The 545,136-nt window shown below is 43.9% G+C and overlaps 6 protein-coding genes, 1 long non-coding RNA gene and 1 other non-coding gene across 20 annotated transcripts; 7 read left to right on the top strand and 1 right to left on the bottom strand.

Moving 5' to 3' along the window:
* Nucleotides 1–73,104: 73,104 nt before the first annotated feature.
* Nucleotides 73,105–292,922, bottom strand: LOC134505800 (uncharacterized). Its single transcript, XR_010068749.1, has 2 exons — nucleotides 292,844–292,922; nucleotides 73,105–73,171 (listed from the first exon to the last, which is right to left on the bottom strand). It is a non-coding gene; the product is annotated as an uncharacterized LOC134505800 (long non-coding RNA).
* On the top strand, nucleotides 195,357–273,380 carry SFSWAP (splicing factor SWAP). Of its 5 annotated transcripts, XM_063315781.1 has the most exons (19): nucleotides 195,361–195,775; nucleotides 199,842–200,011; nucleotides 200,600–200,734; nucleotides 204,663–204,751; nucleotides 207,220–207,445; nucleotides 208,544–208,650; nucleotides 210,174–210,306; nucleotides 221,832–222,078; nucleotides 224,213–224,344; nucleotides 224,972–225,065; nucleotides 231,215–231,386; nucleotides 235,244–235,477; nucleotides 241,092–241,282; nucleotides 254,656–254,927; nucleotides 258,849–259,004; nucleotides 260,737–260,862; nucleotides 267,683–267,850; nucleotides 270,097–270,169; nucleotides 273,054–273,380. In XM_063315781.1, the coding sequence occupies exons 1-19, from the start codon at nucleotides 195,477–195,479 to the stop codon at nucleotides 273,117–273,119; spliced, it is 3,090 nt and encodes a 1,029-aa protein (XP_063171851.1). In that variant the 5' UTR covers nucleotides 195,361–195,476; the 3' UTR covers nucleotides 273,120–273,380. The 5 variants fall into 5 exon arrangements, with proteins under 5 accessions (XP_063171849.1, XP_063171851.1, XP_063171848.1 ...); XM_063315778.1 differs by lacking the exon at nucleotides 258,849–259,004 and having other exon boundaries at nucleotides 195,363–195,775; nucleotides 231,218–231,386; XM_063315777.1 differs by lacking the exon at nucleotides 258,849–259,004 and having other exon boundaries at nucleotides 195,364–195,775.
* Nucleotides 292,923–302,978: 10,056 nt separating the features above from the next.
* MMP17 (matrix metallopeptidase 17) lies at nucleotides 302,979–368,294 on the top strand. The gene is made up of 10 exons (XM_063315897.1): nucleotides 302,979–303,129; nucleotides 350,471–350,603; nucleotides 357,953–358,079; nucleotides 361,411–361,694; nucleotides 362,265–362,441; nucleotides 363,103–363,202; nucleotides 365,164–365,246; nucleotides 365,539–365,691; nucleotides 366,893–367,150; nucleotides 367,597–368,294. The coding sequence occupies exons 1-10, from the start codon at nucleotides 302,998–303,000 to the stop codon at nucleotides 367,917–367,919; spliced, it is 1,770 nt and encodes a 589-aa protein (XP_063171967.1). The 5' UTR covers nucleotides 302,979–302,997; the 3' UTR covers nucleotides 367,920–368,294.
* A 16,436-nt stretch (nucleotides 368,295–384,730) lies between these two features.
* On the top strand, nucleotides 384,731–447,911 carry ULK1 (unc-51 like autophagy activating kinase 1). Of its 2 annotated transcripts, XM_063315895.1 has the most exons (30): nucleotides 384,731–384,861; nucleotides 385,338–385,435; nucleotides 387,029–387,121; nucleotides 387,235–387,276; nucleotides 396,555–396,587; nucleotides 397,470–397,506; nucleotides 399,683–399,856; nucleotides 400,276–400,349; nucleotides 405,102–405,203; nucleotides 412,775–412,833; nucleotides 416,026–416,108; nucleotides 416,945–416,995; nucleotides 425,586–425,674; nucleotides 426,401–426,563; nucleotides 427,586–427,646; nucleotides 428,542–428,631; nucleotides 429,474–429,602; nucleotides 431,759–431,913; nucleotides 432,599–432,682; nucleotides 433,538–433,800; nucleotides 435,654–435,838; nucleotides 436,677–436,780; nucleotides 436,934–437,077; nucleotides 438,031–438,218; nucleotides 438,682–438,860; nucleotides 439,001–439,119; nucleotides 442,321–442,478; nucleotides 442,995–443,130; nucleotides 443,894–443,978; nucleotides 444,133–447,911. In XM_063315895.1, exons 2-29 carry the CDS (start codon nucleotides 385,346–385,348, stop codon nucleotides 443,947–443,949), a joined length of 3,141 nt encoding a protein of 1,046 aa, XP_063171965.1. In that variant the 5' UTR covers nucleotides 384,731–384,861; nucleotides 385,338–385,345; the 3' UTR covers nucleotides 443,950–443,978; nucleotides 444,133–447,911. The 2 variants fall into 2 exon arrangements, with proteins under 2 accessions (XP_063171965.1, XP_063171964.1); XM_063315894.1 differs by having other exon boundaries at nucleotides 443,894–447,911.
* A 6,725-nt stretch (nucleotides 447,912–454,636) lies between these two features.
* PUS1 (pseudouridine synthase 1) lies at nucleotides 454,637–461,860 on the top strand. 2 transcript variants are annotated; one of them, XM_063315898.1, is made up of 6 exons: nucleotides 454,637–454,858; nucleotides 456,232–456,462; nucleotides 457,348–457,485; nucleotides 458,590–458,692; nucleotides 460,177–460,874; nucleotides 461,734–461,860. In XM_063315898.1, the coding sequence occupies exons 1-6, from the start codon at nucleotides 454,652–454,654 to the stop codon at nucleotides 461,776–461,778; spliced, it is 1,422 nt and encodes a 473-aa protein (XP_063171968.1). In that variant the 5' UTR covers nucleotides 454,637–454,651; the 3' UTR covers nucleotides 461,779–461,860. The 2 variants fall into 2 exon arrangements, with proteins under 2 accessions (XP_063171968.1, XP_063171969.1); XM_063315899.1 differs by lacking the exon at nucleotides 454,637–454,858 and having other exon boundaries at nucleotides 455,950–456,462.
* A 3,136-nt stretch (nucleotides 461,861–464,996) lies between these two features.
* On the top strand, nucleotides 464,997–465,136 carry LOC134505995 (small nucleolar RNA SNORA49). Its single transcript, XR_010068762.1, has one exon. It is a non-coding gene; the product is annotated as a small nucleolar RNA SNORA49 (small nucleolar RNA).
* A 3,325-nt stretch (nucleotides 465,137–468,461) lies between these two features.
* EP400 (E1A binding protein p400) lies at nucleotides 468,462–527,785 on the top strand. 7 transcript variants are annotated; one of them, XM_063315706.1, is made up of 56 exons: nucleotides 468,462–468,579; nucleotides 470,598–471,925; nucleotides 474,900–475,010; nucleotides 478,343–478,430; nucleotides 478,827–478,934; nucleotides 479,586–479,992; nucleotides 481,981–482,286; nucleotides 483,190–483,375; nucleotides 484,500–484,640; nucleotides 485,270–485,348; nucleotides 486,998–487,050; nucleotides 487,904–487,961; nucleotides 489,358–489,447; nucleotides 490,382–490,483; nucleotides 491,713–491,906; nucleotides 492,193–492,370; nucleotides 492,497–492,633; nucleotides 493,655–493,824; nucleotides 494,051–494,225; nucleotides 494,357–494,493; nucleotides 494,693–494,879; nucleotides 495,541–495,707; nucleotides 496,164–496,318; nucleotides 498,193–498,489; nucleotides 500,150–500,272; nucleotides 501,261–501,425; nucleotides 502,648–502,727; nucleotides 503,393–503,679; nucleotides 504,313–504,506; nucleotides 504,590–504,759; nucleotides 505,146–505,342; nucleotides 506,490–506,601; nucleotides 507,444–507,587; nucleotides 507,893–508,081; nucleotides 508,781–508,864; nucleotides 509,478–509,612; nucleotides 510,059–510,103; nucleotides 510,395–510,548; nucleotides 510,786–511,027; nucleotides 512,368–512,541; nucleotides 512,994–513,041; nucleotides 513,479–513,514; nucleotides 515,275–515,411; nucleotides 515,749–515,805; nucleotides 516,006–516,084; nucleotides 517,277–517,477; nucleotides 517,835–517,880; nucleotides 518,000–518,097; nucleotides 519,107–519,314; nucleotides 520,166–520,332; nucleotides 520,510–520,725; nucleotides 522,354–522,549; nucleotides 523,678–523,814; nucleotides 524,224–524,382; nucleotides 524,601–524,678; nucleotides 525,478–527,785. In XM_063315706.1, exons 2-56 carry the CDS (start codon nucleotides 470,624–470,626, stop codon nucleotides 525,745–525,747), a joined length of 9,456 nt encoding a protein of 3,151 aa, XP_063171776.1. In that variant the 5' UTR covers nucleotides 468,462–468,579; nucleotides 470,598–470,623; the 3' UTR covers nucleotides 525,748–527,785. The 7 variants fall into 7 exon arrangements, with proteins under 7 accessions (XP_063171776.1, XP_063171774.1, XP_063171778.1 ...); XM_063315704.1 differs by having other exon boundaries at nucleotides 500,108–500,272; XM_063315708.1 differs by lacking the exon at nucleotides 474,900–475,010 and having other exon boundaries at nucleotides 500,108–500,272.
* A 2,262-nt stretch (nucleotides 527,786–530,047) lies between these two features.
* NOC4L (nucleolar complex associated 4 homolog) lies at nucleotides 530,048–542,001 on the top strand. The gene is made up of 15 exons (XM_063315580.1): nucleotides 530,048–530,208; nucleotides 531,012–531,132; nucleotides 532,075–532,181; nucleotides 533,267–533,368; nucleotides 534,334–534,483; nucleotides 535,670–535,769; nucleotides 536,859–536,893; nucleotides 537,224–537,274; nucleotides 537,537–537,648; nucleotides 538,439–538,499; nucleotides 538,754–538,864; nucleotides 539,529–539,692; nucleotides 540,113–540,195; nucleotides 540,737–540,850; nucleotides 541,846–542,001. Exons 1-15 carry the CDS (start codon nucleotides 530,086–530,088, stop codon nucleotides 541,960–541,962), a joined length of 1,551 nt encoding a protein of 516 aa, XP_063171650.1. The 5' UTR covers nucleotides 530,048–530,085; the 3' UTR covers nucleotides 541,963–542,001.
* The last annotated feature ends 3,135 nt before the right edge of the window (nucleotides 542,002–545,136 follow it).

Raw genomic sequence — 545,136 nt, 5'->3', positions numbered from 1 at the left:
ATCCAGAGGACGCTTCATGGGACATGGGGAGTTAACTCTGGTTGGGTTACAACCATAGAGCCTTTGCCTTCCCATGAAAGATGCGGCATGATGCACCCCACATTGGCCATTGTAAGGATTTGCAGTGCTTGCCTGCGAAGATAGCAAATGGCAGGTTGGCGTCTGAGCCAGAAAGGAATACAGGTAGTCCTCCATTTACAACCACAGCTGGGACCGGAATTTCCATCATAAGTCATTATGGTCATAAGTCAACTCACCACGTGTGTCCTAACAGCCAGGAGCCACGCTGAGACAAGGAATAGGTCTCTAGTGTTTTATTACTGCTACATAACAGAGAATCCTAACAAACTGAAGAAGCGTGGGAAAAACCCAGACATATAAACCGCAAAGGCTAAGGTGGGCCCGATCTGTGTCTCTTTGAATGGCCACCTAATTCCTCATTACTATGCATGCGCTTTACAGCCTGGATGGGAGCCCCCTGCTCGCCATCCTCACTCATGACAACGTGACTGGATCCGATTTTACGACCATTTTTACAACAACCGTTAAGTGAATCACTGTGGTTGTTAAGCAAATCCAGCTTCCCCAATGGACATTTTTGGCCAGAAACTGGCAAAAAAGGTCACAAATCACGATCATGTGACCGCAGGATGCTGCAACCAGTCATAAATGCATGCTGGTTGTCAAGTGCCCGAATTGCAACCACGTGACCACAGGGGTGGTACAACAGTCATAAGTGTGAGTACAGAATGTAGAGCACTTTTTTCCAAGGCCTTCATAACTTTGAACCATCTTTAAGTGAATGGTCATAAGTTGAGGACTACTTGTATAAGCTTTGTCTGTCATACTTCTTTAAATGCAGACAACGGTGACTCTGGAAAAACCAACTTTCCAGGGTTCATTTTAGCTGGCACCCATTCATAGCAACATGCCAGGCTGGGAAGGGTGGCAAAGAAAAAAGAACATTAGTGGGAGGGAGAAGAAAGACAAGGAAGCCTTATTGCCTTGTGCATGATGATATGGACAGCCCAAGCAGATTGAAATTAGGCTAAGAAACGAGTCTCTGAATTAATTAAGCTATAAATTGGGTCCTGATTTAATCGAGCAATGCACCAGGCACAAAATTAAGTGAGCAACAAATGGGGTACAAAATTAACAGAGCTTTTTTTCTTTTTTGGAATGCCGGGAATTTTCTGAGTCTCAATTTCTGAGTCTGTCCAGGGTGTGTTTCCCCCCCTGGTTAGTGAGCTGACTTGGAATAAACCTTGTTCATTGATTCATATTTGAATGTACATATTTTCTGTGGTTGAAATGAACTCTGGTTGCATTTGTAGGTGGTGGAATTTCATCTTCCTTAAAACATACCCTACTCAATATTTGGGGGTCACATAGATGCCCCAAGGTACCTAGCGCCCGATGCATAATATTGAATCCTCAGGAAATCAAAGGATGTCTATATATTTGAGAACAAAGTCAGATAAGGTGGGTACAATCACAGAAAGACCTTCATGCATGGGAGAAACAGACCACTTTTTTCAAGCCAAGGACTGAGTTTGGCCTTCAAGTGATGAAGCAGAGGCTGTTCTCCCTGCAGGTCATTGCAAAGAGGTGATGAACTCAGGATTAGTTTAAATATATTTAAAATGAAATATGATGATGCCTCCATGGTTGATTGATTTTTCCTTCTATCACCTTGGACGTAATAATTGGGTGGAATTCCAGGGACGATGCCCAAGGCACTTGGGGTTCTATGTAGTCCCAAGGTCTCTGATTATACTCTTCTGATGCTTGGGTCTTCCCACCACTTGGAAAGACAGTTCTATGTAGACCTTCAATGCACAACAAATTCAAGATTGCCCTTCATCTCTTTTTACAGGTAATTCTGAGTTCATAAGGCAATTGGAATCCTTGAGGAAAATCAGGCATTCTGTTTTTAGCTCCTCACCATGAATAACAGTGTTCACCTCTCCTAATCAGAAATCCTTTCCCCCGTTGACGACAGGTTTTGCAAAAAACAGAGAGAGAGAGAGAGAGAGAGAGAGAGAGAGAGAATGTCTTTTGGTGTCTAATCAAGTTTAATTATTTAAAATAAGCTTAAACATTCATTTGCTCTGACGAGTTCAGAAAAAAATGCAGGAAACCTTGTTCCTTTGTTTAAGGTTTTTTTTTTAAGTCCTTGCACCTTGTCTGTCAGCACCAATACGGTCAACCCTAGGAAGTCAGCCCTGGATTCAAACTTCCCCCTTGGGTAGAAGTACCTGGAATTGAAACCATGCAGCAAGGAATTGAACTCTTACAGACTAAGGGACTGAAGCACCTGACATCTAGAAGTGGGCTGGACTGGTAAGGTTGCCTAATTGTCACAAGAACTCAGGGTGGTACACAGGACAAGTTAAAACCACCATGTAACAGTAAAGGTAGAAAGCAAACTATGGTCCAGGACAGTGTTTCTCAACCTTGGCAACTTCAAGCTGGCTGAGGAATTTTGGGAGTTGAAGTCCACACATCTTACAGTTGCCAAGGTTGAGGAACATTGGTCCAGGAAATACAAAAGTTCAGATCACATCTGCTATCTAATGCAGTGGTCTCCTGCTCTGTTTAACAATAGGGCCAACCTCAGTTTTGTTGAATGTTAAAGCCTTGATTGTTGCTTTGTCTAAGGAGCTCTATCCATCCCGGTGCCAGAAATTTATCTTTTGGCTCAGGGACAGCCAGTAAAATTGACATTATTTTGCCCATGAAGCAAATGCCAGAATCAGGAAGTGAGGTCACTTCCTGCCTAGAAGACTATAAAGAGGAGATGCAGGATTCAAAGAGCTGAGGGACCTTATACTTAGGCTACATCTATTCTAGTGCATGGTTTGGAACTCAAGATTTGGAGGCGGGAAATGGAGGCAATACCGAATTATCTACACTTGATCATCTTGAAATCATCTAGGTTTGGGTATATGATGACTGTGTGTAGTCAATTCCGAGGGAGGACACAGGATCCTTGCCCTCACTCTGAATCGTTAAACACTTTCTTCCTTGCTTGCACCCACTTATGGCCAAAAGCTAGATGTTTTCTCTAGGGATAAGGCAATCAGTCTTACAAGAATATGGTTCCTATCCTGGAACATGAGGCAAAAACAATATAACTGGCTTTTAGTCAGGAGAGGCAAGCTTAAGGAGAAATTTACCTCTTTTATTTCTTGCTTAGTGCTCCAGAATATCTGGCTAATCAGGATGGTTTATGCAGTTCATCCAACAAGGCAACATTCAAATTCCTTCTGGGCTTCAGCAGCTGACAACCTTCCTGGAACAAAATCTGTTTAGAGTTTAGTCTTTTCTCCCTCTGGAACTGGGGGAATGCAAAGCAGAAATGTGACCAAAAACAGACAGCTAGGTAATAGCTTCAGTGGCGCCAGCTGATAAACACAATATTTAATATTCAGAGGATATGTCAACATTACAAGCACCCAAAACATCATTGCCCCAAACCATAGAGTCAACATACTTTACTATTCTTTAAACTTCTACCTGGAAGACAATTTAATAGACCAAGCAAGTCAGAATCCAGACAACTATTGTGAAGACTTTATTAATACCTGGGGATATGGCATGGAAGCTGGTTAAAAAAAAAATGGGTGGAAATATACAGGATTTGGCAAGTGGCTTGCAAACTATTTTGCTATTCTGTGTTAATTCTGAGAGTACAGCTCTCAGCACAACCCTGCAGTGTTTCATGACTTTGGCTAACTTGGCCATGCAGAACAAAGCCCAGCTAGGAAGTCCATCTAGAAAGAAAGGGAAATATCTCAGAGAGAAAGCTGATGAGTTCTGCTCCCAAGGAGAATATGTTGTATTCATCAGATATAATGAATTCCATTACTTTCAAGCAGAGCTTAGCCCTAATATCTCAACATACTTCTTTTTAAATTATATTTCTGAGATTCTTCTTTCAGGGGGTGGGCAGTTCCCCCCTCACCTCCAAAATGGAGAATGTTTTGAATGAAAAAGTATCCCTTTTCAACTGGATGTTCTTCACTGTTGGCATCTCCCTCCCTTTCCCTTGTCCATCCAATTCTGGGGTCACGTGGAACGTCACAGAAGAAGCCAATAGTGCTGGCAGCAGAATCCAAAGAAATAAATAGAAATGTAAAACAGATCACTCAACAACGGATTCCCCCTCTTCCCCACATAATCAAGTGTCTCCTATTTCCTCCACACCCGAAAGCACTAAGATAAAGGTTTTAAATAAAGTCTCATACCAGCTGAAACTTGAGTATTGGTGACTTCATAAACATCTCTATGTTGTTTTTTGGATCTGGCCATTGCCCATCCAAGCACAAACCAGCTCTGATCTTGTTTCAGTTTTTTAAGATCAGCCAACTTTGGTTAGGAGCCAATACCTGCTATGACTTATCACAACTGATGGCAGATAGGCAGGAGCTTTACAACAATGAAAACTGTGTTGGCAGAGACCCATGGTCTTCATGTGGGTTGGTGCTCACACCTCTGCCTTGGGCAGTCTTCTTCACACATTGGCCTCTGGGTTCTGTCCTTTGGGGATTTTCCCATCATTCATTCAGGAAAATATGGGACGTGGAAATGTCTATACTGTCAGTGAGCTCCATGATCACCAGGGCCCCCTTTCCTCACTGAATCCGGCTGTTTGTCTAGACATCACTTACTTTTTTACTTTCTTATTGTATTCATCTGGATGCTGTTGACATCCAAAGCAATCGCTTCAACAGATACTTATATTTCATTTGATCTTTTTCTACGAAAAGGGGCCAATACCCTTCCATAGTCCATCTCTCCTACTTGGAGGAAGTCCTCCAATGGTGGTGGTGGTGGTCCTACAAGTGTAATTGTAGGACCACCACCATGTCACTTTCGGCGTCCACCTATTGTCAGGTAAACAATTATCCAGTGATGGCTTTGGATGGGTTTTGCTGCTGGCAGTATTGGCTGTGGTCACCAGGGGTCTCTGTGTTCCTGCCAACATAATTGGTTGCAAGTCATTTTTTCAGCATGGTCATAAGTTCAAGTCATCACTAAGCAAATGGTTGTTAAGCAAGGACTACCTGTAGTTCTACCGACTCAAATCCCCTCATAATGCCTCACTTGAAAAAAGAAGGACCCCCTTCTCAGAACGTCTTTATGGCAAAGAAGGGGCAGATAAAGTTGTGGTTCCTACAGTTGCAGAACCTTGTAAATGGGCAGTGATTGAAGGGGTCAAGCAACAAGCAATATGCAAGACACTTTCCCTGTGGATTAGCTGTCAGGGACAAGAAGCCCTAAAGAAGTATATTTTGCTGAACAGCATTTTTTAGTGAGGAAATGAAGAAACACTCCAGACAGGCATTACAAGCACTCTTTTCTTAAGCACCATTGAATGCTGAATCCTTACAGAACTTTTTTTCCAGTCTGCTGTTGCTTATTCAACTTCCAGCTCCCCTTTGCTTAGAAATTGTCACCAGGGGGGAATGGCATTGAAAGAAAAAGATGTTCCTCCACCTTCCAAAACAGGAAATCGATGATATGCATTTAGAGACTTTGGGCATCTTTAAGCAGACAGATCTGTCATCTTTCCCACCAAAGATGTTTGGAGAGCAAAACTAGAAAACATAAAGGCAAGGGCAACTATTGATCATTCAGGGCTGGTTTTGTTTTAAATTAATCACCTCCCTGGTAAATTGAGCTGGTCTGAGGCTTTGCTCTGATGTATTTTTCCATATATATTTTCACACGCATAGGCTAATGCATGGGCAAGTGGACATTTTACCAATGTTCTAGTTCGATGACTACATGGGGGGGAGAGGGAAGGGGGAAGAGATCCAAAGCATCCAAATTCCATCTTCTAAATGCCACAGTATCTCAACACAAAAGTACAGTATATGGCAGGGTTTCTCAACCAGGGCTCCATGGATCCCTAGGGTTCTCCAAGAGGTCACTAGGGGTTCCCTGGGAGATCATGATTTATTTAAAAAAAAATATTTCAAATTTGGGCAACTCCACATGAAAGAGGTAAGTTTCCTTCTTTATTTTTAGTCTAAGAACACTGTGAATGCATATACACAGGCCTATCCATGAAACGAATATAATAATTTTGCAACTTCTGGCCTATATTTGAGCCTGAATGTGCAAGGGTTCCCCCAGGCCTGAAAAATATTTGAAGGGCTCCTCTGGGGTCAGAAGGTTGAGAAAGGCTGGCATATGGTTTGCAAGAAGAACATCAAAAGTTCAATTCCCAACATCTGAAGTTTAAAGGGTAGCAGGAAGCAGAGCTGGGACAGATAACTTTGAAGAGCTGATGCCAAACAGAAAGCAAAAACCTGCAGGGTGAATTGATGGCCTGATTCAGAATAAGGCAATAGATTCAATGATTAAAGTGGCCTAATGAAAGTGATGAAAACAACTTTGTTGGTACCACGACCGAATCTGATAGTGAGTCTAACTGAAAGGAATTTCAGGAAATGCTTTGCTGCAACTCCCAAAATTCCTGCCTGACCTTGACAGTCTCCCAGTCCTAAAAGGATGATCACCATGATGGCTATTTATCAAATTATTCTATAAAGCTGAGAGAAATGAGGACAGGCCCTCAAAAATACGCAGCTGCCTTGGAAAAGATCCAGTTATTACTCTTTAGGCTAATGTTGTATCTGCTCTGGCTTATTGAGGAACTCTAAGATGTCAGACAAAGTATGTTGTCTCTCCTGGCATCTGAGCCTTTAAATAAGAAATGCCAAGGGGCGAAGTTGGCGTCATAAAAAACACATGGAAAATACATACAGACATATGACTAGGGGTGAACCACTGGGTATGGCGGCAAGAATCAAGACCACAACAGGAATTCATAGAATGGGTTTGTGTATGCTTGGAGCAAGAATTGTGTGGTCAGTGAAGTATGTGTGTGCCTTCACAACAAATACCCCATTTTTCTTAAATCACATCCATCCTGGTTTGCTTCCCACTCAGTGCTTGCTCACTTCATTCAATCCTAAAAGAACAACGTTTTTGTGACTTATGCAAGCCAAATTGGCAGCAGAGAAGAAAAGGGCTTGGGGTGAGAAAGGCAATATGGTTTTAGTTTAGACTCAAGGAGCTGGAAGTTCAGGTCCTTCCCCTTCTCCGTTCTCTTGGACTATTCCAAATCAGATGTAATAGCTTGTCTGATCGAGTTCCAAAATTTGATTTGTGAACAGCTCTTTCTTCTGCCTCAAAGACAAAAATCATTAGACCCAATTTAAGCAAGAAAGAATGAAGTCTGTAAGAGTGGTTGGGTTCAAAGGGGATAATCGCTCTACTCTGTAAAATACCTAGCTTCTTATAAGAGATTATTTGATATTTTTAAATTAAAGCCTACATATTTTTCCCTATTAAGATAACAAGGATCTACTTGTCCTTTGGAACGGAAGTTTCCCTCCCCACCAAGAGTGGATTTGGGACTTTATTAGTTGCTGGTTGCTTAAGTTCTGATTTCAGTAGCAATAAAACTCACAGATTTACATATATATCTTTCCGCATTAAAAGAAGAGGGGGGGAGAATATTAAATAGTAGAAAGCTTTATCTGAAGAAATAACCTCCTGAATCTCATCTCTCCCAGAGCAGCTATGTCCACCTGTCACATGAAGAATAATAGTCACAGGTTTTCACTTATAATCTCAGATTATAATTGTTCAACATTGGAAAACCGTAGATAATCTAACTATTGAGGTGTGAATTAACAAAGCTGCTTCAATCACCGTGCTAGAAAAGATTTCAGATAAAGTCAGAATAATGAAACATCAGAGGCAGGAACCACAATTCTACCAAGTCTGAGCAGACTTTTATGAATTCATTGTAACAGATCCACCATTGGCAATACTTGTGGTACATGGTAACTAAGAGGGCTTTTATCTGTTTCATCTTTTTAATGGATTTTTTTTCCCCCAGCGTATTAATGGATTGATGTTATTCAGTAACTTGAAAATGTCAGTTAAACACTGTTCCATAAAAATAAAGTAAGACAAAAATCAGTGAATAGTCCCAATTACAACGAAGATCATTTCTCAGCTTGTCTGAGAAGTTTCTCCCCCTTGCGTTGGGAAGGCAAGGGTCAATTAGTCATCTCTGGTAAGCACAGCATGTTCTCTACCTTACCCAGAGGTTTATGGAATTACTCTAACGAAAAGCTATTTAAATGGCAGCGTCTAATGACATGCAATGGTATTGATCTCTGAGGGCCAATCCCCCATTTGTGCTGAGCTGGTGATTGTACAATATGTGGGCTGCCTTTTTCTCCCTTCCCCCTGGAATAATGATACGATCTATACAACAGTTGAGGCCCACTTTGAACATCAGTGTTGATGGAAAGCCAAGCAGATGAAGGCAAGCTGAGCCTTTTTTTTTCCTTCAGAGATTTGTCCCAGCAAAAGCTGTGAGTGTGCCTGAACATGCACAGGTTTTCTCCAAACTATGACATTTCATTGTCATAATTATCTTGAAACAGAGCAAAGAAATAAAGATTCCTTGACCAAATGGCTTGTTGTGGAGGAGTAGGAGGAGGAAAAGAAGGAGGAGGAGGAGGAGGAGGAGGAGAAGAAGAAGATGAGGAGGAGGAGGAGGAGGAGAAGAAGATGAGGAGGAGGAGGAGGAGGAGGAGAGGAGTTGTTGTTGTTGTTGTTGTTATTGGACCTGAACATCCTAATTTTACAAAAAAACCCACCTTGCTTGGAACTGCCTCTATTCTTATTACCTTAATAATTCTTAGGTCCTTGGTCAGGATTTGAATTATTATTATTATTATTAAAAAATTATTAAGTTTTTATCAGTCTTAGACTGGGAATCTAAATGTAGATTACTCGTAATAAGAATAAGAATTCCAAGAACATTTTTCTTCTCTCGATTCCCCTGTTATCAAACCTGCCAAAACAAGGTCCCCTCTGCTTCAGTACTTGAAAGAAAACCCCTTCGTAACACCCTTCGCAGAGGAGAGAATGCTATCGAAATGACAAGGCATCCAAAGAGAAAAATGATGCATATTGAAATAGCTTTGATTTAAAAATTACCCCTTATTTCACTGCATTTTCGTCAGCGTTGTAAAATGCCTCATCTGTTCATTTCTGCTGCATTGACTCTGTGTATGCTTGTCTTCAGTGATGTCATAGCAGTATGCCCAAATCCTAAGTGGAAACCCTGATTGGCTTGGGCCAGTTCTACACAGGTAAATAAAATATTGTCTTAGCTTGGATGATTAAAAAAAAATAGCAAACGCTGGACTTTCAAGAAGGAGGATGGGAAGAGTATTGATGCTTTTGAACTTGGGTGTTGGAGAAAACTCCTGAGCCTACCATGGAAACAAAGAAAACAAACCGATGGATCATTGAACAAAGCAACCCAGAGTTCTCACTTGAGGCTGGGAAAGGTGGAAGGAAAACGAAGAAGGGGGCAACCAGCGGCAAGGTGGATGGACTCAGTTATAGTGCTGATGAGTGCACCATTGGAAGACTTGGAAGACCAGGTTAAGGATAGATCATCTTGGAGAAAATCTATCTAGGTGGTCGCTAGGAGTAGAAAACAACTTGATGGCACATAATCAATCAATCAGTTCGAATTAGGGGCTTGGCACAGAACTGGACCCAGATCTGACATCTTTGATGAAAATTGAGCTAGTATACCATGCTGAGTGCCCCTGATTGCCCTCTGTGGTGGTATAGTTTGATGTCTACCACACATTAAATCAATATATGCACCCATAGATTGATATAAATCTTTTGATAGCCTAGAGGCAGCAGTGAATTTGCATAGCCCAGGGCCTAATACTGTGTCCCTGGACCTGAGACAGTTAACATAAACCAGACAGTCATTTCTCTGGAGAAGAGGTTTGGCATGGTGCAACAGGAGATCACAACGTAAACCATGGTGTTTATGATACATGTTGATAATATCAAGAAAGGTGCTGCAAGTGCAAAATGTAGCAGAGGTCAGGTTAAAAGCTTATCAAAGCATTCCAAGGGAAGGGTTGCAATGTAATTGTGTTGGCCTTTTTACCTTTCTGTTTCCAATGTAATTGGCAAAACATGTATAACATGGGTGGTTGGTTTGCTGGGGGTCCTCTCCCATGGTCTGCTGGTGGGGAGCCCATTAATCACTGTAAGTGATCTCCCTTGCTGAAGAATTTTCTCCCAACCTTCTACGCCACCATTTTGTAATGTATGGGAAAGGATGTTTATAGGCCCCAGATGTTTCCACAGAAAACGTCACAGAGATAGTGGCTGCAAGGAGCCTGCAGAGAACTCCGCCACCTGGAGACCTTTGCTGAATTTCTCATATTGAAATTATGAAGCGTTTGGAGAGGACATTTAAACAGGGTTCTACCTAGCATTGGACCTACAGTTTGGCAGAAGGATAGCTAACACCTTTGCCACATGAGGGGAATATCAGTGCGTTCCAGCAAGGGTATCTCTGTATATTACTTCCAGGATCAGAGATGTCCCCTCCTGAGTTATTTATTGAAGATCTATCTATCTATCTATCTATCTATCTATCTATCTATCTATCTATCTATCTATCATCTATCTATCTATCTATCTATCTATCTATCATCTATCTGTCTATCCGTCTATCTATCTGTCTATCTGTCTATCTATTGCCCCCTTGACCCCTTGTCTTGTGGGTCGGTTTCCATTCCCATAGAAATGAAACGCTGCCTTAGATAGACCCTGAATCCAACTCAGCATGGTTTCTTCACCTGCTAAGGTTGTCATACTGCCCTCTTGTTCACTGGGCTGGGTTTTGTTTCTTCAAATCAAACCCCAGGGAAAATATAACTATTGCAACAGTGTGGTGTGAACAAACACTGGTTTTGTTAGGGATTTTTGTAGGAGCCCTTCCCTTCCCTTCATGGGCTAGCTGATAGATCATTTGCTTATTCAAAGACCCTTTGCTTTTTGGTATCCCCCCTCTTCCCGTTCCCCCTGGCTCATCTCAGATCACAAGCTTAGAAGCAAATAAATGGCTTCCTATAGGAGAAACGTAAGTAAGGAGACCTCTCTGTTTTGATGGTGAGATAGGACAGGCTATTACTGCAGATAGTTGTTCTCCCCTAATCAGATAATGTCGCATAGCCTTTGTCTCTTTTATACTCAGGATGGACGGAATACAATGCATGTCAGTCCCATTATCCCAGAAAAGATACATGATTTGGCTGGCTGGAACCCAGCCCAGTGAATTAAGGCAAGAAGCCAAAGCTTGTTAACTAACCCTTTGCCGAAATCTGCCCTTCAATGTCCAGAAAGTTTTCTTCCCTGCAAAAAAAAAAAAAAGCTTTGATTTGTTTTTTAAACCTGTAATGGTATGTGGGAAAGACCTTGAGACACGGGGAGAAGAGATGCTGCCTAGGGAACAGTTAGATAAGAGAGGGCAGAGCCCATGGCTGCATAATGGGTGGAGAAAGAGGATCAGAAGGAACCATCCCTAGTTTCTTGGGCTGTGAAGAAGACGGGGGGAGAATTGTACTTTCAGACTTGCAAGATTCTGTTAATGTAGCCTTACAATAAAGTAGAATTAGTTCATCTGGTCATGTTTCCTGTCTGGTCTACCTGGGAAGGCTGACAAAACCTCACCCTTAGGATTCCTTTCAATTTGGGGGGGGCACTATGGTTGGGGGGAGGACCCAACAGTGGCTGTTTTTGGAGATGTTTAGTACTCTCTGTGATTTTCCTGGTGGCTCTTTCTGGCTGTGTAATTTACCAGGAAAAACAGGAGGAATTTCCTCAAGGGGGCATTTGGGAAGGCAAGGAAGAGGAATCAAATCCTTGCAAAAATAGAAGATTGATTGATTGATTGATTGATTGATTGATTTCAATTCGTATGGCTTCCCAGCTCAACACTGTAACTCTGGGCAAAGAAAACTCTGGAAATGGACAGGCAGATTTCAGCAAAGGATTAGTTTAAAAGGTTTTTGGGACAATTCTGAGAAATTTGATGGGATGGACTTAATACAATACATGCAGAAGAGAAATTTAACACCTCCCTACTAAAAGGAATAGCAACTGAATAATTGCCAAGGAGAGCCTGTTTAAAATGGATCTCGGTGGTTGCATCTGTTGCAGCATAGGGTATTCATGAGGCACAGATTCTTAAATCTGGGATGGGTGGAAATTTTTAAATTCAGTTTTGCAGTTCCCTATTCCTGAGCAGCATCATTACAGGGAGCAATGATGACGAGGAACGTTCCTTTTGCTGGCACCTGGCATCTCTTTTATGCCCATCACCTATACAAGGAGCTGCACATCTGTGGAAGCAGCTCAAGAAAAAGGCTAAGATCAGCAACATGATAGGTACTTAGGGAATCATTTCTCACATTTATTACCTTGAGAGTTGACAGCAGTGTAGACGGGCTACCCAATCCGTCTCAGCAGATGGTGATGAAAATCTCCCGGAAAGCCAGATTTGCAATGAAATGTTGGTCCAGCAGATCATTTGCCGGTTTTCAATCACCTAGCTGGCATCAATGCTGGCTCAGAAGACCTGGGAGGCTGACCTCTGATGGAACAACCATGCTGCCCAAGCTAACAATCAAGATTTGGAACTCAAGGAGAAAAGTTCCTTTCAAATTAAGTTCTGAATTACGACTAGGGTTTATTGGCATGGATAAGATCTCTTGACATTATTTTGCTTCAGTTGGCTATTAAGTCAACTCTGCCTTGTTTGTTTTTGGGTTCTTGTTAAAACAAGTCTCTGCATTTTAAATGAAACTGTATTGCAATGAATATGAGGGTATGGGGATCTGGTGACATTGGTGCAGAGCCTAGAAAGTAGTTGTACTGTTAGGAAATGCATGGTGCTCTCCCGCAGATTATGTTTTTTAGGTTTTTAATATTTTTATTGTTTTAATGACTCTGGTTGTTATTTTGGGTGTGTGTGTGTGTGTTTTTTTTTTCAGGGTGATGACTTTGTAAGCCATCCAGAATCACAGAAGTGAGGTAGGCGGCTACATAAATTAAATAAATAAATAAGTGTGTGCATGTGTGTACACACACACACAAATACACATACAAAGGAACTGAAGGTTTACTCTTAGTTAAACTTTAAAGCTTTTTCCTTAAACCTAGATGGGTAAATAGGAAATGGTCAAGTGGCACAGAGGGGTGCTTGTGTCATAGGGATGCACATATATAAGGCTCACATCATGGTGAGTGAGATGCCAACTGCTCTGCTTCATTAGGGGGCAAAATGACACACACACACACACATGCAAAAGCGTGCAAACGAATTAGCAATTCTGAAGCTGGAAAAAGGGAAGAAGATACTTACGAAGCCTTCAGAAGAGATTTAAACCTAGGTCAGGTCAACAGCCCAACTAGTCCAGCATTTCATTTCACACAGGGGCTGACAAAGTGCATCCTGGACATAACCAAGAAGGCAAGGCCAATGCTCGTGTGGATCTTCTAAGGGGTACTTAATATTGTCAGGTTTTCAGACGAAGCCCTTCTTCTGATGTTTGGGATACTGCAACTCCTAGAATTCTTAACTAGCACGGCCGATATTCTAGATGTTGTTTTTTATGATTCCAGTATACATCCGTGCATGTACCACTAAGGGACATTTTAATTGTAATTGAGGAGGGGGGCAAAAGGTACTGGGAAATACAGTTATAGCTGCTGTAATTAAAAAGTGTGCTAGTGCAATCAAGAAACAGACCTCTAGAAAGAAAAGGAAGAAAAGGTATTTAAGAAAAGAAGACATTCAATGGATGGAGGCCATCGACTTGGGGACACTATTGTTCTGCCAATGCAAGGCTTCATGGTTGAATCAAATCATTTGTCCTCTGGGACACCTTCAAAACTGTCCAGTTCATCCTTTTTTCGCTTCACTAAAGCAGGGACTGAGACCCTAGATAGTTTGCCGTGAAGGTCCAGCAGAGCAACCAAATGTTCTTGAAACCTAAAGAAGCCATTGCAATGCAGAGGCACTCTTATCTTCTACACCCTTCCTACTTTCAATGCAGAGAACAGCACTGAGAACAAAGACAGAGAGAGACAGAAGAAGAAGGAAAAAAAAACACACACACAGGAAAAATTCTAACCTTTGTTCTCCCTAGGCCTGCGGCAAGCAGTTTGAGTGAAAACTGCACCGGTGTTCTAATTTTTCTAACCTAAAAAACCCCTCTGCTTTTGGTGTATACATTGGAAAACTGGAGACCAAGCACATTGCAGGATATCAGACTGGGGAGGAATATGGTACACGGGCTGTACAAATGTCGGGAGAGCTGTTGGCGCTGTAAGACTGCCCAGTTTTACTGTCATGCACTTTTGAGTTATCGTGGGCTTACTTCAGCAACTGCTTGGGTGTGGGTGTGCATGCAGATTAAATGGTTGACTCTAGACCAGGGTTTCTCCACCAGGGTTTTGTGGCACCCTTGAGTTCCGTGAGAGGTCCCTAGGGGTTCCCTGGGAGATCATGATTTATTTAAAGAATTATTTCAAATTCAGACAACTTCACAATAAAAAGGTAAGTTTCATTCTTTGTTTTTAGTTTAAGAACACTGTTTGTGCATCTATACAGCCCTATCCATGAAACTAATATAATAATTTTGTGACTTCTGGCCTATATTTGAGCCTGATTGGGCAGGGGTTCCCTGAGGCCTGAAAAATATTTCAAGGGTTCCTCCAGGGTCAAAAAGTTGAGAAAGGCTGCTGTAGAGCTTCCCCAAAGCAGAGACCATTGTTACAAACCACAATGATGTCAAAAGGATGATGCAAAAGGCATGATACCATGCAAGTGATGTGAAGGACATACTTGTGCTTGCATTTCATGTCAATGTTATGATGGGGACATGGTGCTTGTGTCACTTTCCCCTTTCAGAAGTTGCCTAGGCCCAAAAGATATAGACCATGGTTCCCTCTAGCTCAATATTGTCTGCCAGGGTGGGGTAGAGGCTGAAGCGTTGAACTAGGACCAGAGATATCTAGGATCAAGACCATCCTCAGATCCCAATGCAAGCCACCTTTAGTTTCTGGAGGAAAAGCGGAGTAGAAATCAAGCTAATGAAGAAAATTAATAAATACTGTGATGATAAGTGACTCTCCAACGTGGCAGGAAGGGGATGTAGGCATTTGATAGAAGCCACAAGGATGTCAAAATATTGTGAGCTTTATGAGGTCACCATGCAAATGAGGTGAATTACGTCCTTGCAATGATGAACAGTTCCACCCTCTGATTCACAGAATAGGCAGGACCTTCTGTGACTCCCAACAGAGCTATGAGCCTTAATTTTGACGAGCCATCAGGAGAAGCAATGGATCAGCAACTGCTTTAGTGCCAGTGCAATTTTTCTTTAAGGGGGATTTCCTTCCATAATTTTCCTTCTGACTTCAGAGTGTGAAGACCTTCATTTTTAGCCAAGATTCTCAGATCTTGTTTAGCTGGAGAGACTGTTTGTGTTAACATACAGATTTTCAGCTAGGCAAGGGAAAAAGTGATTTTGACAGGATTATTTTGGTGGGCTTTTTAGAGAGGGGGACAAACATTTTGTTTCAGGAATTATAAGAAAATTGGATATGGTGAAATAAAAGGCAAATACCATAGGAAATCAAATGGATTTCCTTACATATTAATTTGAGCCTCTATAGGAAATATTAATTCATAGGTGGCAGTAGAAAATCCATGGGAAACAAGGTTGTGCTTTCACAGCTGCTGAGAAGTTAAGTCTCACTGGATTCAAGGGAGAATAGGCCTTCAGTCTTAATCTTTTAATTTTTAATCCATATTGACAATCTCTTATTATATTGAAGCTGCACAAGCTCAAGTAATTGGTGAATTGTTCCTTGAGGTGGGAAGAAATTAACTTTTAGGAAAGATACTGTCCGTGGTGTATACAGTGATAATATTGCATGTGGCTTAAATGTATTAAAATGATGCTACAAGGCAGTATTAGAAAACAACTCGCCGAGAAAAGCGAAAAAAAAAAATCAATAAGGAAATAGCTGACTTTAATTCCAGGTCTTCATTCGCTTTGTAGAGCAGGGCAAAATCATCCTAGAAAATTGAGCAATGGATATGCATCTAATGTGCTACGAAAACCGTCAACTGAATTCGCTCCAGTACATCATGGCTGAATTAATTCTACAATATCAGCTATATTGGTTCTCCCAAATCAGCGAGGAAAAGAAGATTGATTGATTGATTGATTATCCCAAATCACCAAGTAAAACAGTGTTAGTGCCAAGCAAGCTCTCTTCACATAAAAATGCGTGTCAACCCAAGTCTTTCCTGTGTAGGGGTTTAATTAATATACCAGCAAACTTCCTGGCTTGCTAGGTTATAGAAACAAAATCTTCTACCCCACAACCAAAACGTTGCTCCTTCCGGTGACATTACATCATTTTTTCTCTGCCCACTAATTTTTCTCCTCTCCTGGATTTTATAGATATATCCAGCAGATCTAGACTTTTGTATCCCGAGACCTGAAATGCCACTATTTCAAAATGTGACTTTATGCAGGAGCACTTGTTCCCATCTGTTCCTTATTTCAGTTTTGAGCCCTGATTTGTCTCAAAATATCTCAAGGAAGAATGTCTCCATTTCATTATTTGGCCAACCTTATGCCTTTAAAAAAAAAAAGGCAATTAATGCCTTCTAAATGTCTTACATGTTTGCACTATTATTATTCATGGTCAGTTACAGCAATATTAAATTTTAACACCTTGCTTCTAAAACTGAGTCAAAGATAAATTAAGCTTAAAAAAAAAGGATGGGGGATGCATGGTTAACATGAAGGTATATTGTACATTTTAATTTTTTTTTTAAGCTGATAAGGTCACCATGAAATATTTACAACACCTAGAAAATGAACAGAACTTAGCAGACAAGGTTGTTATATTTTAACCTGCTTGAAAGTCTTGTGGTGGTCCCTGCAAATGTTATGATAAAAAATGGCATGAGGCTTAGCTGAGTAATGGCTTAATCTGAGAAAATTGGATGAACTTTTTTCCATTCATCTGTTGGATTGGGCTGGAGGAACCCAATGTTGACCTGTTTAACTTAAAATAGAGCACAGTTGGGTTTTGGGAAAGATGTCAAGCTCTCACCATTCTTTTAAAAGGACTTCCAGTCTCAGTTAGAATACACAATCCATAAGGACAGACACCTACCCACACACTCACACACTTACCTATGAAGCAGAAGTAAACAAGAAAGAACTCAGTGCAATGCCTTGTGTGTATGTGTATGTATATATGTGTGTGTGTGTATATAATATTCCCTTCACACCCCTGTGGCTGGTACGTGTCTTCCTCAACCTCAGGTCCTCCACCTGAGGCCTGGGAGTTTGAGGGTTCTGTGCAGGATCTTGGCTGTTCCTAGCATGGCACTCTTCTGTGTGCAGCTCTGATGTTGCTCCTGGGATCTGTTGGAGCCCCTCTCCCAGCTTGGGAGTCCCAGCCCCGCGTGCCCCTACCACCACTTTGGCCTTCCCTTTCCACATCCTCTCCAGTTCCTCCTTCAGGCCCTGGTCCTTCTCCAGCTTCTCAAACTCCTTCCTCCTGATGTTGCTGTCACTTGGCACCGCTACATCTAGTCCACCGCTGTCTTCTGGTCCTTGTCCACTACCACGATGTCTGGTTGATTGGCCAGTACCTGCCTGTCCATCTGGATCTGGAAGACCCACAGTATGAGACAAGAGATATACAGAGATGTACATGGACAAGACAAGACACACACACACAGAGGCAGATATGCACAACTGCCCTCTGTATGTAATTAAATAAGCTGCCCTCCATAAATAAATTTAAATGAATTTTATCAGGGTTGTGGGAGAAATTCATTTATTTTCCCTTTTGATGCCAATTTACTTAATTCTCACTTTCTGAATTTACCTAGATGCTGGAAATGGACAACAGTGTTAATCAACACTGTAAATGTCAGAAAATGCAGACTCCCCCAAAGTGAATCTCCGTGATTATTGGACATAATAAATATATTAGACGGATAAAAATGCATTATACGAGGGAGAATCACATTGGGAAAAATGGTCTGTCTACTAAACTCTATCTATTAAAGATCCTATGTATGCAAATACGTGGCTTGGAAATAAAGTTTGGGGAGGTTTTGATTTAGATGTAAGTTGACTTGGAAACGGGGAAGGATGGAACCCAACTTGGAAAGAGTGGGAAGGTGGGTGATGGTTGCTTGATAAAGGCCCTCATTCCCAACTGTGACATGATGGAAAAGCAGGAAAGGAAGTAAATAAAGCTATCCATGCAGAGAAAAGGCTTTTTCATCTCAGAAGAACATCAGGGGTGTGGACATCCTCATCATGTTGAGAGCAAAACCCACATAATTTGCCCAAACCATGTGGATGTAGAGCTTCTCTCTCTACATCCAAATAGTGAGAGTCTTAATATTTAATATTAACACAGCTGTGTTCTTTGCTCTACTTTATATTATACCCACGATATGAAGCCAAGGACCAATAAACTTATAATGGGCCATTAAGGGACTGCCTAAAGAACATGGCCAGCTGTTCCTTGGCTGGTCTTGCGTTAGATCCCTGCCAGTCTGTTCAATAAGCTGCAGAGAAATGCCAGATGTTTTCCCTCCTGCCCGCTGGAGTTTGACCTTCAAATTTTCCCCGGCTTTGTTCCAAAGCTCCTCTCTTCTGTCTTTTTCTCTCCTCGGAAACCAAGAACATCTTACAATTAATGGTCAAAAGGAAAGTAGAACCATTAATGACCCACAGTATATCTGTCTCTGGGGGGCATCATTTTTTTACTTTTTGTAATGTCTGTCCACAACTCCCTAAAGATATCTACACACTCTATCAGACAGCTGGGGAGGAACTGAGAGTGTATTGTACAGCTTTTGAGCAGAAGTAAGCGCTGGGCAAAAACAGCTTGCTATTTCCAATGAAGCCAGGAGATATTTCAAAGAAAAAAGAAAGAAGCTCCTGATGAAGATGTAACATGAGTGGATTTTCTTTTTTCCCAGGTCAGAAAAGCCTTCACTAAACATGCTCCTAGAATTAGGTGCGTTGTGCACACTGGAACAGGGGCTGGTAGCCCACCAGAGAAGGGCCACCAGGATGGTGAAAGAACTGGAAACCAAAGAAGGGGGAGCAGAAGGGAGGGAGGAACAGGGAGAAAGGAAGGAGGAGGAGGGAGGGAAGGGAGGAAGGGAGGAAGGGAGGAAGGAAAGGAGGGAGGGAGGGAGGGAGGGAGGGAGGAAGGAAGGAAGGAAGGAAGGAAGGAAGGAAGGAAGGAAGGAAGGAAGGAACAGGGAGGGAGGGAGGGAAGGAAGGAAGGAAGAAGAGGGAGGGAGGGGAGGGGAGGGAGGAAGAGGGAGGGAAGGAAGGAAGGAGGAAGAGGGAGGAAAAGGAGGAAAAGAGGAAGAGAGGAGGAGGAGGGAGGGAAGGAGGAGGAGGGAGGGGCAAGGAACAGGGAGGGAGGGAAGGGAAGGAAAGGAAAGAAAGAGGAGGGAGGGAGGGAGGGAGGGAGGGAGGGAGGGAGGGAGGAGGGGAAGATTTCTGATGCTTCCTGCCAGCTTCCCACAAGGAAACTCAATGGGGAAGCCAGCAGGAAGTCAGAAGTCACTCCCACTCCCACTGCTTTTTTGCCCACCCCAGTCATTCTGTTTCTTTGTTTAGGTAAGGAAATATCTCTGAACTGATGACCCAGAAGGTCATGGGTTGTCTAGTTCTTTCTCTAAAACATGGAAAAGCATTCTGAGGACATGAAGCCTCTTCTCGGACCAGCCTTTTGTTTACTGCTTCTGTTCTGTCCTTCAGCACTCACAACCCAGCCTTGTTGCATTTTTTACTTACGGCACCTACCCCTGGACAAGGTGGAAAAGCCAGACTGGTAGCAGGTGGGCAAACTTTCTCAGATTTGGTTGGGACTGGAAACAGCCAGTGCAAAGGCTATTGAACAATATTCCTCAGACCTCAATGTCCCTGCCTGGTGAGTCTGGAAATATTGTTCTATGGGGGTTGTTCTGCTTTTATTAATCATGATTAGTCCAACAGAGGTAGGAAGGAGAGAGGCCTCCCTTTATCACTCTTCCTCCTGCCTGTTTCATAGAAGGAATGTAGCATTCCCAATATTTATTTTATTTACTTACTATTCAAATTTAATTACCGCCCATCTCCCCCAAAAGAGGGACGCTGGGCGGTTTACAATAAAATCAAACTACAGCCATAAACGTTAAAATCTCATAAAAATCAAACGCATTACAATTATAAAATGTAATATCCCAAGCAGTGGGGACCCCGGGAAATATAATATTCCCAGGGCACCTAAGTTCCTACTCAGATCAGATGCTTTAGGCAGGATACAGGTTCTAGGACTTCTACAGCCTGATGTTGTCGCAGCAGTGTTTCAGGTGCAAGGAAGCCAGGAGAGTCAAAACTGAAGACCACACTTGCTCACCATGTCAAAACCTTTCAGAGAAGCAGTTGGGGGGCCAAGAAGGATCGATCTTTGGCTTAGATTAGAGGTGGGCCCAGAAAGGACCAAGTGGCCTTTCTGAATCCTGGCGTATTTCATATTGCGAGACTCCTTGCAAACTTGGATGAGGGGGCTAATGAAAAATTAGGAAAATCCCAGTTCATTAGAAATTTAAAAATGTTTCTGCATGCTCATGGGAAAGGAGAGACAGAGAGAGGTGTCACATTAAAGATATGACAGCCTGCCAAGAAGAATGCACTAAGGGGAGGGAGCGAGAAAAATGGCGATGTGTGCTACACAATTAGGAGAAGGGGAGAAGAATGGAAAGTTACTGAAATCGTCTATGTACTGCAACGAAAAGGAAGAAAATAAAACAGCAGCAGGGGTGTGTGTGTGTGTGGCTTTTGACAACCACCCCACTAAAATTACATCTGGGAACAGTTTGGTACATAGTGTGACAGGCTGGTTAAGCGTTTTGCATCCCACATACAAGTCAGCAATGCAATTTCGTTGTGTAATAACTTTTCCTCACAATTATCAGTCATCAAAGACTATAAACCAGTGTTTCTCAAGCTTGGCAACTTGAAGATGGGTGGACTTCAACTCCCAGAATTCCCCAGCCAGCATGGCTGGCTGGGGAATTCTGGGAGTTGAAGTCCACCCATCTTCAAGTTGCCAAGCTTGAGAAACCCTGCTATAGACTGTAGCAAAGTGACTACAGGTATTACCATAAAATGATACAATGGGAAGGACAACAAGAGAAAATCTGGCATGGAGGCCTTGTGTGTGTGTGTGTGAACTGTTGTAGCAGTATGCGTGACATCCATAGGAAACCTAATGTATTGCAATGACAACATTGCCTCTAACAGGCCTTTTTTTAAACAACTGGGGCAATGTTTTTGTGAGCTGGGAGCTTCCAGGTGTGTTGGAATAACCTAAAGGATTCCCAGTCAGCAAGGAATCTGGGAATTGTAGTCCCCAAACATCCACAGTTTAGATGAGGCTGAATAGGAGGGATGGGCTTTGCTCCTATAGTATGTTTAGCCCAGTCAACCACTAATCTGGTTCAATCCCTTTATTACACTTTTAACCACAGACTGGATCAAAAGCCACCATTCTGGGAATAGAATTCCCACTTTTTCCTCCAGGAAGTGCCTAAAATTCCATGAGCTGTCATGCTAAGGAGACTACTTAGTCCCCATTGACTAAGAAGGCAGTAGTAGGCATGGTTCAATCACTGTAACCATTCAGCATTTGTGAGGCACATTCTCTATTCTATCCCTTCTTGGTAGGGATTTTTTTAATGGAGAACTTCCTTTGTTCCTTTCTTTTATCATCCCTTAGCAATTGTTTAGTAGGTCTGTCTTGTATATCTTCAGGGACTTGGTTCCTGGGATGTAAATGAGGTCCACATTTCTGAGCATCCAAGCTCTTAGTCACTTCACCGGTGGGATCTATCCAATTATTATAACTACTCAAGCTGGTAATTCTAATGAATTCCATTTGGTTGGGTTTTCTAATTGCCTGGAGCTATTTGACAGCATTCTACAGATGTTCTGCGAATTACTCGGCAAAATGACTTCCTTGGATATGCCCCCTGATCAAAAGGGTAGGGTCCCTTTGATTGATCTCAGGGAAAAAGAATGTTGAAGGCCACAGATCTCTTCCTTGAAACCACACAATCTCTCTAACCAAGCTCCAAGCTCCATTCCAGATTCTATTGGGAATTCTGAGTGGATCTAGCAGAGGAGGGGGAAATGAAACCAGGGATGGAACTGAGTACAGGAATAAATACACATTTTAGTGACCTTCAGATAGTTCAATCAAAGGTGGGCACTCCATGACCTGCATTTGACGTCACTGCAACACTTCGATGCTTTTTACAAGCTTTGGAGCCTTTAAAGTGACCTTTAATGGTAAATTAAAGAAAATCCAAAATGCCCAGCTGAGGTCCAGTTCCCAGGAAGGGCGCAGAAGAAAAGGAACATGTTCAACTCCTGCTGCATTAGGAGAGATTTTATTCATAAGTACCTTAAATATTCTTGGCCACCCTTGCTTTTAAAATGCTGTCAAGGATCATTTGGCTTACAGTCCCAGTTAAAATGACAAGAAGGCATAAAATCCACCTGCCTAATATTGGAGGTTGTCACTTTTAAATGGCTTTTTATTTGTTTTATTCTACTAATTTTCTTCAAATTGTTCAACACTAGAGGAAGTAAAACCAGATCGCTCACTGGAAGGATTAAAAGGTATTTTGGACCCATCATGTGAAGAATCTTTGGAGAAAACCTTCATGCTTGGAAAAACTGAAGGCAATTGAAAAAGAGGTCAGCAGAAGATAAGATGGCTAGAAGCTATCACTGATGACACCAACAAGAGCTTACAAGAACTTGAAGAAGCAGCTGCTGATGGACAATCTTGGTAAGATGATGTCCATCAGGTCACAAAGAGCTAGAAGCAACTGAATGCCTAAATAAGATTCTCCTCCTCCTCCTCCTCCTCCTCCTCCTCCTCCTCCTCCTCCTCCTCCGACAGGAATTTTGGCTTGTTGGGGTTCAGTAGGCATATTTACACAGAGAGCACCTGGATATCTGGGAAGGAAGCCATATTTGTATTATGTGTGTTGGAGCTCCTATGGAAGCTGAACTAAATGACCTTCCAGATCCCTGTCACCTTCATCTCTCTGTGGCTGTATTGTCTGCTGATGGATTTCTGGGGTTGGCTGTTGAGGACTGATGGAATCGTAGACATTTTGAGCAAAGGGAAAGGCATATGTGGAAGACTAAATGATGATGATGATGACCATGATGATGACCATGATCTTCCTGGGAAAAGATGCAACAGCTATTCATTTCCAAGCACCTTCATTTCTCTGCAGTAATCAGAGTTCATTTTATGAAATCTTTATGAACCGCAGGAGATTTTGGCTTAAGATCCAATGCTGGGGACTCACAATTTCCTATCGCTTCTGAAAAGAACGGCTTGCTATAAATGAAATTTGGGGAGATGAAATATTGAAATGAAAAGAATGGAGGGTCATTCTTAAAGCCAGTTTATTGGCTACATCTAGCTGCAAAATAAAGTCACACGGCCAGGAAGATAGTGATAGATTTACATAAAATAACATTCTTTGTAAAAGGTGAGGATTGTACATTCTTTATGCCATGAACGGCCCCCAAAAGCTACAACCTACAGAAGGCTTATTAAAATTAAGCCAGCCACAATTTGGACAATGCCAGACCCCCATCTTTTTAGGCCAGGGGCCCAATGGGAATTCAGACAGATTGCCTTGGGTGCTCTCACAAAATGGCTGCTGTAAAGAGACTTGCCTGGTCATAAAATGACTATATTTCTGGGAGCAAAATTCTGATTTACCAGAAGGGAAATTGGTAAATCTTCTTTCTACTACCTCCTCTAATTCCCCCAAGATGCTTTTTATTAGGAATGGGCCAACTGGGTCTGATATGATTTCAATATTTTAATTTATTCGGAACTTTGAACTGATTCTATTCAAACTTTCAAATCAGTTTGGGTAATCAATCTGAATTAGTTCAGTCCAAACCTCTGAACTGGATTCAGATCAGTTCAGACTTATTCAGGCCATTAAAGCACATGGGCAGAAAGCAACTGAATTGACCCACATCCACCTGGACCTGTTTCTTCAATTCAACAGATCAAATCAACTGATTTAATCAACATGATGCTAGGAATCAAAATGGATCCAGGTGAATAGTCACAATGATTTCAGCAGCGTCAGACAATATGGGACAATATGTTTTCATAGTGGTTAACATGCATTATGACATCACTACACAAATACAAAAGGGGTGGGGTTAGCATTGTGACATCATAATGTACAGTATATTTTGTCATTTGCCATCCCTGGGGACACTTGGGATGGGATGTCAGGAGAATGTGGAGCTATCACAAAGAGGATATCTCAGTTCCTGAAAAGTAGAAATCTGAGAAAGCGTCTCAGAATTGACCCTCCCTAGTTCTCTGAAATGTAAAGGCAGGGAAGGAGGAAGTGCTTTCAGACTTGCAAGATTCTGTTCCTGTAACCTTACAATAAAAGTAGTATTAGTATTGACAATTTTGGTTTCCTGGTCTGAACTACCTCAGAGGACTGCCAAGCCCTGACTTTGGGGACAAGGAAGGAATGAGTGAGCCAAGGAGTTGCAGAAATGATTACACAGTCCAAGAAAGACAAACATGTGAGGAACAAACTCAGGTTAATTTGATTTGTTTGATTTATTTAGTATAAGAGGGGACAGAGAGAAATTTGGACAGGCTTTCAAGATTCTGTTGTTATACCCCCATACAATAAAGTAGCATTCCTGGAATCCCTATGGATGTCTGTTTCTTGACCTAGCCCATTTTCTGCAAGAGTGTCCCGTCATTATTCTTTTCTAAGAACACTCACAGGACACAGGTGAGATCTGAGCGCATTTCTTGCAAACACTGTAGCAACACAACCAGCTTGCTCTTTTAATTTATCGTTTTGAATTGTGAAAATGATCTAATGTATTTTTTAAAGATCAGGTGCACTGAGCAGCTTGGGGATGCCAGTGAATATGGCTGGAAGCACATTGATGCTAATGACCTCCATGTTTGGGAAACCGTTCCTACCTCAAAGGGAAAACCCAGTGTGTTGGGTAAGATGCCTCCGTTGGAAATCAGGAAATCGCTCAGTTTCATTTGAACAGCTAATCAACTGCAGAAAGCCGTTTATAGCTCCCACAACACATTATGTTTTAAATTGCAGTTAATTGCTAACATACAGTACAAATTAGTGACATTATAATCCCTTAAATCAACATACACACACACACATATAAAACACTTATAAAAAGCTAGTAAGATAGTAATCATTGGGTCTATAAAGTTGGTTTTTTTTTAAGAAGGTCCATCTGAATGATCTGCACATCCCTGATGGATGTGCCTCTAAGCTACAGCAGAAGCTTGGATGTAGGAGTATGGAACCTCTCTCTTGCCCTGTTATAGAAGACAAGGCATGGATTGGTATACATGAATACGGATCAACATTGGCTTATTGAATTGGCATATTCTATTACAAGAGGGGAGGAAGACAACCCATTCAGACCTTCCTAGAAATTATCCTGGAGCTCCAAGAATATGATGCATTTTGCCACCAAATGAGAAATCAGGCTGGAGAAGGAAATCAAAATACAGGAGACAGTTGCCATTCACAGCATCTGCCAATCTGTTTTCTCGTCACCGTGACAATTACTTTTCAAATTCTCAGTGACTGAAGGGTATCTCACCTCCCATTTCTCTCCCTAGACCCAGCAATCAAGGGTGAAATGAGGCAAGGCTAGTGGCCTTAAATAATCCCTATTCAGTAGACACACCCCACCTATTTAATATAAATAATAGAGCAGGTCATCTGATATCTTCATTGTGGTCTTTCCAGAACCACTTTATTTTCCAGGTGCTTTAGATCATTTGTATGTTTTCAATGGATTTGTTTACTACCTCTCCAAATATCATTGCTGGGTATTTCTAGAAGCATAATAAGCATTCATTCACAAATAAAGAGGTAAAATTGTTCCAGAAGTAAAGCATGGAGCCCTCAAGCCACACTCATCTGGGCTGGTCTTGTCTCCTTGGCCCATCTGGCAGCTGAAGTCCAGGTTTCAGTATGAGTTTCCCAACTTTCCTTGGAGATCTTTAAATCTGGGCTTGAAATCTCTGGCATTCAAGCCATGTTCTCTATCACTAAATGACTGTTCTTCCTGGAGGACACAGATCATGAGTCTTTCTTCCTGTACTGTCTGTGTCGACTGACAGTGGTTCTCCAGGCTGTTAAATAAGAATGTTTTCCACCTTTCTTGGGGATGCTGAAATCTGCACCTGGACCTTCTGCTGACAGAGCATGTGTTCTATCACTGAGCTACAGTCTCAGTGGGCTTGCTGGAATGGGAAGCAGTGATAAGGGCATGAAACAGCAGCTTCTTGGATGAATCATGCTCAAGCTGAAAGGCAGTGACTGTTCCCATTACCTTCTAGAATAGCACTCTTTCCAAAACAAAGTTAATATGTCTTGGACATCTTGTTCATTTACTCTCTGAAAAAAGTTTTATTTCTACCATGTTTTTCTTTTTCCATGTCAGAAGCACCTACCAAGGCACTTCTGTATTGAGAGGATTTGCCAGTGATGTCACTGTTGCCCGGGGGCCACCCGAGCGGGCTCCTTTCACATCCCTGTTATTTTCCCACCTAAGTGGTACCTATTTATTTACTTGCATTTGCATGCTTTCAAACTGCTAGGTTAGCAGGAGCTGGGACAAGTTGAGGGGAGCTCACTCCATCATGTGGCTCGTGCTCTTGGGTTTCGAACTGCCAAGCTGCCGACCTTTATGGTCCTCTGACTCAGAGCCTTAACCACTGAGCCACCGTGGCCCCTTCTACCATGGTCACGATTGCAAAGTGACAGCCTCCTCTGATGAACTTTCCAGCAGGGAAAACTTTGTTCCACAGCCCCAGAAGTGGCCAGCTGTTTCCTCCCCTTTGCACAAGGAAGAAATTAAACCCAAATCCAAGCTAAAACAGGAAGAGATCAGCTCTTGGTAAAATTCTGGGGAGAGTTCAACCTGAGACTTTGGAAGATGATGAAGTTGGAAGAGTGAGAAATCTTGTTTGACAAAGGGATAAATCATGCCAGGTCGCCTAAGGGGCAGGGCAATTACTTTGATTTTGGAAATTAGGAAAACAGCCACTAAAATGTGTTGTTTTCAATCCCCACTTGGCTTTGATGCTTTTGTGTTTTCCATTCACTGTCCTCCAGAGAGCAGTTGTTTCTCCTTCATTCTTTATTAGGAGGACATCCTGTTGCTGACTACATCGGGTAAAATCTGGTTATGTCCAGCCTGAACTCTTTTTGGAAAACAGAACCCATGTCATTGTGTTATGGCGCACAAAGGAGCTGAATTAAAAAGAAAGCAGCTGAGACGGCTGACAGACGGTTGATCTCCAAAAGGTGGACAAGGAATAATTATGTGGGCAGCATGAAAATCTGGAGTCAAGGCCATAATCGGGAGCTGCGGCGGAGAGCAGGATATAAAATCAAATGGAAATCATGATGGGATATGTAATGCCAATGATTTCATACCTTTTACCAGGATAGGCAAGCGTGTTCTGCCAAATTCATGTTCCTCCTTGCTTAGGCTTACTACAGTTTAGCATCACCTCCTTTTTAGCCACTGGGTTGTTTTTTTTACAGCACTGAGATTTGCTACCAAATTTGGCCGTCAACCAACCAACACTGAAATGGTTGCTTGGGTGAGGAATTGATTCAGATGCCAAAAAGGAAACAAAAAGACCGGAACACCTCCTCGCCAGCCATCAGCACCTAGATAAGCAAAGATTAACATCAGGATTAACACCAGATGAGCAATTAAGCAGCAAACAACAGCCTAATCAAGGAACTCCCAAGGAGAGAACAACACCCCCACCAACACTGGCAGGGCAAGCTACTGTGTATACAGGTTGTCCTCACTTAATGACCACAATTGGGACCAGAATTTCAGTTACTAAGCAAAGTGGTCATTAAGCAAATCCAATCCGATTTTATGACCTTTTTTGTACCAGTCATTAAGCGAATAACTGTGGGCATTAAGTGAACCATGTGGTCATTAAGCAAATAATGCGGTTCCCAATTGATTTTGCTTGCCAGAAGCCGCCCAGAGTCACTTGCTGAGATGGGCAGCTATAGAAATTGAATGAATGAATAAATAAATAAATGAAGGTTGAAAATGGCGATTAGGTGACCACGGGATGCTGCGAAGGTCATAAATGTGAACCAGTTGCCAAGTTCCCAAATCATGATCATGTGACCATGGGGATGCTGCGACGGTCGTAAGTGTGAGGACCAGTCGTAAGTTGTTTTTTTCCCCAGCACCGATGTAAGTCCAAACCATCACTAATTGAATGGTTGTTAAGTGAGGACTACCTGTAAACAGAGAGCAAACCCCACACGCTTCTAGTACTGAAGATGTTGCCTAGTTGGGCAACAAAACATCTGCAAACAACCAAGCTCAGAGAGCACCAAGGACTCCCCATGGTTCAGATGCTGCTGGAATACCAATCCCACCATCCCCTGCCATTAGACTTGCTAGCTGGGGCAGCTGGGATGGTAGCTCATCCACATCGGGCAAGGTGTAGGCTTCACACTTCTTGTTGGCTCTGAGAAAAAAAGAAGCTGCTAAATGAAACAGATTCAGAATATCATTTAAGTTTTATGAGTGCCATTGATATATAATTGATCTGTTTCTCTCTGTCTCTGTCTCTGTCCCTCTCCCTTTTTACTGCTCCTTTTCTATCTTTCCAGATGACAAAATGGGTTGTTTGTGCCATTACTGATAAGCGCTGGCTAATGTGATCAGCAGCGTAGGTGATAAAAACCTGAGTTTGTATTTTAATGAAGGCAGAGATACATCTTTGGAAGGTGACCCTTTTGGGCACATTTTCCTGTGCGCTGGACCAATTTGCAGCAGAGGCCGAAGCCTGGCTTAGCTGAGAAACAAAGGTCAACAACAGACCACGATCTGAGTTTGCCACTTGCTCCTGGGTTCCCTAGTGGGGTCAAGCTGGGAGGTGGGAGAATATGGAGATGGAGTCCCACCACAAATGGAGGTCTGATTCCTCCTGCCATGCTATTTGAACAATACTATATCAGTAATCTGCAGAGGGGAAAACAGATGGCAATCTAGCTGGATGTTTCATTGACCTATTGTTTCATCTTTCAGCCTGCCTATGTGATTACTTGATATACAGTTTTGTCCAGATTGGGGAGAGAAAGATCTTTCATCTCCAAGCTAATTAAGAGGATGTCTGGAAATAACCAGCCCAACCAGGAGTGAAGTTTCAAAGTGCTTACTCTGAATTTCAAAGAGGCTCATCATCATCATCATCATCATCATCATCATCATCATCATCATCATCATCATCATCATCATCTTTACTCAGAATAGAGAGGTGAGGGGCACCTGTTGCCAGCAAAGACCTTCTGAAAGAGAAAAAAAAAATGGATTTTGGACACCTGGCAAGCAGGTATTGAGGTGAGGAGAGAGAGAGATTAAAGATGCCCTGGATTTCTTGATCCAGCCACAACATCCAGAGACAGCCTACAGCTGGGTTAAGACTGGTTCATGCTTGTATTTTATTGTGCTGTAGGAAAAATATTTTGGGTATCAACTGATGGCTTCAACCCAAAAGCAGTGTGTATCTATCTGAAATTGAGGCTGTAGAACTCCTGTGAAAAGGCTGGGTGTCTAGAGTGTTAGCACAGAGGAGACTCCTGTTTAGAAATGCAGCCAGACCATATGACATTGGGGTCTTAAAAAAAACTCTTCTTTTTTTGTGATGGCATAAGCTTCTGTTGGCCAGAATGTACTTCGATTGGGTTCGTACGAGGCTGAATTTCACCAAGCTTTCCTGAATAACCCATTGTTTATTTTTGCTGTGGTTTGTTGAATGAGCTGTAATGGTGGGAAGGTTCATAAGTTTTGCTAAACCTTTCGTTGTGGTTTATAAGCCATAATGGCTGGATAAACACACCACCCTTGATGCAAGGACAGTAGACTTCCATCTGGGATGGCTGTCCTCTTCTATCAAGTACAAAGCTTCAGGAGGGATGAATGAGTGAGTGGCAAGAAGGAAGAGGATACCCACCTAGCTAGCCAGCTTAGCTGAATCATCCCTGATGATTAATGGGGTGGCAGATGCTGCAGCCAGGTCACCTTTACCTTCTATATATTAAACCCAAACCCATCAAATTGCATTATGGTTTACTGAAATGCCTGAGCTCCATCTTTGTCCTTGGAATCTTTTCCTGAATTGGAGGCCATAAATACCCCAAAGAACACAGAGGTTGTGTTCACACAGGTAAAGATCCAGCTGATGCATTTGCCCATCGCACTAATTAGGGCATCAGTTCTGCTGAGACACTGGTGGCTTAACAGGAGGTGCAAACCCAGCCCATTGGGTTAGTTTAGGACCTAAAATATAATCTGAACCCAGAAAGTGGCTTAACTCAATAACCAGTTTTAGAATGCAGCCATGTCAACTCAGCTCACATCTTAAAAGTCCCCTGAACATTGTGTTTCTCTATCTGATCAATATTACAAGGGGTTATATTTATTTTATTTATTTTATTTTTACCCCGACTTTATAAATAACTCAAGGCAGCGAACATACCTAATACTCCTTCCTCCTCCTATTTTCCCCACGACAACCCTGTGAGGTGAGTTGGGCTGAGAGAGAGGGACTGGCCCATGGTCACCCAGCCAGCTTTCATGCCTAAGGCAGGACTAGAACTCCCAGTCTCCTAGTTTCTAGCCTTAACCACTAGACCAAACTGGCTCTCAAGCAATGCCTTATAAGAACCCATGAAATAATCCAACAAAGACTTAACATGATCAGGGGCTATAAATGCAGGAACTTGGAAGGAGGTAGAGAAAAAAGAGATGGAAGAGTGTTCTGGAAAAGGGCACACCTGGCTGAGAGTAGATTGGAAACCTGGACAGCAGAACTCCACAATTCCCCCTTTTATTGTGGATCCCAACTGTAAATAAATCAAAACAGCACCCAAATGGGAGATAATGAAGTTTGACAGCATCTCTAATTAAAAGGACAATTTGGGATTACCATCCATCTCCGAGTAACTCTGAAAGCTAAATTGTTCTCCTCCACAGGGCCTGACACTGATTTCAGATAAATTACTTTCATACACTTTCCAAGTAATTTAAAAACAAACTGCTCAGAATAAACTCCCCCCCCCACAAATGTTTATGAATGTTTTATGATGAGATTATGGGAAAATCAATCTTTGCCAAGATGCTGGTGAAGAGGGAAACACACTTAAATGCTCCAGAATTGTAATATTGGCAAAGCTTATCCAACAAAGGTCAGGCTGTGACTGCAGTATTTTAAGCTGCATATCCAGCAACGTGTCAGGAAGATCCACTAGAAAAGGATGCTATGTGCATGCTTAGCAAGCAATTAGGATACCATATTTCCTTTATTAAATCAGTAAATTGCAATGGTCCCCGAAAGTGACAAGCTCAAAGAATTCTGAGCCCCCTTGGTATATTTTGTGCTGCTGGCTTTAATAACACGCAGCCCAAATTTATGCTTATGTTTACGTGTCTTCTTCCCTCATGCCAACTTGATGTAATTTCAAAAAGTAGTTAGGGTGGTCCATGCACAGATGTAGTGATTTATTTTTGGAGGAAGAAAGAAAAAAGAAGTTGGCAGTAATGCTTATCAGTGGTGGACCATAGTGAGCCAGGGAGCTTCTATATCTGTGGGTGGACTTGAATTTGGGTCTCTCCACTTCACTGCTACACCATATTGGCTCTTGGGTTGAGACACAGGGGCTGGCCCAAAATCACCCACAAAGCTTCTGTGGCTGAGGACAGACTAGAACCTGGGTCTCCTCAGCACCAAGCCAATGTCTTGACTCCTACGCTACATGGCTCTGTTATTGCTGTGCGCTTTTTAACTCCATTGATATACCTAGTAAAGTTGTTGTCAGCTCTTAGGGACCACAAAGATAGGTCTTCTCCAGGATGCTCTGTCCCCAACCTCAGGTTTTCCAACAATACACTCATTGACACTGTAACTGAGTCTATCTGTCTTGTTGCTAATCATCCTCTCCTTCTCTTTCCTCCCATATTTCCCAGCTTTATAGACTTCTCAAAAGAGCTTGGTTTTCGCATAATGTGTCCCGAGTATGATAATTTGAACCTGGTCACTTATGCCTCTGAATTAATTTGTTCTATGATCCATTTCTTTGTTTTCTTGACTATCCATGGTATTCTCAGAAGTCTTCTCCAACACTCAAGTTCAAAAGCATCAGTACTCATTCCATCCTGCTTCTTTAAAGTCCGGACTCCAGAAATGGAGGTGTAGGTAAAATATATTGGATAGATAGAGATAGATAGGAGAAAGGAGAGATAGGAGGGAGGAGGGAGGAGAGAGGAGAGAGAGAGACAGATCCCTTAAGGCATGTTGGGGCAATTGTAGTAATGGATTTCTGCACTGGGCAAGGGGTTGAATAGATAATCTCCACTATACTTTCCAATTCTTCCATTTCATGATTCTATAATCTTGCAATCTTTTTCACTATTCCATTTTTTAAAATCTTGTAGCCAACTTCAACTGCCTAAGAGAATTTTGGCAGTGTAGTTTTGGTCATTTCGAGGTGAAAAATATATCCAAATCTCAGAAGGAGCTTCAAAAATCTCACCAAAGGCCTGGACAAAGAGCCCGGTCTTCAAGGACATTGAAACACCAGCAGGGTGGAGACCCTCTGGATCTTGAGGGGAACCTCATTCCAGAAGGAAGGAACTGCAACAGAAAAGGCACAATTCTGGAGCGTGCCAATCTTGCCAGATCAAATCGTCCACACAGATGCTATGGGAGACAGGTGGTCCCTCAAGTAACCAGGCCCTGTGCCATAAAGGGCTTTACAGGGAACAACCAGCACCTTGAAGCACTCCTGGAAGCCACCAGAGCACAGGGGTGCAACATGGACATAGCCAGGCATACCATACTAGCAAAACCAATGCTTCTGGGAAGCTCATAAACAAAAAATGAGTGCTGTGGCTTGCTTACCTTGCCCAGCATTTGCTGTCTGCAAATCCTGAATGTAACATCTAGCTATGGTGACTCCTAGGGGTGTGCAAGTTACCTTGTTCAGATTTAACATCTAGCTATGGTGACTCCTATGGGTGTGCAAGTTACCTTGTTCAGATTTATGATTGGAGCATCCATTGGCTTTGATTCCATGATGCAATTTGGGGAATATGTTAGAAGGCCTCTGAATAGATTTGGGGGCAGCCAACTCAACTGGCCACACTGATTGGAGGAGTTGATCTGAAGATTCATTCTGAAGGGGATGTTCAATCAAATGGCCTTTGGATCAAATTTAGGAACCGAAGCTTTGCCACATCCCTCTGACCGGTAGCCCCTGCTAGCTGTGTCTGCTTCCCTTCCCTCACCTTGCTCATGCTCAACTGTTGCCAAGTGTGGCTGAATTGCAAGGAGTCTGCCATAAATACACCTGACCCCATTGTGAGATTACACACTCAATTAAACTCACATAAAGTAAGCTGTTCCGCTTAGTGTAACATATAAAGACACCAAAGGGCTTTCAGAAGTATTCAACACTCCTGTGGGCTGTGATCTTGGTGCAAAAACAATGGAGTTAGTTACAATCATCTGCAAAGAGCTCCTTTTTTCACTGATGAAGAGTCAGAGGACACGGAAAGGAAGAGGAGAGGAAAGGCAGAAGAGCCCTTTGATGTCCCGTTGGCCCCATCAAGCCAGCAGATCAAGAGTTGGGTCACATTATTCCTTGGCCCTATGAGTTTTCTTGCATCTTCTTATCCTGCCATGGTTGGGGAAGTTCTCCAAACTTTTCCATTCCAGAACCAAAAGAAGGAAAGTCATACGGGCATCCAATTCTGCCCACTAGACCATGCCAAAGGAGATGAGGTCATTCCTTTTGTGTGCGCTAATAGACCTGAAAAATAAATTGAACTTTGCAGCTAAATGATAGACTTTCTCCTCATCCAGATTTTTCACCTTGCATTTCCAAATTGCCACTGAGCTTAGAAATGATCTCCTCTTTGCATCGCCCTCTTCCTTCCCCCTCATTCTCTCTCCCTTTCTCTCTGTCTCTCTTTTTTTTCAACATTTGAAAACCATCCAAATGACCTCATTTAAAACCCTGTTATTGTTCCATCAGATAATATTGCTCACTAAGATTAAGGCTCAAGCACAGGCCATTGAGAAAGAAAATTCCCTTTTCATCAGATAAACAACGTGGTTTCAAAACACGGCTGCTGGAGACAACCAGAAGGGGAGGTGACGGGGACAGAAAGAGAGAGAGATAATAATTTGAATTCTATGCAACAGTGTGTCACTTCTGGCACTCATTTGCAATCCTGTACTCACCTGCCGGGCCACATTTCTGTAACTGAGTAATGAACAGCATTTGAATATTCAGATCTGCACATTTCTTGAAAGCTCCTGTTATCCTCAGCAAAACAGCTGGAAACCAAGGACTTGAAAAATCAGCACACGGACAGATGCTACACAGTGTCCTGAACTTGGCTTTGTAGTGTGAATCGGAGCTGGAAGAAATCCCACAAGGGTAGATGCTTGGGGGTTGCAGAATGCAGCACTGGCTCCTAAACACAGATTGGAATATATTTTATGCTGTTTTACAGCAGGCAGATCCTTCTGAGAACTGTGTTGGCTGTCAATATGTCAAAGTTCAGTGAGCTTGCCTCTATCTACAGGCCCTTGACAGCGGCCAAACTTGCCTTCTGTTGATGGTTGTCTTGCCTTGGCCATGCCAAAGGCACATGTTGAGTTGGATAAATTCCAGGGAAGCCAAACTGGAGTGTGAAGATATGAGCAGCAGCTGGCTAATATCGGAATGACAGTTGAGTGAGGTTAGTGCAAAAGCATGGCTAGTTTGAAGGGGCAACAGGTACATCTAATAAAGCCCAAACTGTCTGATAGTGAAACAGGTTGGCCTTTCCTTCTTAGGAAGATGGAGGCAAAGACTGGATGGTAAGCAGATCTGATCAGTCTGTAGATGGCATATGCTCCAGGGGATCCATCTATCCTACCTTGAAGTCTGTGATAGATCAAGATGAGATATAGTCCTGACAATCAAAAAAGAAGGAAGGTCTTGCATTATTTCTAACCCATCTAATGGGTTAGATGGCCTTAGAATTTAGACTGGAAGAAGCTCAACATTCAACTCCTGCCATTTCAGGAAATCCAACAGTCCAACATTAGTAGGAGATGGCCATCTGAGGCGTCAGACACTTTCAATGGCTGTTCTGAACAGCTTGTCTTTCTTTTGGGCACTCTGACATCTTTTTTTCCTACCTCATAACCCTGTAGTTAAGATCCTGTCCTCTGGAGCAAAAGAGCACAATATCGATCTATTCATTTTCATGACAACTCCTCAAGTATTTGGAGAGAGCAATCATGCCATCTTTTAAAACATTTGTGCAAGCTTCACCTTACTCAACTTCATCCCTGAACGTGCTGCAGATTGGCAAGAAGATAAGTACAGTTATCACAGCTTGCTCTTGAAGTCTTAGAGAGGCAACTCACGAGTCAATCTCAGTAGTCTGAATTTGATAGACCATTGTTTTATCTCAGCTGGAGTTTCTGATGTCCATTGATATCTCATTCTCATATGTTCCCAAGAGCTGTGAATGAGAACACTGTTAGTTGGCATGATGATTTTGATGGATGTTGTAAGGACCTTATTTTACTAAATTAATGGCCTCAGACATTATAAACCCACTGAGTCACCAGACCATTTACCACTCTGCAAAAAGTCCATCATTTTTAAGTGTTCAAGACTGCTGATTTTCAAAAAAAAAACATTCATTACACCAGCAAAGATCCAACTATGTGCTTGAAGTTAATATCACAGCTGGCAAACTTTGGCTTCCAAATACATCCTCTGCTTGGTACCTCCCCACAGTTTCTTAGTGATAATTCAAGTTTATAATGGGGGAATGTCTTAGGTTGTTTAGGAGTTTATATACCAATAATAACAGGATAAACCTGGCCTGGTAACTGATTGGTAGCCTGTGTAATTATTTCCATATGTTGGTCCATGGGGTTGTCCCAGATTAAGAAAATATAATGGTCTGAGTGGTCTATAACAAAACAAGCAAGAGAAAAGAGCAATTGTTACGACAAGCATTAACAACCACAGTCAATCGATTCAATCCAGTTACACAAAAACCACGTTCTCCAGATACCTAGTTAATGTCTTCTTTTTCAACAACTCCGATCCATTTTAAATCCCAAGATTTTGCTGTACGTAGAAGGCTTCACATAGGATTCTTTTGATCAAAACTCACCTTCTGACCTTGTTGAAAGTATGAAACCTTTCTAAAGAAACCTGTCTGAAATGCCATATTTACTTTCAATCATGAAATAAACTCTTCTTATAGCTCACGAAAAGATGTATCAAAACCAAGGGATTCAGCCAAATGATAGAACACAGTGAAAAGGTAAGTTGACTCTTTAGTAAGGGAGATTATAAATGACAAAACAGTACACATGATATGTCTTCTTAGCAGTGTGTCATTCTGTTCTTGGTAGCATCCTGCATCGATGGATGAGGTGAGATTAGGCATAGACACAAGCTCAAATGTGTAGTAGATTGAGCGATAAAATGGGGATCGCCTGCGTGGGCTCATGATGTCAAGGGATGGGATAAACGTTAACCTCGATCAAATGATGACTCAAACGGTGTGTTAAAATAATTCATACAACGGCCTGCGGGTACTCATAATACCATTTTGCCAAGTGGAAAAACAAATAGAAATATTTTCAATATTCTACAAGACATGGTAAAATAAACTTCCTGCTATGCTCAGAAGATCTTCCCTGCCAGAAGGAAAGAAGAATTGTGTCATGTTGATTAAATTATGTTTGTTTGTTTGTGTACCACCTTGCTAGACTCCAGCCTCATTCTACCCCTATTCTTGGGGGAAGACCCAGCTCTTTCAGGCCTTCTGGAAGACAAGAAGGGTGGGGGCCTGCTGGATCCCAAGGAAAGGGGTGTTCCATGGGGCAGGGGCAGCTATGGAGAAGGCATGGTTCTTAGGTCCCATTAGATGATAACATTTAAAGGAAGGGGCCTGGAGTGCACCCACCCTGTTGGACCTGATGGATGGGTAGATACCCTCAGGGAGAGGCAGTTCTGCAAATAACCTGGTCCTGTGCCATTCAGGGCTTTAAAGGTGATAACCAGCACCTCAAATTGCACCCAGAACAAAAATGGAAGCCAGTGCAGCTCACACAGCAGTAGTAATATGGGCAAACTGTAGGGCACCCAAAACAGCTTCTGCTGCTGCATTCTGGACCAGCTGTAATTTCCAAAGTGTTCAAGGGTAGCTCCATGTAGTGAAATGGAAGATGGGTATTTCTCTTTAGCATATGCTCCTAATGTTATCCCACCAAGTGAAAAGAAATGTTGCATCATGGTGAGTGATAGTGTGGGGTAATATCTGTGATAAAATGATTTCTGGTAACAGGTGACAACATCAATACCTCCTACCTTAAAACAGTAAAATAATAATGTGTATCAGGTTTGGTAAAAGTATGCAGAAAAAAAGACTTCCATAAAGACTTACAATAGATGCCAAGTAGAAAGAAGTGATTTATCATTGTTAGATAATGGCTTATGGCCAAATATGTGGTAAAATGATCTTCTGTATCCACCCAATATTAAACTGTGATGTTGGGTAGTACTTTGGATTCAATTCAATGGAAGAGGAACACAAACTTCAGTAGTATGCAACTCTTTAAAGCATGTCTTTGTCTGCTACTCTTTAAAGCAGCTGCATCTTTCCCCAGATTCTGCACCAATTCAGGAAGGTAACCATCCAATTCTGGGGAAAGATGCAGCTATTTTGAAGTGATGCAGATAAATGCAAAGTTCATAGCCTTGTGTGAAGCCCTTTTTTTTTTAACTAAATCCAAACCAATGTACAACTCTACTAAACCATCTACTACTAATAATGCTTTTTTAAAAATAGCCTACAGTGCTGAACAATTTCTGTAATATATATGAAATATTTCCATAAGATTTTTTTTTTCATTTAGTATAGATCTCATATATATAATTGCTTGCTGTTTTTAATATTTGCTTCCATCTGGTTTTAGAATTTTGTTCTTCCTTCTTTGCCTCCAAGAAGCCTAAAGGTGGGTTGAACGCAAGGTTAGGGACATGAAGACGAAGAAAACAAAGCAATTAAAAACCAGGCCTTGTCTCAGTGCTAAATTGGATTCTTTTCCATGTAATGAGGTGGATTGGCTCTTTTTATTCTAACTCTCTACTTGACTTTCCAATATCGAATCATCTGCGTTGGTGAATTTGAAGGCTTTTAGACTAGCAGATGGACAGCCGGCTCGCAAGGTGAAGTATTAAATTCCTTCTGGCTGCTTTGCAAAATGACTTTTGATGCCTCGGGCAAGGCCTATATTGCTAATGCAGTGTCAAATCCACTTTGGCATTCTAGCTTATATTCATTTTACAGCTCCCATCCTAGGAGAAATTTGTATCTAGTTTCTTCTAGTGCCAAACTGGAGCGCTGCATCTCTAGGCAATGTGTGAAGACCAAGCTCACCTGGATTCAGAGACATAAGAGAAGTTCTAAAGCTCCACTGAGCCAAGGGTCTGTCCAGGCCAACATATTACGTCACGTGATGTCTGGCCAAGTACAGGAACCTCAAAAACAAGGACTGAGGAGTGGCCACACTTTCTGCCCCCTTGGTGGGGATTCAGGAGGTAGAAAATAGGCAGCCATTGATAGTCTGCTCATGAATTTGTCTAGTCCCCTTTTAAACTCATCTTGATCGCTGACCACCTCCAGAACTGATGGAGGCAAGTTCTATGGTTTGACTACAATGTCTTCAGCTTCTCTGTATTTCATTTCAGTGGATGCCCTTGAGTTCTTACATTATAAAGAAATGGAGAAACACTTATCTTTATCCATATGCCCTATACCAGGGTTTCTCAACCAGGGTTCCATGGCACCCTAGGGCTCCCCGAGAGGTCACTAGGGGTGCCCTGGGAGAGTGCGATTTATTTTTTAAAGAATTCAGATTTGGGCAACTTCACATTAAAGAGGTAAGTTTTATTCTTGATTTTCAGTTTAAGAACACGGTGAATGCATATATACAGGCCTACGCCCAAAACAAATATAATATAGAGAATATAATATTCTCTTTGATTGGTATGAATATAATAATTTTGTAACTTCTGGCCTGTATTTGAGCCTGAACTGTCAGGGGTTTCCCAAGGCCTGAAAAATATATTAAGGGTTCCTCCAGGGTCAAAAGGATAAAAAAAACTGCCCTACACTGTGTGTGATTCGGTGTGATTCAGTGACATGTCCCCTTGCTTGCTCATTTCAGATCAAAAAGCTTCACTTGCTAAAGTTTGCTTTGTAGAAGAAGGGTGTGTGCTTGTGCAGAAAAAATATTCTGTCCTGACACCATGCAAGGGACACAACAGACTGCTTGAGAGCAGGCTTCTTCAGTCTGATCAATTCTGGGATGGGTTGGACTTCAACGTCCATAATCCCCAGCCAGTATAGCTATTTAATGTCACTGGATACTTATTTTTGGTCATGCCAACACTCCATATCTGAATGAAAAGAAAAAAAAAAAACCTGATTTATGCTTCAAGCAAGATAGGATTTTTCATGGCTTTCCCTCCTTCTCCCAGTCTTCAGCATCGTGATGGATGGTTTGTTTACACAAGAGGAATGGGCAACAAAGGCCTCATTGAAAGAAGACCATAAAATTGAAGGGCATCTGTCTTCAAAGCTGCATCGACCTTCATAATTAAAATAAAAAACAACACCCAAGGTGATTAGAAGTTTAATCAGTCAATTAATTCTGCATTTGGCATTAAGATGACTTTCGTCGAGCAAGGAAAGGGGTTGGCCAAGCCTGAACAGAATCCCTGCTCAGAATTTCTGAACTACAGCTCCCAGCATTCCTGATCAATAGCCATGTTGTCTGGAGTTGCTGAGAAATGTAATTCAGCAGTTGGAAGGCCATTGGTTCCCTCTCCTTACATATCTGTAGGGTTGTTTTTTTTAATCTGTCCAATTCTGTCCTATTCTCAGCAACGGCCTGGACAAGTTCCTGGAGTTTTCTTGGCAAGGTTTTTCAGAAGTGGTTTGCCCTTGCCTCCTTCCTAGGGCTGAGAGAGAGTGACTGGCCCAAGGTCACCCAGCTGGCTTTGTGCCTAAGGCAGGACTAGAACTCACAGTCTCCCGGCTTCTAGTCCAGTGCCTTTAACCACTACACCGATCTGGATCCTTGTTTTGACGCCTTCAAGTCAGTGTTGACGCCTTGTGACTACGTGGACAAGTCCACACAGTTTTCTTGGCAGCAATTTTGGAAGTGGTTGGCCATTGCCTCCTTCCTAGGGCTGAGAGAGGGCGACTGGCCCAAGGCCACCCAGCTGGCTTTGTGCCTAAGGCAGGACTAGAACTCACGGTCTCCCGGTTTCTAGCTGGTGCCTTAACCACAATACCAAACTGGCTCTCTATCTGTAGGATTACAAGCTGAAAAGGGAGCCAGAGAAACAATTAGATGGGTCATGTTGTGCTTTCAACATGATTGAATCCCGATCCAGAGCTATGGCAAAATTCAGTCTGTTGACCCACCTAATTTCTCTCTATTTCCATTGGATGAAGGATAAGAAAGTTCAGCAAAAGGTGGTCTAAATACTGAAATTTCCTATCCATCAGTATCCCTCTAAAAATAAATAGAATTACTGTTTTCTTTTTTACCTTTTACGGTTTCCCAAACATCTGTTTTTCAGAGAAAATTTAAAATAAAAGAGAGAGAGTAAAAGAAAGGTGGGGGGGGGAGGAAATGGCACCATTTAAAATATGCTGACACTCCTGGCCTTTTGGGTTACACTTGTGCGTCGTGTTCATCGTCTCTGTAAAACTGCCTACATGGACTGAATATCGATGTTGCAGAACTGGTTGTGTTTTCTGAAGAGCTTCTGAGGAACTCCAATGTGTTGGAAGTCCTGGCAAATCCAGCATGCCTCATTAGCATGTGAATTAGCATGTAAATTGAGTTGTCCCACAATGCAACTCTGAGGAAGCTGTTTGTTGCCACTCCCACTTCCTCTTCCTCTCTTGCTCCTTCTTCCACCCAGGGAGAAGCAAGCATGCTGCTCTGCTGTCCATTCATCAGGGCCATGTGCTCCGGCCTTGATGAAGGATTCTGCCCCTTTCTTCCACACAGCTCTTGGCAGCTGTAGGGCTGAGAGTTTAGGACAAACTAAGTATTTAGAAAGAAAAGAAGAACAAAGGAACTTCATCTTTTCCACCAAGATGGATGTAACAGAACAACAAAGAATAAAGTCAGTAAGATTCTTTTTACTTCTTAACCTAATATGTCCAAGCGTGTGATTCTTTATGCTTGGGAGGGCTGAGTGTGTAAGCTCAATAACCTGCGTTTCTCAGACATGCTCATTGAAGCTATCTAAGATAATTTTCTTTTTCTGTGCCAGCTTCTCAGCTGTGTTATAAGCTCTGCTCCATTTCAGTGGTTCTAGCAGGCCACTAAACTGGCTTCACAATGCATGGGGCGACCGGCCCTAAATGAAAGGTAAATGAAGTTATTGTGATTGTTTTATTGATTAGGATATGTGGAGGATTGCTAATAAAAGCTTTCAGGACTAAGTGTCTCTTTTTTCCTCATTAAAGGCAGAAGGTGACCGCAAGGGAAGTCTCTGGAGAAGACCAATTTGTAATAAATATTTGGTGAGTTTTCAGCAATACAATGGAATAACCTTTTTCTAGGAGAGATTTTTCTCTGAATGTGATTGCTAGCACAAGCTAGCATGGTCTGAAGGGAACTAAAGGTAACATGTCCAAGAACCCTGGCTGGTAATCTGTCTCAGGGTACTTCCAAGTTAAGATCCTCCTGTGATTCCCCCAAACTCCTCAAGGTTCCTCCCAAATTTCGGAGAGCGAAACTTGCTAGCTGGCAGTCAGTCCTCTGTTGAACCATGTTTCCAGATGTTGTGCCATGTTGGGATGCACAGTGCGTCACAGCTTTAAATTCTGTTATTTTTCCCCCTGTCCTTATGTGATTGATGGGTATGTGCACAATGAAGAAATGCCATTGAAGAAAAAACTATCTTGATATAATTGTAGCAGTGTTTTACTTCAAGGCTTGTAGGCAGATTGAATGCAGCGTTGTGCTGATCTGCATATTCATTGGGCTTACTTTTTAAAAAAAAAAATCACTCAGGTTCTCCCAATCTTAATGTGATCAGGCATAATTGCATCGACTTTTTTGTGTAGTGTTTTGCCAGTCAACAAAAGAGCAAGTGAGCTTTTGTAAGCACTACGCTACACACAAAGGAATCTTGATTAAAGCGTACAGACCATTGTAACATTAGTGGGCTAAGCTACCATTGTCATTGCTGGTGTCAACATCATTGTGCCAGGAAGGACAATACATCTTGACCCTGGATATTTAACCCACAATGTCCTTACAGCAGAAGCCCATAGGCCTAACCTGGCTAGGGAAGGTAGAAGCCAGGTATGTAAAGAAGATCTGCCTAGTGCAGAACAAGAAGCATTAGATGTGTTTGTCTAATGGATGGAGAGATGGATGGATGGATGGATGGATGGATGGATGGATGGAATTCAAGGTCTTTCCTTCCTGCTTTTCCAAGTCAATGGAAAATTGGCTGTTCTTATTCTGACTTTCAGATAGGATGGAATCTGCTCCATGTTTACATAATAGTTCTATCTAGCCTGAGAACCACTAGCTCCCACCTCATCAGCTTCAGCCCTTATATTTGATTGGGTAAGTGATCTATTCTGGGTCCCTTTCCACATAGGATAGCTTAACTGCAAAATCCATCCTCATCCATAGGCTGTAGTAAGGGAGGATTTTTTTTAATAATGCCAAGTGCATTCATTACTCTAAATAAAGGTTAGCTCTGTGACTGAAAGGGAAGCCAGATGGCATTTCCCAGTGAAGTTGGAGAAAATGCTGAGCCATCGCAAACCGGCTCTCCATCCATTATGGCTCGACACATTTAGCAGAGGAATGGTTATAAATAGAGCCCATTAAAAGCAATGGTGCAGGTCAACACCATCTTAACAATGCTGTTAAGAGGGGAAGAGGCAGCCCTTTGACTTAAAAATTTGGAACAGATATTCCTGTGTGGGTTTGGTGTACAAGTCCCTGGAGTTCTGGGTCATTAGTTCAGCCCAATAGCTGAATTCTAATTCTAGTCCTTTAGGTAGATTTTGAGCACAAGAACTTTGTGATTTGGTGTTCACTGGAAGACTGACCTAATACATTCTGATGCTGATGAACAGCATGTCTGTGTATACAATGCCTTGTCTCCCACTTCCTTGTCTCCCACCTCCTCTACTTCTGGTTCTTGCTGTCTTTCCGCTTCCCACTTTGAAGCAGCCCTTGGCCAGGAAAACAGTTACAAATGGTGACCCTTGAAGATTGAAGAATACTTCGTTATTGGTGGTCTGTAATGATACCCCTTCCCCACTTCTCTATGCCAAAGCCAGGCAGGCATGATGGCTGTTGCAAGTAAAGAAAAGTTCATTAAAGTATTTCATAGAGGATATGTTTCCGATCATTATAAAGCTGAAGGAAGTGGGGTCTCTATACTATAATCCATGCTTCTGTGAAGTCCTGTAATTTGCTTTAGTGTCCAGGTAACCCAGTTATTAAAACAGAGACAATTTCCAACGGATGAGTGATATTCTCCAGTTTAAGAATTCCACCTGAAGCATTTGTGGGGATGAGGTGGAATTATAGCCCAGCATTCAAGGCAGGTGGGGGCGGGAAAGTAAGGGGTTCAGACAATAAGCTCATCAGCACACAGCGGCCATCATCTTGTCAACTCAGTGGAGCACAAAGCTTTAACATGCTTAAGGCGAGCTTGTGAAAGGCTCAACGTTTTGGAAAGAGGAAGAGAAGGAGGTAGGTGTCAGAGTGGAGATTCTGTGGAGGAGACTGTGAAGAATGGATTAGACGTTTACCCAGAGTGCCGTGATGTAATTCATTCCAAAACGCTTTCACTTGTTTGCTTGCTTTATGGTGTTTATTTCAAGTATTCAAAATACAGAGGTTGTCAAATGCCACAACTGGGAAGGGAGGGCCACTGAGTCAGGAGATGAATGCCAGAGAAGACCTTGCCGAAAGAAACATCAGTATTGTGCTAGAGGTCAGCTAAGTCAACCCCACTCCTCAGAAGAAGGCAGTGACTCTTCTTATGCAGTTGAATCACAACTGTCAATATCCCTCACTGTTAGCCATGATGGCTGAGGGTGCTAGGAAATGTCATTTGATAAGGCCTGATAGACTCCATATTTCCTACTCGGCCCTGATGGACCAAACCTAGCCAGTTGATTTCTATAAATGGAGAATAAGGTGACTCCCAGAAGCCAAGAGCAAAACTTGAAATATCTTCTGGCTGTCTAATTCCTCACCATTTAGTAATTCAAAGTTATCCCATTCTTGAATAACAAAAGACGTCTACATGGCTCTTTGCTACTGATCGACGTCTTCATGCATTCATTTATCTAAGCCACCATTTTGGTAAGAACTTTAGGCCTAATGGAAACCCTTATTTTGGGGTGGAGTTGCTGCTGGAAACTACGTTTTGAGGAAAAAGACCAGGAGCCGTGAGAACGTCTTTGTTCCCTTAAAAGAAAAAGGCGATCAACATTTACGACATTTATGAATTCCTACATTAATATATGTAAAACTCTTTAATAGTTAGGTTTTAAAACTTAGGTTTTAAAAATCCAACTATAGATGGAGAAGAATGGAAATAACCGACCCATCTTCCAAATAGAGGACTCTAACTATTTAACTCCTGATATTCTGTTTATTTTACTGTAGCATTGAATTAAGATTGCCACTAGGCACTCTATTTCTCTCTTTTCTCTGCCAGATTACACATCAATAGTAGTTCCATAGCTGGCAGAAGTTGGTGAATGCAGCGGGTAAGAATTACATTCATTCCAAAGGAGGAGGAGGTGGGTCCAACATTGCAATTTCTTTACGAAAGCAATAGGCTCTTAGATTTAAAGAAGTCAAATTGCTAGAGTGGGTGAGCCCACCCAATCCATTCTCCTTGAAATGAGTGTTCATCTTAATTTTATTTTTTATTTTTCTTGGAACCATCTCAACAATTTCCCCCCTATGCTTTGATCCTGCATGTTTTCTTAGATCCATCCTCCACCCCTACCATCACACCATGCAAATTTTATCCGTGAATAAGAGCCGCTGTTGTTTTTGAAAGCCCTTGGGGAAGGTCAAACCCATGTAAGATTGAAAGTGCCATGAATACCAAATGTATTAAAATACATTAATGTCAATTTGTATTTGAGGAGCTCCGTCCTGATTCCGTTTTCCAGAAGAGTAATAGGTCAGTTGCTAAATCCATCCTTCCCGTTTTTCTACTTCCACACTATGTTTAAAACAGAACCCTCTCTTGCCCTCTCTGGAATACACTTCTTGACAGCTCCACTTTGACAAGTCTAATTAAGAGACCCAGAAGTTGAGGATGTAATCATCTATTACAGCAGATTTTATTTATCGCCTGAGGTGAACAGACCCAGAAAAAATGAATGTGGACCTGTAAGGGAGAAGGTAAGAACATACTGCCTTTCGTGACAAAACAATGGCAAAAAAATAAAATAAAAATCAGAGTGGGCGGGAAAACAATATTGTACAGCTTCCAGGAGAATTCTTGTCTCTGTATATGTCAGGCCCAGCCCAAGAATGACGAAGAATCAATCCAGCCAAACTTCAGTCCTTTATTTGCTCACACCGTATGGACAGAATCTTGCCAGACTGAAGCTGCTCTACCTAACCCAAGGGGGGATAACCTGGGGAGGCTCTAGGATGGGGCTACTCTGAACCTCTTAGTCTTCCCACATTCCATCTCTGGCCTGTGTTTTCTCTTATCTTGTTCCCCTCCTTAGAATGTGCTCCCTCCTTCCTAAGAACCAGCAGGGTTGCTGAAGTCCATCACAACTGTTGAGGTCCTTCTACACATCTCCCTTGGCCAATTAGCGTTTGACCATTGGGCCATGCTACTCTCTGGCTAGACCATGTGTTAAATAAGCACATCAAGAGCCAGCTTCTTGGAAACTTCACCAAGCAGTTGGAGGGCTCACGGTGAGTTGAAGAAAATAACTAGTTAGCTTGAAAAAAGCCAACATCAGGGATTCATTTTTTTCCTTCCTTGATCACAAGATTATGACTTACTACAAATGGGATATTCACCATCCCTTAAGTTAACTGTCAGGCCCTGGTACAGTGACACTGACGGATATTAGATTGGATTTCTAAAGGAGTATGCAAAATACAGCTTTTATATGTATAAAAGCCGGCATGCGTGTGTTTATTTATTTATTTCTCCGTCAGGCTTTGAAACTTTCCTTTCACAGTAGAGCACATCATTCTAAAGGGTACGGCCTCCCTCTGAATTTGGATGGAATCAATTTTAGAGAAAGAGTGCGATATATACTAGCTTACGCTGAATTTGTAAAGACAATCTCCTGATCTAAGATGCTCGGGAGAATTGGTGAGAGGAAGGGGGTGGATGTTGGGGTGTAGAATAACAGCCCAGCAAAGGGGACATATAAATTACTTGTTAGACAATGAATGGAATGATAGCCCACCCCCACCACACCCCATCAAACAGTGTTTGGGGAGTTCTTAATTCACAAATTTGGAACTTGTCATCTGTAACTTAGTAAAGGCAGGATCTGCAGGGTTTCACGTGGTGGGGATGTTAAAATTGTCAAAATGGCAGACAGAATGTGACAATCAAAGACTTGCTTCTTTTATATATGCATCAACAACACAAGCCCATCCCAAATGGGGTTTTAGCCTGCCATTTTGTCCTTCATCTTGCCAATTTCGACACGTGCATCCCTGAGGACAGCATAGGGCAGAGCCTTGTTTAATGCTCGCCAACCAACCCTTTCTTATCCATGTATAGTTCCTTTAGGGTAACCAATCTTGCTATTATTTTTAGAAAACAGAAATCAAAATTATTCAGAAAAGAACAGAATTAAATGTAGCAGAGACCTATGACAAGTTACGCTCTTGGGAAAGAGATATCGAATACCCAGGTGTGGAATGGGGAATATCTGTCTTGGAAATAGTAGTTGGGAAAAATAATTTTCAGATAGCAATTGATTACAGACTGAATAGGAGTCAACAATGTGGAAGAATGGAAAAAAAATAAAAAAAAGCACTGCAGGCAGCATCAATGGACATACACTTTGCAAACCAGGGTGCACTTTAATGTGCCTTGGCTAAACTACAACTTGAGAATTATTCCAGTTCTTGGCACTGTGTTTTAGATTCAGATAAAGAAGAACAGGTTCAGGAAAATGAGAATCATCAGAGGAGGTGAAACAATACGGAAGAAAGGAAGGAAGGGGAGGGGAGGGGAGGGAGGGAGAGAGGAAGAGCAGGGGGAAAAGAGGGAGGGAGGGAGGGAGGACTCAACCCCTTTGTAAAATAGTAAGCATCATTCAATCCTAATATGGGATAATTTGTCAAGCCATGCTGCAATTTATTTACCCCATCCCACCTACGTTTCTTGCTACCTAATCATACAGCTGAGAGTCCTGGAGTTTTCACCCCACCTGCCAAGATATCGTGGACTGAGCAGATTGAAGGATGCTAACTATTTCTGAGAAACCTCCAGACCGTTCCTTGCCTTTCCTTGGCTACCTCTTCCATTCCCATTCCATTGATGGCTTTAATTTGTTGCAGCAGAAAGAAAGCCTTGGTTGAGTATTGATCACCTGATCCTGCCTAAGGACAGAAGCCTTTAAGTGAATTAGACAAGTTTTCCCTTGACATTTCATTTTTCCCATCCACCCAAATGCACTTTTCATAATAGACCGAAAACTCTGCTCAATGAGAGAGCTGTTTTACCACTCTGACAACGTGAGTGCTTTTCGATTATTTTGCTATTATTTCGTTCATGCATTCCACTTCCCTTTGCTCTGAAAACCTACAACTCATCTTTTCTTTTTCCTTATAGCCTAAGGATACTCCCAAAACATTGGCTTCCCATTTCCTCCACCCCCACCTGGTTCAGAGACCCACCATAACTGAAATTCTCGTAATTGGAAGGATATTTGGGGGTAGGGGGCAGGGGGCTAAGAAATTCAGTTTTCCTCCTAGAAGCCTCTTACTTCCATTCTGCATTTTGTTCAAAAGCCTGAACAAAAATGACAGGGCCCCAAATTGTCCAGTTTGCCACCATATTTGAACTGTGCAATTTTGGAGGCTGTTGAGAGCTGCAAGTGGGGTACCCTATGTGTGGATGTGAGCATTGTACACCCCAATGTTGTGGGGATGGAAAGAGTTTTGACTGTTGCCCTGAGGCCCTGATCTAATAGGAACCAAACGTGGCTATTTTAAGAAAAGAAGAAAGGAAAAGGAAAAAAAGGAAAGAAAGCAAGGTTCTTAACTCCGTATATTTTGAAATGCTTGACTGCCTTACCACTTGAAAAATCTTCCCTGAAATGCTTTCTTCCCCCACTAACTTCCTTTTCAGCAGAGCCCAGAGAACAGATGCCCAAATGAAGTGGAGCTGAATGCCAGCTCACAGTTCCTCTTCCTGCCTCATCACTTTTATGACTTCTTGAAACCCATCCCAGTAATTTCTAAAATAAACAAAGCATAAATTAAGAAGGTATCTACCCTGAATTCAATTCTAGATAGAAGGCCGAGCCTTTATCTAGCAGCAGCGGCAGGTAAATGAGCAGAGAGAGGAAATAAGTCTTGTGAACCAGATCGATACCTTACTCAAATCTGAAAACAGTTTCCAGTCCAGGAGAAGAATCATGGCCACAAGCGAAAAAGAAACTACAAGGCTAAAATAAGTTTACAGAAAAGGTGCATATACCATGTTCTCATCCCTTTTCTTCTTGTTTGTAGGAGAAAAATCGGGGTGGGGTGGGGAGAGATCTGGGATAACCCTTGGACTGTTCTTTACATCAGAGTGGCCTTCAAATAGAGGAATGTCTGCAATGAAAATAGGCTGGCCATTCTGGGTGTATTTTAGCCTAGTGTGTTGTGCAAACCAACCTCTAAGGTTACTTCGTGATTTAGTAGGTTGTGTGAACCAGAAATCAAGGATAATGGAGTAAAGCATGGTTCAATGCACCACGGACAAGCATGTCATGCAAAGATGGCCTCCATTGCATGGAGGCCAAGCCACCAGCGCAGCACAAGTCAAGTCATGGAAGGGTTGGGATGCTGAAACATCAGCCTTAGTTCCGTCACCCTGGCAGCAAGCTAATTATTTTATCAGCGACTTCTTTTCCAAGCTGGGCTAACAAATGAAGCTTGAAAAACGTGTGCACCAGCAGAAGACCGGAAGGTTACAGTGAAAATTAAAAAAACAGGGTGGGGGTCGGGTGGTGGGCAAACAAATCCTTCATCAGACTGCAGGATAGATGTCATTCCCCGCCACAATCTGAAAAACGCTATTATCCTGGCAGTTGCTCCACTTGTCTGAAGGAGATACGAGAAAATGGTACCGTCAACGATTAGGCAAAGTTCAGCAAGTGGTGATGGATCTGTTTGCCACAACAAAAAGCTCTATTTTATTGGAGTGGGGGGTGGGGCAGGTGACGGCAGGAAGAGAAAGATGGAAAGAAATCAAATGCCTGTTCATCTCATATCAAGAATTAACTTTCTGTCCTCTGAAAAAGAGAGACATTTGTCACGTTGGGTGCACGTAAAAGAGATGCTGTCAGGCAAGAAGACGTGTGCCAGAAAGGTTAGGGAGATAAAATAGAGCTGTATGCAAGCGAATCAGGCTGATATCGTATCAAGGTGAATTGGCAGCTTCCCTTATTCTGTAGACTGGGAAACACAAATTCTCCAGGGTGTAATTCCAGGTCAAGGGTCAAGTCTATCTAGATGAAGGGATGCTTCAGCTGGCTCAGCCTTCAGAAATGGTCCCTGAAAATGCTGGAGATGCCCTCAGAGATCCTTCAGAAGTCACCCCTGGATTCTGGTTGCCAACGAAACAGAAGGAAGACATCATCAGGGGTGGGCAAATCAGCCAAGATTTGATGCAAGCTTGGGACTTGAGTAAAGTAATTGATTTAACTGGCATTTGGGAAGTCATCATGGTAGAACCCAATTGGATAAATGTGCATGTTCATATAAGCAGAAAGGCTGTCAAATTCTGGAATTATTTCAAAGACCCCTGATTTGAGCCAACTCAGCATTCCGATTCACAACGTCGATTTGCCTTCAGCTCAGAGGTTCACCCAGCAGCAGAATGTATTAGGTCCATGGGGAGAACGTATATGACCTTCTACCTAATCTAATTGTTCATAAATTAAAAATGCAAGTGTCATTCCGAACCATTTTCTTTTTTCGCCTGGACTTTTATCTATTTTTTTTTAGAATGCAACTGTAGCACATAAGCCAGAGACCAGTTCTGCTCTCAGCCCCCAGTGTTGTATGTCCATCCTGGACTCAGGTAGAAGAGAGAGAGAATTGTCCATTTGTGGTTATTTAATTAAATGTATTCGTAGTGGAAACACCCTCTAATATGCTGCTTTCTTCTATAATCTCTATATGGTTTATTTATGTACTGATAGTTATGATGTCTTTGCAGATAAGAATCTGTCTTTTTGTTATAGGAAGAGAGAAAGACACAAGGGAGGCAGGGAGGGAGGGAGGGAAGGCATTTGCAAGAAAGCCAGATATGCTTCATCAGGACCAAAAGACAAAAGGAACTGCTAAGCGTTTCAAAGGCTTGAGAAGAATTTAAATTTTGGACATGTGCATTCCAGGAGATCTATCAGTTAATTGCATTCACTTTCAGGAACACTCATTATTATGGATTGTCCCTCCCCTCTTCCTCCTTTGTCATATCTGAGGTAGACCCCTGCCTGTGAATAATAATAGAGCACCTTAATGCATTGATTCTGTTTATGATATTTTTGTGGCCTCATTTTTTGATTTTCTAGTGGAAAGAAATGAGGCAGCCAGTGCTGAATAAATTGACCGGGATATCTCATGTTCTCCTCACTGAAGCCAGGGAGAAGGCAAAACCATCCTTTCTGTTCAGGTCCAGCTAGCCAACCCCCTTTTCTTTCGCTCCCCACCCCATCATCATCCCAAATTGGCATAATTGACAAGAGTCACCGTTGTGGGTCACCACTTTTCCATGAAGAATTACACTTGTATTTTGATACTACACTTGATCTTACCAAAAGGCTGAGAAGCCTTTTATGGTGTCACATTTTATATTTTATATCTTACTGTGGCTGATGCCCAACTTCTTGATATGGTCATTTGACTAATCAATAAAGTTATTCATTCATTCATTCATTCATTCATTCATTCATTCATTCACACTTGTATTTTTGAAGATGCAGTTCTGCCTGAGATCTCCTAAGGACCCACCTTGTCTCCTTCTCATCTTCTTCCTCCTCCTCCACCTCCTCTTCCTCCTCACCCAGAGAGGGATGTTTTCCTAGAGACTGTCCATGTGTGCTTAAATGGCAATAGATGCTCTTTTCATGCTTGATCGTGTAGAGTTGGAGTAAAGTCAATGTTAGTAGCAAATTGAGGAGAGCAACCTCTTATTACCATAGCAGAAGTTGGAAAGATCTGGGAGTTTTAAACTATGACATGGATAAGTTATAAAAATGGTGGTTTAAAGGCTTGATAGAATTACCAAGGAGCTAGTCCAGCTCAGGATTTGCTTTAGGTTTCTATTTTCTTACATGCTCTGGTGTAACCCTCTGAGGTGCCTTCACAAGGTGGAGGATGGAGTAGAACCAAATCATCTTACAATTTATGATGTGGAGATAAAACAAAACCTTTGGTTTCCCATCCCCGTTGCTGAATATGTCCCATTCCCATCGCTGAATTGTTTTTAGCATATTCTGGTTCTTTTCATGGTTTTAAGAATGTGGTTTTGTCATAATTAAAGACCTATATGGCATGGCTCCAGGTTACCTGAGGGACCATATTACATCAACCCATCCCACCTGGTCAGGCAGAAAAGGCATGTTAATGGACCCCATCCATGAGAGACTGTTGATTGGCGGGGGGCAGGAGGAGGGCCTTCTCTGCCGTGGCCCCCGCCCTGTGGCACACTCTTCCCTCAGAGGTGAGGCAGGCCCCCACCCTCCCGGCCTTCCGGAAAGGGGTGAAGACCTGGCTCTGCCACCTTGCTTGAGGCGGGAGGAGGGATAATCAATCCTGGGGGTGGCTAGCACCTTGAAGATGCCCCCCGTGAATTACATGAATTTAATTAAGAACTTTTCAACACCCCCATTTTGGATTTTATATTTATATTTATATTGTTATTTAAGAATACTGTTTTTATTGCATTTTAACCTGTATTTATTTTAGTTTTATTGTAAACTGCCCAGAGCCCCTCCCTCTCTTGAGGGAGATGGGCAGTGATGAAATTTGAACTATAAATAAATAAAAATAAAAATAAAAATAGTTTATTTTATTTTATTAGCAGTGCTCTTGATGGCTTTTTAGCAGGCAGGGAAGCATTAAATTTCAAATAATAAAAAAGAACTGCCTATTTCTTTGGGGCTAAGAGCGACTTTTGATTACACTGCTGTTGAGGAAACAGGCAACATATTCAGTTCGTTCCATGTGGACAGCCTCTGAAGGGTTTTATATATAATTTTGGCTCAGTTCAATATTTTGCATCTTTCACTGCAACTGTATTCCATAGGCTTTGAAAATGAAGATGTATAATGTTTGTGGGTTTGCACGTGGGTGTCAGGCACACACACAAACACATGATACTATGGGATGTGGAATTGGAAAAGCAAAGCTAACCTTGCTAACTTTGGTCAAATAAGAGAAGAAAGCAGCTAGGAACCCATCATTTCAGTGTGTAATATGTGTAAATTCGCTCCTTTTAATGATAAATTCTGTGACAGAAATTGTCAGTATTAATAATTAGAAATATGTAATAAAGGATAACTTTTTTAAAAAAAGAAGAAAGAAAATGATGGATGTTGAGATCAGGTTCTGCATCCACTAATTTAATGAAGCTTGTATAAATGAATGGTTTTTAGTAAGGATAAATTTATAGACGAGTGAAACTGTCTGATACATCCATTTAATTTAATCTGTTAAATTGGTGAGCAGATTTTTCAGTCAGTCTCATCAAAAAAAGATCGGAGAAAGAGAGGGAGATGAGGAAGCAAAGAAATTTGGTTGGTTTTTGACACCTGAAATATGTTATATATAGTGCAAGAAAATTCAGTTGCATTCAGTTAAGATTTCTGGGTCGGGATAAACGGAATGGAGCAAAATACATGCAAGGCTGGTTAACCTGGCCCATTTATTTGGAAAGAAAAATAAAAAAGAAAGGGCCCAATGCCTTCACCTAACTGATTCATAGGATGATGTTTACACACAAAGAAAATATCTCCTGTTTGATACTATTTGCTACCAAATATATTCTGGGGAATAATCCACTTTTCAGAAGCAATATAAAAATGTGATTTTCAAGGGGAAAGTGTTGTGGAATCTGGATTGGGAACAACGGATCAAAGAGATGGTTTTCCTTTGGATCAAAACCACCCACTTAAACAAGACAGACCCATCTTGATTAACTTTAATTTTGGGTGGTTGTGGTTGTTCTTTGTGGTTTAGTGTGTTGTATAAACTCAGCAGGTGTGGTTAGTTTATGCTTCAGTACATCATGAGAATCCAGAAAATGGTCTAATTCAACTCAGGCATGGTGGGTCTGTTTGTGTAAGAAAGAGAGAGAGAGAGAGAGATGTAGAATTCGAGGTATACTGTAATCTTAATGGCTTTCACATTACAAGAAGAACGGAACATCACAATTTATTTTCCTCAAATGCCACGATGGATTGCCAAAGCTGGGCACATCTGCAGGGGATCACGGCTAATAACTCATCTAGGCCCTTTCTTTCACTCTTGGTCTCACATGGAGTGCAGTGAAAGGTCTTGGAAGGACATTCCACGTAGACAGATGTGGCCATTGCTTCAGATCACGAGCCCCTTGATGGAGCTCCCTGCTCCTCCGAGTGACTGCAACCATGAACTCTCAACATTTTGAAAGGGGAATGAAATAAATCATAGGGTCCATCCACGACAGCTGAATGCAACCTTGATATTCAGAAGTTGGATTCCACTACTTACCATGCTGAATAGCTGCTGCGGGTTTTAAAGATCTTTAATCTCAGCTCACGAGTCTCAGGAAATATCTGTCTGGCTGCCCTTGGTCATCAAATGCTCAACTAGAAGGACCTTGGTTGACTCTAGCAAAGGTAATTGTTATGGGAGCTGCATTTTTGGACCTGGAATGGACACACTAGATTAATATTTAATGCCTACTGTCTAAATACACATTCCAGATACAATGACGGCATTTGGAGCTGTCATTGTGTGCTCTGAGGGGTCAATGGATTGCCCTTGAGAAGGCAATAAAAGCTTCCACACAGGAAGCTGGGAAGGCAGGTTTAGTTTGGAAGGCGCCAAGCCAACACACACGCACACACAAACCCAACACATTAATTGATGGAACTGTGATGTCATCTAACTCTAATGAATGAGTTTTCATGTCATTCTAAAAGATCTTTCTTCATCCAGCTCTAGAAGCACGGCCTTTCCTTCCCTCCCCTTTTTGTAATACCATGTAATTTACTATTCTGTTCTGGTATGTGAGTGATTACTGTCTCCTTCTTTGAACAAAGCATTTCTCCTGCTGATCATAATGTGGCTCTGAAATCCTATTAAAATGAGAGACACAGCATAAAAATGTCAAGTTTGTAATTGATGCGTCAAATAAATGGACCCGTGGGGTTACAGGAAGGGTGAACCATTACCCAGAAGGATACCTGGAATCGGTGTTCCAAGTGTCTCTGGGTAATGGCAATGGAGAAGCACATCCAGAATCAAACTTTGCCAATAATTTCCTATTTATCAATCAGGAAGATCATTGCAAACCACACAGAATGTGGAAAGTTATGGCAATCAATCAGATTCAGTTCCTGATGAACCATCCTGTTGTCTGGATGGTGTGGATGTTTCCCCCAAATCTTTCATATACTTCATTCCCTTTTATAGACTCATATGCTCCAAACTACCCTTATCTGCCTCCTGTGAAACCATAAGCATTTTTCATCCATCTTTCAGACACGTTTTTGATCCACCTTCAGAACCTCTGACCCCAATGGATTGTGGTTCATCATAGCAATGGTTTATTTGAAAGAAGCAATGTCAAGCCATTCAGACCTAGGCACAGAAGAACCGCGCAGAGTTCCCTGATAGGAGGAGATAGGTAGGGATAAATAAAATAAAATAAATAAATACATACATACATTTGTTTTACCTAGTTGATGGCAAGCAAAACCTTCTCCTTCCTTCCTTCTTTCCTTCCTTCCTTCCTTCCTTCCATCCATCCATCCATCCATCCATCCCCACCACCTGTTGCTCATCAAAGCCTTTTTGGGCTGCCCTGAATTGCAGGACAACTCCTGATCTAGACACCAATGCAAATTCTTGCTACAGTCTTGAGGACACACTGGGTTCTTTCTTCAATATGTTCAGAAGAGGCCTTTTCAGGCAACAAAAACATTCAGAGCCAGAGGAACAAAGACCCGAAGCAATCCAGTAGTAGCAGATTTTTTTTAAAAGAAAAAAATAACTAAAAAAAATTATGATAAAACTCCCAGTGAGCGGAATGGGTAAACAGAGCAACCATTGTTTGGGCAGTTATGAAAGATAAAGGAGGGGGGCAGAAGGATGCTGAATGATCAGAGGCAGACTGTTAATCAATATTCTTTTCAACCAGTGGCAACAATTCATGGAACTGTAGTGCATTTAATTTCCATTTCCCCCTTCTCCTATAGCCTGTTGTCTAATAAAAGATCATGAATATATTCGGTTGGTAAGTGGTGAGGCGGGAAGACATGGCAGCATGGAATCACTTAGGAAGGTAATGTTTTGGGGGAAAAGGATTGCTTCATCAGATGCAGGAGAGCAATAACTATTGATTGTATCCTCATTAAATTCTTATCCATCCAATGTGCTGAAATGTGTTCTTCCCTGGCTCTTTTTATCTTATAGTAGCAGGGTTATTTTTTTTCCCCTCCCTGGACACTCAAGAAAATAAATGCTAACTTATTTTCCACAGTGAAATACTGGGAGAAAACAAGATTGGCTAGAAAAGAAAAGAAAAAAAGAAAATCTATCTAGCTCCCCCACATCCCACCTCACCCCAGGAGAAAAGAGATAACTTCCAGCGAGTTGAGCGACCAGCCCAAATTGGTCCCTGCAACTCTAGAATCGGGATTGATAAGGCTTATCAGAACCCTGGCTATGAATTCCTGGGGATGGCGAGATTAGGGAAGTTAATTGTGTTAGCCTGCTGTGCAATGGGATCTTGATGGAGGACTAACAAGATCAGTGTGTGTGTGTGTGTGTGTGTATTATACATACATATATTTTATACATACATACATACATTAAAAAAAACACCCAATCAACTTCACAGGCATGAATTCCCAAGCAGGGCTGAATATATCACTCAGTTTGATCATCCGAGAGGGCTATTTGTGCCAGTGAGGTGCAAAACGAACAGGGAATCTCAGCCTGCTTTGTTGTGAGAAAAGTGATGCAGCCTTTCCATCGGTAAGGATTTGTATACAGGTAGTCCTCACTTAATGACCACAATTGGGACCGGAATTTTGGTTGCTAAGTGAAGTGGTCATTAAGTACATCTGACCCGATTTTATGATTTTTTTGGCAGTTGTTAAGTGAATCATCGTGATCATTAAGCGAACCATGTAGTCAGTAAGCAAATCACATGGTTCCACATTGATTTTGCTTGCCAGAAGCTGGCCGGGAAGGTCAAAAATGGCAATCACGTGGCCACAGGATGCTGTGACGGTCATAAATGCAAACCAGTTGCCAAGCACCCAAATTATGATCACATGACCGTGGGGTTGTTGCAATGGTCGTAAGTGCGAGGACTGATTGCAAGTTGGGTTTTGGCACTGTCATAAGTCTGAAACATCACTAAACAAATGGTTGTTAAGTGAGGACTACCTGTATGCAAAAACCAGGATTAATGCTGTACCAAAATCTTAATTCCCTGCGAGATTTCTTCCCAGACCAGAAGGGCTTCTGTTTTTCTCTTGTTCTCCCTTGTATCTTACCTTCACAATCCTGGGCAGCAGGCTGTACCGACCATTTATCTAGGAGAAACGACCAAAAACAAAGCTCCCTTCTTAGCCTGTTGATAAGCTGCAGTGGGAAACTCTGTCAAAGGAACAAGAGCTAAGACTTTCTACTGAGAGAGGAAGCATAAATCACCTCTCCTTAAGTTTGATAGGTAGCTTAAAATAGAACGGCTAAAACAGAAGGGTTAAAAGCCCATAGTCACAGCAGAGATGGAAGGAATGAGACGTACAAGGAAATAGTGTGACATGTTGGTCTTCACCTGCTGGTACCTACCAAGACATTCCTACTGAGGGTAGCTGGACCTCTTTCTGCTGACTCCAGCTGTTGGCCATATTGGAATTGCGGACGTCTAGATTTTCTAACCGGTATGGCCCACAGCTAGGTATTCCAGAAGATACCTGGGTGGAGAACTCTGGTGTTAACGAAGGAGAAAAGTTAGACAAAGAAGCAGCCATTGCGTTGTAAATGTTCTCCAAATGGAATCTCGGCAGAGGTCATAAGCTTAATTACAGCTCTTTTTAAGAGTCCCCAAATACCCATCAACTGGATTTGATCTCCAAAAGTACCAAAACATCTCTCATATCTGATGTCAGCAACCTTGAGTGCCCAATACTACTTGGGTCACGATGCTGATCAATGCCCTTACATTTCCTGAGCTGTCAGTAGACATGTCTCCTTGTGATGAAGGATACAGTGATTAAGACTTGGGCCTTGTTTCAAGAAAAAGTTATTTAGAAAATGGAATAATTTGAGGTCTTTTCTTTTTTTAAAAAAAAAAAAGCTGCAAACCTGGCAGTTATGTCTGCATGTATCTATGACTAGCTGGCCAAGAAGTCAGTAAGTAAATACCCAAAGGTATTTACTTACCACTTACTTAGGGAAAAGATTTCTCTTGTCCCCTTCCACTCCTTCCATGATTCTTTAAATCATATTCTTCCAGACTTCAGGAGATGCTAGGAACTGAGAGGTGGGATTAGTTTATTTTACCTCCATTTGCACTTTCAAAAAAATGTATCAGTGGTGGAAGATCTCTGGTAGATTTGGTAACCCAAGCCATTCCATCAGACCAAAGAGAAATGAATGAACGTAGCAAAAGAAAATAGTTTAGATTCATTGGAGGGCCAAGCTATATCCTCCCTTACAGATTAGAGAATTCTTGTTTTTTTCATCTCTGAGGTTAAAGACAGGGCTCTGATTTACAGGGAAAGATGAGAGAGTGAAGCGTTTTGATCCTTTTCTGGTCTTCAGTGTTCTGTGAGGGATGCCCATCTGAACTCCCTTTTTAAAATTGGGGGTTGGGAATTGTGTATGGGTATGGAGGGGTGTGAATTTAGAAGGATCAGGGTTTTCTCAATCATCCATTTGGGTGGGAAGTTTGGGTCCCTAATTGGGACCTCTGGGTTTCCAGTGTGATGTTGCATGATAGCAGAATGTGACATCTTAATTGGGAGGGGAAATCTATCTTACAGTATTAGAGTTCCGTGTGCAGTCGTGATGAGCTGGAAGATTTGAATGTCAGAGTTTTCATGCCAAGGAGGAGAAAGAAGATGGTCCTAAATCAGGACTGCACATTTTCATTTTCTAAGATGGAGTCTTTGCAAGGGATGATCACAACCTTTTCTCCAAAGATCCTTTCTCAAGAAAAGAGGAGCAAGAGAAAATGTGTCGTGTTGGTAGGGGTCATTTGTGTTAAAAGCAAGCCAAGGAGATCAAAGCATTCTTTAATGTTTTGCTCTCTCAGTAAATCCAAATGAAAGTATCCCCCACCAAGCAGAATCAAAGAATTGGAAGAAGACACTTAGATGCAACAACTTTCATGTGCTACAGTCATCAACGTGGGCCCATAGTACCACGAAGGACTTTAATAGTGATATTCCAGTGCAAAATCACTAGTTCACATCAGGGTGGTAGAAAAATTCTCAGGTCTTCTGTTTTGGTCCCTGCCTATGTATATCGTAACAAAATACAGCAAGTCAGCCTCAAATGAAGGAACTATAATGGAGCAAGTTTGCCATCAACCAGAAGGGAAAACAAATGCAAAGACATTTGTCTTCATTTGTCATGATTCTGACAAAAGGATTAATTACCTTCCCACGTCATTTCATTACCAACCAATGGATTTGTACATCTGTCTGTTGGGATTTGTTGCTATCATTCTGGTTTATTAGCCAAGGCATTCCACTCATGATTGAAGCAGAAGTTTCAAAGGGAGAAAAATGGATCAATCTCACCTACATGACAGGGGGTGTAAAGCCTACTGATTGAGCAAATTAATTTGGTTCTCTGCAGAGGAAGATACCTTCCCTCTCCCCAAACAAATGATACCACAGATGCAAGAGAGGGGAACTAGGGAAATTTGTAGCACAGGGAAAATCCAAAGGCTGGAATTCAACACCATTGGGAACAAGGTGGCATCATGAAGAATGGATTTCTGGTGAAGGGAGAAGACTCATTGGCTAATGAATGACAGATTTGACAAGCTTGATGCAGCATTTGTTTGTACATTTAATGAACCTGCAGGATGAAAATGTTTTGGTACAATGCTTTGGCTTCCTTCCCTTGCTGTGCTGTAACACCTCTCTTAGTGACAGCTGAGTTACCAAATATCAGTGGTAGATGCACTCCTCATAATAACAATATCCTCAAATGAGAAATGACTTTTGGTAGCCAAAGGCCAACTCTAATATTTTTAGAGACCCAACCCTTGCAGGGCCCAATGCTGCAGAATGAGAGGCTGAGATTTTTTCCTTCCTTCCTTCCTTCCTTCCTTCCTTCCTTCCTTCCTTCCTTCCTTCCTTCCTTCCTTCCTCCCTCCCTCCCTCCCTCCCTCCCTCCCTCCCTCCCTCCCTCCCTCCCTCCCTCCCTTCCTTTTTCTCAAGCCTATTTTAGGATTTATGCTATTGCTTCATTTTTGTGTCTCTGCCTGTCCATTTTACTGTGTGGCTCTGTGTTTTCTGCCTTAAAATGATGAGAAACTGTTGATGTTCAGGAAAAATAGTTGGAGGGAGCCCCAGAGACAGCAAACAATGCAGGCTTAGGAATCACGGACACCCACTGTTGCTATATATCAGAAAGTAAACTTTAAGAATAAGACTGCAAAGATCCTCTCCCATCAACAACTATGACATCAGAATACCATGTTGTACTAAAAAGAACTGCCATAATACACACATTTTTTTCTTAGCCAAGAGGCTGAGACTGAAGAAACAAGTGGATTTGTTCCCAAAACACCACTGACCAAAACAGAATATATTTAGGAATGTTGAAGAAGTCTAAAAATGTAGGTTAACCCTAAGTTACATTTAAGCAAAGATGTAGAGGACGGGGGTTGTATTTTTTAAAAAGGGCCTATTGGAGGTAGAGAGGAGTGTGTATTAAAAATGGTGGTTCCGAAGGAAATGTGTTCAGGGTCTATTCACGTACACTGAGCACAGAAATGTCCCCAGCCTGTGTGACAATATATATCTTGATCTATGAGAATAATCTTGGGAGACAGGAGGAAAATCCGCAGTTAGGGCAATGGTCAGATAAGAGATATCTCAGCCTGGAGAAGGAATGGGGGTGTAAGAAGGATCTCAGAAGGGTCCTTCCTTAGTTGTCCACCACTTCCACATGATGCTTGCAGCGTTCGTTGCTGACCACCTGTAAGTTTTCCACAATTTCTGCATTGGGAACTTCAAGCACCTGCAGGACCTTCTTGACTATGGGCAGCTTGATCTGCTCAGTGAGGGCACTCAGGGTGGCATTCCACTCCTGCCAGAGATCAGTCTCCGCTAGTGGGCCATTTCCCTGCAGACGGGAGGAAGAAAGCAAGACCAGGTCTTCTGGACGCATCCCTGAACCTTCATCATTAGAGGAGCTGGGCTGTTCTCCTTCTGTGGACTCATGGAATGCAGTACAGCAAATTAATGGAGGGCACCTCGAGGCTGTCTCCATTTTGGTGATGTTGACTGGTGTAATGGGCTGTGAGAATCATCTCTGGAGACAGGAGGAAGAGCTGCAGCCTAGGCAACAATCTGGCAAGAGAAGCCTGAATCCAAAGCAGGAATGGGGGTGGAGAAAGCATCTCAGAGGGGACCCTCCCTAGTTCTCTGGGGAGAAGTGCTTTCAGACTTGCAAGATTCTGTTACTGTGGCCTTACAATAAAGGTAGTATTAAAACCCATGGTTTCGGTTTCCTGTCTGGACTGCCTCAAAGGGTTGTCATTGTCTCCCTTTTCTGGGAATGCACCTCCAATTCTGGGAATGGCTGTCTGTTTGTCGGTATCCAGTGGGCTACAGCAACCAACTGTCAAAATGAGATATTTCCAGAGCTACTGTACATTAGCTCAAAACTGCATAATAAGGCAAACTGTAACAGGGCGAGATGGAATAACCCTGGAACGCCCACAACATCAAATAAATCTAAATCATCTATCACTGAAAAGGAGAGTTGATACACTTTATTAATGTGAAGTCCGTTGGATTATTCCCCCCTTCCCCGGATGAGCATATTTACTTTCAAAACTCCAAAATTCATGCAGAGAACATTTGTTTTAGGGACATTTAATTATCTTTTCCTGGCATAAATAAAAATAAAATAACACCAGCATTTATTACATCTTGATCTTCAGCAGGGGCTGAGAGCTGACTCTTTTTTTTTTAATAAAAAAAAAAAGGTTAAAAACAACTGGGTTGAACTCATGAGCAATCACCAAACTATCCATTCTGGATCCCAGTGACACCCCATTCATTGCGAAGAAACTGGAGATAAGAAGATGGAAGTTCAACCACTGAAAAAGAAACCCACTTCTCCCCTGATTTTTATTAAACATTGCAAATGAATATAAACTTGGAATTATTTAAGGCATCACACACAAGTGGAATTAGCATTGACTGGCACTGAAGTACATCTTTAGTTGAAATTAGTTTTGCTTAAGGGAGATGTGGTGTCAGAGATCGCTGATACATCTGTTCAAAGGAACCTCATGAATTACTGTAGACTGGCTCTTCTCACCAAGGTAGCTCCCTGGGGTCTCCTGGGTAGGAAGAAATATGTGTATATATATTATAAAATCCTGATTAATCTGGGTTTTATTGAGTTCTATGGTGTTCTTACGTTGTCATCTTCAATTCTTTAGCCCTGACTTCCTGGCTCCCAGCTTCACTTGTGAGCAAGCAGCTCTACCTAAGCTTTGATTTGTCTCACCGATGTGTTTGGATGTGTTCTGGGTTTCTCAAATCTGGAAAAATCCTGGTCTGAAAAAGATGCTTGACCCACCAGAAGTGGCCTCCCCTCTGCACAACCTTGAGCTGTAGTTGGGGAACTCCAAAGATGTAGAATCAAATTGAGACTAGCAAGAGGCAGAAGAATTTGGAAGGAGAAGTTTATACCAAGCTCCAAAGAAATAGTGTGGGACATGCAAATGTGAGTAGATTATTAGGTACCGCTTCGACGGGCAGGTAACAGCTTTCCATTTAGTCATGCTGGCCACATGACCACAGAGGAAGTGTCTACGGACAAATGCCGGCTCTTCGGCTTTGAAATGGAGATGAGCACCGCCCCCTAGAGTCGGACACGACTGGACTTAAAGTCAAGGGAAACCTTTACCTTTACTAAAGGTTTACCCACAGTAGAGATCTACTCTGAACTTCTTCCAGATGACCTCACGAATGGCAGCTGGGCCCTTGGCAATGTTTCCAGAAGTTGTGGCTTTATAAACCCCTTGAATCATAGCAACCAGTACTGAAATACAGTTTACCTGTACACTGAAGCAGATTTTTCTTGACTCCCTGAAAGTCTCACCAGATCTTTGGGCTGATTTGGGAATCTCCCTCCAGATTTTGCATCCACCTTGTCCTTCTATTGGATTTAGACTCTGATTTCAGCTGATCACATTGTTGCCTACTGTTCATCTCCTGAACTTGCTAGGATTCCCTTCTACCTTGATGTTCTCAAGACAAGATAGCTGGGACTTGTATTTAGCTCCTTAATTCCAACTGCTCTGCGTTCTGGATTCCCACTCTGGCATTCCTTTGTGACAGGAGTGTGGCTGGTGGATATTCTTGGGAGAAGAAGTCTTGAGTTCCTATTAGATGGATTCCCATTTAAATGCTCTGATTCTATGGTTCCACTGGGGCTCACTATTCCTTCTTAGCTAAGCTGATACATGCCTGGCTTCATGCCTTTTTAATAAGCTTAATTTGAGGGCATGACGTGTCAGGACATTTGCCCTAGACAATTGGCATTGTTTGGTTACAACAACTTTGCATTCTTTTACCTGTACATGCAGTGAGATATTTATTATTTAAATACATGTCACGTAACTGGTTAGCTGTGCATAAAAATTGCTTACAAAGCCCATGTGAAAATGGACTGTTGCAATTAAAGACTCAAATCAGCCAACTGATGTGAAATAAAGCCTTGTAAAACTCACTGGATGAAATAGGTTAGAGGAGGCTTCTCTGGATTTTGATCTGAGTTTACAGGAGTAGAGAGGGCGTAATGAGATTTTGTTTTTCCCTAGCATAGAGGTCTGAATGATTGAAAATCTGGCTTAGAATTTTCATGTGCTTTGTTCAGATGTGTAAAATGACCAAACATACAATGACTTGGTTCATACATCATGCTAAACAAGGAAAATTAGTTAGGAAAATTAACTAACGTAGCTTATAAACTGTAATGCCTGGGTTCACACAACATACAAATGGAAAACCCAGACAAATGACATAATAGGTTAGTGTGACGTATAAAATTAGACAGTTTCAGCAAAGAAACATGGTTTCTCTTACAGTTCCACAAATGTATCTTGGCATCTTGAAGAGATACCATGCAAGAGAAACAAAGTGCAAAATTAAGACCAGTATCTTCATTTCAAGTTCACCTTCCATTGGACACTCGTTGACCATGAGGTGGCTTGCAGAACCAGATGAAACTTGGCACAGAAATAATATCTGGTTTCCATTACAATGGCCTGAAGTTGTGTAGTCTTAAGGAAGAAAAAGGGCGGCAGTGAAACATCACACAAAACCTGGAACCTCCAGATCCTGTTGGACTTCACCTCCCATTTTCTGGTGGCCCTGCTGGCTGAGGCTGATGAAGCCTGGCATCCAGCACCATATACAAGACCAATAATTTCCCTACCTTTGGACTGGAATGTTCTGTTGAGGAATCACTTGAAAGCCCACAGAGATGTTAAAAGCCATGAGCAAAGATTATTGAGGCAAAGTGAGTGAGCTCCATTAAGTTAATTATTTCTACTCTGTTTTTAAAAATCCAAATGAAAAAGCATGAGGCTTAATTCAGGCATGAGTGTGCCAATGTACAACTACAAGCTCTTCTGAAGGTTCAGTGCTACCAACAGCTATTTGTAATTATAGGATTTTTTTTAAAAAAGACTATTTTGGAGGATATAAATAACACCTGCATTCTGAAGCTCGCAAAGTGGAAGGATGGGGAGTAGGTTTATATCAGCAGCACTTGTGTTTTTCTATTTACACAATGCAATCTTGATTGATTTAGGTTAAGCATTGTACGGTCCATTGAAAAATAAGCTAAGCAAGTTGGCTGACTTGCTGAGCTATGCATGTGATCTAACCAGTTTGGCTCAGGTCTTCTGAATTGGTTGTTAAATTGTTAAATTTTTCCTCTTCCTTGCTCAGGTTTAGCAAAGAGCTCACAACCTCTAGTGGCTGGCCTGGGCTGCACACTTTTGCACACTTGCTCCTTGTGTTCCACTGGCTGCTTTATTATAGCTCAGGATCAAAGCTAGATTTGTTCCCTGTTAGGTAAGATCTAGGTTGAAGGTCCAGTGAGCTGGCCATTCTAGAGGAAGAGGAAGAGGAGGAGCTGGGGCAAAACTAGTTGCCACCTACCTTGGATACCACACTTGTGCTAAGCCACACAAACTGTCCTGACAAGCAGGAACCACGCCGAGATCAGGAATAAGTCTCTAGTGTTTTATTACTGCTACAGTAGACAGAAAATTCTACCAAACTGAAGAAGCATGAGAAAACCCAGAAAGATAAACCCCAGAAGTCAAGGTGGGTCTGTTCTGTGTCTCTTTGAAGGACAGCTCAAATTCTCTCTACTACGCATGCATTTTCCCCCCTGGATAGGGCCCCCCTCCTGCTCACCATCAGTGCTCATGACACAAACACAGACTTTAAACACAAACCAAGCTTGGCATGAATATAGCTCCAACAACTTGCAGTGCCCAGATTAAATGTTATGTGTCAACAAAACCAGCGAGTGTGTACCTCCATAAATTAACTCATTGTTCCAACTCCACCATTTTGAATATACGATCAAATACAACAACATGCAAGATTGATGTCAGCACTTCCAGGTAGTCCAGACAAGAAGCACCAACCATGAGTACTAACACTACCCTTTCTTGTAAGGTTAGAGTAACAGAATCTTGTAAATCTGAAAATACCCCTCCCTTCCTTTGCTTTTACTTTCCCAGCTGAGACCCTTTCCCTGTCCCTTTTCTTTCTGTGGGCTGAGATACCTTTTGCATGATGGTTATCTAGCCTGTGGCTCTTCCTCCTGTCTCCCAAGGTCATTCCCACAGACCATCACAACCTGGTGCCCTCCAACTATATTGAACTAACTCTCAAAATACGATGCAACATGAGCACGGTCCATAATGCAGCAGTAGATTGGGGAGGATTGCATCGGAACATTAGTTTGTCCCTGATTTATTATTTCAATTCTTGGAAATGTGCATTTCTTTTAAACTGGAGCAAAAGGCTATTTTGTAGTCTGTATTTCCCTATGTATCAATCTGGGCAGAGTGCAGAAGAACAATAACAGTAAACAGAACAAATGATAAAAGAAATTAAAGGCCTAAAATATGAAAAAAACTCAATCTAATGTACACCAAAACTACTTACCACTACCACTCCCTTGCTTTCCCATATCCATACACCACTTCAGATTTAGTAGGGGGTATTTGGGGGAGGGGGAGATATAAATTTGTTGTTTTTTATGAGGAACATGGATTTAGGAAATTGGATTTAGTGAATTATTTTATTTATTTATTTATTATTCACATTTCTATCACTGCCCATCTCCCCCTAAAAGGGGGAGTCTGGGCAGTTTACAATAAAATTCACCTTAAAACCTCAACATCATAAAATCCCCAAGTCAACAGCTACAATACTAAAATACTAAATAAATCTAAATATAGAATCCAAGTGGGAGATTTCCATTCCATAGGGAGAACTCTACATCACCAGCCACCCCCCGGAAGAGTTAAGTTTATCACTCATTGGACTAGATTAATGCAGATGCCTAAAATTTAATTGGAAATTGGAGGTCAGCAACTGAACAGAAGTAAGCCAGATTCACTGGCAATTAATGCATTTTATAAACAGGGCTATTATTTTTACAGTCAAAGGTGAAAAAAGGATGGAAAGTAATATACAAATCTGCATATTGCAAATGAGCTGCCAGGACATAATTTCCTCAAGGTAATTGAACCAAGATGTTAGTTTTCTGCATTTGGAATAAATGAAGATTGTTCCTGAGGTACACATGACATGAGGTGGTTGATACTGTTTGTGAATGCGTGTGGCTTAGGGGGTACTATAGTGAGAAGCATTTATAAAATGACATGTTTTGTCAAAGGCAAGAAAGGTTCTTCTTGCTACTTTCCAACAATTTGTGAGGCTGAATGAAGCACCCAACATTTCCCAGTGAACATTATTGCCTTTTCCAGTTGAATGGTATAAAAATTAAATATTTTATGTTGGCAGTATTTGCTGACTCTGAAATGAGAACCAATATTTCACATGCCCAGGAAAGCCAGCAACGTGGTTCCTTATTCATCCATGTGATTAAAAAAAACAAAACCCCCACTTTTTCATTATTTTACTCATTCCTTCAGCCCCTGCTCTACCCTGAGAATTTAGATTCTCTGTGTAATAGCTTTTCTGAATTGTGTTTTGTTCTGGTTTTTTGTTTTCATGTTGTTGTTTTAAATGTAATGGGCTTGGAGAATTTTGTTTACTCAGGAGATTATGAATATCAACATATGTATACTGAAGCATTAAATTTATAAGAAGCATGGTTTCTTATGAAATAAACTGAAGAGCAGATCAAACCGTGCTGGTGTTGCCAACCAAGGCCCTGTGTTTGCCTTTGATCACTGCTGTCCTTGTTGACTTGAACATGAAAATCATGAATTGTCCTGACAAGATACCTCTGAAATGGTATCCATTGGCATCCTCAAATGTGTGAGCCAGTTGTCCATCTTGACTTTGGAGAAGACATATTCATAAGTCTCCATGGCAGCTCAAAGGCTTAAGTTCCTTTGAATTCAGTGAATTCATTGCACTAACCAGTCACAATTGAATGAATGAATGAATGAATTCAGAGAATTCATTGCACTAACCAGTCACAATTGAATGAATGAAGGAATGAATTCAGTGAATTCATTGCACTAACCAGTCACAATTGAATGAATGAAGGAATGAATTCAGTGAATTCATTGCACTAACCAGTCACAATTGAATGAATGAATGAATGAATGAATGAATTCAGTGAATTCATTGCACTAACCAGTCATAGGATCATGTTTTAGATGGGGCAGTCATCTCTACGGTCTCTCCAGCCTAAAAGGATCTGGTCCCATTTGCCATTTGGTAGAGTGAACAATCATTTATGCTTTGCTGTCAAGAGGTGAGGAGAATTTTACTATAGCTAATGATACAACAATAGAACAAGTTGGAGAAACACACTGGATTTCATCTCAGGACAAAGAGCTGTTAAAGGAACCCACCCGAGGAGCATTTTCAGAACAAAATAGCACCATCTACCACCATGTGCACCACAGACAGGAGTAATGTGGAAGAAAAAAACACTGGTTCCCATTATTTTGGGTGCCAAATATTCAACCAGAACATAATATACAGGAATGGTTATTGATGATGGGCAGTTTAAAATGCACTAAATGTGTTGAAAAAGCCACATACAACAAAGGTGTGCATTGCAGAAACCTGTGTACCAAAAGAACAGTTCTTGGGGCAGCTACATTAAAATAATGTTGATGAGGAACATTTCCAGCAGAATGGTATATTTTACAGCAAGTGTCATCTAAGACAGCTGCAAAATACATTTTTTGGAGAAAGTTGTGTCTGAGAAAAAGCTGTCGATTTTCTTGTATTCTATATAATTTGCAGATAATGTGACGGAGCAGAAAAACAAGTGAATCCATCACACAGATACAGATGGGATTCAGATGACCTGCTCATTCCTGCAAGGCATATTTTAATATGGACACAACTGGCTCACCATTGCCAACTGTTATTAGCAACAGCTGGACAACTGGAAAAATAACCCTTCCATTGCATTGTACCATCCCTAGTTACAAAATTAATCTCTGCTAGTTCTCATTAGCTGTGTTCCTTGCTTGGGGAGAATAAAATAAATAAATCTTAGAATGCTACAGTTCTCTTCTAGTGTTCCTTAAAAATTGGCCTGAATGAGCATGAAGCAGCTGGAGGGAGGACAGAGAAGGTGCCATGCATCATTTAAAAAAAAAAAAATTACAAATCAGAAGCCATTCTAAATCATACACAGTTACAGCTTGGAAGTTATCCTTTATGAGAGATGCTAGCTCTGTGCAGCCCAAATATCTCTCTAGGAAGTTTGGGCACATGTCATAATTCCAGAAATAGCTGACATCACAAACAAGATGTTTTTTGGGCAGGGTTGAAGGGCTTACTCTTATTTTGGGGAAAGTTGTCCAGTTATTTATTAATTTGCAACTATGTAAATTATTGTCAACAGTCAAGCAGCATATTGGACAAGCCATCCTTGAGTAGCACTTGCAGGTGGCACTTAAAGATGGCTTAAGTTGATATAAGGTTGACAATAGGCCCACCTGCTTGCCTATGACATTTTTCTTGACCTGTATTACATTGGTCCAACCTCAATTCTCCAAAAGATGGCTACAGTATTTGCTTAGCATTTGAATGTTATTAGAGATGTGGCGTCTGGATGTCCCTGGACAGAGGAGGTCACAAATTCTTTTTTTTTCCACCTCTTCCTCCTCCTCCTTGAAAGGTCCAGCACAGCATTAGCTCCATGTAGTCAGGCACCCATAAAGTCACCAGGAGTCACATTTGATTTGAGCGAGATCTTATTTCTCCTTGATTTCCATATGTGTTATGCGGGCTTCAGAATGCCCTTTTCAAATACCCTTGTCCTACAATAAATTATTAGTAGTTGCAAGAATAACTCAGCAGTTGCATCAGGTGAATTAACAGGCTATATACTGCCTGGGACTTAATTTTCACATCCGCTTATTGTCTCTGGATAGCTCATTGCAATGATTGTAGTGAAGACTGGACAATGTGTGATCTAATATCAGAGCTGGGATGTAGCTACTTTACATATTTCTCAATAAATCTGACAGGTAGCTCCTTGATATTAAACAGAAGATTGGGACATTCCTTGACAGCACTCAGGGTGGGAAGTGGCAATATTTGGCAGCATTTGACAGCTCAAATGCATTCAACAGTTTAGATATATAGAATATTTCTTGTTCTGATGAAACCAACACATGGAAACAATATTGAGCACCACCAATAAAATGTTTGAAGATGATTTAGTGAAGGGAAAAAGAAATCAGAGCCCTGGGAAGGATGCGCATTAGGGGAAAAAAAATCAAATCCAGGTTGGAGAAGGAGAAAATTGCTACTGCCACTTCCTCCACTACCACCAACTGCTGGGATAGGGAGGCAACAGAAGTTTAAATAAAATTGGGCCTAAATGGCCTGTCTTGGTTCAGCAACCAGAAGTTCTCCTTGGTATTCTGAGAAGCTCTGGGGGATAAAGTGAACCAGGAGGCACCTAGCCCATCACTGGCATAAAACAAGGGACAAAATGTGACCAAGCACATGTAAGAGTCCATATCTGGGTATAGACCATGGAGATAAGATCAACAAAATGTTGATACTTTATATCTCCCCTCTTATCATGTCCACAGATTGCTCTCCAGTGGCCCTTTTCAAAGTGACCTGTACCTTATTCTCTAAGGATGGACAGGAAGAACATCTATTGGGCCATTGAGAGTAATTTTCTAGGCATCTGGAGGACACTCCAGTTTGGTTGGGGCTTCATAGCAGCTGGGCAGGTCTAAAGGAGATGGCTGAGGCCCTTTCTTGTGATGTTATCTGGGATGAGTTTGGTCCAGTGAGTTGTGTGGAAATGGGAGGAGTCCTCTGTAGTATCACCTCAACCACCTGGCATCTGGTTCCCCATACCTCCTGGCTAGTGAAGGTCTCCAGGGAAGTGATGGGGAGCATGTCTCCTTGATAGGGGGAGTGTTATCCCATTGTTTCCATGATTATTGTTAATGTTTTGATTCATAACTCCTGCTTCCATTGGGTGATTTCTAGTTCTTTTTAATTGACTGTATCATTTTAATGCCAGTTACATACTGGAGAGTTGAACATTGCTCATAGCTGGCAGAATGGAGCAGCCTCTAAGCCCTGTAATTTTCTTTTTTTTTAATCAGATCAATTGTCCTAAGTCGACCCCCACCGCAAGTATCCCTGGCCTGAAATAGGGTGAGAAAATTCAGTTTGGTTTCTGCCCAGCACCAGTTGCAGTTCCATTACAGGCCAGGAAAGATGATGAGCAAGCATTTTCTTTTCGTGCCATAAAGAGAAGATGCTCTCAAGGGTTGCAAAAGAATCTTTGCTGTAGTTTTAATTTCAATAATGAAACAAAAAAAAAGTAAGCTGCTTTCCCCCCACCTTTTCCCTCTAAATCTTTAAACGTATAAATTATAGCTCCAATCTAGCTATCTAACTTTCTCTCTCTCTTTTTAATGCTGAACGCTACAGGGCGATCTGGCTTCCATAGCTGGTGGTAAATTGTATCAGTCTTTGCATATTAATATTTGCCTTCCTGAGACAAATGGAAGAGAAATGACACTTTTTTCCTGCACAACTGGCAATTCTGAACCTATCGACTGCAAAGGATCAGGAGCACAAAAGCTGACAAGGAAAAATTCTGAAGAGGGAGGGGAGGGAGGAAGGAAGGAAGGAAGGATGCTGTGAAACCTAAGCCAACTCTATGAACTGCCTGCAAAGCTATTTTGTTCCCTTGGAGTTTTGAGGGCTGAAGTCGCAGACATCTAGAGCGTACCAAGTTGAGGAAGGTGGCTTTGCAGAGTGCAATGGATGATCCAAGTAGCAAGTCAAAGGGAAATGCCAAAAGTCCCCCTGAATCCCAAAGACCCTTTTCACATTCTTCTTCACAAAGCTTTTATAGACAATTTTTCAAAGAATACTTGTTAGTTATTCATGGTTCCCCATTCGTTTGAGAAAGAGAGAGTCAACTTCAGAGAACAAAAGTAAGCTGAAGTTGTCCTCCCTCCCTTCTTCCCTCCCTCCCTTCCATCAGCCTTCCTTCCATCTTCCTCCCTCCCTCCCTCCCTTCCTCCCATCCATCAGTGAAGAACTTTATTGGCTTAAAATGAGTCTTTTTAAGCCTGAAGACAACTTCAACCTCCCCACTTAGTGCCACTAAGTTACATCAGCAAATTATCTCTTTTTTAAAGAGAGAGAGAATTAAGCAGTAAAACTGGTGTATTAATCCTCCAGTGGGGCTAATTTCCTTTTTTATTACCCCCACCAAATAACCAGAACAAAATGAAATGAAGATCAAGTCTCCCTCAAGTCAAAATTGACTCCTGGGTGACTCTGTTCTCTTGGAATAGAGAGATGGTTTCCCACTGCCTCCGTTTGTGTGTGTGTGTGTGTGTGTGTTTTAACTTCCCAGTCTAGCTTTCTAGATCTCAGCTTGGTCTCTTCATGTCTTACCCAATTCTGTCCCTGCTTCCTTTTTAGGTAGCACCCTCTGCTGTGACTTAAACATTCTCTCAAACTGAATTTGACTGCTGGAACCTCCATAACCGTATCCACCCAACGCTTGGGGGCAATAATAGAGGACGATTTTGGACTTCTCAAACTAGGAAAACATTCAGCCTCTCCCTTGGTGGTGATCACACCCTTCCTGTAGTGTTTGCTTCTGAAAAAAGGGGGGGAAATGCTCCTTGACAACCAGCCCTAGAATAAAGGGTTGTTACTTGTGAATTTAATTTTGTTCTAAGTCTTGTAGTAGGAAGCAGTCCATTATGACCCAACCTCCATCAAGCGACTTTGGTTGTCCAAAACTTTGTCATGAAGGATGAATGGTGCACAGGGCTGCATCATCCAAGGTTGATATCTTCATCCCAGTGAATATCCAGATTGCCCATGTTTGTCATGTTTTCTTAACCCCCTGAAAACAGTTCTTTGAAAGCAAAGCCCACTTTCATCACCTTCTCCTCCTGAACCACAAATACATTTGTCAGTGTCCCCCTGGAATGGAACTGTGTAACTCCCCATTTCTAGCACCTGATCATCTGGAGCCACATATTAATTCAGGAGTTTGCCAAACCATTTCTAAATCAAGTGACTGAGTAGCTGTGTCTGTCACCAAGGAAACACAAATGACTTTGCTGGAATTTCCATTTAGATGGGTTAATGTGTTTGTTGCTAGGTAGGTAGGAAAATCATTACCTGAATAAGCTACCATTAGTGTGAATAATGGGGGCTACTGATCAGATAATTCCTGATTGGCTTTTTGCAAACTCTGCTCTAATTGGTTGGAAGGATGGAAGTCCAGACTGGTTTCAGCTGTGGGATTTCCCTTTGCTGTCTCTCTGAAGGTAAGAGTTGGCTGGTCTTGAGAGAAGCATTCCACAAAACAGTGGATTTAAGTTACTGGTTGTTTTTTTCATGGACTGTAACATCTTGTCAGCCTTCCCAGGTAGATCAGACAGGAAACACAACCAGATGAGCTAATTTTACTTTATTGTAAGGCTACCTTAACAGAATCTTGCAAGTCTGAAAGGACAATTCTCCTGCCATCTCCCTTACACCCCAAGAAACTAGGGAAGGTCCCTTCTGAGCCTCTTTCTCCATCCATTATGCAGCTGTGGGTCATGCTTCCTCTTATCTGCCCATTCCTTAGGCAGTGTTCCTTCACCCTGTTTCTCAAGGTCTTTCTTACATACCATTACACATCTTTCCTTTTTATGTTCTGTAAAAAAAGTCAATGTCTGACTTGATAGGCTTGTAAAAATTCCTACGACTCCACAAAGTAATAGCCTACTGTAAAAACTGGAAGTGTTAGCAGTGGTTTCTTTCTTTAAAAGGAAGTGCAAGAACCCCAGTAGGAGAAACATCAAAAGATCTTTTTCAAGTGCTGGACGTTTATTTCTGCTTCCATTTTAACTTTAAAATTGCAGATGTGCTTATGAATCAATGGGGGGGTGTGGTTTGTGTGAACGATCGCTCCTTTCCAGAAGCCACCAAGGTGATGAATAATTCTGGCTAATTCCACCAGCTAAAAGTATGTGGCTGGCCTCTTGCAAGAAGGCAAACAGCATGCATTTCCTCTCTGTACAAGGCTCCTTTCACAAAATACTTTGTGCAATGTATCAACTGTATAAATGCAGCCAACACGTCACCTGGCCTCTGAAGAAGGTGTTCAGACTTTCACAGATTGTTCCACAATCCCACCAGGGAAGTTTCTCATAGGGATGGACAAATCAACCAAGAACTGATTCAGATCCTACATTCCATTCAACCAGTTGAGTCAACTCAGCAGTCCGAATGATCAAATCAAGCCATACTGCTTCAAACCTTCAACCTGGCTGGAGAAGTAGGGTTAAGCAAGATATGCAACCATCCATTGAATTGCCAGATCGATCCAAAAAACCTGATTCAATATGTCAAAATGATGCAGTCCTTGCTTCAAAAATTCAGCCATTTCAAATTGTTAAGGCTTTCCACAGCTGTAGTTAATCACTATTTTTTATTTTTGATACACACACACACACACAGTGTGTGTGTGTGCTTGTGTGTGTGTGTGTGTGTGTGTGTGTGTGTGTGTGTATATATATATATAAATAAAACACCCACCCACACCCATCCATCCACTGGACAGAGTGGGCCAAGAAACTGGTTCCTTTCTTATTTTGAGCACAATCTCTTCAAACTGATGCCATCTCTGTCCCATTGTGAGCAGTAAATGCTATTTTAATAGACTTCCAATGGACTGAATTAAAATAGTCAAGGTATGGCTTAACAATGTTTACCCTTGTGAACTATGCTATCTTCACCTTTTTATTGCAATTTTAAAGGTTCTGTTGTGATCATTACTCTTCCCTCTTCCAAATTTCCCATCCGTCCAATCCTGACATCCAGAAAATAACAGATCAGGGTCGAAAAGAAGCAGGGAGGAAAGACTGTACAAGCACAATAAACAAACAAACAAACAAACAAATAAATAAATCCATCCATATTGCTCACTCTGAGGCTTCAAGAAAGCATTTAAGCCAAAGAACCAATTTATGTCTGTAGCCATATGTTCCAATTGCCGATAGATAAAGGGAGTATAAAATAAGATTTCATTTTTCCAAGGCAATAAATCTAAGAGTCTAGAAAATAGCAGCCATGACACCAATTCCTTCTTATGCTATAATATTTATTTAAAGGCTTGCTCTCTTGGATTGCCTCAGGAAACACACAGTTCATTTTTATTGGCGTGCAAAGTTTGTGCTACAATAAGAAACTAAATGGGAAAGGACCTTTTGGCTTGTATATTTTGTACCCCAAGGTTCCCACAGAGTTTATTTCTTTTAAAGAGAGACAGAGAGACCAATAGGTATGTAGACAGACTGACTTACACCTATCTCAGAATCAAGCAATTGAAAACTTGCTACAGGCTTTCCTTTCTATCTGAATATTTTTAGGCTGGCAGGGGTGAAACAGCAAATGAGGTCTGTAGTTTGCAGCCTTCAATATCCCCCCCCCCCCTAAAATTGTACTGAATCATTGGAATGCTTTATTTTCTATCAACTCATTCCACTATGCTTTTACTTGCTTATTTTTCTGTAGGACCCCAGCCATATGATCAAAAGAATTGGGATCTGATGAATGATGTGATCCTGTTCTTTGAATGAAACTAAGAAATCCTTGTGCAAGGGCAATAGCAGAAGGTGAGATGCACCTTGAAGATTTTATAGGAATGTGTTCAGCTGTCATCCCATTAACAGGCTATTGAAAAGATTGTTACAATTCACTGGTCATTTTGGATAGTCCCAGAAATGGTCACAGAGATTCACAGATGCTAATTATTCTGAGAAAATATGGAAGTTCAGCTTTTCAAACTTCAGCTGGGTTTTAACCATGTCTTACCAAATATGCCACGATACCTGATTTCATATGTTGCACTAAGCTAGAAACCATGGTTTACAAACCACAATGCCTGGGGTCCCATATCACTTACGAAGAAGCCAAGAATGAGAAGTAGGGCTAGGAAGTCAGGGTCAAGGAATCAAATCAAGATTCAAAATAGTGGAATGAACGAGAGCGCATCAGAGGCAAGAACACAACAGTTATTCTAACAGAAGTTCAGCTCTAACAAAAGATTTATTTTATTTTAATTTTAATCATTTTTATTGAAGAAATGTTTAACGAAGTAAAAACCATAAAAGGAAATAAAGATAATAAAGAAAAATAGTAAATAGTGAAAAAAGGAAAAAAGAAAAAGAAAAATGATAAAGGAGTGGCTTCCCATCTTTTGCCCCGTCTCTAAAGTTGTATCTTAATTTCCTTCTTTCCATAAGCTACCCTTTCTCATCTTCAAAACCATAAATCACAAGTTCATTCTTCTCTTTTTTCAGCAAAAATTCCATAAGGGGTTTTGGGTCACTGATAAATGTAGTTGTTGATCTTTCTCTAATCAAACAAGTTAATTTTGCCATCTCTGTTAGTTCTGTCATCTTCACCAACCATTCCTCCATTGTGGGTATTTCAGAGCCTTTCCATTTTTGCATGTATAATAGTCTCGCAGCAGTAATTGTATATAAAAATAATCTCCCATGGCTCTTTTCTAGTTGGCTGTCCACTAATCCCAGCAAGAGAAGTTCAGGGGAATGCTGATCTTTAAAATTCTTCGTATCCGTATATGTATTTGAACCCAGAAACTTCTGGCTTTTTTACAAATCCACCAGGCATGATAAAATGACTCTTTATGTTCTCCACATTTCCAATATAAATTTGAGGTATCTTTCTACATTCTAGACAATTCTTCTGGAGTCATCTACCAACAGTACCTCATTTTATAAAAATTCTCTTTTAGGTTGTGACAGAATGCAAATTTCAGCCCTTTTAATCTTTTTTTTAGACTTCTTTGCAGGGATGCAATTTTTTTCCCTACAACTTCTAATTCAAGAGAATTCAGAGGTTAAGGGGAAGAGAATTTTGGATAAAATTTCAGGGGGGAAATGCGATGCTGCTTTGTTTAGTTCCATTGTGGTGGTGAAGAAGGGTGTATGATCATCCTGTCATCCACAGTCTACCTATTCCTCAAGGGGTCTACAGATTCCCTGGCTTTCTCTCCTTGTATTTGAAGGGGGCAACTTCATAACTTTTCTCGGTATTGCTGCTAATGCTAATGCCTAGTGGGAACCCTGCCCTGGAGAAATTACGGGAGCCTTTCAAGAAAAAAATTGTTCACCTGATTTCTCTGCTGACAACATTGGTGGGGAATTTTGAAAGACTAACAGTGACCTGCTTTACAACCATATCTAGATAGGTCATATTTATGGTTTAGGAATTCTTTAGGCTGTTCCATTGGAACATTGCCTTTATGATTGCCAGGAGCTCTCCAGGGTGCTGAAGAGATCATATTCTTAATTCCTACTGCCTACTGGTTGTTAGTTGACTTACATCATTTCTGATATATCACCTTGAAAGTCTCCTTCAGTTGGAATGGGGAAGTGAAATCTAGAGGGACCTTTTTCAGTGTGCTCAGCAAGGCAAAACTGAAAAGACCAAAAAAAAAAAAAAAAGTGCAGCTACATTAAGAAAAAAGCATTATTCTTCCACTGCAACAAGAGGGAACCATTCACTGAATAGTTGAGATAAAGAAATTCTGTGAAAATATTATTAATCAAGGGATTTGGAGCAGTATCAATTCGTTTTCTGACCCAAAGCAGATCAGAGGATCAGAGCACCAGCTGCTGGTGGTGTTTTTCTTGGAAGAGCAACAGCTGTTGAAGCATTTCCTTTCAACTCATATTTCTTCACCCAGAATATTGTAATATCTTACTGGAAGTCCCAGGTATGGATTCATTCTCTATTTACATATTTTGCAAAATGTGATTACTCCTGACACCAGAACAGTAGAGCCTCTGGAAATGCCAGTGGCAATTCTATTTCTCTTGCAACTACAGAGGCAACTTAAAAGTGTTTTAAGAGCTTTGTGTATCCACTATTACCTTCTGGTGGTAGATGCTCTCTTGGAGCAAAAGCAAGCAAGCATTCTGAAGCACCATCATTTTGCCATAAGCTGCTTGTTTTTAAGAAGCCACTGGACTCTTTTTAATATATGTGAAGATTGTGAGTTGTCACCATAATGCAGAATGTACGTACTTTTTTCAAGACAAGAGAGGCATTTGGTCTTTCAATGAGCCTGCTAGGGACTGAACAACAGCAAAGGAAAGAGGACACAGACAAAAAAGATAGGTCTGGCAAAATGTTTGCCAAATTAGGTGAGGCAGACCCCCTCGCTTCCGGCCTTCCAGAAGAACTTGAACTTGAAAACCTGGTTCTGCCACCTTGCCTGGGGTGGGAGGGGCAACAGTTCTTCTTGGGGGTGGCTGGCACCATAGACCCTTCCCCAACAAATAAGATCTTCACCCCTTGGATTTTGTATCTATTTTATTCTTAATTATTGGTTTGTTTATACTATAATTTATATTTTTAGAGTTTTAATTGTTGATTTTACTGTAAACCGCCAGGAGTCCCCCTTTTGGGGGAGATGGGTGGTAATAGAAATTTGAAAAATAAATAAATCTATTGGATCAATTGGATCATCTGCACTCCCCAGTAGAATTGCTGCATCATAAGTGCAGTCCTTCCTATAGGCATGGTGGAAATAAAAGATATGGCATGGCCAGGGACTTCTAAATAGTATCTTGCTTCCTCCACCCCTCACCTCCAATGCAATATTGCTGCTGCAATGTCATAATCGCCTCCATATATCAGTATGAGTTAGACTCATCCTTCATGCAGAGTCAACTTTGAAAGGCAGTAATATCCTGTTTTGCTTAGTTTCGCTGCTACGTTCCCAAAGACCATCTAATCATGTGGTCCAAAGGCTTTCTATTTCTCAGTGGCAGGAGGACGGATATCACTAGGCAGAACCATGGAAGTTTTGTGAATAATCCAGTAAAAGCTGACAAAAGGTGTGAAGTCACAAAGAACTCAATTCTTGGCAACACATCTCTATTATCATACAACTTCATACATCATATGCAACAAAAGCTGAACAAATCAATTCCCTGGAGGTTTACCGTGCAACCTTCTATACATCTACTCAGAGGAGAAACCCCACTATGTTCAACGGTGATGTCAGGCTGGGCAGAATGATCCTAAGCTCTTGTTTGATTGCTTAAAGCCAATTAATTGGTTTAATATTGCAATCTAAGAAGCATCTTGTGGTATTGGACTAAATTATCCCCATCTCATCTAATAAACTTAGACTTGCAGTAGACAGAGTCCACAATTTGTGGAAATCTACAAACAGGGCAGGAGAATAGGCATGGGCAAAAAAGAAAAAGAAAAAAATCACATTCCTAAACTGGGAGCCTATTTCTTTATTATTTATTAAACAGATTTATAAGGCCACCCAACTCACACACAGTGACTCTGGGTGGCTTACAGAATTAAAAACCATAAAAACACAATAGACACGCCCCAGCAATTTATTTAATTTTACATTTTTCAACTAAGGAGAGTCTGTTTCTTATACTTGCCAACCTCCATTGATCCATTCTTACAGCTCTTAAAGCAAGCAACCATAATGCCAGTGGATATTTTGGGTCTTCTGATTATGGAAACCAGTTATTGGGTCAACATGTTGTTTTGGAAAGAGATTGGATGAAGCAAGGTTCTTTGGGTGCTCATGTGATATTACCCTAGGAATTAGAATTTGCAACCTCTCTATGGCTCTTGATTTCCTGATAGATAGCAAACTTCAAAATAGTCCTCCAGTCAGTTGCTGGGTTTCTTAAATCTTCTGTTGTGTGAGCAGGTTTTTTCTATTCTGGTATGAGCATCCAAGTTTCAGTTATATTTATATCATAGTATTCAACATACCTGGCAATTCAATATTAGCCAAGGCAGGTCTCCCATTTGAAGAAATGGCACCCATGAGCAATTTCACTGGAACAAATGTGTCTTCCCAGCTAATGATGCTGTGATGCTTGTATTTAGAGCGTGCTTGATGTTTTTTCCCCTCTTTTGTGAACTCTGTTGCATTGAAACGTGCTTGATCTCAATAAAGGAAGGAAGGAAATAAGAAAGAGACAGGCAAAGCTTGCTGAAAGAAAACAAGTTGGGCAAAGAGTAATGCATTGAGCTTCTATTGCATTAACACTGGAAAGGTGAAGGTCAGAAAACTGCCAGCATTTTCTGTTAAGAAGCAGCCCAGAACTTTGAGGGAACTACAACCCTTGATCAATCATGGAGAGGTGAACTACAGTAAGAGCTTTGCACTTTCAGAAAATAGAGCTGCGATTAACAAATTCCCTTTGGGGAAAAAGTCATCATAGGACACAATTCCCCTGCACCAAACCAGCCAATAAGAGTGGGGAAATTTTAGAGCCAGCTGGGAACAGAAGGCACCTGAGATGAGATTCTCAGTTCAAAATTCCAAATTTAGTTACTCCAGCTGAGAACAGGAAGGCCTTTGGAAGCAGCCAAATGTGTTTAGACTAGAAGACGGGTGGGCTAGAGCAGACATGCTGGCTGAAAGCCAGAAGGATAGAAACCCAGAGAGAGAAGATGATTATCTCCTACAAGGATGAACTGTCAGATGAATGACATCATAACAACCATTTGCTGACCCCACTTTGTGTCTGCTTTGAAAGGAAGAACTTTGAACTCAGTCTTTCCTAACTTAGTCTAGCTCCCTGTAGATCTTTTGGGATTACAGCTTTCTCAATTCCAGGCATCATGATCTTTACTAGTTACTTTTGAGTGCTGAAGATCATAAGAACTTACGCAAAATCCTGCTGAGTCCTTTTGGCCCAGTCTTATGTTGCCACAGGAGCTCTGCTAAGACCATAGAAAGGACCAAAGGCTACTCTTCTCTCTTGGGAATATTTTCCATAATTGGTATTGACAGACCTACCTCCTCCTCTTCCGAAACAGGATTCAACCCTGTCTATTGGCTGCAGAGCTGGGAAAGGCGCTCCGACTTAAAAGCCTGCAATTGTCAATGTGGATTTATCAGGAAAAGTTTGGATAGATATGGAATAGCTCCTTGGACAGGCCATCTGAGCTGGAAGGAAGCAAACATCCACTGGACTGAGCAGAGAAGCAATTGAATGTGCTGTAAAGCTGTTCCTCCATTCCTTCTTCCTGAAGTTGCTGTCACTTGGCACCACCACATCTATCACCACCGCTGTCTTCTGGTCCTTGTCCACTATCACGATGTCCGGTTGATTGGCCAGTACCTGCCAGTCTGTCTGGATCTGGAAGTCCCACAGGATCTTAGCCCTGCCATTCTCCATGACCTTCTGTGGAATGAAGTTTATTTGGTCAATGACCAGCAAAAAATTTAAAAAAATACCACACCAAAGCAAAAGCAACTAGGTGAGATAAATTACTAGCATAACAAAGATACAACAACACATTAAAGTGTGACATACACTGCTATAATGGTGCATTAATTACCTCTGGAAGTGTAAATCTAAAATATTACAGACTATGAAGCAAAATATATATCATCTAAAAACAAGGTAGCTAATATGCATTAAATCTAAAGTGATAAATAAAACAGAAGGGATTATTTCTGTAACCAGTTATGTCCTGTTTTCATTGTGGCAACACAGAATTTGGCTACTGTGCAGGTAATGAACGGTTTCAAATCTCCTAGAAGATGGTTCACATAGAAATTGTCTGGTCTTCCTGGACATTTACATATTAGGGGCAGGATACAAGCAGACCTGATATCGCTGTAGAATTGACTATGCAGTAATACGTGCAAAACGGTTTCGATCGCCTTGCCGCCACATGGACAGGTAAGCTCTGATAATGGGGTTTTGGAGTATCTGCCTTGCAGCAGTGCAGACGGTAAGACGTTACGCCTGGCTTTGAAAAATGCTATTCAGGTCCATCCAAATAAATCACCCGAGTAAAAACAGCCTCTCTTTTGCTGCATCTCCAAATTTCTATCTGCAAAAGGGAATGCACTCCTCACTGCTTAAATTAAAAACGATACAGGCATTCTCACCTGCTAGATGATGATGCCAACTGTGGAAACATGGCTCTCTGTGTGCAACCATGGGCAGGGACCGCTCTGCCTAGCATTCAGCAGTTTCCCCCTGCATTATTAATGTCAGAGTTCCAAAAAAAAAAAAAAAAAAGCTAGAGATGGGGAAGGTAGAAAATTCATGATTTTTTACTAGGCTAAATGCTGGAAAATGATTGTGTAAGACATGGGGAGGATCCGTACATATAACCTATCCCTTAACATTTCATCAGCGTTCCTTCTCTTTGACACAGCCATCTCCACCTTCGCCACCAAACTGCAGGGGAACAGTGTGGGAAGATGCAGAAAACATTTCTGGCACAGCAGAAGTAATAGCAGTGGTAGCTGTTTTTTTTCTCCTTTCTACAGATGGCCGTGCTGCTTTGCTGCATACATATCACTTGCTCCCTGAACCACACTGAGCTCATGGTGCTTGCTTGTCCGTGGAAGTGGGACATGTTTGTACAAAGCTGATGGGGGGGAGGATTTGTCTTAGCTGAAAGCTGGGTGGAGGTCTGGGTTCTCATTTCACCAAACCCAAACTGTTTTAGGGCTGTAAAGTAATCATTAAAATGTGTCCAAGATAAATTAGAGGAAGCAGAAGTGAGGCGGGAAGGTTGGGGACACACTTTGTACTACGCCATGGTCCATAAATCATCCAGTTGACAATGCCAATAGAAGGCTGAAGGCCACTTACTTGTCTCACAGGGATGCCAGATTCATTTGTCATTCCTTTGCAGAAGAGGCCAGTTCAGGATATCGGGATGGGAGGAGTTAGGTCTGTCCAGTTGCCCACAGTCGTAGCTAAGCTTTGCAGCAGAACTGGTTTTTCGCCTCTCCCTTCAGTGGTATTCAGAGTTTTGCAGTTTTTCTCTTCCTTTATGGGCTGGGTCATGGGGTGACTCCAGAGTGGGGATGATGTGCCATCCCCCCCAGAAAACAGCTTTGCAAAATTTACAGATGGAAGTGAAAAAAGTGAAGTGGAAGGTCCCCTGTGCAAGCACTGAGTCCTCTCTGACCCTCTGGGGGGACGCCGCTTTTGCCAAGTTGTCTTGGCAGACTGTAGAGCGGGGTGGTTTGCCATTGCCTTCCCCAGTCGTCACCTTCCCCAGCAAGCCGGGTGCTCATTTTACAAACCTCGGAAGGTTGAGTCAACCTGAGCCGGCTACCCAAGAATCCAGCTTCCTCTGGGATTGAACCCAGGTCATGGGGAGAGTTTTTAGTTGCAGTTCAGTTGCACTTTTATTGCAAGACATCAGCTTTCATGAGCTGCGAGTCCTTTCAGCAGATGCATGGGGTGGCTTGACTGATGCAGGGTTTGAAGGTTCATCCTCCTGGGATGAAGCAGGAGGGAAAAGGTAAGGTAGAAGGCTACTCCATGCATGCTGATGCCTCACAATAGAACTGGCTAGTCTTAAAATGTGCCACCAGATGCTTTCTGATTTGTTCTTAGGCCATTTACTTCATTTTTGCCTACTAAGCCCCCTCCCCCCCCCAAGTGGCTCACAATAAGTCAGTAGGAAACAACTCACATGCCCTTACACAGAAATAGATGATTCAAGCACAACAAAATTGTCAGGCAGAAGGAAATCCTTCCAACCCAACCAGCACCAAGGAGACCAGCAAAAAAAGCCAACCATGTTAACAGCAAGCTAGAACAAAAACATAGTTAGAACTCTCTCAGAACATTAAAAAGCAGAGGCCAACCAAGCACCTCTAAGGAAGGGATTTTCTAATTTGGGGTGCCACAATAGAAAAGATCCTTTCTCTGTCCATTGCCTAGTGTGCCTCTCAAGGTGGCAGAAAATGAATACAAACTTCTGTTGGAGAACCCAGGAATAATGAAGATCAAATAGGAGAAGTTAGTCCTTCAGTATAAATCATGATTGGGAGCAACATTCCCCTCCTGGGGGATTTATTTCACCCTGAGTGAAAGAAGAGAGCCATGACTTAAAGGTGGGACTGGGCTTCTGTCCATGCACACGCAAGACCCAAGTCTGTTTCCAGCATCTCCAAGTTGAGTTGAGGATGACTTTTGTTTGGAAATTCTGGAGAGCTACTGCTCCACAGACTGGGTTACTGTAAATGGACCATTCTGGTCTGCTCTTGAATCTCATCTGATTCAGTTGCATAGAAGTAGGGTCCCAGAAGTCCTAGCATTTCCAAGCAAAGCGTAGCAGCATGACTTTAAAACCCCTAGAGAGCTATTGTCAATCAGGGTAGACTGTTGTGAATTCAGGGGACCAAAGGTCTGGCTATATATTTTAAGGTAGCTTCCAAAGCTCAGAGTACACTTTTCAATCCATGAACATGTGGTCTCACTTGGGTCATGAAGTGCAAGAAAACAGAGGCAACAGTGGGAAGAAATGAAGAAAGGCCTGGGCAGGGTGGAAGGAGACCGTAACCTCTTCAAAGTAATTTGGTGGCACATGGAGATCAATATTTCTGCGCAGGACACAGCTGGCACTCCGAGCATTTGCTTCTGTCATAAACATCTAATCAGGAGTGGAAGGGAAGGGAAGCTACATTGAACTCACTGTGTATTGTAAATCAATGCTGAAATTATAGTTATTACTGCAGCTCATAGTGGTTCTGTGTATACCTGAAGAGTGTTGGTTCAGGCACTCCAACCTGAGGTAACTCAGTAATCAGATGTTACTTGCCAGGGGGCTGTGTGTTTCCTCCTGTGTAATATTCTCTTCTTAATGTCATACCTGTTTTTTTGCCTCGGCAATCACCATGGGAGGAGAGGAATCGGAAAGTACATTGATTCTTCAAACCCTTCTAAGTAAATATGGGGTGGAGGGGTGGGGAGAATCACCATGCTGCAGGGAAGAAGCAAGAAAATGAAGAGAGAGCATCTTCAGCAAGTTACATCTACTGCAGTGAGGGAATTTCTTGTAGATGTTTGGCAGTGCAAATGGAATTTTGGAGGATTGGGATCCAAAATATTCCGCAAAACGAGCAAGGAACAGGGTCCATTTCTCCTGCACAGAAGGATGCAGGTAACAAGTGGTTAAATAAATTGCTTCTGTTTTCCTGTAGGGCATCTTAAAATTACTACCTTTCTGGTAGGCTGTCTTAAAATTACTTCTTTTCCTGAAGAGAGCCTTAACGATACAATGGAGAGATTTATCTTGCAACCTTTGACTTTCTATCAATATAACAACACCCATTTTACAAATTCCTTGTTACCAGACATCCTTGGGCTGCTGGAATTGCCCCCTGAAAAATCAATATGGCTTTGTGAATGAGAACATCTTTATCTCTTTTCTCCCTGATTTGATATATTGGTTTGATCCATTTGTTTGAGTTGATGCAGTTTTGCCCATTGGTTTCTCCTGTGACATGGACGTGTTCTGCTGAATCACTTCTTGAGGATTCTTGTTGGGGCCCAGCATGGCAAGACAGTGGATCTGGGGCCAAAATGGGTAGCTGAGATGAAAAACTGTTGGTGGGTTTTTAAGCCAGTCGGATACATAACGTTGAATGAAGGTGGAGCTGATGTTTTCATATTTCCATAACCAGATAAAGGTTCAGATAACAAAAGATAAGATGATAGGGCTTTTAGGAATGGCTCCAGAAGGGGGCACAAGAAGTTGTAGACCCTTCCCCCCCAGCCAGCTTTTTGATGTGAAATACACCGTTATTTTTTCCCCAAGAACTGAACCTATGCTTCATAGCTCAACCACTCAGAATTCTCTCTTTGATTTTAATAATTTTGCAAACCCTTTGAAAGCTGAGTGAATGAAGGCCAAGGAGCTTTCAAGGCAACCATGACACTTTGAAAAAAGAGATGGTGCCTTAATGGCTCTGAGAGCCCTTGTTCAGTTTAAGAGTTTGGTCCTCAAGAACTTGGCTCTCATCTTTATTTGTAGCATCTGTAACATCGGTAAGGAGAACCCAAGAGAGAGAGAAGGCTTTTATTGCCAACTACCTAATCTCTTCTGCCTGAAAGGACACATGCCAAGGACATCAGGACTGAAATTATCTAAATGAAATCTGCAGCTTCCAAGGGCCACACTAGGATAAGCAGCAGGCAAGCATTATCTGCAAGGTGAACACTCAACTTTTTTATACGCTATAGCTAGATTACATGGCAATTATGTCTTCCTCAAAAACTCATTTGCAGTGAAGCTACGGAGAGCTCGCTGCCACCTTGGACTAACTGTAACCTACACACTTCTTGGTCATTATGGAGCAGAGATGACACTTTTCTCAGCCCCCAAATATAATTTCAAAACTCACATTGGAGGTTGAGGTCCTCAACAATTCAGTGATAGCAATGGTTTGTAAAATAGCTAGGAAGAAAGGTTTCTCAAGCTCTGAACAGACGGTTTTATCATTTAAGTTACAGGATTGTTTTCAAAGCCAGCTAAGTCTATTTGCCACCCCTGGGGAGGAACAACACTAAAAATTCTATACTACACAAGGCAGTTGGGCAGTAAACCAGTCCAACTTTGCTTGGCTTGAGCAGGGAAGGAGCCAGCTTCACTGTGATAAGTGGGTTCACTTTTGAGTAGGCATAGGAGGAGCATGCTAGGAACAAATGTACCATTTTGGAATTTTGGAACTTACAGAGGATATAACAGGGTGCATTTTTTAATTGCTGCATGCCCAGCCTGAGGGTACGTTTATAGTGAACCTTAGGTGAACCATTCGATTAAAAAAAAACCAATTAAAAAAGATTCATTCAAGGTGCAGTGGAAAAAGATGGAATAGATAAGGTGGCTGGAAGTTTGCTAGATTAAAACTACTTGATACAGGAAGAGTTGGATACAATTGCATAGACCATATATCTCTGGTTAAGCTATTATCATGATCCTCACCAACAAAAACAACAGCCTTTCATTTCCAAAATGAACCTGCAATCTTCTTACTGGCTATGCCAGTCCAAATCAATGCAGTTAAATTTTCTTTGGCTACCATTTAGCAATGCTATTAGCCAAGCTCTAATGCCAAGGAATAATATTGGTAGTCTCCATGGAGCTGTTTTATTGTATTTAACTACCCCTCCCTCTTGAAAAAAAAAATATTGGAAACCTGTCCTCCCAAAGGAATTTGTGGAGCCATTGGGAGAAATAAAGAATGGATAAGTTTTTCCCCCTGTTCATCTAGGGAGTGATTAAAGGCCTTGCCTGTTTTGCTTTCTTGTTCCCCTCCACATGCTCTTTTACTTCTTCTTCAAATAGGAACCATTTAAACAAAAACACTGTTACATTCCAGCCCCAATTTCATAGGGAATATGCTGACATTTGATTGTTTTAACATCCAGGACACAAGGCATGTGATCAAACAAATCGATTTACACATCTGAAATACACGTGTTCTCAAAACATCTCTGAGTTGCTGACATTGTCTCCTTAGGTTGTGTGCCTGTTTCCTTCATTTTAGGGACTGTGATAAGCAAAGGTTGAGTATTCCATATGAATATCAGAGCCCAGGGGGAACCTGATAAAACTTTGTCTCTTCCAAGACAGCCTCTTGAATTATTCTAAGCATTAAGTTGGAGAGTTCTTTTTCTCATCCATAGCAGGCTTTCTCTGAGTCTCTTTTTTGAGAATCCTCCCTGCTTCTATTCTTCTTTTTATGTATAAACCTAAAAGTGGGAGATTTCCAAATGCAAATAAACTCCCACCAACTTTTGTGGCTGGGCAGTGCCTAAATCTAAATAAACAATTAAAAGGCTATTCCCCTTAAGGAATGAGCAGAAAGCAAGTGTAATTAGTAGCTCGCCCCTCTGAAAAATCAGTATTAAAAATAGTCTCTCTTTTTCAAATAATATGAAGGTTTTTAATTGTATCTGTAGCTGGACCATTGCTTCTAAGATGTGGCAGAAGGTGGGCCTTGCGTTCGCAATCTGATGCATAATTTCTTAGAAAAAACTCAGAGTTTAGTGTCACTTTTCCCTTGGTAAATACATAGGATTATAGTTTTATAAAAATACCAGCCAGCTTAGTCATAATTCAAGCACTTGCATTTCACTTTATCACACTGCATTCTTAGGGGTTCTTAAATCCAATTACACTTATTTTTGTCTCCATGCATGCCTGGAGCCAAAGAGATTATTTGCATGAAATCTTGATTGATTGATTAACTGATTTAGCACATGTGCACCCCTCCCTTTTCAACAAAAAAGCACCTTGCCTCCATCAAATGCTGCAGCTACAAAATCCTCCATTTCAATAGCTCCTCCATTGGAGGTTCCTTTCTGAGATCTTCCCTAGGGATTTAACTGAAGCTGGGATGATTACACACCAGCAAGGAGATGGCTGCTAAGCTAGAGAATCTTGTAAACCAGGTTTCACAGAAACTGTCTACCAGATGTTTGCCCTTATGGCTGCCTTGAAGTGCTGTTTTGGCAATTACAGTCAACACCTTACTCAACATCCTACCTGAAATGCTCTGATATTTGCTCAATAGATTGTTAAGAAATTGCTAGGGAGAGTCACATCTTCAAAGCTGCCCAGTTCTGCCCAGAAGAAACAAAGCTGAAGGACCTCAGCTGTTAAGGACGTACCTTTTAAGCATCCATCATTGGCAGGATCTCTAGGTCCCTTTCAGTAATTTATGAACTCCTTGTTCCCTCTTGTAGTTCTTTAAGAGCCCAAGCCATTTGCAAGACTTGAAATATTGTTCCACAGAGACAACTTCTCATTATTTTCACAGGTCCAGACAATGGTGAAGCTGGGTACAATCCTTCAAACTGAGATTTTCAGTTTCCTGGTTTTAAAAAGAAAGAGAGGGGGATGCTATTTAGTCTTTGAAATGAAAGCAGACCTCTTAAAGGAAAAGCAGGGATCCTCCAGTAATGCGTCCATAGAAGAGGTCTGCTTCCCATGCCAACTCACTCCAGAAGAGGAGGGAAGGAAGGAAGGAATAACCCTTAAAAATTAATTTGGCTGCATGCAGACATAGCCTCCAAAAAACCTCTGGCTTTTGACAAAAAGTCCCCTGTATTTCCTGCCCCTCAGGCCTGCTGTCTTTGCCTATTTACCTCTTCTTGCTTTCCAAGCCCCCAAATCCTTGAAAGGAAGGACAAGAAATGTGCAACTCCCTTTTTTACTTCCTTGCTGTCTTCATTGCTCACTCCTGTGGGACCAGAGGACATGAATTTACAGTACAGAGGAAAAGTAGTAGAAACAAAGGTTGGTAGTATCCCCTTCAATTGGGGATGCATGGCTGGAGAAATACCCAAGGATGCCAGTCTCTGATGTTGGCCTTAAGCTCTGCAGGTGGAGAGATGGCATGTCTTCTATCTTGCTTCTATATTAGCTCTGCACCAGAAGCACAGGAAGTTGTTCCATTCACAGAGCATTGGTCCATTTGACCTAGTTTTCTTGACCCTGAATATGGAACCCTTCTAGACTTGTCTGGGGACACCTGACCTTGCCAGAGACTGAATCTTCAGCATGCAAAACAGATGTTCTGCACTTAGCAAGGTCATCCCTAATTCTAGATCTTTGGGGACTCAGCTAGAAGTCTTTCTCAGCTTTGGGACCCAGATTGTTTTCATGCTGGATTCTCCGAAGGCTGAGTTCAGGATATGAAAGCAGAGTGCGTGCCCTATTGCTGAGCCACCCTGAACTGCAACCATTCCCCTTGAAGATGGATGGAGACATCGAGGGTAAGAGGCAAGAGCAAACTTTGTAGGTCACATTGACCTATTTTCAGGGCTCATGCCATACTTAAATTATCAGCTAACCTGAACTCAGAGAACATGCTAAACCATACTTACTCAGAAAAGCCAAAGTTAACTCTAAGTTCGCTTAGCATTTGCTGTGAATACACCTGCTGGAGCTTTATTTGACCTGGTTAAATGTGTTACACAAACACACTCTTAACATAGCCCAGGGCACCATCCTTTTACTTGCAATGTGGGCAGAATCTTGACTTCTCCTTTGATGCTGTGGGTGATAAATGTCAATGTAAGGAATGGCACGAGTGAGGCAGGAGATGAAAGAGGATGCTGTGAACGTTACAGTATGCATACTGGCCAGGCATCTTGCTAGGATGAAGAACAAAGGTAGTAGGACCATGAAACATTCCAGCAATGACATCTATTGCTCAAACCAGCGTATTGATTAATCAATGGGTTCCCAACTTGTAATTAACATATCTAAGGGAGACACATGTTGAGAATCCTTACTCTCTGGACCAAATCGCCTAACAAATGCTGGGTCTCAGGATACAGCAGCCTTCCCTGAACCCCTGTAGGTATGCTGTCAAAGGATGCCTCTGCACACCTAGGTTGAAATAATATCTACAACAAGCTGGGTCAGCTTTGATATATTACCAAGAGGCTACAAAACATTTTGGTGACAACACTCTTATTTCTCTCAGGGGAAGGAGGTTCTGTTTCAAATTCTGTGCTACGATGCCTTCAGTATTTCCCATCTACCACTAGGTGTCAACAGTATGCTATCAACCTTGTATCCTGAATTATCATATTCCATTATGACAGTTTAGAGAGTGGGCCAACTTCAATCATTCTCAGTGATAAGGGAGGCTGAGCCCATCTGAGTCCATGAACCTCTGGTTTGTGGGGTAGTGGGCCAACAGTGAAGGAAAGCTGGAACTGTTAGGCCTACATCACAGCCTTCAATGAAATCCTAGTTCCAAGGAATAGTAAGTCCAGATGAACAAAGTCTGACTTAGAATGCAGAGACCAGAGGTAGAAGATACAAGAGGACCTTTGAACTCATTGAAGCCCTATTGGGATGACCTCCTTTCCATCTGAGCAGTGACTGCATGAGAATACTTCACTTTATTTATGCATTTATTTATTTACCAAACGAATATAGCTGCCCATCTCCTGAATGTGACTCTAACAGAATAGCCAAATAAACAGTTACTAAAAATGTAGGCCTCCACATTGCAGATACCCAAACCAATGACCAGATCAGTGCTAATATCTCCCAACCAGGAGCTCTGCTCCTTTTGCATGGTCATCAGTGGGGTGGACCTGAGGGTCTGCGCCCTGAGGATGCAGACGATCGGGCAAAGTGGTGTTTCAGGATCCAAAAAGCAGACCCTGCAATAACAATAACAGGAAAATGCTAGGAAGAAGAGGAGGAGGAGGAAGAAGAGGAAGAGGAAGAGGAAGATCATCATCGGGATGGACCTTATGTCACCATGATCCAACACTGCTTTCATAATTTGGCCCTTTTTGTCTTTCCCCATAGACACCTCTGAGTATGCCAGAGGCTAGGAAATGGTGCTTGAAGGGTAGATGTGGCTCATGGGCCATGGGTTTCCCACCTCTGCTATAAAGAATGATTTAAAAGTTGTAACAGTTCACACACTGGACAAAGCCTAGCCAAGCAACTTATAATAGTGCTAAAGGTCATGTGTAAATCCAGTCTCTAATGTGTTCTTTGAGAAGGTGAAAGGCAACAACTTCCATTCAGAATATTCCTTGTTCAGCTTTAACATGGTTTGTGATGATTGGATAAGTGCCCAAAGGGTGATAGATAAATGGAAGAAGTTCCCATTAATATCTCCAAGCCACTAACATTACTTTCCATCTAATAATAAGAAAAAAACCTTACACCTCCAGGCCTCAATAAATGGTATCCTTCTTCTCCCATGCTTTCATCCTTCGAAGCGAATATTTGTAGCTCAGGGTTGAACAGTGGCATCCTTGGTGCTCTCTGAGCCCTGTTGTTTTCTTGCAGATGTTTCATTGCCAGCCTAGGCAACATCTTCAGTGCGAAGAGGGAGTGGGCCTTGCTCTCAGTTTATATACTTATATACAGTATATTGTGCTGTTTGATGGTTCATCTGGTGTTATCCTAGTGTTAGTCTTTGCATATCTAGGTGTTGATATCAACACCCAGATATGCAAACAAATACCCTAATCAAGGAACTATTAACGCAGGCAATCACCCAAGCAGCAAACAACAGCCCAGTCAAGGAACTCCCAAGGAGAGCACAACACAACCAACACAAGCTGGACAAACCATGGTATATAAACTGAGAGCAAGGCCCACTCCCTCTTCGCACTGAAGATGTTGCCTAGTCTGGCAACGAAACGTCTGCAAGAAAACAACCAGGCTCAGAGAGCACCAAGGACGCCACAGCTTTCATCCCTCCATATCTCTTCCTTCCCATATCGGGGAAACAAACTGATGTTCTGAAATGGGGAACATCCAAATGAACTCAACCTTTTTGGGTTCTCGTAGGCTGAGTTCACAAGACAGTTAGAGAGCTGTCTGTTAAACCTGGCTTAACAAAACAACGGTTGGGTTCACAACGTATGCTGACCAAACAAAGAAACCCTATTCTACTTACCATGGTGGTCTGGTTCATTCAGAACAGCTCTGATCATTGTAAGGTTTGACCCACACACCAGACACAAACTGTCTAATTCCAGTTTGGCCTTGAAGAGGGAGTTGTGTAAACTGAACCATGCCATTTCCACATGCTTTAGGAGTGTGCTGCAGGAGATATAGACATCTAAATCTGTGTGTTCTGTGTTCGTGTGTGTGTGTGAATATATGTATATATAAATAGTAGGATATACAGTCAAATATTTTACATGGTGGTTTGCCCATTAGGGAGGTACAAAAGATGGGGAAGCATCTTTCATAAGAGCAGATTTTTAACAAAGGAATGTCTGGCCTGACTCACTCCATAAAACTTTTGAGTTCTAAGAGGCATATAAAATGTGTTCCTGGCTTCAGAGATGACTGGTTTTATTTTATTTTCTCTAGCAGTGGATGCCATTTATAATCCCTTTGGCTTTTATCTGTAAGTTTATATAGTCACCAATGCTAGAGCTACAGGTATGGAAACAGTGTTGCATGCCGAGAAGCCAGAGTTAAAAATCAATACATGTTCTCTTGGCATCAGTTAATATGTTTACATTAACTACATCCCTGATACAAAAGAAAAAGAATGGAAAAGTTTGTACTTCCTTCCTCAATATTCTGTAGCTGTGTTGCTTGTTGTTGAATTGCAAAAATAAATCACTAGGTGTAATGGTATGTGGGAAAGACCTTGGGAGATGGGGTAAAGAGATGCTGCCTAGGGATGGTCAGAGAAGAGGCAGCCTAGCCTGCAGCTGCATAGTGGGTGGGGCAAGAGGCTCAGAAGGGACCCTCCCTAGTTTCTCGGGCTGTAAAGGAGATGGGGGAGGATGAGTGTGAAGGGGAGGGTGATGTATGTGGGAAAGACCTTGGGAGACGGGGCGAAGAGACACTGCCTAAGGAATGGTCAGATGAGAGGGAGCATAGCCTGCAGCTGGATAGTGGGCAGGGCAAGAGGTTCAGAAGGGACCCTCCCTAGTTTCTCGGGCTGTAAAGGGGAGCGGGGAGAGGTGTCCTTTCAGACTTGCCAGATTCTGTTTCTGTAATCTTACAATAAAGATACAGTTAGTTCTCCTGGTTGTCCTCCTTGTCTGGATTACCTTGATGGGCTAACGTAGCTAAATCAAACCAGTTATGACTTTCTCAGCTGTACGGCAAGGAGAGGAGACAATTTTGTTCCTTTTTTATTTACAAGTTATAAATATCAGGTTTATGAGGGGAGTAAACTGCTGCCTGTTTGGAATTTGACCCTATAACCCCACTTGAATGGCCTCCTAGCAACATCAAGATGTTTCTCAACTTTCACCTGTTGCATTGCAGCAGCCCCCCGAAATGGGCTTCTTCTGCAGTCCAGCTATACTCTCCCAAACTCGTATGGTAAAATGGAACGTAGATTAACTTCACCTTCCTGGCTTAACCTACAAGCATTTCTCTGCTTCTATAATTCAATTTAAACTTCTATGTGGGGATTAGAAAAACCCTCGGCCCCAATTTCAGAGTGGGTGAAGAAGATTTAGTCAAGAAGCCCTCGGTTCCAGGAATATTAAAGCTTTTTCAAGTCAAAACCCCATTCTTCGTGTTGTGCTCAGCTGTTGGAGACCAGACCTTCCCCAGTGGAAAAAATGCCTTCAGCATAGTAAGTCCTGATTAATGACCTCATTCGCTGACCAGCTTCTTGGCAATGACAACACATTCATATTTTACATTCCAGAGAATATTTATGAGGCAGGCTTGGTGTGTATTTGTTTTAGTTTTGTTTTTAATTTACCTCCTGCTGTTCTTTCTCTGCTCAAAGGGAAGACAGTTACCGGCATCCAGGCAACAGTTGAAGCTTGCTAGCCTAGACCCTGATCTTGCTGGTTGTTGTTCTAAGGGCAAAATATTTGTATGGGGTTCTTAAAAGAACCCTCATTCCTTCCCAGAAGCAGTAAGTGAGAAATGCAAGAGTTTTAAATCCAAGAAAACAGAGGGATCCTTACCTACAGGGGTGAGAACATGCTGCCATTCCAGATGGTGGCCTCCAGAAGCCAGGCTGCTGGAAAGTTGATTCAGCAATGTTGGGGGGCACAAATTACCACTTCTACCCCCTTGAAACAGGAGGAAGCTTGAGACAAGTAGTTCCATCAGGTTTTCTGGATATTTTCCAGATATTGATGCTGACTGCAGTCAGGAAATCAGAAGACGCTTAATCCTTGGGAGAAGAGCAATGACAAATCTCGATCAAATAGTCAAGAGCAGAGACATCACACTGACAACAAAGGTCCGCATAGTCAAAGCAATGGTGTTCCCCGTAGTGACATATGGCTGCGAGAGCTGGACCATAAGGAAGGCTGAGCGAAGGAAGATCAATGCTTTTGAACTGTGGTGTTGGAGGAAAATGCTGAGAGTGCCTTGGACTGCAAGAAGATCCAACCAGTCCATCCTCCAGGAAATAAAGCCAGACTGCTCACTGGAGGGAATGACATTAAAGGCAAAACTGAAATACTTTGGCCACATAATGAGAAGACAGGACACCCTGGAGAAGATGCCGATGCTAGGGAGAGCGGAGGGCAAAAGGAAGAGGGGCCGACCAAGGGCAAGATGGATGGATGATATTCTAGAGGTGACGGACTCGTCCCTGGGGGAGCTGGGGGTGTTGACGACCGACAGGAAGCTCTGGCGTGGGCTGGTCCATGAAGTCATGAAGAGTCGGAAGCGACTAAACGAATAAACAACAACAAAAATCTATCTTGCCAATCGGCTACAATATTTAGTAGATGAGTTTGCACATTGCACCCAGCTATGGTGTGGTTGTAGTTTATGCCTTAGTGGGATGAGTGAACCAAAATAATTACGGTTTATTCAACATAGTACAGTAATTTAACAAATTACCACTTAGCACAGGTTATGAATCCAGCCAGTGTGTAGAAAAAGCTTTGCAAGAAAGATGCAAAGGATCTGGATTTGTTTAGCTTGGGAAAAAGATGAAGCAGCTTTCAGCAACCACCAGGTGCTGTGTCAATTTACTGGAGAATTTCAGATGCATCCATAATAAAGAAAAAGGAAAGAGAAGTGAAACCAGCTTGGCAACATCAACCCTGGGGACTTTTCTAATGCACAAAAAAATCAGAGTTTAATAGCAGAGAGATTACAGCTAATATTATTTGTGCGCGTGTGTTTAAGCAAGCATCACTTAAAACTGGTCTTTTGATCTGACCAATTTCCCCACCTCCCACCATGCCATTCATCCTCCTTCCATTCCAATCAGCACACGCAATTATCTTTAGAAATACATAATAGCATGGATTTCGTCGTTCAATAGCTGTCATACTCTGTTCCTTCCAGCCTCTAATCAAATGATGTGAGGTGCCAGGTGAATGGAAAATGTCATGAAGACACTAATTACGGAGAGAACATAGAAATTGGAGAACTGTTTCTTTGGCTTTTTTTTAATTTGCAGCAGGAGGTGAGAGATGAATAGTCTTCATCCAGTAAGGACAGTGATGAGATGGGAACTAGTAGCCTCATTGCAATTTCTGGATAGAGAATAAACCATGGGTGTAGAAGTCATTCTCCTGCCAAGATTCCTAGAAATCAGGGTTGCTACAACCATGAAAAAGTCCAAGAATACCTCGAAATCTGAATTGTATCATTCTTTCTTACTGTTGTGGCTGAACTGCAATCAGCTGGGGAAATTTTAGATCAATTAGCATAGAGGGCGTGGGACTCAATTAAATCATCCAGTCTGAACTGTATTGATTGACCTCTCATCAGATGAAGTGCAGGTGGAACAATTCTCCCAAAAGTAACAGGATGAAGATTAAGAGAATACAGATGTGCTTGGAGAAAAACCCAGGCTCATTTCCAATCGGAAGTGAGGGATCCAGTCCATCCAGTTCTTCACCTGATTTCTGCATCTCCCAGTAGAGGGGTGTGTGAATCAAATCCAGATAAATTAGAACCTTCAGCTTGATTTGGAAAATGGATATCTGAGTCAATTCAGACTTGGTCTTTAAATTGGACCTGATTCAGTTTTGTAATGGTCTGTGGGAATGACCTTGGGAGACAGGAGGGAGGTCTGCAGACTGGACAACTGGTGTGTAAAAGATGTCTCACCCCACAGAAGGAGGGAAGGTGTGGGAAGCATTTCAGAAGGGACCCTCCCTAGTTTTCTGGAGAGTAAACGGAAAGGAGGAAATACTTTCAGTCTTGCAAAATTCCGTTAATACGCTCTTACAATAAAGATAGAGCTAGTAAATTCAGACTGGTTCAGACTATTAAAATGCACATGCAGGAAAAAGTCTGAATCAGTCCAAATTCATTCAATTCACTCAATCAGTCTGACACTTGGAATCAGTCCAAATCAATTCCAAATATTGACGCAGGGCTGGATTCTATTCCTTGAGAAATTGGCATCCGTGTGTACACAACTAACTCTTGGCTGCTTGAATCCACTGGCTGCCAATGAGCTGTGCTGCTTTTAAAGCTGGACTACAAACTTTGCCGTGTGTACAATTGTGAACGATCGTGACTTCTTCAGCTGGTTATTTAAATCATGCATCTGATTATACAGGCTGATCATGGCTTCGTGATATCTAACACACTACTTTACACAAGCATTACTGTTTTCCCTTGCTGGCTCAACACCTGGTAAAGGATGTACAGATGGAAACCTTGTTCCATCTGCAGTTTGCAGAACAACGATTAAGCCATCTTGCGTGTAACATCTTATGCAATTTTTTTAGTTTCATGTGTTAGAATAAGTTAACCATGCATAACCGCATCAGTTAGGGGATATATGGTTCATTAATTAATGTGGTTATACACAATGTGGGTAAGTTTCACTTAACTTTCCCCGCACCTTGTGAAAAATAGGGTGGACTGTAAATGCTTAGGAAATTCTTCAGGGACCTAGTGGCACTAGATCAGAATAACGTAAGAATCTTATAACAACCAGGAGTATCCAGAGAGAAGTAAAGGAGGAGAAATGACATCATATATGAGAAGATGCCATCATATTGATGATGTGAATGGTGTTTCTTGTGTCATTTGCAGAGTGAACAACCACCAATTTAGTTGGTTTTAAGACAGTTAGGTAAGTTACAGTCAATGGTGGGGGTCATGTATTACCTGTCATGATGCCTGCAGTAACTAGAATCCTGCTGGATCAGGCCAAGTTTCAGTTCATCCAGATTCAAGATGCCCACAACCTGGGAAAGGCAGATAACATTCTTCCTCCAAGATTGCTCCCAAGCAGCTGGGGTTCAAGGATGTGATCAAAGAGGTAATACATGACCCCCACCATTGACTGTAACTTACCTGTCTTAAAACCAACTAAATTGGTGGTTGTTCACTCTGATGGTGTTGAATGCCACAGTTTAGCTCTGACTTATATTGTATTTGATTGGTCAACAGCCCTGAACTTCTCCACATCTTTGAGCATCTTGAATTTCACCATTGTGTGTGTGTGTGATAAAGAGAATCTCCGCACATATTCTTCACAGAATATTTCGGTTTTAACATACCTCTACCATGCCACTCCTTCCCTCCATATTAAAAAAGCTGTGAATGCAATTTCATTTTATTTTTATCTAGAGGTTACTTCCCTTCTCTAATTATTTGGGTTGGGGGGGGGTGTTCTTCCAGATGTGCCCTGTAATACCGCAATTAAAACAAGCAGGGTTTTTATTGATTCACACATCCCTAATTGGAGGCTGATAGCAAGGGAGTGAAACCAGAACTGTGATTCATCCAGAAATGCAGGGGAGCAAGTCTCCTTTTTGGATAAATCTCCCAGGCTCATCAAGATCGTCACCTTGGTTATCTCTCATCTAACAGTGCCTTAAAAATGTGCTATGAGCTCTTCTACACTTCTAAAATTGTTTCAAAGCCATATTAGCATTTATCAAAGCAGACGGTAGCTCAGTGTCTTCTGATCATAATATAGAAAGATAGGTAAACACTTTCCGCATTGATTACTTCTCTTCCACCCAACAATGTCAGGAATTTATGATCTTCATTCTGAAAGAGGTCTTGGTGATAATCCTTAAAGGCAGTGGGTGGAATGAACCCTTAAGACAAATGTTTACTTTTAAGGCTCCAGTGCTCAAATGTCTAATTTCAATATTGCCTGTGTGTGATTAAGTTATCCATAACATTTACTGGGAAATTTATTAGGGCATGGAAATGGCTGGATGTGGAATGATTGCATTGGATGATAAGCTGTTGTGGTGAAGGATAGTTTTTCTCTGAGCTTAAAAAACAAAGTCAGCAGAGGGATGGGAGAAATACTTGGGGGCAATTTGCAAGCCCATCTGTCGTGTGGGCTGAGGTCACGTGCATCCTTAGGAGCAGAGAGGGAAGGAGTTTTCAAGCGAGCACCACAGGAAACAGTGTTAACATCTTAATACTGGAAGGTTCCACATGGCTTCTCTCTCTGATAAATTCCAGTTGATGTGCTGCTTCTTTTTTTAAAAAAAAACAATTATTTTGCTTTATTGTCAGATAGTAAACTAGGTTATTCCTAAGCACAGGGTGAACCCACTGTGGGGAGGCCGGATGAGCAGTTAATGACTGTCACTGGGGGAAGGACTGGGGACTCCAGTGGGTGAGGCAAGGGTAAGAGTGGGGTGGCCACATGAGAAGTGGGTGGGGCTGTGTTTTTATGTTTCTTCCTCCACTCCCCAGTGACAGATTTTTATGAGTTGACTTGGATGGCTGAATCAAACTGCATTGATTTCCCAACTCGGCTTCAGTGTTTGAACTCAGGCCAGTTCACCCAGCACTAAAAACAGACTCCTTCCGATGAAGCATCTTACACGTTCCTTTTAGGTTGGAAGATGGTTTTCACAGAATAATCTGAACCAATCTACCTTGGTGGACCTTTCCGAGGCACTGTTCCTCCAGTTTCTGGCCTCTTTTCATGCCCTTGTGAAAAGAAGAGCGTATTTGCTTCGCAGGCTTGAGAAGGCGACATGCCCTTCTTCATATTTTCCACCACTGCACCTGTCAAATTGTACCCTGATGACACTGGAAACATCTGTTTCCTTTCCAGCAACAAAAGGTAACCCAATATAAGTTTGCTGTTGCTTCACCCCTAAGTGGAATAACAGGGCTCAATATTACTCAGGTGCTGATAGATCTAGCTTTCATTATATCACCCTGTCATGGCAGCTTATGCCTGTTTTTGATATCTTATCTAGCCACAGCTGTCCTGCTTGCCTGCTCCAGGCTGCATAAATAAAACAACCCAAAATAAGACAAAAACAGGAACTTACTTTCACCACAGAAAGCTTCTTATAGTCAGTATACACCAGTGCCTCTTGGAAGGAAGCCGATTCCGTAGAAGGAATCGTCAGACTTCTCAACTCCTTTGGCAAAGCTCTACATTTTGAGTCTGACTCTCTGCTAGACAAAATGAAGTGCCACCTCAGACAATTTAAAAGAAAATACGAAGTCAACTGATTCTCATTTTCTTTTTTTGCTTTGGTTCCAAAGCAGATGGCAGATACTACAGGCTGCGATATCAAGGCGATCAAACCTTGCTGATCAAAGGGTTGTCTTCCGTTCCAATGACTCTCTGAAAGGTACAGTAAAAGTCTTGCCTTCCAGGCACAAGATTAAAAAAAAACCCTGGAGAAAAATTGAAAAGAAAAATGAAGCAATCAGGACAGTCAAAAGAGAAAGCTAGATTGATGGAACTTCGGGCGTCTGTTAGGAGATGCTCCAAACCACCATTCCATCATTGGGATCAGATGGAGTGCCAATGGCTTTCAACAGAGGTAAGGCAAAAGCTCATAAGCACTGTTGTTTCCCCCCTCCCCTTTTCACCACCATCCCCAGAAAAATAAAGCCACTGTGTAGCATATTACCTATTTTTCACAATTACCAGTGTAATCTCCATCAAGACACCCAGCTGCGAGATCTACTTCTTTTTCATATATGGTTGGCATCTGGCTTTGTAAGGTTTCAGCCTTGGTCACACTGCAGTTTTTGATTAAATCTGTGCTTCTTGGTCTTCTGCTCTGTTTCCTTGTCAGTGCCGGGGGTCATGAAGTTTTAAGATGGTTTATAGTTGAAACATCTGGTGTTTTAGAGAGTTCTCTTTGTTTAAAACTGCAAAATGGCTCTTTAAAACTCTCAATTGCTTTGAATTGTAAATCACTTGCAATTGTTTTAATGAGTTCTTTCTCCACTTTGGGATGGTTCATCAGTGAAAAACAGCAGATTATTATTGTTACTGTTATTAGTAGCAATGTTTATCTCAAAGGCTAAGAATTGTCCAAATTCTTCTCCTTCTCCTCCTCCTCCTTCTTCAAAAAATGGTGGGATCTATGATACAGCTATCAAGCTATAAGCTATTAAGATGTAGTTCTAGGACCATAGAAATGCATGAGTCCATCCTCAAGCCATGGATGTTCATTGAAGATTCTGGACCACTAATACTCTCTCAGCTCCACCTTCCTGCCAGGGTTGTGAGGATGGGGATAAAATGAAAGGGGACCCCCAAGCATGCTGTTTTTTGCTCCTAAAGAAAAGGCAGGATGTGAATCTTACAGATTAAATCAGCCAGCCTCTGCAAAACAGTTGAAAGCTATATCCCTAATCAAGAGTCTTTCTCTAAGTTTGAAGGTAGAGGAAAGATAAGCATTTTCTCTTGCTGAGCTACTGAATCAGTTCATAGGACTGTGCTTTGTAGGTTGTCTTCTGCCTCATCTGACACTTCTGAAAACTCCTTATTGGAAAGTAACCTTCTAAATGAAGAACAGAAGAAGTAGGCTGACCATGTTTCCTTGAGACAACAACGGGACATTGGGATGGCAAAACAGGACAGAGTTAAAAATGGGACATTGGGATGGCAAAATGGGGCAGAGCTGGGCTGGATCGGCAGGCAGGAACTTATCCGGTTTTCTCAGGCTGGGAATCTTCAGATTCCTTCGTTTGCGAGAGGCAAGGCTGGGCTGGAGAGTCTAGTGAACAGTTGACACCGGCAAGCTGTTCCTCCTCTGGCCGTGCTTTATGTTCTTTTCTTCCGCCCTTTCAAGGCAGGAACCAATCGATCACCGCCTATCAGCTGATCCTGTTATTTCCTTTTTAGGTTTCCCACCAGGTTGAGCTCTGCGGCTTTTTTCCCACCATTTCTGCCAAGCTCCCCCTCCTTCCACTCAAAGTCAGACTGCCTTCTGACAGGTTGGTGGGAACTTTCAAATTTTTAAGTAAGATTTTTAAGAAAACAGGACAAAACAGACATTCATATTAAAATGACGGGACGGTCTGGAAATGTTAAAAAAAACAGGGCTGTCCCATTCAAAACGGGACATATGATCAGCCTAAGGAGAAGCCAACAGCATTCTCTAGTTCAAGGTATGCGGGAGACAAGTCTAGGCAGGAAAACAGCTGAGATTTGCATGAGATTCCACTTTTCCCAGACCAACAAATTCCAGCACATTGAAATGTACTGTACATCATCCAAAAAATGAATTGCAACCTTAACCTCATCCTAACCTTTTGGCAGGACAGTAGTTTGCCCCCACAGTCCCACAGCAAGTAGAAAAAAGGCAGCAGACATTTAATAAATAGATAATTGCATATATTTAAGCCTCAGCTTGCACCAAGTCAGCACAACCCAAGCAGCGGAGAGCGAGGCACCTGCAAGCTAGCCATTCTGCTTTGGTAGCACTGCATCTCTCCAGTTACCTGTGGCTTTCACTTCACAGGGGTGAGTGGGAAGACAGCAACCCACTCTGTCTGGCAGACCAAAAAGCAGCTTTTTGGATTGTGCCTGCCAAACGGACCAGCGGGAACTGCAGCTAGCTGAGAAAGAAAACCTGGTTCCAACTTCTCAAACCTTGCCCAGTCTATTTGAGGGATCTGAGAGGGAAGCACCCCATTGTCGCAGTGAGGTAGATTTTATTTTGAACACGGGAAGAGAAGAGAGGCTTACACTCAGTAGGGCAGCACACAGATCCCAGGGCAAAAGTCTCATCACTCAGCTGGAGGTCTAACAATGAAGGAGTTTTAAAGAGCAACATACAGGCTAGCTGTCTTATAAAGTACAGACATGCACTCCTAATTGCTCATGAAAAAGGAAGTTAGCTAAGCAGATGTCTCAGATTAAATGTCACTGAGGCTACAAGGGAAGGGATAGAGAAAAAAAAAACATGATCCCCACCAAGAGCATCAAGAAATTCCCAACCATCTTACTCAATCTTGGGAATCTGATTCCCAAGATTACCTACTAATTCTATACACTCCTTGGTATACCGAAGTCTTCAGGAAACAGTCTCCCTATGGGATCAGGCATACCTAATAGCCTTTTTGTCTTACACAAATCAAAAGCACAGTACCACCCACAGTTACATCATGGCTTGATGATGTTCTCTTGCAGATGACATGAATGATGTTCTTCATTGCCATGTCAGTTGCACGATGATGTCATGACACATATGGTATCACTTGCCCATCCCACCACCCTCCATCCCTCCCTGCCCACTGGATTGGGCATTGCCTCACCTCTTCTGCTATTCTAAAGCCAGACTGACCTTCATAGTTATCTCCTTGGGACAAAGGTTTGGGGTCACCCTTGATAGAATGAATCATGGATGGCCTTCCAAACCCAGGGGCCAACTAAAATTTGAATTAAAATAAGACCCACCCCCAGACATAAACCACTAAATGCAAAGTTTTGTGTGTACCACTAAATAAGGTCAATCAAGATTATGGATTGCCTCTTCTGGAAAGTACTTTTGCATTACAAATACTGTATAGAAACTATTTTGGCCTGATTAATTTGTACATCTAGTATACCACTGTCCATTTGATTTGCAATGGGCCTCCATGGCTTTGAGATGATGTCATTTCCATCTTGACATCCATCTCCCTCTTTAGCTGGAAATTCTGAGGGTTGAGCTATGGACTATTGAGCTATAAGCCTTTCACCATTTGTAGGTCCATCATCCTCAATTAATAAAGTTGGCCAGCCTTGCAGTGTAATAGTCTATTGTGTTGTTTTACAATACCTTGATGTTGTTTTATTTCTACAGTTAAGTGAAGAAGAAGACAGAAATGTATCCAAATTATGTGGCAAAGCACATTGTTCCAGAGAATATACGGATTCAAAATGCAAGGATGGCAAATTCTTAATGCATTAGTTTCACTTGAAAAGCAAGGCCAGCTAAACCAGAACTTTGGCATTCTAGGCAGAAATTCAAATGGGGAGAACTTGTAAATATCCCTCTTGGCATCAAGCCTGAGCACAGTTTGGAAGCCACAACTATGCATTTCCCACAGCTGTGAAAAGTCCCAGGAATCAAGCTAGAGTTTGCTTCCCATGGAGGGGAGTACACTGAAAACTTGTGGCATCTGTAACACTGATTTACAAATATGCAAACAGAACATAACAGAAGAAAATACATTCTTGGAAGCTGCCAAGATTACTCATGCATCAAATCTCTAGAAAGTAACTGTATTCCAAAGTTATTTAATCCAGCCCAACTCACAGCTTTCTCTCCCTTCCTCGTTTCTGAAGCTCCAAAATCTTTTCCTGTCCATACCTCCTTAAGAGCTCTGGTTCCCACCCACATCTGGAGAGTCTGTAATCCAACACGTCTGGAAGGTACCAGTTGGAAGAAAGCTCTCCTATGCATTAGTTTTGTCAATCATGGTTCTTCCCCAGAGAAATCTCAACTACAAGTTGGTCAAAGGGCTGTGTATGAGCTTAATGTAGATAGTTAGCAAACATCTGCAGCAGAAGGAAAATACATGCGTGTGAATGTGCAGGGATGGTTGTGAAGATGGTGTCTTCCAATGACCAAGGTTGAACTGGCATTTGGTTGAGAAGAATGGGACTTTTGAGCTGTGTGATTTCTTATGAAAAGAGACCTACCTCTTGGGATAGAAGGAACATGAAACCCCATCAAAGGATGCAAACTAAGTAGTAGCAGGGGTCATTCAACTAATTAGCATCTTGCTTGGATTGCCTAGCAACTGAAGGGAGTTCACATTGGGCTTACTCAGGGAAGAATTCCATCCGAACTCACATTCCCAAAGGACTTTTGGAACATCCCAGTCTTAATGGCTTTCCAGAAAGTTAGCAGTGTAAGGAGCCCTGCAAAGGAAGTTGGGAAAGAGGGTTCAGTTTACGTAAGAAGAGGCAATGCAGTCCAGATGTGGGAGCCATGGAAAGGAAGTGTTTCAGAGAAGCTCCACTTTAATTGGCTCACCACAGATCCACCTGGGAATTTACTCTTACAGTTTTCAAGTTTACGTTTTTACCCCAACTAGCATTAAAAATGCCTTTCTGAAATCCATGTGCTTCTTGATCTGCCAGTGGAACTTGACAAGTAGGGATGGCGTTAGCTTGATCTCTGAAGGCAAGCAGGCCCCAGGGAAGCTGGCTATATCTGAGCAGTTTGGCCCCTGAAAATGACACTCCCAAGGGATCAAAACCCACAACCAACTCTCTCTTCTTGACCTCACTGGATGGGTAGGATCCATTCAGAGGAAGATACTCAGGTCCTAAGCCATAAAGGGCTACATATACACAGTGTATGGCGTGTGTTGTTGTCAAGTCTAGAATATCTTTTTTGCTTCATGCTGGAGGACTCTCCTTTAAATCTTTTGAGCCTGAGCAAATCAAGTTTGTCCAACTTAATTCCCTAGGTTACACTAGTAATCTATGTCTTCCAGGAGCTGATAAATGGTATCTATACCTCAAAAGTCCTGAGCGTCTTCTCATTTTCAGCTGTGAAGGATTGGAGGGCCTGCATTTTTGAAATCAAGACAAAGCATGGTCAACAGGCTTGTGCAAAGAAGCTCTATTCCACTTCGACACATGGAATGGAGAGATCTAATCTGAGGAGGCACTTTGACTTAGAGAATTGAGTCACTTCACCTTGACTCCCCAAATAGAAATCTCAACGTGGGTTGACTCAGTGCAGCTGACCGCTTTGGGCAGACACAGAATCCTTTTTTAGTTGCCAGTTCAAAGCAGGAGAGCCACATCTACCCAGTGTTTTGAAGGACAGGGCCACCTTGATATGCCACTTCACTATCAGGACCTTCCATCAAAGCTTTGTTGAATTACATGCTCTTTCAAAGATACGCCCAGCATTGGTGGGTCACACATGCCTCAATTCCAGCAGAACCATATGGTTCTACCATAGTGGGAAACTCCATAAAACTTCACTTTCCACGCAGTTGCTTCCATACTTTTATTTAAAAAAAAAACAGAACTAGCAATCTTCTGACACCATTCCATAGTCGTGTTCATAATACTGTCAGACAGATGGCAGAAGACTGAGCCGTCAAAATCTCCCACAGGGCTTGACTACATCAGTAATGTTCTCTTTGTATTTGATGAGTAATTGAAAATTCAAAAGAGCTTAATATTGCAAATGGGCTGTATTCAGGAATATATATTTCTTCCTCAGGAACAGCAGCTGGTACCAGAGCAGTGATATTCAAATTTCAGTTAAATTAAATCCATTGCTGATGTGGAAGAGCATTCCACCTGAGTTTGAGGGGATTGATTCAGAGAGAGAAAATCCCAGGGCTCCGTTTAAGAAGCTGGAAGACGAGTTGCCTTCGCTGCTCATATTTCATTCTTTTACTCCAAGCGAAGGTGAAGGGTTGATATAATCAAACCCAGGATGGACAGAGTTTTCAGCACAGATTTCTCAAGAACAGCAGGCTGAGCTAGAAAGTGGATTTATGTTCTCTGTTGCACAAGAAAAAGTCTAGGAGGCTTTTCAAAGTTGGCTCGAAGGGAGAGGCATTTCACGTCCATTGCTCTTCCCTTTAGTTGAAAAGGTTCCAGAGGAGGTCTGCCTAAGCATAAATTTTGGAGGTTTTTTATAAAACCAACACCACATTTGGCTCCTTTGTAAGAACCTGGAGACCTTCCCTTGTTTGCCACTAACCCTTGACAATGTTCCTTCTGCGGGAAGAAGAGCCAGGGATGGGCTCTGCTGCCAAGAAGATGTTCTCTGTGACATTTTCCACCAGCCAAAGCTGTCTCTTTGCTCAGTTCCAAAGCATCTTCCACTTTCCATTTTGTCATGCATTATTTCTGACGGATTGATAGTACTTTTACCCTGTTCCATGACAATAGTTCTCTCAGCTGCATACAAACAAATTAAAATGTATCATTAAAATAAAACAATCTGTTCAACAACATCAACATGGAGCATAACACAGCAGCCAAAGAAAAGCAAGGAGGCGTAATAATCATGGCCAAAGATGGTGTAAAGATCACAAAAAGACCGAAAAGTGGTAATAAAACGCCACATTTTTAGAATTCCTGAAATGGCTGGAATTTCATGTTAAGGAGTCACCTGGCCTGAAAGGACCATCAGAGAGGTAGCTCTCAAGCTTCTGCAGGAGGGCATTTTACTGACAAGGTGCGGCAGCTGAAAAAAGTTGCTTTATTTTGAACCTTTCCCTCATTAGGCATCACCATAAGACCTCAGATAAAGATTGTATGTTCCCGATATGGGGCATAAGAGAGCACAGCTTTCAAGCCACCAAAAACAGGGTATCATCCCCTTTCTGATGTCTCCTTGAAATCCTTGCAAATTTCAGGACGCAGCAGCTCCACAACTAGCAAAACTGTTTTAATTATTTTGATGTATTTATATGAGTTTGTTTTTGTTGTTTTAACTTGTGAGCCTCCCAGAGCCACGTAACTGAGATGGCCAGCTATATGGAAGGAAGGAAGGAAGGAAGGAAGGAAGGAAGGAAGGAAGGAAGGAAGGAAGGAAGGAAGGAAGGAAGGAAGGAAGGAAGGAAGGAAGGGCACTTGCTAAAAAGAAGAGAACAAGGAAGGAAGGAAGGAAGGAAGGAAGGAAGGAAGGAAGGAAGGAAGGAAGGAAGGAGCACTTGCTAAAAAGAAGAGGAGAACAAGGAAGGAAGGAACGAAGGAAGGAAGGAAGGACACTTGCTAAAAAGAAGAGGAGAACAAGGAAGGAAGGAAGGGAAGGAAGGAAGGGTTGTAGATCTCCAAGCACAGTTAGAGGGAACCTGTTTTTAGCCTCCATGAGATTGGATATGTCTCAAAAGCACCCTTTCTTTCTTTGGCAGCTGAGTGATGGAGGCCCATTAGAAAGGGGGCATATCCAGATCATTGACCATGGAAGATCAAGTTGAGTGCTTTATCCACCACCGATGAAAAGCTAAGGCACAGAAGATACATGGCCAAAGAGGAACCAGTAAAACGGACAGTGGCCGAACACTGGCACTGAATTTGACTCTCCATTTGTAGCAGTGACACTAGGTGGCACTGCTTTATGAGTTTTATTTTTGGAGGGCCTTGACATTTGCAACACAAAGCATTCCCCCCCTCCCCATGGCATCACATCCATATAGAGTATTGTTCTAATCGTCGCTTGCTCAGGCATAAATAATGTCAAAATACATGCAATCTGTCGATCACCAGCCAGGTCCCCCCCCCACCCCCCGCTTCAAAAATATACCTCATTACTGAGAAAATCCGCTTTCCACTTGGTATTTGTATGCATTAAAACCAAATCCCCAGACTGCCTGAAAAATGTAGCTTTCCTGTCCTTGTCACTTGCAATGGAAAAAATTGCCAAGCACATTTCAACAAAATTTTATATATAAAGAGGTATCGTGACATTATGGAAAAACTGATGTTCTTTCGGGCTCAAGAAAGGCAGATGAGGGTTTTTATTCTCCTCCCCAAAAAAGAAGGGACTGGAGGAATGTATTGAAGATGGGCATATAATGGACAGGTATAGGAAAGTTGATCACTTGGTAATCAAGTTGAATTGTCTCCAGGTACCACCAAGTGTAGCTCTGTCCTGAAATCTTGACTTATTATGATTCAATGCACTTATTATAATTATATTATTATTATTATTATTATTATTATTATTATTATTATTATTCATTGTGCACTTATTCATCGTGACAGCTAATTAGACTGAACCCCAATATCCAGAGAGAGCATGCCCTTGAATACAAATATTGCAGCCAACAATGAGGGAGAACCGTACATTTGCACACTGTTGACAAAATGGACCAGAACCCAAATGGGATTCTAGGTTCCTCACAAACTGAGTTTATCCTTGGCTCTTTGGTGCAATTGAGCAACTTCCTGAGTAGACACTCGACTAGGTTCATCACGTTGCTGAGGAATATGTTAAAACTGTGCCACCGGAGGTGGTGTGGGCCACCAATTTAGACCATTTTGAAGAGGTTGTAGACATTCATGGAGAACGGTCATCAATGGCTACACGTCTTGATTTGGTACATCATCCTACATACCAGTCGTTAAGGAGTGGTAGAATGAAGAAGCTGTCATTCACCCAGACAGCCTTGCAAGCTTCTCAGATGCATTTGGTTGACCATTCTCTGTTACAGAATGCTTGGCTAGAGATCCTCTTGGCCTGATCAAATGTTAGGGCTGCTCTTATGTCCTGATGACAAACTGACATGCTTTCTGTAAACAGTTGGAGGACATTTCCAGCAAACACATTGCTCTAATTCCCATGAAACCATCACAACAGAGACCAGGGTAGACGAGAAGTCCAGATACCATCAACTGCTTCTTTTCCAAAGCTACAGATGGAATTCTCTCCTTCCCTGGCAGATAATTTAGCTAAAGTAGAAATAAAAACCATGGCGATCATGGATACCAACATGCCTCTGCAAGGTTCTTCTTGTGATCTTATCTTACCTTCATATGCTAGATTGACGTTTCTCTGATCTGACAGAGCTTAGATCAGCTGATGGCCCCAGTAGCATCTATGTGGATGCACTGTCCTAACAGCCAGGAACCACGCTGAGACAAGGAACAGGTCTCTAGTGTTTTATTGCTGCTACATAACAGGAAAATCCTAACAAACTGAAGAAGCGTGGGAAAACCCAGACGTATAAACCCCAAAGGTTAAGGCGGGCCCGATCTGTGTCTCTTGGAATGGCCACCTAATTCCTCAGTGCTACGCATGCGCTTTACAGCCTGGATGGGAGCCCCCTGCTGGCCATCCTCACCCATGACAACGGAAGTGTCTACAGACAAATGCCGGCTCTTCGGCTTTGAAACGGAGATAAGCACTGCCCCTGTCCTAACAGCCAGGAACCACGCTGAGACAAGGAACAGGTCTCTAGTGTTTTATTGCTGCTACATAACAGGAAAATCCTAACAAACTGAAGAAGCGTGGGAAAAACCCAGACAGATAAACCCCAAAGGTTAAGGCAGGCCCAATCTGTGTCTCTTTGAATGGCTACCTAATTCCTCAGTGCTACGCATGCGCTTAACAGTCTGGATGGGAGCCCCCTGCTGGCCATCTTCACTCATGACATGCACCTACAGATCCTTGGTCTAGCTAAAGTTGACTGCCTTCACAGATTTGAATGCTACATGGGGACTTTTGTCCTGTTTATATATAACCCCTTACAAGTATGCAGAAGGCCCCGTTTGATATAGCGGACCAGACCTGTGTAGCAGGATCACCTTGTTTGGTTAGGATGAACATGTGAAAAATCCAGCAGACAGAAGACACAGTGATGTCTGCTTGTGCTAAAAAAACAACACCATGGTCAAGAACACACCTAAAACACACTACAATCCCCCACTCCAATGAATAAAAAATAAATATACCCTTCTTTACATTGCCCTTAATGGCTTGAAAGTGGTGTGTGCTTTCTAAATGGACAAATTATTAGCTTCCTTCTCTTTTTGCTTATCGTCACTGAGTAAAATCCCAACTGTTCCTTGCTTTGCCTTGGGAGTTAGAGGCTAGCTAATATAGCAAAGTAATTTCAACTGTTCAAAAACATGATTGAAGAGAAAGACAGAATGCACGAATGATGTTGATCAGGAGGAGCGGAAATTGGCCTCGGCTTGTATTTCCTCAAGGAATATTTTGGTTGTTTTTCAAGCAAGCCTAGCTTGTACATTGTTTATTCATGGAAGCAGGGAGTGTGAAATGTTTCAACTACCCTCTTTAGAAGCCGTTCCTCTTTTTTCCAGGACACCTGGAATCTTGTCGAATTAACAACCCACCCAACTCACTTGGATTCAATCATAGTGTGAGTTTAGTAGAGTCCTCGGTGCCCCCTGAGCTTGGTGGTTTCCTTGCAGACGTTTCATTACCCCACTAGGCAACATCATCAGTCCTGGTGAGTGCGGAGTTTGCTCCCTGTTTATATATAGGCTGACCATACCTCCCGTTTTGAATGGGACAGTCCCATTCTTTAACATTTCCCAACTGTCCCATCGTTTTAATATGAATGTCAATTTTGTCCCGTTTTTTAAAAACGTTGGAGCCGTTATTGGGAAAAGCAGGAAAAATTGAAATTGAAATTGAAAAGGAGGCTGACTTGGCAGTAGTTCTCAATCCAGTGGGAAACCTGGAGTGGGAACAGCAGGAACAGCTGATTGGTGGTGAGCAAGAGGGAAAGTCACTGCCGCCAATCAGTGCAGTAGAAGACGGTCGGAAAAGCACGCCCAGCAGAAAAGAAGCCAATTGGCTCTCAGGCCAAAATGGCTGGAAGAAAATAAAATAAAAGGGCACGCCAGAGAGGAACAGGTTGTCAGGGACAACCATTCACCAGACTCCTCCGTTCCTGTCCTCCCATCCCAGCTCACTGCCGCTCTCAGCCCTCCTGCAGTTCTCTAGCCTCCTGCTGCCTCATTCCTGTCCTCCCATCCCAGCTCGCCGCTGCCCTCAGCCCTGCAACCTCTCCGCCCAAAGCCACCCCTGCACCAGCCTCTCCAGACCCAACCACTGCCATGCCTCCCCCTCCTGCACCTTCCCAGCTTACTGTCGATAACTTTTTTTTACCAACTTTTTCGTGAATATGGAATATTACATAAGTTTAACCCCATCCCATTTTGCCACTCCAATATCCCGTTTTTGTCCCAAGGAAATATGGTCAACCTATTTATATGCAGTAGCTTGCCCTGCCCATGTTAGTGGGGGCATGATTTTCTCCTTGGTAGGTCCGTGATGAGGCTTGTTTGTCGGGTGTTAATCCCTGCTTATCTGGGTGTAGGCTGCTGGAGAGGACCTGTTCTGGTCTTTTGGTTTCCTTCTGAGCTTATTTATTGTCTCTTTTGAACCGCATGTAAATGTGGCTTATCTCTCTGTGTCTATTGATGGCTGATGTGTCTGAGTGCCAGGCTTCCAGGAATTCCCTCGTATTTGTGGATTTGGCTTGGTCTAGGATGCTCACCGTTTCCCAGCTGAAAATTGAGTCTGTCCATGTGTTGTGAGATTAAGGAGTTTTCATCGTGTCTTCTGACTGCTTGTTGGTGTTCCTGGATGCGCTCTGCTAGTCTTCTGCCTGTCTGTCCTACATAGTGGGTGCTATAGTCCTTACACTGTAGGAGAAAACCACACCCCACCCACACTGGCAGGGCAAGTGACTGGATGTAAACAGGGAGCAAACCCCACCCTCCCTCACATGGCTGATGTTCCGAAGTTGGGTCATGAGACGTCTGCCAGCCAACCACCAAGCTCAGAGAGCACCAAGGACTCCACAGTTCAACCCTGAGCTACAGAGATTCTCTTCTATTGAAAATATGAATTCAATTTTATTAAATAAGTTGCTACTGTTCATCCCGTTTTTGTTTGTACCAGCAGAAGAATGAGTTTGCTTAAAGGTCAGGGAGAAAATAAAGATCACCAAAAAGAATATTAATTAAAAAGTGTTTTTTAAGGCTTAGAGAAGTTTTCTTCTGCCTTTCTGCCTTGCATTTCCAAACACACACACACACACACACGCATTGTGAGTGAAGTTATAAGCCTCCAAAAACTGAAGGAATGAAAAGCAATATTTTTAATAACAATCCTCCAATTCAATTATTATTTTATGCGTTTTTGTTGTGACAGAATTATATTTACATTATTTCAGAGATGCTAGTAAGTGGTCTAACTGCCTGATCTAATGGAGACTGCTTTGTGTTCTTTCATTATTTTGTTTTTAAAAGCTGCTCTGCATTCTGCAACAGCAATGTGAATGGCATTATGTATATTTTTTAAACTGATTTGGACAATTTTCATCCTGCTTTTAAACCAAAGATGATCAGGAGGAGGACAGGAAGAAGAAGAAGACCAAAAGCAACTTGCAAGGAATAGCTTGACAATGTCGCTGCCTTTAAGAGTGCACTCTAAGTCATGACACATGAGGAAGAAACCAAGAGGAGGGAGGAGGAAAGAAGCAGCTCTATTTCTTATTTATTTATATATATTTTTTAAAAGTCATGGTTCTTATCATAAGCAGGATGAAGATATGTGAGGGAGCCTAACTTGAAAGACCGCTGGCTGAGTACATATCAACAGTACATAGAAAAGGCTGATCTCTCAACAGCAACAGTGAAATTCTCTTCTTCTTTTTGAATAATGACTATAAGTACCAGCCCTTCTATTTGCTGCTGTTATATTCCATGTTGGCCTTTTTCAAGGCTTTGCTTTTAAGAAGCTTTAAGGAGAAAGTTTTATTCTTCTTCTTTTATTCCAAAGAACCCTCAAGGCTGCTGGATGCTTATGTACATTTGATTGATTATGTGCCATCAAGTCAGCTAATGACTACATAGATAGACCTTCATAGAAGACCTTAATGACTACATAAATAGACCCTCATAGATAGACCTTAATGACTACACAGGTAGACCTTCTCCAAGATGATCTGTCCCTCACCTGGTCCTTCAGGTCTTCCAATGGTGCCCCCATCGCCACTGTAATTGAATCCGTCCGACTTGCTGCTGGTCATCCCCTTCTCTTTCCTTCCACCTTTCCCAGCATTAGTGTGATGGTCTGTGGGATGACCTTGGGAGACAGGAGGAAGAGCCACAGACTAGACCACCATCATGCCAAAGCTATCTCAGCCCACAGAAGAAGGAGGGTGTGGGAAACATTTCAGAAGGGACCCTCCCTATTTTTCCAGAGAGTAAAAGGAAAGGAGGGGAGAAAGACTTTCAGTCTTACAAGATTCTGTTAATCTAACCTTACAATAGAGTTAGTATCTATCTAAGTTCTGGTTGTGCTTCTTGTCTGGGCTACCTCAACATCACTCTTCCTCCTGTCTCCCAAGGTCATTCCTGATGGAGTTTTTAAAGGTTAATGAAAGAACTCCAAGCCGCTAACAGCAATCTTGCAGAGTAGAAGCCTGAACCAAAAGAGAACTTGCACATTAAGCTCAATTGCATTCAGAAAATTAATTCAGTCTTCACAGAGTAGTTAGATGGAGAAAATAATAGAGGTAGCTTACTTTTATTCAGTAGATCTGGATACAGGTAGGTTCATACTAGAAAGCATTTCATCATCACTGGTTCTTGGTAGCAGAGGATGGTTCGGGGAGGGCTGCATTCCTGCAGCACCTCCTGCTTGCAGGTCTGCCCATGGGGTAATGAAGACTGTTAATCCCCAAGCCCAAGAAGAAGGAGAAAGATGAAATCAGGTGACCCACGTGACATCCCACAAGCGCAATAGAGATGCGATTTGCTAGAGTGACCCCCTTATGCATATGAGGCAATGCTGAGTTGATCCCTGATAATTCCAACAATTCCCAGATACCATTACATCTAGAGCCTTCTCCAAAGAGCTGGGTCTTCCCATAATGTGTCCAGAGAAGGATAATTTGAGCCTGGCCATTTGTGCCCTGAGTGAGAATGCACATACATACATGTGAGAATGCACATACATATCACAAAACATCCAGAGATTTAGCAATAGGACATATATTTTTTAAGAACACATATGCAGATGTCAATCTCTGTGAGTTCAAGGAAGCAGTGAAGGTGAGTCTTCAAAGTTCCATCAACTTTGCAGATAACAGAGTGCAGATTTTCAGTTCTGCCAATAGCCAAAGAACTTCCAGTTGCTTTCAAAGCTGATCTGTTGCCTTAGTCTGTGTTTCAAGTGTAGGAGGAGAGATTACACACACACACACACACACCCGACAAACCCTTTGTGATGTGCCACCTCTTACTGACAAAAGCAAACACACAGCAACATCCGTCCCCTTTGCTGCAATCTTCCTGGTCATCAATAATATTATGCGAATACCCAAACTGGCACACAAGGGCCGGAGACTTGACAAATTAAATTAGCTTCTCTTAATTTTATGATCTTCCTTTATGATAAAACACACACACACACACACACACACACACAGATACCAAGATAAACTGTGTCTCCTTAAAAGGATTTTAAAAAAAAAGATTTACCATACTCACATAGCAAGAAATTAAATTGTAAAGATTTGTGGCTTAAAAGAAAATGGCAGAAGGAATGGAAGGTGGGCAGTCTGTTTTCTCCCCTTTAATTAAGAAATGGTCTTTTATGTCTCTGAAGTACCTAAGAGATTCAGGTCACTACTGCTTCTAAAGAATATAAAACACTGAAAATTCAGTTAACACAGAGATTGTACTGAATGGAACAGCCATGGCTTTGCATCAAAGGCTGTGGAAACCAGGAAGATCTGGGTGCAAAATGCCTAGAAGGCTTCTGAAGCAGACTGGGAAAGATTGAGACTAACCCAGCTCTCAAAACTGCTGCGATGATAATAGAGAATCACAAAATGTAAGGCTTGGAAAGGGGCCTTGGAGATCATCTAGCCCAGAATTTCTCCACCAGGGTTCCGTGGCACCCTAGGGTTCCGTGAGAGGTCCCTAGGGGTTCCCTGGGAGATCATGATTTATTTAAAAAAATATTTCCAATTCAGGCAACTTCACATTCAAGAGGTAAGTTTCATTTTTTATTTTCAGTTTAAGGACGCTGTTCATGCACATGGACAGGCCTACCCATGAAACGAATGGAATAATTTTGTAACTTCTGGCCTATCTTTGAGCCTAAATGAGCAGGGGTTCCCGAGGCCTGGGAAATATTTCAAGGGCTCCTCCAGGGTCAGAAGGCTGAGAAAGGCTGATCTAGCCTAACCCTTTGCCCAGTGCAAGGAGGAGTAATCATCAGGAAGCCCCTATTATTATGCCTGCTGAAGCAGCTTGGAGGAAAGATATAAGATGCAATAAGGTACACCTTGATAGGTTCTAAATGAAAGCGTTAAGGTTTCAACAAAGAAGCGAAAATGAAGATGAAGATAGGAGGCTCTGTGCTGCCTACTCTGTTAATCACAGTATATGAGGTTGCAGATTACAAATGACAAAATGTTGTTATTAAAAGGGTAAAATAGGAAGTTGCAGAATGTTCTACTTGTGATGTTTCCCAAGAACCCAACCCTTTTCCTCCTCCAAATTAGGTCCCACTTTGTTGCAGAAACTGTAGCTTTCTCATCAGTATGTCAGGAGAAATCCATTGCTCTGTCCCCAGGTATGCGTCCCAAAAAGCAGAACGTCCGTCGTAGCCTTCCTTGGAATCTGCCATTTCAGAAAGCAGACGTAGATTTGTAAAGCTTACCATTTATTCCTCACACACAGAAACCCAGCTGTTCAGGGAAGCTGACTTCCTAGCTATCCATGGAAAGTTAAGGCTCTGCTGCAGCTTTTTCTCAGTGGTTTTATATACCTTGCTGTTCGTTTTGACAGGCTGTTGGGTTCGCTTTTAAGACCTCACTTGCTTTGGAAATGGGCTACGCAAAGGAAGAGGGCCATCAGATTGGGTGAACCCCTTGACCCGTTCCTCTTTATCACGTCCAGATGCAGGATGTGTTTTTTTCTCTTCCTCCATTCTTGCAATCAAGACTTTGCCCAGAAGCTCCAGAAATCAGCAGAGGTTAAGTAGCAGAAACCAGAAGTGGACCCTTTTCCTGCTTTTTCCTTTAATCTCTGCTGAGATTTTCAAAAATAAATCTGCAGCTAAAAGGCCTTGTTCAAGTTGGAGTGTTTTGGCTTTGTGGTGTTTAAAAAAAAAAAAAAGGATGGTGAAGGGGAAAAAATGCGAAAGCTCAATGCTGGCCTGATTAAGAGTGGGCTCTTTCCCTCTCACCCGGCACACTTTTAAAGGTGGCTCCCCCAGCTTGCTTCCATTAACTCATTCTGAGCAGAAATCAATGGGGTAACTGGAGCAGGAAGGAAGGAAGGAGAAAGAAGGGAGGGAGGGAAAGAAGATGGATGGATGGATGGATGGAAGGAAGGAAGGAAAAAGAAAGGAGGGAGGGAGGGAAGGAAGGAAGATGGAAAGAAGGAGGAGGAAGGAAGGAAGGAAGGAAGGAGAGAGAAAGAAAAAGAAAAAGAAGGGAGGGGAGGGGAGGGGAGGGGGAAGAGGAGGGGAGGGAAGGAAAAATGCTAAGTTCTTCTGGAGAGATCTTTTGTCCTATGCAGATAAAGAACTCATAGTTTCTTCAGCTCTCCCTTGAATGTACCGTCTCACACTGGAGGAGAATGGCTGGATTGCACCCCTTGCACCCCTTTCTATTCAGCTTCTTCTCCTGCCCATTTAAGCAGCCAGCCAAGGAGGAGGTGCCGCCCCCAATCTTGTAGTGAAAACTCAATCGAGTGGTTGCAAAACTGGAAAGGGGAGTGGGTGATATGCATGTCCAAGTGTGTGTGTGTGGATCACGTCCATCTTCTCCCTGGCCCCATTTGTCACCTGAGGTCTTGATGATCAGGAGGAGGAGGAAGAGGAGGAGGGTAGCTTAGCATGAACCCAGCCAGTGGCAGCTGTTCCCGAACCAAGGATTGCTCTGTCCAAGATAGGTGGCTTATGTCCTGCAGAAATCTTGCCCATTTCCTTGTGGAGGGGAGAATCTCCTTTCAGCCCCAACGTGCTAGAGAAACCCAGACCCTCTTCAGAAAGCAGGACATTCGCTTCAACTCCGCTAATCTTGTGTCTGTATTACCATCGCTAGGAAAAGAAAGTGAGTTTCAAAGGGGTCCTGAGGGAGAGAAAGACAAATTACATAGAATTATGCAGAGTTGTTATATTTCCACTTGAGGAAAGAAACAAGCAACTAGGGGAACCAAGTCAATTATTTCTTGCAAATGATGTCGAGAGGAGATTCGCCATAGTAAGGGCGGGGGCAGAGAGGAGACGATATGTAAGGATTCTCTTGGATTTTCTTCTTTTCGTCCACTTCTCATTCTGTCTGTTAACAGACAGTGGGCTTCTGAATTTCCTTTCTAAGCAGGGGAGAATGTCCGTGAACTTCTTCTGGGTGGGAGATCATGTTCTCGTACTTATTTAGTAAGGAAATGGTCAAGGAAAGAGGGCAAATGTCCTTGCTTTATACAATCATCTTTGAGGGCCAGTGTGGTGTAGCAGTGAAGGTGCTGGGCCAGGAGGGAGAAGACCCAGTTTCAAGTCCCCCTCAGCCACAGACACTCCTTGAGTGACTGAGCCAGACCCTCCCTCTCAACCCAAGAGCCAAAGTGGAGTAGTGGTGAAGCTGGTGGACTAGGAGTGGGCAAGCCCAGCTTCAAAACCACCCTAATTTCTTCAGAATTAGTTGACTGTGTCAATCAACCACTTTTTGGTGTTTCCAAAACACATTCACTCTCCCAAGTTAAGGATGACAATGGACCCGGACTATCACGTGGTAACTTCTCCAAGGAACTTTTACCATATTGAGAGGTGCGGGCCGCCAGAGAGGAGAATTGCAACAGAAACGCCTCAAATCATCAAGACAGCTCAAAAACACCAACAGAAATTTGAAAGAAATCCTCAAGAGCTCTGAGAATTAAGGTGGGACAAAACAAGCAAACAAACCACCATAAAACTTAGAACCTTTTTCTGCAGAAGATGAAAACATCTGAGAAATTGCAAGGCAAATTAGTATAATGTAATATTGTGCAAATATTATTTCCTCCATAGGCATGAGCTGGCCAATACAGTTCCTGGAGATTGTCTAGCAATGCTCTTAGTTTCCAATCTTCCTCCAAATTCCTTTGGGGAATGAACGTCTCCTAAAGAAATTCTAATTAAGAATGCTTCAGTGTGGATTCAGTGTTTCTAGATAGAGATAATTCCATACTAGAGTCTTTCTTGGAATGAAAGCAGCCCATGAGTAATTTTCATGTGGCCTTTAACCTCCTTTCAATACCTATATGCAAGACTTATCTAAGGCAGGCAGGCAGGCAGGCAAATGGTTAAATTCACCCTCTCAGGCTTGCTTTGCATGCCTGCCATGAAACTACTGCTACACGCTTCAGCCAAGGCAAGAGCAAACCCATGCCAGCTTTTGCAGCTCTGCAGGCAGAGAGGATCATCAATCACATTCCTTCACAAGCCGTTGGAGCCCAGGATGGGCTGATAAGACACCTGGACTCTAATTAAGCCTAAGCAACTAGAAAGGGGGAAATCAGGAGTGAGAATGGGCTTGTTTGTGAGACAGGGAGGAGACACTATGTCAGAGGGAATGATTTAATTTGAATGCTTTGGCTCCAAAACATTATTCAGAGCTTTGCAACTATCCTGTGTAATCAAATTTTAATAAATGAGTTCTTTAAGCTTTCTAATGGACTGTCTGGAGAATTTCTCAAGTTAAGATCCTGGTACTGGGGCTGTCACACACCCAGTGCTTGCATCATCCTCATGCCACGCAGATGCAAATGCAGACCCCTTGGAGAACTTGGTTGCCCAATGGAGAGAAAAAAGAAGTTATCCAGTCCTTTTCTAATCCAACAGAGCTCCGATTTTTTGGTCAGGAAAAAGCAGAAAATTTCTATGAAGTCTGATCTCCAGTTGCTTGGTTTCTTGGCAGCTGACTTGACTCATATACCCCTCTGGTTTGCAAAGGAATTATTTGTTCTGCTCTTCCATGATGCTGTTGTAACTGCCTAGCTTCAGATGGGAGACTGATGCATTTGGGGATATGCATAATTCTGATTTCACAACATGCACAGAGTGGATTTGTTGGCTGTCTTTACCTTTTACATGCCCGCCAAGACTAATAGTGGCAATAAATACAGCCACCTCATGTCTAAGTGGCAGATAATTATCTTTCCTGGGAATATATGCTGTCACAGTGAAAAAAAATGTTATTTTTCCATTCTTCACAAGGGACAAAAGGATAGATTTTAAAATATGAATATTTGAAACATCAGCCTGCAAACTGTAATCCCTTCTGTAATGTAATACTTCAGGCATATCCCTCCCAAATCAAAACTGGTGTTGAAAGACAGAAAAAGCAAGGGGGTGCGACTGATTTGGTCCAAGGGCCACGTATGTCTTTTGACTGGCAAATTGAGTGCTTCTTTCTCCAAACTGGAGAGGACTAAGAAGAAATAAATATGACTTCATTGTAATGCAATAAAAAGGACACGGCGTATGCTTCATATGATTACCCACTGGGTATGTACTGATTTTCCTACTTTGTCACATTAAAAATAATAATTCAGGTCAATTGGTAGAAGTAATGTAAGGACCACACCTCCTGGACTTTGATGGGCCCCACATAGAACTGCAGAGACAATCTGTGCAAATTTAAATAGGACTTCATTGATTGAATACAGTCAACACTCTTGAGGTAACTATGGTGGAAGATCAACCTACCATCTGCAATGCAATTAAACTACATGACAATTCAGGGAATTGCTTTGGGCCTTGGAAAGAGGTGACCTTGGGATCACTCCTGTTCAGAGCATACTTCTCCAAGAGAGGGTGAGAAGATGTTCAACAACACCTTCCAACAGAAGAATCAGGTTCCACCACAAGAACTAAACATTCAGGAGGGTGAACTCAGATGCAGAGATCTGATTCAAAGCCTATCTGACTGAATCTCCAGTCTGAATTGATTGACTGAATTGGAAAGTCTAATCAAATCATCAGATCAAAGTGGATGCCTCTAAATTAATTCAGAAAGGTATTTGTTCCACTGCAAAAGCTCTTATTTCCTTAAATCCATTAAGGAAACAGAGACAATTCCATCTGTTTTGATCCTATTTTTGATTCCTGCTAATTACTTCAATTAGATTAGAGATGCCTCCAGACCCTGTCATCTGTATCATACACCTAGAACCTGCAATTAGCTTACCAACATTGGACACCATCATGGCTTAGGCTGATGTATGAATTTAACTTTTGTTTTCAGTCACAGCTCACTAGCTTTTCCCAAAAGTCTCTCTCTCTTTCTTTTCCATATTTATTTTCAAAAGAGATTCATCCTTGGCCAAACTAAATTACATTTACAAGTCATGCTGTAGTCAGTCAGGATCCAATCTATATCCTATGTATTTGGTTATCATATTAATGCACAATCAGTGGTGCTGCTTATTAGTGTTTCTTGTATATGGATAATTTATACATAGGTTCCCAATGTGCACATCAAGGTTCATATGGTCTGTTTTCACAGCGTAAGAGATACAGTCAAAGCCCACCAGAAAATGAAGCCGGGGAAAATAAAAACAGTATCTGCAGAAAAGAAGAAGTTGCCATTTTTAATTTGAGAGTAAAGATTATTCTCCCAAACATACACACAGAGGTAGCAATCACCACCATGTGTTGGCTTCCCAAGAGAGGGGAACTCTGTCTGGCATCAGTCAAAACACTGAGAAGCTTTTTCCAAAGAATCGTTGAAATCTGCGTTTATTTATTTTTTCCTCTGTTAAACGATGCATGAAGGGAATACAGCATGAAAAGACTTTTATCTGGCAAGCAAATTCCTTGCAAGAAAGAACTGAAACAGGGCAGGATGCATTTTACCCCCAGTGTTTTTATCCCATGAAAGGAGACAAATTGTCTTCTGTCCTCAACTCTGAGTCCTTTTTTGGGGGTTGACAGTCAGGTACACGGATTTATTCAATTCATTTAGTTTATTGTATCCATTCATCTCTTTCTTTAGCCTGGTAGAACAGCAACTACCAGGGTCTTTGGGCATTTTGCTGGGTCAAAAGTGGCTTTAAATTTCACAGATTGTTTTTTCTCCCTTGTAAAGGTCTCCTGTCTTCACCCCCTTCTTCTCAAGGAGCTTGAGAAGGTCTTTCAAACTCCTTAAAGCGTGGTGCTGAAACCACAAGTTTCTGAGAAGAAGGTATCCGTCCATTTATCCATTTATTTGATTTACAGTCAAAACAAAAAGGGAAAACAATAAACTGTAATTACACTTAACGACAGGGCAACTACATTATTAAACATCAAACAGCAATAACAGTTGAGCAGAATTTGGTGAGTCTTCTTGAGACCATGGTTGACTTGTTGGTCTAGGGGTGGAGAGCATATCTTCATCTGATCTACCAGGGCTCTTAATTGAGAAAAGTGGTATTAGGGTCACTCACCAAGCAGGTAAAAAGAACAGCACAGATATACCTGCAAGACCAACTCCGTAGCCCATCGTTGCACAGGAATATTGTTACACCTTCATTTTAGCAACAAAGATGGCCAAAACATTGAATCTAGTGAGTGTGAGGACTCTGTTACGAGTTGGATTTAAACTATTGCACAGATAGTTGGACCAGGATTAGAGTTTTCAAGGGAAAGGGTACATGTTTGTGTACGTGGACTGAATTTTTTTCAGAAATGAAAATAATACGAAGCCAATTGGAGTGAACCTAGTCCAGAAATCCCACCCTGAGCCCAAGTAGCCCATTTTTGTCATCATGCCTGGTAAGAAGTTCATCCTTCCAACAGTTCGGCTGGTTTTCATGAAGAGGGACTCCTTCTAAATCCATCTGCTGCCGTTTATCTCCTTTGTGGATTATGGACTGCCTATAAGAGGTTGGATTTTTCATTTGATCCCATGCGCAAGATGCTTCCCCTCTTTTTTCTTCTTCTTTCTAGATGGAATTCAAGGAAACATTGCCAAAGAAGATTTATTGCCTGAAATAATCTTCTTCTCTTATTTTTTAGGAAAAAAAGAAAAAAAAGGTCACCCGACCGAGTTTCTTCTGCCATGGTACAACTGTGCCTGTATTATTAAAGCAGCAGAATATTCTAAAAATGATGAGGCATGGAGATTTGCTCAAGACCACCCCTTTTGTGGCATAGAGGTAAGATTTGGCAAGTCGTAAAATAGTCACCAATGGTACCTTATGAGCTATATTTATCTAAAAGGAACATGAGTTCCCTTTTCAATAATTAGCCATTTATCTCCAAAGGGGGTGTTAGACTTCTTCGATTTCCTGACAATACAGTAATCTGTGATGGATAAGAATTCATCTAATTATTTGGTGGGGGTGGATGGCTGAAATCCAGCGTGAGTCTCCTGTTAATTATGGCAGTGCACCGTTATAAAAACTGTATTTTTACTGGCAAACCAAGATATATTTGCTGTATAAATGGTACGTCCATGTTTTATGATGCAGCATGGGCATGGTGGAGGTCTTTGCTAGCTTGTAGAGAGGATGAGGTGCAGGATGCTTGCAGAAGGAAAGTCTTGAGTAAAGACTGAAAATCAAGACAGATGCTGTGTAATAATACTCAGAACTGAAGCACTTCCATTGCCTCAAGGTTGCCAGAAATTTGAGACTACAAATATCAGTGCAGAAAGAATTGGGGACACCCGCACAAGAGATGGTAGTTATCTCTGTATTTCATTTGGCTTTGAATTTTTTCTGAGACAATGTTCTCAGGTTCTGCCACCTCGCTTGGGGTGGGAGGGGCACCCCAGTTCATCTTGGGAGTGGCTAGTGTCATAGATCCCTCCCCAACAAATAAGATCTTCACTACTTGGATTTTATATCTATTTTACCTTTATTTATTGGTCTATTTAGGGACACGGTGGCACTGCGGGTTAAACCGCTGAGCTGATGAGCTTGCCGATCGGAAGGTTGGCGGTTCAAATCCACGTGATGGGGTGAGCTCCCATTGCTGGTCCCAGCTCCTGCCAACCTAGCAGTTCGAAAACATGCAAATGTGAGTAGATTAATAGGTACCGCTTCGGCGGGCAGGTAACAGCGTTCCGTGTAGTCATGCCAGCCACATGACCATGGAGGAAGTGTCTTTGGACAAACGCTGGCTCTTCGGTTTTGAAACGGAGATGAGCACTGCCCCCTAGAGTCGGACATGACTGGACTTAATGTCAAGGGAAACCTTTACCTTTACCTATTGGTCTATTTATATTGTAATTTATATGCTTTTAATTCTGAAGTTATTGTAAACCGCCCATAGTCCCCTTTTTGGGAGAGATGGGCAGTGATTGAAATTTGAAGAATGAATAAATGAATAAATGTTATTCCATTGTCCTAAGAAAGGACAGCCTTGGCTAAGATCTCCAAAGACCTGCTTGCTCTTGCTTTTACCATTAGAGTCTCTGTCCTGATTTTGCTGGACTGATTTCCTTTGAGTGGACTTCCTCTGACTTCTCTAGAAGTTCTCAAGCAGCCCCAGAATGCTTGAGAACTTCTAGAGCACATTTAGATAGCACATTTGCAGTCACGGAAGAAAATGGATGCTGCTGGACTTTAAAAAGCGCCAAGGAAATCTCTATGCTCTATGCTCCTTAATGAAAGGCCAACTATGAAATATCAAAGCACTGTCGTTAATAATTTCTAGACGCAAACTGCTGGATAGCAATGAGGTCAAGATAAATTTGGGGCTAGGTGTATTGGTTGTTAATTAGATGCAGCTCAGGCAAATTTGACTGAGTCAGAGTTCGTGGCATTGGCCATGGTCTGAAGGCTATGCTTTGGAGAAAACTCCACAGATCTTCCTCCACTAATTGGGGTATATTTCACCTGTGTCTGTTTTCAGAAAGACAGGAGAGTTAACAGAACAGCATTCCCCCACAGGAAGGCTTCTATCTGAAATGTGATGTTAGATTAGATCCAACTGCCCCAAAATGGAGTCCTCTGGGCAATACTCAACCTTGACTGGGATGCTGAGAACATCCCAGCACATCTGGAGAGCATCACTTGGATTCCATGAAGCATTTGTCTCCATCCAGTAGGATTCTTACAACCTCAGAGTTTTCATTGCTGTAGGTCTTTTATTGAGCATGGATATCTATTTCCAGTAAAAACACCGGAAATTTGTTTCCTGATAGAACATGTAGTTATTACCTGCATCTCTAGTTGGCTTAAGTTACAATAAGAAATGCCAGAAGCCAAGCTCAGAATGGATCTGGTCCATGGTTCTCTTTTGGATCACCTCCTCGTTTACTGATCCATTGTCTGCTTTTCATTTCTGTGACAACCTGACCAAGGACAGGGGAATTTTCCAAAAACACAAAAGATGGCTTCAAACCACCGCTTATTCTATTTGTCTAATAACCGATGTCACCCTTGAGCATCTCCAGTGACAATTTTATAAATTAGGAAGGTCCTGATGTAATCAAGACTTTGATCCAATTTACAGGGCCATATGGCCATGTCTGTAGTGCCTTTGTGATATCTGTGTTATATATTCATGAAGATGGATAGCTCAGTTGAAGGAGAGTTGTGGGGTGCAGTTTAGTGGAGCACCAAAGTCAGCTTTTGCTCATTTTTATTTTATGAACAGAGAAATTCTGTGAAATGAGAATGGAGGGAAGAAAATAAGCAATCCCTCTGAAACAAGGTATGAGCTGGATACCCATAGATTAGCATGATTAGAAGTTCAATAAATAGAACTCGGAAAACCCATCTGATCATGTGTGTGTGTGTGTGTGTGTGTGTAGATGAACATAATCAATCTGACTTGATTACATTTTTATCCTTTTATGTGAAGAACAGAATAGTTGCCTTTTTTTGTTAGCGCTGGATGGATGTCATTAATAATTAGACAGCTGTTGGCAACTAGATGACCTTCAGATATGATGAGCTTCAATTCCCATATTCATTTGTTATTGGCCACACTTGTTAGAACTGATGGGAGTTGACTCTCAAAACATCTGGAGGATCAAGTGTCCTATTCCTTAGTTTCCCAATGTTGAGGTATTTGTTTCAATAGGACTACCTCTCATTATATCTGTGGGTGGGGTGAAAGGAGGAGATTGAGATTGTAACTTCATTTGGGTCTCTCTGGCTCCAATACAATCCCTGTTTTTGTATAAACAGAGAGAATGAACAAGAATGTTCCTTTAGAAGTGGCAGACAGAGTCATGTTCCTTAATCTGTAGAAGACAATTGGCTTTGATAGCATTTGATCACCTTGATTGCAGTCTGCCAGGAATCTGTTTTGTTTCATCCTATTGAGCAATTAATTTTTAAAAAATCCAATCCATATGAGTGGAGCCCTTCTGATCAGTTTTTAGAATGAAAAGAAATCTAATTTTCTGCTCAGATGCCTCAGAATTACTATTGTTCAACACAAGTGAGCTAAGAAAAGTTTGGGCAGATATTTATGCCAGCAACAAACGTATCTAGTGTGAACATTTTTAATGTGTCAGTCTTAGTCATCTCAGGGGATACTCAGAGGCTAAATATTCTCAAGAGATTTTGGCCACAGGCAAAGGTGGTTATACAATCTGCATTGTCTATGTCTGTTCTTCTTAGAGTTAAAAGCAGACATTTCCTAATTCCCCAGAGGACTTCAAAAGATCTCACCTTGTCCCTTGACAAAACTGGAACCAAGTGAAGTTCAAAGAGCTCAAACAGTATGTGGGCATGAGTGTGTAAATATATGGAATCAAAATGCTTACGTATTCATTGGTAAGAAGGGAAGTTTACTCTAAGCAGAATAAAAAGTTAAGTACAAACAGAGCAACTTTGGGATTCTGAGAAGTCAAATCTTCTGTTGTAGGACAATGCTGAATTGGTCAAACTAGCTTGATATTTTCCATATCTTAAAAAAGGACAACCTGGTTTTCTCCAGATGGTTGGATACATATCATCAGCAATTCTTAGCTGATGTGGCCAATGCTCAACAGTTCTGCATCACACTACTTTTCTTCAGCTGAGCTATTCATCTTCATGAATTACAACACAGATATCACAAAGGTACTACAAACATCAACATCAAACAGAATCAAGCAAGCAAGTGGTATCCTCACTCTGATTTCACTTCCTGGTACAACACATAGCACAATAGATCCAGGCCATTCAGAGGGAGGGCTCCCTCCATCATGTACAATACCACACTTCTTCCTAGGATCACACATGAGCAGTGACAGAGAGAACATAAAAGGTATATAAAGAGATTCCATTGCTCCACCTTTCCCCACACCCACTTTGTTGTTGACTTATTGGAGCAAATTTACAGCAGAACTGGGAAACATTTGTTTCTGCTCTAGTTTTTTTTTTTTTTTAATTTTCATTTGTCGCATCAACATACGACGTTTTTAGGGATGCCTGTTTAAGGAAACCCCCTAAGGTATCTATCTTTAAAAACATGTAAAGAGAGGACAACGCTCTCTCTCTTCTTCAGTATTCAGGTAATCTAGGGAGACTTGCTTAGTCAGTCAGTGACAATTCTCATATATTTGGCATTTAAGTTGCTGCTTTGTAGTCCAGAGATCTTCCATTCTTCACAGTAGACATGAAGCAAATTGCCTGTCTTTCAGGATTCTTCTCTGCTTCTTAATCTGATCTTGTTTCTTTCATTTGGAAACAACTAAATTCAGATCTCCTAGGTTCTGATGCCTTTCCTTTTTGCTAATGAGGTCTCAGACCTACAAGGTAAACTAGACCAAGAAACCAGTGTCATATAGGTAAGGACTACTTGTTCTGTAGAAGTTAAAGCAACCAAATCTTCCAAGTCTGAATGTCTTTCCCCCTCCCTCCCTTTCTCTTCAGGCGAACTAGGGAGGGGCTTGTCTGAGACGTTTTCTCAAGTTACTTCCTTGGCCTGGGCTCAAGCCCCATTTTTCTGACCGTTGACTTGATGGCAGCTCTCCCTTCTCTCCTTCAAGGCTGTTCCCTGTGTCCTTTACATCAGGCAATTCAGTAAAGGGATTTAACAGCAATAACAAAAGCCTCTGCTCCCCTTCCTATCCTTAGAAAAATCATCTTCAAGTTTAATTTCTACAGCAGAAGCGGGGGGAAAGATGGTCTTATTTGCACCAGTTTTTTGGTAGCTGTAGAAGTACCCTGCTTTTTTAAAAAAAAAAACCTTTAGAGGGAGAAGAGAAAGGCAGCAGGATCTTAAGTAGGTAACAACTGTTTCTATGGATGGCAATTGCTGAGTTACAGTGTGGAAGCCAAAATCACTTCTACAGAAGAAAATAAAACTGTGCCCTGTTAAAATTATGAAATGGAAGTCAGCTGCTACCAACATGGACACTAAATTCTCCAGGATTTCTTTTTCTATCTTATGCTACCAGCTGTTCCTTACTGGAGATACCAGGTTCAGATTAGAAATTTCTGCTTCCCAAGTGTCTTAGCAACGTAACTAAATCTTATTTTTAGAATCCTTCTGCTGACACCAGCAATGGAAACCATTTCTGGCTCTCGGTCAATAAAGTTGGTAGGCAATTAATATCCTCATGTCAAAGAAGCAGCAGCTAATTCATTTAAATCTGGGAATGGTGGTATGGATGAATTGTCCCCTTAAGGTTTGCTTTTTCTTTTCCCTTTTGGCTTGAGAGAAAGAACAAGGAACACTTGATCCTTGTGATCAGCCTTAGCTTTGGAGCCAATATGGGAATGAATGAGAGTAGAACTCAGCCTTATCAGCATCTCACCGACGGTCAGTTCCCAAAAGGAGACTGCCAGGCACCCCTTTGATAAATTTAAGATCTCCTTGTTTGAATTCCAGCTGCTGGTTTTGAAGGTATGAAGAAGGAAGCAAAGCGGTCCATGTTGTGAAATCGTTTGGGTTGGGTTTAAAAGAGATCTGCTCTGCGCACCCCTCCCTGCAGACACAGGGGAGGTGAGACACTCTTCCAAAGAACACATGGGGGAAATCAAATCTCAGAACTGGGGATCTGCTAGGAATCTTATGAGATAAAACTCGTAGCTGAGTTACATTGCATGGAGGAGAAAGGAACACTTCCGTTCAGCACCAAGGACAGCAGAGTTTCCAACCAGGAAACGCAGAAGAGGCTCTAGGGCAGTGTTACTCAACCTTAGCAACTTTATGATGTGTGGACTTCAACTCCCAGAATTCCCCAGCCAGCAAGGCTGGCTGAGGAATTCTGGGAGTTGAAGCCCACACATCTTAAAGTTGCTAAGGCTGAAAAACACTGCCCTAGGGCCAAAGATGCAAAACCCATTTCATTAATATTATTCTAAATTATACAAAGGACAGGAAGTTTCCCTGGCGAAGGCTGATGAATAATTTACTGAAGATCACAGAAAAACAGAAACAATTAATGAATGGGCCCATAACAATAAGGGACGTTTGTGAAGCCATAAAAAAGTAAAAAGCTCTGAAAAAACTTGTTTAATAAAAATTGTAGAAGAAGGGTCAAGAGTCAAGACTTGGTTAACCCTAGCTGAATCAACTGTTCACATTCTCAGATACTTGTTGCCTTTAACTGGTTCTATTCCAACCTCACAAATGGCACATCAGGCATTTTCTCGGCCTCCAAATCAACCGAAAAGATACTTCAGAACAAAATTAGATTGGCAGGATTTCCCAAACCATATTTCTCCTTGCTTTGCAGAGGAATCAGACAAATAAAGTAATTCATCAAAAGTACACTGACCACATGGCCTGGATTTTTCCTCCTCTCTACAGGCAAGCATAGCTCCAGGCCTTTCCTGTGGCAAATGAAAGATAAGAGTGATTCATCTTTCAAGTGTCTAGCTGGGTTTCATCCCCTCTCTATCTCCCCAGGAGAAAAGGCAAGGGGGGGGGGTTATACTTCTTGCCCAGAGAAAATAAATCAAGATAACTTTTTCCTCCTCTTCTTGAGACTTTAGAACAGAGCTATGCAAAGAAACCAATTGGCAGTCCATTTCACTAAGGCAGAAGAATCCCTTACAAGTATTCTTTGTGCAAGAGATAATTATGCTGTACAACTCATTGCTGTAAGAAGCACTGGAGGTGTCCAACTTCAGTGACTTCAGAACAACTGGCTGTACTGTCAGCCTCATAGAAACATTACTTTAAAAGCTGCTTCTGAAAACTATATGGAAATGGCGTTCCTGGAACAGAAATCTTGATTCCAGAAAACTGCCTGTAAGATGGATAAAAAATGAATGGCAAACCTCCATCCCCTTTCTCAACCTTGAAGCCATCTCCTGCCATGGTCTCTAAAAGACAGCATGGCTTCTTGATGCTTCTAAGTGAAAAACATTAGGGAATTAGAGCGTAGGCCCTATAATGGACATAAAAGATTTCAGAAACAAAAATGAGGAATCCAGGAATCCATCAAATTCTATCTGCTCTGGCTTGGTGGGATGCCTCAGACTCTTAAAAGCTAAACACTCCCTGCTGCCTTAATCCATTTCAAAGAGCAAAGCTGAGCTGAATGACTTATTGTCTTGTCTGAAGCCATCATGGCTTATCTAAGAAGCTATGGCTGAGATAAACCATAACTGAGTGTGACACGGGAACCCAGCCACATCTAACATCATCCCCATGGAACTCAACCAGGGCTCAAGTCTTCTGTCAGGATTTTGATCTGGTGACTTTCAGGCTGGAGATATTGACCGACAGGCTTCCTCAATAATTGATTTCTCTCATTGCAGCATGACTGACAAATGGGAGAGGCAGAATTTGGCCATGCTGATTGCTCAGTAATTGCCATTCATTTAACATTGCATGTTGGATTTCAAAGAGAGCTATTTGATGTGCTTTGATTGCAGGGTGGGATGTTTTGATGACATTGTCAGGGAGGTAGAGCACAATCAGACTTGCAAGCTTCTGTAATTATAACCAATCTCCATCAAAGTAGTTTTAGCCACAGGAAGATGTCTTGGTCTGGTCTACGTTGTGGGGCTGTCAAGCAGATGTCTTTTCACATCCTAACTATTAAAAATGTGACCTAAAGGAAGATCTCAAAGCTGATCTACTTCCCAGGTCAACCAGCCATCCTCACCCTGTAAAATATCCCCCTAGGCTTGAACACTTTCTCCAACACTGTTGCATACAGAGATTTGTTTTCATTTTTGTTTCTGAAGGCAACAATTTTCCATCGCATGATCCTTCTTTCCCACCACCAAAGTGATTGTTAGGTAAAGGTAAAGGTTTCCCTTGACGTAAAGTCCAGTCGTGTCCGACTCTAGGGGGCGGTGCTCATCTCCGTTTCTAAGCCATGGAGCCGGCGTTGTCATAGACACTTCCGGGTCATGTGGCCAGCATGACGACTCGGAACGCCGTTACCTTCCCGCCGAAGCGGTACCTATTGATCTACTCACATTTGCATGTTTTCGAACGGCTAGGTTGGCAGGAGCTGGGACTAGCAACGGGAGCTCACCCCGTCATGCGGATTCGAACCGCCAACCTTCCGATTGGCAGCTCAGCGGTTTAACCCGCAGCGCCACCGCGTCCCAAAGTGATTGTTAGACAGGGGGAAAAATGGTACCCAATTCTTTTGCCATTTGTATAGGCTTGCTTTCAGAAATAAATGGATGCCTTTCTTCCTCTCATCAAGGAAAAAGCGTCCTTAATGAACTGTCATTCTAAAAGAAAATCATGATAAATAAAAGTAAGCAACAGCAAACTTTTGTTGCTTGTGTGTTTGCTGAACAGCCATAGACCAACAGGATACAAAAATCAGTCTAAATAATACAATTGTTGGGGCAAAGAAATGCAGGCGAACAGCTAACTGGGCTGGCACAGTGGCAGTACCACTAGAGTGAGCCATAAAGCCAATATCACCCTCTGGGGTGACTTTGTGTGATACATTATGTTGGCACTGAGATTTTTATAAGGGCCTCACCTCCATTTTTTTCTTTTAATTGATTTGGATCATTGTATTAAGCTTTCTTTTTTCCTTACCACCTAGAGTCCCATTGGTTAGATGGGCAGCTGTATAAATTTGTCAAGTAAGTAAGTAAGTAAGTAAGTAAGTAAGTAAGTCCCATAGATGACATACACAATCTGGCATGGGTCAAGGCGAGCAGAGACCAGTAGAGGTCTTCATGGCTGGCAAACTCCTATGCAGAGATGAAATCAGCCGCTCTTTGAGTGAGATGGGCGGTGACAAAATTTGAAATACAAACACATAAAAATAAATAATAAAAGAAACCAGGATAAAGCAGTCAAGGAATACAACAGTTAACCAGAAAACTGGAGTCCTAGAATGAGCTATTTACAGCAGACCCTCTGGCTTCTGATACCCACTGATGCAGCCTTTGGACTGAGATCAAAAGTAGCATCTGTTCTTATCAGTCTAAAATGCTGCTACAAAAACATATGTCCTCTGAAGGACATAGGATGCAACTTCATTAACACTTTAAGTACCTGGGCCCTCTTTTCAAACTCCATTAAGTCTCTAATGAAAGGCATCTGTGTTTGGCCTGGAAGACAGTGCTAATGAACCAACTCCCATCTTGTCCCATTTAATAGCTGAATATTAATTTTAATGTGCTGTGTTATCAATATAGTTAAGAGCAGAGACATCACACTGACAACAAAGGTCCACATAGTTAAAGCAATGGTGTTCCCCATAGTAACATATGGCTGTGAGAGCTGGACCATAAGGAAGGCTGAGCGAAGGAAGATCAATGCTTTTGAACTGTGGTGTTGGAGGAAAATTCTGAGAGTGCCTTGGACTGCAAGAAGGTCAAACCAGTCCATCCTCCAGGAAATAAAGCCAGACTGCTCACTTGAGGGAATGATGTTAAAGGCAAAACTGAAATACTTTGGCCACATAATGAGAAGACAGCACACCCTGGAGAAGATGCTGATGCTGGGGAGAGTGGAGGGCAAAAGGAAGAGGGGCCGACCAAGGGCAAGGTGGATGGATGATATTCTAGAGGTGACGGACTCGACCTTGGGGGAGCTGGGATGGCGACGACCGACAGGAAGCTCTGGCGTGGGCTGGTCCATGAAGTCACGAAGAGTCAGAAGTGACTAAACGAATAAACAACAACATGTTATCAACACAGCTTTTAACCAGTTCAGTGGCAAACATGCACAAATGGGGGGGGGGGAGAGTTGGAAGCATTTTAAAATTATTTTTCTGCCTACCTCACTGAGGTTTCTTTCTTGTAGCAAATAATATGATGCAAATATTTATCCCAAAGCTCCTTCTGTTGCTTGTGGTTTGCCCTCTGAATGATATTGCCATTATGCCCAGTCCAGTTAGTGAGTTGTTATGTAGAAGATGGGGCAGGTGGGTTCAGATTTGTTCCAGAAGACCGGGCATGGAACAACAAACATAAATAACAAGGAAGTTGATTTTGGTAGGACGTTACGAACAAAATCCTTAGAGTAAGAGCTGTTCTGCAATGGAACAGGTGGTCTTGGAAGGTGGTGGACTCACCTTCCCTGGAAGTCTTTAAACCAGCCTTTCTCAACTTTTTGACCCTGGAGGAACCCTTGAAATATTTTCCAGGCCTCGGGGAACCCCTGTCCATTCAGGCGCAAAGATAGGCCAGAAGTTACAAAATTATTGTATTCATTCCCTGGGCAGGCTTGTCTAAATGCATTCACAGTGTTCTTAAACTGAAGATTAAGAATGAAACTTACCTCTTTAATGTGAAGTTGCCCAAATCTGAAGTGATTTTTTAAATAAACCATGATCTCCCAGGGAACCCCTTGCGACACCTCACAGAACCCTAGGGTGCCATAGAACCCTGGTTGAGAAACCCTGCTTTAAACAGGGGAGAGATGGCCATATTTCAGAGATGCTGCCCTGGTGGACTCCTGTGGGTTGAACTAGGTGGTTCTAAGACTAGACTTCTGAGCCTTAGAATCTATGATTCTAAGGTTGAAGAAGACTGTAAGGCCCTCAAAAATCACCTTGGAAATAAACTTACCTTTTCTGCAACTTGGCAGAAGCAGCTGGACTTCCTTGTCCCTGAATCCACCAGAGGTGGGGGCAGGTCAGCATACTTCCATGCAAATGAAGACCCACCTGGTTGCATGGCAAGCCAAGAGAAAGTAGGTCAGTGTGATTCCAAGCCAATCCACCATAAGGAAGGGTAGCCCAGCTAAATTCTGAGCTGATCTCATCACCATCTGGTCCACCATGAGACGAGGAGAGCTCAGCTAATGTCCAACCAACTCAACCCATCATAAGCAAGGAGAAGCTTAGTTTATTGTCAGTCCAACCCACCATGAGCCAGAAGGCGCATGTCCATCAAGGCTAACTCATGTGATTAGAACATGGTGAGTTAAATGGCCTCTTGTTGTGATACAATAGAAAGCAGTTTGTTCTCTCCGCTGCAAAATGATCATATAAACCTCAGTCTAATTACCGTACAAATGTTCTGAGAAGCCATTCAAATGGTCTCTCCCAAAATTATATGTTTATTGTGATGGCATTAATTTCAGTGCACAGAGACAAAAGGCACCAACTGACATTGTTTGGAGACTCGGCTTCTCGGCTCTTTAGATCAAACAGGCCACGTGTGCCTGCTCTGATGATTTTTTTCTGTGCCGTTTCAGATGCAAGCTGAGAAGGAAAGAGGAGTGGCACCATCCGTGGCCATCTCTTGCTGGGATGCTTGCCACCAAAGCAAGAGGTGATTGGTAGAAGAACCAAAGTGGCTCAGAGAAGCCAGGATGTAATAAGATCACTGAGATGGAGAATGTGGAGGAAAAGAACAGGAGATGCATTTGTTTCGCAGGTAAGATTGATCTGACATAGTGTTCTGCTCATCAAAACTTTGTGGGTCACAGAGTCGGAAGGAATTATCCCCAACATGGATATTACTGGCATTGTCTAAATCTTGGATAGGGAGATTCTCCCTTTTCTTTAACTGACTTTAGGGACTGCAGTACGGTTTTTAGATGTGACCTGAGTCACAATGCTGGGAAACCACATCTCTATTTTTGGAAATCATGGCATCAAAGTGCAGTATGCAACTGGAGGCCCTCTAGAAGCTGCAGAAGTGGCTCCTGAGAGTCAGAGAAGACCTTAAGGTGGAAAGTCCCTGACCTTATGGCTGGAGTGTCTCTTTATTATGTGCATGTTAAGTCTGTATTCTTTCATCTGTGTCTTCATTTAGTTGGCTTAATGAGGCTACTGGTCCTTTAGTTTTTGATTATGGTGGTGCTTTTGTGGACTTCTGGATCTGTTATCAGATGCTGAGATAGAGAGAGAGAGAGATAAGAGAGAGAGAGATGATAGAGATGATGGATGGATGGATGGATGGATGGATGGATGGATGGATAAATAAAAGAGATGGATAGATAGATGATAGAGATGGATGGATGGATGGATAAATGAAAGAGATAGATGGATAGAGAGATGAGAGAGAGAGAGAGATGATAGATGACAGAGATGATAGATGGATGGATGATAGATAGAGATTATTTTATTTTAAAAATGCATGCATGAAGAAATCAATACATGAAAATATTTTTACGGGGTTGTGCAAGGCTCCTGAAGGTTCATCGCTTCAAAGAAGGTTTATACAAAAGAGTTCTTTGGAACCATATTTCAAGGAAAAGTTCCCTGAAAGATGCTCCTAAGGTACGAGTATGGTGTAACAGGGCCAACCTTTTGATACCCAGGGGACTGCAAAGAACAGGTTTGGAAGGGGTAGGAGCAGTAATGGGCATGGTGGTAGTCCATGTCTATGTCCATGTCACAGGACCAGGATGTTCAATTCTTCTTTCCCTTGGTTTGGGATTTTAGACCATCATACTTAAAATAGTAGGGAAACTGCCCTTGATGTCAAGCAACTGGGGTTGAAGTGGGGTCTGGGATGAAGCAGCATGAACACCTAGGCACTCTCAGAATCCACATGTGCAGGCAAGATGCAAGAGCCGCTTCCCACATAGGCAAAATTCTAGTAGCTGTCTCTGAAACGATCAAGAACTGTAGTCTCTCCCATCTTCCCCAAAGAGATAAGCCTCCTCCCCTTTTCACTTAAAAAGCAAAAGGAAATGAACCAGAATCTTGCCATCTTCAATCATCTATATATATTGTACCTCTCATTTGAATATAGAGTACTTGTTGGCATCCTTGTGTTGTAGCCTTAGCCTCTTTCCTCATCAATCTTGCAGGTCAAAGGTCCAGGAGACTTGTTTGGTGGACCAACAGCTTCCAGTCCAACTTGCTACAACACATTTGACAACAAGTATGCCCCTTCTTCAGATCTTCCTATCTGCCTGAAGATGTGGAGATAGGTGGGTGTTGAGATGAAGCTTGTTAGGCCCTTCTTCTTTCCCTACACCCAGTTGCTCAGAAGAATATTCACCACGAAGTGTAAGGAAAGTTCTTAGCATCATGTGGTCTCGCTTCTCCTTTGCTCACAGCCTCTTGGGAAAGAGCTACTACGCCGTGGCTGCACGTTGCTAAGTCTTACGGGTAATAAATGGGCATGAAACCAGTCTAATGGGAAACAACATTATCAGTGAAGGAAGCAGGGCCCCTTTTGAAACACATGGGTCAGTGGAGAGATTTATGGGCCTCTTGCCCTCATCTGCTGAGCAGCTGGCTGCTGCAAACCGAATCTATCACAGGGGAAGAGGCATATAAATCAGGCTAAGAGAGAGAAGAGCCTCTATTAAGGACCATGTAGAATGGCTGTCTCTCATCCAGAACAGAGCATCCAGACTGCGTTACGTTTGGGATAAAGAACGGTCTCCTTGTGCAAGGTCGTAGGGAACTAATTCTCAAGGGGGAAGCCATGCAAAAGATGCTACAGCAAGAACAGCGGCATTGGATGTTTTTACCCCCATGCAGGATCAATTCATTGATTCTATCTGCAGGAGCTTCTCCATATCAGTCTTCAGCTTTCCTTGGGGTTCAACACCAGCTGGGTCACTCAACGTTTCCATTTTGCAGCCAACAACTACCAGCTTCAGTGCTTTGCCTCTTCGCTCCCTTAGCAATATTTTATTTTGGCATCTACATCTTGGGATCTCCATCTGGGATGCCGTTCCTCGGCTACTCACTGAACGTCCCTTGGTAGATGTTATACAGGGGATGGTGGTTTGGAATCTGAGTTTACTTCTTCAGCGCAAAACCTTGTCCCTTTACTTAGTGGGGGGAGATTCTTCTTCATCTTCTGAGGAGGTCAAGGCAGAGTTGTAATGGGCAGAAGAAATGACCTTGAGGAAGAGGAGGAGCCACCTCCAAGACAATGGTCAGGTAAAAGAAAACTGAGTCCAGGGCAGAGCTGTAATCCAAGTAAATCCCAGACAGGACCCTCCCATGAAGGTAAAGAGAGGGAGGAGGAAGCATATTCAGACTTGCAAGATTCTGTTACTGTAATTTTATAATAAAAATAGTATTGGCATTCATGACTTTGGTTTCCTAGTCTGGTCTACCTTGAAGGGCTTACAAGCCTCCTTCTGACCCTTTGCAAGGAAGCATGGATCAGCTCCAAGACATGCAAGAAAATGCTGAGAGGTGGGTCACTCCTTTGCACTGGTCTGAAAAACTCCAAACCATTCCTGGTTTTCTTTTCCTGATGGGAAACTTATTCCCCTGTTCTTCCTTCCCATATTAGCTCCTCCTCTGACACACTGATTAAAATCCAATTTCGCTACGATGATGGCTTAGCCAAGAGGCACACATCCTGGCAGGAGAGAGGGAATGGGAAAAAAAGAGAGAACGATCTTTAATTGTTGCCCCCTAGGGAATAAGCATTATCTGTTCTCTGGCCTGAAGCCATGTGTTCCTTACAATCCATCTCAATGAAAAGATTGTTAGGTATAATCTAAACAGCTTCCCATCTTATGACTGGAATGACCCTGAATGACTCCAACAGATTTAAAATAATGGGAGCTACTGGAGAAGAAAAGAAGTCATCAATAGCCCTTGCGCCTTGTTTTTTAAACTACGTATCATTCATTATCCCATTTTGCAGGCCAGAAAAGAAAAAAAGAGAACGGAAAAAAGGGGTGCTCCCCCTACCTCATCATTAAGAGTTACCATTGATGGAGTTTTTAAATGTTGATAAAAGAACTCCAAGAAGCTAACAGCAATCTTGCAGAGTAGGAGCATGAACCAAAAGAGAACTTGCACATTAAGCTTAATTACGTTCAGAAAATAAATTCAGTCTTCACACTGTAGTTAGATGAAGAAAAATAGAGATAGCTTACTTTTATTCAGTAGATCTGGACACAGGTAGGTTCACAGCAGAAAGCACTTAATCATCACTGGTTCTTTGTAGCAGAGGATGGTTGGGGGAGGGCTGCATTCCTGCAGCACCTCCTGCTTGCAGGTCTGCCCACGAGGTAATGAAGGCTGTTAATCCCCAAGCCCAAGAAGAAGGAGAAAGAGGAAATCGGGTGACCCTTGTGACATCCCACAAGCACAATAGAGACAAGTCTACCAGGGAAGCCCCCTTACTATGCTTGTGAGACAATGCTGAGTCCATCCTCCAGGAAATAAAGCCAGACTGCTCACTTGAGGGAATGATATTAAAGGCAAAACTGAAATACTCTGGCCACATAATGAGAAGACAGGACACCCTGGAGAAGATGCTGATGCTGGGGAGAGTGGAGGGCAAAAGGAAGAGGGGCCGACCAAGGGCAAGATGGATGGATGATATTCTAGAGGTGATGGACTCGTCCCTGGGGGAGCTGGGGGTGTTGACAACCAACAGGAAGCTCTGGCGTGGGCTGGTCCATGAAGTCACGAGGAGTCGGAAACAACGGAATGAATAGACAACAACAGACCTTATAATAGAGTCTGTTTGGTTAAGGCTAGAAACTGGGAGGCTGTGAGTTCTAATCCTGCCTTAGGCACAAAGCCATCTGGGAGACCTTGGGCCAGTCACTTTCTCTCAGCCCTAGGATGGAGGCAATGGCAAACCACTTCTGAAAAACCTGCCAGGAAAACTGCAGGGACTTGTCCAGGCAGTCTCCGAGAATCAGACACGATTGAATGGATTAAAACAAAACCCTTATAATAAATTATAATTAGCTCATCTGGGCATGCTTCCTGTCTGGACTACCTCACAAGGCTGATATGTGCATTGAAAAAGTCTGAAAAAATGAAGAAAGGGTTAAAGAGGAAGGGGAAAAAATAAGATGGCAATTACTAGATGGAAAGAAGGGTGGAAGTCATAATTCTATGGGGTTTTTTCTCCTTTTTTCTATCTTCTTTCCTTTTTCTCTTTTTTAGGCTTTTATTGCATTGAAAGATTCTAATAAAAATATTATTATTATTTACGAATGTATGCATTTGAATTATGAATTTATTACGAATGCTGTTGCAGCTTCACTTTCTGATTGTAAAAGAAACTTCAGCACATTTAAAGATACCAGCCACCCAACTGAGGCTGAAATGGGTCCGCAGCTGGGGACGTGAAAAATGGAGCAGATCTAAAACTGATAGGCACAAGAGATGATTTACAACGGCTCTCCTCAATAAACACTGCAGAAAGACAGATCCGCCGTCTGCACTTACTGTCTCCAATTAAATAACTAGTAAACATTTAATGGTGCAAGTCCAAAAATAATTAAGAACCAGGAAAAAAAAATGAAGGAATGGAATAAAATTATCTGTGATTAAATCTTACCTGCTATTTCACTAGATGTCCAATCCATAATTAATCATGGCTTAAAGGGATGGATGTTAATTAACTCCCCCTGTGTTTTATTTGCTGTTCCCAGATTATCCCACCTAGACCTGTTTTCCTGGGGCAAAGTCCTTGTTAAAGGCAATAAGAATATTCCCCCTGAGGAAGGTAATAAAGGAGTGAGACCCTCAATGTGCAGTAGATTAGTTACTCAGACACATTAATATTAATTAGTGCCTCTTACACAGTTATGGATAGTGGGTTAGACATAGTTGAAGAGTTTCTGGGGAAAAAAAAAGCCACACTTTGCAGAGGGGAAAATCCAACCATTTGGGGGCAAGGAAGCCCTTTTTTTCAATACATTCAGGGCCAACAATCAAACAAGCGTTTTACTTCTAACGCGTCCCCTACCAGGGTGTGATCCAACCAGAATAAAAAACTAACAAGAACTAACAGTGGTTACATAAAAGGAATATAGGCCATAATGGATTTAAGAGCACAATGAAGATTGATTGATTGATTGATTATGTGCCATCAAGTTGTTTTCGACTCCTAGCAGCCAGATAGATAGATACTGTCTATGGCAATCTATCCCTAACCTGTTCTTTCTAGTGTCCCAACAGCGTACCCATCACCGCTGTAACTGAGCCCATCCACCTTACTGCTGGTCACTGTCTTCTTCTCATTCCTTCTACCTCTTCCAGCATTAGAGACTTCTCCAGAAAGCTGGGTCTTTGCATTGACTGATTATGTGCCGTCAGATCAGTGTTGACTCCTAGCAACCACTTAGGTAGATTTTCTCCAGGAGGACTTGTTCCCAGCCTGGCCCTTCAGGTCTCCCAATGATCTCCCCATTGCCACCATAACTGAGTCCCACCACCTTGCTGCTGGTCATCCACTTCTTCTCTTTCCTTCCACCTTTCCCAGCACCAGAGCCTTCTCCAGAGAGCTGGGTCTTGGCATCATGTGTTCAAAGTAGGGTAATTTGAGCCTGGTCATTTGTGCCTCAAGTGAGACCTCTGGATTGATTTGTTCAATGATCCATTGGTTTGTTTTCTTGGCTGCCCACCATATTCTCAGGAGTCTTCTCCAGCACCAAAGTTCAAAGGTATCAATACTCTTCCTATCTTGCTTCTTGAAAGTCCAACTTTCACTTCCATAGAACATCACAGGGAATACCATGGTTTTCACAATTCTGATCTTGGTAGGTATAGACACATCAAGCCATTTGAATATCTTTTCCAAGGCCTTCATGACTATGAAACTAAGACTACCTTCCATCTAATTTCATTAACAAAGTTTACAGTAAAATAGCTCTACTGTCAGTCCCGGCACCTGTTCCCAACCACTTCCACCAATTGCTCTGCTTTGTTGAATAAACAGTGTAAGATAGAAAAACTCACTAGCAGACACCTTGCAGCTGAAACTGACCTGAATCAAGTTCACAAGTGAACTGCAGCATTTTCTGGAGTCCAACACTGCCTTTCGGACAAGTGAGCACCTTATGTTCCAAGATTAATGGGAAAAAATCAGTTGCCTTGTCTGTAAGTTGGGGGAGACTATTTTTCCCTTGCAAATTCACTGCAGATTGATTTTATGTTTTGTTTTATTTTATTACTTCAGCAGAGCTCCCTGGATACTGAAGCTCTGAATGAGGCCAAATAGGGACAACTGCTCATGCCTGAAAATGTAAGATCCCTACTGGATTAGGCCAAGAGCCCAACTAGGCCTGCATTATGACCCAACATACACTTCTCCACCATGACCTGTTGGGTAACCAAAATGACATTTGGTAGTTTTAAGTTTGGATAAGATGGGAAAGAGTGGCTGAGGAATTGGGAAATCAACCTGTGGACAGTTAAAAGGATGCAGTTTACTGGAGGCTGTACTAAGTATGCCACCACACTGCAAGCACATGCATGTTTGCTGAAAGTTGACAAGTTCCTAGGAAACCATTGACTGGCAGATCCAGCTGGGCTCCTTTTAATGTAAAAAATGTGGATTTTCTTCTGGGTTCACCCACTTTTACTTTGACCACCCACATTTCCTTTTTTGTCCCACCTCTTCTAGAGATTCATATTGTAATAACCAAACCAGATGTCATCTGCAACAGGGATCCTTCCTGGTGACTTCAACCCCCACTTTCCTCTAGAGCAAAACCTCCTTGTGCATTTTGCTTATCTTGCAAAGAGAGAGAGAGACAGAGAGAAAGCAATAAAGATCTCATCAAATTACTCTGAATGACTCAGTCATGAAACAGTTTATGGCCCATAACAAAACAATGGGCCCACTGTTCTGCATTGGCTCCACTGTCAATTAAGCACTCCAATGAGGAATAATAGCTGGTGGTTCTTCTCCTAGCCCAAACACACTTTCCCCCAGAAGGCTTTGCTTCTGTGGACACCATGATGGATGGCTGTCTTCCCTAATGACAGAAGAAAGGGAAGTGGTTGAGTTGGCGATGCTCAGGGAGAGGATCCATCAAGGGATGGACAATTCTTCTGAAAAGGCAATCTTGGACTGCAGCCTTAGAGCAGGGTATGGACTACGCATGGCCAAATTTCTGAGTTTCATTCATCATAGTTTCTTGAAAAAGCTCCAGCAGCTTTCAGGAACTGTCATTTTTGTGTTTATCTAAAGGGCTAAGCAGGTTTGAGGGGACCAGACAACAGTGGCAGGATGGATCCAAGATACAGAAGTAGGCAAAAGCAGGACTATGACAAAATGTGATTGGATTTTATACAAGTCTGAATTTAGGTTAAATTAAACGGAGCTAACCAGATTGTCCATGGGCATCAACTAATATTTCCTCTCCCACGCCACATCAAAAATTAGAATTGGCTAATCAGTTTCAGGAAGGCTCATGGGAGACCCCTCCAAAGCTTTCAAGGGACAGGTGTCATCCCAGACTTCAGATTTTTCATCCTTTGTACATGGCTTCAAACGAACTCTGCGGTGTTGAGTCAGCTCAGCTATAAAGATTTGGGGGTAATTTTGTGTGGTGAACAGATAAGGTATAATATAAAGATATGAGCAAATCTGGCCCCACAGCTTGGCCAAATGAGGGTACCATCTCAGATGTCATACCCTGGAACGTTCTCCCTCTTGGGTCCCCTAAGTCTTCTTGCAATCAGAAGACATAACTCTGAGCATCCGTTATGTTTTCTGGTTATCTAAGATAGGAGGCCGATAACTTGTTTTGCCCATCCCCTTAGCAGCTTGGTAGCAACTTTCTTGCAGGGCTCTGAGAGCTGAACACAAGTCCTTGAAGGCCCCCTGCACAGTGGTGTCCCTCAACACCTTCTGAGTCTAGGAAGGGGTTTACTGACCCTGAACTCAACAGTGCTCATTGACAAAAGTCTGTTGTTGGTGACTCCCAGCTTTCTTCATGTAATTGTCTACTTTAGATGCAGAAAAGGTTATTTTGCCAAAGCTGCCTTAAACTGTTGAGATCTTCTGCCCGTTATTCCAAGATCATGGACTTCCTTGTGCCCCTACAGAACAAATGAAATAGCTTTCCTTGGGAAAAGAGAAAAGAAAAGTGTCTTAACTTTTTGGGGTGTTGGTAGCTCTTCCCATCGAATCATCCGGGAAAAGAGGGGGGGGGAGCTTCAGCCACATTTCTCATCATTTTCTAAGCAGTTGGACTTTCAGACCATGTATGTTCTCCAGGCAACCCTGGGAACATTTCTTTTAATGTCTGTTGTTACAACTCGATCTTGTCTGCAGCAAAGTACTTTGAGTTTACCAAATGCTCCTGAATAACAGATCAGCTCCAAATTCTTGGGGGAGGGGGAGAAGAGAGAGAAATGGAAGCCATGCAATGTTTTTTAATTGTCTGTGATTATTTTACTTCTCAGTAGATTTCAATTAATTAAGCCCCCTGGAAAGTCGCCCTTGTGTGCTTTAATTAGACTTAAGTGTTGCAAAAACAAGCAAGGAAAAAAAGTTCATTAAGGAAAAAACATATTGGTCGCTGCTTCGTTATTCACCGATGCTTGGTCCTGAAATGGAGGACACGCGGTTGTGATTTTAGCTTACCATCTTCAGCATGCCAAGATGTTTATGCGGTATTCACTATTGCTCTGTAAAAGAGGAAAGAAACTGGCTCTGCAGGAAAGTGGGACCACAAGGACAAAGAATAATTCTACTTGTCTTGAAAAAGGGGAGTACAACCCTACCGAGCTTGCGTTCTTGTACTACTGTGGCAGAAGCTAGGACAACAGATTCCAACACTTGGAGAAGTGTGGCATTTGCCCATTGTATTGTCCATGTGCATGCATGCGCTGATCAAGCAATGCCAGAACATGTCCTTGCATCACACTTTCATTTTGCTGTGTCTTCTTCCAACGCATATATACACATCAGTAAAACTTTGCCCGAGAATCCCAGTGCAGTTGTGTTTACGACCAGGGGCTGTTTCACTTAGCAGCTGAAATTCCAGTTGAAATTGTGGTCATTAAGCGAGGACTACCTGTAAGTTGCTCTATTAGCCCACCTGGATGCTTACAGAACGTTACAGACATTCGTTCATATATCACTGCAACCATGCTAGTATTTTTAGCTGGGAAAATGGGAAGTAAGTAACCACAAAAGCTGACTTTTTGCAGATATTTGCTTTGCTAACTGTATATTTTACACTGTAAGCATGAGTCCGATCCTTGCTGTCCAAATAGTACAATGATTGGCATATCAACATCACTAATAATCAGCATGTATTGTACAACTAGGGACGCGGTGGCGCTGCGGGTTAAACCGCTGAGCTGCCGATCGGAAGGTCGGCGGTTCGAAACCGCGCGGCGGGGTGAGCTCCCGTTGCTCGTCCCAGCTCCTGCTCACCTAGCAGTTCGAAAACATGCAAATGTGAGTAGATCAATAGGTACCGCTTCGGCGGGCAGGTAACGGCATTCCGTGTCGTCATGCTGGCCACATGACCCGGAAGTGTCTATGACAACGCCGGCTCCAAGGCTTAGAAACGGAGATGAGCACCGCCCCCTAGAGTCGGATTCGACTGGACTTTACGTCAAGGGAAACCTTTACCTTTTACTATTGTACAACTAAATAAAGTTTGTTTATACCCTTCTTCGGTAGGTAATACCTTGTGGTCTGTCCCCTGTGCAATTCAATAAATCTGGCTCAAGCAGATTGTGTGCTCTCCACTCATCAATTAGGTCTTGGGGAATTTTCCCTTCCAACCAATGCCCCCAGTTGCTCCTGTACGGGAGTTCAGCCCTGCACAAAAAATCATCCTGCTGTAAACATTAAAAATAATCTTGTAAGAAGATACAAATCCATATTGATTGCTGTTCAATTAACTGCAATAGCCGATGCTGCTGCTCCTGGAATGCAAATGCTGTGCACCCTCTAAAAAGTGGTGAGAGAGAATAAAATGCAAGATAACGAATATTTAAAACAGCATTGTACATATGCACCATTACTGAGTAAAGCATGGCACAGAAAGGATTTTGATATAACCTTAAATCACATGAAGATTTCGGGGGTGAATTAATCCTACAGAGAAAAGGTAAAACACCAGAACTTACATACAAATGGTTTTCTATTTTTCACTATTGCATTTTCTTTGCCATTGCTAAACTAAAGGAATAAGAAACAGCTAGTGTTGTGTCACCAAACTTGTAATCTTCTTGGCCTGGGGATGGCCCCAGGAATGGTTTGTTCTTAATTGCAAAATCTCTGTGTAAAGACATCATCTAGGTCTAAGCATTTCATTCAAGAAAGAGAGCAAAAGTTACCCTACGATTGCTTAAAAAGAGGCCAAATTAAATATATTTGGGGGGAAAACATTGTAATCTATTTCAATTAACACCGCCTTATCCCACTTGCACTTTGAATTGAATAAAAATGACTATAAAATCCATAGCTATTTAGGCAGGAGTTCAACACATCTCTAGCTAATAGTAAAATGCACATTTCAGTCCTTGTATTATATCCAAGAAATTGATTTTTCCCTCTCAGCATGCATTTTTTTATATAATGAAGAATAGATCTTTTCACATTCACACATCTGTTTAACGATGATTGCTTTACAGGAGTCTTCTACCATGGCAAAATTTGCTAATTTGTCAAGGGCTGCCTCTAGAGCCAGACTGGCAAAGTGGGAAGAAGACAGAAAGTGCCAGGTTCAAATCTCAGCATTGCATTGTTATCTCCTGGATTGAGATGGGTGGCCCACCTTTCTGTCAGTCTCATGCTTCTGACTGCAATATCCACCATATCCACCACTCCATATGAATGGATCCCTATCAGCCACATTTTGATTTTGTGCCCTGTGGGAATCCAATCACACACCAGGTTTCCTGCTAAGCCATGGATTGCTTTGACCACGATTCATTAAGCAGGACACAAGACCTGGGTTCATACATCATGCTAAGGTATAAAGAAGTTTTGCAGACCACAATGATTGGGTTCATATGTTGCACTTACCATATTATGGCTTAGCCTGGAATGTGCATCCAGCCAATAGATGAGGGTGTTTTCAACGTTCATGGGTAATGGTTGGGTCGGCACAGTCATTTTAAGCGAAACAAACCACATGATGGTTTATTATGGTGTTCTAAATCCCCGCTAATCCTAATGCCCCAATTCTATCACTGCTCCACATCAGTGGTCAGGTTATCAAGTGAAAATTAAATATTTGCTTAAATATGGACTAGCATGTTGGGTTAGATGATCACCAGTTCCCTTGCAAGCCTTATAGCCTATGATTTTCCAAGGAAGCGGCCCTGATGTCTACATTTTACTGATATTAATGCAGTTACTACAATTTCCCTATTTATTTATTCAATTTATACACCACCCATCTCACTGTAGAAGTGGCTCTGGGCAGCTCTATTGTGATCAATCCATTGCAACCAACGAAACAACAGAAATACTGATCTAGTATGTCTCAAGAATATTGCCTATCCCAATCTGGTCATGAAAGGTCCCCACACTTGTAATCCAGATGACCACCAGAGGGCCACAGACAGAAAATTCTAACCCTTGGCTGCCATCTAGTGATCACTCAGATTCTTGCAGACCAGAAATGGTTTGTTAGTCTGATTGCATTCAATTTATTTATCAAATTTATATGGCCGCCCATCTCATAAAAAGGGACTCTGGGTGGCGTACAGCAATTTAGTAAAACAATAAACATAAAACAATGATTATTAAAAATATAATAATCTCCCTTTGGGGGGAGATGGGCAGTGGAGATGGGTGGTGGCTAAATTTAAAAAATAAATAAAAATATTTATTTATTTATCAATTGCCTTTCCCGACTCGGAAACAAAACAAAACAAAATGAAAACTGAAGATACGGTTAGCCTCCAAAACTCTTTGTACCTCGTGTTAATATCACCATGGCATCCATCAGTGATTAAAACCTGCTGTACCAAGGAGTTAGGTGAGTGGGTGGGAGCAAACTTATTCACAGTTGAATGAGGGCAGCAAATGAATGGTATAACATCAGAGCAGTTACTTATCCTATGTGAGACCAGTAGGAAATTATTAGCTAGCAGTATTCAAAACAGAATTGTCCCTTTTGGCTATCCAACTTCAGATTTTATAGCTTGTGCATGAAAAATATCTCCAGAAGTCACAATATGAAAAAATATGAAATACCCCAAAGGTAAAGAGTATCACTCTCAAGCAAATTTACTTATGGTAAATTTTGCAACAGCTCACTGCCTGGGTACACTGGGGAACCTTAATTAAGAACAAGAATGAGGCTACTTAAGAACCAACATCAAAATGTATCACCCAACTTGTCCCCAAAGCTTTTAGAATAACTCAAGCTGATGAATTGCTGTACTGCTTCTTAAGGAAATATATTCCACTTAAGAAAATATACACCAGCTGAGGAAGGGCTAATAATATGGAGTGCAAAATTCTAAACCACCACCAGATATCAGCAAAGAGATTAAAATAAAAAGCCCTCTCCTGCCCTCTCGTGGTCATGTGTATTGTTGCAGTGCAAATAATTTGACCCTGGTTGAGGAAAGGCTTTACAGCTCATATGAAGTGTGGGTGCTTTGCATTAAAAATATTCTGGCTTCACTTTTTGGCAACTGCAGAGAGACAAGAGAAAGATTTAGTATTCTCCTGGTCTAAGATTGTAGGGAACACCATGTATTTTCAGGAGAAAGTGGGTGGGAATTCAGTATTCCCCAAATGGCAACTTTTAACCCAATGTGTGTGATTGTTTGCTGTCCCAACTCCAGGTCAGAAGAGTTGATCAGATTAGTGGCTGACTGGTTTAAGCATGCACCTGGCTATTGGGAATCCTTGGCTTGAGTTTGGAAAGAAGCCCAATGAAGCTGAGTGAGGTTTTATTCCCCAAATTTCCCAAAGTTAAAAAAAAATTCCTGGGATGATTCAAGACTTCTGTGGTGGAGGCAGTCCACCAGATTACTTTATGCTGTCACTCTCTCAAAGGAAGTATGTCTTTAAACAGAAGTTCACAGCAGAAAAATGCCCCAAGAGGCTTTGGGAGGCTTCTCAAAAGCATTGATTGATTGATTGATTGATTGATTGATTGATTGATTGATTCTTTCATTCATTCATTCAATCAATCAATCAATCTGTAGACCATCAATCTCAAATACATGACTAACGATGATTAAAAACAGAATAGAAACATTATAACAAGTCAATAAATAACAAATAAAAATGCTGGCTGAGGTAGGCAGAGATTCATGAGGAGGGGGGGCCATGTCAAAAGCAGAATCATGATGCAAACAGTTTTCTGCCATCACATGGGCACATAAAAGGGTGAGCTGGTATTCCTCCAATGCAATGTGGTTTTTGTCATTTTGACAGTCAATCAAGCGGATCCCTCTAATTGTAGACCTTGGTCTGATAAGGGAGGATCCTTTGTAGGATGGGATACAGAAAATTGGAATAGGTGGGGAAAAGTACAACTTTTTGCACAGTTTCTTTCTTACACTTTTAAAATATTGTGCAACAAATGGCTCCATGTTCCAGCTGGGGGGAAAAAAAGGAAGAAAGATATATGAAATATTAGCAGGCAGTGCATGAATGTTCATTTCAACTTACTTTAATTAAAAAGGCACACCATACATATTCTGGAACTGCAAGATTTGCAGTTGGCTGAACTTTTTAAGGAAAGGGGGGGGGCGTAATCTTTATTTACCTTCTGGAGACACTTCTGATATGGATTGTTCCTATCATTGGTTTGTATGCCCTTTAAAGATATTGCTGGTGATTGATGACCAATGTGAGCAGATAAATTCATCAACTAGCAAAAGAAAAAGTCAAGTTAACTTATTGGTCCAAGCTAGGGTTACACATGAAAATGCCACTAGACAAGCAATGTTTTATTTCCAACCGCTCTGTTTTTCTTACTGTGAAATAAGTTATTATTACGGTAACTGTAGTTACATAATAATGCTAGTTCTAATCCTCCAACCCTTGCATTTTCTCACTAGGGAAGTTCATGAGATGCCAAATCTGCATAAGCTTCAGGAAGAAAGAAAAATATTTTTAACAGTCGCCCAGTTTTTCTTCTTGATTTTATTATTTTTATTATGATTTTTTTCCCTACCTCATCTTTCCTCATTTAGGGTTTAAATGCTTGTTCATTTCCTTTCTTTAAAAATAAATGTTTAATTGATTATATTTGGGCAACAATATCCTCTAGAATTCCACTTTGCAATTCAGTGCAGAATGATAAATGCTCTATTTGTGGCAGAAAATACAGGATTAAAAAAGAAAAAAACAGACACCTTAGGGAACAGGCCGTAATATATGAATACTGTCCAAAAATTTGTACTTCGGTAGCTTCTCTACCGTGAAGGTCTACATATTAAAACAAGCATTTTACAGAAAACATCTTAATTCTCTCCCACCCTGTAGGGCAGAAAAGTTACATCAAATTCATGGTCATGCACCTGCTTTGCATACAGAAGGTGAAGAAGCTCAGAAAGAAATGGAAGTTACTCTAGACCAGGGTTTCTCAACCAGGGTTCCGTGGCACCCCAGGGTTCCACAAGAGGTCCCTAGGGGTTCCCTGGGAGATCACAATTTATTTAAAGAATTATTTCCAATTCAGGCAACTCCACATTAAAGAGGTAAGTTTCATTCTTTACTTTTAGTTTAAGAACATTGTGAATGCATATAGACAGGCCTACCCATAAAATGAATAGAATAATATTGTAACTTCCGGCCTGTATGTGAGCCTGAATGTGCATGGGTTCCCAGAGGCTGGAAAAATATTTCAAGAGTTCCTCCTGGATCAAAAAGTTGAGGAAGGCTGATCCAGACATAAAGAGTAAACAGACGGTAAGAAGAGTTTGGTCATAGTTTACCTCATAAATGGCACCTCAGTCCAGAGTACAAAAAGTCTCCCAAGAAGAGATCCCAAATGTTGAAAGAGACTCCACCTTAATGAATTCACTAATAACAGTGGGCTGGCACGCTCTCCACAATTTTGTGCCTTCCAAGTTTCTTATCGAAGTCTGTGATTTTTGCTTCCTTGACTGTACTCTGCAACATGGAGGTTGACACAGAAGATCTCAGATGCCAAAGAGACAGTCATACGGGAGAAGCTAGGATATTCCTAGATACACCTGGTCAACTTGATGCCGTGACAAGGCCCAACATAATGTACTGGTTAATGTCTTGGTGTGGGATCCAGTTTCAGATCTGTTCAGTGGATGATTCTGGGTCAATTGTTTTCTCCCAGCACAATATTTCACAGAAGTCTTCTTAGGCTAAAATTCCTATTTTAGGGATAATTCCGCCCCCCACCCACACCAAAAAAGTAAAAAGACACATAAATATTTATGGAATTATTCATGGAATAAATCATTTTTGCAACCAATAGATAATCCAATCCAATCAAAACCTTTATTCTGGCCGTTGGGCCAGGGAACCCTACAATAAAAATAGATTGTATTGCATAAATGTGTATATCAAAATAAATATGAATTTGGGGGAGAATGCAAAAATAGGAGGAAGTCTGCTACGTCATTGCTCTGTTTAGCTGTTTGCTTTGCTGCCTGATATACTTCAAGGGCTTATCAAGTACTATTTTTAAATCCCCCTAAGTTCCAAAGTGATGCTCTGGCATGCACCTAAGTTGCTGTGGGGAATACTTAGGGAAAGTTTATAGCCAATACTGCCACCAAGCCATAGCTGGAAGTGGGGTGCTGGGAATTTGGGAAGCGTCACTGTAACCCGGCTTGGGAAGGACAATCAATCCTGACTGGAATGTAACAGACTCTGAAGAGAGGTTGGGGAGCCCATGAGCGGAAGCCTTTCCCGAACCCTGAGGAATATCTGATACACACAGAACAGTGTTAGCAGCTTTCCAAAACATCTGTTTTCCACTCCCTGATGGCTGAGAGCTTTTGCAAACATTGATTTGAAGTGACACGTGGATTCAGAGTCCCTATTTAATTTACACTAAGAAGATTCACAAGCTGATGAACAGGCAGATAAAATGGGATGGAGAGAGGGATGGATGGATGGATGGATGGATGGATGGATGGATGGAAGGAAGTCCCTAAAAAGAGGAGGAGGAGGAGGAGAGGGAGGGAAGGGAAGGGAAGGGAAGGGAAGGGAAGGGGAGTCCCTAAAAAGAGGAGGAGGAGAAGGAGGAGAGGGAGGGAAGGAAGGAGGGGAGGGGAGGGGAAAGAGAGAGAGAAAAAGGGAGGGAGGGAAAATATCAGATGTAGTAGTTCTGCTTTTTTTTTTTTTTGCAAACAGCCGTCTTTCCCTCTTCTCTCCTTCTTCTCTCCTTCCGCCCCCCATCCCAACCTGGTGAAACATAATTAACAGCTTAATTAAGTTGAGGGAGCCTGGTGTATTAGGCATACAATACAAGGCATCGTGTCAGAAAGCGAAGTAATCAGGTGATGGCTTTAAACAGACCGACATCTCGCCAAGGAGAAATTGCATCCCCAAGGAAAGGGCTCCGATAAGAATGCCAAGTGCAGACGCGTTGGCTGACTGATACCATCTTTATTTTCCGAGTTGAAATGATTGAGGGCTGCTTGGCATTTCCACATTCAAACGTGGCGTCCACGTGATCCCACTATAGAGGTATTTCAAAGGCATAGCAACACTGAATATGGCCAATAGCAGAATGATACCAAACATTTGTTCCCTGCCCAGAGTGGAAAAGATAAGAAAGAATGGATGAGAGAACATAAAAAAGGAGTTCAGCTTACAATTCCTTGGAATTCTTCAATTACTATTCACAGGTGAGACAAACATTTAGGAGCGACGATTGTTGATGGGAAAGATAATTGAGGGAGCTGAAATATTCTCCCCATTATCTTTCTCACTGCTTAGGTTATTCAGTTATTCATTTATTTCTGCAATTCCAAAAAGGCTCCTGTCCTTTTGCATCTATTTCCAGTATTGTGTGTGTGTGTTTCCTGGAAACAATAGATGCCGTTACACATGCAATGGGATTTGGCTATGTGATGACATCACTGACTATAAATAAAGCTCATTCAGAGGGAGGGCAATGCATCTCAGCATTGACACAGTTTACCCTCAACAACATCATATGCTCAAGACTCCCTGGTTATGCTGTTGAGGGCAAATGAAGATAAGAGAGAGGAAAGGAATTACCGTCGCTCTGAACTTGCTTGATTATCTCCACTGTTATCACTGTTGGCTATGGGAACAGTTTACTATTCCCAGGAAGAAAGGGTGTCTTCGAATTTTGTATTGAGGATTTGAAACGATCTGATTTTTAATCTCCCATTGATCTCAGTTTTGTGCCGCACACAGAGCCCACTTGGATCAGAGAGGGCTATAAATATTGCAAAATCAATCGATCAATTCCTCAAAGGAAGAAAAAAAAAATAGAATCCATATAGTATCTGTCACGAGTACTGATAGTGAGCAGGAGGGGGCCCCTATCCAGGGGGGAAAACGCATGCATAGTACTGAGGAGTTGAGCAGTCATTCAAAGAGACACAGAACAGGCCCGCCTTAACCTTTGGGGTTTATCTGTCTGGGTTTTTCCCACGCTTCTTCAGTTTGTTAGGATTGATGTCCTAACAGCCAGGAACCACACTGAGACAAGGAATAGGTCTCTAGCAACCCACTCCACTGTCACTGTGGTATGGGAACTGTGTGTTCCGTTTGTTATTGGGCTTTGCACCATGCAAGGCACTCTTTTTGGGATTCCTCTGAGCTGGAACTTCCTCCAGAGAAGAGAAGCAGGCTAGCCTCTCCACTGTTCAGAAGCAGGGAGCCATGTCACAAGGGAAGCCACCTCATCATCAGATCAAAACATCCCTTCCAAGATCTACCCAGCCTTAATAATTGTACTGTGTTTAGTACAAAAGTGCAAACCCACCATCCTGGGCCCAACATTTGGGAAGCCAGGCTCTGCCTGTCACAAGCCAGGACAAAGGGTGAGTGATGGGGGAGTAACACCTCCTTAAAAAACCTTGGTCCAGCTGGCCCGGCTGGTAGCACCTTGTAAGGGCCCCTTTCCAGGGTTACAGGAGAAGATGGCCAATGGCTCTGAAGGTGGAAGAGGACCCTACGTCCCAAAAGCAAGTAAAGCAGAAGACCTATCTTCACACAGCAGCATCTGTACTTCAGTGAAGCTGCTGCAAAAGGTGTCTGTTCTCCAGAGGAGCAGCCTCTTATTAACACCTGGCAGTCGGTACAAAATGCCTCCAACGACAGATGGAGCGATGCATCGGCTGAAGTGTACCTCACTCGTATCAATGGTTATGTCTTGTCATTGGTATGACAGTGGTAGACCCAAGAAACGGTGGATGGACCACATTAAGGAGGACATAGAATACAGGAATGTCAGCCCTGAAGATGCCTGGATCAAGTCAAATGGAGACGGATATGCCAACAAGCGGACCCTGCCATAGCGCGGGAATAACGCTAGGAAGAAGAAGGAGTTTAGTGCAAGCATGCAAAGTATATTACATTCATTTCCCCCCCTTACGTTGCAAGAAAATGGACTTTTTCCCTCCAGCCTGTCAATTACATGGAAGTGGTTGTAAATCCTGAAATGGAGACCCTGTAAATTGGTGGACCGAAATGTGACTTAGGCACTTCCCAAATTGAGCAAGACTACTGGACCATCATAAAGGGAGAACTCATAAGAGCGAGCTTGAAATGTAGGTATACCTCAAATGATCCAGCTGTTCCCCCAGTCCCAGTTAGAGTGATGGATGCGTCTTGCTATGTCATGACTGCAAACAATGATAAGTTTATGATGCAGCCGCTTTTAAAACCCACCTGAATGGCCATTTCCATGAGTTTTCTACAGCTTTTTAAACAATACCGTAAGCCATATCAATTTAGGCAGACATAACACCGTTTTGTGAGAGCCCACTAAAATCAAGGATCCTTTAAAAAGTTAGATTTGCACTCTAGGGTTTACCTTCTCCTCAACAGGAAAGCAGCAGGTCTCATAAAGAAAAGTATAAAAGCATATTCTTTCCCACCATGAGATGGTTTTCCAGTCTTCACATATGTATTCCAGGGGGATCCTATCAGGAAATAAAAAAGGTATGTCAGCAAGGTAAGGGCAGAGAGATATTATCGTCCAATGTCTCCATTAGAATGGTTATAGACCTCAGCAGGTTGTTCCAGCAAAAAAGGTGGATGGATACTAGACATGTCTCCCGTTCTCCAGGGGGTTGACAATTATTTTAAGACATCTTGACAATATATGCAGGTAGGCCACTGCACCTTCAACTATAACATATAGTTTGACATTAAAAATCTGAGAGCTACAAGCTCTCAAAAAAATGCCACCATTAGAATATTTCTGAATATTCCTTTGACCGGGCATCATTTCCATTCCAGCCCATTTCTACAATGATTCAGAAAACGATGATTGCAGAAACATGCACATTTTAATGGACCATTTCGGGTACCTTGTCTCACCAGATAGGCATCCCTCAAGCCTGATCCATTTCTTTTAGATTTATGAACACTTCCTTGTAAAATCTTCCGGAAAGTCTCACTTGCTGAAAGCAGCGAAGGATGGCTCCATGCCTCCTTTCAACCCCATCAGGCCTTCTGTTCCCCTTGATCTTTAAAATACTAAACATGGGCAGGGTGTCTGCAGCCAATCCAAATGATAGGCTCTAATCCTAATTTTATTTACAAAAAATAAAATAAGGCTCCACTTTGGCCTCCACTTGTAACATTCTTAGGAAGAAAAATAATAGCTGTATATAGCGTAGCCCTTTGTTTGGAAATATGTCCACCTGTCCAGAAAAAGGAGAAAGGTAAACTGAGGTGGTAGGGAACATCCTGGGTATGCATTGCCATCAATTTACCTTCTGATAATTGTGACTGAGCACGTTCCCTCATACCAGCACCCGCACCACAACCTGAAAATCCCAATGACAAAATCTTAGCTTTTGAAGAAGAAGCCAAGGAATCCAGCTCCTTGTGTAGCACCCCAACAGATGGCTGTCTAGTCTATACTTCAGAGATTTGGAAAAGGAAACCCGCCCTTCTCTAGACAATTGGTCCCACGTTCAAGCTGTTTCTGCTCTTACAAAGTTCTTCTGGACCTTACCTTGTGGTAAACTCAATCCATCCTTCCCCGCCCTGCTACCTGGGGTGATGATCACAAACAACCTGTGTGACATCCTTTCAGGTATTTGAGAAATGCTATCAAACCCACTTCAGTCATCCTTCTTTAAAATTAAACCCACCCAGTTCTTCTTATTTCTTTTAATAGGACTGCATTCCTAGCCCCCTCATCCTTCTTGTTAATTGGAATCCTTTTTGAAGCGTGGCACCAGAATGGGAGGTGGGATCTAACCGAAGCAGAATAAGGCTGAACTTTTAATTCTCCTCAATATTTTTATAGATATGGCCTAAGGTATATTTTTGGCATCCACACCACATGGCTATGATCCCGCTGATAATCGACTATTACTCTGATATTTTCTTCCTGAGTACAATTGCCAGACATGTCCTTGAACCTCAAAAACCTACCTACTCCTCAGTTAGTTAAGCTGAGATTTACAAGATAATAACAGAGCCAGAGGAAAATGGAGCTGAGGACTGAGCCGTTACTTTCAGTGACAGGTATAAAGGTCCCTGTCCCATCTTTTTTCCACAACAGCCATTTCTTTCAAAGCCCAAACGCTAGTTTTAAAAAGAAGCAATCAACAGTTTAATTAACTTTTCATAAACCATTTTCTTCTAAAAACTTATGCCTCGGGGTCTGACAAGATACAGATTAAAGTACTGTTGCTTCTCTAATTAAAACCAATGCAAGGGAAGATTGGGCTCCGTCATCTAAACACGCCCCACCTTCAAAGGATTAGCAGTGTTCCTTTAGCTTAGCACCAAGGAGTAATCAATAAAGACAGCTCAGATACAGATCTTTCCAGTAGAAATTAATCCAGCCAAAGGGCTTCCTAGGAGGAGAAGCTATAGAAGTTGTTTGGGACCGGTTGTGCCTTGGAAATTTGGATGAAATCTTCCTTCAGTTTTAAAGAGGAAAAATGATAAGGATTGAAGTATAGATATGCAAAGCATTCAGTAGGGTTCCTCTTGTTTGTTCCTCCTTCTGGTTCTCCCTCGTTGGCTCCCTTGTCCCATTCTCCATCTCCTTCTTTTTCTTTCCATTCAGATTTTCCTGACTTTCTCAATCTCCTTTGAGGAATTTTTAGCATTAGATCCCCTGTTTCTTTTTGAAAGGCAATCAAGTAATTCTTGTCACTTTTGCTTTGGTCTCAAAATATGTGTGGCCACTTTGCAGGGAAGGGAAGGGAAGGGGAAGGGGGAAGGGGAAGGGAGAGGGAAGGAAGAAAGAGAGAGAGAGAGAGAGAGAAAGAAGAGAGGGAGGGAGAGAGGGAGGGAGGGGAGAAGAGGGAATAAGGGGAGGGGAGGGAAAGAGTGGTGGAAAGATGGAAAGAAAGGTAGCCAGTTATAAAATGCAATACTCAATACAATCAGGAAACTTCTTCATAAAACCTCACAAATGAGAGAAAGTTACTTACAAAACTCAAAACTTCCTTCTTCTATTACATCTCCTTGACAAATATGCTGTAGAATACTGCATTACAATTCATGACAGTAACACGTATCAAACCTGGTCCCATCCCTTTCTCTCTTTCAATGCTGCCTTTCCCCATTTCTCCTTGAGGGTTCCGAGGGGTTGATCCAAGGTGTGAAAGCGATGTCATTTATTTTTCAACATTAAATTTCGTGTTGAACCCAGCCGGGTTGATAAACCAAAAAGCACAGCAACAACCTCCTTTTGCCTCCACTAATACCACTTTTTTTTCCCTTCGAATATCCTTTTTTTTCACTTTACATTATCAGTCCTATTCAGCAACAGCAGCAAATAAATATCTATCTCTGCAAGATTACCAAACACACTGCAAATAAGAAGCAACGATGGTTGCAGGAGGGAGTCAGGCAGTTTATCAGAATGCCTAGTTTTTTGAATAGCTGAAGAATCTCTGTTTTATTTTATTTTCCCTTGCTGCTCCTAAAACAGCTCTGACATTCACATATCAGTCACTCTATAAATACAGTTTATCAATGAAATTGCAGTCAGGAAAATATATTTCTTTCTCTACTTCCTTGTGAATGTTAAAATACAGGCAAACGCATGCTGGAAAAAAGGAACAATAGATGGATGCTAGAAACATACCAAATTCAGTAGAAACACCCAAGCTGTGCTGATCTTTGAAGGATCATTCTGCTCCATCTGCTGAGCTCAATGGGAGCACCTATCTAGCCTTGAATGATCTCCAGAAGTTAAGAAGCTTTAGCACTAGTTTTGGATGGAGTTGGAAATCTATTACAGAAGTTCCGTGTTCTTTCAAGAAAACAACATGGATGTGTCCGAAAAGTCCTCCGGAGGTCCTTAAAGATTTTGACTGGTTATGTGCCATCAAGTCGTTGTTGACTTTTAGCCCTTTGAAAGTCCTTCAGGTCTTTCAATGATGCAGCCATTGCCACTGCAATCACCTTGTGGCTGGTTGACCTCTTTGTCTTTTCTTTTCTTCCACCTTTCCCAACCTTAGAACTTCCTCCAGAGATCAAAGAATTTTCTTTTACTTTTTTTAAATTCCTTGAAAGTTCAGGTGAAGTGTCCCTTCAAAGAAAAATGATGAAAGGATGTCCCTTTTCTAAACAGCACAATGGTTGTGTGGCTTCAGTTGGAAACAGTGCCTTGTACACACGCAGAGCCCTTCAGAAGCTTTGACACCAGCACCCCTGATATCCAACATCCAACTCATTACCACTGTGAGAGTACAGTTCCTCTACTAAAAAGTCTTCCCACCTTTTGTTTAGATGCTAACCAGCTCCTGTGGGATGGGCCAATATTGGACAACCTCTGGGAAGAAGCCCAGCAGCAGGGCATCAGCTCTACATACAGATGTCCCTGTGTTCAATTAGCTACATCTCCTGGGGTCTGTCATCTCACTTAGATGGATCAAAGATGTGACTCAGCATAAGCAATTCCTGATGGCTTCTCTTGTTCCCTTCCTGCTGGACGGCTCCACAGTGAATAGTACAATTACCCTGTTTCAAAAAAGGCAATAAAAGCCATTTCAGCTGAAGAAGCAAGAGGAGGACTAGGTGGCTGGGCATGAAAACAGGTTCAGCCTGGAAACGGAGAGGTTAAGCATTCATTTAATCCCTCTATTGTGTGGTTTTGCACTCCGCATTGGCATTGTTTCTTACACAGTAGGTAATTCAGCTCTGTGTGTGTGTGTGTGTGTGCGTGCGCGTGCGAGTCCACGTGTGTGTGGTAGAATGTGAGGGCGACCTTGGGGAACAGAGGGAAGAGATGCTGCCTAGGGAATGACCAGATAAAAGGAAAGGGTGATGATCTAAAGAAGATACTTAGGAAAGAGAACAGTCAGATAAGAGAGAGCACAGCCTGCAGCTGGATAGTGAGCGGAGCAAAGGGCTCAGAAGGGACCCTCCCTAGCTTCTTGGGCTGTAAAGGAGAAGGGGGGATGAGTCTGAAGGGGAGGGTGATTTAATGGTATGTGGGAAAGACCTGAGGAGATGGGGTGAAGAAATGCTGCCTAGGGATTGGTCAGATAAGAGAGGGCAGAACCCATGGCTGCATAATGGGTGGAGAAAGAGGATCAGAAGGGACCCTCCCTAGCTTCTTGGGCTGTAAAAGAGATGGGGGGGGGGATTTGTACTTTCAGACTTGCAAGATTCGGTTAACATAGCCTTACAATAAAGTAAAGGATAGGTCCTGCTTTGCTACAAGAGCCTAATGGTTATCGAGGTCCATTAGAAAGGGGGGGATCAGAGAAGAAGAAACAAAATGAGACCTTGGTGTAGAGTAAATAGAGGCTCTATAAATTCTTGATGGGAACATGGGTTTTGACTCTCAAGGACTTTCAAGATCTCTAGACAAGATATCTCAACTATCACATGGATCACTCACTCACATGGAACTACAGCGAGTCCCCATTTAGCAACCACAATTGGGACCAGCAACCCGGTCATTAAGTGAAGCAGCTGCTAAGTGAAACCGCAGCCGTGCTTACAGTCTTATTTCAGCCTTCCTTTGCTGTACAGACCTGCGAAGGTCATAAACACGAGGATTGGTCACAAAGTTACTTTTTCATCACCGTTGTAACTGCAGATGGTCACTTAGCAAAGTAGCCACTAAATGAGGACTACCTGAATACCAGATCTAGCTCTTGGTCAGAAGGCGAAGTATGTCTAAATGCAGAAGCCCAACCTGTATGTGAAGCTGATTGTTTCATCACAATTCAGATTTGCCTCTCTTCCTTCTTTGAAGACTCAGACGGCATCCAAATTTAGCAAGGGAGTGAACAAAAGCCCCCTTAATTGCATTAGGAGAGCATCGTGTTCTGCTAGGACCCTGAACTTTATGTTTTTCAGAAAGCATTAATGGCTCTAATAGAGAAATAGATTGCCCCTGGATTGTCCTTTGTTCTCTCGCTAGGGAATGTCCTGGGCAAAATTGCAGAAGCTAATTGCAACCTTTTGTAAGAGGAAAATATATGGTCAAGCTGGGTAGGGAAAAAGCCATTTGGTTTACTTGATATTTTAAAGACAGGGAAATTTACCTTGATAATTTGGTGGAGTTTCTAATAAAACTTAACCTGTTACTTCTTCACAAGTTAATTTGGTCAACAGTGGTGGTGGTGGTGGTGGTAGTGATTGCAATTGTTTTGCCAAAAAAATTGATGAAAGGGTGAGATGTTTATTGGAAATATAATAAACATCTCACCCTTTCATCAATTTTTTGGGCCAAAACAATTTCCCATGAAAAATATAGTTCCATTTCCCAATGCTTTGTAATGAACCAACAATTATTTTGTTGTTGCTGTTATTACATTCTTGTATTTATTTTTCACCTGTGGTCTAAGGAACTCAGGGCACCAGACATGACATGACTCCTCTTTTTTATTCCAACAATAACCTATCAGGGTTGGGCCAAGAGACAAGGACCAACCCAAAGCTTGCAAGTGAGTTCTGGGGCTGAGTGGGGACTTGAATTTAGGACTCTACTCTAACACCCTAATCCAGGACTAACAAACCTAGGCAACTTCCAGAGGCATGGATGAACTCCTAGGATTCCTAGCAATTTATTTCATTTATTTAATGGATCGATAGAGCCACCCGACTCAGTGTGATTCTGGGCAGCATAAAATAGAAAAACAAACAATAAACCAGAAGATCCACAGAACATTAAACATAGACAAAATATATAAAATACAGAATATAAAATGGCAACCAAACACAATAAAAACATCCAGAAGTTAATTCTGCTCAACAGGACCCAAATGCTTGGGGAAAAGCCAAGTCTTAACAGCTTTCCTAAAAGTGAGCAGAGTTGGGGCCTGTTGTATATCGGAGGGAAGATCTTTCCAGAGTAAAGGGGCAGCTACCTGGTCCCTGGTGGCACCTGGCATACACCCCCACCTAGGCAGGCTTCCTAGGTCCCATAAGGTGGCAAATTCCAGAGGGAATCTAGAGCATGCCCTCCCTGTGGGACCATGTGAGGTGGGCAGATGTTCTTGGGAAAAGGCAATGGCTGGAGAATTCTGGGAACTGAAGTCCAGACATGTGAAAGCCTCACTAATTGCCTTAGTGAGGCTTGGCAATTCTGTTCTAATTGCTATATTGTACTGATCTTTGATGGATGGGAAACAAGGGATACCTCCTGTTGCGGATGGACTATGACTAGTTTGCAGAAAACCTAACATGGAAATTGACTTCACTAGGTCCTTCGGTCCTGCTACTTAGTTAAGGATCAGTTGGTGGGAAACATTTCCAAATGGATGGTGAGTCTCCCTCAGGAATCATTCAGTGGGAGATACCAGCCTTATAGACCTTTTCTTCCATTTTGTGACTGTTTTCCCTGGACAATGAGGAGGGCTACACTGAAGAAATGAAGAAATGTGGGACAGTGAAAGAAAGGGGCAGTGAATTGGACTTAAAAAGACTAAGTAGGGATGGCTGTGGGGCATTTCTAGCCAATGGGGCAGAAGAGAAGTTTCTCGGACTTCCTGGGCATTGAACTAGGAGTTGGTATCTGACACCACCTGGAAATGCAGTGATTGCTCCTGGGATTTCTGCATTTGATGCAGCTGTTCTTCTGCTGAACTATAGCCGTTCCATCCTGGAAGAAAAGCAGATAACAAAGAGTTACATTAACAACCATTTGCTTCTTCCAGGAAAACGGCAATGAAATCCTCTCGGATTGCACTATACTGGAGATTTAAAGCTGAATGAACACACCCAAGATTGATTTTAATTTGCATTTTAAATAAAGCCACCCTCCTCTTGAAAGATGGTGGAGGACTAAGAGAGAAAGAGAAAGAGGGAAGACTTTTAAGCATATTTTTTATTAAAAACCATGAATGCACTGCTAAATAATTCTACATAGATAATAAATAACCTTGACCAGTGGGCTTAACAGCATTTTCTGCCTGGCCAAGTCACAAAATGAAGACATTTTAGTTGCTCTATACATTTCTCATTGAAAAGGTGAAAGAATATCTCCCTTTCACTACTTGCAAACGGGACTGAATGCACTTGTTGAAGTCTGCCAGAGTTGGCAGCCATAGAAGGATGTGAATCACAATTAACAAACTTTACATCCTCAGAGAAAAGACAATAAATCACAGTTTGGGTTTATCTAAATCTTTGACTGGTGAGCCTCTCTTCAACCCATAAATCATGTCTTCTAAACCATCCCGAGCCACTGAGCATTCATTTTTCTTCTCTTCTAAATCAATGTCTTGCCCTTATGATAGGAGAGAAATGTTGAAGGAGATGAAAGGGTGGGATATGAATGGTTATAACCTGAGATGGAATTGACATCAAGTGGCAACAGCATTAATAAAGGAGAACTGGGAAAGAACAATGTCCTTACCTCATTAGGCATTACAGTATAAGCAATTAGAAGAATAGTAAGGAGAGAAAAGCTTTAATCTACTCTCTAGCCACCCAAAGGGTGGGATAAGATGTTAGAATGGATTCTACCACGTCTTAGGTCACTCCTCTGGACTAAAAATAAATAAGTAAATATTCCCCACAACTAGATATTTATATACAATCATAGACCAAACTACTATATAAACATTAAACAATGTCAGCCCTACAAGCTGGACCTGACTAAGAAACCATGTAGATCAGGACTACCCTTATTGCAACAGCTGTAGTAACAGGATCTTCCAAGTCTGAATGTGCTCCTTCTTCCCTCCCTCTATCTTCATGTGAATGTGGGAGCGGCTTGTTTGAGATGTTTTCCCACAGTATTTTCTTGGCCCAGACTCAGTCCCCTCTTATCTGACCATTGCCTTCATAGCAGCATTTCCTCCTGTCCTTCAAGGCCAACCCCTCTTCCCTTTCAACTAAATTGTTAGAAAAAGCATGGTTAGCTACATTCTGACATCGGACGGTATAACAGAGCTAGATTATACTCAACATTTCCTTACCAGGATTGTAATTAAGCAATATTCTGCCACTTTTCTTCTGATTTCTGAGGCTTTCTCAGCAAATAAAAACATGAATTCTCTTCCATGGAACAGCTGGAGAGATTTAAAGGGGGGGGGGCAAGTCTTAGTTCAGAGTGCCACATATGGCAGCTCAGCAGAACATGAGATACTGATTAAACAGCATCCTCAGGACAAGGACTGCTGTATCTCCCTTCTAGTACCCTTGAAGGCAAGTGTTAGCCCTTCAAAGTAGTCCAGACAGGAAGCACAGCAATGAACACTAGCTCTATCTTTTTTGTAAGGTTACATTAATGGAATTTTGCAAGTCTGAAAGTACCCCGGCCCCCCCGGCCCTTACTTTTCTCTCCTGAAACCTAGGGAGGGTCCCTTCTGAGACGCTTTCTCCACCCCTCCTCTTTCGCACTCAAATTTCATTTATTAGACTGTTGCCTGGGCTGAAGCTCTTCCTCCTGTCTCCCAAGGTCATTCCCACATACATTGCACACCTCGTCACCAGCCCAATGTTATTGAATCCAGAACACTTATTCTCCCCGTACCAAAAAATCATCAAAGCTTATGCATGATCCATTTGAAGGGATGCATTTTTTTTTTCAGCAACAAAATTCAATTCCCCTAACCCAGCTCTATGATGCAAGGGATGGCTTTTATTTATACTGTGAGAGATGTAGAAAAGGGGGGTGGGGGGAGAGAGAGAGAGAAAGAGAGATGTGCATCAGCTCCAGAACAAACCCACATGTTTGGCAGGATCTTGCAGCCGAATAGTGCAAGAGGACTTCATAAAATGCTGTTTGGCTTCCAACACTGGGCACAAAATGTCTTGGCTCAGCTAAGTAAGCCCATTCCTAAGAAACCAAGTCATCATTATCGTCATCATCAATAATGACAAACAGCAAAACAACAGCGCAGAGCAGGGACACCTGCACCTGCCTTTAATCACCGTATATTTCTTATTTGCTATTGGTAATCATTTTATCCAGCTAGTTTGTAGTTGCATCAAAGCACTAAATTACAAATGTAATGACTTTTTCATTGATTTTCAAGGGCAATTTCCCCCTCCCCCTTGGGAGAAAGATGTCCCACTTTCAATAACTGGTGATAAATTACACAGAGTCGTAGTGTATCTATATAAGCCCATCTTGCTGTTGCTTGACTGCATTTGGGGGGTGGGGGTGAGAGGAGGGGATGAAATGATATTAATTATTTGACTGTGAGGCTGAATGAAGCAACAGGGATGGAAAATGCTTGATGCAAAAAGCAAATTGGCCCATTCTTGTATATTCATCTCAGAAGAGGATGGGTATAATTTGCAACAAACTCACTTTTCAGAATGTCACAATGTTCTTTTCCAAAAAAACTGGTTGAAAAAGTCAGTCAGTGCCATCCACATTGGCCAGGTATGTCTGACATGTAAGTTCTTCCAGTATGATAGAAGGGTGGGTTCACAAAGCATAGAGTCGACATTCACAAGATCTTAAGTCTGATCCCTGGTATCCTTCAGGAGAAAAGAAGGTCAGGTAACAGGGAAACAAGGTCTCTTCTCTGCCTGCAGATCCTCTGCTGCACTTAAAGTAGGAATTATTAAGATACGTGGATAAAAATCTGAGCTTCTTATGGTGCATGTATGGGCTGTTGACACAAGAAGCTTTGGGATCCTAACTTTGGGACCCTAACGAATCAGCTCACATGAAGATGCTGGTAACTTTGATCTTTGCGTTTAGTTGTTTGTGTGTGCAGAGTAAAGGAATCAGCATTCTCTGTGGTGTCTGAGTTCCCATTCAAAAGTCATTCCCATTTGTAATTAAATCATTAAATTGCTTTGTGCAGATCAGGCAACCAGATAGTTTTCTGACCATGATAAGACATTCTTTGTGGTGAAACCTTGTTTTCTTTTGTTTTTGAGGGCTTTCATTCCTTGCCAGGTAATGCATTGGCCTTAACAATCTTTTTTCTACCACAGAACAAAGATTGTTTTCATTCCTAATGCAGAGTAAAACGTTGCCTTTATCAAGTCTCTTCTTTAATCACAACTTCTTCAGTCTTCTTTTCTTCTCCCAGAAGCCTCTAGGGGTTCTCAGCCAGCCTCCACAGTACTGGCTCAGGATTATGGGGCAGAGTCTAGAATACCCAGAGAGAGGATCAGTTTGAGGAAGTGTTCTAAACAGTTCCCTATCCAGACAGAAGAGTTGTTGAAAGACCAATCTTTTCAATAAGATCTGAATCCTGAAGCTGATGGGATTTTCCTGAGAGGCAGACACCACAAGGATTTCATTTTTTCTGTTTTTGCTCCCTGCACTCAGGACTAAAAATGCCTTGTCAGCAGATATTTTTCCATAATGTTAATTAAGAAACTAAAGGATGAGAGGAGGAGGAGGAGGAGGAGGAGGAGGGGAAGAGGAGGAGGAGGAGGAGGAGGAATGTAATGGTATGGGAATGACCTTGGGAGACGGGGCAAAGAGACACAGCCAAGGGAAAGGTCAGATAAAAGGCAACTTAGCCCACAGCTGGAAAATGGGTGGGGAAAGAGGCTCAGAAGGGACCATCCCTAGTTTCTCGGGCTGTAAAGGAGATGGCAGGAGAATTATACTTTCAGACTTGCAAGATTATGTTAATATAATCTTACAATAAAGTAGAATTAGCTCATCTGGCTGTGTTTCCTGTCTGGTCTACCTTGCAAGGCTGACAAGGAGAAGGGGAAGGGGAAGGGGAAGGAGAAAGAGTGAATTAAGTTGTGATCCGCTGAATTCCAGAAAAGCTGAGTCACAGCCATACTGAAAAAAATACCAGAGTTCTTCTCTTGGCAAGGAACATTGCAATCAGAGCTCACAGAGGGAGAGAAAATCATTATTAATGGAATGTAGAAGCCACCATCATACAAAGCTAAAAGTTAATCTCTCAGCCAAATTGCAAAACTTTTATCCAATTAATTATGGAGCCAAAATATGAAATCCAGAGGGGAGGAGAACCACTAGCACTGTGCATTCTTTTTATGTAAGCATAAAACCCATTCCTCCCCTCCAGACCCCAAGGAAAAATTCCATTAACATCCTTATTAGCTCTATTTTACATAGCTAATTACATCCGACTCTAGACTGAACATTTAATCACTTGGTTTATTCACTCTGAGTAGCTCATCACGAAGACGAAGAAATATTTCCAAAGAAAAGAGATTAAGGGTTCATAGAGATTTCTTGTGGCATTTACGAAGTGGAGAGATCTGCATTTGGGACCATCATGCCTGATGAAAAAGCTGGCTCAAGTAGACCAAAAGATCTCTGAGGAGACCATCACTTTTTCATCATAACCTTCGTCTATCTCCTTGAGCTGTTCCATGACAGTCTCAAAAGCTGGATGCACGTGAGCGACCTTGTTTGAACTTGGAGGAAGTCCTGGCAAATCCAGCATGCCTCATTAGCATGTGAATTAGCATGTAAAATGAGTTGTCCCACAATGCAACTCTGAGGAAGCTGTTTGTTGGCACTCCCACATCCTCTCTCTCCCTTGTCTCCATCTTCCACCCAGGGAGAAACAAGCATGCTGCTCTGCTCTCCATTCATCAGGGCCATGTGCTCGGGCCTTAATGAAGGATTTGCCCCTTTCTTTCACACAGCCCTTGGCAGCTGTAGGGCTGAGGGTTTAGGGCAAACTAAGTATTTAGAAAGTAAAGAAGAACAAAGGAACTTCATCTTTTCTGTTACATCCAAGATGGATGTAACAGAAGCAACAATAAAGTCAGTGAAACTCTTTTTTTACTTATCTTAACCTAATCTGTCTAAGCGTGTGATTCTTTATGCTTGGGAGGGCTGAGTGTGTAAGCTCAATAACCTGCGTTTCTCTGACATGCTCATTGAAGCTATCTAAGATAATATTCTTTTTCTGTGCCAGCTTCTCAGCTGTGTTATAATCTGTGCTCCATTTCAGTGGTTCTAGCAGGCCACTAAATTGGCTTCAGAACTTGGGAGCTAAATTGGATTGGGACTGATTAGTATTTGGATGGGAGACTTACAGAACGTTCTAGGACTGTAGGCTAGACTGAAAAAAAAACACTGCAGAAGATAACAATAGCAAACCATTTCAACATTGTTTTTGAGAAGACTATGAATCTGTCTATGAAACCAGCAGAAGTTGGTTTGTTTCCATTGTACAAAGTCAGGGCACTTGAACAGACTTAGGGAGCTTGATGGGTTATCCAGATGAAGCCGGCAATGATTCCATTCACTCTTTCTTGCCTTGGAAATGTAATGTTAAACCAAGGAGCTGCCTAAGATTGCCCATCATAGATTTTCAGCCTCGTAAACCAAGATGGTATCAAGTAATTTAGAGATGACCTTGGGGAAGGAAGGAATGAGCTGTGAGGGGGGGACTTGGAGAAGAGATTACACAGGCCAGGGTTAGAAAGAAATGTGAGAAAGAAACTCAACGTAACGCCACCTTGATTTTAGTACAAGAAGGGGCTGAGGAAAACTTGGACAGGCTTTCAAGATTCTGTTATTTCAAAGACCATTCATGGAATCTCCTCTGTGCCTGTTTCTTGACCTGGCCTATCTTGATGGGCTGACAGGTAGTGATTATGGATTTCTGCAGGAGGTTGGGAAATATTTAGAAGCTTCCTAAAGATGGTTACAGCAGGCAAAGTCCTTCCTTCCTTCCTTCCTTCCTTCCTTCCTTCCTTCCTTCCTTCCTTCCCTCTTTGCCTTCCTCCATTGCCTTCCTCCTTCCCCTTCCCACGATTTCCTTCCTTCCTTCCTTCCTTCCTTCCTTCCTTCCTTCCTTCCTTCCTTCCTTCCTTCCTTCCTTCCTTCCCTCTTTGCCTTCCTCCATTCCCTTCCTCTTTCCCCTTCCCACCATTTCTCTCTCCTTCCTTCCTTCCTTCCTTCCTTCCTTCCTTCCTTCCTTCCTTCCTTCCTTCCTTCCTTCCTTCCCTCTTTGCCTTCCTCCATTCCCTTCCTCCTTCCCCTTCCCACCATTTCTCTCTCCTTCCTTCCTTCCTTCCTTCCTTCCTTCCTTCCCTCTTTGCCTTCCTCCATTCCCTTCCTCCTTCCCCTTCCCACCATTTCTCTCTCCTTCCTTCCTTCCTTCCTTCCTTCCTTCCTTCCTTCCTTCCTTCCTTCCTTCCTTCCCTCTTTGCCTTCCTCCATTCCCTTCCTCCTTCCCCTTCCCACCATTTCTCTCTCCTTCCTTCCTTCCTTCCTTCCTTCCTTCCTTCCTTCCATTTCCTGGCATGTCTGCCAAAGTATCCCATGCTGTTTTGACACCCCTGCTTGGTTGGCCACCAGAATATAATTTCTAGGTCATTGTTGTAGGCCTACCCACCTGCCTTTGGAGATCGCAAGGATATCTAAGCTGCAATCTAACTAATGTCCACTTGGGATTTCTTGCTTCCTTCTAAAAGATTGCATCAGGATGGATTGCATAAGTTTGCAGCAAACTATGCAGCTATGATTGCCAGGGAAAGGATGTTAAACTAAGTGGGGGAATTTTCCTGCGCCCACAAACTGCAAAAGTCATGTCGGAGCGGAGAAAGAGAGAAAAAGGAAACATGATTAATTCCAGTTTCAAGTCTTCCCAGAAATAAACACATTGGAATGGAGGAGCTTGCATTTAATTCCCTTTCACATCCTCCCTCCTGTTTGTTTATCATTCATATTAGAAACGTGTGCTTTAGGAAGCTGAAGCATTTAATTAAATTAATTTACTGAATCACTAATGGATAGTGGTGATAACACCGGAACGTCAACATCATCTGAAAACATCTCCGTCAGAAAGTGCAACAGTTCAAAACAAACAAATTACTTCTAAAAACTAATGTCTTAAAAATCTCAGAATTAAATGTACAGGGCATGACTGTCATCTCTGGTATGAGTTACTACTGAACTCAATACCATGTATTTCTAACTCCATAGACGCAGCCTGGAGTGGACTTGTAATTAACTAAGGCGACCAAGTCTGGACAGTAAAGTTCCAGATGGGGCACCAGCTGGCAGCCAAGAGTTATCTTCATCTCTATCCGATGGTCAGCTGAATTGCTGGAAGCCAAATCTGGTGGTCCTAAATTAACTTCAAGGGAAGATCTTCTGCCAGTTGACGCGTAACTTCTTCTTTTCAGTGAGAAAGAGAAGCTGATCGTAAACAAGACTGTGGGATGAAATCCCCAGGATTCATGCTCAGATCAAAGCAGTTTTTATTTTGGACTGTTCCTAATCATGAAAAGCATGACGTGGTATCATAATGTAATATGGAAGCTCTCAGTGAGGAATTCAGCTATCAATCTGGATCCATCGCTAAGAGTGAAAGCCTGAAACCAACCAAAGCAAAGCTCATGCCCAAACAGGAGATCTTTGTAGCCCTTCCAGTGAGAAACAACAGTTGCCAATCTGTGTGAGCTGAACCATTTCAGCTCCTGGGAATGCTTGGGAATCCCATGGCCTTCTACAGATTGCTGAGTTATATCTCCCTGCATCCATTACTCTTGGCCAAGCTGGACTGTTGGGAGCTGCACAGCAACATCTGGAAAACAAGGTTCTTCATTCTTCTAGTGACACAAAGTTGGCTCACTAGGCAAGTCTGGACTCTTGCCTTCTTCATCGTTGGCTTTGGGGTAGATGGAACTTAAGAGTTCAACCATTTGTGGAGTATTATCAAATGTTGCTTATCCATGGCCTAGGCAAATACACCAAGTTTTTCCCTGGTTGTTCTTGACCTTTTCCAGCCCAAAATCTAGTGAAAGCATCAGGAATATTCCGAGCAGCTTTCAGTTCAGTTCAGTTTATACAGTGATTGTCTTTGATGACTTCCAGTCTCCGCCAGGTTGAATTGCACTGAGGTAAACATTGTGTTTAGCAGCAAACAGAAGGGAAGTTGAACTTCATGCATCATCACATCAAATTAACTGGAAGCAAGCCATGAATTACGCAGTTAGTTTGTAATTCATTTTCTTCACATTGTAAAGCTAATTAAGGACTATATTTTCTGGTGAACTCCATAATTACTCTAGCTTATGCTAACCAAGCATTTCATTCCTGGCCAATCACTAGCACTCGATCAGAGTTAAAAGTTAATGGAGCTCCATGGGTTCTGACAACAGCTTGAACTATAAAATTAATGGCTGAGGCCACCAGGTTATTGGTGAGCCAAAGGCTCACAATTTTCTTCTTGGAAGGAAATGAGCTTCCCTGGAAAGTAAGAAGTTCATGGAAAGCTGAAGACAGGAAGACCCCTAAATTACTTACCTCTTTAATTCATCCATTGGAACAAATGGAGAATATTTACATTTTTAGGCGTTCTAAAAGTAATAAAAGGTTGTCCACCTGGGTACCATATAAATAATTACACAGCATTTCTCCATAGACCAAGTATTTTCTTGTTGCTCTAGTATTTTTGTGAGGTGCCATCTTTGAGACACCATGTCATCTTGGTCTCCTGTCTTCTCCAGAATGCATTCCTTTGTGTCTCCTTCTAAAAATGGATGGAATCATACCATTCTTCTTGAGAAGCTCAGAATGACTCAGTGCCATTCTCAAATGTGGAACCTATCTGTGGATTATAGATGGCCTAATGTGGTTGGATTTCTTTGTATATGTGCCTTCATTTCCATCACAAAGAAGGGCATTGCCTGGCGCTTCTTTCACTCATGTTATTTAGCAAAGATCAATGTCCTTTCTGGATAAGTGTTTGCAAGGAGAATACATTGGTCCTATTAGTCACGAAGACTAGAAGGAGACAATAGGTTTCCTTTGAGAGTCCCTATATTAAGAACGTCATGGCAGCACATGACTCACCAACCCACCTCCCCTGCCTATGGGCACAGTTGCTCAATGAATATGTTTCACCTGAATGTGCCTTCCAACAAGACTGATGGAAGGGTCTTCAAAAGGAGCAATATTGAAGTCTTCCTCTATTTAGGGACAGGAAAGATGATCTGCTGTAACCTGCCTTTTCACAGTGCCTGCAAAGGTAGAGTGGCTGAACATCTGGTTCGGATCTTTCTGGAACTCAGTACACCCATTTCCCAGTTAATATTTTAGATTCATGGAACTCGATGGTAACCACAGATGGTGCCCTAAGCTACAGCTTACTCTTGAGAGCCTTTTTCCAAGATGTTGAAAAAAACACTGGAGTGAAACAGTCTGAAGCACAAGCTTTGTCATGCTGTCATGGAACCCTGAAGGGCACTGAGCAGGGATTTACTCATTCATGAATGGTGGTTCTTTGGAGTGATATCTACTTTCCTACAGAAGCCAATTAGATGCCCTCTAGGATGACCACAAGTCAAGCATGAAAGTAGCCCTGCTATGTCCTGTTGCTCCCCCTACCTAGTATCCATGGGTTGTGTCTGTCCAGCTTAACCGATTTTCTCAGTCTGCATCACACTTTGAATTCTAAACTAATCAAATGAGCTGTGTTCTCATAACATGTTGACACATGCATGTCTATAGAGAGTTGTTCCTTACTGCCCTATGGAGTGGGGGGACCAACTGAGACCTTTCCTTGGGATTTTAGTGATGTGAGGATCACCAAGGAGGGTCTTAGATAGAGGACTGCAAGACCAACCACAGGAAATACCAATGAGCTTCTTGTGACTTCTCAAACTTCTCTTAAAAGCAAGTGTCAGGAGCTTGCACCCAACCTGACATTCTGTTATCCTTTGAAAATGATAACATTTCACAGGAAATGATTAGAAAAAAAATAGCAACATTCTGGATCAACATTAATAAGCAGCAGCAGTCAAGATGGGGGCTCAGAGGCTGGATTTATTGAACAAGCTAAACTCTACAGTTGGCTTAAGAAAGAAGAACGCTGTGTTCAAATCATCTAGCATGCTGTGCCTGGACAACAAAACCATATTAGGTGTTTAGCACAATGCTTAACACCACATGCTTAATCAATGGCTGAGTTCCCACAATAAAATGCCCCACTCCATTTCAGTTTAGACTAGCACATTGTGCAAATTCATCTGCAGAACTGTGTTGTGGAGTGGGGGAGAGGAGAAGTGAGTAAGACCTTGCCTTTTTCAAGCTGGCCCTTATTCCAGGTGAAATCTAATTCATAATGCTCTGAGGGACATGGCAGCTTGTGTCTGTGATCTTGTCATCAGTATTATGGATGCACGTTATCAGTTAGCAGAGAAGAAACCCATCCTTCTTTTGATTCCAATCTTTGCCACTGCTCTTTCAGGAGACTGATAATAGTAGAATCATCCCCCACTACTTTAATGAACTTCTTATTGTTATTCAGATTGCTCTTCAGTGTAAACACTGGAGAGAAAGTCCTTGAATAGCAGAAAAACAGTCAGGCATTTTGAAAGGTCCTTTTTCAAGGACATCTATCCTTTCTTTCTTCCAATTGACCTGTTCTCTGTATCCACCATGGGCATTTTTTTTAATACTTGATATCCAGCATACAGCCTTGGAATCTCCTAAAGGTCTCCCATTCAAATACTAACCAGGTGGAGAGCCAGTTTGGTCTAGTGGTTAAGGCAACGGGCTAGAAACCAGGAGTCTGTGAGCTCTAGTCCCGCCTCAGGCATGAAAGCCGGCTGGGTGACCTTGGGCCAGTCCCTCTCTCTCAGCCCAAGAGCCAAGCAGGCGTGGAATGAGAGTTCTAGTCCCGCCTCAGGCATGAAAGCCGGCTGGGCGACCTTGGGCCAGTTCCTCTCTCTCAGCCTAAGAGCCAATCAGGCGTGGAATGAGAGTTCTAGTCCCGCCTTAGGCACAAAAGCCAGCTGGGTGACCTTGGGCCAGTTCCTCTCTCTCAGCCCAAGAGCCAATCAGGTGTGGTAGGAGAGTTCTAGTCCCGCCTTAGGCATGAAAGACGGCTGGGCGACCTTGGGCCAGTCCCTCTCTCTCAGCCCAACTCGGTCCAATGTGGACTAGCCTCCTTGTGGTGCACCCGGGCAACGGGACTTGTCACTGCTAAATAGTCTACGCATCTGGCTGCTGGACCTCACAAGGATTTCCCAGCAAGGAAAAGCAGCATGAACACCCAACTGCTATGCCATACGATTAAAAAAAAAAACTAACCAGGTCTTAGCATTTTTTTTGAAATCAGCCAAGGTCACGCTTGAATAATTATTGCCTCCTCTTCCTCCTCATTTCTCCAACATTCCATTAGAACCCCCTTTTCTGTATTTTGAGTTTTAACTGTCGAACACTGTAATGGTAGAGAAGAGCTGTAACCTCCTCCTATGTGCCAACCCTTCAGATGCATAAGAGTCCAACTGTATCTCTACTTCACCTTCACCTTCCCTCCCAAACACTAAACCTATTCAACTCCCTGAGTCTCTAAGAATTCTACAGGAGGAGGAGGAGGAGGAGGAGGAGGAGGAGGAGGAGGAGGAGGAGGAGGAGGAGGAGGAGGAGGAGGAGGAAGGAGATATCTAATAATGTTTTATAAAACTTTTCTCTTGGAAAAAAAAATAATTCAGCTTGGCTGTATCTAGAATGGGCTATTCCATCTAACAAATCCTGTATTTTAAGCACATCTGCCATGTGGCTCAACAAATGTAGAGACAATGGTCCAGATGTTGCTTGTAATATGAACTCCCATCTGGAGCTCATTCTTCTTCTTTTAGCCAAGATTTCAGGTGGATCGGAAGAACTTTATCTGCAAGTTTTTTCACCCAAACAGGACAGAGACAGTGGTGAAGTTTTCAGATAGGATTTGCCAAAATTAGTACAAACTAGCTTGATTGTTTTAGTTAGCTAACTAATGTAAAGTTTTATGTGGCTGCACTTGGTCGGCCTCAACTGGGCTCAGAAAAGTCAAGCCTGATGGTCAGTTTAGGACCTGGGATCAAGTCAAGTTAGGACTTGCATGAAATACCACCAGGGCTGTAAACTAGGCTGAGAAGTAAAAATAAAACTACCCCAGAAGAAGAAATAGAAAACTATGGTATATTGTCAGGGCCAGCCCAAGAACAATTTTGAATCAGTGTGTTCCAAGTTCCAGTTCTTTACTGCTTTCACCATACAGACAGAAACTTGCCAGACTAAACTTACTCTAACTGACCTAAGAGTAAACAACCTGGGAGACTCTAGGGCGGAGCTACCTTGAACCTCTTAAATTTCCCAGCAACAGTCTCCAGACTGTGAATCCTCTTATCTGCCTGGAATGTGCTCCCTCCTTCCTGGGAATCAGCACAGCACTGAAATCCACCACATCACCCCCTCCTTCAGGAACACATTCCATCACATCTATCCATAAAGTCACCAGGAGTCAACTCAACTCAGGACGACCTGAATTTCCAGCATCCTTTTAATCATATCTCTGATTAATTAATCACCATATTAAACATGGCTTATAGTCCAAACCCTAAAGCCTGCAGAAGCTGGTGGGAAACATCACTGTTAAAAAGATGACCCAATTCACCAGGTTCTTGTGAACAGGAAACAGAAGAAGTTGAGTTCAAATGTTTTCTTCACTCTGCTATTTTTATATTTGAAAGGATTGGTTGAGAAAAATATGGGGAAGCATGAATATGCTTTTATTTCTATATTAAGCAATGGTTTTGAAATTGGGGAGTTGTAAGGCACTGTAGAGAATAAAGACCGTGATCTTGATGGAGAGAAGAGAGATCTGTTACCAAAGCAACGAGGAACAAAACATGGCTTGAATCCAAAACAAGAAGGGAAGCATAAACATGTCAGAGAGATACCCCCACCACCCACCAATTCACATGACTACCAGAAACAGAGGAGGTAAAGCGTCAGCAGACCTGCACAATTCTGTTGCGGTAGTCCATCTTAATAAAAGTAGTTTTAGACTTCCGTGGCATTGTTTCTTGGTCTGGTTTACATCACGGGGCTAACATGTACAGTACTTTGATTAGATTTTTCATGGCAATGGCAAGATAATAATAGGGGCACGGCATCAATAGTAGAATCAAATGCTGTATCACTTGCAACTCCCTAAAACAGCCATCTTTGTAAGGTTGTTCTCAATAAGGGAGAGGAGAAGAACCACTTCTTCTCACCACATCCGTGACACGGAGAAGCTAACTGAACAATGGGTTTCACTGGGTCTCTTTTTCCTGGAAGTACCAGATGTCAAATGCTTGTGCAGTTTCCAGAACAAGTCTCCAACATTCATTTTGTTGGTACTAGGTGGTTGCTCGTATGGTGCTCCCCATAGTAGCATATGGCTGCGAGAGCTGGACCATAAGGAAGGCTGAGCGAAGGAAGATAGATGCTTTTGAACTGTGGTGTTGGAGGAAAATTCTGCGAGTGCCTTGAACTGCAAGAAGATCAAACCAGTCCATCCTCCAGGAAATAAAGCCAGACTGCTCACTTGAGGGAATGATATTAAAGGCAAAACTGAAGTACTTTGGCCACATAATGAGAAGACAGGACACCCTGGAGAAGATGCTGGTGCTAGGGAGAGTGGAGGGCAAAAGGAAGAGGGGCCGACCAAGGGCAAGATGGATGGATGATATTCTAGAGGTGATGGACTCGTCCTGGGGGAGCTGGGGGTGTTGACGACCGACAGGAAGCTCTGGTGTGGGCTGGTCCATGAAGTCACGAGGATTCAGAAGCGACTGAATGAATAAACAACAAAAGGTGGTTTCTTATGGACATGGCCTTCCAAGCCATGATCTGACAGATGTTTGCTTTCCAATGGAGATAAACCTTTGGAGCAGTGGCACAGCTGGTGCATCTTTAACTAGTTTCTGCTGAGGGTTATCAGGTAGCAGCACCTTTTGCTCAGTCTAATAGCCCGAAAAAGAAAGAAGTAACTCACATGGGGAGATGAAGAGAAGAGAGAAGCTCCTGGAATGCCATGAACTCATGAGTGGGTTGTCCAAAAGAATTGACCTGTCCAGCTTTCACGGGCAGAAGGGAAGAGACAACAATAGAGATTGAATGGAAAGAAAATGTCTGGGGTTCCGCAGGGCTTGATAAGGATTGTACAAGGGAGGGCAGGTCTGTTCCCATTTCCTGCTGGAAATAAGTCAGGAGAATGGGATTTTTTGCTGATCTACCTCCAGGTGTTGGAAGAATAATCCAAAATTCACCCCCAAGTGGAATTTTGGTGGCCCTGGAGTTCCAAGCTAGTTGTCTCTTGCCAGATCTTTAGAATCTTGAATTCACCTCCCAGCAGTTCTGGGTAGATTGCCCTGATCTCAATAAAATGGATAAAGATAGGAGAGGACCAGAAAACCATCCTGGGCTGAGATGGGTTCATTGGCACCAAATTCAAGCTTCCCAGAGGGTACCCAGAAAAAGCCAGCTGTGAAGGCCAGAGGACAGCAGAAGAGAAGAAAACTTGGAGGAAATCACAGGATGGGTTTTGACACCGTATTATGCATCCCCAGAAATGCAGGCACTCGCCCATGTACACACACGTGCAGTTAGAGAGAGACCAACCTCCCAGAGAAGCTTTATATGCTTTTTCTACACACACCCTACCATCATGACAATAGCCACCTCTCGCATAGAAAACCACAACCGATTTGTCCGTCTATTCCGGGGGAGATGAGTCGTCATCTTGGCCTATTTCAAACATGGAAGCAGTTATATAAATGCTGCCAAGGATTCTCCCTCCCCCGCCCCAAGCCCACCAAACACACACGCACTCCCTCTGATCTGTGTAGGGAGATACAAGATGTTCTCGGCGCAGGCAGGCGGCTTTCATGGCAGCATTAGAACGGGGGTGGATGTGATGGCACAGTGGGAGCCACCAATCTCTGATTAATCAAGCTGATGCGGTTTCTGCAGTCCCCAACCCCCACCCCCCACCCCCAGGGAGATCAGAGCTGTCATGGAACAGCAAGCCTGCTCAAACCACTCCAGAGGAACCAACTGTAACACTGCACTCCAGCTAACATCCCATTTGTCAAAGTCATTTTAAGAATGTGCCCACTAGGAAGCCCCTCTTGAGCTGGGCAGCCTCTTCAGCAAAGCTGGCCCCATGTGCTGTGGCAGGTAAATGAGGCCATCTTCCATCCCTACCACAAATGTGGCTGGGAAGAGGGAGAGAGATCCCAGCTCTAAGTCAGGAAACCCACAAGAATGCAGAAGTGGCACAAGATGTGGGATTTTCTTTCCCAAGAAAGCAAGTGGGACTTGCAGCTGAAGGCTGTCATGGAGCCTAAACCTGGTTTCAGTTTCTTCCAGGGAGAGATTCCATACAGCAGGGGTCAAGGACCTTTCTACCCAAGATCTCATGCAACATTTTGGCATGATCTCCTGTGAGATTTTGGCTCACTGGGCAAGACTGCTGGGATCTTGAAAGGGACAGGTGATTCATGAGTCCCAGTAATTCCCTAGGAGCTGGGAGGTTTTATACTGACAGTCACTAACATGGTGGCCCTTTGAAGCTAAGGTAGAAGACCCTCCCACCTCTTCCTCCATCTATCGCCTTCCTCTTCTTTTACTTCCTCAACCTTGCCAAGGATAAAGGTAAAGGTAAAGGTTTCCCTTGACGTAAAGTCCAGTCGAGTCCGACTCTAGGGGGCGGTGCTCATCTCCGTTTCTAAGCCTTGGAGCCGGCGTTGTCCATAGGACACTTCCGGGTCATGTGGCCAGCATGACTCACGGAACGCCGTTACCTTCCCGCCGAAGCGGTACCAATTAATCTACTCACACTTGCATGTTTTCGAACTGCTTGGTGTGCAGGAGCTGGGATTAACAACGGGAGCTCACCCCGCCGCGCGGTTTCGAACCGCCGACCTTCCGATCGACAGCTCAGCGGTTTAACCCGCAGCGCCACCGCGTCCCTGCCAAGGATAGTCCTGTCCAAAATGTTAAGTCAATGACTGGAGCTTCCATCAGCCAACTTGCTCCTTATCTCAGGTGAAGGAATACGCAGGACAAAAAAGCAAAATAAATTTAAGATACCAAAGAACCCCAAAGGCCATGATAGATATGGGATGATCTAGCTAGTTACTATATTTTTTAACCTGACCTATAAGCTTCCTATAGGTATAGAGGCAATAGCCTCTGAGATTTTGCTACTATAACCAGGATGTTATAGACCATGGACATTTGTGGTTCCTTACTGCCATGTCCACCCTTGGTCTGAGAGACAAAAAAAGTGCATTAGAGGGGTGTTGGCTGGCAGGATAATAAATTCCACTGCTATCCAATGATTTAAGCCAAACTGCTATCATCTTTCAGCAACCTGCCTTGGTGATGAAGTATCCCTATCAGACCAAGAGAGAAGGGGGAAAAATCATCCTTATGGAAGATGACACAAAATAAAGCCTTTTTAATCCCTTGTCTCACTGAATGTCTGGAATTCATTTTAACTGACAATGTTTCCAACCAATGTGATCTTTGCAACCATCAGTGACCTGGTGACCTGATCTGGAATGGATCTGATTAAATCAACAAAACATCTGCTAAGCTGGAAGAGGGAAGTCAATATTTGGAAATGCCAGCTACGCTATTTACGAAGCATAAGCTCAACTCCTGGAACAGGAGTTCAAGGGCTTGGTTCCATGTTTCTGAAGGCAGATCAGAGGTCTTGTTTCTATAGCAACCAGAAGCTCAGAATGGAGCTGATGAAGAAGGTAACAGGAAGGCAAAAATGGGCAGCAGAAAACTGACTGATGCTGTTACCACGGCTGGCAATGAAACGTCTGCAGGAAAACAACCAAGCTTAGAAAATCCCAAGAACCTAACAGTTCAACCCTGAGCTCCATTTATTCCTTTTGCTATTGGTTCCTGGTGTGTGGACTTCAACTCCCAGAATCCTGAGCCATGCATCCCAGAATTGCCTAGGCTGGGAAACCCTGCTCTAGATGTTTCCCAGAGGACACTGTCTAGATTGAGTGTTCTCAATCTCAGCAACTTTAAGATGTGTGGACTTCGGCCCCCAGAATTCCCCAGCCAGCATGGGAATCGAAGTCCACACAACTTAAAGTTGCTGAGATTGAGAAACACTGACCAGTTCACCTAATTAAACAGCCCTCCACTGATATTCAAGTCTGATTTCTACAGGGTTGGGCTGAAAGTAAATCCCAGGTTTACCTCCCTAATATGTCTTAGCTAGAGGTCCTACTTTCAGTTTGGAAACACGTTCATCAACTCAGCTAGTAAATTAAAAAAAAAAAGAGTTGGGTTTTTGTATACCTAATTTGTATTTCCACCTCTTTGCATAGGTCTTTCTTTATATGCCATGTAACTGAGCGAAAAGCCACAATATAAGTCAGGGGGAGCTTTACTCCCATAGTTAATACCAACAGCCTCTGATATTGATTTATAACATTGGTAATATGTGTGTGGAATTGCACATTGTACTTATTATGCTGCAGAGTCAATGCGCTTGCAATCCACCAGGGAGGAGAGGGGGAGAGAATTTTTTCAACAACAAAGGGAGATGCATTAGCAACATTCACGGCTGAAAAGGTGGCAAGAGCAAGTGACAAAACAAGTAACACACAATAAGTAAATGGGGCATTTAAAAATGAATGAGATAAACCACGGGAGAAGCACTTAAGAATGGAGCAGAATTCTTCATGGCGGAATCCAGCATTTTAATATATTGCCTAGCCGACGAGAGCTGATCTTTTCCATCCAGCTTGCATTTAAATCTAGAGAAAAAGAGATTTGAAAATATCTCCGCACCACACTTCAGTGGAATTGTTCGCTCGTACAAGAGACGCCTGTTTGGACCAGATAAAAAAAACCAAACTCTACATATCTATCACCAAGAATGCTGACGTGGAGTCATTACTTACACAGCCTGCTGTTAAATCAGCCCGAGCAGGTTCCAACCATATTAAAACCGCTTTTCTAGGTTTTGATGCTGTCTTGGATATGAGAGAGATGAGAAAAAATTGCAAGGCCCTCTTCCAGGGTAGCATCAGTGTTTTCTAGTTGCCTGGAGCTTCCCTGATGACCACACATTAATATTTTATTTTATTTTATTTTATTTTATTTTATTTTATTTTATTATTTTTAAAAACCCTATGAATGATTTATTTATTTTTTAAAATTTATATCATCGCCCATCTCCCCCAACAGGGGACTCTGCGCAGTTTACAATAAAATAATGATAAAAACGTATCAACCTGAGTTACAGTCTGAAAAATAATTATAAATAATATGTTGAAATTCAGCACTGACAATTAACAGATTAGAATAAAAATACTCAGGGACTCCAGGTGATTAAAAACAAACAAACCCCATCATCAAAATGTTTGGCTGATTCATGTCACCTCCTTAAATGTCGCCCTTTGAAATGATAACTTCACCACACAGAATCCATGTCAGGCATGAGAACAAAATTTCCCTTAAGTGATCACAAATTTTTAGCCAAATCAATAATATTTTCTCAAGTCTGTTTAAGAGAGTTACTATGCCTAACACCCTGCATTTTATGTCTTGTATTCATGGATTTTTGACATTGGGGCTATTTCTAATTATCTGGAGGACCCAAAAATGTAAAGCTGGAATCTTAGTTTCCTTCTATTTTGGGGTTCTGGACATTCTTGGACCACCAGCATGAATTTATTTTTACGTCTTCATTTTCTCCATCAAAGAAAGGTATGGTTCCTTCTTCTCCAAAGTATAGCTACCAGGTATAATTGTTTAGTTTCCTTCTATTTGGGGGTTCTGGACATTCTTGGACCTCCAGCATGAATTTATTTTTACGTCTTCATTTTCTCCATCAAAGAAAGGTATGGTTCCTTCTTCTCCAAAGCATAGCTGCCAAGTATAATTGTTTAGTTTCCTTCTATTTGGGGGTTCTGGACATTCTTGGACCTCCAGCATGAATTTATTTTTACGTCTTCATTTTCTCCATCAAAGAAAGGTATGGTTCCTTCTTCTCCAAAGTATAGCTACCAGGTATAATTGTTTAGTTTCCTTCTATTTTGGGGTTCTGGACATTCTTGGACCACCAGCATGAATTTATTTTTAATGCCTTCATTTTCTCCATCAAAGAAAGATATGGTTCCTTCTTCTCCAAAGCATGGCTGCCAAGTGTAATTGTTCAGTTTCCTTCTATTTTGGGGTTCTGGACATTCTTGGACCACCAGCATGAGTGTCAGTATTGGCTCTCTTATCAAATACATCTCAAATGCACCTGGTTAGAGAAGGACACTTCCCCAGCCAGGCTCAGTTTGATGATCATGGTAAAGAGAAATATTTTTTATCAGAGAAGCTTTTAAGAAAATGACGCATCCCTTCAGCTACAAGGAAGAATGAGTAGTAGTTCCAATACAAGCAGATGTCATATATCTTTCATCTTCCCAATCAGTCTTAGAGAGGTTTTCAGATGCTTCCGATTTAAGAGATTTAGAATCCATGCCGAAGGAGCTAATGTATGCACAATTCACTCTGAGGACAGTTAATTTATTTGTAGCTGTCATCAGCCTTAATAAAAATAGACTATCTGGGCTTGGATGAGCTTTTATGGTTTGGAGGGGAGGGGGAGAAAATGTTGTGTGCCACAGGTGATATCAAGCAAATTGGCAAGAGTTCAGCAGAATTTCTTAGCTACTCAACCCAACCCAGCTTGACCAGACTGTAGGCTCATACTGGAGTTAAGCCATTCAGACAACTTAGCTAGGGAAGAATCTATATTGCACACTAAAAGGAAGTTGCTCAATATAAATTGCCCTCTGCCAGGATGAAGGTGCAGTTTCTTTCCTGTACTCAGTGTAGTATAATTCAAGAACTCCTTTCTCCCATCTCTTCCCCTGTTTAATGGTCTTTCTGCCTTGTGCTTCTCAACCTAGAAGCTGGGTGACAGTCATTGACATAATTGACATCTCTTCCTTGAGCAATGCAGGCTGTCAACTGAACTCCCAGAGGTGGCCTTTAAATCTGATTTCCATTTACATTACACAAGCATTAGAACTTGATGTAGAACTCATGCATATTCATGATGTAGAACTCACTCATAATCATATTTGGACTGGAGCCAAGAGCTCACATTCCTGTTTTTCCGTCAGCTTACTACCTCTGACAGGGTTTACGTTTTTCCCACTTGATAGTAGCCTTCCAACAGCTACATCAGCTGAGAAACAATGGGAGCTGAAACCCAACACATCTCAAGAACAACAGGTTGTGAAAAACAGTGTTAGACGGAAAACAAATTCTGTGGTCACTGAAGGGATTCCTGCGTATTGAAGCCTACACATCTGGATGGTTCCAGGCTGAGAAAGTTTAGTATAAATGCACTCTAGATACTCTGAGGGCCATCAAGATTCTTCTTTGCTCTTCAGATTACCTGGTTTATTTGGGCTGATGAACTGCAGTTTTCCTCTGAGGGCTTTAACTGTGTGGCATTGTAGCACAAGTGAGGATTGAACAAGAATTGCTTAGATGATGTGGCGAAGAAAAAGGGTAAGGCTTAAACAATATATTACCTGGTATGTCTTGCACATGTGCTCCATTGGGCTTCCTTAATCCAAATCCACAAAAGCTCGGAGGACAGGCAAAAATAAGTCAACGTAGAGAAGCATGCCTGGATAAAGTTTCAGGACCTTGGACAGCATCTATAGAAGGACCAAGGAGAAGAGAAAGCTTCTGATGGGTGACCAGAGCATTGATCTGAAGAAATTGGCAATGCCTGGGTTTCCACATTCCTACTAAGCGGTGCTTGGTTTAACCACGGTATATTGACTAAACCACAATTAGCTAGAGTTTGCACCAAACAAAACTGCAGTGGCTAGGTTTACACATCAGGATGAACTAACCCCCCCCCCAAATCACATGATGGCATTGCACAATATATGAACCCAGTAGGAGTATTAGAGTTGACCAGGGGCACCAATGCTCCTTCTTGTCAAGTGAGTGGTGGGGATTTTGAAAGGGACGACCTTCCAGGTCTTTTCAGTCACCGGATCCGTCTGAAGGCTACTGTCACAATAAGCAATGGAAGGCCCCCACAGTGCTACATTATTCTTTTTTTTTATCCAGGGACTCAGTCACATATTTCTGAACTAAAAGCTCCATTCGTATACACATTCCTACCTACCTCCATACCTACCAAACTCGGAGGTTATTTTTTAAAAATTCCCAAAAATCACTCCACCCATCACTGGCAGCCACAGAGTAGCTTCCTGAAGCCACCTGTATGTGACTCTCTGTGGTCCTCCTTTGCTGTAGAACCCTTCTATCCAAATGAACAAAGTAACGAAGGTCCATACGTACCCCAAAGAACTGAGATATATAATGTGTGAGGAACAAGCAAAAAATACCTGCAAGTTGCATACCAGAAACCCTGCCATTTGCTATTCATGCTTAGTAAGAATCATCATTTTTAAAAGTCTCTCATAATTAATTAGTGTTTGGGACAGGCGTTTTTTGCATCTGCATGGCAAATGAGCTGTAACAACTAAAATATTTGTAACTGTAATTGAGGCTTATCCTCATGGCTCCGTGTGGCATCTCCAATTTATCAGTTCGTATTTTTGCTCCTGTCAGATTGAATTTGGATGTGATTCATCACCTCTGCCTTTGGAGGTAGAACAAATTTGTCAATGAGCTCCCTCCATTTAGAGCTTGGTCTCCAAGGCAAAGGGCAAATGATTGCAAGTCAATGCATGCCCTTCCTGAAACTATAGATAGAACATGGATGTGTTTAGCCTAGTATTGATAGTTCTCACTGGCAGGAGTGAGAGCCAGTTTGGTCTAGTGGCTAAGGTGCTGGGCTAGAAACCAGGAGTCTGTGAGTTCTAGTCCTGCCTTAGGCACAAAAGCCAGCTGGGTGGCCTTGGGCCAGTCCCTCTCTCTCAGCCCAAGAGCCAATCAGGTGTGGTAGGAGAGTTCTAGTCCCGCCTTAGGCAGGAAAGCTGGCTGGGTGGCCTTGGGCCAGTCCCTCTCTCTCAGCCCAAGAGCCAATCAGGCGTGGAATGAGAGTTCTAGTCCCGCCTTAGGCATGAAAGCTGGCTGGGTGCCCTTGGGCCAATCCCTCCCTCTCAGCCCAACTCAGTCCAATGTGGACTAGCCTCCTTGTGGTGCACCCGGGCAACGTGACTTGTCACGGCTAAATAGTCCACACATCTGGCTGCTGGACCTCACAAGGATTTCCCAGCAAGGAAAAAAAACAGCATGAACACTGAATTGCTATGCCATACGATTAAAAAAAAAAAAAAAACTGGCAGGAGAAATCCAGAGTTTCAAATGGGGTTTTCCCAACTCTCCCTGGAGAATTAAATATGCAGGTCCTCTGCAATGGAGATCTGAGCCCTCCACTCTCCAAGATCTGGAGAGTGGGCCCATGTCACCTAGTACCGCTGGCATCACCTCTCCATTGTTTCAGACAGGAGTCCTTTCAGCTCTACCTGATCCTTGGATCTTCTGCGTTCCACAATAGATAGACATCATTTTGTTTCTTTCAACCTTTCATACCTTGGAAGAAAGTTATTCTATAAAAGGAAGACCAAAAAGTAATCTAGTTATCACTCTGTTTCTGGATATGTGTGAATGCTTGTTTATGTTTTAAAGAAAAAGATTCAAGGAAACCCAAAGGTGCTTGGACACCCCTTATGGACTTTTTGCATAAAAAAGGGGAAAAAAAGAACTTGTGATTTATGGTTCTGATGATCAGACAGGATAGATTATAGGAAGAAGAAAGTCGTGATATAACTTTAGAGAAAGAGGTTAAAATACAACGGTACTTATAACGCTGTGAAGAATATTGGAAGCTGCTTCTTTAGATCTTTATATTTTTTTCTTTATATCTATTTCTTTTTGTATGTTCTTCTAATATTTTTACTGCACTTTTAGCTTTTTCTGTTCTTTCCTTCTTTTTCATTTTCTCTGTTCTAATTTAGTTTGTATTAGTTCTTACTGTAGCTTTTAAAACTTTTAATAATATATATACACCCACACCCCATCCAAAGGGCTCTTTTGATTTCCTTCAAGAAAAACACATCATAAAAAATTAAACTGAGCTTAACTGTGGAGAGGCGAAAAGCCAGAGGGAGTTCCAAGCAATCACAGAAGACAGGAGGGGAACAGTAGGGCAGTAAGCCTACTAGGCAAGTTCTAGGTCTTGGACTGAGCAGGAGATGGATGGAGCCCATGGATGGAGTTGGCCCAATAAGGTCAATTATAATAAGAGGCACTCACCCTAGTTCAGGTTTATCACCTGAAGCAGGCGTTTGCCCTCCAAGATGGGAGAAAGCAAACCAGCTTCACTGGAGTCATTGCTGATCCCTGCAGGAATGTTCTATGGTGAATCCTTGGAATGGCAAATCGTCAAGATTGTGGAGAAGCTGGGAAAGGAATGGAGAAGTGAGTTCACACAAACGATCAAGGGACAGAAGATGAGTCCAGTGATAGCTTATCTCATAAAAGGCAATTCAGTCCCGTTGGCCAAAACACAGGAAGGAGTCTTTCAAATCATCCAGAGAGACTCTACCTGAATGAACACACTATCAACAAGGGTTGGAAATTCCGCTTGCCACTTCCAGCATTCTGTGTTTACCCCAAGTTGCATGAAAGATCCTTTGTGGATGTTTCTTGCTTTCTTGCTCTTGCCCAGCTGGGTGGGGCTTGACAGCAAGGGAGCAAACATGGAAGTCCATCTTCATGTCTTCTCCCCATTCCTCTAAAAGGCTCCTTTTGAAATGCTTGGCCCAGGAGGTGGGTAGAGACATTCATTGGGCTTTTCCTCTGATTTTCCAACCATTTCTAGAGGGCAGAATTCCCTGAATGACAGGAGTTCCACTAATGCATGAGCTTGGGAGAAGTTCATTCATGGAGGGGAATGGTGACGAGGATGCCTCTAGAAGTCAAGAGCCAAAATATTAGGCTGGGTTTTTTAGTTGGGAGGAGCTTAGAAAGCCTATTTCTATCAACCTTCAGATTTTGCATGTCTCATGATGCCTCCCGTTAGGAGTGAGTGGCATATTCTTGACTCTATAAAACATACCTACTGCAGCACTCACTACCCAGACATCACAGTGGGAAGAACCATTTTCCTTCATTTTCTCTTGGCATGGAAAGTGAACCCAGAAAATATAAAATATCCATTGAGAGAGACAGAGAAATTGCTAGACGACATGGCTTAGTATTAACCCTAACCCTTCTTCCAAAAAGTTCGTAATTGTTAGCTGACTCAATAGTGATGATTTTCCAGCTGTTTTGTATTTGAGAACCATTTCATAACAACCCGTTTTTCAGATTCCAGACTCATTCCTGCTATAGACACAGAGTTTTGCCCCTCTTGAATTGAGCGGATACTTCAATAAGAAAGAGATGGTTTCCAAATCTTTAATATCTGAAGAGGTACTTCAGATTCACTCTGCAGTCATGAATGGGCCCTTGAAACCTCTATTTTAGGAGGTTGCACCAAGCTTCAATAGATACTACATCCAGTACAATGCACAGTCCAAGCCTATAAAATTAGGAAGGTTTTACTTCAAATTCCTGCTTTGGCTCAGGCAGTTGATTGGTAAGCTTGGCAGGGGGAAGGGGGTAGGAAAAGGAATAAATGAATAAAATACAAACGTCTCACCCCTGAAAAATACCCTACAAAAATCTATTTCCTCTTGAAGTTAGCAAGCATCCTTTCGTGTTGTCACAGAACAATTTCTGAGTCAGAGAGAGTGCTGCTGTTTTCTTCCTAATTACATGGCATGGCAGATTATCGTTAGAACAATGAGGATTTTTTTTCCAGTGTGAATTCCAGGCCTGCAGAATATTAAGTTTTGCCTAATGAGAGTTTTGAGTTAAAAAGAAAATAAAAACCAAATCATGTTTAATGATGATGGATGAGACATAGCAGGAAATAGCACTCTCTTTTTTGATGCATAATTCCCAGGTAATTGGGCATGCAAATAAAATATACAGCTTTTTCTCTGGATATAGATCGCAGAAACAAAACCAAAAGTCCCCATTTCTATTTTTCTGATGCTACCAAACCATGTAGACAATGAAATACCTCTGAAAACACACTACTTGTTAGCCCTTTGAAGTAGTCCAGACAAGAAGCACATCACTGAACATTAGTTCTATCTTTATTGTTTGGTTACATTAATAGAATCTTGCAAGAATGAAAGTATTTCTCCCCTCCTTTTCTTTTACTCTCTGGAAAACTCTGAAATGTTTCCCTCCTTCTGTGGGCTGAGATTTCTTTTACCCACTGGCTGTTCTGTCTGTGGCTCTCCCTCCTGTCTCCCAGGGTCATTCCCACATACCATTACACTACATGATATGAGTTTTTTCAAAAAGGACAACAGACAGAACCTTAATAGAAACAATTACTGGCTGGCTGGAAACAACTGAAAAAAATTGACCGCTTTTTGGCACATCCAATAACAAATTGGAAGCCAGTCTGGGCTCAATATGACCCCGCAGTGTTTTCAAAAGAAGGTTGATGGAGCAATTTTGCTACTGCTTTAAAGAGAGCGACAGGAAAAATATGGTCATCCCGTTTTCTAAGAACATTTAGGAAAACTGCTTTCTTAGCAAATTCCTACCTGGGTGACAGCTTTCTGCTTTAGATAATATTTTCTTTTCTTTTGCTCCAAGGTCTCCTCAAAGGGAGAAACAGTGAGTTGAAGCCTGATCACATAGTCATATATCTGAGCAAAAGCCTTCAAGAAAACCAAAGGAGACAATTAGAACCTGATCCAATTCTGCAGCTCCGTATTCCAGGTAACCATCCAAAAGTCCATTGGATGATTGTCAGTCTAAGCACAATTTTAACAATCCCCAGTTTCCCAAAGAGGCTACTTCTTAACAGATGAAGTTTCATTCTTGGTCAAGCCTGGTTCACATTGGTCTGTTATTAGCTTTAAAGACCTGTGAAATGTGTTGAACAAGATCCTGGAAGAGACAGGCTGTACAGGACTCTAAATATCCCAAGAGTATAATCTGAATTGGGACACGGTGGTGCTGCGGGTTAAACCGCTGAGCTGCTGAGCTTGCTGATCGGAAGGTCAGCAGTTCAAATCCGCATGACGGGGTGAGCTCCCGTTGCTGGTCCCAGCTCCTGCCAACCTAGCCATTCGAAAACATGCAAATGTGAGTAGATTAATAGGTACCGCTTCAGCGGGCAGGTAACGGCGTTCCATGTAGTCATGCTGGCCACATGACCACGGAAGTGTCTACGGACAAACGCCGGCTCTTCAGCTTGAAACGGAGATGAGCACCGCCCCCTAGAGTCAGACACGACTGGACTTAATGTCAAGGGAAACCTTTACCTTTACCTAAAATCTGAATTAAGAATAACAAAGTATTGGGAAAGCTGTCTTCTCTCATTAAGGACCGCCTGGCACATATTACATGAGATGCTACACTATTGCTGAAACGCAAATTTCTGAAGAACACCATGGTCTTGTTCTTGTTATTTCTTGATGAAGAAAAACAAATGATAGATTTGTTCTGTACTGGTATGGAAAAACATACCTCTGAAAGTCAAAGTTCATTTCAAAGTGCACAATCCCCTGTGCATTTAGAAAGGTGATTAAAAAATGGGGAATTCTCCCATTCCTAGCTTCACGCAAGAAACCCAAAGCTTGTCCACATCAGAGTAAGCCCCTGTGCCTTAAGAAGCATTTTTCATTCAGTGCAAAAGATAACCCTCCTGTAAAATGGATGAGTGTTGGGCAGTGCTCTCAAAATGATGGATGATCACTGGTTGCTGTGTGATTAAGGCCTGCTGATAGATACAGTGGGATCAGCTACCATGAAGCATGTTGGGAATTGTACTCTAACATATCTTGCAGACTTGGAGACTTTCACCATCTTTTTTGCAGCTTTCAGGACTTCAGCACCGACCCCAATTTCTTGATCTCAGTTCACCTTGACCTATTTTTCTCTCTCTTGATGCTTTGGGAAGCACTCAGTGGCTGGACTTAGATGCCATTCTGATTCCCCACAATGCCCTGGAGTAATGCTATACTGGCAGTTAATAAAGATGGTAGCTAGTTCCAGCTGCTGAGGCTGCCCAGAGATAAAAGAAACCTACCCCTGTTGAAGATGGTTTACCCAAAGATCATTCAGACTGGAATTAGCTATATTCTCAAGGAAGCCTATTGGGGAACATTAGACAACTCAAGACATTGAGCTGCAGAGAAAGATATATCTGAGGATGCTGAAAAATCATATTGAGCTATTCAACGGAACGGCACTTTGCTGTTTCACATTGGCTGAAAGATGAGCCTAGGAGATTGCAATATGCAGCCTTTGAAATCAGAGATGAGAAAATGCCAATGAGAGGGTGCTGAGTGGGTCAAATGATATTAAAGGACAGGACATCAATCAAAGATCAGGGTGAGAGGAAAGGAAAGGAAAGGAAAGGAAAGGAAAGGAAAGGAAAGGAAAGGAAGCAACATCAGCGAAATTAGGTTTTTTTACCCACCCCCTCCAACGGATGATGAAATTTCCAGTGGATGAATGAGATCTAATATCTCTGTTTGGGCTCAAAAAGACAATCTCTTCTTTCTTGCAGGTTGATCCACAAGCCAATGCAACTGAGGTGCAGGCTGATGTCTTGATTTAACGCCTCTCAGATACTCTAAACTAAAATGCATAACCAAGTAAGTTTCAGACATAAAGTTGGATGAACAAGTGCAAAAGAGCCATGGAAACTCACTTGAACACCCAGGGGGAATTAGGACCCATTTTGAGTTCAAGCAGAAGCACCAGGGGTCTGGATTTTGAAAAGAGCCAAAGTATTAGATTTACAACAAATGAATGGGAAGGTCTTCCCTGCCAGTGCCCATCATAAAATTCTGAATTTATTTTTTTTTGGGGGGGGGGGGCAGAGACACAGATCAATCAATGTCATATCTTTATTGCTTTTCTATAGAGAAGGGGAAGGACCCTTAGGTAACATGCTGGACTATACAGTTAGCACATTTAATTTTAATAACGCTAAAATAAGATTTTCATTTCCCTTAGATATGTCCCCTCCTCTGCCAGGAGAAACTTATTAAAACTTAATGTGGCAGCATTGCCCACAATTCTTGCATGCCAGGTTTTTGTGTACCCCTGCAGAAGAAGAGATCACACCAGACATAGCCAGATGCACCCATTCCCTAGTAACAAGGAATTGGACACAAATTCTTTTGTTACAGTTGTTCAGTAGATGAAAGCTTTTATGGAAGCCACCCGCCCACCCACTGCTCATCTCCCCTCCCTCTTAAGCCAAAGGGAAAAAAGTCTAATTGTAGATGCACAGAAGCTGGGTGGCTGGCAGTAGCTCACCCATGTTCCTTTGCTGTTTTGAGAAATGTGTGCAGACTCATCAATGTTTAATTAAATGGTTCCCTAGAGCAGTGTTAAGTGAAACATTTTCTTTTTTGCTTTGCAGTGTAAGAAGTCAAGGCCTGGACAGTTTGTGGGAACTCCAGTTTCATGGCGAGCTTTCTTCACTCCTCTTCGACCTTCTTGGCTGCTTCTCTGGAAAAGCACCCCAGTGTCTTCCCGTTGGAACCGAACTCAAAGGCCAGGGAGGCTACATCTTGTCAGAAACATTACAGTGCACTGAAAGGGAGGTGCCTTCACCCCCTGGAATCAGACATAATTTTGGCTGCTTTGGAAATGCAAGAAGCCAGCACGAGATGTATGAGAAATGCCCCCTTTTTAAAAAAAGCAATCGGTTTTCTGTCCAACCTCGTGGGTTAGCGCTTCCTTCGCCTTCATTTACTTATTTATGTATTTATTTATTTTTATCAAATTTATACAGCCACCCGTCTCACAAGAAATGACTCTGGGCAGCGTACAGCAAAAAATATAAAACAATGAGCATGGTCGTGCCACCTTGCTTGGGGTGGGAGGGGGGATAGCCGTTCATGGAGGTGGTTGGCTCCGAGAAGAACTTTACCTGCCATCTTGGATTTTAAATTTTATATTTCTGTATTGTTCTATTTATACTTATATTCATATTCATATTCATATAGAGTTATACTCATATAGATTCTGCATTAGTTTAGTGATGCTGTTTTACGGTCTGTAAACCGCCCAGAGTCCTACATGAGACGGGCGGTAAAAAAATACGACAAATAAATAAATAAATAAATAAATAAATAGATGTCAAACAGGGTCATATTAAAAGGCTTTAAAAAAACACCAGAAGAGATTAGATCAGCAAGGGAGCCATCTCAAGATCTCGCCGATGCCTTGAGAACCCCGGGCCTGATGACATAGCCAGGTCTTGAGGGAATCCTGGAAAATAAGGAGGGATGGAGCTGACCTCAGTTTGGAGGGGGGCGGGAATGTTCCATACGATGGGCGCTACAGCAGAGAAGGCCCACCTCCTCAGGCCTGCCAAGCGTAGTTCCCTGACAGGCAGGACCCACACCATGCCTTTCTTGCCAGATCTGATGGGACGAGCAGATGTAATCGAGGAGAGGTGGTCCCTCAGATAACCCGGTCCCATGCCATCAAGGGCTTTAAAAGTAAAAACCAGCACCCTGAATTGGACCCAGAAGCAGACTGGCAGCCAATGCAGCCTGCAGAGCAGAGGCGTAACATGTGCTGTTCTAGAAGGACACATAACTGCCCGTGCCACTGCAGTCCACACCAGCTGAAGCTTCCAGATACTCTCCAAGGGCAGCCCCACATAGAGCGCATTACAGTAATCCAACCGGGAGGTGAGCAGGGCATGAGTGACTGTGAGCAGAGCCTGGTGCACAACACAAAGCTGTGCAAAGGCCCTGGAAGCACCCTTCTTTCCTTTTCCCACCACGTCCTAAAAGAGAGGAGACATTTGACCCTTACGGTTTTTCCTCTCTGATGGCCCTGGTGAATTGGAGGATTTGGAGAGCGATGCTTGTTAGCCACTCTGAACAATTAACCTGATGAAAATACATTTGAAGATGCCTTTTCTCCATTTGCCTCATAATGATTTCTGGCCATGGACCCTGCAGACTTTGGGGGCAGGGGAAGCGCAGTAGCCATTAGTCACTTGTCAAAAACCTTGCCAAGCAAATATAGCACAACGGAGAAAATATATCTCCTGCTTTGACTTCAGCGTTCATTTCCATCACCCTCTCTCCTCTGCCACATGGAAGATCTCTCTTATTATTCTGTCCTCCCCCCAAACAAATAAAAATGGAGAAGATCAACAGCTGGCATGCCACCAAAACACAGCCCAGCTACCCGTTCTCCTAAATACTCATTTCCCATTGTCATTTTTCCAACATGATAATGAGACATTCAATGGAATTTGTTTGGTCTGACTGTTGCAAAGCTCTTGAAAATCTACCAGCGGGGAAGGATGGTGACAGTAAAAATACAGAAATAAAAGCAGAGAATGAAGGGGAAATGTTAGTTTCCAATTATTTTTTTTTAAAAGGGAAAACAAATCTCAGCAGAATGCAGCATCCAGGCTGTATCTGGAACTCTTCTCTAAGCTGCCATTGAGCAACTGATTCATCTATACCAGTGTTTCTCAACCTTGGGAACTTTTAAGATGTGTGGACTTCAACTCCCAGAATTCTCCAGACAGCCATGTTGTTTGCCTGTTGATGGCTGACTTGACTGAGTGCCAAGCTTCCAGGAATTCCCTAGCATTTTTTGAATTATTATTATTATTATTATTATTATTATTATTATTATTATTATTATTATTATTATTATTATTATTATTCCCTTCCTACTAGGTCAGCACACTAGCCATACTATCTTTGAGATATGGTCAGTGAATAGAAACAGTTTGGTTTACTGTACCACAGGGTCCTGACTGAGTCTTCTCCCTGTCACCACTCAGGGTCAATTCAGCTTGCTGCGAATGTTTTCTTACAAGGGCCCTTTCAGCAATTCATATGTAAGGTGTGTGTGTGGGGGGGGAATCTCATAGGTTTGATAGTGAATGTAGTTTATATGTATATGGTGGGGGGTACCTTTTACCATCACAGAAGCATCAGAAATGGCAACACACTGTTAAAGGAGCGGGCATCTAGTGGGGGGATTATGTGTTCCCCACAACTTGAGACTAGAGGTGGACCCATCTAGATTGCAGCCTGCTCTCCAAGGTCCTGAAGGCAATTTAAGACTCAATTCTTGTTCACTGTTCCAGCAGAAAACGAGTTCAATCTTAAACTGGTATTTTGGGACACTCATAGTAGTAAGAGATGTCCAGCCTGGCTTCTATACATCTCAAAAGACCCGGGGACATTTTGGAGATGAAGATGTCACCAATGGGTTTTGCCCGAAAGAAAGCTCTGCCAGCCAGCTCACACCCTATGGAAGCTGCAGATTGTTTTTCTTTGTGCAGGCTACTTCAAGTTTTCTGCTTGTGTTACTAGAACATTGGTGGCTCAGCTGAAGGAACACCCATCTGAGTCGATGGTGCAGACCGCAGAGCCTTAAATCTGAAAACCAGATTTACTCATTAGATCAGCAGCTGACATTCTTATTTTGTTTACACTACTTCTTTGAAATTTAATTCTTGAATGGCCTCATGCTCTGTTAGACGGGATGGTCTCCACTTGAAAATATCACCTCCCCAATGCAAGCTGGGATTAAAGGAAAGCAGGAGAGATGGGATGCTATCCATCAGGAGTTAGCACTATTAGGCCTACAGATGAACAGGAACATAATACATCGTTTTTCCATGTGGAAAAATGTTGTATCTTGAATTAATTCCACTACTTTTCCCTTGAAAGTTACATCAACATGTATGAACCAGCAATTTATACATTTCTTCAATTATTTTCTCTCCTTCCTTCCTTCCTTTTCTTTTTCTTTCTCTCCATCTCCCACCCTTCTTTCCTTCTATTTCTCCCTCCTTCCCCTCCGTCCCTCCCTCCTCCCTTCTTTCTTCTCCTTTTTTTTAGGGAGTGCCTTCCTTCCTTCCTCCTTCCCTCCCTCTTCCCAGAAAAGAAAGAACCACCATCGTTAACCTGGTAAAATTCTAACCTGGTTACCTGCACAGGTGATCTATGATCTATGAAATAATAATGGAAACAGGACAACTCTGCTCTTTTATGGTCTGGCCAAATGACATTTACAAAACAGACAAGAATTATATTATTTGGTCAGTTAATTAGTTAGTTGAGTAACTGCTTGGAGCTGAAGTCTCTGGAGAGATATATTGGGCCCCGTAGCGTATGCCATGGACTCACTTTCCTTAATGAATGGAAGGAAAATTGTTTTATTGTTCAGGAGCTGTTATTCTTAATGGATATGAGAGACAGGCTAGAAATGCACTACTCCCAAGGTAGGATTGATTCTTAACAGCTGGCAATGCCAAGCATCTGGGAGAAGATTTAATTTGGAACCACGTTAGGAGTGCACCCTTGTGCTTTCCCCCATATTAGTGAATGGATGGCTTACATTTTGATGAGGGGCACGCAGATCTATGAATGTACGCAATCAGGCCAATAGCAGAGGACAGCAAACTCAAACATATTAGAGTAGTGAATTCATTAGGAAACCAGTGGTTATTGATAAATATATGTACTGGTCTAAGACTGCAATAAACTATTGATAGATTGATAAGTATAAAATATAAGGTAGATTTTTTTTCTCTGTTTTCCTTCTTAGTTGGTATTCATTCATTCATTCATTCATTCATTCATTCATTCATTCATTCATTCATTCTTAGTTTGTGGTTTGAGTTTCCTTCGGGTTGTCTCTCCTTTTTCTTAAGATTAAGGATTGTTTTGTCAATTGCCATTCATGAAAGGTGGACAACACTCACGACAAAATATTACTTTGTGGGTATACGTGCGCATACCAACGCACAGGGAGAGAGTTTATGTCTCAGCTCAACAGAGTTCAAAACAATGCTCCTTTGCTTGATTTCTGAAAACCAAAATACTCAGTATAAAATGGGGGGGGGGGCTGGCATGAAGTTCAAACGTTTCCATAGCAACTGCAATCATAAGAGCTAAAAGACAAAACTCAAACTCAAACTGGGAGGGCAGGGGGCGGTATAATTATGAAACAAATGTTTTCTGCTTTTATTTATACAGAAACAATGTCTCTGGCGCTCAATTCATTTCCCAGAAAGGAACCCTGAAGAAAAGATTGCCAGTAAATTCAGCAGAAACACTCAATAGCATATTTTTGCATTTTTCTTTTTTCTAGAAAGTTCGTACATTTTCATTTGCAAGCCCTTACAAACACAAGGGTTTTCACAAGGGTTTATCAGTTTTAGAAGAAATACAACCAGAATGTTCCCTAGAGACGAAGATGACTAGGCTTAGACTGTCATACTTTGGGCACATCATCAGGAAAGACCAATCACTTGAAAAGGACATCATGTTTGGTTAAGTCGAGGGCCAGTGGAAAAGAGGAAGGCCTTCAAGGCGATGGATTGATACAATTACTGCAACAATGGATGCAAACATTGGAACAGTCAGGCACATGGTGCAAGGCCGAACAGCATTTCGTTCTGTCATACATAGGGTCACCATGAGTCATAAATGACTCAACAGCAACTAACAACAACAACAACAACAACAACAACACAAACACAAGGAGGATTGTCATTAGCCGGTGTCTTTTATCGTTCTTTTTATATGCATGCTTCAGGCATTAGGCCTTGTTAAGCACCTGGAGTTATTTGATTGAGATGGGCAGCCATCTAGATTTGCAGAATGAATGAATGAGCAGCAGCACATTAGGTCAGACAGTGGGTAACTTCTAAACTCCTAAAAAACACTTCTGAATGTTTCAAAAATTGTTTTATGGTTGTTTTGTATGCCGCCCAGAGTCACACTGCGTGAGATGGGCAGCCATATAAATATGACTATTTATTTATTAGGAACTGAAGAGCTTCATGTTTCTTCTTAACAGATTTAGCTGACCCCACCTTATCGTAATGATTTTTGGGGGAGGGGAGAACTAAAACTGGGAGCAACAAAGGCATAGGTGTAGGCTTTCACAGCTGGTATTTCTTGGACAGTGTTGAGCTTCAGGGCTGGATGACCATGGCCTAGACAGCAGATTTCCTAACCTTTCGCCGGGAACTATGGCTGGCATCGTGCTACCTTGCCTCTGAAGATGCCAGCCACAGTTTTTTTGTTTGTTTATTTATTAATCAAATTTATCACCACCCATCTCCCCCCGAGGAGGGACTCTGGGCGGTTTACAATAAAACATAATTAAAAATGCCATATAAAACTATAAATATAATACATAATAAAATATAAATCTGGTGGGAACCTGATGGCTAAAAGTTCTCTATAAACCTGCAGTAAAACAGGGCCACTCTAGGGAGCTAGCCATCCCCAGAAGTGACTATTCTCCCTCTTGCTCCAGGCTTGGTGACAAAACCAGGTCTTTAATTGTTTTCTGAAGTCCAGAAGGGAGAGGGGCAACCTCACTTCCGGGGGAAGGATGTTCCAGCTGCCGGCGAAGCATCAGGAAATCTGCTGTCTAGACCATGGCCACCCAACCCTGAAGCTCAAGACTGTCCAATGATACGGAGAGCATTGGATTGATCGTTGCAAAGCCCTAATTAGTTGGCTCCCCACAGATCTGGTGAAACAGAATTTCTACGCTGAGTAATTCTCTTTCAGGAGAGGCAAATTTCGCTCTATCCACTTACCTAGGTTTTTTGGGGAGGCGTTTTTGGGGGTTGTGTTTTTATTCCAGACTAAGCAGCTGCACCCAAATTTAACCTTTCCTTAAAGAAATGGGCTAATGAGGCCAGAACAGTCTCTCTCTCTGTACAGGGAAGTTCAAGAGCCAGACCAAGAAAAATAAATAATAAAACCATTTAAAATAATTAAGTTAAGTAAGTCTAAAGGACAGCTTTCTGAAATAAAGAACTGCCCTTGGTAATAAAGGATGTGTGGTCACTGTAGGTATTTCTCCCCCCACCCTTTTCTAAACAGGCTTCACCGGTTGGATTTCTGCCTGAAATGCAAAATTTAATGGCAGAGGGGCCTCAGTTAGGAACTCATGCAGCAGTACCGCTGCCTCTCACTCATAAAGCCCATAGAACCATTTAATCACTGCTGCCATAAATATCATAATACACACAATCTACAACTCTAAAACAGGTTGCAAGATCTTTGCTGCTGTTGCTCCTCCCCCTCCCATCCCTGAAGCCCCGCCCCTTTCGTTCCCTCGGCCCTCTCCGGTCTTCCCATTCGGGGTGAGACTTTCGCCCGCCGCGTACTTTTTAAACCCTAATTTACATTTCCATCTTCGGCTTAAAAATAAAGAAGGAAATAACCCGTTCGCCTCGCCCTTCGGCAAAGAGCCGAAACGCGCTTTCCTGTCTTTTTTGAAAAAGAACTCAGCTCGTGACGAATCGGCCGAGCTGCCTTTCGGCGGCCGCGGGCCGCGAAGAACTTCCGGGCGTTCCCCTCCTGGGCCGGAAGTGGGGGCCGCCATTTTGTTGCGGGGATGGCGGCGTCGAGGAGGCCGGAGCGGCGTCTGCCGGGCGAGGGGTCGCGGTGAGGCGGACGCCGGGGCGCCTCCTTCCCCTCCTCCTCCTCCTCCTCCTCTTCGCGAGCGGCGACTTCTTCGCGCCATGTACGCCGGGCGGCCGAGCGCGGCGGAGGCCGCGGCGGCGCCTCCGCCGCGGACGATCCTGTCGGTGGGCGCCGTGGGAGCGCTCCCGGCGGCGGCCTCGCCTGGGGGCCCAAGCGGCGGCGGCGGCGGCGGCGGCGGCGAAGGTGGGAGCGGTGGCGGGGTCGGCGGCGGCCGCGTGGAGCTGCTGGTCTTCGGCTACGCCTGCAAGCTGTTCCGCGACGACGAGAAGGCGCTGCAGCAGGAGCAAGGCCGCCACCTCATCCCCTGGATGGGCGACGCCTCCATCATGATCGATAGGTCGGTGCAAAGCAACCCCCGCCCGACTATCGCTGCGCTCGTTGTGGTTATTCTGATGATCCTCAGCCTCGTGATTGCCATGGGGGTTCTCGGGGCGGGGGCGGGGGGGGCGCTGTCGGCGATCCTCTGCCAAGCAGGACGCGGGAGAGCGGGGCCGAGGCGACGACAGGCGGCCGGCGAAAGGGGGCGTTAAGCCAGCCTTCCTATCCCTGCCGCCGCCTCCCTGGGCTGGACTACAACCCCCCCCCCTGCCCGGCATCCCTGGCTGCTTTCGGATATGCTGGACTACAACTCCCATCCCTGCCCAGCATCCCTGGCTGCTTTCGGATATGCTGGACTACAACTCCCATCCCTGCCCAGCATCCCTGGCTGCTTTCGGATATGCTGGACTACAATTCCCGTCCCTGCCCAGCATCCTTTGCTGCTTTGCGATATGCTGGACTACAATTCCATCTAGTTGTGCAGAGTTATAAATCCCATAACCTCTAGGTAACCTACTCAGCATCCGCAATACTGGATGCAAATTCCCGTCGTCCGCTTCCGCCTCGCTGGTGATCTCTGTACGTGCTGGACAACATCTGTCCCGTTAGTCCAGCGCCTACAGAGAGGACACCGGGTTGGAGATGGCTGGCAGAAACCCACCACTCCAACAGGGTGTTTTGAAGCCGGTTGTTTCCGCCCAACTGGAGACAACCGCGTTAGTTTGTTGAGAAGGCAGAGGGAGTTCCCAAGATTATCGGTGAAATAATACTTGTTTTAAGTACTAGGTGGTTCTGCTTCTCTAGCAATTTCTTATTGGACATCGTGCTCTGTTTTTGAGTAAACAAGAATCTGATTATATAGCAGATGATTACTTCAGCAGTTGGAAAGTCTGTACTGCCAAGTTCTTGGTCAATAGGGAATCCATTTGCCGCCATTTGGTTGTAATGCCAGTACATAAATATGACATCGCGTGACCTTTAAAAATCCTTATTGGAGGGTGTGAAGTGCTAACTTACCTTTCAGCAGGTTTTTTTTTTTTAAAAATCTGCAAATGTAACTTCTGAGTACCTTTCTGAAATCAAATGTGTCGGAGTGTATCCTGTTTCACTACCTTCAGCTTACCTAGGATTGGTAGCGTTGTGGCAGTCGACGCCTGGGTAGGGAAGGCTCCCCCAGAGGCTTCTGTTTTGTGTGTGCACGTGTGTTTTATTTGGTTTTGTAAAGCAGCTTTCGAAGGAACAAACTTATTTTTAAAATGTGCGCTTTTAATATTCAGTTTGCCCACTAAAGCAAATCCTTCACATATTTAACAGAGTGGTTTTAGACCATGAAATCTGCCCGTCTTTAAGGTGATGCTGGATTGGTCTTTGATGGAATAGACCAGCGTGGCCACTCTTCTGCAGTTGGTTGTGATACGGCTCCTAGATTAGCTATATAAAAGAGAGAATAGCTTCCCTTGAATTCTGCATATTGAGCTACTCACGAAGCCACAGCACATTTTTTTAAAAAAAAACCACAACATCCGTAGAGTTTCCTTTTGTATGCGACAAAGCCAGCTTTGGAAATCTAGAAACCTCCTAGTTTCTACCTCCTCACCTCCCCATGTTCTCTTCCTCCCTGGCAGAGGATTGCTGTGTGTTTATATCCCCTCCGCCTTGGAGGAGCGGGTCCTATACAAACGGGTTGGAATACTCTCTTTTCAAACCAAACTCTTTGATGACTTCTGTAGGAATGGAAGGAAGACTAGTTGTGTCTCTGAATGTTTATCTGGGAAAGAACATGTTCTCTGGGTGGTAGAGTTAATCCTGGGATCTGTTACGCATTATGACTTTTTGGCTGTGCCATTTTTTTCCTGCCAGAGTTTCCAGTAAGACGTAAGGATGCAGTCCAAGGTTAATGGCTTGTACAACTGAATCCCGCATTCTCATTCTTTCCCTATCCCACCCCGATTCGCTAATGACTCTGTTTTGTTCATTTCATTTTTGTCTTCAGAGTAGCATAGTAGCAATCTTTGCGACAGCCATGAAAGCCACGGACAGGAAGGTGAAGCTTTAAAGCCGCCCAGGGAGCTTCATGTTTGGCAACTAGAACCTCTCTTTCCGAATTCCTAATGTTCTAATTTACTTAGTGCACTGGTGCTGCTTTTAGTACGATGGAGGTTGTTGCATGTGTTGGTGAACCCTGTACTTCTACAGCTTCTGGCAAAATTCTTGATTTTCATTGACTGGTTAGATAGTTGTTCCAACGGTTTAGTTTAACAGAATTTTGTAGCTTCGTGGAACCTCGTTTTATTACCACAAAACGGCACAGCATTTAGGTAATGGCTTCTGTAATGTTGTTATGCTCGGCAACTCTTACTATTTAAAGCCAAAACTGACAAGTGATTGTTGGTTGGGTGTGATTTCGTTGTTCTGGAAGATCTCAGGGCTTAGCTATTGGCATTTTAGTGGAAGTCCTGATAGCCCATGGGACTGAAATGGCATTGTTTTTAGCACAGTTCCCACAGTGTAGTGCAAGGAGAGTCTGAAGGCTTTGGTTTGAAAAGGGGCATGTGGCATATTGTAAGAGCCTGCTCCTTCCATTTCTGCTTTACACAAGCTTTGTAAGTCTGCAAGGTTCCAGTTCCCAAACCAAACTCATTAATGATGATTTTTGGTGAAACCTTAAAATGAATTTTCTTTCAGCGTTCAAAACCAAAACCTACTCTTGGTGACACGTGGCAGATGTCTTGTTTTAGGGTATATGGCCATGTTTTGTTACTTTCTGGAATCAAATTGAAAGGTAAATTAAAAATGGATTTGGTAATTCAGCTCCATGCGCACGAGACAAAACAGTATATATCAGCCAGTGTTCTTCCACAATTTCTTGTGGGGAAGGATTATAAGGCAGTTAGCTGAACTTAATTAACTGTGAAAATGGTAGGAGCAAGCTGTACATATGCTCATGATCTTTTATTAATTTACATTTGTAAATTAAGGAGGTTTGATAGACTTGGTCACTATAGAGAACTGGCTCTAAATTATTTATTGATAATCAACTTTCCGTTTTTTGTTTTGTTTTTGACCTTGCTCTCCCCTGAATTGTTTGCTTTTGAGGAAGTAATAATGGCACTGGGATGGTTACATCTTAGAGAAAGATGCTTTTTTATTCACAGGCTGTTTTTTTTTAATAACAGTCTTCTATTTACATTGGTTCTCATCTAATGAGCCTTTTAACCAAACTTCATATTCAGTATTCCTCTCAGAACGGTGGGATGTACCGTGTGCTCCTGTCTACTCATTTTTCCTGGTCACAAAGAAAATAGTTTTAAGCCTTCGCCTAATCCTCTTTTAATTACCAGCCTGGCACAGATTATGTGGAAATTATTAGCCCGTACAATAATTAAGCTGCTTACACAATTACAATTACAAAAAGTGACCAGATTAATTGCACATCCAAAATAAATTACGGGTCCAAAGTTCAGTGGCTTTGCAAGCATTTTCTGCAGAGAACCTCCTTAAATTGCACCTGTGTTACTGTTCCTATGTATGTGTGTCTCTCTATCACATAACCCAGCACTTCTTTCCTCAGCCACATAGCTAGGGGCCGAGCCTAGCCATGCTTTTACCTCCAATGGATGCAAGTTTCTTTGGTGAAGATTTCTCCTGAGAGTTCAAGACTAGCAGAAAGAAGCGAGGAAATTGCGACCGTTTGGTTCTTACGGATAGGTATTTATGTATTTGGGTTTGTGTAAATGTAAGTAATTTGCCTTTGCAGAAAAGAAATCTCTCTATTATAGATGTGTATGTATGTCGGCAAGGGTGTTGAACAGTTGAACCATAAACGGTAAGGAGGTGAAGCAACTGGTTCCTCTTTAGCCGTTTAGATATTCTGCCTTTAACTGTAATCAGCAGTCCCTAAGGGGGAACCGAGGTTTGGCTTCTGTGTTTGTTAAAGGAAGTGGGTGAGAAGTGTTTAGTCAGATTAATGTGTCCTTCATTTAATTCAGTAGATTGTTCTTTTCCAATACTTGTGGTAAGTATTTGTATAGTGGCAGAAAGCAAAGCCCGAAGTTCCTTCGCTGATCATGTTTTTCCTGTTGCAGGTATGATGGGCGTGGCCACCTGCATGACCTTTCTGAGTACGATGCCGAATATTCGACTTGGAACAGAGATTACCAATTGTCAGAAGAGGAGGGCAGAATAGAAGCCCTCTGTGATGAAGAGAGGTATTTAGCCTTGCGTACGGACTTGCTTGAGGAAGAGGCAAGGCAAGGTATTATTTAAGGACAATTTCCTGAGATAGCACACATTTAATTGAAAACTGTTTTTTGAAAAGTCTGTATAACTTAAAAAAAAAAAAAAAAAACGTTCCCACTCGTTATATACTCACTCTTTCTGATATTATTTTGACAGTACCCAGTGGATTCGAAAAACAAGCGTCTTTGCGTGTCTGAGGACCCCAGGATAGTTTATATGTAGAGCCACCCAGAATTGCCCAAGTTTTGGGGGCAGGCTGAGAATTGAGACACTTTTAACTGTCCTTCTTTAACAGTATTGTATCATCGAAAAGTTCATGTCTTCTTCTTTGGTTTGGGTAGAATGACTTTAATGCTTATCTCAGCAGGAGAAATAAAACGCAAGATCATCAAAAAAAAACAAAAACCCACATCTCTTCTGCCCTTTTTGTTATTGGCAGAAATGTCAATGTCAGCACATGACCTGTGTGGTGAACTTGCTGTAATGTTTGTGCTTGAATGCTAGGATTAATTATGTCTTGTTCTTTTTAAAAGAAATTTAGCTGTACTTAAAAATTCCCCCACCCCCTTTTTTATTTTAATTGCACTTTGCATTTTTATTCAAGAGGAAGAATATAAGAGGCTGAGCGAAGCTTTGGCTGAAGATGGGTCCTATAATGCAGTGGGATTTACCTACAGTAGCGATTATTATGATCCTTCAGAACCCACTGAAGAAGAGGAACAGCCTTCAAAGGCAAAAGGTAAGGGAATTCTGTGAACTGAGAAAAAAAAAATTCTTTATACCTCTGGGAAAAAATCGTCTTGGGTGGCCTATGATCTTCTAGTTTCATTGATGGAAGGCATTGAGTACGGCATTGAGTTTATGTGCACCGATAGGTGTACATAAAACAATTATCTCTTGCATGGCTTTCTGTGATCTTGTTTTTAGAGTCCTAAAGGGATGAAGCAGCATAAGACACCTGCAGTGCCTTGTATTGTGATCCTAGTGTTTTTTTTTCCTGTCCCCTGATCGGTTCCATAGTTGACTACCATTTTGTTACAGGAAAACACTGAAAGCATAATGTTTGCCCTAAAATAGGCTTGGCTCTATTAACAACCGGGTTCCCCTCAAGACTCCTGGTCTGAATTGTGGCCCCTGATCTCCTTGGGATTCCTCTAGTTCAGTGGATTTTGTGAAGGCTTCAACTGAAAGGATCAAAGCAACTCACAGGGTTAATTAAGTACAGTGTATTTGGTTTAGGGTGATTGGCCTAAAACACATAACTGTGGTGAGTTTTGTTTAAAGTTTTTTTTTTTCCTGATGGTCCTTTAGATAACTACCAACCTGGGCAGCTTAAAAACCGCATTAGGCAAATTAATGCCGGACGAGGTACTCTTTGTCCGCTAAGCAGTATGGTGTATATTGCACGTACCTGCACCACCACACACCCAAGTACCCTTATGCAGCCAGACATGATTGCAGTGCCTCATTGTGCATTCTCTGCCTCAGCATCCCTCAAGTAATTGCTGGGAAGTGTGTTTGTTCAGAGCCAGCCAAACTAAAATTGTTCTTGTGACAGGTACGTTGTCACCAACAGATGTACTGTCACAAATGGTTCTGAATGTTTACTTCTGCACGTTTGAGATGGATGTTGTCCTTTTTAGAGGCTGAAAGAGTTTCTTTGTGTTAAGTAACCTGCAGCGGATACGGGAGTAAATAAAATCAAGCTGGCTTGATCTTTTTTAAAACGACGGAAGTAAAAACTGGCGGAGTTTTTAAATGTTGATAAAAGAACTCCGAGCAGCTAACAGCAACCTTGCAGAGCAGAAGCATGGACCGAAAAAGAGAACTTGCACATCAAGCTTGATTACGTTCAGAAATAAATTAAGTCTTCCCACAGCAGTTAGATGAAGAAAAGTAGAGGTAGCTTGCTTTATTCAGCAGATCTGGATAGAGGTAGGTTTATGGTAGAAAGATACTTCATCACTGATTCTTTGTAGGCACTTTTTATGTGGAATAGAAAGTCTGTGTGCAAGCAAGATGTTAGAGGATAAGGCCTGCATTATGCAGTCCTCCTGCCTGCAAGTCTGCCCATGAGGTAAAGATGGAGACTGTGAAATCTCCCAGACTCGAGGAGGAGGAGGAAGAGGAAATCAGGTGACCCATGTGACTTCCCCCAAGCACAGTAGAGACACCCAGACAAACCCTCTTATTATGCTCGTGAGACAATGCTGAGTTGACCCCTGATAATTCCAACAAAAACTCCCTAATTCCCTTCAGTTCTTTTTAAGCAAACGTTTTTAAGATTCTCTGAAATATTCCTACTCCTTGTTCGAAATACTTGGGCATGCTTTCCCACCTTTCTTAATTGAGTCATGCAGGTTGCCTGATAGATAGTAGAAGGTTTCATCATGCAGAAGTATTTTCAATTAATTTCTGCTACCAAATAGCTGGTGTTGCTCATTGCTTTCCTACGCAATGTAACAGGCACAACTTGGTTAAAAAAAATAATAATAAAAATGGCGCCACCAGTTACCTATGCATAGTCACAGTACAAGGAACATCAGGAGACTGTCGTGTTTGATGAAGAGTTTCATGTTACGCTTCTTGCTGGATTGTCGGTAAATTAAAGTTTAATGACGATCCATTTCCTCGGGCAGTTCAAGTGGCCCAAATTCAGCTTGAGAATAGGGAGAATGGGTAAAGTGGTGGCTATTTCCTTACATAGTTAACGTGTGATGTTCTCCTCTGCCCATTGCTCGTTGAGAAACTGAAAATGCTTTTAAGATTTGTAACGGGCTTAACTGTTGCGTCAAGTCATACGAGTTTTCCGTGCCGCTGAAGAGAAGCGACGCTCTTAGGGCAGATCATTAAAGCAAGTCCCCTGCAGGGAGCTTAGCTGTCTATGAGTGTCTCCCAAAACATGTTTTCTTTCCAGTGACCGTGGAAGTAGAAAACCAGCATTGCAGGAAATGTTTAAAAATAAATGGGAAAAAATAGACAGTTGTTAAATCCCTTTGCCTGCTACATGGTTTGTCGTCCCTGCAGGTTTGGGCTAAGAGAAAGACAGTACTGTGTGGTATTCTCCTCTCTGTGCGGCTGTCTTAATCACAGTTTGAGCCCACTGGTTTTATGCGCCGTAGGCATTAGCATGAGCTGGACGTGGCAGTTGTTGAGAGCCGTCAGGACTCGCTTTGTATGGGAGAAGTGAATCTGACACATACCCTCTGTGCATGTTCAGAGATGCGTGCATGCACGAACTGCTTGTTTTGAATCTCAGTCTTGTCTTCCCTTCTCTGTAATTGAATTACAATTATAAGATTGCTATCCCTGATTCAGTGGGCATGCCATTAATAATTAACCACTGTGGGAATTTGCAAAACGGAATTTACAAGTGCACTGATTCTGTGATAGATCAGAGGGTTGTATGGTGCTCTGTCGGGTATTCGATGAGGACAGATCCTTGAGAGCATCTCCCCTTGATATCCATCTCAATTTTCCCTCTGTCCTTTTGATGTTGTATCAGCCAACTCTGGAGAAACTTAGAAGAGGTAGAAGTTAGAAGTTCGGATAGGGCTTTGCATATTTCCTTTATTCCCAATTGCTGCATGCTGCTGCTGCTGTTTAAAAATCAAATGCAGGAAAATACTTGAATTGAAGATTAAGAGAGCTCATTTAGCAATGCACTATATCAAGTGGATATTTATTATTTATTTATTTTTCAGATTCATGTGGCCGCCCACCTCACAAAGCAAGCCAGTCTTGGATATAGTATACCTTTAACAGAACTCAATGAATCGGTTCATTTATAGAGTTACTGTATCCACATAACATGTAAAACAAGGTTTAGGTAGTGCCCTAACATCCCCCATCAGAATTCTGTACAAAATGGCCAAATTTAGGCAGTGTGATGTCAGCCATTTTTCCAGAATTTGGGATAATTTCTGGATGGAAAAGAGAATGCTGCCAACCTTAAAAAAAAGACAAGCTGAAAAGTGTTGCCCGTTCTAAGTGAAGAGGCTGAGTTTTAGCTACCGATTCCTAAGACTAGTTTCACTGGTACCAGGGAACAGATATTAATTGTTGTCCCAGTAAGCCCCACAGTTACCAATGTGAATTAATCTAGGAAGTACCAATTACCTTAAAAACCAGAAGGTGGTTATATAGATATTTGCATAAAGGATTGACCTTCTTGACAGCGAGAAAGGAAAAGCCCGCAGTCTGATTGTTGCAATCAAGATTGATGGGAGTTTCTCCATGCTACCTCGATCCTTCTAATAGCTCTTGACCGGCATGTATGCTTCAAGGGCACATCTCTTAATTGGCTCTGATTGTGTAAGCTGTGTTCATGGGTATGTCACTCAGGTGCAACTTGTATTGAACATCTGCAACAAGCATAGACTTTGCTGTGATGGATTAAGACTCAAGTCTGCAATGTGTCTTGATCTCCTAGACAGTAGTTACACATTCAGGTTAGCAAGACATGTTTTGAGCTGTTTCTCAGCAGAGGCAGACTAACCAAATCAACAGAGGTGATGAAACAAAATTGGCACTGAAATATAGCATGGAAGTATGCAGGTGGAAAAACAGACTGCCAGAAAGCACTAGTAAAACTTACATTATGCTTTGTTTATATTTGGTTTACAAGAGCCGTTTTGAGTGATGGTGTGTCATCTTCTAATTTATAGTTGCTGCTACCAAGGCAGAAAGCATTGAAGAAAACGAAGAACCGTTTATTGCCCCTTTGGGATTGAATGTACCTTCTGATGTGGAACTGGTGAGTGTGTTTTTAATATATATCAACACCGTGTAATATCTACGGCATCTTTTGTTCTGTAATTGTGAGTAATGCAAGTAGTAAATCTTGGTCGTCACCAGTTTGGAAAATCAATTCTGAAAGCTTCCTGGAAACGGTATCACAGTTCATGTTGCTTGGAATTGCATTAATTGAGAGGGGCAGATTTACACTATAGTCCTGTTCATAGTTTACCTGGGAGTAAACCAGGAGTAAACCACTTCTGAGCAGAGATTCCCAGACTGAGCTGTTGAACATTCAGCACTGTGTTGGATACCGCTGATGCGCTGTAAAATGATGTTTGGCCTACTGCAGGCCGTCACTATAATAATACTCCGATGAGCAGAACCCATAATCTTTTGGGGAAGCTGTCTGACAGTTCTCCGTAAGATTTACCACCCTGGATTTGTTTTCCCAGTTTGGCTTCTCCAAGTTGAATCATTCTGTTGTAATGCATATTTTATTAACTGGATCAACTAGTTTCTCCTGATTCAGACAGGCAGCAAAATAATGCTGCATTTCAGACGTTGTTCTAGCACCTTCCCAGTCCACCATCTGCAAAGTAATTTAGAATGAAAGAAGAGATGTGTTCGGAGGCCTGAGCCCTTTTTAGGATTAAACCATATCAAATGCAGGTACCAGTCCTCCTCTTGCGACTTGCATTTTGCAATTTCAGGCCCTGCACAAACATTAATCAAAACCCTTTGATACGGGGAAGGCAACTCAATATCTTTAAATTCTGAAAGCGGGTTACGTTCCACAGGAAGGGCATGGAAGGACTCCTTAGGTCTCTAGAATTCTTGCAGATATCCAGTGAAAGGAAATCCTGTAGAGAGCTACTGTAGCCCTTCTCTGTTTTTAGTTTTTTTTTTTCCCCTCCCACTCCCCCTGGTGTGCAGAATTCATTTTCTTAGCATTACTGCACCTCTGTTTATGATTAGAGGCATTTGTTATCCCTTTATTAGCAAGTCATGGCTATCCACACAAGATTACTTAGGACAGTGTTCTAGTAGCATCAGAATTATTTGCCCCTTAATCTTGTCACAAAAGGAAGGGTCTATCTTTGGTAGGCTTCAGATATTTGAAAAAGGAGGCGTAGACTTGATCTACCCCGTATGCGTGGCTCCGTGTTCCTTTCCTTAAATATCGCTCCCTTGTTGCCTTTGGAATTAACTGCACGATTTGGTGCTTTGCGTAAGAAATCTGTGAAGCTGTTGCAGAATCCACATCCCACTGGGTAAGTGACAGCATGCAGCAGGTTCATTTTGCCATCTAATTTTAGTAACAGTGTGTCTGCTTAAAATGGCCAGTGTGATGCGGCAGATAAGGTGGTGGACTAGGACAGGTTCAGTCTGTGTTCAGTTGTGGAAGCGTGTCAGGTGACTTGGGCAAGTCACTTTCTCTTGACCAAACCTTCCTTACAGGATGGACAGAGAGAAAAACTGGAGAAAGCACGTTACGTTGCTTGGATCTCTTCGAGAAAATACGGGGTAGAAATCTGTTTAATAAATAGTGCTTTTCCTAGAATGTTCTGTGCAGTTAAGGGGAACAGAACTGACAGTGTGGACTACCAAACAGAAACAGCACACAGAGTGTTTCTCTAAAAGCCTTAAATGATGTATTTCTCACTGATTTGACTGGGGAAAAAAATGAAAAACAGTATTTATTGTTGACCGAAAGAAACAGTATTTCATTTAGACAGAGTTCTTGTTGATAAATGCTTAGCATGAAAGAGTCACACTGCCTTTTTGGGTGTATTTTCTGCCCCAACATTGCATTTCAGCAATGATGGGAAGTGGGGGGGGGTTTCAAGAGCCCTAACAAAGGGGTTTGGGACTGCAGGTTGCCAATCCATATCCCAGGTTGTAGCTGCACCTATGTTGAAGAAGAATAAAACTGTAATGTGGGTGACTTGCGGTGAACTTAGAAAACTGAAAGGGGTGAGAAAATGGGGCTTCTTTACTTCAGAGCTTTTTGCAGTTCTAATGGCCACATTTTCCATCTTGATTTGCAATCATGAGATCCAGGAGCTTCTTCAAAGTTTTTCTCCATGGCTTGCAACTCATTGGATGAGCACGGTTCACAAGCTACGCGTTATGGTTTCCCACTTTTATTGTTGCAATTCCAGGCAGATGGAAGATTTTATGGCTTTCTGCTAATCCACAGTAGAGCTGTATTTGATTTTGGCATCATAAGGTCTAAATTAAACCCTGCATTTGTCTTACCAATTTGTTTTAGAAGCTCTGCATTGCCCTGTGTAATCGCAGTTAGGGAATATAAAGATGCACTGCCTATTTTCTTTGCGTGGTAAAGCTCTCAAAGAGCAGGCATTTTGCTTCCAATTTTAAGATAATTTGCCACGGTGGGAGCAAGGGGAAGGGGAGGGCTAAATTGAAAGAAGAACTGTATCTGTAAAAGATGAACATAATTTTTCCCCCTTTTTGCCGTAGCCCCCAACAGCCAAAATGCACGCCATCATAGAACGGACTGCCAATTTTGTTTGCAAGCAAGGAGCTCAGTTTGAGATTATGCTGAAAGCAAAACAAGCTCGAAACTCTCAGTTTGATTTCCTGCGATTTGATCACTACCTCAATCCTTACTACAAATTTATTCAGAAAGCTATGAAGGAAGGGCGCTATGCTACATCTTCGGAAAAGAAAAAAGAGGAGGAAAAAAGTAAGTGATCATTTTTTGAAGAACGGCATCAGGCAGGAAGCAGCTGTTAGCATGTGTGTTCCTGTCTAAATCACTTCAACCTCTGACAGTTGAGAGAGCTGTTCCCTAATATCTGCTGCAGATGTTTTTAAGTAGTTTCCAAAGGCTGTAGAGCTTGCTGGGAGATGATTAGAAGTTTAAATGCTTTGGAATGATGGCCTCCTGGGGCTTAACCCAACTTTCAGCAGCGTTTAGCAAAATTCCTTCTTAAATCCATTTTAAAAAGAGCTGAAATTTTATACAGGTCCTCGCTTAATGACCACAATTGAGACTGGAATTTTGGTTGCTAAGCGAAGTGGTCATTAAGCGATTCAGACCCAATTTTACGACCCTTTTTGCAGTGGTCATTAAGCGGATCACACGGTTCCCCATTGATTTTGCTTGCCAGAAGCCAGCCAGGCAGGTGAAAAATGGCAATCGCATGACCACATGATGCTGCAATGGTCATAAATGTGAACTGGTTGCCAAGGGCCCAAATGGTGACTGTGAGGACGCTGCGACAGTTGTAAGCGTGAGCAGCAGTTGTAAGTCATTTTTTTAGCACCATCGTTAGTCTGAACCATCACTAAATGAATGGTCATTAAGTGAGGACTGCCTGTACTTGCATTTACGTGGCTTTGCCCCCTTGACATGGGTCTCCTAAAAACACAACAGTAGCTTTGAGAAAACATTGGGCTTAATGTTCCGGGCAGAAAATGTTGCTGAAGATGTTCTTTGCGTTACTAAAATAACTCTGACATGCAGTTAGAGAGGAAATTTTAGGAAGACAGAATTCCCAGCGTTCCAGTGCAAACTGGACGCAGTACAGGGGTGATCTTGTGCAAGAAGTCTAGCTGCCCTTCAAGGCAGCATCCTTTGCAGCTTCCACCAGTATTCTGAAAATTACATTATAAATAATAGCTGCTTTTTAATGTAAGTCGGCACGTGTGGAAGCCTCTGTCCTGCCCTTCAGGTAAGGGGAAGGCTTCAGCCAGCAAGCAGTGGGGCGCTCCAGAAGCCTGGCCCTCCCAGAATACCGTAACTAAATAAAGCCGCATCATTCCATTCTTTACTTGACAGGTGCAACGAACACTGACGACGAAGATGACGACGACGATGGAGAAAATTATCTGCATCCAAGCCTCTTTGCTTCTAAAAAGCGGAGCAGACTGGAGGAGCTCATGAAGGTATGCAGCCAGTTGAAACTTTTTAAAATAACATCCGTTTTCTTGAAGCAGAAGGCTTCAGTCCCTGAGTTTTAAAGTGCTGTTGTGTTTGTGAGCTTTCTATACAACAGTTTCCCTCCCCCCCCCACTTTTTCTTTCCCTTTGCTTTGACAGGCCCTTATTCCAGGTTACTGATGGTAGATAATGCCCTCTTTAGTTTTCCACACCATTTGGGCTAGGGCTTTTTCCTCTTGCTCACAGCAAAGACCTTTGAAATCTCCCTTATTCCACCTGTTTTTTGGTGGTAGCTGTTTTTGCTTAAGTTTTGCCTTGATGGCGTTTCAGTGGAACTTGAAAACTTCCTGATTTTAAATAAAGATTAAAAAAAAACTAATACAAACTCTGTGTGTGTGTGTGAGAGAGAGAGAGAGAGAGAGAGAGTTTTTTTTAAAAAAAAATCCATACAATTGTGTCCAACTCTCGGAGACTGCCTGGACAAGTCCCTGCAGTTTTCTTGGCAAGGTCTTTTCAGCAGTGGCTTGCCATTGCCTCCTTCCTAGGGCTGAGAGAAAGGGACTGGCCTACTTTGAGCTTAAGGCAGGACTGGAACTCACGGTCTCTCAGTTTCTAGCCTGATATCTTAACCACTATACAAAACTGGCGCATGCGCACGCTCTCTATGAATAAAAAATAAATAAATGTATTTTCCCGCACTTTTTCTTTTTCTTCATTTATTTATTTAGTTTGTGTTGGTTTTTTTAATCTTCGTAACTGTAAACTTTAGTAAAACTAGTAGAAAACCTCCTGAGTTTGAAGCCTTTTAGGAATGGGCCCATTTCAAAGGCAGGCCGCTTCCCCAGTCTCTGCACGGTTTCTTTCAGGGACAGGACTATTCAGTGTTTTGGGATAAAGCAGGGATAAAGGTGTTTTGAGCTTTTATCCCTCCTAGTAATCCTATCTCCAGCAAGCCGTTTGAATCGCCCAGGCCTATGTGGTTGAAGACTTGTGCAGCCTTTCTCTACCACAGAGATGATCACTCAACGTTGGGAAATCCGTGGGAGGGAGTCCAGCCACTAGAATGTCACTTGAGCTGCCCCAGCAAGGGCTCAATAGTTACGGACACTACTTGAGAGAAGCATATATTGGGACCGTAACAAACAACTGTGTTACTTCCTTCAGGGCACGAACACGTGCGGTCACTAGGACTGTTCATTTCGTAGCCAGGGCTGTCCAGCTGAGCACACCTTTTACAGGACACGTTGGGGTGGCATGCAAAGGTGACGGATTCACCTGAACATATATTGCTTTTGTGTTTTATTGATCATCTTATTATAAGCCCCTGCATTACCTCGCACTCTTTCATCTTACTCTTTTATCTCTGTTTCACCTTACTGTATTTTACCTTACTTTAACTCACTTTAGTCTATTTTATCTTATCTGCCTTACGTCGTTGTATTTTACTGTGGCTGATGCCCAGTTTTTTGATGTGGTCAGTTGGCTAATCAATAAAGTCATCCTAATACTACTTGTGTTGCCCCTTGCAGCCTCTGAAGGTGGTGGATCCCGATCACCCATTGGCAGCCCTTGTTCGGAGAGCCCAAGCTGACAACTTGGCTGCCCCTCAGACGGGCGAGGGGGCGACAGCACAGTCATCTCAAGTGGAATATTCTTCGGATCGTAAGTACATGGTTGATAAGAGAATTAAGCGGGTCAGAAGGTTGCTGCTTATTAATGGGCTCAAAGAGGCAATAGGGATATTATTGGGTAGCCTTAAGCAGATTTGCTTCTTTTCAACTCGATTGCTTGTGCGGTTACCATCTTTTCAGTCACACATTTAGACACTCCGAACACATCTCAGTTTCAGGAAAGGAAGTAGAATTCTGCTGTTTGCCATCGATCCGCAGCTCAGAGCTGCCTGTCCAGAAAGAGCAACGGTGTCCAGGGTAATAAGATCCAGCCTCAGTACTCTATTTTGGAGACACCAGCCATTAACCTTTGAGCCTGTGTGTGTATATTCAAAACAAATTGGGTATTGGAGCTGCAATTAAGTACACAGGCATCTTGGGGAAGTTAGCAGAACTGGTGTTAAGGATGTGACAGTGGATCCTGTTTAATAGATGAATGAATGCATTTTGCATGTATAAAAGAACCTCGCCAAGCTTTCAATTTTCCAAATACTTTCCCTGAGTTCCGGATTTTTGCGGGGGGTGGGCAGGGGCCGCATCATTTGAACAACTGCATGTTGGGCTGTATGGCCTCAGACCTCTAGGCACTAAAAGACAAATGTTTTCTGGATTGGGATCCCCCCACAATGGGAGAGCACGTCTTCGTAGCTGTAGAATATCCTGTTTAATGCAGCCCCCCTGCAACTTGTCTGATCTTTTTCCATTCGGCTTGGGCTAAACGGTGAAGCTGTTGCTTTAGTGTTGATAGTGATGCTCCTGGAATAATGATCTGTCACTCTCGTAGAGTAATAGTTGCATCCAATGATGTATTTTTGTTCCTTTCCAATGATGTCGCTGCCCGCTTTATTAGAAGAGGGAAGATGGATTGTGCAATATTGATATCCTTAACTCCAAAGAGCACAGTGGAAGAGAATTAAATTAATGAAGACGGTTACATTTCTCAAGGCACATGCCATGCGTACACAAATTGAGCATCATAGGATAATAATATCTTCCATACTTCTCCTCTACATATAAGTGAGATAGGACTTGCAAATGTTAGCAGCGTTAACATCAGAGGAATGATAACTCAGTTCCAGAGACGCTTTAGATTCTTTGCTTCCTCAACACAGTATCCGTGGAACCACAGTAATTCTGATTTAAAAACCAGCAATCCCCTGGGCTGCACTTACCTGAAGCTAGCTTATTCTTGGGGTGGAACCCTGTGGTTCAGTGGTGTTTAACCCTTCGTTTGAGCAAAACTTTTTTTCCTTTTTTGGCTGGCATCGGGTTCCCTGCACAGTAAGGACAGGGTGGAGCAGACAGGTGAGTTCTGACAATGACTCTCAGGGATTGTATGCAAGAACCCCTCAAAAACATGCGTGTCTTGTAACAGTGGGACGGTGTTGTTAATTTAGCTATATTTCTCCATGGGGGTGGGGGAATCAAAACTGCTTAATCCATTTCAGAAACACAGTACTGTTCTTCCTTTAAAAAAAAGTATGTTCTAATCTGCAGTGAGAAGGCCAAAGATAAATTATTCTGAATGGTAGAGAGGCAGATTCTAACAGCAGACAAGCTCCAGTACTCCATATTTTGATTGACCCCAAAAGGTGTGAAAGGTCATCTGAATGATTCTTCTTCAGTGTGCCCAGAACTTTTCTTTTGTGTGGATGTTTTCAGCAAGGAGGCTCAGATTTCTGTGAAATCCTGGCGACGGCCAAGGAAGCAAAACCCCAAATATTTTGTTGCTAAGAATGCCGTTGGCTAGCACCTTTTAGCACTGCAGTTCAGGGGTTATCCCACTCAAGTCAATAAGGTGATTTCAGAGTGATTCGGAAAGTGCAGGCTCAGCATCTGTGCTGCTACTTCTCATTATACAATCCATACAAAGATTGTTCTTCAGATAAAATGAGATGCTGTGATTTCCTCTTATTAAAGTTGGGTGCTAAGCACCCAATCGTAAAATGCAAAAAAACATGGAGGCCTTCTTTTCTTATTTTCTCAGGTAGGTCTGTCTTTTATAGATATGCTATAGATATAGAAATAAATATAGATACAGATGAAGGCAAAAGGAAGAGGGGCCGACCAAGGGCAAGGTGGATGGATGACATTCTAGAGGTGACAGACTCGTCCCTGGGGGTGTCGACGACCGACAGGAAGCTCTGGCGTGGGCTGGTCCATGAAGTCACGAAGAGTCGGAAGCGACTGGACGAATAAACAACAAAATAGATATAGATAATAGATATAGATACACACGGATATATTAACGAAAGTAAATGTGCCGTTGATCAGCGTTAAGTTCCTAACTGCTATTGCTTACGCTGATTTGTGAATCAACACTTGTGCTTTGCGAGGTAATAGTTCAGTTTAGGCAACTGATGTATGTTGGGGGCTCGGTTTTGAGTGCCCTAACGTGCAATTAAGAACCCGTCTAAATTATTTAAGTGGCCGGGGGCTGTTAAGGTTCCCAAAATGGGCATATTCAGTGATTGGATGGAACGCCGTTTGGTACTGATTCCATTGTGGAAGAAAAGCTATAATACAAATGTACTCTGATATTCATGTCAATGTGGTAATAAAAGAACTAGATGTTTTGCTAAATGCCTAGCACCCACAGTACTAAAATGATCAGAACACTGAACTTTAATTTAAATTCAGATTTCTGCCGACAGCGAACATCCAACGTGTGCAAGCTTATTCATAGCCAGTAACGGATACTGAGGATGCGCCTAAAATGTTCTGTGAAGTATGTGATGTGATCAGGGTTTCAGTAAACGATGAAGGAAGAGAATCTCAGTACAAATCTCAAATCTGGCCTTCCATTCTCTGTCTCTGTCTGTCAAAATATTCTCCTGTTCAGAAATATACATATTTCATGGCCTATTATGTTGAAGAATTTAACTGCAGAAAAGAGCGCTGTCCTAGGTTTCATGGACCGTGGGTTTATATTTTCCTAGCCCTCAGCCGTTTTGCTGGGTTTGCATTAGCAGCATTGGATTTGAGGAGCTAATATTCCCAGAATGGAAGTTACAGTAACACAAGATAAACTTGGAAGATTGATTAATCAATTGAGAAAGGGCTGGCAAGTGATATTTCAGGATGCTCAGAAAAATGGGATTGGAACAAAAACTGATAATTCGAAAGCCTGTCTTTTAAAATAATCTTAACTTAATTCACAAGGTGCTTTCTATAATATCTACAGAAACATATATTTGCCATGAATAGTTTTAGAAAAAATACTGGTTTCAGTGAGGAATAATATTAGCATTGTTCATTGCTATTATAAGGGAATGCAGTGCAATTTTTCCTCTCTGGACAGCGATGGTCAGCCTTCTATTTATGCATGGCCCTGTGGCTTTTCTTCACAGCCAATGAAAAAATAAATGACCAGGTATATTATGTGTACCAGCGCCTTCTATGGTTTCATATTCAGACGCTCCCTGAAATGGCAGTTCGTTTCACATATATATATATTTATTTTATTGGTTTTTTTCTATTGCTGATCTCAGATCATAAATAATTTGATTTATGTATGTTAGGTGGATAGACTCAACAGGGGTTTGGAGTTGGGCCCAGCAACACAGACATGGGGGTTTTGCTTACATTGGTTTTCAGCTTTCAAACTGGTAACATACAAAGGTCGTTAATGTGACTTTAAAGAATAGTTTGAAGTTCTTTATGAGGCAAGAATCAGTCACTCAGCTCCCTTGGCTAAATGCAGATGATGGAGAACCAATTTATTCCTTTCCTCATGTTAGCTTCCATTGCATCCGTTCCTTAATTTGTTCTTGTGCTTCTCCTAGTGACAGGTTTTCTTAGTTAACTTATTGTAAGTATTGTCTAGTCCTGGATAGTTTTCTTGAAGGATGGCCTTAATTTTCTTGATTTTGTAGCCCAATCATTCATTTTTCTGCATGAAATTAGCTGTATTTGAGATGCTTCCTCACTGAGAAGAAGGCGGCTAGAAGTACATACTTTGCACCCGAGACAAAATTTTGCTCTTGAGCAAATTAAACTCATGATGGGTATCCAAGAGAGAGTTGATCCAATTAAATGATCAGGATAAGGAAAGAACTCATTGGTATATTGAGTGTCTAGATTTTTACGTTTTAGAAGTTCAGAAAGAATTTTAAATATAATCAATATATAATGGCTCATATTTTGAGAGTAAAGCATCAGTTGATGATTTCCTGGAGCCTTATCCTTTTGAAAACAGTTTTTCCTTTGTTTTGTTTACTAGTACTTATTTGCATTTCTTACTGGAAATAGGTAAATCTATTGTAAACAAATGGGGGGTTGCATAGCTTTCTCCAAGGGATATTTGTCACAGTTGTTATTGTTCTATCTGTTCTGCAATACAGAATGAATTTGTAAAGTGAGTCATTTATTGCATATTAAATATTAATATGAGTTAAAGGCCAGCTGAGCAAAGGGCATAATGCTAATCACCAAATAGTCATCTTAATAAGAAAATTAGGTCTTGGCAAAATGAGAGAGAATTACCTAACAGTGCTGTAGAAAATTACCATAACTTAAAACCCCACAATAAAGTAAAAGTGGCAGTTACGATCTCTACAGAAGACTTTTTCCTATGACAATCTTGGGATTGAGGGGAAGAGTTTTGCCAGTTGATTGGGATGTAATCTTTGTGTAGATGATTGTTTTCCAACATTTTGAAATTTGTTTAGTGGGAGACTGTCTAAACAGGGATATCTGGACTGGCTCTGTAGTTCTTGGTGAATCCTACCAGAAGCTGCCTTATATTAGTCCAACTGCTTGTTCATCAAGCTTGATTTTCTCAGCTGAATCAGGCAGTGATTCCTTCTCCAGAGACTGAAATTGGGAGCTTCTGCACGTGAAGTAGATTCTCCATCTCCGACTTGCATCCTTTTTAACAGGGATTTGTCATGGACTATGGAAACTTGATCCACTGAGAATTTCAGGGTTGGTCATTCTTGTTTTTTTTAGAATTGACTGTATGAGCTCTGCCTTTTAATATGTGCCTGGGGGTGGAGGTGGGGGACACTTTAAGAAGAACTTGTTGAATCAGGCTTCTTATTTTGTCACTGTCAAGGTTTGGCTGAAAGAGTGTGACTGGCCCAGTGAGCTTGTACGGCTGAGAGTAGGTTTGAACATAGGTCTCCCCAGTCCTGGTCCATCACCGTAACCACTATGCCACACTGGGCCTTAGGTTAAGAGAAAGGGATTGGCTCCAAGTCACCAAGGGAGGTTCCATAGCTGAAGGTAGACTTCAGCCTGGATCCACCCAGTGCCAATCTAACACCTTCATTGTTACCTCATACTGGCTCTAATGTTCAGCTTCCAAGCTGCGTATAAAGACCATATCAGTCATGGGTTTCTGGGAGTCTTTCTACCTCTTGGTTTACTATTAAAGATTCAGAAGTTCTTGCTGTGCCCGGAACACCCAGCCTCTCTTTTTTCTTTGAGCTCTGCTTGGCCTCTGCCTTCTCTGCTGGCCTACAGCAGATGCTTGTAGATAACCTGACCTTGTGTGGAATGTTGATGAACTGTATGGATATATTTTATTTCATTGTACCAACAGCTTCAGCATTAAGACGTCTAGCCTTGTTGAATGCTGTTCTTGACCCCAGTTGATATTGAGGCAACCATAAACAGATTGCAGGATGCAATATCCTTCAGCAGAAGGTTTTTCAGACAGCAGGGTTGCCGTTGTCTTGCCCAATGCATATGGCTTTCTTTTTAAAAATCAGGCCTTTTTGGTTGGAAAACCAGATTCAGAACCATTCATGGATTTGTGGTTCTGCCTGCAAGTCAGAACCTACGAGTGGTGTTGCTCTGCAAAAAGCTGAGCCCAGCTGAGTCAGTGCCTGCAGAACATTTTTCTTTAAAAACGGTTTGTTTTCAGAAAGGTGTCAAAGCTTTACAAATGTAGACTTGTCAATATGAAATTGACTTGTACACTTAACTCTGCAGGGCCTTGCTCAACAATCTGTAGTGTTTGGGGGAGTAGAATTGTTTGAGCAAGCAAAACTTTACCAGTCTTCTAGTGTATTCTGTTTATTGGTACGTGTGTGTGTGTGTTTCAGAAGAATCTAGGTTGGGCGGAAAGTATGTTAGAATGAATAGATTCATTTTAAAATCCAGCCCTGAAACAAACATACCTGTAGCCGCTGATAGACATTTCTTCCTGAAGAATATAGAAATTACCCGACTCATAATTTTATGGTGTCCATTAGCTCTTCATAGAAAAAAAGTTGCTTTTTCATCATTGAATCGTTCAGTCATAAAAGCTCTTTATTCCAGGAAAAGTTGTAGCTTTGGTATATTCTGAAGCAGATATTTTTTTTGTCTGCATTGAACCTCCATAAGCTTGCAAACATAATAGCTAGACCAGGGTTTCTCAATCAGGCTTTTGTGGCACCCCAGGGTTCCACAAGAGGTCACTAGGGGTTCCCTGGGAGATCACGATTTATTTTAAAAATTGTTTCAAATTCAGGCAGCTTGACATTAAAGAGGTAAGTTTCATTTTTTATTTTTAGTTTAAGAACTTAGTACCTATATACAGGCCTACCCATGAAACAAATACAATAATTTTGTAACTTCTGTCCTATATTTGAGCCTGAATGTGCAGGGGTTCCTTCCCCGAGGCCTGAAAAATATTTCAAGGGTTCCTCCAGGGTCAAAAACTTGAGAGAGGCTGAGCTAAAGAGTAACCTTTTGCTCATCTCTCAAAAATGAAGTTTCTAGATGACTTAGTACCAGTAGAGCCAATTCACGTTAAGATGTGCGTAAATCTCCCTTGTGATACCGTATTCCTTACTTCAGTGAAATGAGGTTGAGATGCGATTATCTTTGATTCGGCGGGAAAAGCTTTAAGCAGGAGTCTGGCTGTTTGGTTAATTAGACAATTTTGAATGAGAAACTCTTTTAAGACTCAATGCATGAAAAAAATGGAAGTCAGAGCACAAGTAGAATGCTTAGGTGTTTAGCAGGACCACTTTTTGGTAATTTCGAATGATGTTTGGGTAAGTACAACACAACGTTTTAGTTTATCTTGAAAGACATGCAGACATTTCAACTATGCTTTCTGTGACAAAATATATTTGAGCAAAATGTTCATTAGCCTGATGGAAATCCATTGAGATAATTCATGCAAGAATTAGGGGTGTGCAACTTTGATGCCATGAAACGTTCAGGCCCCAAACAGGATGTTTAGACCTTAAGTGGACCTTTCTAGGTGGCATGATCTCAAAATAGGACCATCCTGTGGTTGGACCTTCTAGCACTTCTAGAATAGTTCGCACTGAAGATGTTGCCTAGCCTGGCAATGAAACGTCTGCAAGAAAACAACAAGGCTCAGAGAGCACCAAGGACTCCACTCCTAGAATAACCCGTTCGGGGTTGGAATGAAAAATTATCCGCCTTCCCCCCACCCCCCAAAAGGCATAGACTGCAAGATATATATCCACATAGCAGAAGTTTTTTTTTGTAACATGCCCAAGACAAGTCTTGTGATTCTCTGTGCTCTGTCATCAGCCATCATGCCAGAGTTCTGGAAAATATAGTTCCAACATACCTAGAAGGAACAAGATTTATGGAAAGACTGATCTAGCTCATCGCTATTTACTTTGAATGATAAGGACTCTCCTGGGCCTTGCAGAGAAGATTTATTGCCATTGCCTGTTACTCAGCATTATGGGCCCTCTTAAGCCACCGTCTTCAGCAAACGTAGTCATTGTGGTCAGTGATGAGGAATCTTGGGAGTTATAGTTCACAGCCTTTGGATGGGTGCAGGTTTCCTTTCCCTGCATGAATTATTAAAGGTGCTGAATTTTGAAATTGGGATCTTCAGCATGCCAAGCATCTGCCCTCAGTTAGGACTCACTCCTGAGCGTTGTCCCCCGAGTGACCTCAATGGAGACCTGTTGCATAGCTGCCACTTTGATCCTAGCAACCTCTTTTATTAAAATCTAAGCTAAAATTGGTTCTGTGGCTGACCTGCACCACTTCTACAGGAGAGCTGCGACTGAAGCTGGGCGTTATTGAATTACTTGCTATTACTTTATTTCTCCTAATGAATATACCAAAGTCGCTCATGTTGTTTATTTCCATGCATTTTTTTTAAGTAAATAGCCCATATTCTCCCCAAAAGTAGTTCTAGGATTGCAGTTGCATTTTTTTTTTCCCAGCACGTTGCTTTGGAGAATTTCAGGATATAAGAAACTTCCTCATAACTGCAGAGTTTCTCTCTTTTATTTCAGTAAAATGAAAGTTTCTTTTATTTCAGTACAGTTGGCATAAGAAATTGGTTCGTTACCTGCCATGTTAGAATAGCGGTGGTGTAACATTCTCTTGGAGAAAAACATGACTGCAGTCCTATAAATTCCTTGTTTTTAGAGACTAATGGAGCTCATTAAGTATATGCTGGGCTTGTTCAGGGCTTACCTTGTTGCTGTTAATAGGTACAGAGTTGTTATCTTTCCAAGCTTTCTTTCTGCAATGTTCTTTTTTTCCCCTGATAGATGCCAGGTCTATTTTTATTTAGAGGTCTGTCATGAATCTTCTTAGGAAATGGACATTCTCACAGAATTTCTTCCTTTAAGCTTTTAACACTGTTGCTAAGCCATTGACTGAAGTACCAGGTCTGTTTTATTAATGAAATATTTTTATTAATTAGAGTTCTAGGTCTTGCGTTCTGTCATTTTAAGACCCCTTTTCATCCTGTTTTTCTAAATTATTCAGAAAGTCTGACAGAGAATTCTAAAATTAAGAATTAAAGCAACTGTCTCTCGGGATACATTTTGGTTTGGATTCTTGCCCTGAGCAGGTGGCCTAAATAACCCCCAGGATTTTGTGTGTAAAATTAGACCAACTCCTGTTGGTGGCTTGGTCAGCTGGTATTTTCCAAATGAAGGATTCATACATGTATATTTAATTAAATGCTGCATTAAAAGCTCCCCACCCAATCAGGCTCGTCATTTATCACAGTGCCTTTGAAACACATGAATTATGCAGACTCTTCCCAACACATGAATGCAAGGTGATTATTCCGTAAACAGCTGAGCTGTTTTAAATTGGCATTCCTGCAATGCATGTTATGGTATTGATAAAATAATGAAATGCTTGCAAACTGCAGAGATTGTATGCACGCCAGCCTTTGACAGCAATTGGGTGATTTCCAGTTCCATTACTTTCTAAAACTTCCTTCAGGGGATGCACTTTTGGTGGGGGGCGGGGGAGAGGTCTGGGCAGCCTTTTTAATATTTTAAAATGCTCTTTAAGTTAGTTTTTGGAATTTGCAAGCAACACTTTCTGTTGTAGGCACTTATATCCATATTCCATTCATGCTGTTGAGAGAGTAATCGATCCTCTAATGTCTTTTTGCACAGGACTTGTACTTTCTATTTCTGCAATTGGTTTGTTTTCATCTTAGTTTCTTTCAGCCCTTCCCTCTTTGTCCATATCCATTTTTTTTCCCCAAGATCCACTCTTCACAGTGTCAAGAGCACAACCTTCATGACCTCTCGTCACCCTTGTATCGTTCGCTAATTCTGTCAACCTTTTATCATAATCAAATCAACCGCACTTTCAGATTCAGACACTCCACAGACAATTCAACAGTAATAGATGGGTGAATTTGTGACTAAAACCATTCTCACAATTATCGCTAGCTCATGAACTGTTGAATGACCTATTTTATCCTACTTTATTGAGGGACTATTTATTTTTTAAAGATTTTAGACAAGCTAAAGAGCAGGTATGTAAGTAGAAGTTGGCCAAGTGGTATCGATCTTTTAAAGATGGACAAGGAATGTCATATTATTTACAGTGTCTTACATCCCATTCCCTGAGACAAGCTTTCACAGAACTTCATTTTCAAACAATGCCGACAGCCTATTTGGATGGAAGATATAAAGGAGCACCAACTACACACCATTTATGCATTTGTAGTAACTCACAGGTGGAAGATTTGAGCCGTTACTTATTATGTTGCAAATTATTATCAGGAACCTAGAACTCGATTCATCATGCCTTTGTTAATCCAACTGTATCAGTCTAGTTTAGAAGAAAAAAATCTATTTTCTGTTGACTGATGTTGATGAATGTGTGACTAAACCAGTTGCATTGTTTGCAGTGGCCACAAGGAAGATACAAAAGCAGATGCTGACCAATAGTGCTGTTAATATTAGAGGGGATGTATTGAATTGATATGGATTGTTTTAATTTTATGTGACATTTGCTAAAACCTTTGGTTGCAAATAAATGTGTGTACATATTAGTTCCTTTGCCATGTGAATAGTCATACATTTCAACACAAGCAAACATTTTTCTAAGCAGGTAACCATAATAATCACTTTCATTCATTCTTGGTCTCCAAATAGCCCAATCACGACTTCATACCCTCTCATCTCATTCCTACTCATCCATTTATGTCACATAACATAATATTTTCCCCCTGGATTGCCTTTATTCATAACATTGCACAATTTTTCCCAAAACTCATATGTGATTCTACCATTATTACCGTTTAACAGACCATAATATGTACCTTATCACCTACCTATAGATTCTTACTTTCATATGCACCCTCAACAACCTAGATGTCACCAATTCATACTTTCTGGCATACATTTTAGCCCCTTTGTTCTCATTTGTATCTTGACTTTCCTGCATGTATTCATCAGCTCTATTCTGTAAGATCAGAACACCTTCATTCACATCTATTTCATCCTTCCTCTTAGATTCACAGGTAAACAGCAAATCTATTTTTCTTTCATTTCATCCATTAATTTCTGCCTATCACCTTTTACTCTTCTTACCCTCCAAATCACAACCTTTGGTATGTGATGGAGCCTGTAGATCCACCATCCATCTTGGCATAGACAATTGGGATGTTCACATGACACGTTTTAAGAAGATAGGGAAGGTACAGGTTAGACTACCAGCCATAGTAATAGGCATATCACGTGTACCACTCAGTTTCAGGTCATCTTAGCTTGTATGTCACAATGCAACCAAAACCCAGTTTTACCACAAGCATGTTCACACTGTTCTATGCAAGCTAGGAACTCTAGAGATCACCTTGTAAACCATACTGTTGACCACATACCACCAGCTCAGAGGTGCTGATATAATATATCTAATTATATATATTATCTATCTATCTATCTATCTATCTATCTATCTATCTATCTAATATCATGAAGCACAGTCAGGATGCAGTGATTAATAATTAACTAATAATGACTTGTCTTTGGGTTTCTTCTCCAATTCTTTCATTCCTCATTCTTTCCAAGGTTGTTTCCGTTTGGTCTTCAGTGCACCTGCCTCATTCCACTTGGACGTGTTGACAAAATGCTATTTCCTGTTTGCTAGGCAAGAGAAAGGGATAAAGTATTAGTAAGCTTGATCTTTGAACCCAGACGGTGTTCTAGGTGCATTGCAGCTGTGCACAGAATGGTGAGGGTTGGGAGGAGGATCCATGCTGCTGTTTGAGCTGGCCTTTCCTGTTCATGCTGGCCAAAGTTCTGATCATCCCACTTCTTTTCATAGCAACGATGGCAGCCATGTACTACAGTTATTACATGTTGCCCGATGGAACTTACTGCCTCGCCCCGCCACCCCCAGGGATTGACATGGCCACTTACTACAGCGCCCTGCCAGCCGGGGTGACGGTATCAAGCACTACCGGCGTAGCCACGATAACAGCACCTCCGCCTCCCGGCACGACACCACCGCCATCTTCGGAAGCCAGCGAGGACACAAGTGGTGTATTGCCTGTCACGAGCACTTCAGCAAGGTATCATACTCCATGTCAGCTTGTTTAGAGCTCAAGTAGCTTTGTTCAGTGAACTTGGTAACTGGCAGCCTGCTCCTCAAGGGACTTTGCTATTTGCAGCAGAACCCCCTCCTTTCCTAACAGTGGGGGAATCCACTTTTCTGAAAGTAAACCAAAGCTAATGATGATAACTCGCTGGTTAGACGCAACAACCCACTGGTGCTCAGATAATGTTGACTTGATAGCAGCAGGGACTTGGCTAGTTCTCCAACGGGGGGTTTCCCACCGTCATCAGAAATCAACGTTCTACAAGGCTAGCTCCAGACGAAGCGAGTTAAGCATAGCTCCTGCTGAAATCAACAGGATTCTTTCTTGACCATGACTGACTTTCTTCACTGATTACAATAGATTCCAGATTCAGCTCACTTAATACAGCTGCATTAAGAAAGCAAGTTGCTGAGACCATTGCCTGTTGCAAAACCCGGTAGTGTTGGGCATAAAAGTTATGGCCACAAAATCCGAGGAGGCCCAGTTATAATCGAGTGTCTGACGCGGCTTTAAAAGTAGGGGGGAGTGGGGAGCAAATCCCTAAAGGGAGTCTTCCAATTGGCTTAGTTCCATATACTAGAAAGCTATTATAAAATAGGTTGCATTATTGTAGTTTTTATTATTGTACAGGTAGTCCTCGTTTAGCGATCATTTGCAGTTATGACAGTGATGAAAGCGTAACTTTCTGACCAATCCTTGCATTTGCGACCTTCACAGGTCTGTAAAGCAAAGGAAAGCTGAAGCAAGATTGTAAGCACGGTCGTGGTTTCACTTAGCAACCGCTTTGCTTAACAACCAAGTTGCTGGTCTCAATTGTCGCTAAACGAGGACTACCTGTAGGTTTCTTACGGTATTATCGTAGGTTTATAATTGTGTTATTTCCCGTGTTCATGCTTTGTGGCAGCCTCCCCATGATCCCTTTGCAAACCCCAGTGCAGCTTACCAATTTAGATAAACCCAGGGGCTCCATGATTGCCTCACAGCAATTCCATGGTTTTTCAAAGCCATGCTTTGGCAAGGAGGCTTCCCAGCTACCAGGCTGTGGGCAGTTAAAGTGATTAAATGTTAACAATTAAAAAGGCAGCTCAAATGAAAGGATGTCTCATTACATCCTAAAGATGTCAGAGCTTTAGAGAGCACAAAATAGCCTGTATGTTTGCCTTGTCTAGCTTTGTTTCATGCATGATGTCCTCAAGGGCCTTTTGTCATTTTTTGATGGGCTTCTTGGTCGGCAATTAATCTTTTCACTAAAAATAATCTCCTTTCCTCCCCTGCCAGCACCGTGCAGGCTTATAATGTGCAAGATGCCTCTTTAATTTCTGTTTAATGAACCACCCACTTCCAGATGGGTCTTCCCAAGCTTACATTCTGGAGAGGATGTTCTACTGACCATATCCAAGCCTGATGATACTAATTTTGCTCTAGTGTCCAGCATGAGGATATGATCTCCATCATGATCTGTTTCCACTGCAAATTGAACCCCTATTTGATTGCCTAAGATTCCTTTGATTTCCCGTCTTTGTTTTGTCACCAACAGAACTAATAGCATTTGGTTTACTTTGGTTAATTTCACTGCTAAGAATTTTTACTGCGGGACATTAAATATTTGTAATGTATATTGCTTTGGTATTTCTTGTAATGAAAAATATAGTCTGTGGGTGTGTATATCTCCCATAAAAGAATCTGTTCCAAAAGAACAGAGTTCAATTAAAGCAGGGTGTTAGATTTCCAGAATACATAGAAAAATTTCATAAGTAACCTTTGTCCAATGGAAGCCCTGTATGCAGAATGCTTCCAAAACAACTTTTTCTCCTGATTTGTGGGCATCCTGCTTCAAATAGTTGCAAATTCTACAGAACTGCAAATTTGGGTGCCAGAATGAATCATTTAGATCTACTAATCTTAGTCAGTTGTGCAGAACTTTTGAAATGCTGCCTGGAACCATGATCTGTATTTCCCTTTTTCTGGTGCCGTCTAAATAACTGGCTTTTAAGAGATTCACTGTTGGCCCTCAGTCATGTGATACATTAAAAAATGAGCTGCTTCCTCTGTTTTAATATGTTGTGTTCTCTGCCTGTGTAAATCTTAAACTTCTGACATTTTCCAGCTCAATTCCTCCAGTGGTAGCCATCATTCCTCCACCTCCAGATATCCAGCCTGTAATTGACAAGCTCGCAGAGTATGTTGCAAGGAATGGGATTAAATTTGAGACTAGCGTTCGTGCCAAGAATGATCCAAGGTGAGTGCAGGAGACTTCTGTCTTAATTTCATTTTACGGTAACCATGCAAGCAAGTAGCTTGCCCCACTCCCTTACTGACTGTCTTGTCAGGAAAAAAAGAACGGAGTAATCTGTCGTAGTTCCTCACACTGAAATTCAAGAAACTACTGGAAGTTTTTTTATTTTATTTTATTTTATTTATCCAATTTGTCCCCGCCCATCTCCTCCCGTCGGGGGACTCTGGGCAGTTTACAACGATCGATTAAAAACAACCATAAAATACACAGAATAAAATACAACAATAAATAATATAAATAAAGGTAAAAATAAAGAATCCAGGTGGTGAAGAATCTAAAACAGTCCAAGTGTGGGAGGAGTGGTCTATAGCAACCATCCCCATGCAGATCTGTTCCCCTCTCCACCCCAAGTTAATGATAAAGCATTATTGCCAAAGAATCTTGAGGCTTGACTTCCAAATATATGTATCTTCTGGGCATTAAGGTACAACTGATTATTTTCAGAATATCAAATAGCCGCCTTGTTCCTTCGGTGGGAAAATAATAGATCGTAGCTGAGACCTACAGTGAGGGGTGGTGGTGCTCGTGGGTATTTTCCCCCAAATTACATTTTTCTTTCTTTCCTAATAGATTTGAATTTCTGCAGCCTTGGCATCAGTACAATGCCTACTACGAATTTAAGAAACAGTTCTTCCTTCAGAAAGAGGCCAGTGACAGCTCAAAGGTAGGCTTATGAAAGTGTAATGTAACAGCGAGGCATGCTGACTTGTTTGCTTGTTTTCCCCAGTGTGCCTTACTCGATAACTGGAGCAGCTAAGAGAGGAGTCTGTGGATTTGTTTTTAAAAATGTGTTGTCTGCCCTGTTTTTTGCTGGGGGAAAGGGCGATGAGCACTTTGCATTTTATGTGAGCTTGCTTCCTAATGCAGGGAGGATTAAGGCTATGCATGAAATCCCCCAGTGCCATTTTTGTTGTTATTGGAATCCTCCCTTATAAGAATTGCTGGAAATCTGCATCTATCTTTGCAATTGCACTGCAGATTTCTTGGTATTCCTTACCTTAAAATGGCTGGAAACCAGTCATTACAGCACAGGCGTCTTCTGCCCCAGTCGCCAAACTTTCACACACAAAATCAACGTAGAGAATAGCAGGATCAGAGCTGTATTGAATCCCCGCAGGGGCAGGTTTCCATGCCTTTGCAGAAGTCAGGCGAACGGGCCCTTAAAATAAACCATGCCCAACAGGGAGGTGCATTTCTTTCTCCAAAGAATGAGCTGCAGATTCAGTGCATGGTGTGAGTTGGTGTGTGTATGTGTTGAGGTTGTGGGGGGGGGCGGGGGGAGATGTACAAAAGAGCATCACTTCCTGTTCCAGAAATGGGCAAGTCCCCTGGAACTCTGGGCTAAAAATGGTATTTTATGGAGGCAAAGCACACTGTTTGGCACAGCATGGATACTCAGAAAATGGGTAGAAGTGTAACTCGATCAGCCACTGCTGTTTAAAGTCGAACAGTATCAGGCAGGGTGCATCTGTTCTGCTGCTGAACTTTATCCTTTTTTTGGTAACCCTTAAACAGGCCTTTTTCTACCTTTTTTCTTTCTCCCCTTCAATATCCTGTTACCTCATCTCCTCTTTACTTCCCCATGCAATTATTCCTTCATCCAGCTCTGTCTGGAGTTTTTTTTCTTTTCTTTTTGCTGTTTCTGCTGGAAGGAGGAAAGGGGGGGGGGGGTGTGCACGCACGTGCACACTTTAAGGGGTTTTTTTTAATGTAAAACAAGTTGGACAAAAACGGTTGGTATAATCAGATAGGATCAGTCCATTTTATAAATGAGTATCTTATTTTACTCGTTTACTCCTTGGGAGAGTTGGGGCGGCGATGACCGACAGGAAGCTCTGGCGTGGGCTGGTCCATGAAGTTGTCAAGAGTCAGAAGCTACTGAACAAATAAACAACAAAAATCTTATTTTACAGGCAACTAATTTTAATCAGTAGTTATTGAACTCAGTTGATTTTAATGTATGTTTCTGTCCTGGCCCTACCCTTGAGCTATGTTTAGATGGGATTGGTAACCCTAAATTGGCACAGAGTTGGCAGAGGATTTTTCTCTACTCATGGATGATACATGTATCTCTGTCTCACCTTCCTGGGTAGGGTGGGGGGTTAAATTCAGACCCTTCTTCCTTTGGGGCCAATACAATGTATTTGCCTTGTTTTGGCAAATGATTGTTAACTAAATGTGAGTTAAGTTTATCTATCTGTCTATCAAATTTATCACCGCCCATCTCCCAAAAAAGGGACTCTGGGTGGTTTACAATAAAACAATAAAAACCCTAGAAACAATAGAATAAATATAATACGTGATAAACTATAAATATGATAGGAACCCGATGGCTAAGAGGTCTCTATAACCGGCAAGTTGAATAGGGCCAACCTAGGGAACTAGCCATCCCCAAAGGTGATTATTGTCCCTCCTGCCCCAGGCTTGATGGCAAAACCAGGTCTTTAATTGTTTTCTAAAGTCCAGGAGAGAGGGGGCCAGCTTAACTTCCGGGGGAAGGATATTCCCAAGGGCGGGAGCTGTTGCAGAGAAGGCCCGCCTCCTGGACCCCATCAGATGGACTTGCAGGCGGGGTCCGTAGCATGCCCTCTCTGCACGACCGGGTGGGACGGGTTGATGTGATTGGGATGAGACAGTCCCTCAGGCAACCTGGACCCATGCCATGTAAATGCTAAATATCATTCCCAACATGTACCTATGTTTTTCCTTTATTTCAGAAGCTTTGTGCAATAGACCACCAACATGGATAGGTCACCGTAGAAACCTGGGCATGTTGCCTTACTATTTTTCTTTTATCTTTCTTTGAGTTGTTTACAGTGCATATTTTGTGTTTGATGAAACAGATTGTAAACTCACCGTTTTGTTGCCAAAAACTGTGTTTCAGTCGTTTTTCCATAATGGGGACGAGGGTGCTTTTGAAATTAATAGCTGGTATACTAATGAAACAGAGTGCTTTTCCAATTTTAAACAGATTCTGCCATTCAGTTTAATGTGGCATCAGACACGGCTTCGTGTTTTCCAGGAAAGCATGGCACATGAACAGTTTATTTCTTCAAAAGGGGGGACAGAGGTACCCTGCTAGGTCAGACACAAACATCACGTTCGCATTGAACGTCACATAATATTTATAAGAAAGCCATGGTGCTTTTGTAACACCTCTACGCCCCCCCCAAAAAACCTCACATTATGCAACTTTTGACAACCAATATTCCACTGGAATCAACAGAGCTGATAGATGTTGATAATTAGCTCCCAGTTTCACAGAGGATTTGCCTATCTTGTTCTTACCAGTTATCAGTGGGTTTGTACAATATCCTAAGCCACAATACAGTTTGGTTGGTCTCAGCGTAGCAGGTTATGTGAAATGGTCACTGTGGTTTGTGAACTGTAGTTTATAAATCATGGGGATCTGGCTTAGTGTGAAGAGTAAACATGACCACTTGTAGCTTATACAGCAAATTATACTTAAATAAACCATCTTGAAGGCAGCGTATGAACTTAGCTTTAAACTGATATGATGAGCAAATATATATAGTACATCCATCCGAGGTAGCCTCCAATTCTACCATTAATCTTCCTTGCAGGTACATTTCTTCCTCATTAAGCAAAATGTAGCCAGATCTTTCATGGATAAGTTCACCCCCTTTCTCTTTCGTAAATGAACTCTTACCGCTGAAATTTTACTGTTAGCTGATGTATTCATCTCTTCTTTTTGAACATAGGGGATAGAAATTCACGCCATGAGCACTCTTAAACTTTATTGGTGCTATTAGCGGTAGCAGATAAGCAAAGCTAGACCTGGAGATTGATTCCTTGAAGGTTTTACCAACAAAAATCCTCAGCGTATCTTTAGACATTTATTCCATTAAAATTACTTTGCACAGTTGTCATATGAACGCGTAGCACAGTGCTTGTTAATGACTCTCTAGAACACCGTAATGGTCATGAAATAGCAGCGTCACATACATTTGAACTGCAGCTGGAATGTAAAATGATAGGCCCTGGTGTTCATCCTCTGGCCCAGTGCTTCGAACCGAGGCAATTTCCAGCTGAGTAGGGTTCAGCTCTCAGCCAGGCCCATTGCTGAGAATTATGAGAACTGGTTCACACCGCTGGAAGTTAACCCAGTTAACTTCCTTTGTTCTGCTGGAGCATAATTTCATGCTCTCTTTGCTTCAACCAGTCTCCCCCAATATGGGTGCCTTGACAATTGTAACTCCTGTAGTTGCTTAGCTAGCCTGGCTATTGAGCATCATGGCAGTTGAAGGGCAATTAAGAAAGGCTGGTATACAGAGCCAGCCATTCTGCCCACGTTGGGGGAATTCTGGTTTTGGCTTTTGCAGCCAGCCTCACATAGTGCTTTGCAGACCCAATCTGTAAGACAACTACGAAGTTAACTGCGTTGGGTTGGGTGGGACAAGAGCATCGCTATAGCTTCCTGGTTTGTACATAATGACTCGCTGTGGCTTCTGTTAAAAAGGCTGCAATTAAGTTGGAGAGCGTACAAATCCAGGTCTTCATCCCATATTCTCAGGCTGAGATTTGGCTTTATCCCTGAATTCCTTGCAATTTAAATGCTGCTATATTTGTAGTACGGAGAAATATCTGTTTGAGTATATGCTGTAAAATGCAGACATTAAGTAGCAAAGGGAGTACAGGTAGGTCTCGTTTAGTGACTGTTCGTGGATGAAAAAGTAACTGCAAACGGATGAAAAGTAGCTTTGCGACCAATCCATGCATCGACAAGCTTCCCAGCGTGTAAAGCAAAGGGAAGCTGAATCATAAGCACAGTGGCTGTTTCACTTAGCGACCACCTCGCTTAACGGCTGAGTTGCCGATCCCAGTTGTGGTTGCTAAACGAAGATTACCTGTACGGTTTGATGCATGAGCATCCATTTCAGTTTCATCGTTGAGGTCAAGTAGGAATCTTTAATGCATTACCAAGTCAGCCGGAATTATAATGTAGTGGACTAACTTAACTATGCCTGGGTATCTTAATGTTGATGATTGAACTAGTTGATTTTAGGCATATTTTGGTGTACTCAGTGTCTCCTGAAAGGTGCATTCTGATAAAACAGGCTGGAAATCAAGGAAATGTCGTTCGGATGGGCATTGTTTCCATAAAATACTTGCTTAAATTGGTTTGATTGAACATTTTATATGCCTTTCCCGTCAAAAGATCTTGCCTCCATCACTTCATTGATTAAAGGCAAAATGATGTTCCTTTATCTTTTCAAGCTGAGATGTAATACCCCTCTCATAACGCTGCCAATTTGCTACTGTTAGTAATTGAGTTTATAACCTGGAGAATAGTCTTGTCATTATGATGTACACACAGCTTTGAAATATATATATGTTCAGGTAACGAGAGCCATGCAGGCTTTTCATTAAAATCCATGTACAACGACGTTGTAAGATCTTTCTGATTCACCCACACAAGAAGAAATCCACTTACCTCTTCTCCGAGAAGAAGATTGCTGTGGTGAAATTGTAAGTGCCCCAAACTCGCATGCACACGTGCGCATGGACACACACACACACAGATGTAGGTTTGAACTCCTGTAAGGGTTCTACTTTGTAAAGCCATGAATGTTACTGGAGGGACTGTCTCACCCCATTACATCAACTCGTCCCCACCTGGTCAGGCAGAGAGGGCATGTTAATGGACCCCGTCCATGAGAGACTGTCGATTGGCAGGGGGCAGGAGGAGGGCCTTCTCTGCCGTGGCCCCCGCCCTGTGGCACACTCTTCCCCCAGAGGTGAGGCAGGCCCCCACCCTCCCGGCCTTCCGGAAAGGGGTGAAGACCCAGCTCTGCCACCTCGCTTGGGGCGGGAGGAGGGATAATCAATCCTGGGGGTGGCTAGCACCTTGAAGATGCCCCCGTGAATTACATGAATTTAATTAAGAACTTTTCAACACCCCCATCTTGGATTTTATATTTATATTGTTATTTAAGAATACTGTTTTTATTGCATTTTAACCTGTATTTATTTTAGTTTTATTGTAAACCGCCCAGAGTCGCTTTCAGATGAGATGGGCGGTGACGAAATTTGAAATATAAGTAAATATAAAATAAATAAATGTCCCTACATATCCCTCAACTCTGGCCTATGCATGTCAAAAGCAACAGATCTGATTCTGTCCTGGGTCTCAGTGTGTTGACTTTCCACGCAAAGAATTTTGCTGCAGAAGAGGGTTCATCCAAAGGATACCCACCCCCCTCTGTTTAGTAATAGTATAATCCCAAAAGGGCTATACCGTATGCTGCTTACAGATGCTCAGCTCAGCTCCTGTGAAATTCTCTGACTTGCTAGAGTTGTCTGTATGGTTAGCTCTTTGGAATAACTCATGGGTCAAAAGCCGGGCAATACATACTGTTTTAAAGGATTTTCATGCATCTGTTTGGAGCATCCTTAAGAAACCGTGTGAGTTTAAAAAAGAAACAGGAAAAGCTAAAACGGTGCAGGAATAAGCAAAAAGGCCTATCAGACCAGTGGCTTCTGACCTTTTCCAGCACAGGTATAAAAGTACATAAAAGTTAATCTCTTACTATTAATTAAACAGTAACATTGTATCTCTAAAATCAAACTTTTCAGTCATCGAAACCTAAAATCAAGACTTCATTCTTTTGCTTATCGGTCTTATATTCTGCATTGTGTTTTAATTATAACTTGAAAAATTCATTAAAAAAAAACTGTGTTGATGTTCTGCTCAATAAAAAGCATGCCACTTGGTGGGTTTCTTTATATTTATTTTGCTGCGGTTTCCAGCTTTGAAGTCTGCTACCTAGTGCCTTTCCCCCCCTTTAAAAGCAGGTCACCTCTTTATCGGAGGATGTCTCTGCTGACGCACCCAGCGTAACATCAGGAGAGGCCCAGTTTCCGGCCGACCAGACACCCGAAGATGCTGATTCAGCTGCTCAAGCAAATAACGCGAAGGACCCAACCGCCAGCAAAGTCATCAGTGATGGCAAACTGGTGAAAGGTAGGTCTCAGTCCAGATTTAGAAATTAAAGGGATCAAACCTTGTCTTTGGAGAGCCCAGAGTCATATTTGGCGCCCAACAACCGTCACTTTGACTCTGAACCTCCCTCTGAAAGGTGCTACTGAATTATGATTTTTAAGGGGACAGAAGGGGGAGGTTATTAAATAAAAGGTCATAAATGCGAACCCAGTTGCACAGCGCCCAAATTGTGATCATGTACCTCAGGGATGCTGCGACGGTCATAAATGTGAGCACTGGTTGTAAATCAGTAAACAAATGGTCATTAAGTGAGGACTTTTTTTTTTGCTTTGCCCCTGCCTTCTTTTAGGAGCAGGTCAGTTACAAGCCAGTTTTGGTCTTTGGCCCCTGCACTAAGCTTTTCTCCCAGATAAACCTAGGTTGGTTTCATCATTAGGTATAAAGCCCGCTGCTGCTGCTGCTTTGCCCAGAGAAGGTGAATTAACACAGGGGCACATTAGCTGAATTCACACATTGCGTTAAGCCACGTGTGTGCTTCATTCAGCTAACTACAGCTAAGCCAATCAGCTAGCTTTACAAACAAAGCCTTCCCTTTATAAGAAGGTGCCCAGGCAACAGAGCAATGGTTATCCTCTTTTTTTAATTGAAGTTTGTTTTCTGTTTGCAATGGCTGTTTTGGATGTTGTAGGTCTGAGCTAGCACATTTGTAAATACCTGTCTTTCAGCAAACGAGCGGCAAAGCACTAAAATATTTGGGGCCGTTCATGCAGGCCCGCAATTCCAAAAGACTCCAAAAAGCAGCTGCTCTTTCACCTCCCGCTGCCGTCGACATATTTCCCACTTTCTCAGGGTCGTGCTGCCCAGTCCACTCTTGAGAAGACACTTAAACCTCCTTGCTCCACTTCACTGCGAACTCCATTCATGTGCTCCTTAGAAACCTTTGCAGTTGAGTTGCGTGTTTCAGCAGGTGGCTGCTTTTAGCGGTAGCAGTCGGATTGAAATTGTGCCTGGCCATCCTCCCCTTTTTTAAAAATTTAGAGAGACCTATCTGCAGGATCATAGCTTTGCTAGACCAGTCGGCTTTTGTGGGGAAGGGGTAAAGGGTTGGTGCCTGAAGAGTTTCCATTTCTACAGATAGAAGGTTAGACTGATGGTTCCAGTAGTAAATATTCCTCATTATTATCCCCCCCCCCCCCAATAGGTTAAATTATTTAACTGCTGTTGGTGTAGGTCCACAAACCATCAGATTTTAGGGCCAGGGTGGGGAGAGTCAACTAGAGTTTGAAAGATTATTACATTTCAAAGTGACTCAAATGTTCATCAAGGGTATTTTTTTTTGGGGGGGGGAGATGAGATAAAGGACTTTGTGACCTTAGCAAGAGAGGTGGGGGGAAATGGTTTGAGATAATTAGGATAAGGAGTATAGGAAGTCTTGAGTTTTATGTATTGGCTTTTGCATGCTTTTACATTGTTGTTTTCTTGTTTTTAAATTGCTGTCTTGTTCTTCGTTGTTGTTTTTGCATTAGTTCTAATTGTTTGTGAGCTGCCCAGAGTCATATATACGGGGTGGGCGGCTGTATAAATTGAGTAATAAATAAAATGAGTCACTTTATATGTTCGATCAGGCAATTTGCCAGTCAGACCCCATGTTGTTGTTGTTTTTAAGTTAAAAGCAGTCTGTTTTGCTTTCAACATTGCCCTTAACTTTCCATGTATTCCTCCATACCAGCATTTTAAGGGCCAGAACTGGCTGAGCTTCTGCCGCAGAAGTTAATTCTCAGCCTCCCTTTTTTAGAGCATTGCTCTCAGTTTCGTTGGCGGCATGAGGATTGATACAAGGCGAAACTCAGGCAGAGAATTCTTAGACATTACCCAGTGCAAATGCTAGGTAAATGAGGGATGGAGGTCACACAGTGAAAGTTTTCCATTCCAAACATATTTTGCCAGTTCATAATTCTCCTTAGAACACAATGGCAGGCTGCCTGTGTTTGAATACCACTCCAAGCCCCTATCCTTGCAAGGACAGTTTCAGATGCTGATACGTCTGTCAGGAGGGTAGAACAGTTGTATTTTGAACAGACTGGCAGCCCGATCAGGTCCATACCACCAGAAGAGCAAGTGGTTATTCTCCAGGGAAAGAGCCAACTTAAGTATGTACAAGTTCAAGAGTGAACATAACCTCTCATGAGTATTGGCAAATTGCATAAAGGGCCTTTAAAATTTAGTGGGGGAAAGCCTTGAGGCAGATATCCAGATGGTTGACTCCATCCCGTTTAATAGAAAGTCAATTTGCTAAAGATTTTTCCCCTTAAAAGGATGTGTGTGGTGGAGTGTTGAGTGGGTAGAGGAGATGGGAAAAAACTGGAGCAGGGGAGCTGGAATATTGTTCCTTGTCTCCAAAAAAGGATGCTTTCGGTCTTTTATACCAGTCTTCCCCCGCTCCCCCCCGCTGCTTCAGTTACTTTCAAATAGATCTGAAAATGAGACAACAGGATGTACGGTCACAATATTTTATGGTCTATTTTTGTCCTGAGATGGCTGATAATTAGAGGGAACCACAACACATAAATGGTAATTAGAGGGTTGGGCTAAGCTTCAGCACAATAGCAAAGAAGGAGCTGGCTTAGCAATTTTAGGCAGCGCGGTTCTGATTCGCAACCAGCGGAGACTGTACTCCAGTACAAAGATGCCCTCTTCCCAGTACCTGGCTGCCGACTCCGCGTCTTCTAGAAAGCCCCTTTCGTTCCCGACGCTGGGCGTGTTACGTTCTCCTCGAGCAGTTTTGATTTTCTCCCCCGTTATGTTCTTCCCCCAGGAGGCTATTTGCCAACTTGGGTCACTCCTCTTAAGCTTGCCGGGGGTCTTCCTTGTTTTGATTACCCAGAGCTCAAGGCTTGGATAACTGCGCTCACTTTAATCCTTGGAAAATAACTAGTTTGCTGGAAATACCAAAGCTTCTGGAGGAAAAGTCACTGCCTTAGCCAGCCAGGCATGACCCATTCAGAAGGGAATCCCATTCTGTTATCGCAGGGGCTGTGGGGCTGAAAAACAAACTATCCAACGTATAGCCAAAATAGAGCCTATCGTGGAGACATAGGATATTATTTATTTATTTATACAATAAATAAATAGGTAGGTAGGTAAGTTGCAGGGGCAAGCAGCCTTCTTTCTGTCAAGGGCCTCATTTCCGGGGCGGGGGTTAGGGCTTGTGGGTGGGCACATGATAGTAGATTCCCAAGCCGCCAGTCAGGACGGTGTTTCTCAACCTTAGCAACTTTAAGATATGCGGACTTCAACTTCCAGAATTCCCCAGCCATGCTGGGGAACAAATGGTTGTAATTCAAGGACCGCCTGTGTTTGTACCAGAATAGCATTAAAGATAGCTTACTGAAGCCTGTGTAGTTTTTTTGCTTAACGACCATGTGATTCATTTAATGACTGCGGTGATTCGCTTAACAGCCACGGCAAAAAAGGGTTGTAAAATCGGGTGCTGGCTGGGGATTCTGGGAGTTGACGTCCACACATCTTAAGGCTGCTAAGGGTGAGAAACACTGAGTTAGAAGGAGACAGGCAAAAATGCATGGAGATAACCCTTTGCTTTCTGACCCTTGCTTTCTTTTTTCCCCCCTCTCTGTCCTAAGCATCACATTGCAGGGAACAGACAATACGTCTCCCCTGGTCCGGACAGATTTCTTTAAAAGGAAAATTAAAATTAAGCCAAGGATGGCATGAATGAGGCTGGGGGCTGCACACAGCCCTGAATTGCCCTCCCCTACTCTATTCTACCAAGACTTTTTCTCCTCCCTCTCCTCCCCCCCCCAAAAAATTAAGCTCTGCAACTGGTTGCCAATCTTCCTTCCTTCCTTCCTTTCCAACAGCTTCATTCGCCCCGATAAGCTTTGCAATCCGGGCCAAAGAAAATGACATGCTTCCCTTGGAGAAAAACCGTGTGAAACTCGATGACGACAGCGATGAGGAGGACGAGGAAGGCAAAGAGGGCCAAGAGAATGCCAGCAGCAGCTCCAACAGTGCCGCCGTGCTTGCCCCCCCCAGCAGCGCTCCCGAAGAAAAGAAGCCACAGCTGACCCAGGAGGAGCTGGAAGCCAAACAAGGTAAGGACTTCATTGTCTGGAACAACTGAAGTTTATAGGCCATGCCGTTTGGAAGCTGCCTCTGCGTAGACAGGGCTGAAGTATTGTTAAAGGTGGGAGACCGAAAGAGAGGAGAAAGCAGAAGAAATACAAGTCTCTTTGGTTGTTGATACACGTGTCTTCCCCCCCCCCCCCCAATCGGGATTCATTTCTGATTTCCTTGTCTAACGTGGTATTTCTTCATTCTTAAGGCCTGCAGCCAGTACTAAATAACTTACTGCTGATGCAGATGTATCAACACATCCATGGTATGAAAATTGGTTGCCTTCAGACAAAGGCTGGATTATCTAGACTGGGTTTAGGGAAACCTTGCTGTTGAGGACCTGGCCAAAAGCACCTCCTGTATCCTCCCCTGAAAGGTGTATTTGCTGGGAAGAGGCCAGGAGAAAATGGGAGATTAGGCAAAGAGAGATGGGCAAGCCGGTTAGCAGCTTATCTCATCAATGGCAACTTGGCCCAGGTGTCAAGAAAAAGGCCAGGAAAAAGCATTTCATAGCATTCAAAGAGACTCTGCCTTAATTAACTTATTCTAGAGGCAGCTGGGAAATGCCTGTTAGTTTCCAAAGTACAGGTAGCCCTCGACTTACGATCACGAGTGGGACCGGAACTTCCACCGCTAACGTCCCCCGTTTCTCAAGGTCTTTCTCACATACCCTTACACTCGGCTTGTATGCATGAGCCCACTGCGTTCAATTGTAAGAGGGTGTTTTTGGGACATGTGATCTGTACAGCAATTCTGGTTCCTTCATCCTGGTTTGTTGGTTAGAGCAGTTTCTCAGCAGAGGCACTTTCCAGCTGTGTGGACTTCTGCTCCCCAAATTCCCAGCAGTGCCTATGCTGGCAAGGATTTCTGGGAGTTGAAGTTCTCCCATAGGGAAGTTGTGTGAATCCAGCCACTAAAAAACTCCCCCTTCCTTTTGGCTTTGTGCGAAGATGGAACGGATGAAGTATGGAAATTCACTGTAAATCAGGAATATTGGCTTACTTTATACAAAGGTAGCCATTGCCTATGAAGTGTATTTGCTAGTTAAGAAAAGGCTAACGAAAGTGAACGACTCAGGGTCCTTGACATTTGCTATAATAGACACAAAATACATGAGGCAGATGGGGAAAGGAAACATTCTCTTCTCCATTTTTCTTTCCTGAAAGCATTGTGTTGGGTGATAATTAAATCTGCATTTGTCTGTGTCTAATTCAATAAAATGCAGCAGTGTAATTTGATGGAGAATTCTCGTGAAGCTACCACAGTGATAGGGTTGACTTTGAGATGCTATGAAAAGGCTTCTCCATAAAGTGCAAACATACGATTATTAATAAAAATCCTGAAGCCATTTGCAAATAGAATTATTCATTAAAAAAAATATCCTGCAGAAAGTCTTGGAAGGCAGGGGGAGCGTATCAGGTTCCAGAGACAGAGAGACATAATTACTGCCCAATATATTATTCCATGTCTGCAGGTAAAAGGGAGACATGGAATGCTGTATTCCAGCGGAAATATTCCCCCTCTCTCATATTCTGAAAATAGCCTATATTTTAAAATACTGTTTACAAATCTTGATAAAGTCCTTTTTTAATATCCTTCCAAAGATGAGCACCGGGCAGTAAAACGATGCCTTTTCGTTTGTAAAATATCAGTGAAATGTGAGGCCTGCTGGGAAATTAGGCAAGACCGAGATCACTAACTTTTAAAATGTTTGTATTCAGGGTCTTTTTAAACCTATGTCATCAATCCAGGAAGCGTGAGTGAGTGCCCCGAATTGAAATTTGGAAATTAAAATATATAGAATATCTTTCTGATTAATGACTGCTGTGCATATGAAATCTGTGGTGACTTCCAGAGGGGTCCTGACCCACCATTTGAGTACCCCACATTATGAGAAATCCCATGACTCCAGGGGCTTAGCAAAGCTAGAACTATCTATTGGAGCCAGAATCTTTTATGCAAAAACACAGAGGCTGCTAAAAAGCGTAATGAATTGTCAGTAGATGCTTAAACTATACAAGAAGCCTTAATTTATTGAGGCAACGGATATTTTATATGTGTGGGTGTATTCAGAAGGGCTTATTTTACCAGGGCAGGGCAGCAATTATAAATTGCAGCAGCACCCTTAATTGATTGTGACTTGCAGCTTTGCCCAAGTAATGGATCGGAGTCAGGCCATGCCAAGGGGCAGAAGTCTGGATTGCTGGTCTCTGCTTGAAAGCATGGAAACAGAGGGTAGAGAGATGCGATAGGCCAGTTTTTCCTCCGAGAACTGGGCTGCCTGGCTTCTGGCAGTTTTTCCCTGCGTGTTTCCTCCATTTTGCTAAAAAAAATCCTGCAGTGATGGTGACACACTGGACACTTGCAGAGTGGCACTGCACTCACAGCCGTTTCTCAACCTTTTGACCCTGGGGGAACCCTTGAAATATTTTTCAGGCCTCGGGGAAGGGACCCCTGCCCATTCAGGCTCAAAGATAGGCCAGAAGTTGCAAAATTATTGTATTTGTTTCACGGGTAGGCCTGTCTATATGTATTAGCAGTGCCCTTAAACTGAAAATAACGAATGGAACTTACCTCTTTAACACGAAGTTGCCCAAATTTGAAATATTTTTTTTTAATGAATTGTGATCTCCCCGGGAACCCCTCGGGACCTCTCGCGGAACCCGAGGGTGCCATGGAACCCTGGCGGAGGAACCCTGCTCTCGTTCACTTGTCCATCTGCATTTAGGGGAGCGCCATGGCCTGATGTAATCAGTGGTTTTCCTCAGGGTTTTGAGCAAGCTGTGCTAAGATTCCTAACATCACATGGCTTGAACGCACATCTTACAAGCTTGGGATTGTCACACGCACGCACACACAGGCACACACCCTGTTCTAATTAGCCCAGTTAGTGACAGTGAAAGCTGTTGAGTACACAGCTGTACTCGCATACTAACCTCCTTTTGCAACCCTACATCTTCATCACCTGGTTCTAGCCCAGCGTTGGAAAATGCCTGTGTAAGCAGAAAGCATTTCCATGGTAATTGCCCCCTACATGGAAGAGGCAGAGAAGCACCCCAGAATAAGAAATAATTAGCAAGACACACGTGCACCAGTGGAGCCATTGCTTCCCCATCCCTCCTCTTCGTGCCCTAATTAATCTTCCCCTGTTTTGTGTTACCTTTAAATTTAATTTCACCTTGAGGCTCTGCCTGGCGTTGCAAGTGGCTGCGTCCTCTGCCTTCTGCTTTGTTCACCAAGCATTGGTTTAAGGGCCAGAGTTCAGTTCTTTGAATTACTGCAATACAAAAGACAATTATGCTCAATCTCTAGCTTTGGGGGAGCGGGGGGGACTCTGGATGGAAGCCAGGAAAAGGTAGGCAATAGATCAGGAGCTGCCATGTTGCAAACTTCTGTTCCCAGCCTAAATCTTGGTTCCCCCCCACCCTATCTGTTGCCTTCTGCTGCCTTGTTAATGACTCTCTAGTACACTGTAAGGTAAAGGTAAAGGTTTCCCTTGACTTAAAGTCCAGTCGAGTCCGACTCTAGGGGGCGGTGCTCATCTCCGTTTCTAAGCCTTGGAGCCGGCGTTGTCCATAGGACACTTCCGGGTCATGTGGCCAGCATGACTCACGGAACGCCGTTACCTTCCCGCCGAAGCGGTACCAATTAATCTACTCACATTTGCATGTTTTCGAACTGCTTGGTGTGCAGGAGCTGGGATTAACAACGGGAGCTCACCCCGCCGCGCGGTTTCGAACCGCCGACCTTCCGATCGACAGCTCAGCGGTTTAACCCGCAGCGCCACCACGTCCCTAATTAAGTACACTGTAATGGTCATGAAATAGTTGATTCACATACAGGTAGTCCTCGCTTAACGACCACAATTGGGACCAGAATTTCCATTGCTAAGCGAAGCAGTCATTAAGCAAATCCGTCCCAATTTTATGACCTTTTCTGCGGCAGTCATTAAGAGAATCACCACAGGAGTTAAGCGAACCACATGGTTGTTAAGCAAATCATATAGCCCCCCACTGATTTTGCTTGCCAGAAGCCACCGGGAAAGTCAAAAATGGCAATCACATGACCATGGGACAGAACGATGGTCATAAATTTGAGCCGGTTGCCAAATGCCCAAATAACTACTGGGATGCTGCGACAGTCATAAGTGTGAGAACCAGTCATAAGTCAGGTTTTTTCCAGCACTGTTGTAAGTCTGAACTGTCACTAAACGAATGGTTGTTAAGTGAGGACTACCTGTACATTTGAATTACAGCTGAAATGTACAGTGATTGGCCTTGGTGTTCAAGGACTGGGATCTAATTTTTTGTGAGATGTTTTCCAACCCGATCCTGCTTGCTCTGCCCTTGCTGACCTTCTGCGAAGGGCTCTGCTTTTCGAGGTCTTGTCCAGGCCTGTTTTAAGTTCTTTCCATAGTTCTGTTAGCAGCTCCATCTCAGAGCCCCGCTGCAGCTTCAAAATGTCTCCCTGGTCATGACCAGCATCTGGATGTCTCTGCACAGCTGGGTGTCTCAATTCAGGAAGAACTCAACCTGCATAAATGAACCGCATGACTTTTCTGCCAGAGCAGAGGGGGCAGGGGTTCCTTTGTGACTTCCGAGTAGGAATGAGTGTTAATTTTATTTTTGGCTTAGTTTTGGGAGTGTTGACTCCTAGTGCCATGGAAACCGGGCATTTTTGTATGTTGATGGCAGTTCTGGATAAATGTGCATACGACTGCTGTGCTTTTCTGGATTTCTGAGCCTTTTTTCATCCCCCAGTAAAAAACAAACAAACCATGATTTGGCACCCCCCCAGTTTTGAAATTGACCTTACCCATGGCTGGAAAGCAGCCCCCATTCAGCCTACTAGTGAACTGCAGTCTTTCCCAGGAGGAAGTTTGGCCACTTGTTTGAAAAATGTTTCCCGCCCCATGGTGCGCAGCCCTGAATTATGTGGACCATTGGTTTCACATGATCTAAGAAAGCTTGCCACATTTGCAGCCTTGCTGAATCAGTGCCCCTTTCCACAGTTTTTCCTCTAGGCCAGTGTTTTTCAAATTTGGCAACCTTAAGATGCTGGCTGAGGAATTCTGGGAGTTGAAGTCCACACATCTTAAAGTTGCCAGTCTTAAAAAAACGCTGCTCTAGGCACTCTCCCCCATTACCTCTATAATACAGGAAAGTTTTCTTTGGCTACCCAATAGCCTTTGCTCTTTCCCATTCTCAGAATTTATGAAAGCCTCTTTTCATATTCCTTTGTTCTTTCTCATGTCCTTCGTTAATCTTGCCTAGCTAATGAAAAGTCGTCTTTCAAAATCCCTGCTGTTTGATGTCTGTGTGTTTTTAAGAGCATCACAGTACTTTCCGCTCATGGTTCTGTTTTGTTTTGTTTTTTTAAACTTTGGTTCTGCCTCTAGCACATTTTTAAGGTGTTCTTCCACACAATCTTTAAAAGGCCATGTAAGATTTGGGTGTTTTTTTAAAGATCACACGGGTGCCCGATTTTCAGACAATACCGGTAATGCAACTTGGAGTACAAAACGGTTGGTCTCGCAGTGTCTTAAGTTAAATGACTGTCTTCTCCTCTCCCCCCCCACCCTCCCCAAACCAGCAAAACAGAAATTAGAAGACAGATTGGCAGCTGCAGCAAGAGAAAAACTAGCCCAGGCTTCCAAGGAATCGAAAGAAAAACAGCTGCAAGCGGAACGCAAGAGGAAAGCGGCCCTCTTCTTGCAAAACCTGAAGAACCCACTGGCAGACATAGAAGTTGAAAAAATGGAGGAAAGTGCCTTTAATATAGAGGTGGGCAAATAGCAGTTTGGACCGCGGTAGGACTTGCAAAAAGACTGTTTCGGGGGCGGGCTGGGAGGAAGTGTAAAAGAGCCGCTAGCGCTGCTGAAAATAACTGGTTTTTCCTGGGATTGAATGAGGAGCATTCTCCGAAGAAAGGGAGGAAAATGATCTAAAGGCAGTGCATCAGTCTTTGGTTCTTTGGCGATATAAGAAATAGCGATAAATTGACCTGGTACACCCTTTCTGATAACTCCAAAGCCAAGCAAATCACGAGAGTTTGAAGGGCAGTTTTTTGTATGGGCGAAAGCAAGGGGGAAAAATGCTAAGATTTGCATTTCTAATAAAAGCATGTGTTATTTGCATTTCCCAAGCATGTCCGTGAACTGGAGTATAATTATCCCTCCAGATACAACGTGTTTTTCAAGGAAGAGATGATAATGTTAGGGGGAAGCACACGCCAACAACTGCTGAAAATGCTCACATATTGGAGAAATTGCTTGCAGTAATAGAGTATATTAGGAGAAATCCATCCATACATACATAGATACACAAATGGGTTTATGCCACATAAAGTGAATAATTTCCCCCCTCGGGGGTTATTAAGAGTTACTTAAGATTTGGTAAGGTTGTGCTAATTGAAAACAGTTACAGACTTACTTCTTTAAAAGCTTTAAACATTGGGTGATTTCTCCACAACTACTTCAGTCCTCCTGGTTTCATTTAGATGTTAAGATTTGGATTTTTTTTCTTCTTTTCATTAGAGATCAAGCATTTAAGGCAGAATGGAAGCTAAAAGCAGGAGTTGGGAATGAACAGTGGGGCTAAAACTATTTTTGAGCAAGGATAAGGGTGTTTTTAGCCCTCAGCATGTACTGTGTGAGAAGCAGTTTGAAAACCTAAGGCGATAAACTCAGTTTGCTAACTGCAGCTCCCTTAATTTCAGTCGAGGCTAGGCATTAGAACTGATGGAGGCATCTGGCTTTTGTTTTATTAATTATGGCTTTTATCTGCCTTGCTTGTTTGGAAAGGGATGGATCAGCTAGTACTTGGGGTCTGAGGCAAAAAAACAAAAAAGCCCTGGGGGATAACGGTGTTGCCAGGAGCAACCTAAGAACTATGATTCTGAAAATTAATTGTCCCCGGAGAGTTGGGAACCTGGTTTGCTAGCGCTAATGTGGCTCCTGAAAATGAGTTTGGGCATCAAAACCAAAGCAGAGGGAAATCAAATTAAATTCCGAAGGCACACAACTATATTGTGCTTGATCTTTGGCACCAGAGAGCTAGCAGCAGCTGTCCAGGCATTCTCATTTGAAAAAAAAATAGTCTGTATGGAGAGAATAAGATTTTTTTTCCCCTGTGGGGGGTGAACAGAGTCATAGCAGAAGCCCCAACGGAGCAGGTGGTTCTTTGGCCCTTCCTATTTATTTATTTAATCATCCCTGCATGGGATTGGGTAGCTGGCAGAGAAGTTGGCATTTTGCAGAGTGCCAGCTCAGAGAAGACATTGTCCTCCATGCCTATAATGGGAAAGCTTCGGAAGTCGTGTGGGGGAGATCCTTGTAGGCACAGATTCTCCTGGAACAAGCTGGGAGGTTGTTGGTTTCCAAGCTACTGTAACCAAGGGATCCTGTGTTGGAACAATAAGTACCCCTCTCCTTATCCTATATTATGTGCCCAGGCAACTATTACAGATCTAACACAAGACATAGAACATTTCTGGTCCCTGTTAAATTTCCCAGGGAGAGATATTTTACAAAGCCTGAATTTAAACTCCCCTTAAGGTAAAGGCCAGCATACTTCCAAAATAGCCCTCCCCTTAAAGAGCTCCTCCCCCATGGGAAGCCCCCACGCATGTTTTAACCTCCAGCCCCAAGCAGTCCCAGCCAGCATTAGTGGTGCTCAAGGAAGGATAGAGCTGGAATCCAAGTACGCCTCACCTTGGGCTAGGATGCCTCAAAAGACACCAGCAGATATTTCTAGTTTTCACAAAATGGTGTGGTGATACGTGGTTTCTGTCTCCTACCCCGGAAGAGTCATCTGACCTGTGGGTGTTTTGATCATCTCATCACCTCTGGCAAGCCAGCTTAGCAATAATTAAACAGACGCTTTGTGGGAGAAAAATGGGTTGTCATCAAACCGGTAAATAACGTTTGCGCGTGTTCATAATCACAACCCTTGAACCGGTTTCCTGCTGTTTCTTGAGCCAAAGGCACAGGCTGCACTGAGGCCTGTGACCTGCCGCACAAAACGGCAAGATGGTATGAAAGGCAGGACCGTTCACCTTGTGCACTATCTGGAAAGGCAGCTTAGAAATCATTTCAATCTTGATTACTCTCTATTTAACTACACACTTTAAACTGTAGGCATGTTCTGTATTGATAAGAAAAATAAGCCCTTACCATCTTCCGTATCTTTCCTGTCTTTAAATTTAATTGCTCTGCAAGCTTTGGCAGGGATGCCCATAAAGCTCTCGGGCAGGTTATCAGGCCAGAATTGCTGCTGCAAAGCTGAAGCCGAGATCTCCTAGAATCTAGTTACGAGGGATTGGTTTCAGCTTTCTGCGAGCCTCTGACATCATTGACCCAAAACTTAAGCATTGCAATAATAACTCTTGTAGCAACTAGCTTAGCATAATGTGTGAACCCAGCCAGTTGTGGTTTATTCAGCAAACTGTGTTTAAGCAGAACATGGCTTGACCATGATATGTGAATCCTACAATTATATGCATATACTGTACAGTAGTTTTGGATACAACATTTTTTGTCCCTCAATTTCAGGGAATATTTTCATAGCCCTGATTATTTATTTTATCTTGTTCTTTCTCTTCCTCTTGTTCTTGGTTTTTTTTTTTTTTTTTTGGTTCTTCCATGTTTTGGCAATTGTTTTGTTCTTGGTGCCAAGGTCTTTTCTTTTGCCAGTGTTCCCCCGGTATAAAAAACACTACGAACGACTTCCAGCACATCTTTGGGTACTGACGTCTTCAGCAAACTGTCAGAGGATCATAAATTCTCCATCACCAGGGGAGAATAAACATTATCTTAGCAAGAACGTGACGTGTATGGGATTCACTGCTGGAAGATCTGTATTACACCCTTCTGTTTCACAGTAATGAAGACAGAGCTACATCTAAAACCTAGTTTTTTTCTGTGATGGAAAATCCAATTCAATTAAAATTTCCATCACGTCTTCGTAAGCTCATGAAAGCACGTTGGCTTAGGGATTGGACTATAAATCAGAGGCCACTGACTTAAATCTAAGACATCCACTTCCCACCTCAGCCTTACATATGAGGAATAGAAGCGAGAGCACCCTAGTGTATATGTTTGCTTTTGGGATCCAAACAATGTGCCTTAGGTATTTTTGAGTAAAGTGCTTTTAAAAACCCAAAAGACCATTCCTACCTTAATTCTGAATAATCAGACCCGGTTAGAAGTTGTGCCAAGTTGGCTACTTAAATGGAAACTTCTGCAGGTAAGAAAATGGTAGGTATCTTTATATGCAGTATAGGCAACCGCATATAAAGAATATTTAGTGATAGTAGAATAGTACAGTAGTTTAACTCGGGCAAATAAACGAATAGGTGCATTCCTTGTGGCTGAGTTCTTGGTTACATTCTCTGCTTCCTTGTAAACGCTGCCATCATTGCCATAATCCAGGATTGGACAAGGTAGCGAAGGGTACACAGGCACACACACAACCGCAGACCTGGGCAGTGTCATTTCCAGGCGCTCACGTTGGCGTTCTTGCCTGAAATCTCAGTTATTCAGGTCAATTCTCCCCACTTCTCCCCGCTCCCCCCAAAAGAGCCTGCATTTTTTTCATTTAGGCTACCCCTGGATGAATGGTTTATTTTGTTTCTTCCCTTCCCTCTCTGTCATTTTTTAAATGAGAATGCTTTATACGAACCCCTTTGAGATCCACGCCAAAGTATTTAACGTGAATGTTGGCTATTTAATTAGAACGTCCTCTGTGTGGAAATGCTGGAAATGCTATTACTAACTCTTCACCAGCTCCTTCATTTTCCTGGGACTGTTCCGTTTCCTGCCAGGTACCTCACCATCAGAATCTGTCCCTTCAGTCCCAGAGCAGAGCTGAAAGCACAGAAGACAAAAACTCTTTTCCCGGGTTCTCACCTCAGTCGTGTGAAAAACTGCCTGTATTCTGTGAGTGCCCACCATCCTACCTTAAGTTAACCTGGAGGATGGATCCTCTAGTAGAAGGTAGCAGGGAGTTGCAAGACGCACGTGTCCTCCAGAGTGAAGTTTAGAGAGTTGCCTACCATGGTGCAAAGACAAGTACTGGAAAGAGAAGTGAGCTCAGAAGGTAGACCGTGTCATCTATTATTCAATCGGTAGGGTAGAGCAGAAAATGGAAAGAAGTTCACACGTTTCATATTTACCCATCTGGGGATGTTGCCTGTCTGGAAATCAGGCTGCTTGTGACAGCTTGCAGCTGGACTGGAACCCCAAGGGCTTCAAAGGTGGGGTTGGGGGCTGCACGTAGCCCACCCTACCCACGTCCACAGGTGGGTTGAATCACCAATCCAGAGATACCTCCCGGGGTAGGAACGAAGCTCCTTCAGGTGGTTCTTGAGAGAGATTCCAGTACTTCCCATGAATTGAGCCTTCAGAAACATTTGGTGCTTGGGCTAAAAATAAGTAGAATTGTATGTAAATGAGGCTTCTTTGTTTTAAATCTCCTCTAATAGCTTTTGTGTTTTTAATAGCACTCTTTGTGGTTATTAACAAGCACATGGAAATGCAGATTTTAAAAGACAATGAATATCTTTAATTGCTCCCAAGCAACAATTCTTGTAATTTAAGTTGGATGGTGTGAATGAATGACATGTTAAATTGTATATTATTAGCCACGAACAAATTTCAAGGTTCCCTGTCACCACTACCACTCCACCCTTGCCTCTTTGTTTCATTTAAAAGTATTTTGAGAACATAAGCTCTCGTCCTTGAGTTGAGCAGAGCTTCAGGTTTGATTGTTTCGTTATTGTTGGTTGTCTAGATGATGCGTGATGTATTGGATGTTGTTCAGGACTGGAAAGGTGAAAGTGCATCTCGCAGACGGCTTAAATGAATTTATGACAGTGAAAGAGCCAAACCCACCTTGTTTTGGAGGTGGGTCTAGCCTTGAAAATGGAGAGGAAACTTCTGGGCAAAGATGGCAAAATCGCATTTGCAGCTCTGAAATGGTTGCTTTTAGAATAACATTTAAAGTAGACTTAAGACATCTGATCTGTATGTCCATCAAATTCTGCTTGGCGGAATCTTTGAAGCCTTCGTTGCAAGCCCTCTTCTAAGAAGGGTGGACCTGGACTTGCACGTCTTCTAAAGCAGGCTCCGGGAGATGAGACCACATCAGCATAGACCAGGATTTCTCAGCCAGGGTTCCGTGGCACCTTTGGGTTCTGTGAGAGGTCACTCAGAGTTCCCTGGGAGATCACGATTTATTTAAAAAATTATTTCAAATTTGAGCAACTTCACATTAAAGAGGTGATGTCATGAGTACTGATGGTGAGCAGGAGGGGGCCCCTATCCAGGGGGGAAAACACATGCGTAGTACTGAGGAGTTAAGCAGCCATTCAAAGAGACACAGATCAGACCCGTCTTAACTTTTGGGGTTTACCTGTCTGGGTTTTTCCCACGCTTCTTCAGTTTGTTAGGATTTTCTGTCTAATGTAGCAGTAATAATGTGCTAGAGACCTATTCCTTGTCTCAGCGTGGTTCCTGGCTGTTAGGACAGGCATGTGTCATTCTTTATTTTTAGTTTAAGGACACTGTTCATGCGTATAGACAGGCCTACCCATGAAACAAATATAATTTTGTGACTTCTGGCCTACGTTTGAGCCTGAATGTGCAGAGGTTCCTTCCCCAAGGCCTGAAAAATATTTCAGGGGTTCCTCCAGGGTCAAAAGATTGAGAAAGGATGGCGTAGACAGTCTTGTATGGGTGTCTTCTGCACACAAAAGCTTCTGATAATGAGAAGAGGCATGGAAGGGGAACAAGATAATTGAGGTTAGAATACAGAGAGCCTGGTGGACACTTTGGTGACAGATTTTTCTTCTCAGAATGTATTTTCTGGACACCTTAAAACATCAAAACAATAGTTTTGGAATACGCTTGTAAAAAGTTACTCAGCAATCATGTACAGTAGGCTGTGAATAGCTAACAAGGGACTAGATTCACACATCTAAACTATATTGGGGGGGGGGTGTTGGTTGAGGCCTAGTGTGTTGTATGAACCATGCCATGATAATGTTGTACAAACTTGGTTGGTGTGCAGAAATCCACATCAGGAGCTGCCGTCATGCTGGGCCTGTTTTGAAAACATGCCCTCAAACAGCTGGCCCTTCATTCTTCGTCGTTGCTTTGCTATCGTAGCCTTCTTCTTGTGGTTGTTTAGATTCATTACAGCTGCCCCACTTCAAAAGACTTTCCCTGCTTTGCAAAACAGTGCATGGCAGGAATTGTTCCTGCTCTGGAATCAGGGTTTGGCCGGGCAATGCCATTTTTCATCAGCAGAAGTGCGGCTCTGTTTACCACCAAAGTCTGTGTCCTTCCAAACTTGGCTTCTGCGTTTATCCACCTTCTTCCTTTGCATTTTCTAATATGGTAATGGGCTGTCACAGTAACCCTGATTTGCTACAGGTTTATAAATGTTAGTAAGCACTTACCCAGCTTTACATCCGAGGGTTTAGCTTGCAGTTTCCATTTGCCATATATCAAGAAGGCCGGTCAATACCTAGACCACAGTAAATGGTTTCTGCACGTAATAGAAGTTGGAACCGGGCCTGCATTCCTCATAAAGGAGGGATAAATGACATTCAGAGGGAGAGAATTGATTATATAAATGCCTGTAAGGACTCAAGAAAGAGCTGCTCAAATACCTCTTAGCAAGCATTAACTCAGAGGGCTCCAAGTTGAAGCATGGAGCAGCTTTGGACCTGATCACCCCTGGCTTTATTTTATCCCGTTTCTACTTTATGCTTTTCATTATTCTTTCTAAGCTAGCTTTCCATTTATCTCCGTTGCTAAACCTTGACTGGCGACTTGAGGCATCCTCTTTCCTCAAGTCAGAAACCTTTTTTTTTTCCTTGCTGGTATCTCTGCGACATCTTCGCTTTTCAGTCTGGCCTTTTCTCCTCTTTAATGTGTTGTTTCTACATTTGTTTCCGTCACCAATGTACATACAGCAGCGAACCTTCAGTTCCTCTAGGGGTGCTGTTTCAGAATCTTTCCTGGGGATAGGGATATAAATAATGTATTGAGTGGGAGGCGTGTAAATTTACTCACTTGTTCATGCTCATACAGGTAGTCCTCAACTTATGACCACAATGGGGATCGGAAAATTAAGTACTATGGTCGTTAAGTGAGGCATCACATGACCGCACCTGATTTCACATTTTTTTCAGCAGTTGTTAAGCAAACCACCTTGGTCATTAAGTGATTCACATGGTTCCCCATTGATTTTGCTTGTCAGAAGCCAGCTGGGAAGGTTGCAAATGGTGATCATGTGACCCTGAGACACTGCGACCACTGTAAATGTGTGCTGGTTGCCAAGTGCCGAAATTTGGTCACATGGCCACAGGGACACTGCAACAGTCATAAGTGCAAGGACCCGTCGTAAATCACTTCGCATGGTTGCTAAACAAATGGTCGTAAATTGAGGACTACCTGTATCCACCACATCATCAAAACCCAATTAAGGAGTAGGCAAAGCCAGGTGCCCCTGACACAGGCAGAAGGGTAGCTTGTGTGAATTCAGCCATCCTAGAGCATGTTACCTGTAGAACTAAAAAATATGCTTATGAACCTTTTCAGTCTTTCCTCTCCTTTGCACCAGCAAATGGAAAGTTGGGGATTTGCAGGAAAAATCAGAACAATCATTTGGATTCCTGGCATTTGACTGTAACGCTGGTCTTGTGGGTAGGGTTGTTCCAAACCAGCTGTGATGTCTGCAGTATCATGGCACCTTGGTTCTCGACAGCCACTGGAATTATCTGCAGGAAGTGACACCAAGCTGGCTTGCTTCTTTCTTTGTGGCATGTATATTCTGCCTTTTCCCTGGGAGCTCAGGGCAGTGGGTGTGACTTGAAAGAAAGGGGGGGGATGAGCGAGAGATTGGCCCAGAGATCTCCTGAACTTGTGATCAAGTAGAGACTTGAACCCGCTTCTCTCCTGTCCAGGTTAACTCCACGTAGACTGCGGCCATTTCTTCTCCTTGCTCTGCCTTTCTCCAGCTCTAGATCATCAAGCGCACTAAAGGAACGCCTGTCACAAATACGTGGGAAAAATAAAGGCTTACTGGATTTTGCAGCGATTCAGTGCTTCTGGAAGGAGTGCTAGCATTGTTTGTGTTTGAATGGATGACACAGCTGATAAAAATGTTTTTGTGTTCTCCCTTTTACATTTTCAGGACTCCTTGCCTGAAACTCTTTATTTCCAAAGCAAGTTGTTGGTTGGTTGGTTGGGTTGGTTGGTTGGTTGGTTGGTTGGTTGGTTGGATGGATGGATGGATGGATGGATGGATGGAGCGGCATTTTTATTACTCTTATCAACTGGCTTTTTCTGCCTCTGCCCAGATGGTGATAGGCTTTTTTGTTGTTTCTTAAAGGGTTGTATTTCGTTGTTTACCTTCTTCATTGTTTATCTTTTGTGTGCTTGCCATAAAAATTAAAGGAAATGAATTAATTAAATGTTAAGAACAATTCTGAAGCTGCTTTAACGCTGAGTTGTTATGGCCCTGTGAGATCTTCGCTCTTAAGAAGTAGATACCAACAAAGCCTGCCAAAGATTTGGGGCTGTGAAACATGAATCAGTACAGCTCTTGTTTCAAACCCAGCTTTGATGGTTTCTTTTGCTACCAGACCCAATGAAGGGAGCAAGAGATACGCTTCGACCTTTCAGAGAATCTGTTTCTGCTAAAAGACTTGCCACTTAAACTCAGAAGGTGGGATGAGCGGCTGGCAACCCTGCAGAGGAGTCTTTCTCAGCCTCGGCAGACATCTTAAAGTTGCCACGGCTGAGAAGCACAGCTGTAGAGTGACCATCTTCCAGACCATTTTCCACGTAGCGCATGTTTTACTGGGACAGTTGATCTGATTCGGTACGGGGCAGGTCCCTCTGTTCCTTTGAAGGCCTAAGTTGATTGAATCCATTTCCGTATTTTGATTAGACAAAAGCCTGATTTTCCAAGTGCCGTTCTTTGATGCTGTGTTTGCTACTTGCAGTTTCTAAAAAAAACAAGGGCCATTCTGTAATAGATTCCCAATACGTGAAGACAGATAAATAGGTTTCCTGTAAAGTCGGAGTGCAATTTGTTCGAATATTACATTCTACTAAATTCATGTGGAGGTTATTTTTGTTTTTTTTCCTCCCTGTAACGGTTAAAAAAAATAAAAGATGTTTGCCAGCCTTAATATCTATTTTGTCTCGTAGCATGCTTCCATGTTGCTACCTTTGTCAGGTTCTCAAGGCTTTGGGTTATAATTATATTATACATTTCTCTAGTTGTTTAGCATAATATATTGCTCAAATCCCACTTCTTCGGGTTAGTATAGAGCTTTGCCTGGAATATTAAAATGTGTACTTTCTCTGGAAATCAAATCAAGAAGGCATTTGCGAGACGGCCAAATTGTAAGTTCTAAAATTGCTCCTCTGCAGATGGATGCTTTACAACTCCCAGCATTTTGACAGTGTTCTGCAACTAGACAGCTCTACCACCCCAACTTATTTCTGCCAATGGCAGAAATAAACTTGCCTTGCATCTCCGTTTTTTTTTCCCTCTCTCCCAAACATCTTATCCCCTCTCTGCCCTGACATGTCTCTTGTGCATTTCTGTCTTCTACACTTCAGCAAATGTTTTGGCGTTTTGATTAGAGCTTTTCTGCTCCCCTGGCAGATGTCTTAGCACGGGGGACCTGCTTTGATTTTATCCTACCTTTTCTCAAGATTCAGCTGTGAAACGTCAGAAAACGCTGTTCAGAAAAAGGGTCATTTTCTTTTCTGGTTCTTTTCATGCATTGAACACCTCAACCGCTTTATCTCTGCTTCCAGTTTTTGCAGACTTCTGTCCTTTCACGTTTCCAATATATCTCTTTTCTGGGCTGACCGCTGTCATGCTCATTTCTTTTTTCCATTTTTTTAGAAAGGATGCTTCTACTTGCAATTCTGAAGGGACTCGGTAGCAAGTATTACCGATGCTAATGCCTCCGTTTAGTAACAAGAACTTCAGATCTTAGTCAATAAATAAGTAATCTTATACTTACGCATTCAATCTGCTATGCTATTGCTTCCTTACCTTTCAGGATTAATTCATTCATTGTTTCTGTCTCCCACCCACAAAGTATTAAGCCTCTTGCAGTGACAGGTGTGGCCCCTGTCCAAAGAGGTTGGAGACCCTTGCTTTATTCCAATAACCTAGATGAGCAGAATAGAAATCTTTGAAACAGATACACCTCCTCCGTATCATATTCATGTTTCTTTTCACTTTGATGTGAGCTGACTTCCTTGCTTGCTGTATTTACTGCATGTTGGCTTAGGATTCTGGCTTCTCTGATCCAGCTTGCTGTGATTTCTTGGTTCAGGTGTACTGGGAAGAGATGAACCTTCATGCACACAGGAAATGCTTAATCAGAGCAACGTGCAGTAAAGAGGGAAGGGGCTATCTGTGAATGGAGTGTGCTGGTTCAGTGTTTGAATGGTGCCACATCCAAAACAGGTGATTTTGCAATAATTGATGCTGATTTTGCAGTCATTTAATGGTGACTCTGGTGGAGGTAGGGGAGCAACACCAAGACTCTAGCAAGTGTTGGCAAAAGTACCCAGTAAATGCTTCTAAAGCAGGGGTTGAGCCAGTTTGGTGTAGTGGCACCAGGCTAGAAACTGGGAGTTCTAGTCCCACCTTAGGCACGAAGCAAGCTGGGTGTCCTTGGACCAGACCCTCTCTCTCAGCCCCAGGAAGAAGAAGGCAAGGGCAACCAAACAACCTTGCCAAAAAAAAATCTGCAGGCATTTGTCCAGGCAGTTACCAGAAGTCAACACTGACTAAAGGCACCAAAAAAAAAAAGGGGGGGGGGTGTATTTACACAACTTACCTAATCTGGTTCCTGAATTGATTCTTGGTTCACAGGGTTGTTGAACCATCAAGTGAGCAAACAGGGTGGCTTTGCATAACAGCCTGAAAACAAATCCAAAACAAACAAAGGTTATCAGGCTGTGCAGAGGTCGTCCTAGTTGAGCGCCTTGCATGGGCAGAGGTGCATGTGCATTCATGAGCGTGCACCATTCAAACACTGACCCTTCTTTGAAAGAGGTGCATCTAAATTTTTCACGAACATGGCGATATACTAAAATAAACTCTGAAAGGGCAGCTAAAATTAGAAGCATTCGGTACATCCAGCAATTATCCTGTGCTCCTCCAACGTCAAGGAATGCCATCTCTTATTGATCCTCCTGGTTGGAGGTCACGCAGGGCTGAAGGTGTAGTGATGGTGGAATTTCAGCCTAATTGTGAAGTCTGTCCAGGTCACAGTTAAAGAACTAGAAATTGGATGCTGGCTTTGATGTTTTCCTGTCAACAGTGATAGGAATTTCCAGATCCGGCAAAAGTTAGGTTTAGGGAAGCATTTCCCTCGGTGCTTTAAATGCACATTGAAATATGCAAACTGAGAATACAAAAATGCAAATAAGATCAGTATTTACCGTATATCCTGTACTTAGTTGCAAACCATGGTTGGGTGCCCACTGGTTGGGCTCATACAGCCCTCTTAACCAGCTCAGTTGGAAATCGAGCTGCTGCATTCACACAAAGCACTTACTCGTTTTAATCTTGGTTAGGGGTTGGATGTTTGTGTTCAAGCATGTTATGTGAACCCATTTCTTCTGTTAAATGTGTGATTTAATGCCCTGAATGTATCAAGAAAAAGTGTTAATTAAATAATCCGGTTAAGCATATTGTATGAACCCAAGCAGCATATGTAATGGTCTTAAGATCAGTTGCTCAGCTTCAGAAACTTGATAGTCAGCCTGCCCTTAGCTAAAATAATTTGTAAGGGTTTTTGAATCCATAGCAAGAGAAATGCTGTTGGAGTTGACATGAAATGGTATTTCCTATTTTCGCTGAACATCAAAGGACCTTCTGCCTGTAGATGGAGAGAAAGGATTATAGGTTAATAAACAAACCTGGGCACTTCTAGATAGGGCTAAGAAAGACTTCTTAAAATCTTGGAAAGCTTTTGCCAGAAATTTAAATATTAAACTGGTGAGTCAGTAATTCAGGTTTATATTCCTTTTCAGGCAGAAATGCTAACTATATATTGCTTTCCATAAAAGTTGGGAAACTCTTTAAGAAATGCCACCTTATCTCTTCAGCCTCCCACCACCCCCTTCCAACAAATCAAATGTTCAAAAGGTATTACATTTTCACCTGCCCAGAGTTTTATGCTTTTTCCCCATCCAAACGTGAACGCTGTCCAAAAACACACTTTTGCAGTCAGAGTGGGAAAAAATTGTCTAGACTTCTCTGAATATGAACTCCTTTAGGTGGTCAAGGAATTGCCACTGAAGATTTATCTACTGCTTGTGAAAATTAGAGTCATCCAGTGTCTCTCTGGGTGTGAGAAGGTGTCTCATCAAAACAGGCCTGTAAAAGAGAGATGATTTCTCCTTACCAGATCAGGACTTGTTCTGGGAAAGATGGCTCGAAGCTTCTTACGCCTTAAGCTTGCAAATAAGGAGAAGTGTCCAGTCTGAGGCCCACTGTTAGAAGAGAACACAAGAATATAAGCAGTGCCGTGCTGGATGGGACCTCCAGTCCAGCAGTCTGTCCTCCCAGTGGCCCACCAACTGCCCAAGGAAGCCCACTGGTCTCCCAGCAGATGGCCTTCAGAGACAGTCCCACTGCCATCAAGGCCAAGGGCCATTGATCCCCAGGATTTCTGTGAACTGGTTCCAACCCTTTTTTGAATCCCGCCAAAGTGATGCACCTCATAGCAAATTCCAAAGTTGAACTATGTAATTTTTTTTTTAAAGTCCCTTTCTTTGTGTGTCCTGATTCTTTGAGGATTCAATTTCATTGGAGGACCTCTGGTTCTAAGAGATGGAAGCAAAATAGAACGATAAGAGGTTTTTTGGTCATGTGGCACTCAACAATATTGGGCTGGTATCTGTAGCAAATCAATTCTAATTCTCCTAACAGGTACAGGAGGATAATACTTTCTTTTTACCGAAGGGATATTGGGACCGGTTGCTTGCCAGAAAGCTATTTGTCGATCGAGATGGGTGTGGATCTTCTAACAGGACTTTCCTAATGTTCTTTGAACCCCAGATTCCTAGAAACCCCCTACTAACTCTTTGCTGCCTTCCTTTCAGACGGTCAGTAATATCCCGTGCACTCTGTTGACCGGCATTCGGACGTTGCCAGTCTTGGAAGCAAAGGTGCCTGAAAGGCCTTCAAGCAAATGCAGAGATCTCCCCAGAGAAGAAGAGAAAGAGAGGAAGAAAAAGAAGCACAAGAAAAGGTCCAGGTCCAGGTCCCAGTCTCCCCCTTCCAAGTACCACCCATCTTCTAAGGCCAGGTCTCGATCACATTCAAAAGCCAAGCACTCGCTCCCCACCGCCTACAGAACCGTCCGGCATTCCAGGTGGGTATTTCTAACCCTAGGAGCGCTTCGCAGCCCTTTGGCGTTCTCCTCCTTCCCGCTGTGCAGCTCCTTCCTGGTGCTGCGTTACATTTTTAGCAGCTCCGCGTTAAGCGCACGATGCGCTTTCCAAAAGTGACACATTTAGGGGAAAAGAGGCTTTTGTTTTTGGAGCGTTCGTCAGGGGTTCAGGACAAAAATAGGTCGCAGATTGCCGGAGCCAATTAAGGGTGTAGACAGCTGCTTGTCACATGCCAGGAGCAAAAGATGCCGTTTTATGAACATTGCCAAAGCCACCATGAGCTTGACATGCGGCCTCAGACGGTTACTGGACCCCCTTCACACCCCTTTGTGATGTGAGATCGTGCTGTGAGACTAAGGCATCGTTTTGGGGGAGTTGATTGGAATGACATGAAGGCCTTTTCGGCGTTTAGAAAATCTCTATTGAAGATTTTTCAAAAGCTAAAGTTTGGGGGATGTTTTTTTTTTTTTTTAAATAAGGGCTGCGGTAATTTGGCATGTTTATTTTAGGGAAGTACGAAAAATTTATTTAAGCAAGTCGTTTAAGCTGAAGAGATTGGGATGGGAAACTTTTCTCGGAAAGCTAGCAAAAAAAAAAAAGCCAAGTATTGTGTGTTTTTGTTAATAATCATATGGCTTCTTCACTCTGTGTTTATTCAATTACTGTCCCTGCTCCCCCAAAGCATAGCCTTGGAGACATTCGGGTCTTCGGCCTAACTGAATCTGAGGATTAAATTAGGTTTTAGATCGGAAGGGACATCTGGCAACCTTCATACTTGCCACTGTTGGCTTCGCAATAGACAAAACACAGTGGAGAAATAAATGCTTGCTTTGTTTTTAACAGTCCCTGTTAAGGGAAGGAGCCTGTTTCACTGGGAAAGCACACGCTTCGCTGCAGAAGATCTCAGCTAGGATCCCTGGATAAAAGGGAAAACACAAATGATGGGGAAGAGAGAATTCTGTTTCAGCCCCTCTCCATCCCTAGGCGAAAAAGAGAGATGTTCAGACCTTGGCTAAGGGGAATTCCTATTTAGCGGCACACAGAGGCTTTAGTTGGCTTTTGACAGGATGGCGTTCCTCTGAAAATGGCTTGAGGTGTACTGTGGGGATTTGGCAGGGCTTCAGTGTCTTAACTGCAAATTTCTCAAGCTCGAGGCTCCATCGTGATGCATCAGTTTATTATATTTTGATTTCTTCCTCCCCCATTAACCAAAGTTCTTTGTCCCAAGCACTATCAAGCACTATCAGGGCTCTGGGAGGGCAGGCAGAATGTCTGGTGAGGCCAAATTTATACACGCTCTTGATTCCCTGAGCAGAGCTAGGCAAGACCTTAGGGTAGCCTGATGCTAAATGGAAGGGAGGGAGAGCTTTTCCTAGTGTGTATCCCCAGATTTCTGAAGGACTAAACATTGGTCTGATCTGTAAATCATCCCCTGCAATATTGTCAGTCCTACAGGTAGTCCTCGCTTAATGACCACAATTGGGACCGGAATTTCAGTTGCTAAGCAAAGTGGTCATTAAGTGAATCCGACCTGATTTTACGGCCTTTTTTGCAGCAGCAGTTAAGCGAATCACTGTGGGCTTTAAGTGAACCATACGGTCGTTAAGTGAATCATGCGGTTCCCCATTGATTTTGCTTGCCAGAAGCCGGCTGGGAAGGTAGAAAATGGTGATCACGTGACCACAGGACGCTGCGATGGTCATAAATGGAAACTGGTTGCCAAGTGCCCAAATCATGATCATGTGACCATGGGGTCGCTGCAGTGGTCATAAGTGTGAGGACTGGTCGTAAGTTGGTTTTTCCAGCACCGTCGTAAAACTGAACCATCACTAAACAAATGGTTGTTAAGCAAGGACTACCTGTTTAAGATAGACTAGGTTAAGAAACCAATGCCATATAGGCCACAACTACTTTTATTGTAAAGCTATAGTTAACAGAACCTTGCAAGTCCGAATGTGCTTCCCCCTCCCTCCCTTTATTTCAGTGTGAACTAGGGAGGGGCTCTCCTGAGACGCTCCCTTGGATTACAGTTCTGCCTCAGACTCAGATTTCTTTTATCTGACTGTTGCCTTGGCGGCAGCTCTTCCTGCTGTCCTTCAAGCCCATTCCCTGTGCCCTCTACAAATATGCTACGGATGAACTTTTTCAGTGGAAATGTTTAGTTTCACTGTGAAATTTCTTCCGGTCTGCAGATCTACACTAGAGAGCCGTGGAGAACGGCTCAGCCTCAGAAACATAGCCGACTAGGTTTCGTTCTATGCCTTCATCTGTTAAAAGGCACCCATTTCTGTGCTAGAATATTAAGAACGGTACTGCAATCATTGTTGCTTTTGTAATAGAAAAAATGCAGATTAACTCCTAACCCAGTTCTTTGCTCTTATTAGTTTCCTAGACTCACCTTTCCCATTGCCTGATGGCTCGTGGGAGAGCCGTTTTAGCTCCATGTATATTTTCCTCGTGCTCATCTGAGTTCAGAACCTGATTTCATGAATTTTCCCAGGAGGTCTTCAAATCCCGGGTTAAACCCCAACCCAAAGAGAGGGTCAGGAGTGCAGAACTTCAGCAACTGAGCAAAGTCAGTCTTGGGGGGCTTGTGAGATGCCCTAATTGAGATGTTTCGAATTTCACATCCCTATCTACACACGAGTAAAGTGTCCTTCAAGCCAGGATCAGCTCCCAGTGATTACACGGAGACATCTGTGTTTATTTTCTCAGCAGAAGTATGGAAGTGGCCTGCTAATTGCTTTCTCTGCTGCTGTTTTTCAACTTCCCAATCTAATCTAAAGCTCTGGCCCTGCTTAGCTTTTTGAAATCAGCCACAGTCATCCACGTACGTCACACCTAAGGACTGTATTAATTGAAGCCGGAGGGGAGGTGAATTCTTTTTACTTTCTGCAAAAATACAGCATTGCAGATTGGGAGGGAGGAGATAGGATGGTACAAAGAAGGGCAATTAGACAGCAAGTGATCTAATGATTTTATAGTAACAAACAGAGATCTTCAAACTGTCCATCTGGAAAGTGCCAATTATATTCAAGCCTCCCCTAAAATAAGTGTTATGGAGATCACTTGTATGTGTGTGCTTTGTACTGCTTTCGATAGGTGAGGTGGATTGGACAAATTCCATGTCGGCATTTCAGTTGAACCTAAAATTTCATTTTGCATGAATTGTTTTCCATGTCTACTTAGTAAGAGGTTACTTGCTAAGCCACCTACTCTCTTTACCCCACTAAAGATCTTTATGTAGTAATTAGCAAGAGAAGGCATCATTAAAGGATCTAATGTGTAAGATCAGCTGATTGGCATAAGCAAACCTTGCATGTCCGTGGTCTCCGTTTCGAAGAGTCAGCAGTGTCACCTCTCAAAATGGTGTTTCCTTGATGAGAGAGGCAAAAACAAGTGTTCCACATAACTTCAAGACCAGCTCCTTTCTCTCAGGCAGAATCTTTTGTGTAGATGCTCTCCCTTAAGATGGAAAGTGATTAGCAACTTGAATGGGCTGTTTAAAGAAGTTGAAGTCCTTATGAATAGTCCTCATGGTCCAAACCAATGATTCGTGCTTTGCATTTATAAAAGATCAGCCCATGCATTAATGGCAGAAGCCTTTCCCTGTTTAACACAATTTATTTTTTTTAAAAACAGCCAAATCTGTATATAGAAATATATACATGATATTTACAAATATTAAAAGCGAATGCCTTCTCTCTTCCTTATTGTCTGAGCTTTTGTAGGCTGAAATCCTTCCATGCTTTCCTTAAAATTCCACAACAATTAAGGGGCTTGAGCGCTTTCGGGGACCCTAATTAACTTGCCCCAAGTAGCCCATATCAGAAAAACGAAACCAAAGCCAAAAAAAGAAAAAGAAATGCTGAATGTGAAGTGTGTGCCTCCATATGTCACAGACTCACAGAACCCACAGGGACATTGAGTGTGGCGCCATGGCTGGGCAGCTCATCAGTGAGAGCAGCGGCAGAGCGCGAGGAATCTCAGGCAGCCTCAAGAGCGCAAAGATATGATTGCCGGAGCTCTTTAGAGAGAAGTCCTGGTAAACCATCAAGGTGTCTGACCAACCTCCCAACTTCTTTCATCTGTTTTTTCTTTTTTTAATATATACAGTATATCTATATACAGGTAGTCCTTGCTTAAAATCCATTTGTTTAGTGACGCTTCGGACTTATGACAGTGCTGGAAAAGACAGACTTACGACCGTCGCAGTGGTCACATGATCACGCGTTGGGCACTTGGCAACCAGTTTGCATTTATCACCGTTGCGGTGTCCCGTGGTCACGTGATCACCATTTTCAACCTTCCCGGCCGGCTTCTGGCAAGCAAAATCAATGGGGAACCACGTGAGTCACTTAACAGCCGCCACAAAAAAGGCCATAAAATCGGGTCAGATTTGCTTAATGACCGCTTTACTTAGCAACCAAATTTCTGGTTCCAATTGTGGTTATTAAGCGAGGACTACCTGTATGGTGTTGTTCCTCTTACTGCTACCCTGACTATTACTATTGCCTTCATCCCTTTGTAAAGTCCTGGTGAATATAAGATTTCCAGGAGACCCTACAGTCAAATCTGCCCTGCGCTACATGGCTTTGGGTGTGTCACGGTTTACACGCACCCTTCTGTTTCACAGTAACTCGGCTTTTGAGAGCCCAGGCCAAATGTGAGCACGTGTGCTTTGAAGTTGAATCTTGGCCTAAAAGTCCAAGCTAGTTTAATATATCAACCCTGGAAGGAGCAAGGGGATGCCCTTGTTGTGATGCTGAAGCTTGAGCACTCCTCTTTGGTCCTAGCTCTGAAATTAACATTTCACAGGTATTTCTTTAGCTGTCACAACTCCAGGACTTGTCTTCTTTTTTTCTTTTCTTTTTCTTTTTAAAAGGAAGTCTGAGCAATGACCTCTAACCGAAAGCGTTCTGAGGATTAGGGTGGCCAGAAAATGATAGAGCTGATGTACTCAGTGAGTGAAGCATAAAGGAGTGAATGCACGGGTGGCAAAATGGGAAGGGTAGCTGAAACTCATCTTATTTTTAGAAAAACAAAGCTAGCTGCAAAGCAGATTCCAGGAAAAAGGGAGACCTTGTTCTCCCCCCTCCTCGGCTGTGTGAATTCATGCTGGGAAGTACGCGCACAAGACTTTGTAAATCTTAGGAGCACTTTGGAGTATCTCTGATATTAAACTGCTTCAAAAATCGCCACCTTTCTTTCCCTCTGACAAGCTGTAGTCACTCTTAGTAGGTTGAAAGGCTGGGCTAAGGTCAACGTTTCCAGTGGCATCACGAGCAAACTTGGGGTTTTGTCAGCTCCCTGTTAACAGCTCCCTTTCCTGACTGCTTCTGCCTTCATAGGAGGGGCTTTGCATTGTGCTGCTTACCCTACAAAATAAAATGGGCCCTCTCTGGAAGATGCTAACATCCGTTCTGACGTGATTGTTACGTGTCTGGAGGCGGGAAATCAGTCCATCTGTGTCCTGTCTTTTTAGCACTTACAGACAGAATCGCTCTGGGGGGGTTTAAAAAACAGTACGTCAGGGGGAAAATGCATGGATAAAGCATCCTCAGGAAACTGACAATTGCCCCCACCTGCCGTATGTTTGGTGGTCTTGTTTTGTTTTGTTTTGTTTTTTTTAATACAAAAGCATTTACAATGTAACAAACACACATTTTAGCCTTTTATTTATTTGTACCCCTCTTTTCTCTTTGGTAATCAAGGCGGTGTGCCCATGAAACCTAGAGGTCGTCAGAATCCTTCCGGGGTGAACTTAATCTTCTCCCGTCTCCTGTTCAGGTCTCGCTCGAGGTCACCCAGAAGACGGGTGCGCACACCCGAAAGGCATCGAGAAGAGAGGAACGTTCCAACCGCCTATCGCGTGAGCAACAGCCCAGGCATCAGCAGAAGGCGTACCCGTTCCAGGTAGGAAGTGTGGGTACTCCTGAAGGGGAACACTGAAGTTTTCTCTATTTAGTTGGCTTTGTCCGGCTCTCCTGAAATGTCTGGATCCTTTTCCCCGTTCAGAATTTTCTGCAGTGACTTTCAGCTTGTTTTAAAATTGCTGGCATGAGCATAAAAGCTCAGTATACGGGTTAAACCCACAAATTCTTTTCCACTGGCCCTCCTCCTCGCTGTACGGGGAATAGGGAATGGCCTTGAAGGACAGGAAAAACCACTACCAAGTCACCTCTCAGATAAGAAGGGATGGGATAGACTGGGAAAGTAACTCCTCGAATTTTGCTGGAAACGTTTGCAGTGATTCCACAGCGTGTTTCAAAGGTACTCTAGGTAGAAGGCAGGAACGACAGCAAGCTGTAAGACTTCCTCTTTCGATATGGAGTAAAGGGCAGCTGCCCCTATGTCGGTAGGATATCGTCTGTCATATTCCTCACCTGTAGTTTTTAAAATACAGGTAGTCCTCGATTAGCGACCACAGTGGGGACCGGCAACTCGGCCATTAAGTGAAGTGGTTGCTAAGTGAAACCATGACTGTGCTCACGATCTTCAGCGTTCCTTTGGTGTACAGACCTGCAAAGGTCGTAAATGCGAGGATCGGTCGCAAAGTTACTTTTTCATCACCGTCCTAACTGTGAACGGTTGCTAAATGAGGCACTCACTAAACGAGGACTAACTGTACATTTACGTTTTAAAAAGGAGCCCAGACGTCATTTGGGTGCTTTCTGCATCAACTGTGGTAAAGAGGCCCGAGAAAACCGTATCTTCCTTCCCTAGGTTTTGTAGAAGATTCTTTTCAGGTTACAGATAAGCAGCCCTGTGGGTTAATTAATTAGGCTGCGGTGCCGAGATCCCAATTCCAGAAGGAGTAAAACGGGAAAATTTACTTTGATGCTGTTTCTGCCGTCCTTTCAGTACCCGCTCCTGGGCACGGATCCCAATTTGTTAATAATTGCAAATATAGAACTGCAAGAAGGCAAAGGAGACAATGCTCCTAGACTAAGACGGGAGTCCAGAAAAGTGATATATAGAAAATTCCAGGAGGGAGGTTGGAAGCCTTTCAGCGTTTTTACGGCTCAAATTATTTTCTGATTTAGGAGGCTTTTGTTATGAGGAATGCAAACGGCATAGACAGACAAGAACTCTTCCCCCCCCACCCAAGGAAGGTGATGTTTATGGTATAAGGCAGTCCCATCTATCTCCATTCCCCGGGGCTTTAAAATATGCTGCGTGGGTTTCCTGCACATGCTGTATCTGCTGTACGGAGAACGCATCCACCGTTTACATCCGTCATTGTGCAGGGCTGGTGAGATACGTGCTGGAGATCTTAATGCCTGCCCAACACAGTGTCCGCCCAAGGTGCAGACGCTCAGCCGGGAGTTAGAATTGCTATGGCACAATAATTAAGAATATTTAGTTAAGGGAACCAGTTTCCACCCCCAGGATTCTTCTCCCGCTGAGTTTGGCCACTGTGGGACTTCTGGTGGCCCTCAAGAGCAGACCTGTCCTTGGAAAGAGCTTTCTGCCTTAGCTAGAGCGTCAGCTCTACATCGCCCTCTCTAGAAGGCCTTCAGGGGCATGGAAACCCCCCTTGCAAGCTCACCTCTTTGCTGGCCTGTAAATTCTGAGCGCGCAGCTCTAAAATGGGATGGCGTCAACGGTGCGTCAAGCCTTTGGTACTGGATGTGAGCAGGGAGCCAGATTTGAGGGCAGTGTGAGCAAGCATAATACCTGTTTATTGAGACTCGGGAGCTTGCGCAGAGGATGTAGAGCTGCACTTGGAGTTGTCTGCAGAGGGCATGGAGGTCCTACTATAAATTAAGCAGTGCTGACCTAGCGCTCCCTCCTCTTACTTTCCCCGCAACAACCCGGGTGGGGTGGGGTGGGGTGGGCTGAGAAGGAGAGAGACTGGCTCAAATTCACCCATGCTTAAGGAAGGACTAAAATTCACAGTCTCCCTGTTTCTAGTCCAGCACTTTCACTGCTATGCCCTTCTGACTCTGTTCTACAAGGTTACTCATCTGCCTAAACGTTACCTGTCACCCCAGCCCTTCCCTTACTCCTTGAAGTCCACATGGGATCCTAACTTGATAGGCCATGCGTAGTCCTCAAAAGCTGCATCCAGTGCAGAATTTGTTCACGACCTTCCATAACACGCTTCTCTTCTTTTCTTTTTTTAAGAGCAAAATCAGCCCGCAGAGGTTCTTGGCTGCTCCCTTGTCCTTCATAACACATGGGATAGAAAACCTAGCTCAGGGTTCATATATTTTTTTTATTGGACCAAATGATGGCTTTAAAAAAAGAGAGGGAGAAAGGGCTCTGAAATGATATGCTCAGGTTGTTAAATTTTATTTCCTTGGCTCTATAGTTCTTTTTTTTGTTCAGCTTACATACCTATAAATATTTAGAATTTTAACTTCTGAAGGTCCTTGACCTCATAGCTTTGAAAGTGGTCAATATTGCTCTTTTTGACAGCATTGTCCCTCATACTTTTTAAGGCAAAACGCGTCAGTTCCAGTGCTATATATACTTCAGCTGTTCAGTTGTGGCCTAAATCACTCCCTGCGTGTGATTTATTATGGATTTTGCTGTGCAAACATTTTTCATTGTAATCATGAGAGTCTGTGACCATGGTTTAACTACGATAGAAAGGTCAGTGATAAACCACATTTAGGTTGATCTCTTTCTTCTGTAATAGTTTAAATTTTCTAGCGATTTAAATTTTCTAGCGATTCTCACTGCGGGAAATTAAAATTGATAACTCGACGTTATTTTTCCTTAGCTGCGTGGCCTCCCAATATACTCAACAGCTTTCTTTTCTCTGTTAACCAAAACAGGAACTTTTTTCCTTATTACTTTGAAGCTATGTAAAAAAAAAAAAATGGGAGAGTGGGTTTTTTTCCATACTCCCCCCCCCCCCGCCATCAGGAAATACTAGCGTTCATTTTAATTTTCCTCCAACCTACATTTTCTCAACCCTAACCCTGTGAAAACATTTGGGCCGGATACTTGCCCATGCTCATTTCCATAACACAAATGTGAAGACAGAATAGCACGCTTTCAGAGGATTTGTTTGAAACGAAAGGTTAGTCATCCAGGTGACCTATCAGTCCACCTCACATGGCCAATGGGAAGGCATTGTGGGAGCTACAGTCTAAAGTATCTGGAAGGTAAAATTTCTTGCTCTTCCATAACATCTTTTAGGCACGGTCTGTTAATAATGGCAGACACTCTTAAAATTAACTTCTGGGTCCGCTGTTCACAAATATCCTTCAGTATGTCCAATGTTAAAGTATTGTGCTCCATTCTGTATTAGTAAGTCAGATTTAAGTGTCCTTCTCCTTTAATTGTAATCTTTAGTTCCTTCTGGTTCCCTCTTCATGTCCAGCCTTCAAAGTCCCATCCTATATTGTTACTTTTTAATAATTCAAAACAGCAGCATTTTCCCACAGGAAGGATTCTTATAATTAATTTCCAAATCTTACTTCAAATCCATCTGGACCCTTAGTCCATTTGTCGCTTTCCAAAATCAGCGTTCTCATCACCCTGTTGCTGTTTATGCCATACGTATGTATGTATGTATATTTTAAAGTCCTTAAATTTATACTTAAAGCATATTTTGCTAAGGATTGAAGGAAACTCACCCAGCACTATAAAATGTGTCGCTCCAAAGGTTCCTAATAGCTGAAAAGCAGTTAAGAAGCCATTTTAATTGTAATGTTTAATGTTTAATAAGATTACTATAAAACAAAATAAAATATCAGGAGGGTACCCCGACCTTAAATACTGCCAGTTCTCATATTATATTATCAAAGCTCAAGGATGAACATATGTGTGAAATATTATTTGGAGAAGGGGAAGATGCAGCCAGTGGGAGAACGGTCCTTTGCTTCTCTTGCATCTTTGGTAGATGCCTTTCCATAGCTGGGAGCAGGAGGTTAGGGAGGGAAAATCCCATCAATACAGCAGAGGGGTTGCTCCACAGATGGATATGGATTTCTGACCTAGTGTGACCTGATTAGTGGATGCTTTCTTAAAGCAGTTCATGACTTGGGATCTTAACAAAGGAGCCAGCGCCATGGGGATCCTTCCAGAGTCTGCCGTAGTGTTGTGCAGAAAGGGCTTTTCCTATTTTCTGCAGGTCTGTAAAGGAATGATCTACGTACCAATGCTTCAATCATCTTGCCTTGTAGAAGTTAGCACAAGATACCTTGGCTGCTACACTGAGGTTAAAGCTCCAATTTAACATCTTCCTCCTCTAGAACAGTTCAAGATAACAGGCGAGAGAGACATAGATGGATTGAATGAAGGGTAGTAGATTAATCTGCCAGTCTCCGTTACAGGGGTTTTAATGCTGGCAAGCAAGTTAATCGATTGCACGGAGCAGGCTGTAAATGTTAGCGCGGCTCCTGCTTCGTCCGCTGGGCACGTGGTAACCATTGGAAAAGGCCATAGCATTTCCTGCAAATTTCCAGAGATGCGCCAAGTTTAGGTTTCCTGTTGGTGAAACGGTTACAGTTTTCCAAAACTGCATGCAGACTTGATGGCCATTGTGCCCATTCAAGGGGCTTTCTTTCTCAGGAGCTGGCATGCAGGATTTCTGAAGTGCTCCAAATATATTGCAAGAGTTGGTTCCCAGGCTGATACAGATCCAGGGGACAGTTTAGCTGCTCTGTGATCAGTAAAGAGACCTGCCTCTTTCCAGACACGGGAAGGCTGTCAAAGAGAGAATTAGACAGTCTTCACCCTAATGTACTTGGGGCTATATCGATTCTAAACTGAAAGTAGTTTAGTTGCTGAGATTCCCATAACCCTACCCTGTTCATCTTAAGTCAGTCTTGTAGAGACAACGCAGCATCCAGCAGGTGAGCATGGATATGGCCCCTGTCCAAAAGACAATTTGAGGTGGAACATTCGTCGGTGCCTGTAATTCTCCAGTGCCCAGAGATACCAGGAAGTGAAACTAGATTCTTCTTGCTGCAAAGCATGAGTTCTTTCATTGAGCTACAGTGCTTCCCATCGTTTCCTGAACCCATAGCTGTGCTCACACCGGCTACAATGTGAAGTTGAAGGACACCAACAGTTCATGGTGGATCTGTTAAGGGTTTCCCAGCTTGTCTCCACTAGGGAGCCAAATTGCTAAGAGGCATAGTCTTTGCTAGAGGGAAAACCGGGGATTGAGTCAGATGAGAGGCACCTCCTAGTTCTTCCTCAGAGATACGCTCTTTCCTACTTTTTAAGCAAGCATGTACGTTCTGCCCCCAGTTTTTTTGGTGACATCTCAATATACAGCCTGGAGATGGAGGTGCAGGGTTTGCGGGTGATAACGTAACTGGACAACGTTTTGAATGGGGGAAAACGTTCCCAGCTACAGGGCTGGGAGTTATCTCAACAGTGCAGTAGAGTTCCGGGTATTTGGCTTGCCCTCTGGTTTCATTTCTGGGAAAGAGAGATGCTTCTGTAAAATTCCTTCATCTTGCAGTAGCAATTTTCAGTTACATTGGCTGGTCGTGTTACCTGGTCAAAGCAACCTCGTGCAGGCTTGTTCTTGGGAACAAAGCTCTTTGCAGTTCAGGTTCCTGGTAGTGAATATTAAGTCCCAGCTACATATTGATGGGCTTTAAAAGATTGTTTGTGCAAGGCTCAGTACATTGGTTACTGGACAGTACCAATATTGACCAGGATCCCAGAATGGGTTAAAAGTACAACGAAGAGGTTCCATCTAGACATCAGGAGGAATTTGCTGATTGTACGAGCTGTCACCCAGCCAAAGTAAGTGGTGACATCTCCTTTGCTAGAGATCTTCAGACAGAGGTTGGATGGCCCTCTCTCAGAGGTGCTCTAGAGCAGCGGTCCCCAACCTTTTTGGCACCAGGGACCGGTTTCGTGGAAGACAGTTTTTCCACGGACCGGGCTGGGGGGGGTGGTGGTTTCAGGATGATTCAAGCGCTTCCTCTTTTTCCCGACCTTTTATTCTCTTTTCTTCACGCCTTTGGAGATAGCAGCCAATGGGCTTGCTTTCTCTGACAGGAGGCGGAGCTCAGGCGGTCATGCGAGTGATGGGGAGCAGCTGTAAACACTCAGGCCGTAAATTCGCTCGCTCGCCCACTGCTCGCCTCCTGCTGTGCGGCCTGGTTCCTACGGACCAGTACCGGTCTGCTGCCTGGGACTGGGGGACCCCTGCTCCAGAGGACTGAACACTGAACAGAGGGCTGGATTGCATAACCTCTAATGTTCCTTCCAACTCTGTGATTTTGTGACTGTTCCTGAGAGGGAAGTGTGGTTGCTCACACCTTCAGAGATTAAGTAGGTGATGACAGCAAAAGAGCCTGTATAAGATGTCCCTTTTGGGAGAACTGGAAAAGCAGCTGTTCCTTGGGTGTCACTGTTAGGGACACTTTTGTGTGTGTGTGCGTGCTTTCCATAAAACAGCCAGTATTTCCAGACTGTCCGCGTGAGCACTGCGGTCTCATTGTAAAGTGAGATGGTAACTCGCAGAGCATGAAAATGCAATATATGTATTTTTCAGGGTCTTGGAATTTTGCCCAGGCTTTCATCTGGGATTTTGGGTTGACTTGGGTGCTTGGCTTCGGGGGGCGGGGTGGGGGGACTCTTCTGACATCGGAGCTCTTCCGGAAAACAAAAAGTTTTCGCTCGATGCGAAAGAGAAACCGGTCCCGAGGGACTTAGGAAAAGGGGGCAAGCGGTGATTTTCTCTCTGCCGCCAATCATGTGCCCTGGACTAAGCCGTGTGTGTGTGTGTGTGTGTGTTCCTGTTTCCTTCCAGAAGCCCTCACGACAAGAAGAAGAGGCGAACTCACTCCCACGCCAAGTCTAAAGCGAGATCCCATTCACCTTCCATCTCACCGGGAAAACAGTCTGCCCATAAGAATTCCAGTCACTCAGCCAGCATCTCTCCTGTGGAGAGTCGGGGATCCAGCCAAGAACGTTCTGGGTAATGAGCCCCCGAGAGCCTCCATTCCGGCTGATAGCATAAATAATCCAAAGCGGGAAAGGAAATAATTATAAAAGCGGGGGAGGGCTGGGGGGATGCTTCGACCCTGTGCCAGAATCCACGCCGGGTTGCCTTTTATTCTCCAAACCTTTGGGGCGAGCGCGGCAGACGTCCAGCGCATTGGAAATGTAAATCCAGCCATTGCGAGGGGACGTTGCAATCGTTTCGCTGGTCCCCTGTTGTCCTGCTCTTCTGCATCTCATGAGAAATCAAAGAAGAACAGGGGCATGGAGATAGCTCTGCACCGCTCCGCTGATGAGCTGGGCTGGTAGGGTTGGGGTGCAAGGGAAGTGTCCCCCCCCCCTTTTTTTTTAATGTTCTCCTCCTCATAAAACAAAATAAAACCCTGCTTACCTCAAGCAGAAAACCAACATTTTTCGGTGATGTTTCTGCTTGCGGAGATTTCCCCCCCATCCCCAGCAAAGAGGGTGTTCAGGTCATATTTGTCTTCAGCCTGAAGTAATGCCCTATGCCCATGCTAATTACACAATGGCTCTCATGCATCTTTTCCTTTCTTAGGCAAACCCACGGCCTTCCATTAATTTCAGCAATGGAACACATAACTTCTGAACTGTTAATGAAACCACTTTGGAGGAATTCCAGCTTTTTACCTCTGACTTTCCTCTATTGTACAGAATCAGATTTTAATTTAAGATTCAACTGTGGCAAGGCTCAGCTCAGAGGCAATATGGTTCAGTCTTAGGCAATTTGATTCAGTGAAGGGTTCGATCCTAGGCTTCAGTAGGGAAGCATCAAAATACAGCTGCTTCATTTTAGGGGGCAGAATGAATGAAAACAGCAAGGGTGGCAGATCCTTTAGAGCAGGCTTTCTCAACCTTTTGAGCCTGGAGGAACCCTTGAAATATTTTTTCAGGCCTCGGGGAACCCCTGCACATCCAGGCTCAAATACAGGCCAGAAGTTACAACATTATTCGTTTCATGGATAGGCCTGTATACATGCATTAACAGTGTTCTTAAGCTAAAAATAAAGAATGGAACTTGCCTTTTTAATGTGAAATTGCCCGAATTAGAAATAATTTTTTTAATAAATCACGATCTCCCCTAGTGGCCTCTCATGGAACTCTAGGGTTTCTGTGGAACCCTGGTTGAGAAACCCTGCTTTCGAGTTTCATCCAGGTAACTTAATGCAATAAATTATTGAAGTATTCCCTCTTTTTTAGAACTGGAATAGCAGGTATAAGGAAAATGTTTGAGCTGTGAGATAAAGGAACATGCCAGAAAGAGCAAACAGGATCGAAGAAGACCATCAGAGTAAATCTGAGTCTCTCTCTCTGTGCCTTAGCGACCCTGCCTAAACACATTCCATCAGCAGAGCATGATGGAAGCTTAGAGCAGCACTTCCTAAGTCTCTCATAGGCAGGGTTTGTGGAGGCGATCAAACCCCCTGCCTGGCTCTTTCTTTCAGTGTCAGAGAATCCAGTTCAGCATCTCCCCCCAGCTTTGTCCATAGTTGGAAAGAAAGCTGCAGCCGTGCTTGAGACAGCAAAGCCACAGAGCCCCACCGAATCTGTTGAGTCTCTGAATTGCATTTGAATCTTTTCTGAAGTTGCTTGAAAGGCCCCTAGTTTGAGCAAACATCTTGAATCGATTTGAAGATTCGGTGTGAACAAGTGACTCACTTGGCTCTCCGTGGCATCAAATCACTCCTTTGAAGCTTTGCCCAGCTCTGCTCTCCTAATGCTTTGTTTTTACTGTGTTTTCTTGCCTTCCGTGAGAACCCCAGAACACTGATTTTTTAATTTTTTTGGGGGGGAGGGATGCTCCAGTGAGTTGTTTCTCTGCAGGAGACGCAGTAAGGCTTTGTGTGAGAAAACTGGTCATCAGCGAACATCATAGAAGTCGCTTAACTTTAATGTTTAATTATAGAGCAATATTGGTTGCACTCACGAAACCGTTAGCGAGGATGCACCACTGGTGAGAATTTGGGGGAGTCTCTGGATGCCCAACTTAACCATTCAGCGCGTTTCCCCTGAACGTTTTAACTGATCTTCTGAGATGTCCAGAAGGCAGACAAATCGCATTAATTTCCTGAAAAGGCGGGATGCAAACTTCCTGCCAATTCTCCGCAGTTCTTCTGTTTTTCATGTTAATTACAGTCTCTCAACATACTTGGGTCTGCAATAATTGCCTGCCAATTGATTCTTCTTTTCTTCTTAACCTTCTAGGGGAGTTCCTTTGGAAAAAGAGGGCCAGATCTCTTCTGCAATTGTGTCTTCGGTTCAGAGTAAAATCACTCAGGTACAACTAAACGTGTTCCCATTTTTACAAGGCTTTGCAGTTATGGAAATTCTTGCTTGTTGCACGCGGCGTCTGGTTTGCACGTCGCAAAGGGGGTGCCTAAATCAGACAGCTGTTCCGATTTTCGAGCCGTCTGGGATACGAGGGAGCTCTGGCCAGCATTTGTGATTTAGCCACAAAAGTAAAGCAGCCCTTAGATTCAGAATAGATTTGCTTTTTGGGATCTGAGGCAGGTAAAGAAAAAAACAGTTACCCCTCGCTGAGACCGTGCCGTTCCATTTTTGTCAGAGCTCAACATCATCTCCAAGTTTCACGCAAACTTTGGGTGTCTGCCTTTACCAGCCTGTGCACAGCCTCCTCCATTTCACCTTTTCCTTACAATCTTTGCTCTACCAACTTGGAAACGCCCCACCTTCTTGGGGGCATTACTGCTAAAGCGACGCCTCCATTAATTTTCCTTCCAATTATCTTCCAACTATACAGTGTCTCCTGCCCGCTCAAATCTCACTTCAAGTCTCTCCCGTTTCCATTAAGGTCTCGTTAAGCCTTCCCCCCCTCCTCTTAAGATTTCTCTCCCAGTTGAATCAAAGTCTTGATATCTGTTGCACAAGGCAACTGCCATTTTGGAATGCAGGATAATGGTCTCAAGATACTGGGAAGGTAGACTGCAGCTGCAGGTTAAGCCTGACTTCTTAAGCGTAAGGGCCATTTGGCTATGAAACCCATAATCCAGGGAAGAGATGGGTAGCCATCTCTCCAGGTTGTTCTCATATCTGCACTGAAGTTGGATTGTTGGTCTCAATAGCCCCTTTCAACTCTTACGATTCTCCAACACTGCAGGGTTTTGGGGGGCGGGGTGGATAATAACACTGGGAATTAGGAAGAGGGGCCGACCAAGGGCAAGGTGGATGGATGATATTCTAGAGGTGACGGACTCGTCCCTGGGGGAGCTGGGGGTGTTGACGACCGACAGGAAGCTCTGGCATGGGCTGGTCCATGAAGTCACGAAGAGTCGGAAGCGACTAAACAAATAAACAACAAAATTGAACCATCTGGCTTGAAAGCATCCTCACAACCTCTATACCAGCATGTTCTGACAGAAGCAGAATCTTCAGTGGGACTTGGGGCTCACAGAAGTATAGAATTATTTTCTGGGTTAGTTGGGGAATTTTGATTAGGAATGGGTGGATTTAGCCCCCCAAAGTGGTCCCAGGCCCATCTCTTTCTCCAGTTCTTTTACAGACAGGATCTTTTCTTTGTTCCCAACAATAGTTATCTTAAGAAACTTTTAACCTCCCTCCCTTTGGGTCCTTGCAATATAAAAAGAAAGTCGTAGACTCAAGTATTTCCCTTCCCTTACTCATTGTGATTGGCGTTTTGCTACTTCTAATCTAGACTATTTGAAAGGCTTCAGCGCCCTCCCTTTTTTATAACATATTTTCTAATTAAAGTTACCGAGTGCCTTAAAGGTAATTACCTTATGCTGTCAAGTACAGCAGTGTAAAAACAAGTGCACTGTGAAAGACTGTGAAAAGTCTGTTTGCAGGTTTGGATGCAGTAACAATGTCTTCTCTATTTTTTTTCTTCTTTGGTCAAAGGCTTAGAAAATGGCTTGAATAGCCATATTTTGCCTTCAGCACACTAAGCAAAGTGTGTATAAAAACCCCTCTCCTGTGTTCAGTTTTCCTTCACGCAGCCTGGTCAAGAAAACAATAATTTAGCAATCACCCCATTCGGCTTCCCTTTCCTAAAAAGGCAACATCTTGCGCTTATTGCAAATTTAATTTGACTTGGCAGGATTGCCTCTAAATGGGTATTGGAGTCTCTCTTAATATGTTAGTTTTGAGACATTGCAATGGGTGAATTTTAATAATTTGTGTCATTTTTCATAAGCGTGATCCCAGAATGAGGAATGAAGAATGCATAATAGGTTTTTGTTTGTTCAGAAAAAGGGCACAAGAAATAGGGTGTGTTAATAGTCTTTTCTATGTTACAAAATATTGTATACATTTTGGTGACAACCGTGGTTGACACCTTGGGTCTCCTCTTGTTAGTTAAATTTTCCAGAATTGCCGAACAGCACTTTGAAGCTAGCAGTTCTGTAGCTCAGACATGCCAAGGAAGTATTTCCATGCATGTTGAAACTGGCCCTTTGAATTAGGGGAGCAGGATAGGATTTTGGGAGTAAGAGTCAAGGGTACAGGTGCCCTGCGATGTAGAATTTGGGAACAGGTGAGAAATAAAAAGCAGAAAGTAAAAACATAAGTTCAACCAGAGCCAGCGTTGGAAAGTGGATTGGGAGGTTAAATAGAATTTGTTCTGATCTGACTCTTTTTTTCTTTTTCTTTTTTTTGAGTTTTCCCTCCATGGGAAAATCCATGGGGAAACGCCTTTGAAAGCAACCTCTTGCCCCTAGTCTGATCTTCGGGGCTTGCTGTAAAAAGGGCTGCTTTTGAGAAATACCAAGCCATCCCACGCAATTAATTGAGACTGCTAACGATGTCTAGGTTATCTAAAATATTCTCTTTTTACCTTCTGGATATCCTTGACAGAATTTGTAAGGAGACCGGGAGCTCAGCTTTTCTGATTTCAGAAGTTTGGGTCTGTTTGAAAAAGATCTTTTGGCGTCAGCCAAGAGCTTGCAGCTTCAGCCTTTGACCTTTGCATTAGGGTTTGGAAATAACTTTGTATTGATTACTTCCTTTACATCCATTTACATTTTCCCCCTTTTCTCAATTGAGATGGATTTTTTTGGTGGGTGGGATGGATGGATGGGTGGATGGATGCTTTTGGATGTGCTCAGCAAGCCATTTGCAAAAGGTTTGGCTTCATTTTGTTGCTGTCTGATTTATTTTGTTTTATATTTCCTTTGCATTTGTTACAGGACCTTATGGCCAAGGTGAGGGCAATGCTTCAAGCTTCCAAAAATATTTCTACCAGTGCCTCCTGAGATGGAAAGATGGAAGCTCTAAAAAGAACTGAAAGTCCCAGTTAGCTACAGAAAAAGAGCCCTCTTGCAGCGCTGCTGAGTTTTTTCCCACGAAACCTCCTTTGGATAAAAACAGCCATGGAGGAGAGCATTGTAAATTATGTTTTGATCGGTTCTTCAGTAAGAATTTTACTACAAGTGGTGCCTGTATATTTGTAAATATAACATTCCTGCGAGTGTTACACAAATAAAAATGCAGAGAAATGCTTTTTATTAGCTAAAGGCTTTCTAGATACTGTGCTTCCCCCCCCCCCTTCTAGTCAGATGACCTTAAACTCACTTTTCAATCAGGATCCTCTAAAGTGGTGTATACAAGTTGAATTTAGCAGAACAAAGCGAGGAAATGCTAATAAAAACAGCAGGCAAAGGGGGGAAAATTAGGCCGAACGACTGGTGTGTATTGATAAAATGAAGAGCTGTATAGACTTTGCTTGGAGAGAATAATGCAAATGGGTTGAAGGGAGCAGACTCTTAATGTTCTCCAGACTGTAATTGGGAGCTTATTTGTAGGGTTTTACGACCCCCAGTCAGAAAAGGCTGGTTTAGTATTAGGCTGGTGACAACTATTTCAACATTTGGAGCAAGGACTCTTAATGCCTTACTTGAACAAGGGTTTAGGAGCCTCCAGATACCCAGCGGTCTGCCCATAAAGGTAAACTTCAATTTATTTGAGCTTATCCTAAAATAGGAGACGGCTGTCCCTTTGCAGCCATGAGCTGACAGACTATCCCTCTCTCAAATGTATGATTTATTTAGACTTCAAATTAAAATTTTATTGGGGGGATATAGTAATCCACTTATTAAAGCATTACTTAGTGAAAATGCAAGCACAGACACACCACAGAAAATGGGCAGTTTGCTGCCAAATTTTTGTGGTGCAATTCTGGAAGGGCCCAGGACACTCCATCCCAACCCCACTCCAAAATTGGTGTAATGGTCTAGAAAGCAGCAGCAGCAGCCAGAACTCTTGTGACATTAGTGTTGGGGAAGGGGGATTAATATATATTAATTTCAAAATGGAATATAATATAATATCTAATATAATATATGTAATCCATTTTGAAATTGGTTATAAGGAGTAAAAGAAGTATAATAAAATCTCAGCCAGCTTTAAACATTGGGGGAGGGGGATTGTCATTTCATGCTAGCTGTTTCCAAGTCTTGTTTTAGCCGGTAGAACCTCTTTTCATTTACTCTTAAATCACTGACCTATTTTCTTTGACGCGTCATTATTCCCACAATCACTTTTCCAAACGCAAAACCACTGCTGTTCTCCAGAACAACAACTGCCTGTACTTAACTTTGTCCCGTCTTAAAACTTAGTGAACACGTCCCCTTGCCTTTATAAATGGCTACCGGCAAACAGCAATTACACACTAAATCTTGCCAATTTCCTATAATTATAGCTTCATTTATCCCACCAACGGAGGACAATAACTTCAAAAAAAAAATAAATCAAAAGCGAACAAGCGGCTCTGAACAAGAGCCAAATTAAAATTTTGAGTATGACCTGTTGCCATTGTTTAAAGGTGGAACAATTTGGTTTTATCATGTATTGTGTGACAAAGCCTTTTGTATTTTACAGATTTTCTTTTTTTAAGTCAGGAGACCTATTTATTCTTGAGGTTGAAAAGGATTAGGAAGTTCCAGAAATTCTCAGTTAAAAGGTTCAAACATTTTGCTTTAAAGCGTGGCCATCATTAAGGCAAGTATGAGTCCTGGTGACTTCATGGCGACATCCGTGTTATTTCTTTAGCAGCAATGCAGGGAAATTTGCCATTGCTTTCTTCCTCCATCTTCCTACTCTACCCTGCAGTCCAGGTATTTTCAAGTGATCTTTCATCCCTATATTAAGTAGCTCAAACCCTGGTTAGCTTCTGAGATCAGCTTATCAGTCTGTTTCAATGGACCCATCAAGAGGCGATGTGGCAGTTGTAATGCATTTGTGCAGCTTAAAGCAGAAGGTGGAAATAAGGCTTTCATCCACAGAACTTGCATGTTAGTAGTAAAATCATTGCCCCAAGATGAATATATTGAAGGATCATCAGAACATTTTGGTGACCCTGAATGTTAGTATCCTAGAGGCAAGCACAGAGGTGATGGATCTTTTCAAGTATGCTTCTATCTACAAAAAATCAAATCTAGTTGAGAATGGGACAGTCTTTTTTTTTTTAGTTGCTGACAGTTTCAACTCTTGGAAAGTAAAAGAAAACAATGGGATCTGTTAGCTTGGGCTTAATTCTGAGCAAGAAAGAAGAAACTGATGACACCCAAGTGGCAGGAACGGTGGGGGGCAAATGACCCATCTATCTAAACGTTCACAATTGAACTGAGAACTGGGCTTCCCCTGCTACATCCTTGGACTTCAAAACTGATTTTCAAAAGCTCCCTTCCTGCCGCCTGCCCCCAAAAGTTGATCTGGCTTCTACATCTAGACATTCTGAAGAGAAAGGGAAAGTCAAAGGGACGGGAGCTCCTAAAAGCTACATTGCTAATGGTGCGATTGCGACTTTTCTATGAAAAGAGAAAATGGATGAAACTTGAAGAACCTGAAGGATTATAAAGGGCAGCTTTTTGACCTCTGCTTTTGGAAAGGAGAAGGAAGATTGACAGGTGAAGGTGCTACGAAGGAACCTAAAGCTCAGAATGAAGGGAGGGCTGCAGCATATGTTAAAAAGCAAAAAAGAGCTGAGCCAAGTAGAAGTTGATCAAGGAACAGAAGGGTCAGCTGTCTGAAGAACATGGTGATGTGGTACGAAGGGGAGGGAGAAGCCCAAGTCAACCAAGCTCAGGCTTCTTCCACAAAACCTTCCTAAACCTTCCCGGGTTTCTTTCAACGAACTCAGGTCTAGACTCATCTGTTTCAGGATCGTTTCTAACGAGTCCATTTTCGACTCCAACACCCGGATACGGTCCGGAGTGGGGGAGCCCTCCTTCGGCTGCACCTGAATCACTGTAGGGGACAGTGGGTACCTCTGCCTCCAGGATGGACCCCCCGCCACCGAGACATCTCCTTGGGTCTCATCCCAGGTGACCAGCTCACCCGGGGTGGTTACGGTAGTTTCCGGTGCGGTTTTCATGCCCCCGGCTTCGCCCTCCGACCCAGAACTCGCTTCCTCCAGGATAGCTGATAGCTCCCCCATTTGGGGCGGTCGGTCGGGGCGCATCACGGTCGAGTCCGGCTCCCCTTCCTCCATCAGCACGATATCTGGTTCGGTCATCGCTGGCGCTCTCCCTCACAGGGTTAGACAACTTGCCCTCTCCTGGAAAGGGGCCAGCGGAGTTGGGGTCTTAGATTCTCAGCTTTATGTAATGATTGCCCAGCCCAAATACTCAGACTCACAAGAGGCTGCTAAATGAAATCTGATTTATTAGGGAACTTAGGACAAATACAGAGAAAGCTGAGAATGAGCAAAAGCGCGCCAAATACAAACTTAAAACCCTCGGTGCGAACGTACCCCGCCTCCCTGGCAACAGCCCCGCCCGTCCCCAGGTGCTGGCAATCCTCAGACCTGCTAGCCTGGGAAAGTAACCTTGAACATAGCAGATAACACACACACATTCCAAAAGCACAGCCAAGAGATAAATACTCCCATCCTCCCGAGAAAGATGAAACACGCATCCAGCTAATGACATGCGAAACGTTATGATGTATCAAAGACATTGAAACGGCGAACATGACAGTGTGATCTAAGCAAGATCAACCATGGGACCCAACCTACTTCAAATCACTCAACACATGTGAATGGGGGTTTCTTAAGCAATGATGGGACGTAAGCTTGTGGGGTGTGCGCAGATAGGTTCCTGCAGAGTTAAATCTCTTCATTTTCCTAAACCCAAACCAGGAACTCCCATTGGACTCCTTGCACAGAAAGAAGAATGCTTTGATCCAGTCACCATGAACTTGGTTTCTTCAAATGTACTCATTAAGTAGGCTTCTTCTGGGCTCCTTCTGCCTCATCCTGCCTTAGATGAAGAGTAAACAATGGCATTTTGCTCCAAGTGTGCTTGAGAGTATAACAACCTGTGGGAAAACGCCACCTCCTCCAGATCCCCCTTTGTCCAGTGGTTTTATGTTATGCCTTACAGCCACAAGATGCAAGGGGTTCAAACAAAGGTTGAATTGGCTTTTCCACACTTCTTGCTGTGTACGCATGCTTTTCCCCAACTACTGGAGACAAGGAATTAAAAAATGATTCTAACTCGTAGTTGTGCCCTACCCTGCAGAATCCATACCCTGTTTCGGCCATTACAACTAAAAAAAGCTGTACAAGACTGGAAAATGTGGAGAAAGTTGGTCCATGGAATCACCAAGAATCAGACACAACTGAATGGATAGCGCGTCATCGTTGCCTTAAGTAGCTACGTAGTGCTTTACTAATCTTTAGATGGGACTCGGAGTTCATTTTGGCATCTTCGTGCTGCACTTCTAGCAAAACAGGTTGGAACATCAGCTCCATGATAACATGCCATAAGTTTAATTTCCAGTGTTCCTTGAATCTTTAAGGAGACGTATTCTGGGCTTGCGTTTTCAACCTGCTCCCGAGGGGCAGCCTTGTTATTTTTCTCCTCTCCTCTGAAGTGCATTGCTTTTTGAATGCTCTTGCAGATGCTGTTAATGGTGTGTCCTTTTTTTTCTGAAATGTGCTCCCTATTTAAAGGAAAAAATGAGCTACACGATTTTTGTTTCTTCTCCACCCCCACCCCGGACTTTCTTCGCAAGCATTTTGCTATAATGCACTTGACTGGCTTCGTAATTGCTTCAGGTTGCGTTATGAAAAATAAGATGCTTTGGCTTTAGTGTTTGGGAGCAGATTTTCATAGCCTTGGATAATACAGACTTCTTGTTTATAGAAGAATAAAGTGCATAAAGTTGTTTTTAAAAAAAAGAGCAAAGAAACGCATTCTGTTTGGCCAAGCGTATCTGCTCACTCTTCTGGGCTGAACACTGCACAGAAGGAGATGTTGCAGATGTTCTATCAATATTAAGTTCCTTATTTGATTAATCCTTTAAATTCAAGTATTTCAAATTCAAGTTCTTGTACCAGTGGTGCTACAGCAGTAGTGGATTCCAGGCCTAAATGGATCTAAAAGTATTTGGTACTTTTGCTACTGAATTAATTCAGTATCAATATTACAGAGTTGAGTGTCCATTATTGGAGCTTTGCTGAACCGATGGTGGTGGTGGTGGTGATGATGATGATGGAAGGCAACCCCCTTCATCCTCAATCAGTGTAGCCTTCCACATCTCAAGGGCCTCCTTATGGGAAGGGCTGAAGTAGGTGATCCTCATCATGCAAATAATAACACATTTCCACCTATGTGCCTTTGGGAAGGAAACCATGTCCTTGTCTTGTGAATGGGCAAAATAGATATACAGCACCTGGACCCCCTCTGTGCTACCAAGCAGTCTTACTCACCTCCCTTTTTGGCATTTCCGATACGTGCCAGCATAAGGGTTTGGTAAGTGGAGACTTTTCAAGAAAGTGCATGTTGTGGAACTCTGTTTATAGGAAGCTCTGGATGTTATTTCTGTATAACAGATGGAATATGGACTCTCGGTTCCATGGTATGCCAGTACCCTGATCCCCATGGGTTGCAAACTGAATGCTGCAAATTCAATTGGAACTTAGATGTTTCTGATCACCGCCGCCGCCACCTGGCTTGGTGATCTGGATCACTCCTGCCCCCCAGCCCACCCTCCTCCACTGTCTTGTCATCTTTTGCCCCAAGTTACAGTCTCATTCCTTGCACTTCTGCTGCTGAGGCCATTTCAATTAGCAGGAAATATGGGTAATTCAGCTTCCTGCATCGGCTTGCAAACACCCCCAGCTGGGCTAAAAGTGTGAGCTGTCGCTTTCCTTGGCAGACTCCATTTACTTCTCACAACCTTGCAAGTTTCCTGGTTTCTCAGCCGTGCCACTTGACACAGAGCTGCAACAGCACAACAATTCTTTGTGCGATGGCCCAACAGCTTGGCTTGAAAGCAAGAGTCCCATATTTGACCTCTAGAATGCACCTCCTGAGACTCTGCTTTCCCATCAAGTACCATAATCTGCTCTGAGTCCTTCTCCCCCCAGCCACCCCCATCCTCCACTAAAAGGAAGCACAGAAAAGTGATCCTCCAATTAAATGTTTAAACCATACCTGGAGGCAAAACGGGCTTAAGCCTGTGGATCATTTAACCCAGTATCCATTCTCCCTCAATGGTGAGTGATTCAGGTGAAAGCTATGACCAAGCATAGTTGAATATTCAGCATCTTTTCTGGACTGGCCAAGGAATAAGAGGCCCTCTTTGGAGCTGGGTTCACAGTTACCTAAAATGCATCCAAACATACAGACCATATTATGCCTTGAACAGGATAAGTTGGTTTAGAGTACAGCAAAACTGTGGCTGGCTTTCTGAACCACAATCCACCCTATTCCACCTTAGAATACTGTGCAAATCCAACTTTTTGGTAAAAATACATAGATGATTCCAGGGCTGGGAAGGATTGGTTGAAATGGCAAGTCACTGTAGACAATATTGATAAAGAAGGGCATCTTTGAGCGGGAGGCTGATTTGGAGAAGGAGAGTTGGCCTTCAAAGTTCATGAGAAGTACGATACAGTGGAAGAAGAGGACCCAAATGTTTGACCCCTTTTTTCAGGATGGGGCAGGTGGCAAAGTTCAGATTTGGTCCTTAACCCTTGCATTTTAGGATTATAAAAAGCAAACATGGTGCCAAAGATAATGTGATGTGCTGCCAAGTTTTGGTGGTGCCATCTTAGAGCACTTTGAGAATCACAGAAATAGGTCTGGGGAGGCACAGATTGACTACCCATCCAAGGGTTAAATGGATAAAGGGCTGGACTCAGCTCAGAGCAAATTCCCACAAACTTTTAATCCACGGCACAAAACTGTTACGTTCCCAGCTGATCATAGATGAAGCTGCTTTATTCTGAAGGATCCTCAAATAGACAAAGTGTGCCAGGAATAACATGTAAAATTAAATGTTCCCTTTTAACTGTCAATAGCTTGATGGGGAGGCAACAAAGAGAAATGCCTTTTAAAAGGTTTTGGGCCTCCAGCATTATAAAATAAGTGTTATTGAGCATTGCTGGAGAGGAAAAAACGGGGGGAAGAAAACACAAGCAGTGGACAATTGGAAGTATTCCAGTGTGAAAAAATCCATGTAGAATCAAGTGGAAGAGAAATGATATTGGTATTGGATGGATTGGACTGTAACGTAACTGTTTTCTGCTTAAGAGAATTACTCTTCGCTATACAATATTGTGCTACTGTTGTCTGTGCCTTGCTGATGGAAAATAAAAGGGGGCCTTTTGGATCAAAGCAATCATGAAGAAGGAATCGTGCATCACTTACATTTTTTGAATATTAAATAAGCTAAAGACTTTGAGGATACATAGAAAGGCTCAAAGGAGTTGCTGCATTATGGATTCCCCAGAAACCTTGGAAATAAATAGATTGGTGCAATCTTGATCCCTGCCCATTCTCCAGTTTTTTAAAACAGCAAACTCCAGACAAGGTAGGGTGGCTGGGTGGCACTGAGAAAGTTCAACGTGGGATATGTTGCTTGAGTGTAACCCATTAGGGCCACTCCAGGAAAAATCACCTTTCCCTGCCATTGCTCATTCTTGCCCAGTCTGATGAAAAAGAAGGGTTTGAAGTTTCTTTCAAAGGGGGAGAACCATTTGGGGGCATTCTCATTCATGCATCTGTTCAATAACCTGGGGGCCAAAGGCCTGCTATCAATCGTTCTTTAATAATTTCTCTAACAATCTACTGCCTCTTTGGTTATTGTGATTCCATTCAATTCCATCCTTCTGTGTAGTTGTTGCTGTTTTTCAGGAAGAATATTCCTGCCCTTGAGAATTTCTTCTTCCCCCACGTTATTGAACCGATGCATGAATGAGAATGTCCCCAAAGGATTCTCCTCCTTTGGAAGAGATGTACTAGACCACCTTTCTCTAAAGGAAGAAGAAATTTCTCAAGGGCAGGAATACTGGTCCTGAAAAACAACAACGACACAGAAGGGTGGAATTGAATGGAATCACAATAACCAAAGAGGCGGCGGATCGTTAGAGAAATTATTAAAGAACGATTGATAGCAGGACATCCACACCCAGCCTTTGGCCCCCGGTGTCATCTCCCTGTCCTGGTGGAGAATAACAAAATATAGACATGCTGCTTTTGGCTTCCCGCCCAGCCCATGACGTCCATTTGGATATACAGAAAGAGAGCAAACAAACCCTTTTGCCCAAGTTCTCCAGATAACTCTGCTCCTCCAAGATCTTTAGATGTTTGTCCTTCCTTGACTGCTCCTTTGAGAAGAGGAAGAACAAACTAATATTGCTTTACAGCTTTCCTGGGACAACCTAGAACGCATCAACAATGAAAGTTGTTTCTTAATACTCTTACAAGGATTTTACCTTCTTGAATCTTTTTTTTTTAAGTGTTTTGCTACACCACAGAGACAGTGTGGCGATGATGGAAGATAGAAAGCCTTTGCTTTCAATTCCTAACTTCTGTAGAATATTAATAACCACTTAGCTGACCCACAAATTTGTTGAAATGGGTCTGGGCATAACTGAAATAACCCACACACATTTCCATTAGCGTAGTTGGAGAAAGGGCAGGTTTTCACTCCTGGGCTGCCTAGAGGCAAATATTAAACCCATTCAAAAGACACTTTTTGCAAAAGCCTGAAATAGCTGAAGTGTCTCCTTGACCAGGAGGTAAGAGTTCTGAATCTCATTAACTATCTTATCTAAAAGTTGACTCTACAAAGTTAATCTGCAATATTTGGGAGGCTGGTAAAACTTTTTTTTCCTTCTTTCAACTTTCATTTCTCACCTCAGCACACGTACCACCCATTATTTTTCTACCAGCATTTGCATGTCTTTAAATTTCTCCATCCCTTTCCCCATCTTTAGTAAACATTTTACCAAGATAAATACATTTATCTGTTTGCTGTAGGGGTTTTTTTTGCCATTTATGTATGACTCTGTTTTCCTTGATTAATGTATCACTTACCCAGATAAATTAATTTTCAGATCTATAATCATCATTGCATTATACAATCCCTCCAACATTCGCTGCAAATCAATATGGCACCATTTGCATACCCCCACACCTCTAATGTTACCACAAACATTTCTTATCCATATATCCACAGATACATTTTTAAAGGGGGGGGGGGGGCTGACTTTTCCTGGAGAGAAAATCTATGTGGGAGAGACATTTTTTTTTTTTAAAGGCTATTATGATTGTAAAATAAACTATCACTTGGAGGTAAGCTAGTTCACTTTTCATTCCCTGAAGTATTGGGTTTAGGGGATTTGGTTCTCAAGTCAGAAGATTTGCAGGTGCTGAACTGCTTATCATTCACATCAAATTGATGCTTAGAGAGATGAGAGCTTTTCAAAATGCACAGTGTTAAAAAGAAGGCATTTGCCCTTCAGGACCTTCACGTTCTCTCGGAAAGTGGAATAAATGCTTTGAGATGGAACAGATCAGGCTGGATCATTCTAGCCTGCCTTAGAGTTAAAAATTTTCCAGGAGATGCCACACTTCTTAAGTGACATTTGACCACAATGAAAATCAGAGGCAAGAATTCCTGACATTTTTTTTTTTCTTCAATCCATAATATGTGCTTGGCTGGGCAACTGCTATAAACGCATGGTTGCAAATTGCCAGTTAAGTTAACTTTTTGTAATCTTGGGAGAGTACATTTATTTTTGCTGTAGAAAAATCAGATGGCTTCGCACCTCTGCCTAAGTGTGCTAAAATGACTACAATATAGGAGTTGGGGAGATTATTTCTTTAAAAAACGGAAAAGCCTTGGCATTACACGGCAGTCATTTTAAAATTACAGTGCTATTTTCAACTTCAGGGGGAAAAATACCCAATGTTTTGTGTTTTATGCTTTATGTTGTCTTTTTAAAAAAAAAAAAAAGCAAAGCCTCAGAAAGTTATTTTTGAGAATTTGCTTTAATTTCTTACTTGTTCCAAAATGAGGCGGAATCATCTTTATTGAATAAATAGCCTGAAACTCACTTACAGCCCCCTTTCCTTACTTCTAGCCCTATCAAAACAGTAATTTCTGGCTTAAAGATAGAGAACTGAGCTGAATTTTTCCAGAAATTATTTTTTTCACACCCCCTCTCCAAAAAGAAGGGGGGGAACCACAAAGAACCATTTTACATGGCACCCAATGCATTGAATTCATCTATAAGGCCCCTCAGCAAAAACCACCTGAGTTTTTAGCAAAGGTTTATTTAAGGCAAAGCTGTGTTTAGACAGCAGGTGAAGCAAATTCCAAGAAGCATTCAAGTATTAAGATAAATCTAAAAGGAAAGTGATGGAATAAATGCTGTTTTAACAGCTGGGCTCCTAAAATTGAAGCGTCAATGTCGCTATTTCAATTGAAGTTTGTACGTTGCCAATTTTCCTGGTAGCTGAGTCCTTAACATCCCACTGAAGTCTTCCCCATTCGCAGTCCTCATGAGCAAATGTGAAAGAATGGAAGTTTTTTTACAAGGTGTGCCATGGCATGGCTGGGCAACCGCCACCATCATGGCACTGTTGGCTCTAAATTGTGCCATCCTGCCTAACAGCAAAGAAAGTTCCTTTCCGAAGCCAAACCAAGCGATTCCGTTTCCCCATTGTTGCTGCTTTTCGGTCTCTGATCAAGGCAATCTGTTGCCAGATGCTTGGTAAATGTCTGCAATGAATCCTATGGGATAATGTCCTTTTTTATTTTTTTTTTAATGTACAGCTTTTTACTGTGATGGGTAAAACAACGCAATGATCCATATTAAGAACAAACAGGAGGTAACAGATTTCTCCATGCTTTACTGCGTGGAAATTGCAGCCGAGGGCCAGGATAATCATTTGTTAAGGGGCACAGAGGAGATGTTGGAGAAAAAGAAGTCACTGAGGGGACATCTTTTCCATTATTTTCATTCACACCACTGCTTGGACCATGAACAAGGCACTCACCTGAGTTGCCAGAAAGCCACAAAGGGGACCCACAAGAAAAAGTAACGATGAGGAACACAACTGAGGATAGAAGGAGATGTTTTGTTCCCTGTTGGTTTCAGTGTTCCCCCATTGAGTCCAATGGTGTTCTTCTCCACCATCTGAAGGATGGTCACTCAGGAGGAGGAGTGGACTTATTCTCCATCACCCCAGGGTTAAAATTACAAGAAGATGGTTGTGGGTAGACCTCAGGAGAAACTTCCAACAGGTTGCCCCATGAAGTGGTTACATCTCCTCTCTTTGAGGTCTCCAAATACAAGCTGGATGGTCACCTGTCAGAGATGCCTTAGTGGATCCTGCATTGAGAAGGGTGTTGGACTTGATGGCCCCTGATGTCAATTCCAACTCTGTGATTCTATGATTGGAAACCTACCCAAGTTCATTACTAGACTTAAATTTGTCTGAAGCCATGAACCTCTGTAATTCTCTGCATCAAGTCAAAGACAATAACTGCCCTGTCGACTGCTTAAAGATTTATTTTGGTTGACACATTGCCCAACTCTTAAGCACATTGATTAAAATTAAATTTAGTGCCACATCCTCAAGCTCAGGCAAGGATTGGGAATTTCCACACTGCAAAATCTAGCTACACTCCTGGCCACAGTGATATGCTCCCTCCCTTCTCCCTACCATTCTGTATACAATGCCGTGTTTCTTCCTTCTTGCTCCATGGATGGAGAGTACTCCATATGGGCTTAATTATCCTGATTTGTCCCCCACCTCCTTTAAACTGGAATATTGACCAGGAGAAGCAGCATGGCCCTGTCAGGGGAGCTGGATGTCTGGCTCTGCATTTCAATTTTGTCCCTTTTGTTCAACCATATTTTTTTGCATGTTTTGCTTTGATATTTTTAAGTTTGGCATGTTCCAAGAGCTAGCACAGGAAACAACAGCAAAGTAAGTGTGTCTGTGTGTGTGTGTGTGTGAGTGTGTGAGTGTGTTTGTGTGTAATCGGCCAAAATCAGTCCACTGCAGGATGAAGTCCTCTGAAAGTTATGGACTATGTTCTATCATGCTGATCCAATGAGGGTTGGTAAGGAGATGATGACGATGACGATGATGATGATGATTTTGACATCCCAGTCAAAATCCCAGACCATCCCAGACCAAGAAGAGGACAATAGCCCAAAATTACCCAGGAAGTGTCTATAGCTGAAGGGACTAGAACCTCAGTCTCCCTACTCTTTAATGGTATGTGGGAAAGACCTTGGGAGACCAGGCCAAGAGATGCTGCCTAGGGAATGGTCAGATGAGAGGACGTACCCGCAGCTGGATAGGGAGTGGAGCAAGAGTTTTCTTCTTCACTCCCTCCTCCTCTTCAGGGCTAAGCTGACGTTTACTTATCCGCTTACGCAGTCCTTCTTCAAGGTCATCTTTCTACTCCTTTGATGGAGGGAAAGGCACATTGTACTCCTCTGCACACAGCCATTTTCCATCGGGGCTCACAATATCAATGTTTTCCATCCATCGCCATCCAATATTTTTTTAATAATCAGATGATGGGGAGCCAAGCAGAATCTTTGATGCACAATGAAATGTACGGGAACATTGCCTTTTGGCTACATGGCCCCTTGAACGATCCTGATGGAATTCTATAGCTATGCTAATGTGCTTCTAGCAACACATGTTCAATTATTCAGCTCTAAATCATTTATTTTCCCCACCAAAGCTGTACGTCCTAGAGGATGAATTCAATGTTGAAACAAGGCGCAGACAGATTATAATTAGGGTTAGTCTTTTCCTAAAATAATTGGAACATATTGATCTGCAGAAAGTGAGCCTCCAAAAGCTTTGAGTATCAGCAAGTATTTTGAAAGTTTTCATTTAACAATGAATCAGATCATTAAGTGTGTGGAAGGAAACCCAAAGAATTAATATTTCTCAAATTGCTCTTCGTGGTACTTAAGCTGAACGTTAAATTAAGGATACTTTGTCACAGTCCCACCCACCTTTTATATTAGGGTCCTCCTACTTTTCTGGAGTGTAGCCCTTGGCACATTAATCCCAAGCTAAAACTGTGCTTCAGATCAAAATGTTCCAGATTCTTAAAGGCTATTGGGGTGAGCTAACCTGAACCATAGAGATTTGGAGTCACACCATTCCTACTTCTGCTGAGATTTAAAACTATGTGTCTCCTCAGGAGCTGCACACAGGAGCAGAAATTCAACACAAGTTCTCTTCTCAGGCCTTAAAATGAAGCCAAGATTGGCCATAACCCAGCCATTAAAATTAGACATCCTCCCTGGTCTTCTCTCTACATCATCCCCATCTCTGTGGGACATAAAGGATTATTTGTTTATTATTTAAATTTATATCACCGGCCATCTCTCCCGATGGATTAAGTTTGCAACCTCTCTGGGATGCAGAGAACTAGCCTTCCAAGTTGCATTGGCATGGACAACTTCACTAGAGGCAGGCAGGGAAGGGTTTTAAACTAACCTTCATAGGGTAGTTACTAGACTTAAATTTGTCGGAAGCCATGAACCTCTGCAATTGGAACAACCCTGGTTCCTTTGCTGCATCCAGGGTTGTTCCATTACTCCATTCTCAGTCAGAATAGGGACATCAGCTGGCACGCATCTTTCCAATCAGAGATGGACGACCAGATCTGATGAGACCACATGGCCCATCATTATTTCCCCACTGAACTTCCTAAGTAGCTGATGGCTGTTGGGATTCACCATCCCTGCTTCTACGGTACAGTAAGTGGAAGAATGCAGATCAATTTTACGGCATATGTTGCTCGTAAACACCAACTCTGTGAGCCTTTGAGTAGCCGGGCTATATTTTTATCCTTCCAATGTTGAAGAATAGGTTTTTCATCTCTAAGTAGGGCAGAGAGAATCCACTTTCTTTGTCCGTACATCAATGTCCATGCAATAGCGATATAGTTCTAAAGAATATGATCTGACAATACTAAGTTGAGTTAATTCATTTAATAGGGTCTTCCCCAGAAGGAACAATCAGGGGACTTTGTACAAATAGAGGTTGAAAGGAAACTTTAACAACATGACAGCTTATTCGAGTTTTTTTCTCTATATAAGCACAATGGAGTCCAGGAAGTCCAAAATATTATTTTTGTTGAATAATATGCATGTAATGTAATGTAATATGTGTGTGTGTGTATAACCAATATGAAAAATAAATTGAAAACCTTTTGGGCCCAGATAGAGTATTTCTGATAGAGAAATTAGAGCCAGCTAGGTGTAGTGGTTAAGGCATCAGGCTAGAAACTGGGAGACTGAGTTCTAGTCCTGCCTTAGGCACAAAGCCAGCTGGGGGACCTTGGGACAGCCACTTTCCCTCAGCCCTAGGAAGGAGGCAATGGAAAACCACTTCTGAAAAACTTTGCCAAGAAAACTGCAGGGACTTGTCCAGGCAGTCTCTGAGAATCGGACACAATTGAACAAATTTAAAAAAACAATAGAGAGATACAGATGGAGAGATACAGCAAACTAAATTTGAACTAAGCAAACTAATTCCAAAGATCTGCATTTGCTTTAATACGTTTACACCAAAAATATTGGGGAAATGGTGAAAAATCTGGTCAGATCTTGGCAAATCATTTGAAGAAGAAAAAAGAAGAAAAGACTGATATATAGTATCCATTATGAAAGATGTAGAAGATAAGTTATGTAATTCTTCAGAAAACATAAATTTTCAGTTCTTGCAATTCTACTCAGCTCTGCATCATCAACCTGAGAACGTACCGCATAAAGATACAAAGGCTTTTCTTTGCCAAAATTGATCTTCCAAAACAAGTAGCTGCTTTGCCTACTGATGAAATTTCTTAAAATGTGATCTTAATTTTGAGTAACACTAAAGATTCAGGTCATGATGTATTTCCTGTGGAATGAGACAAAATATTTTCTGATGCACGTCTTCCTTAACCTTTTAATTTCTACAATAATATTTTGGGAGATGTTGTTTCATCATTATCATTTAATGAAGCCTGTAAATACAATTATATCCAAATCAGGGAAAGGTCAAACTCTACCTTTCAATTATTAAAAGATCTCTCTGAATAATATTGATCTAAGGTGAAAACATTTAAGATGTGAACCTGGGAGCAAAACGTGCATTTTCTCTGTTTTGGCCTCTTATTCTCTGCAGCACCGTTTTTTTTCCGCCTGAAATCCTATTTAACATGTTTTGTCATCCAGAAAATCAACTCTGAGTAGAAGGTTAAATATGAAAGAGCTTTATGCATTTTACACTGATTGTTATAGAATCAGTATTTCTCCCTGAAGATCTGAAATTTGGAAAGATAAACTACAGTTTCTTTTTTCCATTGTAGCTTTTTCTTACATGCGGATGCCTCTTAAACCGTTTTAAACAGGCAGACACAGTTCGCCCAAAGTGGTCAGCAATAAATCATGCTTTACGGACCACGCTGCCTGGGTTTACAGTGTGAAATCAAGCAAGCCACATTACAGTTAGCACATTGCACCAAGGACTGCCAATCGGTTGAGAAAACGGAGTCAAATGGAGTCAATTGCGGTTAGACACTTGAGTCTGGAAGTTGAGTTGGTTGGTTTGCTTGCTTTCCTGAATCTGGGGGAAAAAAGTTGCGTCCGGTCCATTTCGCTTGATTTTCTGAATAGCTGAATCCATTCTAACCCATCTGATTGTATTAGAGTTGACTTCCCAAGGCAGTTCAATCCAAGGATTCAATCAGATTGGCTTCAAGCTGAAATTACACAACCCTAGAGCATGGAAAGATACCAATCCTGATTGTTCTGGAGTATCATTTTATAAAACTAAACCGAATCTAGATTAATACAAAAACATCTCTTCCTAACATCTGGGGAGCAGTCAAGGGAAATATCATCCCGATAAAAAGTGCCGAACAGTGACCTTTAAAATCTAGAAAACAACTTCATTAATTAATGATGCTTATCATTTGACTATGCTAACTATCACACTATGCTAACTATCACACTGATGCCATAGAACATTTTATATTACTAGGTGTCTGAAGTAATGCTTCTGCAATGCAGAAAAAATCCACAGTGGGGGGAAAGTGTTCCAGAGCAACAGGTCTAAGCTGAAAGATCATGCAGTATAACAGAAAGTGAAGTTTTCTCTAAAATATTTGAAAGTGATGCATGTGGAGGACATGAAATAGATATCCCCAGCTTAGAAAAGATAAGGGGTCCTTATCTGAAGTAGCCTCACAGACTGTCACAGAATTTTAAAGACAGTCTTTATAACATCTTCAGTGTGACTTTATCTAGAGATTCACTTAGGAACACATAGAGTTTTATGCTTTGTTCACTGGCTTTCTGAACTCAAAGCTTTGTTCACCTACCCAGATTTCTATTGCCTTTCTACCCAACTTATTGTCTAGCTGGCCAGTGAATTCCATAAGAACCATGGTGAGAAATCTACTGCACACAGTATCTTGCTCTGTTGATGGCCCCAAAGGACTACTGTTCCCATCCCCTTTTATGCCAAAACTTGCCCAGTCCCCATTTAGTAATCTTCTCACAACTCTTTGATATTTTTCCCCCACAGGGCCAGGGTCTCCACCAGCTCACATGAAAATCATCTCTTGTTTGAGAACCACTTTGGATTTAGAGACCTATTTTGTTTTGGGAATCATCCTTTGTTGAGTGTTGGTAGAGGTCTTTATTCTGGCATTTACCCTCATGCTACATAAGCTGAAATTTTCCCAAATTCTTCTGCCTCTATGGCCTACTTGGAATGCATTTCTTGTACCCCACATTTCATACATGCCTATTCATAAGGTAAAGGTAAAGGTTTCCCTTGACGTAAAGTCCAGTCGTGTCCGACTCTAGGGGGCGGTGCTCATCTCCGTTTCTAAGCCTTAGAGCCGGCGTTGTCCAGAGACACTTCCGGGTCATGTGGCCAGCATGACGACACGGAACGCCGTTACCTTCCCGCCGAAGCGGTACCTATTAATCTACTCACATTTGCATGTTTTCGAACTGCTAGGTTGGCAGGAGCTGGGACTAGCAACGGGAGCTCACCCCGCCGCGCGGTTTCGAACCGCCGACCTTCCGATCGACAGCTCAGCGGTTTAACCCGCAGCGCCACCGCGTCCCTGCCTATTCATACCATCACCCTAATACACAGTGCAAGGTGTAGCTCTAGGAACTGGAAAAATGCAGGTCAATATCTATATCTACAGAATAATGCTGGTGACAATATAGCCACAAGAAATGTCCCAACCTAACAGCAAGGATCCATCAAGAAAAAAAAAAATGCATGGCAACCCTAAATGTAAAACACAAAAATGCTGGGAGCAATCTAGTAGAAAAATCCACATCTTAATGTACTATAGGACTAGCAGTATGCACACCTACTCTGGATAAAAAGAGACTGTAATGAAAGAAAGCATCATGGTTGGCTGGAAATAGAGGTGGAAAGCAATGTCACCCATCTGCTGATGGGCCATGCTGCCAATGGCAGCCATTTAGTGAGAGTACCCTGGTCTCAAAGATTGTCTATCCCTGACTCAACCTAAAGGCTGAGAGAGAGACAGCATGGAAATTTAAGAAGAAGCTGGGGGGTTCCACCTGTTCCTCTGAACCCTTGAAGTCTGCTTGATTTCAGATTTCCTTCAAAGATCCAAAGTCTGGAGAATCAAACCAGACTATGTTTACCCTGTGTAATGGTATGTGGGAAAGTCCTTGGGAGACTGGAAAAAGAGATGCTACCAAGGGAATGGTCAGATAAGAGAGACTGATGTTGGCTGCATGGGGCAAACCAGACAGGAATCACAACCAGATGAGCTAATTCTACTTTATTGTAAAGCTACATTGACAGAATCTTGCAAGTCTGAAAGCACAGGTCTCCCGCTGTCTCCTGTGCAGCCCAAGAAACGAGGGAGGGTCCCTTCTGAGCCTCTTGCTGTGCCCACTATCCAGCTGTGGGCTAAGCCCTCTCTTATCTGACCATTCTCTGGGCAGCATCTTTTCACCCCATCTCCCAAGGTCTTTCCCGCATACCATTACATCGAGGTATCTGTTTTTCTACCTTGTTTCTAGGATGCTTTAGAATTTCTTTTGGTGAAGTTTTTGAGAAAGACTCAAGAATATTGGGCAGCCCAGACTGGACAGTTTTCAATGGAGCTCGTCAGGATGCCCCTGGGTCTCTCCTCTCCATGTAGCAGTGTGCTGGAGGAGACATACAGGGTACTACTGTTACACTTGGGGGAATTATCAAAGCCCTTGTTAAAAGAATTAGTCTGAAAGAATTTAACATTGCAACCATGAAACAAGGCAAGAGAATATGGAGTGGAACGCTGAAAAAGGAGTTCTTCAGCCCAGCTTGTTGGGTCCATAAAAGCAAAGGACTTAAAGCAAAGCACTTGCATTTAACCTCATTCCAGCTCTTTCAACAATGTATCGTAATGATCATTTTGCCTTGATGGCATCTCACAATGCCTTGGATCAAGGACCCAACCCTTTCGTAGGAATGAGGTTGAATGCAAGTGCTTTGCTTTTGTGGACCACAAAGTTGCAGCTCAATCCTCTGCAGAAGATGCTGGGAAGACTCCCCAGATGGGGCGTGCTCATACATTGTTACCTAGAGCATTAATCCTTCTTGTTTCTTAGACTCACTTGGTTCCAAGCAAACATCAAAAAAGGAGAAATGCTTGAAAAAGGATCTCTTTGTTTTTCTGGACCACCAAGTAAAGTTCTTTTCTGCCCCCCACCACCACCATCTGTGCCTGGAGAGCCCCTGGTGAAGAAACTGGCGGCACCGAACTTCTTCCATCTCGAGATACTTCCTTCAAAGAACTTCTGCCAGGAGCTGACTCAAGACAGAAGCTGACAACCAATCGAGGATTTGCATCATTTAATCACTGTCTTCCCTACTGTCGTGAAAGGTTATTATGTTTAAATTACAGGGTGAGTTTCCAGATTTGCACGTTATATGGCAGAAAGAGAATGAGTAAATACATAACTGCAGAATCACACCTTTTATTATCAATTAAGTTTAAATAGGAATAAAGCAGGTTTGGGTTTTATCATAACACAACCATCTGCTGCTTTTGGACTGATTTCTCTCCAACTCGCCACTCAGAAGCTACATACAGCCCTGCGAAAGGGTTGGGTCCCTGATCCAAGGCATTGTGAGATGCCATCAGGGCAAAATGATCATTACAATATATCATTGCAAGAGCTGGAATGCGGTTAAATGCAACTAATGCTGAAAATAACTTCCCTAAATTTCCATTCAAATAAAGAGTAGTTGTTGTTGTTTTTTCGCTTTAAATACACCAACTGTTTTAAGAGGACCATTTTTTTTTAAGGAAATAGCGTATGGGATAGTCCCACAATTTTGCCTGTCCTAAGGAGAACAGATTTGGCCATTTGTCTTTAGTTGAAAAAATATTACCTATCATATACACAGAGTATAGGATCCAAGGTATGTGACTAATAATTCCTTCTTGGTTGTAATGTATCATAGTTCATAGGGTTGGAAGGGGTCCTGGAGATCACCTAGCTATTTTTGTCTTTGAGGGGGGTAGAATTGTACTTTCATACTTGCAAGACTGATGTCGGCCTTGCAGGGTAGACCTGACAGGAACCACAAACAGATGAGCTAATTCTACTTTATTGTAAAGCTACATTGGCAGAATCTTGCAAGTCTGAAAGTACAATTCACACACACACCCCATCTCCTTTACAGCCCGAGAAACTAGGGAGGGTCCCTTCTGAGCTTCTTGCCCCACCCATTATGCAGCTGTGCGCTATGCCCTCCCTTATCTGACCAATTCCTAGGCAGCATCTCTTGGCCCAGTCTCCCCAGGTCTTTCCCACATACATTAAATCACCCTCCCCTTCAGACTCATCCCCCCCATCTCCTTTACAGCCCAAGAAACTAGGGAGGGTCTCTTCTGGGCCTCTTGCCCCACCCATTATGTAGCTGCAGGCTAGCCTGTCTCTTATCTGACTGTTCCCTAGGCAGTGTCTCTTCACCCAGTCTCCCAAGGTCTTTCCCACATACCATTACAGGGACTAACAGTTGAACCATTCCAACAGCTTGGAACTCGTCCTAATTTAATTTTGGCAGGACTGGCAAAGCAAGTCAAAGACAGTTGGTGGAGTTAAAATAAATCAGTGTTCCCAGCATCTTTTTGATGTCACTCAACTAGTCAATTACTCCAACTGAAAAAGCACTTAAATAGATGCCTTCAGAGAGAAAAAATGATTCCTGAAGCACCCCTGATGAGATACGTTTGGCCTGCAGACAAGCCTTCTTAGCATAACTAACTTCCTCCAGGTGACCGAGGGCACCTGTCAATTAAATTGGTCACCAGCTTCTCACTGTGCATGCAGTTTTTGTCCTTTTTTCCTTCCCTCATCAAGAAAAATGGCAAAAAGCTCATTAAAGACCCATAATGAGAAAGGCAGCAGTTCAACAATAGCTTTTTGCAAAGGGCAACATTTCACAGCACCAGGAAGGATAGATATGTACTTTCCAAGGCTGTTGACGGTAATTTCTTTCAAATGATGGATTGAGAGCAAAAAGATCAAGCTTTCTCCTGGCTATAGCAATCCTTTTCGGTTGCTTCTAGCTGCCATTCTTGCAGAGGAAAAGGGGGGTCATCTTCTTATGCTGAGGACCGTTGGCCAAACCCATGCTTTTGCTAACACTTCAGAAGGCTTCTCTCAAAGGACTGAAGCACCTCTACATCTCCCGTTGTCGCTGAACTGAAGCTTCCAACACATCTAGACAGTATGGCCAATGACAAGGAATGTTGGGACATCTAGGTCCCTCATGTAGGTCCCTCCTCTGCTGGTAGCCTTCCGGACTCATTAGTCTGGATCTTTTCTCCTGCACTTTTGAGAAAGCTGCACATGCACTTAGCTGCCCCACCCTCCCTTCAGAATGTGGCTTCTCAGCTTGCAAGATGACAAGCCAGGGAGCAGGGCTGTTTTCATACAGCATGCCTAGTTGGTTTTGCCAATGACTCTTCTTCATAGTAACCTAGAGTTGGAAGTTCCTACTGAAGCCCCCACGTCCCTTAAAGCACAGCAAAATATCTAGCCACCTCCACTTGAATATATCAAGCAATGGGGGACCTACCACCTCCCTTGACAGATGATTCCACTGTTGAACTGTTCCTAGTATTTAGAAGCGTCCTTCAATGATCAGTTGGAATCTACCTTACTATAACATCAGATCATTATTCCAGAAGGCAGGTGATCGTACAGACTGTATTCTATATAGGATCTCTCTAGGTACATGACATGTCCTGATCTAACATGGATTTGGAAGGGGATATCAAATCCAACATCTTGATTGGGGTAGGAATCCAAATTAAGATCGCCGCCCCATATCTTGGCTCTGCTTGGATTTTTCCAGTGAATGTCCTTATCCAGAAGATCCTCGCTCGAGCAATTTATCATGTACTTTACAGCCAAAATTTTAATCCATGCACCAGGATTTCACTCAAAAATTCTCCAAAATATTGTCAAAAAAACTTGCGGTAATTCAATCTAGGATATAGATCATGTTGGGTTACACAAATTAGTTCCCTGCACAACATTTGGGAAACAGGAACATTTACTTCAGGAAATTGAATTATGGGGTTTGAAGTCCAATGTTTCAGGAGGGGCCCAGCTTAAGGAAAGCTGTTGTGTTGAATTTAATCATCTGCATGGGGCCCTTCAAGTGACAGCTGCTGCCTTTGAGATGGGGCCGCTTGACTGCATAATGCTACATCATCTAGGTAGGTTTAGCCCTGAAAAAGGAATAATTGCATTGTTTAGCATCATTGCAGGATGTCATACAAGAGAAAGCCAGGGTGGTTTTCTTTCATGGTGGAATAATGGTTGCAATTTCCAGAGAATTACGTTTCATATGAACGTTAAGAAAACCTTCTTAAGTAAGAACCAAATACTGAGGGAGTGGGTAGGCTTCTCTTCAATAGCTGTGTTCAGGCGAAGGCTGGATAGCCATCTCTCAGCGATGCTTCAATTTGGATTCCTCCAAAAAAATAGGAGGGTGGGCTTGATGGCTTCAGGGACCCATTCCAAGTCTTGGATTCTATCTTCTCTAGCTCCCTTGCCTGCCATTTTTAGAAATGGACACTACTTGGCTGCAAGGAGGCCTTCTGCATGTTTCCAACCAACCCAACGTTCCTCTAATCTGCTAGAAAAAAGAGATGCGCTTAGCTTCTGGGGAAGATAGAGTTTCTGTTTCCCAAACCAGCTTGTTCAGTGCAAATGCTAGCAGAGGCCATTAATGTGTGTGTTGGGGAGGGGGGGTAGGATAAAAAGCTAACATGGCTTGGAAAAAGAGCCGATTAGAACCAGCTGAAAGTTAAGAGTGGGAATGAACAATCACAGGGCAGATAGCCGAAAAGGAAAGGCACAAATTTAATGTAACAAATATGTTCAACACATTGGTATAATTGGAAAATGGAATTGTCCTGTTGTTGTGTTCTGTGTTTAGCTTCCCAGCAATCATGGAAAGGAAGTTTTCTATGGTAGCTTGTGCTGCAAAACCATTAGAAAATATTCACGACCTGAGTTTTTCATCCCCCTGCCCCCATGAATGAGACATTATTTTAAAATGGCATCAAATTTAAACCAGTGTATAAAGCGGGCAAATTTGCAAATGTTGGATGCTGGAATTCCTTCTCCTTGGCAGTGAAAGCAAAAACAGTTTTTAGATTTGCTAAAGAGACCAAATGCCTGGAAGGGGGGGGGGGGAAGCGCTAATTCTACAATCCAAATCTGCATCTTATCCCACTACCAGTCCTGGAGGATTTATGTCTGATAACATAAATGCAGTTTTCTGTTCCTCTACAGACTTTTTATTTAATCCAGATATTTATGGTTTAAATACATTTCAGTTTTGGAATAAAATGCCAGGGCCTGAGAGAGAAAAATATTCCAACTCTTCCTTTTAATTATGAAAATACTCAACTGTTATCAAGGATCACACTGCATTGTTTTTCTAGTTAAATGGGTGCTCCAAAACAATCAGGGATCCTAGTCCAATTGGGCTATCATCACCGTATTGACCTCCAACTTCAACAGACAGTGGTTTCCTGATTGTCATGACTGGGAAATCTCAGCTAAAGGACTACTCCATTTGCTGTTGCCATTTACTACACCTCTCTGTGAGGATAAGAAGAGCTGGTATGACCAAGTAAGGGTGTGTTTGTGCGTGTGTAAAGAGAGTATTTGGCTGATTGGATCAGAATGTCTCATTCTGATAATGACTATGTCTATTTCTGTGCAGAGTAGGAAACAGGTTCTCATGGTCAGGCAAGTTTTATGCCCCAGGAGGAAATAGCAACTCCAAGTTTGGAGTTATTTGGTTAGCTAGGATTGGTATAGGATTTTTAGCAGAAAATAGTTAATCATATCTACTTGGTTTGGCAGAACGTCTGTGGGTGGGCATCATGAAGCAAATTAGAGAAGTTGGAACCCAACACTTTATCTGTATAAAGCATGTGTTGTTTTGCTTAGCTACAGATTGCATGGACATATCATGCCAAGCAGAGGTTGCTCAACCCAGGTTTAGTGAATAAGCCACAATGCTGGGTTTGTGTAACAGGCCACACCAAAGCTACTTAAACCAAATTATGGCTTAGCACAGTGGGGGACTGCCATCATTTGCTAAGCTGACTCAACCCAGTCACAGTTTAGCTAAGTGTGACATGCAAATCCAGCTCTAGCTTCTTCTCTTTCCCTATCCATTCCTCTGTGCAACTCTCCTGATTTGGATCCTCCCCATCCTTACTATGCCCCCTCTTCTTAACAATCAGTATAACAAGTCCTAACCATGTACGTAAATTGGAGGTGGAGTGTAACAAGTAGTCTGACCCATTGTCTTTGCACTAGGCCTGCTAAGGAAATGCAGTTCAGAAGGAAACAAGTTCTACCACCCCAGGCAACAAAAGACATGGCGCCCATGACTTCTCCACTGGCCATCCATGCCATCTAATCTTGGGATGAAATTGTAGGGATTTACTTTCCAGGTAAAAGTGAAAGTGGACAGGGATCTCTTTTGCAACCCAAACGAATACACCAATCTTATTGCCTAGAGTGAACTCCCCGCTACTTTCTCCTGGCTTTGTGCTGCTCTGCAGGAAAATGGTTGATCTGCCTGGGGTCGTGTCACCTGCCAAGTGGGGTAATTCCTAATAAGAAAAGGATTATGAACGTAGTCGAAAAATCACTCTAACATGATGTTGCTAAGCAATGTGGGACTTGTCACAAAATACTCCAAGATAATATTTCTTACAAATGAAACACGGCAGGCAGCATTTCAAAACATGCCTTGAGGGGTTTTAATAAGCACCGACTTAGAATTATGGTGATTTTGGCAAAGACCAGATTGGGTGGGAAGAGAAAGATTTCCCCAAATGAGAGAAGCAGCAAATGAGATGGAACACACCAGGAGGTTTTCAACGAAGCTCAGAGGGAAAGGATAAGATGAAACATGCAGCTAGGGAGCAAAGAACTGGTTGTTTGAAAAGCATCAAGAAAACAGGAGTTATGAAAATCAGCTGAAGGTGGTGGAAGGAGTTTTCCTTCCTTTCATCATCTCTGCCTTGCAAGCATTCTGAAGATGTGGCAGTCCCTTCTGAGCTACTTGAGTCATGAACTGAAAGATGTTGGGGAAACGGATGGTTCACCCAACCCAAAGAGGTCATGTCCCATTCTGGAGTGATTCCCATCTTCTTCATAGCCTTCTTCTACCCCACCCTCCCTTTTCGGGCAGTAGGAGTGCACTGACTTGGTAAGAGACTACTTGAGGGAGGAGGGAATGGAAATCCCTCTTCTGTGAACTTTTCCAGGGTTAATTCTGGCACTCCTAACACATATCCATGGGTTTCTTGTTTAATAAGGGCTAGGCTCCCTGACTTACCTGCCTTTTAAAAAAAAAGTTTGATTTTTTAAAATTGAATGGGATGCCAGTATATTCTGCTTCTCAGGAGTCAAATTCCAAGGAGACGGGAAAGCCACAGGCAAGAATTAAGACCGTTCCAGGAACTTCTCACTAATATCTTCCAATGTATCCTCCTGATACAGCAAGTGATGTAATACCTTTATGATCAACATATTATTCCTTCCTTACTAAAGGGTGAGGGCATGTACTACTTTACTAAAGGGTATGGACTACCTTACTAAACCCAAAGAGTATGTATAATTACTGATGGCAATATTTGCTTTACTGGTAGGCAAAGGAAGAACTGTGGGCCTGGGTTCAAATACTCTGGCATTTTCATTTAACCTTTAAATAGCTCAGGTCAGCAAATTCTATCTGAGCCCAGACATCATTGGCTAGGGCTTAAAGAAATGAATTACTGAACTACGGGAGATTTTTTGTGAGATCTCTTGAGATGCTGGACTTCTTATGAAATCTCATATTTCACTATTTTTAAAAATTTTATTTGAGGACCCAGGTGGGCATCTCTGGCAGATTTGGCAGGTCCCTAAGATTGCAAACTGCCATCATGTAATTTCTGACACTCAATAGCCTTGTGGGTGTCCCTGTCCTCCACAATTCTGCCCAGTCTCCCTTTTAAAGCTGTTTATAAAAATAAACATTGATCTGTTTGAAAGCTGAGCCAAACCATCCTCTTTCCACTACTCTATCTCCAGGCAGGGATAGTTCCACTCCTAATGTTGAAAGAAAAAGGGAGAACAAAGGAGTGTTATCAGTGCCTCCCCCTTCTGACAGATTCATTCTTCCTTTTCCTCTTCTTCTCCCCTTCTCCCTCTTCCCTCTTCTTCCTCTTCCCCTTCCTCTTCCTTTTCTTCATTAGTCCCTGCACTTGTTCCTTTTTCCTTGTCTTCTTCTGACAAGTGAGCATATCAGTGTCTTTATGCACACACACACACGCCATAAGCAGCATCTCTACTAAGCGCACCCTCAACCTATTTTATTCTAACTCTTTCCCCCCCCTCCCTTCTTACTTAGAGCTTCTCAGATTATATTTTATTTGCTGTTTGTGGAATATGTTTTATGGCGCTGTTCAATCGCTGTGCCAGGCCTCCTGTTTTATTGGCAGAGTTGTATTTTAATTTGCTTTACTTTAAAATGTGCGAGGCTGCCTTATGCCTTGTCATGGCAAGGTGAGAGATAAATACTGAACTGAATCAATAAAAATAACACCCGATCGACTGAGGAATCATACAAGTTTCAGGTAGTGGGATAAACATATAAAAGGCAGGGACAAGGAACAGCAGTCAGGAGCCGAATTTAGCAGGGGGTGGAGCTTTAAGAGGACCAACCCTGCTTCTCCATTAGGCTCCACCCCAACCATTATCTTTTACACTGGGCAAACAATCCCAAGATAACTAAAACAAAGCCCACCGTCATGTATGCCCCAATAATGGACTGCAGTTGGTCTGCAGGCCCAAGGTCGCCCATCCTTCGTTGAAATAATGAGAAAGAAATGTCCTTTCTAATCTGAAAGCAAGACCCCCCAAAATAATAAGAACATTTTTTCTGTTCTCTTTTTCAAGGAGCTTCCCAACGGTCACACCTCCTTCCTTTTAAGACTTCCTCCATTTACAGGAAGAGAAGTTTGTGAAGACCAGCCTTCAGTCTCCCCTAATGGAGAACTGTGAGTGACCAATGCTAATATAATCCTGTGCAAAAATTTATATTCTTCCCGTTTAATGCAATTCAGTAGGATTTCCATCCCCGGCTTCTTGTACCCCAAGATGTGTTGGCAAATTAAATAACACGGTTGTAAATGAAAGATTAACAGCAGAAGAAAGGGAGACAATAGGTAGAGGCAGGGCAAAAGAGTTTGGATGTGAGGTTGAGAAACGGGGAGAATAAAGTGGATTTTCCAGAGGAGGGACAGTGGGGGTAAAACCCCACAGCACAGGCCTAATTAATACATTTTTGTTGGGGGGCAGGGAGAAGCCAGTTTTCTCAAGGTTTTGTGCCTTTTGTCAGGGGCATGGAAAATTAGAAAAACCACCAGGTGTTGTGGTTGTGTGTCTGAGAATAAAGAAGATAAATTGAAGACATTGTAACAGGAAACCACATTTAGTCTATGGTAGCAAAAAAAAATCAGGAGTCTGGTAGCTACAGCTCACAAAAGCTTCTGCCTTTTAAATAGTATTTGTTCATGAGAAAAAGTGCCCCAGACTTCTGCTGAAGATAAGCTGAGAAGCGATATAGTTATGGTGCCCATATTTTCTTGGAAAAAATAAAGGACAATCCTGAAAAAGGGGCTAACCTAAAAGAGTTCATAAGGATTTTTTAAAAAATTAATTGCTTATGTTTACAACTTTGCTTTACAAAGGGAAATTCAAGAGCAAAGGCAAGAAAACCTTTACCAAAAGGCGTGTTCTGCTAAACAATATCTAAAATCAAACGGTATTCATTTCCATTTCCATATTTTTCCAAAGAATGTGGAAGACTGTGCCTTCAGTGGTACCATTGGTATGGTAAAAGTTAAAGGACGAAAATAAGAGACAAAAGTGAATTTTTGAAAAATAAATACATATGGTCACGGTAGATATAGTGTCGCAGACAGGAGGTTGAGCTGAAGTTAGAAAATCTGTTCAAAGGCTGTTTCTGCCCTGTACACAGCAGTTCCATTCACACAATGTTCTCCTAATCTGGTCAGTGAACTAACTCATGTTCCAGCTTGGCCCAACAGCTCAAACTCTGAACACACCTGATAGCCTGGGTTCACCTAACTTTTTTTTTTTTTAATCCATTCAGTTGTCTCTGATTCTCAGAGACTGCCTGGACAAGTCCCTGCATTTCCTTGGCTGGGTTTTTCAGAAGTGGCTTGCCATTGCCTGCTTCCTAGGGCTAAGAGGGAGTGGCTGGCCCAAGGTCATCCAGCTGGCTGGGACTAGAAGTCAGTCTCCTGCTTTCTATCTTAACCACAACACCAAACTGGCTCTCTTCACCTAACATACTAAACCCAGCTAACCAGGCTTAAAATTCCCTGTCATTCATTGCCCTGCCTGAACATGCTGTGGGAACACAACAGATCAAAGGCCTAAAGCAAACCACTCTACACACACAAACACACACCCATTCCAACTCAGTAGTTCCCCGCCAAAAGCCAAAAGTGGCTTAAAACCCACTATCCAAACATCCCTTGCCAAACGCCCATCATCCATCTATCTATCTATCTATCTATCTATCTATCTATCTATCTATCTATCTATCTATCTATCTATCTATCTATCTATCTGTCTATCAAATTGATACAGCCCCCTATCTCACCTGACTCATCCAGGTTTCCTACAACCCAACAGACCTTGGAAAGGACAAGCAATCTGGCCGCATCCTCTTTTGTCACATCAGACCTCCTCACCCTGGCCCAGTTGTTTCGCTTAACCCCCCCCCCCCCCAAAAAAAAACCCCAGGCATTGGTGGCATTTTCCTGGCAACCCAAATCGACGTTTTGTTTGCTCCCTTTGCTGCTGCTGCTCTTCTGAAAAGTTGCATTTTCTGTATGGCAGGTTAAACTTTTTTAAATGGCTATTTAGCTTTCCCGGCAGGGAAAGAGAGAGAGAGAGAGAGTGTGTGTGTGTGTGTGTAAATTGTTTGATTCTTGTTTTGCAAGACCCCGGGGAGAATGAGTTGGATCCCCATGAATGATGACGATGACGATGATGATGCTGGGAACCATGATGGAAAGAACAGCACCCCTCCGGCACGCTCCGTTCAAGCGGAGCTTCTTTTAACGGAAAGGCAGCGCTCTAACGCTCAAAGTCGGGACGGGACCAGACGCTCCCCCGGCCCCTCACCTAAAGCCAGGGAAGGGCTGCGCCCCTGCGGCTCTTGGGGTGTCTCCTGGGCCCCCTTCCCGACCCAGCCCGGATCTCTCAGGGCGCCCCCTCCGGCCTTCTGCCCGCTGCACCCCAACCACCGCCACCGCCCCCCGGAGGCGCAACCCGCGCCCGGGCGCGCGGAGTCCGCCAGTCCAGCTCGCCGCTGCGCTGCGCCTCGACGCGCGGGAGAGAGCCCCGCGCCCGAGCCAGGAGCGCGCGTCCTCTCTCGGCAGCGCCCCCTCCGGCCTGCCCGGCCCGTGACGGCGCCTCCTCCTCCTCCTCCTCCTGCTCCGCCCTCCCTCGCCTGGCTTCTCCTCCGCGGACGGAGGACTTCCCCGGCCGGGGCTGCGCTGCCTTCAGAGCCCGGCGGCGGCGGCGGCGCCTCCGTGTTGCTGGGTGGTGACTGCGCCTCTTCGGGCAGCCGCCGCCGGAGCGCGAAGCCGAGCCGAGCCAGCCCCCCGCCGGGCGCAATCCGGAGCGAGGAACGGGGCGCGAGGGATTTTTGCCACCTCCGGAACTCTTCGCGGGGACTCTTCTGGAGCGCCCGGGCGCTCGCGGACCCCCCCCCCCCCCCGGCTGCGCGGCGCCCCGGTTGCGCGAGAAAAGTTGGAACCGCCGCCGTCGCCCCCCAGCCTCGGATCTCAGACGGCCGTTCTCCTGGCAGACCTCCGCCGCCGTCCCCACGCCCCGCTTCCCCCGACCCGCAGGCCTCCCAGCTCCGGCCCGGAAGCGCCTGCCTGCCGCTGCGCCCCCGCGACCCCCGCCTCGCCTCCTGGCGCCCTCCCCGCCCCCCCGGCTTGGCGACGCGGGCTGAAGGGGCTGCTGCTGCTGCTGCTGCTGCTGCTGCTGCGAGGGGAGCGGCTTTCCCCCGGCGACAGTCCCCGCCGCCAGCCCCGGCCCCGGCAGCGCTGAAGCGCGGATGTCGCCCTCCGCCTCTCCCGCCTTGCGGATCGCCGGCGGCGCCCGGCGTCCTCAGCATCCCTCCTCGGCGGCTCCGCGGCTGCAGGCGGCGGCGGCGGCGGCGGCGGCAGACTAAAGGGATGTTGGGGAGCTGTTGGCCCCGGCAGTGTGTCCCCCCTCAGGAGATGTTTCTGATGCTCGCCTTTTGCTTGGCGACGCGGCGGACCTTGGCCGCCCCGACCCCCACCGCCCAGGAGATTGCGCGGGGAGTTGTAAGTGGAGCCCTCCCGGTCGTTTGTCTTTCTTTTTCTGGGGGGCGGAAGGAGGGGGTCTGTGTGAAGCGGTACGGAGAGATCTCCAGCCGGTAGGGGAAGGGTTGAGAAAGCGTTCAGACCATCAGCCGGTTGGCGCAGCCGTGCCAGGACCCCACCGCCACCGCCGTCCCCGGCCGGCATGGCCGGGGGCGATGGGCGTCGTGATCCCGCCGGTGCTGGAGAGGCTCCCTGTAAGGAAAAAAAGAGGGTTGGATGTACTGGTCTTTCCCCCTTGGAACGCGAACGTGAGAAACCGGCTGTTCCATGCCTCCTTTGGCTACCAGCGGCCAGCAGATCAAGGAGAAGCCTCTTTCCTTTCTTCTGGGGTTGGGGGAGGGGGTGGATTTCTTCCAGGAGTGGGGGAGGAAGCTGGTCGGCGTAGCTGAGCCGAGAGCAGGCTGGCAGAGCCGGAGGGGGGCGAAAAACAGGTTGCCTTGTGGTTGGGCATCTCAGCCCGGAGGCATCTCAGCGTGGAGATCAGCTCCTCGGGTGTCCAAGGGGCTGAATTGCCTTCGTGCATTTCTCCCCTCCTCCTGACTCTACATTTTGGGACCGGTTGGAGCGGGTGCTCCTGGTAAGGAAGTCTCACTAAGTTGCATGCGACTTACTCGTCGGTAGAGGGTTCGGATTTCTCGAGGAGCTGAAGGAAGCCCTGTTGGACGCGGGGACTTCCTTCTTCGGAGAAGCCCTGGCAGCTGGTGCTGGCTGGGGATGGTGAGGGGAGCTCTGGAGCTGGTACCCTGGTCCACCGGCTTCCCATTCCTTTCCTTCAAGGGAGCCTCAACTTTTCTAAGCATTCGCCTTTCCTCGGTGGGCGGGCGGGCGGGCGGGCGTCAAGTTCCCGGTGATTTTCTGGGATCGTAGTAACAGCTTTCGATAGCTTGTCTATTCTCAAGGGCGCTCCCTTCTGCACACAGACACCCTCTTGTACCAGAGCCGGGCTTTTCCTCTGTTGGGAAGAAACGGACGTTTTCTCTCTTCTCTGGTAGCCAGAGGTCGTTCGCTTGCCCACCTCCAGCCCTCCATTCTCACTGTACGGTGTTACCAAAACAACTGCAGCCTTCTCAAGAGAACTGCTCCGTGCGGAAGAAAGAGATGGATCTCCCGAACTATCCTACAAAATGGCTCAGGTGGAAAACAGGACACACATTTCCTGACTCCATGATCAGTGTTGCTGTGGGATCGGGTTTATTCCAGCCCAGCTGTGTTTGGTTTATAGTGGGAAGCCCTTCCTGTAGAGCTGCATGTTGGGGTGGGGGTGGGGTATTGGCAATGAAAGCTATTTGGGCTGACCCTCCATTTCCACTGCTGGTTGAAATGTTGGTTGGTGTAATCATCTGCCCTCCAGAAAGAGCAAGGTCTGTTCTCTAACTCAGGAATGGCCAACTTTGATATTCCCAGGTCTGCTGCATTTTGCCCATGCTTGGATTTCTTTTGCATTTGTTTTTGCCCATTTGTCGCTGTCCTTTCATGGGCCCTACAGTTACGGAGTGGATTGTTTTTCTGGAGTTGTAGAGGGAGGTTGCTGATGGTGAGAACCTTCTGAGGAACATGTTTAATGGGAAGGCTCCTCCATCTTGCCATGTTACTCAAAATTTGGTAGGCCCCTGATGAGAAGAAAGGAAGCTCCTGTGGTGATGTGTAGGGAACTTTATGTCCAATGCAAATGGTGATATTTTGACTGTGGAACAAGTCGCTGTTTCTGATGGGCTTGAAGACATGATAGTTTGAAGCTGTAACTAAGGATTGTGATCAAGGTTGCCCAACTGATTGGACGAATGGAAATGGTCATACCTTTCTCTTATACTAAACAACTCAATTCCCAAATAAAACCACATTTTAGAGAAAAGGAACCATATTACTGAGGTTGCCTACAGAGTTCCCATCTTCTTGAGCTAGCTAGGTTGAGAATGTCTTCTGCTAGCCGGTTGAGTGGAATCCTTAGGGCCATGGAGAATGTGTGGGCCTCCAGAGGTTGCTAACTCATTTCCCAGCATTCTTCAGTGTTGACCATCCTGTCTGCTAGGGGTTGTTATTCAGCAGCTTCAGGAGGACCATGAGTTCTCCGAACTTGGAGTAGCTCACACCAAGCTAGGTGGATTGCTGTGTGTGTGTGTTTTAATTTTCAATCCTTCTGAGGAACCCATATTGAATGGGGATTATTCTGCAGTTCCATCTAATTTAATATGTGTTGGTATCAGACATCCCTTGAGCTGTGTCTAAGACAGCACTCCCTGGAGGTCTCTACTTCTGCAGCTGGTACTTTTATCTAGAGGATAATCCACACTGGTATCATTAAGAGATTCTCTCTCAATTCAGATGCCAGCTTCAGAAGGGAAACTCCTATTATAGAGCAGAATACAGAGGGAAACAGGCCAAGTGTTCCCTCTTTACGTCTATTCTAGTGCCGTGCATTTACTTTGCCGCCTCCTCCTCCTCCTCCTCCTCCTCCTCTTGATGTAATTGGTCTTAAAAAAACTGCTGGTTGGATGCAAACCCAGATGGCTTAGCTTGTATGTTATTACTGTACCACCCTGTTTCTATCTGCCCTTCTTCTTCTGGGCCCACATTTTATTCATGGTTGCCCGCTGTGTTTGAAATGATTTGGGTGGGTGGCCCTGCAGGTTTAGGTTACACTGAGAAGTGAGGGAGGAATGTTATTTCTCTGAAAAAACAATAAATAAAAATTGAGGCTAGCTCATAACTGCTGCTCTTGACACTGGGGAGGCTCATGGCTAGGTTGATTGCAAAGAGTGGTGATGATGTTCAGAAATAAATGGTCATCGGTGCTACTGAAAATGCTGCCTTCATCCATTTTGGTGCTGCCTTGATGCCTGCGTTATTCTCAAGGGTTTGGGAAGTGAGGTTGCTGATAGGGATGACCCAACTTATGAGTAGAAGAGGCAGATTTTTTTTCCCAGAGTCAGTCCTTCCATTATAGTGCTGAATGCCTTGTCTGTTGGGGTTGTGGTTTGGGTTCAAGCCAATTTAGACTGAATTCTGTTATAGGTTCCCGACTCCCACCCCACCCTGCTTCAAATCAGTCTTGATCCCTCATCCATGCAGTTTTCTTGGCAAGATTTTTGGAAGTGGTCTGCCACTGTTGTCCTCCTCCTCCAGCTGAGAGGGAGGGACTGGCCCAAAGTCAGCCAACTCTCTTTGTGCCTCAGGCAGGACTAGAACTCACAGTCTCCTGGCATCTAGTCCAGTACCTTTAATCACTACACCAATCTGGATCCTTGTTCTGATGCCTTCAAGTCAGCTTTGAAGCCCTGTGACCACATGGACAAGTCCACACAGTTTTCTTGGCAGCATTTTTGGAAGTGGTTTGCCCTTGTCTTCTTCCCAGGGCTGAGAAAGAAGGACTATCCAAGTCACCCAGCTGGCTTTTGTGCCAAAGGCAGGACTCGAATTCACAGTCTCCTAGCTTCTAGTCCAGTGCCTTTAACTACTACACCAGACCAGCTCTCTTTATAGTCCTTAAAGGTGATTAATTCATTTCCTTCAATATGTAGGAAGGTGATCTTTCTGCATTTGACCTCTCTTGACTGGGCACTTGCCCAAAAGTTCTATTTGATCATCCCTGTGTTACATAAATGTATTAAGTATGTTTATATGCATATGTGGGTTAAAAGGCTGCATAGACGCAGATTTAATCTGATTCACCATCTACTTCTATATAGGTTTAGTCTGAAGTGTGTCCAATACGGTTTGGTGCAACTTCATCCCGTGTAATCCCATATCTAGGATTGCAGGTCAAACTCAGAGCCCCCAGACATTGTGGCTTAAAATAGTTTATTGCTTCCCCTATCTGGGCCATCTCCCAGTTATGTAGACTTCAATCCTCAGAATTCCTTAGCTGGCTTAACTATTCCTGAGAATTTTGGGAATTGAAATCCACATCTCTGGAAGGCATCAAGGTTTGGGAAGACAAGCTTGGCACAATGGGTGAACTCCACTGTTTGTGAGTCACATAACAAACTGAAGTTAAAACAAAAGATGGCTCAGTGCAGTGTTTTATTCCCAGTTACTGGGCGATTTGGACCATTAACTATTTCTCAGCTAGTTCCACCCACCCACCTAAGAGTTATGAGTACAGGATGAGCTGAGAATCATAGACCCATGGAGTTCACCTGGTCCACCCACTGCTCACTGTAGGGTCTCACAAGAGAAACTTTCCCCAACCAGATCGCTGTACTGATACGCATGATTACAAACCCCATCATGGCTGGGGAGAATGGGAATTTTAATATCACATGTTTGGAAGGTCTTGAAAACTGGGTCAGCTGAGTCTGGAGGACTGACTCCCTTCTCTATGTATCAGCTGGGTTAACCTATTACACTAAGCCTATTAATCTGTATTGTCTGTCTGTCTATCTAACTATCATCTATCTCTATCTCTATCTATTTCTATATCTATCTGTCTGTCTGTATCTATTTCTATCTATCTATCTATCTATCTATCTATCTATCTATCTATCTATCTATCTATCTCTGTCTCTATCTGTCTCTATCTGTCTCTATCTCTATCTATCTCTATCTATCTATCTATCTATCTATCTATCTATCTATCTATCTATCATCTATCTTTTATATTTATTTATCTATCTATCTGTTGGCTGGGCTAACCTATCACACCGGCCAACCAACCACAGTAACTAGCTTCACGCCTCCTATTCAGTCAGCACCAAGCAGGCTACATGATGGCTTGAACCTTAGCCCGGAATATAAACCAGGCATGCTGTTTCAGCCAAAGCACAAGCCAGCATGATTGGGATTGCATTCGTGTTGAGCCCCAGCCCTTAAGAGGTTTAGAAATAAGTAAATAAAAAGGCAGGAGGGCAATTAATAGCTGTTGGATAAAAAAAGCTTTTCTTAGAAATTAGGTTTCTAATTAGTGCCTTCGGAATTGGGGCTGTCTTTGTTCTTCTGGAGCCTGGAGAAGTATGCTGAGAAAGCATTCAGGGAGCTTTTCCGCCATCCTTGGCTTGCTTAAGACGCAGAGCCAACTTAGTTTTCAGGTCCAGTTTGGCTTCCCTCTATTTTATTTTATGAAAATGTAAACCTGGCTTTTGCAGCCCTCTAGAGGCTGTTACAGTGACTTCTGTCACATGGCATCAGAGCACTATGAATTAAGGTGGCAATTCAAGAAGAAGGGCTTTAAGTGGGATTCCAACTCTCACACTTAATCAGAGTAGGATGGAAGGAAGGAAGGAAGGAAGGAAGGAAGGAAGGAAGGAAGGAAGGAAGGAAGGAAGGAAGGAAGGAAGGAAGGAAGGACTTTCTTACAAATGAAACCAATGTTGGTGTAGATTTACCCTGATTCCCTTAGGATAATATAAAGCCAAGCAGAATGATGATTACCTTCCTGTGCACCCTTTCTGGCTGAGTTCACACAACTCACTTATCCAGCTGACGATCTAGTATATTTGCATTCATCAAACTTCCAATGCTTTAGTAGTTTTAATCTTGGGAGGTGCACCCAGCCAATTTGTTAACTGAATCACTAACTAAACCAGTTGTGCGAACCCAGCAGGTGATCTCAGCTTCACAGAAATATGAGAGGTTTATTTTCTGAGCAAACACATGTAAGAATGCAGCACCAACATTGCGGGTGGGTTTGTGCTTGGTTTAACCCTGGTTTGGAAAAGGCCACAGTTAGCTAGGCTTGTACAATTTAATCTGGGGGTTTGAAAAGCACGGTCTGTTCTTCAGAAGTGGCCTCCATTGAATTTAGTGGGATTGTCATTACAGGCAGTCCTCACTAAACAACCATTCATTTAGTGACAGTTTGGACTTACAATGGTGCTGAAAAAACAGACCTATAACTGGTCCTCACATTACGACCATTGCAGCATCCCCCATGGTCACGTGATCACAATTCAGGTGCATGGCAACTGGTTTGCATTTATGACTGTCACAGGGTCCCATGGTCATGTGATTGCCATTTTTGACCTTCCCAGCTGATTTCTGGCCAGCAAAAGCAAAGGGGAACTGTGTGATTCGCTTAATGACCATGTGGTTTGCTTAATGCCCATGGCGATTCACTTAACAACTGCTGGAAAGAGGTCGTAAAACAGGACCAATTTGCTTAATGGCTGCTTCGCTTAGCAACCAAAATTCCAGTCTCAATTGTGGTCGTTAAGCGAGGACTACCTGTATACAACATGGCATCAGCTGTTTTCTTTTAGTTACTGTTATGGATCTCAACTGACGAGTAAGAGATGCAAGGGGTGCTCTTCAAAATATGGTCCTGTAGGACCTTTGGATTTAATCCTGTGTTAAACTCACCCTTCCTTCAAGGCCTCTTTTGTTTAAACTCAGCATATCCCTTTTCTAGGGTTTCTAAAGATGCACATCTATAGGTTCTTTCCTTCAAATATCTGTTAATTTCTGCAAGCACTTTTCCCCAAAGCAAAATAGCTCTCTGCATTTGCAGGGGGAAAAAAACAGTGCCTTTTTCGGCGAGCGCAGTTCTCCCTAAAGCATGCATGTTTGTCTGTGTGCTTTAAAACTGCGTCACCAAAACTGGACCAGGGCGAATGTCAACAGATAACTTCATGTCCGTCTGGGAAATCCAAGCAACTCAGGCTCTGCAAAAGCTGGAAAGGCCATAAATAAATGAGCTTTTGTGGAATGCGACTCACTGGATCCGAGGCATATTTGGGGGAAACAGCATTAAAAAGCGAACTGGATAAATATCCTTCTTTGCTCGGATCAGTAGCTCTCAGCTGAAGCAATAAAATCTTTTGGAGGAATAAAAAAGGCTTTGTTTTGGTGAAGCTAACAATAATGGGTAGTAATGAGTGGGAAGTTGCAGAGAATTATAAAAACGGCTTGTGCTTGTGGTGGTGGGAAATTACCGCATAGGGACTGTGTTCGTTTCTCCCAAAGAGAGCCTGTTTTGGAATGCAATCTTGTAGGGCAGATCAACAATCCAAGGCCCTTGAAACGTTTCGGTTGTAATACTGGGAGGCTGGGAAGCGTGAACCCGCTTTGGATTGTATTTGGGGATCTCAATATTATTCTTCCCAGTTTGGCCACAACAAACTGAATGTCAGCAGGAGACGGTTGGGGCACACACCACCCCCATCTCCTCCTGAACTGAGAATGACTAAAAATTAAGTTGATTTTTTTTTTAGGAATTCAGAATTAATTGGGTTAACTAGGATGAACTGAATTAAAAGCAAAATGCGGGAAAAAGAACTACAGTAGGAAGTTTAACGGGGGTGGGGTGGGGTGGGGTGGGGTGAGGCTCTTTCAGTGTTGCAGCGCATTGGACTGAATCATAACCGTACTTCCTGCATGGAGGTTGGATTGGATAGCCTCAGTGACCCCTTCCAAATGGTTCAATGGAAGTTTAAAGCCCTCTCTTCTCTTCTTCATTTGCTTCTCCCTCTTCCACCACCCCCCTTCCTCGGTTGCTGGCACAACTTCTTCAAAGTGTCCGGAAACAAAATTCAAACTAATTCCCTGCTCTTTTTTTTCTCAGTTATATTTTGCTTTTACAGTATCAATGAGGGTTGTTTACAGCCTGGGCTACTTGATGAATCTGCCTCTTTTATTGCTGAGTAAACAGGCGGAGAGTTCCCCTGGAAATCGCATCAGACTGTGTTTTCTCTCCACCTGCCAGGACCCTCTTCCCCAGCCTTCCCCCCTGATTGGAGAAAGGCCAAGCCACCTCCTGGTTGGGTTCACACAATGCTCACAGCCGTCCTTTGCTCAGCTGCAGATCCCTGAAAGAAACACAGTTGTTGGGTTCAGACATTAAGCTTAGCCAGGAATTGTGGTTGGCACATTGGAGTGGCAGAACGCCCCAGCTCACCAGACTAAAGCTGAATGAATGATACAGTGGCTTGCTTAGTGCAGTGGGTCTGCTCTTTCAGTGGCTGTGTAACCCACATCCGGAAAAAAGAAGCTTTCTGTGTTTCATCTCAGGAGGTATACCTGTCATGGGATGATTGAGAAAGGGAGTGCATTTTTTCTCTAGCCTCTACAATATGCAGCTTGGCTTGTTGGCAACAATACCTCCAATCGGTCAAGCTTTTTCTTACTTTTCCTTTCAACTGGTGGCAAATCGTTGCTCGAACAGCTTGGACTAACGTGAGCTACTGATGTTAGATTCTTGGTTAGGTTGGTTGCTCTGTTGAGTTGGGTTCATCTCGCTGTTGATCTTTGAAAAGCTAAGCAGGATTCGGCCTGGTTGGGATTTGGATGAATCCCAGTCTAGATTAGAAAGATGGAGAAAAATTCTTCCCAGGAGAAGGCTGCACCAAACCATTTCTGAACTCTTGCTGAAAAAAAATGCAGGTGTCTCTGTGAAGTCAACAGGGTTCAAACTCACCTTGGAGTTATTGTTACAGGTAGCCCCTGCTTAACAACTACATTGGGACCAGAATTTTAGTTGCTAAGCAAAGTGGTCATTAAGTGACCTGGGAAGGGACCTGGGCCCACCCATCCTATCCCAGGGTTTCTCAACCTCAGTAACTTTAAGATATGTGGACTTCAAGTCCCAGAATTCCACAGCCAGCATGCTGGTGAGCTTTAAGAGGGATCGACTTCAAGTCCCAGAATTCCACAGCCAGCATGCTGGTGAGCTTTAAGAGGGATCGACTTCAAGTCCCAGAATTCCACAGCCAGCATGCTGGTGAGCTTTAAGAGGGATGGACTTCAAGTCCCAGAATTCCACAGCCAGCATGCTGGTGAGCTTTAAGAGGGATGGACTTCAAGTCCCAGAATTCCACAGCCAGCATGCTGGTGAGCTTTAAGAGGGATGGACTTCAAGTCCCAGAATTCCACAGCCAGCATGCTGGTGAGCTTTAAGAGGGATCGACTTCAAGTCCCAGAATTCCACAGCCAGCATGATGGTGAGCTTTAAGAGGGATCGACTTCAAGTCCCAGAATTCCACAGCCAGCATGCTGGTGAGCTTTAAGAGGGATGGACTTCAAGTCCCAGAATTCCACAGCCAGCATGCTGGTGAGCTTTAAGAGGGATCGACTTCAAGTCCCAGAATTCCACAGCCAGCATGCTGGTGAGCTTTAAGAGGGATCGACTTCAAGTCCCAGAATTCCACAGCCATGCTGGCTGGGGTATTCTGGGACTTGAAGTCCACCCCTCTTAAAGCTGCTAAGGTTGAGCAACACTGTCCCATCCGATCTGGTGGGACGGGCAGATACCCTCAGGGAGAGGTGGTTCAGCGAACGCTGAGGGCATTTGAATGCACCCGGAGTTACTTCATATTTACCATCTTCTTACAAGGAGTACACAGGGCAGTATTCTACGTGCATCTTATTTGAAGGGTTGGTAATCGTCAGTGAACAGTTCCTCCAATATTTGCGATTACAGCCATTATCTTCCCTGCTTTCAGGGGTGTTTGAACAGAGGAAGATCACAGAGCACGCCGGAGAAATTTATTCCTGGAAATCACAGTTTGCCGGGAGGAATACAGATACTGTTGAGGAAAGCTGGCAATAGGAGCCATTCCACCAGGGGCAGTTGGGAAATTATTTACTTACTGACTTCAGTTTTTATGGCCGCCCATCTCCAAATCCTGACTCTGGGTGGCTAACAACAATTAAAAACGCCATCATTATAAATACATAATTGGTAGCCAAGAGAAACTCCCCCCAAAAAGAAATCAGCATCAACAAACCATGTCCATCACACCATTAATTTAATCTTAAGACAGACGAGAGTCTTAACTGAGGCTACAGATATTAGATAGGGAGGGAGATGAATGTCCAATCTTAGCACAGCTTTCCCTACCCTCTGCACGTGTGGACTTCAGCTCCCAGAATTGCTAGCCATGCAAGCATGGCTGAGAATTCTGGGAGGACATTTCAAAGGTGTTCTGGTTGGGAAGTATGACATTGTAAGGGCATTTTATTTATTTCTTTACTAAATTTGTCCCCACCCATCTTCTCCCATTAGGGGCTCCCTTTAATGCAACCTTGAGGAATTGAAGAGTTTTTTTTTCCATTTTCAGGTTAACTTCAACTTTGCCATCCAAGTCAGGACAAACCTAGAGTTACTCCTGGATAGAAACCAGATTGAAAGCATAGTTGATGTTTCTGGATTATTTTCTCCAGTGGAAGTTAAGAAGACTTTTGTCTTAGATCACATGCTCAACTGGTTAATTTAAAAACAGGGCCAGTGTTTCCAAACCAAAAATGTGGAACTGAGGTTTAGGGTTGTGTTGGAATGCAATCACTAACTAAATAGCAGTGAACTCCAGGATGAGTGACAATAATGTTACCACCATGCTTCTGATATAATTCTGGAGTTGTGGAAGAAGTAGGAAAGATTTTGCTCATTTTTGGTAGCACTGAAGTCAATTGTGTAAAGCAGTGTTTTTCAAACATGGCAACTTTCAGAAGGGTGGACTTCAAATCCCAGAATTCCCCAGCCAGCATGGCTAGGGAATTCTGGGACTTGAAGTCCATCCCTCCTAAAGTTCACCAGCATGCTGGCTGAGGAATTCTGGGAGTTGAAGTCCATCCATCTTAAAGCTGCCAAGTTTGAGCAATGCTGGTGTCAAGAAACTGTGGGATGGTTTTGCACCAGGCATTCACAACACATATGAAAAACAACCAGACCCTTTAATTTGGGAGGGAGGGGTTAGTGAGTGTGTAAATTAGTCACTGAAAAAGGCCACAGCAGTGCCTAACAGCTGCAGAAGTCTTCTTGGCAAAAGCCAGCAATGATGCCTTTTGCATCTGTGGAAACTTGGAAGAGAATATGGAATGCAAACTTAATGGCAAATGTGTGTTCAAGTAGGAAACACTCCCGGAGACGTACTGGTAAAAAATGCATTCTATTTATCGGGTATAGAGTCAGCCAGTGCTGTAAGAATGGGTTATTGCATTGTATGTTTTAGTGGTGGTGGAATAATTAAGTGGGTTGACCTACTAAGGCATTTATGCTTTGTAATATAGTTCTTTCCCCGCCCCACCCCGCTTTCAGGTTTCTAGTGTTTATCTCCCTTCTTTCTAAGCTCCCTATGAAAATTGTGCCTTTTCAAATATATGAACTTTCAATTGTTCTGCGAACTGGGCTGCCCTCACTGTGCGGCTCTGTAGATGCGTCCTTTAGAGGCAATGAATTCCCACTCCCACCAAATCATAAAGAAACATTTCTTTCTAGAAAACAGAGGGGAATAACACCTTGAGTAAAGAAGCCGTTTCTTATTTCTTTTTTAATTTGTTATTATTTTTTCAAGATATAATCAAGACACATAATGCAGAATATAAGACCGATAGAATACAGGTCTAATTTCTGATTTGCAGTTTTCCCCCCCGCTCTTTCTTGCCTTGTGATACCATAGAAATGCCTCCTGTTTCTTTAATAAGTAATGTTGTTTGCTAGCATCAAGTATTTCTTCCAAACAAGATGGCCAAGCCTAGCTTAAAATTCAGCCTGTGAGTTCAGCCTGAGGTTTGGAGCTAAGCTTCAGTGTGAGAGAAATAAATTGGGCAAAGTGTTGGCTGGGAGAGTAAAAAAAATATATATATATATCTCATTTTAATGCCTAACCCTGATTTTAGGGGAGGGGGTGTTTAACTGAGGGTCATGGGAAGAGATTTAAGGTGACACAGCCAACCTGGGTTTGAAGCCAACCTCAAAGCGCAAGCTGTTTCCACCCTTGGCCCTTTTGCTATTTCAAAGATGCCCAATTGGATTCTGATGGGTAGTTAAACTCAATTACACTCTGTGGCTGCTGGTGAGGTTTCCTCGAGGGAGCAAGGAAGTGGGGATGGAAATCTGCCAGCACTTCGACTGTAAGCATCCCTCGGCCATTACAAAGGGCCCTATTTCACAGGGCATCCATCCAATCTCCATTTGGGCTGGGCTTACTTCCCTGTTCATCCCTGAAGCCGCCACAACAAAGTGGGATTTGGTGAACTGCTGCCATTCTCACCAAAGCCTGGAGCCAATGTTTGCCATCTGGGAAAACAGCTTGTTACATTATTGTTGTTTGCCCAACGACACAACAAGTATTCTCAGGTAGCGCGGTTCCTTGGCCCACTGTGTGTAGATTCTGGCACCAGTCAGCACATTGTGGGTTTGTGGAATTCAGTCAGAAGCACATAAGCAGTTAGCCTTCCAATCCAGGTAGCTAAATGGGAGCAGGGGTTTCTGGTTCGTTCAAACATGCATTTGGATAGTTACTGTGGGGTGTTAAAACCATTCCTGAGCTCCTTTTGGCTAACTCCACCCTTTCAAAGCAGAAGAGTAAATGAGTATAGGAAGTGTTTGCATTCCAAGTCATAGACTGGGCAATGTACGCTGGCTTAGTGCAATGTGTGCATCTAGCTATTGTGGTTGGCAAACCATGACTGATGGCACTGTGAGTTCCATGAACCCAATTATTGCCCTTTGTAAATTGTGATTGTGGCTTGGTGCAAAGCTACAAATCCCTAGGGTTAGGGCATGCATGCAACCTTCAGAAAACTCTAAACCTATTATGGTGTGGTAAGAGAATTTACTCAGTGGTGGTCCGTCTAACAACCCGGGGCTTAGGGCAACATGAACCCAGCCACCCATTGGTCTATTGCATCTGTTTCCACATGGAGCTGTGCCTGATGAGCAAATGAAGGGAGATGGGGTGAAGTGAGCATCCATCTGTGTCTTCATCGATAGTCAAATTTTCTGCAGCAGATCTTCCATTGGCACTTCAACATCTCTTCTGGCAGAGGAATTGCTTTTTCCAGCCCAGTTTTGCAACGTGTGACTTCCTTCTCAAGATGTCAGTCTCAGCAATCTGTTTTGCTGACTTCAGCGTCTAGGCGCAGGTTTGTCTTCAAGAGTTGGCAAGGGCCAGAAGGAATCCAGGCATTCTCTAGGACCATCAGCAGGTTTCCTTTTTTCAATACGCACCTCTACAGACACATTTCAGGAGGCTTTGTAACCTGGATTCCTCACAAACAGCTGCCTTTCAAAATAAGTCTTGAAAAGTCTACATCCAGATGGTCCTTGTGCTCTCTGTTTGGAGAAGCAAGGGACAGCGAGAAGATCTCTCACTGGCTGAAAATATTTGGCAATGCAATACATGCACTTCAGTTTCTAGGACAGACTGAATTGTCAATTTGGCAGGTTTTTTGGACCCTGGAGACACCCAGCAAATATACACAACGTGAGGGAGAAAATGAACATGATGTGATCCCCACTCACCTGCAAAAGCCTCTTGGGATGATCTCTGAACAGTTGCTGAACATAATTCTCATCATTGTTCTGAGGATAAAAAGAGAGAAGGGAGAAAAAAAATCATGGGCTGCCATTAAAAAAAAAGAGACTCCAGTTTTGTATTTTTCTTTGAAGTACCTAGTTTGATACCCTTGGATTCCTATTGATAGACACACCTCATGCTGAAAGCAGAAGGATAGCAGATCCCACCATAAACACAGAAGCAAGTTAGGTGGGGACGATGATGGAGAAGGAAAACTGGAGAGCAAAAATACCTTCTGCCCACAAATGCTTGCTTTCTTTAATGAAAAACACATGAAACAGGTGGATTTAAGAGTCTTTGGGACTTTCCCCCCCGTGAGAACACGTAATGAGTATAAATTAGGGAAAGAGGGGATGAGTTATTCATTTCCGATGTTTTAAAACGAGGATATCTGTGGTTTTCAGATCAAAGAATTGAGAGATTTGAAGTCTGACTTGGTTCTTTCCTCTCTTTTTATGTACAAGTTCCTTGAGGTTCCTTCCCTTCCCTGAGAAGGTCCTGTGGCAAAGCAGCTGAGATTTAGATTAACGTTCTCACCACTGACATTTTGCTGTAGAAAATGCAAGTTGACACAAGGAGGAGGGAATGCTGATGTTCCCCACAAAATGAAGTCTTGAAAATGTAGGGCTATTGATTAGCCCTAATGATTAAGTCAAAGATGGCTAGCTTATCACCCAAGTGTAATGAGAAGTGAACGCTTACAAGAGGGAGAGAACAAGGCTGTAGATATCCGGTAGGAAGACGCTTTTAAACTCAAAGCCAATGGCCACATCTCAACTAAACCAAAGCACATGGCGTCTTGTCTGAGCAGTGGGAATGAGGTAAACAACCATTTGAGGTCACTTCCAGTTCTACAATTCCGTGCCAGGTATATGGTATTGGCTATAAAAAATATTGCATAATTAGAATCTCAGCTTCGGCTTGAGAAGGGGAGTGAAGTAAGCAACGAATGAGCTGTTATGAGGAGAGATTTGAAAACGTTGCAGCGTTTCTGCATGAACATCCTTGCTGGCAACCAGGATGTGCCGTTTAGTCCATGCAGAGAATCTATCATTTTATAGTGATGCTTTATGACTGTATGAATACTAATCATGGCTTTAGGGCTTCATTCTGCACTGCTGTTTTGCTTGGATTCGTCTTTTATGTGGAGCAGTGATTTAACCATGTTCTGTTGCATGAACCACCATCGGTTGGAGTCACACACCCTGCTAAGCCATAAACCATTGTTTGCAGATTGCAGAAGCTGGGTTTATTGCGGCAAAGTACGCTAAAACCAAAGAAATCACATTCTGGCTTAACATGCTCTGGGCACCGTCTACTTTCAGATCTACAGCATAATTCATTGTCTGAATTCCCTTGCCAGGTTGACTCATCAATCTGGCCAAGGAGGGGAAAGATGCAAACTTTATTTTTCTCTGATTGGTAGAACAAGGCTTCCTGCACTCTTGTGTTGTGTGTTGATAGCCAGGTGTGTGTTTGTGTTCTGTGAAGGGGCGATCCAAAACCTCCTTCACCCTGGAATGGTAATCTGTTTTGCCAGGAAATGCAGCTCAAAAGTCCAGGCTCTGTCAAGGGATTATGGGTTTGTGGCTACATCTGGAGCTTGGCTGTTTCCATGTCTTTATTCCCTTTTGAGCTGATTAGGTATGGAATGATGCCTGCCAAGGCCACTGGAGAGAGATCGTGGCTTCTGTGATAGCAACTGATTTAACATTGTATCAATGCCACCTGTCCAAGTCTGCTGCACCTCCATTGTGCCATATCCTTCTAGCTGGATGGAACTCTGGACCACTTGCCCTGTATCATTAATTTTTGCCACTGATGGCAAAACAAATACTAGAACCATATAAATATCTTTTGTTAAGGGGGCGGAGATCTGACTGCAGGTTTATGTGGGTTTTTTGTGGTTTTGGTGTGTGTGTTTCAAAGAAAGCACTGGAGGCACGTTTTCTGGATGCTGGCATTTTATTGCCACGTCCACTTCATGCCTCTGCCGTGAGCTTTCTTGTTTACTTGGAGACCTGAAATGTCTCCTCTCCTGAAATGTGACTTGTGAGTCCAAATTGCTGGTGAAGTACGCCATCCAAACAGCATGGTATAATAGCTTGAGGACTGGATTGGATTGGGATGATCTCACAACAGATGTTGCTTCTCAGCCTAACACACTTCTTCTTGTTGTTCTGTGGATAAAATGGGAGAGGCTAAATGAGAGTCCTGGTCTGTTGTTTAGGAAAGGAGATGGACGTCATCAGTTTTGCATCTCTGTCCTCCTCTTCTTTTGGTATGGGTTCTGTAAGAACCCACTTTAATTTCCTTGGATCTTTGTAGAGGGCCAGGGACGCGGTGGCGCTGTGGGTTAAACTGCTGAGCTGCTGAGCTTGCCGATTGGAAGGTCGGCGGTTCAAATCCGCATGACAGGGTGAGGTCCCGTTGCTAGTCCCAGCTCCTGCCAACCTAGCAGTTCGAAAACATGCAAATGTGAGTCGATTAATAGGCACCGCTTCAGCGGGCAGGTAACGGCATTCCGTTTAGTCATGCCAGCCACATGACCATGGAGGAAGCATCTACGGACAAACGCTGGCTCTTCGGCTTTGAAACGGAGATGAGCACCGTCCCCTAGAGTTGGACACGACTGGACTTAATGTCAAGGGAAACCTTTACCTTTAACTTGTAGAGGGACAGTGTGGTGCAGTAGACCTGGAGTGGGGAAACCCAGGTTCTAGTTCCCCCTCAACCGCAGAAGCTCACTGGATGACCAGGCCAGTCACACTCTCTCAGCCCAAAAGCCAACATGGGGTAATAGTGAAGGTGCTGGAACCGAAGCTCACATCAGAAGGAACACTGGTTCCCTGATGACATGAGCCTTTCCATCTCCCACATGTATTCTGAAGGTGAAATTATACAATTGAAACCAGTTCCAGGACAGGTGGTGGCTGATGTTCCAAGAAGGGATGTGATGGTTGAAAAACATTTCAGTTGCTGCATGGAAGTTAATTCCAATGTCACTCTGGCGTTGCTCTTTGGCCAAACAGCCCCCTTGAAAGTTCAGCACCGTGCTTGTTTGGACAGCTCCTTGGTCTTATCAAACAGGTGACTCATCCACCATAGTGGATATCAGGAAGATACCACCAAGAACCTGTAGCGCAGTGCATCTCAACCTTGGCAGCTGTAAGATGTGTGGACTTCAATGCCCAGAATTCCCCAACCTGCAGCAATCCAGGTATTTCAAAGGAAGTCTCCCTTAGGTCTACTTTCTGAAAGAATCCTTTTCATTAATAAGTAGGAGCAGGCAGGATGATGCTGATGGAGTGTTGATAGAATGGTGCTGATGTGGATCTCCAGGTCTAGCCAGCATGTCTTCCTAGTTGGCAGGCAGCCTTTCTGCTTTCCTCTTCTGATTCTTCAGCGGAAAGGATAAGATCTGCCACAAGATGATTGCGGTGATGGTGGCAGTCATAAGATTCCAACGAGTGCCTGGAGGTCCCACAGCAATTATCTGCAGTGTCCCCTGGACAACACAGTGGTGCTCTGGAGCATTTTGCCATTAACACCATTGATCATTCAGCATTCATTGAAATGCCAATAAGGGAATCCCAAGGCAATAGTACCAGCGTTAGAGGATTCCTGGCAGAGTCCCAAGGATGCAGCTTAGTCTGGTGTGATGCAGAAGTACAATTTATAAGGAATCCTTCGTGAAGATACTGTAGAGAGTAAGGGAGATGATCTTGATGGAAATATGCAAGAGCCATTACCAAGGCAAAGAGGGCTGAATCATTCTTTAAGTCCTGGGAAGCAAGATAATATTTGGAAGCCGCTGAGACAAGTGCCTCTCTGGTTCATTGGAGTATAGATAGCACAATCAGACTTGAAAGATTCTGTGTAATGGGCAGAAGTTATGACCTTGAGGAACAGGAGGAAGAGCTGCAACAAGGACAATGGTCAGATAAAAGAAATCTGAGCCTGGGGCAGAACTGTAATCTGAGGAAGCGTCTCAGACATGACCCTCCCTAGTCCTCTTGAAGATAAAGGGAGGGAGGGGAGAAGCACATTCATTCAGACCTGCCAGATTCTGTTACCATAACCTTTTTATTTATTTTTTCCCACCTTTATTATTTTTATAAATAACTCAAGGTGGCAAACATACCTAATACTCCTTCCTCCTCCTCTTTTCCCCACAACAACAACCCTGTGAGGAGAGTTGGGCTGAGAGAGAGTGACTGGCCCGAGGTCACCCAGCCGGCTTTCATCTGTAAGGTGGGACTAGAACTCACAGCCTCCTGGCTTCTAGCCCAGCACCTTAACCACTAGGCCAAACTAGCTCACTCCTTATAATAAAAATAGTATTAGCCTCCATGACTTTGGTTTCCTAGTCTAGTCTACCTTGAAGAGCTGACATTCTATTATTAAAGCCTATCTATTGTATATAATAGTATAATTATAATTTAGTACAAAAGTATAATTTTTGTCTCCCTGTGGAGTTGATTTCCTGGCCTGGTCTACCTATACTGGGCTGAGAGATAGATGGGTATCTGTAGTAGAGGCATGTCCTCTTCAGCTGCATCTGTCAAGAGGTATGACGAGGTTGAGGGAGACCACTCAAGGTGTAGCAAGATTTTAGTCCTACCAGACACATATTCCAAGTTAGGCCTGGTTGTACTTTTATTTTTTTTTATGAAATTTTGCCACCGCCAATCTCCCCCCAGAGCAGGGACTCTGGGTGGTTTACAATAAAGATAAAAGCATTAAAATACCACAAACATAAGTAAATAAATATCAAATACAAACATCATGTCAAGCATAGATATTTATTTATTTATTTATGACATTCTGTGAAGGGTTTTATTGCTGACCTTGGGGAAAGCATGAGCAAACAATGAAGGAGGGACTTGGATACACCCAAGTAGTCCAGGGACAGAAGGAAGCATGAGAAAGAAATCCAAAATCCACCTTCATTTTGTTTAGCATAAGATGGAGCAAAGAGAACTTGGACAATTTTTTCAAGATCCTGTCACCATACCCTGCAACAACGAAGCAGCATTTCTAGAATCCCTCCAGTGTTGGTTTCTTGACCTGGCCTACCTTGAACAGCTAACAGATGTAATGTGATCTGCAACCCCAGTCATTGTGTTTAGTAAGCTATGAGTTATGGCTTAGGGTGATGCAAAGATCAAACAAATCATGTACTGGGTGAGCTCTGCCTTTATGAGCAAAGTAGAGTTGCACCCAACTAACTTGCTCAAATAGCAGGTTCATTTCCCCCTCTTTCAGGACAGAAGACAGAAGGAAATGGTCTTCCAGTTAGACCTTAGAGTAGCATAGCCTTCCTTGGGTTCATCTACTGTGTAGGGTTGTGGTGAGAATAAAATGGAGGCGGGGGAGGCATTTTTAAATCAATTGAGCTTAATGTAACTCCACTGCACCCACTGCTAGAGATCTCCTGGCTTTTCTTGAGGTTGATCAAATCCTACTGGAATCGCTTCAACCTGTGCTGTGCCGTCACTGCTACATCTTGGGTTCATCCGCTGCTTTAAATTAATTTAGCTCTTCAAGGCTTTCAAGCAAAAGAGGTTTGGATTACAATGCACACAAATCTCCATGTCAGCTTCGCATGTGGGTTGAAAGCTGCCAGCTGAGAAGGAGGATCAACTGACTCTGTCCCGTGTTACACGTTGGTGCCTATGGAGGAAGCCAAGAGAAGTTACAGATTTGAGAAAGCCTCTTCTCTTTGCAGATGCTACCCCTCCCCAGTCCCCCAAAAATCACTGCTTCTGAGTCAAAAATTTCACAAATGCCACAGAGGACAAAAAGGGTTGCTTCTCATAAAAGTTGGGTCTTCCTTCAGCAGCTGGGGCCACACAAGATGCTACTTAAGGGTAAAATGGGATGGCTAGTGAGTGGTTTGGCTTGTTGTGGAAACCCATCCTAGGTCGCCATATGTTAGTTGAAACCATCTTTGCATCCAAAGATATTCCTCCTCCTTTCTCAGCCTCAGCACAGTCTCTCACCTCTGGGTTCAGACAAGACCCAAACCACATTAAGACTTTGGGCACCATGTCATCTCAGCCTATGTTTGTTTGCTGTATGTTTTATGGACCTGCTTTGAGAAGCTCTACCGATTGTCCTTTCTTCCCAGCAGCTGAACTGTACCTAAGACAGCAGTGGGACATTTGTATCCTCAGATGCTTTAGAGCAGAGGAAGCATGTCTGCTGGAATGGGTCACACTGAACTTTTTCTCTGGGTGTAGTGCTGGGCTGTTTTTATTCCCCACCCCATTGCAACTGTAGCTAGCCACTATTTTAGTCCCCTGCAGCAATTCTGCCTGTCTGAAAGAGTCACATCTGAGCCAGCTTTCTCCTTACAGTTTCGTAAAGCCCATAAGATAGTCTGCAGCCTTTGCAGAGAGCCGCCAACTTGCTACCCTAGTGACAAGTGGCAAATTTACTCATCCTGTCCACCTATTAAACATACAGCAGCGTATCAGCTGATGCTCATGGGGGTCACCTTCAGCTGCCCTTTTTGTCACGCTCCCACTTAGTACACCGTTGCGCCAGGGCACTGCATGAGTCATGAACTGTGATGAGCAGAAAAGGATTGTCATAATAAACTTTCCCCTGGCAAGGGCATTTTCCAATTCTGCTGCAGTTCCATTCCTGTGTGTGGTTGTCTGCAATGCCTTAAAGCAGAAGACAACAGATGTTGGTATCTCCTATCTCTTTCTTTAGAACTCCTAAAGGCTGCTACCAGATTAAGGTTTTTAAAAAAAGGTTTCCTGTCATGTTCATGGATAATGCTAAGTCACGGTCAGCATGGCAATATGGCTGATGCTTTTCACCTAAAGAAAGAAAAAAAAACTAACTGACTGACTAACTCCTGGGCCCTTACAGAAAATAGTTATCCTATTTTACTATTCAATTTCTTCAGGAAATCACAGATTCCCCACTCCTACAGAAAGCATCCTACAGAAACCCTCCAAAGATGGGTTTGCCCAGCACTTTTGATCTGATACAAATCAACTGCATGAAAGCTATAAGGGATTTCTTTGAGGATCCAACCTGGAGGAAGGAACAAGCAAAGAAGAAAAACCTTGGGCAGAAGTTCTTAAAATTGCCATTTTCATCTTGATCAGGAGGTTTGGAAGACGTTAAGCATGGAGCTGCTGTTGGCTGGGTGACAAATTAAGAACGTCTCATGGCCTGCTGCTTGACTTGGTGGCATGTGAAGGCAGGTATTCGAACACATTTTCATGGGATTTATTTCTTCTCTCGCTTTCTTTCTTTCCTCCAAAAAAGAGGTGTGAATATCTCTCACCCTGTGCCTGCTGATGCTCAGGTTCTGAAAAGCAATGCCATTTGGGATCCCAGATTTTGGTCACAGGTTGGAAGATCCTAATGCTTCTGCAGAGGTGATCTGGATGGGTGCTGTGGCTTCTGGCTGAGAAGTGCTGGCTGGGAAACGGTCTCTGGAAAGAGGAAAAGGCCAATTCATCATTGTTGGGTGACATTTGGACTACTGCATCTCTGCATCAACCAGTAGGCCAGGGCGGGTGGTCCTGAGAAAGCTGTTTTTGAGGCGGGAGAAAGGAAATCTGCTAATATGTTGGGGGGAAATGGATAGGAAACATCTATAATTAAGAGGATTGACCATCTGTAGAGCAAGCAGGAGTTCACACCAGAAGAGTAATGGGGGGGAAATAAACCACTTTGGGCACCATTTTTAAGTGGCAGATGGTGGTATTTCCAGGCACATGGATTACACAGGGTGCTCTGTGCTAGCCTGAAGATGTTACACACTTTGTGTGTGTTGCCTTTTATAGGTAACAAAACAATTCATCACATATTGTAGAAAGTAAAGAAGATTGAGAGCCCGTCATGGTTAAGGCTCCAGGCTAGAAACCGGGAGATGGTGAGTTCTAGACCCACCTTGGGCACAAAGCCAGCTGGGGGACCTTGGGCCAGTCACTTCCTCTCAGCCCTAGGAAGGAGGCAATGGCAAGCCACTTCTGAAAAACCTTGCCAAGAAAACTGCAGGGTCTTGTCCAGGCAGTCTCAGAATCGGACACAATTGAATGGATTTTTTTTTAAAGATGACCTTGACAAAAAATATGCAGGAACAGCCCCTAGGCAAAAGGGGCTGAAGCATTTTGAAGTCCAGAGAAACCGGATAAGGTTCAGAAGCGGCTCAGACAGACACCTCCCTAACTCACACGTATATAAGAAGAGGAGGTACAACGCAGTCAGACTTGCAAGATGCTGTTATTATAGCCAATTTCAATAAAAATCGTTCTAGCCTTCCGGTGCACTGGTTTTCCTGGTCTGGTCTGCCTAGTGGGGCTGACAAATATTGCCAGTGATGGTTGAATGGGAAACGCAGTGGGATTTTCTTCTACAACCTTTGATGGGAGACAAACAAATTGATTTGGCAGTGCCTGGCTCAGGTGGGCCATTTGAATGTCCTTCTGGATGGATCTCCATACTGAATATTCACCGAGCCCTATTAGTTACACCCCAGCTAGACTACTGCAATATACGCTGCCTGGAGCTGCCCTATCCCACGCCAAATCCTTCCTACTTCTTCCTTTCCTCCAAAGTTATGGGGAAAGCCTTCTTGAGCTAAGAAAAGTGGGGCTTCAGCACCAGGAGACAGCCTCTGCTCGATCCTAAAGATGCCTGTGCCTGTCTTTCCGGGGTTCATGGGCAATGGATGTGCCCAAGTTGCTGCCTCCTTGATCCAGGGGCTAATTCCGGTTTTATGTTTTTCTGTTATCCTTGGCAGATCTCTGCTGCTATTTCCAAATGCTTTTAGACATCTATTTAACCAGCGGCGCTGGCAATAATGGCTGAGAAATCAGCTAATTAGATGGGATTATTGCCACTGTCTGGAGGGCATTTTGGGCTGAGTTTCCAACTTCTGGCATATACCAGGGTGTGTGTGTGTGCATTTTACACATCTCGTTCCCATTTTTTCAAGGCTGGTGAGCTGCTAATTGTCTTGGGAAGGGGGTGGTGGGATGTCCCACTAGGAATTGGACTCTGATGGCCATGTTAGCTGTGAATTCTTGGAGGTGTAGTCCAGGTTCTGGAGGGACATTTGGGGAGAAGAGCGTGACAGAGAATGAAAAAGAGTGGAATTGACTGAAGAACTGGTTTGTGGAAGTGACTGGGGAACTGGTAACCTTAATCATGACTCTGCAGTTTGTCCCATTTGCTGACTGAGCCCTTGTACAAATGAGTATTATAACAGACAATAAGTCTGGCTTATGTATTTTTTTATATTACACCCCCTCTTTTTTCCCCTCTTTCTCACAATGAATCTCAAAGGTGGCTCTCTGTGGATTTCTGAGTGGTCCCCCATCCATTGTCTCCCTGGGAAATGACTTTTCGTAACATACCTTTTGGTTCCATGACTTCCAAGCAGTGAAAGAATAATTTTTATAATCTGGAAGCACTGTGACTTTATAGTCAGGCCTTTCCTGTTTTGTTTTGTTTTATTGTAAAAATGAAAAACCATCTACTCAACAGCCTGCTGTTCTCTAGGCCTTGGAAACTTCATAGCATTGGGGTGGATTAGTAGAAAATCATAGAATTAGGTCTAGTGGTGAAGGCAACGGGCTAGAAACCAGGAGGCTGTGAGTTCTAGTCCCGCCTTAGGCACGAAAGCCAGCTGGGTGATCTTGGGCCAGTCCCTCTCTCTCAGCCCAAGAGCCAATCAGGCATGGTAGGAGAGTTCTAGTCCCGCCTTGGGCCTGAAAGCCGGTGGGTTGACCATGGGCCAGTCACTCTCTCTCAGCCCAACTCACCTCACAGGGTTGTTGTTGCAGGGAAAACAGGAGGAGGAAGGAGTATTAGATATGTTCACCCCCTTGAGTTATTTATAAAAATAATAAAGGCGGGATAAAAAAATCTGAAAAAAAAAACATTCCTTTAGTCCACCAAGTCCAATCTCTTGCTCAGGGCCCATCCTTGGATGGGAGACCACCAGAAAATCCCCACATTGAAAACATTGAAAATTGGAAGAATGCAGTGACAAATCATTTTCACCACACCGCCAAGCAACCTCTGGGTTTGTTTTCATGTGGTCTGGAGGCCTCGTGTTTGACTTGAGCGGATCTTTATCTTTCACCATCTTCTGTAAAACCCAGGAGTTTGGAAGTGGAAATGTGTAGGTAAATGTATATTGTGGGTAGAATACAGATTTCTAGGTTCTGGTTGTCTTTCTTGGCAATCTTGCTAAATGTTTGAACAGGGAATAGACGCTTCGTGCTGCCCCACAATGCTTCAGAGGTGAAGGAAGGTGCTTTTGATGAAATTCCCACGTTGGGGCAGGTCTGAACGGCTGAGCCTCCATGGGCATCCATGCACGGAAGCTCAAAAACTACCAGGTTGTTAATGCCAAGACTTTTAATGCAACGGGGTGAGTGGGCAAACCTATTGCTTGTGGGCTATGTCCACCAGCAGTGCCCTTCCAAAAACAGCTGCCGAGCGATACATTTTAAGACTTAATTTTTAATGGGGAAATTAATTACCCAGGCAGCGCTCGCGGTAATGCATTTAAACTGAATCAATTCCGTTCTTCTCCTAGCGTCGCTTGAGTTTGGCCAATTGCTTGCTCCTTGAATTTGCCTGCCACCATTCTAGCCCCTACCAGACCACCGCTCCCATCACCCCTTTACCCACAACTGTGCTAAATGGCAAGAACACCAAAGAGGGGCTGGCATTTCTGCTCCGATTGTTGTAAAAGTCACCGAAGCTGCTCTCTCGCTGCCACACCTTTCCTCCCCGCGAAAAGAGGCGAAAGGCTGTCCGGCTCATGAAATCGTTCTGCGGCCTTGCACGCTTTTCTACGCCCACTTTTCTTCCTCTGGTGCGGTCCAGGAGACCCGAAGGCCAGAAGATGGTGGAAAAGGCCTGGCATATAAATGGGGATGGGGAGGGACTGGAGAACACAGGTTTTGGCAGAGAGGGACGAAACCAGTCGGGGGTCATATTCCATCTCTGCACAAAAGGAACACAATCTCCCCCCTGCACTTTGAAAATGGCAGTTCAGCCTAACTGGCCAAAGGAAGGCATCCACTGGAGGCATTTTTAGAAAAAACCAGCAACAGATGCGAAGAGCGACATGCCTCTGTGGATTGACAGAGCTGCGAACGAGCCACATCTCTGCTTTAGCTGCTTCTTGGAAACGCTCCTGCCACTAAAGAAGGACCTGATTTCCTCTTCAAACAGATTTTTCAGGAAGGGAGAGAAAATTAAATGGGGTGGCTATTATAGATCTGGGTTGTACGGAGTGAAGACAGCCAGTTTGGCATAGTGGTTTAAGGCACTGGGCTAGAAACTGGAAGACTGTGAGTTCTAGTCCTGCCTTGGGCACAAAAGCCAGCTGGGTGACTTTCTGGCCCGACTGTCTCTCTCAGCCCCAGGAAGAAGAAGGCAAGGGCAAACCAATTCCAAAAATGTATCAAGAAAACTACAGGAGCTTGTTCATGTAGTCACAAGGAGTCAAAACAGGCTTGAAGGCACCAGAAAAGGAGATAGTTTGATGTAGTGGTTTAAGGCGCCAGACTAGAAACTGGGAGACTCTGATCCTTAGGCATGAAGCTGGGCAACTTTAAGCCAGTTCCTCCCTTTCAAGGCAAGGGCCAAGATTCCAAAAATCTCCAGAAAACTATAGGAGCTTGTCTCAGCAGTCAGTAGCAATCAAGAATGACTTGAAGGCTATAGAGGATCCTGAGTCAGGAAGTTGTGCTATGGAATGACCTTCCTTCCTTCCTTCCACCTCTCTTTTCCCTCTTCCTTCCTTCCTCTCAGTTTTCTTCTTCCTCTCCTTCCCTTTTCCTCCCTCCCTTTTCCCCTTCCTTCCTTCCTTCCTTCCTTCCTCTCAGTTTTCTTCTTCCTTCTTCTTTCCTCTCCTCTTCCTCTCCTTCCCTTTTCCTCCCTCCCTTTTCCCCTTCCTTCCTTCCTTCCTTCCTTCCTTCCTTCCTTCCTTCCTTCCTTCCTTCCTTCCTTCCTTCCTTCCTTCCTTCCTTCCTTCCTTCCTTCCTTCCTGTGTCCTTGCCACTACTTAATGTTGGTTCTCTGGTTAGCTTTTGAAGGAATACATGACTTCAGTCTGACTTCAGTCTTGTAGAGAAGATGTCGTCTTCTCTGGACAAAGCAGGCCATTTGTACCTGCAGGATTCCTTAAATTGTCCCCGCCCCCTTATAGACAAAGATTGATGTCTTACCTGCCATTGACATTCTTCGGTTAGATGCAGAATATGTAAATAGATTAATTCCTAATCTTTCTTCCTGTCCTTTCTACTAATGGTGAAGGTATGGCCTTGCTTAGACTTATTCCAGCAATTTGTCAAAGCCGTCTCTTCTGATTCAGCTTTTCTCCTTCACTTCTCAGACAGCTGTCACTAGCCGTTGACATTGGTTTCGGGTTCTGTGGCTTCCAACTTTTTCACCGTTGCGTTGTTGGACTTTGCTATCTAGATCTGTGCAGGACCAAGACTTTTTTTGGACTCTGCATGGAATCTGAAATGAACAACAAGTGGTTGATTTGTTTGCTGGTCTACTCTTTCTTTGCAGCTTTTTAGTTTTTCCATTTAAAATAGCTTTTGGGTCTATAAGCCAATGAGCAAGGCAAGCTTTTTCCCCCCTTCTTGATTTTAATTTCATGATAGGGGGAAAGACAATAATGTAACTCATCAGCAGAACAAACAATTGGCAGACAGAAATTCCAGCATCTTCCAAATTGTTCCAGAGTGTTCCAGATTGAGCAGTCGGGAGAGCAGCTGCCAATCAAGGCTGACCAGAACTGGAGATGCTGAAGGCCATGGTTGCAGGAGAACCCTCAGATACTTGGGTGCCTTACAAAAGGTTGCTATCAAATACATCCAACAAAGCAAAGAATTTTGAAGATTGATGTTGTGAAGAAACCAGAATTCATTTTATTGGGACTTATGGACAATGAACTAGAAAAGACTCATGGAGATTTTGTATATGGTAATTGCAGCAAGATTATTGTATGCACAGAGGTGGAAGAACACTGAAATTCCTACAATGGAGGAATGGGTTGTGAAATTGCCAGAATTTGCAGAAATGGCAAAACTGAAATGTTGGGAAGACTGGAAACCTTACAGTATATGGACTTTTTGCTGAAGGGAGAGACAAATGAAATGGTGATTGATGGATCTGAGGACTGAGCTGTGGATTAAATAAAAGGGTTGAAGGGTTTATGTATTATCCAAGAGGGAGGAAGGCTAATAAGTTTGTAAATATTGGTTGAAAAGAAAGTCGGAAGTCATTTATTTATTTATTTTTCTGTCTTTTCCATCTTTTTTCTTTTGTTTCCTGCAATCTCTTTTTTCTCTTTCTTTCTTTTTCTTTCTTTTTCTTTGGATTTATCTTTTACTTTATGGAAAACTGAATAAAAATTATAAAAAAACAAAAAGTTGCTATCAAACTGTATCACTGCAATGCAAACAAAGGAGAAGGCCTAGTCAACCATGAAGAGTCACCTTTATAGTGAGATGGGCAGTGTATAAATTTAATAATAAATAAAATAAAAAATAAAATGTTTTGCCCTGGAATGAGAAACCTCAGGAAGGAAATCTTCAAATATCTGAAAAAAAGTCAACTCTGAAGAAGGCTCCGAAGTGCCCGGTTGTGGTGAAGGCCGGACTAGATTGCTGGGACGCAGGACCCATTTAATTTGGCCCTGCATTTTGCCTTCTTTTGCAACCTTTCAAGAAAGCTTTTGATACAGGTCCTACTAAAAGCCTTCTTTCTGAGCTTTTTGGTATGATGCACTGTTACAGATTCTGACACCTAAAATGACAAGATTGGAGGCTCCTAATTATCCAGTTTTTGTATTGAGGCACAAGTAAGACCTACTTCATCAACAGGCCTTAATCCAGCAGAGGAGTTGTTCAGGCTAACTGATGTTTGCTTGGTTGTAAGTTCAGTTGTTGAGTTTGATGGGGCTTATTTACAAGCCAGTTGCAAGTTAAGTTGTTGAGTTCAATGGGGTTTATTTACAAACTGGTTGCAAGTTCATTTGTTGAGTTCAATGGGACTTACTTACAAACCAGTTGCAAATTCAGTTGTTGAGTTCAATGGGGTTTATTTACAAACTGGTTGCAAGTTCATTTGTTGAGCTTAATGGGGCTTACTTACAAACCAGTTGCAAATTCAGTTGTTGAGTTCACCGGGCTGCCTTACAAATGGGTTCTAAGTTCAGCTGTGGCGTTCAATGGGGCTGACTTAAAAATACATGTGTCCAAGAGTGCAGTGTGCATTTAGGATCTGGGCCTACATTCATGGATGCTCTGTGTAACATTTGGCTGCATTTATAACCCTTGGGCCACACGGGTTTTTGCAGAACTGCCAAGTGCTTTCATTGCCAGAACAGACTTAAACGTACTTCACGAACACTTAAGAATAGAAACTTTGAAAATAACTCCTCTAAAATGCCTGTGTTGCATTAATTTTCCTTCCCTAAGTAGCCCACTCAGCGGCTCTTTCTGAGCCAGAGTGAAGCTGATCAAGCTGTCAGCTGTCTCACACTGTCGTCATGTCTAAATTCGTGGGGCATCTTTCTCAGCTGGCAGGTGTAAAGGTTTAGGGGAGAAACAACCTATCCCCCCCTCTTTTTATTTCTAGAAAGATGGCACTCTGAACTTGGTGTAAACACAGTGGCTTTGCCAGATGTCACACTGATTTTCCTCCCCGCCGGGTCAGATCGAATTGTCAATACAGCTCTGTTGCGTAAAAGATGAACGAGGCAAATCTGAAAGGGATCTCCTAACTCATTTCCTTACCATAGAGTAAATGCCTGTCTTGCAGAGGAGAAAAAGGCTGGGCTGATCTCCAAGTGGGCTCCGAGACCCCAAATGTCAGCTTTGTGGCCTGCAAACCTTGATTCATCCAGACATACAGGTTGCCCTTCGAGAAAGCATCCATAATCCCCAGCTGGGGCTCTCGGTTTTGAGCGCAAGCCGTCAGCTCAGCTGTTACCTTCAACCAGATCCAGTCCATTGACAAATACAGCATGGCAGCTGATTTATTTTCTGGAGGAAAATCTTTAAATTTCTGTTCAAATGCTGCTTTACAGCTAGAGGTAAAGTTTAAGGATTGAGGGTTTGCGTGGCCTGGCACAGCACTCTGTAAAAGGGGCAGCCGGTTGCCGACATGGCACACTGCGTTTGGACTCAGCTGCACTGACAGATTATGTCTTTCTCCCTGTGTGTTTACTGTGGCATCACTGAGGACCAGTGGGTTTCCAAAAAGAGCATTTTTGAACACTTTGACCCCGTTTTGTGCATGGCCTGAGGCTGTGGTTTGCTCATAGGCCACCACCAACTAGATTAACACACATTATGTCAGCCCTCCCAGGTGGACCGGACAGAAAACACAACCAGATGAGCTAATTCTACTTTATCGTATGGCTACATTAACAGAATCTTGCAAGTCTGAACGTGCAGATCTCCCGCCGTCATTTTTTACCACTTGACAAGCTACTGCGGATCCTTTTTAAGTTTATCTTTCCTGCCATTGTGCAGCTGCGGGCTAAGCCCTCTCTTATCTGACCATCCGCTAGGCAGTATCTCTTCATCCCATCTCCCAAGGTCATTCCCACATACCATTGCACTTTACAAAACTGCAGACAAGCAGTATGGGGAGCGGGGGGAGTGATGACTTCTATATCTTGATGCAGACCCCCGTGACTTAGGTTCGTATGTCCAACCTTGGGGTGTGAGTACAGAAGATCAGGGTTTGTGTTGTGCGGTCATGACCCCATTTCATCATTTTCACTTACTGTGTCTAGGACAAGCAAGCTAATTCTTTACTTTGGATGGGAGAAAACCAGAACAGGGATCCTGATTTGTATATCGCAGATGCAGTGCTTAAAAAGGACGTTCTTTAGGCTACTTGATCTAAAACAGGGTTCCTCGAGGTGGTCAGGATTGACCCTCAAGGGTTGATGGGACTATCCAAGGGGATGATGGTGATGATTCGTAGTTCTGTTAGTTAACGTAGTTATTCGTAGTACTTCAACTAATAGTACTACAAATTATTTATTATTTTCATATAATAAGCGTTTGGGAGTTGATGAACAATCTGAAACTTCATGGAGGGGTCGATGAGCTGAAGAGTTTGGGGTCCCCTGACCTAAAATGTGGTACCCAAAGCTTGAGCATAGATTAAATCAAATGTGGATCGTCCAGCTCTGAATAGAATGAAAGCCTTCCTTCTTGTGGTTGGGTGCGAGATGCTAGTTGAAGATTGTATCTGCCTTTTTGGCTTTTGCTTCCTGGTAGTGGCTTGGGCTTAGCTTTGGATCAGCAACAGCACCGAGATCTGTTTCTGTCAGCCCCACTAGCTAAACCAGACTAAGAAATCAACTCCCCAGGAAGTCCAAAACTACTTTGTGATGGTCTATAATACCAGAATTGTGCAAATCTGATTACGTTGTGCCTCCTCCTCTTTCTTACATTCAGTGAATTAGGGAAGCGTCTTCCTGAATCACTTCCAAATGTTGTCTGTCTCTGGTGGACTTAAAATGTGTTTTACCCCTCATCACCTTCTCAGTCACTGGCATATCTCCGTCCAGGTGCTCTTCCTTAATCGCTACCATTTTTCACATTCTGCTGGTAAACCTAACGTTGCTTCTTGTGTGTGTGTGTGTGTGTGTGTGTGTGTTTGCAAGGCTTTATGCACATGGCTTTTGTCGTCAGTTTTTTCCCCCTCCCTTTTTCCTAGTAGCATCATCCCAGGCAGAGAGGCGACTGAGGAGTGACTCTATGTTCTTAAACAGCGCCATTTTGTAGGCCATTATAAGAGGGTAAGGAAGCATCTGAAAAGAATTTTCCTTAGAGTCCGTGCATACTCCAACTCCATAGTTGGTGGCAAAGGATCCATTGCCTGAGTCGATCCAGGACAGCCTGGCGAAGGAGACGGGTGGGTGGAAAAAATGGCTCTGTGAGTATTACCACGAGTGAAAGACTGACACTTTCACTCAAACAACTGCCTTTCATTCTGCATAGACGCCGCTGCCCATTGGTTGGTTGGCTTGTTTTAAAAGGCATCCACCTTTGGCCCAGCATGACTGTGGGCAACCCAGAGGCACATGAGAGCTGGTGATTCACTTGCTCACTTCCCAGGGAGTAGCAGCATTTTCCATGAATTTTTTAGGAGGAGCGAGGGAAGGGTGGAGGTTCCTGGAGGACAGCGGAAAGCACTGAGCTCAGCCAGAAGTGGAAATGGGCACCGAGCATTTTCTGACTTGATGGTGGTGGAAAAACTAATCACACCAATGGCAGAGGGGCAGGCAGCTCATTCTCAGTGGGGTAGCAAAATGGGCCAGTGGACAAGCCAGTGGAAGTCTACCACCACTCTTTATTCCCTTCAGCTGAGATGATGGTTTCCCTTTGTGAATTGGTAGGAGGGAATGACCTTGGGAGACAGGAGGAAGAGACAGGAGGGATGGGGGTGGAGAAAGTGTCTCAGAAGGGACCCTCCCTAGTTTTTGGGAGAGTAAAAGCAAAGGAAGGGAGGGGTACTTTCAGACTTGCAAGATGGATGTCAGCCCTCTGAGGTAGTCCAGACAAGAAGCACCAACCATGAGTACTATCACTACCTTTATTGTAAGGTTACTGTGACAGAATTTTGCAAGTTGGAAAATACCCCTCCCTTCCTTTGCTTTTACTCTCCCCAAAACTAGGGAGGGTCCCTTCTGAGATGCTTTCTCCACCCCTCCTCCTTCAGACTCCAATTTCATCTATCAGACTGTTGTCTAGGCTGTGACTCTTCCTCCTGTCTCCCAGGGTCATTCCCACATACCATTACACTTTGCCTCTTAGTAGGGCCAACTCTGCTATAAAAACATCATCTGGCAATAGTTCTCCAGGGTTGAAGAATATAAGGATCTGGACCATGCAAAAGTCTGTTATTTTGTTTTTCACCGTGGCTAACCAGATGTTTCTGGGGTGCTCACAAGCAGGAGATGGAGACCCACTCTTCTCTGCTCTGGTTCCCCTGCAAAGGTATTCAGAGGCATGCTGCCCCCAACTGAGAGGTAATATGGAGTCTTCAAGGCCATTGGGCCCCAGTAGACCCATCCTTCATGGGTTAATCCAATCTTCTTTTAAAACCATCCAGGTTAGCAGCTGTCACCACAACTTCCAGCAATGGATTTCACGGGTTAATTAGCTCTGCGTAAGGAAGTGCTTTCTCTTGTCTCTTGTAAATCTCCTTCCAGTCTGCTTCATTTCATACAGAAGGTCTGTGAGCCTTTCCCTGGGACCTTTTACATGACAACTAGATCTTCTCCTGCTAAGCAAATTAGATATGCTGTGACCATGCTGTTAGCTGTAGCTTCAGAGGCCATGATGCAATGCCAGCAAGACCACACAAACACACACACAATGGAAAGAGATGTTACTGTGGTGTGAAAGGGTTGCCCCTTCTTTTCCATCCCGTCTCAAAAACATCTGCCCAGTGGAGGTTTCTGTTCCCATTTTCCTCATGCATCCCCCACTTCTTCGACACTGTCCTGCTTTCCCTTTGGAGAGCCTCCGTGACAAAGTTTGGGACATCTGGGGACCCAGCCAGCATTTGAGAGCTCTTTCTGGCAGACACCAGTGTCCCTTTTTTGCAGGAGCAACAGCTGGCTGGGTCCATCAAGCAGACATTATTGGTGCTTAGAGTCATGGTGGAAAAGTACAGCAGGAACCAGGGATGGCAACAATGAGAGGCAGGTTATCTGGCTGTCTTCTGCAGACATAATGGATCTGGATATGAGCAATGTGCTGCTGGTAACAACTCCGTCCTTGCACATCATAGTTTGAGTTTGAGCAGCCAACATAAGGAGAAGGCTTGGAAATGGAGGTGGAACGCTCTCTTGGATCTGCATGGAGAAGCACCATGAGATCCTCCATAAATGATTCTCAGGAAATATCTTCTCCGTAATTTTTTATCTCTTCCGTGTGGAGCTGTGCCCTTCCATACCACGAGCAGAAATGCCCCAGGATGCCACTGGATGAAGGCCTGAGCAAAGGTAGCATCTTCCACCATTGGAAAGTGCATTAACTTTCCATTCCTTTAAAATTAGGCTCGCCAAAGCATCAGAGGAAAAACCAACTGCATGGGCTCCTCTGTCTTCTGAAGCAGCTGCTTAGGATGTCAAGCCCAAGGGCTGAAATTTTTGAGACGAATGTTACTGCCAAGCGTATCCATCGGAGGGCACAACTGTGCCAAAACATTCTTTATGCTCCTAAGTACATTAAGGATTGATTTGGGAACCACCTTCTGGCAGAAAGGAGTTTGGGAGAATTGTGAGCAGAGATTTGAAGGCTCTGGGTAACTGACTCCAGATCTCGAAGTTTTCTTTTCTTTTTAAAACCCAGACTAGCATTAGCTATAATAGTGAACATCTGGTTGTCTCGGGCAGAAGTTAGTGTCACATTTCAAAGCTTAAGAAGATGCTGATTAGATCTGCACAAAGATTCACTTTGGGGCTTTGATTGAAAGGCAATCCAATGGAGTCACCTAATCGAATTAGGTGCCCAAATGCCGAATTAAATTGCATATATCTGAACTGATTTTGGTCAGACTGATTGGAGCCCCTGGTACACACATTCATGTGCATTCGTGGTGTTCAGGTTGAATCAGCCTAGTTGTTCCAACTCGGTTCAAAAAACTGAATTGATTCAATGTTCTGAACGGATCTGATAGTTTGAACAAAAAGGGTTCGGCAATTTGGATCAAGCTGATGAGTCCAATAAGTTGAGAGCTGACTTGCACACTTTTTATGTTATACTTTACCTTAACTTCATTCTCTTTTTCTCACTCTTTACTTAGTCCCTTGCCAAGTAAGGCCTCAAGGCTGAGTGGGTTTTGTGGGTGGTTGTACATGCTCCAATGAAAACTGACATTGTTTGAGGAGCGCACCAGTGTGAAATTGGCCCGTATGGTGCAAATTTGCTTCCAGATTTGGTTGCCAGAATTTACACTCCATTGAAGACCTTGGATTTTGTGATGATTTTGCTCTTTTTCTTTCAACAAGAACTTTTTGAAATGTTTTCATCTGCTTTGCAGTGAAAATAGTAGTGCTGGTCTTAGAATGCTGGACAAGGGAGTTGGATGAATAATAATAATTATAATATTTTTTGAAATTTATATGCCACCAAGCTCCTAGTGAGCCTGGGCAGTTTACAAATGGTTAAAAACGAGTTGGGCAGCCTTATAAATTTTGTTTTGTGAGTTGGGCAGCCTTATACATTGGTTTAATAAATAATACATGAACAATAAATATATATTTATTTAGCAAATTGATATGGCCACCCCTCTCACAAAACGTGACTCTGGGCGGCGTACAAACACAGCAACCACTAAAAGCCACATAACAATCTAAAAGTAAGCTTAGAGGAAAATAAAAATAAAACTCTTTAAAAATCATTTTAAAACATTTTTTTAAACTTTGAAAGTTATCATGACTTTTGGGGAGGCATTTTAGGAGATGGCATGCATGTGCACACACACACACACACACACACACACACACAAGCTTTGCTATTCCTTGAACATGCCACCTTTTGCTGGCAGGGACAACTAATCTACCAGAGCACTTCAATGCGCTTGAGTAATATTCAGTTAATTCCAAAACATTTTACATGGAGAAACTGCCACTGAGATGCTGCGGCAACCTTCATTAGCATTCAGCTTGTTGCCGTATGACAAGCAGATAATGGCTTGAGCTAGAGACCCTGGAAAAAGTGGTAGGGATAATTAGGGATTTTTGTTGCAAGACCGTGTTTCTTAGGAGCATAAAATAGGAGTGGAACCTCTGAAAGGTGCAGAACACCCATTTTGCAGAAGAGAACACACCCAAATCACACACGGCCCCAAAACCTCTTAAAAATTTAAGCCCTGCCCTCTTGGGTGACATCACAGCTATATTAGCCATACCTTTGTCCCTCCAAGATTTTTTTTTTCTCAAAGTGGAGTCTGTAGGGGGTGGGACCCACTTTCGGACTACAGAAACACATGCTGGCTGGGGAATTCTGTGGGAATTCTGGGAGTTGAAGTTCACACATCTCACAGTGGCTGAGTTTGGAAAACACTGTTGGCAGGGGAATTCTGGTAGTTGAAGTCCACACACCTTGAAGTTGCCAAGTTTGAAAAACACCAGTTTAGAAGACCCCCCTTCTGTCAAGAACCTGGGTTGGGATGAACAAATAAGTCCCTCTCATAAATTTGTAAATGCCCTTCTCTTTTGCTGTCCTTGTTCAGAACTCAAATGGGTTTATACCTTCCTAGTTCTATCAATTCGCTTTTTAAGGAAGAAGCTCCCAACTGTAATAATGCAGGAGTCTGGAGGAGTAAAATGAGGACAAGGAAAAAGTAATATACTCAAACTTCAGTGTGCCAGCAGATGGGTAAAGCAGGCCTGTTGCTCTTAAGTACTTCCTGCCATGTTTCAGTCGCTGCATAAATTCACAATTCCCCCTGGGCTCACTTCATCCTCTCAAGGGAAGTGCTCGTGAAGACTTGGTAAAGCCTTCCATTCCCAGTTTTTTGCTTGGCTTCTGAAGGGTTGTCACTTGGCCCGCTTGGCCTTCCTAGGGAAACTGAATCCATTCATCATGACACATTCAGGTGACTTAGAAAGGGAGTGAGGCTGTCTTGTGTTTTCCTCCTTCCTTTAATCAAGATCAATTGCTGGATATTAAAGCTGAGTCTTTTTTGTTTTAACTAAGCATCCCATTAATCAAAACACACCACTGCGTGCAGTTTTGTGTTTTCCCTGGGTTCTGCATCATCTTTTAACGTCTTCCTACTGATGTGCTCTTTGGGACCTAAGTCTGCAGATGAGGGGTGATGGCGGTTATAACAACCCAGAATACATTAGGATAGTTTGCTTGGCGGTGTGTCCAAGGGACAATGTAGTGCAACTGTTCTAAGGCAGGCAGTTCCCAAACTTGGCCATTTCCAGATGGGTGGACTTCAAGTCCAGAATTCTCAGCGGTAGCTGGGGAATTCTGGGAGTTGAAGTCCACTTATCCTAAAGTGGTCGAGGTTGAGAAATGCTGCTCTAGGCCTAGCCAGCAGTCTGCACAAGCTGGGGGCAAGATTCTGCAGTTGGTCAGCTGGGATGATGCGAGTTTTCAGATCTCCAAAGCTATTACTATTTTTAAACAATAGATGTGTGGGCATGCGTAGGAACAGTCCAAAAAATTACATCCTTTGCCTTTTTTTCCCCTCCTGGTAAAAATTCTGTTCTGTGATTTTTGACAAGGGTGTTGATTTTTCAAGACCACTTTGATTTAAGCCTTATTAAAGGAGCCTTCCCAGGGTCTAAAATTTCCATAATGAAACAGTAAAACCGGCACATTTTTTCAGCCTGTTCAGAACTCCCTTAGCAGTGCAGCCACTTAAATCATCTTAATTATTGCACACCGAGTTTCTTTCTTCCCGACATCAGGGAATCATCCCCTATCTTTTGCTTGCAATTTCAGATTTTGCCCAAGGCTCAAAACTCAGCAAAATAGCCTTAATTAGACTGTAAGAGCATGTCGCTTTGCATTCTGACAGCCCAAGCCGCATGGTGGAAAGTGATAGATACTCTGGAAGAGGGAACTCACCACTGGGAGCGAACAGGCATTTTTTTCCCCTCCTGGGATCCAGAGTTTTGGTGCTGGCTGGGAAGGAGGGTTCGAACAGCCCCCCCCTCTCCTGAATTGGGGAGTTTGTTTTATAAAAAGGAACTGAAAGCATAGAATTAGCATTAAGTTTAAAACTAAGGAATAGGAACTTAAGTTTGTACAATAAAACAGTTTTGCGGGAAAAAGAAATGCAGTCTTTGTGCCTGGGTTCTGTACCATATTAAGAGAAACCCTAACACCCCCCCAGGGATCTTAGTACCGAAGTGTCTTCTTCAAAAAGATTTGAGGGGTCCTGTTGGCAGAGCGGCCCTTGTCTTTTCAGTATCAAATCTGCAACCTTGGGTCCTCCTGGCTGAAGGAGATGTGGGTGGCTGTTTTAATTCTGCATAGTGCTTATGCAGTCAGTCCCTTAGTTGCCTGTTGTGCAAATTTGGGGACAATGTCTTTCCATGAAGAGGGCTAAGTTCCAGACGGATATATCTGAGTCCACAAAGCTGGACTTTCTGGCCATTTGCGTTTTAATCGGAAAATCAGCAAGATCTGGGCATGTACATCAACGGGACACGTTGCTGTAATTAAGTTGCTAAAATCTAGGGTAGCAGCCCAGCCGTGTCTTCTACCCAAACTACACAGCCCATTTAGCTTGCTAAGTAATGTCATGTTTGCACTTGCTCTGGGTGTGTGTAAACTGTGAACTGTAGTTGTTAAGAGATTTTTCCCCATCTGTGTAAATCACTAGTATTTATTTTCTTCCATCTGGTAGTGCTTAGAGTAGAAACAGTGTTGAGAATAGAACTGGGAACAGATTCTCTATATTACTTGATGGAATCTCCTCCTGGTCTCTAGACACTTAGGGCAAACTGGCAGTCCAATGGTTGACTTTCTTGCGTTTACTTAACAAAGCCAGCTTGACTGAGGATGCCCTGGAGAAAACCCCCAGCTCCAGGTGACCTGGTGGATGTTCCTAGAGCCCAGTGTTCTTCTGAAAGCAACCCCAGATTTCTGACTGGGTGCAGATGTTCCTCTTTTAACAAGTTGAGTCCCATCTGCTGCTGGAAATAAATTCAGCCAGCATCATCTCAAGGGGCAGATTGTCCCAATGTGAAAGCAGATTGCATCATCTCTCTCGCCAGCTGCATTAAAAAAAGCAGGATGTCCAACTCAACTGTGGTTGTAAGAAGAGGATATTCTGAGGAGACATCTCTGTAGACCCCTTGGCTTCCAAAGAAGCTTGCATCTCTAAGAGAGAATACTGGGGCACCACTCAACTGCATCAGATGGAAGTTGTGAGAGTCTTCATGCGTCTAGCATAAAATAACATGATAACAAATCTGACTATTGTAAAAGCAAAGGACAGATGAAGACAGACCAGCCTGCTCAAAAAAAAAGGGGGGGGGAGGGGGCAAAGAGCCAATATCTAGGAAGGGAGCAAAAAGGAAACACAAGAGGCTTGAACATTGTTTCTTTGTATTAAGCTTGTTCTTCTAAGATATGAGAGCCAGTGTGGTTAAGGTGTTGGGAGCAGGAAGATCCAAGTTCTAGTCCCCTGCTTAGGTTTGGAAACCAATTGGGTTACTTTGGGCTAGACTCACAAGCAGCCCAAGACTGGAAAGTCAGAAACATTGATCTACCAACCTGCGTTGGGCCAATGTGGTAGGTTACTGTCCATAACATTCAATGAAGAGACCTTCATCCTTGTGATGGTATGTGGGAATGACCTTGGGAGACTGGGCGAAGAGAGACTGCCTAGGAACAGTCAGATAAGAGGGAGCATAGCCTGCAGCTGGATAGTGAGTGGAGCAAAGGGCTCAGAAGGGACCCTCCCTAGTTTCTTGGGCTGTAAAAGAGATGAGGGGGATGAATCTGAAGGGAAGGGTGATGTAATGGTATGTGGGAAAGACCTTGGGAGAATGGGCGAAGAGACACTGCCTAGGGAACAGTCAGATAAGAGGGAGCATAGCCTGCAGCTGGATAGTGGGCAGGGCAAGAGGTTCAGAAGGGATGAATTTGGGGTGAATATATACATATACTCTCTGTCACTCTGTCACACACACACACACACACATTCAGTAATTCAGTACGTTAGTATTTCAGTATTTTACATACAAAGTAGTTTTATAATTCATTTTAAGTATTGAGGTTTTTTTTAACATATCAGTTCTTATATTCGTAGTGTTTAGTAGTCTAATCCATTTTATTTAATTGTTTAAATAATTCTTATTTAATTCTATTACGCTTCCAGGAACAAGTTTAAGTACTTTAATTTGAACCCTGTAACCTACAAAAATGGTACAAATTGCAGGTCAGTGACTGTAATAAAACTACAACTACCACAGTTCCTTTGTTCCTTTGAGGAAGGAACCGTAGCTAAGTAGATCAACAGTTTTCATCTGTGTGAGGGTTCTGTTAAGAAACCAACCCCTAGCCTGAAAGAGTAGATTGGTTGGAAAGTGTCCTTTTTAATTTTTGCGCTTGTCTTTTTCTGTGGGGGGAAAAGGCCATCCACAAATGTCTGCATTTGGATGAATCACTTCTGGAGCCTGCCAGAAATGCTTATGTTGTATGGTTGGGAATGATGGCAGTTTGCAGGAAGAAATTGCTGGAGGGAAAATGCAGCAGAAAAAACTCCGGTCCTCTCAGCTGAGGAAGGTGATTAGCCTACATTACTAGGAAATTGCCACCTTGCTAAGGACATGGCTAATTGAATAATGGGGCGGGGGGAGCCACCAGGTTTAAAAACAGCTCATTAACCCAGCAAAAATGTTGGGCAAGGGCCTACTGATGAATGCACAGAGATTTGAAAATGCAGGCGTGCACATCGACAACGAAGAAGTGCATTGGAGTTAGGACTTGGCTGACCTGTAGGATTCTGACTGGAACTAATTTAAATGCAGCTGTCAGTCAGCGTCCTTCCCTTGGGATACATCCAATCATGCTACGGCACATAGTTGCTTGGGAGCTTAGATGCTGGAGAGATCATTAGCAAATGCTGTTGTTTCTCCAATGATGGTCAATCTTCAGTGGCACTCTGGTGCATCCATTGAGAAGAAGAAAAGCCTTGCTTTTCTCTGCATCTTGTATTTAGGAAAAGGCCAGTGTGATGGAGCAGCAGCTGACAGATCCCTTAAAATCGGTGCAACTTCAATTGGATAAGAACCTGTCAGGCCTTCGAGGTAGAACAGACCAGGAAACCAGTTATGAATACTAATGCTACTTTTATGATAGGGTTACAGTAGTCGAATCCTGCAAGCCTGAATTGGCCTCCCGCTTCCCTGCATTTATCATCAAGAGAACTAGGGAGAGTAAAATCTGAGGTGCTTCCTCAAATTACATTTCTGCCCCAGACTCAGATTGCATTTATCTGGCCATTGTCTTCTTGCTCCTCAAGGCCAGTGTTTCTCAACCTTGGGAACTTTAAGATGTGTGGATTTCAACTCCCAGAATTCCTTGCCAGCTTGCTTACAGAAGCCCGTCTTTTGACATGAAGCAGAACCGTCTCCTGCTTCTGCTGTTGCAGACAAGAACTTAGGCTGAGTTTCTGTTCCAACCAGAAGTAAACCTATCTGAAAGAGATTTTAGGAGCCAGTTCTCCAGCCCTTCTTCTCTATCTTCTCTACCCCCAAGTTCATCCCTCAACCCAAAGTGATTTTTAAATAGTTCAGCCACTAGAAAAGCAGTGGAGGGAACTGGTGTTTCATTTAATGCCCTGACATCTTGCAGCTGACTTGCCGGGCCAGCTTTTAAACAATGCGGCTGATTGATAAAATAGTTACGCTAAGCAGTTGCTATAGCAACCCTGTGCAACAAGCTGGTGAGATTCACAGATGGAGAAATACTGATGCACACCTGTTGCAGTTCAGAAATCAGGCCTGTGCCAAGTGCAGCATCCCATAAATCAGTCTTACAGTTTCCAGCTTTATTGACCAGGTTGTTCAGCCTTTGACTGTATTAGAGGCAGAGCCAACGGTGAGGTCTCTGATCAAATGGTTGGGAGCTGTGCAGGCAAGACAGGGAGAGGCAGGCTGGAAATAAAAAAGAAAGGATTGACAGGAGATATAATGAGTCCTCTTTCCCTCTCCCCCACTCCTGTCAGCCATACCGTGATTACAAATGATTAGCTGTCACTTGAATAGGCTGTTGCATCTTCAAGTGATTGTACATGTGATCATGGGACTAACTGCCTGAAAAGCTGAGAAACTCATGTGGAGGTTCTGTAGTAGGAAACACTTTAGCCCAAGCTGAGTATCTTGCACCAGGAGGATGCAAAATGTTCTGAGCTTCAGATGTCCCAGATTTGGAATGGCCATTTCAAGCGTTTGGAGCTTGGAGCAAAACGTTCCATGTTCCTAGGTGTTGGCCCAAGTTGGTTCCACATTGTTTTGTGTATTCCACAACTGGGAACAAAGGCACTTGAAACCTGACCCCCGCTTCTTCATTTTCCATCTTAGAGGGCTCAAAAGTATTCAGTAGTCCATGCTGAACGCTATCCACCATCCAACCTACAGAAAAATTGGCCAAGAAAATTATTTTATTTTTTTAATGTGCAAGCAGACCACAAAAAGCATATTTAACTGCTATTTTTATTGTTTCTTCATGGGAATTTCAGGTCAACATCTGTTAGCCCTTCAAGGTAGTACGGACAAGAAGCACAGCAATGAACACTAGCTCTATCTTTATTGTAAGATTACATTAACAGAATCTTGCAAGTCTGAAAGTATCCCCCCTTCCTCTCCTTTTACTCTCTGGAAAACTAGGGAGGGTTCCTTCTGAACCACTTACCCCCTCTGTGTCTGTGGACTAAGATATCTTTTGAATGATGGTGGTCTAGTCTGCAGCTCTTCCTCCTGTCTCCCGAGGTCATTCCCACATATCATTACAATGCCTGAGAAAAGAAGGTGGGTTTGGGAAAAAGAGGTAACATCTCCTTAAAGTGCTTACAAGCCAAATGGCAAAGCTCCGTGCTCCAGATTAGTTACCCCAGAGGTGCACGCAAAAGTAAACCTGCAGTACCACCAAGAATTCAGTTTCACTCTCTCTCTTTTTTTAACCAATTAGAAAGCAGGGCAGGCAATGTCTTCTCACTTATGTCTACCCAGCTAAGGAGCAAGCAGAGCTTCCAATGGACTCTTCTGGAATAGCAGCTCAACCCCAGCTGAGTCCATCCATTGCAGCATTAACCAGTCCAAGAACTGTTGAAGGCCACATCCTTGATCTGTGCCACCAAAGAAACTGAGTCTTGGGGCAAGAGAAAGCTGTTTTTGCCAATGCTGGGACTTCAAATTAGTTGAGATAAAATGACAGGCTTTGAGGCATTGAGATGAACCGCCTGGGCTTCAGTTTATTCCAGGATTCCTGCTTCTCTGTCTCAGGAATGACTAGCTGTTGATTGATTAAAGAGGCAGATATCAGCCTTGGGAGCAAAACCGTTGGCCCTTGAATAAGCAAGAAGACACGAACAGACTCACACATTCTTCGGAGGGGGTGAAAAAGAAGAGGCCCTTCCATATGCATCCTTCTAATTAACGGGCACGGTTCCTAGCTTGGTTGGGGAATAATTGCCAGAACACATACAAGATTTGAAAGGTTGCCAAAGTCACAAAAACAAACCGGAGGGAGGGGGAGGCATTTGTTCCTTGCATGTATCAAGCTAACATGTGAAAAGGGGCAAGCATTCTCAGCAGGAAATCTGGACTGAAAAATCAAGTTGATGGAGAATCATCTGTTCGGTAGAATTTCCTCCTCCCCGCCCCACCCCCTGAAGAAAATAAATCTTTGGATGACATTCTGGTGGGTATGAAGTTCTTGTCCTTGCGTGAAAGGCCAAGAATGAGGTTCCCATCATTGTACAATCCCTTTTCCTCCCTTACTTCCTGAGCTTCAATTACATTTCATAGGACTCCCCCCCACCCAGAAGTGGGGACAGCTGGGGAGACATCACAGCAAAGGAGAGTTGTGTAACAAAACCCGAATCTGCCATCCTCCACCTTGCAACGAAGGTTCAGACGCACCATCCAAAGAAGTACAAAAGGAATTTTAGAGTGCTATAAGACTTTTTCAAGAAATTTCAGCACCAGGTTGTTAACTCAGCTAAGCCAAGTGTTCTTTGCTGACTTTTTCCAACACTTGAGGAAAATCACAGGGCTACGGGGCAAAGCAATTCTCCCTTTCTCAGAGTGAGGAACCCATCAATCCATTTTCCATGATGTCCAAGGATCATGGGCTCTTCTGCAGCAGAAGTCATTACATTCCAGCCAAGGAGTGGGAAATATTCTCTAGGCTAGGATGTGAGAAGTGTCACTTTTTTCTTTTGCGAAGGATGAAGGCTTTCAGTGCAGAAGCCTTTTTTTCATTATGTGTATTGGCTGTCAAAAACAGCAAAGAAACATGTGGGGGAAAGAAGAAGGGCAGACTAAAGAAAACAGTTGGATCGGCACAGCGTTTTCCCTTGCCTTATAAAAAATGCAGTAAATTCTAGGTAGCCCAGCCGTTTTGTTAAACTGCAGGACCACGGATGGATGGATGGATGGATGGAGTCAGTTTGAAAACTAAACAGAGACAACAACAACAAATCAGATAACTATCATGTTATTAGATGCCCAGAGTCAGATTGGTAAGATGGGCAGCCCTATAAACCAGTTTAATAAAGAAATATAATATATTAATTGGTCTAGGGTTTCCTGGAGATTGACTTTTGACTGAGAGGCGGGGATAAGGAAGAGATCCAGGAAGGCCTCGACTTGAAATAAGCAGGACTTTGAAAAGGGTTGATAAAATCTCTCCCAAATCAAAATCGGTGAATGTGGGTTCATGCTTTAACTGCATGAAGGTTTGCCAAATGGATTATGTAGCAATTGTTATCCTGTGCTTCTGCCTTCTCGCTGTGGTTGGTCATTCTCTGTTAGCTTCTGAGTTGCAAGTGTAACCTGTAATGGTATGTGGGAAAGACCTTGGGAGACTGGGCAAAGAGGCACTTCTCAGGGAATGGGCAGGTAAGAGGGGGCATAGCCCACAGCTGCATAGTGGGCAGGGCAAGAGGCTCAGAAGGGACCCTCCCGAGTTTCTCAGGCTGTAAAGGAGATGGGATGAATCTGAAGGGAAGGGTGATGTAATGGTATGTGGGAAAGGCCTTGGGAGATGGGGGTGAAGAGAGGCTGCCAAGGGAACAGTCAGATAAGAGACTGCACAGCCCTCAGCTGGATAGTGGGTGGGGCAAGAGGCTCAGAAGGGACCCTCCCTAGTTCCTTGGGCTGCAAAGGAGACAGTGGGAGACCTGTGCTTTCAGATTTGCAAGATTCTATCAATGCAGCTTTACAATAAAGTAGAATTAGCTCATCTGGTTATGATTCCTGTCTGGTCTATCTTGTAAGTCTGACCCCTTCCCTTCTGCAACGTCATGTCAGAATCAGGATTAGGTCCTGCAGACTGGTTAGGAGTCAGACCGTTTGCTAAGCCAGAGAGCTACAACTCGGCATATTGTAGCCACGTTTAACTAGTTGACTTTAGTTGACTAATTAACTACTTGTTTGCAAGATAGGAGGTTGTGCCCCTGTAGGGATTGTTCTCACTGCTCAAAAAAAAAAAAAAAAAAATCACCAGGGTGATATTCCAGCTGTGTTTCTGTAAAGGACAGGAAGGGAAATACCATGGTCGGTTTTGGCACCTTCTAAAATCTTTTTTTTCCGAGCATCAGAACAATGACAGAGGGGTGTCTGTTTCTGTGTGTGCCCCCTTGCCAACCTTTTAGCATTCAGTAAAAGCACCAGGATATATTAATATTAATAACAACAACAACAACAAATTTGCTTCTTTTTACATTTTTGCTATCTGTGGAGGGACTTTTCAAATGGGGAGAGAGTTCTCCATGGTATACGTTGTGCAGTTGGTCTGAAAATAAAATGGTAGAGACACGCGTTCTTTTTGAAGGATTCAATATCCTGGCAACTTTGTGTAAGAGATTTGAGTGAGGTTTGGAGTGGGGAGACCCACATCCAAGTTCCCACTTGCAGAAACTGATGCTTTGGGCCATCTGCATCTGCTTCTACTCTTCTTTCATAAGAGCATGTGTTGGTTTCCTGTTATAAGCATAGGAAACAACTCCATAGTAATCAACTAAGAGGTCACCTTTAGGCTGGACTACTGTAGTATATGGGTCTGTCCTTGAAGATGATGGACAAACTTCAGTGGTCACATTCTGTATAATTGCTGACAATTCTATCCAGAGGTGCTTCCTACTTTTTCAGCTAAGGACTTGGCAATCGACTCCTTACAGAAATGCTTCCTGAGTAACAAAAATGCTTAAATTCAGTTAACATCCCAAAGGTTTTGTAATGATTAGCAACACCACCTCACTACAGTTGAGAAAAGCCAACTATTCTCTGCCAAGCTTTGGCCATTGACAGGCCAGCATAGGTTGACCTGTCAGAGGTGATTTGTCAGGAGACATCAAGACCAAATTAGATACCTTCTTTCCTTCCTTCCTCCTTCCTTCCTTCCTTCCTTCCTTCCTTCCTTCCTTCCTTCCTCTCTCCCTTTCTCCTTCCTTCCTTCCTCTCTCCCTTTCTTCTTCCTTCCTTCCTTCCTTCCTCCCTCTCTCCCTTTCTCCTTCCTTCCTTCCTCCCTCACTCCCTTTCTCCTTTCTTCCTTCCTTCCTTCCTCCCTCTCTCCCTTTCTTCTTCCTTCCTTCCTTCCTTCCTCCCCCCTCCCTCTCTCCTTCCTTCCTTCCCTCCTTCTTTCTTCCTTCCTCCTTCCTCCATCCCTCCCTCCCTCTCTCCCTTTCTCCTTCCTTCCTTCCTTCCTCCCTCTCTCCCTTTCTCCTTCCTTCCTCCCCCCCTCCCTCTCTCCCTCTCTCCTTCCTTCCTTCCTCCCTCTCTCCTTCTCCTTCCTTCCTTCCTCCCTTCCTCCCTCTCTCCTTCCTTCCTTCCTCCCTCTCTCCCTTTCTCCTTCCTTCCTTCCTTCCTCCCCCCCTCCCCCCTCCCTCTCTCCCTCTCTCCTTCCTTCCTTCCTTCCTCCCTCTCTCCCTCTCTCCTTCCTTCCTTCCTTCCTCCCTCTCTCCCTTTCTCCTTCCTTCCTTCCTTCCTCCCTCTCTCCCTTTCTCCTTCCTTCCTCCCCCCCTCCCTCTCTCCCTCTCTCCTTCCTTCCTTCCCTCCTTCCCTCCTATTTAACTGCAAATCACATAGTTCAACGTCAGATTGCAAGAACATCAGTGGGAACTCACATTTGCATGAACCCAATCTGTTTTAATGTGGATTTGATGAATGTTTTTACTCTTCCTTGGAAGCGTCCCAAAGTAGTTAAGGTGGTGGAAAGCGTATGATTTTTTCCTAAACTCACTGAATAATATAAAGTCTCTGCTTTTAGAAGTGAAACGCCACTTCTCGTTCGCCCTTGCATCATCCGTGCTAGGATGATTAAATCAGTGGTGGAAACCTGAATGCTAAACAAAGTAGAACCGGGTGGGCGGGAGGGAAAGGCTGGTGCACGCTGGGGAATGATCTGCTATTGTGCCCCAATAGCCCTCTTGGGGCAGCTAAGACATGAAGCAATCAGGCACTCATGTTTTAACCTGACATTGCTGCCTGACATCAATCATCATGAAGAGAGAAGTTAATGGGGGTATTGAACAAATAGAAAGCTTGGATCAATTGCAGCCCTACCAGCTCAATAGTTTTGCTACATCCTGGATATTGGTAAAGAAAACTCTTGTTGTCACAGCAATTACCATCTTCTCCAGAGATGAGGATAAGCAGAAGATTAAAAGAGAGTAACAGTCAAAATGAAAGGGAGATTTGGATCTTTGAAAGTAAGGAAGGAGACGAGGATGGCTGAGAAGAAAGCCAGCCATTGCTGGATAGAGACAGCTGGGCTTTATCCAAAGTAAATGGAGATGCTACCTTTAGGATAAGTCACCAAGGCTTGCTTATTTTAGGAACAGCTGCTTTTGCCTCCTAAAGAAAGAGTGGATCCCTTAGTAATCAACCGTCGGCTGTTTATCAAGCTGAAAATAGCTGCGCTGCAGGCGCTTCTCCAGGCTGGAATATCTACGACAGATGTTCTGAAGAACAGCAGATTTGTAGGATGTGAAAGCTGAGGTTGGGAAATGGTCTTGTCTCCTCTCCTGTCAGATCAAGGCAGGTCAAGGCCAGTTGAGCTAGATGCAGGTTCCAGTTGACCCACTCAGTACAAAAAGCCTTTATACGGGAGACAGATGAGTATGGGACCTTGGACAGTTCCCAAGGAGCCCTAGCTGAAATTCTTGGGGAAATGGAGGAGGATGTTTATTTTATTTATTTATGTATATTTCAAATTTCTACCACCACCCATCTCTCCCAAAAAGGGGACTCTTTGTTGTCTCAGAGAGCTAAGGGAAGCATCAGGTGGGTTAATAAGGCTTACATTGTAATTAGTTTGACGCCTTGGATGATCTTATCCAATCGTTCCTTGGAGAAGATAACAAGCTTATCCAACTGTTCCTCAAAATCCAACTGATTTTGAAGCAGTCGATCTGGAAAAATGGATCTTCTGCCAAGAACTCAACGTCTCATGGGGAAGATGGAGTCAGGTGCTGTATCCTCTGGAAGAAGGTCTCAGTAAGGTAGTGAAGGTCCTTCTGAGAAGAGGTCGGAGTTTAGAGCTCCATCAAACTCTTCTATCATGCACTATGAGATTCCCCATCTAGGGTGGTTACCAAGGGTCATGGTTGAGTGCAGATGGGACTGTCACATGTCTGCCCCTATCACATGTTTCCTCTTCCACACAAGCTGAGGAGGTAGTCATGGCGATGACTGCAGAACTCCATTAGAAGTGCAAATGCCGCTTCAGCATTCTAATCATTACATCAAAGCTCTGGTGGGTGATTAGTAACCCAGCACGATCATAAATAGCCCGAGAGAAGCTCCAAGACAATCTAGGCTTCGGGTGTGAACAGGCCCTTTCGATTCTTTGGGTTTCTGCAACAGAAACACAAAGATCTACTTCTGTGTCATCTAATTTCCCCCACGTTCTAAGTGCAACATATTCACCTTTGCTAAAGAAACCCTTTTGTTTGCTCAGAATGGGAATAGCAACAGCTAATATTAGGATCTTCCCTTACTCTCCGCTGAACTCCCAGATTGATGAGCTGCCAGTTCAACAAGGTAGAAAATCAAAGATGGAGGTGTGTGCTGTGCCATAATCAAAGATGTTTTCTTAGTTGGTTGAGAAAATTAAATGTCAGCACTGGGATGCATGAAGGTCATTGGATTCTATTACTTAAAGTAATTTACACAGATCTGTCTTGACACATCCATTTGTTAACAAGGAACGTGTCATTCAGTGGGGAAGCTGGGCCTGGATATGTAAATGAGAAGACTAGTTGAAGCAGAATGAGAGACACGTCTGGCTTTACTGAATCCTCTTCTCTCTCCCCCTCCTTTCCTTTTTGAATAGGATTGGCTGACAAAGTTTGGCTATCTGCCCCCACCGGATCCCATCACAGGACAGTTGCAGACCCAAGAGATGCTCACCCAAGCCATCATGGTGATGCAGCAATTTGGAGGCCTTGAAGCCACCGGTATTCTAGGTCAGTGAGGGACCAGGAATGGGTTGGGAGAAATACTTTCATTTCCATTCCATAAGGCTATAGCTTTGAAGCAGAAGTCATTGGCTGAATTTCCAATATCCCTAGGGAGATCTGTCATAACAGGAAGAAGAACATTCTGTGTTGGAGAGTTTCTAGACTTGAGAGACGGACCATGATTCATTGATGCCTTTGAGGCTTCCCTTAGACCAGTCTTGGAAACTGAAGGCTTACCAGCAGAGATTCAAGGACACTGTTCAGATAAGATACCTTTATTGCAGAAATGTCCTTTGTCATGAAGAAAACCAGTGACTGAAAACTCTAGGATTGAAGCCTAGAGTTTAGAAATCTAGCAGTCCCCAGACTGTTTAGAGTTTAGAGGTCTAGCAGTCTCCAGATTCAAATCCTACCTCTCTTTCTCCACCCCTTAGGCTGTAATGGACTGGCAGAAGTAGTTGGCATCTAAGCACTGTTATTGTAACAGACCACTCTAATTTCAAGTCCTTTGCTGTTGACCTCGCAAGCTTTTGCTCTCTCATTGCTTGCAGCAGTTGGCCATCATTGGACACAGAAAGCAGAAGTAGATAGGCCTTGGATCTGTCACAGCAAGGCTTTTTTCTGTTCTTGTATTAGTTTCACAAGAGTAGCCAAGTTCACATACTCTGCTAAGCCATGGTTTTTAAGCTATAATAAGTGGAATGAATCGCAGTTGATTGGGTTGACATATTTTATGACATAAATCCTGGTTTCCAAACTAGAATAGCTGGATTCGCCTATGTGTTAAGCCACAAACAAGCAAATTAGATTGTGACTCAGTGTGCAGTCTGAACCCCTTGAACTCAACAAACAAGTGTGTCCATTCAAACTCAACAAATAACCATGCCTATTTGAACTCCACAGATAAACATGCCTGGGATTGAAGCCTAGCTGAACTTCCTGGCCAATTATGAGTTGTTGTTGTTTTTTAACTTTATTAAAGTTTCAACATACAAAGTATAGAAAAGGACTGAAGGAAGACTAAAAGATAGAAGATAAACTTCAAAAAGTGCAGAAATAAATAGAAAGATACACAAAAGGAGTGACTTGCGACGTTCTCCAGCACAAATGTATATGACATAGCCTCTTACTCTAATTCTAACCATAATAGACATTATTTCTATAAACTATAACAGCCTAATCATCAAATCCCAAAATCAAAACTTTGCATTTGTCAGTTACGAGCAAAAAGTCCAAAAGCAGTTTCCACAGAGAAACGAAAGTAGACAAAGTATTTTCTCTAATCACCGCTGTCAGTTCCACCATCTCTGCCAGTTCCATTAATTTCACCGTCCAGTCTTCCACTGTGGGAATCTGTGAGTCCTCCCACCTCTGTGCATACCAAAGTCTTGCCGCTGTTCTCATGTCCAGAAGCAAGCCAATTTTAAGTGTGAGTGCTCAGCCCGCACTGAGGTTGGGCAAATGAAAATTCTACGCTTGGTAATTGTTCCAATAATGAAAAGGGGTCGACCCTATGCAGAGCGTAAGCATGCATGAAAAAAAACCCCACCTCCTTGGGTTTTGAAATTCCAGCACTGTTTGCCCCCAAGGATAGTTCCTCCTTCCAAGTGCTAGAACTTGGTGGCATTTAAGGAGAGCTGAAATTCGCAGGAAGCTGCGCCTTGTATGTAGTCGCTCCCCACCCACCCCACACTCCATTCTGTCCTCTAAAATTGTACACAAGGCTTGTGCTGAGATGCGTAGTAAGAAAAGGTTGAACGGGGGTGTGGGCCATTCCCAGCATGGGTGCTTATGTCAAGGACTATGGATGGCCCAAGTCCATTCGCTGGGCCAACGGAGATCCAGAGCCAAAGAGAATTTCTGCATCCTTTTACTCTGCAACTGTGGCTTCCTTTGGAAGCATGAAAGTGCATGCATGTGAGAATCCCATGCTCCAGGCTCTATCTCAAGGAAACAGTCGCATGGCTCAAGGGCTTAGCCACCTGTTGCAATCCACAATCCCAAGCGAGCCACTATTTCACCAGCATTGCATGCTTCCTAAGGGGCACCCTGTGACCTTCTCTTTCACCCTCATTCATAGACTGTAAGCTCAACCGGTAGTTCCTCTCTTCCTTCCTTCCCTAAATCTTATTGCAAAACAAAGAGGAGAAAATTTCTCCCCCCCCTTTTTTTTTTTGCTAATTAATCTAGCCAAGTCAGCCCAAGGCAGAACTAAAGTGTTCTAGTGTTTTTCCTTTCTGGATGAGTGTTCCCATTCTTGCCATTTGTGGTGATAAAAAGAAATGTGAAGTTTAAACAAAAGTGGGGATCCAACCGGTGAACGTCTTTGCCTCTTTAAAAAATATAATGATACTGATTTTCTTAAGGTACCAATGAGGGAGAACAAAACCAGAAAGCCCACTTGCGTAAATGCAATTTGGATCATTCAACCAAAAAGCTATATTAAGAAGAAATAAAAACCCTAAATAATGTAGGCAAGTTTCTAACTAACAGAGAAACATTTTTATAAACTCAAACCACGAGAAGAGATAAAAAAGAGAGTAGGGGAAAAGGATTTGCTGAAGGACAAGTATTTTGAAGGATCTGTGGTGCTTTTGATCTCTAAATTGGCATTTCTCAACCTTTGAAAGTTTAAGATGTGTGGACTTCAACTTCCAGAATTCCCAGAAGTCTGGGAGTTGAAGTCCACACATCTTAAGGTTGCCACACTGGCTGGGGAATTCTGGGAGTTGAAGTCCACACATCTTAAGGTTGCCATGCTGGCTAGGGAATTCTGGGAGTTGAAGTCCACACAACTTAAGGTTGCATGATATCTGGGGAATTCTGGGGGTTGAAGTTCACACATCTTAAGGTTGCCATGCTGGCTGGGGAATTCTGGGACTTGATGACTGCACATCTTAAGGTTGCATGATATCTGGGGAATTCTGGGAGTTGAAGTCCACACATCTTAAGGTTGCCAAGGTTGAGAAACACCACTCTACACAAATGCCCCTGGTCGAGATATTCCCTCTGGATTTTCTCTTGCATTATGTTCAGGGGGGAATGTATTTGCTAGAGAGGAGAGAGAGAACAAAGGAAGAAAGGGGGAGAGAACGAAGAAAGAAATGACCTCATTGTGAGTCAGAGTTTGGGATCCCACATTCCTGTTGCTAAAAACAGGACACGGGGGACGGGGGACGCAACACAGTTGGCAGAGGGCGGCCGCAGTGAGGCAGTGATGTGTCACCCTCCTTCCTCTTGCAACCCCCAACTTCTTTTCACTGTGCGTCACCGGGATTGGTCCCAGGATGGTCTTGTGCATCAATAACCTTGACACCAACAGTAGCCAATCTGTCCTTGGCTGCCTTTCGCCCTTTCCTGCTACAGGGAAGCCTGGATCCCAGTGATACAGGGGGTCTGGCTATGGGTTAAAAGTAACTTGGGCCTTAGAGGAAACAGACACCCGATTCCTCAAACACAGGGTTACTCACACACTCCCAAAATTAATATTCCCCCAACATTTCTTTCCCTGATCAAATGGGCCACTGTTTTTCTACCTTACATCCAGGAAACTTGAGAATTTCTTTCCAATTTCTCTCGGTGGTGTTTCTGATGCTCTGTTCTGTTTGGGAGAAGAAGTGGGGGGTGCTCCTGCTATTTCCTTCCACCCACTTTTCCATCTCAACCCATACTTGCTTATTTGAAAAAAAAAAAAAAAACACCACTTATTTGAAGTATAGGAGGGCAAGAAGACAGCCTACCCCCAGAGGGAGCATTCACACATACACGCCTTGCTTTCTGGGTCACTAAAGAATGGCACCCCTGGGAAGTTTCCCCCATTCCCTTTGGCAAGAAGGGCCAATTCTTTTCCATCTGATTGAATGAGCATAGGTAGAAAATGGAGGCATCTTTCAACCTAGCAGTTTGAGAAAGGTATGGTTCAAATCATTGCAGACCTTCACCAAGGGATTTGCTGTTGATTTGAGCAGCATAGCAACCTGGGGGCTGAATCGGGGTCTGGCTGAGGCCAGATGTGGCCAATACAAGTTGCATTGCCCATTCTGCTTTGCATTGCCTTGAGCTGGGTCTTTCAGACCAGGCATCAACTTGTATTATGGAAGATGGGCATGGGGTGGGGTGGGGGGGAATGTTGTAACCTTAGAGCAGCCTTTCTCAACCTTTTGACCCTGGAGGAACCCTTGAAATACTTTTCAGGCCTGGGGGAACCCCTGTACATTCAGACTCAAAGACAGGCCAGAAGTTACAAAATTATTATATTCGTTTCATGGGTAGGCCTGTCTGTATGCATTCACAGTGTTTTTAAACTGAAAATCAAGAATGAAACTTCCCTCTTCCATGTGAAGTTGCCCAAATTTGAAATAATTTTTTAAATAAATTGTGATCTCCCAGGGAACCCCTAGTGACCTCTTGCAGAACCCCGGTTGAGAAACCCTGCCTTAGAGAGAGAGGGTAAAATATAAATGTACTGTACTTTTAACTGCTGTTAAAAAGACCGGAAGCCACTTCTTTATCACTTTTTCTTTTCTTTTCTTTCTCTTCTCTCTTACTTTCTTCATATCATTCTCTCTTTCTCTGTAGTTTTTTTTTTTACTTATTACTTTAGTTTCCTTTTCTCTTGCAAAATTTGGGTTGTTTTTATTCATTTAAAATTTTATTTAATAAAATATCTATATCTATCTATCTATCTATATTTTAAAAAGGAAGATGGGGGGAAACAGGTCTTGTTCAAGATCTCCACCTTGCCAGCATGAAGATTAAGAAGCAGTGTTGCCCTGTTGGTGAAGCTGGCATGCTTTTCTGTAGCCTGTGGCATCTGCTGCCCTGGAATGGCTTTATGCTCATTCCAAAGTCCCATCTTTGCAGACAAGGAGGGTGAGGCTGCTGATGGGCTGCTTAAGGATTCAACAGTCCCTGTCATTTTTCTTGCAATGCTCTTCAAAGCTGTTTGCCCCAGCCTGTAGCTGCCATTGCCAAAGCTCTCAGCTTCGGTTCTTAATTAAATAGATGTAATTTTTTTCTCTCTCCCAGCTTATTAGATGCTGCAAGTTGCCTGTGAGCCAAAAGGAAGAATGGTTGATTTTTTTTTTCCCCCAAAGACATTCACTCCGTGTGTTGAGATGGAAAAAGCACGCCACTTAACGTTTAAAACCGAGCGTGCAGCCTCTTCCCTCGGAAAGGCTGATCGAAAGAACGTTTGCAAAAATTATTTCTTCTTTTTGTCCTTTTGCTACAGGTTTTTTTTTTCTTCATGAAGGAAAAGCAGAGCAATTCCTAACATAAGCTCTCTTGAATACCCTCTGGACTGCTTTGCTATCTTTAAGCCCGCTGTGAGCTTTTATATTTTCTTTCTCGCCACCGGCAGATAAATTTATTTGATTTCCAAGTATCTTGGCTTGTGAAGGCCAGAGGAGTCGTGGAAGGGCCAAAGAAAGTTGGGCATTTTACTTCTCCCTTTTGGGAGTTTGTGGGAGGGATGCGTTCACACAAAACAGAAACTTTAGTTAGCGGAGTCTGATTTTCATCACTGGTACATGTGCACAATCCTATGAGAAAATTGTGCAACTGAAAATGGATGAATTGCTTCTGAACTGTGTGAGTGTCCGAAAGGAAACAGACTGGCCACAGATTAAGAACTGTTTAAATATATGATAGAATCTCCAGTCACTTAAAATCACTGCTTTCCACACATTGAAAAATATATAATATAGAGCCAGTTTGGTCTAGTGGTTAAGGTACTGGGCTAGAAACCAGGAGACTGTGAGTTCTAGTCCTGCCTTAGGCTTGACCAGTCCCTCTCTCTCAGCCCAAGAGCCAATCAGGCGTGGTATGAGAGTTCTAGTCCCGCCTTAGGCGTGAAAGCCAGCTGGGTGACCTTGGGCCAGTCCCTCTCTCTCAGCTCAACCTACCTTACAGGGTTGTTGTTGTGGGGAAAATAGGAGGAGGAAGGGGTATTAGGTATGTTCGCCACCTTGAGTTATTATACAAATAACAAAGGCAGGATAAAAATTAATTAATTAAATATTAATTAAATATAAGGGGGCAGGGAATCAGGCAGGCTGTTCTGTATTTGTGAAAGGAATCCTGCAACTTTCTGGTCTCTTCCTGAAGCTTTTTCAAATAACTGCTTGAGGCTGGGCTTCTCTGATTTTTTATTGTTCTGGAGTTGCTGTGAATTTTTGCTCCTTGCTCTCCTTGTTAGGTTTCTACTACTACATTTGTTTGCCTGTTTGTTTTATATATAATTTTTATTAAAGATATTAATGATCATAATAAAAACAAATGCAGACTAAACTCAGAGAGAGAAAGGAAAGGAAACAGGGAGTAAAGAGCGCAAAGAAAGAAAAAAAAGGAAAGGAAAAGGAAAGAGTGAAATAAAGGAAAAGAAAAGAAATATATAAAGAAGAGACTTCCAGTCTTCATCACAGCATGTATAAAAAAGTTTGGTAGCTCTTCACCCCCTATACCAGCCTTTCTCAACCTTTTGACCCTGGAGGAACCCTTGAGATATTTTTCAGGCCTGGGGGAACCCCTGCCCATTCAGGCTCAAATACAGGCCAGAAGTTACAAAATTATGATATTCGTTTCATGGGTAGGCCTGTCTGTATGCATTCACAGTGTTCTTAAACTGAAAATCAAGAATGACACATCCCTCTTCCATGTGAAGTTGCCCAAATTGGAAATAATTTTTTAATTTTTTATTTATTTATTTATTTAATCATAGTTTTATCACTGCCCATCTCCCCCACAGGGGGGACCCTGGGGAGTTCACAGTAAAAACAATGTAAAACTCAATAAAATTATAAATAATACCAATATTCAATAAATATAAAATACAATAAAATCCAAATAAGGGCAGATCAAAGTCAGCCCATAAAGGGGTAAGACCGGTCCCTGCAGGGCTGGGGAACTAACCAGCCCCAAGAGTGGCTTTTCCTCTCCCCACTCCAGGCATGGTGACAAAGCCAGGTCTTCAATCGTTTCCTGAAGTCCAAAAGAGAGGAGGCTAGCCTCACTTCTGGGGGAAAGGTGTTCCAAAGGGCAGGAGCTGCTGCAGAGAAGGCCGCCTCCTGGACCCCGCCAGGTGGAATTGTCTTGCAGACGGGGTCCGTAGCATGCCCTCTCTGCATGAAAAATAAATTGATCTCCCAGGGAACCCCTCGTGACACCTCACGGAACCCTAGGGTGCCACGGAACCCTGGAGAAACCGTGCCCTATAAGGTTATAAACGGATACCTCATCAGTTTCTACTGTTAGGTTTGTATAGGTTTGTCTGTCTGTTTCTAAAAAAAATCTCAAGTGGCATGTGATAGTCATGCCCCATCTGAAATGAGGAAGATCCAACTTTCTTTCTCTAGATGAAGCTACCCTCAAACTGATGAAGACGCCCCGTTGTTCTTTACCGGATCTTGCGGAATTGAAGGTGAGGAAGAAACGCCATGTCCAGGGAGCCACCAAGTGGAACAAGAGGAATTTATCCTGGAGGTAGGAAATGAAATCATGCGTTGCATCACTACCACCTTTGTGAGTGAGGGAAGAGGCTCTTTTAGCCAAGAATAAAATAATAACCTCACTCCAAAGATGCCATTTAACATGCGTTGGACACCACCGCTCTCCAATCTGGGCTCCACTATAATCTAAGGTGGTCAGTTTTCTTGGTTCCTTCAACCTCCAGAAAGAGGGGTGGCTTTTGTTTGCTTGTGGTCCAAACTCATTGGACAAGCTGTCCAATTCTAGCTTGTTGGATTATTTGGCGAGTTTTGTTTGTCATTTACAAATCCTGATTTGGGGACGATGGATCCGCATGGTGGTTTCAGGTGAGGTGCTCGACAAATGCATCTTAGTGGCGTGGGTGACGGTAGAGTCATTAATGTGTGGTGTTTCCTTTTGACCCAGGAACTGGACTGATTTGATTGTCTGATTCTGGGAAGTATTTGTTCATTTATTTTTCCAATTTATAGAGCTACCCGCCTCATATATGTGTGACTCTGGGTGGCTTACAACCAGGTAAAACAATGGAAAGCAACCAGACAATGCAACCATTAAAAACAATACACAAGCATATATCTTGTGCTAGTTAGCAGCCTAGCGGCCACATTTGCCATCAACAACAACTGTGGATACCTTCCAAGGGAAGTTCTACACAAAACAGATTGTCGTGTTCTGTTGTACTTCTGCTTGGTATAGTTTTCTGTGATTGGGAGCAAGGTGGTTATGCTTCTTGTGATTTCAGTGTGTTCTTGATAGCTGTTCAAACAAAACACAAAGATGGAAGTCTACCTGTGTTCCGATTGGCATATTAATCCACACCATGGAAAGCAGGGTGGATTTTCCTAAAATTGCAGACCAAACAATGTGTCTGTTCAAAACTAAAACCAGAAGGATCTAGGAATTAGGCTGGGGAGGCTGAGGGGGGCATAGAGATGGGTGCTTTCATGAGATGGGTTGTGACTCGGAAGGTCCAGACCTAACCAGCACATTTGTAGCCTTCCTTTTAAATAAACACTCTTAAATGCTGCTCTCTTGCCACCAAGGTCTTCTGTTCTGAACTCAGATCATGCAGGAGAAAGATCAGTTTGGGCTTTGGGTATGATTTATTCCCTGACTTTGGACTTTTAACATTAAGGTTAGCTGGAGATCTCTCTCCCTGGAGAGAATTTTGCAGGAAGAATAAGTTCTGCAGTTGACTTCTCCTGACCCCACAACTCATCCAAATCCAGTGATGTGTCCAGAGCGCCCTCTACTGCCTCTAACAACATTTAAGTGTTTGTAGAGCTGATGATAATGACCAAGGCAGTGCAGAAATGAAAACCTGGATAAAGGCCTTTGAGAACATGGGGTCTCCAGGCTGCTGCTGTATTCCTGAACAGCATCATGGCTTTCAAAAGGCCTTTCCAAAGTGACCCCCTTCTCCAGACACTGCTTCCCAAAGAGAGAGGCTACAGCCATCCATCGATCGGTGGACTAGATGAAGCCCTGAACACTTGTTGCTCTGCATTCAAGCCAAGAACGAGAATGGGCAGAAGGGGAATAGTCAAGGCTTTTGAGCTGAAATGAGGAGGGCTGAGCTATGAGTGAAGGATCAAGAAGCTCCGGATTCCAACCTCTTGGTCCTGGATTCCGTGGTTCTGCTCAAGGTTTTACAGTGGGCTGTTCAAGCTCAACATGCTTGCCATGAGCCAGTCATGTAGAGCACACTCAAGATCAATTACTAAGCAAGTAGCCACCGAGGAACGGCGCTGTTGTGGTTGGTTAAGGGAAAATGGAGTGAGGAGGAGGAGGAGGAGGGAGGAAGGGCACACTTCTTGTTTGCTTCCTGACTTGCCACTTTCCCTGAGTAGTGAATGGAAAGCAAGTGAGTAATGGTGAAGAAGGAAGAGGCCCCTTGGCTACCGCTCATGAAATTATTTCAAATCCCCAAGCAACCATTGTGGGATTGGGAACCTTTACCAGTCATAGCTGGTCCACCAGCTGTGTCCACATCCGGACAGGCATAATTTGCTAATTCATGAACTGGGTGGATACCTGGTGGGGAGATGAGGCAAAGGAAGATCACCCCCTTTCCCCATTCCTTGTGAATTATTTCCTTTCATGCTTTAGCCACCAGTCTGAATCTAGTAGGGCATAAAGGAGGTTATAAATACAATAAATTAATAAACTGGTGCCTGGAGCTAGGTTTTATTTTATAGGTGAGGATGTCTGGCCATGTTCGATGCAGGGTAGGAAGATCTTTGCCCATGCCAAAACTGAAAGGGAAATGCTTTAACTGTATTCAGAGATAATGACCCAGTTACTGCCTTCTGGGTGTCCAGTGGGGGTTCAATCATTTACACTTCGAACTAATGAATTTCTCCAGTTGGCACTGTGCAAATAAATGCATTGCCAACTGGAAAATGGATTTTTCTCCCTTGTGGATGACCAGATTAAAAGCAACATGTTTCCAGAAAGAGTCCCCTTCCACTCCAGTTTTATCATGAAGCTATTCCAGCAGCACTGAGCAGCAACAAGGAGGGTTGGTGATGACCATTGTTGGTCCATGTCCTTCTGGAGTTTACTTTGTCCCTACAACTTACTGTCTTTCAGCCTTCAACCTTAAAGAGCCCGCAGGAAGGTCTTACCGATTGATCATCAAAAAAAGATTCACAGGATTTCAAAAAAGCTAACTTACTCTATAGGGTTAAACTCATAATGCAGCATTCTCCGGGAAGAGATGGTGACTGGCTTTCCAGTGGTTTATGGAAACTGTTGAGAGTCCAGCTTTGCTCAGAAAAAGAAATCATTTTTTCATTAAATCATTTTGCAGGTGTTTTCTTGGATGCAGGAATAAAACACTGGCTCTGGACAGACTTTGCAAAACGGTGAAACTCCCCCATTCTATTAACTGTATTTAAGTTGGGCCAGCTGTAGACAAGTGGATCGGTTTTGCTATGAAGGTTGCTCTCTGTGAAAATGTAGCATATGATATATAGACTATTTTATCAATGCAGACAGATGTGTGGCTTTAAACAAATGACTTGGAATGTATTTTATTGATGCACTCAGCTTTCTTTAACTAGGTAACATGCTTCATTTTTAAACAATTTCATTGTCTGGGTTTGTTTGTTTTTTTGGTAAGCCATTATGAACTTCCAGTTAAATAATTATAGCAGCCTTCCCACTCTAGGAATATTGGAATGACAGTTTTTGAAATTCTTAGCTAAGGTTTTTCTCAACTATTCTGGGAGTTGGAGGGCCACAGGCTAAGAAAGGCAGAGATCGGTCATGGTGGTTCGAAGAAGAATGCATTTCTGATCCTGGCTCCCCTCTTTCATTTCAGAGTCCGAACTTTCCCCAAAGAAACCCATCTGGGCCATGACACAGTTCGTGCCCTCATGTACTACGCCTTGAAGGTGTGGAGCGACATCACGCCACTCAATTTCCATGAAGTGGCAGGCAACAATGCTGACATCCAGATTGACTTTTCCAAAACAGATCACAATGATGACTACCCCTTTGATGGCCCTGGTGGCACGGTAGCGCATGCTTTCTTCCCAGGAGAACATCATACCGCTGGAGACACTCACTTTGATGATGATGAGTATTGGACTTTCAGATCATCAGGTACGTCGGGGCAGGAAAGGGGCCAAAGAATTTGTAAGGGAAGACTTTGTGTTCCTTCAACAGCACCAGTGCAAGGAATGGAGGGGGAAATGAAGGAGTTAGAGGAAGTCAAAAGCAGGATGTGCTAGTGCTACCAACCATGGAGACACAGTAGGATTGAAAAAGGTCTGGGTGTTGCACCACCAACACCTAGACACCAAAGGCAGACTGGAGTTGCAGAAGAGTTGGCTCAAGCGCTAGTGTTGGGTTTGAACTTAAGAAGGTGTTGCATCACAACAGCAAGAGAGTCAAGGCAACCTACAGCAGAGGATGAGGGTTGTCTGAACTTAGGAACCAGAACAGACTTCTTAGAATTTGGACCAGATGTTGCTCAACTAATTCCCAGCACCCCTGGCTGTTTTGTTCAAGATCACATCCACACACCCAGTTTAATACCAACCACAAAAAAAGAGGAATCCTGTTTGAAATGATTGTGCACATAATTTTGTTACGTATGTTTGAAAACCTGATGAAAAGATGGGAGCTCAGCATTACGCATTGGCCTGTGTCTGTCTTCGCTATTATTTTCAGATACTGATGGGATGGATTTGTTTGCTGTGGCAGTCCACGAGTTTGGCCATGCTATCGGCTTAACCCACATCTCCGCTATCGAATCAATCATGAGGCCGTACTACCAGGGACCGGTTGGAGACCCCTTGAAATATGATTTGCCATATGAAGACAAAGTCCGGATTTGGCAGCTGTATGGTGAATGTCAGGCTCCTCCCAGCTAATTGGACGAGAGCGCATACTAATCCAGTTTTATTATAAAGAACTAAAAAGCCTTTGCAATAGAACTCAGATGACTGCTGGGTATCAAACGCGAGCTCTGTTTATAATAATCCATATTTGTCGTTCTTGTGCCTCTTTCTTCCACCCACTCTACATAAAAGGCTTTCGGGTGAGAGTATCCATCTCTTCCTGGTTTTAGTAAGGGACACTTTTAGTATCAGGTAAAAGTAAATGCTAACAAAAGTAGCATTTTCAAAGGTAGACTGTGCGAGAAGCAACTTTCGTGGTGAGCTGGCCTTTTTGGACCCATCTTGTCCCAGATGGGTAGAAGAAAAAAGTATATGCGGCTGAGTTCTTCATTCAGAGATAATATCAGGTGCTCAGATGTTAGGATTGGGGTATGGGTTAGTAATATGGAGTGATTTAGGGATTTGGAATTGGGAACTTATCCTGAAGGGGAATCATCAGATGCCAGAGTAGGAGATGGGAAGGCCTAAGGGAAAATGGTGGAGAATATGATGGTGGGATGTCTTAGAAGATGCTGTCCTTGGAAACATTGGCTGGATGATCTGCCTCATGACCAAGCTGAGTAATATGTCCACTGTTGATCTAACCCATTCTTGTTTTTTCTGTGCAGGAGTCAGGGAATCTGTGTCTCCAACTGCTAAACCTGAAATATCGAACGCAGATGACCATCCCATCTTGCCAGACTTCCCTGAGAATCGCTCCACTGTTCCGTAAGCTAAGTTTAAACTGTTCATCCCCATTTCTTTGGGAAGGAATAGAAGCTGAAAGGACTACTGAATTAGGATCAGGTGAAATGTTGGTTGCAAATGAGCAGGATACAAGTTCTGACATCTCCTTTTCAGATATCGTATCTTCAGTTTGGAGCAGAATGTATTTGAATTAATTGATCAGGTGCATATATCAGACATGTAGTCCTTTAAACAAGGAAGGTGCATAGCAGCCATCCTCTATCTGATGTCCTCTGAAGTGCTGGATATTATGGGATTGAAGACCAAATTCTGGAGGGGGAGATGTTAAGGCAGACTGGGATATGGTGCTTTTGTGCCCCAAATTCCCATTTTGGAAACTGGTGCCAGTTGAAGAAGAGCAACCAACGGAGATTTTGAACAGTGATGGGACTCTCCTATACATTTTAAAACTGGAATTTCAGCAAGTTTCTAATGTGAGTGAATTATATATGGGAACTTTACTGGGATTAAAAAAGAAACTTAACAATAAAGAGATGGGAAGCTCTTAGATTTTGAATTCTGAACAGGCAATCTGTGGCCCAGAGCTGAATAATTAAATTCATCATCACTATCATCATCATCATTATTGTCAATAATATATTGTCATCTAGATACCACCATCATACCTTGTACACCACCCAGAGTCACTTTTTGTGAGATGGGCGGCCATACCCAATATCTCCAGAACATGCATAGAATTAAAATGCGTCTGAATATATAGTAATGCAGAGCATATGATCATAAAACAAATAACAGTAGCCTAAACTTGTTTGCATGCCTGTTTTACAAGTTGTGGTTTAAAGGCTTAAAAGAGAGTCAGTTAATCAAGGAAGCCATCCTTGAGAAACAGGCTGGAACAAAAGGATCCTCAGGATCAGAGACTTTTGTCAAAAGCTGTACCAAACTCTGGCAATGCAAGCTCTGCCTCTTTTGTACATGCGTGTGAGGTCGGGGCCCATGTACAAAAGGGGTAGAGCATCATTTGTCCCCCCTTGACCCATCTTGCAGATGCCTCTGGTCTGGGCTATAACCATGAGCTTCCAACACAATCTTTTGTTTGAACCTGGTTCTCTGTGGGAGTTCCAAGATGCACCTGATCCTTGATGGACATCATCTTGGCTTCCAAGATTTGTTCTGATTTTTCACCAGCACTCCTGAAAACTGAGTTTGCCTCCTTGATCACATTCTTTGGGGAGAGAGCCAGACTTGGCAAATAACAAAGAGCTTGCTTTCTAATGCAAAGTGGTCATGTTTCCGAGAAGATCCCAAGAAGCTGGACTTCCACTGTAGGCCATGAAGTGAGCTTGCAATTCAGTGGCTTGGTCAGTTTAAAGGAGGAAACTCTTTCTGGATTAAAAAATTGAACCATCCTCACAAATGGCCAATCTCTCAAATGTCCCATTTTCACAATCCCCGGTGAAGTAGAGAAGTCTGTGGTGCACTCTCCTTCCAGGGCACTTTTGTTTTCAAGAGGCAATGTGCAGGTAATGGCTTCCAAGCCAGCTAGATTTCACCCAATTTCTCCCCTCTCAGCAGATGCAATTTTGAGATAACTTTGGATGCATTCAAGCAAATGTGAGCAGAGGGATTTTTTTAACGCCAGGAAAATAGGTCATCCCTGCCTATATGCTGCTGGCTTCTTTGCAAGCACTGTGATGGGGTGGGGGGGAGACATGGTTGATAAAGAGCCCCCTCCCAAGACGTTCGGATTTTGTTTAAAAAATAAACGAAGCGGGAAGATCTTTGATGCAGACAAGCATACGTCTTCTCAGCTCCCTTTGTTTTTGTCGGTGGACTTCAGTGAGTGTGTAAATCTCCCGTGTTGAATTGGCAAGAATTAAAGGGCTTACTTGGAGCCTTGAGCCAAAGGTAGATTGGCCAGGCAACGAGCTTATGCTTGCTTTGTTTATTTTATTTATTTTTAATCTCCCCCTTTCCATTAGGTTTAGAAGAGACATGCCAAATAGATGCAGCACACACTTCGACGCTGTGGCTCAGATCCGTGGAGAGGTTTTCTTTTTCAGAGGTAAGCTGAGGTTGGGGATGGGCAGAAACATGGCAACTGAGCCTCCCCAGTTCTGTATGCAGAAAGCCTTGGGTTTGGTCACCAGCTTCTCCTGGGCAGGGCTGGTCCTTATTGTGGTCGTCAGTTGAGGACTACCTGTATAGCATTGGGAAAGGACTTAACCCTTTCTGCCTTTTTGGTCTCTTCTGAAGAAAAAGAGAAAGTCTTGTGGACTGCTAATCCACACTTTTGGTTGCCCTATGAATAAAGGTGGTTTTCTCCCCTCATTACTAACTGGAACTTCTCCATCCAGGCAAGTATTTCTGGAGACTGACTCGCAACAAGCATCTGGTTTCCCTTCAGCCAGCTCAGATCCATCGTTTCTGGAAGGGATTGCCTCTCAACTTAGACAGTGTGGATGCTGTGTACGAGAGGACCCATGACCATAAGATTGTGTTCTTCAAAGGTAGGAGGAAACATCTGCAATGCTTTACATTTGTGACTCTCTCTTTCCCAGACTCTTGGCTTCCCCACTGTGTAAAAAAGCTTGCTTTTATTCATTAGCAGAGATTCAAGCTGAAGGTTGTTTTCATTTTCTTAATGCAATGTGATCTGATGCCATCATTGACTTATGATCATTCTGGGCAAAATTGGCCCAAAGGAGTGAGAAAGCCAGTTAAGCTGAATTTCAACTTTCAGAATAGAATCCTAGAATCACAGAGGCTGAAGCGGACCATCAACTTCCAGGTCAATGCAAGAACCCAGATTAAAGCGTCCCCAACAGATGAATGCTGAGATTCTGCATGAGCACATCCGGCAAACAGGAGCCCAAGGAACTGATTCTGTCAAACCACTTTTAATATTTTGCTAACATTTAGTTGGAATCTGCCTTAAGTTTTATCTAGAATAGATTAGAGCGATAGATAGTCCTCGCTTAATGACCACAATTGGGACCAGGATTTTGGTTGCTAAATGAAGTGGTCATTAAGCGAATCTGATCTGATTTTACCACCTTTTTGCAGTGGTCATTAAGTGAATCACCATGGGTGTTAAATGAACCACATGGTCATCAAGCAAATCAGTTCCCTGTTGATTTTGCTTGCCAGAAGCTGGCCAGGAAGGTCGAAAATGGCAATCAGGTGACCACGGGACACTGCAACGGTCATAATTGTGAACCCGTTGCCGAACACCCAGATCATGATCATGTGACCGTGGGGATGCTGTGATGGTCATAAGTGTGAGAACCGGTCATAAGTCTTTTTTTCAACGCTGTTGCAAGTCCAAACCATCACTAAACGAATGGTTGTTAAGTAAGGACTACCTGTACAGTGGTAGAGTTTCCAGAGTGATTAAGCCACAATGTTGCTTGTTTGGTTTTTGGTTTAGTATGCTGCCCTCTACTGGTTAGGTCTGGAACAAATGTTCACATAGAGTGTTCAAGATGCATTTCCCAGAAACTTGGCAATCCCGCGCTTTGCCTTTGAGCTCCCAAGGCGCCTGCTTCATGCTCTCATGGACTCAAAGGCCATGCCACTTTGTCCAAGTCCAGAACTGCAGCACTAGGCATGGAGGAAACCGATTCCCTCATGGGATCAGATGTCACTGATGTCCAGAAGAAGTCATTCTGATAGAGCCAGAAGGTGATCCTGCCTCTTTCTTCCCCCCAGGAGACCGATACTGGGTGTTCAAAGACAATAACGTTGAAGAAGGCTACCCTCGGCCAATCTCGGATTTTGGCTTACCTCTAGGAGGCATCGATGCTGCCTTCTCCTGGGCTCAGAATGACAAGACCTACTTCTTCAAGGACCATCTCTACTGGCGCTACGATGACCACGAGCAGAGAATGGATGCAGGTTATCCTTTAGAAAGCATGTTGTGGAAAGGCATTCCCAGCCAGCTGGACGATGCCACGCATTGGTCAGATGGTGAGTCTGGATGTTCAGCGAGCTTATTTTGAGACGAACTTTGCTAGAAGTAAGGAGGATGCTTGGAACATCCCCAGATTAGGCCAAAACACACACACACACATACACCAGAAGGTTCCAATTGCCTAATCAGAATTTATTTTCCATAATGATGTTGTAGAAGAATTCTTGCACTGGGAAGCTTCTCTTAAGCCACATTCTTGGCCATGCCACCTCTTCAGCCCCCACCTTGCTACCTGCAGCAACAGAGAACAATTCTGCTCCCTTCTTCACATCTTTGTTTGTGTCAATCACGGTGTGAAGCCACCAGTCTCTTCCTGACAAGAAGCAGAGAGGTGGCCTTCCACTGCCTTGACGACACCTATCCCAGAAGACTTGGTCTCTGCCCATATTGTCCATCCAAAGTTTCAATGCTGAAATATAATCCTCTCTCTCTCCTCTCCCAGGGGCCACCTATTTCTTCAAGGGCAAGGAATATTGGAAAGTTGTGGACAGCAATCTTGAGGCCGAATCAGGTTATCCACGCTCTATTGCAAAAGACTGGCTGGTGTGCAGTGACATGCAGGCAGATGCTCCTGAGCCAGCCGGGAGTTCCAGGACTGGGGGGCGTTCCAAGCCGGGCTACCACGATGAAAGCCGATCCGAAAGCGAAGTCTGCTCCTGTACGTCATCTTCCTCGGACCCCCTGTCATGCGCTACCCTCAGACTCCGCGGGGGCCTCGTGTTGGTCATGCTTTGGACAGCGGTGTTGATGCCCGGACCTCTATGACCAATGGGGTTGCCTCAGACTGCAGCAATTCAGGGGTGCAAAAGGGATGTTGGGGTGAAACGGACCCAGGTCGCCAGTTGCAACAGTATTAAGAAGCAGCATCTAACATTCCTAGCAATGTGATGTGGAATTAGTTTCAAATTCTCCATGAGAAGCAAAGAGCATTTTGAATTATTATTATTATTGTTGTTGTTCTTATTTCCTTCTGTTGGTTGAGGTTGATTTGTGGTTCCCTTTTTTTTTTTTTAAGTTAACTTGCTTTAACACCAGATTCTGCAGGTTTCTGACATTTTTCCCCATCATCTCCTCTCTCCCCAGCACTTAAACCATTGGAAGAATAAAGATTCTGACTGGCCAAGCAGCCAGCCATATTTCCATGGGGTTCTTTATTATCTCACTTGGGGTATTTAAAATACACCCCCCCCACCCGCCGTCTCCTTGCAAAAAGAAAAAAAAAAATCAAATGACCTTTTGCTTCAGTGTTCGGCAAGGTGGGACGTCTGAGAATTTAGTCCCAAGGTATTGGGGAAGGTTACAGTGCAAGTCTGTAGCCTAATTGCAATTAAAAAAATAAAAGATATCATCTGTTGCCAGCTGGGGGCAGCAGAGTTTATTAAATTTGGCACAACAAAGCCAGATCCTTGGGAACAGAGGATTTTGTAGAAAGGACTGGGCCCCATGGATTAATTCCAGTGCTGGGGTTGCTTTGCTCAGAAAAACCTATGCCAAGCCCATCAAAAGTCTTAAACCCCATTGAGAACCATCACTTTTCATAGGAAAATTAACAGAAACTTAACCTCCATGAGACTACAAAAATCAGAACGGGTATCACTTCAGCAGGATTGCAGATGTAGTCGATTTCCTGTTCTTTAATTCAGGGATTTATTCCGATGATTTTGTGTTATTTTCATAAAAACATGCTGTAGTGTTTTCCAAGGAGAAAGCAAAAGGAAGAATGGGAGGCACACTATGGAGGTAGGGATGCATAACGCCAGAGTCTTTCTGGAAATTGTGGTTTTTGAAGAGAAATGTATTACAGTGGTTGAAAGTTTGGAGGTCAGCACTCAAGGAGAGCAAAGTATGAAGGTGAAATCTCTACACCATCCAGAGTCTAAATGAAGAAATAATCTGCTTTGCACATCACACTAAGCTGTGCTTTGCTAATTCTGGGTATGGAAGAAGCCCTAATTGGTTGGAGTCCCACAACACCATCCATGAACCATGGTTGATAAGCCCTTCTGGCCAGGTTCATGAAACTTCTGATACCAGAATCAAACCAGCCACAGAATAGTTGAGTGCAACATGCAATGTTAATGCCACCTTCTCTGGGTGCATGACAGAAATGGTAGTGTTGGCACGTTGCCGTTGATTTTTGACCAAAAAAGTTGGATTCTCCCAGATCTGACTATGAAACCACCCCTCCCCGCCTCCCTGTGTTTGATTTTGGCTAAGTAGAATCTCTTCCCTGCTACTTTCTTTTGTTTCCCTGGACCTTTGATGCATGATGGAGACATTTGTTCCACCTGCTGATAAGGATCTTGGCAGTCAACTGTAGGGCAATAAAAAAACAAACTGGAAATAAATGGCTGGTACAGAGACAGTTCCAACACCTGGTTTGTTGATCTGGACCATTGCCAGCTCGACAGCTCTACTGATAGCCAACAAGGTCCATCTGGGCAAATGTCTGGTGCAATGAAATAGCACTGCGTTTCTTAGGAAATTTGGGGAGGAGGGTGCCATGATCTCTGCTGGGCATTTAATATTGGGTTGGTGCCCGGAATGTTGTTCCTCAAACTCCTTTCTTGGCTTCCATTGATGAAAGCAGTTATGGCTTTTCATTACATTCTTTGGACAAGCCAGACAAGCAAGATCGTTTTTAAGTGACCATCTCTTTTTGCAGTGTAGGTTGGTGCTGGCATCCAACAAGAATGCAGGAGTTCCTTGAAAAAGTTACTAGCCATCCTTGGAGTATAAAAAACACCCAGTGGGACCCACCTAAATCACTTCTTCCCCATGTTCCCTTCATCTCCTTTGTAAGAGACAGTGCCCAGGTAATCCCTGCAGGTAAAGCCATTTTTTTCTGTTTTTTATTTCCTTACAAGGTCAGTGTGAGATGGGATAAGCTGATCTAGGGAAGTTGAAGCTCAGAAAGTCGCCATCTAGGCATAGCTTTCAAAAATAAAAATGAAAAGAAAAGAAAGTGGGAACAACACAGCAGCAGCTGCCACTGCCCAAAGCAATAAAGATATATCAGTAAACAGAGTGGAGGACTGAGATTTGCATATGCTAATTGATACCTAAAAGGTGCAAATAAGGTAGAGTGACAATAAATAAATAAATGGAGGAGTATCCAATCTTCCACCTATAAAACCATTGCCCTTCCAGTGAGCTATGGCTTATCCTTATAGTCCATATATGCATCCAATCCAGTACTGTTGTGTTGGCCTCATGGGCAAACCAGACAGGAATCATGACCAGATGAGCTAATTCTTCTTTCTTGTAAGGCTACATTGACAGAACCTTGCAAATCTGAAAGTACCATTCTCCCCCCACCCCCGTCTCCTTTACAGCCCAAGAAACTAGGGAGGGTCCCTTCTGAGCCTCTTGCCCCACCCACTATCCAGCTGCAGGCTAAGCTGCCTCTTATCTGACCATCCCCTTGGCAGCCTCTGTTGGCCCAGTCTCCCAAGGTCTTTCCCACATACCATTACATCCCACATACCCTTCCCTTCAGATTCATCCCCCCATCTCCTTTACAGCCTGAGAAACTAAGGAGGGTCTCTTCTGAGCCTCTTGCCCCACCCACTATCCAGCTGTGGGCTAGCCTGTCTCTTATCTGACCCTTCCCTTGGCAGCGTCTCTTGGCCCAGTCTCCCAAGGTCTTTCACACATACCATTACGTGTTGACACTGACTTGCAGCACATCTCCTGAATCCCAGGCTGAGGATCAAATGTAGGGCTGTCTGCATGCAAAAAGATTCTACCACTGAATGTTGGCTCCTTTCCAAAGGACACAGAATATTGCTCCATCTGACCAAATGAAAACCCTGCTTAGGGATCAAATCTGGGTCTTTCTGCACACAAAGCAGGTGGCATGTCCCCAAGCTATGGCTCAGAGATTGCCATTTGAGCAAAAACTGAGCCTCCACTGTCAATCACTCCTGGCATTTGGCACCTGGGCAGAGCAGTTGGAAAACTTCCTAGAAATAGACTTGGAAAGGAATAGGAGCTAGAGATAAAGACAATAGATGATGTCAGCCTCTGAACCAGCTTGGCTATTTGAGGAAAAGCAGAACCACACAGAACCCTTCTATAAAGCTGCTGGATGGTGCTGGGTGTGATGGGAACTTGAATGTCCTACTCAGAAGGGAAAGAGAACCTGGGTCTGGAGCCAAGTTTGCAGAAATAGGGGATGAGAAAAAAAGCTGAGGAATCTTCCTCCCCCCTATCCCTTATTAAAGGTCCTTCTTGGCAGCTGTTTGGCCTATAAATGCAGATGTTCAGTGCTAGGGAAGAACATCAGCTTGGTTTTTAAAGAGGTCCTGCTGTTTCAAATAGGTTTTCCCTGAAGCAAAGTGGGATTCATCCAACTTCTTGGTTGGTTGATTGGGTTTTATTTACTATCACCTTGCCTTTTTTTTCCCCACCAGATCTCATTCCATTTGACCAAAGAGAAGTTGCTTTAGAATTTCAGAGAGAGTCCTATAAACAGAGGGCAGTTTTCTTGACCGTTGAGTGATGAGATCGTGAAGGGGTGTGCCAACAAGCCATCCAGAGTCATCATGTGTGAGATGGGCAGCAGAGAAATTTGATAGATAGATAAACAAACAAACGTCTCTTGTACCAACAGTTGGCAGCCTCCAGGGGTGACTGCAGGGTGTCATCAAAAAAGTCAAGATGGTGTCCATGATGGTGCTCTGCTTGTTTTTTATGTGATTTTTTTTAAAACCGTATCTTTCAAATACTTTTGGCAGTCTCTCTGGCTTCTTACACATCCATGTCAAAAGATAACTTCAATCATTTTTTAAAATTATATTATTACAATTGAGGCTTTTCTCATCGCTAAGCAGGAATCTAGACCTTGAAAAATGGTTAGAAAATGTCTCCATCCACTGGAGAAATTCAGGCTTGATCACACAATAGGGTTAATCTGGTTAATGAATTAAACTATTTTCCAGGTTTTCACAACACAAGGTATCATAAAGTAAACAAGCAGGCTTGCGCTATACAATCCACACACGCACATACACACACCATCCCCAAGTAAGGTTAACACTAATCAAGCTTAAGGTGAGGTGTGAATTCAACCATTGAGCCTTTAACTGACCTGTGTAGCACCCTAAACTTGGTTCAGAATTTGGGAAGATATTTGTGCTCCACAGTTGTTTGTACACATGGAATGAGGAAGGATCTCGATTTGCCCTTTGATTCAAGAGCAGAGACTTCAGTCTCGGAAACCCATCAGGAGAATCCAGAACTGGATTGGAGGAGAAGACAAAAGGCCAGATGGGACTCAGCCAGCCAAAATACATTTGGAGGGAATGTCAGGACTATGGCAGTGAAGCAAGTTCTCCCCAGGGACCATGACCTCATCCTTACTCTATGAAAAAATTGCTTCCTTTCCTGTATGACAAGCTGAGCTTCGCACGGGCATCCTCCCTGGTCATGTTGAAGTAACATGATCTTACAAAGACACTTTTACTAATCAATTTGTGCCACCTTTGCAAATTCCGAGACAGGACAGGGAAAGAGCGGCTGACATCATATGCCTTGGATGGAGAACAAACCTTGGGCCGGGGCCAGCTTCGCTGTGAGTGACGGACAGAATTGGCCTCTGCCTGGCATCCCCTGCACACCTATGGATCACCCCAGATGAGAAATGGAAATACCAGGTTTGAAATACGATCCTTAAATTGTTCGCTTCTGCCAGGGCAGCTCCGACTGCCCTGCTAACATGACCTTGCTTTAAACGAAATGAAACAGGATGAGCTACTCTGAAATAATTACAAGGTGGTGCACTCAAAAGTTGGGAGATAATTCCACACAGTATTTAGCGTTAAGGAGCCTCTCTCTTTCTTTCTTTATGACTGCCAATTTTCACCACCTACTGCTCACCCCTCCTTGTAGAGTTGCCCGGTGGTCTTTTGCTGGTCTTGGTGGATCTCCAGAAAGATAAGCAGGGTCTGATCTGGTTTGCACTTGGATGGGAGGCCAACAGGCCTGGAGAGTAGACTAGACTGACAAAATACACCCCGGAAAGGCACTCAAATCAGTTCTGGGCTGCCGCTAAGGAAACATGGTCGGGCTGGTACTATCACCAGCAACTGACTTCACTTTTTGGTGTTGATGTTACAGCTGGACATGAGACCTAACATCTGGGGGTCCAGCGGAGATCCCAATAACCATGTGCAGGTAAATATGATGCCCATCCTTTCAGATACATTCTTTGGGACATCTCATAAACTCAAGGTAGAATATTTCGATGTATCAATTTACAATAGTTTTTTCCCCTCTTTAATTAAAGTTATTTATTTATTTATTTGTTTGTTTATTTATCATATTTCTGCACCACCGATCTCATGTTGCGACGACTTACATTTTATTTAATACTTGATATAGAGGTAATACGTTCAAATTGTCCTCCCTCCCTCTTTCCTTCTTCCCTCCCTCTTTCCTTCTTCCCTCCCTCCCTCCTTCTCTCTTCCTTCTTTCCTCCCTCCCTTGTTACGGTTTCTTGTTACTTATTTTCTTTTGTTTCTTACTTTTCCTTCTAGCTTGTTGTTGTACTTCTGGAGGGAGTTAGGGTTTTTCTGTGCATTTTTAAAAATTTGCTAGGAAATTATTAGCTTTTCCTTCCGAATAAAGTGTCCATTTCTAAGCAGATATGTATAGTGTTAGGGCAGCAGAAGAAAACTCTGCCTTTGCACCTCTGAGAGGGCTACAAGTGAGTTTCCATGTGAACGCATTCAGAATTACTAGCTTCAGTTGTAATTTGGGGAGGAGGAGTTTGGTGTATGTGTACACACACACACACACGCATGCACAGAAGCCTAAAATTGGAACATTTAGGCCACTGACTGCACCCTCTGTGTCTATTCTGCACAGATGTGTGATGTTGACCCTTCCCTGCTACTTGATTTATATTGTCTGTAACTGCAGGTAGGTATGGCTAGGCCTACCATACTTGTGGTACAAAATTTTGGATGACCACTAGGTGGCAGCCACATGTGAGCATTTTCTGTGCCTCTCTACTGCCTTCTAGAGGTCATCAGAATTCTTGCAACCCAAATTTGGTTCTCCTACCTATGACCATTCCTCATCTCATCCAGTAGGCCACACAAACTCATGAGCCACAGCATGGGTGATATCTCATCATAAGATCCCTTGCTAGTGATGCAACTGAGAATCCAGCACAGCCAGGCTTGGCTCAACATCTTGTTTTGCATATGAGCAACCAAAGTGTGATAACACAGCACTGAAATGGACTCTCAATGATATTCGAGGCCACCAGATTGGGGGAGGCCCTGAGATCAAGGCTATTTCCCAGGCTGGTGCCAATTCATTAATTTAATGACATAATTAGTTCCCAGGATGCTTTGTGAATCAGGTGAGAACTTTTCCTGCCTCATCACAGGAGCTCAAGTTCCTAGATGTTCTGTCTTGCTTTTCAAAAGCAAGGCCCTTGTGATCAGTCAGCAGCTCCACACTAGTATTATTAGTAATAGTAGTATTTATTTTGGCCTTTGTTTACTTTTGTTGAAAGATCAGACTGGGAGCTGACTCACTCCGGTGCTGGAATCAAATTGACTCACCAGAGGAGGGCGAGTAACGTCAGATCTAGAAACCCAGTTACTTCACAAATTATTTCCAGAAATTCAACTTCCAAAGTTGGGCCATGAGGTATGAGTCAAAAACACCCAGCTGGTTGAGTGTGCAGTAGTCTTCAAATGGCTAATATGAAATGCTTTAAATCTATGTTTTTCAAACTTGGCAACTTTAAGATGTGTGGACTTCAACTCCCAGAATTCCCCAGAATTCATGCCGGCTGGGGAATTCTGGGAGTTGTCCACACATCTTAAATTGCAAAGTTTGAAAAACAGTGCAAACAATAGCGTATGTTCCCACCTCACCCTATTTCTTCAGCCGAACCCAAATCTGGTAAGTCCTAGATTAATTTGTGTCTCTTTTGTTGTTGATTTTTGTCTTCTGGAAACAGGAGGTGCCTTTTCAAGGTTTCAGTGTTGATCAAAGTTCATGCATCACACCTGAAACCATGGCTGGTTCACAATAATTAATTTGAAATTCTCAGACCTGTCCTCCCGTTTTCCATGGGGATGGTGAGGATCAAACATTCCTACATGGAAGGCAAGGCATCTACCCCTGAGGTGGAGCTCCAAAGAACATACACCAGAATCCATTCATCCAGTATTTTCTCCTCTGTTGTAGGCAGGCTGGTAGTTTTCCCATCTCTACCTCAAGACCTCAGGGATCAAACTTGAGACCTTTCAGCATGAGGAAACAGGTGGTCTGGTCTGGCCCACCCCTAAAAGACATGAAGGCTCAGTGCTCATCTTCCACCCCTTTTGTGAAAAAAAATCACAGACCAAGGTCCGTTGCCAGCTGGAGGCAGCTGGCATGAGGCCAACCAGAGTAGTAGATGACCTTGAAGCTGTCTGAGAAGCCATCATTGCAAGCTTCTGCCAGCCTCCTCGAAAGCTGAGCCTGGTTGGACTGATGACATTTACATGGGTCATCTCCACCATAAAGTATTTACTGTACCTTGCTGGTGTGTAGATGTTTCCCCTATTCAAACAAGCAGTCTGGCTTCCCTCGGCTTTGGTGAACCCTAAACCAGAATTCTTGACATCTTTTTCATGCCACAGATCCCTTTGAGAGTTTGACGGACCTCTTCTCAGAAAAATACATTCAAATGCATAAAATAAAATATATAGATATAGATTGTATTGTCAAAGAAACCAAATATGCTCACATACAGTCAGCAAAATATTTTAAAAAATAACACAGAGGTAACAAAGATATCCACACGTGTGTGTGCGTGTGTATTTCTTTATTGATCCATTAAATCAGTAAGACATTATATAAACGTAAATGATAGGCAAGTTAAAACTAAACATTTTTGCTTCAGGACGAGGTGAATTATTTCCTTCTTTATAAACCAAAGAAATGAAAACTACTTTCCATGATGAAGGAAGTTCTTCAAATACCTGACATTCATTCATTATTTGAGGTAAAATTTTGATCAGAATTTCTTGGAAAGTTTCATAGTAAATTGCAGAAATACAAGGAGCTTTATTCAATTCCATTTTTTAAATTGCTGCTTTAGTTTTGTCATGGGTGGTAGATTGATGAAGACCGTCTTCTTGTTGGTCTGTAAAATTTTAAAGTGATATTCCATTTAAATATTCCATTTTTTTTCTGAGTCAGATTCCTATTTATCATATAAGTTCAAATAATAATTAATGAATTGATGTATTGTATCCTTTGGAGTCTAGAGGCTATAAAGTACTTGGTTGCCTACAATATTGAATGGAAAGCTAAATTTCAGTTAGAGGTTAGTGAACGTAAAATTATAAATTTTTCCCATCCAAGTTTATGGATCCCACTAAAATCTACATGGACCTCAGATTAAAAACCTCAGTTTGTTTGGTGACAAGGCTGTGGGTGACAGTCTGATTTTGTTTTTTTTAGAATCAGCTTTGTACCAACTATAGACCACAAACTTGCCCAACAGGAGCCAATCAGAAATAAATAATGCTACCCCTTTATTTTCTTTTTTCTTTGTTTAAACTCCCCACCTACTGCTGTGATTCACCTTTCTGAAAAGCCAGAATAGCTGGAAACCTGCCTGGGGCATGGACTAACTGGAAGATAAGGGAGATTTAATCAAATGCATTTCTCCTTTTGAAATGCAAAATGTTCTCCAATTGCTGGTCCATCACCTTGGCTGAACTGATCAGCATTAAGCCAATACTAGGTTTGGGGGTCTGGAGAGGCAAAACTGAGTGCTAAAGCAACTGACTGATCTCCCAAACTTAATTATTGAATTAGATAGTTGGGGATGAGAAAAACAAGAGAGAGACAGAGAGAGAGAGAGAGATGGACAAAGGTTTTGAAAAAAGCATCTTCTTGTATTAGGTCTATAAAGGAAGGGTTTGTTCTGTTGAAAGGGAAGATCTAGTGATCAAGGAGCCTAGGAGTGGGGAGTTTTGAGTTTAAATTCTCCCTTAAGCACCAAAGTCAATGGGGTGACTTTGGGCGAGTCCCTCTCTCTCAGCCCTAGGAAGGAGGAGGCCAGGGCAAACCACTTCTGAAAATGTTGCCAAGAAAACTGCATGGATTCATCCATGAAGTTGGGCAGAAGTCTGTCCATCTATCATCTGTCTCTCTCTCTCTCTCCCCATCCCCATCCATCCTTTGATGTGTTTGTATGTGTGTATATCAACACACACAGAATCTTGCTTGCAGCCTTCATATTTCCTGTTTATGTCCCATTCAAGTACTAACCCTGCTTAGCATCCCAATCTAGACAAGGTTACCCTAAGAAGATAAGAGACTGCCACCTGGTAGACTACCCTGGGCCATTTTTTTGGCTGCCCCTTGGCAAGGAAAAGGACTTGGAATATCAAACAGCCAAGAGGAAGGGGCACCAGATAGGAAAGCTGGATGCTGAACATCCTGTTCCTATGTTTACTAAACCACATGTGCTCCACATGGAATAAACTAGCACCTTTGGGGAAAGGCTGGATCTAAACTTTTCTTCCTGATATACCAGCAAGATAGCTGTGTTCTTTTCAGGGTGGGAAAGTTTTGCTTCTGAATAAAAAGACAGAAGCTTCTTGATGTGGCTTTCTGCAAGGCATGCAAAGCAGCCAATCAATATAGCAGAAAACAGTTTTTTAGACTCTTGTGGTGAACCAAGTAGGCATCTTCTGAGCTTTCCTCTCACAGTTCACTTCCTGTTACCATCCACCCCATGTCATTTCTGGCTCTCACAGCCTCCAAACATTTGTCAGGGTATGTCCCCATCCAGGCTAAGCCAAGACCTAGCTAAGCCTTGCAGGTTTGGCTGCAGCTTCTTTCACAAGCTGACAACTGTTCCCAGGATGGACGTTAGTTCTGGCCTGTTTGCAGTGGCTTGGGTTGATAACAAGGAAATGGCAGAGGAACAATTGCACAGATTGGACAGAAGTGGACAGAACTGAAGAGGCTGGACTATGTAACTCGTCACCAAAAATAAATCAGTGGATGGCCAAAAACGAGCACAGTATGATCCCATTCCCCAAAGGACTAGATATAGATATACGATAGATAGATAGATAGATAGATAGATAGATAGATAGATAGGAGAGAGATGAAAGATATAGATAGATGATGGATGGATAGATGGATGATAGATGGAGAGAGAGAGAGAAAAAAAGATGATAGATATAGATAGATGATGGATGGATGATAGATGGAGAGAGAGAGAGAGAGAGGATGATGGATGGATGGATGGATGGATGGATGGATGGATGGATGGGTGGATGATGGAGAGAGAGAGAGAGATGATAGATATAGATAAATGATGGATGGATGGATGGATGGATGGATGGATGATAGATGGAGAGAGAGAGATGATAGATGATGGATGGATTGATGGATGGATGATGGAGAAAGAGAGGGAGATGATAGATATAGATAAATGATGGATGGATGGATGGATGGATGGATAGATGATAGATGGAGAGAGAGAGATGATAGATATAGATAGATGATGGATGGATGGGTGGATGGATGATAGTTGGAGAGAGAGAGAGAGATGATAGATGATGGATGGATGGATGGATGGATGGATGGATGATGGAGAGAGAGAGAGAGATGATAGATATAGATAAATGATGGATGGATGGATGGATGATAGATGGAGAGAGAGAGAGATGATAGATATAGATAGATGATGGATAGTGCATCAGGGAAGAAAGTGCCAGCCCAGGTCACTATCAATATGCATTTTCTTGTACGTGTAGAGACGGGCCTGAATATGTCTAATCTAGTAACCCTGAAGTGTGAAACTCTACACTCTGATTCCCATTTGCAGAGAAGGTGACTGGTCATCCATTTTTAAACTTTCAAAATGCTCCTTCCCCCATATAGCAGTATTTTGAGGTATTGTGAGAAATGAAAGTGGCAGCTGGACACAGCTTGGAGTTCTCAACGCAGGGAAAACAGGACAAGTGGAACAGGGTCAAGGAGGGACTCAGGGGGTTTCAATGTCCTTTGGGGGAGATGGACAATGGTGAAATTTGATTGATTGATTAATTAATTGGTCCATCAGGGATCTTCACTGGCACCTGAAGTAGCAGGCTGACCTTGACTGATCTCACAAAACAGAGCTGGACCTGGTTAAGGCTTGGATGAGAGATCACCATAAAAATCTCAGAAATTGCAGGCTGGAGTGGGAAGTTGGAAAAACACCCTAGAAGAATGGAATGGCAAACCACGTTTGAGCTATTAACCAAGAGATCGACATGGACATATCCATGACACCACCGAGAGTTGACCTTGACTTGACTTTGGCGACACTTTAAGGTGAACATGTTCATTCTGGAAAGAGCTGGGGTGAGGCCCACAGACCTAACAGATCAATAAAGTGTTTTGGAGATACAGAGAGATTGAGTTCCTCATGGCATAGAATCAAAAAGTGACATAACCCGGACACCATCGTTATAAAATGTGTGGATGTGCAAACTCAGCAAGATGTGGTAGAATCAGTAAAGCATGCTCAGGTTTAGCAAGATGTTGATCTTGCTGACTGGCAAACCTGGGAACGATCATCCAAGAACATCTGGTGAGCTCCAGGTGAGGCCAGGATGACCTCAGCAATTAGCCTAACCAAGGGAAGAACGTCAACAACCCTTGTTAAAGTATATGACTTCTGCCTCTCCCAGGACGTTCCCAGTGGAATTCTCCCAAACTCATGCACTCCCCAGTATGTTCTTGGAGCGAGGGTATTGTCCATGGCATCACTAATTTCATTATATAACCAAGCAACTACACTTAGCATAATGAGCCCAATCTTGCTAATTAAGCAGTGATACATCCAATACTTTCAAAACAGAAGGGCTGACAAGGGTTACCACATCTTTTATCCAAAATAAGTATTATTTAGGCCAATGTTTTCATGATGCCAACTGGGTGTTTGGAGGAAAAGGCACAGATAGGTTAAATGTTGATCAAGGGATTCCAATGCACAAAGTAAATAGCACCACATACTTCATCAAAATTATGATCCCTCCCCTCCTCCTCCTCCTCCTCAACTTTGTATAATTAATGATAACCAATGTTTGACCAGAAATTTAAATTTAACTTATTCTGCCCTGTTTCCTGGAAATAAGCCCCACTAAATTCCATGGGATGGGGTAATAAGTAGAAACTAGTTCGTTTTGCATTGGTAGTCACACTGGAAACCAAGAAGTCCTCCCTTTTGTTAGGGTTGACTTCAGTAAGATCTAAGGACAACCAAGGTCATATCTAGCCAACCCAGGACTGGATGACTCATAGCCTTCTTGGGAGATGACCATGAATTGGTTAAATTCTTCAGTGGACTATTTTTCCTGGCACATATTTTGCAACTGACTATTGATGGAGGATGGAACATCATAGACTGGACACTTCTAGCTGTATTGGACAAGCAGTACATCCAGAGACTATCCAAGGGTATTCGACCACAACTCCCATCTAGCATACTGGCCAAGGATCATGGCCTTTGAGGACAGAAAGGCGCAGATTGAAAGAAACCACCGCATAGATAGGGCTTGCATCTCTGTTTCAATGTTGCTTCTCTGATTCAAGAGATGTAGCCTTCTCTTCGGATGCTGTGGGGAACGTACGGATCCATAGGGGATGAGAGATGATTCAGGTTGGAATAATTATTTAACACACGCAAGTATGCATCTAGTTTGGTAATCGGTTGTTTGAAAAAGAACTGGAACCGAAGTTGATCAGAAGCTGAAGGGGATGGACCAGTGTGATTTGGCTGTTAGAAAAGTGAATACATGTTTAGGGTCCATCAGCCATTTTCAAATCGTGGAAATCCTTCCTTCCTTCCTTCCTTCCTTCCTTCCTTCCTTCCTTCCTTCCTTCCTTCCTTCCTTCCTTCCTTCCTCTCACTCTCTCTCTCTCTTCTCCTTCCTTCCTTCCTTCCTTCCTTCCTTCCTTCCTTCCTTCTCTCTTTCTCTCTTTCTTTCTCCGCTCCCCCCTCCTTCCTTCCTTCCTTTCTCTCACTCTCTCTCTCTTCCTTCCTTCCTTCCTTCCTTCCTTCCTTCCTTCCTTCCTTCCTTCCTTCCTTCCTTCCTCCCCTCCCTCTTTCTCTCTCTCTCTCTTTCTTTCTTTCTTTCTTTCTCCCCCTTCCTTCCTTCCTTCCTTCCTTCCTTCATGCCAGGATAAAAAAATACATGGGTTTACAACAGTGCAATAAAACATACAGCAATTTAAACGTCCATGGTAAACATTACTAAAATGTTACAAAATTGTAAATAGTATAAAATCACCACCACCACCAAAACAAATAAATAATGCAGCCAAAATACAAGACACCAATGGAGCCCAGTAGTTAAATTGACCTGAAAAGCAGCAGCAATGAATAATTCCATCTCTTCTGTGGTGCTCAGCCCCCACTTCACACATTAGGTCCAGATCCAGACCCCATTTGTAAGAACCAGCAGACCATGGAAATGAAAACGTACAAGGAGAAATTGAAAATGGAGTATGTTACTCTTGAAAAAGGAGCTGAAAACAGCAGCTTCTCCAAATGCTACAGTAAATGGAAAGACCCTGTTTTCTATTGATCAGGAGTGTGGGGCACAGAATAATGGATTTAAGTCATAGGAAGAAAGAATATTTGGGGGACAAAATTCCTACAAGAGCTTTCTGATATTGGCACCAATGACCCAGATAAGTTAGTAGGCTTTCCTTCATTGGGGGTGTCAGGATTGCTTTAATCCAGATTCCTGCACCTGAATGCCCCCCATATGTGTGTGCACAAGTTCATCCGAACAGCGGCTTTCTTTAATTTCCCCTCAGCTGCTGCCATTTGTAAACCATGATATACGGCTGAGCCTGAGAGCTGAATCCTATGACAGCTCAGTCAACAAACCAGGGACGTCCACAGGGTGGGGTCCAAAACCTGTGGCTGTGATGGTGCTAGCAAAATCCCACCCATTCTGATGTGTGACGTCTGTAAAAAAGACAGGCAGAGCTTCAATCACACCACCATGACTGTCGTGTTGACTTTTCTGCCCACATCTTGCAGGCTCCGTGCCAACAAACTGTGTTTAAACTAACCATTGCGTGGCACAGTGGGGGAACTTAATATGTGCAGGGATGCTCTTAAATGCTACCTCCACCATAAATCTGTGCCATACCCAACCAGTACGAACATTATCTCTGGTTTAGCATGTTCTGGGTCCTTTGAGAATGGAAATCATCCAGAATAAGAAGTTGAGGTTGGAAACAGGGAAGTGGAGAGAAGGGAAGATAATGGTAGATCCTGACATCTCCCGTATTGTAATGAATGGTCTGTGGGAATGACCTTGGGAGACAGGAGGAAGAGTCGGGCAAAAGGTATCTCAGCCCTCAGAAGGAAAAGGGGCTTGGGAAGCATTTCAGAAGGGACCCTCCCTAGTTTTCTGGAGAGTAAAAAGAAAGGAGGGAAGAAAGACTTTCCGTCTTGCAAGATTCTGTTAATGTAACCTTGCAATAAAGATAGAGCTTGTGTCTGGACTACCTTGAAAGGCTGAAATGCATTTTATTGCTTCCTTGGGATCTGCAGCTGGCAACAGAAATAAAACATCTGGCAGCCTGCAAAGGGACTGAGAATGAACTGCCCCCCCCCATGAAAGCAGCCTGCATGCTTTCCATCCGACACCCCTCCCCAGCTGATATTTGCACCCATTGCTTTTTTCCAAGAACCAGTTGGTTTGGGTTGTGTGTGCTTGCAAGAACCTATCTCTTCTGAAGTAGGCCTCAGCAGGGGGCTAGACAGAGTTGCGCCTAGCTGGGATGGGAGGCCACTAGGAAATGCCAGCTCTGTAGGCTAGACTGGGAAGTTGAAAAAGGCAACCCGGAAGCACTTTCGTGCATCAAAGCTGACTGGAGGGAGGGTCGCTACCTTCGGGACACGTGGAAACCAATCCGGATTTCATATTAGAATGTGACCAGTCGCATTTATTGGGGTAAAGTCCTCATCGTCGGTGTTTGGGGAAATAATCAGAGCAGGTCCTGCAACAGGCTGAACTGTAGTGGCAGTCCTAATAATGGAGCAGGCAGAGGGGTCATAATAGGAATAAGAGCAGTGAAAATGCGAATAACATTTTAAAAAGGACCACAACATCGTCTTCCTGAGAACAGGCCACGGATGCCGAGAGTTGGGATGAAGATGGTGTTCTGGCGTGATAAGCAGGTATGGCTCTTAGGATGACACTATGATTAGATCAAACGTCTCCTCCTCCCCTCCCCCTTTCCTTCCTTCCTTCCTTCCTCCCTTCCCTTCCCCTTCCTTCCTTCCTTCCCCCCTTCTCCTTCTCCTCCCCTCCCCCTTTCCTTCCTTCCTTCCTTCTTCCCTTCCCTTCCCTTCCCCTTCCTTCCTTCCCCCCTTCTCCTTCTCCTCCCCTCCCCCTTTCCTTCCTTCCTTCCTCCCTTCCCTTCCCTTCCCCTTCCTTCCTTCCTTCCCCCCTTCTCCTTCTCCTTCTCCTCCTCCCCTCCCCCTTTCCTTCCTTCCTTCCTTCCTTCCCTTCCCTTCCCTTCCCTTCCCCTTCCTTCCTTCCTTCCCCCCTTCTCCTTCTCCTTCTCCTCCTCCCCTCCCCCTTTCCTTCCTTCCTTCCTTCCTTCCTTCCTTCCTTCCTTCCTTCCTTCCTTCCTTCCTTCCCCTATAGCTAGAAACTTTTGTCAGGCTTTGCAAGGAGTTGGGATGAAGCTGAAGGCTTTGGTGTTAGAAGCAGTTAGGGCTGTTAGGACGATACTACGGTTAGGCTGAGTGTCTTCTTCTCCTTTCTCTTCTCTTCCTCCTCCTCTTCTTCTCCCTTCCCCCACAGCTAGAAACATTTTCCCGTCTTTGCAACGGAGCTATCCAGCAACAATCAACGCACACCGAGAGGGAGGGGCGGAGGGAGGGCGGGCGGAATGGGCAAGTTCAGGTGGCGGGGAGTTCCGTCGGCCATCGGCTTGAACCCCACCCCCCATCCCCTCCGCCCTGTCTCCCAGGCCGCGCGCTCTGTCCCCTTAAGAGGAGTCTCCCCGGCGGGGGCGCGCGTCCCTCCCTCCCGATCACGGCCCCCCTCCTCTCCCTCTCGGCTAGCGGGCGCCTGACTCACCCGGGCGGCTGCGCCTTTAAAAGGCCGCCCTCGCCGCCTCCCCGGCTGCTTCTCGGAGGCTGGACCTGGTGACTGGCTGGCTGGCTGGCTGGCTGGCAGGCGGGCGGCCCCGGGCTCGGCGCCTGCGCTCCCCTTGCGACCGACTCCAGCCCAGTAAAGCGGAGCGCGCCGGAGCGGCGGCCGCGGAGTCGCCTGCCCCGCTCGCCTTCGCCCTCCCCGCCCGCGGCGCCGTCGCTTGGGGGGCGGACGCCCCTCTGCCCGCTCCCCCGGGCGGCGCCCACCCGGGCTTCGCATCCGCCGCCCGGGGCGCATCTGGACAGCGGTGGCGCGACCGACGGGGGCGCAGCCGGTCCGCGGGGTTGGCGAGCCTTGCCCGGCATCGTTCAAGGTGGCCCGGCTCTCAAGGTGGGAGGGGGAGGGGGACGTCCCACCCCCGCTCCTTTTTCCAAATCCGTTTTGTTCACCCGGTGGCCTTTTTTCCTCTCCTTTGGATGGCGAAGGCGGCCTCGGCGACGGATCGGAGCGGCTCTCGGGGGCGATGAGCGCCCCGCGTCCGCCTGGGGGCGTTTAAGGTGGGGAGCGAGCTGGTCGCGCGGCCGGGCTGGGCTGGGCTGGCCTGCCCGGCTCCGAGCGGAGAGTTGGGGCTTTGAATTGTTTTTATACCAACCCCCCGTCCCCCACCGCTTCCTTTCCTGGCCGAGCAGGCGCAAATGGGGGTGGATAGACCCCACCGGAGACCCCGATCTCTTTTCCGCAGAGAGCAGGGGCCGTGTGGGAATTAAACCGCCTCCCCTCCCCAGCTCGGAGGACAGGAGAAAAGCTTTACTTTTTCAAGTTTCTAGTTCCTCGGGATTGATCCCCGGGGAGGGGGATGCGCGGCTTTGAAAACCGGCTCCCATCTTTTCCCTATTATTTTCCACTTCTTTGAAAGAGAACTTCGGCCATTGAAAGCCTTGGCTTTCCTTCTTTTCCCTGCCCCCCCAACCCCTCCTCCAATCATCTTTCCAACTTGGTGTTTTTGTTTTTTGTTTTGGTCCTACACATTCAGAAAACGACATGGAAGTGGTTGGAAAATTTGAGTTCAGCAGGAAAGATCTGATCGGGCATGGGGCTTTTGCTGTGGTGTTCAAAGGCAGGCACCGAGAGGTAAAGGGGATTTTTTATTTTCCAGCCCCCACCTTTTCAAAAAGGGATTTTAGGTGACCTTTGGGTTGAGAGAGGCCTGGGCATTTCGGATTCCCTCCGTTTCAATGCCACTGTTGGGTATGGCAGTGAAAAAGGAGTTCCTGGATCGTTTTTTCAAAGGTATCACTCCTGAATGTGTGTTGGGACTTTAGATGCCCCCCCCCCTTCTCCCAACCCCTCCTGAGAAGCTTTCAGGAATCTCCCACATTTCAGACCATTCCACAAGGAGGCCTGATGCAAGTAACAGCGTGCCTCTGGAATGTCAAAAAGATCTCTTAAAAGCAGCAATTATTTTGTTAAGTAACTTTGGAAAAGGGGCAGATTGAACCTCTAGGCTGATGCAATTGACCGTGATACGGGGAAAGAAACTGAGAATCTGCTTCAGCAGAGGAAAACAGGCCTTATCTCAGTGGCTTGATAACACTGCCTATCTAAAGCAGCCACAAGCAGGCAAAAACTCTGTTGTCCTGGAGGATCTATAAATATATTTCAGACTTGTGTTTAATAGCGTGGTCGCTATGGGCAACTAAAACTTCCATGCAGGGGAACACCCTGGAGTGCTTTCTGCTGGTAGCAGGATAAGGCTGTATTTTCTCCCTCTATACCAGCCATTCTCAACCCATTTTGACCCTGGAGGACCCCTTGAGATATTTTTCAGGCCTGGGGGAACCCCTGCCCATTCAGGCTCAAAGATAGGCCAGAAGTTGCAAAATTATTATATTCGTTTCATGGGTAGGCCTGTGTCTATGCATTCACAGTGTTCTTAAACTAAAAATAAAGAATGAATCTTACCTCTTTCATGTGAAGTTGCCCAGATTTGAAATAGTTGTTTTAATTAAATCGTGATCTCCCAGAGAACCCCTTGTGACCTCTCAAGGAACCCTGGTTGGGAAACCCTGCTATATACTAATAAGTATATAGGGAGCTTCCCAAAAGTCCTATAATATCCTTGGAGGAGGGAAGATGAAAAGCAAAGGCAGGATTTTTTTTTTTTAAAGTAGGTAGGATCTTGGCAATTGGAGTTTGTAAAATTAAAATTGCTTCTGTAGCAGGGCTGAGCCATTCTTGCTGAAAACTGGCTACCTTGTCTTCAGAGTGTGCAATGTATCCTTCATAGCTTGTAATAAAGTTAATGAGCAATTATCTATTTGGGGATTTGAAGGGTAAGCAGAGTTTTAGGGCTTCGGTGAAGGTTGTGGCTGGAAACGAGGCCTTGTTTAGTTTTGAAATTGTTTCTTTCTGGAGCAAGTGTTGAAGGGGGAAGAAATTAGATCAGAAGAGAGCTAAAGACTAGAAAACGGAATAACCAACATTTTCAAGACTGACTTTTGTACTTCATACTAAGTGTCAGCGCAGCTTGTCTGGATTTGTCTCAGTTCACGGTGCAAAGTCAGATACTGTAGTTTATAAACATGGTTTTTGGCATAGGTGCTTGTGAGTGGGTCAAGAAACCCCGATTAAACAAGGGCCTGGCACAATGTGGGTCTGTTGGGCTGTGTTATGGAAAAGGCAGGGGCCCCTATTCACAGTCTACCTTGATATTTTAACTTTCAGAAACCTGATGTAGAGGTGGCCATAAAATGCATTAACAAGAAAAACTTGGCAAAATCCCAGACCCTCTTGGGGAAAGAAATCAAGATACTAAAGGTAATCTGGAGGAAAACATGAAGTTGCCGTTTGAGGGTGACTCTTATTGCCTGCATTTATGAGCTGTGTATGGTTTTGATAAATAACATTTGACCCTCTCTTTCTCCTTCTAGGAACTGAAACATGATAACATTGTCGCTTTGTATGACTTCCAGGTATTGCTCTGAATTCATGTCCAAATATTTCATGGGGAGAGGGAGGGAAAGGGTGCAAAGGGTCGCTGTGCCAATTCAATGGGCCAAGAGGATGTTGTTTAATTAGTTTTTACAGGGGGTGGGAAGCAGGAGGACTTGATGAAAACACCGGCTAGATTTACCTGTAACCCATGGGGCTGGTGATCTTAGGACCATGTAACCCTAAGAGAACTGCAGGATATTTAAAAAAGAAAATTGTTGGCTTATGAGGACACTGCTGTAATTTTGGGATCTGCCCTGCCAGCATTTTGGTGGCCCTTGTCTAGCTAAATCCCTACCTGGCTCACTCCTTGTGCAGGCTTCACCTGTTTATTTTCTCCTTGGGGGATGATTGGGGCACTGAATTCAGTTACTTCTTCTTCTTCTTGTTTTTAAAAAGAAGAAAAATTATAAAGTGCATGGGAGAGGCCTTAACAAGAAGGGCATTTCCTGTTTGGTAGCTGCTTGGTTTTTTTAATCTCTTGGACCTTTCTGTCAAATCGAACGATGGCTCTTGTTTGGTTGCAGAAAAGGGACTGGTGTGGATCTGCCTTTGGGATGGCTGGGCTGTTTATCTCTCTGTGTTGAAATAACTTTGGCGTGTTTGTTTATATCTCTGCCCTGGTACCCACCCTCTTCAGGAAATATGCAAAAGACTTGGTCAGTTTCCCAATGAAATTGGCCAACGTGCTTGGTTGGCTTCTGCACAATTCTATGTTTGCAAGGCTGTGCATAGGTGTGTGTGTGTGTGTGTGTGTGCCCATGCCCTGGTTTGTTGAAGACTGTCTTCTGAATCCTGTTTGGAAGCAGATCACCGTGTGCCAGTTTGCATCCTAACTTTTTCTTTGTTTGGGATTAGCCGCCTTTGATTGCTTCGGCTTCCACACAGGTGGCGCCTGCGTGCGTGATGTGTGCACCGACAGGCTCCTGGGTTCTTGCAATTGTGCATCTGAGGTTTGTTCTCTCGTCTGGCCGTCATGTGGTCTCCAGGCCGCCTTGTTTGTTGACATTCCTTTGGCACACTCCGATTGGCGGAGGGCCGGTTCTGCGTCATCTGCAACTTGATTCCCCTTGAACCTTTGGCTGCTGCAGTGCGGGCAATGTGTGCTGGGAACTGTAGTCTTTGGTGCACTGGTGGGCTTTTCTTGTCAGGTTGTCTGTGGGCACGAACTCTTTCCTCGCCCCCTGGCCCCCTCCCTCCGTAAATTCTCCTTCCTTCAAACTGGACCGAGGGAAATAATCAGTTTTGCGTGGTTCATGAGCTTTATATTAGCCTTAACAGGCTTTTGAGGTCCTCCCCCCCTCCCCCGACTTGGAAATGGAGCATGCATGATAAAGCCTCTCTTCTTGGGACCCTGGAATTAAATAGCACAGCATAAAAGACACGGCACGAAGGTTGTATAAAGTTGCCGGTCTGTGTGTGTTCAGTTTGGTGTTGCAGCATGCATGAGAAAACACAGCTGTCTGTCCAGTTTGCATTGGAAAACAGGGACTCTGGAATTTGGACGTTGGTTGTGTTTTCTGTCATTTGATATGTGTTTATTTAAAGAGGTTGTTCTCCCAGTCTGTAACTCAGTGGTTCCCAGAACAGATTTGGAGATTGTGTTGCCTTCAGATTCACAGTTTAAAAGAAAAGATGTGGCACAAAAGGAAAAAGAAGGGGAAGGAGGAAGAAAAAACCTAAGGAGGATTAAGTAGATTTTTATCATTGCAGCTGGAAAAGAACAATCTGATAGCTGAACCAGGCCTGGCTTTGTAGGTGGCTTAAGCTCTGTACTCTTGCACTCCTCATGAGGACTAGCTCCTTGAGGGCTTTCCAAACCCAGAGGATTTGCCAGAGCACTGCAAACCATCAGTCAGTTTAATCATAACCCGTTGCAAAGAATCCAGGGATTTGGACTTCCAGGAAACACTCAGGTGAAGTATTTTGGGGACCACTATAAAGCAGAACTCTTTTGAACTGTGTATCTTAGTCTGGATCCTTTTGGCAGGGTCCCTGCAAAGCCGTAATGGGGGTTCTTTAGTTCGGTTTTTTTGCTAGAGCTGGGCACAGTGATGCGTACAGCTCTGCAGCCAAGGGAAAGGGTTGTGCGGATGCAGCTGTTGACCTAGATAAGGAGATTGTGGGCACGTAGCCACGTTCACACATCGGCCACAGCATCACCTGGCTGATCTGGCTTGGTGCGGTTTCTGAATCCTGCTATTGTGGTTTGTCAACTGTGGCTTATGTGTAAGTACAACGTGTGGGCAAACTTTGGCTTAAGCAGGGCATCCTTTAGGGTAACCTGTGAACTCACATGGGCCCCCCAAACAAGAGAGTTGTACAAATGCAGTCAATTGGGGGTTTTGTGCATGCAATCACAATGAACAGAAATTGCCTGCCTGATAGAGGGACTCAGCTGTATGCCTTTAAAAAGCAAATAAAATTCTAATCCTAAAGGTGGAATGTTCCTTCTCAATGTTAGAGACCTTTAGTGTTTCTTGAATGGGAGAAGGAAAGAACTTATTTTAGCACAACCATCTGCTTTTCACCAGAATGCAGAGCGGAGTATAGATCTTTGCTAAGTTGAAGATTAAGTCCACCTTCTACATTCTCCTTGCTGCAATGTATCTTCAAGCAACTTTCTGCTAATGAGAAAAAAGCAGTCAGCCTGTGAGATTTTGGTCTACAACCTGGAGCAGTGTTTCTCAACCTTGGGCACCTGAAGATGGGTGGACTTAAACTCCCAGAATTCATGCTGTCTGGGGAATTCTGGGAGTTGAAGTCCACCCATCTTCAGGTGGCCAAGGTTGAGAAACTTTGATCTGGAGCAGAGAAGACCTTCCCATCAGATCTTTTGAGCAGAGGGCCAGATGAATTTCTCTTGACTTGCCCAATTTCCCATCAGGTTGGTTTTCCTTCTGAAGATGTCCCTTTGCTTGCATTGCAACCCTCTGAAGAAAATGGGGCCTTGCCCCAGAGATCTCCTGACATTTCTGCAAATGCTTCTCTGGAAAAAGCCACCTTTACATTTCTAAAGGATGATTGTTTTAGTGTGGGAAGGAATGCCTTAAAAAAAAGTCTTTAAAAAGCCATGGACTTAGCAAGAACTGATTTTGGAGTGAAGAAAGGAAGCTGCATTTGATTTTTTTTTTTTTTTAAGTAAGTATTGAGTGAGCTCTTCCTCAGCAGTTACAAAATCCAGGTAGTGTTGAAACCAGGATGGTGTGAGCTAATCCCGTGCTTGCCACCCATGAAGATTTTTCGGTGGCCAAAGATTGAGTGGTTGCTGAATCAGATAACAAGATGAGATTTCAAAGGAACTTGGGCAGAACTGGGATTCTGGAACTGGGCTTGCCTGTAGCTATCAAACCACAGTGGGCGTTGTCTGGCTGAGTTTACATTTCTCAGTCTGTTCTGTGAATGTGGCTACTGGCTTTCCTTGCAAACCATGCTGAAGGTGGCTCCCTCCCCCCCCCTTCCCCCCCCCCCAATGAAACTATAAGGGCATCTCCAGAAGCTTTGAGAAAGGATGACCCTGACCCAGTTAGGACTTTGCTTATGTATTATTGAAAAGCACTAATGGGGCCTTCATTGCACAGAATCCCAGGGAGATGGTCTCTGATGTATCAAGTATTTTTAGAACCTATTCTTGAAGCTTGTTCTAAAAGGTTTGTGCTGCAGCCATGAATTTCTTTGGGGTTGAACGGAAGGAGACATAAAAGCAGCTACATTAGTTTGGAGCAAACCAACACATGCCCAGATATATGATGGTGATTTCAGTTAAGGTCCAAAGAGCTGGTGGCCCTTTGCATTAAGCTATAAGCCATGGTTACAAGCGCAGTTGGTTTTGCTCTGGGCACTGAGCCAAACCAAGGAAACTATGATGTAGCTAGGGATCTGGAGATAATCAGCCATAATGGGATTTGCTTATTTGCAGATTAATATTTACTGTCTGAAATTGGCTGTAAATTGTGGTGTAATTTGCAAGCAATAAATATCCCAGTCTTGAGCCGGTAACATGGTTAGCGTAACAGGTTTGTGTGCTTCTTACTGAAATAAAAACTAGACCCTGAGCAGCATAAGACCCCAACTTTCAGTGACTTTCTGCTGCAGTCAAAAAAGGTGGTCTCCACCCCAGGACTGCACAATCTGAGTTTCCTTGGAGTCCTTCCTTGAAGGTTGGTGAGCTCTTTAGATGCCAGAAGTTGCCTCTGGCAGCCGCAGCTGCTTAAAATCAGAATTGCCCCATGAGGGTGGCACGAGGTCATGCTTTTGGCAGGTGGGGCCCTTTTGTTGTTTTAAAAAAATAGTGACGTCTTGCTGACTCAACTGTCATTCCTTTGCTCCGTCTTCCATGCGCGGCACCTGAGTGTGCACCGGAGTGACACGAGCCACAAAATTGGCAACGGCCATTAACCATAGGACTCCGAGGGTGACTTCGCTGCTATTTCTCAAGAGTAATTGAACCCTAGCCTGGAGTGGTGTTTCTTGAATAGCAAGGTGATGACATGATTCACACAGGTTCCGTCTTGAAAATACCCCTTTCTTCCCAAGTGGCATTTTGGCTGGAGTGAAAAAGGATCTGGCAGACCCCTCCCACAAAAGCTGGGCTTGGGTGGTGAAGGGTGCATCGTTCTCTGGATAAAGTTTCAGGCCTGAAGCTTTCAAAAATAAGAAAGCAAGTCAGCAAGCCGGAATGGAGAACTGGTCTTGCCTAAAGGGCTGTGCTGTTGATAGAGATGCAGATTCGCATCACCTTAAGCTGCTTTGACATTTACACAAACCACACGCCACGTTTCACCCTTGGCTTGGGCTTAGGACCCATTGTACTTTGTATTGTGTGACTTAACCATGGTTTATGGTTGTAAACTGTGCTCAATGTGTAATGATGTTATGTGAGTATAGCCTGTTGCATTTGATTCAATCACATGTAACTTGGGTCAGTGTTTCTCAACCTGGCAACTTTGAGATGGGTGGACTTCCAACTCCCAGAGTTCCCCAGCCAGCATAGCTGGCTAGGGGATTCTGGGAGTTGAAGTCTGCCCATCTCAAAGCTGCCAGGTTGAGAAACACTGACTTAGCTGAGAAGAACCCAGTCTTTTCTCACCATCTCAATTCAGTCCAAATCAGTATACAACCAGAGCGAATTTGATATGCTAGGGAAGAGATTTCTAAAATTCCAAAATGTAGGCTGTTGAATTCCTTTCAGCTCAGTGCATATGGTACCTTTGACACATAATTAGACCGTTGACTAATGCAGGTTTTGTGAAGTTTTCTTGGCACGTCCCATCTGCCTTTCTCAGCAACCGAGGTCACTCAAGCACCGTTCTAAAAATACCATTCTTTTTCTTTGCCTCTCTTACAAGCTTATTTTTGACCGTCTTCTTCCTAACTGTGCAAAGTGACTTTGGGAGGGAGTATTTTTAGTGAAGCTTGGCCTTTTTTTTTAATAGAACCATTTATGAGAAAGAAGGGAGGAAGGAAGGAAGGAAGTTAGTTTCAGGTCTTTTTTCTTTGCAGATTTTTCACAAGCACTGTGTTTACTTGGGCAAAGATTGTGAGCAAAACACAATGGCAGCTTCCCAGCTGGGAGGAGGTTTAGCGTGGCTCCTGTAGGCTTAGTCCTGAGATGAAACACAGGCAGAATTAGGTCACTGGTGCACTAACAAGCTGCTGGTTGGCCAGACATGAAATGTCACTCTTAGATTGTGCTGGGACACCGTGTGTGTAAAGCCTCTGCAAACCCAATTAGCAAAGTCTCTTTGATGACTTCAAGAAACATGCTTGCTTTGCAAAAGAAGAGAACCTCGGTCGCTCAGGGTTGAATCATGGAGCCCTTGGTGTTCTCTGAGCTTGGCGGTTTCCTTGCAGACATTTCATGGCCCAACTAGGTTACATCAGGAAATCAGACATTAGACCAGTTGTTGGCTTGGGAAAAAAAAACTTTCTCATAATTGCTAAGCCCAGTTTATTAGCCAGGAAGCCTGTGTGCGGCCTAGGAAGATCCTGCTGTGCTTGATCGATTTTCTTTAGAACCTTCCTCCAATTTGATTATTCCAATTGACAGATCAGCTTTGACCTTCCCATTCAACTGTTCACTCCGGAAGGCAGAGTGGATTTGAAGAGTTGGCCAAGCCACCTTTGAATCCAATCTTCAAATTGAATTTTTTGTCCTCCCTCTCTGGAAGATGTCTGCTTCATCACTTGTTAGCTGATCCTTTTTAGAGGGAAATTTGGACACTGGGAACTTTGCCAGTGTCCCTGTTTAATTGCATTGAACTCTTCCTGATGAAGTGTGCCTCTAGTTGTAAAACTGTGTATGCTGCATGTGCTTGTGTGTATAATTTTATTTGTACATATAGAGACTGTGTATATGTTAAAGTACATTATGGGAAAGACTAGCATTGACTGATCTGTCTGTAATACATCTCGGTGCTTTTTAAAAGTTCAGAATTAATTCCCATTAAATTTCATGAATCAGGTATTCCCGAGTGAAGTCAGCTGTTTAAGACTTCTGTGGCTTTCTTTTCATACAATTTAAATGCAGGAGATCTGCTTTTGAGATGAGAGATTGCAGCTGGCCCCAAGTCACCTAGCGAACCTCTTCAAGGATTGAAGAGTTGAGCCTGGCTGGGCAGCATTAGCATAGATCCCTGCCTCTACTTGCATTTTCCCTGTTATTTTTTATTTATTCCATCGGCTCACTCCCTGATTGCCGAAGGCTGGCCTTTAGGAATGGCAAAACTGCTTCCGGTCTGCTTGCATTTTTTAATTTAAAAAAAACGCAACTTCCTGTTTCCTTGTCCATAGCTCCTGATCAAGCAGCTAGGAATCGGGATGGCTGCAATTATAGACAGGCTGGAACTGTAAATCCTTTAGTAGGAAAAACAAGTTGGGCTATTGTTTCTCGCAGTCAGGGCCGTAGTGGAAATGCAACTGCTTTGTCAGCAAAACTACTACAAGGAGTAGTCTGTGCCAGTCAGTGCCTGGGTTCATACCTTGCAGTATCCTCAAATGTGGTTTGGTTGGAGCTTAACGTATTGTGTGAACCTGAAATCTGGGGGGCAGTGTTTTGGATGAACCCTAGAGAATGGGAAGGAGATATGGGAAACTCTTAAGTCTTTGTCAGCATCAAATGGAGGTCCATATTTTGGCAGGGCAGACTTGATAGCTACTGTATAGTCGACCCAGCAGACTAAGGTTTCAGTCGAAGAGACTCCACAACGAAGGTTTATTCAGTTGCAGTTGAACAGTTCATGGCTTCATGCACTGCTGGGCTGTATCTCATGGGAAGGCATAAAATTGTTTGTTTGGATGGCATTGCACAACACTCAAATGGTTTGTAAACAATGACACTGCATGTAAAGCAGAGGGTTGATGACAGCGAAGTGGAAGGACCAGTGAGCTGACTTACTTGGTTCCTTGATTACGCAGCATTATGAGTGTTGGGTTTCTGCAGATTCATAGCAAAAACATGAATAACCAGGAAGGATTTTTAAATGACCTCTTGCACTCAGAAGTGTGACTATTCTGGACTTAAGAGATTGATAGTCTCCTCATCTTGAGCAGTAATTGCTCTAGGCAGCTAGATAGATCTGGTGGCTTTTTTTTTTTTGAGGTCCACCACAAATGTCTTGATGTTGGAGAGTTGGCTTGAAGAAATGTGACTCGGGTAGGACTCTTGAAATCATTAGAAGCTCATTCGGTCTAGACAAGTGGTTTCCATGGGTGGTTTCCATGAGTACTGTAGCACCTGGCACACTTCCTTTGGGATCCATCAAACTCAAATCCCTCTTTGCCTTTTTTTCCCCCTGAAGTTGACTAACTAAAAATGAGAGCTGTCATGCTGCCACTTAAAATACTGTGATTTCAGGTGTGCTTCTTTTTAAATGTATCTCTCTGTCTAGAGGAGTGTTTATCAACCTTGGCAAGTTTAGGTTGTGTGGACTTCAACGTCCAGAATTCTTGGAGTTGAAGTCCACACATCTTCAACTTGCCAAGGTTGAGAAACACTGGTCTAGAAGAAAAGAAATGCAAGAAGCTTGATTGGTGGAGAGCATTCAAGGAAGGAGATAGAGCAGGTGGTGGGAAGTGTCCTCACCAGCTTGCTTTCGAGGGAACAGATGTTGCGTAATAGCCCATTGGGGCAGCCATTTTGAGAAGGGCCAATCCATCCCAAAATAGCCATTTGCCATATGCTTACAATATAATCCTCAAAATTCGAAATGGGATGCCAGCCCTGAAAGGCTGCCTGTCTCCATAATGCAGTTCTATGCATATGTTGGGTCCATCCTGGTTTTTCTCATGGCTGCCTTTGAATTCTGCTTTACATCCTCCCAAACATCTGCTTGTCATAGCCCATCATCTATGGAAGAAAACCCAGTGTGATACCTCAGTAGTGCTTTTATTAGGCCCAGTGAAACCCAATGGGGTTCCTTGCAGTTAACAGCAACGTGGACAGTCATGACAGCATCCACATGTCAGTTTGGTGCGTTGAGTGTGTTGTGTGGCCTCAGCCTATCATGGTTTATTTGGCGATCCAGATGTAATCGAACCACCACATAGTGCACGGTGTGAACCAGGTCCATGTGGTTGCATTTTTTTATTTGCAAATTGTTCTCGTCAGAAGCAGGTCCTGAAAATATCTTGGGGAAGGCTTAACACAAGAGTCTTGTCTTCTCATCGGTGTTGGCTTTGTATGAGCTGAGAACTTTGAAGGAACTTGGAGAGAATGTATTGTCTGCTGGGTGAATTCTTGGCCATATCAAAGCAGTGGCAAGCAGAGAAATCCTTCTGCATTTTTTCCCTACCACTTGGTATTCCTTTAGATGGAAGGAACGTGGATTTTAACTCTTTTTCCCCCCAAGGGCAAGACCATTTCAGTGAAATTCTTACAAATACAGAGTGAAGTTTTTGCATTTATTGCTAACCAAAGGGACCACCGGAGGCCCGATCATTCACTGTCTTTCCTGCAAACAGTCCTAAAGCAATGTGTCCTGAAGCTCTATCAAAAGAAAAAGTTTCAGCTCAGAAAGGGGGCAGTGAATTTGTCCTTCCCCTGGGCCTATTTGGAGAAATCATCTCTGTTTCCCTGCCTGCACATTTGGAGGAGGATTTGAAAAGGCTGTTTTTGCTCCCACGATGAGCAAGTCCAGGCATGTTCGACTTCAAACATAGCCACTTTATTTTATTTCTTCCTTCCCAGTTTGAAGTCATTTGGAGGCTAAGCCTCAGTGAAAACAATAATAGCTGGTTTTGTTTTGTTTTGTTTTTTTAGGAGATGGCAAACTCCGTTTATTTAGTGATGGAGGTGAGCAATTCTATTTTATTTCCCAAAGCGTTATGCTCCAAGGCAGTGTTTCTCAACCTTAGCAACTTGAGGATGTCTGGACTTCAACCCCCAGAATTCCCTGCTGACTGGGGAATTCTGGGAGTTGAAGTCCAGACATCCTCAAGTTGCTAAGGTTGAGAAACACTGCTCTAAGGTGTATTTTAACTCTGCCCTTCTTTCAAGACACTCATCCATGATTCTGCTGCTTTCTCTTTCCTATTTTTCCCCAACAACCTTATAAGGTAGACTATGCAGTGACCATATGTCCTTTTATGATAAAGGACAGTCCTTTATTTCGGAAATCTGTCCCTTCAGTTCACTTATTCTTCCAAAACTCACTTTTGTCCTTTATTTTGCTCATTTAACTTCTACCGTACCAATGGTACCACTGAAGGCACAGTCTTTCACATTCATGGGAAAAATATGGAAATTGAATGGTCTTTTTAAAATAAATTTACATAGACAGTTTGATTATAGTAGGTGTTTTTACGGGACTGTGCCTTTTTGTAAAGGGTTTCTCAGATTTGCTGTTGAATTTTCCTTTGCAAAGCAAGGTTAAATTTTTTTAATCCTTGTGAACCTCTTTCAGATTTGCCCCTTTGTCCTTTAGTTTTTTCCAAGAAGAGATGGTCACCGTAGCTGCAAGGCAACTCTCCTAATTTTAAACTGTCTTTCCCGAAACGGATATCCTTCGTTCCTAAATCCCTGAAATTCTTGCCGGGTAATTAAGGCAATTAATGAGCCATCTGTTTTCATCCCTAATTGCAGAGTGCTAGTTTTTGCTTTATTTATTAACATAAACGTTTAATAATCTGGCTGGCTTATGAATTCTTTTTCCTTTTTTTTCCTCCCTCCCTTTAGTACTGCAATGGTGGCGATCTGGCAGATTACTTGCACAGTATGTATTTTATGAATGCCTTCTGCTTTTCCCATAATAAAACAGGGCATTAAAAATTTGGGACCAGAAAATAGTATCTGGTATGAAATTCACTGCTGAATGGTGCCATGGTGGGTTTTACAGGTAGTCCTCACTTAACAACCACAGCTGGGACCAGAATTTCAGTTGCTAAGCAAATCCAACCGGATTTTATGGCCTTTTGTGGCAGTTGTTAAGTGAATCACCACAGGTGTTAAGCAAACCATGTGGTTGTTAAGCAAATCATGTGGTTCCCCATTGACTTGCTTGCCAGAAGCTGGCCGGGAAGTTCAAAAATGACGATCACGTGACCGTGGGACACTGTGACGGTCATAAGTGTGAAGACTGGTAGTAAGTCAGTTATGTCCCAACCATCACTAGACAAATGGTCATTAAGTGAGGACTGCCTGTATGCATGGAGTTTTATTGGGATGGCATTCTGCTGGCAAGTTTGCCCTGGCCTTCTCATTTTTCTTTTGTTACTTTTTCCTTTTTAATACAGGCAGAATTAATCCCAACAGGGCATATTTTCAGACAAGTTAAAAAAAAAGATCAGGGATGCTAACGGCCTGTTCTGTGTGGAAGCGTTGGGTAAGGGGTTTTTGTTTAGAAACCGGGTTTCTAAATGCAGGGGTTTTATTTTTAAAATTCCTTTAGGCAGGCAAGAAGCTTACCACCTCGTGCTTTGCTAAACCCCCTGAACCATGCATTAGATTAGAAAGAAATTTATTAAATGAAGAGGCAAGGAGAAAGGGGCATGACCACCTGAATGGGTGCTCTCCCACGCTGGGAGGCAGAATTACTGGGGTGGTTCCAGATGGCCTCCAGGACATCTCCAATCCCATGATATTTAGGAATATGTTTTCATTCAAACTCTTTTATTGACCAGCCATCTGATTAGAATAAAACGGCCCGTTGGTATTTTATTGTACTTGGTCTTCTCTGTCCAGTAATGCACATAACAATAAAACTTTCAAAGAGACTTCCAGGCATCTGAAGTCGTCATGAGCTGCAGACAGAGACCTCGCCATATTTATGAATTTTTAACCAGCAGCTCTTTTTAATTCTCGTGAACTTAATGCATTCAAGTCCTCAGCGGCTGCCTTCTTTTTTAAAAAGCTTTTAAAAGCACACTAGCAAAAAGATGAAAGCCATCTCTTCGTGTTTGTTAATCTTTCTTGCCTGGTTCTTGCTGGCCTGGGTTCAGACACGCACCGTTAATCTGGGGTGCTGTTCTTTGTGTGGGTTCTTGCGCCACGCCAACGCGCAAGAAAAAGACGTAGAAAATTCTCACTGAAGTTCATTCGCGTCTGATGGTTGGAACTGAAGAATTAAAACGAGCTAAATTTGGCGTTATCCCTCTTCCCATCCTCTGATGGAGCATTAGAACATTTTGGAAAAGATGGGTGTGAAAACTTGTTTTTGAGTCAAGCTCAACTCTGGGTGAATTCCAAAAACCCATCCGTGCATTTTTTTTTTTAACTTCCCAGTCTCACCTCCAGACCAAGGAGGGGTGCCCCAGTTCTGGGGTGTCACCAGGTCTTCTGAAATTCTGCTATTGGCTGTTGGATCGATCTCAAGTCTTGTTAAGCCCTGGTTTACTTCCCTGGCTGGTTTTTTGAGAATGAGCTTCGATGTTCCTTTACGGGGCTGAAGATGAGATGGGTTTTCTCACTGGCAAAATATTGGGGTGGGTTAGTCAGTATACCTAGGCATGGAGGAGACATGGTGGCAGACCTCAGAAAGAGCCCCCAGGACTAGCCAAGGCTCACCTTGCCACCTCTGAACAGGTGGAAGATGGGCAGTGGGTTTCTTCGCCCCCCTCCCCTGCCAGCTGTTGATGAAGATCAGTTTTCAGTGGCTTCAACAAAATCAGCCCTTTCCCATCCCTTCTTGGCTGATATCCCAGTCACTGATTCCAGTTCTGCTCCTGCCCAGGAAGGATTCTGGGAGTTGAAGTCCACACAGCTTAAAGTTGGCAAGTTTGAGAAACACTGCAGTGAGAGGTCAAAATAAGTGGATCTGAAGAGAAACCTAAGAATATCCAGGGGGGATGCACCCAACCGCTTTCATTTTTAGCAGCTCCTTTCCACAACTGGGGTCTGTTGGGAATCATCATGGCTAACTTCACCACTGTCCCCCACCTTCCTTTTGACAGGCATGAGAACGCTCAGCGAAGACACGATCCGTCTCTTTTTCCAGCAAATTGCAGGCGCCATGAAGGTCTTGCATAGCAAAGGGATCATCCACCGGGATCTGAAGCCCCAGAATATTCTCCTTTCCTTCACGGGGGGCAAGAAGTTGAACCCTAATAATATCCGCATCAAAATCGGTAAGCAGGGGAGCAAAGTCCGGGGAGGAAATGTGCTATGAAAACAACGAAAAGAAGATAAATCTTTAGCAATTTTATCTGAGATTGCAGTCCTGTTTGTGTTTTGCTGGGAGGGGGGTGGGGGTAAATCTCATTGAATTCCACAGATTTGGCTCTCTAAGGAAGTGGGATTTGGGCTTGCAAACACCAATGAAAGAATGTGGGTCTGTTGCTATTTCAGATTCAGCCTGATCTCTCCCAGCTTTTCATAAGCCCAATAATCATAAAAGATGCCATTCTTGTTGTTACACTTTTTATCGCTCTTAAAAAAAGACACAGCACAAAAGGAAGTGAGGATGGGGAGGGAGAAGGAAAATGGCTTTTCATATTTAAATCTTTTCCCTGTCCTTTCCCCCCACCCTATTTGCTTCTCTATGTAGCTGATTTTGGATTTGCACGGTACCTGCAGAACAATATGATGGCGGCAACACTATGTGGATCTCCCATGTACATGGTAAGGGGCATTTTGCTTTGTTGCTGGCTGACCAGCTGCGATGGTTTTGCTGTAGGTCCATATTACTGTCTTTGGAAAAACTGAGTTAAAAGAATAGATGGAAAGGATGTTATCGTGGTGAATCTGGTGTTCTTGGTTTGAAAGGAGACATTTCCGGCCATCTTGCTGTGAGAGAGCTGGGTTTTCATTCTAGGTGACAGAAGACCCGGCTCTCCTGTTGCACTTCTGCTAGGTCTGTGTGTTTGGAATATTGAAGACCTTTCAAGTGAGACCCCAGTAGCCGATCCTTAATTGCAGCATCCTCATATTTGGATTGGAAGGAGGTGTCTTGGGGGGCATTGATTTGGTTTTTGACATCTGCCCCCTTGCTGTAAAGATGCAGGCATCGTTGGGAGCTGCAGACAAGTTATTCTTTCCCATCTTTTAATATAAAATTCAGTTCTCATAATGGTACGTGGGAATGACCTTGGGAGATAGGGGGAAGAGATGCCTAGGGAACGATCAGATAAGAGACGGCATAGCCCACAGCTGCATAATGGATGGAGAAAGAAATTCAGAAGGGAACCTCTTTAACTTATCAGGCTGTAAAAGAGATGGGGGGAGATTTATACTTTCAGACTTGCAAGATTCTGTTAATGTAGCCTTACAGTAAAGTATAATTAGCTTATCTGGTCGTGTTTCCTGACTGGTCTACTTGGGAAGGCTAACAGTCCTTCACATCAGGTGTTGCCCAGCAAGAAAGAGGAAGTGAATGTAAGAAGTGAGTGGAGTGTCTGATTCAGACTGGAGCCAGACAATACCCTTCCAGCTCCGTGATTCATTAACAAGATTTATGACGGGCACCTTGTTGGACAACTTTCTCCAATTAGCAGAGAGTTTGTTATGGAAAAGGCAATCGAGTGGAAAGAGTGACCCAGCATCCCTGGAGCTGGGTTTGCACGTAACCCCAAGCCATGTTGGTTGGTTGAACCAGTTCTCAGGGCTGTTTAGTACCTACCGAGATAAGGGATCTGGAAACTAAGGTCCATGAGGAACAGTTCAAGGATCTCGGTACATTTAGTCTGTGGAATAACTAAGGGAGATACGATACCAGTTTTGAAATATCAGAAGGGTTGACCTATGGAAAGGAGAATGGATTTATTCTCTGTTGCTCCAGAGGGGAGGACCAGAACCAAAAGGGTTCAAACTACAAAGTGGTAGGTTCAAGCTGGACATCAGGAGGAACTTGATATGTGCTCTTAGCCAGTGGAGCAGGCTGCCACGTGAAGTGTTGAGTTTGCCTTCACATCTCCAGACAGAGGCTGGATGGTCATCTGTGAAAGATACTCTAGTGGATCCTGGACTGGGTAGAGAGTTGGGGTAGATGACTTCTAAGGTTGCTTCCAACCCTCCTTTGAGTCCAATGCCAAGAACTCTATGCTGGCTGGATTACATGAAGTGAATTCTGTGGAATTTGCTGCCATCTGAGATGGGAACGGCCACTCATTAGATATCGAGCTGTCAGTAGGGACTAGGGTAAATAGCTGTTGATGGTCTCCTGGATCATAGAAGCCTGCCTTAAATGCCAGCTGCCCTGTCCTTTCTTGTGAGCCTTTGGCTGTCCTGCTGTGACAGATGATACAGACAGGGTGGACCCTTTGTCTGATCCAACCCTGTTCTCCTCCTGTTCTTACATGACCTTGGCCTTCAGGGTGTGCTCTCATGTTTTATGGCATGTACTACAGGTCAGAAAGTTGGACAGGTTCTACAGCACCTTCTGTGAACTGAGAAGTTGGCCAGACTGCCCGCAGGGCTATTGCAACAGATGGTCCGGGGTCCTTTGGGGAAATCTTCAGAGTGGAGAAAAAAGAGAGAGCCTAAAATGAGAAACCATTTTTTCCCTGGGGGTGGGGGAGGAGAGGGGGAAGAAACAAGCCTAGAGTTGATGGGGTCTGAATACCTGCACCGCAGAGAAGTCAGCAAGGCCAGTGTTTCAGCTGGTGTCTTGAGGATGAACCAGGGAGCCCTTGTGCGTAGGACAATGATGTGGTGCCCTAGGTGCCTGTATATCTGCAGCCTCCCCTTTCGGTACCCACCGAGCTCCGTCCCTGCATGGCTTCCTTCCCCCCACCCTTCTGTTCATTCAACATTGCTTCCTATAAAACTGGCACCTTGCAAATAGAGCATTATCCACATTTCCAAGAATACCCTTCCAAGGCCTTTCTTCTGCCCATGTCTCTAACTCTTTAGGAGTCTAAGATCTCCCTTTGCAACACTCCCCCCCCCCCCAAGATCCTTGGTCACCCCTGCCCGGTTTTTTACCTTTGGTTGAATTCCCATCGCTGCGTTTTTCATTTTTTAAGAGGCTGGCATGATGCAAAAGCAGGTCTCGGGGATTTTCCTGAATGCCTTTGGGCACTATGGAAGCCCCAGAGATGTTTTAGGGGGGAAACGAACAAAGCAATAACCTGTCCATCATTTGTACCCAGTCGTCCTTCAAAATCGGTCCTGCGCTGCCCAAACCCAAAACTTCTTTTGTCCACTTTAAATCTTTCTAATCGTTGTACATAAGAGAACCACTGACAAGTGTATCCTTCTGCCACCAGATCTTCCCTTGATTTTATTTTACATTCTGCTGGGCAAAATTCTAGTGTGTCACAATAATTAGCCATTGGGGAGAACGAACCAAGGTTCCAGTTGCATCTTTCCGTCAGAAAGTAGAAAGTTAGAAAGCGTCCCACAATTTTCGGGCACTGCCTGGAATCAAACTTTTAACTTCTTGTGCAAAGCAAAGATTTGGCCACTGAGCGACCAGTCCCTTATTGTATTGGCCTGTGGGAAAGACCCTGGGAGTCAGGGCAACTGCCCAGGGAACAGCCAGATAAGAGACAGCTTAGCCTGTAGCTGCATAATGGGAAGAGAAAGAGGCTCAGAAGGGACCCTCCCTGGTTTCTCGGGCTGTAAAGGAGACGGGGGGCGGGGGGAAGAACTGTACTTTCAGACTTGCAAGATTCTGCCCATGTAGCTTTACAATAAGGTAGACTTAGCTCTTCTGGTTGTGTTTCCTGTCTGGTCTACCTAGCAAGGCTGACTCTTATGAACCTGGGCGGGGCCAAAAGGAGGAAGCACAGAGCTGTTTTTCCTTCAGATAACTGCCTGAAATCACACACACACCCAGCCCCTTGGAAGAGCCATGAGCATTCAGAAGCTGACTTTGTCATTATCCTTTCTTGGCATTGTGCTGCTGGGCTTGGGGTGTTGTGATCTGCTTTGCTGACTTCACACAAAGCAGGCAGTGCCTTCCTGCTGCATTTCTGCTGTGGACACTGCAGGATTTTGGGTGGGGTGGGGTTGGCAGTCTTAGCCAACAGCAAGCAAAGCCAGAGGCAGCAGAGTTACTAATATATTGGTATTAATATAATGAGATACTCTACAATATTACATTTTTAACCCAAAGCTGTGTGGGAGGGGGGAGCAGCAGGTTTTAAAAACTGTTGCTGTCCTGACTTAAGCAAAAAAGCATGCTGAGACAAGAAATTCGTCTCTAGTGTTTATTAACTGCTATAGTAGGCAGAAAGTCCTACCAAACTGAAGGAGTGTGGGAAACCCAGACAGATAAACCCCAAAACTCAAGGTGGGTCTGCTCTGGGTTTCTTTGAAGGACAGTTCAAAGCCTCTAAACTGCGCATGTGTTTTCCCCCCTGGATAGGGGCCCCCTCCTGCTCACCCTCCGTACTCATAACAGTTGCTCTTTCTCATATGGTGTGTTATGTGATGGGGACACCATTAGCAAAGGGATTCTGGGCCATCATGTCATGGGGCGAATTTAAGAAGACGTGAATGCTAGCTGTTTGCACATAGAGGGGAAGAGGCAGCATGGAGCAATGAATAGGGGGGTCAAAGTAGAGAGCCCTCTTTCTTTTGTCTTTCTCTGGAATGCTAATCATGGAATTGGATGGGCTATTAGAGGTCATCTAGTCCAACCCCCTGCTCAGGACAGGATCCACTAGCGCATCTCTGAAGCATCTCCTCCAGGCTTTGCTCAAAGCTCTCTAGTGAAGGTGCTCAGCCATCTTCTTTCCCAGTGAGTCAGCTTAACGTGCCTCGCAGGCTTGTTGTTGGAAAAGTTGCAGGTGAGGGCTTCTGGTCCAACAAGTTGAAATGCTTGGGTAAGAAAAGCAAACAAGTCTTTTATTTGGGTTGCTGCTGATGACGAGTTTAGAGTAATCTTTTGGCAACAAATGTCTCAATTTTAACATGCTGTTTGAACTCATTTGGCAGCTGATAAATTATGCTTCTTGAAATCTTTATACGCATGCTTCAGTCTCTGTTTTGGTACAGAGGTGTTAGCCTTACTCACCAGCGTTGGCTTTAAGCCAATGACTCAGTTGGCCAACAAAATCAAAACAAGGCTGTTTAGCTGCGGGGGGAGAACGTGGAATCTCTCTGTTCGGCTTTAGCAGATCAAGGTGGAGTGGTTGATTTTGTTTGTCGCCCGTGCAGGGATGAATTATGAATTATGGGCTTTCTTGCCACATTAAAGTAGACTCTGACCAGATTATAGCAAAGCCTTCTCCTCGCTTTCGTTATCACCTAGTTTTAATTTGCAAACAAACTTAAATCAAACGGCTTTCTCAAATCCTGTGCTGGGAGGGCGTGCAGTGTTTGGGTTATTTTGAAGCAGATCAGACTTGTTCAGAAGTGGGGAGAGCCAGAAAGATAAGGAATTGGAGGCATGCACCCCCACCAAATGTGTTTTCTGCCCTACCGTAGGCCCCAGAAGTCATTATGTCCCAACATTACGATGCCAAAGCTGATCTGTGGAGTATCGGAACGATTATCTACCAGTGCCTGACGGGAAAAGCACCTTTTCAGGTAAGCTGAAAAGTTTGTAGCTGTTAATTTGTCATGTGACTTCTGGAGTTTCTTGACTATCTTGCTGTTGCCCCTCCTTAAAAACAGTTTCCAGGCTGCATCGAATTTTGGCTTCTGACGGACACAGGACGGATTTTAATCAGGGTTTTTCAACGTTATCTTCCAACGTACTCAGCTCTTTAATTTCTCCTCCTGGGATAAAATTTCCGGTCCCTTAATCATCTTTGCTCCCTTCTTTGACCTGTCCCAGTTGCATGTGTCCTGAAAGTGGGGCACCCCCAATGGGACAGGGAACCAACGTAGGGGGCGAACGGTGACGTACCTGTAATTTGGAAAGCCTGCTTTGGTTGACAAGGCCTGAAATTGTATTGGTGGCTTGCAAGCCAAGAATTGGAGTGACGGGAAGGCACCGCCAATGTTCAGCCCTGTTGGAAAACAGCTGTGGGCAATTTCCAGTCCATATACACCCACAATTAACTCCCTGTATCCAGATGAGAGCAAGCGCACATGCACTCAGTTCAGCCAGCAAAAAATAAAAATAAAAACAGAACTTGGCGATAAGCTGAAGTCTGTAAGCTGCCCGGAGTCACCGTGTGTGAGTTGGGTGGCCTTATAAATCTGTTTAATAAATAAATAAGCAAGCATCCAAAACATTTAACTGGCAAAGATGGGAGAAAACAGATAAAAAGAGGAAGAAAGAGAGAGAGATCTGAGCAACAGGCAAGAATTTACATGATTTATATCTATTTATATCTCTCAAAAGGCACAGAGCCTTTTAGGGCTGCTGGAAACCGTAATGGTTTAGCATAGACCACTGTTTCTCAAACCTGGCCACCTGAGGCTGTGTGGACTTCAACTCCCAGAATTCTGGGAGTTGAAGTCCACACATCTCCAAGCTGCCCAGGTTGAGAAACACTGGCGTAGACTGTCCTAAGGAGAACAGCCTTTGGCTGTTCCAGCTTTAACCTTTGGATGTATGTAACAGCAGCACAATGGAGATGAAAAGTAGGACACCAGGTGATCCCTCCGTTCTGCACAATGGAAGGGATAATTTGGCGAATAGAGACGACAGTTCCAGCAAAGGAGGAAGGAAAAATGGGTGCATTTGAATGAATGAGATAGGAAGTGTTGTCTTTTTCAAGCCTGGAGAAGAGGATAGCATCTCTGTGAGCTGTGAAGATATCTCTCTGTGTACCTGAGGATTTGCCTCTTACAATGTGAAAGTTTTAACACTTCCTGACTCTTCCTTTTACTGCGTATATTCTTTTAATAGGTTGTTCCTTATATCTTTGGTTGCAGGAAGAGGAAGAGAATTTTGGGTAGGAGGTTAAGCAAACATTTTCTTGTGGTGATTTTAAGTAGCCGGAGGGTCTGAAGCCTGCTTGGTCCCCGGTGGAGATAACCAAAGGTCCTTAAAGGTCTTCCTGAATAAATATTCCAAGGAAGAACCGGTCGAGTGTGTTTTTGTGTAAACATTTCAGCTGTTTCTAGACTGTTCTGCTCCAAGACCCTTTGGTCGACTGAATTGTGTTAAAAGTGATGGCTCAGTTTATTCCTAAAACCCTCTGATCCAATTTGTAGAAGTGGGAGAACCAGATTCCAGTTTAACCTTGTTAGCTCTTTCTGATGCCTGATGATTGCCTGGGACAGGTGGTCACCATCTTCACTTGTCCATGGTTTTAAGGTGTAGCATTTCCAAGGATAGTCTAAGAGTTACTTGGATCTCATCCATCCACCCTTCTTGGTTGTCCTCCCATTTTGGCTTAGCACGTAGATGTTTCTGAGTTGAATTTGCCTTCTAGGAAGGCCATTGACAAATGGGACAACCGAGATGATAAGAGGCTGTAAGGAAAAACCGGTAAGGGACAGTTGGAAGCATTGGATACGTTTAGCGTGGAGTAGAGAAGGCTTCAAGGAAACACAACAGCTGTCCTCAAGTATCTGAAGGACTGTTGTGTAGATGAGGCTGAATTATTCAGAGTTGTTCCACCTCAGGACAAGAAACAAAGAATGTGGCCTTCACTGAAGGTGTTTAAATCAGGTGGGTGGCTTTTGAAGATGCTGTGATACTGTAGTGGATTTCTATCCTGGGCAAGGGGTTGGGCTAAATGGTTGCCAATCTCCCTTCCAACTCTTATATTCTGAGGTTTTATGAAATCCTGGTTTATGGCTTTGCATATTGTGTGAGTTCATCTAATTGTGGCTTAATACTGTGGCCCTCAGTCTTTGTGGCCAACTGACCTGTTTTAGTGCAGCATTTGAGATCTCCAGTGGCCTCTCTGGTTGATGCTTGTCACACGTCCACCCAGCAGCTGTGTGTGTAAACTCCTCTGAGCATTTGGACAAGCTCCAGGTTCACTTAGTATTTTCTTATGGTTACTATTTGTAGAGGCTGAATTCATCGTTGGAGTAACCTGTCTTGATGACATTTAGATTCTTCCTTGAATACAAAGATAAAATCTCCTTTGAGTCAAGTTGGCTCCTTGGGTCTTCATGGACATGTCCATCTAGTTTTTTTCGTAAGAGTATGAAGTAGTCACGGTGGACCTCTTCTATGACTTTTTTGGGACAACCCTGAGATTTTTCTGGTGTTCTTCTTTCCAAGTACCAATCAAGACCAACCATGCTTAATCAGTCCGTGCTTGACTTTGGCATTGTTACCTATACCACCTGCAGGAGCCAAAGGCCGTGGGCCAAATATCCTTATCCATTTTGGTTGAGCAGGGAGAGGTGAATGGAGGTGGAATGCTGATTAGATAAAATGGTGAATATTAGAAAGCTATCAAAATGCAGAAATGGCTGCCCTCCAGGAAGCTGGGCTAAAGATCTCAAATGGGAGAAGAGGGGAAAAATTCAAAATAGTCAGATTTGCATATATTGCCTTCAGGCATTTAACGTTATGTAAATGTGGCATCCACAGGAGGGCTTTTGAAAGAATGACTAATTCCAGGAGACTAAAAGCAAATAAAAGTTTGCATAAAGTTGTGCAGAAGGCAGCCAACTGAGTGTCTCGTTCCTGAAGGATGCAGTAATTCTAATAGGTTTATTTTAATAAGTTTTCTTTTTTTCTTTTAACGGTATTCTTAGTTCCCCAGTGAATATGTCACGGAACCAGTGAAAACAGTGAATGCAAACATTCCATAAAAGTCAATTTTAAACAGCAGCCAGAAAAACAACAACAACAACAACAACAACAAACCAGTTTGTGGAGGTCGTTTTGTTGTTTATTCATTCAGTTGCTTCCGACTCTTTAGGGCCAAAATGCTATTCTATTAGAAAGTCATGATTGCAAGCAAGGAAGGGATGGTAGATACTCTCTACCTTCAGCTTATGTGATTTATAAACTTGCTGGAGTTTTATTTTCTGGCCAGCTTTGTGGGAACTGTTGGTTTCTCTCTCTCTCTCCGTTTGCAATCTTCAGTGCTCCATTTCGAAAGAATTATTTTGAGCGAGCGTTCCCCAGCTTCCCAACCATCAATAGCCTTCGCTGTTCCCTTCCCAGTTGCCTCTCAATTCTACCCCTTCTAGGGCCAGAGCATCTAGTGGCAGGACTACAGGAGAGGACCTTCTCAAAGATGTCTTGGGCTACTTATTAGTAAAGTAGATTGCTGTTTCTTTAGAAAGACCAAGCGAGGGCTTTCTACTATAAACAGTAAATAGCAACAATGGCAGTGGTACATCTACATTCTGGCCACATGATTTGTTTTCACTGGCTTGGATATCAAAGCCATGGCTTGTTGAATAAACCATGATGCCTGGATGAGATGAGAGGCCTCCTCTGTGGTGGTCCTTAGTCTTTGGAACTCTTGATTCCCAAAGATCCATAAAGTTCCCTCCTTTATGGATTTTAGAAGATCTTTGAAGAGAGCTTACTTTCACCAGGACTTCAATGCTTGCTAATTTTTCTTGGCATCTGCCTTGGGTAGAATTGACTGATTATTTTAGTTGTTCTTTATAGTTGTTGCTTTTATAATGTGAAGGCATTGTGACTCTTCCCCCCACCCCTTAAGTCTTTTGAGTTGGATGGGCTCTGAAAACGAATAAATAAAACGATGGTTTACAAGCGGTGCGCTCAGCCCAAACCAGGCAGGCCATCATGGCTTAGAAAAAGACCCAAGAGATTTGAACGCTGATTATTATAAATAGAACCCACATTTGATACTCAGCGGCTGTTGGCATTTTTCATAATGGTTTTCTAGATTTTCTACCGTAAAAATCAGAAATTGTGGAATCTTGGGTGCCTGGGTCCTTGTCTCACGTCCAGCCTGTAGGAGAGGAACCTCATGTTTAATTGTGCAAAAAGCCAACTGTAAACACATCTCTGTTATATCTGTGCATGTCTGTGGAAGCCATGAGTTTCCTGTGTTTTGCTCACCAATGCTCTTTATGCTGCTGGCTCAGCAGTTCTGCTCAGCCAAGTTGGGTATATATTTTGGGTCTGGCAGAAGCGGGAGACGTTATAAATGCTCCAGCTCCCTTTGCCCAACCTGGCTGCCCTCCAGGTATGCTGGAAATGGGGTTCTCAGAAATCTCCACCAGCTTGGCCAAAGGTTGCTCAGAAATCCTGGGACCAACCAAGGTGTCACAATGAGGAAGATTTGATGAGTGAAGAGGAAGGATTTGTTCTGTGGTCCTCCAGGGTTCATGAATTCAGAAGCTGCAGTGCTACCCTCTCTGATCCTGTCCGTGTAATTTGTTATGACTATTTTGGACCATGCTGAGTAAACCAATGGAGGCTGGATTTGTCTGCTATGTGAAATTATAATCCATGATCTACCAGCACTGTGTTCACCCCAACCTAGCTTGACTGTGATGGGTGGGTGTAATTTATGATTCATGATCATGTGATGGAAAGAATCTCTTTCTCCAAGGATCATGGATATTTTATGACTGGATCAGCCACAATAGCAGACATTTTGGGGTGAGTCATTCTGGCATGCTCTCCACATTTCAGTTGTGCAGATTGCAGATTTGGCCAAATGAAAAGTAGAACCTGGCTTGCCCTGGTTTGTGGGTAAACTGCAACTGGTTGGCTGCTTACGTTGCGTTACGCAAGCTGCATGTTGTGCCCAGATAGCCCAGCAGGATGTGCAAAGTTGGTGCAAAACCTGAGTTACCAAATGACAAGTTGAAGATTAGTGCTCAGCCTGGTTTGCCTTCTTGGGATATAGCGGTAGAGTCCAGAGGTGAAAGTCTGCACATTGGAGAAGCCTGAGGCTTCTTCCTGTCTCTGAGGAGCTTCTAGACCAGTGTACTTTCAAACCTGGGAGCTTTAAAATGGGTGGACCTCAACTCCCAGAATTCCCCAGCTGTCATGGATGGACCTCAACTCCCAAAATTCCCTAGCTGGCATAGGTGGACCTCAAGTCCCAGATTTCCCCAGCTGGCATGGGTGGATCTCAACTCCCAGAATTCCCCAGCCAGCATGCCGGCTAGGGAATTCTGGGAGTTGAGGTCCACCCATCTTAAAGTTGCCAAGTTTGAAAAACACTATCTAGACTTTGGACTAGTTCCTTCCTCCACTTTTGGTCTCTTGGCTGGGCTTCTTCGCCTGCCTGTTTCTAAAGCTCTCTGCGTCCTCCTGCTTTTGCTGCCTTTTTATTTGGGGAACAGATTCCAGACTGAATAGCGAAGGAGAGCTGATCTGGTAGATGCAGCCTTCTCCAAACAGGTGAGAGATGCCGATGTTTCTGGAATCTGTTCTTTGACCCAGTTTCGATGCCAAAGGAGGAGGGGAGACACCGAGCTCTCCCCAGTTTGCCCCCAAAAGATTGTTCCATCCTCTCCTTCCTCTTCACGTGTTGCAAATGGTTGTTTTTTTTAAATTATTATTATTTTTAAAACAGTCGCCAGCGGTGCACACGTAACTAAAAAGGCAGGGTGTGTGCCTTTCTAAAATAAACATAAGCACAGCTATTAAGATGATGAGGCCTGTTTTGGCATCCGTCTTGATCTTTTCTCAAAATGTGGCTCAACAGAGGTGAACTGCATCTGCAAGTACAAAGCTTCATGCTGAGGACCAGCAGACTAGAGAATAATCTCTTATAAGGGCTATCATAAAATATGTTGTTAATAGTACAAGGACTATGAAAGCCAGTTTGGTGCCGTGGTGAAGGCACCAGGCTAGAAACTGGGAGGCTGTGAATTCTAGTCCTGCCTTGGGCACAAAGCCAGCTGGGGGACCTTGGGCCAGTCCATCCCTCTCAGCCCTAGGAAAGAGGTACCAGCAAAACCATTTCTGAAAATGTTGCCAAGAAAATTTCAGGGACTTGTCCAGGGAGTCGCCAGGAGGCTACACTGACTCGAAGGCGCGCACACACACACACACAATTCAGAGTGGCACATTCAAGGAGGCTTGAAACCTTTTCGTAGAGATTAGGGTTGAGGGAGAGAGACAGTTTGGTGCCATGGTTAAGGCACCAGGCTAGAGACCAGGAGACCGTGAGTTCTAGTCCTAAGCCAACTGGGTGACCTTGGGCTGGTCACTCCCTCTCAGCCCTAGGAAGGAGGCAATGGCAAACCACTTCTGAAAACTTGCCAAGATAACTTCAGGGACTTGTTCAGGCAGTCGCCAAGAGTCAACACTGACTCAAAAGGCGTGTGCGTGCACACACACACACACACACACACACACATATAGACTAGAGAATAAGCTATTAATGGGTCTTGCCCACTTTGGATTCAGTTCGGCAGAGGGCTTTGGGAAATGCAGGAGCGCTTCCAAATATTACATTCAATATTGCAAACAGTGGTCATTGCAAACAGAGTGGCTTTCCCAAGGCCCGCCATTTTGTTCCCACCCAGCTGGTGCTTAGGATTTGGTGGAGACCAAACACACCAATGCCAATAACATGGCATGGGACCAGGCTACCTGAGGGACTGTCTCATCCCCATCACATCTGCCTGCCCCACCCAGTCGTGCAGAGAGGGCATGCTGCGGACCCCGTCTGTAAGAGAATTCCATCTGGTGGGGTCCAGGAGGTGGGCCTTCTCTGCAGTAGCACCCGCCCTCTGGAACATTGTGCCCCCAGAGGTGAGATTAGCCCCATCGCTCCTGGCCTTCTGGAGGAATTTGAAGACCTGGCTCTGCCACTGGGCTTGGGGCAGGGAGGAGAATAGTCATGCTTGGGGTTGGCCAGTGCCTTGAAATGCCCCTCCTATGCAAGGACTGAATGAGATCGCAGCCATTGGGATTTTACTGTATTTGGTAGCTCTGTGAAATTGTTTTATAGTGCACTTTTATATTGGAATTTTATTATGTATTTATTGTTTTTTTGATCATTTTGTTGTAAACCGCCCAGAGTCCCTCCAGTGGGAGGAGATGGGCAGTGATAAATTTGATAAATAAATAATAAACCAACAAACATGGGGCGGGGGTGAAGGCCCACCACCACCCCATTTCACTCCCCCCAAATCCCCCTGGGAGCATGCCCCAAAGCCCGCTGATGGGCACTTGGAGGGGGTGGGGCCACTTCTGGCGCCACGGCGCCTGCGCTCAAGACCTGGTGTCGCAACCAAGTGGTGGGTTGGTGCCCAACGTTGCTGACCCTCTCCTTTCCCTCCCTCTGCAGGCGAGCAGTCCTCAAGACCTGCGTCTCTTCTACGAGAAAAACAAGACACTCGTGCCAAAGTGAGTCTTCTGCGGGGACGGCCTTTTCTCTCCCGCCCCTCTGCCCCCCTCCACCGCCTGTTCCTTGTTGTGTTCTGTATCTCCACCTGTCCCCTCATGTGCTTTGCCGGCGAGTTTAGCAAGAACTTGGCAACTTGCCTTTTCTGCTCTCTAGCTAGGAATGACGGATCTCAGCAACCGGCACGCCAGCTCAGTTACCCCGTCTGACCTCGCCTGGTCTAATTAGTTTAAGCGGCAGGGTGGGGAGAAAAGGAGGAACGTTGGCCAGCTAGGACCCAAAATCTTGGCCAGATCAAGTCATTTCAGCCAAGGGTAACGAGTTCCTTGGCTTTTATTTTCCTTCCTTCCCACCCACCCCAAAATAAAAATGAAACAAGCAAGCATTCCAAGTTCCCAAGGTCACATTTTACTGGGCTCACCTTATTTTTTTAATAGTAATTTTATTTAAAAATTACAGTTAATTTAATGTGATGACAATTCAAAACGATTAAAAACTGAAAAAGGGAAAATGGAAAGAAGAGAAAAAACAAAGAAAAATAGAAAAGGGAGAAGAAAATACAGTAAAGAAATGTGTAAAGAAATGACTTCCCCCTTCATCACAACAAGGACAAACAATTTTGGTAACTTATCACCTTCTCTTAAGATGCAACAGTTATCTCTTCTTCCCATATCACTTATCTATAGACAAATCCTTAAAGCAGTGTTTCTCAACCTTGGCTACTTTAAGATGCAAGGACTTCAACTCCCAGAATTCCCCAGCCAGCTATGCTTGAGAAAAAAACACTACAGGGTTAAGGTAGAGAAACCCCAACCAGGAAAAAGGTGTTTCTCCGTGGTCTGAACATGGAGAACAGAAAGGCAATTGATGGCCATCTGCATTGCCATCGTTCGGAGATTCGTGGGTCTGTGACAGTGGGGAATTCTGGGAGTTGAAGTCCACCCGTCTTAAAGTGGCCAAGCTTGAGAAACACTGGTCTGTGATATCCCTTCTCTCCAACTGTCAATGTAATCCCCTCTTGTTTCTTCTGCCAGTGTTGGGCCTGGCTGGCAGCCGTGTTGCCGCCCTCCGTGTTCTAGGAATCACCGAATGGCTTTCCTAGAAATCCAGGAGGGTTTTGGGAAGATGCTGCCAAGGATGTGTGAGAGTGCTTCTGTTTTGCATTCAGCGCTGGGGGGGGGGAGTTTGCTTACCCTGTGGTTCCCAACTCTGCCTCTCTTGGATTTGAGGGCCCCGCAAGAGAGGGAGGGGGACTGAAAAACCAGGGGAGATCCACACCCCGAACTATTGCCCCGGCAAGCAGTTAACCACTGTGATTTGTGAACTGCAGGAGGCGGCTTTTTGGAGTAGGTTGGTTTGGAAGTCTGAAAGACCGGCTGCTATGGTGCTGTTACTTAATTGGACTTTTCTGAGCAGGCAAATTACGCGGCAAATGCCTCACTGCCTGGATTTGTCTGGGCAGGAATTTTAATTGATCCTGCCAGCCAGCCCTCCCTTCCTTTCCCTCTCTTCTCCTCCCTACCTCCCTCCCTTCCTGTCCCTCTTCTCTCCTCTCCTCTCCTCCCCTCCCTCCCCTCCCCTTCCTTCTTTCTTTCCTTCCTTCCTTCGTTCCTTCCTTTCCTCCTCCTCCTTCTGCTCTCCTTCCTCCCATCCTCCCTTCTTTGTATTCTATTTATTAGTTCAAAGCATTTATTCATTTATCAAATTTGTCACCGCCCATCTCCTCCGACTCTGGGCGGTTTACAACACAGAATAAATATACAATAAAAACTCAAATAAAAACACAGTAAAATTCCAATAAAATCCCCTTAAAAACCAAAACAATTTCTTAACTACCCCAGCTCAAAGTATATCTTGTTGAACAAGATTGGGCGGTGGATAAATTTAGTAAATAAATAATAATAATAGAATATAGCTGCCCAACCCACATAAATGACTCTGGGCGCCGTACAAAGTCAAAAACACAAAACCAACACAAACAACAGCCAAAGCCATCACCCCCAAAAGGTTAAAACAATGAAAACAATGAAAACCACAGAAGCCACAATCCACTGGAGAGCAGTCAGTTTCACTAACCATACAGCCCACTTGCAGGCTCCACGCTGCCCCGTGTCCTCGCTTGCTTTTCTTTTCCTTGCAGTCAAAACTGCATTAGGGGAAATGGGGCAGTCAAAAAGTCCAGGATCATGTGCAAAAAAAATACCCTAAGATTTCTCAGCCATGCAACCCACCATATCAGAGACGGAGCTCTAAAATGCTAACAAATAAAAGCCACCACCGGACCAGAACTCTTAAGTTTCTCTCCACCACCAGCAAAAGGTAGCTGCCCCGTTGGAAGTGTTTGGATTACAGCCTGATTATAATTACACTGACCCTATTTTCTTGGAAAAAATAAAGGACAAACCTGAAAAGGGGGCAAATCTGAAAGAGGTTCATAAGGAGATACAGGTAGTAGTCCTCGACATACGACCACAGTTGGGACCAGAATTTCCATTGTAAGTCATTGTGGTTGTAAGTTGAGTCACCATGTGACCGGACCCAATTTTACAACCATTTTTATGGCGGTGGTTAAGCGAATCCAGCTTCCCCAATGGGCATTTTTTGCCGCAAAGTGGCAAAAAAGTCGCAAAACGTGATCATGTGACCAGAGAGCACTGCAACCGGTTGTAAGTGCAAGATGGTTGCCAAGCGCCCGAAACGTGATTGTGTGACCGTGGGGGGTGGGGTAGTGCGACATTTTGTGATGCTCAGAAGTGTTTTACAGACCATAAAGTGCCCATTCCAAGGCCGTCATAACTTCGGACTGTCATGAAACGAACGGCTGTAAGTCGAGGACTACCTGTAAATATAAAAAAAGTAATTGTTGCTGTTTATAACTTTGCTTTACAAAGGAAAATTCAGCAAGGAAATAAAGAAATTAAATCCATCTAAAGGGCAGCTTTGTGAAATAAAGGCCTGTCCTTTATAATAAAGGACGTATGGTCCCTGCAATTAAATTTTTTTTTAAAAAGGCCTCTAAAAATCCATTTTATTTCCTGGCTGCTGCATCAAACCAGTGGGGAGGCGTAGGGCAGAAAAGAATGGCGTCCCTTGCTTTGCTAGGCCTAATGGCACCATATCCTGCCTAAGTGTTGCCCAACGGTGGTGCTTTTATTCATTCTTTTTAAAACTTTTGTTTGTGTGTTTGTTTCAAGCATCCCGAGGGAAACTTCGGCCCATTTGAGACAACTGCTGTCAGGGCTGTTGCAACGAAATCACAAAGACCGCATGGATTTTGGTAAGAAGCATTTTGACTTTTGACCGCTTGGGTCCAGATGGGGAAACCTGGAAGGCCGACTTCTTTTATGCTGCTTTCTTTTCCCTTTGAAAACAAACTGGAATCACATCATGAATCCAGCTCCTGATTGAGAACGAGGTTTCTAAAAAAAATCTGGATTTCGGTTTCCTTTTTTGTTTTTAAACATTGCAATGTTGTAAATAATGATGCATATTATTTCAACGCAGATTTCAATGCAGCAATGCTTATATGATTGGATTAAACATGATTCGCATTCTCTTATTTGAAAAACTTAAGAGTATTGAAAATAAAAAGAGAAGAATAAATGTTCTTTCAGTATTAATCGCCATTTAGGATGCCAATGTTATAAGCACAACTGCCCAGAGTCCCTCTTCTGGGGGTGATGGAGGGTAATAAAATTTGAACAATAAATAAATAAGATCGTTTAGCTTTTCATCCAAAGCTGAGTTTATGATAAAAAGGAAAGGACCACTGCAATTCACATCAAAGTATTAGTTATATGATCAATAGTTTCAGTCTTGAACTAATTACTTAATATTAAGATCTTCATTATATTGTTACTTTGTCTGTGTGTGTGTGTTGATAAAAGAAAATAAAAAATAGATGAAGCAAGTTTAACAAATGTTAAAATATCTAAAAAAGGGCGGGAATAATAATAATTAAAAAGAAAAGAGAATGATTTTTGGGGGGAAGATAGGCCTTTTCCAGAATTTAATATCCCAAGAGTTAATACAAGCTGCTGCATTGTCCAGACTTGGCCATAACTGAAATTTGACTCAACCGCAAGTGATTTTAATTCTTGTTCATTTTTGTAGACGAATTTTTCCACCACCCTTTCTTGGATGCCAGTGCCTCTATGAAAAAATGTAAGTTTCTTTCCTTTTTTTCTGTGTTGATACATGCATGTGCGGCATCCAGGTGCGCATGTAGCCAAGCCAGCAGTGGGAGTTTAAATATTCATTTCTAGTTTTTCCCCTTCAGGCTGCATTTAAGTGTTTAAGGGGCAAGAGCTGTATCCAATCCACTAATACAGTACTTCCTAGAGAAGATTTTGCTTTCTATGGATTGGAAAGCTGGCTATTATTAGGACTAAATTCTATCTCTTGCATTTGAAAGCTCAAGATAAAAACAATTCCTTTCAAGCTCCTAGTTTATGAGCAGACAGACCCCCTGTGTTCAGATTTTCCAGTTATAGATCTACTTATGGGTCAACTGATGCCAGATCTCACCTTCTTAAATTGTGGGGAAGAACCCTTTCATTTATGATAGTCAATGGCATCTGGGTCTCCTGATGAATGGGCGCATAGATCCTCCTTTCCATGCTCTAAAACCTGATGATCTTATTATCTACCCAGAATATTTATTTATTTATTATTTTCTATCCCGCCTTCATTGTTTTCATAAATAACTCAAGGCGGCCAACATACCTAATACTCCTTCCTCCTCCTCTTTTCCCCACAACAATAACCCTGTGAGGTGAGTTGGGCTGAGAGAGAGTGACTGGCCTAAGGCCATCCAGCCGGCTTTCTGGCCTAAGGCGGGACTAGAACTCCCGGTCTCCTGGTTTCTCGCCTGGTGCCTTAACCACTAGAAAGCTTTCCTGCCGTACCTTTAAAATCAGGTCATGGAAGCAGTGGATTAATTTCATGCAATTTTACATTGGCCATGTTGTCCTTGAAGCATGCTTTAGGCTAATTCTTTTATTTATAGTTGGAGTTTCTACCTTTTCACTACCTTTTTCTCACCTGGGCCTGTCGTAATGGATGATAAGGTATGCTTAAAAGGGACAGAAATTCACTTGCTGGAGGGAGATGCAAAATCGCGGATGTGCAGCAAAACGGTTTTTCAGAACTGGAAGGAGATAAGAGGCACTCACTTCTAGGAAGGAGAAATACCCATGGCATCTGTGAGGTTTCCTCATCAAGGGCGTGCTGGTAAATACGTTTTTAACAAACAAGCTGAGTTGTGCCTCTGGAACGTGTTGCAAGCCAAATTCTCTTGGTCTCCTGCTTCATGCATCCAAGAGGAGAAATGGTGCTCTTTCTACTAAAAAGTCACCTTTGTAGAATATGCAGTGGCCAGGTTCACACATCACACAGAGTCATGGTGTGATTTGCTTCATCTCAGCTTAGCGTGTTGTATGAGATTTGGAAATCACACTGAAGCGTATGTGTACCCAATTAATACACTTAACGGCCACAATTGAGACTGGAATTTTGGTTGCTAAGCAAAGCAGTCATTAAGCCGATTGGCCCGATTTTACCATCTTTTTTTGCAGCGGCCATTAGGCGAATCATCGCAGTCGCTAAGCAAACCATGTGGTTGTTCAGCGAATCACGCGGTTCCCCATTGATTTTGCTTGCCAGAAGCCAGCTGGGAAAGTCGAAAATTGTGATCCCGTGACAATGGGATGCTGCAACAGCCATAAATGTGAACCAGTCGCCAAGCACCAAATTGTGATCACGTGACCATGGGGACTCTGTGACGGTTGAAAGTTGTTTTTTTTTCAAAACTGTCATAAGTCTGAACTGTCAGTAAAGAAATGGTCATTAAGTGAGGACTACCTGTAGTGGTTGATTAAGTAAACCGTAGCTTAGTGTGATGTGAGAACTCCATCCAACGTTGAGTGGTCCAACCTATTCCAACTTTCGGCTCTCAAGAGGGTGAAGAAAGACAATTTTTCATACCCACCCAGCAGGGGCATAGAGGTTATGTGGTCCAAAGTTTGAGACAGGCTGCGCTCAATTCGAACAGTAGATCAGTTTGGGATACTGCTTGATATGTCCAGTTTCAGGATTCAGTTCTTATGAACTGAGTGGCATTCTGGGTTATTCTCTTACCTAGACACTGAATTCGCATAACATGGCCTAATCCCCTTCTGCTTGTCACCGCATTTATTTTTGGTTTAGCATGACATAGAAACCCTTCTCCCAAAGACATCATAGTTTCTGGCCAGAAACCCTCATTTGAAACCATGGTTTGTTGGTTTGGGGATAGGCATTGGTTTCTATGGGAATGCAGGTGCATTAATAGATTTATAAATAAACACTGTAAATACTCAATTGAATTAATTAAATAGGAAATTAAATGCTACAGTTTGGTTTACAAATGAAAAGATACAAATCAGGAATCGGCTGGGTAAGGTTTATTGATTTTATTTTTGCGGATTTGTTTGGGTAATCTTTCTGCCGCCCCAATCCTCACGGATTCCAGGGGGTTTACGAGTACTAAAGTTTGCTCAACTTCCCCATTTTTACTGGCTTGTTTGACAAACTGTGGTTCAAACAGAGCCTTGGATCAACATTCCAATTGCAGCCAGCGGGAGATATTGGTGGGGAGTAATAAGACAATTCTGTTGTATTTTTTGCTTTCATTTCGACTGGGGCTTCTAAGCTGCCTTCCTTCAATGGGTCTTGATAAGAGGGAGTTTTTAAGGGTGTTAGATACTTCTAGGAAAATCACGGTTGTAAAGCAGGAGTTTAGAATGCCTCCTGTATCTTCATTTGTTTCAATATTGAACCCCTTCATCCTTAACTGCACTCAGGTGTCACTCCCGCAGGCAGAAAAAGGTTCTCCTGGTTTAGGGCTGCCTCCAAGCCTTCTCGGTCCTTACCTTCAACAGCAGGAACCCCCTGGGGTTGTGGGCCAGAGAAAGGCGGTCACGCTCCAAAACGGAAAGGATGCTCCCATTTCAAGGGCGTTCAAAGACTAGCAGAAACTCCTGCCACAATGGTTCTTGTATCATGGACAAGGCTTTTGACCAAACCCGAGCCATTTGTTGGCCAAGAAGGATCTTCTCAACCTTGGCCTTCCTTGCCAACAGCCCGGCAGCCACCCCAAACAGAGCCACCATCTGCGCCCATCCTGTGGCGGCCGAACCAGCAGGGATCTTCACACAAGCCGGAAAGGATCTTCTTGACTTGGCCTCCATTCCCTTCATTGCCAACTGCATCAGAGAAGCTACGGGACACCACTCCGCTAAAGGCACAAATGCGAACCCTCAACCACCAGAAACAGATTCTCACGATCCAGCCACTTTCTCCTGCATCATCAGCCCAAATGCCTTGGGACACCAGGCCCCGAAAATGTCAGCACCAGCAAGTATTGGTGGCACCACTGCTTCCTAGGTCACGTCCATCCCATTTCTGGATTTAAATTGGGAGTCAAAGTCATACTGGCACAGCTGCTCTGCCCCTGTCATGCTAGAAGGGAGTGATGCTACAGTGCAAAATACAGGAGAAAGAAGGTTTTTCATCTCCATCTTTCAGGAGTGAGTTATGACAGCGATGTGGACTGACCAGAAGACAGTCGTAAGCTACACACACTTTGCTAATTAGGGCACTGATGAGGAAATCAGCGCTCTTCACTGAATTGTGAGAACAGCTCACCGAGTAACTACTGTTCGGAAGTCCTTGGGAGGGGAAAGACTATGTGTCCACTTGTAAACCTGACCTCTTGGGAAGTGGTCAGGCTTGGGTGTTGGAGAGAACAATTTCAAGAAAGAAAGGTGTTTGGAATTTTAGATCCTTGGAGGTACCGTTGAATAGTGACCGTGACTGAACAAATGGACCAGGTCAACACATCTTCTCAATGACCTCCTGCAGATGTGTCTTGGAGCACTTGATTCTCCAAAGCTGCTTCTGGGGAGAAGATTTGTGCATTTTCTTCATGGCATTTGAGGTGCCTCTGAGGAGCAGGGCATTGACGTTCTGAAGATCTCCAGCTAGAAAGCAGTTAGAATGTGGAGGAGATCTTGGGTGATGTACTTGGAGAAGATGATACAAGTCAGGACAGACCCTTAGAATCTCCAGCTACAGAACAGAGAGCATCATCTGTATGGTGGTCACCCACCAAAACATCATTTCTCACCTATGTAACCTTGTAACTCTCATCTTTTAGTTTACCTACCTAATAATGCAGGGGTGGAGATCTTGATGTCCTCCAGGTATTGTTGGACTAGGGAAGCCCATATTCAAGTCCACCCTCAGCCATGGAAGCTCACCTGTGGAGCAATAATTCTGCCTCAGCCCAACCTACCTTGAAGGTAGTTGTTCTGGAGAAAAATCAGAGGAGGGAGAACTGTTTCTTGCCTTGAGATCTTAGAGCAGCCTTTTGACCCTGGGGGAACCCTTGAAATATATTTCAGGCGTTGGGAAACCCCTGCCCATTCAAGCCCAAATATAGACCAGAAGTTACAGAATTATTATATTCGTTTCATGGGTAGGCCTGTCTATGTGCATGAACAGTGTCCTTAAACTAAAAATAAAGAATGAAGCTTACCTCTTGAATGTGAAGTTGCTTGAATTTGAAATATTTTTTTAAATAAATCATGATCTCCCAGGGAACCCTGATAGGGACGTGGTGGCGCTGCGGGTTAAACCGCTGAGCTGCCGATCAGAAGGTCGGCGGTTCGAAACCGCGCGGCGGGGTGAGCTCCCGTTGCTAGTCCCAGCTCCTGCTCACCTAGCAGTTCGAAAACATGCAAATGTGAGTAGATCAATAGGTACTGCTCTGGCGGGAAGGTAACGGCGTTCCGTGTCGTCATGCTGGCCACATGACCCGGAAAATGTCTACGGACAACGCCGGCTCTAAGGCTTAGAAACGGAGATGAGCACCGCCCCCTAGAGTCGGACACGACTGGACTTTACGTCGAGGGAAACCTTTACCTTTACCTTTTACAGGGAACCCTGAGGGGCCTCTCACGGAATCCTAGGGTGCCACGGACCCCTGGTTGAGAAACCCTGGGTTAGAGGAATTATGGGATATAAATCAAATCAAATAAATGAGCAATAGTCAGGGATATATAGTCCAGCATATTGTCCTAACAGTCAGGAACCACGCTGAGACGTGGAGTAGGTCTCTAGTGTTTATTGCTGCTACATAAGGCAGAATCCTAACAAACTGACGAAGCGTGGGAAAACCCAGACAGATAAACCCCAAAAGCTAAGGCGGGTCTGATCTGTGTCTCTTTGAATGGCTGCCCAATTCCTCAGTGCTACGCATGCGTTTTCCCCCCTGGATAGAGGCCCCCTCCTGCTCACCATCAGTGCTCATGACACATATGAGGACCAGAGTTTTTTAACTCTAGCATTAAAATGTGAAAAATTTGTTAGCAAGTATCAGGACATCTTGCAAGATCTTCCTTTCAATTCTAAAATGTCCTCTCTCTCTCTGTGTGTGTGTTTTTTTTATTTGTTTTGCTAACTTTGACCCTGTTTTTTATATACATGTATATATATACTGTATATATATTTAAAAAGATACACTGTATTTTGTTTGTTTATTTGGCTGATAATTGTTTTTGTTATACATTTGTATATTTATGTATTTGTGTAAACTGAGCCCTGTATGTTTTAAATTCTAAAAGGAAAATAAAACAAAAGAGGAAAAAAAACATCTGATTTAGATGTGTTTTGATTCTGGAGCTGCATTTTGCTCCCTCCCCAAAGAAAAGGGGTAAGCTGGCCATGTGTCCTAAGAACTGATGGTGTGTTTTTTTTTTTAGGGAGTCTAGGAAAGGGGCATATGTCTATAAAGAAATGTGAGTTAAGTCCATGGCATGTTCTGGTCAACTTTTTGTAATTTTACCCATTCAGATCAGTGTTTTTCAAGTCAACAGAGTCTTGAGATTTATTTTTTTAGTAGATTCAAGGTGATGATAAGCTTTTGTGCACTACAGCCTGTCTGATTCTTTACCTAGAATGGTAGGGAAATTGTAACTTGTAAAGTCATTGGGAAATGAAATCCAAAGCTACAGATGCTGGTGATGACTTTATTAATGGTGCCTGTTCTCAAAACAGTTGTTAGGCGTGACACCAATATCCTTGCAGTAGTGAGCTTTCATTCCTGTGGTGTTAATATGTCTTAGGAAGCAGAGATGGATTATTTAAGAGTTCATAATGCTGGTTTTGCATGGAAATCTGTCTTCCAAGCTTTAAATGAAAGCTTTTAAGCTCTTTTGCCCTTGAAATGTATTTTCTTTTTCAAGTATACCATAATGGGGAACGACATTTGCCCCCATGTGCATGGGAAGCCTGCTTACAGGTTGTGCTTTCACGAGACCCTTGCGTGCTAAGCTTGGCTAGCATTCAACTTGGCTTGCAACTTAGGGTATCGTGGAAGCCCATTTGATTCATTCTTTTGCATGTAAGCTTTGAATTCACTCATCAGAAAACAGGCTGATTCAGTGACCCGAGTTAAAGGTGTCACGTGAAGATAGCCGTAGGGTTACACTCAAAATATGCACCCACCCATCCAGCTTATCTTTTGCCATGTAGTCCTCTCCAGACGTTGGCTCTGAATTCTAGACTTTGGGGTCTTCTCACATCTGGACAGACACTGCCTATATGATCCTTTTTAACCTGGAAATGCTGGAGAATGGACTTTGGGCAAAAGATGTCTTCTGATCCCTGGGTGAATCCCTCCTTATATTCAGTGTGAATTGGAGCATTGCTGTGTTCTTTCTCTGCACTGCTTCTAATGCAAACAACGCCTCCCTGTAATGGCATGTGGGAAAGACCTTGGGAGACAGAGTGAAGAGATGCTGCCTAAGGAACGGCCAGATAAGAGACAGCATAGCCCACAGCTGCATAACGAGAGGAGAGGGAGGCTCAGAAGGGACCCTCCCTCATTTCTCGAGCTGTGAAGGAGACAGTGGGAGATTTATACTTTCAGACTGTCAATGTAGCCTCACAATAAAGTAAGATTAGCTCATCTGGTCATGTTTCCTGTCTGGTCTACCTGGGAAGGCTGATTCCCCCCCGCTTTCCCCTTAGTGTTTTTCTCAAGCCCATCCATGCAGCATCAAATCTTAGAATCCCATCTTAGTGCGTTTCTCAGACCTGGTTATTGAAAACAACAATAACCAAAAACACTGCAGTGAATTGATTAAACATCAATCTCCAAGGATTTGGGGTGGGGGGGGAATTAAGCTAATTTTCTATCTTCAATGGAACATTACTTTGGGGGGAGGTCTAAAACTCATTTTCTTAGTTTTGGGTTAATAAGCCAAAGAACCGTATATTGACTGCTTTGCTAGGAAGCACAGAAGCAGAAGCTTGGCACTTGAGCAAATGAGCAGTTGGGTGAACGAAGGATTTAATTAATGGGCAGATCATGCTGTTTGTTCCTTAAAGGATTCTTGGCTTCAGATCAAAGAACGGTGGTCTCCAGTGGGTCAAGCCCCAGGCAAGGTCCATGCGGCTCATGTCTATTCCCCCCCATTTGATCATGCCCATTTTTGCCTGGAATTTACCTCCGATGTTCCTAATTTTCTGGAAGAGGTCTCTTGTCCTTCCTATTCTATTGACTTCTTCCACTTCCACGCATTGCTTGTTTAAAAAACCAGTGGTACAGCACTCTAATTCAAAATTCAGGAGTTATTCTATTTCTGTCCCTCTTCCATGTATGGGTTACCAGCTGATTGGATTAAAAACATTTGTATCCTGCCTCTGTGCCTCAAGCTAGAAGAAGAACTGGGATTGGTTGTTCCCAAGTTTCTGAAAGTTTTCTTTGCTTAGCAAATGAGGAATCTGTTTTTCTATCTCGTTCTCGGGCTGATTGAGAATGTCACGGAACACCTTTGGAACCTACTTTAGGACTACATGTTGATGGAAGGAGCTTGCTCCACTGTTTTGGAGTCTTCCTGGCTGCCCTTATTTTTCAGGCTGGAAAAAAATCCAAGCAAACACTTCCTTCCGGAAGCCAAGAGAAGCTGCTGGTGAATGGATTGTGCAGCAACATGACATTCACAAACACACTGTCTACCGCAGCCTATTGAAAAAGGGTTCATCCAGGGCAATTTATTTGCCTCCAATTGAATGTTGTTGTTTTTTAATCAGACCACATATTCAGCACAGCTTTAATTGGAATATTGGACTAGTAGCCATTGAGAGATACAAGCTTTCTAGACAAAGATACGGATAGCTCTAGCAATCAATCAACTACCAGCCAGGAACCAATCTGGTTGTATTTACCAGTTTACAGCATGATCTTAAAAATATGAGTTTCCGCATAAGTTTTAAAGTTGTGGGGGGGGGGAGATTCCAGGCATTTAAATGAAAATGAAGAAGGCAGGTGGGAGGGAGGTAAAATAAAGGTTTGGGTGAATGAAAGCGATCACCAGGTTTGGGGTGGAAATAAAAGCTGCCGCTGATGAGCCAGGGAGAACATTCTGCACTTGCCTTGCCGGTGCCCTGCCACACCCACACTGGCAGGGCAAGCTACTGTATATAAACAGGGAGCAAGCCACACACTCACTAGCACTGACGGTGTTACCTATGACAGTTGGGTCATGAAATGTCTGCAAGTCAACCACCAAGCTCAGAGAGCACCAAGGGCTCCAGAGTTCAGCCCCGAGCTACAGATATTCTCTTCTGTTTTTAGCTTTGTTGTTGACAGACTTGAAAAGGTGACCTTTGTTTTCCTTTACCCTCCTCCCCTACCTCTTTTCTACAGCTGCTTCTGTGCCAATGCCTTCTTATCCAAGCTCAGGTTCAGGGAGTTCCTCCAGCAGTTCTTCCACCTCCCACTTAGCGTCACCTCCCGTGAGTATACCGGATAATTCCCTCCCCCACAAATACTTCCTGGGCCCTTTGGGACTTGAGGGATGCTAAACTCACCCAGTTCTCTGTTTCCAGTGGCATTTTGATGGGCAGCAATGCGTAAGAAATTAGGATCAAGGTGACGGCTCCCAAATCATTCCCCTGTGGAAAAATAAAGAGAAGGGACTCTCAGCTGGCCATTTCCTAATTTTATTAAGAGCATTGTTAAGATCAGGTTTAATTAAAAACTTTAACTGTGTAGGAAGAAAGCCAGACCAGTTTGTGTGCTACGAGATGGGTCTTTTGTAAGGCATCCTGGGAGCAAATAGGACCCCACTTCTGCCACGTGTGTGTTATTTTTAAATTATTTTTGGTGGTGGCGGTGGTGGCATGTTTTTAGCCAAGTTCTTTGTATCTGAGTCTGTTTCGAGCAAAAGAGGTGGTTTTAAAAGAATGGGTTGGATTTTTAGTGGTTTTGGAGGGGGTGGGATTTTTCTTTCTTTGTCCCCGTGTTGTCCTCTGGATTGACTGGGGCAGCTGTTTTGAGAGAGCCCACACCACACACACATGACATTTCTAATGCACCCGGGGTGTATTAGTAGCTGGGGACCCTGCGGCAGAATGTTATGGGAATGCTTTTGACAATTAGCAAAGCATCTGGAAGACTGACAAAGGCTTCCTTTGCAAAGCTGTGTTTTCAATCTGGGCCTCCTCTCTTCCCCCGAGAAGTCCCTTGGTGAGATGCCTCATCATCTCCAGGAGAAGACTTCAGCCTCTCCCCCGCAGGGCTCCCCCGCTTTCCTCCACCGGTCAAAGGAATCAGCGGGAAGCAGCAGCAAAAATTCATCATGTGACACCGATGACTTTGTAATGGTGCCAGCCCAGTTTACAAGTAAGCTGAGTTTTATTCCAAAACCAGGGAGAGCTTGGGTGGAGCACCGGTGGCAGAGAAGTTTTGTAGTTTGGAGCACCAGAAGGAAAAAGTCCTCCTTTAATTAAGCCTTGGAAAAAAACAGCGGAGTTCATGGAACACCTTGATGTTTCAAAGTAAAAGATGGTTGATGACCAAGCTTGGGCAAACGACTTCTGTCCGCTGTTGGGCAAACTGAATTGTTGTAAATGTCCATGTTGAAGAGATGCGTGTTTTGTTGCACAGTCCTTCTGCCCTGCTGGGGACAGATGTGTGGCGCAATGCCTGCCTTGAACAAAACTTGGTTTTGCAAATTTAAGCTCCATCCTACGTCAGAGGCAACCATGCTCTCTTCTGCCCAGAAAGCAAACCAATCCTCCACACCAAACTACTGAAAAGGCTAACCCTAACAGCCCAGAGTCCCTCCTCTGGGGGGAGATGGGTGGTGATAAAATTTGATAAATAAATAAAAGGTTGCCAAATTTCCAGCAATGGCTATGCCTCGCAGAAGTTGTCGGTGCCCTGTGTTCATTGTCAGTTGTTTCAAGTTTCTGTATTTTAAACATCATACCTCTGTTGTATTGGTCTGGGGCCGTAAATAAATAAAGTAAGTTAACCATGCTGTTAGCTTCTTCAGCTCAAATTCAGCAGAGGCTACCCAGATCCTGAACACAGCCCTGTTAGATAGAAAGCTTGATTATATGCTAGGATAAAACCACTCTTAAGAAGTTGATTGCTGCCAACATAAAACAGAAACCCTTTTCCCCAGGGCAACTTAATTATTGTGTTGGTTTTTCCTATTTTTCCCACGGTTTGATGGATATTTAGCCTTCTGTTTCTCAGCCTCGGAGCTTAGTGACTATTAGCTGTTGACAGAAGCCTTACTTCTGCCCTGAAAAAGTCTGACTTACTGCATGTAGGTATTTGTGTGCCGTTTTGCAACGTGGATATGAAATGCACCTTTTTTTAAACCCCCCCCTCTTTTTTTTTTCTTTTGATTTTAGGTGATATAGCTGTGGAGGCTACTGCAGGGAAACCGATCCAGGACAGTCTGATGGGGAGCGGGTAAGGAGAAAAAAATAAAAACCCTTCTACTTTTCTTTTCAGTGTTTTTAATTGGAATGAGCAAAAGGTTAAGTGGCTCCTGGCTGTGGGGGGGTCTGCGTTCAGCTTCATCCAACACACCTTGGAGCAGTGTTGCAACCGAATAAATAAATAAATGCATAAATAACCAGATTAGTGCCCTTAAAATAAACAACGAAAGGAGGATTTCAACATTTAATAAAGATATAAATAGTATGAATATGTACTTCAGCCCTGAAATGCAAGCTCAAACCACAGAGGATTCTTCTGTGACTTCTGTGTGTAGGTAGTCCTCGCTTAACAACCATTTGTTTAGTGGTGGCTCGGACTTACGACGGTGCTGAAAAAACCAACTTATGACTGGTCCTCATACTTACGACTGTCGCAGCATCCTCACGGTCACGTGACTGCAATTTGGGTGCTTGGCAACCAGTTCGTATTTATGACCATCGCAGTGCCCCGTGATCACGTGATCGCCATTTTTTACTTTCCTGGCCGGCTTCTGGCAAGCAAAATCAGTGGGTACCGCATGATTTACTAAACGACCCCATGGTTCGCTTAATGCCCTTGGTGGTTCACTTAAAACCACACAAAGGTCGTAAAATCAGGTTGGATTCGCTTAATGGTCGCTTCACTTAGCAACCAAAATTCCAATACCAGTTGTGGTCGTTAAGCGAGGACTGCTTGTAGTCAGTGATCCATAGAGCAAGGACAATCGTGTTTTAACATCTGTCTTCCCAACCAAGTGTTCTCCAGATTCATTGGGACTTACAACTTCCAGAAGGCCTCAACTCTTTATGGAGTTGGCTGGTAACTATCATCTCCCTGGTATAAAGGCATTAGTGATTCCTATTTTTTCTGTACTTGCCTTTTGTAGGAGCTCCCTGGTGACTTCTGCAGATTTGGAAAGCCATGGAAGGACTCCTTCTCCTTCCCCTCCATACAGCAGTTCTCCTAGCCCATCTGGGTAAGACAAAATCTGGGCAGGAGAGATGGTATTCCTCACCCTCCCTATGAAAACGAGATGGGCCATGCCCTGGTTTGTGCATCCCACTGTGCTAGCACTGGATATCACATCCAGACGGCCTTTCCCAGTTCTCCCTCTTGTCTGCGGCCAGAGAAGTTGGAAGGAGGAGAAATACGTGACTTTCTTCTGTGAACTTCTCCAGGAGGAATAGCCATTCTGCAGCTCTTTCTGAAAGACAGTACATTCCCTTGGTCTGGCTGGAGCATCCTTCTGGGAAAGCCACCTGGAATAAGGTGTTCCCTCCTGGAGTCATTCCTGGGATGGGGTGGAAGGGTGAGAGGTTGCAGAAGATGGGAGGATGGATTGTCCAGACGTTCTCAGCCCTCCACTCCCCTCCTTATCCTCTTAAGTCAGCACAGGATGCTGCAGATCTACCCAGGACAATGTCTTCAACGTATTCTTCTCCTCGGAAAAAGATTTCAAATTTTCTCTCATCAACCTGAATGACCCTGAGGATGGATTTAAAGCTAGGTCTCCTCAGGTCTTCTCCAGCATCTTGACTACTACACCACTTCAGACATTGCTCTAAGCAAAACCCAAACACGTTGTATTCTGGCTTCATGTGATGCACGAAGCCAGCTCTAAAGCATGGGTTTAAGGCTTCATCCAATGGCTGAACTGGGCCACTAGGATTTGCTCAACAAGCTATGGTTAAAACACCCCAGTTTAGGGTGATGGATTGCTCTGCACATCTTTTCTCCTTAATCCTCCCCACACCTGGGTGTTCGGTCAGTCCCGGTTTTGCCCTAACAATTACTTACATATCTTCTGCATCCTCACAGGCGATCAAGCCAATTTTCATCCAGCCCTCGATACGGACAATCAGTTCCCATCCCGGTTCCTACACAGATCCAAAATTACCACCGGATTGAGCAGAATCTTCAGTCCCCCAATCAGTATACTTTGCCACGGTGAGTATAAGGTGCTCGGGTGGTTGGATCTTATTAATGTGTTGCTGACGTTCTTGTTCTCAAATGCACGATGGTCAGAAGAAGCTTAGAAGACCCATATGGACTAGTTTCACCTTGGCACACATGCTATGTTTTGCAAGCCCAGAACTCAGACCCTTTGGGGTTTAATTCAGTCCACCAAAGGAGTCAAGCTTTTTGTGGAATGTAGCGGCGCACCAGGGCCAAAGTCCAAGTTTGTGGGTAGTGCCAGGATGAGAACTTAAATTTGGCTTCTTTCAACTTTTGGTTTGTACTGAACTTCAGACGCAATTAATGTCAAGTTGCGGGAACGTGGTTCTTTGCCAGGTGTGACTTTGATCGTTTCCCCTTTTTGTCACATTGAAAGCTGCAACTTGGTAATAACTTGGGGGGATGACTAGGGAACTTACCCCCAAATCTGAGGAGGGGGTAGCTCAGGCGGGATACCTCTGCAGTTTGCAAGCCAAGCAAACTACAGCTTGGCATTCCGGGTGAATCCATCTGTTTGCCCAAGAGAAAACGGCTCTTGGTTTCGCGGCGTGTACGTTTCTTTTTTGCACCATCTCAGATGAGGTCATCTCTTCTGGGCATGAATGTGTGTTAGGGAGCCTTGTCGTGTTTAATTTCCTGGGCAGAATTTTTATTTGTACTTGCTCACCTGCTTAGTCAGAGATTTCAGCCGTTTCTCTGAGGTGTCACTGCTGTAATTATACGGAACATGACAGAGCCATGCCTCTGGCATGCAGTTTTGGACTCAGGAACCAGTCATGTTGCCTGGATGTATGGCTTAGAGCCACGTGACGGATTCCATCTATCCGGTGTAGGTGGCGCCTTTTTGCTAGATCTTGCCAAGAGAGAGCCTGCTGACAGCTACCAGCTACTTTGGCTGGGAAAGGAAGATGGATCAGAAGAAACACATCTCTGAATACTTCTGTGTTCTGTTTAGCAAAGGATCTGTGTATCTGGCAAAGGGTGGAAACAGGTTGGACTCGGACAAGGTTCTCTGCTTCGAAAACTGGGGAATTAGCTACAGTTTGGTTTCTTCGTGGCAAACCTTGAGAGAGGTATCTGCCTGCTGGTGGCTTCCACACTCCTTAAATCTGATGGAGACATGGCTTAAGCTGCAGTGCAATCACATTTTCCTTAGTATGGTTGATTGCACAGTCAGCCAGATGTTTAGACTGGATTTGGCACTTCTGTCCACTACTGAGTCCTCCCCAAGGACCTGGGATAGGCAGATGTTGTTTAATAATATTAAAGGTATCATCGCAGGATGTAAGCTGTTCCAAGTTAAGCCATCTTTTGCAATTGACTGGTGGTGATTTTGTCAATGCCGATAGTGTTCAGGGGGTGCTCCAGATGTTTTGGAATTGCACCCAAGGTGCTTACTGTATTATTATTAGTACTATCTTTGCTTTCTTTTGCCACAGTTGTTGTTGTTGTTGTTATTTCTGGATTGTTAATCCAGACTTCTTGAAAAATCTAAAGCTTGCCATTTTTGTAAGCTGTCTCTTGCTGATAGAGATATTATTCACACAAGATATCCAGATCCAGATTCTCCCAACCACTCTTGGTAAACACAGCAAGGTTTGGTTTTTATGTCTGGATCAGTATCTTTCACTAAACTATCCTGGATTAGTATGTTCTGGGATCCCAGCCCCTGTGGTTTACAAACCTTGACTTAAGCAGGAACTTCTTCATAGGTATGAACCACATTTAACATTGCTTGGACAAAGTAGGTAGGCCCAAAGTGGCTGAAGGGCGAAGATCTTGGTTGTGGGGGGTGAGTTTGTGGGATTTTCTTTATTTTATGCCTGTTATAAGAGTTATTGTATGTTTGCTGGGTGTGTTTCTGTTCCCGAAGGCAGGGTTCAGTGAGCTTTGGTTGATGTAGCTAACTTTCCTTATGCAACTCATGATTTAACATGATGCACAAAGCAGGTGCATGTGACAAAGACAGACTGATGGGACTCTATTCCCTAAATGACGTTCAGATGGAGATTTAAGCCAGCATATCTTTGTCTCCACTCTTTCTTGGCTCTTGAATGTCCACACACAAGGTGGAATGGGGACAACCTGTTGATTCTTCTCCTCCTGCTCTGCGCATTCCAAAATGAACAAATTCTCCTTTCCATTAGGTCTAGTACTCTCAAAAGATCCGGCAGCACGAGTCCACTAGGCTTCCTGAAAGCCAGCCCATCCCCTCCATTTTCCACTGGTGACCATGGAGCAGTACTGTCCCCTAGGAGGTTCTCCTTTGGTGGTGCCAAGCCTTATACACCTTCCCCACAAGGTAGGCTATCCAGCTAGTCTGGAGGTGGGCAGCCTTTAACGATCAGGAGCTGTGATGAACATCTGGCGGGCTGGGCAAAGACCGTCATCACAGGCCGGGCAGGAATGCAATCGGAGGGATGGACCCAAGCAGCTGATTTGCTGGATTTTCATAGTTTATTTTTTGTAGGAGTTAGTTGCTGCTGCTTGGGAATGTCAGTGGCCTGCATGTCCCACCCACAAAGGGAAGACACAAACCAGGGTCTGTGGGTGGAGGAACTTCTGGGCCTGCAAGGACATTTCACGAGCTGCAGGTTCAGATGGATTGCCTCTATGAGTTACTCCATTCTGCCTTCAGGAGGGAACAACCAAGACGTTTATGACATCCAATCGCTTCATTAGCACCCTGGAAATTTTGCATTTCTTTTCTCTGCTTCGTTTCCATCTGCAATCCCACGTGGAACACCCTTCTGACCAGTTCCAAACGGGAAAGCCATGGTCAGGTCCAATTAACCTGGCCTTCCCTGTGGGTGGCAACTCTGCTGTGGCCTTGTTCATTCCTGGTATCCTTCTTGCTTCTGTGTCAACTTCTCAATGATCTGATCCAAGGGAGAGACATTTTATGCAGCTTTGGTCTAAGGGAATAGCATCTCCCTCTAAGCATGTGATTTCTCATCACGCTGGCTTTTCTCTTCCTTTTCCTGAAGTTGGAACAATTCCAGAGCAGCCAGACCAGATGGTTATCCCTTGTCCTCTCGGAGCAGAGTTGAGAACTCGGGTGCCCATACCAGGTACATTGGATGCTTACCATTTTTTGAAACTTCTCAATCACTGCAATTCTCTGGGCACTGTTAATATGTTTATTATTATTATTATTATTATTATTATTATTATTATTATTATTATTTAGCAGCTGTGGTTCTAGCATCACTTGCATTTATTAAAGCAAACACAAAAACTAAACATCTTGGACTTTTCTTTTCAAGAAAAGTCATTATCTAGTATTAAAACAAAAACAGAACCTAGTCGAGCATTTCTAAGCCGGATATTCCACAAACTTCACCACCGTTTCAGAGTTCCTTTCTTCTGCACATGCTTGTCTGTTTTAGCAGAGGCAGCTGGAGACGATTTAAAGTTTGGGTAGTGAATATGGACAGAGATGCTTTGGTTTAGGACTTAAAAGTTTAAAGCCAGTACTTTGAATTGGGCCTAGAGTTGGGAGCCAGCGTGTCCTGCAAAGCGTGGGCTTAACCCAGGGGTTCCCAAACTCTTCAGCTCATCAGCCCTTTTGTGAAGCTTCAGATGGTTCATTGACCCCCAAATATTTATGATATAAAAATAATTTAATAAATACTACATTGACTAATCGTACTATGAATAATAAGAACAATAATAATGGCTAGTCCCATCAGCCCTTGGGGGTCGATACTGACCACTTTGGAGAACCCTGATTTAATCTAATTCTGATCTAATATTGACCAGCCCTATTAGCAAACTAGGGCCTCTTGTTTTGAACCACTCAGAGTTTCTAGACCAGTTTCTAACCTGGCCTCAAATATTGCATTCATCCAAGTGGTTTGCCCTGGTGTTTTATGCTTCCTTTCTGCTTTTCACCTCCTCTTCTGTTTTATTCATCTTGCCTTCAGAAGCTTCAGGACCAGACCCTTCCCTGCGAGGTCTGGGCTATCGCCTTCACAGTGCTCCCAACCTCTCTGATTTTCATTCCTGCCGGCAAAAAGTCACTAAGCAGTCCTCGGATCCGCTGGTCGCCCACTTCAGCCCTGTCTCAGCTGGCCAGCCTACACGGCTGCCCAGTCTGCAATCTGGTCGGCCCCTGCGGTCTTCTCCAAAGCTCTCCGAATTCATGCAGAGGACTCCGTTGCCCACCATTTTGGGTTCTCCAACCAAGGTAGTCCATCCTTCCTCAGGATTCCATCTGGTGGAATTGGAAAAGTCTAAACTGGGAGGTTCGGTCAACTGGAGAGAAACCTTGATTGAAAAGAGAATAAATGACACCTCTGTTCCTGGAAGGGTCAAGTAATGTCACATGACCATCATGGCTCAAAACTCTCTTTCACTCTGCTGTACCACTGCTGTTTGCGCCATAGTGTAGGGGGAACCCAAATTAATTCCCTCCCTGTACGCTCTCCACACCAAATCTGTGGGTCAGCTATCCTTTTAAGCCAAAACAAACAAACGAACAAAAATGGGAACCCTGAATTTAATATGTTGCAGTTTGAACTTGAGTAGAAAAGCCGAGACATGCTTCAAATTGTGTGGGTGGATGCCCTTGGCCCCTCTCTGCCTTATCAGCCACCCTAATTCCTCTGCCCCATTTCTGCAGACTTGCAATCTGGAACCCCCAAAGGGTTGGGGGTTGTTTGCAGCTCGCCTCACCCCCTTGATTTAAAAGTTATTTTAATAATTAAAACAAAGGAAGAAGGGCGACCTGTTGTAAAACAAGACCTCTGGCATTTAGATTTTTGCTTCCAGGAATGGAAGTGGGACTCTCAGAGACCCTCAGAGGCGTTTCTTAGAAAGTAAGAAGTTCAAAACTTTGTCTGGAAGGCATCAGTGTTTGTCTTGGGGGAGGCCTTTGGCAACGCCCAGTTTGTTTGTTTGTTTGTTTGTTTTCTATCCCGCCTTTACTACTACTACTACTACTTCTTCTTCTTCATTTATTATTATTTATTATTATTAAATCATAAAGAACTTCCAGCCATCGAGGTTTTTATTATATTTATTTTATTATGTATTACTGTGTTTTACAGTTTTATATTTTTATTTATGTTTTATTGTAAACCGCCCAGAGTCCCTTTTGGGAGATGGGCGGTGATAAATTTGATTGATAGATAAATAAATAAATAAATATTTTAATTTTTTTTGTAAATAACTCAAGGTGGCTAACATACCTAATACTAGGTGATGGCAGAACATCTTAGAATGGCTAAAACAGGGTTTCTCAGCCAGGGTTCTACGGCACCCTCGGGTTCTGCAAAAGCTCCCCTGGGGTTCCCTGGGAGGTCACGATTTATTTAAAAAATTATTTCAAATTTGGGCCACTTCATGTTCAAGAGGTAGATTTCATTCTCTATTTTTAGTTGAAGAGCACTGTTCATGCACATAGACAGGCCTACTCACGAAACGAATAGAATAGTTTTGCGACTCCTGGCCTATCTTTGAGCCTGGATGTGCAGGGGTTCCCCAAGGCCTGGAAAATATTTCAAGGGTTCCTCCAGGATCAAAAGGTTGAGCAAGGCTGGGCTAGATAGAGCGACACTGAACATCCTCTGCAGTTTGCCTACTAAAAAAATGGGTGCATTATTACTCTATTTATACCCCACTTATATTTTGTACCATTCAAGGCGGTGTGCATAATGCTCCTACCTCCTATTTCAGCCCCTTCCCCCACCACAACCATATGAGGGAGCTGGCCCAAAATCACCGAGCCAACTTCCATGCCTTAAGGAAGGTCCAGAACTCATGGTCTCCTGGTTTCTCATCCAGCTCCTTAACCACTCCACCTTACAAGCTCTCTGGGAGAAGAGAATTATGAATGAGGGGGTCAAACCCTCCTAGCAGCTCTTTTGGTGCTAAGAAGCCCTCCTGGGCCCTCATTGTATGGATGTCCCACCACAAGTTCTAAAAAATGTTCAATGTGACCAGCAGCTTAAAAAGCACAGACTCCATTTTCAATTTCTGTCCACTGATTTTGTCCCTTCTGTCCTTCCTTGTGGTTTTTTGCTTTGTTTTTAAATACAGGCAATGTCACCATTTGAGTTCAGTAAAACGCCTAGTTCCCAAAATCTGTTTACTCTCCTGGCCCATCAAGCAGTTGTTATCACCCCGACGAGGAACAAGACGCTGCCGGATTTGAAAGAAGTGGGTCACTTCCCCTGCCAACAAGGAGGTCTCAGTTTGAGGCCAATGGAAGACGGCAAAGGCAGGTGGGAACCCATGCAACCAAAAATAAAGTTAATGTTGGTTTGCAGATAGGCTAGCATGATAACTTGGTTTTTGTTTTTGTCTTTTTAACTTTGGGGTGGACTGAAGAGGATGTTCATTTTTGATGGGTTTCCGAAATATTGTGCTACTTTTGCATCCTCTTCACAACACCCTGAAAATATTGACTCAAAATTTAGAAACTGGGGATGCTTTGCTGGATGACGGTCCTCACTTGTAAACATTACAGCAAGGCTTATTTATTTGCCAGCGATAGCCTCGCCATCTTGGGGTGTAATTTAAGATGAATCCTTCTTTTATACAGTAAAAGACATCAAGTGTTTTCTTCAGACAGGTTGAGGTCCAGTGCGGGAATTGCAGAATCATCTGTAAATTGTCTCGCCCATTTAGGAGAATGAAGCTTGCTTTTCTGTGATAGCTGAGGAATTTATGTAGACCTTATTTTGCTCTATGGTTGTGAAGAAATAAATTTGAACTTGGACCATGTTGAAATTAAATGGGAAGGTCTGCAGGGGTTAAAAAATACAGCCTTGCTTGAGCCTTGGCCATGTCAGCATTTGAACTGAAAGTGGTTACGTTTAACCCGATTATTGGTACTATCATAAAATATCAGGTGGCTGTTGTTTAAAACTATCTGGATTCTTATTCCAAAGAACAACAGATTACTTTTATTATTGACTGCTGAGGAAGGGCTCCGTCTCAAAGGAGAATCAAATAGTCCTTAAAGAAAATGTCTTTTCTTGCAAGGAGGCCTTCGTATTGGGTGACCCAAATAGAGAGGCTTTTCAACCACAGTTTTCTTGTGGTCTTTTCATTCTGCAGGTCACTCAGCACTGGCCGTCTCACTGATCTGCTTCTTAAGGCTGCTTTTGGGGAAGCCAGCAACAATGACAGCCTCAACAGCGAAAAGCCCATGGAAGTCACAGGTACTGGAGACTGAGAAACTTGGAAGTGTTTTCATGGTGGACCTATTTTCCTCCCCAGCTGGTCTACTTCCTGTTTCTAGTCTACAAATCTTTCCTCCTGCATCCATGAAACCTTAGCTGAGCTGATCATCCTTTTCCCTTCTTTGTCTACAGCTCCTTCCATAGCCTCTGGAGGGACCCCTCACTTGGGGGCTAGAGAAGGTTGCTCAGGAAGCCCTTCACCAGTGGTCTTCACAGTTGGATCGCCTCCTGCTGGGACGACACCACCGCAAACCACCCGGACCAGAATGTATTCAGGTACCAGAAGGGCCTTTGCCCCTCTGGACTGGAAGGTGATGGAGCCTGTGTTGTCTCTGTCCTCCTTTTATGTTGTAGAAGGAAGGAATTACATGGGCATCCTTCAGGCTGCCCATGGTTTGCTAGCTTTTGAAAGGAAATCATGGCCCCAACCCTAACAAATATATGTTATATCAAATTTATTTTCTGTCCTGGCACCTCTTGGCCTTTGTGCACCATCTAGCAGGCCAGTTGAAGCCCCCAACTGAAGCCCTTTTACCCCACAAAATTTCCAGATGCATGGATTTCAACTCCCAGAATTCTCCAGCCAGCATGGCCACAGCTAAGAAGTCTGGGAATTGAAGGTTGCTCTCCAGAAATAGGGACATCAGCTCCCAGGCTTCCCTAGCCAGTGTTGCTGAGAATTCTGGGAGTCAAAATCTTCCCATCTGAAAAATGTCCAAATTGGGAAAATCTGATCTAGGGGCTGGATATAGTATGTTTTGCCAAAAACTCACAATTGACTAGATTGTGCTCTAGAAAACAATGTATAGTTTCACACAGTGTGGTAAGCTATCACTGAATGGACCTACATTCTTGGTGGCTGAATTTAACAGCAGCTTTTTAATCCAACCCATCAGTGCCAATGTTGAAGATACTGGGACTAGGACCAAGCCCTGTGACACCCCAACTGAAACTTCTGTGTAGGTGGTGACCAGTATTCTTTGCATACAGTTTTCTAATCAAACCCTACAGCCTATATTAAACTAGGTTGCTAGACAGAATATCAGGAAACTTCGTCAAATGCATTCTGAAGTCAAGATGTATTATGTCTATGGCATTCCCCCAGTTTACTAAAAAAAATGTTTTAAAATATGAAGATAGGAGATGGTTTCTGTTTTCCTTTGGTTACACAATTTACTATGTTTTGTGTTGTATATTCTGATATATATATATATATATATTATTTTTAGTGGGATCTTCAAGTTCTCTTAGTTCTGGAGGATCTTTCAGTGGGCGCCACTTAATTATGGGAGCTGGTGGGGAAATCCTTGAAGCCCCATCAGGTCTCAGATATATGTTGGCTGATCCGATTGCTGCCAACCTGGAAGGAGCAGTTACCTTTGAGGCACCCGAGCTACCAGAGGAGACCCTCATGGAAGTGAGTTTTATTCCCCCCAACCCCAAATCCAAGTTGAAAACAGTAAAAAAGTTAATTTCTGGGCTCTAATCCACCCCCAGCCATAGACACTGTAGGAGAATGGCCTTGTTGGTCTAAGGTCTACAACAAGAAGCACCTTGTTCAGTTGGATGGAATGGAAACCTCAACCACAGAATCTCCCTGGGGGACTTGCAGCCAGTCTCTTCTTCTCAGCCCATGAGCCCATGAGAGTGGGGAGACCCAGATTCTAGTCCATCCTCAACCAGGGAAGCTCTGGAGTACTTTGGGCCTTCCCCGTCAGCTTACCTATTCCAAAGTTCTGCGATGAAATAGGCTGTTAATATAACATCCATCACCTTAAGCAAACGGATAGCTGTTTCCTGGCGGAAAGCCCACGGCTAGACCTTGATGTGAATGAACAGCACCAACCCGTGTAACGTGGTGTCTATCTCTGCGCTTTCAGCAAGAGCACACAGACATCCTGCGCAGCTTGCGGTTCACCCTGGCTTTCGTCCACTATGTGATGGAACTCGCCACCATCAAAGGCAGCGCCAGCGAGATGACCAGCTCGGTGGCCTCTGAGTACCAGCTTCAAGAGAGCGTTGTTGCTGACCAAATCAGTTTGCTCAGCAAGGAATGGAGGTAAATAGCAGAAGAGAAACATCCATGCGTGGGACCCAGTGGCATGAGGTCCTGCTGCATCAACCAGAAGTAGATCACCTGTATGGTTTTGTCCTGCAGCTCCATTCACCTGTTTGGGCTTTTGTTTTGTTCTGTTGAAGCTATGCGGAACAGCTGGTGCTGTATTTGAAAGTCGCTGAGTTGCTCTCCGCAGGCCTCCAGATGGCCATTGACCAGATCCGGGCAGGCAAGCTGTGTCTCTCCTCCACTGTCAAGCAAAGTAAGACGTGAGGATACGTTGTTGCACACTGTCCAGATAGTGGGAGGATGTGATGGAATGTGAGGGTGACCTTGGAAGACAGGGGGAAAGAGATGCTGCCTAGGGAACAATCAGATAAAAGAGAGAGGAGCCCATGATAGAATAACGGCCAAAGGAAGAAACTTAGGAAGGACCTGCCCTAACTACTCAGACGGTAAATAGGAAGGATGGGAGATTTGTGCTTTCAGACTTGCAAGATTCTGTTCACGTAGCCTTACAATAAAGTAGAATTAGCTCATCTAGTTGTGTTTCCTGTCTGGTCCACCTGGGAGGGCTGTCAGAGGATGACATCCCTCTCCCATCTTGCTAGTAACAGCTGTTGCTCAGAAAGGTCAACAGTGTGTTGGATAATGACAAGGGTTGTGCTCTAACCTTGCAAAGAGTGAGTTATTCTCTAGTAAAACGGTCCAGATGGACCAACTGATCTAGTGGAAAGCAGAGCTCAGTACTAATTGGTCCAAAAATCTTGCTTCCTCCCAGCCACATCAGCTGTGGTTCTCTTCCAGTTCCCTGGGCCAACCACAGGTCATTATAGCCATGAATTTTGACTCTACTATCCATTGTGAGATGCTAAGTTACAGAGAGATCTAATGAAAGCGGGGGCATTTAAAGAGCATCCGTGGACTGCAGACTTAAATTAGAGGTGCTTGCTTCCTGTTTCATCCCTCAAATGCCTTGGGGTTCTACATAGTTCCCTCAGACTTTTTAGAAAATAAATCTGGTGGGTGAGTTTTGTTGGGATCTGTCCATCAGCCCAGGGGAAAAAAAAAAAGATAAAGGTAAATTGGGGTGAAGTGCAAGGTGTTCTGGGACGCAGCTGTAACAATGTACCTTCTAGTTAATGGGTACTTTGGTCCCTAGCTATGGCCTCCGTGGTCACCATGTTGAGTCTCCCAACCAGGGTCAGCCCAACACTGCTAGAACATCCAAAGAGAATCTAGTTACAGTCCCACATTTCCAAGAGGCAAGTGGGGAGAGGCTGAAGCTAGTGCACTGGAACAACCTCCCCACAGAGATCAGATTGGCCCGCTCTTTACTGGCCTTTCAGAAAAGGTTAGAAACCGAATTAGTTTGGAGTGCCTTTTCTTCAGTTTATACTTGAGGCCATTTTGTTTTTTCTTGTTTTTATATATTGCTTTTCAGAGTTTTGATGCGGGGAGTTTTTATACAGGTAGTCCTCACTTAACTATCACAATTGGGACTGGAACTTTGGTTGCTAAGTGAAGCAGTCATTAAGCGAATCTGACCCAATGTTATGACCTTTTTTTGTGGTGGTCATTAAGCGAATCACACAGTTCCCCATTGGTTTTGCTTGCCGGAAGCCGGCTGGGAAGGTTGAAAATGGCGATCACGGGACTGTGGGATGCTGTGATGGTCATAAATGCAAACCAGTTGCCAAGCACCCGAATCATGATCACATGACTGCGGGGATGCTGTGATGGTTGTAAGTGTGAGGACCGGTCGTAGGTTGGTTTTTCTAGCACCATCGTAAGTCCAAACCGTTGCTAAACGAATGGCTGTTAAGTGAGGACTACCAGTATTGTTATTGTCATTGTCATTGTCACACTTTGAATTTGAATACGGATGTTTGAAATCTTGTTTTATATGTATTATTGCTGAATGAATGAATGAATGAATGAACTTGTACTCCAGATTCCAAAGATCTCCATAGGGTCAGTTACCCCTACAGTCTGTACTTTTCTTCCCCATCTCTTTCAAGTTGGAGATGGTTCTTTTGTGGTGTATGTTCAGTTCTCTCTGAAATGCAAGTGTGGTTCTGTGCTTTGTCAAACATCCTGATTGCTAGTCTTGAAGAGAGAAAAATAACACTCATTACCTGATTGGAATTTCTCAGCACTTAGCTATGTGCTAAGCTAAGGGCTTAAGGATAATTGAGGTGGGTGCAACTTAATAATTACAGAGTAGGCCCATGATCTTAAATTAATATGCCATCACTCAGCCAGTTGACTCATTTCTTGCAAAGGTTGCTCCAGGGTAGATGGAAGAAAATAGGAAGGAGATGACGCCTAGATGTTGAGCTGTCCTTTACCACCATCTTTCAGAAATGCACAACTTGGTTTTCAGCGCCAAAATGTCCAAGACATGCAGAATTGACAGAAAATTAAGCACAAAAAACAGCAGCTTTAAAAAGAAAAATGCAATGACCAAACTTGTTTTGAAAAGATACAACTGAAGCAGAAGCGAAATAAAACGTTGAATAAAGTGGCAGAAAAAAATATTTAGAAGTTGCTCTTCTTAAAGGGATGCTTTTAAGGAACCTGCAGAGCAGCAAATTTCACTACACAGGGTGAGTTTCCTTCAATCCTTACTGAAAGAAGTTTTAAGTACAAATTTAAGGACTTAAAAAATTCTTTTTTTGGAAGAAATAGCAAAAGGGTGATTAGGACGTTGGAAAGTTATAAACAGACTAAGGGTCCAGATGGATCTGAAAGAAGATTTTGAGATTAGGTATAAGAATCCTTCTGGTGGGAAAATGCTGTTGTTTTGAATTCTTAAAAAAATAAAAATGATAGGATGGGACTTTGAAGGTTGGACCCTAGAAGGAGCCAGAAGGAACGAAAGATTACAATTAAAGGAGAACATCTAAATTTTTCTTACTAATACAGAATGGAATTGAAGACGTGTTTTAAATACCTTCTTGGTTGACCTTAGGCATCTTTTTTTTAAAGTGTCTTTTTATTTTAAAAATAAGCTATCTGCTCTCTGTCACTGCTGAAAAATAATGTTCTTCCATACCACTTCCCTACCTTACCTGTGAACAATGAAAATATGAGTTTGAAGTTCTGATAGAGATGTGCAAACATTTGGAGTTGGACGCTCCCCGGTGTTACATTCTGCTTCTATCATGTTAAAAACTGTAATTCCAACAACTTTGGAGTGAATTTTAGCAGCCCACACTGAAGTTCAGGTTGGTGCTTACGTAGTTCAACGACATCCCATCTTTCCTTCCTGGAGCTGAAGATGACAGAAGAGTCCATTTTTGCCTCTCAAGATGGTAACCGAGGTTGAATGATTGCAATTGATCTAAGGATGTCCAGGGAACATTAAAAAAGAAGAGAGACTTGAGGTTTGCAGGAATTGTGCAACCAAAGTTCCTATCTGATGAGTGACTTCCTTCTTTTATTTATTTCCTTTTTGTAGTTGTGAGAAAGCTCAACGATCTGTATAAAAGTAGCGTCTCTTCATGCCATCATCTGAACTTAAGGCTACAGAGGTGGTTCATGGACAAACAGAAGCTGATGGACCGCATCAACAGCATCACAGCTGAAAAACTGATCTTCAGCCACGCTGTGCAGATGGTAGGTGAGACCTGTGCTGGTACAGGTAGTCCTTGCTTAACAACCATTCGTTTAGTTCTGGTTTGGACTTACAGCGGTGCCGAAAAACCCAACTTGTGCCCAGTCCTCACATTTACAACCGTCACAGCATCCCTGCTGTCACATGATCACAAGTTGGGTGCTTGGCCACCAGTTCACATTTATGATCGTTGCAGCATCCCACGGTCACGTGACCACCATTTTCAACCCTCCCAGCCAGCTTGCAGCAAGCAAAATCAATGGGGAACTACCTGATTTGCTTGACAACTGTGTAGTTTGCTTAATGACCACCACAGAAAAGGTCGCAAAATCAGGTCGATTTGCTTAGCAACTGAAATTCCAGTCCCAATTGTGGTCGTTAAGCGAGGACTGCCTGTATTGCAATGTATGATGGTGGTGGTGGTGGTAGCAGTGGGGCACAGACATGCTCCTGTGTGTGAAATCAAGAGTTTTGATGTTAAGGCAAGAGAAGAACCCCAGGATGTTTTTCCTTTCCAGGTTCAGGCTGCTGCTCTGGATGAGATGTTCCATAATCAAGAAGACTGTGTTCAAAGATACCAGAAAGCATTGCTGTTGATGGAAGGACTCTTGAACTTCATCACCGAACAAGGAGATGTTGAGAACATCAATAAATGTAAGGAGGACCAGGAAAGAGGCTTCTAAGACTCCTTCACGGAGTTTCCTTTTTTTTAATCCTGCTCCTTTCTCCTCTTTCTCCTCTAATTACTTAGCTTTTTTCCTAATTGTATACTGCTTTACGCTGTACCATTCTGGCTGTTTCACCTGTGTGGAGAAGGAAGCATTTTCATGCAGAAACTGATTTTAAAAAATCACAAAGAAAGCACTGGGGCAGTGACACATGACTGCGTGGACTTTGGCGCAGTGTTTCTCTGTTGGGAGTTACGGAACCCAACGCAGTGTTAAAGCTTGCAGACCAAATTGTGCATAGCCACTATGTGGGAGAACGGTTATATATAGTAAATTGTGACAACTCTGTCTCTTAATTTGTTTTAGCAGATACATGCAAAGGAGAGAAAGGCTGACTGGCTGAGAAATTTATAGCCCTACAGCCATTACTAATTCTCAGAAACTTTTTAGTCCTTCCTTCATTGGCATTTTCCAGGGGTAGCTTAATATTTATTGCAGCAACAACATTACCTTGTGAGATTGGAGTTAGGTGGACTCCCTTAACTTTCTTATTAAAGTATTCTTTCATCACTTCCTTTGACATATACTTGGGCAGAAGTATACAATGGGAGTTGAAAGCTATTTTTCCATCGGTCTTTTGAGATTTGGGGTGTTTTTCCAGTGCTCAAGAATTTTGATGTGTCCTGCCCAACCAATAACATTGGAAGGATGGCTGATTATATGATCCTCATATTCTTCTCTCTTTTCAGGTAAAATGTGCATTGAACGCCGGCTGTCCAGCTTGCTCTCAGGGATCTGCGCATGACAATAAGCTTTGCTTCTCTTTCCATGCAGGTAATTGCTTTGGTTCCTAAAATGCTTGGAAGTTAAACCCCCACCCTTTTGAATAAGCCTCAGATGGGACAACTTCTTGGCAGCCACCATTGGCTTCCCTGGTTGGCCATGAAACCTTTCCTGGATATCTGTTCCCTTCCTTTCTCTTTTCCAGGCGCAGCAGCTGGTTTCCTGCTAACCTTTTTGCCCCGATGCAAACTGGGAAAAGGTAGATACAGAAGGCCTACATGCCCCACTTTTCCATCTGGTGGAAGAGGGCTGAGGAAGCCAAGGACCAAACCCCCTTCGTGTCCACTGGTTTTATTTTTTTCTGAGGAAGAACCGATGGGGTTATTGCAATGCCATCTTGGCCTCCTAAATCTGGAGATACTTTGTCTACTGCTGGCAGTGGACATCTGGAGGGCTTCTCCGCTGTTGGAAGGATGAAGCTCAGCCAGGAAGGAACGTCCCTGGTGAAAAGACGTGTTATTCTACAAATTTTGTCTGGTTGCCCACTCGGGCCCTGTCCACCATCCCCCAATCTCCATGTACTTGGCTTTCTTCAACATCACCCATGCTTCTCATCTCTCTCTGCATGGGAAGAAGAAAGAAGATCTGGAGCTCAGTTTTGCTTGAGCATACTTCTTCCATTAGTGCTGGAAACCTGACTTTATCTCCTCCTGTGGTGGATGTGATGGGGCAGAGGACAAATCCGTAGAAGAACGTAGACCTCCTTAAAGCGGTTGGAGCAATGCAATACTATCTTAAGCTATCATGTTCTGTCTCAAGAAGCCAAAACATCTAGGATAGAGATCTTCTACACTCGGGGAAGGGGCATTATGCATGGAAATGTCCCCCCTTATCCAGCTGTGAGAAAGCACCTGTTCTGGAGAAACACTGAGCTTTTTCATCAATAGCTTTTCTTCCCCGAGGGACAGGAAAAGAGAGGGGGAAAAAAAACCCACATATGCAACACACACTAGCTTTGTGAATCAACGGAGCACTTTATGGAGATTATGAACTCAATGCTTGTCTACTTGGTCCTCCTGGGATGTTTTTAGGATGACTTCCTCCTTTTGACGTTTCCTGCTGTGTGCGGATTTCATTGTAGAAGGTTCGTTCGTGTGTGTGTTTTGCTTTTTTTTTTTTAAGAAATTGCACTACAAGGATGTGTGAGTGTGTGTGTATGCCCACACACATATTGCTAAGATCCAATATGTATTTATGTATATATATAATGTATAGTGTAATCTTACGTGTTTTAACCGTACTGTATGTTAGTCTTAGGAGAAGAGGGGAAAAATCATCTACGCTTTTTCCTGTTCTGTCTGTAATCCAGGTTGCTAACCTGAACGTTTTCTAACACCGATGATGGTCTGTTTTATGATCTCTCTCTCTCTCTCTCTCCTTAATGGATATACTGTTCAAACCAGCATGGTCTTCAGAAGCTCAAGGACAGGATTGTGATGGCTTGTGTATTTGCAATTTGCTGGGTTCCCACTCAACCCTCTGTTTTTGCAAAGAAGGTTTTTTAGCTGTCTGTTCTCCCAGTTTAGCATTTAACTCGTCCTTATTTCCCACCCCTCCCCTGTTTTTAAAGCAATGAAGTAGCCAAAAATGTTAGAGCATGGTGTGTATGTTTCTGCATTTTGGAGTGTGTGTGCGTGTGTGTGCGTGTGGGGTGTACATGCACATTTGAACTTGTGAAGGCACCACAGCTGCAAGCAAATGCTTGAGACACACCAGTGGGCTTTCTCTGCATTGTGTGTTGTGCTGTTTTGTTGTGTGTTATTTTTTTTTAATGGAGGGATCCAATGTTCAGTTAATTTTGTCTGTGCAAAGTGAGAGTGCATCCTTCTTAAATATAACCTAGATTTCAGTATTAATGTTTTTTTCCCCCTTTTCTAAAATAGAGTCGATCAAGTTCATTTGCACACCGCCAGTTGAGAATCCATCCTTTATTTTCTTGTAAGGAACAATCTTACTGACTTAGAAGCCAGTTTTGTACCTTTTTAAAAAAAAATGTGTCCATTTAATGCATGAAAAGAATTTTTTTTAAAAAAACCCCACATACGCTCATTTACATGCATACAGGATGGAGTTTTATACCACCTCTTTCATGCACCTTTTGTTTATGGGTTTTCTGACAATTTGATCACCTTTAAGCTAGGTAGAAAGATGAAATTTTGTAGAGGACCATCATAAAGCAGGAATATTCTTATTCCTCCCCCTAAGATGGATGGGGGTGAGAGGGAACACTGGCCTGTTTTTGCACATTAGTCGTCTGAGGCTACCACAGTCTGATTCCCACTGTGTTTGTGATACTTGGTTGCTGACTTATATATTGCTGTATGGATCTGTTACATCGTGGCTTGTACCTATAATCTCTCTCTCTCTCAAATCTTCTTGTTTAGCAATCAGCATCCCAAGCAATCAGTTTATCTGTCCCAGCCCCGCTAAGTATAATTCCCATGAATGCACAGACATCTCCTCAAAACAATTCATTCTGATGCTAGCTACCCACAGAATTTGAGACAAATCCCAGCAGACAACACCCTTCTCATGAGCCTGCTCCAAGATGCGGGGTGGGAAAGAGATTCCCCTTATCTTATTAAGCCCTGTTTTCCTCCATTAAGTCTCTTTAAAATTTCTACTAAGGATTTTTTCCCATAAGTTAAAAAAAAAACCTAATGAAGAAAATAGAGAAGAGGGGAAGAGGGGAAAAAAGAAAGAAAAAAGCAAAGTGCAAAGAAAAAAAAGAATATCAAAAAAGAGAGGGAAATATCTAAAGAAACTAAAGGAGATGACTTCCAACCTTCTTTTCAACAGAACTCAACAAACCCAACACCTCCTCTTCTTAACCCAGAAATCCCTTCAGCCATTCATTTGTTGTTTTCAGTCAGTAAATCACCATTTCTCTTTTTTCTTCTTTCAGCAAAAAAGTCCATTAAAGGTCTCCAGTCTTTTAAAAATATGCTTATTGTTTTCTCCCTGAACTACAGCTCATTTTTGCCCTTTTGGCCATTTTCTTCCATTAAGTCTTGTTTTGGGAATTGTTCTCGGTGTTACCGTAGAATCACAGAAGGGGACAGTTAAGTGATCTAAGATTTCAAGAGATTTCTGCTCCTGCTTTTATGGGACACAGCCACCACACCTGCTTTGCAAGAAACATTGTTTGAAACCGTCACTTCCATCTGCCAAGTTGCCAGCTTTGCTCTGAGGCTGTAGATTTCCAATTTACGTACCCAGCATTGTTCAACCACTTGGTCTACTCAGTGCTAACTTTCCAGCTATCCTTAGTGACTTGAATGCATCCCAGTTGTCCACCTTATTCATTGCTCCAAAAGAAAAAAAAAGGAAAAAAAATGGTTTACCGAGCTTCGTCCTATAAATATATACATATATATATATATATATGTGTATAAATAAATAAATACATAAATATATAATATTTTCTCAATACTTGAAATTTAGCCACTGTGCTTGGATTAAAGAAAAAAAATAATAGAAACAAGGCATTTTTTTAAACGCCATATTGGTGACTTTGTTATTTTGTCGTTTTGTTTTCAGACTAACTGCATGTAGCATGAAACATTGTTGGGTTTTGTTTGTCTGTTGGGGGGGGGGGAAAGTAGCTATTTATTGATCTGTAAACGTCAGGAATGGGGATGTTTAAAACGAGGAGGGTAAAGCCAAGATGGAAAAGATTCCTTCCATCTACTTCCCCTCCTATACGGGTTTGTTACCGTTTCAGCATTTTGTCCGTAGTGTCTGAACTAGATTTCAACCAACCTTCAGCTTCACCGCCGCTCCATTCATGTTTGTGAGAAAGGTTTGATCTTCACTTGGCCTTTTATTTTTTCCTGGAAATGTGTTATGTGACTGCGCGTGGGTGTATTCTTGCTTTCCGTTGTATAATGCCGACTTAAGGAAAATAAAATTGGATTTTTCATTCTTGGGGTGCTTTGGGCTGTTTTGTTTTGTTTTTCCTCTCCAGGGGTAGTGATAGGGCAGCCCTCAGGTTGAATAGCCACATTCCCCTGATGGTGGCCCACCATGCAGAAGTCATCTTGGGGGTGACATGATTCTTGGTGACACCATAGGTAAATTCTTTAGTTTTCTTGGCAGTACTTGGAAATGATTCATCGTGACCTCCTTTTAAGGGATGTTTTGACTACTCAGTCTAGCCTACAACCTGGGATTTTCTAGTGGCTTCCTATCTAGGTACTAATCAGGCGCAACCATGCTGGGCTTCCAACTTTGGCCAGGATTGACGTTGAAACCATAGAATCATTCCTCACTATTTCTGAATTATTTCTGTTTGAAGAAATTGGATCCATGTACCCATAACCAACTTGTACCCATGATTCAACTTGTACACAGAACACAGAACACATGCGACATGCTGGGCTGGATGAATCCAAGGCTGGGGTTAAAATCACTGGAAGAAACATTAACAATCTCAGATATGCATGACACCACTTTGATGGTTGAAAGCGAAGAGGAACTGAGGAGCCTTATGATGAAGGTGAAAGAAGAAAGTGCAAAAGCTAGCTTGCAGCTAAACCTCAAAAAAACCAGATTATGGCAACCAGCTTGATTGATAACTGGCAAATAGAGAGAGAAAATGTAAAAGCAGCGAAAGACTTTGTATTTCTAGGTGCGAAGATTACTGCAGATGCTGACTGCAGTCAGGAAATCAGAAGACGCTTAATCCTTGGGAGAAGAGCAATGACAAATCTCGATAAAATAGTTAAGAGCAGAGACATCACACTGACAACAAAGGCCCGCATAGTTAAAGCAATGGTGTTCCCCGTAGTAACATATGGCTGCGAGAGCTGGACCATAAGGAAGGCTGAGCGAAGGAAAATAGATGCTTTGGAACTGTGGTGTTGGAGGAAAATCCTGAGAGTGCCTTGGACTGCAAGAAGATCAAACCAGTCCATCCTCCAGGAAATAAAGCCAGACTGCTCACTTGAGGGAATGATATTAAAGGCAAAACTGAAATACTTTGGCCACATAATGAGAAGACAGGACACCCTGGAGAAGATGCTGATGCTGGGGAGAGTGGAAGGCAAAAGGAAGAGGGGCTGACCAAGGGCAAGATGGATGGATGATATTCTAGAGGTGACGGACTCATCCTTGGGGGAGCTGGGGGTGTTGACGACTGACAGGAAGCTCTGACGTGGGCTGATCCAGGAAGTCACAAGAGTTGGAAGCGACTGGATGAATAAACAACAACAAACACATAACCAGGAATCTGTTGACTTGGATTCACCCCTCCTCCATTGGGTGAGGGATAATTAATTCCTCTCCCCCTGCTTTTATAAGCAAAAAAACAAAACAAAACCCCAAAACCCGACCTTGGGTATCTATATAACTCTAGTCTAACTTCTTTTCTGAGTGGTTTCTGCTGATTGTATGTAGGAGAGTTTTTCATTTATTTCCTTGTTTAATTGACTTCTCCCACTGAATATTCTCCTCCACTTTCAACCAGACTGTATGTTTTGACCCCAGAGGATATTTTGTAAATGCTTTACAAGCAGAGATCAGCCAGCTGTTTCCAGGAGCACAATCCAACACCAGGGCTTTCGTTCAAAACTCAGAGCTTAAAATATCACTCACTGTTTGTTTTTTAAGAATTCCAGGAAGTTTTTTTCCCCCTTCCATTGTGGCATTAAAAAGTGCTGAGTGCTGCACTCTGTTTAATGTATGATGCACCTTTGAAAGAAGAGAAGGGCTGAACAGGACTATATTTAGCCTCCCATTCACCTCTGCTTGATTGTGGCTTCTCTGGTAATAAACAAACAGGGGGCCATCTCTGCAAGGCGGCTAAAATACACCCACATACCACGGCATTAGCACAAGCTTCAGAAAGTTGAGTTTGGGTTTGCTTTTAACTTATTTTAATACTTTTAAATTTAATATTGTTTTAATATTAACTTTATTGCTTTAAATATGAGGAATATTCCCCGTCTGACTCTACTCGGCTACTCTGCTCTGCTCTTTTTGCTAGGAGAGACTGGACAATGAAGAAAAGGCCACAACCCAGAAAATCCTACCTTGAGTTCTTACATGCATTCGTCAACCTTTCTCTTTCCAGCTATATTATGTATTATAGGAAGAAGGAAGCATTTTCTGTTGCAAACTGCCTGACAACTTACAGCGGGTGTGTGTGTGTATTTTGTTTCAATTTCCTGTTTTTTGGGTGGGGGGCTTTAAACACCAGATTCCTCCAGATGCTTTTTATGGCTCACAAGAGAACAAGTAGGACTGTTTTGATCTCAGTCCTGGACTCACCTCCTGGCTCAAGACAAGGGTTTTCTGGTCAATTTCAAGGGATGCCTTGCCCGAAATCTGCAGCCATTTTGGCCCCTTGTCCTTGATCTCACTTGGATCTACTTTACGGGGTTAGAAGATGGAAAAGGTTAAAAAGCAGGGTGGGGTGTTAAGACATAAGTGCAGCCCATCCAGAAGCGGAAAGTGACTGATTCATACACGCAGGGAAGAAAAACTTGAGCACCAGCCCTCCCTTTCATTTTCTTCTTACTTTCCTTGGACATTGGGAGGGGGAATAAAAACCAGTTGGAGCATGCAGAGTTTTGAACTTAATTTTATTCACATTCATGCCTTGGGATTTTTCTGTGGGGCAGGGCTGCCTCTTATAGGAGCACATTGCAGAAAATTGCAGAGCTCCTCTGCAGGTGATTTGGGACCGTACTGCTTCCCGTCTGGGATTTCACATACAGGAAGAGGAAGCAGCTCACTGGATCAGTTGGGCAGATTTGTGGGAGGGATAAGAGGTGGACTCAGTTATAGTAGTGATGGATGTGCTGTTGGAAGATCTGAAGGACCAGGTGAAGGACAGATCATCACGGAGAAAATCAAGCCACCGGGTCGCTAAGAGTTGATACCAACTTGATTGTATATAATCAATGTTTATATAATCAATGTTTAAATGATGCTGCAGAACAAGAGCTGTGTTAGTCTATGGTAGTAAAATCGGGGAATCTGGTAGCACCTTTTTCAACTAACAAGTTTTATTAAAAGGCGTAAGTTTTCATGAGCTACTGCTTATTTAATCAGATGCCATGGAGTGATTAGACCAGTGTTTCTCAATCTTGGCAACTTTAAGACGGGTGGACTTCAACTCCCAGAATTCTGGGAGTTGAAGTCCACCCGTCTTAAAGTTGCCAAGGTTGAGAAACATTGGATTACACTGATAAATCAAGTTTCAGATGATCTCTGAAGAACTCAATGAACACAGTGGGCATATCACTTTTCATTGACAAAGTACTTATAATGTATCTCACAAGTTCACTGCATCTGCAAAACCAACCTGTTTTCCCCTCGTCTCATTCCAGTTTAAATTGTGCATCAGTTTAGCTTCTCCATTATCTGATGGAGTGAGCTGGGATTCACAAAAGCTTGCCTTTCAATGAAATTTATCCCTCATAAGAGGAGCTGTCAGACTAGGATTTTTTGACTTTTGGAAGCCAAACTTTCTTGCAAGGAATCTGCTGCCCTCTACTGACAAAATTCCAGAATTTATCCCCAAAGTTTCGAAAAAAGAACTCAACAGCTTCCTCTTGACCTTTCTTGAAGGAGCACACAATCTCAATCCGTTTTGAACAAAGGTCAGACGTTTTAAATGCAAACAATAGAAATACTGCCTGAAGAAAGACAGGAAGACACAATAAAAGATAGGAAATGTGACAATAAAATCCAAGGTCATTTGTTATTGGCCTCGAATACCCACTGTGCAAAACTTTGCAACCAACATTGAGGGTGACAAAAAGTTTTCTCATCTGATGAAGTGAAATTTGTCAGAGCAACCTGAGACACGTAATAATCCAGGAAAGATGAGGCTTCTACAAATGTAATTATAAAGGGAACAGTGTAGCAGCACGCAAACAATGGATGCAACGTGCCAGACCCACAGGGCAAGTTCATACGTAATTGGTGTGTCTGATTTGGGCTGAACGACTCAGACTTGCCAACTATAGCATAGTGTCATTTACTTAAAGGTAAAGGTTTCCCTTGACATTAAGTCCAGACATGTCCGACTCTAGGGGGCGGTGCTCATCTCCGTTTCAAAGCCGAAGAGCCGGCGTTTGTCCAAAGACACTTCCTCCATGGTCATGTGGCTGGCATGACTACACGGAACGCCGTTACCTGCCCGCCGAAGCGGAACCTATTAATCTACTCACATTTGCATGTTTTCCAACTGCTAGGTTGGCAGGAGCTGGGACTAGCAATGGGAGCTCATCCCGTCACGCGGATTCGAACCACCGACCTTCCTATCCGCAAGCTCAGCAGCTCAGCGGTTTAACCTGCAGCGCACTCATTCATTTATTCAGCACCCCCCTCCCCCAAATCCACCAACAATGAAAATGGCTCTCAGTGGCTTACAGTATGTACGTATATTTCCTTGCCAGATTCCTCAGTGCCTTCAACAATGGCAGGGCTTCCAATGTACTGGAAAAGTTCTTAAAAATTCAGGGAGGCATTCAGAGATGTATCTGCCTTGAAGTAGCCAATGTTGAATTATTTAGCAGTTCACAAGTTGACCACAGGAAATGTTTTATGACATTCTGTATTATGCCGTAAAATGCTTTATGGTAATTCTTACGTCATAAAATGTTTTATAAAATTTGCCACATTTCTATTCTATGGGAGTTATGGCTCAGGGACAGAGCCCATGAAAATGTTTGTTTTTAATTAGAATAAAAACGAAGTAGAAGTTTTCATGCCTTTTAATAAGTATTAATTTATTTTCATGCCTTTTAATGACACAGGCAAGAAACACTTCCCATTTGAACACCCAACTGAAAATCTTATTTGTAACCTATAGGTGTAGCATGAATGCTAAATGTAATAACTAATGATACGCAATGGACATATTTAATTGGCAACAACATATTATTATTATTACGGAATAATACATATATTATTTACCATTCCCTATGTCTCTCTAAAAGTATGAAGAAAATATTGAAAACCATAGGAAGTTTAATTTTTAATACTATTATTTTTAAGGAGAGAGGGGCCCAGGAACACAAAAATGCCCAGGGTCCACAAAAGTCATAATGCAGCCCCATTTGCACCCACCTCCCCCCAAAAACCCTCTTGAAAATGTGGCTTTGAATGTTCCACTAGATTGGGCCAATGCTGTTGGATAGTTTTAGCTACTCCTTTGCTAGTTTAGTAAATTAAATGCAAATTAAAACCAACCCCAGTTGAATCCAGATACAGTTAGAGGCGCTGAACAATTTTACTGGTGATACATGGTACACCCCATCCCCCGGACTTTTGAAGTTCAGATCCAGTAGCCTTGAAGGAGGAGAGTCCGTTCTGCGTTCCCCCATAAAGCTGGGAAAGCTGGTGGCCTCCGGTCATCTTGGTCTGTAGTTGCCTAAGCTGGTCTCATAAACCCTGGTGCATCCTGAGAGATGATCCAAGTTGTAATCCCAGACTCTTTGACAGGAAAAAGCCGGATGTACCCAAAAAGCTGGGTCCACCCTTGGTGGTTGACTGCATAAACCACCAAGGGCGGATATATATAATATAAATCTAATAAATCTATACATAAACAAACCACGGCTAAGTGGGTTCACACGATGCACTGACCCAGGTCCAAAGAAATCACTGAGGGGCTCTGTCCAATGTACACACTGGTGCGCTCGAGGGAGCAAAGGGGTTCAGCGCGCAGCGCAGCTCCGTTTCTGCTTCGGCAGTTGGGTTCCGGCAAGCTGGACACCCACTTCACCGTCTTCTTGCTTCCCCCAGTCCCTGCACCCCTAACTAACCACAGGCCTGGCTTCACCCAACATACCCAAGCCGCAGCAAATAAACCAGGGTGCCAGGTTAGCCCGGTCCGCCGATGCTACGCAAGCGCTCCAGTTCTCCGCATCCCCTTCACTTCGGGAGGGCGGTTGACACGGAGGAAGCCTGGATTTTGCACCACCCCGCGCGCCGCTCAAGCCTGGATTTTGCACCACCCCGCGCGCCGCTCAAGCCTGGATTTTGCACCACCCCGCGTGCCGCTCAAGCCTGGGTTTTGCACCACGCCGCGTGCCGCTCAAGCCTGGATTTTGCACCACCCCGCGTGCCGCTCAAGCCTGGATTTTGCACCACCCCGGGTGCCGCTCAAGCCTGGGTTTTGCACCACGCCGCGTGCCGCTCAAGCCTGGGTTTTGCACCACGCCGCGTGCCGCTCAAGCCGGCCGTGCCAAGCGCGCAAAAGGCGGCGGCGGCGGCTCGGTTGGCACCTCCGCCTCGCCAGATCCGGGGGAGACCCAGCGGGCTGCACGCGCCCCTTTGCAAAGCTCGTGCAGGAAGCCTCGGCTCGCGACTGGGCGCACGCAAACGCGGGTGCAGCCACAGCGCCGACGCCTCACGCCGCAGCCGAGGCATTTGCGAGCGATCGCGCCCGGGCGGGGCTTCCAGTCAAAGGCGCAGCGCCGGTCCAGCTCGTCCCTCTTCGCCTGCCGTAGGCCATCCCATAGTTCCTCCCCTCCTTTCCTCCTTTCGCTCCGGCTCCCACGTGGTCCCGGGTTGGGAAGCGGGGTAGAGTGCACGTCGGAGTCCCCACCTCCGGTTGCAAGCGGGTCTCCTTCGCGAAAGGGCATCCGCTTCGCTTCTCTCTCTGCCTCTCGCTTCCCCCCACCCTCCCCTCCTTCCAGCTTGCTGGAATGAGGTGGTTCCTTGGGGGGGAAAAGGGAATTTTCTGTTCTTTCGGGATCAGAGCTGGGATATGGAGAGGCGCTCCCCGGCGGCGCCCGGTTCCTGGGTTTCTTTGGCAAACGGGCGCGTCTTGGTTCGACTGCTGGAGATCCAAGTTAGCTGGTGAAACTTGGAGGAAAGCCGCGAGTCTTCGGCGCTGCAGCAAAAACCAGAATGTAGGTATTAGGGTGATGACCATCATCGTCTTCCTCGTGAGCAGAGAGCCCGTGTTCCAGTGCGTGCAAGCCCTTGTAGCTATTCATTCGTGCAAAAGTACCGCCTGCTATTCAGCTCTAAACGGGCATTTACACCATGTCTCCCCCCCCGTTTATTTTTATTTTATTTCTATATGCAAGCAATGCAGACTCTGTATTCCAAAGGCGTGCAAGGCCTTTGAGCAATTCTTCCGTGCAAAAGTACTGTCTGCTTTTCAACTCTAAACAGGGGCGTGTACAGCATCCCCCCATTTATTTTTATTTATATTTGTATAATAGAAGTAATGCCAGCTTGGCAGCTCACAGCCTCCAATGAGATGAAGGATCCCAGATCTGGGTGGCAAAACTGCCACTGGCCATTAGGTGGCAGCAAAGGAACGCAGAAACCAAACTCTTCACCGCCTTCTAGTGCTAGTCCAGGTACTGCACCCCCAATTTCCTGCCTTTATGATAGGACTTTTACTGCCTGCATCCCAAGTTTTATTTAGAAAGCTTCTCAAACTTGGCAACTTTAAGACAGGTGGACTTTAACCCTCAGAATAGTGAGGGATGCTGGGAATTGTAGTTCACCCCCCTCTCAGCATCCTTTTCCATAATGAAAATGATCGGGGAGTGCTATTCAGTGGGAATACATTTTTAAATACAGTTTATAAATACAGTATGATAAAAAAAGACAGGGTGAATCAAAACAGTGAACTAACCGGGACTGAGAACACAGAAGTGGGAAAGGGAGCTGAGGTGGGAAGCCGACCAAGGTCCGTCAGTTTCCAGTCCCTGAATTATATCGATATAGTCATTATTTAAGAAGTAGCATTAGTTTTTCCTCTTCCCTGCCCATCTCTGCTTCCTTTTGTGTTATTTCCTTATGTTGTGAGCTTTTGGACCAGGACTGTATTTTTTTCCAGGACTGTTTTAGGTATTGGTGGGGCGGGGCTGAAGAGCAGATTTTTTTTTTAATCCGTTCAGTTGTGTCCGATTCTCGGAGAGTGCCTGGACAAGTCCCTGCAGTTTTCTTGGCAGGTTTTTCAGAAGTGGTTTGCCATTGCCTCCTTCCTAGGGTTGAGAGAGAGGGACTGGCCCAAGGTCACCCAGTTGCCTTTGTGCCTAAGGCTGGACTAGAACTCACGGCCTCCTGGTTTCTAGCCTGGTGCCTTCGCCACCATGCCAAATGGGCTCTCAAAGAGCAGATTAAGATGCTTTAAACCCATTCTCCTCCTCCTCTGTGGGTTCTTTCTTTGCATCCCTAACTGTACCTAACTAGCACTGCAACGAAGCCGCTATTCCTACATTAATTTGTGCATTCTTGGGGGGGGATTGGGTGTGGTCTCTTCCAGTGTCTTGCGATGGCCGAGCAGCTGCAAGGTCTGGGAAACAGCCTGGCTAAGAGGCCAAGGGATGGGGATGGCAGGGAGGAGAAACAGCCAGGAATGCAGGAAGAGAATGGACATAATGCCAAAAGGTTCAAGGACAATGAGGAAGAGGTCAAGGATGAGACAAAGAAGTTCCCCAAGAAGAAGGTTGTGCTGTTGCTGGCCTATTCTGGGAAAGGCTACCATGGAATGCAGGTGAGTGGTCAGATGCGATGGCATGTAAGGAAGACCTTGGGATATGGGGCACAGTTCTTGTCTTCACATGGCATGTTGTGCCCAGAGAAATAATCTCAGTTAAGGGTTTCACATGATGTCCTGGTTCACACAACGCGCTGGGACAAATGTTGGGTTCCTACAAGCCACTGCATTGGATCGATCAAGCTTATGGTATATGGTTCAAACCTAGTTATGGTTAGAACTCAACAGAGCCATGAATTCACGAGGAGGAGCGCAGGGAGCTTGTGCTGAGCCTAACTTCTATTTCACTCACCCTCATTTTGTCCACAGGGACTGTTCACACAACACATTCAGGTCAGATAAATCCCTAACCTGTACATTCAGACAGCACACAGAGTTAGTTGAGGTCTACCCCTGGGTTAGGTTATACAGACTTCAGGTTGCTTGGTTAAGGTATGGCACAGTGTACCCTGCAAAAACAGAAAATGGGCTAATTTGGAAATCAGATGAAATGTGTTGTGTGAATGGACTCAGTCACAGCCAGAAACTGTCCATGATTTTGGCCTTACCTGGAAAAGCTGGTGATTGAATTGGGCACTTTCTGCATGGAATCATGTGCTCTGTGGCTGAGTTGGTCCCACCATCTTTGAGATAGATTCCGATCTGCCAAAGTGTTGGAAGTTCTTGAAAGCTCTCTGCAGATGTTTGACTGTTCTAAAGATCTGCTGAAGTCCTTTCTTTGATAAAGTTGAGCTGGCTAGTCCAGCTGTTGGTAGACTCTCTCAGATGGTCTTGTAGAACCTGTCTCAGTCTGCTTTCAACTTTTAAAGGCAGCAGAGAAGTTCATCCTCTGGGCTCGCATGAGTAGAAGACATTCTCCTCTTTCTTGCTTTCTCCTCCCAGCGTAACGTGAAAAATTCTCAGTACAGGACAATCGAGGATGATTTAGTGTCAGCTCTCATCCAATCCGGATGCATCCCAGAGAACCACGGGGAGGACATGAAGAAAATGTCGTTTCAGAGATGTGCCAGGACAGATAAGGTAAGGCACACCTTGGCGGCCTTTGCGTGGGGTGGATGGAGTTGAATGACGGATACATCTCGTAGGCTGCACAGCTGTTAGTGCTCCAGTTGCGGGTGCACATCATAGATATGAGGTGCTTTTTTGAACTTGCTATGATGTGCTTCCTTCACAGGGGTAAGAGGATCATCCATCCATCCATCCATCCAATTCGTCACCATCCATCTCCTCCGACCAGAGGGACTCTGGGCGGTTTACAATATAAAACAATAAATATATAATAAAATTCCAGTATACAACACACTATAAAACAATTTCACAGAGCTACCAAATATAATAAAACCCAGATGGCTGTGGTCTCGTTTAGTCATTGTATAGGAGGGCACTTCAAGGCACTAGCCAGCCCCAAGTATGACTATCATCCCATACGCTTGCTTGGATGCTTGGATTTTCTTGGGTTCTGTTTTCATAGATTGACACATCCATCTTCCCTTCCTGATATTTCTATCCCACTGCAATCTAGCAGCTCTCCTGGTACGAACCCAGAGACTTGAAATGCAGCCCTGTCTGTCCTACAAATGTCCAGCAATTTCAGATCTTCTTTTTGTTGTTGTTCTTGTTCACCATCGGGAATTTGGGGAGAAGACCTGATGTGGCTTTCTGTGTAACAAGACTAGCGTGCCAAATTTTCCCTTGACAAACATGCTGATCCTGAAGCAGGTTATTCCAGATATTCTGTGGATTGCCAAAAGGAGCTTCAAGGTTCCCATAACAGTTGGAGGAGCTGTGCCTGAGTTGGGATTTTCCACAACAGGAGGTTTTCCGTACACCTAAGCATCAGCTCATCTGTTTCCTTAGGGTGAAGCAACCTGTCACAATGATGTTACTGTTTTCCTTGACTTTCTAATCTGTCTAAGACTTCGCATTGAAAGAACTGTTTTTTCCCTGGATTTAATTTTGACCTGCGACATTTTCAGGCCAGAGAATCCTAAACTAAGTTGCAAACTTCCTTTGAAATGGGCCTCGGAGGCATTTTTATCAAAAGTACCAATTTTGTCTAGTTCTTCCCGTCTCTGTTTAGACCTTTCCTAATTTTTGTTTGATTTCTTTTTGGGGAAAATGCAGGGCGTTTCTGCGGCTGGACAGATAGTTTCCTTGAAAGTCTGGCTGATCGAAGATATTTTACAGAAGATTAACGAGCATCTTCCTTCTCATATAAGAATTTTAGGTAAGAGAATACCAGTTAGAACTCTATGATAGACACAGGAAGCCTGAAGATTTCTCATTTCAAGTAAGGGATCTGGCCCCCTGTTGCCAAAGTTGGTGTAACAGGTGTGAAATCTTGCACAGCTAAACAAACCAAAACAGAAACAAATGTTTTTCTGCCCCAGTGGAACTCGTGAACTTAAATGTGTTTTTTGCTTTTTAGTTAAGCTTCTGCATAGGCAGCCTGGAGGTCTCCAGATACAGGTGGCTGAATTAAGACCATTCATTTAACAACCGTTTGAAGTTACGGCAGTGCTGAAAAACATGACTTACAGTTGGTCCCCGCACTTATGACTGTCGCAGCGTCTCCGCGATTACGTGATCAAAATTTGGGCGCTTGGCAACTGGCATGTACTTACGATGGTTGCAGTGTCCCGGGGTCATGTGATTGCCATTTGTGACCTTCCCAGCTGGTTCCCAACAAGCAAAAGCCATGGGGGACCTTGTGATTTGCTGAATGACCATGGCAAAAAAGGTCATAAAATCAGGCACGACTCACTTAGCAACCACATCGCTTAGCGACAGAAGTTCCGGTCCCAATTGTGGTCGTAAGTCGAGGACTAGCTGTACTTAGGGTCACAGCTCCCAGAATCTCTTGACACTGGGCATGTATCATGGGCTAGTGAAATTTGCACAGCAAAGCACCTAGTGTGAGGGAGGCTGTGAAAGGAATAGAGTAGGAATTGAGATCCAGCAGGCGCTCTCCCATTTTAACCTTCTGAAAAGCCATAAAAAGCTGGCTTCCCCCCCCCCCAAGAGCTGGGATAGGGCAAAGTGTGGCTTGCTAGACAGTAGTGGATCGCATTGAGGGAGTTTGGTTGTGGCACCAGCTTTTTGTGTGTTTGTTCCATAGTTTCCTGCTTTTATTTTTTTTGTGCAATACTGTCCTTAGGGTTGTGAGCCATCCAGAGTTCTGGTCTGGATGGGCGGCCCTGCAAGTATTTTAAATAAATAAATGTAAAGTAGACATAAATAACCAAGCAACAGAAGGTGGGTTGGTTGGGGGCTTGTCTCATAAACAGCAGCTCAGCCAGGGAGTCAGAAGCCTGGGGAGAAGGGTTTCAAATCATTCCAAGAGATTCTGCCTTAATGATGAAGCCACTCTTAACGAGGGTTTGCTTATTTATTTAATTTATTTTCTATCCCTCCTTTATTATTTTTATAAATAACTCCAGGCAGCAAACATACCTGATACTCCTTCCTCCTCCTCTTTTCCCCACAACAACAACCCTGTGAGGTGAGTTGGGCTGAGAGAGAGGGACCAGCCCAAGGTCACCCAGACGGCTTTCAGGCCTAAGGGTTGGGAATGTAACCCAGACAAGTATTAAAGAGACTTTACTGAGGTCTGTGTAGTTCTTGCTTTCTTGATCCCAGAAAATTATAAGGTCAAGATTGACCCAAAGCTGACATTCTCCTAAAATTTTGTCTGTTAAAAAAAAAAAATAGGCCTCAAAAGGGTGACGGGAAAGTTCAATTCCAAGAACAGGTGTGATGCCCGGACCTATTTGTATATGCTGCCAACTTTCGCCTTTGCCCACAAGGATCATGCTCCTCAGGATGAAGCGTACCGCTTGAGTGCAGAGACCCTGGCGGCCGTCAGTGACCTCCTGGCTTGCTACAAGGGCACTCACAACTTCCATAACTTCACCTCTCAGAAGGGGCCCAAGGATCCGAGTGCTAAACGTTACATCATGGAAATGTATTGTGAAGAGCCCTTTGTGAGGAATGGCGTGGAGTTTGCCGTGGTGAAAGTGAAAGGACAGAGTTTTATGATGCACCAGATCCGGAAGATGATCGGCTTGGTGATCGCGATTGTGAAGGGCTATGCCACAAAATCCATCATGGAACAGAGCTGGGGGGTGGAGAAGGTGGACATCCCCAAAGCTCCTGGACTGGGCCTGATTTTGGAACGGGTTCACTTTGAGAGTTATAATCAACGTTTTGGGGATGATGGACTCCATGAAGCCCTGGAATGGGCAGAAGAAGAGGAGAAGATCGCTGCTTTCAAAGAGCAACACATCTATCCCACGATTATAAAGACAGAGAAAGAAGAAAAGTCCATGATGAACTGGCTGGAAACGCTTTCCAACCATCAGTTTGATTCCACCATGTCAAGGTTGCAGGAAGACAGCAGAGATTCAAAGGTAAGGAGAAATAATTTTGGGTCCCTTATTTTCTTCCCCACCTAGCAGGAACTTTAAGAGGTGTGGACTTCAACTCCCAAAATTCCCCAGCCAGCAAGCTGGGCTGGGGAATTCTGGGAATTGAAGTCCACATCTCAAAGTTGCCAAGATCGAGAAACACCGCTCCAAACTAACAACCTTGGGATTTCCTAGTAGACTTCCATCTGAGTACAAGCCAAGTATGGCCTGGTGTAGCATTTGTGGATTAACCTAGCTTAGCTAAGTACCATCATCTGCTGAACTGTAAAATTAACTGTGTTCGATTACACAAAAGTAAAAGCTAATGTGGTGCTGTGTTAGACCAAAACCAGGCACACCCATTTCAAGTCTACCCTCAACCATGGTCACTCCCTGGTGGACTTTGGCTACTCACTCCTTCCCAGCCCAAGAACAAGTGTGAGGTAGTGGTGAAGGTGCTGGACTAGGAGTTGGGATGCCTGGGTTCCAGTCCCCCTTTGGCCACAGGAGTTCCTTGGGAGACTCTTGTCCAGTCCCTCTTTCTCAGCCCAAGAACCAGGGTAGTTCAATGGTGATGGGGCTAGATTACCAGTGGGGAGACACAGATTCAAGAACCTCCCTGGGTGATTTTGGGCCACTTACTCTTTCTCAGCCCAATTTATTTCACAGATTATCCTTGTGGGGATAGAATGATGGGAAGCCCTGATGGAGACTTCAGAAAGGCACAATGAGGATAGGCAGAATGTAAATCTAAGGAGGAAGCAACCAGGGTTGGGACATCCAACCATGATACTGCAGATTGTAACAGTTGCCTTATGTGGGGGTTTTCTTTGGGAAGAATTAAGTGTTTTGCTTGTTTCAGTCTGATCCTGAAGGCAGTGATGGATGTGAAGACAACTCGGACTGAGGATTTCAGCGGGTGGCCCAACCCAAGCATACTTTGATACATTGATTGAAGTGACTTTGGCCATGAACTCAAGTGATGGATGATGGATAAAGAAGGGCAAAAATGATGCTCTTCATTCTCTCTGGAGCAATGGAACAGGAGACGTGCTGGCTAGAACAAACAGCGCTTTAATTATGCTTGATAAAAAATAATGTTTTTTTTTAAAAAGTTGGCTAAATTATGGCATTTTGTTAAAACACGTCAGAGAAAAATAATTATTTATCGGACTCTTATGGATAAGTGCAGGCCATTAAGAATGCTGTTCCCTTTTTATTTTCCAATACAGCCAAAATTACTTGTTCCTTTTTAAAGCTTTCTGTGACTATCCGCTCAGCCAATAGCGGATCCAATAATGACTGCAGTGACTATTTCTTCCTCTTGTAAAAACAATATTTAAAAAAAAAAAATTATTTGCATTTTATCATAGACCAAATAATGTGGTGGTGGAAACAGACTCTCGGTTGGAACCTCTAACTTTCATCTCCATTTTTTAAAAAAACTGTCTATTTGAGTTTTTTTTTTAATGCTCCTTTTGAAAAGAGAAATAAAGGCTTCTTACAGCATGAGGTGCAAGTTTTTAAAAATTATTTGTAGTCCAGGTTGCATATAATGCTGCTGTAATTTTGCTGATCTGGGGGAAGGTCAGGGAACACACTAAGCTTTGGGACCTGTCAAGAAAAAGAAATAAATGAGAATGTAATCGTTGTGCTTAGCAGCTGACTGTTAGTCCAGTACAGAAAGTGAAATGCTATGTTAGTATTAAGTGCATTTGTTTTGATCAGTGTGTGGTTTAAAACAGCAAGTGTTCTCTGTGGGCAGATCCTGTGCAATGGTTGTCTCAATTCCCAAAGCCAATTCACAAAGGGAGAAAGAATTATAATCAGCTAGTCAGAGCTGTCTCAAAAGTTGGTAGGCGGCTAAGGAGAAGTATGTAGATGATTGGGAATCCCCTACCCCCCCCCCCAAAAAAAACCAGTATAAGAATAAAAACACTTCTGGAAAATACACCTAAAAGAACAAATTTCAGAACAGCTCAATAAGTCACCGAAGTGGTGGGAAATGGGGGTGGTGGATGGTTAATAAAATGGATTTATTTATTTATTTATCTATCTATCTATCAATCAATCGAATTTATCACCGCCCATCTCCCAAAAGGGACTCTGGGTGGTTTACAATAAAACAAATAAAAATATAAAACTGTAAAATACATAATAAAATAAATACGATAAAAACCCAGTTGGCTGAAAGTTCTCTGTGATTGTCATGAGTAGTCTATATGGGAGATAACCAGGGCATGAGTGACTGTTCAAAGGGCCTCTCGCTCCAGGAAGGGGCATATTTTAGAAGAGAGAGTGGCAGAAAAATTCTCCAGTTCAGGATTCCAAAAATCAGAGTGGCGTTACATTGGGAAAATAGGTTTTACTTCTCAATAGAGGGAAATATGGATTATCTTGACCAGGGAGATATTCTATTCTATTCTACTCTACTCTACTCATATAGCCATGAATCTACCAAAAGGAATTTACAGCTAAGCTGACGGGAACAGCTTAGCTGTAAATAAATGGTCATTTATTATCGTTTATTCAGTAAACTATGATTAAATAAACTTTAACCTGTTATGTGGATCCAGTTATTATGTGAATATATGTGAATATGTTTTTATGAGCGAAATGGATGACCATGGGAGAGCCAAATTGGTGGAAAACTGCTGGAAAATTACCATTAATAATGATCCAGTTTAGAAAAATCTCTTTTTTCTTTGGGAGATCTGCAAAGCTTCACAAAAGCTACAATTTCCATGATAGAATCAATCTTGTTTGTTAAAACAATTTTAAAATAAAACATACAAATATATATCAAGCTTCACTAGCTGTTACTCCCTTTATGAATGTCAGCTTGGAAATCAATGCAATTCACAAGTCCGGACCTCTTATCTTTAAATATAAGTCACGTGCTTTCACTCAATAGTCTCATTGGTCAGGAGAGGCGAATTTGAACACCTCGCCTTACCAGCTATTTTGTCCTTGCTGCCTTCCGTAGCGGGAGCCTTGTTTTGCCAGTTTCACTCTTCCGCTTGCGATCGGCAGGCTGACCCATCCATTGCGCCTGCGCTGCCGGAGCCCTCCTTTGGAATCGACCAATAGATCTCTCTCCCCCCATGAAGAGCTCGCAATGGTATGATCGGGAGAGGGGGATCCTTAAGTGGTATCGCCCGGTGCAGAATTCGGGAGTATTTCGTTCAAAGGCTCAGTTTTACACGGGGGGAAAAATGGGTAGGAATTGTAAGTGGGTTAAATTCATTTTTTTTTAAAAAAAGAATTAAATTCATAAAAAAGAAATAGGGGAGGGCACTCCCCTGGGTGGTGGGAACTTAAAGTGAATATATAAATATAAATAAAATTTACAGCCGGTGCAATGGCAGCACTGATTGTTTTTAATGCATGGGGTTATGGGCGGTGAGTTTTATATATTTTATGATGGTTTTTTACCTGCTTTTATGCTTGTTTTTCAATAGTTGTATTGTTCTTTTGGGTTGTTTTTATATTTGTTTTAATTGCTTGCATGCCGCCTAGCGTCCTATAGATGAGAGGGGCGGCTATATAAATCGGAATAATTAATAAGTAAATAAATAATTTAATTCCATCACGAGCTCAGCTGTTTAGCACGGTCCTCTGGGGTTTTGCTTATCACGAAACCAAGGGTGTGAAATTGGAGTAATTGATAAATAGACCGTTTAGGTCCATCATGAGCTCAGCGGTTTAGCATTTTTCTTCTGTGCTTTTGCTTATCATGAATCCAAAGATGTGAACTGCTTTCTCAAGTGCGCTACGCTATTCCGTGTAACTTGATCCTCGTCCCCTGGAAGAGAAGAGAAAGGATCCAAAATGGGCAGGGGTTGGAAGGTTGCACTTCTGGAGCGAATCAGCTGTGCTGCAAAAGGCGGGTGGGAGGGAAAGAAAGAGCTTTTGAAATGTTCTAGCATTTCACTTCCAGCCTCTTCCAAGGTCAGTGTTTCTCATCCTTGGCAACTTTAAGATGCATGCACCCATGCCTAAGGTGGGACTAGAACTCACAGTCTCCCAATTTCTAATCTGGTGCTTACACCGCTACACCAAAGTGGCTCTCCATGTTATTTACAAGAGGTGGAATAATTAGAATATTGATTTGCAGCCCGTGCTTTTCCTCAGCCTTACTCCAGAGACTCCACAACCCATGGAGCTCCTTGGCATTGCCTGAGGATACAGTGAAAGGGTGCTGAACTTGCTGCCCAGAAGGGTGCTCGGTTCCCTTTTGAGGCCTGTAGGTTGGAGCAAACATACTTTTCAGCAACTCCAGATGGCAGTCTCCAGACGCTACTGTTTCTTTGCTTGCGTGAGATAGGAACCTTGGGCATTTTACTTCTCTTACATCAATATGTTTGCATCCCTGCAGCTCAGAAGGCTTGAGGTGGGGGGGGGGGGGAAATGTAACCACAGCATGGTTTGTGATGCCTCCAGCATCTGCTCAATGGCAGATTTTGGATTGCTTGTCTGAATTTCCAGTGAAACAAGAATGGTGATGTCAGTTTCTGGGAATGGGGTATGGCTATCCACCAGCTACTTTTTGCCAAGGTAAAGTTTAGCTCTTAATGTCAAATATTTTGGGAATTTCTGCTCTTAACTGGGGTGAAATGAATTCCTTTGGGTTGTCTTCATTCTTTGTGATCTCATTCCTTTTGTCCTTTACTTTTTCTTCCTTTCTTTTTTTTAAGGAAAAAATAAAGTACTTAAAGCAGCCTTCCTGAACTTAGCTAAGTGGCCTAAGGATGATGGGAATTGTCCAAAGAATTTGAAAGGTGCCAGGGTGAAGAAGGCTGGTTTAAAATCTTCTAGGAATTGAATATAGATATGTTAATGCCATTGCCTCCAGGTGTACCCTTAAATAGGTATATTTAAATCCTATCCTTAAATAGGATGCAAAACTGAAAGAGAGATGGTAACTGTAAAGACCAACTGACAAATGTGGGCACCAATTCTTTCACAGTGTATCTAATTATTATGTCTTTATTATATATTTAAAACTATTATGTGTTGAAAGACGGTGATCATCAGTTGATTGCTTGGGGTAAATTATCTCATATCTGACTTGCTAAATATATAGTTACGGCTGTTCTATTTCTGTTCCCCCCCACCCTTTAGGCACTTTGATTATAGCTGTGATGTTCATGATAGATAGCAATGTCTGAATGCCAATAACACCTACATAACAACAGCAGTTGATCTCCAGAACAGGTCCCAGCAGTGTGTTGTTGTTGTTTATTCATCCAGTCGCTTCCGACTCTTCGTGACTTCATGGACCAGCCCACGCCAGAGCTTCCTGTCGGTCGTCGACACCCCCAGCTCCCCCAGGGACAAGTCCGTCACCTCTAGAATATCATCCATCCACCTTGCCCTTGGTCGGCCCCTCTTCCTTTTGCCCTCCACTCTCCCCAGCATCAGCATCTTCTCCAGGGTGTCCTGTCTTCTCATTATGTGGCCAAAGTATTTCAGTTTTGCCTTTAATATCGTTCCCTCAAGTGAGCAGTCTGGCTTAATTTCTGTATTTATCTTGACAACAAGATATGTATCAAGATTCTCTCTTTTGGGTATGGGCAGAATACTTGACTTAACCAGGTTGTAACCTGAAAACATTGGAAGGAGTTCATCTGTGATAGTGGCATTGCACGGTTCGGCTATACCATTAAGAAGCGTAGCTGTTTGGTAGGAAAACCACAATGTTTTTCATGTTGGCATATGTCAATGATTGCTATGGTGGATCCTAGCAAATATGGCACATCTTTGTAGCTAACACCCAAGTGACTTTGGAGGACTGTTGTCTTAAATCCATGTCTGTATCTTCAAATTACTCAGGATTTAGAGGTCTGGTGTCATGAGCACTGATGGTGAGCAGGAGGGGGCCCCTATCCAGGGGGGAAAACACATGCGTAGTAGAGAGAATTTGAGCTGTCATTCAGAAAGACACAGAACAGTCCCGCCTTGACTTCTGGGGTTTATCTGTCTGGGTTTTCCCACACTTCTTCAGTTTGTTAGGATTTTCTGTCTACTGTAGCAGTAATAAAACACTAGAGACTTACTCCTCATCTCGGCGTGGTTCCTGCTTGTCAGGACATCTAATGTGTGTTTAGGATTTGTCTGATATAAAATAAACTATTCTAACAGCATGATTGTGTCTGGACTTGTTTTAAACTTTTTTTTAAACTTTCTCTATTTTAAATTCATAATCAGACCTTGCCTTGAGACCTGTGTCCTGTTCTGGATGCTGTGTTTGAGTGAAGGATTCAGACCACCCAGAACAGATTCAGAGAAGGACTGTGAGAATGAATAGGGGATTAGGAACTAAGTTATGGAGAATGAGTGAAAGAACTAGGGAAGTTCAGTAGTAAGAAAACTGAAGGAAAATAGCTTTCTTCAAATATCTGAAAGACTGTTGCCTGGGAGAAAGTCAAAACCTATTCTCTCTCAGCCCAGATGTAGGGCATGGAATAATGGTCTTATGTCGGAAGAGAGGGAAAATGTGTGGTATGTTGGTTACCATGTAAAACTTGAGGCACAAATGACCAGGCTCAAATTATCAAGATTAGAGGCGTGGAATGGGTAAGGAATGTATATACATATTATAGTAATTAGGGTAGTTTTATTTTATTGCTGAGCCAATTGTAACGAAATTTCATTTGAGTGTACACTTTGGTGTATAGCGAAATGACAATAAAAGTTATCCTATCCTATTTTGGACACATTATACAAAGACCTAGCTCTTTGGAAGGGGCTCTGATGCTGGGAAAGGTGGAAGGAAAGAGAAGAAGAGGGTGACCAGCAACAAGGTGGGTGGGTTCAGTTACAGTAGCCATGGGGGCACTGTTGGGAGACTTGAAGGACCACGTTAGGGATAGATTGTCATGGAGAAAATCTGTGTATATGGCTGTTAGGAGTAGAAAATGACTTGGTGTCCGATAATCAAGTCCGTATAGGATTGCAGAGTACGCGTCTATCCTCCAAATTTGGAGGTGTCCTGCTTTGAACCCAATTTCTGCCATGTGAAAATCTCTGCAAACAGTAAAGAAACTTCAGTTCTTTATTGAAACTCCTATTCGATAGTCCACTCTAAGGTCAGGGGCAGCCACCTGAACGTTCAGTGTGAACCAAAAGCCGCTTTATTTTGCATTGCGTGCTTCTGCAGGAGAACTTGAATGAATGCGTTCAAGAATCGGGGCATCGCTAGAGAACTTCTCTCCTTAGGAGAAGCATAAACCCCATTTGTCTATTTAGAACACGGTTCCTCAGAGGAACCTTGGCGACGCTAAGCTGTGCGGACTTCAACCCCCAGAATTCCCCAGCCAGCAAAGCAGAGCCAGAAGCAAATCCTGTTATCAGCAACGCCTCCCTACTGCGCATGCGGAGCGCGGACTTCCCCCTCCTTCCGTCCCGTTCCGCGTCCAAGCCAGGCGGCGTTTCTTCCCGCATGCGCAGCGGGGCGCCCTCCCAGCCGCGGAGTAAAAGGAAACCGTCGTTTTCGTGGGTTTTGGCCCTTGCCGGCGCTCGTCCGCCGGCGCATGCGCCCTTTTTTGTTGTCTTCCCCAGGCTCCTCCCCCGCCGCAGTCCGTTTCCTGTCAGGAGCGGATGGCTGAAGCTGGGCCCGGCTCGGAGCGGGCGATCTTCGCGGAGGGCCGGTGGACGCTTCTCTCGCGCGCTTCGGCTTCCTGAGAGCCGACGCGGGAGGGAGAAGGTAGCGAGCGGGGCGGCGGGGACGGGAGGGCAGGCGGCCTAGGCCGCTCGGAAGGAACGTTACAGTCCCCGCCCCCCCCACAAAATCCCAGGCGCCGCGCGCGCGCCCCTGCAAAGAGAGGCATAACGGGAAGCGGCAAAGGCCAAAAAGGCCCGTGCGAGGACGCGAACGCGATCGCGGCGCCCTTCCAGCGACGGAGGGCCCTTTTCATTGGCCGTGCGAGGCAGGGCGGCCAGCCGGGACCCGCGGCCTTTCTGGGCTCTTGCTCCTGCTGTTGATCCCCATCCTCCTCTTAATCGTCGTTAGCAGCGACGTTAACAGCCGCTGTTAAGGCTCACGGGAGGTCCTAGAGACTCAGCGCCCCCGAGTTGCGTGGAGCTGAAGGAGCCTCTTTCCCTGAATTTGGGAGAGAAAAAGCACTTTCACCTTTTGCAAAAGTGGCTTTTCTCCCCTCCCCCCCCAACAATACAAATCGCAAGTATTTCGATTTAAAGCAAAAAGCGTTTATTAAGGAGGGGTTGAGGCGTTTTACAGGGTCCTGAAACAAATGATACGTACAGGTAGGCCTCACTTAACAACCATTCGTTTAGTGACTGTTCGGACTTACGACGGTGCTGGGAAAAACCAGCTCACAACCGGTCCTCACACTTACGACTGTCGCAGCATCCTGTGGTCACGTGATCGCCATTTTCGACCTTCCAGGCCAGCTTCTGGGAAGCAAAATCAGTGGGGAACCATGTGACTCGCTTAACGGGCACGTGGTTTGCTTAACCCTTGCAGTGATTCGCTTAGCGGCCGCTGCAAGAAAGGCCATGATCTTCGAAGTGAGATTTCTGTGGAAAAGAGGATAATTGGTTCCAGCTCGATGGAAAAAGGCGATGAAAAATCTTACACGTAAATGTTTAGGTGTTTACTAATGAAATGCTCTATAAGAGTAAAAGAGGATTAACCATACCCAAAGAGTATCTGCTATCTTCTGTGATATATTTCCTGTATTTTGCTGTAGTTCTTCAAAATGAGCCAATTCTTTTTCGAGCTTTCCTCAAATGGAACTTGCCTTTTCTCCGTTTTGCGCTCGTGACGACTGTCATCCAAAGCCTCAATTGTGCATGCGCTAGCCTTGCAGTAACTAAAGTTTGGCTCGCATTAAACAGGACCTAGTATCAATTTATAATTCTCACTAACTTGAATATTGCCCTATTTGAACTCACGCTAATCTTGGCCTACCTGTAAATATATAGTGATGCAAATAGTTTTCTTGTTTGTAATTCTAATGTGTAAATTGCCTAGAGCTTCTTTGGGGGTTGAGATGGCATGCAAGTTAATAAATAAAAATACAATTGCTGCTATTACTACTTTTCCTTGTGGCTGTGTTGCTGTTCTTGTGAACTATTGATTTTCTAAGAGTTTTCTTGCTTTTAATCCTAGTGTGTACACTGCCTAGAGTTTCTTTTCTTTCTTTGCCTAGTGTTCCTATTGAGGTGGCCTGCAAATCGATAAATAAAACTCCTAAACACCAAGGTCTCTTAATTGTGTCCAGGGTCAAAATTAAAATCAAATAAATTGGTTTGATTTGATCAAGTAAAGTCAACTTTACAGCCAGAGATATTGAAAAGATAGACAACCGTTAACATGCTTAGCTCAGAGGTTACTTTTGTGAAAGGCTTCTCTTTATTTAATTAGGAAGGTATATTTTCAGTTAGGAAGAAGGGTGCCATCAAATTAGGTTTGATTCAGTGATTTCTTGCACAAATGCTTATCACCTGAATCCATAGCTCTTCCAAGATTCTGTCTGTTTTCTGTCGTCTGCCTCTTCTGTTTCCCTCAACCTTGTCAAGCATAACCCTTCTTAAAAGCCAAAAGCTATTCGGAAAGGGGTTTTCCTTTCTTTCCCCTCTTAACCTCTTTGTGTTTTATAAACTTAGATACGGAATTGTAGAACGTGCTGGTCAGTGGCCATAGCAAGGGACTTGACTTCCGTTTCCCTTAATGGAACTTTGTAACCCATCTTCTTCTAGAAGCTGAGATTGCTGCCGGCGCGATAATGCACCATGGGACTGGTCCGCAGAATGCACAGCGTCAGCTCCAGCGGTCCCGTTCCTTCACCGGCAGCGAGGGGGAAGAGCAGCAGGCCAACCTGCCACAGTCGCCAGCACCTTCCTTTGCTCCTTCGGCAAGCCCTTCTGCGCCTCAGTCTCCCAGTTACCAAATCCAGCAGTTTATCATGAGCAGGAGCCCAGTAGCTGGGCAGAACATGAACATCACCTTGCAGAATGTGGGCCCCGTTTCGACGACAAACCAGCAGATCACACTTACCCCGCTGCCGATCCCAAGCCCGACATCCCCTGGCTTTCAGTTCAGTCCTCAGCAAAGAAGGTTTGAGCATGGGTCCCCCTCCTACATCCAGGTCACTTCCCCACTGCCACCTCAGGTTCAGTCTCAGAGCCCCACCCAGCCCAGCCCAGTGTCAGTTCAGACCATTTCAAGCGTCCGGGCAGGCACCCCGGGGCCCGGCTTGGGGTTGTGCAGCCAGAGTCCAACGCGTGGCTTCGTCGATGCCAGTGTGCTGGTGAGGCAGATCAGCCTGAGCCCTTCGAACGGCGGGCACTTCGTGTATCAAGAAGGGTCCGGCCTCACCCAGATCGCCCAAGGTGCCACGGCTCAGGTTCAGCTTTCCTCCTCTGGCACATCTGCCACCGTGAGGGAACGCAGGCTATCCCAGCCCCATTCTCAGACTGGAGGCACCATCCACCATCTTGGACCTCAAAGCCCGGTCACCAGTGGAGGAAATATCCAGCCTCTACCTAACCCTGGACACATCGCAACGAACAACCTGCCGCCGCAGATCAGCAACATCATCCAAGGGATGCAACAGCAGCAGCAAGGGCAGCCGTTGAGCAGACCCCTCGGATTCGATAGGACTTCTGCTGGATTAATAGCTGGGGTTGGAGGGCCCGCCTTTGGAATTACATCACCACCCCCTCCCACAAGTCCTTCCCGAGCGAGCATACCTCAAGGACTGACAAGCCTCCCCCTCACACCCTCCGTATGCGCCATTGTGAAGAAAGCAAAGAAAGTGGAGGAAATCCCCCCTGCTACTCCGGAAGCTGCTCAGATGAGGAAACAGTGTCTGGAGCACCACCTCAAGCAGATGGAGACGCTGAAAGATGCTTTCAAAGAGTATTTGATTGAGTTGTTTTTCCTGCAACACCTGCAAGGGAACATGATGGATTTCTTAGCCTTTAAGAAGAAGCACTGCATGCCACTGCAAGCTTACCTTAGGCAAAATGACTTGGATCTGGAGGAGGAGGAAGAGGAGGAGCAATCCGAAGTTATCAATGATGAGGTAGGAATTACTTTTGTAAATCTTTGCTAAAACTGAGAGTAGGTTAGCTGGCGTTTCAAAGGCTGTGGCTCCGCATGCCTAAACAAAGTTGAATTGGAATTTTGTCAGGGAGCAGCATTGTTGGGACTACATTGTTCGACTGGCCTAGCAGTTAGTGCCTCCGTCTGCAATATTCATTCTGAATTACGGTATTAACGCTAATGTTAGAAATAAGCATGCAGGGCATCCATTTTGGATTGGGGTAAATTTAGAAGCGTCTTTTAATACAGCTTTGAGGGGTCATTATAAAATGGGGAAGTTCAAGGAAATGGCAGAGTCTCTATGTGCACAGTGATGGTTGCGTCAAAGAAACATCAGGGTACGAATGAGATAATGAAGTGACTCCTTTAAAGGAGTTAGAATTGAGCATGAAATGATCTTAAGTCTTGGTTTTTGCTTCACTTTAGCGTATCACTTTATGATCTAAGATTTTCTTCTGGTTGTAACCCAAATGTATTGTCAGAAAAGGCCGTTTTAATGAGGAATAAGTTGTAGGCCATTTATTTATACCTGCATTCTCCAATGTAGAGAGAGAGGTGGGGGAGCTTAATCCAAAGAACTCTGTGGCTCTTTTACATATTTGCTGTGGAAGAGAAAAATATATAAATAATATGTTACTGATTGAACCTGGATGTAACTTTTGGTTCCTGATTCATCCTCATTCATTATGGTTTTTAAACGTTGTGAATTGGTTACCCCGATCCAGTGTTTTCTTTGATTGTCTTACTGAAATTGCCCAATCTCCAGCTTCTTTCTGGAAAAAAAAATTCTAATCTAATGCTGTCTATACTTTTCCAAGAGTAAACGCTCTTGAATTTAGTCAGACTTGTTGTTCGGCAATTGTTTATGTTTATCTCCTTTTGCTTATTTATAAAACCGAGGCATAAACTATGCCAGTCTTTTATGTTGAACCTTCATTCAGCTCAATGAATATTCTTTACACAATTCCACAGCTTAGAAACACCTCTCTTTTTTAAGAGAGAAAGAAAAAAAATATTTAATTGGCATTTTATTAATATTTTATATCCTTCAGTTCCAGTTTGGAGTGTCATTTGTTTAACAGAAAGTTGTTTTGTTATGAATAAGGAACGTTTATTTCTGTGGTATTTGTATTTTTTGGATTGAGGCCTTGTGAATTGACCCAGTTGCTATTTAACTTTGTTAAAATTATGGAATATTTAGTTTTTGACTCGCAGATACCATTTTCTGAGAGAGGTTTAAATTTGTAAGGTAAGGCAGATTTGGTTTTAATCAAAAATAGTGAATATAATTGTAGTGTTAGTAAACTAATGGTATGTTTGCTTCCATCATAGTGGTAGTGGCTGTGGTCCTAAAAAACTAGGGATAGTAAATAGTGAGCAGGCTTTCAAATTAGATTGGATTGTTCATTAGGCATAATAAATATTCAGAATGTGGTAAGTGCTGCATCTCCATCACACAGGAAATTAATTATTTTGTACTGCTGAATCAATCCTAATAAAATAACCAATTAAGCCATGAAAAGCTCTCACATCGATGTAATGTACCTTTGTTTGATTTTAAACTTAGAATATTTAGCTAGAGGCTCCGTGTTTTAAAAATAGGTATTATTGAGAAAGTCCCATTAAAGTCTATTCACCTGAGAAAGGTGAGGTGGCACAAAAACTGCATAGCTTCTGTGCCCAAAATTAATTATACTCTTTTCTGTTCATTGTGATAATTTAAAAGGTGGAGTTTTAGCTGTTTCGCCCCACAAGGTATCTTTTCTTAACGGTCCATCTGATTTGATTTATGCAATTGTTGGATTTCTGTGACACGCAGGCTTTTGCTTCCAGTTTTTAATCCTGCAAGTAATCTTTATTTGATTGAGTTGCTTTTTGGTTGGACTGGACAAGTGCGCTGTTTGTTTGTTTGTTTGTTTGTCTCTATGATGCTCACTGAGGTATCCAGCTAAACATTTCTTGCATCTTTATTGTCCTAACTACCAGGAAACACACTGAGACAATGAACTGGTCTCTAATATTTATTGCTAGTACATAACAGGAATCCTAACAAACTGAAGAAGCGTGGGAAAAACCCAGCCATATAAACCCCACAGGTTAAGGCGGTCCCGATCTGTGTCTCTTTGAATGGCTGACCAATTCCTCAGTGCTACGCATGCGCTTGACAGTCTGGGTGGGAGCCCCCTGCTCGCCATCCTTACTCATGACATTTATGCTCCTTTTGGGAAATCTGTTTATAGGGGCAGTAAGTAAAAATTGGTCTAAATGGATTTAGGGAAGGCTTTTACAAAACCACGGAAAAACTGTCTTCCGTGGCCAGAAAATGATAGCGTGTGAAACTTTGACACATAAGGCCCTCCTTCATTCCTTCGTATTTTGTAATGTTCCTCTTTTACCTTCTTCATCTTCTACTAAGCTAAAGCAACTGCACCTCATCCCTCGCCTGGGCAGGGCTGACCATTATGGGAATGGTGGTTGGCGGGGTGGGGGGCAACGGGAGGTATGCTCATTGCTTAATCAATGTCTGGGGCTTTTCTAAGTGTGAACTGTCTGTCGTGCTAATTTTGTTGTTTGTTAGAAAGCCAAGATCTCAGAAGTTAACCCACGCTAATGTCTACGTTCAATTTCAATATAGACTTTTGCACGGCAAGGGTGAAAGAGTAAAATAAATACTTATTTGATTTCTCTAGCCGCCCATCTCTACAAGTTGCTCTGGGCGGCATACAAGCTGCTGCTAGTTTGTCCCTCAACTCTTGTTTTGCTATTTAACAACAAAGCAGAACTCTTTAAAGAAAATAATCAGGGTTCAATGAAATTACATGGATGGGCCTTTTGTTCTCAACCCCACTGCTGTAATGCAAAGTGGGGTGTGTTGATCAGATTTTTTTTTTTAAAAAAAAGGATGAAAGGAAATGATTTCCCTTTTTGTTTTTCCCCAAAATATCTTCTCTCAGGTAAAGGTTGTGACAGGAAAGGATGGGCAGACTGGTACTCCTGTTGCTATAGCAACCCAGCTTCCTCCAAATGTTTCTGCTGCTTTTTCAACTCAGCAGCAACCATTTCAGGTACTTTTTCAATGGTTTTAAACTCAGTTTCATCCCAGATGATGATGATGATGATGATCATTATTTTTCCTCAGTCAGATTTGGTATTTGAAAATGGAATCTGTTTTTTTCCCCAAGAGCCCATCCCTTCTCATTTTATAAAAAATGAGCAATAAAACATTTCAACTTTTCAAATGCATGAGTGTTCATGGGATACTAAGAAAGTTTTTTTTTTCCTTGTCTCAAAGTTGCTGGCTTATTTCATTAACTTCCGGCTTTTAATGTGTTCCACTTTGGTTTGCTTGTCCTTTGGTTCCCTTGTATGTTCTACCTGGTAACTGTGGGTCTCTCTCTGTCTGTGAATTCTTTCTAAAAATTCTTCCTGGGAGTGGTGGTGGCCCTCCAACGCTAAAATACAAACATGACAGGTTTGCAACTGTGCCTTCCTTCTTTCTGGTCCAGGTTAAGCTAGCACATATATACAGTCCAATGGCATGCTAATTTATTGCCAAATGTAGGCATTACAGAATTGCTGGATTAATTGTAAGTGCAGTGAAGCAAGCATGGGATTTATGGCATGTGCTGCAAATAATACTTTGATTCAATACTAATGACAAACCATGGTTGAGTGTTACAAGAGGGAGCCTTTGCAAATCTTGGACCAGGAGTTTCCTTTCTTCCTGCAACAGGAGATGTATAGTTTGGGCATTTAAACTTTAGAGAATGAAGTCCTCTAAATCTTGTTTGCTCTTATCCAGGGATAGGAAAACTTGGGGCTAGGGAAGCATTTGGAATTATGACAGCATGTACTGAGTGTACTCACAAAAGGGCTACAATGGGACATGACATTGACTTGACACAAGCATGGCCAGGCACAAAATACCCATTTTCCAGAAGATGAGCTCCATACTACTCCAACACTGGTCTGTCATCCCTGTGAGACCTCTGGGATCCAAAAATGTTTTGAAGTAATAGATGCTTAGGTCTTAGATCTTTTTAATTTTTTTAATTAAAAAGATATTTTTAAAATGTCACACGGGGCACCTAGCGTGCATCGGTAGAAATATCAGGCAATACTGCCTTTCTCTGCTCTGTTTACTCAGTAGAGTTAAAGTAAGTCATTGCTTCCAGAATTCAGAAGCAACAAAGCTCTGCTTAGTGCAGAAGCCTTTACAAAGGGAAACGAGAGATGAGATATGCTTTCCTAAGGTTCATATCATTCTTGGAATGACCGACCATTTGTTTTCAATGCGTCTGAAACAGGCCATGGTGATCAAGAATCAGCAGGGACTTTTGAGATCAAGAATCCAATCCCTTGCTTAATGTCCATTCTCCAGTGCATAATGCAACCTTAATGGGGCTGCTGTGGGCTTTAGAAAACATTTGCTGCCCTCAGTGCTGCCCAGAGTCATTATGAGTTGGGTAGCCTATAAATGTGCTAAATAAATCAATGTCAACTGAGCCTCCTTATGCAAATGAGTTTCCAAAGCAGCATAGAGAATCTACTAGTTACTACTAGGGTGATGTTACTACCCCTATATTTGTAAGCCTTGTTATCTGGAGCAGGGCTTCCAATTACTGGTTCAATAAAGATAAATGTCCTTGCAGAAAATATCCGGGCTTCTTCATTTGAGGTAGTTGGGAGAATTTGACTGAAGGGAAATTAAGGAGATTTTAAAAAATCTGTCCTGTATAGAAGTGGATGGAGAACAAAACTAGATCCCCCCGTGAACTTGATGGGGCTTAGATACTGAGTGAGTCAAAAGATGCACTTCTTCCTTCCAAGCTAGATTATTTATTTTATTTTTATTTTGTTTATTAAATTTATATCACCTCCCATCTCCCCCAATGGGGGACTCTGGGCGGTTTACAATAAATAGCATTAAAGCATAGCCAGATAAAAATTACATTAAAATATACATAAAAGCAAATGTAAAATCCAAGTGGAGATGGATCACTAAGGGGTACTATGGCGCCAGCCATCCCCAGGTGGAGCTATCACTCTCCCCCTCCCAAGCAAGGCGGCAGAACCGGGTCTTAAGTTTCTTCCGGAAGTCTGAGAGTGAGGAAATCTGTCTCCGGGGGCAAGATGTTCCAAAGGGCGGGCGCCACTGCAGAGAAGGTTCGCCTCCTGGACCCCGCTAGATGAAATTCCTTTGCTGATGGGGTCCGTAGCATGCCCTCCCTGCCTGACTGGGTGGGACGGGTCGATGTTATGGGGACGAGATGGTCCCTCAGGTACCCTGGTCCCATGCCATGTAGGGCTTTAAAGGTGATGACCAACACCTTGAATTGGACCCGGAAGCAAACTTGTGCCCAATGCAGCTCGCGTAACAGTGGGGTCACATGGGCTGATTTTACAGCCCCAATAACTGTCCGCGCAGCCGCATTCTGGACCATTATGTCTTCAAAAGGGAATTAGTCAAAATAATTTGTGGAGTAAGAGAGTTCAGGTGATGGATGTTAACTGGATAGTTAAACAGATGCTCCATGCCTAACTGCAAAACACCTCTTCCTTGGGAACAAGAATGGAGGAAGCTGTTGCCTTAGCAGCCTGTGAAGTATTAAGTAGACTCTTTTAACTGTTTGTTGGAAAAATGAGGATGCTGGCCAGGATGGACATTTGATCTCATTTCATGGACACGTCCCACTCTTCTAACGCATAGTCCCACTTCACTTATAAAACTGGCGACATTTATTGCCAAGGAAATGACAAGATGTGGAAGGGCTTCCTGGCTGTGTGCATAGGAGACCAAATGACAGTGGTTTAGAAGAAAAACATTGATAAGGCAGGAGCTTGCATTGGGAACTGGAGTGAACCCTGTGTACGTAAAATTATTTCCAGTAACACTGTAATGGCAAATTGCTGGAAGTTTCTTGTGTATAGAAATTGGAAATTGGGCAGGTAACGTCAGTTGCACGATTATAGATGAGAGAAATAGGGGGAGAGAGAAAGTGTATTGAATTTTGGAGAAAGTCACACATGTAATATTGCAAGCGTTGAGCTCTTGATGGATCAGCTTTTAATGCAAAATAAGCGATTGGTTATACTATGAGGGTAGAAACAAGAAGGTGAGAGATTTGAATTGCAAGAGAGGAAGGCTTTTAGCATATTCTTTTGTTATTAGGAAAGAGAGACCCAACCAATTGGCACATATATCTTGTTTATATGTAGCTTTTATATCTGTCATTTAAAAGATCACATAAAATGGATGCAAAGGCAAACGCTAATCCTTGAAAATGAAAATAAGTGCACATTCCTCCATTACAGACTTTTTAAAAACAGTGGTTAACTGCCCTTGAGGAAACTGCCTTCAACAGACGTTTGACTTTTCTGTTTTGTTTTACAATAGCAGGCGCATGCAGGGACTCCAGTAACGGGAACTGTGAATGCCATAGAAATTGAAGCCTTTAAGAGACAACAAGCCCTTGCATCAGCAGGTATGGCCTCCTTCAGCAGAACTTCTTTTGATCCTTTCAGGGTTTCAACCCAAAGACTTTTCAATTAGCACTTCTTCAAACTGCTTTCCTCAGCTTGATCATGCTGCCAAAATGTTTGGCTGGTCTGTTGGGATGGAAAGTTCAGTCCATGTCACATTGTTCTCTCGCAGCCATATTTGAGAAGCGACATCTGCCACTGCTCTACGCTTTTGTAGTATTTATGAAAAAAAAAACACCTCAAAATATTTCTAAGCTATCTTTTAGGGCCACCCCCCTCCCAGTAGGTTTGTAGATATCGAAGCTCATCTTAAAACTCACGGGAGCACTGTTGTAAACCTTATAACCTGAACCCCTTGTGCTCTTATCCTGCCATAAATGGAATTTGAATATCACCAGATTCGTCTAAGAGACCCCGAATTGAAGTGGGCCGTCATGGGATGGTTTTTCAGCATCCGGGCGTGGCTTCAGGAGTCCCTCTTCAACAGCTTATGCCAACTGCACAAGGTACTGTGTTGCCACCTGCCAGCCCAAGATTAATTTAGCAAGGGCGGCGGGGTGGGGGAAGCAGAAGCCTCCTAGAATGGAACCACTTTGAGCTCTCTGGTTCTGCCCCCACCCCCTTGCAAATTAATGTTTGGTGTGAAATGGCTTGTTCATGTCAAAGGAGCTGGGGAACAAGCTCAAGCGATGCATGCGGGCATGGAAAAACCAGTCATGCACGTTGAGGCCAAAATAATTCGCTCTGGAGCCCTGGTAGTTTGCAGACAGGTGACACCCTTTTTTTTTTTAGTGCATACATTTGTACCACGTGTCTTGTTTTTGTTTTGTTCCGTAATTATCTGTTAACACTTCTTAAACTGTAGGACATTTAGCCACTTAGTTAATAATGAGGTTTGTTTGCTTCGCGTGTCTTGATTCGTTATGCCACGTCTTCCAATTCTGTGCACGGCCAAGCTGGGTCGATTGACTGCCTCACTGGGATTCTCCCGTGACTTTTAATTTATAAGTCTGTGAAGGTATTTTATTTAACGAACATGGTCGAGTGGCCAAGTAAGTAGAAAGCCAAACCTTTTATGTCCTCGCCGTGCTCTGGTATGCTACAGGTATAGGTTGTTAACCTTTGCCACCTTCATTTTTTTTCCCCTTGCTTTGCAGGTGGCATGCCCCCCACCCCACAAACCGTGCAGCTGACGGGACAGAAGAAGAACCAGCAGCAGTACGACCCCTCGAAAGGTCCTCCGGTGCAGAATGCCGCCAGTCTCCACACCCCTCCCCCTCAGCTGCCAGGGAGGCTGCAGCCAAGCAACGTGCCCCTCACCTCCCTCCCGCCAACGCTGCAGCTGGCAACGCAGACCACTCAGATGAGCGACCCTCCGGTGCAGCAAGCCACGATCCACGTGAAGGCCCAGCCCCAAAGCGTGTCTGTCACCGCTGCCTCAGTGGCTGCTGTGTCACACGGCCAAGTTCAAGCACCAGCTCAGCCACAAGGGCAGCCAACAGCCCATGCACCGGGGCAGATGGCATCACTGGTGGTGTCCTCCCAAACTCCATCCCAACAGCAGGTATATTGGGGCAGTTAATCTGCGTTTTTGTGATTGTTGGAAGTCTGTTCCAAAGAGTACAAGATCCCTTTTGCAGAATCCTTTTTTTTTTTAAAGATGGAAGTATGAGTTATCCCCTTAACAACAATTTCCATATCCAAGCTGGCTTTAATCTCAGCTCACTCTATTTTTATTTTTTTTAAATAATTTTTATTGACATTTTTTAGATGCGCATGAAAGCATATAAAGAAAAGTTAGAGGAAGCAAAAAGGTAAAAGAAAAAATGAAGACGGCAATACAGCTTAATCATCTTTTTTTTTTCCTTTAAGAAGTGACTTCCAATCTTCTTTGCAGCAGTTACAAATAAAGTTGTTATCCCTCCTCCCTCATTCAGATTAAATTACATAGATCCCTTCTGTCCCATATTTGACTCCTTTTCCAGTCTGCACATCCACAAATCACCATTTCCCTTTTTTCTGTTTTCAGCAAAAACTCCATAAAAGGTTTCCAGTCTTTTATAGAAGCAATTACTGTTTTATCCCTGACCAAATAGATCAGTTTTGCCATTTCTGCTAATTCTGTCATCTTATCAAACCGTTCCTGCATTGTGGGTATTTCAGTATTAATCAAGGCTCACTTTAAATGGAATTCTTTTATGAGCGTGACAGTCCAGAACACACGTGCCATGCGTTACCCTTCAAACGTGTACACCTTCATGGCTAACCGCTTACCTTTTAAAAAGATACGTGCACGTTTTGCGCAGCTGACCCTTTGACCTTTGCTGCTTGCATACAAAGAGAAAAGCCATAGAAACTGCACACAGGTAGTTCAGATACAATGTCTGCTTAATATTGGGGGAACAGAGCTTTCCCAAAAGAGACAATAGAAAAGCCAAAAGACCAGTACACTCCCTTGCCAGCAATCAACACCCAGAGCTGCAAAAGTCAACACTAGGATTAACACCAGATGAACCATCAAACAGCACAATACACCCTAATCAAGGAACTATCAACTCAATCAACCAAGCAGCAGCCCAATCAAAGAACTCCCAAGGAGAGAACAGCACCCCCACCAACACAAGCAGGGCAAGCCACAGTATATAAACTGAGAGCAAGGCCCACTCCCTCTTCGCACTGAAGATGTTGCCTAGGCTGGCAGTGAAACGTCTGCAAGAAAACAACCAGGCTCAGAGAGCACCGAGGACTCCACAGAACAGAGCTTTGTACGTGAACATTCCAGCTCTGCACTGTTCTCTGAAGTTTTTGTGCAGATTGTATAATTCAGAAGGTGTGCAAGAATGGGAAAACGTCGATGACTCCTGTTTTTCCTTCTTGGCCTCTGGGTCTTGTGATTTCCTTAAGATGTTTTGGAGGGCTCTGGTTGGTTTGAACATCCCTAACACTCCTTCCTCCTCCTGTTTTTCCCCACAACAACCACCCTGTGAGGTGGGTTGGGCTGAGAGAGAGGGACCGGCCCAAAGTCACCCAGCCGGCTTTCGTGCCTAAGGCGGGACTAGAACTCACAATTTCCTGGATTCCAGCCTACAGCCTTAATCGCTAGACCAAACTGCCTCTCCTCCACTTACCCCATATAAGTAGGTGGTGCCTTGCACTCTGGTGGGGTTGAATCTGAAGTCCTCCTCTTGGGAACAGCGTTGAAGGCCAAGTGTTCCTAGTGCCCTTGATTCTTGGTCAATTACCCTTCATTAGGAGGTGTTGTATATGTGAGTGTGGGGTGGCAGATGCCCATGTTTTGATTTCTGCAGTGTACAGTTGTGTCGCCATGCACGTTCTTCCCTTCCTAACTAGGGACCTCGTTGTGTACAAAAACTGACTCAGACACGGACTGCCAACTGTTCAGATCCAAGGCCAGAGCAGTAATGCTTCCTTTCAACAAGGGTGAATTTGGATGCTTGTTGACTGGTACTCCGACGCAGAATCTCAATGGTGTACCCTTCCAGCTGTTTGTTGTTCTAATTTTGTATCCAAATCTATGTGCATTCTTTGCAGATTGCAACCCTGGCCCGGCCCTCGTCCGACTCAAACCAAAACTCCCAGCGTCTTTCAGCGAATGTGGGTCTTCCTACCTCAAACAACCCACCAACATCTGTCTCCAACCCAGCACCACAAGCTACTCACTCAGCCCAACCCAGCCGATCCTCGCTGGGAACAAATAAATCAGCTTCTCCCGTTGCCTCCAAGCCCCCGGGGTTGGCAGTGGCAGCAGCCCCCAAAACCCAGAACGCAGCACAAAACTCTGCAGCGGCCCTGCCCCAGGACAGCGCGCACGAGAAGTTGGCTGAGCAAGTTAAGCTGGTGAGCCTTTTCCTTTCCCCTCTGATGCCAGAGCAACATGCTAGCAGTGGGCGGAAAGTTTTGAATTTGAACCTTTTGAGGCGGGAATCTGTTTGAAGTTGAAACAGCTCTGCTGACCTCGGGAGGGCCCTGACCCTGTTCCATGGCGTTAGTACCTTGCTGGAACAGTCTGGTCTGAAGCACACAGGTGATTTGCTTTTATTTTGAAAATACAAATTAACATTCGGTACAATCTGGATTTTTTTCCCCTTACTTTCTGCTGGGCTTCCAGAATTGTCTGCCTTACTACTCACAGTAGCGAACCAGAAGCACCATGTAATGGTTTTGTTGACTGTTGCCCAGCTACCCTGCTTTTATGCAAGGCAAAACCAGAGCTAGTTTCATACACTGAGGTCTTTTGGGGGCAAGTGGGAACATGAGCTTCCTGAAGTCATTACAGATAGTCCTCGACTTACAGCCACAATTAGGACCAGAGTTTCTGTGGTTAAGTCATTGCAGTCGCAAGTTGAGGCACCACGTGACCGGACCCTGATTTTACGACCACTTTTACGATGGGGGTAGTACAACAGTTGTAAGTGCGAGTACAGGTCGTAAAGCACCTTTTCCAAGTCTGTCATAATTTTGAACCATTGTTAAACAAACCGTCGTAAGTCGAGGACTACCTGTACCTCCTGGTTTTCATCTTCCTTAACTGATAAGTAGCTGTTTGTAAATTCTCCTGCCATTTTAATCAGTAGTCTGGAAGATGATGTATGTGTTCCAGGGTTAGGGTTTGAGCTGGTGTAAACTCATTGTGTATGTTAGCTCTGTAATGACTCCTTTGACTAAAGCTCCCTGCATCTTTTAATGTCACCAGAAGCCCCAGCCAGCTATTGATTGTTTTTGCTTGTTTGCTTCAAAAAGGAAAATCACGTCCACCAACGCATAGCGGAGCTGAGAAAGGAAGGCTTGTGGTCTCTGAGACGACTACCCAAGCTTCAGGAGGCCCCCAGACCCAAATCGCAGTGGGATTACCTCCTGGAGGAGATGCAGTGGATGGCAACAGATTTTGCCCAGGAAAGAAGGTGGAAGATGGCCACTGCAAAGAAGGTCTTGATGATTGTGACTTGTAGTTCCTTAGCAAAGTCCAGAACGAGGAGACATGAAACAAACTGTGGTCCTGCCTTGTTTTGACTCTAATAATCATAGTTTTCTGGTTCAGACATAAGGGGAACTAGTTAACAGGCCATGAAGTGTTGAACCACAGCACACTAAAGTGGGAGGAATTGGTGTGAGATGGAGTGGGAGGGTGCAAGGTTTGTATGCATCACTGCTTAACCCAAGATGCCTCTATTTGTACATAAGTCAGGACACATATTATGGCACAAGCTTTCATGGTTAGAACAGTGCTTTAGGAGCTGTTATTGCTGATGTTGCCCAGGATGCTGACTCTTCTGCAGCTCCTGAAGAAGCCCAGTTGTGCATTTTAGTCCATGCACGTGGTGTTCAAATACATACAATGTGTGTATTGATTTATTCAGTTTATTCCCAGTCTTTCTGTTCAGGCGAATAGTCAAGAGGACTAACATAAAACAAGTGTTAGTATTCAGCTTAGTATTTTAAAACTAAATACTGATAATTTAAAAGGTTTATGAGATGGTATCTATCTTTATAGATTTTCTAAATTTGTAAAGGTGCATCTCTTTTATCCTTATTTATCTTCTTTAACTACTGATGTGATGGGATAAATACTCTTGGGTAGAAGGAAAAGTAGACTGCACCTGATTTCACATTTTTTGTGGCGGTCATCAAGCAAATCACTGCCGTTGTTAAGTGAATCACGCAGTTCCCCATTAATTTTGCTTGTTGGAAGCCGGCTGGGAAGGTCACCAATGGCGGTCACATGACCCCGGGACGCTCCATCCGTTGTAAATACATGCCAGTTGTCAAGTGCCCAAATTTTGATCACGTGACCACGGGGATGCTGCGATGGTCGTAAGAGCGAGGACCAGTCGTAAGTCATTTTTCAGTGCTGTTGTAACTTCAAACGGTCGCTAAACAAATGGTTGTAAGTCGAGGGCTACCTGTAAATGATTGGGCACTTTTGCCTTCATAAAATGCAAAAAGTAGCTGGATTTTTCATATGAAAAAAGTAACTGTAAAAGCCAGAGCTGTAACAAATTGGGCAGAAGACCCCATTGTCTAGCAATCCTTCTTTTCAAATTTTTTATTAGATGGTCAGGACAGTGGCTCGCTACCACGAAGAGAAGCACCTCAATGCTGAGAGGGCCAAGAAGGAGGAGAGGACCAAGCTAAGGCGCATTGCTGCTACAATTGCTAGAGAAATAGAGTATTTCTGGTCGAATATTGAACAGGTAATACTTCTCTTTCTTTGCCAGTCGGTTTTGAAACTCTCGAGCCAGGAACAAACATTCCCTGGGATGATACTCTGTTAACCCGGATGAACCTGGCTCCTAAGTAGGGCTGGACAGCTTCTCACATTTTGTGATGCCCCGGTACGTCCATGTCAGTCCAGAAAACTGCATGGGGCTTTGAACTTCAATTTCCCAGCTTCTCTGATGGGTGGATCCGATGGTTGCTGTGAATTTTGACTTAAGAGTGCGCTTTGCACAAAGCTGTTGCACTTACCTTGGTTGGGACAGTAAGGGAAAGTCATTCTGTACCCACACAGGGACATCTTATCTTTCCTTGATAGGAGTTGCCATTGTATCCTGAGCAGACAGTGATAATGGGCTGAATTTCACTGAGAATGGTGAAAACAACATAGCTTTGAGACTCTCTTCTCCGCTCATTAGGAGATTCTTTCTATGGTGAAATAGCTGCTCTCTACACACATACCTTTCACTGGTTGTCCCTGCTCGGGACCACTCAATTCAGTCTCCCTCACGGTCCTTACGCCATGTAGGCTATGTAGAGTGAATGCAATCATCATCATCATAATTAATAACTGAGGTTATAAATATCTTTCTGGTCTGTCTTTTAGGTGGTAGAAATAAAGCTGCAGATTGAATTTCAAGAAAAAAGGAGGAAAGCATTAAATTTAAAGAGACGTTCAAAGCAAGGTACTTTTCCTGGCTGCTGTCATTTGCTGCAAATGGGTTGCAATCTTACAGACAAGGAAGTGAATTCCTGCTCAGAGTTTCAGTGTCTTTTAAAACAACTCTTCTAAAATCATCAGATTCTGCTGGGCTGAAATGTTCCTGGTGTCCCTTCATCCTAGCTTCTTCTTATTTTAACTTTTGGGCTAATTTAATTCTGTCATTAATTATTAGGTATGACTAGACATACAGGGACATGCGGTAGCACTGAGGGTTAAACCGCTGAGCTGCTGAGCTTGCCGATCGGAAGGTCGGCGGTTTGAATCCGCGTGACAGGGTGAGCTCCCGTTGCTAGTCCCAGCTCTTGCCAACCTAGCCGTTCGAAAACATGCAAATGTGAGTAGATTAATAGGCACCGCTTCGGTGGGCAGGTAACGGTGTTCCGTGTAGTCATGCCAGCCACATGACCACGGAGGAAGTGTCTATGGACAAACGCCAGCTCTTCGGCTTCGAAATGGAGATGAGCGCCACCCCCTAGAGTCGGACACGACTGGACTTCATGTCAAGGGAAACCTTTACCTTTACCTATGACTAGACAACCCGTGACCCACTGGGTCATCTTTTCAGAGGTATTTGCTTACCAGATTCCTCAATGCCTTCAACAATGGCAGGGCTACTGATGTACTGGGAAAGTTCTTAAAAATTCAGGGAGACATTCAGAGATGTATCTGCCTTGACAACGTTGAACTGTATAGCCCAGCCAAACATCAGGAGTTGACCGCAGGAAATGTTTTATGACATTCTTGTATTATGTCATAACATGTTTTATGATAATTTTTATGTCATAAGTGTTTTATAGAATTTGCGTAATTTCTATTCCACAGGAGTCATGGGTCCCAGATTTTGGATGCATTCTGTAAGGTAGCCCATTTGAGGTACCTTGGTTCAAAAATTGTTGGCCTGTGACGCACCATTTCGCCCAGTTAAAGGTTGCAGACAGGAGAGTTTTAGTAGTATATAGATTCCGAAAAAGGAGCTAGATTCTTTGGGTTTCCCTTTTAAAACTCAGCCTGAAACCTGTTAAGACTTAGCGCAGTGGGCAAACACTAATGTACTGTGCTTACAGTACCTGATCCCCATGCTATATTCTGAATTAATAAGTTCAGATTGATTTTCAGAAGGATGTTGGGTGGCTATCAAGCTGGCTTCATACCAACAGACTCCACCATTTTGATTGTGTCAGGAGCAAGTATTTAGCCATTGTGGCTGCATGTAATGGCCGACCATTGTTTACAGGAGATAGATTGCAATAATTAAATGAAAATGGAACTGCATATGTCCAAAAAATGTTCATATAATGTCCAGTCATGAGTTCTTGCAAACTCTGAATTGGACCTTTAACTCCGTTTCACACGAACCAAGAAAGACGCTGTTGTAATCTGGAACCTGTATCTGTGATGCCCAGGCTGTGCACTGTCATAGTATCCATCTCTGCAAAACGTATTACTTTCTGGCCTCTCCAAAACCTTTAGCCAAGCCTGTTTACTGTGCGGGAATATGTAACATTAACTTCCCACTGGATTTATTTTCTTGCTTCTGGCTGAATTTGGATGCTAGGCTTACATATGCAATTGAGTGGCTTAGAAGGTGCATAAAAGCTAACCGTTTTGCAGGTAAAGATAGAAGACATTTAGAGGATATTCTTCTGGAAAAAGAAAACAACTTGGTAAGGGACTCGTCCTCTGATCTCCAGGTTGATCATTCTGGATGTATGGTATGTTTTGCTATTGTTGGAAATACAGTTCCTCAGGAAGTCCTCCCGGTAGGTCGCTTTCTTATGTATAAGAAATATAGTGGAAAGATGGGGAGCTGTAATGGGCGGCCTGGTGTATAATACAAAGCCATTGTTTGTCAGCTTCCACTGATAACATTTGAAGAAGGGATCTGCTTTACACCAGGTTAGCCTATACAGGTAGTCCTTGCTTAACAACCACAATGGGGACTGGCATTTTGGTTGCTAAGCAAAGCGGTCATTATGTGAATCCAACCTGATTTTTTGCGGCAGTCGTTAACTGAACCAAGTGGTCATTAAGCAAATCATGTGGTTCCCCACTGGCATTGCTTGCCAGAAGCCAGCCGGGAAGGTTGAAAATGGCAATCGCGTGACCACAGTACGCTGCGACGGTCATAAATGCGAACCGGTTGCCAAGTGCCCAAATTGTGATCACGTGACCGAGGGAACACTGCGATGGTCATAAGTGTGAGGACCGGTCGCAAGTCGTTTTTCAGAGCCGTTGTAGTCTGAACCGTTACTAAGTCCGAACCGTTACTAAACGAATGGTTATTAAGCAAGGACTACCTGTACATTGATCTCTTCCAATAATGTCTGCTCTGGGTGGCTGCTGTTTTCCATGGGCCCTGATGGAGGTCTTTCCCATCATCTTATGCACAGTCCTGGGGCTGTTGGCCCTGTTCTGCCCCTCCTTGGAGAAAGTTAACGGGAAGTCATGTATTCGAGGAAAGGGGTAGGGAGAACGCTTTTAAAACAGATGTGCAATATTTGTGTATTCATTTTGTAGGGTTCATGGTCATCTAGAAGAAAGAGAAAGGCAAGCACGCCTCTGATAGACGATGAAGGTTGGTCATGTGCCGCCGCCTGTTCAGTCTTTTAATCTCAGCTACTACTACTGCTCCATCAGCGTGGTGGAAGATGTGAAACTGGGAACAAAGCAGTACAGCATCCTGACAACGATCGCAATGAATAACTTTATTGATTAGTCAAATGACCATATCAGGAAGTTGGGCATCAGCCATTATAGATACAAAATATAAAATACGATACCATAAAACAGCTAAAATACAGTAAAATTGGTTAAAATAGACTACGGTGAGATAAACTACGATAAAATAACAGTAGGGTAAAATAGAGATAAAATTAAAAATGCAAGATAGAATAAATTGAGTAATAAAATACAGAAACCATGTGAGTTTAAATGAATTCGTCAGCTTTACACGCCACCCCGATGTGTTCTATAAGTTGCGTTCTCAGTTGGACAGCCCTAACTATAAATTTAGCAGTTCTACTGACCACATACGTATGTGGGCCCTGGAGGAAGGAACATAAGAGTTTTGTTACGGTCCCAGTATGTGGCTCTGTCAATTAATGTCTGGAGGTACTGAGCCCTTAGAGTGTCCTGACAGTTTTCTGCTTTCATCTCCCTCAAGGGTCATCCAGAATTTCGCGACTCAGCTGCTCAATTCTGGCGTGGCTGGTTTAGTTCTTCCCTTCCACCCAAAAAGCTTGGTGTTTTGTAAATTGTGGGATTTAGTAATACTTGCGCTTAGAATTGCCCATTCTACATACATAAAGGTGGCCTTCGTCCAATTGAGTGTGTCACTTAATATATATGATGCCGCTAAGTCTGCACGGGCGACAGAAAAGTCAAGCAGGCTGGACCGTACCCCTGGAGGTGGTGGGGTTTCAATGCACATGTAGTGTCAGAGGGAAAACAGCAGAGCAAAACAAAAAACAGTCCAGAAATGTTCTCCCTAGTATGTTCTGCTGCTTTCTATTCACAAAAAGGGCGTGGCTTAATTTTTAACTTGAAAAATACATGGCTGCATCCTTGGTTTGGTGCAACTGCAGTTTCCCCCTGGAGTTTCTGAAAGAATTTTCTCCATGCCAATGGCCTTCTGGATGTAAAAATTACAGTCATCCCATTGTGATAATAGCCTAGGCTGTATAGTGTGATATGAAATGATACGATAATAAGAATCGCTACAATTTAGTTCAATGTCCGTTAGCCAGACTTTAAGGGAGAGCGGTGCAATGCCCACCCACCCAAAATGGCATCATGAAGTGAATGGTCTATTAAATGGTTGGTTTAGAGGACATAGGTAAAACATAGGGTGTATGCATGTATATACATTCCATTTGCATAGAAGCCCCCGTAGGCCACAGAATGCACATTCTGGCCCACGCATATTCCTTCCTCTCCTTGGCTTGACCTGTGGGCCTGACGTTTTCTTTCAGTGGAAGATGAGGAGGAGACCATTGAAGAGCAGGAAGCTAAAGAAGGGAATGTCAACCATCAGATGGAGCTGTCCACGTTGGCCCATGAAGGTGAGCGCAAGGGCTTCCGCATTGCCTTTCCGTAGGACGTTGCAAAATACAGGTAGTCCTTGGTTAACCGCCACTCGTTCAGCAACCGTTCGAAGTTACAATGGCGCTGAACGAGCGTTGGTTACGACCAGTCCTCGAAGTTCCAGCCGTCCCAGCAACCCCGTGGTCTCATTGCACTAATCTGAAACTGACGAGTGTCACTGTTTGCTTCTTAAAAATATATATATTTATTCAGACCATGTTGCATGTTGTAGAATGCCAAATGGTGATTTGGGTACGCCATTTCCGCAGTTCTGCTCTGTTCTCTGTTGGAACGCCAGGCGCATTCCAGAAGCTTTTCTCATTTCTGTGCCAGAACGTGGAGCAGATTTGAACGGCCCCACCTGTTAGTTGTGAGGGGTGCCCATAGAGGTGAGAATCCACCACCCGCCAAAGATGCTCTTCTGGCTAAGGAAGGTTGTATTGTCACATCTCGCTTTAAGCATTGATGAGAAAAGCGCTCTGAGGGCTTACAGGTGCCTGGCTTGCTTGGGGTCACCAGCTGCGAAGGAGCTAAAGTGGGTGAGTGGCTGATCAATTCTCCCTTCAAAGGAGAAGGTGCCCTCTGGACGAATGTTCTCCCTGGTCGGTCATGAGCCTTCTGCGTCTTGTTCCTGCGGGGAGCCGATGGATCTGATCTTATTTACAGAGGCAATTATTTGCCCCAGAACTCAATACCTTCAAAAACGGCCCTGCGTTTTCTTCCCCAAAGACACTTTGAATGGAACTTTGAGGATAGGAACGTGGAAAATTTCCTGGAGGCTTTGTTGAAAGGGTCCTTATTGAAAAGACATGTTTCTTGCTGAACAGCTTCCACCTGCCTCAGCTCTTAGGGCTGAATTAAAGCCTCAATCTCATGTTCCTTCTTATTTTTTCCCCCCAATCTCGTTCATAGCTGAGCTGCCTTTGGATGATTTGATGAAGATGTATGAAGGCGCCTTTGCTGAGACCTTTCACTGGCCCCAGCCCAAGCCGGAAGAAGAGACTAGTGAGGAAGGTATATTGTGGCAGTTTCCTTTCCAAATGCTTTTATAGAAGGTATCACCTTGAACAGAGAGCGGCAGATTTGTTTAGATTTATATAACTCATCCACACTGAGATAATACTTGGCATTTATGTGGAATTTTGAGATACTGAGGGGGTATTATCTAGCACTTATTAAAGCAATCCGTCCCAAGGTAGCTCAGATCCGTTATCTCCTTGCTCCACCATTGCGATTTGGAGAGCAGGGGACTAAAGATGACCGAGAGTGGCTTATGCTGAGGCCACCAGATGGCAAAATTATTCTTTTGACCTGGAGACTTCTGGCTTCCAAAATTCCCATGGGTTCATGCCTCGTCATCAACATTTTTCAGAGTACGGCAGATTTTTCAGCTTTGCTATGGTACAGGCTTGCTTACAGTTACCTGGTAACTTACGTTTAAACAGGAATTTTATATCAAAGCTTAATTTTGTGATGAGTTATGTTGTGTATCAATGGAAAAGATTGTCTCCTAGAAATCTGCAGTTTGGAGTGGTCCAACATCTTGACCAGGGGCCCTAAATACATATAGGTAGTCCTTGCTTAGCAACCATTTGTTTAATGACGGTTTGGAGATACGACAGGGCTAAAATGTTACTTGTGACCTGTCCTCAAAGCTCCGACTATTGCACCCCCCCCATGGTCACATGTGATTTGGGCGCTTGGCGACTGGCTCGTATTTATGACCGGTTGCAGCATCCTGCAATAACATGATTACAATTTGCAACCTTCCCAGCCAGCTTCTGCCGAGCCAGATCAGTAGGGAATTGTTGATTCACGTAATGACTGCCACAATGCACTTAATGACTGGTAAAAATGGTTGTAAAATGGGGTCCAGTTGTGTGATGCCTCGCTTAACACTGCCCCGCTTAGCAACCGAAATTCCAGTTCCAATTGCAGCTGTAAAGCAAGGACTACCTGAATATACATTTGGGTATAATTAATGCGTAAACTCTCGCAAGGTCATCCTATCTGGCAATTTTATAATCGCTGGCTAGTTTTAAATAAAACTCACAATTTTAGGATTCGGCCGGCAGCCTCCAGAAGCGTTAGAGGTGCTTTGTCACGGGCAAAATGTTTCTGACCTCACTTCCTCTTGCATCCTTGGCCATGGCTGTCAAGGCTTGCCGAAGGAGGTCAGCCTACCCAACGTTCCTCCAAGAGCCCAGCTCGCACAGAGCATGTCCGATCTATCCTTTGTTTAGAAATGGAAGACCGCCTGGCCGAAAGGGAGATCCTTCAGAAGGAGGCGATCTTGATCGACTCCCTCCTCAGCATCGAACAGTACAAGGGGGCCGAGAGGGTGATGCCCAGCAAGAAACACGGGCGAGATATAGCAGAAGTGGCAGCTGCAGCAGAGGCCCTCTTACCCAAAGGCAGCGCCCGGATCACAACCGCGGTAAATAACCTTTGTGTGCCTTTATTTACTTATTTCACCGGTGGCGTACGTTGGACTGTGCCCAAAGAGTTCTTCGCTGCAAGTGCAGAAGGCGAGGCTCCCCTCACTTACAGAGAGGAAAAGAAGGGATAGGAGGGTGGGCGGGAAGCTTGTATCGGTCTGTAGAAAGACAACCAAGTTACCGTTTTACTGTGAAGCTCTTCATGAATCGCACAGCGAATTAATGAAGAGAGCAGCTGAATGTCATGGAGAAGAAGAAATGTGTTCACAGGTATTCTGCCTGCAGGTCAAGTATAACACCCCTCCCCTCTTGTACGGCTCCCTTCGAGAATATCAGAAGATCGGCTTAGATTGGTTGGCCAAGCTGTACAAGAAGAACCTGAACGGCATCTTGGCCGATGAAGCTGGCCTTGGGAAAACAGTGCAGATCATCGCTTTCTTTGCACACCTGGCCTGTAATGAGGGTAAGCCAGCCGTGCTGTCATCCCCTGCTCCGTGACCCGTCGGTTGTGCGAACGGGTCAGGTAGTGAACGAGGAGCTTCCGTGCATGGGTTGATTCTTGGCAGCTCTCCTTTTGCTCCCTTTTCAGGTGACTGGGGTCCCCACCTGGTTGTCGTCCGAAGTTGTAACATCCTAAAGTGGGAGCTTGAACTCAAACGTTGGTGCCCCGGGCTGAAAATCATGCTCTATATTGGTAGCCAGCGAGAACTGCGAGTTAAAAGACAGGTAGACCGTTTTATCAGTTCATGTCTGCGGGCAGGATTACGGCGGTTTTGGTTCATGTGTTCAGCTTTTGCCCCAGTTCTTCAGCCAAGAGATTTCAGCACCGTCCACTTGGTTGTGAACTGAGCTAGGCTCCCCTAGGGTGTGGAGTCCTTGATGTTGCCCAGTCCAGCAGCAAAAGGCTGTGAAGTCCTTGAGGCACTGGAGGTGTTGCCTAGTCGAGCAATGAAACGTCTGCAAGAAAACAGCCAAGCTCAGAGAACACCAAGGACTCCACCGTTCAACCCCGTGCTGCAAATATTCTTTGCTGTTGGTCTCCTAGGCTCTCATACTGACTGGATTCATGTCATGCTAAACCCTGAGGTGTCTGACCTTGGGTTGGCTGGTTTCGTATAGCACAGCATGCAAACCATTAAAAACCACAAGGGTTGGGTTTTCTTAAGCCATGGTTTGTTGAAGGAATCTTGATTGACTGAGTTCATGCATCACCCAGAACCACACACCAGGGCTTAATAAACCACAGTGCCTGGGTTCACAGATTGAGCCAAGCCCCCACACCTCCGAAAAGGCCAGCCCCCTACCCTTTCTTGATGGAGTTTAGGAGCCAGCAGAAAATACTGCAAGAATCCTTTGATCACATCAAAGCTTAACCCTTGGGAAGGAGATCTGATTGCTGAGATCTGATCAATATTCGTTGAAAGAACCGGCCTTTCCTCATGGCAGTTTAGAACGAAATATTGAATTGCAGCAATGTATTAGGCATCGGCTGTAAATTGTAGCTGATAACGGTAAAAAGCCATCCCGTTCTATACCGCGCTGAATGCTTCATCGTTAGAAAGAGCCTGGAAGTTAGTCCTATTCGTCCTTCAGGAAGAACAGCTCAAGTAGATGCCAAATGTTCTCTAGAAGGTTGTGCCTCACATGGAAGAAAATAGGGGAGTTGGATACAGGAGAACATTCCAGTCCTCTTAAGTCTTGGTTTGCTTTGCCTGCCCCCCAACTTTTTTTTTTTTTTTTTGGGCAGGAGTGGATGGAACCCAACAGTTTTAACGTGTGCATCACCTCCTACAAGCAGCTCTTCAAAGGCCACCAAGCATTCATGAAGATGCGATGGAGGTACCTCATTGTGGATGAGATGCAGCAGATTAAGAACATGACAGAGAAGCACTGGGAAGCTCTCTTCCATCTTCGCAGGTCTGGACCCTATGAAAATGTGCCTTTTCTCCACTGCCTCACATTTCGTGGTACTTAGTCACTGATCCTCGTTCTGTAAGGTCGCCTCTTGTGACCCTCATTGGTTTGAGCCTCGTTTGGACCAGGAATCCAAATTCAGCTCTCTTTGGGTTATGTTCTGCTGCGGTTTCTCAAAAGAAGCTAAGGAATGTCCGTCTGTGTAACGAGAGCCTCTCCCTCTTTGTAGCCGACACCGCTTACTCCTGATCGATACCCCTCTGCACAACACCTTGATGGAACTGTGGACCATGGTGCACTTCCTGATTCCAGGAATCTCCAAAGCTTATCTCGATTTCCCAGTAAAAGCTGCCAACGAGGAAAATCAAGACTACTGCCATAAGCTCGTCATCAGGCTCCACAGAGTGAGTTGCCCAGGCCGTGCGCTTGAATTGTGCATGGGGCTGGCCTAGGGTCATTTTATTAACGCGATTTAACACAGATTATATTAATAGCATATTCCTCTCTCTCCCTCCCTTCAACCTCCCCACCCCAGATGATCCAGCCATTTATTTTGCGCAGATCGAAAAGGGACGTAGAGAAACAGCTGACCAAGAAATACGAACATGTGCTGAAGTGCCGGCTTTCAAACAGACAGAAAGTGATGTATGAGGACGTCATACTCCAACCTGGGTATGACGTTCTGAGTCAAACATTAAATTGTTGTCTTGATGGAAGGCAGTCATGCTTTACATGAGCACCTTCAAGCTTCCACAGGAAGAGCAGAGACAGCTGATGTGAAGCCTTGGCAGTGAGGCACTGATTTCATGGACATCCCACAATCCATTGTTGTAGAGCTGACCCTCTGCTTTCTTTTCTTTTCCTTTGGCAGGACCCAGGATGCCCTTAAAAGCGGGCATTTTGTCAGCGTTCTTCACGTCTTGATGCAGCTGCAGAAGATCTGCAACCATCCGGACCTGATAAACCCTCGGCTGTCCAGCTCGTCTTACGTTTCTGAGGTGTTGCAGTACACAACTGCCTCACTGGCCTTGCTAGCACTTGAGAACAACCTCTGGAAGGTGAGTCGAACAGTGGATTTGCAAAACACCCTGTTGGGTGAGGGAGAGAGAGCATATTTTCAACTTCTCACTTATAATTTACCCTGTATGCCGCAATGTGGTGAGCGTCCCAGCATATCTTGAGGGAACCAGCTTCTAGAGAGTTCAGTGGCCTGGTTCACAAAACAAACACCAAGCCATCCTATGGCCTGGTTTCGGATTAGCCTGTTGAGCAAAATCTTGTCATTAGGTTTTCTATCACTTGTTTATGATTTAATACCTTTTGTGAACTCAGCCAGGTAAGTCATGCTAGAGCAGGGTTCCTCCACCAGGGTTCCGTGGTGCCCTTGGGTTCTGCAAGAGGTCGCTAGGGGTTCCCTGGGAGATCACGATTTATTTACAAACATTATTTCAGATTCGGGCAACTTCGCATGAAAGAGGTAAGTTTCAGAGAGAGAGAGAGAGAGAGAGAGTGAAATGGACTAAATAAAATTAAAATAGGAACACAGATTTATTTATATTTATTTATATTTCGAATTCCGTCACCCCCCGTCTCGCTCAAAGAGCAACTCTGGGAGGTTTGCAATAAAACTAGGATAAATACAGATTAAACTACAATAAAAACGATATTCTTAAATAAAAATATAAATGCACTCCCCCCCCCCCCTTGGCCGCCCTGTAGGTTGCAGACCTGAGTCTCTTTGACTTGATTGGGCTTGAGAACAAAATGACACGCTACGAATCGCAAGTTGTACCCAAGCAAAAGGTAACACGAAAGCTCATCGAAGAGATTTACGCCTCTCCACTCCCACCTCCCAGGCCTAACCCTGTAAAGCTGAAGCCAAACAGGTGAGCAGCCCCTAGCTTTCTGTAACATCGGTGCCCCTCGTTCGGCCAAGCATAACTTTTGCTGGACCGTTGGCCCTGTCCAGTTTTTGCGTGGCACGTTGGTGGCCCCAGTCCAAAGCGGGGTGGAGGCCGGGGCTCAATTTCAGAGTGGAGTTCAAGGGTTTGAAGGAGGGAAGCAGGAGCTTGAAGCACCCTCCCCCAAGGCTTAGGGCACCCCCATTGTGCCCCCCCCACCTGAATATTTAACCCCTATCGCTGCTGAGGGCATCAAAAGGATGCTGACGTGTACCTTTGGCTCGGGACGTGAGAACCCAAATCCACGCCGTCTGACCTCGGTGGCAAAGACAGCTCCTGCTTTTGTGTGGCTGGAAGGAGACGCTGAAATAATTTTGCTTGGTTCCGCTCATTACTTGCTGCGCCCCGCGGAAAATCGTAACCCCCCCCCCCTTTTTTTAGGTTGTTTCAACCTGTTCAGTATGGACAAAAGCCAGAAGGCAGGATGGTGTCGTTTCCCAGCACCCAGGTGCAACGTGCCACAAGTGCAGCTGCGGTTGCGCAACAGGCCCAAGTGCGAGGAAGGTCCCCCATGGGTACGGTATCTGCAAACCAAGGTAAGAAAGGCAATGCCTCTCTGGCTTCCCGCTGAGCCTCTGAATGGCCATTGCAACAGAGGTGGGTTGGGTCCCCTCCATGTGCATCTCCCTCCCTCCTTCCCACTGACAACCAGTCCTTGAATTAAGTTGGCCTTCCTCAACCTGGTGCCTTCCTGGTTTATTGAGGGTCAGTCCCCTCCCCACCCCCGCCCAGTTGGAATTCCTGCCTATCTGAATGAATTCATGTTGGGAAAGCTGAACCAAAATGTCATACTGAAGGCATGGATTGAGTAAATCCACCTAATAGATTCTCCTTGAGCTTAGGTCAGCATTTTCAGCTGTGCCCTTCAGGCCAAGCAGGGTGTAAGAATCCTGAGTTGTCCACCTGGGATTGGGGCGAAGGATTCCCAGGTCTTGCCTGACCTTCTACCCAGCTCGGCTGGATAAGTTTCTCTTATTTTCTGAACATGCCCTGAACTGGCTCTTGGAAACCTAGAATTGTGGTTCTCAACATGTAAAGTGACCTGCTGGTCTTGGGTGGGGTGTCTTTACTGAGTTGCAAGGCAGGATGCCTTTGTTCAGTCCAAGGTGGGCAGAGGCAATTCTGGAAATTTTGATGGATTCCTCTCCGAAGAGCTGATTTTAAGCTCTCCTACCCTCTCCTTCCCCCCCCCCCGCTTCTTTTGATTTGAAACTTCTGAGAGGGGATAAAAAGAGCAACAGCACACTGTAATGCTCCTTCTGGAGCTGGTCCAGGCAAGGGACTTGGGGCTTAGATGCTTTTCTGCATCAAAAGGCTGCGGTTGGTCCAAAGGAAATTAATCGCAGCCTGTTCGCTGAACATTCTGGGAGAATCTCACTTTTGATCACCCCAGGAGAGACCAGTTGTGCTTTTCCTGAAAATCTGGAACAGAGGGTATGAAAGCGTTCAAGCAAGAAGTCGTCTTACCTATATTTTCACCATCTATTTTTTTTCCTGAACGTTTCAGCTTGAGCTGAAAGTAGCATTTCCAAGCAATGAATGTGGTGTGTGTGTGTGTGTGTGTTTGGTCTCAGATTCAGTGGGTAGTTAGGATGAGCATAATAGAGCTGCATCTTCAGGGCACCTGTTTTTATACTACGGGTAGTCCTCGGCTTAATGACCACAATTGGGACCCAAACTTCTGTTGCTAAGTGAGGCAGTTGATAAGTGAGTCACACTTGATGTTATGACCTTTTTGCCATGGTCATTAAGCGAATCACCATGGCCGTTAAGTGAATCACATGGTCGTTAAGTGAATCCAGCTTTCCCCATTGACTTTGCTTGCCGGAAGCTGGTTGCAAATGGTGATCGTGTGACCTGGGATGCAGCAACCATCGTAAATACATGCCGGTTGCCAAGCACTTGAATTTTGATCGCGTGACCATGGGGATGCTGCGACGGTCATAAGGGTGAGGATCGGTCGTAAGTCACTTTTTCAGCGCCGTCGTAACTTCAAATGGTTGCTAAACGAATGGTTGTAAGTTGAGGACTACCTGTACACTGGCTGCCCCTTGATGCCGTTTGAGAGCTTCCCGTTGGAAAACATTCAAGGTTTTTGAAGCAAAGAACTAGCAAACCAGTCTGGCCCACTCATGCTATGCAGCCAGAGTGGTGTGTGTGTGTGTGTGTTTGAGCAAGCAACCAAGCTTCACGAAAGCACAGTTACCATTTCAGTGATGTAATTTAAGCTCCCAGATGTCTCTGGGTTTTTCTTTTCTTTCCAAGGCCACGTGTCTGTACTTAGGCCACAAGACTTCAAACGATTGTTTTGTTTTCTTTTTTTTTAAAAAGTCTCCATTGCGCTAACCCTTGAAACGAAACGAAACGGACCGACTCTAACAGCTTGCCCCCCCGCCCTTATTGATTGCAGCTGCCGCCGTCTCCTCCGCTGCGGCCGCACCCCAGTTGCAGGCGGCCCCGACTTGCTCCGGTGCGCCGCCGCCTCCTCCTCCTCCTCCTCCTCCTCTTCCTCCTCCGAGACATCAGCCAGCCATGACCTTCGCCACAGCAGCTGGCCCGGCCCATCCTGTGAAACCGCGGGGCCAGGCCACCACCCCAGGCCTGCAGCTAGGGCAGGCCCAGCCACAGGCCCCCCCACACTCCATCCAACCGAGTGTCCTGCCTCAGAGGCTTGTGTTGACCTCTCAGGCACAGGCCCGGTTGCCCAGTAAGTGCCCCTCTGCCCCTGCTTCCCAGATCTCTCCACTTCCTTCTCTTCCTTCTTCTTCTTCTTCTTCTTTTTTCCCCAAAGCTTCCCCGAGGTTAAGTTATTAGGCACCCTAAAAATGTGTACAGGATGAGATAAATATATATATATATATATATATATTGGGTGGTGGCTTGGTTTGGTTCTTCCCCTTTCCCTTCTCCTCTTTGGAGTTGCCTCGTTCACCCTTTTACGTTGCTCATTTGACAAAGAGGTTTCTTTTTTTTTTTTTTTAAAAGTGCAACGTTTCGATAAGGAAAAAACGACTCCAAAAATCGCTGTGAACATACATTAGCGGTGTCAACTTAATCTCCTCCTTCCTGCATGTTTCTTCTCTTGGCCAGACTTCTTCTGAACCTGGAAACTTTCTGGTTTTTTTTTGGGGGGGGGAGATTTCCTCTTCCTAATTTAACTCTTTTTATTTTGAGAACACTAACCACATCCTGCTAAAGAGCGCCTCTCTCGGGCGGAGGCACCTACGTAAGCCTTAGGGACGAATGGGAAGCTGGGCTAGGAACAGGCTGAGGCGGTTTATTTCAGACTGCAGATGCGCTGTTAGCATGTCTAGAGGCTCTTGGGCACTGACGTACTAATGTTCCAACCCCCCGGGGGGGGGGGGATCCGCTGCCTTTGTAAAAGCCAAACATTCCATGCTCACCTCCAAACCTCGGGAGATTTGAAGCTTTGGAGGCACTGAAGCCAAGACGAGGGTTTTCAGGCGTGACAGGTACTGATTTTTCCCAGTTGACCTGAAATGATTTTACGGAAGAAGCTTTTAGCTCCTTGTAAACTTCTTGTTTGCGCTGCAAGAGCAGGGTGGCAAAAGGAATTCGTATTTGTCGCTTCTGGCCCATCAACCTGAAACTCTTAATCAGACGGCGCCTGTGAAAGACAATCTTCTGTGCAGTGTCACATGCATTCTCTGAATCAGAGTTGTTTTGGCTGTGGCTTATGGAAGCTTACAGGCCCACAGCACAAAATTAACAATGGCTAATTGGACGAGACAGATCAATTTGGAAAATTAAGCCCTTCTGAATCGTCCGCAAATGGGATTTGGAGGTCCGATGAATCTGCTCCAAGCTGATCTCCAAAGCCAAGCTTTGCAGAGCCCTAAAAACATAACCCTTCCGGTGAATTATTAAATACGCCCCGTGCATTGCTAATTCCTGTAACCCTTTTAGCCTCTCTTGAGCTTCGTTATATTTTGCTTTTGAAAAGGCGGTAGAGGTCTGACCTTCATGACTTTTCTGCTCTCTCTGAAGTGTCACTTGAGTTTTTCCAGGTCACGCTTGTTACCTGTGAAAGAGGAAGGACTTCTGCCCTCTCCCCGCCCTCTCATCAACCGTTCTGCCTTTAAAGAAACCAAGCAGATGCAATTCGTCCATCACCTGTATTAAAGCAGTACCTGTGGAACTTCTGAATGACACTTCCCTCCCCTCCCCCCCCTCTGCCTTCTCTACATTTCTGCACGTGGGCAATGCCGGTTTTACTAACCTGAACGAGAGGAAAAAGGGGACGTCCGGGAGATGGCCCGCTCACCCTCCCCGTTTTTATGGGTGCTTCCGCCCCTCTCCCCCAGGTGGTGAAGTGGTCAAAATAGCCCAGCTGGCTTCCATTGCAGGGGCACAGGGCCGGATCACGCAGCCAGAGACGCCGGTGACGCTCCAGTTCCAGGGGAACAAATTCACTCTGTCCCACAGCCAACTCCGCCAGCTGACTGCAGGACAGCCTCTGCAACTGCAAGGTGGGCAGCTTTCAACAACGAGTCACCGAGGCTTTCCCATCCCTGGGATTTTCTTGGTTGGGGTTGGTGATCCACCCGTACTTTGGACGTATTTTGGATTTTGCATAGTCCTCTGTGCCTAGGCGTTCAGGGCAAGGATCCCTCTGACCAGCCTGGATCACTCCCGTTCTGCAGACCTGTTGAGACTGGTAGAAACCAGCCTTCTTTAAGGCCACCTAAGGAATCTCTGGGTGGTTTAACTGTGGTCTGATCCTCCTGTTTTGAGTCCCTGCAGGTTTCAATTCTGGTGTGTATGAGACAGGCAGAGAGATCACGTAGAAAGGGAGGAATTGAAAATAGCATCCGTTGACTGCTTATCTCTGTTGAGTGCAGGCTGTGTTTTATTTTAAGTGTGAATTCTTTGGTCAGATTTTTCCCCCCCCTGACCTGTAAAGATAGGAGGGAAAGTCTTGGCGAGTTCAGGGACACGGGCAAGACGGGGACGTGGCAAAACACGCATTATAACTTCAGGAGGCAAACGCTTCCTCTTACGTTCATGCTCCATTGGGTTGGTGTCATCACAGCTAGCTGCCGATCCTGAGGATGAATTTGCAAAAAGGAAAGCCGTCAAACTGCTCCCAAGCTCATTTTTGAGGTCACGCAAGCGAGGGTTGCTCCCGTCCCTCTGATAGCTTGGGACTTGGCTTTATACAGGCTTTCTCAGAACCAGTTTATTAATTTGAAAAGGAGTTTCCCTCCGTCCCAGCAGCTCATCTTCAGATTGTGGATTTCCCCCCCCAAATGTCTCTTACTTAAATGAGTACATTTACTGGATCTGAAGTGACCTCCAAACCTAATGCAGCCTTCTTCCCTGGGTCTTGTAGTATGAATCCCATAAATTCAAGACAGCCTCCTCCATTTCCTAAGATGCAGTGTAAGAAATCAGTGGGATGGTCTTACTGAAACGGACAGTCGGTGACTTCTCCTGCCTTAAATTTCCACCCACCAGGCAGCGTCCTGCAGATTGTTTCGGCTCCCGGACCCCAGTACCTTAGGCCTCAGGGCCCCGTGGTGGTGCAGACGGTGCCTCAAGCTGGGACTGTTCAAAATGCTCTGAACGCACTGGGGAACCAACATCCAGTGGGTTTGCAGACTTCGGCAGGGACGCAGCCAGGTAAGGACTCTTCCTTTGTGTCTGTCTGTCTGTCTTATCTGTTTAATTCCTATCTTGCTGCTGCACTCAGAGCATTAACAAGAGAACAGTGAACCAGGGTTATAGATAAAGCCACTGCAGTGGAACAGCGATGCTTGCAAACCATAAAAGTGGACACTCCAACTTTTCTTTTAATGCCCATTATAAAGCTTTGGTCCCTAAGCCAGCGCCTGTTGGCAAGAAGGTACCTCTGCAAACTTTCTTGGCTCCTGGGAGGCCCCTTTGACGGTTCAACTTTCATTTAGGTGGCTTTAATTTTTCAAAGTGTGGGAAGCTGGCCTGGTGCGGTCTCAGCCCCTGACATACCCTTTCTTTCCGAGAATGCTTGTCCGTCCTGCGTAGGTCCCAGAGGTATTGCTGAAAATGAAAATGGGGAGTGGCTCCCTTTCTGTCAACTTTGCTCGGAAGGAAAAGACAAAGGGAAGGTGGAGTTGCAATATGAAAGCAGCTGCCTTGGGGACACTTCATTTGGTCAAGGTTTCTTCCTGCCTTTCACCTTCCTGGGGTCATAGCACAGAGAAGTCTCTGCCCTACCTTGGAAGAGGGGGGGCGGGGGAACGGGTTCAGCTGTGCACTCTGTGCTGGATTCCGACACTTATTGCAAGACGTAGCGGGAAATAAAAATTCAGACCGGCCTCTGAGAGTATGCAAAACTGGTAGGGCCAGTGATTTTGTGTGAATGGGATTTGGGGAGATGTGGTTTATGTTGTTGCTTCCTGCAAATCACATGGCAGTTGTGTAAGAGATTCTGATGTTTCTCTTTGCCCCCACCTCCTTTTCAAACAAGCTGTCCCCATCTGTGGGGGTGGCCTTTTAGTCTACGCAGCCTCTTCAGTAAGGCCACGAAAATCACTGGCGGGCATTTCACCCGTAAATAAGGCAACAGAGAGACAGGAGTCTCCCTTCTCTGCCAGCCCCTTTGATGAGTAAAGCCCCAGGCTGAAGGAGGTACACAGTGTCTCTCCTGTACCTCTTCACTTGCCTGGGTGCAATTTCTGATCGCCCTTTTTGACCAGTAAGTAGTTAAATGCAAGGGTGCCCTTGACTGCCAGGGCACGGAGTGTGAATGCCACCAGTGACCTCAACAGCCTGATTCAGAGCAGTCACACCGTGTGTGAAGTAATTTATAACAGTGTGCTTGAGTTGTATAAACACTTGATTTATGTTTAAGTGTGTGTTCCAGGAAGAACGATGGGTGCAAATTTAGCATCAGGGGACTCTGCTTCATCATTAAAATCTGGCATTCATGGAGGACACTCACAGGTACCGTAGACTTATTTTGCAGTTATGAACTAGGGGGTCAAAATTAACTTCTCTTTTAAATCCTTTTTGGAACTAAGAGGCTACGCTGCGTACAACTTTTCGTCTTTTTTCGTTCTTGGCCTTTGGAAGACCGCTTTTCCTCTCTTCAGCATTTATTGCTCTTCTCTTCCTTTGAGTTGAAGCTGTGTATGTTAAATTGTGGGGGAACAAAGCTATATTTTAGTTATTTTTGATGTAAGCAAGGCTTAAGAAGAAAAAATCCACCAGTGATGTATGACAGCAAATCACAGCACCTGGGGAAGCTTGTTGCTGCTATTATTATTATTATTATTATTATTATTATTATTATTATTATTATTATACAAGCAATATAGAAGACACTATCTGTGAGGACCATCTGCTCCCACTGTATATGGGAGGGGGGGGTGTCAATGCAATTTTAATCATTGAAAAACAAAAACAAAACATCCCTGCAGGATTGGATACTTGCAACTGTACATAGAAGGTCACCTTATGTATCCGCATTTGGATTGAAAAATGTTTGCAATTAAATTTGGGATTGTACCAGCGGGCAGCTGTAGAATACTGTCTTTATCCTTCTAATTTTAGAATATTAATGAGTTCTGGGACCACTGTTGGTATAACTTTTTCTGTTTTCTGCAAAGGAATCGTTTGAGGAAAAAAACAGGCTTCTGAAAGAGCGTTTAGACAGGATCTTTTCCTGCAACGAACGTCGTTGCTCCAGAGCACCGCTGTATGGCAAGGACCTTCGCAGACTTTGCTCTCTGGTGGGCAACTCTAATGCAGCCCCTCAGTTTTCCACGGCAGCCAGCAAATGGAGCTGGGCTGGTTTTGCGAACTGCTGCCTTTCCAAAGATCGCCAGGAACCTCTCCGGGGGCTGACCTGGACCCTGGAACAGCAACAGGAATCCTTGAGGGACACCATCAATAGGTGATTCCAAGCTTCATGCATGACTTGAAACTTCCTCCTAACAATTCTGCTAGGGCTTATCAAGGTGTGTTTGTGGGACTGCGTAAGCTCCAGATGGTTGTCTAATTAATATTTATTATGGGCTCTTGAGGTAACTAATTTGAGCCCCAGATGATCGTAGTTGGAAGGCTTAGGCATATTTTCCCCCATTCTCTGCATGTATCTTTGCCATCCTTACGATCATAAGGTACCAAAAATTTGTCTTCTCCATCATCTGTTCCTAGGCAACCAGCCAGATGGTTCTAGAGCAGGATGGGGAGCTTCAGCCTTCCAGATGTTGCTGAACTCCACATCCCGTGTCTGACCTGCCTGTGTACAATCTGGTCATAGTGCCTTGCTCAGAATGAATTCTTTGCAGCTGAGTTTTGAGCTCACCTCCCTCCCCATGTCCCCATCTCCTTTCAGCCTGCTCTTCTTCTCTGCTTGTGGTCTTCAGCAGTTGAGACTATCAGTTGCCAGACTCTGGAAGGCTTGGTCAGGGGGGTAGATTTTTTTTTTCCTCCCTGAGTTTGGCAGTGAATGGATTTGAAATAATGCTAGCCACAACATGACCCGACCAGAAACATTTGCCGTGTTGTCTGCTTTGTTTCCAAGGGTGCTCTGCGTGTTGCCTGCTGCTGTGGCTGCTCCTCCATCTTTGCACGTGGTGAGGCTTCCCCCTGTTTATGGCCACCGGATGAAACTACTCCGGCGCAACCTGAAAGAGAAGGCGTTGCCTTACCTGCACCAGCTGACCATGCCCCGACTGCTTCCGTTTCCTGACCTCCGTCTAATACAGTACGATGCAGGTAGGGGAGAACCCTTGATCTGCACCTGTCCTGCACCTTGCAGAGGCTTTACGCTCCCAACTTTGATTCTTCTTGCATTGCAGGGAAGTTGGAAGCCCTGGCTGTTCTACTCCAGAAGCTTAAATCAGAAGGACGGAGGGTGCTGATCCTGTCCCAGATGATGCTGATGTTGGACATTCTGGAATTGTTCCTGAATTTCCATTTCCTCACCTATGTGAGAATTGATGAGTGTGCTAACCAGGAGGAGCGCCAGGTCTGTCTCTCTGTTTTTCTCACACTTCTTACTTGACACTAAGTTACCTTGTAACTCTCCCCTTAGCAGGCTTACTACAGCTCAGCCATACATGGGTTACTGTTGGAGGAAGCCTGTTTGCACACCGTGAGCAGGTTCACACATAGCGTTCAGCTCTCGTGGGATTGCTTCGTTCTTGATTTTGTGCCCGAAGCCAGCCATGCACTTCATAGACCAGGGGTTTGGGTCTAGTGTGTTGTGCAAATCCAGCTGTTTTTAGCGTATTCAGCAAACTGTGGTTAAGGAAACTGGGTTGGCGTGAGCCCCAAATCCAGCCAAGGAGAACAGGACTGCCGCTGTTTTTCACGCTCGAACGAACGTGCTCTTTGTCCCCACTTCCGATTCAGGAGCTGATGAAAACCTTCAATCGAGACAAGCGAGTCTTCTGCGCCATTCTGTCTTCCCACAGCCGCTCCACGGGTGTCAACCTTGTGGAAGCTGACACTGTTGTGTTTTATGACAACGACTTAAATCCGGTGATGGAGGCGAAAGCTCAGGAGTGGTGTGATAGGATTGGCAGGTGCAAGGACATCCACATTTACAGGTGATGCTTGTGAAAGGAAGAGGCAACACACAAGAAAATAACTATTCCTCCACATCATGTTCTTAATTATTTTTTAGATCCTATTATACTTACTGTCTTTCTGATATATATGTAACAGCTCTACTATTAGGTATTTTATTCTGTCTGGCCTTAGGGCTGTAATAAACTGATTTGATTTGATCTGATTGATTTGATTTGGCTCTGTCCCTCCCTTCCTCCATATCTATCTGTCCGTGCATCCAGGCAACCATCCTACTCTACCTACCTGTCTTCTTCCTAGTGTTATTCCCGTGCTATCCATTCTAATCTGCCCATCCATTCATCTTAATCTGTCCATCCACCCATTCATCCTATACATCCTTCCATCTATTTTCATCCTAATCTGTCTGTCCATCCATCAATCCTAATCTGTCCACAGATCCCTCCTTCCATCCATTCATCCTAATCTGTCCATCCATCCACCTGTTCTTCCCTAGATAGCTTTTAAAAAGTCTACATTTATATCCCTTTCACCAGACAGCCTCCATTTGTCTTTTGGGCACAAAAACACTCAATTTGACTCACAAACTCTGAACTGGTTAAGATGAAGGACCAGCTCCTTCTGTGTGAATCTGTCCATCTTTTATCATAAGGGATCTTCTTCCACCTGGAAAAGTGAGCATCTGAAACCAGATCTTTTCAGTAGCAGCTCCTTCCCAAGGGAGGTGTGGCTGGCTCCTCCTTTGCTCTGCTTTCCGCAGACAATAAAGAAATTTAGTTTTGAATTGTATGGATTTTGCTCCGCTCCTTGTTTTAAAATGGCTGGCTTCGTGCTGACGTTAAGAAGCTTTCATACTTTTAACTTTCTGTTGTTCCTGAGTGACTGGTAGAGAGGTGGCACAATTTATACGTTTAACAAATAACGAAATAGCAAAAATTGTAGACAGAAGCGAAGCATGAACGTTTTGTATTTTGAGGAACATCTGATCAACAGTTTGGTGGTAAATTCTTAGCTTTTCTTTGTGTTAACACAACCGGGCATTAGTACATACTCGTTTGAAGCTGTTTCAGGTTCCTGTCGTAGTTGTTAAAAAAAAATACATCCGTGGCTTTCTTGTTTCCTCCAGCGCTGCCTTTTAAAGTGATGCTTTGTCTCTGATTTCTCTAGGCTTGTCAGCGGGAACTCCGTAGAAGAGAAACTCTTAAAAAATGGCACTAAGGATTTGATCCGAGAAGTAGCTGCTCAGGGAAACGACTATTCCATGGCCTTTTTAACGCAGGTATCCCTATTTTGATCACACGATTCTCTTCGGGTCTCCTTAACACAGAAAAGCGATCAGCCGGGCCTGAGCGAATGAACGGCCGGTCCCCTCCTGCTCCTGGCAATGGAGAAGCACCAGTCGGGAACAAGAGGACTGGCTGGAGGGTTTTTCCTGCTTGTCCCCCTGGTTGGTGCTCAGGACCCCTTGGCAGCAGGCGGAGAAAGCTTCATTGCTCTCTTTCCCATCCAATGTTCCTCCCCACCATGGCGTTCCCACTGCAAAATGATTGTCAGAAAGCAGCAATCCCGAGTAAAACGGCTAGAAACGGGGCCAGGTATAAGCAAGGGGATGACCGCCTCCCAACCATTGCCTGCTCGCACTCTGCTCCCTTCAGGATGGAACCTGATGGAGCAGATGAAACCGGGCACCTGCCTTCTGGATAGGACCCTCCCCGTAATTTAAGGGGAAAAGCAGACAGCTTGAAATCAGCGAGAATGGGGAATAATTGGCCGCTGTCCCTGACCTCGGCCAAACGCCCCTGCAAGACCAGGAGGCATTTTGCCCTCCTCCTTGGCCCTAAAGGGGCCGCCCCCCCCCCGCACCCCATCCTGGAGTTCGTGCTCGATCTTCTTGTCCTCCCCGTGATAGGCTTTCCATGGCTCCGTTGAGGAGCTTCAGCAGCCAGGAAGCCTTTCTGGGTGGGAGCGGCTGAAAATCCTGGCTCAGGGCTGGTGGCTTGGGAAAGTCCGGCTGCTTGACAACAACTCCGGAGCCACCGGAAATGAAGTGACGTGGAAACCAAAGGAAATAATTCAGGGAGCTTAAGAGGGAGTAAGCATTTCCCTCCCTTCTCCCTGCAGCAAACAATTCAGGAACTTTTTGAAGTTCACTCGCCGATGGAAGATTCGGGCTTCCGGGTGAAAGCTGAAGAATTTGTCATGCTTTCTCAAGAGCCTTCTCCCGCAGAAACCATCTCTCCCAAAGTCGCCAGGCCCTTTATAGAGGTAAGGAAGTGTAGAGTGTTTCAACAAGAATGAGAAGATACAGCATTCATCTTTTGGATTTGCTAGTTGACAGTTGAGTTGCTTGAGGACCGCCTCTCTCTTTTTTTTTTTAGGTATGTTTAATGTGTTATTTCAATTGATGCACCAGTTCACAAGTATGAATCTTTTCTTCCTTGCGCAAACACACTGACCTGTTCAAGTTGTAAAATCCAGATTTTTGTGGCCCAGAATTACAGTGAAAAACGTAAGCGGTACGTATAGAATGTCAGTAGGGGGGAAAAAAGGATGTCTTGTGTTTCCCAAAGGCTCTCAAAAGTACAGAACGAGAGGAAGAGGAGGAGGAGGCGAAAGAGGAGGAGAACAAGGAGTGGAACCCGCGCGTTCTGGATGGGGAGACCGAATCGGCGTCGAAACCTCTCGTTTCGGAACTCAGGAAGGCCCAATATTTTGAGGAGCCTTCTCTGCTGCAGGAGCTGGTGGCTGTTGTAGATCAGGTGCCCTTGATTTCCATGTGCATTTCCAGCTCTGAACCAAGAAGCATATTCTTTTGCTCTTTGGGTGTGTGTGCGTGTGTGTGTGCGCACGCTTTCGAGTCATTCTTGACTCCTAGCGACATACATGGACAAGTCCCTGCAGTTTTCTGGGCGAGGTTTTTCAGAAGTGGTTTGCCATTGCCTCCTTCTTAGGGCTGAGAGAGAGGGACTGGCCCAAGGTCACCCAGCTGCCTTCATGCCAAAGCAGGACTAGAACTCTCAGCCCCCCGGTTTCTAGCCTGGTGCCTTAACCACTACACCAAACTGGCTCTCTGTTCTTCTGCCTTTCTTACTTTTTTATTAATGCATCTGTTTCTTCCCAGCAAGCATCCTCAGTCTGCTCTGACTGAGAAAGAAAAAAACATGCTGCTTTTAAGTTGGGGCTAGCGCTGTCCACTTGTCCATTCATTTATATTTTTAAAAGAATTATGCCAGGTTCAGAACCAAGTACTTGTGCCTGGAGAAGAGATAACTTTCTCAACTTTAATTCACCAATTAACTGTTGTGGCTCTGTTTATCATATGACAGCTAATTAATGTAACCCAAGCATGTTTTTAAAAGTCCTGTTGTCCTTCTGTTGCCCATTCCAGAACTACATTAATCTGTTGCCCATTAATGTTTTAATTTCTCATGTAATTGCTTCTCTTTGCCTTCTTTCAGCTCACCCCAATTGAAAAGTATGCTCTGAATTATTTGGAGTTCTTTCATATTTCTGCTGACGAGAATGCATCAAAAGAAAATGAGGTAGGGTCTCTGCTGGGAGGTGGGAGGGCTAACCCTATTACGGGTAGTCCTCACTTAACAGCCATTTGTTTAGTGGTGGTTCGGACTTATGATGGTGCTGGAAAAAACAACTTATGACCGGTCCTCACACTTGCGACCATTGCAGCATCCCCACAATTCAGGCTCTTGGTAACCGGTTCACATTTACAACCATCACAGCATCCCATGGTCATGTGATCGCCATTTTTGACCTTCCCGGCCAGCTTCTAGCAAGCAAAATCAATGGGGAACCACACGATTGGCTTAGCGACTACATGATTTGCCTAATGCCTGCCGCAAGAAAGGTTGTAAAATTGGGTCAGATTCGCTTAATGACCGCTTCGCTTAGCAACCAAAATTCTGGTTCCAGTTGTGGTTGTTAAGCGAGGCCTACCTGTATGCAGTTAAACTTTTGTAAGGATCACTTATGAAAGGAAGACAAAGTTTCCAGCCACATTCAATAGACCCAGGCATGTTTTTTTGAAGCCCCCAGGCAACCTTTTTGTTCAGCGATATTAAAGCAGTGCTACGTTGAATGCAAGCTCTCCCGAACACACACTTTCTGATTTTGCTGGATTTGTGTTTTAACATCTAGGTGGAGGTGAGAGCAGCCAAAAAGATGTGGGAGGCTCATCATCTGAAAGAACTGAAGGAGCAAGATGAGAAAATGCTTCTGCAGGGAGAGGAGGAAGACCTTTTCACGTACACCCGGGAAGATGCCTATAACAAAGTAAATGGGCTTGTCGGCTTTTACGCCATCTTGAAGCTCATTTCCCAGCCTGTGCTCGTCCGCGTTTTCGTCTAACAATCGCCCCGTGCCGTCAGTTCAGCGCCACCCCTTTTCCGATCCCCGCAAACCCCCTTCTCCCACCGAGCGCTGGCTGACGTGAAAGCTGGGACTTCGGGGCGTTGAACTCCAGCATAGCGGGCTGAGGAAGGCTGCTGTCCATGTTTCCGTTTGCTGGCCTTTTTCTCTTCTTTCTTTCCAGCCGATGAGGACTTTCTGGGATTAGCGTCACACCCTGGAGGAGGAGGCAGGGGGTCCCCTTAGACACTGGCATCCGTGCTCGCTATTTTGAATTTGCTATTAGAGGGGTGGTGAGGATTGGTTACGTTTTTCAGAGCATTAGAGCTGAATAAACTTCTCTCTATCCTCCCTCTCCCCTGGCACTACAGGAATATTTTTATGAAGGACCAGATGGACAAACTGAAATAATGCCAGTAAGTTTCCCTCCTCCTCCTCCTTTCTTCCTTCTCCCTCTCCCTCTCCTTTTGGTTAAGACTGCTTTTGAAATGAGGTATATCCATCTCCTTCTCTGTCTCCTCATGGTTAAGGCTGCTTTTGAAAGGAGATGATCTTCTCCTTCTCCCATGGTGAAAAAAATCCTCCTCCTCCTCCATTATTATGGAAAAAATGTTCTCCTCCTCCTCCCCTCTCCAAAAGAATGAAACACGCCCCAGCATGCATTTACCTGTGCAGTTAAGGATAACCTTCTCCGATGTTTTGGGCAGCTTTGGACTCCGCCCACCCCACCTCAGGATGACAACGATATTTACATTGACTCGGTCATGTGTCTGATGTATGAGGCGGTCCCCATTCCCGAGTCGAAGCTGCCTCCCGTGTATGTCAGGAAGGAGCGCAAACGGCACAAGACGGATCCTTCCAGTAAGCTCTTGGTGGGATTTGGGGTGTGTCTACCTTCCACTTTGTACGTTTGTCTTAACCCTGTCACCGTGAAGATGGCACGTCTCCATCAAAGTCAACTTCCTTGCCTGCAACACCAGGTGCTTGAGGCCTGACGCGTTCAGGACAGACTGTGCCCTTGTTTGTCTCTTAACACACACACACGCAGGCACGCACGCCCCTGGCCGTCGTGCTGAACATGGCGTCCCTCTTTCCCAGCTGCAGGAAGGAAGAAGAAGCAGCGTCACGGGGAAATGGTCATCCCCCCTCGTTCCCTCTTTGACCGTGCCACTCCAGGGATGCTGAAGATGCGGCGGGAAGGCAAGGAGCAGAAGAAGAACATCCTTCTCAAACAGCAGACCCCCTTCGCCAAGCCCTTGCCCACCCTCGTGAAGCCCGCGGCAGAGGCCGGCCAGGACAATCCTGAGTGGCTGATCAGCGAAGACTGGGCTCTCCTCCAGGTGAGGGCTGGTCTACCAAGCCAGCTGAAAATTAGCACAGCATCTCTCTACTAGCTACCAAATATGACCCATTCATGGCCGCCAAGCAGTCAGGCACCAGATGTCATCTCCGCACCTTGCTTAAGAGACGTGTTACTTTCAGGGAAGTCTCTGCCAAGAATCAGCCAAGGGACCTCTTTTGTTTCTTCTTTAGAACTCTCCCCCCCCTTTTTTTTTGTAGCACAGTGGGAGCTCCCACATTTCACTCTTGGCAATCCTTAAGTGAAACCATTGCTCTTTTATTGTCTGGAAGGAAGGTCGAGTTTTGGTGGTTGCGAGGTGTGAACGGGGCCATCCTTGGAAAAAAAAAATCACGAGTAGAACACCAGAAGGACAAGTTGGGATAGGTTCTGCCGCGTAAAACTGGCGATATTGGGAGCTGGTGAAACAGAGTGGAAAGAAAGGTCTTTGCCAAGGGCCGTAGGAGTTTGGGGGTGGGCATCAGGCCTGTTCCACAGTTGAAGAGAGATTTTTTTTGCTAAACCCCGCTTACACGACATTGGCTGCTGTGGGGAAGGGCCCCAAGGTTACTATAGCCCACAAGGAAATGGACGTGCTGCCCTTACAGGCTGCTCAGAGGGGGTAGAAACCCCACCACGCTGGCCCCAGTTTGCAAGTCTCCTTTCTCCCCGCAGGAGAAAATAGTCACTGCTTTATCTACACCAGTGTTTCTCAAGCTTGGCAAGTTTAAGGGTAATTATCTAGATTGGCTTCTTCAGGATGAGCAGCATTTCGGTCACTTGCGACATGTTCTCCTGGCTTCTCCATATTCTAGTCCAGGGTTTCTCCACCAGGGTTCCGTGGCACCCTCGGCTTCTGCGAGAGGTCCCAAGCGGTTCCCTGGGAGATCACGGTTTATTTAAAAAACTGTTTCTAATTCGGGCAACTTCACACGGAAGAGGGAAGTTTCATTCTTTATTTTTAGCTTAAGAACACTGTTCGTGCACATAGACAGGCCCACCCGTGAAACGAATATGATAATTTTGTAACTTCTGGCCTGTCTTTGAGCCTGGCTGTGCAGGGGTTCCCCGAGGCCTGGAAAACATTTCAAGGGTTCTTCCAGGGTCAAAAGATTGAGAAAGGCTGGGCTACTCTTCTGAGGCCTGCCCCAGTTTCGTACTGGGGTGCATCTGGAACAGTTCCCTCTTCTGTTGAGGGAGCACCCATTTTGGGGGGTCCCCCAGCATCTGCAGCGTGCCTGTTAACAGACTCTGGCCTTCTCCCAGAGATCGCCAGCAGCCTGGCGATCCAGCGCCACGCCCCTGCTGATGCTCTCTGCTCTCTCCCTGTCTTAATTTCAGGCCGTCAAACAGCTGCTGGAGCTCCCTCTCAACCTGGCCATCCTGTCCCCCGCCCACACGCCCAACTGGGACCTCGTGAGCGATGTGGTGAACTCCTGCAGCCGGGTTTATCGGTCCCCGAAGCAGTGCCGCAGCCGCTACGAAAACGTCGTAATTCCCCGCGAAGAAGGGAAGGTGGGTGCAAGTCTTCCGACGGCGCCGCTTTCCCGCGCACCCAGCGGGCCGGGCCGCCAGAGTCCTTCCAGGCGGTTCCACCTTCGTTGCCGTGCGTGTGATGGTTTGCTGTGGCGCTTTTTCCTTTAATTTTTTTTTTATTGCGATGGTGGTTTTGCTTATTAAAAAATTGCCGAGGTGCTTCAGAGACTGCCCGGCGAGCCAGGTTCGCCCTAACGCCTCTTCGGCTGGCGGGGATTGAGACCAAGACACCGCAGTTTGTCCAAGGCTCCCCAGCATGCTCCCCACCGCCTTTTCGGGGTCAATCAGGGATGATGTGCCCCGACTTCCCAGGCCTTGCGCTCCCCCTTTGCCCACTGACTCCACTAGAGAACCCTTTTTCTTTTGTGCGTGTCACTAATCTCCTCCCCCAACCCCTCGCGGAAAGTCAAACTTTGCTTCTTATTTTACAGCTTATGTATGAAGCGAACCCTAAGAAGAAGGCAAAAAGCATTTATAAGGTGTGGACTTATAAATTGTTGTTCCAATGCAGACAGTCTGGGTTCTTGAGTATCAGCAGAGGTGGGACCCAACCCGAAGCAGGAACTTTCCATCTTCGAGCCCCGATTCGGAAAGCCGAATCGGCCAATTCGAAACCTTCACCTTTGCTCCATGTCTGACGCAGTAGATTGTGGTTGTGGCGCCCTTCGTCTCAAGCATGCCAGTTAGTGATTTCCTCGCCCTGAATCGCTTCAGCCAGTTTGAATCCCGTTTTTTGAAATCATTGTTAAAAAAAAAATAAAAATAAAACCCATCCCCATCCCAGAAATGCCACCTCATTCCTCATGATTTAGTCCTTTGATTTTTTTAGAAAAATTTTGGTTTGAATTAATAAAATTTTGGTTACAAGCCTTTTTTTTATTTTTACTTTTCATTTTGAAATCTGATTGCTTTGCAGAACTTTAATGAATTAATCCCTGCAACACCCCATCAGGTAATGTATCACCTCCCTCCCCCTTCAAATTTCTCCTGCAGAGTTTGAGCAACGCAGTAGCTATATTATTAGTGGCTGTAGTGGTCCTTCTAAGTGGTTCTCTGCAGTTTGGATGCCCCCCTCCCCATGAGGGGGCAAAGCTGGGTACTCTGGATGAAGAGAGCCTTCTGTCTCAGGTCACAAATCCTAAGCCTTTTTTCCAGGAAAAAAAAAAAGCAACCTTTGTTGAAAGATTTGTGAGGCTGCAAATGAACATGGTTTGCCAGTTTACTAGGAGACCAGTGTTCAGAGGAAAAGGTACATGTCTGTGTGTGTGTGCGTCTGCCCATGCACAGACGCACGGCTGAGTTCACGCGTGACACTAAGCCTTCATGTGGTTGGCTTGATTTTGGCTCCGCAGGTTATGCCAATCCAACCTCTGGGGGGTTGTAAATTGTGACTTTTGACTTAGCCCGTTGGTGTTAGCCAGGGCAGTGTGGCTTGTTCCACAAATTTTAAACAATCCAAGTTTTAGTGTGATGGGGAAACCCATCCTCCGCTTGGGAAACGGTCAAAGAGAAGTCAACTCCGGTGGCATCCTTAAAGCTAAAGGAGGAGATGCTTGATCAGGGTAGAATGAAAGGCCAGGGAAAGAAGAGAGGGATTTCAGAAGCACGTCTTTGTCTGATTATGGACAGCTGTCCCGCCCTGCTGCAGTGATCCATAGTCAGCAGTGTTGTGGCCTGTAGCATGGACATGGAACCGGCTTCTCATAGGCTGGGCTGCTTAGAGGTGAATGCGGTTGCAAAGATGTAGAAGAATTGAAGCGAAGCATGGGAATAAGAAGTCGAGGCTCTGTCAGATTTAAATATACTTTAGAGATGCAGTAGAAACGTCCCTGGCCGTTTAATCTATAAGGCTTTTACCGTTTTGCGAAATTGCAGCTTGATCTGGTTGATTTTGTTTTCCAATTTCTTCATGTCCTTCCTTCATCCCAGCACTCCGCAGGAACACTGCAAACATAAGGCTTCCCAGTCTCTTAACAGTGGCTGTGAAGCTGAGTTGCAGTCCCAAGTTCATTTTTCCTTTCTTCCGTTTTGTTAAGCACGCCATCACCACCTGTTTTAAAGTTAACCACCGTGTGTTAAAACCCAGTGTTAATGCTAAGCAGGCTTAGCTTTAATCAGAGTTCGCAAGCCTTCTGCAATCTCTGGCTGGCTGTTCACATCACGCTAAGCCGCAGTGGGTTCTAGCTGTAGTTGGAAGCAGCCACAGAGGGCGAATTCTCTAGAATGCTAAGCCGCCGCCAATGGGTTACAAACCACACTGGTTGGGTTCATACATTACGCCAAGGGCAGACCCAGTGAGCTGGATTATGGCTTAGTATGATAACCCATATGCTGTGTTGTTGCTACATTGTTGTAAATGCTGGTGCTGCAACAACCCATGTGTAGTTCTGAAAAACAAAAAAGAGGATATGGAACTAAGAGACAAATCAGTAGCTTATTCGCCTCTTCCAATTAATTATAGCTAGGACATGGGAAAATGCACATTCATACGTTAGGGTTTCATCTCTCCTCAGCCTTTGTACGAGTTAGGGATTTTTTAGCTACCTAGATGCAGCTACTCTAGGTAGAATCCATAGTCTGTCATAACTGGAGGACACCAGATTAGGAAAGATCGTACGTTGAATTCTCAGGTGGGCTGATGCATAGACCAAGGCCTCGCTGTGCCTCCCACCGCTGTTCCGCGTAAGAAGTTTGTTGTTTGTTCGCATTTAGACAAAGAACAGCCGCCCGCTTCGAACCAACCAGCTTTACGCTCAGGACGAAGGTGCCTCGCACACCCATCTTTACACAAATCATTTTGAGATCATGAAAATGATTGCTGGGAAGAGAAGCCCACCCATCAAACCCTTGTAAGTTCCTAAAAGAACCATCAGGGAGGAAAATGAGCCATTTCCCCATTTAGCAGGCCTGGATCCAGTTTGCTCTCCCCAGGCGTAATATTTGTAAAGGAGTGCAGCGGCATGTTAAAGAATAGCATTTGCATTTCAGAAACGCAGAAGGAGTGTATTGTGAACAAAAGGTCTGCCTGGCAATGCCCCTCATGATACTAATTTGTGGTGGCTGCACTGATTTGCGTGCTGAAGCAGACACCTTCATTTCAAAACTTGGATATACATCTAATTACCCGTGGCAGTTTGAAACTGTGTGGCTCTCCAACAAATGCAATTTTGTTTGGTTTTATTTCAGACTTGGCATGAACCCTTTCCAGAAGAATCCAAAACACACTTCGGTCCTCGCGGAAAGGTAAGAAATGGCAAGGAGGTGGAACAGACGATGATGCAGAGTGAGGGTGTTCAGCCCAGCACCTTCTTATTTTAGTGACATGTTAAATACGTTGCTACATAATCCAGCACCGAAATCATCAGGGCTCGGTTTATAAGTGCTTTGTGCCCATGTTATTTGCCTTTCATAATACCTGACTTGGCTTATTCCTCCGTTTCTAGCGGCATCAACTATGATAAGCCACTGCCTCCAATTCAGGTCGCATCTCTCCGAGCAGAACGCATTGCGAAGGAGAAGAAGGTAAGCAGAAAGAGAGAGGGAGAGAGAGACTGTGTTGTTAATTCTTGGGCCCGTTTGCAGGTCGTGCTAAGTCACAAGGCTGCCTTAGGGAGAAATACACCTCCTGGCCCTGGCCGTGGTTAGCCAGGTGTAGGGTGAGGTTTAGATGCAAAGCTTTTATACCTGGGGGAGGGGAAATGGAGAGCAGTCTGTCAGAAACTAAAGCCAAGCTGTGGTTTCCACCACTGGTTTCTTCCAGCCAGACAGATCCAGAGTCTCATATTTGCTCTTCACCTTAACTTTGGTGATGCAAACCAGAGACAGCTAGTGGGTTAGTTTAGGGTTAAGTCCAGCCTGTGAACACAGTCGGTGCTTCTTGGTCCCTCCACTGTCTGTTACTAGTGGGGATGAGCTGGTATGTAGGGGTTGCTTGGCACATTTGGAAAGGGAGTGCGTGTAAACAAATGAGAGCCCGTTTAGCCTAGTGGACTTGTCCCTGTACTTGCCAGGAGTCAACACTCGCTTAAAGGCACCCCGCAAAATGAGCCAGTTTAGTGCAGTGGTTCCAGGCACCAGGCTAGAAACCGGGAGACCATGAGTTCTAGTCCCACCTTAGGCACAAGGTCAGCTGGGTGACCTTGGGCCAGTGACTCTCTCTGAGCCCTAGGAAGAAGAAGGTGGTCATGGCAAACCCCTTCCCAAAATGTCGCCAAGAAAACTAGAGATTTTTCCAGATAGTTGCCAAGGGGCAAGACGGACTCAAAGGCGAGGAGAACCAGATCGGTGTCGTGGTTAAAGTCATCAGGCTAGAAACCAGGAGACTGTGCATTCTAGTCCTACCTTAAGCACGAAACCAGCTGGTGACTTAGGGCCAGTCTCTCTCTCAGCCCTAGGAACGTGGCAAGGGCAAGCCATTCCCAAAAACCTTGTCAAGAAAACCGCATGGGCATCAAAACTGACTTGAAGGCACTCCCCAAAAAACAGAGCCAGTTTGGTCTCGTTGTTTAAGAAATCAGGCCAGAAACTGGGGCACCGTGAACTCTAGTCCTGCCTTTGACACGAAGCCAGCTGGGTGATTTGGAGCCAGTCTCCCTCTCTCAGCCTAGAAAGGAAGCGAGGTCAAACCTCTTTCCGAAATCCTTGCCGAGAAAACTGCAGGGACTTCTCTGGGAGAGACCCGTTGTCTGCTCTTTTGCTACCTTCTCACCCCTAGGCTCTGGCAGAGCAGCAGCGTGCCCAGCAGCAAGCCGCCCCACAGCAGCAGCAGCAGCAACAGCAGGCCGGGCAGCAAGCCGCTCAGCCCATGACAGGGCAGCAGGTGCCAGCCCAGCCCCAGGTTCAAGGCCAAGGCATCCAGCAACCCCAAGCTGGGCTGCAGACAGCCGTGACCACGGTGGCGAACACAGCTGTGCTGGTAAGACCCTCTTGCGGGCTTGCAGCCAGGCGGGGAAGAACCCCTTGTAGGTAGGCAATCCAGGGGCCAAGAAGCAACTTCAGCTTCAGTGTTTAACTGAATTTTACGCATGGCTTTGGTAGTCTCTCTTTCGCTCAGTTGCCCCTCCAACATTGGGAGAGATCGGGATTCATGCTAAATCTCAACCAGCTGCTTTAGAGACAGGGAGTGACAAGCACAGAGCCCGTCGTGGACTGTTCACAGGGTCTGCTCCGTGTCACGGGCCTGGTGGGGTTAACGATGGAGAACATCTGGAAAGGAGGATGGTGGTTTGCCCCTGGTTTCTCCTGTGCCAACATTGATGCCTTTTCTCTCCAGGCTGGCACCATGAAACCCACCGTGACTGGGACGAACATACAGACAGGTATATTGTGCCATAACCAATTCCTTAAAAGGGGAGGGTGGGAGAATAAAGTTGCCCCCCCCACTCCAATTCCCATTGGGTCTTGCCTCCACCCCGAGTGACCTTGGCTTTGCTTTCAGCCACCGTGAGTGTCAACACCATGGCTGGTGTCCCTGCAACTACATTTCAACCGATCAACAAGCGGTTGGCTTCACCCATTATACCGGGCACGCTGGCGGTGAGTGCGTGTTTCTTTGAGCACAAAATTAAGGCAGTTGATTCCGCAAAAATCACAGCAATGTTATGTTAAAATGAAGGGCACCCTTTGGAAGAATCGGTAAGGTTGGAGTCTTGCACAGGCACAAAGCTGTGGAGCAGACCGGCTTGTATGCCCCTGAAAATCAGAAATGAAATGTGCCGGTTTGAACCGAGAAGATGGCCTTTGTCTTTGGTGTTCGCACATTCCTGAAACTTAGTATCGGTCAGGAAAATTGGTGAAGAAACCACGCTGAGTTGGAACTGCAGCTCTAGTTCACTTCATTGTTTTGATTCTGTACAGAATCTTGCCAGACTAAAGGTTCCTTAACTGAGCGAAAGGGAAAAATACCCTTGGGAACCTAGGGCGGTGCCAGTCTACCTTTCTTCCTCAGCCCTCCCATACTCTCCAAGCTGTGCAAGCTGTGAGAACCCTATTCTGCCTGGAATGCACTCTCTCCTCTTTCATCTCCGAGCTCCATCACATCACCCCCCTCTTCAGGGACCGATTCCATCACAATATGAAATGGCGTCTTGTGTATACAAAGCAGTGGTTTAGTTCGGTTATAACATAATATTTAGTTGAGGTCACTTAAACGGTTATTACCTGTTTAAGTAACCTCAGGGCGGTTTGGCTGGATTGACCAAAAGAAGATCCCCATTATATTACACCAGCAGCCATTCTGGACCAACCTCCTGTTCTTCTAAGGCGTTTCTGGAAAGCTGCACCAGCACATTCCCAGGGAGATTTTCTCTTCCCTCGGCATCCCTCCGTTAGAAACCATGATGAAGTGCCCAAGCTGATAAACTGTAGCGATGCTTCAGGTGTGGCTGAACCGTAGGCACCCGAGGGACCGGAAAGATTCAAGAAAAATTTGGCTCTGAATGATGCTCTGCAGCCAGGCAGCCGGGATCACAGCTCATGGCCGCTCAGTTAAGGCAAGGCTAATCTGGCTGAAAACAAGCATTCCGCATTTTCTCCTTCCATTTAGACCTCAGGAGCAGGAGCCACCACGGCCCAGGTGGTACACCCCCAGCAGAGAGCCACCGGCACCTCCACTGCCTCCGCGGAATTGGTGACCCTTGCGTCCACATCAGGAGTTCGAGCGGTGACTTCGGTGACTGCCTCAGCCGTGGTGACCACGAATCTGACCCCGGTCCAGACCCAGCCGAGGTCTTTGGTCACGCAAGTCACGCCAGGTATGAGCATCCTTATTACGGTCTTTGACCAGACTTCATAACAAAAAGAAGTAGTTTAATCCAACAATTCGTTGTCAGGAAAAAGGAAAACACAGAAACTCTCCCGTGAAAAGTTGTGCGCAACTGTAGAACTTGATAAAAAATACTTGGCCACCGGGGGTGTGAGTTGGAGTCAGCATCCCTTAAAAAGAAATAAACGTAAAATCTATCAGGATGACCCTCTGATTTGGAGATGATTGGGGAGTTCAAAGCATGACTTGGGGCGTCATAAAAGGGCACCATAGGAGGACGTGGGCAAGAGCCTCTACCTCCCTGGATCCACAAGGGCAAAGTCTCTGTGAACAAGGAGTCCCGTGAAATCTTCCTGCCAGCGGTGCTGAAGGGAGGGCATCCAAGCGGGCCCTGGAAAAGGCCCATCTCTATTTGCTGAGGGTTCGATTGTATAGATACCCTGCCACAGAGCATTTGCAGCTCGCTAGAATTGGACGATAGAATTTGGGAACACCGGTAATATCATTAGGGTGATCCATGTCCCTGATCCTTTCTTTCACTATCGATTTGGCCTTCTCCAGGGTTAATTGGCCTAGATATTCGGGGGAGAGGCCGAGACGGCCAAGTCCTTTCGTGCTGATCTGTGGGCGCTGCTGGGCTTAGAGTAAAGCAGCTCTTTGTCTGACCCTGTGGGTCTTCAGGGTGTGGCACTCGGGGGTTTTAAGTGCCTCGGGAAGCCTGGCCCAGTTTTCCCCCAACAATGGCCCACCATGCGTGTTGGAGCCCCCCTTCCGTACCGGCGCTATCAACGGGAACCCGGAGAGTGCGTTTTTCCCTTAACTTTTTTTTTTTCCCTCCAGCTGCTCCGGCCAGCGTGCAGCTCTCAGGAAAGACCATCCCCCAAAACCACTTTCAGCTCCTGCGTCAGCAGCAGCAGGCAGCAGGACAGGTCCAGGTGCCCCAAATCCAGGCTCAAGGGCAGGCCCCGCCACAACCCCAGATTAAGACTGTGGGCAAGATATCCCAGGTGAGGAAGAAGAGGGTTTGTGCACGTGCGCTGTGGAGGCTTGTCGCCCCCCCCCCCCAGCTTCCAGTCCCACAGCAGTGCAGGAACCCCCCCCCCCCAGCTGTTCCCCTCCTGGCTCAGGAAACCCTTCTGGAGGCTGGAATTGACAGATGGGGGGCGTTGGGTTCCTCCAACCAGGAGCAGCTCCTCAAATTCCAGAAGCAGAAGATGCAGGCGGCTCAGCAACAGGCCCCTCAGCCACAGGGGCCCCCTGGAGCACAGCAGCAGGCGGCCCCAGTCCAAGTGCAGCAGCAACAGCAGCAGCCGCCCCAGCAGCTTGCGGCAGTCGCGGCCTCCAGGCCAGGCGCAGTCCTCGCCGGCACCACGGTAACCAACCTCCAGGTCGCCCGGCTGGTGAGTCGCTGCTTGACCTTCCAGGGCAGCTCCGTGCTTTGCCGGGCCTTAGAAGGAGAGCACTCCCCCGGCGTATCGTTGGCCCCGAGCAAGCGGTGGTTGCAGAGCCGTTGCATTTAGTTGTTAACAGTGGACGGGATTAGACTTTCCCCTCCTGGTTTTTACGATCCCCTTTGGAAGCCAGCATCGTTGACCCATTTCACTCCATGAGTTTAACCACGCTTTTAAATTTTTTTAAAGAATTATTGTTTATTAAATTTATACCCTGCCCACCTCACTATGGAAGCGCCTCTGGGCGGTTTACAAGTCAAAAATCATCAAAGCCGTGATGAAAAGTACAAGCAGTACAAAGTTAAAAGAGAAAAACTAAAAGGTGGAGAAAACGTCTTTAAGCCACCAACCACCCCCAGGGCTGCCTACCAGTCTTGGGTCCCCCAGCTAGCTGGCAGAGCCAGGTCCTGACGCTCTTCCTGAAGGCCAGAAGAGTGGGGGCCAACCTCACCTCAAGGGGCAAGGTGTCCCACAGGGCAGGGGCCACGCCACAAAAGACTCTCCTGGACCCCGCCAGTCGGAATCCTTTAGCCAACGTGGTCCATAACATGCCTTTCTTGCTGGACCGGGTGGGACGGGTTGATGTAATCGGGACGAAAGGGTTCCACAGGTGACCTGGGCCCGTGCCATGAAGGGCCTTAAAGGTCATAACCAACATCTTGAATTGGACCCAGAAGCAAACTGCCGCCCGATGCAGCTCGTGCAGCAGAGGCATTATACGTGCAGCCCTAGAGGTGCCCATAACTGCCCACACTGCCGCATTCTGTGCCAGCTGCAGCTTCCGGTTACTTTTCAAAGGGAGCCCCAAGTAGAGCGCGTTGCTGTATTTAGTTATTTAGCTAGAGAATAATCCACAGAGCACGCACAGCACAGCTGTGGCTAGGTCCATAAACGCGCTAAGAGCCGGGGCGTGTTTTGTTTTGCCACTGGCACAGCCCGGAGTCCGTGGGGACTTCGTAAATCACGATGCGTACCTCTCGCAGCCATCCAAACACTTGTGTTTTGCTCAACCAGCCACCGTTACGGCAAAGGGTGGCTCGCTCCTGGGAGAAGGAGTGTTGCTGTTTATCCAGCTCAGGTTTCTGCCGGGGAAAACGGTTGGGTGGGTTGAAAGTTCTCCCACTGGGAGAAGGAAAGCTAGGGACACCCCGAAGCTGGTTTCTTCGGCTGGCCGCTTGGCTGTGGAGGCTGATCAGCGCAGGGCCTGGCTGGCTGGGGAATTCTGGGAGTTGAAGTCCACGCATCTTCAAGCTGCCAGGGTTGGTCTACGTGGACAAACTCGGGTCTATTTCCCCACTGGAGAACCTGGGAGCTTCCTTAAGCCACGCACGAGAGAGCCGGTCGTTTCCAGTCACAGCACCCTTCCACCAGGGAATTTGCGGGGGTCCTGCATCTGGGGACACGCACACCCCCTTTTTTCTGGACCCCCAATAAACACGCCACAATTCGCCTTGGGCAGCTCCCCCGCCTCCCTTCCACCCGAGGCCCCTCCCACAGAACTCCGCCCCGCCCCTTCCGAGCCAACAGGCGAGGCTTCCTTCCTGTCTGTACAATAATCCCAATTCCTTACTGCTTAGACTCGCGTTGCTGCTTCTCAGCTCCAAGCCCAAGGCCAGATCCAGGCGCAGACCCCTCAAGCAGCCCAGGTTGCTTTGGCAAAGCCGCCCGTGGTGTCCGTTCCGGCTGCCGTGGTGTCGTCGGCGGGGGTTACCGCCCTCCCCGTTACCGTTGCTGGAATAAGCGTGGCTATTGGGCAGCCTCAGAAAGCAGCAGGTAAGGGGGGGGACGCTTGGGGGCAGGTTGGGGAGGAAAAGGGGGCTGTCTGAGCCTGGGTGTGTTTACTTGAACCCATTGTTCCTCCTCTTCTGGAGACCGAGGCCTCAAAGATTTCCTTTGATTATTTTATTTGATTATTTTATTTTTTACTTTTACTTTTACTTTACTGTCATATGTCTTCACTGCCCATCTCATACAAACGACTCTAGGCGGTTTACCAACGAATTGAAAGAATAAAAGACTAAAATATCACTAAAAACAGATTCATTATAAAAATACATAAACATAAAAATGTACAACGTAAGATAAAAAGTCCAAGGTGGTGAGCAACCGTCTCAATAGAAATTTCCCTGGGCCACATCAAGGTGCCAACCACCCCCTTGAATGACTGTTCCCCCTCCCGCCCCAAGTCTTAACTCCCTTTCGGAAGGCCAGGAGAGTGGGGGCCTGCCTCACCTCTGGGGTAACGTGTTCCACAGGGCGGGGCCCACGGCAGAGAAGGCCCTCCTCCTGGACTCTGCCAATCGACAGTCCCTCATGGACAGGGTCCGTAACATGCCCTCTCTGCCTGACCGGCTGGGACGGGTCAATGTTATGGGGTGAGGTGGTCCCTCAGGTAGCCTGGGCCATGTAGGGCTTTAAAGGTGATAACCAACACCTTGAATTGCACCTTGAAGCAGACTGGCACCCAATGCAGCTCGTGCAGCAACCGTGTTACATGTGCCATCTAAGGGGCTCCTAAAACTGCTCGCATGGCTGCATTCTGGACCGGCAGAGTTTCAGTTCCAATCACCTGAGAATGTTTTCCAGAGGCAATTACTGTTTTCTAAAGGATCTTACCTCCCAATTATGTTAGGAGTTTAAAACAGAAGGGGTTGCCGCACATTGGGGAAAAAAAGAGTTAAGTCAAAATATTGTGAAATGTCCTGAAATATTTTGACCTGGCCCCAGAAGGATTGGATGGTTGGGCATCTGGGTAGTGGCCTTACCCAGCTCTTCACAGCCTATCAGAACAGTGGACAGGGATCAGAACTATGAAGATGCAGAAGGGGAGGTTCCAAAACACCTGGGGACGAGGGGAAAACCAGGCTGAGTGAAGCCTTCTGTCCTTTGCATCCTGCGCAGGAGGGCAGGCGGTGATGGCTCAGCCGCTGCACGTCCAACAGTTCTTGAAGGTGAAGCAAGCTCAGCACCACCAGGCAGGCCAGCAGAAGGTCATCCAGCCACAGGTGACCCAAGGACAGGCAGGTGTCCAACAGAAGGTCAGTCTCTCTCTCTTTCCTTCTCTGGGTAAGGGGTCCCTTCAAACATAGTCCTCAGAAACCCCATTGGCCATCATTAGGGGAAGATTGCTAAGTTGGCAGGACCCATTGGTAATTTCTGGCTGAGAAGGAAGGGGGTCTTGGTGGAGCAGAGCTGCCCTCCTGAAGAGTTGCATGTGCCAGATGGGAAGCGCCTGATTCACCCAGCTCTTGGTTCTTGTTGATAACTTGCCTTCGCCCCAAGGAATTCAGGCGACTGTGTGCATTCCCCCCACCTTCCTATCCTTGCAACTCTTTGAAAGGTAGAGGAGCTGATCTCCCTGGCCCAGTAGGGATTTGAACTCAGGTCCCTGCAGGTCCAGGGCAGACTGACACAAGTCATGACCCCGCCCTCCTGGATTGTCTCCAGATAAACGCCCAGCAGGTCACTGTCCAGGCCCAGCAGCCGACGTCTCAGCAGCAGAAAGTCTATGCCACGCAGCCAGCCATAAAAGCACAGTTCCTACCGACGCCAATTTCTCAGGCCCAGAAGCCTGGTGGGACGCAGCAGGTCCAGACCCAGATACAGGTAACAAGGCACCCAGTCTTGTTTCATTTCTTGGGAGGGGAGGAGCGAGTTGCGGAAATCTGCCGCATGGGCTCTTCTCTGCTTTCCCCCACATTTCCACCCCCCCCCCCAAATGTGTAGAACCCACAGGCACAATCTGAGCATAACGCTGATGGGACACCAATAGACCTACGTTGTTTAATCGTGCGCGCCCCCATCCCAATTTCTTCTTCTTAAAGGTTGCCAAGATCCCACAGGTGGTCTCCCAACAAGCAACGGTGGCCAACCTCCAGCAGGTGGTTTCAGTTTCCCAACAGGTAAGGTTTGCTAAAACGCTGTTCCAGTTCTGCCCTGCCTGGGAGGCGCTTCTCCGTGGCAGCTGGGTCTTGAAGCTTAGTCTAGTTGCGGCCCTGTCTTTCTTTATTTTATTTATGGTTTAGATTTATATCACCGCCCATCTCCCCCAAAGGGGGACTCTGGGCGGTTTACAATAGAAATGATAATAAAAATATCTAAACCTAAGTTACGGTCTAAAAATATGAACATGATAGTAAATATAAAATCCAAGTGAAGATGGAATCGCGATCAATAAGGGGTGCTATGGCGCCAACCACCCCCAGGTGGAGCTGTTACCCTCCCCATCCCAAGCGAGCCAAAATGGCTGCCTTTGGGTCAACTGGTCCAGGCAGATCTGTTTTCATCCGACCCACCAGCGATGGGGACCTTGTAGTCCTCCAGAGGTTGCTTTAAAGCCACTCCTAGTTGGCCAACAGTGGGAAATGCTGGTGGTGCTAGCTCTGCATTTTCCAGAGGACTCCTGCCGGCCTCTCCTTGTAAAGCCATTTTCGATACGCCACGAAGGTGCAGAGGGGAACTCGAGGTTTGCAAAACTATGAAGCAAAAAAAGCAAGTCCATTGGGGGATTTTTTTTTTTTTAAAGGAGGCGGCCAAGAATAAAAGCCAAGCCTCTGTTCCGTGAGAAATGCCCGACTTGAGGCACAGATTGCCCTCCACAGAAACACCCCCTGCCGGAAGGATAACATCTGAAACTGCTTGTAGGGAAAACAGGCCCCAACCTGCTTCCTTCCTCCCTCCCTCTTTGCTCTTCCCCGCCAGGTTCAAGCTCAGCCTCAAACAGTGACTTTGTCCCAGACCACAGCGGGGCAGCACCAAGTCCAGGTCATCCCGGCCACCACCGCCACGGCTCAAGTCGTTCCCCAGAAACTGATCCAGCAGCAGGTGGTCACCACGGCCTCCCCCCAGATCCAGGCCTCCGTTGTGCAAAACCCTGCCCAGGCTCCCACCCCCTCCGACGGGCAGAGCCAGCCAGCGAAGGTGCAGATGAGGGCCCCCGTCCGATTGAAGGCTCCCAACAAGCCCAGCTGAACCCACCCTTCGGCGGCAGCGAGCGAGGGAGAAGGGCTTTCCGTGCTGGTCCCCCGTCTGGCTGACAAGAGGCAGGCTCCGCCCGGAATGAGCCTTTTGCAAAACCGCCCGTCGCCTGCGCTGGAAGGGGCTTGCCGGCCAGCGTGCCGTTCGCCTCTCCCGCAGGCTGCTCTGCTTCTCGGAGAGATCCGCGGTTGGGACCCCGACTCCAAAGAGACACCATTCTTTCAAGCCCTCCGTTCGCCCCGCGGCTCCACAGGCCCCGCTGCCCTTTTGACGGAAACCACGAGGCCGGCCGTGTCGTCATCCGTCGGAAGGAAGGACTTCTGGCCAGGGTGGGGCACAGAGCCGGACGGCGTCTGGGCAGCGCTCGTCCGGGGGGCAGATGGAAGGATCTGTCAAAAGCACTCCCCACTACGTTTGGCCAATAAATGTGAAAATTTGTAAGTACCTGTAATTATGCACAATATTTCAGTTGCCGTTTTGGGGTAAGCCTTTTTTAAGGAAAGAAAAAAGTCAGCTCGTTGTGCTGGTTTGTGGGGGGGGCAGTTTTGCTTACCGTTCTGCTTACTTGGTATGTGTGTCTGTGCACGTGTATTATTTTTCCTTTTGTACAGAGAGCTCTCAGTTTTAAGCTTCTGCTTCCCCTTTTCACGGTTTTAGGATAATAAATGTACTAGATAACGTGGTTGGTTGGTTGGTTGGTTTTTTTTTAAAAAAAGTTATTAATATGACGTGACGGTAACTGTGTACTTAATTGTAGTCCACCCTTCTCAGCTCCTTCTTTTTCGTTGGTAGAAAAGAAAATGTTTAATTGCTGGTCAGATGTTTTGTTCTGGTTTTTGGTGGGGCTGAAGGAAGTTTGGCCCACGAGTTTCCAGCACTGGTCTTGGCTCCTTTCGTTTTGCAGAACTTTTAAAAGTTCAGCTGTATTTCTGTTCGGGAGGAAGAGAGGAGGGAGACGGTCAGGCAAATCATTTGGATGAAGAGTAAAATCTCCATTTTTTGTTAAAAGAGAGAAAAGCAACACAAAGTCTTAGATATATATTGCAGATGATTCTAACTTTCAATTTCCAAGCCGTTAAGCAATTGGGAACAACAGTTTCCTTCTTCACCTCCTCCTCCTCTTTTTTTTTTTAAGGAAAATGTATTTGCTATGAATTTACAGGCTGACTTGTTTTAGCTAAAATGCACAATGGTGCAGCAAAGTGGCACTCATGCCAAGCTTTTGGACAATACAAATAACTGTCCTACCTCCAGATGTTCCAAAATTGAGATCTTCTAGTAGCCAAGAAACTTTGGCATTTCTGCTCTTTTGAACAGGCAGAACTACTTCCTACCCCTTGTTATTGCTTATTGCTCTTGCAGTGGCATATTGTTTCTATTTGGAGCCTCCATTTTTAGAGATGGTATACTTTTTAAAATAAAAAATAAAAAAAACCTGTGTTTGTACATGAAGGAAGGTAGACGTCATTCTCTTTTGCTTCCCACAAACCCATTTTATGCCACAGACTTGTATTTTATCAGTCTCTCTCCAGGGAAGAGCTGCTAGGACAGAGAGAGTGACGTGGTTTTCTTGAAAGCCAAGACATTTTGTGGAAGCTGTTTGAGAATTTCCACCAGAGTTGGTGTATCACTGCGCCCATATTAAATGTATCCTGTCACTCTTCTTCCCATCTCCCATACAAATCTGCAAGTAGTCGTAATTTTTCTCCCCAAAATGCTAAAATCTTCGTTACGTGTGCTCAAGGCAGTAGGCCCTCTCTACATGCATAAAGAAACAACCCCATCACCAATTTTAATTTCACTGTTCTAGTTCTGAGTAGGTCCAGAAACAACGTCCGATTTCCACGGAGAATGCAAATTAGATGGCTCCACATTTCTGGTGGCCTCTCCCTTTCTTCCCTTACTCCAGGACCGTGGTAAACTGACTTGTAAATATCTTTATGAACATAAAAATTTGTACTTGACCTGTAGGATTGGAAGGATTTGTGTTGTATCTTACCTGAAAGTGTAATAAAAGTGTACATTTTTATAACACTCTTGTAATTGTTTGTACCTAATGTGTACGCTATCATGTCCTGGTTCAGTGCCTTCCTCACAGTGACATTTGTGGAAATGAAACCTAAAATCTCGGGAAGTTGAAAAATCAGCAATGCTGATCAAAATATGTCTGTTCCTGCTGATCCTGCTCAAAATGTAAACATTTCCACTGTGTTGAAACTTTTCTACCTCTGCACACTTAAAAGAACAAACCACCCCAACTGCATATTCCCCTTTTTACCCACCAGCCTTGAGGGAAGTTCCCCATTGATTTTGCTTGCAGAAGCTGCCCAGGAAGGTTGAAAATGGCGATCGCGTGACCACAGGACACTGCAATGGTCATAAATGCGAACCAGTTGCCACGTGCCCAGATTGTGATCGCGTGACCATGGGGCTGCTGCGACGGCCATAAGTGCGAGGACCAGTCACAAGTCCGGTTTTTTTTTCAGCATTGTCGTAAGTCTGTCACTAAACGAATGGTTGTTAAGCAAGGGCTACCCGTATAGCAGTTTTTATTTCGGTCATTGACCAGCAAAACAGATCTTTGAAAAACAGTCAAATTTAATTCAACGAATATCAACGCAAGCGATACGGTGCAGAAATGGATTAGAATAAAACAGGCTATAAAAGCATACAGCAATACAACTGAAATTATAAGTTTCAGAACGTTGGGCATCAAAATGAATATGGTAGGGCATTATGCAATCTAAAGAAGGCAATTAAATGATTATTCAGAATAACAGAACAGTAAAATTACCAGCCTAAAGTTGTTCATTCGTTTAGTCGCTTCCGACTCTTCGTGACTTCATGGACCAGCCCACGCCAGAACTTCCTGTCGGTCGTCAACACCCCCAGCTCCCCCAGGGACGAGTCCGTCACCTCTAGAATATCATCCATCCACCTTACCCTTGGTTGGCCCCTCTTCCTTTTGCCCTCCACTCTCCCTAGCATCAGCATCTTCAGGGAATATCATTCCCCCAAGTGAGCAGTCTGGCTTTATTTCCTGGAGGATGGACTGGCTTGATCTTCTTGCAGTCCAAGGCACTCTCAGATTTTTCCTCCAACACCACAGTTCAAAAGCATCGATCTTCCTTCTCTCAGCCTTCCTTATGGTCCAGCTCTCGCAGCCATATGTTACTACGGGGAACACCATTGCTTTAACTATGCGGACCTTTGTTGTCAGTGTGATGTCTCTGCTCTTGACTATTTGATCGAGATTTGTCATTGCTCTTCTCCCAAGGATTAAGCGTCTTCTGATTTCCTGACTGCAGTCAGCATCTGCAGTAATCTTCGCACCTAGGAATACAAAGTCTTTCACTGCTTCTACATTTTCTCCCTCTATTTGCCAGTTATCGATCAAGCTGGTTGCCATAATCTTGATTTTTTTGAGGTTTAGCTGCAAGCCAGCTCTTGCACTTTCTTCTTTCACCTTCATCATAAGGCTCCTCAGTTCCTCTTCGCTTTCAGCCATCAAAGTGGTATCATCTGCATATCTGAGATTGTTAATGTTTCTTCCAGAGATTTTAACTCCAGCCTTGGATTCCTCAAGCCCAGCATGTCGCATGATGTGTTCTGCATACAAGCTGAATAGGTAGGGTGAGAGTATACAGCCCTGCCGTACTCCTTTCCCAATCTTAAACCAGTCCGTTGTTCCGTGGTCTGTTCTTACTGTTGCTACTTGGTCGTTATACAGATTCTTCAGGAGGCATACAAGATGACTTGGTATCCCCATACCGCTAAGAACTTGCCACAATTTGTTATGGTCCACACAGTCAAAGGCTTTAGAATAGTCAATAAAACAGAAATAGATGTTTTTCTGAAACTCCCTGGCTTTTTCCATTATCCATCGGATATTGGCAATTTGGTCCCTAGTTCCTCTGCCTTTTCTAAACTCAGCTTGTACATCTGGCAATTCTCGCTCCATGAATGGCTGAAGTCTACCTTGCAGGATCTTGAGCATTACCTTACTGGCATGTGAAATGGGCGCGATGGGTGAAGCCCCTTTAGCACCTCCTTTGCCAAGCCTGGCGCTGCCCAGATGCGCTGCATCCCAACGCCCCGAGCCCGTCCCAGCCCTTCCGGAGCGGGAGCCCCCGGCCCCCGAGCCTTGCCCACGAGGATCGCGGGCGCTCAGCTCTCCGCAGGGGCCGGGCAGGGCGGCCCGCGGCGCCTCCGCTCCGCCCCGCGAGGAGGCGGATCGGCTGCCGCGCGTCACGGTCCCGGGGAGGAGCCGGGCGCGGGGCGGCGCGTGGCCGGGCTTCCTTCCGCGCACGAGCGCCGGCCCGGGAGCGGACGATGGCGGCCCCCGCGGGAGAGGCGGTCCGGGAAGCCGAGGGCGCGCTGGCCGCCTGCTTGGAGGATGCGCTGGGCAGCCGCTGCCGCGCCAACCGCGTCTTCGAGATCCTGGAGCTTTTGCAGGTGGGCGCCCGGGGGCCCCGACCGCTTCGCCCCCTGGCGGGGAGGGTGTGTGTGTGTTGGAGCGCCCTATGCCCGGCCCCGCCTCCCCCGGGGGCGTCGCACTACACTCCCCATCGCCCCCAGCCCGCCGTAGCGTCAGTCCTGCGCTCCCAGGAGCGCGCCCGCTTAATCGTTGATCAGTCTTTGAGCGCCGCTTCTAATTCCTTCCTCGGCCCCTGTTTGTAAACTGGAGAAACTGAGGCGGGGGGGGGGGCAATAGAGCATGGGCAGAGTGTTCCCCCCTCCACTCTGCGTGGGAAGGGCCGAGTTGGCTCTCCCCGGCTAGGAGGAGAACAGCTGGGAAGAATAGGGCTTCGGATCCGGAGGACCTTGTATCCAGGTGTTTTCTCAAGGGGGGGGGGGTAGGATAGCAGGCAAGAGCCAGGTCGAGTCTGAATGCCTCTCTTTGGGAATACTAGGAAGCTTTGGAGAAGCAAGAATGATGGGAAGTGTGGCGGCTGGCATGAAGCTGTGAGGATTTCTCTGGCCAGGGGAAAGAGAGGGACCCACAAGGAAAAAAGGGCTTTTGAGAATGAACTGAGCAATCCAGAAGGGCAGAGAAATTACAGGCTGTTCCTGAGCCTGGGCAGAGTGGCTGCAGCTGAGCACTTTCTCTTATCGATCAGGAAGATGCAGCTGCTTTCAGTAGCATGAGTGAACCCATCCTCTTGTTTCCAAGTGCATTTCATGTAGGTGTCTTAATCCTCTGTAATTTGTGCCCTCTCTTTCCCTTCCCCCAAATCCTGGTTTCTGCTCCTCCGCAGGCCGAGGACAAGGAGATAATCCTGTGTGCCATCCGGACTTGCAGCCGCCTCTTCGGAGCTTTACTCACACGAGGTGAACTCTTCATTGGCAAACTTCCTCCCGAGGAGGAATCTGTCCAAGGTAAGAGGATGGACCTGGGGGAGAACACGATGGATGTGAGAAATGGGACAGCAGTGCTACTGATTTGACTAAGCTTCTGTAGTTTTCTTGCAGCAGTCCTTTGGGGGTAGTTTTTAAGGCTGTGCACGCTTCAAAAATGATTTGGCAGGAGTATTTTGGACCTCAGGGGAGCACAGCACCTCTGTGTTCATTAAAGCAGCTGGTTCATTATGTTTTTTTAAGGATTCTGTCCAAGCCAGGACAAAGCCATGGCTGCTTTCATGAATCTACTCATAAAAACAGGCTTTCAGGCAGCCGCGTATTTTTTAGGCTCCCGCAAAAGCTTGAATAAGGACCCAGCTGCCTTAATGAGCTAGGAGACAGGGAGCTGTGCATGTGCAAATTCTGAAATACCTCTCAAGCATTTTTGAAGCATGAATGGTGTTCAACTTCCCAGTCTTTCTTACAACCTTGGGTATTGCTGATGGGCTCTCCTGCAAATACTAACCGGGTCTAAGGATTAGCTCTCAAGCTCTGCCAAGGTTGGCTACCAGCTGTTGTGACTTCAGGGACCTTTATTTATTTATCAAACTGATGTGGCCGCCCATCACACACAATTTCCGGTAGGTAGGTGATCACCGTGTCTGGAAATCGCCAACCGTTAGCATGTGATGCAGCTTTCAAGCTAAAAGTTATTAGTAGAGTGTAGGAGATAAGGACGATGCTGCCAGAGAATTTCTGGTACGTGAAAAAAAAGTTCGTGGGTGGAGGAAAAGGTCAGTGGCAGTTACGCGAGTCGGCTTATCTGCAGGTGGCGCATTTTTCCTGGTATTTTGGTTGCAATTTTGCAGGTCGGTTTATCCAGGGATGGATAACGGATGGATTATACTGAATATATGTGGTAGCTGACGATCTCAAACCTTCTCTTCATCTGCCTCCTGTCCTTGCCTTGCCTTGTTTCAGAGAGTTACAGCGCAGAAGAGAAATACAAAATTTGGATGAGACATCGCTTCAACAGCTGTTCCATTTGCCTGGGGGAACTGATGGGCCACGAAGCTTTCCCAGTCAAAGTGAGTTTACCAAAGTGATTAACAGGCCAAGCTTTTTGTCTGTTGAGGAATTCTTGCTAAAATGGAGTAGCAAAGGTAATAAGGAAGGAGTTTGTAAGGAGGTCACTCAATTTCTGTCTGGGCCTTTCTACTTCAGACTTTAGAAATGTGCTAAAAATGGTTTAGGCTTCTTTATCTCAACATTCCCCCAATGCGGAAAGCAAGCAGGTCAGGGAAAAGAGCTCGGGCTATTTTTTCTGCTTTTCCCCGGGCATGCTACTTTTCTACCCACAGGGAAGTCCCACTGCTGGTTTTCATGTGGAGGAGCGTTTTGCAAATCTTCCTTTGCATGTGCAGAAGCCAGAGGAAGAAATAGGCTGGAAAAGTCATATCCTCAAAGAAAAAGCATTTTAATTTTGTAGCACCGAAAGCCAGAATTTCTGGGGCTGGTTGCATAACCAGTCAGCGTGTACTGCAAAAATTCTGCCCTAGCAAATATTTATTGTTGTTGTTGTTATTGTTTGTTTGCTTCAGACTCTGTGCTGAAAGGGTTTCCCTGCCCCAAGAAACATAACTATACAAAGTTAATGGAGCAAGAGATTTATTTTGGCTTCTGCTCTATTCTGTGTCCTCAAGAATGTGCACCCCAGCCATTAGTGGGAAGCTGGTCCTGGCTGTCCCTTGTGCTAAATACCGGCCTGATCTCTTTCTCTCTCACCATTGTCTCTCATTGTCTCAAATCACATCAGATCAATGAACTGATTCCCACATTGCCATAAGTCAGTGTTTTTCCAATTTGGTGGCTTTAAGATGTGTGGACTTCAACTCCCAGAATTCCCCAGCCATCTTAAAGTTGCCAAGTTGGAAAAACATTGACTTAGGGCAATGCGGCCTGTTTGATTTCAGCTCAGCATCTTCTGTGCATCTAGCTAGGTAAGGCTTATTCTGCAAACCACAGTGGCTTAGTGCCACCCAGCTTCCTTAGTCACCAACGTGCTGAAAAATGCTGTAAGATTCTCAAGGAATGTTGGGCAGGGGGGGAATTGACTTAGTATTCAACATCTCTTTCGCTCTTCTGCTTTCTTGCCTGTCTGTTTGAATGGAAGGAAACTGCTCTTGATACCCTCATGAAATTTGTTGAACTAGAAGCCAAGCACCCTTTGGTCAAGAATGAATGGAGTTTCAATTTCCCACGGGAGCTTTTGCAAGTAAGTGGTGTGGATTCTGATACAGGCATTCTGGAGCAGACTGACCTTGGACCTTGATTCCTGTTGCCAGAATAATAATAATAATTATTATTATTAATTAATTATTATTATTATTATTATTATTATTATTCAAATTTTGCTACCGCCCATCTCCCCCAAAAGAGGGACTCTGGGTGGTTTACAATAAAATTAAAACTATAATAATAAACAATTAAAATCCTATAAAAATAAAACAATTTACAAATATAAAATACAATATAAATAAGTGTAAAATCCAAGAGGCTAAAAAATTCCAATCAGGTGGGAGGGGCTCTAAGGCACAAGCCAACCCCATGAATGGCTGCCCACCTTCCCACCCCACGCCCCACACGAGGTGGCAGAGTCAAGTCTTCAGGGCCCTCCTGAAGGTTGGAAGTGAAGGCGCCTGCCTCACCTCCGGGGGCAAGATGTTCCAAAGGGCGGGGGCCACTGCAGAGAAGGCCCTCCTCCTGGACCCTGCCAATTGACAATCTCTCATGGACAGGGTCCGTAACACGCCCTCTCTGCCTGACCGGGTGGGGCGGGTCGATGTTGTGGGGATGAGACGGTTCCTCAGGTAGCCTGGCCCCGTGCCATGTAGGGCTTTAAAGGTGATGACCAACACCTTGAATTGGACCCGGAAGCAAACTTGGCACCCGGTGCAGCTTGTGCAGCAGAGGTGTTATTTAGAAGAATGGGCAAAAACAAAAAAATGTAGTGTGGGTTTTCTTGATTCAGCTTTCAGTTCCATTTCTTCTTTCTGCCCCCCACCCCCCAGAGAAAATTAGGATGTTTGGGCATCCTGAGTGGGTGAAGTCTTCCCAAATCCTCTAGAGTTCTCCCCTCTAGGAGAGAGAATTTATATCTCCCAGGGAAGGAGTGGTGACAATGCAGACACAACCAGTTCTGCCCTCTCTGAGTTTCTAATTCCCTTTGCTCTCTTTCAGGTGGTTGTGGAGGGCCTAATCCAGACAGACCAGGATTCCTCGCTTCTAATCTCTCGCTTCCAGGAATACATGGAGCAGGATGATGTCCGGTTCTTTGTGATGAAGGCGGTAGCCGAAAACCTGGGCAGCGTAATGCAAAAAGCCAAACGGGTACCCCAAATGTCCTTGCTGAAAGTGGAAGTCTGTTTTTGGAGTGGGGGTCATTAGATCAGGCACCCCTTTGGGGAACAAGACCACTGCAGCCAGTTCTGTCCAGTCTCCTAGGACTTTCTTGGCATGAACACCATGGTTGGAGGTGTGCACAGTGTGCCTTCTAAAATGACAGCTCCATTGCCATCTCTCCTCCTCCTTCCTCCCTCCTCCTCCCCTTCCTCCTCCTCCTGCTCCATTGCCATCTCTCCTCCTCCTTCCTCCCTCCTCCTCCCCTTCCTCCTCCTCCTCCTCCCCCCCCTTCCTTCCTTCCTTCCTTCCTTCCTCCTCCTCCTCCTCCTCCTCCTCCACCTTGCAAGGTAGATCAGACAGGAAACATGGCCAGATGAGCTAGTTTTGTTTTATTATAAGGCTACATTGACAGCATCTTGCAAGTCTGAAAGTACAAAGCTCCCGCCATCTCTCTTACAGCCTGGGAAGCTAGGGAGGGTCCCTTCTGAGCCTCTTTCTCCACCCATTATGCAGCTGCGGGCTATGACCTCTCTTACCTGACCGTTCCCTTGGCAGCATCTCTGTGCCCCGTCTCCCCAGGTCTTTCCCACATACCATTACATCACCCTCCCCTTCAGACTCATCCCCCCATCTCCTTTACAGCCTGAAAAACTAGGGAGGGTTCCTTCTGAGCATCTTGCTCCACCCATTATGTAGCTGAGGGCTATTCTGTCTCTTATCTGACTGTTCCCTTGGCAGCATCTCTTCACCCCGTCTCCCAAGGTCTTTCCCACATATCATTACTCTCCTCCTTGTCCTCCTTCTCCTTCTCCTTCTCCTTCTCCTTCTTCTCCATTATTATGAAAAAAAAATCTTCTCAATTCAAGAGGAGACTTTGAGTTCTGGGGCTCTTTTTTATAGTCATTTATTTTATTCTTCAAATTTTTGAAAATAAACAGAAAAAAGAGTTAAAATAGGAGGAGGAGGAGGAGGAGGAGGTGGGATGAGTTATAGTCCCCTGAGCTCCTTGCAGGAAGGGCAAGATAAAAATACTTCCAAGACAGCATCGTAAGGAATATTTTTTTGTTTTTAGAGGGAGGAGGAAAGAGTTCCTTGCCATATATTGGGTTGTTGCCCAAAAGCAGTTAAAATGTCTGTGTCTCTCCAGTTTTCCCATCTGTTTTTCTTCCCACAGGCCCCATTTCCGGTTTACCAAAAGAATGCCTTCGCTCTCATTTCGTCCATCATCATGCCGAGTGAGGAACGCGAGATAAAAAACTTTCTGGTGAAACATGGTGAGTTTCTTGCATCTATCTGTCCAGCCAGAAGTTTGATCTTGGCAGACGTGCCAAGTGTGTTCTCAGTTTACTTCAGTGTTTAAAGAACCCAGAATGTCCACCAGGCAAAAGCCAAGTCCTGGATTATGGCTTGGTTCTGATATCACACCAAGCCATGGTTTGTTGAAGAAGCTGCAAAGCCACAACGGCTGGGCTTGTATGTCCCACTAAGCGGTTACTGTTTCCAATAGAAGAGAAGAGAATAACACACAACAAACTATAGGTAGTCCTCATTTAATGACCGCAATTGCAACCGGAGGTTTGGTTGCTAAGCAAAGCAGTCATTAAGCGAATCTGACCTGATTTTACGACCTTTAAGGGAATCACCACAGGTGTTAAGCAAACCACGTGGTCATTAAGCAAACCACGCAGTTCCCCAGTGATTTTGCTTGCCAGAAGCCAACTGGGAAGATTGAAAACGGCAATCATGCGACCACAGGCTGCTGTGATGGTCATAAATGTGAACTGGTTGCCAAGTGCCCATATCGTGACCATGTGACCAGGGGGCGGAAACAGCCATGGAGGCCATAAGTGTGAGGACTGGTCGTAAGTCAGTTTTTTCAGCACTGTCATAAGTCTGAACTGTCACTAAACAAATGGTCATTAAGCAAGGACCACCTATAAACCAAAACCAGACTTAAGCCAGTTTGATATAATGGTTAAGGTGTTGGGTCATGAGTGGGGAGACCCACATTCCAGTCCACCCACAGCCAGAGAAACTCACTGGGTGACTTTGGGCCCATCACTCTCAGCCCAACTCATTCCTGACAGGGTTGTTGCGGGGATAAACTTGGAGGAGGATGTGTCATACTTCTTTTCTTGAAATCTTGGAGGAAAAGCAAGATGTCAGTTCAGCTGATAAAGAAGCAAAACTTAACAAACCTGCCCAATCCCTTCAGTGCGGTGCGTGAACCCAGATCCATCTCTGATTGCAGTCTTGCAGCTAAATTATTCCAAAGCGTTAAGGGAATGTACAAACACATGTTTCGATTCTCACAGCAGTTTTTGTTTTCAGTTGGGTGTCTCTTTCTCTTTCTCCCTTGACAGCTAACCAGGAGGAATGGAAAGTGTCCAAACTAAAGGTATTTCTTTTGATTGAGCGAAATTATTCATGGTGGCTCTTCTGTTGGCCTGGCTTAAGGTGCATCTTGAGGGCGGGAGTGTTGCCTTCGTGGGGAATGCCATAGAAGGGATAAGGACCAAAATTAGCAGGTTGTGTGAATTCAGTTGCTGGGTCTGCTGTGCGAACAGACAAAGCACTTCTGGCATGACATCCCCTCTGAAGCATCTCAAGAGCCAGGACGTATTTTGATGGACACCGTTGACTTTCCCACTGGACAGTAGTTCATTCCAGAGGCTGCTTCGCTTCTGTCTCCTTAACTTACTTTATTTCTTAAAACTTTTTTTTTCAGGAACACAGGCGGGCCTTTGAGAGGATGTGGCTGGGATTCCTGAAATACAAGGTGGGCATTGCAAATCTCGAAGGGCTGATTGTAAGGTTAATGGCACACCCAAGTAATAATCCCATCCCCTCTAGGCCTGGCCTCAATTGCGCCTTAATCAGGAGAGATTAGAATGTTTCTTCCTAGAGAGATATGAATATGGAAAGAATTCACCTAGCAATCCACATTTGCATCAGACCATGCTTGGAAGACATGCAGTTGTCTGTAGCATCTGTTCCCCCTACCTGACATGGTTCTCCTTCTCTCTCCCCACACCGCATAGCTACCTGGAAGCCTCTACAAAAAAGTGTTGGTCATCCTGCATGACTCCATTTTGCCCCACCTGAATGAGCCCACCCTCTTGATGGACTTCTTGACGGTCGCTTACGATGTTGGTGAGTGGCGGGGTGAAGGAATATAGGGTTGACCTTGGGCTTAGGGAAGGAATGATCGAGCCGCAAAGATGAACCAGTCCTGAGAAAGAGGGAAACTGTCAGATCCCCGGATCGAAGGTTTCACAGAAACCCTTATTGGAGCACCTTCCATCATTTCCTTCTCCCATGTTGCCAGATGGGAGTGGGGTGTGAAGTTGGAGCGTAAAGTGGTTTATTATGGCTATGGAGCACATCAAGGACGCGAGGTTGAGATACGCTGACAGAAACACTACAAAGAACTCTGTCTTGATTTTGTTAATATAAGATGGATCAGAGAGGCACTTGGACAAATTCAGGATTGATATCAACCCTTTCAAAGTAGGCTAAGTCAAGCAATAGGCATGGAAGGGATTCCAGGAGTGGTCTTCATGGTGGAAAGGTAGAATAACAGAATCTGAAAGCTTGGTTTTCCTCTCTCCCATCTTACACTAAGCAAAACCAAGGTGGGGTTTCTCATGACCGCAGTCATAATCTTGCCCGTGAGCCCCCTTTGAATGGCTGGTCCATTCCATCTCCATGCCCAAGGTCACCCTTATATTCCTTTATTGGTGGGAACAGGCCTCCTGGAGGGATTCTTCAGCCGTGGCATCAAACTGCTGGAGCGTCTCCCTCTCACACGTGGGTTGGGTGCTCTGTGGGCGTCTACCATCGCATGGCGTGGGTTGGAATGCCGTTGGTGGCTCTGCTGGGTCTCCCGATAGATAGCCATAACTCACGTCTCACTGAGCCCTGCTCTGTGCTTCTCTTTCAGGTGGAGCCATCAGCCTCCTTGCCTTAAATGGACTGTTCGTTCTGATTCTCCAACACAATCTGTAAGTTCCTCAGCAAGTCCACAGTCCTGCAAACTGCTCTGTCCCTGGGCCAAAGGCTTTAGTTCCCCAATCATGCATTCGTGCATGACAGGTCCTTTTTAGACCAGCTTTGCCCAGGTGGGTGTCTTCCAGATATTTGGGGACTGTGACCAGTTTTGCATCTTCAATCCTGCCAAAGCATAAACTATCCAATTGTGAGTTTGGGACAAATCCAGATAATTAAGCAGGTTATTTTATTTATTTATTTTTTGTAGGGAATACCCAGATTTCTACACAAAACTGTACAGTCTTCTGGACCCCTCCATCTTCCACGTAAAATACCGTGCCCGATTTTTCCATTTGTTGGACTTGTTCTTATCTTCTTCGTAAGTAAAGTTTTGATGGAATGCCCAGGACTTGCTCCATATCCCATTGCCCATTAATATCCCATTAATATCTGATTAATAACCTAGGTGGAGCGTGTGTTTCCCTGTAGTCATCTCCAGCCCTTCCCCTGGAAAAAACATGTGTTTTACTTTTAAACGAAGAATGCATGAGGCAAGTTTTGCACATTTGTAGCTGAAAGGAAACTTAATTCCGATGATTCTGCAACCTAGTTGGTTTATTTGTTTTGTTTAAGGAAGAGGCTGGGAATTGAACCTGGAATTTCTATGAGTACAGGTCGTCCTCATTTAGCGACAGCGTTGGGGAGGGGCAACTTGGTCATTAAGTAAAGCGGTCGCTAAGTGAAACCACAACTGTGCTTCTGATCTTCCTTCAGCTTTCTTTGGTTTTACAGACTTGTGAAGGTCATCAAGGAGAGGATTGGTCATAAAGTTACTTTTTCATTACTGTCGTAATTGCGAATGGTCACTGAACAAGGCAGCCGCTAAATAAGGACTACCCTTAGTGGCTTTATTGTTCAGCACTGACCTCTCCTGAACAGGAAGGGAGTTTTTTAGGCGCTTCATGCTAGCGGTGTGGACTTGTGTGGATCACTGGTGGAAAATAGCTTTCCCTTAGTATCCTTGTCTCTCCTGCTTCCACCAGGCACTTGCCAGCATATCTGGTGGCAGCGTTTGCCAAACGCCTCTCCCGCCTGGCGCTCACTGCCCCTCTTGATGGCTTGCTGATTGTCATTCCTTTCATCTGTAACCTCCTGAGGAGGCATCCATCTTGCCAGGTGCTCATCCACAAGCCCAATGGCCCTGCAGGTGAGAGAGAAACCCAGCTCAGAACGGCTGAGTTTCCACCAGCTCAGTGGAGGCTGACTAACTTTGAAGGGGAAGGGTGGAGCCCGCAAGTGCGTATGCACAACCGGGACTGCATCTCCTCAAGGGCCTGCTGGATTGGTTCTCCGAGACTCTGGAGAACCCCTGCCTGGCTTTACCCTAGTTTTGTTTGTTCGTTGTAGACACGGGGCAGATACACACAGATCTTTGCGGCTGGTTTTTATCCCAGCGGTCCCCCACGATGTGGGTGCGTGAAGAACATTTTCTTAGACATGTGGGTTTGAGAAGAAGAAACAATCTCTCCCCTGTGATCATGGACGGCAAGGAGGAGGCCTTATACCACAGCGCTACAACACTGACATTGGTGGTTTATTCTGGTTTCCTTTCCTTTATCTTCTTCAGAGATGCCGGAGGATCCTTATAAGATGGATGAAAAAGAGCCCTTGGAAAGCAGGGCTTTGGAGAGCTCTTTGTGGGAAATAAAAGTATGTTTTCATCAGAGAAGAGCTTAAGGGGTTGGTGGAATTGTGGCTGCCCACTGTTTTAAAAAACCCACGAGGGAGGAAGACCAGTGTGGTTGCTGATATCATCACCGGCACAAAGAGCTATGCCATTGGCAGTCGCTCGATTGGCAGCTGTTGACAGCGGCTCCTCTCTATTTCCATGCAACCGGAGATACAATGGATGGCCCAAGGGACCACTCAGGTTCAAGAAATACCTGGGGCAACCCATGGGGTCTGTAACCCCCCAGGAATGAGGTAGTTGGGTCTGTGGTTTCATGGTCCAGTGCTGAAAGGACCTAGGTGACACCTGGCAATTAGAGAAGGGTTTTGAAGCATTCCTTGGTGTGCTCTCCGCAAACCCATGTGTCATCTCTGTGAAGGAAGCCGGTATTTCTGTAGCTGCTTTACCAAAGTGAGGATCATGGAAGCAGGGGGAGGCAGTCCTGGGAATCCAGCTGGGATGGTAGCTATTTGTCAGGGCTATGAATATACGTCAACATTTCTTTTGATCTTGGTTCTTTAGACGCTGCAGAAGCATTATCATCCCGATGTTGCCAAGGCTGCTGCTGAAATTAATCTGCCTCTATCTGAGATGGAACAGGATTTGTCTGAGATCCTAGAACTGACGGCCTTTGAGGTATCCCTGTCTGTATAAAGCATGGGAATGAACCTTTTGCACCCTGGGGCCCTCTCCAGATGAGTGGTCCAACCTCCTGAAGTTATCAGCAGTAAGCCATGCTGGCCGGGGAATTCTGGGAATTGAGGTCTGAGATCCTTTGAGGTATCTATGCCCATATATGCGTGCTTGGGTCTATGCCCGTGTAAGGCATGGGGACAAGCCTTCTCCACCCTGGGGCCCTCTCCAGATGAGTGGTCCAACCTCCTGTAGTTATCAGCAGTAGCCATGCTGGCTGGGGAATTCTGGGAGTTGAGGCCAAAGATGGCCTTTGAGGTATCTATGCCCATATATGTGTACCCATGTATCTATGCCCATATAAGGCATGGGGACAAGCCTTCTCCACCCTGGGGCCCTCTCCAGATGTGTGATCCAACCTCCTGCAGTTCTCAGCAGTAACCATGCTGGCTGAGGAATTCTGGGAGTTGAAGTCTGAAGCTCTGAAAGATTGTCCAGGTTAAGGAAGGAAGGCTGGCATAGAAAGCTAATTATGGTCTCTCTGTGTTACTCTTTAAGCACACGTGGGAAGCCTGTGACCATTGGATGATCTTAAATTACATCTCACTCTTGGCTGGAGGGGTTAATGGTTGTATTTCAGCAACCTTTGAAGGGTTACATGTTCCTAACCCTGGTTCCAATCCTACGTTGGCTTTACATATCTCCTATGACAGCCTCGTTGAGTAGGACAGTTGAAAACAAATTGGGAAAGCCACGTTGGTTTCTGCTGATTTTTTAAAAAGCCTTAAATGGCAGCAATAGGAGCAGAGGGGTTCTAGTAACACGTCCCCTGTTCCAGCTCAGTGCTGTTTTCTCAAATACAGTCTGGGAAAATTACAAACAGCCAAGCTGCTGTTGATCATTGGGGAAAAAAGAAACAACAGAAAAGAGTGAGTCAAAATGGAAAATACATTGATTTCTTCTTCTCTCTTTCTCTCTCCCTCCCCCGCCAACCCAAGATATTTGATAGGGATATTAAGAAAGAAACAAAGGACATCCCATTGGAATATCAGCAAGCCCGAGGTCTCTTCGGGAAAAAGGACGATATCTTTGCAGAATACTTTTTGCTGGAATGACTCGGGGGTAACCTAGTGCAATAAAGACCATTTTTTAAAAATAAAAACAATTAAAGTGTTATGCACTGCAAGCCTTTGCGCTCTAAGACGGGGGGGGGGGGGTGTCCCACTGAAAGCAAACTCCATTCGGTTGACTGCAAGAATCTTAAAATGGTATAGAATGGACTGTATTGCAAGGAGGGGGTGGACTACACTTTTTAAACAACCTTGTGTTAAAAAGGAACAATTCTCTGCTCAGCGGGTAAGACAACAGTCCAAGCTATGCTTCTAAACTCTCTAATTTCCAAGACTTCACTCCTGTCACATGGGGCCCAATACTTTTCACGGGAGATGCCAAGAGACTTAAACCTCCAGTCCTTTTACACATGACATATTGTGCTGCCCTGAATCACTTTTTGATAATCAGGCATCTCCATGACTTGGAATGCACCTATAGGGAGGACCTCTCTGTAACCCCTCCTTTGGTAGTTCCATCAAGTATTGAAGTTTAAATAGTAAATTCCTTGGAACAAAGCCTTATATTTTGGGGGTGGGGGGAGGGGTTTTTTCTGGTGATGGGTTACCCAGAATCCTTTTCAGCTTCAAGGGTCCCCAGTTGACAAGCACTGTCCAGTTGTGGATGGAACAAATTCCCAGAAGTCTGAAATACCTTGCAGAGAACTCCTTTACTCCTGAGCTGGCTCTGATTGATTTGTGCCATCCAGTTGTTTTCAGCTCTTATCGGCCACATAGATTTTCTTCATGACAATCTATCCCTAACCTGTTCTTTCAGGTCTCCCAATGATCTCCCCATTGCCATTCACCTTGCTGCTGGTCATCCCCTTCTTCTCTTTCCTTCCACCTTTCCCAGCATCAGAGCCTTCTCCAGAGAGCTGGGTCTTCACATCATGTGTCCAAAGTAGGGTGATTTGAGCCTGGTCCTTTGTGCCTCAGATGAGACCTCTGGGTTGATTTGTTCAATGATCCATTGGTTTGTTTTCTTGGCTGTCCATGGTCTTCTCAGGAGTCTTCCCCAACACCAGAGTTCAAAGGCATCAATACTCTTCCCATCCTGCTTCTTCCAAGTCCAACTTTTGCTTCCATAGAGGGTCGCAGGGAATACCATGGCTTGCAAGGTTCTGATCTCTGTGGGTATAGGCACATCACAATATTTCAGTATCTTTTCCAAGGCCTTCATGGCTGCTCTACCAAGTGCTAGTCTGCGGCGTATTTCTTAACTGCTTGTTCCTTTGCTGTTGACAGCTGGTTCTGGTTTGCTCTGAACTTAAACATTGGCCAGCAGAGAGCAGCAACAGTTGTCAGAAGCCTTAAGAAAGAACACACAGCTAATAGCAAGAAGGCAATGTGGAGTGGAGAGTTTTAAAATTTGATGTGCGCAATGGTAGATGAGAGATAGGAAGGCAAGGGGGCTACTCTGCACCAGACTGTAGTGGTGGGAAAGTGGGGATGCCTAAGCACAGTAGCACTGATCTTCTTTTCCAAGATCTTTGGCCAAGAAGTTGAAGGCATCACATTTGAGCATGGCAGATCTCCGCTCCTTAAGATCAGGGGTCCTCAAACTCTTCAGCTCATTGACCCCCTCCATGAAGTTTCAGATTGTTCTTCAACCCCCAAACATTTATTATATGAAAATAATTTAATAAGTACTACTTTAAGTAGTAATTCTGAGAGTGCCTTGGACTGCAAGAAGATCAAACCAGTCCATCCTCCAGGAAATAAAGCCAGACTGCTCACTGGAGGGAACGATATTAAAGGCAAAACTGAAATACTTTGGCCACATAAGGAGAAGACAGGACACCCTGGAGAAGATGTTGATGCTGGGGAGAGTGGAGGGCAAAAGGAAGAGGGGCCGACCAAGGGCAAGGTGGATGGATGATATTCTAGAGGTGACGGACTCGTCCCTGGGGGAGCTGGGGGTGGTGATGACCGACAGGAAGCTCTGGCGTGGGCTGGTCCATGAAGCCACGAAGAGTCGGAAGCGACTGAACGAATAAACAACAAAACTTTAAGTAGTAGTACTATGATTAATAACAACCCCTTGGATAGCCCCATTGACCCCTGGGATCAATATTGACCACTTTCAAGAACCCGATGCTAGATAACCCATATGGCTCAGAAAGGCAAAAGGCCACTGAGGAACTCGCTGACTGATTTCTGATGGGCAGAAAGTGTCATGGAGAGGTGGCCCTTAAGATAACCAGGCCCTATGCGATTAGAAGCATTCTTGGCAGTCCATGATAAGCATCTCTTTATTCAACATACTACGTACTTTCTGGAGCCAGTGAGGTGCAGAGTCCCACAGTGTACTTCCTTGCTCCTGTCCTATTGGTTATCCAAGGCTTTTTGTTCCTGTCGCTGGCATTCCTTTAACTGTTCTTGCATGACTGATGATGGCGATGCATCAGCTTTCCCAACAGAGCTGCACTGGCCCAAGGCTCAGATGTTCAGCTGGAAGGCATTTCAAATACCAGCTGACTGAGCATAAACTCACTGGGGGGGCGGGGGGGAGCCTTTCTAAAGCACAGGATTAAAGCATAAAGGTTAAAGGTTAAAAACTCAATCCGAGGGACAGAAGTGAGAGATGAATTGTAGCTACCAGGAACCAGGGCTTCAAGACAATGCCATGATAACTCGTAAATGGGGAAGTGCATTATTTTTCGGTGAGCCATGCCAACAAATAAAGCCAAAAAACACACACACACACAGACAAACAACAACAACCAGGGACAAATTTAATAAACTTCATTAAATGCAGCTAATACGAGGGTTCCCTATGCATTAATCGTTGTACACATGTACATATATCTCAAAAATTCCAGTTTGATGACATCATTTGGGATGTAGCGAATTACATACAAGAAATTGGGTGGGGTTCAAGTTGCTGTACAGCTTCAAGCATGCACCCCTTTTGTTTCCCCACCTAGCCAATGACTAATCTCAGTGTTTTTATGGGTAGTCCTCGATTTATGGCCATTTGTTTAACAACCATTCAAAATTGCAACAGTGCTGTAAACAGTTACTTACGACCGGTCCTCGCATTTACGACCATCACAGTGTCCCTGTGGTCACATAATCAAAATTCAGGCACTTGGCACCTGGCATGTATTTATCACAGCTGCAGCATTCTGGGGTCACATGATCGCCATTTGCGATCTTCCCAGCCAACTTCCAACT

Source organism: Candoia aspera, chromosome 15, assembly GCF_035149785.1.
Source record: "Candoia aspera isolate rCanAsp1 chromosome 15, rCanAsp1.hap2, whole genome shotgun sequence".
NCBI classification, from domain to species: domain Eukaryota; kingdom Metazoa; phylum Chordata; class Lepidosauria; order Squamata; family Boidae; genus Candoia; species Candoia aspera.
Note: the sequence above shows the minus strand (reverse complement) of the source record. Positions and strands in the feature narration are given on the sequence as shown.

Bases quoted from the DNA above. Each gene is read 5' to 3' on its own strand.
- SFSWAP (XM_063315781.1), top strand. From the start codon at position 195,477: ATGTACGCCGGGCGGCCGAGCGCGGCGGAGGCCGCGGCGGCGCCTCCG. The intron at 208,651-210,173 runs GTATGCAGCCAG...TGCCCCTTGCAG, and splicing joins GACTGGAGGAGCTCATGAAG to CCTCTGAAGGTGGTGGATCC. The intron at 260,863-267,682 runs GTAGGAAGTGTG...GTTTCCTTCCAG, and splicing joins AGAAGGCGTACCCGTTCCAG to AAGCCCTCACGACAAGAAGA.
- MMP17 (XM_063315897.1), top strand. From the start codon at position 302,998: ATGTTGGGGAGCTGTTGGCCCCGGCAGTGTGTCCCCCCTCAGGAGATG. The intron at 362,442-363,102 runs GTGAATGTCAGG...TTTTCTGTGCAG, and splicing joins CCGGATTTGGCAGCTGTATG to GAGTCAGGGAATCTGTGTCT. The intron at 367,151-367,596 runs GTGAGTCTGGAT...CTCCTCTCCCAG, and splicing joins TGCCACGCATTGGTCAGATG to GGGCCACCTATTTCTTCAAG.
- ULK1 (XM_063315895.1), top strand. From the start codon at position 385,346: ATGGAAGTGGTTGGAAAATTTGAGTTCAGCAGGAAAGATCTGATCGGG. The intron at 400,350-405,101 runs GTAAGGGGCATT...GCCCTACCGTAG, and splicing joins GTGGATCTCCCATGTACATG to GCCCCAGAAGTCATTATGTC. The intron at 442,479-442,994 runs GTAGGTGAGACC...TTTCCTTTCCAG, and splicing joins TCAGCCACGCTGTGCAGATG to GTTCAGGCTGCTGCTCTGGA.
- PUS1 (XM_063315898.1), top strand. From the start codon at position 454,652: ATGAGGTGGTTCCTTGGGGGGGAAAAGGGAATTTTCTGTTCTTTCGGG. The intron at 457,486-458,589 runs GTAAGGCACACC...GGGAAAATGCAG, and splicing joins GATGTGCCAGGACAGATAAG to GGCGTTTCTGCGGCTGGACA. The intron at 460,875-461,733 runs GTAAGGAGAAAT...TGCTTGTTTCAG, and splicing joins AAGACAGCAGAGATTCAAAG to TCTGATCCTGAAGGCAGTGA.
- EP400 (XM_063315704.1), top strand. From the start codon at position 470,624: ATGCACCATGGGACTGGTCCGCAGAATGCACAGCGTCAGCTCCAGCGG. The intron at 508,865-509,477 runs GTAGGGTCTCTG...TTTAACATCTAG, and splicing joins ATGCATCAAAAGAAAATGAG to GTGGAGGTGAGAGCAGCCAA. The intron at 511,028-512,367 runs GTGAGGGCTGGT...TCTTAATTTCAG, and splicing joins AAGACTGGGCTCTCCTCCAG to GCCGTCAAACAGCTGCTGGA.
- NOC4L (XM_063315580.1), top strand. From the start codon at position 530,086: ATGGCGGCCCCCGCGGGAGAGGCGGTCCGGGAAGCCGAGGGCGCGCTG. The intron at 534,484-535,669 runs GTACCCCAAATG...TTCTTCCCACAG, and splicing joins TAATGCAAAAAGCCAAACGG to GCCCCATTTCCGGTTTACCA. The intron at 537,275-537,536 runs GTGGGCATTGCA...CACACCGCATAG, and splicing joins TGGGATTCCTGAAATACAAG to CTACCTGGAAGCCTCTACAA.